At 39.7% G+C, this 476,977-nt stretch overlaps 3 protein-coding genes and 1 long non-coding RNA gene across 12 annotated transcripts; 3 read left to right on the forward strand and 1 right to left on the reverse strand.

Moving 5' to 3' along the window:
• Nucleotides 1–67,207: 67,207 nt before the first annotated feature.
• CADPS2 (calcium dependent secretion activator 2) lies at nt 67,208–397,929 on the forward strand. Of its 6 annotated transcripts, XM_075024996.1 has the most exons (29): nt 67,208–67,607; nt 133,348–133,461; nt 179,976–180,308; nt 208,814–208,894; nt 213,997–214,233; nt 218,342–218,463; nt 236,305–236,416; nt 247,187–247,326; nt 276,245–276,311; nt 282,329–282,437; nt 283,519–283,722; nt 292,800–292,936; nt 296,548–296,735; nt 308,671–308,772; nt 314,059–314,122; nt 316,301–316,424; nt 330,713–330,816; nt 334,466–334,622; nt 343,468–343,609; nt 343,739–343,858; nt 352,292–352,447; nt 355,195–355,342; nt 356,359–356,373; nt 361,853–361,927; nt 365,385–365,468; nt 365,580–365,612; nt 375,153–375,260; nt 393,402–393,506; nt 396,971–397,929. In XM_075024996.1, the coding sequence occupies exons 1-29, from the start codon at nt 67,278–67,280 to the stop codon at nt 397,139–397,141; spliced, it is 3,882 nt and encodes a 1,293-aa protein (XP_074881097.1). In that variant the 5' UTR covers nt 67,208–67,277; the 3' UTR covers nt 397,142–397,929. The 6 variants fall into 6 exon arrangements, with proteins under 6 accessions (XP_074881097.1, XP_074881099.1, XP_074881093.1 ...); XM_075024998.1 differs by lacking the exon at nt 356,359–356,373; XM_075024992.1 differs by lacking the exon at nt 343,739–343,858.
• Nucleotides 397,930–406,933: 9,004 nt separating this feature from the next.
• FEZF1 (FEZ family zinc finger 1) lies at nt 406,934–409,512 on the forward strand. 2 transcript variants are annotated; one of them, XM_075026802.1, is made up of 5 exons: nt 406,934–407,400; nt 407,551–407,772; nt 407,946–408,080; nt 408,389–408,521; nt 409,130–409,512. In XM_075026802.1, the coding sequence occupies exons 1-5, from the start codon at nt 406,975–406,977 to the stop codon at nt 409,432–409,434; spliced, it is 1,221 nt and encodes a 406-aa protein (XP_074882903.1). In that variant the 5' UTR covers nt 406,934–406,974; the 3' UTR covers nt 409,435–409,512. The 2 variants fall into 2 exon arrangements, with proteins under 2 accessions (XP_074882903.1, XP_074882902.1); XM_075026801.1 differs by having other exon boundaries at nt 406,934–407,772.
• A 28,556-nt stretch (nt 409,513–438,068) lies between these two features.
• On the reverse strand, nt 438,069–440,253 carry LOC142030561 (uncharacterized). 2 transcript variants are annotated; one of them, XR_012650225.1, is made up of 2 exons: nt 439,988–440,253; nt 438,069–438,867 (listed from the first exon to the last, which is right to left on the reverse strand). It is a non-coding gene; the product is annotated as an uncharacterized LOC142030561 (long non-coding RNA). The 2 variants fall into 2 exon arrangements; XR_012650224.1 differs by having other exon boundaries at nt 439,953–440,253.
• Nucleotides 440,254–440,387: 134 nt separating this feature from the next.
• AASS (aminoadipate-semialdehyde synthase) lies at nt 440,388–472,964 on the forward strand. Of its 2 annotated transcripts, XM_075024999.1 has the most exons (24): nt 440,388–440,506; nt 442,623–442,845; nt 443,993–444,169; nt 444,826–444,910; nt 445,647–445,714; nt 445,829–445,975; nt 446,983–447,061; nt 447,154–447,281; nt 447,452–447,600; nt 448,799–448,921; nt 449,074–449,185; nt 449,716–449,775; nt 449,870–449,937; nt 453,867–453,988; nt 458,338–458,467; nt 459,341–459,451; nt 460,774–460,882; nt 461,303–461,443; nt 463,384–463,551; nt 465,835–465,930; nt 467,918–468,033; nt 468,211–468,299; nt 468,635–468,811; nt 470,379–472,964. In XM_075024999.1, exons 2-24 carry the CDS (start codon nt 442,633–442,635, stop codon nt 470,495–470,497), a joined length of 2,787 nt encoding a protein of 928 aa, XP_074881100.1. In that variant the 5' UTR covers nt 440,388–440,506; nt 442,623–442,632; the 3' UTR covers nt 470,498–472,964. The 2 variants fall into 2 exon arrangements, with proteins under 2 accessions (XP_074881100.1, XP_074881101.1); XM_075025000.1 differs by lacking the exons at nt 440,388–440,506; nt 442,623–442,845; nt 444,826–444,910 and having other exon boundaries at nt 443,995–444,169.
• The last annotated feature ends 4,013 nt before the right edge of the window (nt 472,965–476,977 follow it).

Here is a 476,977-nt window from a genome sequence, read left to right on the forward strand (position 1 = left end):
ATCTCACTCAGTTGTTTTTGCTTTCCTCATGGTCACAGAGACTGCAGCTACATAATAAGGAGGAAAATGAGTTAATATTTTTTCAAAAGTTATCTAAAAACTGTAAAATGATGGCCAGAGGCAATTATTCTCCAGTGTTCTCATTTGTTTGACTCTCTGTCCCTCATGTGTGTTTTGATTTTGTCTCTGTTCTTGGCTAGCCTCTGGGCTGCTTACACACTTTGTACAAAAAACACACTAAAACAAAAATAACCTGAATTGATATTTAAATGTTTAATGGCCTAGGTCCAGAGGCAGATATGAGTTGCTGCTATATACCCCCAAAACAGTACATTTCATGGTAGGGAGTTTGGGAAAGCACTCTGAAATAGGCAAGGAAGTTTGTGTACAATCATGGAATATCCTTGAAAAGGATATTCTAGCAGAGTCAAGTTGGAGATAAGGGTGACACCAGATTTGGAAGAGGAACAAATAGCTTTTGCACATTCACTTTAAATTTTATAAATATATTTTTATAAATATTTATTTTATAAATGTTTCCATTAGAAAAGTCCAAAAGGCCACTAATATTTGCCAAAGAGTATTTTCCTTACAATTTCATTAATATTGTGGATATGCCTTAAAGAAAAAAAATCAATATACACAAACTATTGGGAAGTCTTCTTCAAGTTCTGTTGGCTGCCCACCACCAGTGATGCATTTAACGGGGTGTTCTTCCTGCTCCCAGACTACCACAGACTCCTAACGTCACCTCGGAGAGGGAGCTCAGCTTTTGTTTCATGTGCATCCTATCCTCTAAAGTTTCTTTTCTTCCTCATCTACCTCTCCCCATTCCCAGTATCCCAAGACCCAGTCTCTTTTCCCTTTCCCAGCTTTTCTCTTCTATGCACATGCTGTGTGCAGAGCAGGGGGGAGCACCTGGGATTTGAGAGAGGACAGGACCTCTTCTCTGCCTCCATCATGGCCCAAGAAGGCCTGGGTTTCTTCCTGCAGCCCTTGGCAGGAGGAAGCATTGCCTGTGAGCTGCTATCAATTAAGTGCAATAAATGAACATGTATGTGAGTGCATGTTTAGGCAATCACAGTGTAACCATGCTCTGATGCCCACAGCGGCCTACCTGAGATTTCTATCACAAATAAATTAATCAAGAACAGCTCATCCATATAAAAATATTATCCCTGCCATGCAGCCAGGAACCATGCTGTCTGCAATATAGTGATCAATTGAATCGGTTCTTCCATTGCAAATTAAAACTGCCTGAAGGCAGCTTAATTTCATCTAAAAATGAAGACTTTTTCATGTCTTCATATAAAATGATAGAGGGAAACTGTTGACATGCTATTGGTTTTAACTTAGTTTATCAAAAGCAGTTTTGTAGCGTCATTTGGACATTGGCCCCTTCTTAACATGTACAAGATAAATAATTCACCTTTAAAGCCAGGTTTGCTGTTCAAAGGAAATTAAAGTCTGAGATTCACCAAGCAAAAGTAGGGGCTGAAGTAGGAGCTGAGATATTTAAAAGTCTGGTATTGAAATGGATTGATGTTTTTCTCTGCATGAAATTCTCACTATATATTACCCCTCCACAGTATAGGTGTCTCAATTAATCCGCTTACCTGGAGTGCCTTTCCAGTTCAGAGAGAGACGGAGTTGCCCCCAGAAGATGCATTTGACTTAGCAGCTATCCTACCGAGCACAGCTTCAGCCCTCTGAAATGGCTCCTTCCAGAGGCAAGGGAGAGAGACTGGCGAGAGGATGCTTCAGTCAGATGTTTAACAGTAAAATGGCTAAAATTTTAGCCTGCTGCAAAATAATGCCTCAAGCCATTTATCACAAAAAGCTGAGAAACATCAGCTGGTTAAACCTGCTGGCAGATGTCATCAACCCAAAGCTCCCCATAGGTGCTGGCAGGTTGCAGAGGATGGCCAGGCTGTGCAGACCCCAACCCATCAACACTAACAGGCATGGCTGTGGTCTGGGAGCAAAACTTAGTAGCCCTGGAGATACTGGTTATTACCTTCTCCATTTTTTGGCTACAAAAACTCTCCTGGGAATGCCGCGGTGCTACAGAGCTTATTACTGGGTCTTTAGTTGTCCCTTTCTCCAATTCCTTTAGGACATTTTGTGCCTTAAGACAGGTAGGAGAAGCAACTTACAGTCAGTAAACTATAGCAATTTTCAGAGAACCTATGGCTCCTGAAGTGATCATTGTCAGTTGGTTTAAATTACACAAAACTTCAGGCTATTCTATCAGTGTCTGGATTTCTCAGGGTTATAAGAAAAAAAATCAAGGATATTTTCTCCTCTGCTCAGTAAAAGGAAAAGAAAATTTCTCCCTGTAGGTTAGCTTAAGACAAAAAGAAAAGGAAAAAACCCAACCCTTTCTCATGAATTTTGTTCATATGAGCAAGACATCAAAATCTTAAGTAATGACATTAGAATTTTTTTGATATGGTCTCCGGGGCTGTGGAGAAAAAGAACAGAGAGAGATATGTATGGCCTCACACAACTCACACCATGGTCCCAGCTTGCTCTGGACACTATCCCATCAATCCCAATTCATAAATGCAGTTCAACAGAAGGAGGGAGAAAGTCATTACTGATTGTTCAGTATTTCATCCCAAGTTACATTCTCTCAGAAATAATTCTTCAACCCATAATGAGCCCATTAAATGGCACTAATAAAAAAAAACAAAAAAAAAAGTTTGAAAGATTTTTCGATTCTGTCATCTGACTTCATTGTACTTCTCTAACATTCACCCAGCAATTTATTTAATGATAAGCATAAATTATGTACCTGCTAGCCAAAGAGCTCTTAATAAGTGAAAGTGACAGAAAGACAGAAAGACTGAGATTAGCTGACCAGTTCTTTTCTCCACAGAACCCATAGCTCTAATTTTAAGTCATATCATATTAATTTGCTTTTCCTTCACAAATTATTTTTAGCCCCAGCCCTTTCAGATTGATGTGTATAGCTATAAAACAAGGCAGGTGCATGAGCTCCCTCCTTTTTATTCTTCAGTGTGACATCTGAATATTTACCAGTGGAGAAAGTAAGAGCCAACGACGAGATTTCAACACAGGATTTCACAGTACCTCTTTGGAAAGATATTTGTATGATTAATAATAGTTGTTGAAAGTACAGGATATGAATCAGCCTCTATGTCCTGATGATTGCTTCTGTGAGAAAAAGAAAAAAATCATCATACCGGGGAAAAAAATGTATTTATGAAAAATTACTGAAAGTGATTTAAAGCAATCTACTTGCTGACTTACTTAGCTAGGTAATCACTACAGCTATGGTCTAAGGAAAGAAAGATTTCTGGCCTGGCTTCTGTTTAAAATATCAATTGATATCTCAGAACATGACTCCTGAGCAAGTCATTTCTGCTTCTTATGCAATGGGCAGTTTAACTGCTCGTTGAAAGGCATAATTGCTATGAATGCAATGTCCCTAGCATAAAAAGAAAGACAAAACCTTATTGCACAGATCTGAAAAGTGGTGCAAATGCAGACCCACCTGAAAAAAAAAGATGTTGTCTTTGAATTATCTTGGATCAATAGCGAACCTCTGACTCTACACTGCAAAATAGGTATTCCTGTGCGTTCTGTGATACAGCAATTTGTGCTTGCTTTTCCTTTGGTAGCAGGTCTTATCTAGAGAAAAGTAGGGATGAACATATTCAATTAGCTTCCTGAAATACAGTGTCATTGTTTCTTTCTCCTACCTTTTTATCCATGGACATTTTCCCAGTCATTTTTAGTTACTGCCTCCTGTGGGCTTGTGTAGCAGACATGCTGACTCCTTAATTAAAATTGCATGCCAGGAAGTAAGTAACTGCCAGCTGAATGCTTGCCTCCTACTGTTGCATTCTGTCAGCTCAGGGATGGTTTGCTTTCTCCTTCCCCCTTATTAATTTTTTTTTTAAGGAAATGTCAGTTGCTGTTTCTGAAAGTAAATTTGGGAAACTCTGGAAAATGCACTTAAGCTGGCGATTAAATCCAGAAAATGTCATTATTTTTTGTGTAGAAGAAAAACATGAGCACTTTAAAAGCATGAAGTCAGTTTTCTGGGTCTGAATAGCCCAAAGACCATGCAAATAAATACTGGGATAAAAACACTGGTGGACAAACCAGAGCGGCTTATGCTGCAGGTTGGTACCCATCTGGGGACATATCTGTGGAACACTCCTGGAATTAAGCAAGAACCTCCCATGTACATGTCCCACCCCCTAGATATTTCTGTATTTTCCTGGAGGTCAAGTCCTATTCTGGGAGGAATGAGAAGTGTGGATGTCTGCCTGAAGCTTCCAGGCTTTGAGAAGAGATGCAGGGCAGCCGCTGGTTTTCAAGAACACAGAGGTCAGGGTACGCGTCCCTGCAAAGCAAGCAGGCTTGCACACCAGGCGGTTGCCAAAAGGGCCAAGGCTGGGAGGCAGCGGGAGGCTGGCTGCCCCATGCTCGCACCCTTCTGGAGGCTGCTTGCTGCTGCTGCTTCTCTGTGCCTGTGCGCTGAGCTCCATCTAGGATTTTTCCCTTTGAAAAACAATCACGCTGCCCTTGCTCTGAACCAAGGTGGAGTGGAGAGTTAAAAGCCATTTCTAGAGTGGAAAGGTTGAAGACACAATCATTAGGGCCATAATTAGGCCCTTGAATGTCTCGGGTAGAGGCCAAGACATCCACTCTTCTCTACCTACACCAACATTTGTTGATTTTCACCATCGCTTCCCACGATGTCAGGCTCCAGCAGTTGCCCTTTTTGCTTATGGGAGATTGAGTAAGAACAGAAACCTTCTCCCAAAGAGAGGGAAGTAAAAGGAGTTTGGCAAAAGTTCCTCCCGTCCTTCTAGTTCTACCTTTTTTATATTCCTCATCCTGTGAATATGAATTCACTGACTGTTACAAAGCTTTCCAGGTATCTACAGGGGTTTGAAACAGGCTGGTTAGTTTGCCATGGTAAGTGGAATCCATCTCTATGTTGGCTGCCTGAGAATCTGAAATTTCATCTTTGCCCTAATTAGAACAATACATTTCAGCACAGACCAAGACTCAGGACATATACCAAAGCGCTCAAGCAATCGTGCTTCTTGGCTTCCAGTATTTCTTCAGGCTCACCTCGCTGCTATGACCAGAAATAGATGTGTTACAAACACAGCAAAAATTCCAAAATAAGCATCCGTTTCACTACATCAGTACATTTGCAACGCCTTGTACCATATCTCATTCACGGTGGTTGCTGAACACCACTGATGTAAAAGTACAAACAATGAGAACTGCCGACTTCCAGGTAACTTCTGCTCTACCAGCTCCCAGGAACGGAGCTCCTGGGCAGCCGGAGGCCTCGGCAGTTTGCAGTTCAGGTGCGTGCTGTGCTCCACAGCTTCCAGGGAGAAACAAGAGCTTAGCAGCTGTGATAGCTGGCTACTTTAACATTTCATATCTTCAGGGTATGATTTTTTTTTTTTACAATTGCCTTTGTTTTTTCATTTACAGAGTAAAATTTTGTCCCCAGGAAACTAAATAGGAAAGTTCCCATTGGTTTTAGCTAAACTAGGATGTGAACTTAATATTGTAAAATGGGGAAGCAAAGCAAAGGTTTTAGAGACAAGCAACATCTTTTATCACAGTAACTGACATACTTGGAAAAAACAGGTAAGCCTTTGGGTGCACAGGCTTTATAGTTCATACTGCACTAGGTTAAATATTCATCTGAAGTTAAAATATACATGAATGTAAGCTAAAGACAGCAGGCTAATATTTTAACGAAACCCCAAATTAATCACACTTTTCAGAATTAATTTTGAAAACACTGCTCATTTCAGGCTTCCATTTTTAGGTTGAAATTGATAAAGCACAAAGCTCCACCACGACCAAAACACTGAAAATGAAAATAAATAAAACAAAGACTAAAAATACTCTTGTGATTTGCTTTATGTTATTTTCTCTACCTAAGCCATCTCAGTGCAAATTGAAAACTAGCTAAGAATAGATCCTCATGTAGATGAGATAGCAATGGCTCTCTTGCTCTGGTTTGTATTTTAGTTCTGATTTTCCATGTTTACTGCAAGCAGGTAGAAAAAAGTTCGTGAGTTCAGATGTCTGACTGCATTCAAACTTTCTTGAATTTGAATTCCAGTGAGGAGAAAAGGAGCAGAGAAAAACATGGGTAAATACATGATAAAACTTGAAACAAACTTTTCAAAACTAATAATGGTTGCTAAGTAACAAAACCATACTTAACCTTTGCTAATGATTAACAAACCTCAAAATTTGCATAAGCCAGGAAAGAAGCAGCAAAGGAGTTTTGCAGGCGTTCTTTTGTTTTGGGAGTTTTCCAGGTTACTTACAGTTTTTGCTCTTCTAAAGTTTGTAAGGAGATAAGAGGGAGGAAATTATCCAGATTACTGAACTAAAGAAGGTGTTGTTCCCCTGTGAAACACTGGCAAATGATATTTGTGTTCTGAAGATATTTTTTTCCCCTGAATGATATTCACCCTGAAATGAGGTCTGAGCCTGAATATACCAAGCTAGCTTTAGGGTAGGGGTCTATTTTTGCAAGGTTTATGTCACCTATTCATCACTGCAAAGACACTGTGCATAACCTTTGTTTTGACTTATAAGAGTCAATTGATGATAAGAGTCTTTACAGAATATATTCCCTGTCAGGTCTTTATTCTTTTTTTCTCAGCATAGGTAATCACAGATATTGCTTAAACACTATTATTTCTGCCCTTGAAAATGTCTTATTGCAGCCACTAAAGTTAAACCCGGTCTATCTCATCTACATATCTCTATCTTCATTTATAAAGCCTTTATCACTATGTTTTGCTAAATTTCTTGCAAACTTCCCACAGAGTAGTATATAAGGGATCAAATGCATTTCTCTCTAAGGGTCAAGCTGTTAGATAACCTAAGGTTGTACAGTGAGGTACAAGCATCAAGCCATGAAAAATGCATTCCAGATATACATGAGACCAAAGTTCAATCCACAGCTATCAATGCCTTGAATGCATGTTACTTCCCAAGCAGTTTTTGCCTATAAAAATCTCAGGAAATCAGAGATTTTATAAGACAATCTGTCTCCTTGCCTACCTAATGAAGCCTAGATTGATTAGTTTAGATTTATACTTTATTTACGGCTCCTCTAAGTCTGTTGTGTGTATCCACCTATTTGAGAATGGGAGAAGCAACATCCTGCAGTTAGGAAAGTAATGATTTTGTGTCTGACTGATTGCAAGATCCTTGATCTCTGCACATTTCTGCTGTGTGATTCCATTTCTGCATCTAGTGAGATCTTTTATTGTTATTTTCTACTCTACTTTCCCTTTCTGCCTTTCATTAGCAGACAGTACATCCTCTCAGGGTACATTGACATCACATAAAGAGTCGGTATCCATTATTATCACGCAGCCTTTGTTTGGGCCATCAAAGATGGCTCAGAATAGGATGTCACACACCTGTGTACTGGAAAACAAGATAGTCAGTAAAACTGGTTGGGTATTTGGGGGATGATATGCTTTGTTCTCAAAAAAATAACAATTTATTGAAATTGAAACATTGAAAAGGAGCAGTATTGACATTTCTGATCCAATTTCTTTTATAAAAATACAAATTCCAGTTTCACAGTTTGAAAGTATATTTAGCCTCATAATTTAACTAACAAGAGAGATTTTAAAAATGAACCAGTATCTAAAAACCATTCAGAGTCAATCGGAATAGTGTATTTTGATTGACACAAACAAATGAACAAACACAAATATGATCATCATTGCACCAAAAACTTTCAAGATGTCAACTGTTTATTCTGAGCTTGGAAAGGTAATTCTTTTGATATCACAGAAACATTCTTGGGATGAAAAATCTTACTTCCTGGAAAAGTTGAAAGAAAAGTTTGGCAGTATTTTTTCTCAAAAATAAGCCAAAGGACAAACAGACTAAGAATAGGCATGCCAGACAGATCACTAATACCTTTACAATTTAAGTCTTTATCAGTTCTAAATTTAAAAGCTTATACTCCAGTAAATGGCAATTTAGACCACCCATGGACTCAGATTACTAAAGATTAATTCCCCGCACTGATATTCAGAAGACCCTCTGAAGACCTAGATTTGGAGGATGTACTGTGTATCAGAGACCCAGATGTAAAAAGCAGTTTTCATAAATCTGTTCAACAAGGGTAAAGTTTATTTCTTTTTATTTGTGACATCTCTAAGTCTGACACCTAAGCCTTAGCTGATGCTGTGCTCCATTTCTAATTGAGGGATAAAAAGAGGCACCTCCTGTTGATGGATTATCAAGCTTATACTACAGATGTATCTTAGAATAAGCTGAATTGTTCTGCTTGCATATTTGCCCATATAGATGGTTAAGGCAGCCTAGAATGTCCAGTTTAGACTTAGAGGTCTAAGGTTTGGTACCTAAGTAAAGCAGATGATTTCTCAAGCTCATTTGGTTTTTTTTGAGAACTTACATAACCAAGATGATGATGTCTTTCTCAGATTGTCATGATGGTTAAAATGTCCCTCCCTCATGTACATGCTTTACCCATGGTAGTGGTTAAACACAGCTGTGTATACTACCTACTTATCACTGGAGAAATTATTAGATCTTCATGTAGCTCTAGATATGATTAATCACAAACGCAAGAGTTTTATTAGAACTTCCAATGTACTAAAATTCTTCCAATGTAAGCAAACTGAAATTGCCCCAGGATTATGGATGCTACCATAATAGCTTTGAAGCTATTGCCTTGCTTCATAATACTGCTCTTTTTAAAAGCATTAAACATCAAATTGATTTTAAATGCCAAGATCTGAAATCAAGCAGAGAGTTATAACATAGATTCATTTTACATAAATATTTTTGGAGTTTTAGAATGTCAGAGCAAAACTGAACTAGCTGAATACACTATCCTTGCTGATATTTACAGTTAAAAGCTCATATGAAACAGGAGACCACATCCTGATTGGATTAATAAGGTAGACAGAATTATGAAGGCTGATGAAATTAGGTAACAGACTCTGCTACAAACAATAAAAACCTTTTTAATGGGTTTTCCTTTTACTGTGAAAAGTTTTATGAAACTAGCCAATGCACTGGAAGATGAAAGCACTGGTGGGCTGGAGGAAGCACAATGCATCAGTTGCTAAATACTCCAGACGTAATACTTTCTACATTTGCAAGCTGTAAGGAGACACAACTGAAGAGAAGTTTCAGGCAGCTAAAAATTCATGCAAAATAAGTCATCAGGCTGAAAGGCTTCCTGCAAAAATTTTCTGTAGAAAATTACCAGTGCCATGGCTGAGATATCTAGCTTTGTGCTATCAAAAGATTAATCCTATAAACTTCTAAATAAAGAATGGCTTCTTGTAGATGTTAATCATCTTGTAGATGTTAATCTACAAGAGATGCATAGAAATGCTTACTTGTCTATACTTTTACACAGAATAAACCCCCTTGTATTTAAAATATAGTTACTTATATTTCCAACAGATATTTACCAAGTAAACTGAGATGATGGGAGGCTAACATGACACTGGAAATGTACTTGACCTCCCCTGCACTCTTTCCTGGCACACTCAAAATTTTTGACATTTCATGTCTTTTATACTAGAAGTCTTAAATTTGTTATAGAGCTGGAGAATTTTTTGTGGGCTTGCACTGGTTAAGGTGAGGGGAAAATGATGGGTGAGAGTCAGACTCATTAGTCTAATTGGACCCCTCCAGACCTACATTTCTGAGCATGAATTATACCTTGTTGCCCTTCTTTCTGCCTGCCTCCTACACATAGACAATCACACACACCCGTCTTGTTGCTGATAATTTCTAAACTTATAGCAAGGAACAGTTACTCTTAATATTGAAAGGGACTAGAGACTTAGTATTTCAAACAAGCTCCTTCTTTCCTCTTGCAGCATCTTCACAGGAGGAGGAATTCCCTGCTCTGGCACAATCCAAAGTCTAGTTCTGCAGTTATGCTCAGAATTTAAATGGTCTCATATGGTAATCTATAGGTGAAACTCATTTGTATTCTTATGAAGAGTTTATTATTCAATATTCTGTTTGAAATTTTTTATCAGCTACCTATGTTCCTCATTAAAAGACAATTTTATTTTCTTTTTTCAGGAACCATTGCCAGAAATCTGGACATTATACAAAGGCAAGGAAAGCCTCTTAGCAGTAGAAAAGGTTTACTATCCTGAGGAAATATGGCCTGTGAGCCAAAAACCTGGGCCAGAGTGGACTAAGTATCTGATGTACGCTGGGAAATATATGTTCACAGACCTGACAAAGAAAAGACACTGAGTGATATTTTCATGCCTGGCAGAAAATAAACAACACTTTATTTACAGAAGTTTAACTCTTTTATCACAGAAGACTTAATCAGCCTCCTACTTTGCTACATGCAGTAGTCCAGAGCCAATTCTTTTTTCTGTATAAAGATGCATACAAACGTCTGCACAAAGGAAAGCTCCCCCATGATCAGATGTCTCCTCTAAAATCTGATTGCATTGCCAAAGCATCATGGCTACTGGACAGCTCAAACAGAGGCCGAAGAGGGATAGACAGGCTGATTTAATAATTTGTCTGTAAGAATAGAAAATGAGTTCTCGGTTCTATTGCCATTAGCATTTCAAAGACAGTGTGACAGGCATATGTAGTTTTAAAAAAATAATAATTCTGTTTCTTCCCAGATGCAGAATCCAGCTGCTTGAAACTAGCACCGAAAGAAAAGCAGAGCGCATCACGTTTAACCCAAATGGGCTGACACCCCTGATCTCCACGTAAAGGCTGGGTATGACAAAAATGTTTGAAATTCTATTTGATTTGGGGGCTATTAATTATTTCAGCAACAGTAACACTTCAAGGAATCTGACAAAGCAGTAACAAAACCAGAGAGGTTAAACATGAGATACAAAAAAAACCACTCCTACAAGACAGTGTTTAAAATGGCCATAAGGCATAATCCAGTACTTAAGATCAAATGATCCGAAGTGAGCTGCTACTGAACCTAAAATTCACCCGCTGCTTCTATTTTGGCTCTGAAAGTTCTCTTGCCTTTGGCACCTGACCTTAACCTCATGGAGACACCCTCACCGCTGACAGAACCAAGTCCTGCAAAAGGCACAGCTGTTATCTCTCACACTCATAGCAAATGGAGAGGTGGCAGTGATTTGTGCAGTTGGATCCTGCCAAGCACTACCATCCAGGCAAGCAAGACCAGGGCTTAATTCTCTCCCTAATTTGATGGGATTCAAAGCCATATCCCCCACAAGAATGCTGCAACCATCAGGCTACAAAATACCACCAAGTGGACATAAGCATCCTGTGAGCAGACCCAGTTCATGCTTTTGCTAAGGAGAAACAGGGATTCAGATACCGTCTGTGTTTGTTCCTCTACTGATTAGCTGCGAGCAGCCCCCTTGCAAAGGGAGTTTCTGTAGACCATTCTAAGACAGCCAGATGCCTCAAGTCACTCATCACTGAATCATTTTTATAAGGGAACTTAACTCTTTTCCCTGACTACATTACAAGGAATATAGTGGCTCTAGTCTGACCCTCCAAGTTATCCTAATTTATTGCATTGCAATATTTGATTTGTCAGGGTTTAAATGGCTTGTTTTCATCTCAACCTTACTGCTCAAGGCCCTTGAGATTCCTGTAGAGTGGAGATAAAAATGTATTCCCTGTGGCTATATGGGAGTTTAGGGGGTTTTTCCTGTAAATTTGTCCTTTGGCTTTATGAATGCCTCCACAGGCCAGAATTTTGTATGAATTATCCTACATCAAAATCAAAAGGGATTTCAAAGAAAAAAGTCTCATTTCTAACCCAAATGCATGAAAAATTAGTTCCTTCATTGACTGAAAGGCTGCTTACTGTGGGATCTAAGCTTGTTGTTTACTTCTATAATTGCCATATCATTAATTACTAATTATCTTATCCTATGTCATATCTGTGGATGCTTGCTGGGTACCCTTAATATTTATGCATATGTACAGATTCTTCCATCTTGGGAGGGGGGCTGTTTACACTCTTACATTGGTAAACATTTTCTTTCACAGAAAGAATTTCTTGCACAGATTAAGTGCAATTATTACGGGTTTAGAAACCAAATGCCTCTGCCCTGCTAGTATTTTCAGAAACTGGATACAGATCAAATTCCTGGCAAATAATTCCAGGCAACACATTGTGTTCCATTTATTTTCTGCCGTTGCAGTATATGATCTCCACTGCTCACTAAGGCTGACATCTACTTTTTTATGTTGATGTGACTCTTGCTTCACATCAACATGTTAAGATGACTGACAGTTAGCAAGACTGGCCAGCTTTCTACAAATCTCCCCTTCTTGCTCAGACTAGCTCACTGTGTTCCTGTTATCTTGCCAATTTTCTATTGACAAATTTTGTCCTCATTCATGCCAAAAAATAGTCAATGGAGTTTATTACTTCTATGGGAGAGTGGAGTATTATCCTAAATCCTCAGTGAGTATTTAGGAGTTGTTACTACCCAAAACACTATTGGAAGTTTGCATGTTTGGATTTTATAGCATGCCTTTTGGTGTCATGGATAGAATGAAAGATTCAAGCTCCATCTCTATGCTGTTAATGGTGTGACTGCAGCAGGGTAAGGACATCAAATTAGCCCAGGTATATCTGTATATATGTTGGACATCAAAAGTGAAGGAGTCACAGCAGCAGAAAATGAAGCCTATAGCTTAGGCAAGAAATCAAAGCAGTTGCCCAGAGTTTGGACATATCAGAACTGCTAGTTCAGATGTGTATAACATCTCCCACTGTATAGATGTAGCCAAAGTGCAAGGCTGAGTGTAGCATGTTTCTGGCAGGAAAGCACGTCACATCTCATATAACTTTTGCTGGATCACTCAAAAAGCTGCTTGCAAGCACTTTTGTTCTTTCTGTTAATTCAACCCCAATTAACCTGAGAAGAGTGGGGTTTTATTCTTGTTTCTGCAATGTGACTTTGGGGAAATCAGCTTTGCTTCCCTGGGTCTCTCTTTCCCTTCCTGTAAAATGGCATAATAAGAGCTATCTAAAGTATTCCAAGACCTAAGAGGGGAAGGAAGTACAGAAAGCAAAGCACTGTTATTACTTCACCTTATCTACACTATATCTCTTCCTCCAAACAGCATTTTATTCTAAACAAAAGAAATTCATCAGAAGTTCAGCATTATCCTTGGCCCATCATGTTTCTATGGTTACAGAGCCCGTGTTTTTTATCTGTAGAAACTAGCAAGAATGTTCCCATTTTAAAAGACTGCTCTGCCTTGTCTCTCTGACCTTACCTTATCAAGGACTGGTTATTCTCATTTTACCAGCCTCATCAAGCCCTGCACTGAAAGCATCTCTGTATCAGGCTGCAGGACAAAGCAATTAAATACAAAGTAAGCATTATTTGCAGTAATACCCAGAAATGTCATCACAAAAAATAGAAATGTATGAATGGATGTTGAGCCCTGAAGGCTTATCCAGTCTCCATTTTTCAGCAGACTGGGCAAGCCTTTGCATGATGGAGGGAACACGATCCTCTTCCTGCCAACGGCTGCGTGCCTTGGCCTTTCTCTCAAGCCTGTTGCATAGCTCATGTCAGAAACAAGGCACCGAGCTTCATCTCAGATCCAGTCCATCTTGGATATTTTCTCATGCCGTTTGATTTTCTATACGAAGTGCAATACAATACATATACAAGCATATATATACACATATATATGCATATACAGTCACAGTAGATAAGCAATAAATGTAAACACACAAACACACACAAGCCCCTCTCCTGCATGAACCACTGCAAGGCAGTACAGATGCCTTTTCCCACCCCCAACTATTCCTTTCTATGATAAGAAGGCATGCTTATGGATTAAACTTAAGCTTCCCTTAAGCACAAGCTTGCAATTCCCTAACATCCTCTTAAAATACTACTTCTCTTCTCTACCTCCCTACGAAGAAAAGCAACCCTCCCTTCTCAGAAAAGAAGCAAAGCCCATCCCTTCTCAGGGTAATGTCAGAATTTGGCTGCTTCTGAGCCAGCTCCCTCTTTATTCCCCCTCCCAACCAGTGTATTCCTCATTTGCACTCCTCTCCTTCAGACATCTGCGGGATTTTATCTGTTGCTGTAATGTTAGTCCAAATTACCACATAAAAACCCAAAGTTAGTTTGGTGCAGTGATCTACCATGACTTCTTCACAGCATGCTTAATGGAGGGTTTTGTGATGACATAGAGAATAACCTGCACCAATACTGTGCAAGATGTTCAGTGCGCTCTTGAAAGACAGATAGTGATGCTGGATGATGTATCCATCTCTCTCCCATTTGAGGGGAAAACATGTAAGCTCCCCCTAGGCCAGTCACAACCACTGAGCCCCAGCTTGCAGGCTTTGCTTGAAGTTTGTCCATCTGGAGTTGTCAAAATGTAAGCTTTGCTTTTGTGACCGCATCCCTCTAACAGAAACCACTACAGGGGTGCTTTTTCCAAGTTTGTTGTTCTTGTTGTTTAGGGTTTTTTCAGGGTGTTTGTTGGTTTTTTTTCCTCCAGAATTCTTTGGGAGCTTCCATCGTCTTAAAAAACCTTTCACTGAAATACTATTTCCCTGATCATCCCCATCCTTATTCTTTATTTTTTGCTGGACTACTGCTAACTCCACAGGGAACGACCAGGGAGGGCTTGAGGAACCTGCAAGAGTGACTGGAAGCAGAAGCCTAGAAAAAACTGTAAAGCAGAATAAGCAAATATTGTCCCAAGCTTCATTAGAGGAAATGGAGATTTCCTCTAGTTCACTAAAGGTAACTTCTCTACATTTAATAACTCTTACTGTACTTTTCTTCCATGAACCAACACAGGCTCACCTTGAACCCATGTCAAACTTCAACAATATCCCAGAGCAAGGAGTTCTTGTCTAATTAGGCATGGGGTGAAGCACCTCTTCCTTTTGCTCGGCTTTGTACAAATCTCTACCATGCAATTTCCAAGTGTATTTCTTTGGACTGTATCTTCAGTGCTAGTTTGTGCAAATTCACAGTGAAGCAAAGAGGAGCAGTAAATCAATAGCTGGCATGCTGTTCCAAATGATTGGCATGAAGGTCCAACTGAGCAGAGGCTGGCACAACCAAGATGTCATTAATTTAAGAGATAGATCAACTAAAACTCACAGAAGATTAAGGTGGTGTTCACTTTTTCTTCTAGACTACAGAGTTTAGAAATAGCATAATTACTTACCTGTGAAAGAAGGTTTATCAGGGGTGACGTTTGCCACAAAAGGGGTAGGAGGATGAGAGCAGGGGTGCCTTGGAGAGAGACCTGTTATGACCTGTGCCTCAAAAGCTGCTGGTTCAGCACAATAAATCCAAATGTTCTGCTATTGCTGTACCTTGTGCCCCCAAATCCTTAGCAATACTGTCAGGGCCAGAAAGCTGCTCAGCCTAGCTCAGAAAGAAGGCAGGACAAAACCTGCTGGATGGGGACTTTTGGGGGGAAGTAAAAGGACTCTTCTCCTACAAACTTTCCAAGATGGCAAAGGATCTATTCCATGGTGATCCAAAGTGCCATTAGAATTTGTACTACTCCCTTCTACACATTTGTGAAGGAGGACAACCAACCACTTTCATATTTTCACCAAAAATGCAGCCACACAAAATTTATAATATTAGATAAAACTTTAGAAATTAGTATTTGTCAAAACTGTATCAACACTCAGCTTCATTGGTATAATTATAATTCTAATCATTACTAATTAATGATTTTGTTCTGGATTGTTTTCCCCTCAAATGCATTTTGTTAAGCAGTCTGCAGATTAGAGCTGAACCAAAGATATCTATCAATTTTAGATTGTAAGAGTTGAAATACAAATATTTCTACAGAATCTGAATAAACCGCAACTCCAAGGCCAAAGTGTATTTCAAGGGCCATTTTTTACTCCTTTGGAGTCTTTGAGGAAGGATATAATTTTCTGTAAAGTTCTGAGAAAGATCAATGAATCCCATTTTCAGCTGATTGATGTAAATCAGCAAAGAAAGGCTACCTTCTGATGACATCTGTTTACACCAGCTGTAAATTGGGGGCCATAGCTTTAGGTCTGGTTATGGCTAAGATTTATTTTTATGCCTGACCAAAAGCTTAAATGCAGTTTTAATTATAAGCAAAAAATAGTTTGACAATGAAGTCGTTGCCAATTCCTCCTTAATTAACACATTCACCAAATACTAGCGCTGGATTGTCAGCATTTTGAATTTTCTAAGTGGAAAGAAAGGGAGGAAATAGATAAGATGTCAATTACAGCAAACTGCAGTTAAGATTATTGGCAGATGAAGACCCTCAGGGAACTATAGTCCCACATAGCAGTAAGCTTGATAATCAGATGGTCCAACCCTACACTAAAGAAGTGAATGAGTCATGTTATACAATATAAATTAATCACTTAAAATAAAAGTTTAAAAGAAAAATAGGATAGAGAAATACACCCATAAAACGCTTTCAGTTTTTCTTGTCTTCTAAAGGGCAAACACGTTTCTCATCTGATCACAGGTTTCTTGACCACATGTGGAGCAGGGAACCCAGGAGCTCCTAGCACACACTAGCTGTGTCCCAGCTCCATACCAGAGTGAGACCCAGGGGTGCTCCTACCTGAATAACATCCAACAAGGGAGCCTGAGCATGCAGTACCTGAGGAGACTAATTGCTCCCCAGCTTAGCTGGGGGAGGGTCTGCTGGGCAGCCTTGTGGGGTTGTTGATGGGACCTGCATGTCAGGACTGACCACAGCACACCTCCAGCAGAAAAGCCCAGACGCTCCTTTTTCCTTCTGTCATTAAACCACAGCAAAAGCAGCCAGCTGACCTCCCATGTAGATTATCATAGCATAAGAGACATTCGAGGGCTGGTACTGAAGACAATATCAGAAAGTAGGGAGGCTTCCTGGATTACTATCTTTTGTGCCAAATTAATTAAAAAATTACTGCAGTGAGAGAGAAAAACCCCTACCTTCTGATACTGAAGACAACAACTGTTGTTTAAAACCAGGGGCAATCTTTCCAACAGCCAGCGACCTTGTGCAACAGCACTTGTGTCAAGTGAGAAGCATGAAAATAAGATTGTTTCAGTTCATATTTCCTCCCACCACAACTCTCTCAAACAATAATAAGGCTGGGGAGAAAGGAAGTTATTGTAGTCTTAACAGCTGTAATAAAACATTCACACCAGCAGATACCATGAGGTTAATGTAGATGAGATAACTCAGTACTGCAAACAGCATTTCTGTCCTTAACTGTGTAACTACCACCAAGGCTTTGCCATGAGAGATATGCTGTGCTGCCTTTGCATTTCTTTTTCTGAAAGGGGTGCATGAAAGGGAGCTCTACCCACTTTCCTCCCTATTAGCACTGCCTAAGGGGTTGTATAACTCGAAATATGCATATGACAACCACATTCTCCCTCTTCTTTCAGCTTGGAGCTCCATCAAGCTGTGCTGTAATACCTTTTTATTCACTAAAGTCTCTTTTAAATCCAAGTAATCTGTTCCTCTCAGTATTCAGAGTCCCATCTGCTTACTCGGGGGACAGGAGAAAATTGTCATTCCTTTAGTCAGCAATAAAGCACCAGCACATTTCAGAGAACATCGGTGGGGTTTTATCATGACTTCTGCATTATCTTTTGTTAGCTAAGTTCCCAATAGTAAGAGAAATTCTGCCCTTATTTTTTCTACTGACAACACTGTGGTGACAGGGACCATACAGGCAAATTGCTTTTATAGACAGCCTGATAGACCATATAGATAGACTAGGAGAGATATAAGTTCATGTTGTCTCGTGCACCACTAGAATTCATCACTGAATTCAACTAGCAGAAGAAATATTTTTAGTGAAACCTATGCTGGAAAGAACAGAGCTCGTGTTCCAGAACTAAGATGGACTGGGCATAGAAACTGCTGGTTTCATTCACAGGGGCAAGACATTGCCACCATGTCATTACTTCAGTGGTTACTTGAAAGAATAGGGAGCTTAGCAGCCTGTGCATTGAAAGAATGAGAAACCTTGGCAATTATTCCCAATAGTCATCAAGGATGACAGCTGGTTTTTTGCACGCCTGGCACATTGTGACTTCCAGCATCCACTGCAGATAATGGGATTGTGCAGGTGACATCCGCATCCCAGTGACAGATCTTGGGCCACGTACTTAGCAGGTAACTGGGAGCCATGGTGCCTCATCAGTAGGTGGCATTTATGCTGTAGTTTCATACTCTGCTGAAAAACACCAGTTCACCAGGTACAGGGGGACACAGGACCCTTCCTCATCCCAGCTGCAGTGGTGGGATGCTCTCCAGTGTCAGTGTAGAATGGGACAGCAGGCTCAGAGCTCAGGCTGCTCCAGGCAACATCTACTGCTTTGAAAGAGTTTTTAATTTTGAAAGAATTGTTACAGGTCTATACAGCTAATTAATATTGGCCTCAAACTCTCGAGTAACTTTCTTTTTACTAAAACTTATGACACTCCTCTGTCTTGGGAACTGACACATCTGCTAGCCTCATGCTGGTGATCTCTTACCATAATACAGCGTAGGAGTGACAGGTTCACTTAAATAGTATCAGAATTAAGTAGAATAGCAATGGTTGGCAACTGGTTGGAATTATATACGACATATGTGGGGTTTTTTTAAGTAAGCCTAACTTTGGAAATAAAAGATACAAAATCAACTGAAAGGAAATGCAGGGTTTCCCCAGTAATCATGAAATTATTCTTTCTGAGGGACAAGACACATTCCATTTATAGAAAATAAAAAATCACTGTGGTGAGAAAGACTTTCTGTTTAACCAATGATACAGCACATGAAGGTACTCTAGTGGATTTTCCTTTATTTTAAATCTTTACGTCAGAATTATCTTTCCAAAAGACACACTGTAGTTTAAGTGGAAAATATTTGATTCAGTGCAAAAATTACTGGCTGAATTTTTAAATTTTTATATGCTCTACTAAGTCAAGTGGTTAGATTACTTGATCACTGTGTCTCTCTACGACTGAAAACGTATAAATCGCTAAATAAAGTTGACCTAGCTTAGTGGAGTTAGTGATATACATAGACTACCGACAAACGTGTTGCAAATTATCAGGACAATTATTTCACTAATGACCAATCCTACTTTGTAAGTGCTCTGATACTCCAGGCCAGATCTCATCTTTTCGTTAAATAATAACATAGCAATAGACTTAGGAAATAGAAAACTCTTCATTTTGATGAAAGCAAAATAGATAAAGTGATGCAGACAAACAGAAAAGGAATTAGTGGCAATATTTAAAGATCTTACTCATTTTAGTTCTTATCAAAAGTTTTTAAGTCCTAAAGTGCATTATGCTTCCAGTTATTTTTCATGTAACTCCTACTGTGAACATGACATGAATAAAAACCTGCCTGTAAACTGTGAATTACGAGCATCAAAAAGAATACTTTAGTTGAAAGTTTGTTCCATAAGTATTCATAGAATTTTGCATTCAGCTACAAGTCAGATAGTCATCAGGGTAGTGCACTTACAGAACCAAACTCAGATTTAGGTTAACTAACTAGGTTAACCAACTAATTTACAGCCTTATTTAGAGATTTGCATTACCCTCTGGAGTTCTTTGCTCTTTTCTCTTGGTAAGCAAGACACCTAGACTACCAGCTTCTAATTTAGGTGCCCAATTGGAGCTTTTGTGTCCCTATTATGTTAAGAAGAAAAAAAATACCCTCTGAAAGAGACTTGGAAAGGAAGAGAGGGAGAGAAAGATTACAGAAGTTTTGAGGTAAGCTGGGAAAGAGATTTTCTGCAGTGTTTCAGAATCCAATTTTGTACTTAACTTCAGGGAGGAAAAACAAACAAATTTCGAAGAGACAACAGGTGCATTTGAATGGAGCTATAAAGGTTTTGATTGCAAAAGTCCTTTGAAAGGACTTTTCATATGCAATTAATTATTTAACAGTCTAACAAAATCTCAGGACTGAATGTAGAATGCTGATAACCTCTCCAAAGCTAATATTGAATATAGCATTTCTATATGCTTCTGGTATTGAATACAGCTTTCAACTTCAGTCCTTTTCTTCTTCCAAATTTTATCAAAAGAGAGAAAATATTATGCAATTTACACATAATAGCTCATGCCAGGCTAGACAAGTTTTGAAAAATATTTAAAAGAAATTACAATAGTTGAAGTATTTCTGTTCATTTTTTAATATTTTTTGAACTTTGTTTTCTAATTTTCTGAAAATGGCAATTGGAAATAGCATCATGGGGGGAAATGTCTTTAAGTGGTTTAATTAAAGAAGTACAATTCGTCAGGTACTCTATATCTTTCCAAAATTATATGATAAACACCTTCTTGGAAAGGACTATTAGGGAAGTGGGGGCCTATGAGGGCAAAACTAGGAGCTAGTTATTACCCTAAAAATAGTTCAAACTCAAAGCCATCTTTTGGCTGTAATGGATATTAGCTGATAATTTCAACACAATCACGAACTAGCCTCTCAGTCACACCTGTCACTGGTTTAGCTCCTTTGATTGCTCTAAAAAAGCCCAAAGCAGGTACACACACCTGCTTACATGTTCCTTTCCAAAACAGGATGGACACTCTCCTCCCAATGGCGTGGGGCAAAACACAAAAGCTGCAGGCACAGCACATGAGCCTTGCTATTCCACCCCTCCATTTCTCCCCCAAATGTATTTGTTTTCTCTGTCACCAGCTACCACTCCTGAAACCTCCTTCTTTGGGGAGTTCCTCTCTCTCTTCAATCCCTCAAGATACATCTCAGTGGCTGAGAACTAGACAGTGTCTAAAACACCCTTGTATCTCCTCCTTCCTGATGGAAGAAAGAGGGACAAGATCCCATTTACTGTACTGTGCCTTTTCCCTAGTCCTTGCTGACCCACTTTGTGATCCTATTAACCAGATTTTGTATGAAAAGTAGAAAATCTCCTCTTCCCTGTATCAGTTCAATTAAGCCTTCTAGGCTCTCTGAGGCAGGAGGACCATCCTCTCCCTGGCTGGGGAGGTGAAAACCCAGAAACTGTGCATGGCAGTCTCCCTCCTGTGCATCTATCCCGTGTGCAAGGGGCAGAGCGTGGGGCTAGCAGCCTCCCCCAGTGCTTTGTCTGCAATAACTGCAGTGTCTAAACAGCTCCCGAGATTTATGCTGAGAGTGTATGCTGCCCCGAGATTTGACCAATATATTCTGCAGGGCTGCCATGGCTTTAAAACAGGCATGATTCACAGTTGTGATGGTAGAAAGCCAGTTATCATGCTAATATATGCAATATGGAGGAAGCTTCCAGTGCTGCTGTTAAAACGCTCTCCTCTATGAAGGGTACTCCATCCACATCCTTATCTTAATGGATCTCAGATAAAATTGAATGCCTCTCAAACTAACTCTTTCCATCCCTCTCTCTTCATACTCATGCTTTCTTCTTTACTCATGCTTGTCAGATCCATGTTAAGTAAGTGGATAGTCACAATTTACAGATTACAACCTAGCCTTTTTTTCTTTTTTTCCCCCCAGAATACGATGACACCCTAGTTGGCCTATCTTACGTATATAACTGTACAGTACAGCTTTACCGTTTTGTGAGTAGTTGAACTTTGTTGTCCTGCATCTGCCATTAAACACTCTTTGTACAATTCTGTTACCTCAAACATAAATATAGAAGAATGTATTTAAAAGAGAAGTTATGCATAATTTAATAAAATATACTAGAAACCATTTATTTATATCTGAGCTATAAAGAAAGCACATAGCAGAGGTTATCTTGAAAAATGGATGAAACACGTCTTTACGTTTTACTATTAAGATAGCCTTTATTAATAAATAAAATTGAAATCTGATTATAATAAATACCCTAGGATGACATTAATAATAGTTACTAATAACCATTACATAATTAAAAGATTTTGTTGTCTGTGCATATATTTATACATTCATCAATGATCACTGGCTTTAAATGACTTCACTGTAATTGTACATTCACCCTTCATGCAACCTTGTCTTCTTTTTCATACCATTTATTTATGCGATATATACTTCATATCATTTATTACAAACTTTTCCCCTACACTTTTCAGCTACTTCTCTGGACCATTCAAATCTTTTTCATTTGGTTTCCTCTAGGTCAGGTGTTGAAAGTCCTGATCCAGAAAAAACAAAATCAAGTTGAATATAATCAATTGACCCCAAGGAGGCCAGCAGCATCCCATTCACATGAAAAGTATTCCCTTCTGGCTCCTGTTTGAATCTTGGTATTTCTGAAAACCACTCACCAGTCTGGAAGGGGAAGACGCAGAGAGGAGCAATACAGAGAGTGGGGAATTTTGCAGAATCTCGGGGCAATGGGCAACTCACTGGCTTAAAAGTGGGTGCAACTCCTGGAGGAAAGCAGCTTTGATGTCTGGAAGGGCTGGCGTGACCTGCTACTGCTAGGAGGCATTCATCAAGCATTCCCACAAGTCACATCAGCTTAAGCCACCCTCATCACCACTGCAGAAGCAAGGCTTAATTCAATCTCTTATCTTACCCTCAGTGAATACAACTGGAAGTGCTGCTTTTCTTTGTATTTTCCCTCTGACATTTAGCACTAAGGACTTCTGTTTGGCCTTCAGCTTGTATCATCACTTTTCAGCAAACCCATCCGGTTCTTTCTTTTCTCTCTTTTTTTTTTTTTAGTTTTTCGTTTTGAATTTTATTAGTGAAACAGAAGCCACACTTAGCAATTCCTCCGTGAGTTCTTCTTTCAAGTAAGATTTGCAAAGCCCTGCCCTTAGCAGCAAGTGCTTTCCCCATTCCAGCAAACTCTCTACTGAACAGCATCTCTTACTTGTGTGACAGCACTGTCCTTACAGGAATCAAGGACATCTGGAAAGATGCAGATTTTAACACTAGGTCTTGTATGAATATTTAACTTAACTATCTATCCCAAGCTCTCACTGTCATAATTAGAAAAAGCTATCAAACATCGTAAGGAAAAAGAAATGTATATGGCTTTCTGGGAAATGTCTAGCAATCTCACTTCAAGCAGTATCATTTCTTTCTTACACTTTTCAGTGGTGTTACTGCTGCTTGTAGCAGATGGCTAGTTTATATCTTTTGCCCTTTGCACGGGAATTTTGTTGTTATTGTTGTTTGATGAAATAACTGGCTTTCAACGGCTTTTTTAATTTAACTGACATACTTTTTAGGAGATGGGGGAGACTTAAAAATGTTTGTTGAAGCAAAGTGTCTGGTCACAGACACACATATTTAAAATGAGGAACATGTACGAGGCAATTTGGGTAGGATGTTCAGAACAATGGATTGAAAAAAGGTGCTGTTTATAAATGGCTATTTACATAATCTGCCATTTCTGTTATCTGCAACATTCTGCACAACAAAATTACTGTAAGCAAATGAAATTTAAATGTCACTATATGAAGTAATCTTAGCCAAAGCATAAGAAATTTAAATTAGCTCATAGGTAAAGCAGCTTGCATGACACACTTAGAAGATGAAGTAATCTTTTCAGCAGGACAAGGATGGTGGCTCAGCCTTGATCTTTGCTCAGCTGGTAATTTGGCCATCCCCCCACATTTTGAACGTGAGAGGTGTCATTCTTAGAAGGTGGCACACCGACCTGCCAAAATTACACACTTCTCACATGGGGAACCTACCTGCAGGTCACCTTATGCTTCAGTCTGAACTATTGAACAAAGAAGATATTCTCCCTTAACTGCAAAATAATTTATACTGTCACATCTGGGGCAACTATTCGACAATGAAAAAATGTTGAACATTATGGGTTCAGTCCCTGCAAGTGTCTTCTGGCCCTGATTCAGCAAAGCAATTAAAGCTATGCTAAATGGGAAGCATGTGAGTAGTCCCACAGAAATTCAAAAGTACATTTAAAAAGTGCTCTTTAAAATAAGCACATGCTTACAGCCTTTGATGGATTAAGGCAAGAATGAGCACAAGTTTGTGGGAGCAAGCTTATGTTTTGCCCTGTTGATAACAAGGTACTTGTTCAGCACTGTGGTTCCCAACATGCTTTCTGAATGATCTCACACAGTATCTATACCACTAACAGTATTTGGGGAGCTGGCATAGAGAAAGGAACACAGAGTAAGGTATGTGCTCTGACCAGCCATCAGCAGACTTTGCAGCAGAAGTGATTTTTAAGGAAACATAGTGGGGAGCCCTCTCATGAATAAATCATAACCCCCTGCCTATGGGGGTCGTGTGGGTCAGAGAGAAATAAGGTGGTGCTGGATGGTTCTTTCCATCTTATCAATGCACGTCTTCTAGCTGTCAAGGGTAGTCCACTGCATCAACTGATGTCCCTAGTACAGCCTGTGCACCTCCCAAGTTCTCCTCTTCCTGTCTTTCTTCATCTCCAATATCATTACCCACAAGAAGACACTCGGTGAATCTTTGCTCCTGCATCACACCAGAGATATGCACTTTCTTACTTTTCTTATCTTTAGATCCTTGGGGCTGCTGCAGGTAATAAAGTCCCTTCCTTACATCCACTGTGGCCTTAATGGCTGAGGAACTCAAGAGGAAGACCTGGCTCTTAGGCTACAGCATCTGCTTATGGACACTCAGCACCCATTGCAGAAGCACACGGACCACAGGAGGTTCAAGCACAGCTTTCCTCTCAACAGTCTCATGCAGATCAGCATAGCATGGGCAATTATGTTCAGTTGCAGCCAAGGACCACACCTGTATGCATCTGTCCATCATCTCTTCAGTTCTGGATCCACACTGCAATTTAGTTTGTACAAAGCCAGCTCAATCCAGGTGACCCAGTGCAGATTCACACTAGGACAGGGGAAGGGAATGAGAGAGAGACAGAGAGAGAGGGGTTTTAATCCCCAAATCCATCAGTAGGAACACCACTTTTGCAGATGTTGACCATGGTTCTTTTTTCCTCCTATACAGGTCCTTAAATATACATATGTTGTACCATCCCATACACATCTTTTTGTAACGGGATCCATATATGACACAATGATAATGACACAATCATGGAGATAAATAATGAGGTTACAAAGTCTGCTGATGACAATAAGGTAGCACAGACAACTGCCACTGTAAAGAGGTGCAGAGACACCTTACGGTCCCAGGTGACAGGATGAAAAAATGGCAGAGGAAATTCAGTGTAAAGATGTGCAGTGTAGAGAAATTCACCTAAGACATGTGCATGAAAATAAACACTCCTAACTTTATAAATAAAAAGGATGACCTTTGAAACAAATATTCCCGAGCAACAAAATTCAGTGCTATACTAGATAGCTTTATGAAAAGTAAGATTTCCCAGTCTTTAGAGGACCACATCCCCAGAGAGGAATAAATTTATTTGTTATTATATTTAGTCTTAAGGAGCACTTTGTAAAATAATGTGTTATAAGAGTATTACAATCATATTTTACTAGTTTTGAATTTAAATCGATATTGTGAGATAAAACTAATGCAAATCGTTTTATTGGATTATTTCCTGCACTTTATCAATTCCTTGTCAGGCTGCTTGTAAAGACTACAGAAAAATCCTGAGGGTACCATAATTATGTTTCATAATACAGTAATTATATGTGCATAACTTTAAAAAGGATAAAACTTTAGGGATATTTTCCTTTTATAGACTGTGTTATTATCACAATCATCTACAGTCATATAGTAATCAAAATAATTAAATGTCTGAATTTGCTCCTGTTTTTAACTTTTTCCACTAACTGTGTCACCATGATTTGTTAGTACATATTTTTATACCTACATATATGGAGCTTTCAGAGAAATCCTACTTACAAATGATTAATATTTTGGACTAAAATGACAGAATTAAAATCAACCTTTCCTTTTGAATAATCAGCCTTTTAAATACTTTTTTTTTCTTTTTTGGTATTAACTCAGGCAGCAGGTACTAGATCAGTATAACTGAAATGATTTTTGCTTTTCTGCGACTGCATTATAGGACTAGATGACCTCCCAAGTCCCTGCCAACCTGAATTACTCAATGGCTCTGTGATCACCGCCCAAGACCAAGCCTGTGGCAAACTATAATCTGCTCTGCCAGTATTGCCCCAGTGGTTAAATATACTCTTTGCAGGAGAAAAAAGACCTGGCCAATACTTTTAATTTCCACTGTTCTTTGTGAGGAAATTAAGAACCACAGTCTAACCCCAGCACTATAACCAGAACCTGAAACCAATCTGAGTCTTATATCAGTCTATCTCCATTTACTTTGGCTGCCTTTTACAGTGGCAGGAGTGTGAAATGAATCATGCCCTCCATTTTTTATCACCGTGCCTACAGCCAAAGTCGAGTGATACAGATCAGCCAACACAAAGGGGGCCAGCATTTTAAAAAGCAAACTGCTAAGTTACTTCCATATCCTGCTCCTAAGCTGGAAACTGAACATTTCAAGGCTGAGATGAATAAAACCAGGAATGATGAGAATCCCAACGGCTCTGGCAGAGAAGAGGAGAATCCCCGAACAATGCATGTTGTCTGGTCTCTGTGCCTTTTCAAGTCCTATACTAGAAAACTGTCATACTATTACCTGTTACAGAAAGGAGTGGTAAAAATCAGTGGGAGAGAAATTACAGCCTTCCTTGGACTGCACTTTTATTCCATTTAATTGAACTACTCCACAAAACCAAAATAATAATGTTATTAGCCAGTTAAGTGATCAAAGGCTATATTTATGTAATACTGTTCATAAGGCTTTAGCATAACAAAACTCAGTCAACACAGAGTTTGTCCTGCTTAACATAAACTCTATTAGGAAACACTTAACTACGTACTGATTGATTTGACCTGCTTCACCATGATAAATGGAGACATGTGCCTGTCCATATGTAATGAATCTCTGCAGCAAAGGCCTTCATACAATGAAAACTTGTAATAGTGGGTGTCATTGCATTAAAAAGTATTAAAAACTAAAGGAGAAAAAGCAACACAACCAGTCTTCGAAGACTGGATGGTGACTGATTACAGATTTATACTAGAGTATTGGGTTTTGACATGTGAGCACACACAGGTGTAAGGAATTCAAATGCATAAAATAGATGTGTCCTAGAATACTAGATTAATGGGCGAGTAAAGGCTAAACATTCATTTCCAGCAAAGCGAATCAACAGATAGCAGAAAAAAAAGCTCTGTCTCTCCAAGAAACTGATTCATTAAGAAATGAAATCTCAGCTAAATAGGAAGCCCTCTGGTAAAGAAGGGGACAGGCATCCATTTACTGGACTACTTAAAAAATTCAGAGACTGAAGACTAATTTCTAATTTCACCTTCATCAATGTAAACTTAAAGAAACTCCCTCAATTTCAGTGGAGTTGGTCCAGACTTTTAGAATTTTTAATGACAAGTCTATCCTTGAACTCTCCATTTGTCAGAAAGATTAATCTTTTTCCTAAACCCTGCATATTATTGTCTGGTTTTCAGTGCTGTAGGAGTTTCGAATAAGATTAGTATTTTAACTCCTGATGTTCTCTTTAATATTCCAGGCTACCAGATATTTTCTGTAATGTTCTGTGTAGATGCCGCCATAAACTGTCCTTATTCTAAATTCTTTTAGCAGGTGTTACTTTTATATATCCGCAGATGGTAAAGCTACCAGAAAGGACATCAAAGCAAAGCTAAATAGCACTTCTGATAATATAATGCTGATTCCTCATTCAGCGTACAGCTACCATGAGTAACTTCAAAATAGGCAGGCTCCAAATGCTGAAGTGGACTTCAATGGAGTAGTGGAGATACAGAGTTAGGAGGCAAGAGTTAGTCCAGGAAGTCTCACACTTTCTACAGGTATAAGGTATGCTTTTGTTTTATATACAGGAAGGAATACTTACCAGGCCCTCACAATAAAAACTTTCCAGAAAAAACACTTTCATATAAAAAGTTGGTTTTAATTTTGGTAACAGAACCACTTGGGGATTTCCTTTATTATTTCATTGTTATGTTTTGTATATATTGAGTTATAATATTTTAAAAAATCAGAATTATTCTCTTTGATACAGTTTGAGGGAGACAAGACAAGCCTGTGACTTGAGAGAAAAAGGACTTATTTGTTTTGATTCTGGCTGAAGTTGTCTCTCCAGCACTGGCTCTTTTTATGCTTCTGATAATCACCATTTTTGACTAGACGATGTCTTAAATGCTCCCTCTTATAAACAATTGAACAGCGTCAGACTGATCCAAAAGCTGGCATGACACAACCTCGTTACCTTCATCTAGTGCCTTTTTGCATCAAGAGGGATGTGAGCTTCTTGCAGTGTCTTAGAGATGGCGTTGCACCCTTTGCCTCCTCCCCACCCCAGTTCTGCTGTTGGAGGCACCTGCAGTTCAGGGAGGTTACCTGCACTACAGGAAACTGAAAACAAGAGTATCTAAACCTATACTGGCAGTTTTCACGGACTGGCTAAGTTTCTAAATAGTATGAAGAATAGGCCAGAGGTTATAGTTTTCACAGTAAAACACAATTAAAAGTTATGTTGATCTGAAGCAAATGGAATTGCAGTTCTCTTGCATATCAAACCACAAGATGCAGTCTGCAGTTTGGATTTATGGAATATTTAACAATATTTACAGTACACAATGAGTATTTTGAACTAAGTTATACTAGTAGCCTCCGTGATACTAGGTGCTACTTGATATGTGCCAAACAAAGCAGGCAGACATTAACAAAGCCTTAAAATGCATAAGGAAATATAATTATAAAAATCTAATGCATAAATCTTAAGGGCAAGATATGCAGAAGACCAACAGCTATGGATTTAATTTCTTAGGCTCAAGTGCTGCGAAACTTGGACATTTTTATTTTTAGAATACGCCACCAATAGATCATCAGGTCCATGCATAATAAAGTAATAAAATACTACTGTTTTTAAGGACCAATGTTTCTCCACTCCTAACCTTAGGAGAAATTTTCATTGCTTTAATGATCAGATCCAACTAGCACCCTTTCACTCCAGAATAAAACTACAGTATTAACAAGGCAGTGGGGTTAAACAGCCCTGCTTCTCTCCCACTATTTGGCACAAGGCAATGACACAGCTGATAGATGTCATTTACCCTACTGGCAACATTTCCGCATCAGAGATCAATCCCTCTATCTACAGCCAAGTCTGAATCAGAATACAGCATTGGTTTATGTACAAATGAACATCTACATGGCTGTTGGGGATTAAAGCACATAAAGAGTAAAGTCATAGCCACTAAGACTACAGGGAAACTTTGGGGAGAGAATACATGTATTTACTCAAATTTGGGTTAGTCGGGATACATGTTAAAAATCTTCACTTCTGATACTTTTTGTAAAGGTATGTAAATAACTCTACTTCATTCTTCAACTCAGTCACATTATCAGCCTTGGATTCAAATGTATTTCTATTCATTAACTCTTAGTGATCATTTTAATGAGCTTTTCATCAACGTTGGCCATAAGTGTTTTATTCCTCCTGAATGACTCAGCATTCTAAGGCTGTAAGGGAATTATCTGACAAAAATCATAAAGCGCAGTCTGGCCATTCACAGCAGGTACACTTTGTCATGAAAATACCAGTTAAGAATTCCCTGTTGATTGTTAGTAAGGGTAAAATGTTATTAACTAAGAGTTTCCAGGGAAGCAGAGAAAGAAATAACCTCTTCATTTCCAAAGTTACTGGCTCCCCAGTATAATGCACTAGAAATCTGGAAGAACTAGATTTTAAGTGTTCTAACCAACTATAACATTTCAGGCAAATAACAGAAGTCATAGAGGTATATGGTGAAATGAACCTTCCTCATTACTTGATAATGAACATTAAATAAAGAAAAAGCTAGCTTAATTCTGATTGAACTATTAGGTCCTGGAAACTGATGTGTTATTTATCAAGTCCAGTTGGAAACAACTCTAGGTCAGTACCCAGATCTGAATATACCTGCAACCAGCTGAACAAGCAAACAGATTGTGCAAGTACTCACATTCAAGGACAATTTACATTTATGAGAGTCCTGAATATGCATAGATATGAAGTCTTGGAAAGAGAGTTCTGTATTCATGTGCTTGTTTGTTTAATACACAAATGCACCACCAGCTACATTAAGCAAGAAAGCATAATATTTTATTAGGCAAGAATAAGAGCATACAAAGGGAAAGAGGAAGCATTATTATCCCAATTTTACAGAGCATGAAATAATGAACAAAGAGCTCAGTGTCTTATCTTGGGTTACATAGGAAGTCTGTGGCACAGGCAGGAAATGAAATCAGGTCTGCCTGCTTCGCCCCTGTTTCTTAACACAAGATCATCCCCCCCCCTTTAAGTCTGCATATCTGAAATCAAAGGCAAGCACATTCTTTCAGACTAAATCAAAGAAGGTTTGTACAGCTTTGTTCTTGCAAGTGGTAAACCTTTAACTTAATCTATAATTGCCAGCAGGCAAACCCATGCCAGGGCACTGGTTCAGTGCAGAACATGGCTACTCATGAAATTTTTAGTATTTTTTCTAGTATTGCCTCTGTGGTCCTTAAAGTTTTCCATTTGAGCTCACTATATCTAGTAAGATCATGACCATAAGTAATAGGGCAGCAAGAAAACAAAGCAATAAAAATACTGCAGAAATACTCTGACCAAGAGACCACTCGCTTTTACAGAGCAGAACAAGAAGTATTACCTAATTAGACCTAAGGCCACAGGTTTGTAAGATGAAGTAATGTTGACAGGTTATTGGCCACTGTAAAGTTGCTGGACATGTCTCCACCGTGAACTGTACACCCACACAGGTCCCTGTTACACAGGTACCTAGACGCCAAGACTGAGGGACCCGCTGGAGAGCCCTGCCTGGCCACTCTCTTTCCTTCCTGAGAAAACCAGGATACCCAGAAGAGTAATGCAGATTGGCTTTGCCCTGATGTAAAATCTGCCAAGACTAGGCATAGCCACCATACTACAGCCTTACAGTACACACACAGCTGCTCGGGCTCAGATCTTCCACCATGCCTCCTGACTTTTGATTGTGCTTGGCCCATCCCAGCACTAAGAATTTTTTTAACCTTTAGCTGCTACTAAATCTTTGTGAGAAATATTTTCATCATCCGCAAAGAAAACATACCAGGAAAAATAACTATATTTCTGACAATACCATTCTTTTAATAGCTCTTCCCCCAGTGTAAGACATCCAAGGTAAAATAAATCATCTTCTGTCTAAATGCAAAACAAAATTATGAATGTAACATATCTGTGTTGTTATAGCTTAGAATAATTCCAGGAACTACTGTTGCTAATAAAACATACTTTGAGATCACACAATATAATGGATTACAGAACAAATACCACTGAGTTAAAGAGTTGGTGCTACAGAAGTATTTTATGAATGGGGAATCCACACAGGCAGTTTCTATTAATATCAGTGACTACTTATCAGAGCCATTCTTTACTTGTTTTCCTGAACAGAATGTGAGTCCCTGCTAAGAAGAATAGATTCTTCACCTCACAATGAGCAATAAAAAACTAAGCACAAGAGTCATACATGCTGCATATAATTATGTGTTGCTTGATGGATGTTAATAGAATTGCACTAGCTGATAAGTTGGTCCCTTATAAGCATAGGACTGCATAATCTCAAGATTCACATATTATACATATTAGACATGGATAGATACATATATACAGTCTACCCATACTTTGTCATTACTACTACTATTATTATTGTCTGTTTCCCCGTCATACACAGGAAAGACATACAGTTATCTTTAGTTATCATACGGTCTTTACAAACACTAAGGCAGATTTTATTTCTTTCTACCCTTTCCACTTAAAGAAGCTCTCACCTTTTAGACACACATGTGTCACAACCCATGCTGGACAGAGCAGGGAGGGGTCGTGGTGAGTTCGGAATTCACTCGGGCTAAATTAAGGTGAAGTGATGCCAAACGATCAGTTGAATGTTTTATTTATGGCAGAAGCAGCCTGAACTTGGAAGGCGTAACAGTAGGTGGTATGGTTTCTCACAACAAGAATTGGCATGAAACTAGGTCAGTAGACTGTATAACACATGGTAACCATATATCACCAAACATATACTACGAGCCTTGCTTATTTGGGGATTAATTCAGGGAAGAAAATAAGGAGAGCCTTCCCGCTGAGTCACAAGGTTCAGAGTGGACCCCCTTGCTTTCTAGGCTCCTTCTCAGAGAGAAGCCCAGGGGCCACTGGATCCACTCCTAGTCCCAGACTTGGTCAAAAGTTTTACATCTAAAGGGGTGAAGTGTAGGGGTTATGAAGAAAAAGAGAAGGGGGGCGGGGAGAGAGAGAGAAAAGAGAGAAGAGAAAGATTTCACTGGTCCTGGGTGCAGCGTTGGTCCCTCCAGTCTAGAGGGCCAGTTCTGGAGGGTGCACGTGTCGGGCTTCAGTTCGTGCCCTTTTATCATCTCCCTGCCCCTCCTTCTGGGGGGCACTCAAACTCATTAGGTTAATCAGGTGTCATGCACAGTTTGTGCTTTCAGAACCTTCGGGAAATGGGTCAGTGGACTTGGGGGTTGTTTGCGAGTAACTTCTCCCTCCCTGCAGGCATGACCGTTGTTTGAACGTTGGCCATGCACGGTGAGCTGCCCTGCTCAGCGTGTCAGAACACAGAACTGCGCATCGTCCTGCACGCCCTCAGCATCCTGTTGCTGATGTCCTGTGCTGATCTGGCTTCCCACCTGCGGTTTGTTGTTAGGCAGAACTTGCCCCGCCACAATGTTTGAGACGTTAACTCTTTCAGTCCCTCGCATGTCATCTTGCTATGCAGAACTTGTGTCTTGTTGCAGTGCCTTGCAAGCAAGTTTCGTTCCTTCCCTCAACCACAAAAGCCAGGCCCCAGTCTCTGTCCATCACGATGGGTGTTTGAGGCATTAACTCTGTCCAGTCTCTCACAGCAGGAAAAAATGACTTCTAGGAAGTTCACATTTTCACAGCCCACAAAGTTCTTTGGCCAAAAAGCTCTATTCCAGTCAATGGCATTTATCCACCCATTAGTCCTGCACAGGGTGCAGGGCTGCAATTCTGTTTGCTTCCATATCTGAGGCCTTCAGATAGGAGCTTCATGTACATATGGAGAGTGTTTCAGTCTCTCTGGAGTCTAAGTGGAAACTTCTTTTAAAATCCTTTCTATTCTTTTTGCCGTAGCATCTCTACTTGAGCAGAAATGTCAGGGCGGTCTCACCCGCCTAGATGCTGCACTTCCAGGGCCTCCTGCTTCCCTCAGTTAAGTGCTCTGCCCTACCTGCCTGCCAACTATTAGCTGATACCCAGTGACCTTCCCACCAGGTCTCCCAGTCCATTAGAAGGAATACCATAGATTGTCAGCTAGTTTGTTAAAGTTCTCCCTGTTTTAATTAAGAATGAGTCTATACCCCTCGCTGAACTTCAGGAGTTTACCACAGTCTCGATATTGTTTTACACCGCCTTTAAAAATCTGTCACATTCACCCTGGGTGATTACAGGGCTTTCTATTGCTCATTTGATGACTCCATGCTCATTGCTTTACCCTCAGCTCCTCACTCAGCCCCCAGCTTTGATTACAATTTTCCCAGCTGCCATGGGGGCCACGCAGCTGCCTTGCTTCTCAGGAAGCACTGCTCTGCTCTGCCCTGACCTCCTCCTTACCAGATTCTCCGCGTCTTCTCGGTGTGGCTGCCCGTCCTGGGCTCATCAACTTTTTCTTCTCAACCTCTCTATGACTTTAAATCTGTGAGCCTTAATGACTTCTCATGAGCTCTCCATCCTCTCCAGCTTCGTTTGCCCTTTAGTTTGCTAATGTGATAGTCTATGTTTATGTCTCCTCCACCTTTGGTCATTACCATGGAAACCACCTCCATCTTGCCTGTCAGTCAAACGCATAGCACAGCCGGCACCTTTGGCAAGAACTCCGAAATGCCAACAGTTTTTCTAAATAATATTGCTAAATTATGATCTCTCTTACTATCCTGCAGGTAAATATTTGGCCAGATTCTTACGATCTCAATATTTGATTGCTCTGACATATTTTTTGCTTATTTTGACATGTGTCTTCTTGCCCAATTGTACCTACCAAAATTCTTATTCAAGGAGCACCTTTCTGGCTTGTGGCTACAGCAACATTGCTTTTCTCTCTGTCTCTCCATGGACTTTCCTTTTGCTGCTCTCCAGCCACACACCATGTGTCTTGAATTCCTCCCAGCCTCTGCCTATTCCACCTGAACTTCTTATTCAGTGTCAGGAGTTAACACGCAGCTTTGATTTCCCATAACAGCAGCTTCCACCGTGCGCTTGCTAATTTTTCAAGGAGGCACCTTTGGGTTGTCTCCCCGCTAAGATGTGCACGAAGCTCCCAACAGACACCTCCGGCAATGGTGGTCAGCACCAGCTGTTGCCACTGCCCTACCTTGTGTCAAATCTGCTGTTTCTTATGTCACACTTGAGAGGCCATCTTTAATGTGCTCTGGTTTGGGGGATAAAAAAGTCTGAACCAGGGCTTTGGGCTCCTGGGCACCATGGTGATGGAAGTAATATAAATGTTTCAAGATCTGAGCCCTAATTCCTTTGTTGCTGAATTTAATGGTCCCAGTAGACTCTCTGAACTTAAACCAGATCAAATGAGAGCAGGAATCACTCTGTGCATTGTATGTTTCATTTTAATCTGCATAACATGGTTCTGGTCTGAATATGGTTTTACAGTATGCAAGGACCATTTATTTCCTACCATGTACATCTTTAGATGAGGAAAAATGAAGTGTTGTCACCTAATCACAGGATCCCTTCCTCACCACAAATTGCATATAAAGTCCTGTTATGATGTATTACACCTTCTAAAATTAAAAATAAATAATCTGCACTCGAGTCAACATGAGTGATTCCAGCTGTTGGGCTTTTTCACAGATATCTCTACTCCAACCTTTTAGAGTTACCAGTTTAGATTCATTTAGTACTCTATAAAACTAACCCAGGAAAGGTCCATTAAAATATTCATCAAATTCAATATTGGATGACTTAATTAAATCTACAAGATAAAGAAATAAGATAGAGTAAGGAAATGAGACTGAAAAGCAGTTATGTCACGCAGCAGGAGAACTGCCTTAGTCTTAAGGCTTTCCTAGATTCTTAATTTCTGTACTGGGATAATACATTGTTTTGTGTGGGACTGCTCTCTGCTAAGTAAAGGAATGCAATTTATCCAATAAGGTGAAGAAAAAAATTGTGATTTTATATAAGCTCACAGGAGCAAATCTACTTTGTGTTATCAGGGTGGCAGGTCCATGATGATGCTTGATTATAACCAAAATCACCCATTTAAAACTCTGTGAATGGTTTTTCAGCTCTATTTCCTTTGTGGTCAGGGTGTTCAACAAAAGGTCCAAAGAAAAGTTCATCTGAAACAACCTCATTACTGCTGATATAACAGCGGTTTAAGAGAAGGCCACCATAAAACCAAGTCATAACATCAATGAACTGATTCTATCATTCTATGATTCTATGACCTTGTGGGGAATTACAGCCCACACTAAGGTCACACAGCTGCACCAGGAATTGCTGCCTCGCAGGCGACTAGACGGCACTGCTCTGCTTAGCACAGCTGCACATAGAAATACGTTTGCTTGCCTAGTGGAACATCTTACATCCTACCTGAAGTCGCTTTCATCATCAGTATGAACACAGAAGAAAAGCCAAGATTAGTATCCTTTTATGTGAATGAAATAATTTTTATTCTTTTCTTGAAGAATTTTGAAGCCCTTATTTATCGTAAGGCTACCTAAAGGAAACTATGGATTAAAAATATATAATCAGGCAGACAGTCTTTAGATATGAAGAGGTATTACCTACAGGTCAGTACACTCAAGTGCAGACTGGTATAAAATCCAAGCAGAATAATGCTTTGTAACAAAGTGTAGCTTTAAATGGTGTAAGTAATTCTACACCATATTTACTCTTCTGGTAGTCTTGGATATGCTCTCATTAGCTAAATGTTTTAATTCATTATAGAGTGTCAGTTAAAATCAAGCTGCACTAAGCAATGACAGTTATATTAAAAATCTGTTTTTCATGTGAGTGTCAATGGTTTTAAGATGAACTAATTTTAATATGACTGATGGTCTAAGAGGAGAGCAAAAATCCCTGTCATTCAGAGGGACATTCAAAACCAATTATATACATGAAAAGTAATTGTATGTATGAAACAGAGGAACTCAAGGGACAGATCCAAAGGACAAAAATGTTAACAGTTAAATGTTGACCTTTCTCAGTGCAGTGTTTGAACCAAGATAACGATCTCCGATTAACAAAACCAGGGATTTAACTCTGCTTTGCTAATGACCTAGGGCAAATTTATAGACTATACTTTAAAGCCCAGAGCTGACCTGCGCCTGCAGAGTCAGCTGGAGCCGCAGACCTGCATGGATGCGCCAGCTGGAGCTCACGGGTTTTCCAGCTCTGGTGGAATGAGAGGTGAATTGTTCATCATCCAATTCAGGCAGAATCAGCCAAATTAACTCAGATCACCTCTTTAGCTGCTCTAAAGAGAATGCTTGTGTGATCCCATCTGTTCAGCAGAGGAGCTTGAGAAGCAAGTATCCCCAGAGGCTGCAAGAAATGCTTATGGGTTAATGACTTCTTAAATCATTGCAGCTTTTTGCAAAGTTAATGTCTGTGCTTGACAACTTTTTTCCTTTATAGGGTTTGTCTGTCCAGGGGTTGGAGAAGGCCTAATATAATTCAGATTGCATGGGGGGTGGGACAGAAAATCTTTATACTTAACATAATTTCCTGGTATGCTTCTGTCACTATACACAATAATCTTGTACATCCCTCACCTCCAGCTCAGACTTGGCTTTTCTTTTCTGCCAAAGCTGTGAGGAAGTCTTTACGGAGAGCTTGATGTGTTTACATTTGGCAAAGGGAGAATCTGCCACATGCCTAATACAAAACTTTCAGGATCTCATTCTAGCACTTCAGTCTTTTAAACTGGAATAGAAAAGCCAAAACAGTGGGTGAGGACTTCTTATATTTATTCAGACTTCTGAAGTATCTTTTTCTACTACATGAAAGACTACTGCAGACTGTTATGTGACAAAGGATTTGTCTGGTTCATAAAATCTTTTGCCTGGGGACTTTTGTGCCTCCAGTATTCACAATAAGGCACCTTCAATTTCTAGTAGCTACATTATTCTTTAACAAACCTTTGCCATGCTATTACTATAGTCCTAATGCAAACTATTCAGCTATGCCCACAATTAACCGCAGAATGAATTGCCTTGCAGCACTGAGAAGAAATTACGACTCAAAGATCTTTGAAATCAGTTCAATAAAATTGATAGAATGCTTCCAGCACTTTGCCTGGGAGCAAAGCATTTCTCAGCAGGCCCATCAGGTCCGATGCAGGAAAACCAGACGTCCCACTCACACTGCCTCCCAGCTGGGGCTAGAGCACACACATTTATGCAGAGCAGCCTCTTTTCGAGTCTCTGATCCCACATGTCAGACCCAGTTAGACAATGGGTCACTCCTGGATGTTCAGAGGAACATTCAGCTATTGCTTTTTTTTCCTTTTTCATTGCAATACTGTTATACATAGCTTTTGCTGTTAAGATAAGACATTATTGTTATTATTGTTGAAGAAGGCTGTGAGGACGGTTTGTAAAATAAGCTTTCCGGGACCATTAAACTGTGTTAAAACTAGCTTCTCTGGGGGTTTTATTATGATTTTTCTTGTCCCTTTTTTTTGGTGTGATGTGTTTTAACCCACTTCAGGTCCTAAGTCCTTTGTTGTACAGCTGACAGGAGGTTGACTTAGTACAAGGGAACTAATGATGTGAGGATAAGAAGAAGCACGCATGGGAACCAGTGGCAGGGATAGCTTTTCCTATGGCAACGAAGGGTTATTCTGGTTTGATGTTGTAGAAAAATACAGCCTCTGACTTACTCCGCACAGGAGAGGCTCTTGCCCAAGGTCCTCCTGAAGCACAGGACTCCTGGCAGAGGTGGGGAGTCTAAGGTCAGAAATGGAAATAGCACACTGGTGGTGAGCACTGTGGCTCTATGTCTCACCAGAAGGGTAATGCTGCAGAGTGCTCCATGTTTTCCCAGGCATTCAAAGTTCATCAGTCAACCATCAAGACTGTGAGAGTATTTAAAAGAGTAATGTAGGAAGGCATTGTTTACTATCTAATACCTACAGCTGGGATATCTTTCAAACCTCCTTTCTCTACCTAGAAACTCCTTAAATAAATTAAAACCTATTTTTCCTTATTATGCTAGAAAATCAGGAGTCAAGAAAAATGCCACTACCACAAGCTTCAGGATAAAATTCTGTAAATTGGCAAGGCTGAGTGTATGAGACCCTACCTTCTGAATTACCAATTCCTTTTGTATTATTTTTTCTGCCTTATTTCCAGAGCAAATCCATCTTGCTGCCTCACCAGCCCCGCTCTGCTTTGCTTATGAGCTCTGACAAGATCACAGCTTGAGGTAGGGCGGTTGCATACAATAGGCAGAACAGGGTTGTGATCATGGTAATTGGCTGAGACATCCAGGCCTGTAATTGCTTAATAATAACCATATCTGGTCTTTTTTTGCACAGCAATCCTGTGTTAAAGTTGTCTCTGACTGCTTAGCTAACGAAGAGCCGTGGTGCATGAAGTAGAGCTGCACAGAAACGGTGCGACAAACATAGAAACCATCATATATGTAGAATACTTCAACTCAGGGGTAAAAGACAGCCAACAGAGAAATTCCTGCTGTGGAAAAATAAGGCTTGAGAAGCCCTTAGTTTCCTGAAATAAAATAGTACTTAGCACTCCTTAGGAAATCCAGTTCTATATTTCACATTGTTGTTCTATACAACATCCTGCCGGTCAGATTTCAGAGAAAGGCATATTGCCATTGTTTGCTTGTGGCCACGTTTTAATTTTTCTTAATTGTTCTTCTGCAAATTGATCTGACATTGAATCCTCACTCCTGAACATGGTTACTTTATTCTCTCAATGCTATTCATTAAAGAATGCCATCTGGGCGTTAGAAAGAGACAGTCTTGGAGAAAAGACTTTTATGAAATGCCTTCTATATTAAACTATTTTAAGGACTGTGATTGACTGGCATGAATTTCTGTGGACCAACCACTATAAACGTTAATTTTAGCAGAAGCAAGTCCTGAGGATATTCAGATGACACTTTTTTTAATACAGAAGGAAATTAATGTCTGGGACAGGCTGTCAAATAGCAGTTGTATCTGTCACCATCACTTTGTGTGTGTATGGTACATGAATTGGACATCTGTATAGAACAAAATGACAGTCCCAGATAAGTCACCTATCTGCCTTTTCTGATGAAATTTTACCACTTTGAATTGTATCCCAAGACAATAAGCTTGGCAATTATATGAATAAAAATGCAGTCTAGCTATTTTGTTTAATATTTAATGATGAGTTTCTCCATATACGCTTTTTTTTCAGCACTGAGGAGTATCGTTACAATGTAGAGGGTGCTACTGAGGAGAAACTTACTGTGCCTTACAAGAGTCCAGAGACAGCTGCAGCTACAGGAAAGAAAGGAGGAGTAAGTCAAACAAAACTAGCTGGCTTGAGGGTGCACATAGCTGTTAGACTTCATGGTGTTCTCAAACAGACTTTCCAGCTGTACTCTCCTCAGTTTGCTTAACAGCATTGTATTTTACAAACTTGCTAATAGATTAGTCTAAGGCAAACAGCCCTAATTCTGTAGCAGCTGATTTCATTCTCTGAGGAAGCTTTCTAATCATCAAGTCCAATTTTTAAAGACATTTTGGCAATTGTAATATTAAAAAAAAAAAAAATCCTCCCACAAATTTCAAGCAGGAACAGAGAAAGGAATTGCTATTTTAATCAATCTTACACTGCATGAGCTTTCCATACTTAATTTTTACCCATCAAATCAAAAGACTGAATTCTTCCAGGCTGCATTGAACTTCCTTAAGTTCTTACAAATACAAAGGCAGTAATATCACAGAAGAACCATGTTGTTAATATCTGATAGATTTTGTGGCTCAATTAATTACATTTAAAAAAAAAATTAAAATCTAGGTTCCCATGTAGAGTAAATGGCTTATCAACCTTTCAGAAGTTTTACCTATAGAAAAGCATTTTCTGCATTCAGATCTATAAAACCTCAATTTTAAATTGTGTATAAACAAGTAAATACCTATTTTGTTACTGAAAGCGTGTTCATCTTGGAAACTCTGAGGATTCTGCAGTTTTAAAGAAATCTAAGTCATGCAATGTTTCAAGGAGTTTGTAAACCTAATTAATGGGCAGACTCAAATTATTAAAGGGATTACTGGGCCCCCAAGTCTAGGTGTCTAACATTGGTTCAGGTGCTGGACATTAGTGGGAATAAATCTAAGGCCATGATCCGGGAAAATATACACACTTAAACATGTTTTTATGCAAATGCCAAGACATGAACTCATACATCTCCTTAGGCCAGTGTTTTTTAACTAGATGTATCTATCTTAATTGTATTTCTTAGGCATATTTTCCCAAATCAAAGCCTGAAATGATATAGCTGCTGCAGAATGTTTAAGTATATCTGGTGGATGTAGAGGATGTTCTTGCGTCCTTCAACTCCTGGCATTGTGCTACACCATCAAACTGCCACAGATGATATTTTCAAGGACAGCTAATCACACTGCACTTAAACAAACAACAATATTCAGCTACAGATTTTTGGAAAATCCAAGGTTATGAAAACAACATAACACTTTAAAAGAGCATAGTAACCATTTTGTAGATTCAAGTTCATTGGCAAAGCTAGGGAGTTTAAAATTTAGAAACACTAGCACTTTATGACCCAAAGGCCACTCACACACAAATGTATACTAAAAGAAAAAGGAAAAAAAAAACCCCTGACTGTATCCAAGCCACTATTTTGTGGCAAACCATGTTCTTTTCTTTGCAATATACATAATGAAATACAATCCCTCACCAGTTCATCACTCAAAGAACTAAATCTGATTTTACAGTGAAAATGCAATTTTATCTCATCAGGTTCCATAGTGCTGAAATACTAAACTTAACAATAGAAACTGATGTGATATGTTTCAAATTAAATTGAACCACTGCAAACAATGGGTTTCTTCAGAGGCTGGCCTCGACTGAATATGTTTTTCCACTTCATTTTGCAAAGAAATCATCAAGTCTAATGTCTTCAAGCAATCTAAGTGATGTGCAGGTTGAATGAAAAAAAAAAGCAACATCACTGAAAAAATGCCACACACAACCAAAGAAATTATCACACACTGCACTGAAGACCTTATCAGTTCCCCAGTCCATCTCAGGAGCTTCTAAACAAAGCAAGGAGCCCAGACTTAAACCAGTAAAGTCAGTAAAAAAGATTTTGACTTCTTTAATCCCTGGATAAGGCCCGATGCCTGAAGATGTTGTGTGAAGCTAGTGTATGACCTGAAAAAGTGGATACAGAAGCATGAGTTTGAATTTTTTATCAAACATCAGGTGTTCTCTCAAGAACCGTGGAGAGGAAAGCAGAGGGGCAAGCTCTCAGGCCACAGGAGACATACCTTGGAGCCAGCCTGACGGGCATCTGTGGCCAAGGCCAGCCACCACCCATGGACAGCACGGGCCATGAGCTGAGTGGAGGACGCCGATCACACAACAGCCCTGACATCTTCCATATCATACTGCTTCCTTCCCTCAGGAGGCATAAGGAGAATAAAGGCTGGAGGTAGGCATGCTGGCAATATCTGAGTAATGAGTAACAATGATCAAGAGACTCCAGTGACTGGGGCGGGCAGGATTAGGGCTGTGTCGCCCACAACTTCATAGTCAATCCCTTCGGCATGGCTGCTCACTCCACACAGAAGAGTTGGGGAGATCTGGGGTCCCTCCCGCGGGAGACAGTCCTTCACGAACTTCTCTGGCATGGGCCCTTTCCAAGAGCTGATCTTCAGTCACCAGCTGCTCCAGCGCAGGCTTTCCCATGGAGTCACGGTCATCTTCGGGGGCATGCCCCTGCTCCAAGGGGAGTCCTTCCCACGGGCTGCAGGCGGGCACCTGCTCCCCCGCTCCCCTCCATGGGCTGGGGGGGGACAGCCTGCCATCTTGCCTCCTCCTGCCCTTCCTCCCTGCCCTGGTGTCTGCAGAGGGGTTCCTCTCCCATCCCGACCCCCTCTCTGCTGCAGGTTCCCCCTCTTCCCTCTGTTGTCGCTGGCGGGCTCGGCCTGGGCCAGAGGCGGGGCCCACTCCCAGCCGGGGAAGAAGCTTCTGGCGGCTTCTCACAGGAGCCCGCCCTGCCGCCTCTCCCCTGCTACCAAAAAACCACCACACAAACCCGAAACAGCGTGCTACTGATATAAAATAAAAAAGGCTTGTTTAAGTCATAAACAGTCATTACAAAAAATTACAAGTTAAACAGGAGGCAACTCAGTCTGAATTCAGTCTTCTGTAGTCTTTTACTTCCTTGCAGATCCTGTGAGAGACAGGTTTCTTCAATATAGTCAAAATGAACTGATTATCTTTTTTTTTTCTGTGCCTACAAGTGAAAAATAAAAGGTGAGGGGGAAATACCCAGAACTGTTTGTTTCTTTTAGAGCTGAACTGCCAGCCAATTCCTCATTTCAAAGCCAGATGGCTGTGAGCTAATTCCATATCAACTGTCCAATTCCTAGATGCCTGTTTGACAATACTGTTCTTCTTTATTTGTTTACTTTAGGAATAGGTCTGCCGGGAGGTTTATGGTCTCTATCATCCTCACTTCGGGAAAAGCCTATGTGAGCAAAGAAAGGTTTAGGAAAACAATATCTGGGAGGTTTCCCAGGGAAGGGTTTCTCCTAATCCTTCCAGGAGAATAATGAGCTGAGTGGCTTATTGAAAGCAAAAGCACTCAATTGCCAAACTGGTCCAGTCCTCACATGATATGGATATCTGAGCCTTCCCTGCAGAACAGTGAGTATGTACCCATAGCAGTGTTCCCACTTCAGAACTGAGCTCCACTGCCTTCTTTTGGCCTTCAAAGCCCTCTTGCTCAGCAACATGCTTCAGAGGGCTCACCTCAGAAGCTACACTGACTTCTGAAAAAGTTCTAGGGGAAATATGTAAATTCCCAGAAACCAGCTCAGCACCCCACATGGGAATCCTGCAACACCAGGGCAGGGGTTAACATTGTTGCTGCAGTTGCTACAACTGGAACCCAGTATTTACTTAAAACAACAGTTATGTTGATGTTTCTAGGTCCACCTTTTCAAAGCTTGCCATAGTCTTTTTCTTGGGGTGTTTTAGCAATGCTGACCCATGAAGCTTGTGAAGCCTATTAACCTGACTAAGCAACTAATCCAAGGGAGAGTCAGCAATTCAGCTGATTGATAGAGTTTTTCTAATTGATAGTAGAATATGAAAATGGACCTACATGAGTTTGTTGCTTATCCTTTATAAAAGTATTTGTAATGCATCAACCACCCATCTGATCAAACTACTCTTATTTTCCACAATTGTACTCAGGGCAGTTGAAAATTGATATGAAGGGGTTTGACTGGTCACACATACTCCAAGAGACATTTCACCAACTCCAGAACAGCAGCTGTGAAGGCTCTAGACTTCCCTCCATGGCTTACAGCTAGTATTTAGCTCATAATTTCAACAGATATATCAGAACAGTGCTAATAATAATGACATTTTGCCTTCCTTCTACATTCATGTTCTATCTCTGGGTAAGTTATACAACTAGGGTGAAAAAATGCAGACCTGCTACACTCAGTGAGCTAAATTAATTTCTACCAGTTGGGAATCTGACAGATGATATATCAAGAATACCATGTGGGTCAAACTAAGAGATTTTTACATTTACAAATATAAAGACAATTTAAAAAAAAATAAAAATATTCACCATTTCCTACCACTCTTACCTTAAAAATTAGGCTAGCTTTTTTTTTTTCTTTCCATGGGTAACGCTTCTGAAAAGTTGACAAGCCAGTTGTTATCCCTGGCAGCACAGAATTTTCACCATATATTTTTTATATGATTACATTAAAAGCAAAGTCTACTGAAATAATAATGACATACATAGTTCTCCTGTGATATGACTGCCTTTTTACTTCTAGGAAATGAAAGCAGTCTAATGCAGTCTGGAAGAATGGAGTCTATTAATCAAATGGGTAAAAATTAAGCATGGAAATCTCACATAGTTAAGTACCTCTTTATACGTCATTTTATACTGGTGAAAATAATTTTGCAAAATGACAGCATCTCTGCAACTTCTATATCAAATGTTCCTTTACAATGAAACAGACAATTTTTCAAATGGCCACCCCTGGAAAGGCAACCTGTTAACTGGGAATCACATCATGATCCTTTTGATTTCTTCCAGCTGTGTTGCTTGGTGGCAATGTTTCTGCACGTCTGATTCTGCTTTGCTCATGTCTGTGCTGCTGCCATGTTTTGGAAGAGTGTCAGGAACAGAAAAGGCAAAAGAGATAACTAGGAGCACAAGAGATAGCTTTGCACTCTCTTGGGAAAAAAATTATGTAGGCTTCAAAGGGAAGGTTCAGTTTTATATAATAAGAGGAAAGATAGTAATTTAGGAATTATGTGACTAGAAAGCCTGATGATAGAGATGAATTTTGGAGCACCCTGTTGGTCATGCTGATGTGAACAGAGAGAGTATTAGGATGAGCAACTAAGTTGCCTTGGGCAAGAATTTTAATGGTGAGGGAGAGCAGAATTTGGAATGTTAATCAGGAAAAAGCAACAGAAATTTGAAAGCAGGTTGATCTTGGGGCAATAGAGACAGTCGTTAGGGAATATGACCCCAATTACACATATTACCTTAGGAATATTTGTACTTAACTCAGACAGTATATATTGGATGTGTCATTCTTTATCAGCCCTTTCTCTTATATTAGAAGGGCTATACAAATAGTCTCTTGAAGTTAACCTGAAAATTCCCTGTTTCTTTTTCTTTTTTTTTTTGGCAATCAAAGACTTTCTAAAGGCTGGTGAGCAAAAGCAATTGGCTTTCACACGGTAAGTAGCAGTTTCATTCTGATTTGATAGGGGATTCATTTAAAATTGAGTTTTCAATGCCTTCTTTCTTAAAATGATACAAGTTTATACATCTTCTCTACTCTTATGTTCATGCAATCTAATTAATGGTAAAAGGATTAAGCTTTTCTTAAAAGTTGATAAATGTGAGGTTAATAAGCAATGGAAGGAACAATTTGAACCATGCGGCCACACTACTTGGTTCTAAATTAACTGTAACCATTCAGGAAATGGACTTAGGAATCATTGTGGACAGTGCAATACAAATCTCTGATCTGTCTGTGAGAGCAGTTAAGAAGCAAACAAATTGCTAGAATTCAAAAGGAGCAGGTGGGAAAGTAATAGCGAAAGTATAATAATGCAGTTCTCTGAATTGACAGAATGATGCATCTGGCTCCAGTGTCCCGATCCCCACAAAAGACACTCTATAAAAGTAAAGAGCTCAGAGGTAGATGATGAGAATAATTAGATATAGGACAGAGAGATGGGAGAGAATGGTACTGTTTTCAGAGAAGAATTGATTCAAGTATGCACAATATTAAATGAAAAATCTCTTTTAAAAAATATTTGTATGTTGTCCCTCTTCCTAAAGCATCTATATTACGGTGCAACCAGTCCTGATGGTGTCCGTACTATACATACTTCATATCAGTTTTATCTACTTTCTAGGTGATAATGCTAGCACCAAGAAATCTATATTAAAGATTTTCTTTAAGCCAGCCCTGTGGGCATCTTGCTATTTAATCTGTCTTCTACACTTGCCTGTGACCTCTCTCCTGTCCCTAATGAGGCCTATTGATGCTGTTGAAAATAACACTTACTGGGAATCCAAATCAGCGCATACATGCTAGCAGTAGGTGAGCCATAGACACAGACATGCATGGTAGCGCTAAGCAGATGACACACAGCTCTAGCTATCCTTCAAAATGTTTGATCACGTCAGTATCAGTAAATTGCCTGGTCCTTAGGCATATTCTCTCCCATGTAAAGACCAGCAGGCTGGCTCTGAGTCCAGCGGAGGCAGGACAATGTCAGCAGGTAGATGAAATCACTTTCAGGAATTTTCTGTGCAGCCGTCTGTGGTTAGAAGTACGTACTCATTACAGCCAATTGAGCCTGTTGCTAAGGCATGCTCTCTCATTTCTCAGTGTCAGTAAACTCTCACAGCCAGCATCTCCGACAGGCCTCAGTTGCCTGGGAGACCCCATTCCATCCCTTGAGCAGCAGCTGGCCTCCCTTACACACACCTTCATGGAGTCTCTTCCAGGCTACAGCAACCTGCCTTGGCACAAAGCAGTCGAGTCAGCAGCACAAAGTGCACTTGCCCATCCCTCCAACAACCTGGGTGACTGGGGAACGACACCACTGCATACACATGCAGCACTGATTTCCCACAGAGTACTGTTCAGGTTCACAGGAGCCATACTTTTCTTAACAATATTCCATGGTACGGGCCTGAACCAGATGGAAAATCCAGGATGAATATCACGGTTTATACCTCAGGGACAAAATAACTTTATGCCTAAATTATTATGGAGAACTCAGATTTTTCAGGCATATGAAAGTGTGATATATGTATACCCATAGGCAGTAAGGTAAGCCACAAACTTCACCCTGTTGCTTCAACTGTGGAGAAAATAGTTTCAAAATTACCTTCTTTTAAAGTAAACAGCAGATTATATAATAAAAATTAAATAAATAAATAAATACATAACCTTAAACAATAATCCTATCAAAACAAAGCACTGCGCTTCACACATTTCTCTCCTTGGAGAACAGACAAAGAAGAGAATGAACCACGTGTAATTTGGGCCATTTGGGTCATTTAAAGAACTACTGCCAAAAAACTGGGAGAGCTTGGCTGTGACTCACATTTTTCTATTAAAATCTCATAATGAAAAACCAAACATTTGTGATAGACCTTGTTTCCTCAGTAATAGCATATCACATGATTGCTTGAATCTCTGGGCCTTTCTTATTTCTAACCCAAATTTCTTCAAGCTCATAGCTTCTAGGGAGGATTATGGCTATTTTTCTGACAAACCTAATTTGCACGAGGCTTTTCAAGAAAAAAAACCAAAACCCTGAAAATACACAAACCATATCTTTTGCTATCACATCTAAAAATCTTCAAATAACCTAGATCAGTGTTCTTTATATGCAAATAAAGTTATCTGAGATACTGTGGAGCATTTTATAAACTTATTTACATCCTGTTGAACATTAGATATGCGAGGGATACAGATGAGATATTGGTTTACACCTCCACTTTATCAGAATTTATTGAAATTGAGTTAGGCTTTCAAATTACCCATAGATATATTTCCTTCAAATAAGTTTTGGTGTTTTTTTTTTAAAAAAGTGTCCCTTTAAACCTCAATTGTAATCAGGCTTCAGATAAGATTTCCAGATGGTAGTTTCATTCTAGACAATCTGCTCTCTCGAGTGCCTCTCTCTGTAAAGCCCAATGAGCATCAAGTGCATTTATTACATTCTGATGCAACTCCTAGCGCAAGATAAGTTTACTTTTCATCAAATAGCATATCAAATATTTTACATTGTAATAATTGATGCAGCAATTGCAAAATTGCTGTTCAGCAGAGGAAAAAAATGCCATTACAGAACACAGCCAAGCACCCTGACGGCATGACGTGAACCCTAATGAATTAGCTGACAAATGAGCATAATAAGTTCTGCTCAAGTGTACTCTCTAAGTGGCAATTCAGCAAATCTGCTTTTCACTGTATTTTTCCCTTGTAAGGCTAAAGTCCATGCAAATTAGTTCTCAGCTGGGGTGTCAGGTGAAGTGTATTGAAAACATACAAAGGGCAGCTTCCAGTCCCCCTTTGAGCCTCTCGGCACTAGTCATGCTTTAACACTTATGGGCTATTACACTGAAAGTGGTGGAAGAGATGGAACAAGGACATTTTGACCACGGCACAAAACAGGCTTTGCTCCTCTGAGATGAGGCTCCCTTGGCCCGTTGTAGCCGTTGTCTCAGAAGAGTCCTTCTGTAGCCTCCCAGGCCCACACTGCACCTGATGAAACCTCCACTATGCTGAATCTGCTAAAGACATTTTGAAATTCTCTACCCCAATCATAGTGCAAAGTCTGCGTACCAAGTGCTCTGCAAATCTTGTGCTGGCAGATTTTGACTCAGGAGCAGGATGCAGTCATTACCTCAGCAGAGGATTGCACTTTATTGCAGATAACGTGGCACAGGAATCAAGCTACTTTAGTTCCCCCACCTCCCTAAGGAAGTCCGTATGCACTTTGAAAATTACCATTGTAATATTTCTAATCTTAAGCATGCTTTCCACAACCAATTCAGCACCTGTGTTTCCTCTGCTCTGTCACAGTATTGGGTAGCCTGGATGGTTGTTGGTTGTTCTTTGTGAATTCATGATAGTCTTCTGTCCACATAGAGACAGGACGATTCTCCACCAGACCACCAAGCCACAGCTTGTCAGAAACCAAGGTGCCTCTTCTGAACCATCAGGAAAGACTAGCAATATGAAACTGTAACTTTAGGGTCCAGTGGCTTTGGGATGGGATCACTGTCCTCTACATAGCCTGAAGATCTCACATTACAATGGACAGAAAAGCCAATATATTTTGGAGACGGAGATTCCTTTGCTCTGCTGGTGGTTGGCAATAGGAAGAACTTTCCCAGTGTCAGCAGCCCTGACTGCTAAGGTCACAGGGACAAGCAGATCAGCAGCCACCTCTGCGGGATGGTCTTAACTCAGAATGGAATGAGTTTAGCTCAAAGCTGCATCCATATTTGTAGCTGCCCCTCAGTTACCATCTGAAAGCTAAATTCCCTCATCATCCTCACTATCTAGCCACAGGAGTGCCTGATAAATGCACCAGGAATACTCAGGCATGAAAGCATGAGGGAAAGGAGATAAGGCTCAGGGCTGCTCAGCCTGTTACAGCACTCAGGAGCCCTCTGCCCAGAGTGCCCCTTGGAGATGACAGTGACTTTCCATCCATCTGGAAGGAGTGCCTCTGGGAAGGCATTTTCAGGAAACTGAATCACAACTGTCAAATAGGAGACCACTGATGACCTTGCAGGGAAAGCACTGCAATTCGGTGCAGTAAAGGTGGTAGATAAAGGTGAAAAAAAATGGAGAAGGCCTATGATCAGGCAATGGACAGCAATTCTCCATTGCAGACTTCCACTTGTGGAGGAAGCAAATGTACCGCAGAAATGACCTTTCCCAGAAAGATTGTGACAGAGAGGTCATATACATGCATGAAAAAGATGCTGTGAAGGATGCTCAAACTTCGGCCCCCAGTCCACTTCCAAAGAGGATTTGAGTCCAACATCATATACCTTTACGCAGCTACAAGTCTCTGCTTTCTACAAGCGGCCTGCTAAGGATGTCAAACAGGCAGCACCAGGCAGCCAGGTGACCTCCACCAGCACCAAACCACTGGTGCTTCCAGAAGAAACGGCGTAGTTGGAGGAGCTTGGGCAACAAGCCAGGACATGATGAATTACAAACATGAACAAGGAACCTGTCCAGGGAGAAGAAGTGGCCACGTGCGAAAGGCGTGTTGCGTACCTACAGGTACACTGTGTGCACCTCAGTGAGGAGGCTGTCCCACCTCTCTTGGACACCTGCCCTCTTTGCCTCTCAGGGCACCTGTCAGAGCTGCAGTCTGGCTCAGGGAGAGCAGGGCCGTGGCGATGAACCTGCAGGAACAGGCCCTGCTCCTTCCCTGTCCCATACGCAGACACAGTCTCTCTTCAAGGCAGGGCCAAGCAGAGACACAACACTGCAGTCCAGGACAGGAATGGTGTAAGTGATGGAACCTCATGGAAATGCTGTGAGATGTCTCCCAGCTGTGGTTACGGTGGATACCTGGGGAATTACAGAGCCACTGTAAGAGTGTGTAAAATAGATGCAGACTGTACTTCAGCCTGGAATGTTGTCATGGTTTAACCCCAGCCAGCAACTAAGCACCACACAGATGCTCACTCACTCCCCTCAACCCAGTGGGATGGGGGAGAGAATCAAAAAAGAAAACGTAAAACTCATGGGCTGAGATAAGAACAGTTTAATAGAACGGAAAGGAAGAAACTAATAATGATATTAATAACAATAATAAAATGACAATACTAATAAAAGGATTGGAATATACAGAACAAGTGATATACAATGCAATTGCTCTCTACTCACAGACTGATGCCCAGTTAGTTCCCGAGCAGCAATCTGCCCCCACAGGCCAACTCCACCCAGTTTATACACTGGGCATGACGTCACATGGTATGGAACACCCCTTTGGCCAGTTTGGGTCAGCTGTCCTGGCTGTGTCCCCTCCCAACTTCTTGTGCCCCTCCAGCCTTCCTCCTGGCTGGGCACGAGAAGCTGAAAAATCCTTGACTTAGTCTAAACACTACTTAGCAACAAGTGAAAATATCTGTGTGTTATCAACATTCTTCTCATAGTGAACCCAAAACATAACACTATACCAGCTACTAGGAAGAAAATTAACCTACCTCAGCTGAAACCAGGACAGATGTCCTCAAGACTCTCTACATCAGGAACAGAGGATAATACCTAAATATTCTTAATGGTATGGGATCCAGTTCCTTGATTCATTACCTCCCTTTTATGTTCTGTCACAGAACCTGAGTTCAGAGGAGTGATTTGCTTCTGCTTTTGCTGTTGCATGGGACTTGTTAGTGTATGTCTCTCCAGAGGGGACCTTTGCTCAGGGAACCTATTCCTCATGTGACACTCTGATGCCTTTGCTTGTCAGAAAGACTGTTAACTGCAAGCATCTATGACTTTCATGGCATATGTTAGAATTCATTTTAGAAGTCACTTCTGTTTGTATGTCATTTATATACCAACTGAAACCACAGCATTTGGTCATCAGCTCTCCTGGAGACAGCTGCTTTATAAAACAATAAAATAAATACATTCTAGAAACACTTTACGCTTTTCCTTTTCTTATTTTGATGATGGTATATATATAAAAAGCACACCAAGAATTCTGTCATGTTGAGATCATAATGGAGGAGTTCATGAGTTCATCTCTTTTTTAATAGGTCTTCTTGGTTTTTGAATTATCTAACAAGTTTCATAAGTGAAAAAGACAAAGCCAAGGGGCATTTTGGCACTGCTGCATATATAGAGCTTTTACCCTGAATTCATGCTTACCACTGAAACATTCCATCTTTGTAGAAATGATGTGAGCACTTTGCTTTGTTGATGTAGTACACTACCTAATGTATCAAATGAATGAGGTATCAGGTGGCATTATAATAACACAGCACATCAGCAGAGTTGGCTGTCTCTATAATCAGGTCTTGCATCATTACACCAGAAAGCAATCAGAATGCTGCTTGCAATATGGCACTATAGGAAGGAAGAAAAATTCCTGAAGTGTGTTTAACAAGAATTCACAGGATTAAAGTAATCCAGAATATATTGATAGCATCTGTTACATGATGCAAGGTAGAAGTTCTAGCCTTACGTTAGCATGTAGCCTCTTGAAACTAATCCTATAGCATCTCATGAATGATCTGGCATACACTACATTTGCTTTATATATGTATCTTTTTAGCTTCCAATTTATATTAGCTCCAATAAGTAGCTTATGCTTCCCTATTTTCCTCCTTGATCATCTGAACAGGTTCAAGAACCAGTTTGCCTGCAGACAGGTGTTATCATATGATCATGTACTATTAAGAATGATATTTCAGTTTTTGCTTAACAGCTAAACAGCAAGGAGAAAAATAAGAATATCTTTCAAGTTTGTGCTGTGTCTTTCACCAAAAGTAGTGATTTTTTTGCAATCTAGGGACCAATTCTAGGAGTATAAGCATACAGGCTTTTCTACATAACATTTACTGGTGAATGAAATTAATTAGCCAGCTGGAAAGGAGTTTCTATCCTTCTAATGAGGAAATCAGAGTTTTACCAGGTCTGGAATCAACAGGGTCACAGGTTTATCCAAAAAGGCAAAGGAGGATGGTATCAGCAGAGAATCCCAATCCCTCAAAAACAGATAGAAGATGTTACAAGTTTCTTACTGGTGTATGCCATCTCCTGGTCTAGCCTGGCTCAGCTCAGGTGCACTGTTGACACTAAGTGCTCTCCCTCTCCCTTGACCATGGATGATTCATCTGCCATTTGCTTTTTTCCTTACTGCCTACAGCATGATGCTGCACCGAACCCATCTTTCCTTCTTCCTCTCCTTCTGCATTAGCCATTTTGCATATTGTGTCTTCCCTGACTCTTGTTTTCAAGGAGAAAAACTGACTCAGACTATGTAGAAATAACTCTAGAAGTAAATGCATAACTGAAATAAATTATATTGAGAACCAGAGATTTATCAGCTGATTGGTTCCTCTTGTCATCTCACCCCTTCAGAGAAACAAGCAGGGAGAAAAATGTATGGGAAAACCTGAATGATTCATGCAGGCAAAATTTGCAGTGCAACAAGGTCTTTGGAGGATTGTAGCCTTCTAGCTGAAATACACGTGGAACTGCAGGGACCTCGGCAGATGTGACACCCTTTTCCCTCTCTGGCAGTCTCTTTTCCCTCCTCCTGTCAGCAAATTGGCAGGCTTGGGCTGAGAGCCATGGTACCACCGGCAGCTCAGCCCTGGCTGTGCGTTACTCCAGCCATGAGATGTGGGGGAAGGCGATTACTGCGCTATAATCCACTGCCCAGGCTCCAGCAGGATACTGCTGTAATTGGTTGCTCTCCAGCCAGTCGTCCATTTGACACCATTGTTCTCACCAAAATCCTGCAATACTCTGTGTTGGCTGCACATGAAATTTCTGCTCTTGCTGCCTGTGTGGGCGGTTGTAATGTCTCAGATTCATTTCTCCCACAATCTTTTCATTTGCTGGCCAGATTTGGCCATTATCACTCATCTTACCCCTTTAAATAGAACCCCCAGTGCACCGTTTTGTCTCTTTCCATTAAATCCATGTCTGGAGGGGTCCTTGGACCATCACTTGCCTTTAGCAAAAAAGGACAGAATGAAACTCAATTGTGAAAGCAAGCTACTGGCAGCTCATATCCCTGACGCCACTGAAACTACCTTTCAGCTGGTTTTACATTTTTCAGGCTTGAAAAAAGATGCTGTGACTAATATTTTAATACACGTAAATTAACATATTGAAGTGACTGGAAACTAACATTTGCAATATGCCTGCCAAAGAAATTGTTACCAGTACTCAGCTTATAACAAGAGCTCTAAGCTACAATTGCAACATACTTCTTATTTTTCAATGCAAATGACTCTGGTCAGATTTAAGATACAGCACCATCTTATGGATATTTCTGTATAGATTAGTGAGTGCAACTGCTTCTCTGCTGGCAAAAATGTTTCTTTGCCAACAAAACATAGCCTGGCAGAATTATCTATCACTGTGCACCTTCTATATATGTGAAAAGTCAGAATGAGCTCTGGGAATGGGAAAGGACATTGTTCTGACACACTCACTTCAGCAAATTTTCCATTTAGCTACCAAGTCTATGATCAGGATGCTGAATATTCCCCATATTCTAGTATCACAGCTTCCAATAAGTACTAAAATTTCATGTAAGAGATCTCAAAATACTTGAGATTCATTTCTCAATCATGATATTTAAAAATACATTTAAATTTCATTTTATTTGTCTCTTGATTTCTGGGCTATTAAGATGAAGCAGGGTCATATTTTCAAGATTTTCTCTGCAATTTTAAATATTACTGACTATCTTTTTCAGTTTTCTTTCCATGACAGTTCATTCCTATTTTGGTGATTCCAGAAGCTCCAGAAAAAAACCTCACCACATTATGATAGCAAGGACTGGCAATCCTATTTTCCAGTTAAACCCCCCACTATTTAAGGGATCTTGTAATTAAAGGAGGTCTAAATGTTCACTCTCATTTCATGCATTTTTAGGCATAAATGTCATAAAGAATCTTTTGTGTAAGTAAGACCCAGACCCTACCTTTTTTGCTTCCAACAGCATTACAAAAAATTAAACAAATTCAATTTCTTTTTGCTCTTTCTCACCTGGCAAGCAAAGCATTAGCTGAGTTTAATGCTTTGTTTGTTAAAATATTATATAAAGCATTGTGAGACCATTGAATGTCCAACTCATCAACAGTGACCTTGTACACAAACCCTGACTCCCCCTACTAATGCAGATCTGATTATAAGGAAAGGATATTTTATCCCTTAAAAAAAAGAAAATGCCTCTTTGGGAACCCATGTAAGTATTTGTTTGACTATAAATCTAGGTTTTATTCTCATTAAACTCAACAATCTTAAAGTTTTGTAAGTACTTGCTTGATTAGGGCTAAGTTTACACATAAAATGAAGTACTCTCCTGAACAGTGGAAAAGGCATATGTAGAATGTATGTCTCTGTGTGTATCATACACAAATATTTTAAATTACATTATTGTTATCAATTATGTTTTATTATATCTAAAATACAACTCTAAATACTAGGCACCCTGGTGATTCAGTAACAATAAAGTACATACAGTGAAATCCTAGGAGCTTTGAAACATTAATTGATTTCTAGAATAACTTATGTCCAGGATTTTGTTTCTTTAGGAAGCATAGCCTCCAAAAATCCCATTAGACTACATCCTTGCAGCCTTCCTGAAATGTCACCACTGAGGGGCATAGAAGGAGAAAGGTTTTCTTTGTCTTAGGCCATTAAGAGCATGTTGCTGGCTTCTCCCACACTGGCCTATTTCAGGCCACTTACAGCTTTATGATTTACAACAAACATCTTAAACTCCACTAGAAACCGACGGACAGCCAGTGCAGTATCCTGATAACGGATAACAGTGTTGAGGCATCACATCAAAACTCTAAGATCACACCTTCACCAGGTGATCAGGCAGGTGGTGCTGGAGATCAAAAACCCAGTTGCAAAACCTAGTAGCAAGGAATGGCAGGTGAATTTGGCATAATTCCTGCCATTTCATTTTGCTAACTTTCCATTTAACACTAATCTCATGCCATGATTTAGCAACCATCCTCAAAGGCTGTAATCCAAAGCACTGATTGCAAGATGCAGGACAGCAAAAAGAAATTATATTTATATTTGTTGTTTGCCTTTGGAATTAGTTTAACGCAAATATTTAAACACATTCAATATGAAGAAAGTGTGTCACCTTCTGCTTGTATTATCTACTGTTAAGTCCAATATATTTCAATAAACTTGTATTGAAGCACATGTTTTAATCTAGGGCTCTACTCTCTTAAAAATAGTTTTTGTAAAAAAAGTAGAATTAAATTAAAACGCTTGAATTAATTGAAAAATGTATTTGGTAAATGCCCACTTTACTTAAAATATCTACTATATGTATGAAAAAATGCAAAAAAGGAAAATAAAATATTACCTTTGCTCATACATATGTCCTTACTTTAGAAGCAAATGCAAGAATTATTTATCTGGCAAATGTTTCCAGCTCTCCTTTCACCTTACTGCCAGACAGAAAGTTGGTAATTCCAGAAAAATCACGTCAGAGCTTCATTCAAGATATAAATCAAAATCTTGCCTGTCTTGAATGATAAGAAGAGTGAATTTATGACATCCTCCCTGACAGAGTCACCAGGACACTACAAACACAGCTCCAGTAACGACAGTGGAAAGATGACAGGATACTGAAGAGCCAATGTGACACTATAAAAAGATGCATACAGCCAAATGCAGTAATACCAAGCCCAAGTTCTCAGGAATCCAGGATCCCAAATAATAATATTGCCTTTAAAATCATTATATCTGGAAAAAGCCAGACTCACATTGCATTCTTTTTAATCACCTCCTTTTTGACAAGCCATTAGAGCCCAGTCACTTCAACTTCCCTCCACAAGCGGAAGGGCAGGGGTTTTTAGGAGGGGGTGGGGGAATATAAGAGCTGAATGCTCATTCAATATACTAACTGCAGTTGACAAAGTTAAAGATAACATACCCAGATACTATTAAGATTGCGGCAAATTGCATGAATAATGCAACTTCATGTTGTAACCAAAAAATTCTAGGAAAAAGGAATTGTCAGGTCACCTGTGAGGAACAAACTGAACTGTATTAAATCTGCACTGAAACTGTACTAAAACAACTATATTGAAATCAGACCTTCAGCTAACCCAAGGCATCACGTTAGAAGACCAAGAGCCTGAGAGCATGAGAAAGCAGAAAATTTTCACATGGTGATGCAGAGAAAAGAGTGCAATGTCACTTCCACTTACATGGTTTAAATTACTGGGCTGGTTCAAAATAAAACCTAAAGAAATATTTGATTCAAGTCTAGCCACGGAATAGTAATTAAAAAAAAATGAGTGATAAAAAATGGTTCCAGCTTGCTAGGTCTAAAAATATCCCTCTTCAGAAAGGCTATAAGAAGGTTTTCTAAATGATAAATCCAGACACTAACAAGACTTCTCTTATCCCTGGTTTAAAAATGATTATGTTCGAGCATACCCAACTAGCAACTTCATTCAAGTTCAAATGCAGGGCAGAGTTTAGGAACCTTTGGAAAACGAATGGAGAAAAGCCCACTGAAGAGAAAAAAGAGGTTATTTCTGTCATCAGTTGACTTTGAATCAAGTCCTAACTTATCAGGATTTACATTCAAAACATGGACAACTGGGTACGATTAGAAGGCTTTTCAAAGAGGCTTAATCACAGTGATGAGCTTTCTGCCCTTCCCAGAGCACAGCCTTTGGGTATATTCGGTACAGCTGCCTCTATCTGTATTCTCTACAACATTTTTCTGCGCAATCAAGTACTTAAGCTGTTTGCAAGGAATTCTTCTAGAAGAAAATATATCAAATTCAAGCTCATACATAGGCATCTGAGCAGATTTTGACTGTCCGAGTACTCAAAATGCAGATTTCAACCATGACAGGAGATTCTTTTTGTTTTGACCATATGCTGTTAAAAGGTCTGCCAATGTGTTCAAACAGTCCCTTCATCACGAAACAGAAAATTACCATATATCACTCCCTAACGGTTTGAACCGAGCTGGTTTCCTTGCATGCAGTGGGAAGACCTGGTCATAACCACAAGGTTCTCTTGTTGCCATTTCAAACTCTTGAAGAAATTTCCAAACACTCTCATCTTCCTAGTGGAATGGTTTGATTAAACAGCTAATCTTGTTTTGCCCTCTAGGAATATTTCCTTTACACAAATCATTTAGAATATCAGTTAATGAACCTCTGTACCATTTTTTTCATTATCCAGAATTTGACAAACAAACATTGACTCTGGCTGGTTTTCTAGACATTAGGGCATCAATGCTTAAAGTTAATCTGTTTTCTTTTCCATAAGGTTGATTCTCCACTCATCGGTCAGTGCGGTGCAGAATAGGGCTGTGTTAAATGACAGTTCATTTCCATAACAAATGGAATGGAAGATATGAAAAGGATGTTGTCAATCCACCTGAAATCCAACATACACCTTAAAGGAAGACAAATTCATTGCAGGTGACTAGACTGAGACTGAAGTCCAGAGTTTAGAACAAACAAGAAAGGATCTCTCTGAACTATGCAAGCAGTTATCCATCGCAATATTCAGTTACAAGCCTGGTTCCTGGCAAGATTCCACAGAAACTGCATTTTTAGTTAATTAATCACTTATGTACACAGCCAGGAATCTGAGCTCACACATGAAACAAAATTAACAGGAAAATAATGACATCAAAATATTTTTTAAGTGGCTGGTATGCAAAACTGTGGACTTGCGTGGTGAGAGTAGGAGGATTTGGAAAGGCTGAGCCCCTCCTGCATCCCCGTTATTGTTCTCCCCACCTCACCCATACTCCTCTCATGACCACAGAGCCGTTCTCACCGGCAATAGCACTGCACAAAATCCCTGCTTTGACTAGAGAGTGGGACCATATTTCTAACACAAGCAGAATGACATCGGTGGCTGCTCACCTCATAGTGTTAGGGGAAAAAAGGCAGCTCTGCCATTGGAAGTATTAAAAGGACAGTCATATGTAAGCTGATAAAGTATTCTGTCTGTTCAGCATGATGTGGTAAGGCTGGCTTACCTTTGAGAGTGCCACTTCAGGAAAAGGGTACTTCAATTGGGCAGAAACAGGGATAATCAGAATTTGCACCCATTGCCTACAGAGAAAGACTACAGAGGGATCGTGTAGCCCACAGAAAGCTGAGCAGGAGGGAGAGAATTCCTTTTTATACAAAAAACTTTTATAAATAGGAAGGGGATAAACTGGTTTCCGTGTTCGCTGCAGACAGATGAGACTAAAAGGTTTAAATTGCTCAGGGACATGGTGTAGAACTCAGTGGCTCCGAGCTCATTGCTGGCAAGAGGCTGAAAACTCCTTGTCTTGCTCTTCCCCCCGGCATCTCCCAGCCACTGTCCCCTCTCGTTCCTGTCCTCCTCTCTGCGGGACTGGGACCAAGCTCCAAGGCAATGCTGAAGGGAGCAGAAGAATGAGTCACTTGGTCTCCTCTGCTCCAGCCAAAAACCAGCCACGAGTCCTCAGCAGGAGCACACCCGGCAGCAGCTCCTGGAAGAGGGATGGGGCCTGGCTCGGTGCATGCCTGACCTCCGCTTGCCTCCCTGACAACCCACCCTGTGCTTCCTTCTCCATGCCCTGGTATCAGATGGAGAACCAGGTCAGGCCCCATTTGCAAGTGCCTTTTCTCTTCAGCATAAAAAGATGGACATAATTTTTTTTTTCCAGATGAGCCCCTCTTGCACCCATAGACATTCCCTTCAGGGTCTTTCTCTCCAACACAGGGAAAGCTCTTAAGGTCTGCCCTTGTCTAGACTGAGCAGAACAGCTCCTGTAGGAAAGGGAGTGGAGGCAAAGAGCTTTTGTCCTCCTGCATGCCCAGGAATTGAGAAAACACAGTGCAGGGCGTGCAGGGATGGGGTTTGGGATCTTTCAAGCAGCAGTAACAGAGGATAGGCTGCATGCTCCCATGCATGGCACAAGTTTCCACAATGGGAGGCTTAGGGTAACATTAAGACAAGCTTTCTGAATGGAAAGGGAGTTCAGTGTTGGAACCGTTTGGCCAGGGAGGTGAAATGCTGGAAGGTACTGAGAATAAGGTGAGACAAGAATCAGTCACAAATGAGTGAGGTGTAGCAGATCTTATTTGGGAACAGAAGTACAATTCTAATAACTTCTTAAGATCCTTTCCAAGCCTACTTTCTATTATTGTTTATAGACCTGAACAGGGCTTAAGCAAGCACATTCCTCTGGAGACGTGACAGGATCCACTGGAACTCACTAGCAATGCCTGGCAGTGCTGCACGTGCAGCACTGTTATCTTCCTGAAAGAGATACCACGTTCCACTACACTGCTCACAAGACTCCACTCCGCACACAAGTATTTTAGAAAGCACTAACAATCCCTAGTAAAAATAACACTACCTGTGTGATCGTGGTAACAACCACATGAAAGTATTAATGTATTATGGCTAAACAACAGCTACTTTATGGCTCTGTACATTTCTTGATGTTGCTAATTCAGAAGTTCATTAACCTATAACAAGACTAATTCTAAGATTTCCGCTGGCATTATTAAGCTAACAGGACAACAGATCCTGTGGTGTATATGGTCCTAACATCCTTCACCAGTAAAGACAGGTTGCAGGGTAGATAGGTTTCTTGTGGGTAGAAACATTCCTTTAAGAAAAATGGATTTGGATATTTCTTTAGAATTTTAAAGGCGATATTAATGTCACTTTTTCAACTCCACACTGCAAAATCAGGTTGCCTTAACTACTTGAGCTTAAGGTGTGGAAAACAACACTACATTTCAGACACAAGGCTACCCTGAATCAAATTAATTAAAAAGTCTCAATTTTTTAGAATAGCTTTTAGGACTAAGTGATGGTGTGACATAAATTTAATCTGGCCTCTTAGCAATAACCTGCTCATTACATTGATGCTGCACGGTTTGTAAGTAATGCAGTGCCTCCAAAATGTTAGAGCAGGACATATGATTAGCATTTTCTCATATATTTCTGTACCTTTACATACATATGCATGAACTAAACCTGAGCTACAAAACTGGAAACTACATGTGGAAATACTTGGATCTTACTTAGTTTTTTTCTTTATATGGATCAGCTATTGACACCACTTGCCCTGGTCAGCTGTCGCTGGGGACTCACCTGGGCAGAGGATGGGAATTTCTCTTAAGGACTACAAAAGCTAGTTAGGAATTAAGCATGTGGATGCTTTTTAGTCCTCCCTATGCTCTTGTGTGAGACCTATCTAGCTCATGAACACTGGCATCCAGTTCTGGCATGCCAAAAGAAAATACAAGGACATAAAGGCCATTTTGTTCAATGATTACTCTTAGGGAGTCAAATCAAATGGAATAGTTTGAGAGGAACGCTTTCCTAAGCTCTGCAATTCTGATATAGATCAGTGAAGCAAAGGCATTTGTTTTAAGTAGGAGGAGAATAATATATTCCATCATTGCCTGCAAATGCAAGAGCTTGTGGTGGACAAGAAAGACTTTGCAGCAGAGTAACAGCATGATGATGGCTGCAAGAGCGCAACAAAAACATCTTCTAAGCCTGTGAATGCTCTGCCACTTGTTTGCATGGTTGAGAGGACCAAAAAACCACATCCCATCTTTTCAGGCATCAGAAAAAAGCTGTGTAAATATTTACACAGAGAGTTCCACCACCTCTATAGTGCTATAGTGAGACCCGTTATGAAGTAAATAGGTGGCAAGCCTGGTTTTCAGGGAAAGCTTTGTTTGTCGATACAAGCTGAAGAGCTCGGTTCATTGCAACACCTAGTTACTACTGCCAAACCCATTCTAGGTGTGGCCAACACCACAATGTTAGTTAGTGATTTCTTTCTACAAATTCTCATCCAAATACTTGAATCTGCCCACAACACCTGAAATTAATGGAGAGGTACCATCTGACATGCCTCTGGGAGAAATGCATTCCTGAAATGAATTTATATTCCAGAAATGAAACCTCCAGAAATTCTAGCCACCTCCTGCAAACTCTTCACAAAGGAATAAAATAATCTGCTGCATGGAAAAGCTGGAGGACTGGGAAATATATGAGCTATGCACAAACTTCTTTCACACCACAGAGCTGAGCACTGCACACTGGTAGCACAGGAATGCTGATACATTTATCATTATGAAGATCTATTGGACACTCCTCATCACGAAAAGAATGCAAGCTCTTTTGCACTTTCAAACTTATATGCTTCCAGGTGGATTGTAAAACCACATTACCGATTCCACACACCCATACAGCATCTCCATTATTTATTCTTCCCTGGGCAAAAACTCATACATATCAATTGACAAGTGTCAATAGTCAGGCGACTTCAGAAACTGTAAGCCAGGCCACAAAGGCAATACATGCTCAGCTTCACCATCATATTATTTAAAAAATAATCACAAAAATGTGGTTATTTCTTCTACTTTACAAACTTTAAGTTTTGTAGTTTTGTGGCAGTATTCGTTCATGCTTTCAAGTTTTTTTCGACAAGTTCATGGTATACAGACAAAGGTGGTCACAACGGGTAAGGCAAAGGGAGAGGCAGTACTTCACCCACCACTCAGTGCTGCCTGGGGTAGTATATTCCCATGATAATGCAATTACAAAGCATCCTAGAAACATCACTGTCAGGTCTGGCTTTGGCCAGGACCTGCTTACAAATAACATAAACTGAGATTCTTGTTTAATCACATGATTTGGTAATCCAAAGCATTAGGGAAAAATAGTGCGTCTAAACTGACAATGAGCTGCATGAAGCTAAAACTCATTACTGTGAACTACTGAGCCTCAAAATAATAATGAATTTTATGACCAAAAGACAGTTTATAAGTGAATTACAAGACACTGATTCTATAATAGGAGATCTTTACTGAGCATAAATATATTCTTATACACCTTATTTTTAGCCACATATTTTCCCAAATGAAGGATTTGAAAACATAGCTAAAAATTTTTATCTGCATCTTGAAATAAAAATCTTAGATCAGTTCAAAACTGAGTTTTTCACCACTGTTTTTACTGCTTCTTTTATCCCCCCAAAAGCAAGCTTTATTGACAAAATCCTCATTTCATTGCCATATAAAAAAGAACAGTCCAGTTCTTAACACCATTTTGTTAAAATAAATATGCTCTACAAACTAAATTAGGCAAAATATAACATCTAGGCAGAAAAAATTGCACTTGAATGAATGCAACTGTAAATAAATCTGTGCTGAGGTTGGACAAAGTGAAGACAAAGTACAAATAAAACGGGTTTGGTTAGATTATCTTAATGAGAACTAATGAACAACTTTTAATTGTTGTGGTTGGATTTTTTGAGCTTATAGGTATTTGAACATAAACATTCTGCATTGACATTTGTGTACTTAACCGGCTGAGCAGCATTTGAACACAAGCATCTGAGGAATTCAGGGACAAGTTCTGACTGATTCTTACAAGACTGATAGCACCTATGTTTCATGGTAGCACTATCAGTAAAGTAGACAAAGGGGATTCAGGAAGGGTGGCTTTTGTGCTCTGCAGAAATGTTTAAAACATAGAAGAAGATACTCTACATTTAAATGCACCAGACAAAAAAATAGCACCAAGAACCAACAAGCAATCAGAACCAAAAACTCAAATAATGTTAGATGAGAGTAGCTTTACAGAATGGAAACACACAATGCCAAATAAAGTGTTTTGTTTTAAGTAGCTGCAAAAGATAGGAGTGTTCATCCTAAGCTGTTAGATATGCTGATAGATATTGTCAATTCATTTTATCTATGCAGTCAGTTCCAAGTTGAGAACATTCTATTTTCAGTCTGGTCTGATAGAAAACAAGATCTAAATTGTTCTTGTTTTTATCTTTTTCCCCAAATAAGGACATACAGTGGGAAAAGATGAGGCCTGAAAGCAAAAAGTGCAAGACTTTTGCTGCCTTGCTAGAGGTCCTTTGCACGCAGCTCTAGGGAAGACATTTTGAATGGATGTTTTAAGTGGTGGAAGAAAGCAAATAGCACTCCTGTCTTCAGTAAAGGTAAGAAAAAAGAACGATGGGCCAGTTAGCCTCAGGGAAGGTGATGGAGCAAATAATCCTGGGAACTATTTCCAAACACATTCCAAGCGAGAAAGTCACTGTGAGTAGCCAGCATGGATCTATGGAGGAGAAATCATGCCTGTCCAACCTGACAGGCTTCTATGACCAAATGACAGGCTTGGTGGATGAGGGGAGAGCAGTGGATTTCACTTATCTTGACTTCAGCCAGGCTTTCAACAGAGTCTCCCATAGACAAATTGATGAAGTGCAGGCTAGATAAGTGAGCAGTGAAGCGTAGTGGAAACTGAACTGTCTGGCCCAGAGGGTTGTGATCAGTGGCACAGAGATCACCTGGAGGCCAGTCACTAGTGGTGTACCCAAGGACTGATACTGGCACCAATACCATTTAACATCTCCGTTAATGACGTGGACGATGGGACAGAGCACACCCTCTGATGGTTCGCAGACACCATGAATTTGGGAGGAATGGCTGATACACCACACGGTTGTGTGATTGTTCAGAGGCACCTTGACAGGCTGGAGAAAATGGCAAACAGGAATCTCAAGAAGTCCAAAAAAAGGGAATTGCAAAGTCCTGCACCTGAGGATGAAAACCCCCATGCACCAGGAGAGGCTGGGGACTGACTGACAGGAAAGGAGCTTTGCAGAGAGATTTAGGACCTGGTTGGCACCAACCCGAACACGAGCCAGCAATGCATTCTTGCAGCAATGAAAGCCAACAGCCTCTTGGGCTGCACTGGGATGAGTGTTGCCAGCAGGTCAAGGGTGTGTCGTGAAAAGGAGTGGTTTGGATCGCTTAAAAAATCACTTTCAATGGTATTAGCAACAGAAAAATTGTTCAATAGGAATTTATAGAAAAGCGTGACTTCACAGAATTCAATGGCAAGGTTCACTCTATTTCTTAAAACATGGGTGAAATTCACACAGGAAAATTAAGTTAGAATGTGACTAAAATTAGGTATACACAGACTGAAAGTGCAATAAGTTAAAAAAGAGAAATATTCAAAGAAAAATTGAGATAGAATTGATTTCTCGTGATTTGTACAGAGATCAGGAATGTAAAAAGGGTAAGGGAGACCCTCCTGTTGAGTCACGAGGTTCAGAGAAGACCCCCTTGCCTCCTAAACTCCTGTTGGAGTCTAGGTGCGGCTGGATTGACTCCTAGTCCCAGACTTGGTCAATGGTTTATATCTAAAGGGATTGTGAGTATAATACAGCCTGAGATTCATTCACAGTTGAATAAAGTTCACGGCAGTAATTTAAGTATAGATTTGAAAAGCAATAACTTGTAGTACACTTGCTATAGAATATTCAGGTTAGTACACACACACATGCATAAAGGCACTAAGAGATATACATAAGCAAGTAGAAGAACTATACCTGTTAAAAATTCCCCTCGAGTTCAGTGAAACTATTCATGTGGAATGCTTTGACATCTTTCTCAATGGGCAAAGGGTCGAGTCTCGAGGAGCGGAGAGTATCAGCTGAAGTCTCGTCGGCTTTCAGCAACAGACCTCCGATCTTCACAAAGAGGAAAGTTTGCGAGCTCTGAGAGGCGTCCCACTCAGAGGGAGATACTGGTCGCAGCCCGCTGTGGTCCAGGAGAGCTCAAAGGGTCTCCCTTAGTACTGCTGCTTGTAGGTTTGGGAGATGATTGGCTTTAGTCATTAGCAAATTAATGGGATTCCAGCTGTACTGGTACCATTTCATGTGAGTTACAATTCAGATAAGGAAGACTCCAGGGCTGTCAGAGAATGACTTAAGATTCAGATATGGAATGCTCCAAGGCTGTCAGTGGAGGACTGGGATGTCTCAAAAGTTGTTATGAGAGAACTAGTTATCTCTACTTTCATTTTTTTTGTTGTTTTTGCCAGGCCGTGGGAGTCCTTGAGACAGTCTGCATGACTCCCTGTCTTAGCCATGTGAGAGTTCCTGGTACCATCAAGGGACACTTAACTGCCTGACTCATTACACTTACGCTAAGGCCTAGCGAAACTTCATGAGTTCGTAGATCAGCCCAGAGAGGGGGAAGAAATGCACCATCACAGGGTGTGATCCTTCCCCTCTCCTCGGCACTGGTGAGGCCACATCTGGAGTGCTGGGTCCAGTCCTGGGCGCCACAGTATGAGGGACATAGACACACTGGAGCAAGTGAAAAGTCAGGGAGGTGATTAATGACTTGGAGCATGTGATCTATATGGAGAGCCTGAGGGAGCTGGGATCTAGTTTTTTATAGTGTTACTTTATTTTTATTATTTGCCATTAGAATGAGAACAAGTTATTACAAAAAGGCACCCACAAATCTGAGTGCACATTGTATAGCTCTTAGTGAAAAAGTAGTTTACAGTAAGCAGTTCCATATTTTTTATGGAACTACCTCTTAATCTGCTGCAGGACTAAGCACTACTTGCAATGATACACTGGAAACACAAGCACTGACCTGTGACTGGTGATGGTAGTACCCACGAGAACGGGCCTTAGCAATTCCTGCGCTAAGGAAATGTGACCAGAGATGTTCAATAGGTTGACATTCATACTTTTCCCTGACTGCCTGTCTGCATTTCACAGATTTTGCCTAATATTATCAGTTAGTGTTAAGGACGTGAGCCAACCATGTAAATAATCCACCTATTTTTATACGACTGCTACACTTAGCACCCAAACTTTGAAGAAAGCCAGTGTGTTTGTCAGCATGGGTCTTCCTCAGTACTCCACCTCATTCCCCTGGTAGAGATCTAGAGGCAGAAATCAGACTCCTAACGCTTAATACTGCCGTCCAGCCCAGAGCTGCTGCCCACAGGAGGAGTAATTTTGCCTTGTGAAAGCTGCTTCACTCAGGAGATAACTGCTGGCTTCAAAGATCCTTCCCTAAGTCCTCTACTGGAGGACCGGGCACTTCAAAATATTGGTAATGGACTAGAGCCTTTCATCACCCTAACCCCAGCCCGGCTCATACAGTGAGAATTGGGCAGGCCTACTGAGTTTGTCGAGTTTCCATTAAGGGTTTGAAAACTTGCCACTGCTAACGAGCAGGGGCCTAGGGCTGTGTGGGCAGAGCCTCAGCTGCCATTGTTTTAAAGGAGCAGAGAGGGACACTGCCTTCCTGCGAGACAGTCCGTCCCTCCAGCCTTTGTCCTCCCGACCCCTGATCCTTCCTCAATCCTTGCTCCCACGTCCTCCCTGGTACCGGCATCATCGTGCGTGGGTGTGTTGGGAGCAAGAGGACTTGTTGATCCACACAAAATCTGATGTGCCTTCCCTCCCCAAGGCTAGTTTTCCACGGGGCCCTAATCAGACCCTAGAGATTTAGCTCTCACATGGTGAAGCAGCCTTTTTTATTTCATTTTAGAGAGTCACAGTGGTAGGCTTTCACGTTTCTCACAGCCTTAACTGTGAAGATAACCACTGTGAACATGAACCTGCCTGGATGCGCAGACAGCCTGGAACAACAATTTCAGAGAGCTGTCAACTACCGGCAGGCTCCCACCAGAAGTATCCTGCAAGAGCAACGCGCTCTTCAGTATCAGCTCACTCCCCACCTCACAAAGGCACGGTGTGGGCGGCTTCTTTCTCTTGGGGGCCATTTGAGACACCCCGCATTTCCCCCCATACTACGTGGTGGAGGCTGCCAGCGAGCCGGGGGTCGGCGGCCAGCCGGGCCGAGCCAAGTCGGGGGCGGGGGGGGGGGGGCACAGCCCACCGCTCTCCCCTCCCAGCACGGCGTCCTCCCCCCCCCCGTGTGTCTGAGCCGGCCACCGAGCGGCGGGCGCGTTTGGCACGCCGGCCCCGCTGCCCGGGACGCGGGGCAGGGCGCAGCCGGGCCAGCCGCCGCCAAGCACCGGCAGGGGCCGAGCGGCGCAGCGCTGCTGAGCGGCGGCCGGGGACTTTCCCGGCCAGCAGGGGCCCTCGTCGCTGGGAGCAGGGCGGCCGGCCCCGGCCCCCGTCCACCTGCGGGCCGCGGCTCCCCGCCGGGGCGGCCGGCGGTGCCAGCCCGGCCGCGGCCCCGCCTCCGGCGGGAGCCGCTCGGAGGAATTCCCACGGCAACCCAGGCTCGACCCCCTTCCCAGACCCCGCCTCCCCTCCCCGCCCCTCCGCTCCCGCCCGGCGGCCGCCGCCGGTCGGAAACAGTCTGTGTGTGTAAACTCGACGTGTCCGGGAAGGTGCGCGCCGCTCCCCGCCTCGCTCCGCGCCCGGCCGCGGGGCGCGCCCGCCGAGCGCGATGCTGGACCCTTCCTCCAGCGAGGAGGAGTCCGATGAGCTGCTGGAAGAGGAGCGGCGGGACGCGCTGGTGGCGGCGGGCGGCGGCTCGCCGCGCTCGCTGCCGCCGCCGGCCCGGGACCCGCGGGGCAGGGAGGCCGGCGCGGCGCGGGCGGCCAGCCCCAGCCCCAGCCCCTCGGTGCTGAGCGAGGGCCGGGAGGAGCAGGAGCGCCTGCAGCGAGAGGAGCGGGAGAAGCGGCTCCGGCTGCAGCTCTACGTGTTCGTCGCCAGGTGCATCGCGCACCCCTTCAACGCCAAGCAGCCCACGGACATGGCCCGCCGGCAGCAGAAGGTGAGCCCCCGCCTGCCCCCTGCCCCGCCGCCCCCCCTCGCCCCCCGCCGGGCCACCCCGTGCCCGCCCGCCCGCCCGCCGGCGAGCGCCGCGCCGCCGCCGCCGCCGCCGGGCTCCGGCCCGCAACAGGTTGAGGCGGGCGCTTGGTCAGGCGCCCGGGCAGGGCGGGGGGAGCCGCCGCCGGCCCCTGCCGGCAGCGCGGAGCGGCGGGCGAGCAGGGCGTCGCGAAGCTGGGTTTCGGCGCGGCTTCTCCGGCCCGGCCCCTGCGCCTAGAGGTCCCTCAGCCGAGAGGCGTCAAGTCCTGTCGAGTTTTTAGAGGGGCGCTGGAAGCGGCCGCGCCAAGGAGAGAGGGGGGCGGAGGGCGGCAGGGCCGCGGCGCGGTGGAAGGGCCGAGTCTGCTCCTCGGCGGTGCCCGGGGGGTGGAGGCACATACACCCCCGGGGGTGCCTCCTGCAAGTGGCGTTCTGGCCGCCTGTACCGACTCGAGCAAATTCGGGCATCGTGCAGAGGCGAACGAGAAGACTGTTTGGTTTCCTTAATTACGAAGCGCGGCCTCTCTGCACCGAGGAGCCATTAGCATACGTGTTTGTGATGAGAATGGCCTTCTAGTGAAGGTTGGCCAAAATTATTGTCGGCGTCTGGTACAGCAGAGACGAGCTCTTGAGAACCGGCAGGTGTGTGGTGGGTATTTATGCCGTAACGGTGCTTGTTCTCTGTCACTTTTGAGCTGTTGAATAGGTAGAATACTTAAACTTTTGAAACAGGGTGCTGCATTTCCAGATAACCACTTAAAAGCTCAGTTCTTGGAAGTGTTTGGTCTAAAAAAATACGTGTATTTTTCTTTTACTTTCAGTTCTGTAAAACAAACAAACAAACTCCAAAACAGAAAAGAAACCCCCCAAAACCCCTTCCACATCACTTTCCAGAGGGATAGTGACAGGACACAAAAAAGAATTCAGTTCCACTTGGCTTTTTATGACCTTGGTACTTCCATACCTCTAAGGGTTTGTAAAGTCCAGTACTAAATGTTTTGGGGTGTCTGAATTATGCCTGCTATAGGTAATTTGTGCTTAGTGAATTCCCTGACAAGCTAACGTGGTGGTAATAAGAAGATTATTTCTGGAAGAACATTTTGTTTTTATTGTTAGGTACTTAAACTGCGAAGCCTGTGTAAAGACATCTTGTAAACAGGAAGCCAAAGAAAATCTGGTAAAATGAGAATTTTCACCACCCCACTGAGGACTCCTTACCCCAAACCAGAGTCGTCATAGAAATGATATTTTGAAGGGACATCTGGACATCATCTAAGTGTGACTTCCCACTGGACAAAGCCCAAGCTGACCTGATGTAGTGTTGATATCAGTCTAGGTTCAAGCAGGAGGCTCAGAAGCCTCCAGAGCTGAGATCCCACAGCCCGACTGCGTGGCCTGCTCCTGTGCTGCATTGCCCTCCTCTTGATGAAATTTTGCTCATCAGCTTCCAAGGTACAATTCTTGGCCATCAACTGCAGAAGATACTGAACATTTAGCAGTTCTTGCTGATCTCGGTCACTAAGTATAGGAACCGTGTTTTAAAAATAACTACAGTATTAATTATTTTTATTAATAAGATGTATGAAAAGAGATTACTGATGTGCAGCGAATACAGAAATACAACAGTTGTGGATTTAACATATGAGCAATGAACTGGCTGATTGACAGAATTGACTTGATGCCTAAAACTAAATGTTACTTTTGCTAATTACTGTTTTTAAGTGAACTCTGGCTTTTGGTTTAACTACTATATGTAGAAAGAGATTTTTGTCATGCATAGGAATTTAGCTGCAGAACAAGGATGATTTGTCTTTTGCTGGTCAGGAACTAGCGTTTTTTAAATAAGATGTAGCACACAAAAAAATTCTTTCTAGGAGTTGCACCTCTCTCTAATAGTAACGAAATGCACGTAAACATCCTTCCTCTCACTTGACAATTTGATATGTTACCCAATGAATTACTGAATATAGGGTAGCAGAACTAGTCCTGAGTTTTGAGAGTCCAGAAAACCTGCTTTGATAGTTCAGGATTGCTGAGAGCCGTACGAAGGAGCTCTCTTTTGTGCTCTAATTTTTGCTCTCTGTGCTGCACAGTTGGCCCCATGTCAGCCTTAGGAGTGAGAGTACAACCACCTGTCTTACACTGTGTCCTGTAGTAGAATGCTTTTGGATGTATGATAGCTGGAATCGTATTCCATAGGGTAAAAGTCTGTCTTATTTCCTGAGTGAATTTTCCCACTGCCAAGATATGATACAGATGCAGACTGTCCCCTAATCTCTTGCTCTTTTGCTTCACATCTGATTTCTGTTATGTGGCTGGCTGTCCATGGTGGGCTGGACTGAGATTCCTTACCTGTGTTACTTAACTGGAGCTAACTACCGCACGCCCTGTCCGTCATCAGTGCGTAAGCAATCCAAGGTATGGTTTCGAACCAGAACCTATAATGTTATGTGGTTCCAGCTCCCAGCCCAGTCTGCCTGTCTCTGCTTGCGTGCTCTTCGTATGCTTTTGCACCAGCAGTCTTTCTGATAACCTAAGAATAGTATCCACCCTGCTTGAGAGCAGAAGTAATTTGTTCTTTCTGCCAGTTCATTTGGCATATTGCTGAGCAAATATTGCAGAATGCAGTTTGCTTCTTTTTTAATGTGGAACATATTATCCAGTAAGGGAATGAGATGGAATTCACATATCAAATATCCTCAATTGCATAGTAATATCAGTAAGGAAATGGTTTACAATATGGCTGGCTTCTCATGTTCTTGCTTCAGTATCAGATTAAAATGTACTATATGGTATCTTGAAACCATCATACTTAATGGACTGAGTTATACTAATTAACGTAAAGAATTTTAAATGCAGGCAGTGTTTCACTCCTTTGTTGTCCTTTCTCATCCTTCTTTCTTCCCACTAAGTAAAATTAGCTCAGCTCTATTGTGATAGATAAGATTGATTAAAAAAAAAAAAAGAAATCAAACTTTAAGAAAAAAAAGAACTATCATAATGCACCATAGTCCATCAACTCTGCTAACTTGTTTTTAGAATCTTAGAATGGTTTGGGTTGGAAGGCACCTTAAAGATCATCCAGTTCCAACCCCCCTGCCATGGGCAGGGACACCTTCCACTAGACCAGGTTGCTCAAAGCCCCATCCAACCTGGCCTTGAACACTTCCAGGGATGGGGGGACATCCACAGCCTCTCTGGGCAACCTGTTCCAGTGCCTCACCACCCTCACAGTGAAGAACTTCTTCCTTACATCTAATCTAAATCTACCCTCTTTCAGTTTAAAGCCATTACCCCTTGTCCTATCACTACATGCCCTTGTAAAAAGTCCCTCTCTGACTTTTTTGTAGGGCCCCTTTAGGTACTGGAAGGCTGCTGTAAGGTGTCCCCAGAGCCTTCTCTTCTCCAGGCTGAACAACCCCGACTCTCTCAGCCTGTCTTCATAGGAGAGGTGCTCCAGCCCTCTGATCCTCTTCATGGCCCTCCTCTGGACTTGCTCCAAGAGGTCCATATCGTCCTTATGTTGGGGGCCCCAGAGCTGAACACAGTACTGCAGGTGGGGTCTCACCAGAGCAGAGTAGAGGGGGAGAATCCCCTCCCTTGGCCTGCTGGCCACGCTTCTTTCGATGCAGCCCAGGATACAGTTGGCTTTCTGGGCTGCAAATGCACGTTGCTGGGTCATGTTGAGTTTCTTGTCAACCAGGACCCCCAAGTCCTTCTCCACAGGGCTGCTCTCAATCCACTCATTGCCCAGCCTGTATTTATGCTTGGGATTGCCCTGACCCGTATGCAGGACCTTGCACTTGGCCTTGTTGAACTTCATGAGGTTCACACAGTCCCGCCTGTCAAGGTCCCTCTGGATGGCATCCCTTCCCTTCAGCATGTTGACGGCACCACACAGCTTGGTGTCGCTGGCAAACTTGCTGAGGGTGCACGCGATCCCACTGTCCGCGTCACCGACAAAGATGTTAAACAGAGGTGAGGCTGACTGGCCTGTAGTTCCCCAGGTCTTCCTTTTTACCCTTTTTAAAAATGGGGGTTATGTTTCCCCTTTTCCAGTCAGTGGGAACTTCCCCAGACTGCCACGACTTCTCAAATGTGATGGATAGGGGCTTAGCCACTTAATCCAGTCATTCCCTCAGGACCTGCGGATGCATCTCGTCAGGTCCCATGGACTTGTGCACCCTCAGGTTCCTTAAGTGGTCTCGAACCTGACCTTCTCCTACAGTGGGCAGTTCTTCATGCTCCCAGTCCCTGCCTTTGCCTTCTGCGACCGGGGTGCCAAATTCAATGTAATTTAGCCCCAACTTTGCTGAAACGCATACTTTTATAATCTGGTTGCGTTTCTTTTTTTTAATCTGTAGGATTATGTGGTAGAAATACTCTTTTTTAACTGTTCAGAGCTAGTAAGTGACCTACTATTACATCCTGTCTGTCTGGTTACTGGTAGGTTTGTGGTGGAGAAGGAAGAATAAGCTAACGTTGGAGATGTGGAACTGAAGCATGGCGTGATTTTTCAAGGTGTGGTAGAGTTAGTTCTGCAGAGTAGAAATCGGAACTAGATGAGCTTACTTCCTGAATACATGATGGCCTGTTTTCCTTCTCTTTCTTCTCTTCTGTCCACCTGCTCAATCATGAGTAGATCAAAAACATTGACTTCCAGTTAATTCTAAAAGTAGGGGTGGTAATAATCAGTAATTTGTTTTCATCCGAACTCCATGAGTTTGTTCGTTTCTGTTTCTTGGACTTTACGTCTGAAGGAGAGGTTTGTAATGATACGTGTCCACTAAATAACTTTATCAGGAAAATGTTGGTTATAGGGATAGACTTCATTCTCTGGATCACAGTTTAATTCTCAATGTCTTCATTTCTCCTGCTCCAAGCACCACTTTTTCTTCCTTTTGAGCTGGTGATGTGTATCTACTTATTTATTGGCTGAGCATGTTCTGGGAAAGAAAAATTGTCTTTTGGCTTCTGAGCCTCCTTCATAAGATGCTGCTTTCCCCACTGGTAAGGTAGCAAGGAGAGTATATCCAAAGCCATTGTTGCCAGAAACTCTAGACATATTTCAGAGGAAGAGCTGAGCTATAAAATTTGGCCATCTGGTCAAAATTCTGCTGAAGAGCTTTCTAGGAAGATGTCTTCCGTTCCTTTAGAAATTTCAATTTTTTTGTGAAGTGTTTCAGAAAGTAATTTTAAATCAAGTTTATTTGCCTTAAGATGGTGGCCTACACAGCTCTATACATGCTGAGGCAAGATTATTCGCAAATAGATCTTTTTGCCCTAGTCAGAACTTGCTCTTTGGGGAAGAAGCTGTTCTTGCCTGCAGTAGGAAAATTGCTTGCAATGGGCAATTGAGTCAACGGTGGCTGAAGAAATACTGAAGGGTGGTGAGAGAAGCAGAGCCTTCTAGTTACCAACGCCACTTCAGAAATGACAATCCGTCAGAGTTTTGTTTTAATCCTATATTCTTCTGCTGCCCCGCCAGCTCAGCATTGATTGGTGTGGCTTGGCCAAAAGCTAGGCAGTGTGCTGGGTAAATGAGGCCTTGGTAAACAGCTGTGTGGACAGTCTGCAAATCTAGTTTACTATGCTGAAAAATTCATCAGTCTCTTCTTTTGCTTGCTTGTTTTGTTTTCCCTGTCTCTTTTACCCATACTTGCCTTTGAAATTTGATTATTTTTTAATTACTGTTATTTGAGGGGACAATTTTAAAATTTTTTTCTGAACGAGTGACCTCAGTTTGTTCGTTTCTTTCTGTCACCCACGTAGTTTGATGAGTGTGTTAACTGTGTTGGCAAATACCCCATTTAAAGTGCTTGAGGAAGTCTACTTAGTATTTTCTACAGGGGAGCTGGCAGGGAGTTTGAAGGATCAGTTTACTGTCACCATCTCTGCAGGAACAGTATGGGGGAATTGGCTGGCTGGGCTGCCTTGCATTTCTTGCCCTTTGCAGGCAGTTGTTATTCTCACATTGTATTTTGTATATCTGAACCGTTGGTAGCTGGTGACAGAGAAGCAGAAATACCAAATCAGCTCATCTTGTCTTTATAACTTTCTCTGACATCATCTGAGAAACATATTCATTGCTATCATGGAAGAGCAAAGCTGGTGAAAATACTCTTTTTCCCCTCCAAACCATACTCCTTTCCCTGTATCTGGAGAGGGGCGGTATATCAAAATACTCATTACCATGTACTGTCTTTAACTGTGGAATACTGCCAGAGCAGAAAATACTTGTTGATTGCTGGTTGACTATTCATTGAATGATGTATTTCTATAAAAACAGATTTACCATTTCCTGCCCCCGCCCCCCACGCAACCTTCCTCCCCCAAGCACACCTATTGTCACCAGTTCATTTTTGGGAACGCTACTAACCAATCACTTCTCCATTTGCATGCTGCTTATTACACTTGTTTTTTCTCTCTCTGTCTTTGCACCATTTCTTTTTAATACTGGTGAATATCATCCTGAAGTTGCTTTCGGTATATATTGTTTTGCTTTTTTAATGTACCTCTGTATTTGTGTTTATACTTTCCTGTTATCCTTGTTTCTTTTTTGTATGTAGACGTCTCCTGCTTTGCTGGCTTAACACATCTCTGTCTCCTGCTGCTTCCCTTTTATTCGTATGCTTGCTAGAACTGGAAAGCTAATAGCTCAGGGACAAAACTTGCTTCCCATTTATCAACCCAAGAGGTGTCCATGGGGGAAGATGGGATGATGCGTTTTCTTCTAGGAAGGTGCTTGGCTCTCCTCTGCTGATTGAAGGGTGTGTGTTGGGGTGCTAGTCTTCGTGCCTTGACTCTGGTCCTATATTTAATTGTACTAAGCCCCAGTTAGTGTATTGCTTTGTCTGAACTGGGTGCCAGCCTCTGAGGTTTTTAAACTTTTAAAGTCTCTTTTCCTATAGTTTTTTGGCACAGTGGCTGCAAAGATGCCTCCTATATTTCTTTCCAACTTACTCCTCTTGCTGCCTGCTGATGGCTGTGGCGTACACAGGTCTGGTACTCAAACTTCTCCTTGGTTTCTAGCTGTTGCCATTCGGGGGGGAGGCAGGGAGAGGAACAGCATCTGCTCCGCTTGCCTAGTGCCTATCCAATGCCTGCTTCTGCCTAGAAGTGCTGGCACCGAATTGAAAGCAGCCCAGCTCTTGTGCCTTGCAGCTGATTCCCCCAGGTTTCAGAATAGCAGCTGTGAAAAGGCAGTTTTCAGTTTGTTGCTGTGTGGGGGAAACTCGGAGCAACAGGAGAGGCAGAGTGTTTGCATGTGGGTACCGGGCTGAATCGGCTTAGGTTTGCGTTTTGGAGGTTATTTTCACAGCCATAAGCATTGAAGGCTTTTCAGTTTTTGTTTAAAATTCTCTAGAAGTTGATGGTACTTGCCCAAAAAAATTTATTCCTGGTTCTTATTTATTTTGCAGTGAGGAGATAAAGCATATGCTTGTCTTCAAGCGTGATTACTTGTATGCATAAGTTTAAGAATGTTCTTGAGTGTTTTTCCTGTCAGGAAGGGGAAGAAGCATTAATTAACAGGACTGTGAAGAATGAACAGAGCTACAGTGAGTACTTCTTTAACTACATGACCTGGTGAAGAAAAATTAGAAGAAAAGGTGATTGTACAACAATTTTTCTCCAGCTCTGTTTCCATTTTTCTCTCATGCATTAATTATTCATTTATGTTAAATTGTCTTGGCTGTGGGGTTTTGGAAATAGAGGCCAGCAGCTTCTTTTTAATGAAAGTGCTGGAGGGGTACTCTGAGTGATAGTGTAGACACACACCAAAAAAATCCTTAGGATAGTGCTTTGAGTAGACTTGTTTGGGCCACAGAAAAGGTCGTGGAAGAAAGGACAAAGCTCAGGTAGTGTATAAATGAGATCTCCAAAGAGATGATGTACATTTACAAAGATTAGGGGAGAAATGGAAATCAGTGACGGAGAGTTTCATGGACTGAGTTGAAGGTATTGAGAAAGTACGTGGAACTGAATTAATTTTGGAGTAAAGGAACGGTTCAGCAAGGACAATGACAAAGTTAAGAGGAATGAATTTGTAGCAGAGAAATCCACTGGCCGTGAGAGTTACACTTTTCAGTATGAAACAGAAATGAAGGAGGAGTATCTTGGGGAATAAGAGTTTGCAAGAAAGATATTGGGCTAGGAAAAAGAGATAAGGATTAAGCTGGAAAAAAGTGAATAGTCTCAATATCCATGTCAGTGTAACAGAAAATAGCAAGGGCAAAGAGTTGGTGAGAAACTTCGTGCTCAGAAGTTGGAGTCCATGGAAATCAGTGTTAGGATATATAGTGCATTGGGGAAAACAGTGTTTTCATGGTCTCAGATTTTTTTTTCTGCAGAAGGTTGCAGTTGGTTTATGTGTTTAGGTTTTTCTTACAGTGAATTAATGAGTTTTCTTTTTAAAAAAATAATAAAATCCACCTCCAGGCAGTCTACACCGAATATTTATCTTGCTGGCTTTTGCTGGGGAGCATCCCCAATTTGTGCGTATTGCTCATACATTCCTTTATTTATTTCTAAATTATGCATTCTGAGGCCTTGTAGCAAGGTACTGGCGGCTGTTTCTCATTCAAAAGTGTTCTACGAATGTTTCGCCATTCCAACTGTTTAATACATCAAATATGCATTAGTGTTAAAATATTAATATTGACGAGTTTGTTTTTTTTTTTTTAATTTTGATCTCCTTATGGATGGAGCATAAGCAAAGAAAAGAAATAAAAATAAAAAAGAAGTGGTTGTTTGGTATAGACCTGATATTAAATCATCTTAGCAGTTGGTTCCCCTCTGACTCTCTCTTCCTTCCTACAGTGTCATTAAAAGGCAGAGGATTCTTCAGTCTCTTACCAGTGGGGATTGAAGAGCAACAAATAGCGGTATTATTTGGAGAGGGAAGTTAACAAACTCCATTAGAAATTTTTTGTTTCTAGTAATCTTCAACTTGCAGAGTTGGAGTATTTGCCTGAACAGACACTTAGATTCAGCTTGCGGTGACTTAACACCAAATGCAGTATCGTTCTCTTAACCACATAGATGCTAAAAACGGTGGAGGTTCTGAGCTTGCTAGTACGTGGTGATGAAGTAATTAGAAGCATTTTAGCTTAAATATTCTGTGATACAAATTCTACCAATCTTGTTTATATGGTTTTCGGTTCTTTTCAGCATGCTTTGGCTCCGAAATTCAATGACTTTAAAAACATCACTCGAGATTTTTAAGGCCAACTTTTAAAGTTGTCTTTCTCTGTCATCCAAGTTTTTAGGTACCCTTATTTAATGCTTCCAGGCCTTTTTCCTTGATAATAAATGTTAGAAAGTGACTAGCCATGTTTTGTGTGTATAAGCCTTCTGTTTTATGACTTGGAATATAAAAAAATAAACATCCTGTAAAGGTAATCTGAGAATTATGAGGTCTGGCAGCCTGTGGATATATAGATATATTTTGCTCATGTGTTGCTGAAGAGGAAATAAATTAAGAATGTCATTCTTAACTGTGTAATCTAAAGGTGATCTGCAGATCAGCCACCCGCTAGTATCAGAGTATGTGAGCCTTTTTGTGGGCGGCACTCACTCGGACAGCCTGTCTGCAGGATGGTTAGTACCGTACGGGACTGCTGTTACAGTCAGATGAAGATTCATTTCTCCCCACCTCCCACAGGCTGGGGTGGGGAATTTTTAAGACCCCTTTACTTTCTAAATGGCAAGGAAGGACAGCGGTACACAGTGAACAGGGCTGGGTATTAGCAGTGGTCTTTGCTTGGCTCTTCCTCAAAGTTACATTGGAGCAACTGGGTTACAACAGTCTTTCTACTACTTTAATACAGCTTGCTGTCTGTAGATGAAAAACATCATGTAAGCATGAGAAGTATTATTTATTTAAAATGCTACAAAATTATTCGGATTTTCACTAAACCGCTAGCTGTTTTACGTGTTCTGGCTATTTAAACTCTAATAGATTATTAACACGTTAATTTGCTAACTCCAGTTGTTAGAACTCAGTCTGGAATGGCCTTCAAGAGGTCACAGACGTGATAAAATCAGTAAACTGGCTAAAGCCTCTGTACATGACCCTTTTGCTGTATTACAAGCTGTATCTGTTACAAGTGCACTTAATTATGCACAGCAGCCCACAAGGGAAGGAGACAGTACAGGCTGGCAGAGTTCTTCCAGTATTATAAAAATCTATTCGTAAACCTGATTGCTGTATTCTACTAATCCATGCCTGATGGTGTTGGACTGATGTGCAGTGGTCATGGCTGCTGACCAGTAGCTGCAGAAGTATGATGTGCTGAGATAATTGAGGCACTTGTAAAAAGTTAAGACCATCCCCAAAGGTAACACACTTAATCAGCAACAACATCATTATCTGCATTACCATTTTAGCTCTGATCAGAAGTGTGCTTTAGAGTCACCCTCCTTGTCCCACTTGCAGAGTTCTGGTTTAGACTGCAAGAATATGTCTTATGTGTGGGCAAAGGTAAACCAGAAGTTAGGTTCTGGGAGCACATTCAGCCCATACAACGGGAGAGGGGTTAAAGCCTCCTGAAATGCATTTAGGGTTGGTGTCAGGTCCTCCATGTGAACTGTTTCACTGTAGAGATGCACTTTTCTGGTGTCACACTGCTTGTCAGCGTAGACGTGACTTCAGAGAGAGTCAGAGAGATTTAAAATTAGAGCAACTAACGCAGAGTCAAGAAAGAGTGATGGAACCTACATGAGATAAATAGCACAACAGGGCAGTCTCCTTTCTGAGCCAGTAAAGCAGGACAGAATATGCAATGCAAACATAAAAACAGCTGAAGTAACAGAGTCTTGCTATGTCTGAAGTTAATTAGGGGCAACAAACTGCCCCTAATTACTAAAAGTGTGGGATCCCCAGCAAAGCTGCCTGGGATGCTAATTAAAAGAACTGATTATAAGAAATAGAATGCATAATTAATGACTGAGAAATCATTTTCAAGAGTATCTTCAGACAGCAAATAAAGTGCCCTTGGAAAATATTGTGACACCCTGAGCCATCCACTGAATCTAATCCCGCAGATAGACCTGGACTGATTTGTAAGAGGTCACTGTGCTTATACTTTCTAGTGCTGAGGGAGGGATTAATGGGGGCAGAATGACAGGTAGAATAGGAATAGTATTTCCATTTTAATATCAAATGCTCTCTTCAATTATTTCTTTTTTATGTATGACTTCAATAGAACCTGCTTATGAAATATGCTGACATACTGTATTTTGTTTTAATAGCTGGTTTTGCAGTAGTCTGCTGCTTGTACAATTGAGTGAGTTCTTTAATACTTGGAGAGGGCCTCTGGGTAACATCCTCTCTGTGTTGATTAGTAGCATGTGTATGTGGGGCAACTGTTGGCCATCAAGTGTACAGGCCACCAAATGGACGGTGATTTCTCCTTTCTACGTTCTTGAAAAAATAGCAATCTGAAAATTACATCTGACAGAACAAAAATGGAAAGTTTAGATTTATTTTCCTCACCACAAAAAAAAAAAAAAAATCTGGCCTGATTAATGAGGTTTTTTTATCCTAAGCAGTTCTTTAAAGGGGCTAACAGGGGTTAAGTTTTATCCAGGCACCTGTCTGGGTGTTGCTGCCTAATTGGGCACTCCTTATTTTATAAACTTGAAATCTTTAAATAGCCCTGGTCCTCAATTACTTTGACATGTTTATAGAAACTTAGATTAGGAATAAAAAAGCTATAAATGCTTGGAAGCATCCAACCCTAAGTGTAATTTCCTATGCTGCTTCTAAAGCATCCGCTGGAGGCTGAGGTGGGAGGCTGGAGGTGCCCCGAAGCGCTGGGGTGTGCGTGGAGGCAGCCAAGAGGGACGTGGGTGCCTTCAAGTAATTAGGCTGTGAGACTAACCCACTGCTGTATGGTGTATCCCAGACAGGCACTACGTTTAATTCTTGCTGATTGATCTGCGATAACTGCAGTGAGCCCCCCTTTACATGGGATTCGTGTTCACAGAGGGAGCAGACCCAGAACTGGAATATCCATATCCTCCATAGTGTCTTTTACTTGTTCTGGGGTTCAATAAATTTATCCGTATCTTTTTGGTCCCATAAGGTTGTGCGTTGTAATTCTGAATATATTCATGTACTGGAATGGGGAAACAGTCAACTCCTGTACGCCTGAAGTGAGACCATGACCGCACTGTGCGGCCGTGGCAGGGGGGTCCTGCTGCTGGTGGGGCATCCCCGCTTCCCTGCACGCTGTGGTTCTGCCAAATTCCCTATGGGACGTGAAAAATACACATGTGTACGGTTGTATATAAAAGGAGAAAAAAGGTACAGATACTGATATGAAGGGAGTAGCATGTAATGATCCAATCTGTTTTAAAGAGATTACACATTGAGCATAAAATACTGAATACAAGCCATTTAATACTACTACTTTTTCAGAAACATCTTTTTCTGTTTGTTGTTGTAAAAATTGTAAATTGCCATTTATTTTCTTTAAAATGAACAACACCCCCCCCCACCCCCAACCAAACCAAAACAACAAACCAACACCCCAAACCCTGCAGATCTGTATTTCTGCCTTGGTTCAGTTCGGTAGCTACTTCATGTAAAAAGAAACTCATAAATCTTGTGATAAGGAAGCAAAGATGTTCCTATGGCTTCTCTTAAGCCATAGGAGGTATGGCTTAAGTAGAGGTTTTGTTTTTTATTAATGCTGAGTTTTTAGAATTGATCCGATTCCTTAGGGCTAGCTCAGAGTATGCCCTGTGGAATACAATACATTGAATTTCTACTTTTCTATTTCTGCTCTTTAAGTCTTACAGGCATAAGACTTAAATATCTGATTTGGTTTTGTATTTGAGGATGGATTTATACATTGGATGCAGAAACTGGCTCTGGATTAAAACATGGCATGTGTGTTCTCAGTGTGAAGGATAATTTATTTTCCTAATTTGATTCAATTTGTATTTTTTTGCCTACAGTGGAAAAGTAATTAGTTCCAACAGGAAAACAACTATCTTGATTGTGTGGTTAAAAAAAAAAGTGTCATTCTCCCCCCCCCCCCAAATTACCCCCAGCACTGCACAACTGTGCAGATAGCTCTTACCTTTTTCTCACTCTGACTTCGGTGAGGCTACAGAGCAACTAGCACAGCTGTCATAAGCCCCTCTTTGGGGAAAAAAAGAAGATGGCCCATTTTATTTTCAAGAGTGATGTGGTTAGAGTAGAACAGTTTCTTCACATCAGTGATCAGACTGATCACTGCCTCAGTGCTAATAAGATAAATGGAGTAACGCATACTGATTATAATAGCTGGAGTGATATGTAGACTGAGAGATTGAGTAAAGAGGTGTGAGTTGTTGAAGCTCTGAGCAATATGGGTGGTCAACGATGCAAATCCATTTCTATCTATAATGCTGGAGAGGATGGAAAATGGACAGAATTGCATAATAACATCAGAAGATAGGTAGCCTCTAACCTTTTCTTTCAAAAAGAGTGAAGGATTCAGAGTGAGAAACTAGATCATTTTGTCAATAGAATGAACCCATCCTCGGACAGTATCTGCATTTGTGTGTTTAAGGCAGGTGTCACGTAATATTTATTCACTACAGTCATTCATATGAATAAGTAAAAAAACCAGCACTTAGGGTACTATCAAAATGCTTGTAAGTTGTTTGCTAATTTTAAGCCTAATAATTGTAAGCCCAATAAAACATTGAAATAATTTGTTTTTTTTTCTATAGCAAGTGAATAAATTTGTGCAATCAGTGCAGAAGAGTGAGAAACATCAGAATGGACTAAACTAATACAGTTTTAAAAAGGGGATGGCATTTAATGCAGGAGAATTTATTTTTTTTTTTAAGACGAGTCATAAACTTGTGGATGCTTTGATATAGGCTGAGTTAGGGACACTGTTTCTGATGCAGTGGCTTCTAAGCAGTTTCGTGTGTGTGTTTGCAAACTGTGTGCATACAACTTGGTAAACAAAAATAAAGGCTTTTTCTGAAAGGTGGCACAAATAGGATATCTGTAGGTTTCCCCTCAATAGTTCTTGTGTTAAAACAGGTATTTTATCCACCTGCCAGTTCAGAAGATTCTTTCTGAATCACAAAATAGTTACTAGGGAATAGCACCACTGCTGCCAAACAGCTCTGCTACTGTATTTGTGCCTTTAGTGATATCTATTTAATTAAATGCTTTGCTTTTGACAGAACGTGTAGTAAGCTAGGCTAACAAAGCCAGTGTGCCTCAGGTACACCTAGTAAGCACCCTGGGATGTATCGTGGCTGAATGAAATTATTGCTTTGTCATGGGATGGAAAGCTTATATTGCAAAATTATTGCAGAGTTGATGAAGGTCTTCAATGCACAAGTTACTGTGTATTGTAGTTTTACACCAAATGGGAAGGGACCTCCTGGACTGAGGCAGTCTCATGTCCAAAAGAGACCTGTTGTCCCCTTTTTTGCAGGTAAAACTTCAGTTAGTAGGTATCCCCACTGTTTTTCTTTACTCTAGTAGTTGAGAGACTTCTGTTTCCCAACTGAATCCATTTGCAGTTTGTTTTATATGCACTTGCTGTTCTGTCAGTTCTGCCCTTCAGTTAAAATAACAGCTTTTCCTTCCTGAAGGATTTAATAGAGGATGGTGTCTCGTTGTGCTATATGAAACAATCCAAGCTCGGAACCATCCCTCAGGCAGTAGTCTCTCTCCTTCTCTGATTATCTTAACAGCCTTTCTCTGTGTGTTTTGCGGCTGGAATTAACGCACCCTCCTTCTCGTGTCACCTTTCACGTTAGCATGGTGCCTGGGGTGTGCTCCGGCAGCGCATCTGAGCCTTCAGCTCGGAGCAGCGAAGGAGAACAAAAATCTCACAGAAGTTCCTGTGAGTCCTGGCCTGAAGCATGGGATGCTGAATTTCACCCCGTTTCTGTTAACCACAGCTCCTACACTGGCTGTGTTTTCCCATATGGTTTTCCTATCCACTCTGTGTGCTAGTGCATCCCAGCCTTGAATTTCAACGTGTCTTCAAAATCAGAAGATTACAATGTCATGTTCCTGTTCTCTCTGTCATAACAAGTATGGAAATTTTGCATTTATGTTTAATTTGCAGTTACAGCCCTCCAGAACTTTGCAGCTACCTTTCTAGAGGCCTGCTATTTCTCCTTTAACACTTATCCTCACGTTTTTATGGATTTTTTTTTTTTCCCCTTTGTGGCAGTATCTCAACTGCTTAACTGTTGTCTAGATAAGATCTACAGAATTCTTTTAGCCAGAAAGCAAGAATAAAAAGCAAACGGATTACTTCATCATCTTTTAAATAATTCTAGTAAATCTGTGACTTCGTATGACTAATCCTTCCCATTCTGTGTCAGACATTGCCCTGTTACCCTGATTCTAACCTTACTTTTATGTCCTTCTCCTGAGGAGTCTATGCTCCTCTGAATGTAGAGACCTGCTGCCCTACTTTGGGAGACAGGTTTCTTTGGGCAATGCTGGACAACTTTCAGACTCTTCTTCTAAAGAACTTCCATGCCACCTTGTTCAGGTCTCTCAGCTCTTCAGTCTAGATGACTGAATTGACTGACTCCTCTTAATTTCTCGGCGTAGAGAAAAAAAATATCACTTCTCAGTTTCTAGGCTAAAAGATCTTTCTGACAAAATACAAACTGCTGAGACTGGATTCATGTTCAATAACCATGCATATCAGCAAGCTCTCAAAATAATTAAATGCTGCAGTGATAAAGAACAAAGACTGTTCAGTGGCACAATTCATATGCATTCAGTTGCAGCATTGCTGCGTGCCTTCCTTTTAATTTGTTTTTAGCCCAACTGCTGTCAAAAGTCCTGAGTTCCAGGTCGTCCAATAAGCTTCTAAAAAGGCTGTTTCTGGCATTCTGCCCTGGCCACATTTGGCACATTGCAGAGCAGAGTTTAACAAACATCTGTTGGGTCAAGCTTTTTGCTGACCATGGGAGGTTAAATTGTCAGGACATGCAGATTTCTCTACAGAATGCATCTCGACTTGTGAATTTTTACTACACTTTTGCATATGACTTGAATGCTCGTAGCAGACACCGTGTAATGGTGCAATTATGCTGCAATGTTTGGAGTTAATTTTCCCCTCTAAAATATTATCCAGCATACTTGAGCCAAAGTTTTTGTTTTCAAACCCACTGACATGTATATACATCGGTTTTCTGAGCGACAAAAGACATAGATCAGTGCTTCCTTCCTGACTTCCTTTGACCCCACAACCTTGTGGTTGAATAGAGCACAACCAGTGACTTCTGGGTCTACCTCATCTTTGATCCTGCCTGTGGTGCTGTAATTCAGAAATCTCCCAACATTGGAAAGTTGTGAGGAGCCTTGGCCTGTCTGCCTTAATCCTCCTCAGCACTTCTAAGTAATTATAATTTTTGGAAAAGCTGGCACAAAGAACATACAGTGAAATATTCTGAAGGTCAGTCATTATTTCTGTGCTTCTTGGGAACAGTGCTCACACTTGTGCTAGGGACCAACTGAATCACTTTGAAATTCTGGTTCTTGTTCCTGTGAGGTTTACTTGCACAAAGTTAAGCAAACCTCATTCACCACAATTCTCTTCCATTTCTCACACTCCTCAACTATACTGGATTTTACAGAACAGCATGTGTGTCTTTTCTTTTGATTCAGGATTGTGTTGTCTGGTCCTTTGCATGAGAGGGAAGAAAAGCTTTAGAAAGGGGAAAAGAGGCATCCTGTCAGATTAAATCGGTAGCCTCAGTAAAAGTGTGCAGAACTGGAAGCTGGTGGAAGGAATAAGCTCTATTGCTCCCTCTGAAAGCTCTGATTTCTGTATGCTTCAGTCCTTCATTGTTATGCCCTCTGCACAAAACACGAAGGATATCTAAGTATTGGTCCTCTACTGTCACTTTGCAAATAATAGAAATATTGAAAGTTGCTTTTTTATCTGAAGTTTGGAAAGGAAATTGCATCTCCAGAACAGCAGACACCCCCCAACCCCCTCCAATTCACTATGCAATAGCTATGCAGGAGTGTCAGCTCTGTTCCTCTGGCATGTTCCTAATCACTGTGACATTTTTTTTGTGTGACAGTGGGAGAGATGGAGATCAGGAGTCCTGTTCTGTTGCTTTTGGTTAGATACATAAATTACCAGCACAGTGTGTACCGAAATCTTCTTAAGCAGCTTTTGCAGAATAAAAGATAAGAATTTACTCACGACTTAAATGAGAAAGGCCTTTGCTGAGCATCTAAAGATCTGTTGCTCAGCCACTCCTGGTGATCTGAGAAGGGAGGGTACTTGATAATTATATGTGACAAGGTTAGTCCAATTTCTTTTTTCCAAAACTGAATTGTTACTGTTAGAAAAAGTCCCTCTAAAGTAAGTGTATATTATAAAAAATAACAAACAAAAACTCAACCTCTAGGTTATGCAGTGTTTTGGGGAGGAAAAAAATGCAGGTTTTCCACTCCCTACTAGTTTGAGCAAGCATTTGGTGTGTGTCACTTCAGACACTCACGGGTTGACTGGGTACCTCACTCAACGCATCAGAGGTTTAAAAAGACATCTGGAGACACTACGTTTTCTTCCTACAGCTTACTGCTTCATTCATAAGCAGAAAGCTACAGTTCAGCTGTTTCTAAGCTTGTTGTAAAATCACCTGCAAAGAACTAAGTGGTGAGTTTATTTCAAAGTAAGGTAGTCATTTTTCTTCTGCGTGAACTTAAGTCAAAGACCTGAGGACAGAAAATAAACCCTGAACGTAAACTGTGGCTGATCAGTGGGTTCTCATTGGATTAAAACAGTTCCTAAGCTGTTCGGAGGAGAAAGATGTGGCTTCCCCCAATGTTTAAATATGATAGGAGGAGAGACGTTGTCACTCACTCACACACTTGAGAAGGGGAGGGGTTGGTTATTTTTTCTTGGCCATAGACTGGAGATGAACAAGGCATGTTCACTGGTGTTGTGCCCAGCTGGCAACTAAGCCCCACACAGCCGCTCGCTTGCTCCCCGCACATCAGGATGGGGGAGAGAATTGGAAGAGTAAAAGTGAGAAAGTTCGTGGGTTGAAATAAAGACAGTTTAATAGGTAAAGTGAAAGCTGCGCACACAAGCAAAGCAAACCAAGGGATTCATTCCCCAGTCCCCATGGGCAGGCAGGTGTTCAGCCATCTCCAGGACAGCAGGGCTCCAGCATGCCTAATGGGGACTTGGGAAGACAAACGCCATCACGCCAAATGTCCCCCCCCTTCCTTCTTCTTCCTCCAGCTTTACATACTGAGCATGACGTCCTATGGTCTGGGATATCCCTTGGGTCAGTCGGGGTCAGCTGTCCCGGCTGTGTCCCCCCCAACTCCTTGTGCCCCCCCCAGCCTCCTGCTGGTGGGGTGGGGTGAGGAGCAGAAAAGCCCTTGGCTCTGGGTAAGCACTGCTCAGCAGTAAGGAAAACATCCCTGTGTTATCAACACTGTTTTCAGCACAAATCCAAAACATAGCCCCATACTAGCTACTATGAAGAAAATTAACTCTATCCCAGCCAAACCGAGCAAAAGTGGGCAGTGAAGCATATTAACCTACCAGTTTGGGATTTTGTCCTTGCTGCCCGTACCTTTGTATTCCTGCTTTGTGGTGCAAGGTGAGATGCCAGTCTCTTTCCCTGGGCCTCCCTGGCAGCAGTCCCCATCACCTGGATGGACTGCTTTATAAATGCAGACCTGTAGTGGTCCGTGTTTGAAAGCGTCTTTATTCTCCCTTGGCTTTGGATTTTACAGCCTTCGTTCTACTCCAGTAATTCCCCTGTTGGCCCGTTTTTGTTAGGTTTGTCTTTGAGCGCAGTTGTTGTCAGTGGGGAAGGCTGGGAGGCTTTCAGCCAACTTCCTTTCATTGTTTCTTTCAAACATCTGATGTTATCTCATCTGCCTTCATGTTATTAAATATGTGTGCTGTCCTGGAATCACTTAACCTCTTCCCATTCACATGCCTACAATGCCCTGCTCAAATTCTGGCCTTTAGGAAATGCGAGCAAGTGAACTTTTTTCATTTCAGTGGGATTTTGCACAAGTAGATGCTCTGTGAATATATTGTGAAGTTGTAACCAAGCATTTACAGAGAGTAATAGCTTTAAGACTATTTTCTTTTGGGTTTTTTCCTTTTTTTTTCTTTTTCCCTTTAAGAAGGGAACAAAAAATGGCCACACTGCTAAGCTCTAATTACAGTAGTTTCAGAGAGACCTGCTTGATTTGCCTTTTGAGCTCTGCACTGTGTCAGGTAGGTTTTGATCAAATGTGTTCCTGCCAGCACTCAGTCGTTAGCATTCAGTCTAAGTTAGTCACCAGTGAATTATGGTCTGTGATACGGTCCAGGTCCCATTGCTCTAGTTCTTTTTCTCTTTATTGATTTCCATTCTTGTTTTCATTATTGCCTTGGTCTCTCACTGCATGCTTCCTTTTATTTTATAGCTTTTCAGAATGAATATCCATGAGTCATGATTTGAAATAAAATGCTAATAATGACATTATGCAACACTTGGAAGTAAACATTTCTGAGATTGTTCCTTAAGCTTTTTAAGTGGTAGACTTTGCGAATAATCATACCACTCTGCAATAAGGCAGTAGGAAAAAAAAAAGGCTGGTAAACTTTAACATTTTAATTTAAATGCCTTATTCTTGAATAGGTTTGCCAGCATCAGGCAGAGTGAGAAAATGTTCTTGGCCATTTCCTTTAAGCAGAAATCAGGTAATTAAATCATAACTGGTGCAGAATTAAAAATATGATATAATTGTATACTTTTTCCTAACCTACACAGATCTGAAAAATGGCTAAATAGTGTCATGTCCCCCAGCCCCTGGGTTCCTGTCTTTATCATAATGTGCAGACGTCAAACATCAGCTCCTCCTAGTTGTCTGGAGGAGCACAACATGGTATGGCTATGGAGCCAGCCATTGTATTAAAATAGGTAAGTAAGAGCATGGACTATCATGATACTCAAAACTTGCTAGTTTTTAACTGTCTCTAGTCAGCTCTTGGGTCGACGTTTCTGGGTTTGTTTCTAGACTGAGAGACTTGCCCACTCCCCTTTATTTCACTAGTTTGCTTCTCCCTGGAAGTGGTATTTTAAAGACCTCCTGATGGAAGTAGGGAGCACTTCTGGTAAAAATTTGTGTGTCCCTTTTCTTCCTTTAAACTTTAACACAGCTGTCTTGAAACTCCATGAGATTACAGGATGCAGCTGCAGCTGCCGATGTTTCATGATATGCTTTACAGCAGTGCAATTCCCATCCTCACTCCTGATTTTTAATGAAATAGTTGAGATAATGTAATCTGAATATTATGATTTTGATAATTAGTTTCCAGGAGGGAAGTCTTCTCAGCTGTGCTTGCTGTCATTGAGGAATAGCAAATCTGGCAGCAAATAACTTGCTGGAGTTGGTGACTAAAACTTTGGGTAACTTGTCTTTTAAACAAAAAACCCCAAACTAAACAAATCCTGCCAGTGGAGGAAACCATCTCTTATCACTTATCTCATGGTGTTTTCATTTATTCATTAATATTTTTACAACGGGATTGGTATATCCGGCACTTTCTGAGCTTTATTCCTTTGATTGATATATTTTGAAGGCTTTTTACCTGCACAGTTTGTTCTCAGTGATGCACCTCGGTGTGAGATATGTTATTATTTGGACAGAAGCCCTCTGCTCACTCTGCAGTGGGTGCTGGGAGGATCTTTCCTGCCTGTTGCTCTGAGCGAGGAAGGGATTTATCTTATCTCTAAACTTCTTCCTACCTTCAAAAAACTTTAATATTCAGGACTAGATTATCCTCATTTTAAATTACTATCAAAACATATTTTAAGGCCCTTGAACTTCATGGCTGAAGGTCTAAGCTTATCTGTTTATTACAGGATGAAATGTTTATTTAAGGCAAATTGCCTCCAGTCTATCGTGAGGATCTTGTGTCTTCCTCTAGAGAACCTGGTGCTAGCCTTTGTCACAGGCAGAGTACTGGGCTAAACTAGCTTAGTCTGAAACAGGGTGGAAATGGTTTTGACCCCTTAAGTGTCATGGTTGAAGGAAATCAGCAAATCTTGAATTTTAAGCAGTACTGCGAGATTCTGTAAAAGGTACCTATGAACTAAATATAAGATGTAGAGGAAAACAGGCAGAAACTGTAAAATGGCTGGCATGTGAGTTTCTACATGGTCCCCAATAGTAATCAGAATGAGAAATTTTGGAGGCATGTGCAAGTTGATGATACACTAGTTGTCTCTATTTTCAGGAAGATGCATACAATGTCCTTTCTTAACTGTCATTGCAAGAGAGAATTAATGTTGTCAGGAAAGGGGAGAGATTGGAGGTGCCTCAGTTTTGTCTAGAGGTTCAGTTATCCTTTGCTAGACAGTTGGTGCAGCTGCTAGTCTGATTGCTCTGCAGGCAAAAAATCCTGAGATGGAAGGTTACAGCTCTTCTGTCCTGCTCCAGTGGGTGGCTTGGGGGAGAACTTCAGGTGTGCAAGCAGAGCCTGCAGATCTCCCATTTGGGGTGACTGAATGAGGAGCAGGCTGAGTATTAGCAGAGAAGTCAATACATGGCATAAGGACAGGCAGATGAAAGGGCGAATATTCGTTCTGGGGGAGGCAATCTGGATTTTCCCTTACTGGTAGTGATGGACACAGTTGCTTGAAAGTTTTGACTTAGGAGGAGACTACAGGAGGGTTAGTGAAGGAAAATTGTCAGATAGTTTTTTTGGCATAATTGTTCAGAACTCAGTATACTTTTAGTTTGGGTAGTATAGTGTTTCTTAATTTATATTTTTTCAAAAATGAATTTAATTGATTTCACCTGTTTTGACAACAGTGCCTCTGAAGGTCAGCCATGAATAAAAAAACCACCTCAAACTCTCCATTTTTTTTGCTCTTCTGCTTTGAAGATACTAATTTAGTCAAATTAATAGGAATTACAAAACTGTTGGTGGATGGGACCCTACTGTTTATGACTGTAAAGATAAAATTCAGTATTAGAGAAGGGACAAGCTTCTGAAACACTTGCATAATTTAAACACTGCTATCAAACATTAGTTGTCTGAGGCAAATCTGTCGTTATTTGACTTTAAAATGCCTGTTGAGCTGATATACAGCTGAGCAGTTACTAACTGGCCTGTGATGTAAGAGCAGTGGGATAACATGGAAGTAATGAAAGGACTTTACTGTTGTTTGAGTGAGGTCATAGCACTATGAATGGAAGCAACTGCACTGAAAATTAGGTGTGTGGCAACTGCAGCCCATGACCAGATTCTAAAATACCTTCTTTTTTTTGGTATTTCTATCAGCTTCCTGTCCAGAAATAGGTATTCTTTCTGACTGCTGTCAGAAATGGACAGGCTGCAAATTTATCCTCATAAAATGTGTTTGTGAATCTGCCTTAGAGGGAATTGTTGATTTTTGCTAGGTGTGTTCATCTTGAAAGAACAGTAATGTACTATTCTTATGTTTATACAAGATTTCTGGGTGGAGGAGAAAAATACTTGGCTTTAAACCAGATGGCTCATGGAGAATGTGAATTTATTCTTTAACATGTGACTCTGGGACTTCATTGTATATAAGCAACATAGTAATCAATTTTTTTTTTCTTAGATTATTTTGTAGCAGTTGTTTGTAGGAGCAATATGGTGTGACTAAATATGCCTGAAAGTCCTGCATCTGGTTGTTAGAGGTTAGGAATTTTGGCTGAATATGCATTATTTCCATAGCTCTGAAAGTTAGCGGAAATGGAGATCAAATACTGGGGAAAAATTCCCTTGTCAAAAGATGAGGTGATGTTTACAGAAGGCTCACAGAATTTTGGTTTCTTTTCCTTATTTTTCTGTTGTTTGATACTGTTTATGATTAAATAATTCATGAAATACTGTTATGACAACCTCCAATTTTTGGCTTACACAGAATATATTTTCTGAAGTAAGAGAGGCATTAGTACTTAAGCGTTACTCCCCTTAAGTGTGGGTTTTCTACAAGTTGTAGATTATTGTGGATGTTGTGAGCATGCTGCTGTCTTGTCATGATCTTGTCAGAAACATCTGGTATTTTGGGGTAATAACATGCTCCACTTTCAGAGTGTCTTGTAACCTGTGATGGTGCATCAAGATGGAAACTGAGAGATGTAAAGTTTCATGTCACTCTTTTAGTGACTGTACAATATTTGTGTCCTTCATGCTATAAAAGAATCTGTGTTCCTTATGCTACTGTGCACTGCAACTACCCTTCATATATTTCACAAATAAAAGAATGGAAAACGTGCAGGGAATATACCTAATTATTTTAAATTACAGAATTGTCCATACAGTAGGATTATTTCTCTCACTTGATGCATGAAGAGGCTTTATTACTTCTCAAGTGCGGTAATGTTGAAGTAGCAGATATTGTCATGGATGTAACCAGTGATTCAGAAATGAGTTAGCTATTTTTAATGTTTTTATTTAACTGGAGAGATTGGTTTGCTTATGCAAAAAGAAAAGCTTGGGAAGGGGACAGGTTCAGTAAGATCTGTAAATTTGGGCACACTTGTCTGGCCTCCCATTTAGTTAGTGGCAATCTCATCAGTGGAGAATATAGTGTCTGTCAGTTCGTTCATTAGGTCATCCACTCATTTGGGCCATTTATAAGGCATCTGCTGTAGAGTGAGATGACTTGCTCGCTTGGCTACATTGACTGCATGGGTAGGATCTCCACTCAGTGTCTGGAGGAATTTGAACGCCTCCAAGGATAAAGACTGTGATGCCTCTGGACGTCTGTTCAGGGGTTTGACCACTCTTGCAGGGGAAAAAAAAAAAATAATAAAAAAAAATTCATAGGTCTAGAGAAGAGTTTCCCACCCTGAGTTCTCCAGCTGTAGGCAGTGTAGGTAGGATACAGCTGTGTGGGTCTCTGGCTAGTGGGAAGTGCTGAGTTGGGATGTGATGGCTGCAACCCAAGTTGTGGGAAGGAATGTCCATCTGACTCTGTCATAAGGAAATATATCCTGCATCCTGAAGTGTTGCCAAACTGGTTACAATATAAACTGTATCTAGAGTTGAATTTGGGTGTTGTGTTCATTTTGGTCTGCTGCATTTTTACCACATTGTGTTTTTACTGGAATCTCTTTCTTCAAGACCAGAGTTCATCGAATCCAAAGTCATTAGGACGCACACAACATTATTTTGCTTGCATGTAAGGGAAGGAGAGGGAGGGAGGCCCTGCGAAACCTCTGCTTTCTCTTAAGAAAACAAATACCACTTCCCAAAATGACATCCCCATATTTACTGGGACAAGCACCAGGATGAAGCTACCCCATTTAGTTTTGGCCAGGTAATGGGATTTAAGAGTTTCTGATCTAATGGGAATTGAAGAACTCTGAGAAGAAGAGTATCTCTCTATCAACTTTAATCTTCGTTTCCATGTGTATATCAGTGTTGCTGTAGTACACTGCTGTAGACAAGCACTTCTCAGCTGGTGCGCTGGGATGCTTCACGGTCATGAAATACAGTTAGGCCTTAAGTTCGAAGGCATTCCATGCTATCTGAAGTCAAGACAATTTTACTCCAGTACACTTGACTAATAAAGATGAGTGTTCTGTTAGTTGGACACACACCCTTTTCTGTACTAGATATAATAAAATAGTTACAATTAGCAAGTACGTTTATTTGATTAAGTATGGGATTTTTTTATAGCCTGTCTTGTGTTTAATGTTGATAGTTATCTGTCCCAATTAGTTTTTTTTTTCCCCGTACCTCTTATATATCTCTTGCAACTTGCTCTGTTGTATTTGAAGAAAAGAGCAGTTGTGTTTTTAATATGGTGTCACATTATATTAAACCTGATATAGTAAAATGCATTTTTTTATAAACAGTTGTGTGACAATTGTTTTCCCCTGAAAAAGGGCCTTATTCTACAGCAACTAGCTTTTTTTTTTTTTTTTTTTAATTGTTTGCTTGTTCAGTGTTGGTTGCCTGCCTGTTCCTGGTTTTAGGGCTTCAGAAACAGTTTTGAAGGAGGAAGTAATCTCTCATGGTGAGTTTCCCTTCCTTTTTTCTCCTGCTGGATTGAGTGGTCCTAGAAAAGGTCTCTCAAATCTTCTATCTGTAGGGAAGTCGCTACCACAGTGCTGCTGTTCTAGCTTTGTTCTATCTATGGTAATTCATTCTCTTGAAAAACAGAATCTCATTCTTTATATGATTTGTTTGCTTTCTGCTTTCTCAAGAGTATTAATCTTATTTTCAGTCATTCTCCTGAGAGAAAATCCTTTCAAGGTAGCTTGCTGCCTCTGAAACCTTTCATAATAACTTCATGCTACAGCTCCTATTGTTTCACAACATGCTATCCGATGTTTGTCTTTAAAATAAGAACAGAAGCTCTGCCTCCTTTTTGCAGTTTTTAAAAGCAAACTTTCTTGGGATGTGGGCTTTTGAAAATTAAACTTGCAAGTTTCAAGTTCTATTTCAAAGGAAGACATAATGCCTTTATGAGAATGCTTTGCTTCCCTGCAAGCTTCAACTTCTTATACATCAGAGGCGATACCTTGGGGAATCAGCGTTCTGTTCAAAGAAACAGACGTGCAGATTATGATGAATTCTAATATCAAGAAAGATCTTGATGTGGGATTTCTGTATTTCAGTAATGTTAGAGCAGAATTGTCATTAAAAAACTTACTCATTTCTAATAAGTCTTGTTTTGTTTTGTTTTCAGCTGGCTAGCTTGTAAAGCCAGGTTGGATTACCAAGGAGTTTTGAAATATTATGAGAAAGACATCTGTAAAAGTGAATTATTTAATGAATGTCGTTGAAGGTGCATATGAAGTACCTAAGAAAGATGAAGACTAAAATACAAAGTTATGTAATGTCCTGCCTTTAGAGAACAGGACCATAATCTGCCAGACCCAAAAGATAATGGAATATACCTTCAGTATTCTTCATACTTCAATATGAAGTCAGTACTTCATAAAAGCCGTGTTATCGTGCTGTAGTTGATTGCTTCCATGACAAATTCTGGTCTGTTATCTTTGTGCTGCTGTGGAGCTCACAATCCCTTTTTTTGTCTTCTCTGGGAACTGCATTCACTTGTATCACCCATGGGACACTGTAATAGGTATGCACTGGTCTGCTGGAATTTCTGGTCAGAAAAGCTTTGGAAAGTTTTTGTATTGAGCTCTTGACTGACTTATTCCTGTATTCATAGAAGCCTGTCTTCCATTGCAGAATCTAAATGTAGCTGAAATCAGGTACCTTTTGTCATTTAAATTACACAGGTTTGTTTTTTTTTGCTTTCTTTTTAAAATTATTGTGTATTTCTCTCTTTACTACATACCACTGTTGTTGCAAGTTGGTTGGCTTGACGAGCGTATTTTGGAGCCACAGTATAGAATGTTTTTCTTGAAAAGAAAACCAGAAAAGTCAGAATTTAAACGCCTACTTTCATGAAGTCTTAGCCATATTCAGAGGTCTTCATATGGCTTTTTGTTTAAAAACCAAACCAAACCCCTAATATTATTCACAGGTCTTTGTGGGGAAAAAATAGTTTTGTTTGGTAATTTCTTCTAAATTGCCTTGACTATGGGGAAAAGTAATTTTGGCACTAGGTTTAATATCTCTCCCTGCTTGAATGGTTTTTTTGGTGGGTTTTTGGGGGGGTGGTTTGGGGTTTTTTTTGAGCCTTTTGTTGGCTTCTGTTTAGCTGGAATGTGGACTGAAGAAGTTAAAGCAGCGACCCCGCCAGAGCATGTTCACAGCCTGGTGCTCTGGGGTTGGAGCTGCTTCCTGTTCCTTACGGATGTGAAATCAGACTTCACACCTATGGGGGGGACTGAATTACAGCTCTGTTCGCTTGAACTTGTGCTTGTAACAACGTTCTGCCTTCAGCATGGGGATGCAGTTACTTAGAGGAGACTCTTATACAAGCGTGCCATAGGCATAATGTAGCGTTTCTATTGATTTCTCTTTTTGTTTGCCGCAAATCTTGTGTTCAAGTGTAACATCCTTCTGAGATCTGGCACTTGAGAATTCGTAAGAGCTCTCCCATCAGTGTTGCTACTTGTCTCTCAAGGGTAGAGATGCTTTTGATGTGCTGTCTAGTAGTCTGCTGTGCAAACTCTTTGCTATCAAAGAGTTCACTTAGGTGAGGGATGGAAAAGAATGAGCTGTTTCAGAGGGATAAACAAAAGTATTGTGGAGATGTAGTCTTTCAAATAATTACTACTTGTAATACAGTGGTCTACAGCACTTCGGATGGTGTAGAAGACTTAGACATGACTTAAAGCACAAGAAGAAATTGGCACCATAATAGCTAAATTAATATTTATTGGAGTTCTGGCTCACATCAGACCTGTATGCCAGTGAAAAAGCAGATGAGAAACTTTATCAGGGGTTGTAGCTAAGATGACATTGCTGGCAAACATGGGCATAGTCCTACGACTGAAGTCTCCTAACTGTATTAGAAGTTAGGAAGGGTGTGGCTGGTGGTCTGAGCTGCGGTCTTGGGAAATCTTGTGTACAATTTGTGGAGTCTTCACTCTGCCTGGAATAGTGTGCAGCTGAGAGGCTGGGAAGTTGGGTGCAGGAGGAGACTTGAACTGGCTGTGGGACAGAAGGGGAAAACTTTTATTCAGAGGCCAGAAACCTTGTTGCAAGTGTCTTGCAGAGCATCGGTGAATCTCTTTCTTCTGTGTGCTTTCCTCTTTTTCATACCATCTTGATCTCTCGTTTTCCTTTGAATGACTTCAGGGCAAAATAAATTACTTTGAAAACACAGTAAGCTCCTTTAAAAAAAGATACTAAGACGCTGAAACTTCTTGGTGTTGCAGTCTTTCCACATGGATAGTACAGCAATTATGTTGTCAGAAAGGCATTTTTAGTGCAATCACTTAATTTACTGTGTGGTGTTTTTTTTTTCTAAGTAGTTCTTTATCTGTAGAGGACTCCATTTAAAAAAAGAAAAAATTCTAGGGGGTGAGAAAGATGCTGTATTTCAAAAATATGTAAGTGAGCACAGCCGCTCAAAGACCAAATGTAAATAGTGGTTAGTATATAATGTCACTCAGAGTGATGTATAATCAAGTTACTTGAAAACTCAAAGGTCACCTACCAAATGTCCTTCACCATTACATTTCCATGGAGTCTGAAATCATTAGAGGAGAAATGGAAGCAAGTGAAAACTGAAGAAAAAACTTGAATTTGATGTATCGTCAAAAAATCCTACGTAATTCATGGTATGGGTTGCATTCATATTTTTGGATTAATAATAAGTTTCATTTTAATTACTAGAGGCTATCAAGGATTTTTTTAAAACAAATAATGTTCAGTGCAGTAACATTCCCATTGTGTTTACTGAATTGCACAGTTTATGCTAAGCAGTTTAAGATTTTTGTGAAGTATCTGTTTGTGGTAATGTACTGGGAAAGATTTAATATTAATTAGTGTGGAACTACAGATGGCAAAGGGAGACATTTCAAACCTGCTGCAAGTTTGCTTTCATTATAAATGATCTTGAGTTTATTTCCTTCAGACTGTTGGTATTTCCCTGTGTCCTGGTTCAATGCAACTGCAGTGACGACTTCCAAATGATAACCTGTTATCTTGATAGTTTGGTTGTAGGGTTTTTTATGCTAGGAAGTGGTGAAGGACTCTTAACAATGTATTGGTGTGGATTTGGTTCTGCCCATTCGCCTGCTGGGGAAATTCACCCTTTGACCACATTTTAACTCCTTATTTACTGGATCACCGCTTCCAGGCTGGACCTTGGGGCTGGCTGTCCATCAAACCCTGCAATTCCTCTCACCACCCTGGTGCACCCATGCTGCTGGAGCCCTCTGTGTAGCATCATGCCAGGAGCATGGTGTGACTTGTGCTGCAGCCACCTGGCAGCAGAAGGCACTGGTGGGGGAAGCCTCATGCAGCAGCCAAGCTGCAGTGCTCTAAGGCTGCTCCAGCATTTGCCGGACCCCTCTTTCTGTCCCTTGGGATGCCTGATGAGCAGCCCTCTGCCATCCTGCCTGGTTGCTGCCTGTCACAGGGGATGTAACAGTAGTAAGAGCACTGTGCAAAACTGCCCACGTGGCTGGGAAGGAGCAATTTGCTGCCAGTGAGCACAGGCTGGGATTTGACTTTGGTTTAGCCAGGTGGACACCCTTTCCCTTCTGCCAGTGCTTGCTCTTTTCCCACATGTGTTGAAGCATATGCCATGGGGCAGGCATCATGCAAACAGCAGCCCTCCGTATTTCACCAAATTGACTTGTGGGTTTTTTTCGACCCAGTTCTTGCTTATTTTCCAGACTAATTTTGCTTTCCCGGTAAGAATCACGCTGTAACAGAGTTCTCCTGCCAGTCTCGTCTCCTTGCATTGTCCCTTTATAACCTCCCTGTGCTACGTCCAGGTCCTGTCCCAGCCTCGTTGTGCAACTTGTCCCAGCTCTAGTTTCCTGTTTGCCCCAGTTGTAATCTCCCACCCTTTCACCATCCTCCCACTCTGTTTCCTTTCTTCACTCATCAGGTTACCTTGTATTTTACCATCTTTGAGTACCTAGTGTCAAGGATACCCTGAGCTGAGGAGGGTGGTCTCATTGATTTGAGAGAGTGGGGGGAAAGACTGGCAAAGGCAGCGTTGCTGTTTCGAGTTTTCCCTTATAACTTGTGTTAGCTTGTTAGCTGTGTCAGAGGGCAGGCCAGCACTTTGGGGTTTTGGCTGCAGAGGGAGACTCTAGCTTTTGGAGGTTTTTCAGGGTACACAGCTGCAAAAGACGTAGTTGAGTAGACAGAAATGAGAGTTTTATAGCTGTGCTGGGTTGACCTTGGCTGGCTGCCAAGCACCCACCCAGCTGCTCTCTCACTCCCCCTTCTTAATAGAATGTGGAGAAAATAAGATGGAAAAGCTTGTGTGGTGAGATAGACAGGGAGATCACTTACCAGTTACCATCACAGGCAAAATAGACGTGACTTGGGGAGAATGAATTTAATTTATTGTCAATCAGAATAGAGTTGGATGGTAAGAAACAGTGATGAAAACTAAAATGCCTTCCGCCCCCGTCCCACCTCATCTTTTTTCCAGGCTCATTATAACTCCTTCATTCTCAACTCATCTACCTCTTCCCCACCACCCCAGATGGCGCAGTGGGAAGGGGAATGGGGGGCTGTGGTCAGTCCAGAACAGCTCTTCTGTGCCGCTCTTTCCTCCTCATGCTTTTGCCCTGCTCCAGTGTGGGTCCTTCCCAGGGGCTGCAGTCCGTCAGGAAATACCACATGCTCCAGTGTGGTCATCCATGGGCTGCAGGGGGACAACCTGCTCCACCGCGGTCTCTCCATGGGCTGCGGGGGAATCTCTGCTCCGGCGCCTGGAGCACCTCCTCCCCACCTTCTTCTCTGACCGTGGTGTCGCAGGGCTGTTTCTCACACTTTATTCCTCACTGCTGTGCAGCGTTTTGCCCTTTCTTAACTAAATTTTCCCTGAGGTGCCCTTCCGTGGCTGGGGGCCTGAGCGGTGCCCCGGGGTGGGCGGGTTGGAGCCGGCTGGAACCGGCTGTGTCCGGCACGGGGCAGCCCCAGCCTCTCCTCACACAGGCCGCCCGCCCCGCAGCCCCCGCTGCCAGCGCCTCACCACGGATGCCCAGTACAATAGCTTGTCTAAAACCAGAGGTTGGTTTTATGTAGATGGCAAAATACGTTTTCTGGACACAGGCAACATTCTTTTGTCATGCTCCAAAATCCTCTCTCAATGTACAGAGGTATTACAGCTTTTCCAAGAAACACACCTGTACTGGTAGCAGTGGGCATTGCCTGGGCCGCCCCTCTGGACGTTGCTGAATTGGCTTGGTTGAGAGGGGGGGGATCACTGCAGGCAGATATATACAAAGTTGCAGCCTAAAAATCTGTTTGAAATTTTTTCCCTGTGATCCAATTAAGGGGGTTTCCAATATAGTGCTCTCAGTCTCGTTTACCCTAGCGAAACATCTATGTAACTATGTTTAGTCATGCGTAAGAAGAGCCAGATTTATTGAGAAGTGAACTGTCCGCTTACACAACACAGTGATTGCTTATTTATTTGTGGGTTTTTTCTTCTCTATGCATTTGGGATATTTTCTGGTAGAATAATAATCTTGATTACTTTCTTCTGATAACATTTAAATCCATCTTCCTTCCCCTTTTCTTATTTGAAAAGATGTAATTAACTTCTTGTTTGGTTTTTTTTAGGTCTAGGCTGTCTACATATTATGCTCTTTTTATTTATCTGCCGTGGCAGCCAGAAAAGCGGTAGTGTTCAATCAAGAACTGCACGGTCCTTTGTTGTATTACTCCTTTTTTTTTTTTTTAAATTGTTATTTAAAACAAAACAATTGGTATAAATAATGCAGGAGGAAAAAACAGTAGGCTTTACAGAGATTTAATTTTTATTCTCTCTACCGGTAAAAGCTGGGAGGTGGGGGGCAGAGCTTTTCTGATAAATATAGTCACTTAAATGCCCTTCTATTAAATGTTATTGCTTCATGGTAATTATTGCTGTTCTTCGGGATTCATCTTTAATATTAAAAAGAGAGGGAACACAAGTCAAGCTTGGCCTCCCTGTGCATGAAGCTAGACCCTCAGAGGTACAAAGCAGGCACTGCTCCCTTTTCATGCCAGCGGCATTGGTGGTTTTTTTTATTTTGCATTATCTGTACCACAAGTTATACCCAAACTGGGTATAATTTTGAGACTGGAACATAAGAGAGCTGTTTTAGTTGGCGGTTTCTTGGGAGGCTACTTACTTTCTTTTTTTCTCTCTCAGGTTTTACATATTACTTGAAGGAGACAAAGAAAACATGAATATAAATGTTCTGTCCATTGTGGCTTTGATTGGTTCCAGGCAGGGAAATGAGAGCTGCGTTGCAGCACCCTGTCTCTAAAGGTGACCCTGTTATTGCTGTTGGAGATCAGAGACTGACTTTCATCCCTCCTAGCTTTTAATGTGTCAGGGAAGGAAGAACAGGGGACCACACCTCTTTGCAAAATCTGAGGGGTTTGGCGCTTTATTGCACAGCAGAAATTCTTGCTTTTTCTATTCTTTCCTCTCCCACCTGATGCACTTGAGGGAGTGCTTAGTTTTGGGCTGGCATTGAGAACTAATAGACAAGTAAAGCTGTTGTGGAGAAGGCTGGCTGTTGGGGCTGTGGCAGGGAGGGGAGAGCTCAGCACTTGAGATGTGTGAGAATCAGGGAAGGATGGAGCTCTGGCCAGCGCCTGGAGAGCTAACCTTAGTGTTATTTGTACAAGGACACAGGCAACATGAAGTCTTACATCCTACGTCTGTTATGGGGTACATTGGCAACTAAGTTGTATTTCTGGATTTCAAGACACTTTATTGTTCAAAATAGCAGAGAAAGCCAGCTAGTTGTATCCAATAGTGTGGTATTCAAGCATACAGAAAGGTTTGCATGTGAGCCTGATTCTGTTCGCATTTATATGCATTCTTGTACTTCCCTGCAGAAAAAAGGAATTAAATTCCTTTGATTAAAATCAGGCTGAAACATTGACAAGGAATGGAATTAGTGTTTTACGCTGTTATCTGAATAGTCCAGTTGACTTTGAGACTGTTGATATGCTTGAAGAAAAAGCTATACTGAAGTACAAGTAATTTTGCCGCAAACTCAGTTTTATTGTTTCTTAATAGCTCACTCTTTAGCACTGAGAGATTTTGTTCTGAAACAATAGAAATCCTAAGAATTATTGTAACTTCCTTCATACAATTGAGTCCTTAAGATTTGGGTTTGCATACAAAACCAAACAGCGTAAAAACCCCCATCCTACAAATGCCAAAATCTTTTGACAAGTTAAACTGTAGTTCCTATATGTAGGTGTCTCTTGGAGGGGACTTCAAAACTTTGTGTGATGTAGAAGCACAGGACTTAATGCTTTCCAGCGATAACCACTGCTAGAGAATGTTTAATAGTTGGAAGTTCAGGCTTTAGCTGTGGTAGTTCAATGCACAGACGCATGATGTGAGTTTACATTGTTCCTCTTGCTGGAGAAGTCACCTTAACTTTTCTAGTGTAGGTGATCACTTGAAATACAAAACAAGGGGAAAAAATTATCTGTGAGAAGACTACATCTGTAAAACAAGGTAAAACCTCTTCAGGAAGAATCAGGAAGCTAAAGAAATGCAATTAGAAATGCACTGGTAATGTACAGCTAAAAACTGAGCAGCACACAAATACATATAGTAGAGCAACTTGGTGTTAAGGTGAAATTGTTGATGAATTTTAACCGAAAAACATTTCAAATTATATTTGTCTTTCTAAATCAGGAGTTGAATTGTATTCCCATCATTGCTTACTGATGCAAATGATACCAGAGATTCCTTTTTAGATACAGTGATTTCAGCTGGACCTTTCTATAAGTGTAAGGTAAACCCCATTTTTTAGGATTTGGATAAGATTTTATTTGATACTTACAGTATGGTCATTTTTAATGGCTTCTTTCATTGAAATATCTTTTAATACATTTCTGACAGTTTGTTGAGCTGGAGGATGATTTTTATGTATGAATTACATTTACTTTTAAAATAGTGGATTTATCTTGTTTTATTTTTTCATTTTTAAGTTTTAGTAGTTATGGCAGGGATGAGGGAATTGGACTCTGTATGGCAGAACGAGTGGAATTCATCCCACCAAGTGGAGATGTTTGGTTGAGCGTGTACTGCAGGTCACTTTCCCTTGTCAGCAGAGAAAAGCGGGCATTTCTGGGCTGCAATTTGTCTCATCTGTAGGTATCTGTGTTAGGATGAGCAGATTATGTTATGCCTGTTTGTTTCCACTGACTAGAAGGGGCCTAAGCTGATGGCTCAGCTGCAGACATAAATATATTTTCAAAGACATCTCAGTTAGATTAGATGAATTACACCTTTAATATTGGCTGTATATTTTGGGTTGGGCTTTTGAAGGAGAGAAGGGGAGCATTACAGCATGTGCTGTCAGTATTGTGTTAAGTTTTATGTAACCAGCTTCCTAAACAGCAGTCATGATGTGTGAGAAGGCTTGGGTTTTCAGAGTCATTGGGACTTCTTCTTGTAGAACCTTAGGCTGTATTTACTGAAAGAAAGTAGTATCTTATTAATGATGATTTTCATGCTCCTAGTTTGTCATACAATGTTTTTGCAAATGCATTTTGCTCTGTTGCGATTTTTTTCTTACAGTGCTTGTAGAAGTATTTAAAATCCTTCTGCAATCTAAAAAATCCTAATAACATTTAAAGTCACTAATTTAACACTTCTTACTGTCTTCTTTTCCTGTTAATGACTGTCTTATTTTGCCTTACTTGAGTGGATCGGGAGCTTTCAACTTGTGAATTTAAATGAGTTCCTTCACTTGTCCAGTCTCGCCTCAAGATTTTATAGTTTTCCTCCTACCTTTCTAGCTCAAATTAAAAGACAGAGCCTAGAAAATTCCTAGGATGTAGGTTGTCTGTTTGAATCCCTGAAAGCTCTCCCAAAACTTTATAAACTTAGAAATATGTGTCTTGACATAACATATGCTCCTGAATCTGTGGAGGGAAATTGTCACTGGGAAGGCTTTGAGCTATAAGACTATGGACTTCTGGCATAGGGTTTTTATTGCCAGACAAGTTGCTGTATAATTAAATGATGAGTTGGAATCACGAGTTCTTGTCAGGAAATGAACTACTAATCATTCAGAAGTAAGTGAGATCTGTTTGTTTTAAAAACAAAGTAAATTGTCCTCTGCTCCTTAATACTTATGCTTCTTTTTTTTGTGGTTCTTTTTCTTTAGGAAGTGGATTTTCTTAAAAATTCTGAATATTTGGCTTATCTTCAGTAATTTGCATTTAAATGCAAACTATGAATTTAGTCTTTTGTGCAAGTAGAATATAAAGAAATGCTGATAAAGACATAATTAGCTAGCACTTTCTTTTAAGATAATGGTTTGAGGCTTTATAACTGCTTACTACTAAGATATGGGAGAGGAAAGGAAAGAAAATTGAAAGTGTTGTGCTGTTCCTTCCATACACTCTTCTTCCATAATGCATGCATTGCATGCCCTGAAGTTCAAACCAGAAATCTGCTTTACTGGCATGTGGGAGTTTTAAGGGATAATTGACCTTAGTACTTTCTAGTCTACGAAAGAGAGAGCAGTGGTCTGTGAGACTGTGACTATATACGCATATAGAATGTATTGTTTAAGCAAGATAACAGTTAGTGAATTGCTTGTTTTCCCATTCATCTACTCCTTTTGCTTTTCCATTATGTTAACACTTAGATTAGAACTAAATGGTCATCTCCTTAAGTACATTTTGTATGAGTAAGCAAAGAACAGGGGGAAATGACTTGTATTCCCTTACATGCTCTTGTAGAGCCACCCCAACACATATAGTATAAGCGTATCTGTATGTGTATGAATGAAATGGCAAAGAGTGTGGTTCTGAATACTTAAAATACTGTACTATCCATAAAGTATGCTCCTAATATGCACTACAGGAGCTCTGCTATGAAGTATGTGGTTTTGGGAGAGATGTAAGGGGGAAACAGAGGAGGCAAAAGAAGTAAGTGTAAGAAGAGAAGATAGCCACACACTGTCCTCTATGGGGAATCTTCTGTAAGCCAGGAGATCGTGAGTTTCTCTGTTGCATGTATGAACGCCTTTGGTCCTTTCAGTAGTGTGAGCAGAAATAGACTTAAATCCTAGAGACCTTGTTTGCTGAAAGTTGCACTGGTAGTAAAAATAGGATTATTTGCTTTTGAAGTAGCAGGTATGATACAGTGGCGGGGAGGTGGGGAGGGATTGGTTGGGTTTTGTTTTGGTGTTGGTTGTTTGGGGGTTTTTGGTGTTTTTTTTTGAAAGACAGCAATGCCTTGAAATATCTTAATATGTTGTGGTGGTGTGCATTTATAGGGTAGTATGTATTTAGAGGGCAATGGAAGTATTTGATAAGGAGATTTTTCTTCTTGTCTAAACAGCCGAGATTTATATTTTCATAAAACATATGTAAAATCATTTGTGCTACAAGGTGGTTTAAAGTGATGTAAGCACTAATACATTGAAGTTCCAGCTAGTAGAATTTAGTTCCCTAATACTAAGTGGAAAAATATAAGTAAATTAAGAAGTACTCTAAATATAGGTTGTAAAAGAAGAAGAAATGAGTTACTGGAGTTGTCTTCGCACTGATAACTCTTCGATCATAGTCTTTCAATCCAAGAAGTTGAGAAATATGAAAGAAACAATAAATTGCTACCTTAGAATATCTTCTGATTCTACCCCCTGCTCCCCAAAGATTCTTAACTTCATTTTTTAATTTCTGGTCATAGAAAATCATAGGCTTGCTTGAAAATCTTTGAATGTCTAGTCAGAGCAGAACATAGAACAAGTAATAAATGTTATTTTATCTACTCTGCTCAAAACATCCCAGCTCATTCAAAGACTGTAGCTGTATTTCTGTGGGTTTAGATGCTTTCAGAACTGTTCAAGATTTTCTGTACTATTATCTTGTGGGATGCAGCTGTTAGTCACCCATTTTACAGTTGAAAGCTGTAGGCTTACATGTGGCTTCATGCTGAGTTCTGAATAGAATATAGCTCTGTAACTTGCAGTGATCATCCAACATAGGAAGTGTGGAGACTTCTCCACACCTTCCTGCACATCAAATAATAAATGATGGCAGGCTCAGAATATATGATTCACATTTGGATTTCATAGTCTCCGGTGAAGCTTACCTAGAGATGACAAACAGCTTTGGCTGTTGCAATAGTTCACTTACACATTTTTCCACCTGCTAACAGTTCTTTCTCAGAGCATTTTTCTTTTTTTCTTTTTTTCTTTGTTTTTATTACTTAGCTCCTATCTGAATTAGGACAATACTAACAGTATATCCCAGCATAGCTTTTTTTTTTTAAGCTCCTAAAGAATTGGTGAAAACTGGATTATTATTTTTTTCCTATTTTAAGTTTTGCATATTTGAATGTGACACAAGTAGGATTTATCACCTTTTAAGGGAAGAATAGAAGATTATTAACATATTCCTGTCCTAAGCAGCCAGTTTTCCCAAGCTCACTAGATCTTTTCTTGGCTGGTGGTTTTGAGTACTTTCTGTGCTAAGGACTATTTGGAAGTTTTCTGCTTTTTGGCCTTCTTGGTAGAGACTTTAACATTGTATTTGACAATACACAAATTTTTGCTAATTGGCATGATTTGGAAATGTACCATGCTTTTTTTTTTTTAATATATATTGTCTTTTAGACAGAAGAGGCTGGACCGCTGTTGTGGTTTAACCACAGCCAGCAACTAAGTCACACACAGCCACTCACTCACCCCCCCCACATTGGGATGGGAGGATAGAATCGGAAGAGTAGAAGTGAGAAAACTCATGGGTTGAGATAAAGACAGTTTAGTAAGGAAATCAAAAGCTGCGCGCGCAAGCAAAGCAAACCAAGGAATTAATTCCCTGCTTCCCATGGGCAGGCAGGTGTTCAGCCATCTCCAGGACAGCAGGGCTCCAGCACACCTGATGGTGTCTTGGGAAGACAAACGCCATCACTCCGAATGTCCCCCCCTTCCTTCTTCCCCCAGCTTTACATGCTGAGCATGACGTCCTATGGTCTGGGATATCCCTTGGGTCAGTTGGGGTCAGCTGTCCCGGCTGTGTCCCCCCCAACTCCTTGCGCTCCCCCAGCCTCCTGCTGGTGGGGTGGGGTGAGAAGCAGAAAAGCCCTTGGCTCTGGGTAAGCACTGCTCAGCAGTAATGAAATCACTCTGCATTATCAACACTGTTTCCACCACAAATCCAAAACATAGCCCCATACTAGCTACTATGAAGAAAATGAACTCTATCCCAGCCAAAACCAGCACAACCGCACTGCCTCTAAACCGAATTCATGTAAGGAAGCCTTGGCTGTATTAGTGGTGCCTGTGTGTTTTAGCACACTTACCCTGCTAGAATACTAAACAGCTATCGTGCGTGTTCTGTTCCCACAGATGACTCTAATGGGATATTTTATAATAGGATATACTGCCTGCCACCTTTAGACCACACTCTGTTCTTGGAGCCACGTATAAACATCTCTTACCCTGAAAATTCTGCTGCTGTCACAAAGTTAGTGGTTTCCTGGTGGAGCATATGTTGCCCATATGGGCTTCTCTACATGCTGCTTCCCCTCCAGTCATTCCTATCGACTGTGTTGTGGATCTGAGAGTTTTAAGTTCCAACACTGGATGACCTACATAAGGCTGAAAAGTAGATTTCTTTTTTTTTTTTTTTTTTTTTTTCTTTTTAAGCTACTATAATTAGTTTGGAGCAATTGTTGAAAGTGTTTAGGAGAAGATGTATTTAGAAGTAAATATGTCACACTTGCTTTGTGCAAAATGCTTGCGTTATGTGCTTTTGGTTAATGGTGTTTGCTGAGACGAGGGAGGTGTGCTCTATGGTCTTGGCAGCTGACAGAAGGGCATAGAAGAGCTGCTGGTGTGCCAGGTGCCTCTGTGAGGAACGAAGGATGGTCTTACACCAGCACTCATCTCCTGCATTCGACTTGTATGTGAGCTTCGCGTTGCACAGTGAGATGGAGAGGTGCCGGAGCATATAAGCATACGAAAAGCCATGCTGGCAGCTGTCCCAGAGCCTGGTGGCTGGCAGGGAGTCTGTCACCAGTGCTGACCGGAGGGAGGGAGATGAGCCAGGGCACAGACTGAAATGTGAGCTGAGCTGGATGCTGAATCCACTCTGAACACCAAAAGGACAGGAAACGGGAAAAATGAGTTGATGGCAAGAATGTTACATGGGAAAACCATCAGTTGGGATTGATGAGAAGGGAGTGATAGCAGAGGACTGATAGCAGGGGGGAATGACAAAGAGGTTTCTTCAACAACAACAAAACATAAATTAAATGAGTAACTGCCTAAGCAGTTTGTATTACCAGGCTCTGAGATAATTCACCAATATAATAAAATCAATGACATGCTGCAGTTCCTGTAGCCAAATATTTCTTGGGCAAAACAAACTAGTAAGACACAGCACCGAAGGGCCATCTGCTAACACAAGACACTATATTAAAACCTGTCATATTACCATTAGCATGTGTGCATGTATGTAAAATGGGGTCCTACAATTCTTTAAAAAGGGAAAAACGATTAATACTATTTATGTCTAGTGGAAAAGCTATTAAAATACAATCATTCCAATAATATTCAAATATTTTGCAATTCCCCTTGTTGATGTACATATTCACAATTGTGTGGGATGTTTTTAAGTGAGAGAATTCAATCCTCTTTCCAAGAGGTAGAAAACGTCAGCATAAAGAACTCTTGAGAAAAGACTTAGCACCAGTCTTTGCTATTACCATAATGTTCAGTGATGTGCTAGTTTTTAATCTGTGTTGGCAATGTAGGGGGGAAAAAAGCCCTTCTCTGAGAGCTCACTCTGCATATCTGTGTGAAAAAAAGCACTTGTAGATGAAAAAAAGATGACACTGATCAGGAAAATCATCATTTTGGGGGACTGGGCCTCTCTTGACTCAACCAATACAAATCGTGCATGGTTCTTACCAACTCCCATCTGAAGCTGTAAGACCATTATGCACTGTGTGCATTACCTCTGCTTAATTGTCTTGCTAAAGTTTCATTGGTTTTGCCATACTGATAGGAATTTATAATTAATGTCAAATCAACTTTAGTTAATACAGAAGCCTTTTATTCTTGTAGTGTTTGCACTGTTACTTGCTGGCCTTTGGACTGTGAACAAAGGAATAAACCTGAGATTTTTGTCACTTGCTCGGTGCAGTCTGGATTTTCACCAGGTATTAACTTTGACCTGTTCCCACTGTATCCTAAAGCCAGATGATCAGTTACTCGGTTCAGTCTGTTGTAGTGAAGGAAGAGCATTTAACTTTTTTGTTCTCTGTGTGTTGCTTACACATCTTGCCTGGGAAATTAGGCAGCCTCACCTCTGCAAGCCGCCTCGTAAAGGAAGGATGCTTTTGGAAAAAAGTCCTGTCCAGGACAAGAGAGCAGTAAGCCTCTATTAAGACTGACTTCTCCACCTTTAGAAGTGTCTCTTCAGTGACTAATAAGTCTGAATTCTTCCCAGGAGCTGTGGTGTCTTGATCAGCATCCTAAATTGCTGGAGGATGTCTCTCTTCACTGAGCAGTATTTTAGGATCTTATATAGTAATGCTACCCTGCTGTAGGGATAAAATGAGGGGTAGCAGCTGGAGTAGAGGCTAGTCCTTTTAAGCAATGTCTTAGGAAGATGGGAGAAGATGGCAGATCTTAAATTTCAGTGGGGCTTTCCTGCACAAATGTAAATAAAACTGGGAATTACCTGTGCTGATGTAAACACTAAGGCTTGAAAGCTATGAAGCTATTTTTTGTTCTTCTCTGTATGTTTCAAATCTTTTCCTCTCCAGGAAAATAGAAATAGCAAACCCCCCAACCTTGTCAATAAAAAAAAATAATAAATTGAATCCTGGTCCGTATCCCCATATGGAACAAGGAGAAGTGACTCATATTTACATCATTCATGTTTGTTACTTGTAGGATTCACTGTCTGTTCTGTAGGTATATCTTCTGATTTTAGCTCTCAATTTTAGCTTCTTTTAAGGCACAGCTAGTTGTTTTACCTCTTTCACTCAAATTTACATTCTGTACAGTTTCTGTACCTTTCTTGCCACCTTTTGCTTTCCCATATCTCTGCCCTAAATGCTTCTATGAAATCTTAGAAGGAAGTTATAAACTGAGATGTCCCAAAGAAACTGGGAGAGTTAACCTTTTCTAGCATTTCCTGAGGTAGTAATATTAGGGAATTTACAATTTTATTACGATTGCTGGTATATGTTGGATTTTGGGGGATTTTTTTAAACTTTACATAGACTTTCAATAGCTCATGTACTCCCAAATCTAACAGTTTCATATGTTTTTCAGTATAAAATCAAATATTTTTTCACCATTTTTCATAGGTCATTGTTTCTTTTGGGGGTAGCATGGGTGGAAGAAAAGGAGGAGTAAAAACTGTGTTTTCTTAAGCATTTCCCAATTTTAATGAATCAGAAGATTAGCTGATTTGTCAGAATTTTTCAGTGTGTAAGGAGGCAGGGGATGGGGAGGGGGACCAGTTTATAATAGTCTGTAAAAACAGGCAATTCTGTGTTTGTTTACCATGTTATACAATAAAGACTATGAAAGCACCAAGCTACTACATACCACGATTCCAATGCATTTGACAAATTAGAACAGTGGAAAGTTAGTGTCTTGAGACACATGTGAGATGGTAAATACTGGATCAATTTGATTATCTCAGGAAGACTTTTAAATACTAGTCTAAGATTACTGACTAGACAGACAAAATTCCATTTCTTTTGATAACTTTGAATTAATTTATTGTGGGTTTTTTTTCTTTAAACCTTTCTTATAACAATTCATCAGCATGGGACTTTAAAAATGAAGGGTTTCTAAATTATCCTGGATAACCATATCCCTGTTAATGCTCTAGACAGCTTTATTTAGCTTTCAAGTCAGCTTTGTTCTGGTCCTGGAGTTACACTAAATGACTTCCAGGCATTCCTGCCAACCTAAATTTCTCTATGATTATATTGGAACAACGGATGGTTACATGATTAGATTCAATTGATATTTCAAATTAAAAGTTCCAGGACTGCAAACATGATTGATCGCATGTGTGGTTGCAGATTAGGTAATTAGTTTGTTAAATCCTGTTTGGAACTCCTGTTTCATGTAGGTTTGGAGAGGACAATTTGACTACTCTGAAATAATGACAAATATTTCTAGTTGTTAACAATATCTACTGCTGTCTTAGAGTCTTCAATCTGAACTCTAAACCAAGTTTCTAAGATTCAGAATTTGTTACTTGGTTTGATTTCTTGTCCTCTTTGGACTGCTAGGATGTATAGCGTTCATTAACTAGTTTTTCTGCTTCTTTCAACACTAGTATATATCCTTTATAGTCAATGTGCTTGACCAAACTTATCAACCATCATCCTTTCCTTTCATTAATTAGAATACTAATGATCTTATTTCCCTGCCTTGATCTCCTGCTAAGAAATTTGTGAAGCAGTCTTGCACAACAGATTTAATACAAGTGTTTTGGTTAGTAAGACTGATCTGAAAATATGTGGCTCAACTGCTTGGTTCACTTCTTTTCCATGACTGCTTATTTATTTAAACTTTCTCTTGAGATTCAACTTCGTCTGTGTAAGTGAGATCACCGTCTCACAGAAAGAATGAATTGATTAGTTTGGATTTCCATCAGTTATTTAACTGCCTATTTTTGCAGCAACAAATGGTATACAGCGAGCATTCTTAACCTCATCCTCACTGAGGTAATCAGATTTGGGGACTGAACAACCCATTGCTTCTGTCCTGACAAATGCTCTATTTGTGGAACTAGAGTTGTGTCAGTTGATTGCAGTTTTGCTGACTTAATTAAAATATCTATTACTTTTATAAAACTTCATTGAGCTTTTGATCAAACAGCTTAATTGTCTGCACAGTCAACAGCTGAATTTGTCATTGGGGCACTGGGGTACCTCAGAGTAGGAACTGTCTTCTAGATAGATACCTGACATGCAAAGAAGGCAAACACATACATATGTCTGTGTGTATGCTATTTATTAAGATGAATGTCCTGTGAGAAAAATATTTTGTGATTATTTTTCTGATGTCAGTCGGTGTGACAGTAGCATGTATAGATATAATGGGGGCAAGTTAAGGTGGTAAGTTTAATTCTGGGGTTTTTTGAGTCTTTGTGGTTTGTGATTTGAATAGGTAATTTAAACATAACTTCAGTATACAGTTCCTTATCTTTTAAATAATAAAAACATATTCCATAATCACTAAATTTTAAACCTCAGAACAAGAATTCCAGTTCTTGAGAACATACTATGAACTGCCTGCAAATGTCTGTTACTGCAGAAGGTGAGGTGGACTAATGGTGGTGCTATGAATATATTGACTGTGCTTGGTCCTCTGTATGGTTAAACATCTTGATACACACACAATTTTTTAGTTTTTACATGGGAAGCCAGGAGACTTTCAGATGTATATAGCTGCTGAATCTAAACAAAGCTTCAGGGCAAGCACAAAATAAATCTGAAGTGTAGGGCTTTGATTTAACTTCAAGGATTTGCTGCAAATAATACTGAGATTCAGAGCTTCTGTGGGATACTGCATGTGTATCATTTCTAAAAGGACAGAATGTTAGGCAGTGAAAAGTACAGATCATTACCAACTTCTTCTTTGGTTATTTGTAGGGGTAGCAAATATTTTAAAATACTGAAATGAGAGAAGACTACATAGGCTGTGTTATTTTATGCAAAGAGCTAAAAGCAATACTGGAATCCTGACGGCTTGCAACCTGGCTAATGGTCATCAGTTCTTTCCTCCAAACTGAGAGTGTTTAAAATATGTGTAATGTAGTTTTACTGGAGACCATTCTGGCCCAAAATCATAAAAAGATTCAATCATTTGATCTAGTGAAGTGTTTCTTCTTCCTTTTTTTTTTTTTTTTGGTGAAAGATACCAGATGCTGAGGAGAAAAACAGGAGAGCAGAGGAAAAAACAAACAGAAATCCTTAACAAAAACAACACACCAAACCCTGTGTGTGCAGCTTTCAAATAATCATGCCTCTTTCTCCGTCTTCTTTCTGCAAGCCAAAGTTTAGCAAGCCCTTGAATTTTGAGATTTATTTTCCTCATTGGTATTCAAATTGTTGATTTTGGTTGGATGTTGGTATGGAAGTGGTGGTAACTGATAGGCAGCTCTCAACTGGGGAGTGGCTGCAATGCCTTGATAATGCTTTTTGCCCTTCCTCCTTTCTGTGAGTTTGTTATGAATTGGGGGTTTTGTGCTCACTCCATTGCTGAGATCAGAGGGCCTTTCAGAAGCTTGTATTCCTGCCTCTGCCACTTGTTTTCTCTCTGGCAAGGTAGCAGGAGCCAGTACTGCCAGCTGATTGTCTTCTGGACACAGTGCCATCCCGCTGATGAGGCATAAACATCTGAGGCTGTGTATTAAAGCACAAAAACGTACCATTTTGTGTGAGGGCTTTTCCTGCTCTCCATATCGCTGCAATCCTTCTCTTACCGTTTGCTTATCTTTGTTCTTCTGTTGAAATTACCTTCCTGTGTGCTGGCAGAGACCTGCTGGGCTTGTGTGAGGAAACACTTTCCTCTTTCTCCTTTTTCAATGGTAGATTCTGCCAGTGTTGAAATAGTTGGCATCTACTCTTCTGTAGTCATGGATGCTGGAGAGCCTCATTCAAGATGGATGGATGTTTGGCCTTTGAAGTCAGGGAGGAAATCAGTTGCGAGTGTGGTGGAACAGACTAAAGACAAATAACATAAGGCTGAAGTCCGATAGGGACCAGAAGGAGTGGGAAGGATCATTTTAGGGCAGAAAGTCATTTTAAGTAAACTAGAAGATTCTAATCAGTACTCTTTCAGTACCTTTTTCAACTCAGTTGAAAGATCCAATTACTTCATAAGAAGCTTGTCTGCTTTCCTGTTGTATTCAGCCTCTGACTTAAAACTCACTTGGACTATACCAGTTAAGAACTTGCTGTTCTCCTTCCCACATTTAAGTGGAGAAGGTGATAAGGAATTACGTATTGATGAACCAGGAAAAAAAATCTGAATTGATATATGGAGAGTCTTGGAAGATGTTTCTTATCATAGTTGACATAAGCTAACTGTGCTGCAGATGTATGACTAAATGTAATTTGTAGTTGTGAACATACTCTGTTTCTCTGGCCAGGATGATAGATTTCAAATGTGTGTACAAAATACCAACTAAACCATGCTCTGTTGTTTACAGGAGTCCACATGAAGGTTTTTAGGCAAACTGATGCACAGAAATACTGGAAGAAAATATATTCACCTCTTTATCTGGCCCACAGAGGTAGAACATGAAACTTAAGTTCTTGAAAAATCAGTAAGAATTTAACACTTTTTTTGCCATCATGTCTAGTGATGGAGAAGCCTTATGTAAGGTTGGGTCTTCAGACCTAAGTCGTTAGGAAGTCTTTCCTTTAACTCCTTTGCAGTTTGAGTGTAATTAGTCTTGAATAAAATAAACAGGAATGTTTTAGCATCAGGTCACTGAAACCTGAAGACTCAATATTTAGCAATCCAAGTAAGTCATACTTCTAAATAACTAGGTTAAGCACTTGACTCTTCTGAAACAGCATCCTCTCTCCCAAATGCAACCCTCTCCCACAAGAAATAGCTCCACAGCTATTTTCCCCATTCATACTGTACAGGCTATGATTTGACAGTCAGGACGTTACTTCTAAAATATTAATAAAGTATTGCAGTTTTTTCCCCTTTAGGAAAAAAAATCACTGCTGTATAGTAGAATGGGATTAGTAACTCTTAGAAACACAGTTAAGACATCTACAGAGCAGTTGTCTTGTTCTGCTGTGGACCACGCAATAACCAGTGCTTTCAAACATGCATTGATATTTGCTCCCCAGTGAGTTTGATCTGACTCTAATAGAAACAGGAGATTCATCATGTTTTTTGTTTTTTCTTCTCTCGGTGATGTTGTAGGAATAGCTAACTGTGTTTGAGTGCCTTAATCATGCTTTTTGCTTTTAGTCTTAAGTTTCAATTTCAGCATAATTAACTCTGAATTTCAACTATCTGTAAGGCATAGTTCTGGAGGATGACTACAATCTCTAAGCTAAGAAGCTTGCACTGGCACCCATAATTCCAATATACTGTGACTTCCCAGTTTTGAAAATCTTGTTAAACTACTTTGCATAGAGAAACACTATGTTAAAAATTCAGTTTCTGGTACAGGCAGGAGAGATGAGACTGTAGAATCAATGTATGTATGCATGCACTTTTAAGGGCCTTAGCACAGGATCTCCTGCTTGTGGTACCGTGAGTGTGACATCCATGTTTTCTGCTGTTGCCAGCATGATTTGGAGATGAGGAACCTTTAAAGGATACAAAGATGTTTGCAAGGCAGGTTACCCAGAGAAACTTGAATGTGTGCAGTATCTCTCAGACAGCTAAGTACTTAAGACTGCTGCTACTTTTTTTGACTGTGCAAGTGTTCCTATTTCTGCCAATCACATGTGCAGAAGACATTTAGCTATCTCCTGTGTGTCTTCCTCTTTTCTGCCTGGATATCTTCCAGTGTTTATCTTTTTTATGAATAACTTTGCTATTGATACGTAGAGAAATCATGAACAATGGTCTCAAAATGGGGTCAGTGGTATAGAAGAAATGGAGATTCTTCTGAGAGACGGACAGCAAAAGGATAAGATGCAAAAGTCATAAGTTGCAACAAAGGAAACTCCAACCGGATACCAGGAAAACAAAATTCTGATGGTGAGTGTGGTTAAGCACTGGAACAGGTTGCTCAAAGATTTTGCAGAATCTGTATCACTGGAGGTGTGCAGACCTGGACTGCCAAGGCCCTGACCACTGTAGTAGTTGTAGTACAGCAACTTTGATAGCTGACCTTGCTTTGAATAAGAATTTGGACCAGATGATATCTACAGATCCTACCCATCCTAAATTTTTCTGTGATTTTTGTGCATGAGCAATACACAAATGGTGTGTACTTGCACAGTATACTTGATGCTTCCAAGAAATTTTGGATTGATTTATTTGGGCATATGCGTACCAACTGTATGATGTATTCAGAAGTGGACAGGAAAACAGATGTGTCTCAAAAGCGTGGGACATACTGAGCTTTGGCAACATTGCCCAAAATAAGCAACTGCTAGGAAAATCCTAGAAAGAGGTATGCTTAGGAATACCAGTTAGGGAGGGGTGGGGCAAGCTTGTTTTGTGACATGGTTTAGAACCAGGAACTGAATGTGACTGTCGAAACAGAGAAGAAGCTGGCCTGTAGCAATGCCACATGCCAGTGCACTGGAACATATGGGCTCTTGTCACAGCTGGAGTTGCAAAGGTGCCGCTGGTAATGTAAATGAAGCCCTTGAAGGCTTAAATTATTGCTTAATAGCTTAGCGTGTTGGAGGCAAAAATTCTTCCAGTGTTTAGTTTTAGTTTTAGTAACCAGTAGTTTTAGCTGTTGATAGTCACCTAGGCAATTTTGGTATGTCTCTGCTTGCTTGTTTTCATTATCTCTCTCTACTGTTTCAACTAGACAGAAAACAGTTAACATTGTTATTTCATTCCTTTTTTCCCCCTTTGTTTAGGAAATCTTTTTTCTTTGTGAGGGTGGAAAAAATAGGAAGAGTTGTAGAAGACTAAGGCAATAAAATGCAAACGGAGAACCCTTTTCAGTTTATTATGTGCACATTGCAAAATTTGTGATCAAATGTTTGGGAAGAGAAAGGGATGATGGCGGTTTAGTTTTCTCCTTTGTCGTATCTAGAATAAGATGTTTTGATATAACTGATTTAGAAAAGGGGCATCCTAGAGGTAGAAGATAAAAACTCCTGTTAGGCAATATGTTTCCCATATCACAGTCAGTGGAACAGCTCCACTGACTAATAGGAAAAAAAACCCAACCGACAAAACAACCCCCACCTGTAATCCTAAAATTCACAGATTTTCTGTTCTCCAGGGTTTTTGAGATTTTTAACTAGGTGGAAAGCAAAGGTGTAGTTTTTAGTTTAAACGTAAAATGTTTTTTTGGGTATCAGTGGTAGTGCCTGTGTTATCTTCCAAGAGCTGTATGATGTGTAGTTCCTTACTTCTCCTCCTAGATTACTTGGATACCTAGTTTTTATATATGTTAGGATGGTAGCAATTTAAGGGAATGAAATGACTCTTGGAACCATATCTTGTAATATGTTAATCAAACACATCATACTGCAAATACTTGTCAGTGTAGAAGTAAAGGTAAATTGAGAAGAGTTTACTGGTTCCATTTCTACACTTCATAAATTTGGGAATGAATTTCAGCAGACCAAAGTGAAAGTGTTCCCAGTAGGTTTTTAATGAACGTTCAGGAATAACTCAAGTAAGTAGGAGGCCACATCTCTGCTCACTTACCTGCAGCCCATGTTACTCTGAGGACTAGTCTCTGATTGCTGTTGTACCCAGTTAGGGTTTTCCTTAAAGCTCTTTGCTCCCTCTTTTCTTCCTTTTTGTACTTCTCAATGAAAATCTGGCACAGGACATCGCCCCTTGGTGCTTAGGTCGTGTTGAGCTTTGTCCTTGCCTTGCAGCTGGCTGGTTTGAATGCCAGAAACTCTGGTGAATCTGATACTTCAGACTTCTCTTCTGCTCTTTGTTCATGACTAACCAATTTCATTTGTGTATGTCTTTTTCCCTCTATTTCTTAACATTATAAAGTAAATTGTCCTAGTGTAAGCAGAAACTAAGCACAATATGTGATTAAAAGTTTTATTGTCTTGTGTTAGGATGTCAATAGTGAAGGGATTTCATCAAGTGTAAAAGCTGGTTGACAGACTCCATCCTCTCCTTCATACCCTCAGACAAAGTTTTAAAACCAGTTGTTGTTTAAAAGTTGTTTACTGTGTACATAAAATCCAAGCAGTTTAGTAACCAAGCAGGTACCAAACTGTACTTATAATATTATTTTTCTAGACTGTATTCCCTCGATTGCTGTTTTCTAAATAAATGGTTGTTGAATTCTAATAATATCTCTTACAAGTAGATTTCCTGTAACTGTGTTACCTTTCCTTGTCTATTTTCTTTAGCTAGCTCTTAATCAGAAATGTAAGACTTCTACAATATTTATTTAATCTTGATCTGATTCAATTTTTTTTCCCTCTGCACTGAGCTTAACAAATGCACATACCCCAAAACACTGTGTCAGTCCAGTTCCCTTTCAAATCTTAATGAACTATCTGTGACAAGCTAATAAGGAATATTTATAACAGTTCTAGACTTAGTAATGTATTTATCTGAAAAAGTTATTAGATGCTGTACTATCCTCTGAACAAAGAAATGTTCTTGTACGAGTTAAAATTTGGAGGTGATAAAAATGGAATTCATTTATTGCTGTGTCGCATCATTCCAGAAGAAACCCTGGGACTGGTTTAAGTGATTTGATTTCTAGCAAACATTAGAGAAGAGGACATGAACATGGTCACTTGTTGGCTGATTCCTGGGTTGAGCTGAGGGTCAGCAGAATATTGTTGCTATACAATGACTTCCCCATTTGGGTTACTTTATCGATAAAGTCAAAGGACAGTTGTTTCTTCTACCCAAATGCTTTGGCAAGTGACAACCTAATGAACTTGGCTCAAACTTGATTCGCTTGCTTGGATCTCATGCCTGTCCCTGCTCCACCCAACTTGCATCCTATGCTGTTGCCTTTTCCTGCTGGTCTCTTGTTGTGTTTTATCAAACCTGATTCCACAGTGTGCCCTGGGAATTATTGCAGTCTAAATTAATAGTATAGGACTGTCAGGTTTTCTGGCACTTTTCTCCCTCCAGCGTCATTCCTGCAGGTGTACTGCACTTTCACTTCCTAGCAGGCATGTGTGGACTGTTGATATAAAAAAGAAATGTTAACATACTAATACTGTCTGTTATTCAAGTCATATGATGTGCAAGCACATATGTGCTGGAGACCAAATGAAAGCTCAGCAGTTACGGGAATTGTGGTGGCCTGAATTGTACCTGTCAGGTCACAGAAGGACTTCGTGAGAACCAAGGAGCATCCGTGTTAGGTTGCTTTATACGGCATTTTCACAAGGGAAGATAAAATTAACACTTAGGAATGAGATGTTTAGATGATAATTAGTAGGTGGTGTGATACCATACTGAGGTTTCACAGGCATGGGCTGTTCTGGCAAACACTGGTGAATCCTACCATGAATATAAAAAAGAACATCTTTTTAAAAAATTAATCATAGGTAAATCTTCAGCTTCACATGTTTTTGTAATGAAAGTACTTCTGTTTGAAGTAACTTTTTGCCTAACCTGATTATTTGGATTGTTACATTGGAGAATGTCTTAAGACCTTTGTTCTTCATTATTTGATATATGGAGGCTGTACAAAAAGAGGAGGGAAATAAAATATATTTGCTGTACGCTGTGCAGAGTAAGAATGAAGACCTTAGAGGTAACGTTACTGACGGATCGTCTTTGTTATATTGCAAATTAAAAAAAAAATTCTTTCCTGGGGCAGTTTTAGTAACTGCCTGTATTTGTTGTGGAGTTGAATATACATGTATGGAGTAAACAAATCTGTAGTATTATACCGTACAACCTCGTTGTTTGTTGTGATTCATTTGGTTTACTCATTGAAGAGAGCGCAAGTTATGAATGCATCCAGCACGATACGTAGTCATGTTTCAACTGGCAGACAGTCAGCTTTTGTTTTCAATATTCCATCCTGTTTAATATTCAGAGCATGGAGGAGAACGTGATGTAAGGGAATTGGTTTGCTGTTTTACTGACTGACTCAGCCATTTAACTCTGTTCCCTGAAGGCATCAAAGACTGCAATAAAGGAAATACATTTTGCCAATAACTTTCTATGGAAATAAGTGCATCTTAATAACTTTTTAAATTAGTGCTAACATTATTGCACAGTGGAGAACACCTTAATTAAACTTGTCTTTTGTTTTTTTTGTTTCCTCTAAGTCTGTATTAGTGATACTGAAATCTGATGTAAATCTTAGCTCTGATTTATAATTGGAGATGAGATTTTTTTATGTTGAAACTTCAATTGAAAGGTGATCTCTTCCAGTACTATTTCTTGTGGGAAAGCAGAATTTTGCTATGACTTTATGCCTCCTTATTTTTAAGTAGGATAAGTGATAAGGTTAAGGCCAGACTTCTCCTGACTTTTATGCTCTATTTTCACAGAATTAAATTTCTCTCAACACTTCATATTGTGCATTGCAATGTGTCTGATGGTCCCTGTTGCTTGCACAAAAGGGATGTATGGGAAATGAGTTGCTGGGATACAACTGTAAAGGACATTAAGTTTTTAGGTAAACATTGTTTTGAAAACCTAATGGAATATCCTGATACAAGAGTATTAGGGACCTAAACCCCGAAGTTTCTCTATTAATTGATTTAGAAAATGCATCTATGTAAAACCGGTGATATGACTGAATTATACATCAACTGTCTACCTTCTTTTCATGGCAAAAGAAAGGAGCAGATATTTGCAGTGGTGAATAATCACGTCTTTGGAAGACAGTGGTACTGTGCTCATTAGGTAGAATTTGAAATAATAACTCAAGTGTAAGTAGCTTGTGTTGAATGTAGGAAAAGTTGGATCATAGAGATTATTTAGGGGGAAGAGAAAATTCTGCCTGGAAGGAGGACTGAGCTGAAGCCTATTTAGATTCCTAGTCCTGGTCGAGAACTGCAGTGTCCATCCATGGGCAGTGAGGGAGGGGAGGGGAGGGAAGGAGAGGGGGCCTCGAGTGTGGACAACATTGTGAGCCCCTGAGGAAGGCTGTACTAGACCCAGGTTGACACCTGGCAACCATGGGAGAGATAGCAGAATGACAATCTAACACCAGTCCCTTTTTCTAAGTGAAACCTGAGGTGAGAGAAGAAGCAAAGAGAATTGCATGGGTTGTCTGCGTGGGTGAGCCTGTTGAATGAGATCTGCTTGTGCATGTGAGCTGAGGTGAGTCTGAAGGTGAAATCTTCTGGATCCTCCCGGAAGCATCTGTGAGGAAGAAGATATATAAGGAGAAAATTGATTTATGAAAGCTGAAAGACGGCAAAATTTTGAAAATGGTACAAAAATGGGAAGACAAAGATACAGCATGGGTTATGTTTGGAAACAAATCATTGAAGATCTGAAAGCTATTCTGATAACATCAGTGAATAGCTTATACAGTTTGCATAGGGTGGACATGAGAGATCTACAGCGAGGTGTTATAAATTGTGTAGTTTCTGCTTGTATTTTGAGTAATGTAGATTCGAATGTTAAAGGTACATTTTTATTCATGAGGCTGAGGGGTGGTTGTTTTTAAGGGTGTTCTTCTGCCTTTCTGCTGAGAGCATGCCTGCCAGAAGAGAAGGCGGAGAGGTGACATGGGAAGCAGCATGCTAGAAGCTCTGTGGTCACCAAAGCTGGAGGCAGGAGTAAGGAAAGAGAGGAGAGCAAATGTGAAGGCCCCAGCTTATTGCTAGGGAAGGGGTAATTTTGAGGGCAGTGGGAGGAAATGAAGGGGACGTTGGGGAGCAGTAGGGACAGGCCGACCCTTAAGGGGAGGCAAGCTGGGATGCCGGCAGGCAGCCAGAGTCAGGATCGTGTCTGGAGGCAGTGTTCAGGGTCAGCCTCCATCCCGTGGTCCCCTGGAAGGCTACGGTGAAGAGGCGGGTCCGCGGCCAAGCCAGGGAGTCACATCAGTGGGTGAGGATTGGGCTGATGATCAAGGAGGCAGGAGATGGGGCGCTGACAAGTGCCACACAGCCACCATGTGGCTCCCCAAGGCGGGAGGGTCAAGGCCTCCATGCTGCCCTTCTCCACCACAGCTCTTTGCCACGAAGGGGACGATCTCCAGCTTAGCCAGCACATTGTATGGCAGAGGTGACAAAACCACGTAATTTACTCAGAAATGTTAACATACTAATACTGTCTGTTATTCAAGTCATATGATGTGCAAGCACATATGTGCTGGAGACCAAATGAAAGCTCAGCAGTTACGGGAATTGTGGTGGCCTGAATTGTACCTGTCAGGTCACAGAAGGACTTCGTGAGAACCAAGGAGCATCCGTGTTAGGTTGCTTTATACGGCATTTTCACAAGGGAAGACAAAATTAACACTTAGGAATGAGATTTTTAGATGATAATTAGTAGGTGGTGTGATACCAAATACTGTGACTTCATTTCAAATGGTTAAGAAGAGGGAAGTACTTAATTAAGTGAAAAAGGAAACAGAATCCAGAATCTTGATTATTTAAAAAACAAACAAAAAAGCCAAAATGAACAAATGTTTTCTTTTCAATGTATGAAGCTGCTGCTTCCCTCCAAAAAAAAAAAAAAAAGGCACAGGAACAAGGATGAGAGGGGGAAAAGATGCTCATAAACAGAAGTAAATCCTAAAAGGCTTGGATGATATGAAAACATACCAAACAGAGGAAATCACTTAGCACAGCAAAAGGCAGCACTTGAAATAGGATTAAAATGCAGCAAAAAAAGAGAAGGTTCTGAATCACTATCGGGAAAAGCCTGACAATAAAATCTGTTAGCTACTGTTTTAATTTCCCAATTTAACAATTATGAAGATCCCGTTGCTTGGAACCTCTAAAACAGAATGGACAGCCATTTATTTGTGATATTCTAGGGGGATTTTTTTGAGTACTTCTCCTTTTAAGGGAATTTTAATCAAGTGTTTTCTTGTGGCTCTTAGTTATATAAAGATTGCCCAGGGAAATATAACTTTGGATAGAATTAGTATACCAATCTCTTGGGCCTCTCAAGAAATGTGTGAAGTCTGACAGATTTATTTAGAGTGTGAAAACTGTATATTTAGATCTATATACTGTATTTTCCTTCTACATTTTAATGTTATAGCATACAGTTCTGAGACAAGTTCATTTTTCCAGAAAGTTGAGTAAATTTGCACTAATTGATGAATTTACGTTACCTGTTAATAAATATGCTGTGGAAGAAAGATGTCAACAGATGTTTGAGTGCTGTGTGTAAACTTCTCACAGACTAAAACAACACTTCAACAAAAGAGGACACCATAGTCATGTATGCTATAGGTATGTATAACTGAAATGAGATTGACTGTGGAATGCTCGTCTTGTGTTTCAGTTGTGTTGGCCAATATGACTAAGTGTGTAAATTTGGAAAGTATGTCTACGTATTTTGGTATAGAAATGAATAATTGAGTCCCGTGTACATAGACATCTGACAAAACATGTTTGTAATATGCTAGAGGATCATGTGGTACCTCTGCATCCCCTTTGGAAGGCTTTTTTTTTTTCAGTTTGTGAATTTGAAACTAAGTTGGGTACTGCTTAAGGCTGCAATCAGATGTCATTACAAAATCTATATTGCTCACCCGGTAGTTTCAGCTGTGTAAATTAAGCCCTGAGAACCTTCTGCAAACTGACCAGAAGGACTGTGATGATCTAGTCTGACTTCCTAATTAGATGTCTATAAAAACGCATCCTGTTGTTCCTTTTTTAAATTCTTTCTTTCTGCTAGAACATTTGGTTTGGGAAGATGTTCCTTTGTACTTAAGTCTTCAGCTGATTGAGAGTCTCCTGCATATCTTGATAAGGTGTATTAAGAATTTTGTTTGCGTGTATTAGACTGCTGATGTTGAATAATGCTGTAGCAATTAGGGCTCTTGGATGTAATGAGAACAAGATTTGTGGGGTAAAATTAATACCTTCTATTAGACTGGTCTGTATGATTGGGGGAGAGGGGAAAAGGGGAGGGAGTTGTAGGTGTGTGAGATATTCAAGTCTGAGACAGAAGCATAAAATTTCAGAGCTAACTGCTAGCTGGGGATGTTTGTTCTTCATTGAATTATGTTACGGTAGTCAATCTGCATTAGAGAACAGATAGTTGTGGAAGGCGTACATGGGTATTGAGGGGGACATAATAAAGCTTTTACCTACTTACTGGACATTTCTCTGGTGTAATTTTATAATGCAGCACAAAACTAAACTTTCTTAGGTTCATGAATTTGTGAAAATTAGTTCCCAGAGATAGCTCTGAGAGATGGGACTGGGAGGTCAGGGATGGGACACTTTCAGGAGAAGTGCTCTTTTTGCTGTTAAGGAAATGTTTGTGTGAGTTGGTTGCCGTGTGCAGTTGCTTAGTTTCATCCCTGTGGTTTTCATGAGATGTCTGCTGTGCTAGTTCAAAATCTTATTATGTGCTGAGAAATAAATGTATTCAGGGATTTGGATGTGTCTGTCACAGAGGATGTTTATTGTGATGGCTATGCAGATGTTTGTATTTATTGTTCAGATAGTGTCTAGATGTTGTTTGTGATAAACGCATTCCTGAGGCTTGTTGAAAAGTAGATGGAAATGTTTGAGGGCTCATCTTGAGAGGCTGGGGAAGGATTTCAAAGTAGAAATTTTTCCCACTACAGGTTTCCAGGGTAGGAGAATACGTGACAAATAGAAGTGTACAAGATGAGATGGTACCTGGATAGCTCATTGAAAGCTGCAGTCTCTTTCGCAGCAGTGGTGTCCTTGCCAGACAAAACTGAAGGTCACTTTGGTTAGCACTTTATTTTTTTTGGTTTTTTTCTACAGTCCTTAATATTATGGCTCTTCAAGCATCCTAGTTCTACCATACCATAGCTAAACTGGGTTGTGTGTGGTCATGTGTAAAGTATGTGTGTCTGTATGATGTGACAGCATAACTGTTAATGACCTTACAGGCCAGGCTTTACCTCTGTTTCTTTAGTTTCTTCTCTTTCTTAATTGGATAGGAAAAACAGTCCATCTAGCCAACTACACTATTTCTAACAGTGGCCTTAATCAGATCCAGTCTAGGTGGAGATTGAAAATGGAGCAAGTGTATGTGATAATTACCATAATTATATTAAACTCAGGAATTTCCTATACCAGATGGCATGGAGTGGGGGTTGTATTTAGTGTGTAGCATTTCTGTACATATAATCTGCAGTAGATTTCTCTTCCATAAACTTGTCTAGTCCCCCAAGACAATTTTTGGTACCTACAATGTATTTTGGCAAGGTGCTGATGCATTGTTAAATTTTCAGGACATTAATTTGTTAGTTGGAGTTGAAGGTGTGTAATTCATGAGATAGATTTAAGTCTGAATTTACTGCCCTTAGCCTGAAGAGTGATTCAGTGATGTGGACGGTCTGCTCCTATCTAGTTCTAGGGAAGTCAGAAGGCTTTAGTTCAAAATAACTGTTTGTGCTGCAGTTTATGTATTGTCAATTTATTTTTCCAATCTCCATAAAGAAGTGGTATTCTCATGTTTTCTGTTGGGATGATGAGCTGGGGGAGGGTACGGGTGGGTTGACCAAACGATGCTGATGTACAAGTATGGTAATCAATTGTAGGACTCGGTGATCTTAAAGGTCTTTTCCAACCTAAATGATTCTATAGATGGGCTTGGAAAATAGAACTGAAGGCAGCCTCGGCATTCTCAGATGACATCAAATTGAGAGGACCACTTGATAGCAGAAGGGCAGGGCCGCTACTCAGGGGACTCCTGATTTTCTGGACAATTGAGTCAGCAAAAATCTCTAGACGTTCAGCACAAAGAAAAGCCAAGCCACACTTTAAGGCCAGAGCCCCATGCATCTTTACAGGCAAGGGACTGACTGGCTGCGTCCTCTGCCGCAAAGGACCTAGGGATCCTGATGGAGAGCCAAGTAGAGCATGAGTTGAGGGAATGAAGGCTGGTTGCATGTTCAGCTGCATTAGCAGGAGTGCAGCTAGCAGGTCAGGGGAACTACGTTATTTTCCCATCTGCTTGACACTGGTGTGGCCACATCTTGAACTGGAGGAAGTCCATCAGGGTCCCCTCAGATGCTTACAGAGGTGGAAAACATGATACACAAGGGGTGGTGGAGAGGTCTGGTTTGCTTTAGTCTGGAGAAGGTTAAGAGGTTAACTGCTATTTTGTAGTCCTTAAGGGGAACAGGGCTACAGAGAAGATGGAGCCAGATTCTTTTTAGAGGTGCGCAAGAAAAGAACAGGAAGGAATAGTCAGAAGCCACAACATGGAACTTCTGACAAGATATTAGGGGGCCGGGCGGGAACTTCAGAAAAAGCATTGGAGCAGGTTACACAGAGAATCTGCAGTATCTTCATCTGTGGAGATACGCAAAGCTTGTCTGGACAAGGTCTGGAACAGCATGATTATCTTCAGACCTAGCCTTGCTTTGAGAAGGAGGTTTGACTAGATGAATTCTAGAGGTCCCATGCATCCTAAATTTCTGTTTCACAGCCCTCACAGAGAAGGTAGATGGAGTATGGACACAAGTCTGCCTATTAATGAAACTAGATAAATTTTTCTGGAAAATATTTTGTAAAATTACTTAGCTTGGTGAAATAATTTTTTAAACCTTATCAGAACCCAGAATAAAATGGATACTTTGTTCTGGATTTTATTCCAACTTTTATTGTTATCCTTTCTATTCCTTGAATTTAAGCCAAACTAGTCCTGAAACAAGTTGCCACACAGTGTGATGGGCATATAACTTGTATTTGCCAGGTGTGAAACAGAAACTACAGTCTCTTAGTTTTGCTTGCATTTCCATCACTGAGAAGAATAATTTGGGTTTTATTTTAATTTGATTTTTCAGAGAAGGGAAAATCTTGTTATCTGTGAAACCTCCACACATTTTTTTTCTTAGAACTGATAGAAACTGAGAAGTGCATACAGAAGTTACGAGTGTGGGGGGAAAAGCTGACATTTTCACAACCAAGGAAGGGTTGTATGATCACAGTGTCTCCTTAGAAAGTGGGCTAAACCGGAACATGAATGTCACCCTTGGAAATATGAGAGTAGGTTGGAGGAACATGTATTTTGCTGATGCTTCTGTTAGTTCAAGCAACTCTGCTGTAGCCTCCTCAGCTACACTTAGAGTTGTTTGCTGGCAAAATGTCCTGGTGTAAGGTTGTTGGCAAACAAAGCTCTTCAGTGCAACACTTCTGAGGTATGAAAAAGCTGTTTCTGGTAGCTTAATTTATATGTGGAGAAGTTTTGCAAAATGAGAAAGCTGGTTTCTTGGAGTAAATAGTTCTTGTGACAAATAGTTCTGGGGGTGCAAAGTTGACATGGGGTGGAAAAGATGATGTAGATGCAGAGGAGGAAGACAGGAGCTATGCTGTAGGAAGTGGTGCAAATCCGTTCAGTCCAGCACAGTTTGAACTGCTGACGTACACTGTGAGTCAGAGCTGTACATCTACTCACATGTTAACAGCAGTTTTCATTTCTGGAAAGGCACTAGTAGCTGAGGTTCCCACCAGGGCAAGGATCACTGTGTGCATCTCTGCTAGGCATAATTTTCATGGTCACCCGCACGAGCCATCATCAGCTTTCTTGGCTGGAAGCTTTGCTTGCGTAGCTTTCAGGCATGACTGGTCTCCTTGTGCCTCTGGCAACCTCAAGGAAGTAAAGCTGCAGTGCCACTGTGTACTCTGCATGGGAGGTGGCCTCAAACAGTGGTGGCACGAGGGACAGCCTAGCTGTAGCATGTCTATGCAGCCACTCAGGACTGAGAGGAGATCAGTGAAGTCTGCTGCACAGAAGAAACAAATACAATAATACAAATCTGGCTGATGATTGTCAGCTAAGCTCTACAGCAAATCTCAGATGGTAGGAGTAGGAACAAAGATGATTGCAGCTGCACTGACAACCTCATCTCAGAGATAGCTTTTATTGGGTGTGATATTTACTGCACTTGGGACAAATACATAGCAGATGCTTTCTCTCCTAGTGTGGCATAGTCTGTAAAAGGTTGACAATTTTTTTCAACAATAAAGAAATCTACCGTTGCTATGAGGAACTTCTAAGTAGTTAATTTTTTCTGCATTTCTTTATATCTTTTCATTCTTTTGTCCAAAAATTAGGAGTCTGATTCCCCCCCAATATTTGTTCCCCTTCATTATCAAAATACTTAATTTTCTTTTCCTCTCAGGTTGCCAATCTGACCTTTTTGGAAGCTGTCTTTGGTTCTATATTTTGGTAGTCAGTGTGGTACACTTGAATTGCTTCACATCAATCAGACTTGGCCTTTGCTTACTGCCTGTGATTTTTGTCCCATCCCCTCTACTCTTGAAGAAAACCAACCCCCAAACTCTCTGTTCCTTGTGAAATGTTTTACAATCCTGTCAAAGAATTTTGAATATGATGCTCCAGACAATGAAAATATTTAAAGTTTCAGACTTAATGATACAGAAAATATTTCTAACTTGCAGTGAAATATCCTATAAGTGGAATTGAATGACCAGTACATTATTGGTAGTGTTTCTGGTTTTTAAACAAGTGTCAGACCAATGAAGGGTAAATGCCATGTTGTGCTTTTTTGATTATAAAGGATGATGAACTTGTTTGGTAAATGTATTATCTGATTTTGGAAATCTAATATTTGATCCTACAAGGCACTGAATTGTTGCACAACGAGTATGTACATAGTGTAGTCTGTGCTGAGTGACAGCAAACAGAATCTTTACAGACACTGTTTTACTTGGAATAACTTAAGCTTTAAGAAAATCAATGAACAGGGCAGGTTGCTAAGTGACAGCAAAATATTTATCTGTTATATAGAAAATCAAACTGGTTTATGTAATGAATAGTAAAGGACAGCATGTATTGTGTGCCACCCACATGCTGTCTAGGGCCATTATTGCACACAATGAAGACCTCCATAGTTCAGCACGGTAACCACAGCTATCACCTTTGTCTTAGTACTGAGATTCTCTAATACTATTTATTTAGTCTTCTTCCTCAGTAGAAAATCTCTCAAGTAATACACTATAAATGAACAGTCTCTGTCTCTGCTCTGAAACACAAGTAATATTCTTGTGTAGGCAGATACTGGAAGAGGAGGCAGGGTGGTGGAGAAGGAGGAGAAATGGAGTGAGAATTGCTGTTTATAACTGGCTATTTGCTTTGCAGGCTTATTCTCATCACCAGTGTGAGGTGAAGCTCATCAACAGCCAATGATGTGGCACAGGCATTTTTTTTTTCCTGGAAGGAGAGGATAATGATGGATTCAGCCTAAGACACTGTGCCCTGCCCTTGGCTTTTGTGGAGGAAGTGTGTATGTGGCTTTCCAGAGTCCGGCCCTGTGGATAAAGCCTTCTCCACCACCATGGGAAGCTGGGGTTACAGCAGGGTGGTTCTTGAGTCTCACTTGGCAGTAGAGTGACAGCTGTTGCAAGTGTTGTTAGATGCTGTCCTGCCGTTTCCAAGGCTCATTTGGGAAGAGGAAAGCCCGCTGTGATGGGTTGAGCAGTACCGCTGCACAGCTGAGCTGGGAGACTCTGCAGAAGAGGCACAGGGAGAGGGTCGCTCAGCTTGACATCCTTGAGCACGCTACTGCAGTTGGAGGATTTGGGAAGGTGGAGAGACAAGGGAGATGGCAGTTAGATCAGCACTTAACCAGCTACCTTTCAAGGCAGAGTGAAATCATATGAAACAAAATCTAAAAAAAAAACCAACAAAAAACATGTAAAGTGCATACATGCTCCTTTTGTATGCATGTGGAGCTTAGGTTGAAAACTTGGTTTGATGTGCAAGTGGACCTGTTAAATGCATAGGGTCTATTTGAATTGCTAGGAAATTATTGGTAGTTGAATTTTTATCATCCTGGAAGTGGTGTGTCAAATTGAGCATCACTGTAAATGCATTGACCTGTTGTATCATCCAGGTTTGGTTCTGGCTGAGGGTATGGGCAAGTGGGATGAATTATCCTATAGCGAAACTCAATTCATGACATCAGAAAGTTAGTCCTTAGCATAATTTCTACTCTTTTTTTCCTTTTTTTTTCCTTGACAAAGAGCCTGGCAGGACAAGAAACAAAGTTACGTTCAAAGAAGTGTGTGAGAAGTTGGATGGAAAAGGACTTATTTGTACCTTCGTTTCTGTTCATTCAGGAGATGCATATTTATCTCCTGACTGAAATGGAAGGGAGAGACAGCTGTTTGAGGGAATGCTCATTGCGTTATTTCTTTTTCCGCTCTTCTCTGCTCTCAAAAAGTATCGTTTTGGCTAAAGTTGTCCACAAGCAGCTGCTGCTGCAGAAGACATTGGACAAAATGGCGTAGTTTTGAAATAAAAAAGCTTCTTGTTTTTAGGAAGTGTTCAGGGACTTAAGTCATGTTTGATGCTACAGATCATATACATAGCAGCTGAGAATTCAGGGAGTGGCTCTTTGGTTGGCTCCTCCCTACCCCTACCCCTTTCTTTTTGTAGTCTGCATGAGAAATATTTTATCTAGCTCTATCAATAATTGCAGTCATCACCTCCTGCTATTTCCCTAAAATACCCATATGGTCTGAAAAAGGGTAATTTCACACTACGGTGTGGGAGTAGAGAAGCAGCAATGCTCTTGCTTGTGCTAAGGTCAGGGGCTTATTGATAACTCGCACAGATCCCAGCTCTGAGTGTGAAGACATGCAACCTGCAATTATTTCTTTGCTATATTTCTAAAATTGCCACAAGGTGGCAATGGTTCAGAATGTTATTCCTCCAGTACCAGCTCTTTGGCTGACTGCACTTGTGGGGAATAGGGCCAGCTGCAGGCTGTGGTTGCAAGCCAGCATCCGCGGTGCTCTGGGGCATGGGGAGAGAGGCTGGTTGTGGCCAACACACAGGTCACATTTTAAGCTTTTTCATTTTAAAGGCCAAAGTTTTGTAGGCGACAGTTGTGCTGTGAGTTATGTCTTTGCCAGCTGCTGTTGGCTGCATAATGTTTAGGGCAGTAGTGAGCTGCTCTGTGTACTTAGGCAGTGAGAAGCAGATGAAAATGCTCTAAATCTAGCATCAAAGTCTGTGAAGCTAGGATGGGTTGGTTTTTTTTCCTTATGTCTTTCAAAGAGAAGATAAACAGTGTTACTGTTACATATACATACATGCTTCATTTTTCCTTCAAAATATTGGAGTTTATTATTTAATGAAGTAAAACCTGTGACACTGAACAACTCCCTAAACTGCCAGATCTGTTTGAAATGCAACTTCTTATAAAAAAAGAATTTAAACTCTGTAAAATCCATTTATTGAAATTGTTTAAAGGTATGAGTGGAGCTAAAACAGAAATGCCTCTCGCTTTTCATACCCAAGTTTCACTTTAGAAGGGAAAAAGCAAATCTTTAAATTAGTGCTCAAAGAGGACTTATTGGGCGATATGTAAGACTTCTTTGAAATGTTAAATGCAAGATGAGAAATTTTTTTAATAGTTAAGTGCTTGAGGCTCTTTCGATACCTTTGTGTTACTCTGTAAATTATGAAAAGTTAAATTGCTACTGCAACTTGGAAAAAAGTTATTCTTCATTAATTAAATAGCTCTTAGAGAAGTTCATTCTATCTTAAATATGTGTTTTCATTCTTTGATAGTCTATTAAGGTTAACAAATGTAAAGTAAAAAAAAAAAAGTTACCTTTTGTGAAAGGCACAGGCGTGGAGGGGAAGAGAAATTTTTACCTGTTGCATGGCTGCAATAAAGAAAAAGCAAATTTGAGGGCAGTTAATCTTGTTTTCCCTTAAAGTTGTCTTTGCTTATCTTCAGTCATTCTGCAGAATGCAGTCAAACTTGGTATTCTGAGTTGCTGGAATTTAGTTATACATTCTCCTATGAAGCAGCAGTAGTTATTTATGAAGTATCACACAGAGTTACAACAGATTTCATACCACTGAGAATGTGAAATCCAAATAAGCAATACAAAACTGAAGCAGGTTGAGGGAAAGCAACAGAATCAGTGAGGCTTCGCTGTACACTTCAGGTGATATTCAGAGTTCAGTTTACATTTGGGGGTACATGTAGTAATGTCAATTTTTATTTTTATTTTAATTTTGCTGTTCATGGTTCTTTTTATTAGAATTAAAATGCAGACATAGAGGCAACTGACAGTAAAGATGTAAAGAAGTAGTGAGGGACTGAAAGCAAAGGTCTGATCTGTATGGGTCTTGCACAGAGGAAAGGTGGAAAGGGCATGTGCAGTGAAAAGGTAGTCCTACTGCAGAAGGATTTTGAGCTCCTTTATGTGAACTTCTACCAGAGAGAATCTGGCCAGGCTTATTGCCCTTAAGTTTAAGCATTTCACTTGGGATTCTGGTTATACATGATGTGCTTATCTCTTGTTCCTTGTTAACCAAGATGGACAACTTCAAAGGTAGCCTGGACTTGGATAGGTTGAGCTGTTTGCCAGTGTCCAAGAGTTAATGTCCTGTATAGACGCCTGTTTCTCTCCATTTGCTATTATGGCGTTCTAATGCAATTAGACTTCCCTTTATTCTCCGCATTTCTAAGCTACTTCTTTTACTGTTGGTTTTGTTTTGTTTCATTTCATTTTTAAAGGCATTTGGCTGCAAATTGAAGACTGTTAATGAATCCATTCAAAATGCCCAACATAAAAAAAAAAAAAAAAAAAAGAAGAGTGAGAATTCACTGTACACTCAATATTCTGACAAATAAAAAAAACCAGAGGAACTGTATGCTACAGCAGACCACTATAAATTATTCTGTATCTTGACAGTTAACACAACTGCATCTATATACATGACAGTACTTGGGACCTGTAAAATAGACTTCAGATTATCCTTAGTGCAAGGTGTAGCTTTTCATATTTTCCATTGGAATTATTATTATTTTTTAGTTTTGCAGGAGAACTTTATTCCCCTGCACATCCAGTTTTCGCACAAAAACATAAGTAATTTAAGAAATGTACAGCAATCCTAAAATGCCACCCAACCCTTAGAATTCCTTACTACCTGAAGTAGTGAATATGAAAGCCATATATAAATATTTTAAAGGCATTTCAGTTTGCTGAACTATGATGGTTAGAAATGAGGAAGTCAGAATTAAATTTATATTTTGTTGCCTTATTCATAATGTTTTTGTTTGATGTGTGGGTAATAGACAAGCAAATCACCTAAAGAATGAAGTCTGCAAGCGTGGAAACATATTTCCATAATTGCCTTGGCAGGAAGCCCACATGTTCTCGTGTCAGAGCTGTGAATATTCCATGGGGTAAAGGAGCTGCTTGCTCAGCAGTGGTGCACCGTCTGCGGGAGTGCTCCGCTCTTTTTTAAGCCCCCTACGAGAACAAGTGTGTGCTGAAAAAAACCTAAAACCATCCTTAATGTTTTTCATTTTCCGATATCTCGGCTTGTCCAATATCTTTAGAAAATTAGAGAAGAATAAGGAGAATCAAATAAAGGGAAAGACCTGTCCTGTGTATCTGGGAATAAAGTTTGATTTCTGTTAGAAACAGCTAACCTTTGTGGTGCAGATTCTGTGTGAGGAATGGATGTCTGGCAGACAGGTGGATAGATGCCTTTTTTGCTGTATGTGCAGACGTAATACAAATACTTCTCTCCCATTGATTTTTAACTAGCAGTGGTACAGGCTGACAATGTGTCAGTGTTGGGCTGCTGCTCTCAAGAGGTCATGCAGGAAATTTTTCCAAGTCACAGCAACCTCTGTTGAAGATTGCTTGCCTCAGCAGGAGGCTTTGTCTTTGGTAGGGGTTTCTTGGGGCTAGTTCGTATCGCTAATCATTTCGTTAAGATGAGGAACAGAATTACCATGTATTTTTAACTTGCTTGGATTTTTTTCAAAGGCATAGTTCTTTGGCTTTGCATTGCTACTGCCTACACTTCACCATTTTTCAGAGGATTTCTCATATCAAGTATTTAGATGGCATCTGTACTATTGTTTCCTGTGAAAATAGAACAGCTTTCAGATTTGTGTTCAATTTGGAGAGTTTTGCAGTAAATTGCTGTGTGTTTCATAGATGCACATGGCTTGGCAAACTCTGCAGACTTTATGTAGGATGAAAATCCTCCCTTGATATGAAGGAAATAGGCATTGTCCAAGGTAGGCACATTATCAAGAGAGCAGTAATTTTGCTAATGTTGTAACAGTGTTGTAGCTTAAATGGCTTCAGAGTGTTGACACTAGAGACCTGAAAGCCTAAGGTCACCATACTTACTGTAGATGCCAAAACGTTCTTCTGTAAGAAACAATGATGCGATCAGGGTAATGTTATTTGTTGCAGGTTAGCCATTACAAATATAACTTTCTGCCCTCTGAAAAAATATTTTCAATTTCTGGCTATACATATATTTATTTGTTTATTTTTAACAAAGCAAAATACAGGAAGGATGAAAAACTTCTCAATGAGTTGTGTTTGAATTTTTTTAATGTTAAAGTTCAGGAATATTCACTGGAATAAAGGCTTTACATGAGTTTTTAAGTTCTGGGAAAGAAAAACAACTATATTTAACTGTTGCTTTGTTATATTAGTATGTTAATGGCAGTCTCCTTTGATGTGATATTCTAACTTCTCACAGAACTGAAATATCTTAGTAATATTTCAAGAGTTGGTAGGAACCTTGGTAAAAGGCCTGTATCTGGATCTCTAGAGAGCTTTCAGATTTTGCTTTTTCCCATAACATTAAACTTTGGTTAAAAACAGGTTGATTGCAAGGTTTAATCATGTAATGTTCTCTACTAGGAGTCTGTTTTCAAAATGCACTCAACTTTGATATGAAGTTCACCAAATGTAATTTGGTATCATTCTTGGAGCCTTGTGGCTGCTGTTCCCCAAGATGAGTTGTTTCATGTCGTTGATAGTGGTACAACATCCATGGCTAGAAGTCCATTTTGTTCATAGAGAGCATGTTTCATCCGTTTTCTTCACAGTGAGCATGGTTGTTAAAACATGCCAATGGTAGCACCTAGATTAGACCAAAAAATAGAGGCATCTCAGTTGTTTTTCACTTATTTGAAATATTTGAAGACTGGACCTAAGAGCTAAGTTTTATTAGCTGGTGCTTCTGCCATAGGGAAGGTCAGCCATTTTATTCAGCATATGCATATAAAATATTGCTCAGAAGAAGTATCCATGCAGACTTACCTGTAGCATCCTGAGGACACAAGGGAAAGAGTAGAGGTTTAGTTGCATGCTGAGTATGTGCATGACTTGCTGCAGCAACCTGGCTTGCCCAGGTGGGACGCTGAAGAATGGCTGCTCACTAGGGAACCAGGTGGCCAGGGAGCCTCTGCCTTTTCTTCCCTGTTCACAGCTTTCAAACGTGTATAGTGCTGCACACTTTTACTTCGAGACTAATTGTATTTATTATCTCCTCTCTCCTCTTTTTTCTTGCATAGCTCAATAAGCAGCAGCTACAGATACTGAAGGAACGTTTCCAGGCCTTTTTGAATGGGGAGACGCAAATCGTAGCAGATGAAGCATTTTGCAATGCTGTGCGAAGTTACTACGAGGTAAGTTATATGCTTTGTTTTCTGTATTGTTTAAAAAGTTCATAGGATCTCTTTTAATGCAGATATAAGGAAAGGAATTTTAAGTTTTCGAAGGCTGTGAACTTCCAAACCTTGTAGAAACAGCTTCCTCCTACTCCAACTTCCTTGTTTTAAAAGTTGAATTCTACTGCCTGGGCACAAGAGATAAACTGAACTGGAAAACATCCACCCTTTTTGAAGAAGGAGAAAAAAAGAAAAAAAAAAAAAGAAAAACCCCTGATGCTAAAAATCTTTTTGACAGCATTTGTTACAACTAGGCACCGCTATCTTTATCTCCATATGTCTTAAGTTACCTCTTTTAATCAGTGCTTCAATTGTAAGTTACCATCTTGAGAAATATGTCTTCTGATCTTTAGTTACCATGCAGAGTTTTTTGGAGACGAACCGCCTGTTCCCTTCCCAAAGAAGAGAAACTTTCCACACAGCTGGGCCAGCTCTCAAGTTCTGCTGTGACTTCCCAGGCATGTTCAGTGCCTATGGTCACCAGCGCAGATCTTTAGATGTGGTTTTAGTTGCCTAAGTGACAGGTCCCATTCCAAAGTAAGAGGACAGTTCACTGTCCTTTTTGTAACAGCAGCAGCATATGGCTAGAGAATTTATTTCTTACTCTTAGCAAATGGTACTGTGAATTCATTCTGTCTCATCTAACTTCAGACTTGCTCAATGAATCACAAGGGCTGTGTGTTAAACTTGTATTTCTTTTGAAGGGTCTTCCTCCATATTTCACTCTACCGCATCTTTTTTTCAAATTTTTTAGCTTTATTTTTTATATATTATTTGTCATTTTTCTCTGTCAGTTATTCTTTACTATTGAATGAAACTTTTCTTTATGGAGAAAAAGATGTGACTGATGTCCTAGCTTGGTTTTATCTACATTAAATTATGTTGCACAAAAAAAAAGAAGAGATGGGGCAGACAAATGGTTTCCCTGTTGTACAGAAATGTGAGAACTCAGTGCGAGTTTCTCCAAATCACAGTCTGATCAGTACTGCAGCAATTGAAGTGAAGGAAATCTCATAATAATGCTTACGAAAGGATGGAGATGGGTCTGCAAGTGAAAGAAGAGAATATGAACATTCATTAGGTACTATATAGGGGTGCGAGAACAGTACAGAAGTTGTTAGAAAGTAATCCTTTTTTCTGTATAACTGATGAAGAAGCTAATACTGGGAGGAAGGACAGTTTGGAAGATGGTGCGGGGCAAGGCTGAGGTAGTTAGCTGCCCAGCAGTAGGTTTCAGAGGAGTGGGATGTCTCATGTTGCTGAACGTGGGGTGGAATTGAAAAGGACATAATGTTTATGGTCCTTTCTTTCAGCAAGCTGTGTAAGTAGCTTGATGTGTTAGAGGAAGTATCCTGACCTTTGGAAAGGAAGTGATAATGAATAAAAATTATTTTAAAATAAATGCCTAAACAGTAACTATCCTGTTAAGATTTACTTTCTGTCTTTTGTTACTGAGATTTTTTGGACACATTGAGAACTATGTTTTTCAGCATATCTGCTGTTGCAGTGAAAGGTTATGCATAATAATCTAAGATAGTCCCATAAAATGGAAGACTCAAATTCTCAAGCTATTTTCAGCCATTCACCACTTTGAATTAAGTGTACAAGTGTTCAGAGTTTTCCAGTTTCAGAGGTTTCTAAAGATCTCGGCATCACTGTCAAGGCTAGAATGACATCATGGGCTAGTGGGATCTTCATCCTGTGTTAATACACCATGAGCTCATCTACCAGCTGTAATTTGGTTCTTCAGTCTTTTTTTGCTTATCCACTCTGCACCCCCCTCCCCCAATTCCATTTTCCATTCTTTCCAGATATTTCCTCCCAGACTTGTACAACCTTTTCCAGTTGTGCAGTTTGAGTCAGCATTTGCAAGTCATTTTTTATTTCTTTTCAGGGTTCTAGTAGATAGTCACCAGTATGCAATATTAGATTTAATAAACATTGCAGTGGTAGAATCCAGCTGGAGTTCAAGCTACTGCTCCTCTTCCACGCATTTCAATCAAATTTTATGCATCTTACCACGTATTCTCATGTCATCGCTTATATGTGTCTCTTGTGCCTTTTTCATCTGCTTCATTACCCATTTGTTGAAAATATTAATCTCTGTTACTTCTTTGTGTGTTCAGTTGATGCTGTGCTCTGATGCTTTCTCACCTTTGTGTCTTCCCCGTGTGGTCCATCACATCTCCTACTTGATGATGTTTGTTAGTAGTTTAAATTACAGACATCTTACTTGTTTCTGTCATACAGCATCTTATAAGCTTCAGTGTTAATTTCCTTACACCTTAGTTGCTCAGCTACTTCAGTCTTACCTGGCATGGAAGGTGTCGTGGTTTAACCCCAGCCAGCAACTAAGCACCACGCAGCCGCTCACTCACTCCCCCCCCACCCAGTGGGATGGGGGAGAAAATCAGGAAAAGAAGTAAAACTCCTGGGTTGAGATAAGAATGGTTTAATAGAACAGAAAAGAAGAAACTAATAATGATAATGATAACACTAATAAAATGACAGCAGTAGTAATAAAAGGATTGAAATGTACAAATGATGCGCAGGGCAATTGCTCACCACCCGCCGACCAACACCCAGCCAGTCCCCGAGCAGCGAATCCCTGCCCCCACTTCCCAGTTCCTAAACTAGATGGGACGTCCCATGGTATGGAATACACCGTTGGCCAGTTTGGGTCAGGTGCCCTGGCTGGGCATGAGAAGCTGAAAAATCCTTGACTATAGTCTAAACACTACTGAGCAACAACTGAAAACATCAGTGTGTTATCAGCATTCTTCACATACTGAACTCAAAACATAGCACTGTACCAGCTACTAGGAAGACAGTTAATTCTATCCCAGCTGAAACCAGGACAGTATCCACCCCTTATTCTATACCATTGACGTCATGCTCAGTTTCCATACCTTTAGTTACATTCTGATCAATAATCACCACCTTTCCATCTCTTTGAGACATATGAACAATGATATATATATATATATAAAAGTATATACACACAGAGATATCAGTTCTTTAGTTCATGGGTTATGTTCATAAAATGTTTGTTGAGTTCATTTAGTTTCCGACTCTGGGCTCCATCTGTCATACCAGTCTGTCTGGGCGGAAGGGATGGTGCAAAGTCCTCTCAGTCGGTAGAGCAGAATCAGGCTTCAGTGCGGTGTGATGAGCAGATGACATTTGACGCAGTAGGAGGATGGTGTGCACCGTTGGATTGTTGCATGCTGGAGTCAGTTCTGGTTCCACCTCTACGGCGCTTTGCTCAGTTTTATCACAGTTCTTTCTTGCTTGATCCAAGTGATTCTTACTGTAGTACTATGGATATAGCATATAACAATTATAGTAATGATAACATACAGTAGCAGGGTTATATAGCAACTAATATCATACAGTTTAATTCTGGCTATTTTCACCTAAAGTCAAATCCCCTTGAGGCACACATCGGACTTCTCCGTCTTTTCGCATCACCCACCAAGTGCACCCAGGCCCTTGAGCAAAAGCAATCCCACGAATGGGTTTACCTTTGCCTGAGGCAGGAGTAACCCAGACTGTTTTCCCTAACATGTTTTTCATGTGCACTACAGGGACTTTATCCCCTTCTACAGTATGTAAAAATTCTGACTGGGCAGGGCCACTCCGATTGGCAGATCCTCTGGTGTTGACTAACCAGGTGGCTTTTGCTAAATGTGTATCCCAATGTTTGAAGGTTCCACCCCCCATTGCTCTCAATGCAGTCTTTAACAGTCCATTGTATCGCTCAATTTTCCCAGAGGCTGGTGCATGATAGGGGATATGATACACCCACTCAATGCCATGCTCTTTGGCCCAGGTGTCTATGAGGTTGTTTTGGAAATGAGTCCCATTGTCTGACTCAATTCTTTCTGGGGTGTCATGTCGCCACAAGACCTGCTTCTCAAGGCCCAGGATAGTGTTCCGGGCAGTGGCATGGGGTACAGAATATGTTTCCAGCCATCCGGTGGTTGCTTCCACCATTGTAAGCACATAGCGCTTGCCTTGGCGAGTTTGTGGGAGTGTGATATAGTCAATCTGCCAGGCTTCCCCGAATTTATATTTCAGCCATCGCCCTCCATACCACAGGGGCTTTAACCTCTTGGCTTGCTTAATTGCAGCACATGTTTCACATTCATGGATAACCTGCGCAATAGTGTCCATGGTCAGGTCCACCCCTCGATCTCGAGCCCATCTATATGTTGCATCTCTTCCCTGATGGCCTGAAGTATCATGGGCCCATCGAGCCATAAATAGCTCACCCTTATGTTGCCAGTCCAGGTCCACCTGAGCCACTTCAATCTTGGCAGCCTGATCCACCTGTTCGTTGTTTTGATGTTCTTCAGTGGCCCGACCCTTGGGTACGTGAGCATCTACATGACGTACTTTTACAACCAGATGCTCTAGCCGGGACGCAATATCTTGCCACAGTGCAGCAGCCCAAATTGGTTTACCTCTGCGCTGCCAGTTGCTCTGCCTCCATTGCTGTAATCACCCCCACAGGGCATTTGCCACCATCCATGAGTCAGTATAGAGATAGAGCACTGGCCACTTTTCTCTTTCAGCAATATCTAACGCTAGCTGGATGGCTTTCACCTCTGCAAACTGACTCGATTCACCCTCTCCTTCAGCAGTTTCTGCAACTTGTCGTGTAGGACTCCATACAGCAGCTTTCCACCTTCGATGCTTTCCCACAATGCGACAGGACCCATCAGTGAACAGGGCATATTGCCTCTCATTTTCTGGCAGTTTATTATACAGCGGGGCTTCTTCAGCACATGCCACCTCCTCCTCTGGCGACATTCCAAAATCTTTGCCTTCTGGCCAGTCTGTGATCACTTCTAAAATTCCTGGGCGACTGGGGTTTCCTATGCGAGCCCGTTGTGTGATCAATGCGATCCACTTACTCCACGTGGCGTCAGTCGCGTGATGTGTAGAGGAGACCCTCCCTTTGAACATCCAGCCCAGCACTGGCAGTCGGGGTGCTAAGAGGAGCTGTGTCTCAGTACCAACCACTTCTGAGGCAGCTCGAACTCCTTCATACGCTGCCAATATCTCTTTTTCAGTTGGAGTATAGCGAGCCTTGGATCCTCTATATCCTCGACTCCAAAACCCCAGGGGTCGGCCTCGGGTCTCCCCAGGTGCTTTCTGCCAGAGGCTCCAGGTAGGGCCATTCTCCCCAGCTGCAGTATAGAGCACGTTTTTAACATCTTGTCCTGTCCGGACTGGCCCAAGGGCTACGGCATGAACAATCTCCCGTTTAATTTGTTCAAAGGCTTGTTGTTGTTCAGGGCCCCATTTAAAATCATTCTTCTTCCGGGTCACTTGATAGAGAGGGCTTACAATCAAACTGTAATTTGGAATATGCATTCTCCAAAACCCCACGACACCTAAGAAGGCCTGTGTGTCCTTTTTATTAGTCGAGGGAGACATAGCTGCTATTTTATTAATCACATCCATTGGGATCTGATGATGTCCATCTTGCCATTTTATTCCCAGAAACTGGATCTCCTGTGCAGGTCCCTTGACCTTACTTTCTTTTATGGCAAAACCGGCATTCAGAAGGATTTGAATTAATTTCTTCCCTTTCTCAAAGACTTCTTCTGCCGTGTTGCCCCATACGATGATGTCATCAATGTATTGCAGGTGTTCCGGAGCTTCACCTTTTTCTAGTGCAGTCTGGATCAGTCCATGGCAAATGGTGGGGCTGTGTTTCCACCCCTGGGGCAATCGATTCCAAGTGTACTGGACACCCCTCCAAGTAAAGGTAAATTGTGGACGACACTCTGCCGCCAGAGGGATTGAGAAAAACGCATTAGCAATGTCAATTGTGGCATACCACTTGGCTGCCTTTGACCCCAGTTCGTATTGAAGTTCTAGCATATCTGGAACGGCAGCACTCAGCGGTGGTGTAACTTCATTCAGGCCACGATAGTCAACTGTTAGTCTCCACTCCCCATTAGACTTCCGCACTGGCCATATGGGACTATTAAAGGGTGAGTGAGTTTTGCTGATCAATCCTTGGCTCTCCAGTTGGCGAATCAACTTGTGGATGGGAATCAGAGAGTCTCGGTTGGTGCGATATTGCCGCAGGTGCACCGTTGTGGTAGCAATTGGCACTTGTTGTTCTTCAACCTTGAGCAACCCCACAATCGAAGGGTCTTGAGAGAGACCAGGCAGGGTAGACAGCTGTTCAGTGCCCTCCGTCTCCAAGGCAGCTATACCAAAAGCCCATCGATACCCCTTCGGGTCCTTAAAATACCCCCTCCTGAGGTAGTCTATGCCAAGGATACACGGAGCCTCTGGACCAGTCACAATGGCGTGTTTCTGCCATTCATTTCCAGTTAGGCTTACTTCAGCTTCCAATACAGTTAACTCTTGGGATCCCCCTGTCACACCAGAAATACAAATGGATTCTGTCCCTCTATAACTTGATGGCATTAGAGTGCACTGTGCGCCAGTATCTACTAGAGCCTTATACTCCTGTGGGTCTGACGTGCCAGGCCATCGAATCCACACAGTCCAATAGACCCGGTTATCCCTTTCCTCCACCTGGCCGGAGGCAGGGCCCCTCTAGTTCCGGTCAGAGTATTCAGTATTCACTTCTCGTAAAATTGGCTCAGAAGTCCCTTCAAGAGGATCGGAAATAAAATCAGCCCTTCTACTCTGTTTGGAAACTGGAGCGGCATTTTTCCTGGTAGAATCCCCTTTTGTGGTGGCTTTTCCTCGCAGCTCACGTACCCGTGCATTTAGGACCGAGGTAGGTTTTCCGTCCCATTTCCTCATGTCCTCTCCCTGATCACATAGGTAAAACCACAGGGCACCTCGCGGTGTGTACCTTCTATATTGTCCCTCTTGGGCAGAGGAACGCTCACTCCTAATAGCTGAGACATTGGTCCTTACACGTGTGGAGTAGGACATATCCTCTTTGAATTGCTGGAAATCCTCGGACAGCTTCTCCACAGCTGCAATGCAGGCTTGTAGGGAGGAGGAGAGATTTTCTTCGTATTGACGGAGTTGGCAAGCCACTTCCTCCACTGTCAGTGCCTCTTCATCCTTCCAGGCCATTATTGCCAATGTGTTGGCATAGGATGATGGTGCGCTCCGTACAAACTTCCGCCACATGGGTCGTGTGCATTGGACTTCATCTGGATCTTTGGGTAATTGTGGGTTGTCCGGGTCATGATGAATTGTCTCTAGCACAGCTAATTCCCTCAGATATTGAATACCTTTTTCCATGGTGGTCCACTTGCTTGATTAACATATAACGTCTTCCTTAAAGGGGTACCTTTCCTTCACACTTGACAGGAGTCGCCTCCAGAGGCTGATGGCTTGTGTCCCTCTTCCAATTGCCTTGTCAATGCCACCTTCCCTGGCAAGCGATCCCAGCTGCTTGGCTTCCCTACCTTCTAATTCCAAGCTATTAGCCCCATTGTCCCAGCATCGGAGGAGCCAGGTGATAATATGCTCACCTATACGGCGGCCAAAGTCTTTTCGCAAGTCCCGCAGCTCACTCAAGGATAGGGACCGGGTTATTACCTCCGGTTCTGCCTCTTCCTCCGTTTCCCGTGATGACCCTGGTTCATCTTCATCCTTCGCTAAGCGAACTGATTTTTTTGTATATTTCTTTTTCTGTACGGGGGCAACTGATGCTGGTGCAGGTTGGTCCGCTGGTTCAGTTGCAGTATCCCTCACCGGGTTTTGGATAACCGCAGTGTCTGTCGCCGAGGTTTGGGTAGCAGCAGTACTCGTTGCTGGGGCTGGAGAGACCACAGTGCCCGACGCCGAGGTTTGGGTAGCCCGAGTTCTCGTCGCCGGGGTTGGAGGGGTCATGGTGCCTGTCACCAAGGTCTGGGTGCCTGCAATGCTCCTTGCCGGGGCTGGAGGGGCCGCAGCGCCTGTTGCCAAGGTTTGGGTGGCCGCGGTGCTCATCGTTTTGTTGTTAGATCCACAGACTTTCTCTTCCCCTTGAGGGTACTGAGTGGTGTTGAACAGGGCTCGATAGGCATGGGCCAGGCCCCAGCACGTTGCAGTGATTTGTATCTCTCTGGAGCTGCCGGGGTGACAGCATACCTCTTCCAAATATTTTACTAGCTCTTCTGGATCCTGCACTTGTTCAGGGGTGAATTTCCCAGACATTGGAGGTGCCCACTTTCCTAGGTACCTGCCCATGCTACCCCACACACCCTGCCACTCATAATTATCCAGCCTTGGGGCACATCTCTGGGTGATCTTCTTAAATAGCTGTTTAACCTTAAACGAGAGCTGAACCACATTCAGAAGTATGCTAATTCCTAGCAGTAGGGCTAGGACCGTGCTAGTCCCAACATTCCAGGAGTATTCAAATTTTTCAAAATTCTCAAACACCATTGTAACTGGACTGAAGGAGAAAGGAGAGGGGAAGAAAGGTACCCCACCCACAGACTGGTTTTCCATGGAGGAAAGGTAAATGGTATAATTATTAATAGTTTCCCACAGATGGCTCCCACAGTATAAAGGTGACAATGCTAAATGCAAATACCGGATTAATCCCACAGCCGATGACTTTATCATACCATAAACCAGAGTTATACCATACATCAAAGCGAAAACCTTAATCCACCTCCCACGGATGATAAGCAGTAGAAGAGGAACTACATACAACAAGCGAGGTGATACATAACAGAGCCTTAAAAACCAGAGCAACAACTCGAAAAATACATAAATCAACATAATGAACGCTTAAAACAAATTTGTTTTAACAAGCTCTCGTCAGGTTTGTCGTTATCTCAACCCTTCGTGCCCCACGTTGGGCGCCAAAAGGACTGTCGTGGTTTAACCCCAGCCAGCAACTAAGCACCACGCAGCCGCTTGCTCACTCCCCCCCCACCCAGTGGGATAGGGGAGAAAATCAGGAAAAGAAGTAAAACTCCTGGGTTGAGATAAGAACGGTTTAACAGAACAGAAAAGAAGAAACTAATAATGATAATGATAACACTAATAAAATGACAGCAGTAGTAATAAAAGGATTGAAATGTACAAATGATGCGCAGGGCAATTGCTCACCACCCGCCGACCGACACCCAGCCAGTCCCCGAGTGGCGAATCCCTGCCCCCACTTCCCAGTTCCTAAACTAGATGGGACGTCCCATGGTATGGAATACACCGTTGGCCAGTTTGGGTCAGGTGCCCTGGCTGGGCATGAGAAGCTGAAAAATCCTTGACTATAGTCTAAACACTACTGAGCAACAGCTGAAAACATCAGTGTGTTATCAGCATTCTTCACATACTGAACTCAAAACATAGCACTGTACCAGCTACTAGGAAGACGGTTAATTCTATCCCAGTTGCTCAGCTACTTCAGTCTTACCTGGCATGGAAGGAAACAAGTACATGGTTTTCACAGTAAATATTTTACTCTGAAAATGATTAATTTGCCTTTAATCCTATGCAGCTGTCATGGTTTGAGACTTATGACAATATTGCTTGCAAAGCCAGGGTATTCTCATTACTGTAGTTGATTTTCCACACCCAACTCTTTAACTTTGAAGGTGAAAGAGAAGGTTTTGGGCATGTGACATAAATCCTTTATCACTAGTTGCAGGTGTTTGGAGTCACTACATCTGTCTATAATTACTGTTTTTGTTCAGAATTCGTCCTTTTAAGAATCTAAGAGTAAGTTCCAAGATTTAGGAACTTATTATAGCTCAGTCTTTGATTTACTTTTCTAGAAATATTTGCTGAAAGAGTAATTTATTTACTAAATAAATAAATATGAATTTCAGTATCAATTTCACTGTGGTGTAAGAGAGTCATGCTTCTATGTCAGGACTACTTGGGAAGGTTTACACAGGTCAATTTTGTTGCCTTATCCTCCAGTGTTATGTCTGTTCTAATGCTGCTGTGGTTTTTAAGACTTTCTATTAATATTCTGGCATTGGTTTTCATTTATCTTAAAAATCTAATAGGAAAACAATTCATAGAAAAAGTTGCATAAACTCTTCTTTAATTCTCCAGGAATGGTTATTTTCAGGTTCTGTGTAATCTTCTCCGAGCATCCCACCACGCTTCCTCAAAGTCTCACTGAAATTTAGCATGTTTCATTTTTGTATACATATAATTAAGATTGCATTGAGGAATTATTTCCACTTCCATCCTAGTTTTAGAGAAGGTATGGAAATGTTTAGAGTTCTCTTTCTGTAATCATTCTCTCAGAATTAACACAGGATTTTTATTTTTTTTTTGTGGAAAATTCCATTACAGACATTGAGCCAGATTCTAATCGACAGAACATCAGATGTTCGTGATGCTTTTTGGATAAAGAGAAAAATTCAATCATATGGCAATTTATTATGAGTAATTATATTGGACACACTGCTAAGCGTAAAATTAAGTGAGAAAGTGACTTATGAAATAAAGTCCTTCCTTGCATATTTCAACCCAGTTTTTTAAAAAGTTATCACTAAAATAGTAGATAATCTTTTCATTCATCAATTCTTGCATGCTGTTGCATGAAGGTTGGAAAATGCTTTTGTACAGAGCCGTAAGAGTTCATTCACCACCTTTAATATACATACCTTTAATAGGTATGTATATACCTTGGGCTAAACTCACAGTACTGATTCTTTAGTCTTGAATTTATGCAGTCTTAGATATGAGTAAAATGGGTGCAAAGAAATGTAATGAATGTTTAAAATACGGTGAAAACTTTTTCAATATTGTGATGATTGCAAGTTCTCAGGTTTTTAGCTCTCTGCTTAAAGCATTATGAAGCTGCAAGAAGTTTTATGTACTGGTGTTTTTCCTGTTTTTATTGCTGCTTCATTTTAAATATGTGGTTCTAAGCCATAATTACTGCATGCTGCTTAAATCTGAATGTTAAATGCAGGATCTGTAGCAGTTAGCGCTGTGAGGGGTTTTCAGAATTTAAAATCAGGCTTAATTTGACTGTACCAGTTTGCCTGTGATACAGAGATCATATTTAACTTAATTTCTATTTAAATTCAGGTGTTGTAGTCCTTGGTAAATTAAATTGTTGTCTGCCACAGTCAGGCAATAGGAAGGAGCTGAGGTATGGCCAATAGCAAAAATTGATGAGGCAGGAGATTCCTGTACAAACCTAGCTAATGGAACAGCACTGCCTCGCTGGGGGGGAGGGTTGAGGAGGGTGAACTAAAGTAGAAGTGAACTACTTACTACTAAAAGTAGAAAACAACCAAAATCAACAATAAGAAAGAGCAGAGGTCCCATGTCATAGAATCCTAGAAAGGTTTGGGCTGGAAGGGACCTTAAAGATCATCTAGTCTAACCCACCTGCCACGGGCAGGGACACCTTCCACTCGATCAAGTTGCTCAAAGCCCCGTCCAACCTGACATTGAACACTTCCAGTGATGGGGCATCCACAACCTCTCTGGGGAACCTGTTCCAGTAGCTCACCACCTTTAACATAAAAATTTCTTCCTTATATCCAATCCAAATCTACCCTCTATAGCTTTCTAAATGGTAAAGAGAAACCCTTTCCCTTCCCTCTCCACAGTGGGGGTAGGTGGCACTTTTCAGCTTCTGCAGTAAGTAGAACAAATGTCCTACAAATACATGTCTCCGTCGGTACCAAATCCTGAACTGCCAGTGCAAGCCCTTGTGGGTAACGTGTTGGCAAGGGAGGAGCAGGGCGTGAGTCTTGGCTGCACGTTGCTGGTTAGACGTGCACTGGTGTCTGTAGGCACACCTCTCCTAAACCTGACTGGGCTGCTTTGGTCAGTCTGTGCTCGTGTAGCCTGCCCTCCCTCTCCTCTTGAGGCTGGGGACACCTTCCTTCCCTGTGCTGCGAGTGGCGTGCAGAAAGGATTCCTCATGTGGGGTTTGGCAGCTGGTTGAGCTGGTCACGGTGTGAGGCAAACATGGCCAGCCCCAGTCTTGGGCATATCCAGAGTGGTTAATATAGCGCTGTTAAGGAGTTTGAAAGTTCTACAGAGACTGAGAATAGAAGAAAATTCTATATAAAATAATCCTGTGAGCATCTGCCAGTGTAGATGTACCTATGATATTATCACTGTTTCTTTGTTTTGATCAAATCTACATGAGCATTTACAGGTATCCTGAAAACGTTTTCCTTCCCTTAACACGGAACAGTTGTTTGGCCTGTAGTGGAAGCACACACTAGTGTGACTGAAACATTGATTATTTCTTGCACTCATCCTTAGAAAAGGATGAACTGTGTTTATTGGAGCTTTTTTATATGAAGACATTCAGATGTTGGGTTACTCTGAAAAAAGTTGTATTTCTGTAAAGGAAGGAGTGAAGCAATGATGCTATTTCTGCCCGCAATTACGGAAAACTTGGTCTGAAGGTTTTTTGCATGGAAGTGAGGGGCAAAAGGATCTCGCTGATGAAATTGCAAAAAGGAACTAGCTCTGTGGACTAAGTGGTATTTTGGTTGCTTTTACGGCTTGGTTTTTAATTTCAGCTGTTTTAGGTACACAGTTGTTATTCAAGGCAACAAAAAGCATAGTTGATCCTGATGAATATTTTAGGGATGAAGATGACACCTAAAGGAAGTAAAAAGCATTCGTTATCATCAAAACATAGTACACACAAAATAAACAATAATTAAATGTTGGAATGTTCTGTTTTGATATTATCGAGGCAAAGTAATGGAATCAGTACATTAAACATTTATTAAAATACATTAGGATAATAATTATAGAAGCTAACTGGGTTTCAGGGCATAAATTCACTGGGTTTTGTTTTCATTTTTCTCAGAAGTCATAATTGGCATACGTATGTATTTAAGGATACGGACTTTTTGCTCTCTTCAGATACTCTTCAAAAACCTGAATACTAGGCCAACTTGGGATTTATTGTTGATACAGTCTCATTTGGAGAAGCTGTTTCAACAGGATGTTTCCTTACATTAACTTCAGGATAATCTTGTGTTTTGCCTTGTGAGGGAGCCTTTCAACAACAAATATGTTTATAGTTGCACTTAACAGCACTTACACAGTTGGTTTCCTTCCAGTTGCTTTAAAATATTGGCAAACATGAGGTCAGTGTAATGTTGGCATGGGGGCTGTTATTTTAGAGGTCTGTTTTAGGCCAGTTCTTTGAAAAGTTTCATAAAAATGTTTTTAGGCCACCTCCAAGAAAGAGGCTTAACAGAGGTTTATCTAGGTCATCCATTTCATTGAAGAAGCTCTAAAGTCTTCAGCGTTTTGGATCAGCAACCACAGTTTGGCATGTAATGGAGATTGTCTCAGTGTTAGCAGTCTAATTATTTTCCTCAAAGAAGTGAAGGTGAGATGAGATACAACAAATTAAAACATGCTTTACCTGATCTAGACCTCTTCTGTGCTAAGGAGGGACCTGATGAAGACTCGAATTGCAGGCTTTGCAATGCACAGCTTTCTCTTGAGAGAGTGGTGGTGTATTGCTCTCGCATGGAAAGTGTATAAATGCTGAAATCCTCTAGTCTCTTGCTTTAAGAATAGCTACATGTAACTATATTGTTTGCGTTTTCAAAGACAGAAATCTTGTTTTCGTTTCCACCTGCATGGTGTCAGAGAAGCAAAGCATTTTGCAGTACATCTGCACAGAACATAGTTGCTAGCTGTTGAAACTGTGTCTGTCCCATCTCTTTGGACACTGATACTTGTGGATGATCATTGTTAATTTGACTAAGGATGTCATACAGTTTCCGTGTTAGCATTACAGATGTAATTATAATGGACCTATATTTCAAACTTCTAAATTAAGTAGGTGGTTGACAGATGGAGTTTAGTCCATTAATTGTACCAGTCCTTAGCTTTCCAAGTGGTATGTGCTGATAGGAAGAGAGGAAGAGATGGCTCATTGAATTTAGATTTAAAAAAATTCCCGGTAATGGTATCCTTTTTGTTCATTTTGTGATCACTGTTGTTCCAGGCAAATAAGGATGCCTTGTCGATCTGACACTCCACTGCAGAAGCAATTAGTGTTTGGGTAGTGAGGTATGTCTCTAGTGTAGTAAGCATTACGTGACATTATTTACCTGTTTATTAGGTAAATTCTGGGTGTCCGTTAATCTGAACAAACCAATTAGAAAACCAGGAATGGCTCAAATTGTTACACAACAGTGAATTTGGTCTGCATTGCTTAATTATTTTTCTCCTAATCCCACTGCTGATTTACTGGGTCTCAATTTATCTGGACATTGCTTTTGCACAGTTAACAGTATGTTGTGCTATACACATTTTTGTTCACGCTGTCTTCTGGGCAACTGAAAACAGTGGGGGTTTTTTCAGCTCGGCTGATACTAGTAAGAAATGTAATAGTTTAACAACAGTGCTGCAGAAATCTTGCAAGTGATACTAAAATTTTATTTTCTTTTTTTAACTTAGAAATAATTATTTGGAAGGATTTTTCTTTCACTAGATGATGAAAGGATGACAACTCTTGATCTTTTTAAGTTATCCTTCCCACTGCCTTTTCCAGGTCTCAGCACAGAGCTGATCTTAAGGCCCTTTAGAAGTGGAAATAATACTGCAAAATATTTTGTTAAAAGAGTTATGTTAATGCCAGTGAATTTTCCTTTGTGCCTTTATATTGTGATGGCGGTGTGTTCCAGTCAGCAGTATCTCAGGGACTCTCCAAACTAATGGGGAGCAACAGGATGCTATTTTTCTCCTTTCAGCAGTCAAGCAGATACTCAGACCAATCTCTGGCTAGCTGTCTTTCTCCATGACTGGAGGAAGGCATATAGTGTCATGTTAATAGTACACTTGAAATATCCGAGTACTAGACAAGTGAAAATTTCCGCAAGATGCCTATGGGCTCTGAGCCAAAGTTACTGCAGCCCAGGGTCTCTCTCTCCTGACTCTGTAGGTGCTGGAATTTTCTCACATAATTTCTTCAGGCTTCTAAGTTTTAATTAGAGATCCACTGTAGAAAGATGCCACATTTTTCTAATCAGTCGTTCCACTGAATTGCAAGCAACTAATAGTTAAAGGATTTCTTGATCTTAAAACCAAAAGAAATCAACCAACCAACCAACCAAAAACCTCAAACCAAACCCACCAAGCAAACAAATAGTAAAGGAGAAAACCTCCTGCTTTCATGTACCATTAGATTGAATTTCTAGGACTGGTATTTACTCTGGATATTATTTCATTTACTCTTAGATTTCTAGATGGTGGGATAAATAACTTCTGTTTGCATATTTTGATTGAACCTCTCTGTTACCGTTTTACTTTGTGATAGAAAGCTTTACCTGTCAAATCCTTAGAGATGTGTGACTTGTCAAAATCTTTTAAACTTTAAAGTAGTATCTTGGAAAAGTGGCATTTTGTTCTCAACGGAGAATTGATAATCTCTGAGTAAACCAAGCTAGAGAGAACATGGCAGTAAGGGATAAAAAAGGTCAGCAAATGCATGGCTGAAATCCAGAAGTCAGTAAATGAGAAGTGAGGTTTTAAATTCTCACTGATCTCTCTCAACCCCATTTCATTTCTGTTCTGTTACTAATTTCAAAAAATGACAATGAATTCTTACATCCTGAGAACTGTGAAGGCAGAACACAGACAATGATGTAAATATTTTCTTGGTGATTGTTTTCAGGTTTTGGTTCATCTACATTTCCTGCCGTAGGGTATTGCTGAAAAGCCAAATTAGAAAAAAAGGTTCTTCTCAAGCTTTTATTTTCTGAAGTAAGCTTTGTGCCATAGAGATGGCTTTTTCTATTTCGTGTTGCCTTAAAAAGTTTTTACTCCTCACAGAGCAAGAAAGAGGTTTCTTCAAAGTTAAATCCAGGCATAAAGTTGCTATCCACCCAAGACTCTCAACAAGAAACAACATTATCTTAAACGGAGCATACTAAGAGAAATATATTACCCAGTCTGTTTCAGTTAGTAAATGCCTGCTTTGAGCTCTGCTAGTTAAGAGTAACTACCTCATTAAGGAAATTGTTCTTCTTTCCACTTGGCCTTACCATCAAACCATTTCCCCTAATTTCCTAGTTCAGTTTTTCTTATTAACTTAAGCTCATTGCTTAGCTTGCTGTTTTTTAAATGTAAAATGTACATTCTCTTCTTTTATTGTATTACCCTTTGTATAAATGGGTCTGTCTTGTGCCTCCTTAGCAAAACAAAAATGCTGAGCAAATTACATATTCTTAATCTGTAGTAAATAATTTGATATCAAGCATTTATTATGGTTCCCCCTTGGACCTTTCATTTTTCTTATTTCTAAATTAGGGTTCCAGGCACAGCCCCAAATCCTAGTGTGGTTGTGATACTTTGTACTGCTTTATGTTTTACTGCTGTAATGCATCTCACCCAGCTGGTGGTCCTTACAGAAGTGAGGGATCAGCGGGGATATGAATTTTAAGGCTGATGCAAAGGAAAGGAGGATTCACAAGTGACTGTACCTGGATAGGAAGTACTGTGGGCCTTAGAGTTACGTCTGCAGGTGTTCTGAGCAGGTGTCTAGGGCAGCTGTACACAGAGCTACCCTGTCTGTAGTACCTCGGTTAGCTAGTGCAGAATTAGCTTCTGTCTGCTTGCCAGCACGTTGTCATGGAGGTGTACTCCAGCGTTTAGAGCTGAGTCCCACACAGCATGCCTGCTTGCACAGTTGCCAGTGACTGGCAAGATAATTAAAGACAGTGATGCTGTCTAGTCTAGGGGTTTTTTTCTTCTGAAATGAAATAGTCAAAAGATGGAGTTCTGCATCTATATTTATAAATTCCTGTGGTCCTAGACATACATATGATTTCTCTGGACATCTTTTTTCTGTTTCTTGATCTTTCCGGCAGTGGTGGCAAAATAAATTGTAAGATGCTCACCTGTGGCATGCTACTAGGTCAGCGCTTCCCAGCTAGAAAGCTGCAACGGGGTGCTTGGGACTTGGGAGCATTGCATACCTTTCAACATTTTCCCTCAGTCGGCATGCTGGTTCACAGCCCAGCATAAGAAAATAAATAATCTCCTGGGGGTGAGACTATGATGGTTTTGAAAGTTTTCTGTTCTCGGTGTACCTCTCCTAAAAGTAGGAAAGGTTTTCCTTTGAGAGAAGCAGGCATCCTTTGTTTGTATGTGTGTATATCTCTGCAGTTTCACTGTGATAAACGTGCAGCATGAATAATATGTTGTTCTGCTTATCGTGTGCAGATACTACTGCACCAGAGCCTTCCAAGTCTGAGAGTGAGAAGTACTTAAATCAGAGATCAGATTTTATTGTCAAGTATTTTCTCAGACCTTTCTTCCCGGCCAGTATAAAATTAGCCACGAATACATACTTATCTCCCTGTTTTGAGTTTATTCTCTTGCAAGTCTTCTATAATCTTCCTTTGAACATTAACAATAAAAGGAGTATACCTTTGTCAGTCTATATATGGAATTACAGCCTGTTTATTTGGTCTTTCCTACTTCCTCTCCTTGGTTTGTTTATGTCCAGACAGTCTAGAATGCTGTGGTAGAAATCTGTGGACAAATTACAAGAGTCAGTATCCTAGTACTGTCCCTTGTCTGTTTTACTGGTTGGCTCTGAATGCAATTCAGTTTTTAATGCTTTCAAGAGTATTTCCTCTATAGGTAGTTAAATTAGATGGAAGCAAAATGAAACAGAGCAAAGCTAACTGTCTAGTTCTGTACTGTTTTTCTTGCGCTGTCGTAATGAGCTGTGGCATGTGCAATGTGATCAGTAGTATTGAAATGCCCACGTCAAACCCCTTTGGCTTTACTCTCCCATGTGATCTCTCAGTACCTTCCTCCATGGCAGTAATGCAGTAGTTTCTTATTTGAGATAAATCTGCAAATTAGAAAATACCCTTTATTTTTGCCATCAATTAAGAAGTAATTTTGTAATTTTAAAGTCTAACCTTTTGTAATGGAAAGTAAGTTACCGTTTTACTTGGCTTTTGAGCTTTTGGTAGCTCGATGAAACTTAGCAGAAAACTATGAAAAAAAACAGAGCGCCATATCTTTTACAAAACTTGATTTTAAAAAAAGGCAATGGACAGTTACAAGTTTAGCAAACTTAACATTCAAACAGCAATAATGTGTCAGATTAAAGTCCAAGAAATTCAGTATCCTTTCTCAGGTATTACCAGATCAAAGGAGATGTCTGATGAAAAATACCGGGGCAGGGGAGGCCCACACAATGATTTCCATGACTGTTCTCCCGAATTCCAGTCATCAGGGCTCAGGGACATCCTCTACTTGGCCACCTTTCCATCACTGGTAACAGCATAAGGCAATTAACCAGTTCTTCAATTTTGTCTTTCAACAATAGGAAGAGCTTGTTATTACTACATTCATATTCTGTGCAGGCAGTCTTCTGTGTCTGGAAAATCAGATTTGCATCCATTGTTAAAATGTTTCATTTTCTCATTTCTCAGGTTTCTCCAAAGTTTGTGTTTGGGGATAGGAAGAAGGGATATGGGTAAAGTTTTAGAAGCCCTGTGTTCTTAGCTCCAGAATCTATTGATCTCCTTGTCCTTACTGTAGTGGAGCTGGCTTTAGTTGCTATCCATCCATTCCTTCTCTGCTCATGGAGGAGGGAATGATGGACTTACAGAAGTGATCTTAAAATACAAACTTTTTTCTTCTGAACAGTGGCATCCTGTCTGAACAACCATACAAATGTTCAATTGTGAAAAGACCGAGTAGGCTGGTCCTTGGGGCCCAAGTAACTGATGTAATTTGTGTAGCTAGAGAAGAAAGTTCTTTTGAAACACAGGTTCTGATCTGAGGCTTGCAGCAGTAATTGGCGATTAATTGTAAATGATCCCTGTTGCCTTATTCCAACTCTCGGGCTTCTGACTGTGCTTCAGACATGCAGCAAATACAATTGAGAAAATTAAACCAGGGAACAAAAAGAAGTGATGCTTTCCATTTAGCTCCCTCTGTTTCTCTTCATGCTTTGAGTTGATGGGTCTTCTGTGCCTTGCTCCTGGCAAGGGACTCAGAGGGGAATAAGAGTGAGCGTGTGTCTCAAAGTGTGCTGGGAATGCACAGCTCCACCATGGCTGTGCGGCTCACTGTGATGCTTTGAGCTCTGTTTCCCTCTTGGAGTACTGAGCACATCCATAAAGCCTCACTGGGAAGTAAGCTAAAGCTTTCATCTTTCAGCATGAAAGAGATTTACTGCTTTTTCTAATCCAACTAGCAGAGAGTACTGCTTCAGAAAGTTGATCTCTGCTGCCAATGAATTGATGAAGAAGGAAAAGGTAAAGAGTGTCCTTCCTACTTGGGTTCTTCTTTGACCATGTGAATCACTTTTAACTGCATTTTCCCTTCAGTTCAGAGAAGGGTTGAAAAGGATGGACTGCTTTCCTTTTTTTACGTTTACCTTTCCATGAACATGACATTGAAATTAAAGATGAACTTGAGACAAGTATCTGTACCTAAATAGAAATACACTCCTTTTGTACTCTGGGTGTGACATGCAGTATTAACTACACCAGCAGCTCTATACCTTCTTCATATTAGTCATGTTCAGCTTACTCTGCAGCTCAGTTGGCACTGTGATGCTTTTTTTTTTTCCTTTTTATTTTCCTTCGTGTGATAGCTACACCATCAAATCTTTTTGTCTGAAGGATTTTCGAATGTGCAGAGCTGCATGGCTAAAACTACACCGTTGTCATTTGCTAACAACACGTTCCGTTGGCATGTGATGCCTCAGATAAGGTACAGAAAAGCTCATCATTTGCATGTATCATCTGAGCGAATATCAAAATCTGCTGCGAATCCCTTTCCTTCAGCTGTCTCCTCCATGCAATACCACTGTTGGGCACCACTTCTCACCTAAACCTAAAAGACTCTTACAACTGCAGAAGAGCTCCTGGTGCCACCATTATACTACTCTGAGTGTAGTGTAGTTCAACACCAGTGTTGAATTTCAAAGCTAAGACTGAAAGGAAGGACAGAGCCAAGACCACGCTAATTGCAGGCCCTGAAAAGAAGATGAATAGGAGAAGTCCAGCATAAGTTGTCACCCTTACGTGAGTAGAGACTTTATCACTGTTAGAGGAGTGAGCTTTAAATGCACAGGACTCGTGGTAGTGGCCATTGGCCCAGATATGTGTGGATGCTGAAGTCCTTTTTGTGGATACCTCTGAAACAAGAGTTGAGATGTCATCCCAGGGTCTACTTGAAAAGTACTGCTCTCTCCTGGAAGGATGCCTTGTTTCTGGCATTAAGCAAGGATAACTCCCCTACATTTTGAGGATGAACCCAGAACAAATATGTAACCTTTGTTTCCTTGGCAGTATCACAAAGATGGGTCTGAGAACTGCACGTGGGCTGCTATCCTTCTGGTGTGCCAGCCTTATCATCATGACCCAACATGTGTGCAGCTAGTATCTAACTGCATTCGGTACGTCTGCAAAGAGGAGACTGAATTGTCTGCCAGCATTACAAGACAGGCTGATGATGCAGAGGTCAGACTTCTGTAACCAAAAAATGGCAGCAAGAGAAGAAAAACTTACGTGTGAAAGTTGTCATAACTGTTTTAAGACAGCCTGTGGGAAAAAGATAAGGCCCCTTTGAATACGAGTCACGGAGAAATTTCCAAGCAGTTGAGGGGAAGATGTTTTAACTCTTTGTGGTTGTGAAATGCAGATTTTGGTTCTACTATTAACTCTGAGAAGAATAAATTGTGTGTGTCACTTCAGAATCAGATTGATCACCGTGGGTGTCTTCAGGCTCAGCATTGTTTTACGGCTCTTGATCTGAATACGCATAGTCATTTCTCCTGACTGAAAATATGAAGACTCACAATGGCTGTAGGCTTCACAATAATTCTTTCTTTAAACCCAATCTCCTCTACTGAAAGGGAGGGTATGTCTGTCTTTCCTTAAGTGAGCCAGGAGGCAAACGCTGGTTCCAAAACATGTTCATATTCAACAGTTAAGAAGTTGAGTAAGTGGTCCTGAAGGTCTGAAAAAATGCATAGGTAAGTAACATGCACTACAGGAACTGGAATAACTTCAGGCGTCAAGGAATGAGACATTTCTTCTAGAACAAGTACACAAGCCCTGTCTTTGTGTACGAGCCCAGACCCGATCCTTTGAAAAAGTAATAATGACAGTAAATACTGGTGGCAGGGGAGTCTGCAAAACAGGAGCTTGCGTAGAATGAAAGTTGTGTTCAGTGTAAGCAGTAATGAGAAGTCCATCTTATTACTATTAGTTTAGAGGGGGGAAAAATCCTATTAGTTTAGAGAGGGGAAAAAAATCTTTTTTAATGAAAGCTCTTAGAATGTACTGAGGTTAACATATAGAAAACATTACTTATAAAACAGTCTGCAAATTTAATTTTTGGAGATAGTCTTGATTTGCTTGTTAGCGTAAGTTAGAATAGATGTTAATGAATGTTAAATTGATGCTGTTAAGCTGTCAGAAAAGGTTATGGTTAAACAGCAGTGTGGATATACTAACAGCTTTCAGTAAAGACAACTTTCCCTTTCCACACAACAGACTATAACAAAGGAGTTGATGATTTGGAAAAGAAAGTTTACTTTTCCTGTCAAAATAATGTTATAGCCAGCCCGATGATAGCCTGCCAGATGGAATTTAATTTGTTACCTTCAGCACCAAAAGCATGACTTCATACTATACTGAAGCAGCATTGCTTCTTTTTTATCACACTGTTCCTTGTGTAGAGCAGGTAGCAGAAAGGTCTCATCCACCTGCTGCATGTTCAAATGGCATTGCTTTGAGGAAATGCTCAGGACTTCAGTGTCTGGCATTCTTCTGTTTGGATACCAATGTAACAATAGAATAATATTTATGTTAAGAATATTTGAACTAATGGAAGTATTCAGTACAATCTTTGTTGGTTCTTTAAAACATATTTCTAAAATATGTAAATCGGTGATCCTGAAACAGTTGTTACTTGGGTTGAAATCAACTGGAGAGAGAAGCCCATTGCACTTCAGAGATTTGGAATAAGTGCAAAATACCTAAATTACTGTGGGGTTTGGGGATTTTTTTCCCCCCTCACTTTGTTCAGTATCTGAATAAACATTATGGTAAAAGAAGGTAAAGTCAGTCTCGAATATATAGAAGCTTTAAAATGGAGGTCTGAAAAAGCCACAATGATACTCTTTAAGATGATTTGTATAAAAACATTCTCGGAGCACTTGAGGTAATTTACATGTAGCTGTGTGACCCAAAGTGATACAGCTGTTACCTGTCCGCTCGATCATGGGTCGGGCAGATGCCCTGAACGTGGCCCAGCAGTGAAATAAAATGCATTCATGAAGAACAGCTACAAGGCAGGCTGTTTAAAGTTGAAATTCAGCACACATTTAGCTAATTAATAGAGCTCCAGCAAGGGACTCATCACATTACAGCCTACAGAAATTTATTCTGGACTACAGCAGCATATCAGGCTACATTTTGGAGAAACACTAAGGTTCTGATGCTCACATCTGGATTGACAGTGCTGTTTAAACTAGAAATCCCCCTAAATTTGTTAGAAGATCCGTGCCAAGTTTCAACAGGTCCTGTGCAAGGCCCAGAAACCCACCTTCTCCCTTACATGGAGGTTGGTTTAAAAATTTTTGAGTTCCCGAACAATAGTCAGACATGGTGTTTTAAAAAATAGGATTTAAAATGTTTTTTTCCAGTGGTTATCTGTTCAGTAGAAGGAGGAATAATGGATCAACACTCCAGGGGAATTTTATATGCAGTTATGTACAGTTCTAGCATATAGCATTCTGTGTTTTACACAGAAACTGCTGGTGCTGCCTTCCCTTCTGCGAGGGATGGCTTTGATAATCAAATGCGTACTCTGCAACAGAGAGCTAGTGAACTTAAATGGCAAGAAGCAAGAGGTTGCCATAAGCATGCTGAATGTTTTTTTCTTGAAATTTGCATAACTAATCGACAGCTCATTAGGAAAGCTGAAAGCTAGGTGCAGGAAAATAAACTCGGTGTAGCAGAGGGAAAGTATTGTTACAGCATTTGGATAACAGGGGAAACTTCAGCCACGTTAAAAAATTATCCTTCAGAAGGGTAGATGGAGTGGTCTGTCAGGAGCCCTCGGGAATAACTCTCAGCTGGGTTTGTTGGTGTTGCCACTCATATCAGTGGCCGTGCTTCTGCAGCGTGCTGCTTAACTGCTCTAACTGCAGCCAGACAGAGCAGCAATAAATCTTGTTGCTCATTCTGGCTTCCTTCTCTGAGTGCTCCTGTCGTCCCTTTCCTGGATCTCCGTGCCATGTTGGACGGCTGCGCTGTTCACCTGCTCGGGGCCCCGACAGGCAGAGTGCTGATCCCGAGGGATGCTGCTGGATGGGCTGTGAGTTTTGTAGCTGGTCCGAGACCTCTGCCGTGTGTGAGGCACCCGGTGCTGCTCTGCAGGGCCCCTCTGTCTGCTAACAGCATCCTGAGACACGCTTCTGGGGAAGAAACTCTGCCCTGGGCAGTGTCTGCTGTATCATACTGATTAACAAACAGGGTAACCAAGGGTGGGGAATGAAAGGGTGTATCCAACCTCAAGGAAAAGATGTAAAAAGTAAACAGCCCTGCCTGTGTCAAATCCATCTCAAGCACCGCAAAACCAAAAAAGGTAGTAATTATGTTAAAAAAAAGTTCTAATCGTGTATGTCTTGTGGCTATGCATGTTTTTTTGTGAGAGCAATAATGGAAGCAACAGTCTGAAAGACCAGGAATTCATCAAAATTAGCTTCACAGATAGAAGAGAAGGCATCTCATGCAGGTCACTGGTTTAAGTTTGAGAGTGGCAGAAGCTTGTTTCTTAATTTCTGTTACAAGGAGGGGAAAAGTTGGCTTTGGTTGGAGATTTCATGTAGCTGGTTGTAAAATACCATCAGCTCTCTTAAGGCTTCTTGCAATGCTTTTTCGTATAGGATAGACTTCTAAAGTGAAGGAACTCTTTTGGGTCATGTAAAAATAGGATTTAAAGAGTAGAATTTCCATAGCAGCATTCTGAAGCTTGTCCTGCCTATTTAGCTGGCCCTGTGCCTTGTGCTGGGAGCATTTCAGTATGTTCTTGAGGAAAATGTTGTGAGGAGGAGGAGGTTTCTTAAGAACTAGCAAAAGTTTCGGCAGTCAGAGAGCTGTATGAAAAAGATGGGCATCACCCAAGCCAGAAAAAACTAGGTTGCTGATACCTAAAATTAGAAGAAGTTTGTACCAGATTTTTAAAAGTAAACTGAAGGAGAAAGCAATCACTTTGGGATAATACATTGTTTGTAAGTGGAATCATAATGTACTATCTTCGGAAAAAATAGGAAAAACATCTGTAAAAATCAGTTACTAAATAATAAAGAGCAATCTAAATAAATGTCAGTTAAGCAGAGCATGTAAATTAAAAGCTGAAAATAATTTCCAGTAAATTCAGCCATAAAATCCAAGTGAGTGGTCGTGCAAATGCTCTCTGTAGTCAGTGGAAGGGGACAGACATCTTCAGGAAGGTGCAGTATATTTTCAGATGGCAAGAACCAAACTATGACCTGTAGAGAGCAAGTAATAACTCTACAGAGGGAAGACCACTCAAGAAAGAAAACAAAACCATAGTTACTCTGTATGACTTCAATTGCTGTCTACTGCTACATTTTGCTCTATCTCCAGAAAAGTATATAGCAGAACTAAAAGAGCCATAGGAAAGGACATCATATATATATATGTATATTTACATATGTATTTATTTATATATATTTTATATATATATATTTATTTATATATAAACCAGTTTGCAATGATAAGGGCTCTTCAGCAAGGCTGCTGGAGTAAATGCAACTGCTCTTGCAGTTCCTGTAGTGCAGCAGAATTGCTAACTTCCTGAAGCTTAAGAAACTGGTAAGATTCACTGGCTGGGAGGGGAAAAATGGATGTGGAAAATTAGGAGCTGTTTAATAAAAGTTGATTACTCACAAACCATGATTGCAAATATGGTGGGTGAAAGCAACCATATCCAGGAGGAAGGAAAGCCTGCAATTAAACTAAGAATGAGCGTAAAACAGCTGGAACTGGTAACAATCAGTATAACTGAGAATATATGAAGCATAGGAGATTGATAAGGAGTATTCGTTGAAGGTTAAAAAAAAGAAAAATAGTTACCAAGACAAACATGCATGTTCTCTGCCTTTGATTTAGCACTTCATATAGTTCATAAAAGAAAAAAAGAGTGCTATAAATTAAAATGCCAAAGGTAGTTTCTCAGCATCTTCTGTAAATACTACCTGTAGCTACTGTTAAACCAGTTTTAGTCTAACAGAGAGACACAGCTTTTAGCTATTTTTCTTGTTAACACAAGAAAAAAAAATGAATATGACAGTAATTATTATGACAGTAATTAACTCTTTGGCTCTTTGAGTAGACTTTCATAAAAGCTGGTTGATTGAAGCCTTTAAGATCAGAATAGATGCCTCCTTTGATATATTAGTTAAATATAAGCTAGGTTTTGCTTGAGTGATCAGACTTAACACATGGTAACTGAGTAAGATTCCTTGCTCAGAAGGTCAGATATTTGTTTTCTAATGACAAAAACAAGATCATGTTAAGCTTGCAAGCAGTTTCTGACTTTAGGAACTATAATAGCAATAGCTCCTCCAGAGGTTTTATTTATTTTTCTGTCTACTCTGTTGGCATTTCATCTTCTTTAAGGCTTCTCTCCAGTGATTTGTTCATGCTCTTGTTTATGTATTTTAGGTTAATTGATCACTGATTGAAACTGATTAACATGCGTCAGAGGAGGAGTAAGAATACAGACTGCTTCCTCCAAGGTGGATGTTGTAGTATCACTAATCTGGAGAGCCAGCTTCCCCTGTCTTGGCTGTGGTAGGAAGATAGAGTAGGTTCTTTGACTGAGAGGACAGTCAGTCTCCTCACTGATGGTGAATTAATTCTTCTAGGAAACAGGAGATACAGTTTTCATTCTCCCAACCCCCATCACCTCACATTGTGGGTAAAGGGGCCTCTTGTCTGTATCTGGGAGAAGTTATTTGACCATTTCTCTCCAGCACAGTGTTCAGGACTCTGAGGCAAGTTAGGTCCTCCAGCTTGATGCTTGGGCTCTGAAGAGCAGTAAGGGTTTTGGTTATGATACCTTTTCTCTGTCTTTAGACATCTGTGTACCATGTAATGTTATGCCAAACCTCCTGGTACACTGATTTAGTGTATGGAGGCATCTAGGTCAGGGCTCTCCGCTGCATGGTAAATTCCCACCATCAGAGTACCAGGGTCCTTCTGAGGTCTGTCCCCAAGTTCCCCCAGCTCCTTGCAGTATAGAGAGCATCTCTGGCTTCTCATGTCTGTTTGCCACAATTACTTAAATAATTGGTGATTTAAATAAATGGACAGAGTGAAATTAATTTTTTGTTATGTGTATGTAAGTTTTTTTCAAAGACAGCAGTTTGAGGATTCATTTAAGGCAACCTTAGTGAAAATTGCCTGTGGAAGGATTTCTCTCCCCCCATCTCACTGTCCCAACTGCACAGCAGTGCTGTGAGCCAGTCTCGCCTGAAAACTAACTCGTGGGCAGAGAGATGGAGCAGGTTGTTTCAAATATTATCTGGGTTTGTGTTATTTTATTAATTTTCAGCTGGATCTGTTCCTTGATTTATATGACTGGGTCATGTAAACAAGATCATCAGCAGTTCTGAGTCAGCTGAAAGACAGCCACTGAATGCTTGATGAGGGCTTTGGGCAATGAGTATCAGCTGCCTTTTGTTGGCCACCGGTCTCAGGTTGCCTCCAATGTTTCTGCTCAAGTCTACTTCTTGTTCCTAACTTTTTAATAATTTGTGGGGGAAATTGAATGAGAATATTATTGGACTTGTTAGATGTCATTATTTACATGACAGAGACTGTGTTCATGTACATGCATACAATAATTCACACTTGATCTCTAGAAGAAGTCTTAGTTTAACATTATTTTGGAAAATTGGACAATTCCAGTGCTGCTTCATCTTTTTCCAGTGTTCTGTACCAGAGGTCCTAAAACTTTACCCACTCAGAGATAGGAATTTTCTTTTTTTAATAAAAGGCAAACCTCCCTCCCCACACACACTTGTTCACTTTTAGATATGGATAATCATGACTCTGTTCTGACATGTGAAAGAGCTTTAATGTTACGTGCTCCATGTACTGTGTAGCTCACAATTGTTACAGACACAAAGTGAAGTGAACTCAATTAAACACTTGCAGAAATGAAAAAGGAAGAGTCAGGGGAGAAGCCACCTCTGCGTGCTTGGGGTACATATCTATAGTACATTTCTTTCCTACTCCTGTTTGCACAGATTAGAAGATTTAACTTTTTTTCTGCAATGTTCCCAGAGTTCCCAACTAGATAAAATGAGAAAAACCGAATTACTGTCCCCTGATCCTAACTGAAATACCAGAAGATGTCATCTAAAAAGATGAGAAAGTCAATAACTCGGTTCCATTGGGTTTTGGATTGATGATATTTTTTTTTTTCTCTACAGCTATGTTGCAATCAGAAATTCATATTGCTTATATAGCATTCAGACTAAAGTCTGTTCAGTATAATGGATTATTTTGAAGTTCTCTCCAATCATTCAGTTGATTCTTCTCTGAATAATGCTGTAGAATGGAAGCCCGGCCTCAGGTTTACCCTAAAATTAAAAACAAACAAACAAAAACCCACTAGATGAAGCATAGTGAATACGAGCATAATATCTAGAAAGTTCTAGCAAATTAGGGTTAGCTAAGCTACTTCTGGACTGGAACCATGCAATATTTGACAACATATAACAACACTGCCTTTTTTCTCACATTATGACTTGCTTAACAGATAACTCGATGGGCATAATGTTCATAAACGGGCATTGTTCATAAACAGTGTTTTTGATGAAGAAAACAGTGGTGTGGAGGATGCACCTGGTTTAATGCCTTTGTTCAGTTTAGTGGTTACTTCTGAGTGTGTCTGGGCAGGCAAGAGAAAGGGACCTGGCTGCTCCACCCCAGGTCAGGGGAGACCTCTGATGAGGGGAGGCTCCATCTTCTGTATGGAAGATCTCCTAGGGATTCCAGCAGGGAGCAGACTCAGCCTAACAGGCAATGAAGAGGAAAATTACTTTCCTTGGTACCAGGAAGCCATTGAAAGTTTCTAGACTATAAAACAAAACCGTGGGAAAAGGGAACCAGCTCGAAGGGCTGCTGGACAGGAGATTAAGTTTTGAGTTCAAGGACTCTTTTATCTGGATTACCCAGTGGACCTGAGTTCTTGGTATTCAAAGTTTCCTTCTCCTAGATTACTATTTCAAATTTTTTTATAAAACATAGCTTTAGAATTTAGAAGCTTTGATATTTTATGATGTGCTCAATTTAAACTGAAGGTGGGACAAAGTTGGTATAGAGTCTTATCTCAAATGGCATAGGTGAAGGCAGCAGTTATAAAAGTAGCATCTTGCTTTTAGTTACGTACAGGGAAGGATTGCTGGAAAATTATCGTGACTCTTTATTCAAATTACAGCCAAGATCTGGTCAAACTTCAATATAAATCTGTTTCTATTGCTGAAATTAAAACATAACTGCCTTTGCTGAATTTTTAATTTAGGGTTTGTTCAAACCTAGCAGTGGCTGCTCAGCTGGATGTTGTTTTATTTTGGTGTCAGTTGTTCTTTGCATTTCAAAAGATCAAAGGCTGAGAGTGACAGGGAAGTTTTCATCCCTTTTGAGTGTGTTTATGGGCTGCCTCTATGATCATTTCACTCCCAGTCTCTTACTTGATAACATTGCAGCTTTAATTGCATCCTGATTACAAGAGTGATGCTGCACCTTGGTCTGTGCCCGGAAGCTCCAAGATTTTTGGTATAATTTAATGCAGACAGATTCCAAATGCAACCTGCCAAAAAACATATTATCTTGGAAGTTAAGGATGTTGAACTTGGCTCTGTCGATCTGTGAAGAAGTACCTGCCAAAATCAATTGGATGCAGTGAGTGAGGAGAACAAGGGCAGCCCCAGGTAATGCCGAGGCAGCTTTCTTGTATTTGCTGTAGCTTGCATGCATTGTTGTAGATGCGTGCATCTTCCTAGTTGTGGCTGCTCCACTAGCACGTGCTCTGGGATGTGGCAACGCTACAACGGAGCTTTATTCCAACGTGCTGGGCTTTGTAGTTTGTATCTAATAATATTGTAAAAACTCTTTCCTCCTTGACTTGGCTATAGAGAGTTCACTTCACTTTTTGCTCTTGCTGGGCAGCTATGCACTGACTTTGTGGCTGCAAGTATTAGACTTACCTTCTAACAGGCTGCCTTCTGTTACAGTTTTGTTCCTTCTCATAATCTTTATCCCTTACCTGTTCAAATTCACTAGTCTTTTGCCTCTTTCATGATTTATGGGCTCAATTCTTAGTGTAAGGGTGAGATAATCTGAATTGTTTCACTTAGTGGAAGCATTAATTCTGCAACGACACCTACAATACAAATTCTAAACACATGGCTAGCTGCTTTTTTACTGATTTTTTTTTTTCATTATTTAAATTGTGATTAAGATATATATGCAAATTCCACAGTAAATAAATCTGGTTTTAATGTAAGTGTCTTGGAAGGTACAATCATTTGTAGAAATGGCCATGATAAGGAGTTTGTTTCTGGCTGTCATAAAATTTATGATTAAAATAAAAAACCTTGAGGGATTATTCTGGGCTTTTCAGACCATCAAATGAGAAAATCTGTGTTAGAAGATGGCAGAAGGCTCTTGGTGTGAGTAATGTGTTTCAGAAGTTGGCAGACGAATAGTGCAAATGTTTCCAAATAACCTGACACAGAATTGAGTTACCTTTTTTATAAAAACTACTCAGGTCATTGCAAGTCTGCTTTTTAGATAAGTAAGTGGGAAATACGTTTTCAGGATAGTCTAGAAGAAGCTGTAATAAAAATGAAAAATCTTATGCATTAGTGGAATTATGACTAGAAATTGAGTGGAATAACAATACAAAACTAAAAGGAGAAGAATTTGCGATCAGACTTGGGCTTTGCAGTGTTTTGGATTTAGCCTTAGAGGTGACAAGAGGTGTGCACTGTCCTCCCTGCACATTAAAAATGCATTAGGATATTGACTAATAGGCTAGTCACAATAACCAAATAACTTAAGCCTTATCTTGGCATAAGTAGCACTGTTTTTACAGCAGGAGGGTAATGTTTGTTTGCTTATTACATTTGACTTGTATACCATTTGCATTTCTTGCCAAAGCTCTTGACTGGCTTAGCTTGAAAATAGTTTGGAGTATCTGTGTAGTTACTACTGGCATTTAAAAGAAAAAGCTAAAAGATAAGCATGCTTTCCTGTATCTTTCTAGTTTATTGAAACTGGTGCCCATAATTGGAGAAAAGAGAGAGAGATGAAGTCTTGTTACTGTGAATTTGAAACCAGACTTGGAGCAAACTGGAGAAGGAAAACTTCTTGCCATCATGGTGGTGGTGGTTTTCCTTTCTTTTTTGACCCTCAGTTCTCTGCCCCGTACTCATTGCTGGGAACTGTGAAGCAAAAAGGTTCTGTGCTTTGGGGATTGGGGAGGGGCTCAGTTACAAGAGCTCTATGAAGACTTCTTTTTTTTTCTGCTTCTATATGTAATTGTCCAACAAAACTGTCCATAGGATCTTGAAATACACTGGACTGACAGCTAGGTTTTGTCCCTTGGTGAAAAACTGAAGTTACCTCTAAGAAAAAGGTTCCTCTGACTGTAATAATTTCAGACTGCCCCATTAACTGCAAATGAAGTTTCATGGGCTGTTCTGCTATTATCAGCATCTCCCTCCAGAAGCATAGGAAAGGGAAGGCGTCAGTGTGGAAATGCTGAGGGAGGAGGACAAAGCCACACGGACAACGTCTTCCCTGTTGCCCCAACTTGGGTGCAGATTTTCTCACCCCAGCTGTAGCATCCTTTTGGACTTTATGCAATACCTGAACAGTATGGGTACCACGTTGATCAGGGGTGGCAGGAGCTTGCCAGGTAGCAATTGCTGCTGTAAAAGGTAGAGGCAGTAACTGGCCAGTATGGCTGTAGGGAAGTCTCAAGGGAAGTTATTGTTCACTTTTGTGCCTTAAATTGTTTGCTCAGTTAAATCCTTGCCATAGAATATACTGCTAGCAAGGCAAAATAACTGATGATTGTATAAAATAAATAAATAAGAAATTGAAGGTATGTCTGACTTGAGATGATATATTGAAAAGTAATCTTTAAAATGGTCTAGAGAGTACTGTCGTGGAGTGAATTAATATTTGCAAAAACTTAAGTACTCTAAAGAGAGAGCAAACTATGACTAAGAAGCCTCAAAGTTAACATTAAAGCCATTTGGACCTTGACATATAATTGGAATGCATAAAAATAGTCTAATTTATAAAAGTTTGCACTTTGCATGCTAAAATCTAGAGGGATTAAACTGCAGACCAAATGTTCATTAATCTTCCCATTGAAGCATTGCTGTCTGAAGTGTAGCCAGCTGGGTGATTATTAAATCTAGAGAAGGATTTAAGATTCAGAATGCATTTTGAAGCTTTTATGTGTATTATAACTTTTCTCCAAACACCATGAATTGATCACCCTTGTGAAAAATTAATCAAGGAAAATGTATTGTTGTTTTTTGACACACAAAGATTACACTTTATAATGGGGGAGAGAAGGGAATGTATTTATGACAAAGGCTGGCTTTTTAAGGAAGTTGTATTGGAATAAAAATATTTATAAGACTACAGTTGACAGCTAAATCCTACATGCCAATGGCTTGGTGTCTAGCAGCTCTGTATAACCTTTGTACCACTCTCCAGAATAGAAATACATTATAATGAGTGATGAGATGGTATTGCTGTAAGAGAAATGTCCAGGCAGATAATAATGCATTTGAAGTGTAAAACCAAAACAAACAATTCCCCAAGCACTCCCATTTTCATGATGCATTGTCCCTGCCTGCATTTGCACTCATATTCCGTTATTCATGTCTTCCTCTTAAAACAGAAACACTTTGAAGTTCAGATTGTCTTTTGGGGGGCAAGGAGGCAATTTCTATAACACCAAATATGTTGCCATCACACAGCAGGTATTATCTATCCCATCAGCTTGCACTTAAACTTCACTATCTTGTTCCATCCTTTTTCTCCCCAAATCCTTGGAAGTCTTCTGTTTAGCCAGTTTAGAAACTTCTAGAAAGCATTTGCACCACTTGCCTTGAGATGCTCTGTAAAACAGTCTTGACAATGAATCTTTGTGAGCTTCTCTGTCTTCATTGTGGAGAGAAAGGTTCCTCCAGGGAGTGCTTCAGAGCAGAGCCTGCGTTAAGTGCTCTGAGTTGTCCTCTGGATGAGTATGCTCTTTCCCAGCACATGGAAAGGGTGGGTGAGTTGCATAGCTAAACATGGGTTGTAGGACTGTTTGTCCTTATTCTGCTTGGAACAGTTCCTTTCACTTAGTTCATAAATAGAAATGGAGATACGATATTAAGACTTTTCATTTTTCTCTTTGCTGAGAGTTTAGACATTGCTAAGTTATGAACTAGATGGGGTTTTACTCCTTTAATCTTCTGGTTTGCATCTCTTCTTTATTTACTAGTCTCCAATCATACAGCTCTTGATGTTCACAGCAGTTTTTACCTTCTTTTCTCCTGTTCAGCCTATTTGTTCTTACTTCCATCATTTTAGTAAAGATGGGATTGTTTTTTAAACAATCGTAGTGGATTATCCTAGCAGCTATTGGGTCATACAGGAGATGACAGGTGCAGGCAGCCTTTCTTTTTGGTTTTGGGATGGGAAGTATGCAGCTGTGGTTCTTCCTTGGAGGTCTTTCTCTCTGCCACTTCTGCACACTACATCTAATTCTCAAAAATACTGTTAAAAAGATGTCATCTTTCATGGGATGCAAAAGAAGTTTTTTCCTTAGATGGAAAGGGGCTGTGTTTTCCCTCATATGTATTGCTTCCTTAAATCCTGGGGATCATAGTAGGAGAAAGATGCTATATTAAAAGATAAGACATCATCAGTAAGCCTTGCAAGTCTTAAGAGGGTCTACTCTTGTCTTTGTTTTCCAGTGACTATCCAAGTTTTGCAGTATTCATAGTGTGTCAGTTCTTTTCAAGTTTCCTTAGGCCACAGAGTGAACTCAATGCTTTAACCTTTCTCCCCACCCAACAGCACCCACCCCTTCCACCCCACCAAAAAATAAACCACCAAAACTAAATAGTACAGGGAAAGAAAGTGGCAGGTTAATTGCTTAAATTGTCAGTTTGCTGACACTTTTTCCGCTGCTAAAACAGAGACAGAAAAAAAGTAATGTTATGTGATAACGTTTCAGGTGGCTTCAACCCAATTTCTATTTGCTCATGCGCTTTTTGAGCATTAATCTGCCCTGGCAGAATATATAAATTGGAAATGAAAAAGTGATCTTGATGAGTAAAAAAATACATTCTGAAACAGTGTCCTTCTCATTTTAAATGAAAGTTTTTAGGGTGATGGTGGGGAAGTATTTAGGGGGATGGTGGGGAGTAGGGACCAAAAGGATCTCAGCAGAGCTGAGATCAGTAGCCTATAGTCAGCTACTCTGACTATAGGCTGCCTGATATTATGTTTAAATATAGAGATATAGTATATTCATTCAAACTAAAAGCTATTAAACCATACTTAGGTGAAAATGGTTAATGCAGAAGAACATTAATGGTAATAGGGAAATGAAATAGCCAATTCTTTTCATCTCTGACAAAATGAGCCCAGTGCAATACCAATAATGAAAACTGTCACTTACATAACTTCCACTTTTCAGTCAAGGGGAATAAAAATTAGAACCACGAGTGACTCTAGAGGAAAATTCAGTGAAGTGAAGGACTGTTTTCCCTTCCTTATTGTACTTGCCCATTTACTTCACTTTTTTTCAAAGTTGATGCAAGAAATTGGATCTTATATTTAGAAAGATTTGTATCATAAGAGATAAACACTATCATAAGAGGTAGAGTGCTGGGTTTTGTTGTATTTTGTACAGCATGAAATAAACACCAAAAAGTCAGCAAATTGAGGAGTTCCTTAGCAAGGCAAATGGAAATGTGGGTATTGGTTTTGAACAGCTGTGTGTTTTTCTCAAGTTTGGAGGTACCAAAGGAAGTGGTTATGCATGAACTAATCCTCATCTGTGATTGTGAAATAAGTATGCTAACTAAATTTTTTTTCTAATCCTTTCGGCATGGCTGTGTTTGCTACTCATTATTTTTGTGTATGTATGTTTCCTTTTTGAAGTCTGTTTCTTTCAATCTTCAGTTCCCTCTTTCTTCTTTCTGCTTTATGATTTCTAGCTGCTTTTGTTGTGCTTCACCTTCTTCCCTCATAGTCAGGGGCAGACACCTTCCTTCTGGAATTTGCTGGAAAATGAATGGGACCAATAATGCAGTAAAAGCAAGCCTTTTCTCAGTGGTATCTCCAAGGCATGCTGTGTTACATGTTCAAGTTAACAACCTTTTTCTGTTTCTATTTTATGGTGGCTAAAATAGATCCTTTGAAATTCTCACCACCCGGAGCTTTCCATTGGTCCCCAAAGGGAGGAGTTCTGGTCAGGCAGGAGGATCAGCATACTTGGGAGCAAGTTTTCAGCTCTTTTGTGAAGAGAGAAGAAACTCTGGAAGCAATGTGTTGATGAACTCCTAAAGCTTGGTGAATTTCACTTTACTAATCAAGAAAATGCACTTTGGCAAAAAGAGGCTTTGCAAATGACTTCTTTGCCAAGTAGATGGTGATGGATGTAACAAAGGACAGTGAGCATGTTGGCAGCCTTACCCAGTAGAGGAAGGAGTTCTTTACCTGGTCAAGGAAAACCTCTGCTTTGTATCTCCACGCTGAAATAGTTCCTGTCTGCTTTAATTGCCATTGAATAGACTGGGAAAATAGCATAAGAATAGGTTGTTGGTAACTTGTCTGGCTTGGTGACAAGACAACCCCTGCATTTAACTTGCAAGCAAATATATGCATGCTTCAAAGCATGAAACTCTTCTCCCTCCCTTTGGGGTTGTGTGTTGTTCAGTATAAAATACTTTCACTTGTGTTTACAGTCTGTATCAGTCAATACATTAAAAAGATAGATACTGAAAACATCTCATATCTAGTGTGGACTTTAGTTTTCTCTTGCTATGATGGTAATTAACATCTTCCCCTGGGCAGCCTGACAGCTGGAGTACCATTTCTGTTTTGGAACTATTGAACTTAATGATTTATTCTAGATCCACTCTGTGCAGTCTGTTCTTTCTCCTGTATCTGAAGGTCTTGAGAAGTATCTACAGAGATAATATGGCTTTTTTAGCATGAGAGTGCTGTTGGATGGAAAAGCCCAGGCCTGTACAAAACCTGCTCAGTCTCCAGTGACATTTACACATTTATTTCCACAGTTAAATAGGAATGATGAGTGGACCATATAGGTGTGATTTCAGACCTCACAGTGTTGTCTACAGAAGGCTTACAATATCCTAGCCAGGAGGAAAGCAATATGCAGAGGGAACAGTGCTTTCTGCCTAGCAGCACATCAGATGCCTCAGTCCCATTATTGCACACAGAATTACTGAGCCTTCTTTTAACAGCAGGCTGTTTCTTATCTTTCAACAAACCAAGCAGCACAACATTTTGAAATATGCAGATCTATTTCTGCTGTCCTTTTACCTGTTTATCATCTAATTTCTCCCTGATGTAGACAACAGGAAGATGAGAAGTCATTTTTGTAATTGCTTGCTTGTAATTACCCTCATGCAGGGTCTAGCATCATCTTTAGCGAAGAGGATTTGCCTCTTTCTGGCTGCCAGTGTTGAATATGTGGCTGTGGATCAGCCCGCACAGATCTCGAACCATGTGAACATCATTGCCTGTGTGAGCAAAGTCACTCAGGAGGGAAGTTGGACCACTTTGGAGTTGTACATCCAGGTGATGTTTGGAGAATAACTCCTCCAGAGTGCTGGTATCACCTGAGGGCCAATACCATGGTGCACAAAGTCCCTCAACACGCTTCAGACAGCCAGTGAACGTGGTGGAAGGGGAGACTGTACTTTTAAAGAGAAAATATCAGGGGTTGTAGCAAGTAGAGCTATTGCTAAAGTAATCCACAACTACGCTCATATAGGCAACAGTATATAACTTGCTATGTCTCACCAGAGTGCAAAAACTATTGCTGTTGTCAGCCTTGAAAGGAGGATAAATATGCTTGTTCCAAAAGGGCGTCTGGATAACTTTAATAAATGAATCTGGGAGAAAACACTGCTTCTGGGTGAAATAGTTTTGTGGATTTTTTATGGTGATTGTCACTATAGCTCTGTTTGCTCTTGTGCCCAAGGCACGAACATTGCAGTACATGAGTCTGTGAAATGTGTAGCCATCAGGAACAGAAACTTGAGAAGACTTTGGGCAGTTGTTTGTGCCAATTTGAAAAAGGAGGCAAAGAAACAAATCCCAGTGCACAATGTTATGTGGTATGCTTACAAGCATGTAAGCCTAGAGAAGTAGCACACGTTTTAATTTGCAAGAGTTTGGGTTTTGGTGGTTTTTTTACAGATAGCTGGTTGCTAAGCTGTAGGAAATGTCCAATGTGCAGCTATGATACTGCCAAAAAGAGTTGAGGAAAACAAAGTATACCTTCTAAAGATTTCAGCTTGCGATGGTTTCTGAACCATTACTCTTGATAAGAAGAAATCATAGCTTAATATACTCTAGAAGGGTAGTAGACATGATAATAAAAAAAAGAGATAAAAATATTATATGAAGGTTATGCCTCTTCAGATGATGACGGTTTATTACTTTAAATTTTATTTCCTTTTCTCACCTTAATGTAAGGTGATGTTTTAAGGAGGGTTTAAAAACAAAAAAACGTGCTCTTAACCAAAATTTAAGATTTTTTTTTATTTTGGCATTCTTTTCCCCCCTGAATTAGGGAAAATTGTACAGTGTAGTATACTTTTAGGAGAAGAAACCTGTGATTAACAAAATCATGACAGAAATACTTAACTAGAGAAATAGAAGCTTATTAGTGTGATCTCTTAAAATTTTATTATCTTTTGCTTTTACCTGAAGGTAAGGACTCTGTTCTGAAGACTTACACAGATAAAGAAAATTGGCCCTTTAACTCTGATAATTTCATTGAAAAAAAAAAATCCAAATAGTGCCTGGAGGATATTTCTAGGCGGTAAAAGGGAATGAGGGAGGAAGAAGACCTGCAAGCCAGTCTTATAAAAAATACTTCTGTTTTCAAAACACTGAGCAAATCTAAGTAGCTCAATTTCCACTCATGTTCAGCAGCTGATAGTTATTAAAAGTAGTTATTAAAATGTATGGGTAACTATTAGTCTCTTCTTAGAATATAAATGCTGTTTTAATGTCTAATGCAGTAATTTTATTCAACTAGCATAAAAATAATTAATATGTACTATCAGATGTACAAAGTTACTGCATAAGCTATTTATTTTTCACTGAAAATGATCTTGTTCTTGTAGTCTGTTTAGTTGATGAAACTAAACCTAATCTAAACATCAGCTTCATGATTTTTGGACTGTTTTTTTTATTTCTTTCCAGACTCTCATAAGTGCAGTGAGAACATAATATCTGAAACAATGGGGTTTTTTTCCTGCAGTTCCAGGAAACAGTGTTGGTTATAATATATGTTATTTGCTACTAGGCATAAGCCTTTGTTCCTAAATACGTAGTTGTGGAAGCTATTCTCCAAACTGTCAGAAGTTTTTTGCTCCTTCATCAAACTAGCCCTAATTCTTGATGTGATGCATTGTGTGGTTTCAGAATACAGTAGAACTACTGAGGGCGGTGTGAGCTGGTCCCAGAGAACATTGCTCATGCTAATGACTGAAATGGGGAATATTTTTATTCCTGTGGAGCAGGAAGGACTAAGATGTGGGTGAGAGCTGTTGGCTGCGATGAGAGTTGCTAATGAGCTTTTGTATGAGAGGCTTTGAGGAGGTGCTGCAGTAGCAGCAAAGGTGCTATTTAGTATCACACGGTAAATGTCCTATGCTTTGTTTTGCATCAAGTAATGCTTCTAGCACAGTATGATGATGCATGTCACATCAAATTTATAAGAACGAAACTTATTTCAATTCCTTTTAGTTTCTAGAAAGAGAATTATTGTCTTTTGCAGAAATGTGAGAGCTCAGTTTACCCCTGAAAATTGCTGGCCATTTTAAAAAATTTATTCTGTGTGTCATAACCTCAAGAGTTCTGGTAACTGTAAGAAGCACATCAGGAGCTTGAGTGGAGAACACATCAGAAAAGCACATCAGAAACCTGAAAAGCATTCACAAATTTGAGTGTTACTTGGACCTCTGTCAAAGTCCTTTTTGTCCTTGTTCAGTCTTTATCAAAGAGGTACTTCTATTAATTTATTTTTTTTTTATTTTAATTGACAATTTCCAATAAGATGTAGTTGTCATTAATCTTAATATAGTTGTAGCTTTGTTTCAAGCAAGCTTAAAGTAAAAAACAAACAAACAAAAACAAACAAACAAAAAAAAACAAACAAAAAACCCCACCCCAAAAATACCCTTTAATACAAGAACGATTCCTTAAGGACAAAGTGCTGCCCTCTTTAGTTGTATATCTGTGTCTGCTTGATAGGGTTCTCCTGAAAAAAATCTCCAAAGAGAAGTATTTGTAAGACTTATCTGACAACCTTTTTTCTTAGTTATATGGAAAAGTTCAGTTTTAACATTACTGTGTTTTAAGGATGCCCCAAGCGTCAGTTGCAGTACATTGGCATGAATAAGTACATTGGAGATCTAGATAACTAACTAGCTGGCTCCTCAGTATTTGTGAGCTGGTGTCGGAGAGACAGTGTTTGGCCCTTGTATAGCAATAGATTTATAATTTCTGTGTGGAATATGGTTTTAAAGCTCTGGAAACGCTTGAAAGGTGGAATGTGTGATGTTGTCAGAGGCTGAACTTTCCTTACATGCCTTACAATGAAATTTGCTCTTTTTTTTTTTTCCTGAGAGAAAGAGATTAAACTAAACTTTAGAAGTTTATGTGGAGGCCTGGATGCTCAATGAATATAGGATTAAAGTATTGTATAATAAGTAACAATGACAAGCAGATTAAATTGGGGCAGATGTTATCTTGAGGACAGTGCATCGATCCCCACCTTCACCAAAATCTTTTTAGTCTTATTTCTCTGCACTGAGCACAGGAGATTGACATGGCAGCAGCACAAAACACAGGAACGGGAAGCGTATCCCACCTGCCCAAGGAGGATCCCACCAGCTAAAGAGCATTAATGCCATCGCTAGTGGCAGTAATATGGTGAAGGAACACAAGTCCAAGCAGACTGAGCCTCTGTGACAAGGTCCAGCTCCAACTGGGAAGAATGCCCTTAAAATGTATTTCTTCATGAACAGGATGTGACTGGGGCTTGGAGAAGAAGCCAAATCCTTCCAGTGGTTATACTTTGCAGTCTTGATGGTGCCCTGTCTGCTTTGATGATAAGCATATGCATTGGGAGTTGCCTGCCTAAGCATTTTGTTCCAGGCGGAGAAGAGGACCATGTGGGAGTCAGAACCCAGTGGAGCCTTTGGAAGAACTTCACCATTAAAGAATGTGTCTGGATTGGTGGTGCTACCCAAATGACCATGCTGCAGTGCTTGCAGCTCCTTAGCAACTTCAGGAGGCCAACAGACACAGAGACCTGGATAGTCCTCATTAGGAGGAGATAGTGTACTTTCACAAGCAAAGTGTGCAGCATCAATTGGAGCAATTCATGCAATCACTTGCACGTGTAGGTAATGAAGCATTTCCTATGGTCTGCATCAGTGCAGAGGATACTGCTATAGCTGTGATAGGTAGTCTGGAAGACAAGGACATTTTATGCTTAAGTCAGGATGGCACACAAGTAATCATAGCAATAGAAGTAGGAAGCTACCACAGCTCCTGGGTGAACCATTATTTGAGGCCCTCTCTGTGTGTAAGGGCTGTGGTGTTTTATTCCACCTTGTCACAAATGGGTGATTTAGATCGCTTAAAGAACCACTGTCAAAGGTATTAGCAAAAGTGGTTTTAACATGACATTGTAAAAGTGCTACTTAACAAAGTTCGATGGCAAGGTTCACTCTATTACTGTACGGCACAATCATTTGAGCATTGATTCAAAACTACCAAGGCACAAATCGAAGTTACCAACGCACAAATTAAAGTTGCCAAGACAAAAATCAAAGTTACTGTACTAGAGGGTTATGTGCGATATCGGTCGCTTACCAAAGATCTGCCATTGGTAAAACATCTCTCTGCCTCGAGGAGCAACCCTGAGAACTGTCCCAGCTCAAGGGGAGATCACCGCCACGCAGCCAGGCTGCGTAGCCGGGAGAGCTCAAAGAAGGCTCACTTAAGCTGTCATATTTATGGAGTCAAGCGGTTGGCTTGTAGTCAAATTATATGCGATGGGAAAGGTATGCATGAGACTCCTTGTACCCACAACTTTCTTTGTTCCTTGATAAATGAGTCTTAGAAAAGCCACCCAGTATTCCTGTGTTAATCGCATTATGGTTGTTCCAAGCTCATATGCCTCGACGCTCACTGTGCCACTCTGCTCCTTTGTGGGTTTTTAGAGAACAGATTGGAACCAGAGGAGTTCTTGGCTCGGCTACAGCTCAGGCCTTTACCTCCTTTGGAGCCTGTACCAAACTACTGCTAGTTTGGTTAAGGAGTCGAGTGCATCCGTCACACACCTATTGCTGTACTGGAACATGCAGGACACCAAGAGCTTGGATCCAGTAATGCCAGAATTTAACAGAAGTTAGAAGAGCTATGAGGCAGCTTGAACTATGTGTTGTAAAGAAAGGTGATAAGGAAGCTGATTCAGATGATGTCTAGTATGTTTAGGAAGTTTACCGTCCTAGAGATGTAGTGTGCATTTTGAGGTGCAGCCATCGTTTCCATGAGAGGTGCATTGAGCCCTGGCTATTAAGACATAGGACATGTCTAGAGTGTAAATGTGATCTCCTCAAAGCTAGAGGAGCAACAGTGACTGTCAAAAATGAAGAAAAATCTCTAGCTGCTCTTCTGGCAAATGAAGTTTCCAGTGCTGCTTTGCTTGATGACGAGGAGACTGTTGGTGCAGTTGTACTACTAGGAGGTGTACAGGGGCCAGATGAGTAAGGAGTTTCCTTTCAGAGGCTGAGAAATCATTCTTGTGGTCCTTCTGCCCTTCTCAGTACCCTTTTGAATTTTAAAAGAGCAAACAAAGTTTTGCTTAAGCAAAATCCTGTGTTACCACACAAAACTTGTACTCCAAACATAAGCAGTGAGTCATAGCTGAATTCAGTTTTGACTCCAAAATGGATAATGGATGAACATGACTGATTGCAATGCTTTTCTCTGTGTGCGTGTATACACACATGCATTACATAAACACATAAGCATTTTTATATATATGTACACACCCCTCCTTATATTCCCTGAAACTAAATTTTCAGTTTTCACATGGTTAATAAGAAGGCAATTTTATGTTAAAAAGAGTGTTCCATTATAACTTACTACCTACAAATCCAAGAATTTTTATTTTGTAGCACTGGATATACCACACATGTGAGTAGTGTTCTACAAGAGATTTGTATTGTAGACACAACATTTTTGTAATTAAAAACATGGAGTGTTACTTTCTGTGTTTTACTTGGAAGAGAATGTTAGTAAGTGAGATTTTGGTTAAAAATCCTAATGTATATATATTTTTCCCTTTTGAGGTAATGTACTGTTTAGAACACAGTTTTTGTTTGCTTGTTTTTGCAGTCCTTTGTTTCAAAAGTGGGGAGGGCTTAGATCATAAATTTTCTCTCTCTCGAATCCTTTTTCAAAGTTTTCTGCCAGACAATAAAAGAGCTCGTAAAATAATTTGGTCAGTGCAAGCTTAGCGTGTTGCCAGTTGGTGCTGCGCCTAGAGCTGAGTTGGGCTCTGCTAGAACTGATACATAAGCAAGTAGCTGAAAGTTCGTGTTTTAATGGTATGCGTAGCAGAATTACATAATGCTATTTTTTATTAATAACACCACTTATACAAACAAACTGGTGGAAGCATCACAGATATTTGTAACTATTGTGTTGGGGGTTTTTTTCTTCCAAACTGGCTAAAAAGGTGACCTTAATAGAAAATTCTATCAGTATGTGTCTTTCAAATGGAATAAAACACACATAGAAGTTTGTAATGCATGGCCTAGTGGGCCTCATATTTAATCCGCTTACAAAGAAAAGGCAAAGGTTATCTGTAGTTGAGTTTATGCAAACTCTTTTGCATATTGCTTATGTTTTTTTCTAAGCTTTATGGTAGAGAATAAGATTATTATGTTTGTGTTGCCTGCATATATAATTAGTTAAATTTGGTATGATGTTTGATAAACAGAAATGTTATTTGAGGGGTATGTGCTAGAAGATGTAAAAGCAGTTCTTTGTTTAATATTTCCAATATTTTCACAGGTTGTAGGCACTGCTAAATGATGATTTTTTTTCATCTTTAAACAGAAATATACTTTTAATGTAACTATCTAGTGCTAAAAACTATTTTAAATTAAGCTTTTTACTAGTATTTGCAACAGATGAAATTGCATATGTATAATGATTGGAAAAAAGTGAATGTAAACCATACTTCAGTAGATAGATGCAAATGATAATGGTTTCTGTAATTATAAGGGAAGAAAAAATTGAGGATTTTATTTTTTTTTAAATGCCTTACCTGATCAGCTTTGAATGGTTATGATATGAGGAGAACTTTATTCATCAAAGACTGTAGTTATGGCTCAGTCCAAGAGTATTTAGAAGGGCTCTAAATAATGTGAATTGAAAAAGTTCCTCAAAATGTATATATTGAGCCCATCAAAACCGGTCTTTTAACTATCTATCTTTTCCTGAATGTATTGTATGTGTTAATAGAGCATTTCTTTTTTGTGTTTGCTACTTTGTTAGCAGTGGGTAACATGAGCTGATGTTGACTTAGATTCAAGGAACCAGCAATGATATTCAAATGCTGACTGACAAAAAGCACTACTCCAGGATTTCTTTGTGGAAGTCCAGAAAATGTTGGTAGAAACAGGAAATACTTCATTAAAAACTTTGACTCTTGTCAAGTTATTTCTAAATAATACAAGGATTTCCAAATGAACATGGCTGATCTGCCAAATCAGTTCTACAGTCCCTATAGAAATAGATTTCTTTGTCCACACAATAACTTTTTCTGGTATTTTATAATTTACATTCAAACCACTAATATTTTTTTCTGTCCGGTTCCCCCCTAGTGTTGAGAGACTTGAGATAACGTTTTAACAATGGAGGCTTTTGAATGATTATTGAATAAGAACTAAGCCTAATGATCAGACAACCCAAATACAGGAATAAAAGGAAGAAGAGCTGACAATTTAGGGAATGTATTTAATTAGTATTTTGCTTTAAAGATAGATATCAACAAAAATATTTTCGCTAATGGGGATGATTGGGCTGCACATATAATCCATGTTGAAGAAAAAGTGTCAGACTACATTAAGACTGCTACAAAAGCTTTTATATTTCATTGTAAAAATGAATGCTGCCAAGAAAGTACCACTGGTGGTGTAAAGCAGCATGTATGTAACCCTAGGCTCTGGACCCACAGATACTCAGCCAGATGAACTTTCTGGAACAATGGTGGAAACAATAACTCCATTGACATGAAACTAGTGGCATGCCATTCTCACTGTAGTAGCGATTCCCATAAACTTCTATTTAGAATTTAAAAAAAAAGCAGCCATAAAATGGTTCAGAAAAGCTTTGAAACTGAGGAGACAAATCTCAATAAATACAACTAAAGCAAAGGATTTTGTGTTTAACATGAAATGTACCATATGTCTTTCAGGACCCGGAATGACGAGACTTTTAACAGCTTTTTAATGCATCTTACTGTGTCAAATTTGAGGCACGTATGGTACACTCCTCACTGAATTTCCATTCTGTTAGTTTTCTGTTGGAAACAAAGTCTTGAAAATGGAGTCTTTCTGTTCAAATGTTATTACTACTTCTTAATTATCTCAAATACAAGTAGTTAATTTTAAAGATGAGATTACATTTTTTTTTTCCCCTCAGGAAAAATTTTGGTAAATTGCCACTCAAAAAGGAGTAGTACAGTAAGAGCTTTAGGTCCAATGGATTCCTTTTCAGAACCAAGTATGTACTTTTTGTTCTCTGTTATTCATACCTTGGGTTTATATTTTGAGTAATTTCCTTTAATATCCACCCTATCTTTTGCAAAATAATTATCTTGGAATAATTTTTGAAAATTTAATAAAAATACAGTTTGTGAAAATAAATTTTGAATTAGTCTGGTTGATAAGTCAAGGGAAGTGCTAGCAGCTTTTCAGCCTCTGCATTCTGGATTAATTGTTTTGAATAATATTACTGAAAGAAGCTAACGAAAGGTGAATAATATTCTGATGATCTTAAGGTGTGTGTTTTGCAGATTTTTTTTTTCTTTTTTTAAGACTTTTTCAGTTATATTAGCAATACATAGGGTTGTGTAATCTTGGATAAACCTGAGATTTTGGGGGGGAAGAGCCTATAAATATTCTTAATTTCACTCTTTCTTCTGCATCTGCTTTCTCTCATTGGGTAAGCAAAATAATGTGATGGAAGATTTAATGTTTATGAACAGTACAAAGTAGCTGAAGTTAGTCTGAAGTCGTCTTTTTTAAAATATTTTTTTTCCTATTTGCTTTCCAGTGAAGCTGTTGGAGGAATGAATCAAATGTAATTACAGACTGTTAAAACAAGGAAAGGCTTAATATCCTTGTACCTGTTTGTGTTGCTAAGTTTTATTGCTGAGTAGAAGTTATGATTATTATTTATTTTGAAATGAGATTCAATATTTGTGTAGCATTTTGAGGAAATTAATATCAGCATTAATTGACAGTAACCATGTCAGCTCCCGTTATGATACCGGTAAGAACTTAACCTTAGATACTTAAGTTTCCAAGAAAGGAAATCCATCATGGTACCGTTAGAGCATAAAATGTCATTAGCAGATATTGGTGATGGTTTTTTTGAGTAATCTGTTTGAGCACATACTTTTAGGCTTAATCTGCAGCCTTCGGTACAATATCAATTAGGGTATCTGTTGAAAGATATATTTTTTAAGTAACTGCATTTTAAAATATGCTACGGGGAAACATGTATCAACTAGCACTGGAACTTTTAGAACATGTTTTTCTTGATCTGCTTCCACCTGCGTACTCCTTTCTGCTCAGCTTTTTAGCTCCTCTCCTACTCTTCTGTTTTGTATTTTCCAGGTGAACCACAGTAGTATTTTAGGTTGGCTGGTAGGTGCACCATCTTCCAACATTTGATAGCACGTGGAGTCAGAGCTCTGCTGTGCTATCATCTCCATTCACTGCATTTTCATAGCGCTTGGTGACTAAAATGCCTATCTGAAAATGCATAGTTAACTCATCTTCCACCTCGTAGTATCTGATTGAAGAGAGCAGGCAGTCAGAAAGGTGACGGATCAGAAATCTGTTTAGACTGCGTGGTATCACATCAGCGCTTTGCATTTCAGCTGTGCGTGGGGTGTTGGTGCGGCACACAGGCAGTCCCCCAGCAGCCAAGCCTCGCAGGGTGGAGGGCCTCAACCCATCTCCCCCTCCTACAGGAAACCAGGAGGTTCTCCCTGACTTACCCGTTCAACGGCATGATGCAGTTTATCCCTTGTCCAAGGCACACCTCAGTTGTTTACGTGGCTGATCATGCTGCAGCGGTCATCTTTTTGGTGGTTGCATTGTGTAGAGGAACGGTTTCATGAGACTTGCTACTTGAAATGAGCTGGTGGCACACAGTGGCTGGAAAGATCAACCTTGGCAAGGCCTGTTTTAGAAGAGATGAATGCAACCGTCCTTGAACAATGAAAAGTTCTTACAGAATGCTGATGCTGATTTAATTGGTTTGTGGTTGTAGTTTGCCTTGTCATATCTTAGAGTCTCCAGTATTGTATCTACAGTATTAGAACCAGTTCTGTATCTTTGAGTCTTTCTTCTCTCTATTGTTAATATTGATTGTAGTATTTCTCTAGTAATTTTTTTTTTCCCTGGGTTTCTGTCTCATCTTCCATGAGCTACTTGGCTGGCTTAAAGATCATATTTTAACTCATACTCCCAAGTTTTGAGGCAGTGTAGCTTATCCATGAGTTACTTGCAAGTAACTTTAGACTTCTGTGGTTTTCATGGAGAAAAGATTAATTAAATCTTGCAGGTAAGTTTTAAATTAGCTGCTGTTAATTCAAACTTCATTTTAGTTTAGCTATTGTAAATTTATGCATAAATACTTTAAAAGCTACTTAGTTTAAGTACTTATTCAATGCAGAAACTTACTTTTTCAACATGGTCACTTGTTTCTTTATGAAAAATATAACAAACTTGGCCTGTATAACTCTTACTTATAAAGCCATCTTACATAGAAGCAAAGTCTTAGCTTGTAATCCCTTTATAAAGGATTGGTTTCTGTTTGTGTCCATGCCTAACTTTTTCTGCTTCTTTTTTTTCTCTTCTTTTATTTTAAAAGGTATTTCTCAAGAGTGACCGGGTTGCAAGAATGGTCCACAGTGGAGGATGTTCTGCAAATGACTTTAGAGATGTTTTTAAGAAAAACATAGAAAAGAGAGTCCGAAGTTTGCCAGAAATCGATGGATTAAGCAAAGAAACAGTGTTAAGTTCTTGGCTCGCCAAATACGATGCCATATACAGGGGAGAAGAGGACTTTTGCAAACAGCCGAATAGAATGGCCTTAAGTGCTGTATCGGAGCTGATTCTGAGCAAGGAACAGCTTTATGAAATGTTTCAGCAGATTCTAGGGATCAAAAAATTGGAACACCAGTTGATTTATAATGCCTGCCAAGTAAGTATTGGTGTCACTCGGTTCTGTTGTGTCCAAAATATCTCCCCCCTGCCAACAGGTCAAGTGCTTCCTCCCTGTGTGCAGAAGCCTTCAGTTTTAAGTATATCTCCATAGTCCAAGGAGATTAAACCCTTCAGAAAGGAATCTTTGCATCACTTGGTCGCTGGAGAGCATTGGGAAAAAGGGTATGCCAGAGTATATGGTGCTTATGCTACAGGCATCTCTTGAGACCTTTTACAGTGTCATGGCTCCAGTGATTTGGGTGATTCTGCAGCACGTTCCATGGTCCATATACCTGCATATCCTCATATAAATTACATATGTATGTACATACATTTGTGTATGTGTGCACATCTTTAAAAGAAATTTACTGCCATAAATTGATAGGTGACAGGTGATTGAATTCAGGATGTTCTTGGCCATCCAGTGTCTAGAAGGTCAGTATGTTAGAACTCAATGTGCTTCATTTCAAACACAGTCTATGAAGCTAATTTACACATTTTTACTTTGTTGTTTTGTTGGATAAAAGTGATGTTCCCCAGAAATTACTGAGGCCAAGACAAACAGTCTATTTGGGAATCATATTTGGATTTATATGTGTAATCTATCACTGAGTAGTGTAAATGGTATGTAAAAATATTTTATCTGGCCAGTCTTCATAGTGATGCAACTATAAATTAGCAATTACTTAAGGAGGAAAAACCTGAAAAAAGCAAGGTATTTTTGAAAGTCTCGCAACTGACCCATGTGGATGTAGCATTTAAACTGAGCTCACACAGCTTTCTACGCTGTCTATAAAATAGTACACCAGATTACAGCTAAGCTGTTTTTTGTATATTATGCTGAAGGCTGGCTTGTAGTTATGGGCCATCTTAATACGGGAGCAAATGAGGAATCTTGGGCATTATTGCCTACTTCATTTATGGATTAGTGTGGCATGAAATCATGCAACTGTTCTATGATTGAAACATCTGTGGTGTTTAATGCTTCTCAGGGTCGTAGATCCAACTTCCGTAATGAGAAAGTAATATTTTTTTCTGCATCAAATATGAGGGCTTCCTGTTTTCACTGTGAGCTGTTTAATGACAGGCTGGAAGGAGACTTCTGAATGAGCAGTGTTTCAAATGGAGATAGAAAATATTACTTCTTTTTTTCCTCTTTGCCCCATCGTTTTCTTTTTGCCTCAATTCACATACATGTAAATCATGAAGCTAACCTCTGGAATATGCAGGTTGGTAACAAGATGAAGCAGCACTGAAATCTTGGGGGACAGTCCTGCTTATTTGGGGGTTTATATGCAATAGAACACAGAGGCATGGAATAATTCAGTTTGGAAAAGACCTCAGGAGGTCATTCAGTCCAAACGCCTCATCAAAGCAGGGTCAACTGTGAGGACAGACGAGCTTACTGAGGGCTTTAACCAGTCAGGTCTTAAAACTTCCAAGAATGGAGACAGACTGTGCAAACTCTCTGGTCAACGTGTCCCAGTACCTGAAAACATGAAAAAATACCCCAAAAGTAGATAACCTGTTACTTATAGTAGAAACTCTGTATTGATTCCTCCCTCCTCTGGTGTCTGATGATTGCTGGATCTTACTTTATACGTCACAGTGAATGGTCAAAATCTGCTGTTAGTCTGTGTTGTGCTAGAGGAACACAAACAAATGTGACTGTAGAACTTTGAATAATTAAACAAAAAACCTGTTCCCTTAATCTAGAAGTGCTTCTGATGATACAGTCCACTAGGTTCTTGTATCTGTATACTCGAAGGCTTCTTTATTTTGGTTCTTCATTGTAGGGAAGTTGATGGAACAAAACTGGTTGGCAAATATCAACAATTTTCTGTCTGTTCTTGGTTCATAACCTACAGAGACTGAAACATTGCAGTGAGTCATTTTTGTCTTCTACCATGGTAGAATTTTGAGCATGGGATGATTTTCTTTTCTATGTTTTGAATTGCAAATTAAAGAGGAAGTAATCTTGTGGTAGGTAGGAAGGGAGAAAGACTGACTGATTATCGTGATGAGTGCAAAGATGACTCAGTGGGATTAAGAGAAGACTCTTCTCTTGCTCTTGCTGGTTTTGAGCACTGAAGGTTGTAAAATCTCCTGTGCAGGTCTCCAAAGTACATGTAGTTTACCCTGAACTCATAAAAGTTATCGGAGGATGGGAAGAAAGGGAGACTTACTTCTTTGGGAACAGATATTGGAGCACCTACGTATTTCAAGCTGGGAAGAATGGAGAGGGAAAGGCTTCAAGCCTATACCCGTCTTGTTTGGGGTTCTAGCTTTCTGAAGATTTTCGTTTTCCAAGGCAAGAATGAGATTACTTTGCTAAAGCAAAAACTTTCATTATGTACTCCAGCAGAGTTGCTACCAACCATAAATTTCATATCCTGTTCCTGTGGTCCAGTCATGCACATAATACACCAAAGGTATGAGGAGAAGTCTGTTGCAAAGAAAAAGACAACAATCGTAGCCTTCCCAGGAAGTGTATTGCAGACAGCAACCAGTCTCTGATAATGTAATGTCTTTTCTCCTGTGGCGAAATCCCTTATTTCTCATTATAGTTTTAATAAACATTTTAGTTCAGGCTGTATCTTATTCCTTTCTATTGACAGTGTATTTATAGAAGATGAGATTAAGTTAGACTCGGATTTCAGTCAGCACCAGCAGTTTCCATTCTGCCCTGGAAGCCTCTATCTGTCTTTGTTTGAAAATGCTCACTTTCATTTCCCTTTGCTGCTGTTTAGAATACTAGAGACTTGCAGATAATGATAATCAATAGTGTCTGGGAGCAGTAAGATAAGTGAAAATCCAAACAGATGTTAAAATTGTATTTTTGATAGAGATTTTGATGAGTTGGCTTCTAGCCTGTGCTTCTAGCAGAGAATCAGATATATGAAATTCTGTATATTTTGCAGCTCTGAGAAACAGGTGCTCTTAACAGCAAATCTGTACAGTAATAATTTGTGCAGAAAACTCTGTCTGTCTCCCCCCCCCCCTTTTTTTTTGTTCCTCCCAGCCCTTTGGAAATAGGAAACAGAAAAATGTCTTACAGTGTCGATGATAAGAGTAAATTACCCTGTATCTCCAGGGGTGCTAAGCAGACAAGGATGCTATTTTAACAGTAGGAGGTATTGTCTGCCAGCCTCCTCCTTGTGACTTTCTCTGCCTTTAGAAACTTTTTATTGGTTTTGAGCAGCTTTTGCTCCCCAGCCTGTTCTAAATGGAGTGTTCCCTTCAACTCTTAAAACCTTGGTATCTTGCAGCAGCTCATCAGACAATTCTGCTAGGGTCCACACAGGTTGCCAGTCTCCACCTTTTGTGTGATAGCAGTGAGAAACAGTGTTCATTCAATCAGCACAAGAACTTAATAAAAAATAAAGTGAATAGTAATAGGACAGGTCTCTCAAATTGCCAGACACAGTCCCCATAGCTATGAGAATTTTATGCATTTTTCTTTGAAGAATAACTTTTTGTCACAGTCTTTTAACATAGACTAAATGCCTAAGCTTGTCCTTAGGTAGTGAACATTAACAGGACGTTCACATTAGGATGTTGAAGACTTCTTCTATGGTCTCGTTCTCAACTTTACAATTTAGACCAAAGCCAGCAACTGCTGCCAACCACCTGTATCTCTTTGTGATTAAAAGATTCAGTTTTGTAAGTGCTAACATTTTCACCTGATTTTTATTTACATTGTGTTGCCTTGAGCTGTATTTTATGATAAGAAATGATTGCCAGTTAGCTGGGCCTTAATGACCTCCTTGACTTGATTTTGAGATGCCTGGCCACAGTGTGTTGTTATGGTTTCTTTGATTTATAGAGATCAAACATGATATAGTCTTCTTTCTTTTTTTTTTTTTTTAATTATTCACTGATGTAGAGGATAACTTTGATGCAGAAAGTCAAACTGAAAGTCAAACTCAAACTGATGTGTGGTCATGCACTATCACTACACCACTTCACCAGCACCAGAATTTCTGTACCAGGTAAATCAACTGCACACAGAGTTTATTTTGAAAGTACCTTTAGAAGGTTGATTTTTTTGGCTGATCTAAAACCCTTGTCTTGGGTGTGGGGAGGAGAGAACAACACTGATTTTCATAATGAAAGAATTCTTGCAAGTCACATTCTCTTTTCTGACAAGTAATAAATAATTTTGGGAATAATGTAACAGTTTTTAAGAAGAATTATTTGCTAAGTCTTCTACTGTCAACTTCTTGGGAGTCAACTACAAACTAATTCTTCTGGAAATAGCTTTAGATGGTACTTTGCTGCAAGATATAATTTTCTGTTTAAAAGCCTTGTATTGCATCTGCTTCACATCCTTTATTATCTCTAGCTTTTACAAGATGTAACTCTTTGTATAAGTGTCTAATATTGAGAATGATGGACTATATTGTATCTTCCATAATAAATTTTTGTATTTTTAATTATGAGAATATTTTCTCCTGAACTGAATATTTTCTCCTGAAGAATTTCTCCTCAACTGAAGTCTGCTTATTGTGCTCAATACAATTGGACTCCTTCACCCAGCACTTCACTGAAGTCCAGTTAATTATGCAGTTTTGAAAGTAAGTCAAATTAAGGGCAATATAATTTGCAACAAGGCCTTCATGACTTTTGAATGTTTGTAGTTCTGATCCTTTCCTCAGTAAAATCATGAAAAGTAGTGCAGTTATGTATCACAGAATGTCACATTTTTCTTACAAACTTTTATACCCTTTATAAGTTACAGGGACAAATGCAACTTTATGAAGCACAAAGAGTAATGATATCTTTGTACAGTAAGTTTCAGTGTAGAGTTGATAATCTTGAAGTAATTAAACAAGTGCTAAGATTCCCTTTAATACATAGACCAAAATTTGAACAGATTCATTAATTCTTTAAGTTGAGGCAAGGCACAGGAAAAAAAAATTGGTTTGGGCTGTATATTATAGAACATGTACTGTTATGCAATATATATAATCTGAGTCGTTTTCGTCAAAGTCCCTGCCCACTGGAGGGGGCTTGGAACTAGATGATCTTTAAGGTCCCTTCCAACCCAAAACATTCTATGATTCTGTGATTCTGTACTGGCTCTGTGAGATGTTATAAGGTGACCAGCGCTTCAGCTAAGCCAGTGTCTTTCCGATGGTTGCCAATGACTGTAATTACTTACTTCATGGTAAATTGCACCTGATACAACGAAATAACCTCTGAAAAATGTTGGCAAGGTCCATTGCTGTATTTCAAAGGTAGCATCAGGTGTTAGATAAGACATCCACTGATGTCTTAAACATCCTTCTGGGCTGAAAATGTGCTTTTACCGAGCCCAAGATACTCCTATTCCTGGTTTTGGGGGTTGTTTTTTTTAAAAAAAGAGAGAGAGACCTCATGCTGATCACCTGCTTTATATGTGAGATCTGCTACCCTTAGGCCTTACCTGGTAAGAGGTTACTGCTGGGTAGCCAATGCACACCCCCAGCACAGGCAGGCTTTATTTGCTCTCTAGATAAAAGGCAGTTTTGCAGAGACTGTAGAGTAGACAGCAAGCCGGGCAGGAGTGAGGGGAAAAGCTGTCTGGGCTCTCAGTGAGCAGAAAGGACTGCAGTGGTATGGGACGTCTCTTGGGAGAAGAAGAGCAATAATTTTGTGGGACTGTGGGAGGCTATAGAGTTATAGTTAGTGTTCAGGTGTTGGCTGCATTTTTATATGATAAATGTGAGTCTAGAAAGTTTCTGCACACAGTCATGACGCAATAACAGTCTGCTTCCTTACAGAACAGGTCAGTGCTTTAAAATTGTCAGATGTGTCTGTCAACCTCAAAAGTGTTTCATGCCTTTGATAACAGAAGCTTCAAATGTTCACACTTCAGGCTCATTCACACATCAACTCTATTGGTTTCTAGTACCTGTAAATACAAGAATGTATCTTCTCCCATGCCTTCCTCCTCACAAAAAAAATCTGCTTTCTGATTGATTTATCCCTGTTCTTCAAGGGGAAAAAAGATCTGCTGCTGTTTGTTCTTGAGCAAGAGCAGAATAATTCAAACCAAATATTTCAATGGAGAAATAAATTGTCATTTCTCACAGGGCTTTAGATGTTGTCTCTGCTTCATGAGATGTCACTCTTGATTACATGCACATAGGAGTTTAATATGAAGTTATTTCAACAGTTGGTTTTTTTATTATTTTTTTTTTTTCTGAGGTGCTTCATTTGTCTTTTACCTCCATTTGAGAGGTCTGGAGAAGACAAGACAACTTGCTCAAGACAAAAGTTTCAGTGCTTTGGAAAACAGTCCTGCAACCTCAAATGTTCCTCCTAAGATTACTTCTGTAATGAGACTGTGAGAAATTCAGAGCTAAGCTGAGCAGTGTATGTCAGGCCAGTTCAGAGTTTCAGCTTAATAACACCAGCTCTGATGAAAAAGGAAGACTCGGAACCCCCAAGTGATTCAGTTCTGTTAACGCACACTGATGGTATTTAAATAAGGGGGGTGGGGGGGGAGTTTTAGCTCCGTAAACAAGTTTTTTTTTTTAATAATAGCAGAGTTTACTTTGGAAAAAAGTCTCTGATTGCCCCAAAGGGTGTTGATTTGTTCTGATTTACTCTAATGATAGAAGAATGATGGAAAGAACATTAAAGCATCCTCAGAGAAGCAAGTTACTTTTTTTAAAATGTTTAAATATCTGACTCTGAACAATGTTTAAAAGCCTTACGAGTTACATAATGGCGAAGTCCTTTGAAATATTTTCGTTTGTAGTTGAAGGAGTACTGAGAAAATACCAGAGAGAAATGGTGTGTTGGCAATAGTAATGCATTTTCAGTACTTGAGGTATTGCAGTATCCTTCTTAGATTCAGCTATTGGGTGAGAAAAATTGGCTTTGACATCTACATTTAAAAGGAAAACTTAAGTGGGACATCTGAAAACCATGAAAATATTCAGAGGTTTATTTGTTCAGTATAAGCATTAAGAATAAAACATTGAGGGATAGTTTTTCACTTTTAATCACTTATAAGGCAAAATTTATGTGTGGATTTTTCTATGATAGAGCTCCCTTTGTGCATATGTAGCTTCTGTTCTTGTGTTTTGTTTTCTACCTGCATGAAGAATTTGGACACGTATGGTCTGTAGTAGCCTGAGAGACCACCAGCACTCATAGACTAGTGGATTTACTTGTGTTTTCTAAGTTAGCACCCTTCTAGGCCTGTTCTCCTGTGTATCACCTTTCTTGTCACAAGAGGTAAGCCAGGCTTGACTGAGAATCAGCAGAGAGAAGCTGAGAATTACCCATCTCCCCTGCTCTGTCTTGTGCCTGAGGTTTGAAATCATCAGTGTTGGGATTTTGACTGCAGATCTTTCTTTCAAGAAGTTCTGTTTTCTGAGACTGTCTTTGGCATTCAGTGAGTGCAGGAGAACAGCAGCAGAATGGGCATCGTAGCATAAAATACAAGGAAGTTGGTTTTGGCTTTGTTAATGGAGATCCTTTTAAGTAGCTTCTATTTTTTACCTTTCCCTCTGTTTCTTCCCCTAAAATATTCTTTTGGAGCCTTTATGAAGTAATTAATGCTGTTTTGACATTCTCTTGAGTTCCAGATACAAGGGAGTTAAGCTGCCTCAACATTCAAAGCCAAATATATCCAGCATTTAACTTGCACTTATATTAACATCACCAGTGCATTTGACTCATCATGTTTAATATTACCAGCTGAGGATAAAGTTCCTCTACTTTGGTATTAAGCAATGAAAATAAATCTTTTCTCCCAAAGGCTGTTGTATTTTTTTTTTTGGTTGGTTGGTTTGGTTTGGTTTTAAGGAGAGATTCTGTGTCTTTGGGTAAATAAATAAAAAACAAATAATTTTTACAGCCACATTTCCAGACTTACGATGAAGTTTATTAATGTGTCTGATTACTAGCTTATATATGCATTTGAATGAGTGCTTTGTGAGCAAGCTGAGTAAGTTAATGACCCTTAGTGTGAATTTGTCACCTGTTCTGCTTAAGACATGGTAGTATTCTGTATTCCCTCTTTATCAATTCAAAGTAAAGCAGTTTTGCGTAGAACAGTCACTTCCATCCCAAGGATCAATTTGATTATTTAGGTTTGTTCCTCTGCAGTGTTTTCCATCCTGAGGTGTCTTCAGCAGCCAGTGTGAAGCCAGCAGAAGCAGCTGAAAAAGCCACAGGAAAAGAATGAGCCTGTGTTTCCTTATCCCTCTCACTCAGTGGTACTGAATGGCTTGTTCTGAAGCCTAGCTGCTTTTTTCCCCCATTTTTGAAATTTTTAAGGGAGAACCCTCTTAGCTCTCCCTTCTTGAGAGGAAGTTTCTTTGCGACTGGCTGCCTGGACAAGGTTCATATGGGTTCCTGCACCCCAGTCACTCCAAAGGGAAAGATGCATGTAAATGTGGAAATGAGCTGCCTAATATATATGGTAGATACATACTTTAAACAGAAATATCAAAGCACAGCCATAATAGAGGATAGACTGTCCCATGCAAGTGTAACTGTGTATGTAAAATGGCTGAGAGAGCTGGAGCTCTCTTTGAATATGCTATAATTTGAGTGTTTATTTTTTATCCTCTAGGAAGGTTTTCTTGTGGCTGTCTAAAAATGAGAGAACTCTCAGGTCACCTTTTCAGCCGTCTCCTCTGCTGAGGCTGTCCTAAACTCTAGGATTTAATCTCTCAATCTCAAATCTTCTAGGCTGTCCACCCCAGACACCCTCTCACCCTAAAAGAGGATTGATTCTCAACAGAAGAGTCATCATGCAGGGAGATGCTCCTTGGCCTGTAATTTATTCCCATTTTTTATATTACAAGACTCAGCGATGGTTGTTCATATCATCCAGATTCAGACTGGTGTCAGCACTGAGGCTGTCTGCTTTGTGATTAGATGTTCATCATTTCAAACTTCTGACATGTTTACAAGAAAGTGTCTGTTTCTCTCTCTAGGTGTTCTGTAGGTAGGTAGATTATCTTCATTTTAGTTTTCTGCTAAAAAAAAAATGAAAAATTTTCAGGCCAACTGAAATAACCCTTTTTAGGTCAGTAACATGAGTAGAGATAAGAAAAATAATTGCAACCCTCAGTCTGAAAGTTAACAGCCTACTGGGAAGGGAAGAGTAAGAGGAAAGTAAGAATAGGATTCATCTGTACTTTGTGTCCTCTGTGGGAATCTGTTTCTTGAGATAACAGATAAATAGACTTCCAGACATTTTAGCTATGAACAGGAAAAATCTGAAATAAAATTGAGGCTACTTATTTAGTAAAAATGTTGGCTTCTAGCTGCTGTTGAAAGGAACCATTGTATGGTAAGCATTCTGGGGCTATGGCAGAAGAAATTTTACAAATGAAGTAAGGGAAGAGTCAGTCCCTCTGTCACCTCTGAATAAACTGTTTTCCTAACTGGTCATGCAGTGCCAAGCTTTTCTAATGCGGGAACACTAGGACTGCCTGCAAATGAGGGAATATAATATGGAGCCATGCCTGAGAGAGCTCCCAAAGGTACACCTGGTTTCTGGAGTAGCTTTGTTTTATTCCTAGGAGAACTGCAAAACCATGCTCCAATCAATCTGGCACAGCCTTCTCCCCACACTGTGTCTGTCTTTCCTCAGGAAACTGGAGGCAGCAGGATCTTGCCTGAAACACCTATCCGTCCTTAGGGAAACTTACCTGACCAGTATTGCAGTTTTACTGTACTGGAGCAACTATTATGTTTTACAGATGGATAGCAGACTTTCTGTAGCTGGTGTTTTCCCACCTGTTTAATGTTAGTAGTTTTCTCCTGTTCCCATGTTTCCAGGACGATGGAAGCTGGAAGCTATAACTGCTAGCAGCAGGAGAATGGCTCCCTGTCTCTCTCCAATTGTTCATCTAGAAATCTGGTTCAGGACCCTGGCAGCAGAGGAGGATGAGTGAGTCCTGTTGTGGGAAGAATGCATGTTGGACACCCCAGGTCATGGGACTGGGACCAGCAAAAAGCTGAAGCAAGTGTTAAGAGTTTGGCGACTGCACCCTGTCCAGGGCAAAGGTACCCAACTGCTGGCCAGAAGTTTTTACTTGCTTCTAGCCTGGCTCTGATGTTGCAGTGAGATTCCTGAGGCCTATCTAGCTTTCCAGCTACTGCCCCTTGCTGCTTGTCTGTGAGCACCAGTGACATGACCCTGAGGAGATCAAAGGTGACTGTAAGACTCTGAGAGCAAAGATGGCCCAGGGTGACACATCCAACCTGCATAACTGATGTAATCAGTGAGGCTTTGACCTTTGTTTGTGGCACCTTGTTTTGAGAAGAAGGACTAGTAAGAAGTGATAGAATGAACCTGACAAGAAAGCACGGACATGTTTGTGGACAGGTTTGCTAACCTAACGTGGAGGATTTTAAACTAGGTTTGTTAGAAGATGGGGAGCTAACCTCAGGGTTAAATGAGAAGGCAATGCATGTGGAGAAGATATGTATGGTAGAAGGCTACAAGGGAGATGATAATATTCCCTCTCAGAAAGGAGAGCGTTCATAAATGTGTCTACACTAATGCCTACACGATAGTGTCTACACTATTTGGGCAACAAACAAGAAGTCCAGTCTCTGGGTCAAGGTCAGAAGGGAAAGTGATATTGGTGATTTTGCGGTGGGGGTCAGTTACAGACCACCTGACGAAGAGGATAAGGCTATTAGCAATTAAAAGAAGTCTCCCAATGGCAGGCATTGATCCTCATGGTGGACTTAGACATCTGCCACCAATTTGCTGGGAGGTTAACATGGCATTGTGCAAGCAATTGAGGAAATTTCTAGACTGTGTTGGTGGCAATTTCTGAACACAAATGCAAAAGGAGCAGTTGGGATTAGTGCTCTATTTGACCTGCCGCTCACAAACAGGGAAGAGTTGGGGGTGAACATGACCACAGGTAGCAGCAGAAATCACCACTAGACAGTTCAGGAGTTGGAGGAAGGCTGAGAAGGTAAGCTGTGAACTTACTCTTAACTTAAGAATTGCTATGCAGAGGCGCTTTAGAAACTACAGTGTGGGAAAAAAGGAGAGCCCAGGAGTTCACTGATTTCTTAAGAAAACATACTAAGTGCTCAGGAACAAACCATACTGTTGTGCAAAAAGTTTGAGAATTATAGGCATTACCTTAGCCCCTGGAAAGACTGTGGAGTAGAACCTCTTGCAATCCATTTTCACATGTGTAAAGGTAATTGCTATTAGTTTACATGAATACCAAGAGCAAATCATGCCTGACCAACCTGACGGCTTGCTTTCATGAAATGACTGACTATGTGAATAAGGAGAGCAGTTAATGGTAATGTACCTTGACTTCAGTAGGACTTTTGACATCATCTTCCATCCCATTCACATTTATAAGTTGACAGAGTGTGGTCTGGACAAGTTGACGACTAGAAAGCTTGAAAACTGACGAGGTCACGGTGCTGAAAGGGTGGTAGGCAGTGGTCTAAAAGCCCAGCTGGTAGCTGGGCACATAGTACTCCAGAGTTTAGTATTGTTCAGTATTTTTGTTGAGAGCTTGGATGATGAGACAAAAATCTATCTTCAGCAAATTTGTGGACAGTACAAAACTGAAGGGGAGGGTGTTGTGGCTGACATGCTGAATGGTTAACGGTGATCTTGAGCATTAAGCTAACAGAAACCCCATGAAGTTCATTAAGGAGAAGTGGAGAGTTTTGCACCTTGCACAAGGTAACCCTGAGCATGATTATGCACTTAGGAACCAAGTGGTTGAGTTGCAGCTCTGCTGAAAAGGATGGGGTGGTGGGGGGAGTGGTTTGCAGGATGGATGCCAGGTTGAGTATGAGTGAAAAATGTCCTTTCATTATAGATGAGATAATGCTGGGCTACATTAGAAGAAGCATAGGCAGGAGACTGAAGGAGTTGTTCTTCCCCTCTGCCTGGCAGTGGTGAGGAACATAGACTTGCATAGCCTGGCAAAGAGGAGTCTAATGGGTGGTCTAATAGCAGCTTACCACAAGCAACTTGGAGGGAAGTTTCAAAGACAAAGATGATGGCACTATTAACTGCGCAGTAGCAGATGGTATAACAAGAGTTAACTGTCACAAGGTGTGACTTAGGATATTCAGAATGATCATTAGAGGAATACTTAAGTATGAAGGTAGTGGAGCAAAGGAATGGGTCAGCCAGAGAAGTTGTGGAATCTCCATCTTGGAAGTTTTCAGAACTTGGCTTGATATAGCAACAGCTGACTCATCTACTGTTGTCAAGTGGGAGGCTAGACTTGATAAGCTCAAAATTGCCTATCTAACCAATGTTTCCGTAGTGCTGGGTCTTGTAGTTGGATCAAAAATGAAGAGAATGCTGATAGGAGGTGCTGACAGTGGTACTCAGTTCTTGATGCAACCACCTAAATATTACTGTTCATATTTTTGCTAGGTATCAAAGCCTTGCTGTAGTCAGTTGGGATCTAGCCAAGCGATGGAACCTAGAGAGTACTATCAAGTAGAACTTCCCTTTCCGGTCAGTCGAACTCTGTATGAAGCTTCTTAAATACTGGACTAGCATTTAACTAGAGTTGGCTTAGAGAAAATATGGAGTCTATGGAGACTAGAGGTGTTTTCAAGTTGGACAAATATGTTTCTAGCTAGGCTAAATAGAGTTGATCCTTCTTTTTGGGTAACTGATGTACAAGGTGTTCTCTGACCTATTTTCTAAGCTGTATGTTACCAGTGAAGTTGTTTGTAAACATGGGAATTTTCTGATTACATTACTCTTTCAGAAGAGTAACAGTTGATTATCATGGGAAACAGATGTTGGCTCTTTTCTTGTATCACCAAAGAAAAAATGTTCCCCATGTTAAGGATATACTAGCAACATGCTCTTAAGCAATATTTTTTCATCTTCCTTGTTAAGGTCTTTTGTCCTGATCATTAAGTAAACAGAATATAGACTGAAGATCTATAATCTGTTTTCTTTTGGACCTCACTCCAAACATTACAACTTTCATAAATATGGAAGTCAGTTTTTCATGGTACAACACAAATCTGTAGATGAAGCTTGCCTTCTTATACATTAACCTCTGGATTAAATCTATTTTTTAGTCCTTACTCTACTATTGGGGATTTTTATTTTTATGATAGGTATGTACACATCACTTCTGTAATGACTTCTAGAAAAAGGTAGCAATACAGAACATTGTCCAGCTGATGCTACAGAACTGAGCAGAAAGGGAGAAAATGGGATTCCATTTCTGTCATCTTCTAGCTTCTCCACATCATATTTACAAAGAACTTCAACAATATTTCTTACTATCCACTGATTTTCTTAAATAGTTTTTCTTGAAGAAATTATTAGCTGTTTTTAAAGAAATATTATTCATACACTCAGATTTTGTATATGTTTAAATATAAATGCAGACTTTCAACTAAATAGAAACATCTTGCCTATTTGAAAAAACAACTGTTTATATGTGGCTGAGTGTTTTGGTCTGTTTTGTTTTTTTCGTGGTGCATTTTGAAAGCAACATCATACATAGTTTGTTGGAAAATCTGTGATAAATCAGTGCTTCAGTTGTGAGTTGTCAGCCTGAATTTTAAGTTTTCTATCTAGTTAAGTCAGCCACATGTAATTATTTGGGAAAAAATATTGGCATGACATTCAAGGTGCTTTTGCTTACTTAATGCAATGCTCATTAACACTTAACTGCCCTAATTGCATGTATTCCCTTTGGTTTCAACACTCCAAAGAAAATCAGTTATTAATAAGGCAAGAAAACATGCTGTATGATATTTTTGGAGAGCGAGGAGGGTAAGCAAAAGGAGAGGGGATTTCCTTCTGAAGTAAGGATAATTTCAGGAAACCATGAAACACTGTGAGCCCGTTTAGGACATAAATATGCATATACCAACAAGGCTTGCATGCTAATCTTTGGGTTGTCTTGGTTATGGTAATCTCTGTGCGGGGGGGGGGGGGGGGGGGGGGGGCGGGGGGGGAGAGGAGGAGGGTGGAAGACTTTTTCTAAGGAGGATCAGGACATGAGTCATAGCTCATTTATGGCCCATCGCTTCCTGGTTAGGGTGGACGTGGGAGGGTATTCCCTACACAGAACCTGAAAGCAACTCGTATTGAAGGAGACAGCCAATATCTATTTCAGCAGGGTTCTGGGGGAAGGTGAGAGAGAGAACAACGCCCATTTCTTTCATCATCTTACCAGAGATTACCAGTGCAGTTGGGACCTTCACAGTATTTATGGTAGGCGTGTAGATAACTATTTAAGTGCTTTTAATAACTCTCTGGAGGCTTCTTTGTCTCTCCATTGATTAGTTAGGGACCCTACATTTCTGACTTAAATGGTAAAATAGGCTCTATGCATAGCTCTAGAGCTTTTTGCCCTGCCTAGCTGTAGGAAAAACACCCATATAAATAAGAAGACAAAGGCTTGAGTGGAAAATAAATAAAAGTTAAACTATTTTGTGTGTGGATGTTCATAATATTGTAGTAGCAAAGTTGCGGTGGAAGGCATTTTCATGGTTAGCAACAACTGAAGAGTTTGACTTTTACAGTGTGGAAGACAGCACTGTGATGAGTGTCTAGAGTCTGGCTTGACAGCATCCCTGAACTCCGATAAGTGGATGTCAAAACCAAGATACAGTTAGATAAAATACGTTTACAGTATGAGATATTACAGATCTTAATTTTTCCATTCCTGTTAATAAAAAATGATGCTTTGCATCCATGTCCTTGTTTTATCTGTGGGACATATTCTTAATATTTAGAGTGATTACATCTGTAAATAGTAAGAGCCTGCCATTATTCTCCTTCCTTCTGTCTCAGCACAACATGCTTTCCTCAGGTTTTCATCCTGTCCAGCAGAGGTGGTGGAATATTGTAGTCTCAACCAGTAAGAAGGGAAAACCTGCATTTTGCCTATTGATCTGTGCAATCATTGCAAATGCCAAGAGAATGAGAGGCAGAAAATTCCATTGCTTGTCATGACACTTTTGACTTGTGCTAACATCTCTTTTCTCTTCTGTAATCCACTCCTGAGCCACTAATGTGGGTCTTAATCTGATTCTAATCACATGTAATTCTGGAGTTTAATGTTAATACTTCTTGATTTAAAAACAGTGCTGTTCTTAAACAGCCAGTGGGCTGACTCATCATCAGCCCATGACACTTTTTTCTGAATGACAAGTTCCATAGTAAATATCCAAGTCCTGATGGTGGTGTTTTTATGGTGCAGTCTTGATATTTTAGAAGGAGGTTTGGGGGGAAGGTTTCTTTTGTTTTCCTTTTGGTTGGTTGCTAGAGAGTTTGCGTGGTTTCTATCTGATTCACTATTTAGGAGAAGTGTTGCATCTTTATTCAGCATCTTCACTAATGTCCTGGAGAAGGCAATGTAAGGGAAATCTCCGAGTTTACAGGTGATACTAAACCGTTATGGGTACTCTAATGTTGCTTCAGTTGCAGGGAAGTCCAGAAGGACCTCACAAAACTCCATGGGCAAAAGCATGACAGATAAGCTCTAATGTAGCTAAATGTAAGGTAATACATCAGAGGAGAAATAAACTAGCACATGCCCACAGGATCCTGAACTGAGCATGGAGAGTTACAGCTTGAGAAAGACACTTTGGGTTCCCTGTGGTGAAATCATTAGTTCTGTGTGCACCAGTAGCATCATTTTCCTGCTGTATATAACTTTCTTATGCCCATATGTTGAGTATTGTGTGCATCTTTGGTCTCCCCATCTTGGGGATACAGGGTTGGTCAATGAGGACTAGAAGGTGGCATTGAAAATCATGGAACAGCTGCCTTTCAAGGAGAGACTGAACGGGCTGAAGCTCTTCAGACTGGAGGTGAGAAGGTTGACAGAGAGCAGTATGTTGAAGTTTACAAAGTTACGAAGGTAGTGGCCAAGGTGAATGTGTAGCTTCACTGACCAAATGTCACACCACTAGAAACTGGGACACTCGAGGGAGTTTGTAGGAGATTTAACATGGATGTCACGCTTCCTTATCTGGCTTTTGGAGAACTTCCAGAACATTTTGTCGTGGGGAGCGATGAGGGCAGACAGCAGCAGGAGGTTCAAAAGGCTTTGGGCAAGTTCCTGGAGAAGAGGTCCATAAATTGATGCTAATAGGACTAGACCTGTATGTACCTCGTAACATCCCTCACACTTTCTTGGGCCCCACAACTATCATTAGAGTAATGCACTTTGGAGAACAACCGGGCTTCAGCATTTTACCTAAATAACCTCTGCTGCTGTCACTCTCATGCCCACAATTCTGGGCTGTATGGACTTTTTGTCTGATCTAATAGGGTGTTTCTTATGTCTGTTGCACGGAAGATGATTGTATAATCCAGAGAGAAAATCTGGGGGATGAAACAGGAACTATGTATAATTACATATTTTATTGTTTGAAGAATAGCATAATTTTACGAGATTCGTCAAAATGCCAAAAAAAGATGTAAACCAGTAGTTTGTAAAGTGAGCCATTTAGAATAAAGCACGATTTATAATTTTAATTCTTCTTCTAGAACTGATTATAGAAGTGGAATGGCTTCTGTAAACTAGGTGGTCTGTCAATGTCTTCGTCTCAGTTTCTTTCAATTGTCTGTAAATGCTTTTAAGCTTTAAAACAAATAATCTGTCTTGTTTTATGCAGACTTTATGCATCTCTATCCATTGTTTACTTAGGAAAGCCAAGGCTCTTGGCTTGCATTGAATTTAAATAGATTCTTCTTGGACCTTTTTTTTTGAACAATTTATAAATGCAATACAGGTACAAATAGGGTAAACTAATTTAATCGCTTTTAGTTTTATTATTTAAATCTTGATGGTTTACCTGGTGGAAAGCACATGAATGTAGTGCTTAAGAAAGCAACAGCCATATTACTTTTAAGCATGTATCAGAATGAGTGCTGTGGGATATGAACCACTCTTTGACAACAAACAAGGAAGAATCATGCAAAGGATTACATGCGTACTATTTTCACTGTCCACACTGGCCATTAGATATCCGCAACTAGAGCGGTACTTAAATTTCCTGCTTTTGTATCTATTTGAATAGGGGCAACCACTTGTGTAACAAAGGAGTTGTAGCTGAGTTATGAAGACAACTGGGGCTACAGCTAAAAACAAAACATTATGGAAGAGGCATGGTTTGCAATTTGGGAGCTCAGCTTCGTAGAATAGAGCCTCTGCTGCAAAAAACAATTTGAAGTGCATGTTCAAGGAAACTAAGCAAGATTGAAGAGACTGTTGTTGCAGAAAAGGGCATCAATGTAGTGAAACTGTTCTTGGTCAATATTCCAACTGGTGTATATATACATCTGTGTTTATACAATTTATAAAATTGATATGTCTTTACTTGATTCTCTTCACTGCAGAGAAAGTCAGAAGAGTACCAGAATCATGGCATTTATGGACAAGCTTGTGACAGTGTATCAAAACTGTTATGAACTGAAATGCCATTTAAGTAGTGAATAATGTAAAATTCTGGGGGTTTTAATGTTGGAGTTTTCTTTATAAATTTTATTTTTATTGGGTTTTTCCCTTTCCAAACCTGCTGGTAGTAAGGTCCAAGTAGCATAATGATTCCAAGGCTATGTAAAGAGTCTGTAATACTTACAGAGAACTGCTATAATGAAAATACAATCCAAGAAGTCCTAGCTAAAGACAAATCATTGGCTGTCTAAGCACTTGCTGTCTGATTTTTCTCTCCTTGATGCCTAAACAGACTGCTGTGCATAAATAAATATTTAATATTTGTATCTAGGTCAGTGTATCTTTTTCGCTAAAACCCCACATTGCATAATTAACAGCCTCTGTGAACCAAATAAAACTTCAACTTTTATCTTTGCATTAAATCAGAGGAAAAGCTAGCAGCAGACTCAGTACTGACGCAGAGTGATTTCCACTGTAAATATGAGAGCTTAGCACACTGTCCTCAAATGTTATCATCCAAATACCTAGGCAAAAGTGATTTGTGTACCTTAGTGAATTTTACGTATTTATTTACATACCACATGTCAAGATTTGGCCAAGAAGAGAAACAGATCTCTGAACTCTTGGAATTTAGGTTAGCAGAACACCAGTTTTAATTTCAGTTCAGTGATATAAAATAACATGGAAAAAATCTTTCATTTGGGCAATCAATGCAGAGCAATGATATGACAGTGTGTTGCAGAAAAGACCATGCATATAAATTAGTGAAAATCCTTTTGGGGAAGCCCTACTCTCTTCTCAGCTCATATATATAAAGATAGATATATATCTATGTATCTATATAAAAAGAGTGCTGGGGTCTGTTCAAATCCAAATAGACTCATTCTTTATTGTGCAGAGACATTTGCTTTACTTTTCCAAGTGTCCTGTTCACAAAATATCAGTTCAAGTCAGTCGATGAAAATATGTAATAAAATATTGAAGACTGTAGTTTAATTTGGGCGAGGACAAATTTTGAACCTTTAATTTCATTTTCGATTTTCTTCAGTAAAGATAATATTAAATAGAAGATATATGTTGCATTTGAAGAATCCTTTGAAGCTCTTTTGAAAGATTGGATTATTCACTGCTGTTTGGGACGTCATTTTGGCTAAGGTTCTCTGGTGAGTTTAATCAAGTTAGCTGTTAATAAAAGGCATTTAACTTGTTAGAGTTTCTCTAAAAGGTTAATAGCAGTCAAATATGAAAGAAGATTGTTAGGGAAACAGTAATTGAAAAAAGTTGCATTGTACATCTGCACATTGCAGTGTGAAAGAAACTATTTCTTGCTAGAGATTTTCTCATTAATACATAGTGTGTATTTAATTCTTCAAATGTCTTAGCACTTACATTGTTGGCCAAGTACAGTGAAAGTTTGACCTATGTACATGTATTTTATGTGACGTTTTGAGTGGAGTGGACTTAATACAAATTTTTTACTATTCCCATTACATATATTGTCATCAGCTTGAACACTGTATGTGCTTCCTTTCCTCTTTATTTTCAGGTCTCATTGCAGGTTTTCCTGGAGGCTTTGGTATTGGTAGTCCCTGAGTAAACTCAAATCTAATTGTGAAAGATGACTTTTCAGCTGGTGCTGAAACTCTCAAAACTGTGCTTCTTATGTTTTCAAAGCTTGAATGTAAGGAAATGCCATATCAAAGTCTCAGCTTTGATTATTTTGGAAACTGCCAGGGTGTCCATCCAATGGTTGATTAAAAAAAAAAAGTCCAAGATTTTAAAATCTTACCGTTTTCAGTTTTGTTTCTGAGATCTTTGAAAATTTTTTTTATTCCATTGAATTAATGTAATCTTGACTTTAGATTTTGGGTTGGGTTTAATATTTTTATGATAATCATTTTTTTACATATCAATACATAATCAGTATAATTAATGAGTACAATTAGTATAAATGGTCTCTTCTGCCACCTTACCCAGTCATACATATACAAATCAACATTGAAAACATATAAGCAGGTCCAGAAATTTAGGAAAATATTTCAGAGACCAAAACCTCTCACCATCTGAGATGATGCATGAATTTTTTTGAGCTTCTGGGGTTGTACAGAGCTTGTAAGAAAATCGTGAGCGAGGTGTTATGGACTTATTGAAGATACTCAGGCACAGTTTTTGAAAACATTGATTCAATTGGATTTTACTTTTTTATCCAACTGAAGCCACTGTAGGGTATTTGAATGTTGACTGGCCTTGCTTTTTATCTGCATTATTACTTGTTGTTAACAATATTGGCTACAGAGAAAGTGATATGCTGATTGCTTGCTCTGTTCATCTATACCTCCTCCATCCTAATTTCAATATTTATATTACTGTAAATTATGTGCTACTTCCCCCCGCCCCAAAAACTGAGAAAAAAAATAATAGCAGTTGGTAAGAATTTCTATTAAAACAAATGAATTCAAACTGATGTTTAAGCTTTTTACTGGCACTGTGTTGCAGGCAAACTGAGTGATCAACTTGGCCAATTGTCTGAAAGACCATCTTGTGCTCTGCTAGAGCAAAATCGATACGAAAAGGCTGTGAGGCCTGATGGTGCATTGTGAAAAGTTGTTTGAACACTTCATATGGGCTTTGGACCTGTTAGCTTTTATAAGTCTAATTGCCGCAGACAAATTGAAAGTAGAAGTGCTTTCAGTGGTTGCTGAGTTTGTCTTTTGACTTAGAATTAACTGAAAATGTGTATACTGGTATTCCACAAGAGAAATAATTTCAAAAATAGGTGCTTTTTTTCTCCCTTTAGTTTAACCATGAACAGATTTTCTCTCTCTGGCATCCTTCCTCTTAACGTTTCACTTCGATTCTGTGTTGCATATATTCTAAAACACATCTCTGAGTTTATTTGCCAGAACTAGCAATTTGTTGTTGGTTGTGTGTGTTGACTGGAAAAAGGAGCGAATTGGGAAGAGGAAGATTTAGGAACTGAGTTTTTAAAGTTTGTCTTTTGCAGAGTTCTGTGGGACATCTGCAGGATTTCACCATCACAGGCAGGGTCAGCAATCAGCACAGCCATTTGCGTGATACCTGATAGGGACTTTGCAGGGTGCAGGGAACATGAGAGAGTTTTTAAATACTGTGTTATTAATCTGTTTTATGAATCTGAATTAATCCTCTGTATAATCTATACACAAGGAGGATAAAAGATTTTAAAATTGAAACTAAATGGCATAGCCTCCTCTGAAACAGAGGAGTGACTACATTTTCTTCCCTTTTACAGCTGTGTCTTTCTTGCTGTGAAATAGGAGGCAGAAGGTTTATGAAAAGGTCCAGTAGAAGCCATTGAGAAAGCGTCACACATCCTGCCCTTTAATCAAATCTGGTTTTTCCATCCTATAGGAAATGGAAGCAATTTACTTCTGGCACGATTTTGTTCTTCAGAAATTAAGTCCTGTTGAATTCAAGTCCAAAAGTGTCTGCTGTCATAGACTGGAGCTGGGCACTCTGTTTTCAGCCTGACTTGGAAATTGTTGATCTTCTACTTTTACATATTTAGCTGCTAATCTTGGTTCACAAGCTTGGGAAATTTTGGGAAGCTCCGCAGGCTGTTTGTGTTCACCGCACAGCAGCTCCTTAATGCTGCAGACACCTTTAATCTCTTCCCAGTCTGTTCCTTTAGAGCAGCTCTGACTGTGTAAAGATAAGAATGGGAAAAAATTCTGCATGTCTTAGAGGCAGCAGGTCTGTCTGAAGCAAAACTCCTTTTTTTTGAGTCAGAGATAAGAGTAGCAAGGACAATGGTCTAAAATATGCTGGTATTTGCATCTGCTACCCCTACTGCCTGCTTGCTGCTTACTTGATTGTCAACCAAAATTGAGCACTAGGAATTCTCTGCCCTTTGCTTTCTCTTCCAGCCTTGCTGCTGGATGCCATTAGTTACCTACAGAAATCCATTTCTTTCAGCATTATATTATCACAACACTTTAAATACAAGCCCTTTATGCCATTTGGTGTATGTTAACAGTTTTTGCCTTGGCTGTCAGACAGTAGTCAGGGATGGACCCTGCAGGTTACCTCACATGGGCATCCACAAATAACCTGTCAGCTCAGCAGGCCCCAGACTTGGTTACATATGGCAAACAGTGGCTTTAAAGAAAAAATGACCATTACTGTTGCACAGAGTGAAAAGACTTTGAATTTTGTATTGCAGAAAGAAGAGCAAGTCCTGAAATATGTGTACTGTCAATTTAGTCATTAAATGTAGATAAATTTATATCGCTGTGGGCAGGTAAATGTAATTTCACATTGATGTTACTGTGAATTAGAAAGCTGCAGGGGAAGCTAACTGAACATTAATAAAATAGTCACTTAGAGGAACTACCAGTTAGTTTGATGACTTGTGAATGTAAAGAATCATAGAATTCTAGAACGGTTTGGGTTGGAAGGGACCTTACAGATCATCTAGTTCCAACGCCCCTGCCATGGGCAGGGACACCTTCCACTAGACCAGGTTGCTTATCCTGCCATCCAGCCTGGCCTTGGACACTTCCAGGGATGGGGTGTCCACAGCTTCCCTGGGCAACTTGTTCCAGTGCCTCACCACCCTCACAGTCAAGAATCCTTACATCTAATTTTACATCTTAGATGTCCTTACATCTAATCTAAATCTACCCTCTTTCAGTTTAAAGCCATTATCCCGTCTCCTATCAAGAACAGTAACTTGCAGCAGGTCAGTACTCGTCCATACTCAAACTGGTCTTGTTTCTTGGGCATAGGGTATCTGACTTATTTTCTATCTAGAGGAATACAAGTAAGTGCCATGGGCTTTAGTGCAGTACCTCTTGGCAGCATTAGTACCTTTTTTACCTTAAGTTGCTCTTGCACATTAACCAGATTTTTTGCCAGTGTACCATTTTTCTTTTGCACCAAAATACACACATATGTTACAAACTTTTAAGTAATTTTTTTAAAGTTATTATTTAAGTATGAATCACAAAGTATACAGTCGTTTCCAACCTGTTAAAATATGGAAACATTCATTCATTCAGATGTATTTCTGTTCTGTGCTGTTTAGGCACACAAATTAAACAACAGTTTGTCAAGCAAGATATCATGCTGTTGATCCGAACAGTGATTTTTAACTCTGATAAGCTTACAGTCTTTCTTAAATGAGCAAATAATCTGAGGAGCGTAGACTCCATGCATACTCAAGACAGAGAGGAGCACAACCTGAAGATGAGTCTAAATGCTGAATCTGATTTAGCCTCTGGTAGTTGGCTGTTTGTAGCCTGACTGCTGCAAAGTTGATTTTTCGAAGGTTCATAATGTGGCCAGAGTTGAGCCGATTTTCACAGATGGGGCCCTGCTAAATTTCAGATCCTTACTTCAAAGCAAGATGGTGCTAGAGCTCTTTGACAAGATGGTCACCATTTTTCTTATTATGGATAAAACAGTGTATTGTCTTCCCTGAACTCTTCAGAAAGAATAGAGTATTTTGGTTGAAATTCTTAAAGCAGAAATTTGGAGTAGAAAACTTAAGTCTGTCTTTTAGAAGTTGACACTTACATATAAGCAACTTAAAACATCCTTTCATAAGAATTGTTGGGCAACTTGCATATTGAGGATGTCCCCGCTCCATCTCTACTAATAAAGAAGTTTGTAATAAAAAAGATTGCCCTTTTCAGAGTGAGAAAAAACAAAGGCAAATTCAAGCACTAATGAATAAAAACATTTCCAAATGAATAGCTTGATGCCTAACAGTGGCAGGTTTATTTTAGAAAGCTGTTTTTACATAACATCATTGGGAAAAAAAAGATGATGAGCTACAACTTTTTTTTTTTTTTTTTAATAAAAGGTAGCTTCTTATTCACAGAATCATAGAATGAATCATGGAATGAATCATACAATCATAGAATCATAGGATGGTTTGGGTTGGAAGGGACCTTAAAGATCATCTAGTTCCAAGTCTCCTACCACGGGCAGGGACACCTTCCCCTCGACCAGGTTGCTCAAAGCCCCATCCAACCTGGCCTTGGACCCTTCCAGGGATGGGGCATCCACAGCCTCTCTGGGGAACCTGTTCAGTGCCTCACCACCCTCACAGTGAAGAACTTCTTCCTTACATCTAATCTAAATCTACCCTCTCTCAGTTTAAAGCCATTAGCCCTTGTCCTATCACTACATGGCCTTGTAAAAAGTCCCTCCCCATCTTTCCTGTAGCCCCTCTTTAGGTACTGGAAGGCTCCTGTAAGGTCTTCCTAGACCCTTCTCTTCTCCAGGCTGAACAACCCCGACTCTCTCAGCCTGTCTTCATAGGAGAGGTGCTCCAGCCCTCTGATCCTCTTCATGGCCCTCCTCTGGACTCGCTCAAGCAGGTCCATGTCTTTCTTATGTTGGGGGCCTTGATCTAAGTATAGTCATTCATAACTACTGATTTTTCTGAAGAAGCTTTTAAAATCCAAATAATCATCTTTGCAAAAAGAAAGGGCACAAGTGATGCGGCTGTCTTATTCATGCTCCTGCTCAGTTGGAATTTTTTCTACTGAATTAACTAGCCCTTAAAAGGGGAATCAGTGTCTTTGCCTGGGTTTTACAAGTTTGGAGGGCCAGATATAGGGGAAACATTGGTTTGTTTGGTCAGGACTTCTAATATATACTGAAAACAGGTCTCTGCTGTCTGTAGAGTCTTCTGTAGTGAGGGCCCCTGCTGCTAAAATATTGACTAATTGGTTATGTGACGTTTAAGCAACATGAGGAGCATCTCTAGTGTTGGTGCAGTGTCGTGGTTTAACCCCAGCCAGCGACTAAGCACCACACAGCCGCTCACTCACCCCCCCCCAACCCAGAGGGATGGGGGAGAGAATCGGGAAAAAGAGAGTAAAACTCGTGGTTTGAGATAAGAACAGTTTAATAAAACAGAAAGGAAGAAACTAATAATGATAATAATAACAACAATAAAATGACAATAATAATAATAAAAGGATTGGAATATACAAAACAAGTGATGCACAATGCAATTGCTCACCACCTGCCAACTGATGCCTAGTTAGTTCCCGAGCAGCGATCCCCCCAGCCCCACTCTGCCCAGTTTATATACTGGGCATGACGTCACATGGTATGGAATACTCCTTTGGCCAGTTGGGGTCAGGTGCCCTGGCTGTGTCGCCTCCCAACTTCTTGTGCCCCTCCAGCCTTCTCACTGGCTGGGTATCAGAAGCTGAAAAATCCTTGACTTAGTATAAACACTGCTTAGCAACAACTGAAAACATCAGTGTTATCAACATTCTTCTCATACCGAACCCAAAACATAGCACTGTACCAGCTACTAGGAAGACAAGTAACTCTATCCCAGCCGAAAACAAGACTTGCAGTCAGTAAATAGCTATGGTGTATAATTACTAATACTGCAGAAAGCTGAAATGATTTTATTAAATAGAATTTATATGTTGTCCTGGTTTCAGCCGGGATAGAGTTAACTGTCTTCCTAGTAGCTGGTACAGTGCTATGTTTTGAGTTCGGTATGAGAAGAATGTTGATAACACTGATGTTTTCAGCTGTTGCTCAGTAGTGTTTAGACTATAGTCAAGGATTTTTCAGCTTCTCATGCCCAGCCAGGGCACCTGACCCAAACTGGCCAACGGTGTATTCCATACCATGGGACGTCCCATCTAGTTTAGGAACTGGGAAGTGGGGGCAGGGAATCGCCGCTCCGGGACTGGCTGGGTGTCGGTCGGCGGGTGGTGAGCAATTGCCCTGCGCATCATTTGTACATTCCAATCCTTTTATTATTGCTGTTGTCATTTTATTAGTGTTATCATTATCATTATTAGTTTCTTCTTTTCTGTTCTATTAAACCGTTCTTATCTCAACCCACGAGTTTTACTTATTTTTCCCGATTTTCTCCCCCATCTCACTGGGTGGGGGGGAGTGAGTGAGTGGCTGTGTGGTGCTTAGTTGCTGGCTGGGGTTAAACCACGACATATGTACCCTCTTTTAACATAATCTCTAAGGCTATAATTTCTTTTTTAAAAAAACATGCCTTCATATTTAAGGGTGGGAACAATTATGTGATGCCATGTAAATGCCAATTATTCTTAAAAAAAACCCCAAACACCCCCCCCCTTTGCTTGAATTTTAAGTAATTACCAATTAATGGGGGGTTTTAACCAAATTTCAGTTACAATACTAAGAAGAATCTGAGTTGGTATTCTGCAATGTTACATTTATATTGGCTTCTGTGCATAGTGTCATATGCTTTTTCTAGTTTTTATGTAACAGTTTGAAAATTACTGCAACGGTTATCATAACTGTGTATTCCACAGATGTCTTGGGTATGGGTTTGATCCACAAATAAGGAATTAAGGAAAAGGGTACACTTAATGTTAACCCTTGTAACCGCTTCCCACCCATACAGTGGGTTGTATCAAGTAACTTCCCTATGTAAAAAAAGTGGACACAACTCAAAAATTCTAAAACCCACCTGCATTTTCAGGATCTACTCAGCCTTACTGTTGTTGTCACTTCAGATTCAGTAGATATATAAAGTATGATTGATTACACATTCATAATCACTGACTGCTTTGCTTGCAAAGTTGTTTTTCATGCATTTTGTTGAATTTAGAATAAAAACAAGTAGAATGACCTTGCATGGAACGTGATATCAAAGTTACTGTTTTTCTCATTGTCACTTCATTTTGCATACTGCAAAAATACCAATATCAACAACTTCTTACTAGGACAGCTGTGAATGACCTTGGCTCTTTTTTATAAGTAAAGCAGCATTGTTTGGTGTTTCACATCTTCAGCTTCTTTCCATACTTTACAAAACATCATTACATACATCCATTAACAAAACCATTAAAATATATAAGTATTTCAGGAAGAAGACTGAAGTTTAAAAATAAATAGGGAAATCGGCACATTTTTAAATACTCAAGTACGAACAGATAATGCATAGCAATGCATAGTTAAGGAAAAAATTCTAAGATTTACAAAACCAGGTTACACCTTCATTAACTTAAATGATCTTTTCATGTGTTTTTTTAAATGGAAAAATAACTGACTATCAGTCTTTAAACAAAAGCTTTTGCCTCTTCAAATGAGTTAATAATAGAGGCAGTCATTTAAGTTGTGTCTTGACACAGGAAAAAGTTTTAGTTTCGTTCTGCTCTCCCATACCCTCCTTTTTGCAGAAATCAAAATTCAGTCATCAAAATTACCTTCAAGCATGTATTCTTCAAGCAATTGCCTGTCCTGGGATATATTATTAAAATAATGTTGACCTTCTTTTAGGCCAAAAAGGAAAACAAAATTGTTTTTCATATTAGACTGACTTTCATACTGATTAAACAAAAATAATTGCAAAAATTATGTGGTTATAATACAAAGGAAAATCAAAGTTAGACATATTCATGGTGACAAGTTCAATAAGCAGTCTATTACTCTGTTAAGAAATGGAAGAATACAAATTCGGGAATTTACTTGAAATACTGTAATTGTATTGTGAAAATCTAAAATATTTGCTTTCATCAAGAACGCTCTTGCCATTTATGCTCACAGTCAAACTAGGAGCACATTTACAGACACATTTAGCAGGAGGACCCTTCCAGTCTGGAACATGATCCATCTTCTACTCTGTAGTTTAATCTTGAGCCTCTTTTGGGGACACCATCAGGTTTTGTTCTCTTGCTTTCTGGTAGTTTGGATCAGTTTCTGCAAGGATCTTGTGAGATGCCAGATTGCACAGGTGACAGATTGCATGTTCTGTCATCACTTCCATAGAAGCAGTGGAAAACTTTTCATCCTGTTGCTAAATGTGGTCAGATTTGCACGAAGCATAACGCTGTAATTGACCTGTAAGCACTGGATAGTGTATTTTTAATTATTCATTTTTTTAAATTGGATTTTGAAATTAAAAAATGCCTACTTTTCATGAGTGCTTTGGTTCAGTAAAATCTAACAGATTTATCTGAGGAGCATTGCAAAGGAGATGTGTTATGTATTTGGCCTGATGCACTGAATAGCAATCTTACTTAAAAAACATAGTTTAATGTAACGAATCATTTACCAAACTAATTATGTGTTCTTTAGCTGAAGATCTCATTTAATTAGAGGACCAATTTTTGCCAGTTTGCATCCCTAATCAATTTAAGAGTTTTTTTAGTGAAGAGCAATTCAGGTGTCCTTAAACCTTAGCCGCATACTAAATGCACTAGGGTCATATCAGCATGTTGCATCGTGTCTGTGATTAGCCCTAGGGACAGAGAGAGCCCTCCATTGGGACTCCATCTTTGTCCTTGCTTGGCATTTATTCAGGTAAGAAGGCAAGTTGTGCCTGATCTTTTCTGGATGCATCATTCTTCTTCCTCTTAACCAGCTGTGCAGGTCAGTGTGTTGAGGTGAAGCCCCACTTCACCTACACTCATCCCCACCGACCTTAACAAGTGAACAGATGAAAAATTAGTTGGGGAGTCTCCTTTCTGTTGAGGACTGGCTGTTCCGTTGAGGTGAAGATACATGTCCTTCCCCTTTACCTCCCTGATGGAAGTCAGATGTTTAGTCATGACTATTCCCTAGGTATGAAAATATTGGAAGCTCAAAAATTGGATATGCCTTGATGTGAGCAGTTGGTCAATATTTGGGGAAAAGAGCTATGTGAGTGAAATAATACCATACTTAGAAGGCATAGCCATAGAGTTTTCTTTTCCTATACCTATATATTCCTATACAGGAACTCATCGCACCAAATAGCAGATTTCCTTGCAAACATTTTCTAAGGCAGTCTTGTCAGTCCAGTTTTCTTCTTCATGGAGAAATGTTTTCAGCTGCTATTTTCATAAGGAAATAATACTTCTTCTGTTTAGCCTGAGTATTAAAAACTCAAGGGAGTGCTGGCTACCCTTCAGAGACCCTGACTGCCATGCGTAACTGGTGGCCATTACATTTCTTTCACCTTGATAAGACTCAAAGCCATGTATTTTCTTAGTGTTTCACTGATTTTAAGACAAAAAGGATGCAATTAATTTCTATTTTGTTTTTAACTACATTACTTGCTATAAAGTTAAAATATACTGTTTCTCACAGTTAACTTTATTTTTGTTCTCTATCCAAGTTGGATAATGGAGATGAGCAAGCAGCCCAGATCAGACGTGAACTAGATGGACGACTGCAATTGGCAGAACAAATGGCAAGGGTAAGCGGTTACTTTCATGACCAAAACCATATCTTCCTCTGAGATTGAGTGGGATGATAGGTAGCATGTGTTTCCAGTTTCAGATTCTAAAATTAAGTAGAAGATCATTTGAAAACAGTCTGACAGATGCATTTCTTTCTGCTCTGGAGTATCTGTGTCAACAGGGGTAGGAAGAAAGCAAAATTTGTTTTTGGAAAGGCATATGCGGTGTGATCCTACATTTTCTTCATCAGCAAGTCCAGTGGTGAAACAAAGGGTGTATTATTTGAACATTTGGGATTATGTATTTTGGAACCAGAATAAATCATGTTTTACATACACAAGTGCATTATGCCCTGCTTAGGGTATAACCATAATGTTTGTTTCTTACTACAGGTTATATGTGATATACTTTTAAAATGTATATATAATATAGCTTACATTTATAGATTAAGTCCAAGTTCATAATGGTTATATTAGTATTGCAAGTAAGAAACTATAAATGAGTCTTGTAGGTCAAATTAATGATGATTGGATAAATTATAAATTCTTTTTGTAAATTTTAGAAAGCCAAGCCTATTTTTCTCTCCTATAGCTTGCATTTTATTTCAGTGGACAGGATTATGCCCTTCTATATTAAATATCACAGATGGGATTGGTATTGTCCGCAGCCATATCTTAGTATATGTGGGAGAAAGACTCCTTTGTCACAGAAAGGCAATCTCAAGTCTCTTCAACCTTCTGTGAAGCCTGCGCTTATAACCCAAGTTGTCCAATAATCCTATGTTTGCTCTGTTTGCCTTCTTGCCTGTCGTGGTTTAACCCCAGCCAGCAACTAAGCACCACGCAGCCGCTCACTCACTCCCCCCCACCCAGTGAGATGGGGGAGAAAATCGGGAAAAATAAGTAAAACTCGTGGGTTGAGATAAGAACGGTTTAATAGAACAGAAAAGAAGAAACTAATAAGGATAAAGATAACACTAATAAAATGACAACAGCAATAATAAAAGGATTGGAATGTACAAATGATGCGCAGGGCAATTGCTCACCACCCGCCGACCGACACCCAGCCAGTCCCGGAGCGGCGATTCCCTGCCCCCACTTCCCAGTTCCTAAACTAGATGGGACGTCCCATGGTATGGAATACACCGTTGGCCAGTTTGGGTCAGGTGCCCTGGCTGGGCATGAGAAGCTGAAAAATCCTTGACTATAGTCTAAACACTACTGAGCAACAGCTGAAAACATCAGTGTTATCAACATTCTTCTCATACCGAACTCAAAACATAGCACTGTACCAGCTACTAGGAAGACAGTTAACTCTATCCCAGCTGAAACCAGGACATTGCCTTTAGCTCAAAAGTTACAAAACATTGGAAGCATATGTGTTATACTGTGTGTGCAGAAAAAAATATATTATATTAATATGATATTAACTGTAAAGCAGTTAAGATTTGCTTGTTTCTTTAAAAGGAAAAAATTATCGTTTAGGTCTATGAACTTCGTAAATAACAACATGGAGGTGTAATCTTCCTAAAATGCAAAATTATGTCCATAACAGTTTCAAATTCATTTTAAAGCAAGTGAAAATTCTAAGCACTATTTAAACTGTGTAAATCTTGTTCATTCTGTTTCTAATGTGTATACAGTGCACAGCTGTAGATTTTTTTAAAGAAATATTTATTTATCCATTTTTTACCCAAACCATTACTTGAAAATTCTCATGATTGCCACAGTGTCAATTGCACAATTTTGCACAGAATAAGGAACTCCATGTCCTACGTGGTACATCAAGTCACAAATCAGAGTTTTCATACATCTTTTTACACTACTTAAAATGTAGCTTTTTTCGTGGTGGACTTTGAGAGCTAGTCCTAATTGTAGCAGCTGTGAGAATTATTAAGGTCATTTAAGCCTAAGCAATCAATTCCTGCAAAATATGAACTTCATTCTCAGAACTCAAAAGCAAGGTAAAAAGCTTTTTGATACTAGATTATGTATTCTAGCATCTTTGTTGGTAAAGAAAGAGGTTTTCAGTGATTACCTGCCTGTATGAGAATTATTAAACTGCAGTCTCAAAAGATGAGCACAGCTAAAGAGAAATCTCTGCATATAGCTTTTTTTGTTGTTCTTGAGGTCTCATTCATGGTTCCTATAATACATTACTTGCTGATTTTACAAGTTCTTCATTATATATGAGAAGTTTATTTTAGCAGAGAGGATAATTTAGCCTGTTTAATGGAAGCAAGAACCTTAGAAATATGTTCATCTATGACGGAATAAAATCAGTGGGGAATTTGTGCATGTATTTGCCCATCTTTTAAGTAGTTGAAAGCAAAGTATGAATGACCTAATGGGCTTTTCCACCTATTCCACCTAAGGTAAACTTTTATGTGATCCTATGAAGAGACTACCCAGTGTCTTTTCTCCTTGAGAAATACATCCTGAAAATCCATTTTAGCACTCTCAGAAGGCAGACCTAAAGGCTAGTGTGTACATCAGCCTGGTCAGTGTCATGCCTGTCCCCAGGGTCTTTGTTTCAGGTTATATTCCAGTATGTTGCAATCAGAGTTCCCAAAATTCCAGTGCTGTGCTGGGGGATGTGTTCTTCAGATGATCCGGGCTTTTCAAATCAACGTGATTACATTCCTGTGCATATGCACTAAAAAAATAGTGGGAAAACTCCACTATTCTTGTTGTGTCTCTAAATTATTTTAAATATTATGTGCCATAGCAATTTTTTACAAATCCAGCATCTTAAAAAATCAAATAAAAGTTGAGGGGGGAGGGGTGAAATTGGTAGCCCTCAAGAGTCTTTATGGAGGTTCATCACCCTTTTTTTGTGAAGGAGAGAAGTGGCTACAAACATTCAGCTTTTACAGAAATAAAGGCCTCCATATATTCTGATAGTGCTGTCTTAAATCATGGAAGATTATAGTCATAAGAAATGTACAGCAAAAGGCATTGTAAAAAGTTTCCTCAATTTTTACATTGGGGTGGAAGAAGCATCTTAACAAGAGGAAAGATCTTTTAAAAACATAATTACAGTCTGTCTTCGCTGTTGGCATATTGTTATTTGAATGATCCCCACAGGATAAGGTAGTTTTAACACTCTAAAGTGGGAGGTTTTTTGCTAGAGCACCCTGAACCTTACCCTGCTTTTAGTTTCTTACTATAAATAACTTTTTTTTCTTTTTTCTGTTTCAATCTGTAATATACTGGCTCTGTAATGAGCCAGAACACTGGACTTGCTGCATGTGTTTTGGGTCACAGTCAACTCGCTTGGTCTTCATGATTGAAACAGAATCAGCTGTAAAGGTTTTAATGTCAAACATTTTATGATACTCCTTGTAACACCTAAGGAGAAAAATAGTCTGGTTTAGGAGCAAGGTGCCTACCTTTGTAGACAATACATAGGGAACAGTGTTTGTTTCTCATTTATACGTAAAGCATACCAGTTTGGGTTTGTGTGGTGTTTTTTTGGCAGCGGGGAGAGGCGGCAGGGCGGGCTCCTGTGAGAAGCCGCCAGAAGCTTCTTCCCCGGCTGGGAGTGGGCCCCGCCTCTGGCCCAGGCCGAGCCCGCCAGCGACAACAGAGGGAAGAGGGGGAACCTGCAGCAGAGAGGGGGTCGGGATGGGAGAGGAACCCCTCTGCAGACACCAGGGCAGGGAGGAAGGGCAGGAGGAGGCAAGATGGCAGGCTGTCCCCCCCCAGCCCACGGAGAGGAGGGGAGCGGAGCGGAGCGGGGGAGCAGGTGCCCGCCTGCAGCCCGCGGGAAGGACTCCCCTTGGAGAAGTCGGTGGAGGACGGTCTCCCGCGGGAGGGAGGGAGGGACCCCCCGGTGGAGCCGGGGCCGGGTGAGGAGTCCTCCCCCCGAGGAGGAAGGAGCGGCAGAGACAAGGGGTGAGGAACCGACCCCAGCCCCCAGCCCCTCTTCCCCTGCGCCGCCGCCGCCGGGGGGAGGAGGAGGGAGAGAGAGAACCGGGAGTGGGGCTGGGGCGGGGGGAAGGTCTTCTAAGGTTTGGGGTTGCTTCTCGTTATCCTTGGTTTGATTTGGTTGGTAACAAATGCAATTGAGTTTGTTTCTTCCCCAAGTTGAGTCTGGTTTTGGTGAAGGATCCCTCCCTGTCCTTGTCTCGACCCACGAGCTTTTCGTTATTACATTTTCTCCTCCTCATCCCACGAGGCTGGGGGGGAAGAGTGAGCGAGCGGCTTCATGGTGCTTTGTTGCCAGCTGGGCTTAAACCATGGCACATAGATTTTTAGAATAATTTACATTTTTGTTTAATCTTGAGTGACGTATTCTCCCAAGCTGCCCTGTATTTAATATCAGGAGAAACTCTGTGTAAAATTGGCTCTGTATGCGTTCATATATGCATTATACGCATTTATACATTCCCTCTGTTATAATCACAGTATTTATACACTACTGTCTAAGTCCTACAGAGGAAAAAAGTGATTTTTAAGTTCTAACACGTTTAAAATAATACTATGTGTAACAATTTGGCATTAGTTTCAAAATGAATGGCCTGTTATAAAAACAAATAAACAATGATAGGAATTTCATGTCATGGTTGTAGTTTAACAGCTTCATGTTAGAAGCATGAATGTGATTGAGTTATTTTTGGTAGCATGGGAAATGGATGAAGTAACAATTATTAGTGGACCATTCATTTTGTCAATTTATAAGCTACTGGAAAATAACATTAAAGGTATATTGTCATTTGATGCGCTTGAAAAGTGTATTGGAAATATCTAATGTGTACATATTCAGCCTGAGTTTATGGTTAAATGACTGGGGGGAGGGGTAAAATGATCTGTTTTTACAAATGTCCCTTTATTTTTTTTAATGTGTTCAAAGGGATGTTTTGTCTGCTATATTTGAGGAATATGATGGAATTCTCAATTCAAATTACATTTCTTCTTGTCAAAATTAACTATATTTATGGGATGGGATTAGCCTTCCCTTTACAGTTTTGAAGATACAAAAATAGATAGACACTGGAATTAAGACTTTTTTTAAAATCACATATCTCTTAACTGAGAGCGAATCAGTAAATTAACATGACATCTAATGTGGCATGATTTTTTTTTTCCTCTCTAACTTCTAAAATATATCTTCCAAGGAAAGAAAATTCCCAAAATTCGTAACAAGAGAAATGGAGAACATGTACATAGAAGAGTTGCGCTCTTCAGTGAATTTGCTTATGGCAAATTTGGAAAGTCTTCCAGTGTCTAAAGGTGGGCCGGAATTTAAACTGCAGAAGTTAAAGCGATCACAGAATTCTGCGTTCTTGGACATAGGAGATGAAAATGAGGTTCAGCTGTCGAAGTCCGATGTGGTCCTCTCCTTCACATTAGAGGTAATCACATATTTCACAGAAAACTCGTTGACAGTTTAAATTACTAGAATATCTATGTCTTGATACTTTTTTGTTATTAGTCCTTCCTTGGCAACTTTACCATTTGATGGTAAAGAAGTAAATTATTCTTTGTCTCTTTGATAATGAGGAGTTAGAATACAGCTATATGATGCATTTTCCTGTCACAGCAGTAGTTGCATTTGGGCCCACACGGAAGTTGAATCTCCCCCACAAATGTAACTTTAAATGAATTCCTGTACATTAAATACCTATGTAGACTTTTGAATGTAATAATGAAACACTGTTGTTATCAGGAACTCATTCACAGAATTTCACAAACAAGGTGTGTTTTCTCACTGAAGGCGTTTAGTGAATAAACAAAAAATTTTCCTGGTGGTCATGGCAAATTTTTACAAATTTCTGCATTTTACTCCAGAAACTAGCTCATGTTTACTGAGATTATACATGAAGTGTGGTCTATAGAGATGCAGCCCTGATCCATATAGAGCTCAACTGACTTCAAAAGGAAACCACAAATACAGTTACTTAAACATACCTGGTGACAGCATCATAGTTCAGGTCCAATGCTGCAAATGTGCATAACAGGAAATGCTCGTCTCTCTCCCAATAATAATAGAATCAAAACATTTCCAGTGTGTATTTATTGGTTATAAGGTGCCACACTTGTGCTATGCACCTGAAGTGGCTTTAGTTTAAGACAATGGATAATGTTACAGAATAAATATTTCAATTGTTAAATGGTTTAAAACAAACAAAAATTGTTTCTCTCTTAAACAATGCATTTTCTTCGGGGAAACAAGCATCTGCTTTTTTCATGTAATGTTGAAAATTCAAATGAATTTTTCTTTCCCATGTCATCAATATACACATAGAATTAAAAAAATGTCAAAAATGGACAGATGAAAAAGTTTAATTCCTTTGTATAATGGAGAAATGACTTATCCCACTGTATGCAATTTTAATATTACTAGCTAATAATGTAAAAGCCCAACATCAACTTTCAAAGAGTATTAAGATCCATTATTCTATATGACAAAAAGTATTAGTTCATCAAGCATGTAAAATGGGAGTGCAGGCCTTAATACTGAAGTATATGAAATGATGAAGTAGTTTTATAATTCCTGTGCTGAATCCTGGTGCATCTCCATCACATGTGCTGTGTCTGCCTCAAGTGGAATACCAAGCCTGGAACGGTCCATAAATAGCTATAACAAAGAGTAGTTCTGAAGCACCTAAAAAGTACCTGAAAAAGTTTGTTAGTAATGTTTTCTGTCTTCAAGAAAGTTTGCTTTTTGAGAGATGTAGGAAGAAGAAAAGCTTTCTCTGTGCGTCTAGAGAGAAATATTAAGTATATACTAAAAATGATGTGATATTTGGGGGAAGAGCATAGTAAAAGATTGAAACAATTGTGAAATGAAAAATGACAGGATATAGAATGTCTGGTAAATTTGGAACAGTTTGCATTGTTTATAGCCTTTGCCTTCTCAACACTAGACATGTAGACTATTAGGTCTGGTCAACTTAGCTTTCCCCTGCCCCCCATCACTGATAAAGAAGATACACGGATGTTCTGCAAGGCTAGTAATCTACAGTTCATCCTGTGCAAGGCAAAGAATTGAAGTGTTACTTTACATGTAGCAGTTTTTAGTAGGGCAAATTTTCATTTTAAACATGGTGTTAACCATGTTAAGTTAAGTTGCTTGCTGGACAAGTATGTGAATACCGTACTCTTGGGAAGCTAAATCTCAGAGGATACAAGGGCAAAAGGAAACGACTGAACTGATATTTATTTAGACTGAAACATGGAAGATCAGCTCTTTTTCTATGCAGATGAGCAAATAAGAAAAGCTGATTGCAGTTCCTTGGAGACAGAATACTTTTTTTTTTTTTGGAAAATGTGAGGTCATACATGCACAATTTCACATTTCTTGAATAACATGTAAACATATCCGTGTCGTGTCTTTTGTGGTGTGACTTGTAGGGTAACCAGCAAAATCCCCACTGAGGGCTGCTGCACAGGCACGTGAACGAACAGGAAATCTATACATGTCTGAACATTAGGACAGAGTGTAAGAACTCAATGAAAGTTTCTTGGGGGGGGGGAAAGTGGCTGGGGTTCATGCTTCTGCTGCATCTTGTTATTAAGACAGAACAAAAAAAGATGTTAGTAACATACTATTCTGGTGGGAATGGACCTTGATGGCTAAGAGACGAGACACCCCTGTGCATCACTGCAAGCAGCACTGACTGGTTTTGCAAGCTGGATGTTTCCTCAAATAGCCTGTTCTCAGAAATTTGTAAAATAAATAAACTTTAAAAAAAATCAAAGTAGTAGGAGAAGATTTAATCACTTATGTCCTTCAGCTGTTGGACAGTTTTAGAAACAGACAAGCAATATTTAGGAAGCTGTTTATCAGCTAATGAGCTAGTAAATCAGCTGCTGACAGTGTTCTTCTTAATGAAATGCAACTTTTTTTCCCATTGCTGGAATCCAGAATTGCTACCAAAGACAAATGTACTGTGCAATTAAATTGGAAACACAAGGAAAATAAGTTATCAACATAAAAATAAATAAACATGAAGTCTGCATTCAACAAGGACATACGTTTGGCATGTGGAAAGACTGTATAGGCAGTATTAGCTAGAAGGATCTCTAGTGCAGTCTCTAAGTGATCATTGATCGCTTTGATAACTACTTGAATTCCTAGATCACAAAAGATGGAAAAGAGAGTTGATTACATCATTCTCCCTGAATTTCTGTTATTTATAAAGCATAATAGGCAGTGTTAATAATTTGAGTAATGTAAAAATGTTCTAAATGATCAATGACAGTCATCGCACTGTAATATTACCAAACTAGCAATTTTACAAGACATCTAACTTTTATTAAGGTTCTAGGAGTTTTAAAGTACAAAGGATTTTACAGCTAGGGGTGAAGTCTGGCTTAACATACTTGAACTGAAACAAGTTGGCAAATGTGCAAATAGTTTAAGAGCAAAATATTTTAGTAGTTGCTTGCTGACCTAAGAAACCAATTGCCTCTAATAAGACCAAAACTAGTCATTACTTTTGTCGCCTTTAAAACAATCAAACATATAGTGGGTTTTGTGTATAGTTCAGTTGAGGACAGCTTCTCTGCTGATTAAATGGACCAGTTTTCCCAGTTTCTTTTCATAGACCCAAATGGGGCTGAAAAGGAAACCAGCTCTTCCAAAGCAAGCAGAGAAACCTGACTTTCTTCTCAAATCTTCTCCGAATTAGAAATATCTGAAGTCGAAAAATTCCAGTAATTTCACACTGTGACAAACTGTAAGGTTTATAAAAGGCGGAGGGCATTTGAAGTAGGGCTGCATTTGGTTCTTCTGAGCTATAACTGAGGAGCTGAAAAACTATGGGATCTGCCAAGCTCAGAATTTCCCTGGTGAGGAAATTTCTCAGGAAGCAGCTGGTAGAGGTGGCTTTTCCCCTTTCTCTTCCCACCTGTCCCCATATGCACGCTGAACCTGACTGCAAGTACTGAGCTGGGAAAAGGAAAAGAGGTAGGTAGCGGGAAAAAAAGATTACAGCAGCTGATAGCGATGCTCTGACCTGCCTCATGCTTAGCACACCACCAGATCACTTCTGAGACTCAAGGGTTGCAACCTCCAGTGTCACAGCACCACGATTAACCTTTCAAGGTGTGAACAATGTAGTTACTTGTCTTGTTTACAGTCTTAGTAACCTGTTTGATCTATAAATATTTACTTATATGATTGCTTAAAAGATACATTTCCTCATGTATTAAGAATTAGAATTATATTTAGACATTAGTCTCAAATTCAACTAGTAGCATTTAAGTTATGATTGGAGTGAGGTTTTAGTCACTGTCTGAGTAGAAACAGAACAAAAATTTCAATTCCTACTATATATTGTTGAAAGTGGAAAAAGAAGGCAAAACTAAAACTAGTCTCTGTGGAGATTTGAGTGAGTGGGGTTTGCAGATTTTTTCCTTTTTTTTTTTTTTTTCACTTGCGTGGAGCTTAGTACTGCAATAGCTGTGCTCTGTAATGTTTTCTAAAGGGTAAACTATTTGCTTTCTTTTCCTCAGATTGTTATAATGGAGGTACAAGGTTTAAAGTCAGTCGCTCCCAATCGAATTGTCTACTGCACCATGGAAGTGGAAGGGGGTGAGAAGCTTCAGACGGACCAAGCAGAAGCTTCAAGGCCACAGTAAGCCAAATCTGCTGTTGCTGCATCCAGCATCTCTTTCCTTCATGTCATGGGAGAACCTGACTGACTATCTTTACAATTTTTACAATTAAGTTAGCACTAGGTTATATGAAGTTTTTTCTTGGGTAGTTATCTTAAATTCTTTCTGAAAAATGAAAATACAAATAACAGTTATTTATGGTGAAGTACAAAGTGTGAGTGCTGTCCAAATGAATGCCATTGAATGCATGTGTGACAAAAAGAGCTAGAGACTGCATCCTCTGAACATAAAAACCTCTAGATAGATGTTAGCCTGAGGTGATTTAATGTATTCTAGGTTAATGTGCAGGTGGCCTTGTGGAGTGTAACTTGTACAATTGGTAGAAAATCAATACTCAGTAATCAGTCTTGACAAAGCTTACTCACCTGCTGAGCCTATTTCATTTTAAATTATAGGATCCACTTCTTTCAATTAATTTTTGAGGGAGGCAGTCAGCAAACTGACTTGGAGTGGGATAACATCAAGCCATCTGTAGTTGAACCAGTCAGAGAGACAGAGAGGAAGAAAATTAAGTGTGTTTTTTGGTTGATTTGTTTGACCTACACACTGACTTCAGACACTTTTCTCTCTGTTAAAATGTCATTTGGAATCTTTCATAGATAACTGTCCAGACAGCGTGTTGGGATTTTACTGGCACCACAGTGTGCCTTGTGAAAGACAATTTAAAAATTGCAGCTGTTACAGTATCTGAGAAAACATCTTCAGCAGAGTTGGAATGGTAGTTTCTATTCCATTCAAACCACAAATACAGACTTCTGTTAGGCAAAATTATAAGCACAGAGTTTTATCTGCCTCTTCTGGGGTTGGGAGGAGGAGGAGGAGATCTAATTTGGTGGACTTTCTCCTAGTTGCAGCAAATTGCCTTGGCAAGTAAGCCAGCAGCCTACTCCAGTAATGTATTCAAACAGCTTTGCAGAACTCGTAAGTATGTAGGACAAGATGTAAAATTCACTTGTCACAGTCCCTGGCTGTGTTCCTTTTCCAGGGCATAGGAATCTTCAGTCTTATCGTTTGCATTTAGTACACAAGGAACTTCTAAAAGCAACAATAGCACAAAAGACACACAGATACACGCATTGAAGCAAGGTCATAAGTGGGTATGCAACATCCCCTGTTAATTTGTGGACCTGCTGGGGCATTCTCTGGTGGCTCGGGGTCCCATGAGAGGCTTTCTCATGGATGGCACATCTCCAAGCTGTGCTGTGTCTTCAAACTCGGAGTTGCTCTCATACTGATCCCTGCAACAAGTGCCTCCAACCTTTGCCTACTGTCACAGTCAAGGTTCCTGTTTCTTCTGATGATGTGTCTCTATTTTTCCTCCCCCTTGAACTTGTTAGCTTCTGTTTTAAGTCCTCAATTAACCTCTGATGTCATTGGTATGGGTCTTCAAATCTCCCTAAATCACTAGAATACACAAATTCTTGAATCTTGGGCACAGTTACTCTCCTTCCAGAAAACAGTCTGTAGATTTAAGGGTTTTGTTTCTCTCTAGCTATTTGCAGATGTGGTGAACAAAACATGGTAGGGATGGTTCATGGTCAGTTCATGGTTTACTTATTGCATACTGAGGGCTGCAGATTAAGGTAAAGTTTGTAAAACTAATCAGTAGGTGTACATTATGTATAGATACATCTGGTAAAAGTTAAGAACAGATTAGTTGATTTTCCTACCTGTCAAAGTAGAAACTTTGTAAAAAGGAAGTTCTAGAACATATGGAGTCAATATGAGAACAACTGGAGTGTTCCTAAGAAAAGACATAATGTTAGGACCTGCTCTGAGCTTATAAACTCATATAGCGGATTTCAGGCTCAATAGGTATGAGTTGACTGAATATGGGAGGAAGACAGGTTATGGGCTATTCCATATAAGTGATGACGTATGAACCGAATTCATATGGATTTGTATGGAAAAAATTACATATCTTTAGAAAGATTGAGAGATGCCCTGAACCGTACACTGGAAGGACAGGAATGGGAGTTACTGGTGCTGTTGACCTGCTGTCCTACAAAACAGTGTAACTTGAAGGGGCACATCTGATAGAGCTCTAAAATCTACCTAGTTCTTTTGCTCTTCTGAGTTGCACTGTTTTCCATTTCTGGCAAGAGTAATTATGAGACATTGAAATGCAGTATGATTATGAGCATATAGAGACGTGTACTTTATGAGCATATATAGAGATGTAGTTTGAGGCAATGGAGGAGGATATTAAATTAGACAAGCATGAAATTAGCAAATTATGGGCAAACGGCAAAGAAGATGGAGGAAGCTGCCTATGGAATGGGAGAGCCTTTATTCCAGTTTAATTTTTCTGTTAAAGCCAAATCAGGTTTTCCTGACAGTAGCAATACTGCTTTTTTTTTGGTTGGTGACAGAGGGAACTAACAGGGCTTGACAGAGTTTCATCAGAGAATTGCACTGGTGGAAGAAAGCCTAGGAAATACTCTTATAGTCAGGGAGGAGTCCCCAAGTTTCAGAAGACGTAAGATGTCCCTCTTTTTCTCTCTCCTATCCAGCCTGTGTCCAGTCCTCCTAAGATATTTCTTACTTTTATGACCAACACATCCTTTGCCCCATGCAGTCATCTGCCTGCTCTTGCCCCCCTGCTTCTTCCAGCACTCATCACTGTTCTTGGATAGAGACCTGCAGGGGTGATGGGGAGGGTCAGTCACTGGGTGAGGGGTTGGATGTTCTCCTGCAAAGAGGAAGTATGGGAAGAGGTGAAAACAGAAGTGGCTTTCTGCTCCCATTGATGTTAGTAATGGTACTACTGCTGGGAAGAGAGATGCCTCCTTTCCCCCTCAGTCCTTTGGCAGCAATGGGCAAAGTCATTTAAGTAGAGGCTAGTGACCAGCTGGGCAAGCACAGCCAGTCCATCTCTTCTCTGATACAGAAAAAACAAGCTGTCGGCTGCCCTAGGCTACTGCTTACTTTGCCTGCTGCTGGAGCTGGCTCCTTACTGGGATAATTTTCAGTACTGTCATTCTGATATGAAGGAAAATAATCAGTGAGGCTGGAGGAGAAAACACAAAACTCATTGCAAAAAAAAAAAAAAGAATTGAGAACTGTAGTTCAGCTCAACTCTTCAAATCACTAGCAGTAACATATTTGCACTGACAAATCCCTGATAAATGAGAACATAACTTCAGATTTTATATAGGACTTGCAGCTAGAAAAGGGTAGCAAAGCTCTCATACTAAGTGTAGAATGAGACAGTGATGAAAAGTGAATGATTACCACCAGCCTGCATGGGAGACTGCTGGCAAGAGCTCCAAATCATGTGCTTGTCACACACATCTTTTGTAGCTGGTTTATCATTTTGAACTGGTAGCTACATTTGTGAAAAGAAGCTGTATGAAGAATTATTTATGCCTTTTTTTTTCATCTGTGAAACATCAGTGTATGCAGTGCAATGCTACTACTCAGTCAGAAGTTTCAAAGCTTTGACAGTGAAAAGGAGAAAACGAGATACTCAGACAAATGCTTCAAAATGGAGTACAAGCCAGTGTGACTTTAGAGTGGAGATTAATGGAAAGCATGAGTCAAGTGGAGACTAATTCAGGATTTATCCACTATGCCAAAATGTGGAATATTTTCTCAATTACTTTTATGAATATGTATTTAGGTATTCCTCTGAATCCCTGAATGCCACCTTAAGAGTAATAAAGAAGCTAGAAACAATGTTCTTTCTTAAAGGGGAGAGACCTAATTAGAGTCCCGGAGAGGAGAGCACAGTTTTTATCAGTAAGAAGTATTTTCTGGTTTCTTAATGCTTTTAACCCTATCTGCTTTCTCTCTCTGTGACTAATAATTCTGTGAGTTTATACTGAAGTGCTTCATTTTCTTCTTTAACAAGCTGAATAAAGTACAGTTTATATGTATGTTACTGAGTAGCTAATGGTCATTCTAAAATGCAAATGCTATAGAATAACATAGTTTGAGCTGAAGTCTAGGACAATTTACAAACAGATCAGTTATACAGCTTCACATGCAAACCCTATAAAATTTTTATTGCTGCTTGTGAAATGTTTCTTCATTCCTTCCAACTGTTTCCTGCCTTTTAGCCCTGCTGAAAATCCCTCCAACATAGCCTGTGACCTTTTCTGCCAGAGATCAGTAAGCAGAGCCTTCAGAGGACCCCTTCAGTTCTAGGAAGCTTTGCATAACTTTGTTGCTGCGACACCGCAGGGGGTCATCTTGCAAAATCCAGTGCTAATTTCTTTTTTCAAATGTTACTGATGTGGCTTAGTTTTTAGTCTTGTGGAGTCTGGTATCCACATGTTTTCTTATCATTGTTTTTTATTCATTCGGAATATTAAATAACGTGGTTTCTTGAAAGCGTCAGCTTTTGGGTATATATAATCATGCCTAAAGATAAAAGATAGAAATATGCATCTTTTGTCACTATAAGTGACATTCTGTTGTCACATATTTATGCAATAGAAAAAGATGATATCTTGCATGATGAGAAAATTTTAATGGAGCCAGGATATTCTGCATGTAAACTAGACAAATAAGATGATCATATTTTGCTGTCAGTGATTGCATAACCTTATAAAAAGGGCTATTATATATTAGAAGTATGCAAAGAATGCATGATTAAATATCTGACCAGAAGAGGCAAGGAACCTCGATCAAGACTGCACAAATAAAGTAAATGCTGCTTACGTTATTTTTATGCAATATTCCACCATCGTTAAATCCATAAAGTATTTGAAGTATGAGTACTTGTGGATACATAATTAAAGATTACTTAGCAAAATCTTTATAGAACAGTTTAAAAAAAAAAAAGGGAAAAAAAGGCTTAATTTCTAAAATTTAGAACTTCCTTAAACGACATGGTCGCTCATGAAAAAAATAATGCTTTTTTACTAGAATTTTTTGAGGATATGGCCTAGGATGACTTTCTGAAGGGGAAAAAGGATAGACAACATTTATAATCTGTGACAATCATGTTCCAAGCATCAGCTAGTTTATTTCTTTATCATAGTCCCTACAACTTTCTAATTTTTATTTTTGATTAAGGGAAACAATTAGATGATCATACCTACAACTGTCACCTAACTTGTGGTTGCATGACACAGATGTACAGTATGTAAGGAAAGAGAAGGCACACCTACTTTTTTTTTTCATTCCACCTGCTGCTGATCTGTCTGATACATCTGCATAAATGAGATTAAATTTGGTCAGTAATAGTTTAATTTTACTGATAGTTTTCAGTAATCAATCTTTATATTGTTTAATTGTGTAGGAATCCATGTTATTGCTCTTGCAAAGGAGAAAAAGTAGAATGAAAATGTTGTCCCTGCCTCGTATTGTTTCAAGTCTTAAGTATAAAACTAGACTAAACATAGGAAGAAACGAGAGACAGAAACAGAAGTGTTTGCTGATCATATAGACAGTAATCAAACTAGCATGTTGCTGGCAAGCTGACCAACTCTACTTAGGATGTGGGGTTTTTTCCGTTGTTTGCCTGGGTGCTTTTTTGTTGAAATGAGCATATTTGCACCTGGCATTTTTACAGATGGATAATGAGATTGCAGTTTCATAGTGGCTGATCTGACCGTGCTTAGCTTGTTGTTTGTATGCTTCCTATTATATCTTCTGGGGATAAATTCTCATTAGGATTTAGCTTCTTGAACAGAGTCTTTTACTTGATGGATTTCACCTGTTCTTTTGACTGCTACTTTTGGAAGTTTTTTACTTACAGATAAGTGCAGTGAAATCCAGCGTTGATCTTGGAGGATAACAAAGTAGGGTTGTTCTGCCTACTTTTGACATCCGTACTTACTTTCTTTAAAACATAAATACATTTTTTGCAGCTTTTGCAGAAGTGAGATTGTATGTTAGAGAACCTTTGCATATTATTGGTAAGATCATTTCAAAGGCTAAAGCCTGAGAGACATAATTATGTTGATGTGAACAATGTTGAAAACTTGGTGAAGGTGAGCATGATCCTTTAATAACTATATTGGAATTTTAGGGAAGCTGGTGGGGTAAGGTTCATGACAGGAAACAAAGTGTCTCTGCTTTCAGAAACTAGGTTTGATTGAGTTGCATAATGATTATTATCATTGGCTCAAAGATTCATCTTTGTATCTTTAAAGGATAAATTACATAATGGCTTTAATCTTGTCATATGTCAGTAAGTCTTTATTTTTATGGATTGTTGTGACTGAAGCAATTCACAAAACAGGGTGGAAGACACTACCTTTCAAACAATTGGATGCTATGACCAAATACCATATGTGTCAGTCTAGTATCCAGCTGTGAAGAGGAAAAAAGAAATTGCCAGTAGGAAATTACCTGATGTTTTCTTGGTTCTGCAAAGGAAAAGATGGAGAAGAAAAAAATACACATTTATCCCAGCCTGTGTTCTGGATTAACGATGGAAGAGTTTCACAAAAGGGATATGGATTCAGCTGGAAATTTACATTACAATTTTATTCAGTTATTCTTGATGCCTGATCAATTGCTTGCTTCTTTAAAGAAAGGAAATAATACCTAATCAGCTCAAATATAGAGAGCAATATGATACCCACAAGAAAAAGATATGGGATTTCTAAAATAGTAAGTTTCTGTGCTATGTTCTGCCATTGATTATTATTTTATATTGTCTAAGGTTTTTTTACCTCTTATTGCAGAGAAATATTAATTATGTACAGGCTCTTAATATTAAAAGAAATTTGAAACTTGACTGGATGATAACCTGAGCAACCTGATTTTAACTGGCCTTGCTCTGAGCGGGGTTTGAACTAGATGACCTCCAGAGGTTCCTTCCAGCATAAATTTTACAGTGATTCTGTGATTAACTCCCAAAATAGTCTCTCCTAAGTCTGTCTACCCAAGGGACTTGTGAAAACCACTGCTGTTAGAAGGGAATATTCACTTGTCAGATCAAGACAAGTGTGGCATGGAAGAAATTGGGATGAGAGGAGGAAGGAGATAATTAAAGTTGGTTGTAATCTCTAGTTAGCAACAAACATAATCCTTCTGCCACCAGGGCATACCTTTTTTTAATTTTCTTAACCTTAATCTTTTTGATTGTTCTGGCTAAATCCTGATTGTTCTCCTTGCTCCTGTGTGCTCAGCATGTTAATAATTGACTGAAAGCAACCAGGATTTCTGCCCTGGTGTGATCTTTGTACTTCTGAAGACTGCAGCTTTGGTGCACCGCCTTGTGCTGCAGCGCTTAGACCCCAGGCAGAAAGCTGGTGGGATGAGGGCTTTATGGTGAATAGGTTCTCCGTTCAGAGTTGGGATATTAGCCCTCCTCAGCTAGTGTTACAGCTGCAAAGAATAGCTGTTTTGGGGTGACTGTCTTCTTTTAAAATGTATAAAGACATTACATGTCTCTTGCAAGACTGATAGCAGTTTTATTGCATAGTGCATTTTGGAAACCTTGGGGCTTGAAGATGCATGTCCCACTGTTATTCCTTTCACTATAACAGTCAGAGCTTGGAGAAAGACAGCTTACACACCGCTTAATGTACATGATATATCTGTTTCCATTCTCATTCCCACCTGATCCACAGCAAATGTGACTAATATTTTACAGACAGACATAAGAGTTCGCTAACATTGTACTAAAGCATCTATAGATGTGTGATCCAGCTTCAAACTGGAAGGAATTTGGCTATGAATAGTGTGCTGTTGAGCCAAAGCCAATTAAATTGTGCTTGGAAGAAAAATGTTTTGGATCAGGCTAAGCCTCATACTAATACAGCTACCTGGTCTCTGTCTGTGTCAAAGTAAAGGCAAAGGCGGCCTGTAAAGTATCATGTAGAGGGATGATGGTCTGTCAAAAAGAAGATGGGGCTGGGAAGGATTACGTCAAATTTCACCTGCGGTCTCCTTCTGGAATACTCTGGTAGAGTGGATCTGAAATTTGTCATTCAAAGTGGTCTGCACCTGCCTCATCTTTGAAAAAATGTAATTATTGTTTGTGAGCAATAGTTGACGTGAAAACAATTCCTTTGGATTTCTTTTTAATTTTCATATGATCAGAATGTCCCATTTTACATTTTCAAAATATACTGTTCCTGTATCTTGGCTTGAAGAGACCTTTCAAAAATTTGCTTATATTTGTTGTAAACAGTATAATATAGGTACATTCGAAATAATTGTTAAACAGTTGACTAGATAAAGTGTTTGAATTCGAACAAATTTTAATGGGTTTATTTAGTTTTGGTTTGTTGGTTTGGGTGAAGAGAAAGGTTGAGGAAAAGGATTTAAAAGAAAGAAGTTTTTGCTTTTGAGTCCTGTTCAGGCTAAGAATACTTTGTACATCTCAAATGCTCATGACACTCAGAAAACTGTTTTTCACCCCACCATGGGCAGACTTTTCTTTGCTGTCACTGTGTTAGTATGTGCATTGATCCTCAGAGAAGTCAAGAGGTCCAGTACTTTTAGAATACAGAATAGTCCACTGAACAGACGAAGAAAAATAGTTTACAGATCTTGAAATTTCTTAATAACTACAAAGCATAGAAGGTATGAGTCTACAGGTTCATGTGCCTACTTGAAAGTAATACCAGCAGATTGAGAGTAGGAGGACAGCAGAAACAAAGGCAGAATAATGCGGACAGCTAATAAGAACAGTAGGAGTCAGAAAGAAGAGTAAAAGGGGTTTCAGAATGAAAGAGAAGTGGTGTGATGCCAGATGAAATACTGAAATTTTCTGATGTGATTCCTGGGTCTTCCCTGATAGACTGTGCAAGCTCAGATAGGTCAGTCTATTTTGTGATTTGTTTTCCCACATCATTAGACTGAGATAACGACATCTATCTGCTTCATCAAAATACTGTCACTTTATCAACATTTGTACAACATTTTCAAGGTTTAAAGGGTCACACAAATATTAAACACCATGAAATAAATAGGATTTGCAACTTTTAACAATGTTGTGATGGATTCATAATTATCTTTTTCACGACAAAAGTGAAGTAAATATGCATATAGAAGTTTTGAGAGAGTAAATGACCATGTCTTGGCTTTGTGTCCATTACCAGCCCCTAGCTGGGTTTGAAACTCAGTGGGAAACAGGAGTTAATGACTCTTATGAATTCTTCATACAACATATAGCAATGGTTCCCAGCACTTGGCAGTGTGTCAGTCTTGTTACATACCCTTGAAAATCTTCACCCTGACTTGTCTTGGTTGCCTGTATTGAAAGTGAGATGGGAAGACAAGACTAAGTAATAATTCATTTGTACTGTTCTATGTTTGTGATGACAATACTTGTCATAATAGCATTCTGTAGTTTTAGACTGCACCTTTCTCATTTTCAGCGTAGAAAGCCTAAATGAGTGGTTCTAGTTAGTTGCTTATTATGCATTGAACCCCTCTTCTGGTTTTCCTTTCTGGTTTGTGTTAGACATTTCTTTATTTTAAAGGAAAACTATTCACAATTTTGTCTTTTTTTTTTTACAAGTAATTTTTATGTTTAAAAAGAAATACATGATTGTGTCTAGCTCATTATTAGCTCTGTGATAAATGGTTAGTAATTTTGAGCTCTGTTAATACTTTTATTTAAAAAAGTTAGTATTTTTACCAAAAGCAAATCCTGAAAAAAACACCATATGATCAGATTATTCTTTTCTTCCTTTCATATTAGTCTAGCTATGTAAAGGGGCTTTACAATATAGCACATCCATCAAAACATGCTATCCTTGCCGTTGCCAAAATAAGGATCCAATTTGGAGCTTTCAGTTCTTCAGAGCAGAGTTCCAGCAAGGCATTGCCAATGTTTTGTAACAACCACCCTAAAAGCCTTTAATTATGCTGCTGAATCCACAGAAAAAAAACCAACATTCACTCTTGCTGAGTGACTACACTAGATAGTGACTCAATGCATTCAGAAATTAAATGCCAGGCTACTTAGTGTATGCAGCTATAGGTGCTGAACACCCAACTTTTCTACAAGTGAAGTGCTGAAGAGATGGCTTGTTAGTCTGCATTTCAAACCACTAGTGAGCCAAGCCAAAATTTCCCATACAGATGGAAATAAATGAAAAATGGTAAAAGAAAAGAAAAAAGTAAGGGACAGTAGTGTAGACCTTGTTTAGGTGGAATCAAAGGTGACACTTAAAGACAATTGTATGACTTTCCCTCCTTATACCAAAATTTCCCGTTTCTTCTGTACTCTGTAATTCTTCCTGCTGTCGTCCATCTCTGTAGAACAAATTATCTTTCTCATATCTATATTTTGTAATTTCAGGAAGATTTTGGTGGGAACCTCAGGGTTAAAACCATTAGTATCCTAATGCTCCTTCAATAGCTGACAGCCCTGAAAGTATTTATGCAAAGTATCAGTGTTTCTGTAGTAGGCATTATAAAACAATGAGTCTGTAGTTCTCAGCAAGATTTCTTCATAAAATAGTGGAATCACAGTAACACAGGGAAGAACAGAGACAAGACACATAAAAGATTAGATGAAGTTAGTGATGAAAGGCCAAGATGCTTGGCCAAGCTCACCGTTTAGTTTGCCTGAGCATGGGGCTTGTTTGTGCTTATACTGTAAAAGGACATTTTGATTTGTTTAGAACTTTCTTTATGTATTGCCTTTCAGCTGCAGTTTAATGGGCTTGCTCTGATGAAGGAAATTACAGTCCTTGTATTTCAATCCAAATAAAAGAGTAATTTTCAAATGGAGAAATAAGAAAATGTAGATTCCCCCCCCACCCCCAAAAAAAAAAAAAAAAAATTTGCAACCTAAACAACATTATAAGCATTATGGAAAGGTACAAACATACAAACTATTTCCCTTGTGGTTTCAAACATGAATTCTAGATCCCACTGATGTAGAGGATATACATAAATATATATGAAAAAATAATGGTTGTAATGGTGCATATAAGGAATAATCATTACCCTATTAAATCCTTGATGCTGTGTAATAAACTTCTGTTGGTTGTGCAGTAATAATTCAACATCCTTTTTCAGGAACTTTCATTAAAGGGAGAAGCTGGAATGTTCATATTATTTTGTAAGGCATGCAAAAGACAGAAAATAAACATGCCTTTGGGTTGTATAAGACAGCTGTTTGTGTTAAGGCCATGATTTCTAGCGTAGCATCGTGGTGTCAGTCATTCCCAAATGGGTGGGTATTTCTGTGCTTATAAGAGAAAAGGAAATGCTTATGATACTTGTCCAGTTATTAGTGGAGAAAAGCTAGCAGCAATTAGTAACAACTAATAGTCTCTTTGGGAGTCTCAGTAAAAAAGCTAGAAACAGGTAGGTATGGATTTAACTTCGTTTGGCTGAATGGAGCCTCCTCATCAAATTAAAAGATTTATTGTCAGATTGCTGTGGGGTAGCTTGCACTGCTGGTACAGCAGCTTGCTTGTGCTCTCACATTTTTTTCTCTCTCTGTATATATGCAGTAGTGGTTAGTAATAAGCAACACTTCATAAATTCCGCATTCACACAATACTTCACTAACAACAGAATGTTTGTCAGACCTGGATTTAAGGTGTTTTGAACTAGATAAAATATCAGTGTAGTCAGATATGTCAGGGAGGTGCTGAGTCTCGTCTGTCTTTTTGTTTCCTGGCCTTTCATCTCATGACTTGCACTGTGAGTATGATTTCTAGCCTGAAGATTATAGATACGTATTTTTCTAAGTTAAAGTATGTTTCCAAATATAGTAGAAACAACAAAGTTTGTATAGATTCTCAAAATAGTTGAGACATGGAGATGTTATAGAGACCTGAACATTGTTTCCAGTCCAGCTCTGAGATGTGCAAAGATGAAGTGCTGGTAAATCTCTTAGTCCTGTGGAGCAGTTGGATGCCTAACAAACTGGTTTTGGTGGGTGTTCCTGCTCATTCCAGCTCTGTAGCACATCCCTATATGGATAGGAAATAAGAAAGCTCTTTCAGAAGACCTCTTCAGGTGATTTAATGAAGAACTAAGGAACCTGTTGAGGTAGACTTATGTAGTAGATTTAAACCAAGAATCAAGCCTAGAAAGATGCAAAAGGAGGCACCAAGGAGATCAATACACTCTGGTATTGGTTTCAAAAAAGAGAGGATTTACTAATTGGTGAGGGAGGTCAGTTCCTGATGGTGCAAAATTCTGTAGACTTGACACTTTGTCAAAAAGAAAACATTCCAATAAATAGGGCTAAAATAAAATTCTAGATGTTTTCTTAGAATAAATTTTATGACATTCATTCCTATGTAAGACTGGAGATTTAACATCTCATAAAGAAAAGTTTTGACTAACGGAGACCATGATTAGAGTGAAAAACCTGAGAGAGAAATTTGCTGCTGTTTTCAGTATAATAAATGTGTTCCAAATGAAGTAGAAAAATAAATTTGCTTAGAGGGGCTTCTGTGACACAGTGATAAATCTTTGCCTGAAATAAACATCCACCTCCTTGCTGGTAGTGGGTACTTTTACAGTGAAGGGAAATCAACTTTGGCAGAGGGCTCTGTCACTAGACATGGTATCAGCCCATGTACCTCTGACAGCAGTGTAAATATGGTGAAAAGTCTGGGGCTTATGGTTGAAGATGATCAAACATCAAATCATTGCAGTTTCTATAGTAAAGAGAATGAGTAGGTGAAAGTAGAAAAATTATGTATACAAAGGAAAATAATGTGGCAAAATGAGAGCCTGAAGAGGCAGGATTGTTTTTTGGTTTGGGTTTTTGTTTGGGTTTTTTTTTTTAGACTTAAAGTTGGTGTTTTTAGAGGTCTCAAGTATGCTACACAGGCTGCAGCTGGCAGTGCAGTGAGCAACACTGCAGCATTTAGCACTGAAATTATTGTTACTTTTGACTAATTTCTAGCACAATTTTTAAAAAGAACCTAGATAATAATCGGAATTTTTTAATTTATTATGAATACTACATGAGATCCACACTTGTTTTGACAAAAATTTTGCACTTCCCATCTAGACACATTAAGCACCAAAATTCTTCACATTAGCAAAAATCATTGGACAGATACTCATAAATCAATGGCTCCTCCAAATGTGTGGAAGTGGCTGATTTGCTGTTTTCATTGCTTATATACGTTTGGTAGTTAAACATACGCTATTACAAATATAAAGCATTAAATTTTTCTATTACATTAAGAATTGTTAAAGATACACTTTTTGTAAATCGCAATTTCAGAGATTAGGTGAATTAATTTGTGTGTCCTTCCTTCTCTCTCCCTTCTCTCTTACTTCCACAGTTCAGTATCTCCATAGCAGAGCAAGCTGGAAATAAATTATCTGCAATATACTTTGACTCAAATGATATCAAAATGGTGCATACAATTTCCTTCTGTTTTCACAGAAAACCTATAGGTTCACCTGCTCCCCTGTATGAAAAGTAAAATTCAGCTGTAGGATTTATTTTCTTGCAGAAAATATTTCACTGTTATTGCTGTTGAAAGTTAAAATATAAGGAAAAGTAACTTGTTTTTAATTCAGTGCTCAAATTCTGGAGGCCACATTGTTAGTTGTTATTTAAAACAGTCAAAAACTTGTTCAATTAAACAACTAAAAAGTTATTCAGTCTTATGAATAATGTGAACAATCCTTTGTATGGTGGTTGGCTTTTAATCTGTGGATCGGAAAAACGTTTCTGAGACTGCTGTATTTTCTCCAGGAAATTGTCAAGGTGCAACCCCAACCTCAAAAGAAAAATACAAATTTGTCTGACCTATACCTAGCAGCTTAGCTTTTGAGTTTAAAGGAAACATTCTGCTACAGCTACTCCAATGGGATTAAGCAGATGTGAGAACAGGAAATACTAGCATTTCAATAGGTATTAATAAATGCATTTGACAGAAGACAAATGTGTTTTAGAAGAAAAATGTTAAATTTTTGAGAAACCAAGTGGATATAATTATATTAGCACATAAAATCTATAAATTGAAATAAGAAATTACAGTAATAGTGATCAAGATTTGCATCATCATAATTACTGTTTGTGTATTGATTCCATGAATTACTAGGTATCCTCCTAACCTATTTTTCACCATTAAACTTAACAGGTCCTTGAACAGACATATAGTTAGAATAAAAGCCAAAAGCATGGAGAAAGTTGACAATTTTACAGTGGAAATAACAACTGATTCAGTAAATTCATATTTATTGGCTAGGAAGGCTAGATTTATGATCTTGGCATGATATATATAGGATTGATGCAATTGACTTGCAGAGTTCTTAGTCACAGATGATGATGGAACAGTAGCTTCTCCAAAGTTACTGTTTGTGATTACATTATAGGTAATTTTAAGATGATCTGTACACTGAAAATCTGATCTCTTTTTTTATCCTCTCAAATACAGAAGCTGCAATGATACCCATTTCAATGGAATTTGGTTAAAATGAACAGGAAGAATAAACAAATAATTAATTTGTTGAATGGAGTCTGACCAGGTGTCATAAAAGAAATAACCAGGAAAAAAAAAGTTGACACCTGTCAGATCTTGAGCACAAATATAATTTGATGTCAGAACAGTAAAGTGTATTTCAAAATAGACTAGCTTGTGTACACCTGCATGCTTTACTCAGTCTATCCCTTGTTTTTGATCACCCTTAATAAATGTTGAATGCCTGGTATCTTCTTATATTCATGACACAATCTTTACAGCTCAGAATTTTATTTTTAAGATGACAAAAGTTTATTATTGGGTGCTGATAGTGCAAAATACAGTAAGGCCATTCTTATTACTACACTTCATTTTGTACTGACAAAATGGAAAAATGCAAATTGTGAATTGTTATTAGCAGCAACATTCATATGGGTTAGCCTACAGCTGGGAGTTGAATATTACATGTTTTGGTTACTCTGTAATTTCTGACTTCTGCTTCAGTTAATGCCTGATGCATTAATAGCGTGCATAACAACATAATAATGTGCTTTTAAGTGTACAGCATATAGATAAACTCAATTTCTGTCTGGATTACTGGGTCACATACCCATGTTCATTCTTGGAAGAAGCAAACTAAAATGAATGTGATAATGCTGTTATTTTGGCTGCTTTCTCCCAACTTCTGATTTCCAATGGCATGAAGCAATACCTCTGCAACACAAACCCCCAAAGAAACAGGCCTTGTGTTCCAGTAATCAACAAGGAGTGAAAAGGAAGATGAGCGATGAGCCTCGTGTAGTTTGCTGTGATATTGTCAGCTGAGAGGAATATCAGATGCCTGCAAGTAAGCATAATGCTAAAGAACACAATCTTGGATTTGCCTTTTCTAACAGAACATGATTCCTCACATGCTCTTTCATGAGGAATGATGTTGAAGTCTAGACAGTAAAGTCTGTGACCATCTGTTCTACCAGATAATTCACTCCAAAGACATGGTCTTAAGAGACTATGAGAGTTAACTGAAGTCCTGATCAGCCAGGAGTGTGAAGAACAACACGTAGAATGTTTCCACCATGAGCATTAAGCTTTAGGAATTGATTCAGACCATTGCTTTTCAGCCCAGGATTTTCACTTACTGCTGCAGATGGAACAAGGGGTGGGAGAAAGATGTCAGTCAAGGCTAGTGACCAGATGTGATGTTGAAGATGATTTCTAGTACTACATGAGTGCCAGCAACAGGTGGATGACCCCTTGTTAGTCCCATCCACATCAGTCTTTCGTGCATCTAAATTAGAGAAGCAGCAAATTCTGCCAGGCTCCCTCGGCAAGGCTCGCGTGTGCCCTGTCCCTCCTTGCTGTGTCCTACAGAAATGGAGCCTGGGTATGTGTCTCCAGCGACAGCTGCATCGCTTTCTGGGGAGGTCCTGGAACCAGATGCTGGGGTGCCCAGCCCCCAGCACATGCTGTAGCACGCACCTGCTGCTCAGCTTGCAGAAGCTGAGCCACCACTCGTGATGTTCTCTTTGTTGGACAGGTTGGGTCTCTTCTCTTCCCTTTAGTCAGTGTGACTTCTGATTTCTTTTCTGTCTGTGAGTTAATGCTGGCACCAGATCTTTGTAGAGAGGCTTTTGGTTTGTTTTGTTATTTTAATAGGAGTTTCTCTTGATCATTTGTGTGGTCCTATCCATTGCAGCACGCACAGTTCAAGGCTTCTGGAAGCTCAGGGTCAAATATATCCTGGTGCCAGAGAGAGAGTGCGGCTAACAAAGTGCGTAGATTGTGTTTGCGTTTGCAAGGCAGCATTGTTCCTGAATAGTGGGATCTGGTGGGGGAGACTGAGGATACAACTGTCTCATCTTTTATGAAGATGCTTTCGCCTTGGAAATCTCATTTCTGTATTGTGACAAAACCTACCCCTGGGACCGCCACTGGGAAGAGCAGCAGTGCGAGGCATTGTCTTGCCCTGCAACTGCAGCATCTGTCATAAAAAACAGGTTTTGTGACATCTGTCACAAAACCAGGTTTTCTCCCTCTCAGGAAGGTAATTTCTTGTCAGAGTCCCTGTTTCGATTACCACTTTCGCTGAGGCTAAGGCTATGTCCACCACAGACAGAGGGAGACAGCGTCTATCTAATCCAGGCAAGGCAAAGAAGACAGAATGTAATGTGGCTAATTTTCAGTGAACCTCACTTTTGTAGTCTGGCAAGTGTTCAGCCACCTGTAGGACTGGTTTATACAGAACCACTACTGTCTTAAAACTTTTTGGTCTTGGTTGCATATTACTTTCTAGACTTTGTCTTGAAGACTGTAACTTAACATTATCTGAAGGATTTTCTTTTACCTATTAGATCCCTTTGCCGGAGGATTACTACTGTATGTTAATTTTCCAACAATGGAGAGTCCATGTAAATTATTCTTGAACATAAAATGAAAATAGGCTTTTGTAAATGAGGCCCTCTGAGATTTTAGCTTGTGTCACACATCCTTTTATAGAGCATACTCTTAAGGTCACCTGTTTACTTTATTTCTTTAGTTTCTGCTAATCATAGTATCTCAAGCAGTGGAAAAAACGAAGAGAAACTGGAGCTGCACTTACTTCTTGCATTTTGTTTGTGCCTAGTAGCGTAATCAGAATCAGTATTGTCAATGCAATGAGTACCATGCAGTTGTTTAGGAAAATGGAATAGCTTGATGAAGGAAGTTGCAGTCTAATTCATGTAACTCCTTTTTTTGTACCACTGGCATGGGGAGGGAGGGGAAGGCTGACAAACCAAGTGTCTTAACTGAGATAAAAGATTAACAACTGAAGTTTGGCTGCCTAATTTAGCTTCTCTAAAAGCATGAAGCCTTGTGGTGGTAATTATCTTGCAGAGCTATAGTGACTCTGATAAATAACATTTTTTTCCCATTTTTTACATTTGTGTTTACATTTTTCCTGCATGCTTATACTAAGTTGTAACATCTCATAAAACGTAAGGTTTTCTCTGGTAAAGTCTCTTTAATTTGTGCATAGTTTGCTCACCTAAAGTTAAATATATAATGTTTGCGGGTTTTTTTAGTTTTGAGACATCTTTCTTTGCTGAATTAATTTGACTCATATGCACAAGATAGTGAACATAATACATTTAACAGAAAAAAAATCTTTTTATTTGCTTTCTTGCTTTGTTCTGTTTTGCCCTACAAGGATATAATTGCAGTTCTTTGGGTTTTGCCATTAACAAATTTATGACTGATTTTTTATGACAAAAATCATACAGAAAAACCCTTATTTGTCTTACCACAGATAAAAGCCAATTTTCCCATGTAGATATTTAGTCTTGGATGTTTAAAAATGTACCTCCCATCTCTCCCCTGCCCTCTCTCCCCCCAAAGTCTGCAAATTACATTCTAGGAGTGTATTAATAAATACTCTGTACAAAATATTACAGTCCTGTCACTCTCAGACCTGTCCTGTGCCCCAGTTAAATTCTGTTCTTTTATTTATTGCAGATGGGGAACTCAAGGGGATTTCACCACTACGCACCCTCGGCCTGTTGTCAAAGTAAAACTCTTTACAGAAAGCACCGGGGTGCTGGCACTTGAAGATAAAGAACTGGGAAGAGTGAGTATTATGTGTAGAAACAAGAAGTATGTGAGAAATGATGCATAGAAAAGCGAGTATTGATAAAACATGCCATAAAACAGTATAAGGTATTCAGTACAGCACCTGCTTCGCTGCACCTGTAACAAACCATGCTTTTCTTTTAAGGGTGACTTTTCCCAGTGTTCAAAACATGATCTGTTGACTTGGATTACCTTTCAGAAACTTCTGTCAGGGATCCATTATGGTTCTCTGTCTTGTTTAAAACATTTTTAATTCTTAGGTGATCTACCAATGCTTGTAGCTATTCAAATTAGGAGTGAAGAGGAGAGAGAGAAGACTTGGTCTGTAATAAACATAGCAAACGATTAGGGAAAGGGAAGGAAGCACTTAAGTGGTAGAAGGCGGGGGGTGGGGGGGAGTGATGGAGATATGTCAGACTAAAACAAGAGTTCTCAATATGAGCTTCCCTTCCCTTTTCACATTTTCCCTATCTTGATAGGATCATTTATCCTTCTGAGGCCAAAATCAGGGCTAGAGAGTGCAATGTATCATAGAAAGAGGAGGGTAGTGTGAATGAGGCAGAGGGGGTCTGCAAATCTTGCCCTCCCATCCCTCATCTCCTGTTGAAATTCTCCCCTCTGACATGTACCGTGTGGAGGAGAGCTCACGTTTTAATGCTGAGTTCTGCATTCAGAGTCATGGCTGTTTCTCATTCAAGCAAGGACAGCTTTGAGAAGAGCAGGGCTCTTCCCCACTTTGTGTCCTCCCAAGTGCAGGCGGCTGCACAAATACAGATTCTCCCACACATTGGGTCACTTGTTAAGGTCCCAACTGTATCCACAGTATTACTACTCCTTGTGTCCTCTCACATCCTTCTAGGAGGCCTTCAAGGTGACTTGGTCAAGGACGGCTGAGGTGAAGGTGGGAGCTGCATGGGGAAGGTTTCCAGTAGGGTTAACACACTGGCGGGAGCCAGGCAGCTGTTGTGCCAGATACAGAGGAGCCACAGGGGTGCAGCTGAGCAGGCCGGAGTCAGCAATATCTGGATTGAAAACAACAAAAAGAGAGACTGAAAGGGTGGGCTTAGAGGAACTGCATAGTGCTATTAAACACAGAGAAGTTTCTTTTCTGTCCTTGCTTGCTCAGTCCTTTCAAAGAAACAAAAGGGAAGTCAATACAAAGGTGTAAGACAGTGGGGAAGGGACAGTGACTATGCTGGCTACAGTGAACTGTAGCCAGCATAGTCATTGCCAAGGAGTCAGAGAAGAAAAGAAACATGTAACGGAATAAAGAGGCTAAGAATTACAAGTGTTAACAGGATCCTCTTGCTCTGGAACCTTAACTAGCTGAAGTTCAGGTATAAGCTTGGTCTGCTTTCTGATGCTGCAGCTTGTCTGAGTTTCTAGGACAGAAGGTTAAAAAGATTTTTAAATTATTTTAAAGAATGGAAACATTTCAAATGTAAAATACTGAATATAGCTTTTGCCTTAACTGTATCCTGTTGCCCCAGATGGTTTGTTTTGTGGTTTTTTCCTTGCTTCCTCTCCCTTCCCACTCCTGCCTGCCTTCTGACACATCTGTATTTGTCAGCTGGCCAAACCAGTTTAAAGAAGGTAATAACTTTCCTTTCTTGGTTGGGAGTGGTGAGAGGAGAGAGAGAAGATAAAAATAGGTAGTTGAGAGGGGCTGGGGCTGAGGTCACTGGCCTGTTGTTGGATGGAGTTTGACCCAGCTTTCCCAGAGACAAAGCAATATATATAAAAGGTGAGAGAGGAAAGAGCAATCTTCTGTTTCTGTTGCTGATTCTTGCTCTCCTGTTGTTTTTCAGCAGAGAGGCTGCATGCTCTTATCAGATGCTCTGAGGTTTGGCAGTTTGTACCAGAATTAGGCTATTAAAATCATGGTTTTTTGCTGGTTCCCGCCCCCCCCTTGTCACAAAGGACAAAGGCCATCACCTTTTTTTCCCTTGTGTTAAAGCTTGTGCTGAGATTGGTCGCAGCAAACAGAAGTACCTGAGAGATGCTTGGGTACTGATTTTACATTTTATAATCCATTCCTGATTTACCAAAAATGTCCAGCTCCCCTCCTTGCCCAAAAAATACCTTCCGTAAAAGCTAAGTCAGTAAAAGATAAACCTCCCACAATGACCTTATGTACAGCGCATGGTCCTTAGCAGTGGTAAAGAACATGAAAAAGGGCATGTTGGTTGTGCATCAGCCTGTTTGGGCATCTGGTCTGTCCTGTGCCTCCCAGGTCTGGCAACGCGCAGGGTTGCTGGCAGACACCTTCCAGCTGATGGTGGTAAATGCTTAACTCGGGAGAAGGGGGAATCTGCCAACTTACCTCTTTGGTTTAACCAGAGTATTTGAGAGTGGTGGTTGCAAGCTTCAGGGGAGATTGGGAGAATATTCAACAGAATCTTTACAAAATAATTTTAAGGCACTGTATATGCTCATGGTATACATTTTAGCTTTCGAAGGCTTGTTTTGTTGTCAGTGTCTTCATTTTCAGGTTTGAGAGATTGAAATTCAGGTAGCCTTTGAAAAGATGCAGGATCCCACTGGATAAGTTTAATTCTAATAAAGTTTTGCAACTTTATGCCTGGTCAGTACGCTGCAGTGACTTGCAGGAGAGCAGCTGATTCAGCTAGGTTTGTTATGCTCTGAAAAGGCCCGAAAATACTTCTACTGATATTTTTTCTGTACTTAAATTCAACTCAAACCTGCCCCTTCTGAGGTAGGCTTGCTGTGGACACTAATTCTCATCTGTCAAGTACTTTCTTCAAAGCATGTGTCTTGACCTGATACCACTTTTCTACATTATTGAAGTTTGCATTTCCCATACCCTGCGGCTATTGTGAAGGTTATGTTCTGTTTAATCTATAATTAGAAGGCAGCATCAAGCTACATGATTTGAATTTTGAACTTCCATCACATACCAAAGGGTTTCTTCTGCCGCCAAGGGATCAGCTTTTTATGAAAACAGATCTAGGGTGTGAAATGTAGAGCCAGCAAAGGTTTCCCCAGAGCTGCAGAGAAGGCTTTTCCATTGACCCCATCAGTGCATGGCAGTCTTTCACACTTATGGACTTAAGATGTAGGCCCTGATCTCAGTACAACAGCACTACAGCTCCTCAGTTTCAGGAGAAGACACTGCTGATTCCAGAAGTAACTAGTTCATGGCGGAGCAGAAGGAATGCCGGCTCGTGCTTTCAGTAGAGAGGGCAGACGATACTTACAGCTTTATATACTCCCTGTTGGGAAGCAGAGTCTGGGGGCTGCTCAGCCTCTGCTGCAGAAGTCACCAGGTGAGCACCAAGCAACAGAAGGGTTGTTGTCTATACCTAACATCTTCTCCCTTCAAGGCATTTAAGATGTGCTTAGCTGACAGGAAGTAGTATTTACTATGTCACTTGTCTGACATTGCTCTCTTCCTCTAAAAAAAGCCAAAATAAACCCAGTCGTGAATGCTGAGAGAAGATTTTGCTTGCTGGGATAGTCTTTGGGCTCCCAGCTGACCACTTTAAGTGTTTTCAAACAAAAATCAAATCTTAATCTTTTTTCTCTGTTCTACACAAACTGGATGACAGTTGGACCAACTCAGTTTTTCTACTGAAAGAAAAAATGGAGACGTGTGCTGCGCTGGAAGGGAAAGGATGTTATTTGGATTTGGGTTATGCAGAACCTGAGCTTCTGTGTCTGTGGTTGTGTGGACCTCCGTATACAGTGAGCCACTGAATTTAACTTCTAGAAAGTGAAGCAGGCTGCATCTTTGAAGCTAAGTTTCTTCTAATGAGGAAATGTTAAGAACTTACTTTATGCAGGTATCTTTGAAATGTGTGGCACAATTTTTATGTGACTGACAGTGATCTGGCCGCTTCAATAATTTTTGTATGTGCATACAGAAGGCAGAATTGATGTTTGCATTTGTACATGCAACAACTGAGGAAGCATGAAGAAGCCTTGGAGTAAATACTTCTGAAAAATCAGCCTGATGATTTCTGAAACTCAGGAATCTGACACCACTTTTCCTTTTTCAGTACCTTGTGTATGAAGATGTTCAAACCTAGTAATTCAAAGTGACAGCCATTGTACTTGCTTAGCACACATGCGAATACAATGTGAGAACAGCAGGTGGTGTTTGATTGCTGATACTTTTTAAATATAAGAATATTTCAGCCTTGTCGCTCTGACTATTCAATCAAAGGGGAACTATTGTCTCACAACCTGCTTGTCACAGTCAGCTGCAGCCAGCAATAATTAGCTGTGCAGTTACAGGGTTTTTTATTGGTGCTGTTACTCTGGGTGTGATTTAAAGACATTATAAAGTAGCTCTACTGACTAGGTACCCATACTGGCATGATTGCCCAGTTTCTGAATGCTGACTGCACGGGGCGTGTTGGTTATCTTCTGTGCTGTGTTCAAAAGGCCACTGAGCAGAGAAAATTTCGTGCTGTGAATATATTAATTTAAAGCCTGCCACCCTGGGGAATGTGTTTCTCCATCATGTTTTGAAACGACTGAGGTTTCGCAGGTCTGGCTTTTTCTGTCTTCTTTTGAAGTTTGGAAAACGATAAGAGGTTGCTTCCACTCCCCCTTTTTCTCTTGCTCCCTGAGCAGTCTGCCTGTCAGCACCCTGCTATGTCTGGCTGAGTGTTATTGTTTCCACACTAACAGGGTCTTTCTTAGTAGCTTCTCTGAGAATGCTTCTCGTCAGAAATTCTTGAGATATTTTTCATTCAGGCACGCTCTCTCTTAGATTTAGGGGACAGGCTGTTTGGGAAGGACTTAAAGACAACTTTTATCAATTGCTAAGATCCATTAACGTAAGTGTTCAGCTGGCAGCATCAGCAGAGGTCTATTGATTGCATAAATTGCAAAGTCTTCCCAGACCTTTGTCACCAACAGTATTTTAGATAGCCCTTTCACCATGCGCCTGTTCAGTTTTTCTGTTTGATTTTTTTTTTAACCACCTGTTACCCAAAGCCTTGTCTCAGTGTTTCAGCTGTAATACAATCATAGCTGAAAAGCGAGAGATTGCTCAATAGGTGAGATGATGGAGCTTGTGTAAAATACTCATAAGCTCCTTCGGTGATCAAGCTCTTATTAACCCTTTCTTTAGCGGTTCCCTAGGTGACAACTTCTCTAAGGGAGTTACTTTCAAGAGAGCTATCTCCTTTTCATACTTCTACCTCCAACCTTGTCCCTTCCCTTGAGCTTCTTGTGCTTCATCCTCCTGGCAGCAGTGCATCATGACTTAACGCTCAGAGGACACGAGTGTGGTGCTGTGCTTGGCAGGCTGCCGCTGGGGTGTTCGAGGGAACTTCACTTCTTGTCACACTGACAGCAGCTTCTGGCTTTCTGACATTAACCTGTCTTTGGGCAAGGGACTGACATAACTCAGAACAGCTCCAAACTTTCAAGTTAGGGGAGAAAGTGACTGGAGAGGAGTCAGTAGACATTTCTATCAAAAATGGGTAAGTGTCCCCTAAGTAAGGTCGGGGCCAGAGTTACACAAACAACATAACGTTAAAGGGTCTCTATGCTGTTACTAGTCGTCTATTTCCTATCCCAAACCAGCTTCAATAATTTTTGGTCTATAATGCTATTTTCAAATCAGTAGAACAGAGTGTATTTAACTAGGAAATTTTCCTGTGATCTTTGCTCAGACAATGCCCAGCAGCATAAATTTGCATGTGCCAAATAATAATGGGTGCTTATTTCATAACATAAAATTTGTCCTCTCTGCTTGCGCTGGCATCTTTTCAAATCACTATGTTTTGAAACTTGAAAGAAAAAGCCTTCCATAGAATGAATTAGTCCTGTTGTGTGATGAAAGCTTCAACAGATGCAGTTGAGGGAGCGTATGGTTTTCATAGTTTTAAATAATCACAAGTTGAGTTAGAAGTGTCTCTGGTAGAGCACAAGAGTTAGAGAACTTGGTTTCTCCAGTTCATCACGGTGTTTCTTGCATGAACACAAGTATTGTTTATTCTGAGCAGAGCTCGCAATGCTGCTCATGATTAAGGCCATGTGATGTAAGATTCAGTTCTCAATTGCTTGTAACTTAGCCAGACCTTAAGTGTTGAGGCCAAAATTTTTTATCCTAGGTATGGAATAAGATAAATAGAAAGTGTGGGTTTTGTCAACAGCAAAAAGCAATCATCTGTAGCACCATTTGTGCTCTGGAAGAGCACTTCAGGCATGGGAACTTCTTTTGTCTCATAAAATCTTCGGGCTTTCCTGTTGGGGACCGTGCAGTTTGAAGAAAGGACAGGAAGCTGGGTGCCAGAAGCAGCAGAGGCTCCCTTGGTTGGCAAGGAGCAAGGCAGGATGGGGACACCAGGGTGGGGACAGTTTGAGGGTTTGGTCTGCTTTTTGAAGATGGCACAGGCTGTGTTATGAAGAACAGACTAGGTAACAGGCTGCATCTTTATTTTCAACATTGTGTAGTGTGAGCTGTACTGAAGGCATGATAAGGATTTTCTTGATTTGTTTCTGTTGTCATCTGCCTCTCAGCCAGGGCACTAAGGAGCTGCTGCAGATCATCTTCACTTTTATCTTTTTTGCTTATGACGGTGAGCCAAAACTCAGCATAGTCTGCTCAGAATTACCATGATTAACAAGGTCTGGTGCCCAAGGTCTGAGATCTCAAAATGTGCATTAGACCACCCCAACTTGTAAAAACCTCATTTTCAAATACTTTGGTCAAAAGAGTGGGTAACTCCAGCGCTTGGGTTCAACTCTTGAATATCACAGTTTTGGGTGGAAGTAGGGGAGGGGGAGCGGCTGGGATGCGAGGACCTGAGTTGGCTGAAAGTGATCTCAGCCACAAGTGTGGGATGGAAGAAGAAGTAGACATTATCTTGACTCTTGATTTTTCTCAAGTGTGTTTACAGTTTGCCAGTCTGCTTGCCTCTTAGCTTCGTTGGTCCCTTTTGAAGGCTGCATTTTCTTTTGACAAAAGGACAACTGCAGCCAGGGATGATTAGCTTGAGAGCTTTATCTAAACATGGGAATACTGATAGGAGGTATTTCTGCATACATAGCGCTTTTGACTCTGAACCTTCTGCTTGGTTATCTGCTCTGAGAAGGCAAGATTGTCACAAGTTTGGTTTGTTCAGGCTTTCAGAGTGTGTTGGACAACTGAACTTTTCTTTCATACCTTTAAAAGAAGGTACGATCAATGTGCCAAAGGTAGAGGAGAGTTAATAGTTGCTTGGCTGGATTAACTGTTTGGTTCAGGTGTACTTCAAATAACTTCTTCTATTGTGATCCAGCTGAGGACTTAAATACACAACTGAATCACAATAAATGATGGTTAATTAAGTCATTGAATGGTATTAGCTTCATATCTTTCAACCTGTCATATTTTAAGCCCAGGAGAGAAAAATCTTCAGTCATTCACAATTAAGAAACAATGTTTTGAGAACATCACCTTGCACAAATCCAGAAATGTGCTGCTCTATAATATTTAAGATTTCTGTGTTTATTTTACATCCACGCGAGGAGAGGCATGAAGTGAACTTGCCACTTTTTCAGTTACAGTGTCGTCTGAGGAAATGTAATACTAGATATAATTGGACCACATAGTGGAGTATTTTTAATGATCATGAGATGATTGAATTCACTGAATTGCCTCAACCCACACTGTTCTGATACTATTAATTTGCCTTAAATCAGCTGAAGCAATGCAGTGCACAGCAGCTGTGTTTGGTGTATAGCGTTCTGGTCATTAATTGTTCATTATACTTTTTAATGCAGATTACCTGTTAGTTTACTTTTTGTAAACACAGTCCTAGACTAACAATTTATAGTTCTCTGTGCTGCTGCTGAATAATCTACTATGGTGATATTCACAGGTATAAGAACAATAAAATTGTAGGGTTCGGCATTCGGAAGATCTCGCGATGGCACGGAAAGTTAGAGGGTCAGTCGCAGCCTTGTGATGTACCTGTAACCCCACCTCCCCTTGTTAGTATAAAAGGAATTAACAGGGCAATAAAAGGCGGAAGTTGGCGCTCACACTGCATGTGTTATCTGTCTCTTTCCCTGGTCCGGGCCGACCAGTGATCTAAGCGTGGCACCTTGATATGTAGCGAACGCTACATAAAATAAGAGAAATTAAAATAAAATTTTAAAAAATTAATTCAGAAATGTGTGATGTAGTAGGAATTTTATGAAACTTTCAGAAGTTTTAGGCACAGTGAAAAGGTATCCTGTAGGTGAGTTTTATATCCCCCACAGAAGACATATGAGTTGATACCATTTTATTTTGTCAAGTAGATTATAGAACAACAACTAGAAGATTAAAATCCTTTAAGCAGTGCTGAAAGGAAATCTGAGACACAATAGCCAAGAAAGTTTCTCCATGGACAATGGCAATGACATCGCATTTCAGTGTGCCATAGTGGAGAGAATGTTTTTAATACAAATTTCAGCAACTTTTTTCTTTTCATACCAAGGAACATTTGCCCAGTGTTTTGGTCTCAGTGATTTCATGAGAGCCTACATTTTTGCCACTTGATGATAATGGTGCACAATGGTTAACATTGCCCTTAAGGACAATATTAGTATGAAGGTTATTGTGAAGATAATGAATGCCTGTCAAATGTTTGTGTGTGTGTATACGTGTGTTTGTGTGTAATGATAAAAAGTTTGATGACAAAGTTCTTTTAGCTCTCATTGTTTGGAACTGGAAGGCATGACAAAGTGTAATACAAACACAACACAGTGCATACTTAATTATTCTGCCAGGTACTTATTCATGGTGAGAGGTTTGAAAACAAAGCTCCAAAATACTTCTTTAAAAATTCAGAAAAGGAGTTGTCAGTCCTGAAGTTATGAATTAATTAACACTTGTCTGCCTATTCTAAAAACTCAAAAAGTTGACAGGAGAAAGATGTCACTTGAGATGCATGAGCTGTAATAAGCTGTTACAGGACAACAGGAGCTGCTGCAGCCTGTAGAAAAGGAATTCATAACATCACCTACAGTCCGATGTGAATGCCAAGTCATTAAATGCAAGGAATGAGTAATAATTCTGTTTATATAATCTTGCATTTAAAAAGATAAACCAACTAAAAATCATTTTCTCTTTGATGCTTCAGAACTCAAAGGTTGCCATACTCATAATGGTTTTAAATTTCTTTAAGGGATGGCTTTTACTCAAAATGAAAATCAGCTTGTTTCTGGGAAAGAAGGAATAAGCTCTATTATACATAGTGTTTGCTATGCATTTGCAAAAAAAAAAAAAAAAGTAGCCTCCTGATTTTTTAAAATGAGAATATACTTTTTCTTTTCCTATCTCTTTGAAAGGTACTGAGCATACTCAATAGTTCTGACAGGTTATTTCTCCCGCTGGTGTTATAAAGGTTGCACACTTGATTAGGGGTGATGCATCATATTCCTCTGCTTCGCTGGAGCTCCTGATATTAACAGAATGCAGGAACATGTTTCTGCAAATACTGAGATGAAAAGCTGATGGTCTTCAGCTTACGTCATCTTTCAGATTATTAGATCTGAATGACACTATTGTAATATTTTTGGCTTAGTAATATCTGTTAGATTTATGCTTGCTTGGAGATTCTTACTCAAATCCATAGTTTAACTTTCCTTATAACACAGAGGAGAACACATTGTGTTTTATATATGTGACACAAGGCACAAGGACAATGTATAAGAAATTAACTTGATGGTTAATGTTATGATTAATTTTAGTTTTCAAGAAATAAAAGATGTGAAGAACGCTGCTTTTTAGAATGTTGTTACTTTCGAAATACTGCTTCGTAATAATGGTAATTTGAACTCACTGAATGTTATGAAAGTCTCCCAAATAGCATGTTTAGAGTATTTTAGAGTCTAAACAGATTCAAAAGTAGTGCTTATAATAACAATGAAAAGAAGTTATGTTTCAGCAGCATTTAACTGCTAAATGTGTGACTGTGGGTAAGGATTTTATGAAGTAGTCATATTTAATTGTACTAACTATAAATGGATAAACTTTCCGGATGGTAAATAAATAAATATTTAACAGCTTGTGACTAGCTTTAATATAAAATTAATGGCTAGCTAGTAAAACTATCAAGAAACTTATATAAATATTTTAAAAAATCAAATACTCGGTGTATTTTTTATTTTTTTATGTCTACCACTGTAGATTAAACAAAAGGTTTGTGTCATATCACATGTGAATGGGACATAGTATATTACATTTATTATACACTATTTGCAGCAAAGATGCTTTGGAATTAATCTCCAATTCCTGCAATTTTTACTATAATTGGCTTTTATAAATGCTAATGATCAAAAAAATTGAGCTGGTAAAAAAGAGCATATTTTGGTTTTCTTCAGTCAAGCAGTATCACTGCTGGAGGGGCGATCTGTTGCATAATGCTACAGCAAATTGTTTCAATAGGATGTTTCCAGCAGAGCACTGAGTAATGTAAAAGTTTAGGTTCTTGTTTAATTGTACATGACTATTTGCAAGTGTCAACTTTTCCTTTTTGTTTAAAACTGTTAATTCAGAATGAACTAATGGAGGAGGAAATTTTATTTAACTCTTAATATGAAAGTTCCTATTTGTAAGAAAATGAATTAGTTCATTTTTGAAATTTGTCTATCACAATAAGATTGAGCCAACTAGTTTATTAGATTTATGGAAGCTTTTTTAATCATCTTTCAGATTGGAGGAGATGCAACAAGAATCTTAATTGCTTAGAAGTTTCCATTAAAGACTAGAAGATATTTTCGTATCAACTCATTAAATTTTTTATTTTATGACTTGCAGGTAGTGTTGTATCCAACATCCAATAGCCCAAAGTCACCTGATCTGCATAAAATGATAGTCCCCAAAAATAGCCAGGACAGTGACTTGAAAATTAAACTGGCGGTGAGAATGGATAAACCACCTCACATGAAGCACTGTGGGTAAGTGTCCATTTTCTGGCTGTTTGTATTTATTATTTTGTCCCATTGTGCCTGTGTTTAAACATATGTAGCTAAAAACATAAAGTTTGTAAAACATTATAAAATGTGTACAACAGTTCCTATAGTATGGCATTGTGTTATATCCTCATTTGGTACATAAAGTTATGATTAATCAGGAATAAAATTCATTTCAGATGTTCAGTGATGTGTAAAGACAGATGATGAGCTAACTCTGAAATGCAGAACTAAGACCACAGTGTCATTTAGAAACTGGGTTTGAATGTTACAATTTATAGCACTTTGGGGGAAAAAAGTTGGTATTTAGGAGAAACATATATTTGCATTAAAACAGGTTTAATTGTATACCTGAATGTGATGGTACTTGCAACATAGTCTCTCCTTTTTGTTTCTCTGTCCGCCGTACGGTATTTCTCTTGAAAGGAATTTATGTACGAATACCAGTTTAAGGATGTTTTTTTTCTGTCTAACACTGAAACTATTTGGAATAGATTATTCATGAAAACAGCTCCCCTAGCCAACTGCCATTGCTATTCCTCATCCCAACTGCAAAAACAGGTAGTGTTGCCAAAAGTAAGCAAAGCTGTATCTGTAGTTACAAAGCAATTACCAGGGCTCTTTTCCATCCTTTTAACTTCTTCTGAAGTAAGTAGAAGTACATTTCAAAAAAAGGGGACTATTCAACATGTAAATATAGAATTAATGTAGTGGCCATACTGTTTAGATTTCTTTTTAATCTCCTCCTGTTAATATTCTGCTCATTGTATACAGACAGCAATTGCCAAAAATTCCTATATTCGATACTTTAAAACAAACAAACAAACAAACCTTACTTAAGTTTTGGCAAAGCTGTAATTGGTTGGCCTGAAATCTCCCAGCTATCAACCTCAGCCCTCATTTTAGTTTGGGGAAAACTTAGACACTTAGATCAGGACTGTAACAATGAGACTTGCTGCCTGGAGACTGGTGGCTGTTGACCAGGAGCTACAAGGCAAAAGAGGGAAACCAGTCGTGTAGCTGACGGAAGAACTGGAGCTACTGTGCTTGGAGACTGGGTCTGAGATGAGAAAACTTAGAAGTAGGGCTGCAAATACGTGAATAAGAGAAATGGGATAACGTGGTAGGGGAGAGCAGGAAGACCAGGCTGACATGAGTAAGTTGGAGTGGAGAGGACCTAGGGAGGAGAGAAAAGTGCTTGTCTGTACTAAAGCATGATGCTCTCCTGTCAGTCCCCACCCCCTGCCCCATTCATTTGCGCTCACCAAACACCTCTGAAATCGTTTGGTAATTTTGGCACATCCTTGTCTAGATTCAGTCCACTGGCATGGTTTCAGTCTCCTGCTGCTGAAAGGTATTCAGCGAGTTGAAGTAGTGAATGCTGCGGGGGTGGCATGGTGCTGCCTGCGTTCTTCAGTGTTTTGTCAAAAGACATCCATGGGGACAGGATGTCTGACTTGCACGTGGCCTGCTTCGGTTGCATACTCCACGCTACAGCTACATCAGGGATGTTGCGCTCCTATGCACCTACCCCAACAGGTGACTGGGAGAAGTCCCCATTTTTGATCAAGTCACTGATAATGTTGGCGTCATGCTGTCTGCAACCCCAATAAGGGTATAACATGCAACTTACTTTGGCCTGGGTCCAGCAACAAGGACAAGGCTCTAGTGCTTCTTCCCGACGTACTCCTGGGTTGCCCCAGAGGCTTTCTTGGCTGGGAGCTAGCTGTTCTTCTGGGGTCTTCAGAGGGTCTTCCTAACCCCCCAGTTTGCTTTTCCATACTGGTTTATGTCACTAGTCTTCTTTTCTGAGCATTAAATGGATTGCCCAGTCAAATATTACTTTCAATAATTTAATTCCATCATTATCATTATCCCCCTTTTATGTGCTGCTGCTGGTTACTTCCTCGCATTGATTTTGAATCCTAATCTCCTGGAACACTTGTTTACTTCTTCATTTTACTTCAGGGTCACTGCTGTTACTATTCTCCAGGCAAATATTGTTGTTCTGCCCACCAAAAATGCTCAAGGTCAGTCATCGTTTCCCTTTCTTTATAGCCATTAGCTATAATGATGATTACCTCCACATTTGTCTAGAAAAGCTAGGGCACCAAGGGAGGCCTGTATGGACTCCTCCACCTTAAATATATGTGAAATGAAATAAAAGGTTAATAATTCCTCCAGTAACCATTGAAAAGGTTGATGAAATACTGTATGATGGCACTGAAGTTGCAGTGAGAGGAAGATGGAAGGTGGTTTTTTGGAGGGAAAAAAACACCTGCTGGAATAATTGTAATGTGTACAGTCAGGGACCTTTAATGTTATGAAAAGCCATCATCCAGGCACTCTCTGCAGCCTTCTCTTGACTTCCTCAGTGAGTATAAGTATTAAGTGGTCATTTGCTATTTTTTTCAAGAGGGATTCCCACCTGCTTCAACACACAGATTAAAGCTGTTCTGGTTCCGAACTGATACTGTGTTAACCAGAGAAATCCTCATTTGTGAAGAGGCTGGAAACACACAGTGGATTATGGACAGTATTACAGGAAGGCAAAGGAATTTTTTGCGGTTAAGGTAGTTGAGGGATGCCTGGAAGAGCTGGCATTTATCCCCATTTGTGCTACAGAGAACGACCTGCCTGTAAGAGACTGAAACATTTCCACCTATAGTAACTGGTCGTATGTTATTTGTTTCCCGTGCCCAGTTTGATAAACTGGAATCTGATTTCATGGAGGTGCCCGACACTCACAGCTACTAGCTGAAATCTGTGGAAACGGGGCTGCAAATATATGTTGTACTGTTAGAGTTCAAATATCCTAAAAATTAGATCTTCATCTTAATATCTGAAGCCTAACGTTTTTAGTACTTCAGTTCTCCTGTTATGAAGTGAGAATAATACCACCTCCCAGTGTCATAGACGTTTGAAGGTAAATCTTGGGAAGCAACTGGTAGAAATGGTTCCTGCACACTTCACAAGCCGGGGGAAGTGGGGCATGGTCAATTCTGTTACACACGGCCAAAGGCTTATGCTCTGCCGGGCAGTGTTATTGCGATGCCAGGCTCTACAGCTCACTGGTGAACCTGCCTGAGGTAGAAAAGCAAATGACTCAATTCTGTCTGTCAAGCAGTGTTTGCCTAACATGCAATGAAACACACCATAGGAGAAAATAAAGTGTTGAAGAGCTGGAAGGCAGCTGCTGCTATCCTGAATAGTGAAAGGGGCTGGGAGGTTTTTGTTTCTTTTATTTTAGTTTTGTTTATTTTGTATGGGGTTTTTTTGTTTGGTTTTGGTTTTGTAGTTTGTGGTCAGATATTTAAGCACAGTGTCATAGAGTAAACAAAAGGGGGGGGGAATAAAAGGATGAAAGAATGTGATCATCCTTGCTGCCGGAATTTCATCATGTTAGCAAGTTGTATTTTACAACCTTAATAACAGACTTCTAATGTTAGTGTGATTATCTCAGTTAAGTTCTAATTCTTCAGTTTATTTTTCAGAAACACCTCATGCACCTCACACATATTTGTCTCATAGGAGAAAAAGGCAATCTGTTGGCACTAGATAATGCCTTTCAGCTGAAATCTCAACATTTATTCAAAGTTGAATTAAAATTTTACCCCATGGCCAATTGCAGAAAGAGGTGTTTTGTTAGATTAATGCGCTATCATGATTTAAAAAGATAATGTAATAAGAGACCGTTTTTTTCAGATACAGGAGTTATGCTCAAATATTTCAGTTTCTGCTGGGTCAGCAAAACCCACAGGCCCAAGCTAATTGTGGCTTTACAGTTTTACTCCTTCAGAAAAGTTTCGTCTGTTTAAGACTGACTTTACTTACTGACACAGGGGATATGCTGAAAGACTTGAAAACCTGTCTCGCATTTATGTCTCAAGAATATTCAGTTTTACAAATTATACTGTCTTGTACTTAAACTGAGATTTTAATTCACAAGTAGTGTTCTGGACTGCAGCACCTTCAGATCATGTTCCCTCTTTGGGTTTCCACAGTCATGACAAATAATTATATTTCAAACAAAATTATAAACTTGGGATTTTTTTCATTATAAATTGTAACCTTCCTAAGAGCAAGAAATAAAAAACCCTATGACTCAACACTACTATGAATCTCAATTGCAGTTCCTTTGTACCTCTGTGAAAAGGAGGTAGCTTTGCTAACCACGTTACTTTTACACTAGTGTTTATGTTGACACGTCCATACAGCTAATCTAGTGTTACTCCATTAATGCAATTTTTTAAAAAAACACTTGATCAAAGAAACACTCTGTGATTTTTTCTATGCATTCTGTTACATGCTTAAAAAATAAGGAATACTCATATATGTCTTACAGTAAACATAATCCTATTATTTATTAGATTTTTTGTTGTTGTTCTTGCATGAAAGGCTCTTGAAGTAGGAAACAACCCAAAGGATGTATAACCATCCTTTTCTATTTGAACCCTGTCAGTAGATTACAAGGGGAAGCATGCACAGCTAGAAATTCTGAGTAATGACAAGGTACATGTCACTCATTAATGGGGATTTGTAGAACAGTTCTGATTATCAGCAATTCATTATACTTCAGATTCCTTTCTCATAATTTGTAATGTACTTGTTATCTTCTCATAGAATGTGGTAACCTTTTCCTTGTCTAAAATGCAGAGCACATACAAGATATTTTTTTAATCTTCTTTATTAAGGTAGTAAAGCCAACATCCATACAACAGGAGGGATTTTAATATTTCTATTCTGTTGCAATCTTGAATCTAAAACAAATCATCAGAGGAAATAAGCAAAATTTGACCTAAAAAATTCCTAAAGAAAATGCTAAAAGCCTGTTTATTTCTGTTGAGTCAGAATAGCAGCGTTAGGGAGGTACTGTTTACTTCAGAAAGGCTCACTTGGCTCTCCTTAACTCATAATTAAATTAGGGTTGAAAACCCAAGCAGGACAGGTTAATCCACTCAAGATATGTGGGTTATTGTAAATACCTTTTGTAATGTGTGTGGGGTTTTTTAATGTGCCTTTGCCCATCCGAGTGCATTTAAAGCATGCACTGTTTTTAAAAGTAGATTTTGTCTCAGTTAAGTTGTATGTTAGCATAGCCTAGTGGTTACTAAAGGGTATTATTCTATTGCTTCCAATCTAGAAATAAAAAAGGAATACTGAGATTTTTTTCAAATACCTTGCTTTAAAGGATTAGTAGTGCTTAATGGTCATACTGAAAAGAGGAAAATAAATAATAACGTAAAATGAAATACTTGCAAATTGAACAGCCTGAACAGGACAGTATTACAAAGCAGTATTATTTGGGTTTGACTTATGAAGTAAAACATTTCAGCATAGCTCTTGTCCAGAACTTTTTCCAAGATTTGAAAGGCCAAATTCATTCTTACAAGTTCTGTTCTGCTTTCTGCTATGACATGTTGCTTATAGAAATGTTATACCTTTAATTTGTTAAACTTTTGTGTTTGGAATATACATTCTACCAGCACTTGAGTATGTACCTGCCCAGATTTTCTTCCTGTCTCTCATCTGTAAAGCAATTATTTTCATGACTTTTTCGAACTTGGACTCTCCAAAATGGTAAGGAATCTGAGTGAAATCATTTTTCACTCACAGCTTCTTTTGTATTATTACTACTATTTTATGGTTGTATTTTCAGAATATAAAGGTCACTGTGAATTTGCTAACCTTTTAAAGTTTTTTCTCTTGTGCACTTGGAATTGACTGAAATGTTCTTAGAAGAGCATTTATAAACAATAAATACAGCTACTGGTTGCTGTATGTGACTGAAGTATAACATTTCTCCTCCTGCTGCTGTAGTTACAGAGCTAAAGGAAGTCTGTGAGGTGAATGCCCTGGTTAGCAGTCTTCCAACGTGCAGAATTAGAGGATAAGTGATTTTCCCTTCTCATTTTTGCGATACTTGTCACCTATTGATAAAAGAGTTCTTTGGAGAGGAAGGCAAGTATAATTTTCTCTGTTTTATAGATGAGTGAGATGAAGCACAGGAATGAACAGAGATCACCCAAAGTCACAGGCAATTCAGTGACTGAGCTGAGGATAGCACTGGGGTCTGCTGGCTTCTCAGTGGGTAGGGCTGTAGTGTGTGACTGTCACCTGGATAAACCATCGTCATAGCTACTAGTGAGCTCATAAGTCAGCTAAGAAGAGCCACAGAGACACTGAAGTTAGCCAGAACCATGATGGTGCCAGATCTTATGTGCTGCTTGTCCATGGTCACCTAGCAAAGAAGGGCAGGAGGAGAAACAGAATTAGCTTTGTAACTTTAAGATGTGTAATCTGAAGGCTGATCTGAAGATGAGATCTGCTCCCAGTATTGTTATTTCAGAGAAATGTGCAGGTCATCACATTGAAATTACAGGTAAAGTGTCAGGAATACAATCACACTTCTCTTAGCAAGTGCTGCGTGCTCCCCGTCACAGATAGGCCTTTGTATTGCACATAGTGAATTTGAAACTGTTTTCAGACCTTTCTCTGAGCCAAAACACATAGATATGTTAGAATAATTCTAAATCATTTGTTCTACCAGCACTAAAAAGATTATATAGAAACAAAATTTTGGCTAAGCTAAAATATCAAGTTTAGTTTCTCTTAGAATGAGTGGGTATACAGCTGCTTCAAAGTGAAGAAAATGTTAGAAACCTGCATGTATCCAAAATCTTTGAAAATCCTTACTAATACTTGTTATGATATGGTAATATGTAGCATAGACTTCTTCAATTAGTAGTATTTTCCATGAGAGAAAAACAATAACTTCCTGTATTACTTTTCAGCAGTTGCTGAAAATACTTTTCTCATTAGTGAAGAAGTAACATTTTTCTCTTACGAAAGGGAAGGGGGCTATCTGAGAGACTCCGGATGCACTTTTTCATTTCTTATCAACACAATGTAATTGCCTGAACCAAATGTTAAGTAGATAGTTATCTAACTAGAGCATTTCTTCATCTACATACATAAACTCTACTGTATCTCTTTATAATATTTGATTTGTCTTTCCAAGCTTGTGCACAGCACATCTAGTGGTAACCATAAAGTCAGTATATTAGCACCATCTAGCTTTCTGTTTGTTGCTATTGCACTTTTTGTTCCAGCTGAAAAAAGGGTAGCAGAGCACTGACTTCAGCTGCTGCTTCAAAGAGCCTTTGGTAGAAGGCTTTTTTTTCAGTTTGTCACTGTCAAGACTGGGAAGTGTAAGGGAAGTCAGGTGGAGGAAACTGTTGAGTTTGTTTGAATTTTGCAAACTTTACATAACATCAGATAGTTTGGAATCCTTTTCTGATCATTTAGTCCTATGGCTTCACTACAGCAGCCTAAAAATTTAGGTATTTAGGCTACATCAGAGTTCTCTGAGTTTTCTCAAAGCCACTAGGTAGGGAGGAATACCTTAACAGGTTGGTTTATCAGTGCTAAGACATTGGCTGTGGGGAGAAAAAAAAGTAAAGGTACTCTGGAGTTGGTAAGGTAAACTTTTCTCTATATGTACTGCATTCAGAAGAAGTATAGATTATCTACTAAATTAAAATAAATGCCTAATCACTAGACCACAAAGCTTTGGAAAGATGAATTATGAGAACAAGAGGTGGGCTTCAGTCATGTCATTTTTTTCTACTGCCTAATTTACGGTTTCTTAAATCTAAATTCAGGTCAGAGATAAACTATGCGTAGCTGCCTAAATGATTTTTAAAAGCTAAGTCTCCTTCTATTTTAAATGAAACTTGGGCTACTTTGATAGATAGTAAGACAATTTCGCTACAGGTAACCATGCAGTTAGGAGAAATATCTTCACTTTTACTGCTATTTCTTGTTTTTCTGACTATTTATAAATATTGATCTATATAGATAAAATAGTGTCTGTGTTTATACTCTTATGAAGATGCATGAAATCAAATAGATATTTTATGAAATAAATGTCACTTCAGTTCCTGTGAGGATTTTTTTTTGCACTGGTGGTAGTTTAGGGTTTGTGATATCCTCTAACATATATGTAGCTTGTTCTATTTGGCAGCAGATGTGCTTGATTTGTGTTTTTAACATCTGCAGTTTTGTTCAAAGCACTTTTTTATCCTATCATAAGAACAGTAAAGTTTTAAGAAATATGGGTGGAATATATCAGTGCTCTTTATCATTTCTGTTACAATTACTCCTAATTAGTCTCAAATACATTTATGAGGTAAATCTTTCTACAAGTACCTGACAGAGATTGCCCACTGCCATTTGTAACATCAGGCCTTCCAGTATTTTGAGATGACCTGTAATCCATATGCAAATGGGAGGCCAGTAAACTACCTTTGTGCCGTTGATGAAAAGGTAATCCTCTGCTACTCATTGCTCATGTGTGGGTAAAGGCTGCCTGCCATGAAGGAAAGCCTTGGTCTTCACCTGAGTCTTGATTCACTAACCATATAACCAAAAATCCTCCTGAGGTTGTCTCAGTTGTTAACTTGTGAAATCTTGTTATAACATGTTGAAGCACTGTGGGTTGAAGCAGTCTGCTGCAAGAGGATCCCATAACAGGTATCAAGTGTGTATGCAAGTCAGCTGGATCGAAGTAAAACTTAGTCACTCCATCTAGCTATGATTTTATAGTGTGCACAGCTTTTCTTGTCTTTCCTGTTACTGGCAAATGGGACAATGTTTGCTGAGTGCAAAATAAGTCAAAATTAGTGCCCAAGTTGTCCTAAGAACCTCATTCTCATCTGCCCATGTAGATGAACTCTTTCAAAGTGTTCCTTACAAGCTAATGGGGATGTCAGTAATATGGAAGATGAACAAAAGCAGGCATATCTAAAGGGAATTCTCTAGTAAAGAAACTTTATTTATGAAGCAAAATTGAGTTGGAGGTTTCTTTTTAATCTAACAAAGTATTATTTTAAATGTGACCATTTGAGGACGTCGTGGGACTTGTGGAGGGGGAGAGGGGGAGAGATTACGCTTTGCTAGCTCTCCACCCTGACCAAAAACTGACAATGTGATGCCAGCACCGGCACTGCAGAACTGTTGGGGTCGCCAACATGGTCACAACACTTCTGAATTAGAGTTGGCTCATGCTCAGACTCAAAGCATGTGATCTCATATTTGCTTGCCTTATACAGAGGACCTTTGAGACACTGGGCAAAAGATTTCATTGTAGTCTCTGACAGGAAGGCATAAAGAAGCATCAGAGTTTCAGTTAAGTTTCACTGGCTTCGAAGACAGAAGTAAACTGCAAAGCTTCATTTTCCAATTGATATTCAACCTAGACCTAGCATGACAATCCAAAATCTTAGGGCTGTTCAAGACAGGCGCAGTAGCTGTAGGTAGTTTTGCAGTGCTGAAGCAAACTCTATTAATGCCAGTGCTTTACCCGCCACTTACAGAAGTTGTGTAGCTGATGAAATAGGCTTTGGTTGAATTTCAAACACAGTTGACTGTTGAAGAAAAAAGGGGTTTCAGTAAAAAATGTGAGCAGCAACAGGAGTATACAGTGCAGCAAATATCACTGGAATGCAGGAACATCCGCTCTTCTCTTTACATCAAGGTATGCCAAAATGTCATCTGACATCCAGCACCACATATTTATATGTGTAGGGCGTATTTTCTCTGCTCAGTGAATGATCCTGCAGAACAATATGTCAGAAACTACTATGAAAAGTATCCTGGCTGCAAACTTCAGAATACTTCATGAAATATAGTCATTGCTGAATACCTTGAACTGGAAAGGACTGGCATTGCTGATCTGTAACTTAAATACTCTTCGTGCTGCATGAAGTTAACATGATTCTTTTGAACCATAAGAGCTTTTTACTAAAACTTAGGAAGAGGAGATTCTCTTCCTTTTCAACAGTAACTCTCAGACAGTTGCTGACTCCAAAGATCCAAGACCCTGAAGACAAGCCTGTGAGCATCCCTTTCTGCAAGACAAGACTTATAAATCCCAGAACAGAGTAAACCCATGTGTTTCAAGAACTTCTAACACATGGAATGAGATTACTGAGAAGCTAACACAAAATCTGAAAACTAAAAGTGACTTTACAGTTAAGTGGAAATATTGGTCAAATTTTGGCCCATAATTAATTAACATTTTTAAATTTGGGTCCAATAGCAATGGTGTATATTTTTTGTTTAGTCAGAGGGTCAAAAGTGTTATTGATGTAGCTATAATTATATTTCTTGCTAAATTCTGACAAACCTGTCCTCATTTTTACATTCATAAGGCAACATGCGCTTGTATATACTAAGGTAGAAATTTCCTCTGTAGGTTATAAGCAGCATGATAGAATGGCTTGATTTTTAATTCACTTCTGGGGATGTATGGATGCCTTACTATTATTATTCCAAGGTGTCTCATAGCAGTATTTTCTGTTATGCTAGTCTAAATTGTGCTAAACTCTAGTATTTCATTGTGCTAAATGAATGCTAGCATTTTGCCATGGAGAAAATTGCTAATGTGTTAACTCTCTTCATTTAAATGATTTTAGTACTATACGCTTTTGCAAAATCAATTGACTGTAATCACTTTTTAAACATGAAAATTGAACTTCATGAAAAATGACACATTAAAATTACATTAATGATTGATTAGATAATAATGATGGGTTAATGCAAAATTACTATGGAAGGAAGAAGCAAAAGTGTTTATCCTGCTGCTAGATCCTTAGAGAACAGATTATAGCTATGAGCCCGATTTTCAGTGCTTCCCACAGTAATTGCTTCTGAGGAGGCATGGGGAATCTTGAAGACCTTAATGATGGGCCACTGCCACTTTAATTGCTAAGAGAAGCCAAGAGAATCCTAATTGCCAAGAGAAGCATTACTAATTAAGGTGTCATTCTTCATTCCATAGTAATTAATCTGAAATATTTGTAAAAGCTGAGATACAAATTTAGAATCAAACTCACTTAGCTTAACCACAACAGACTTTATGTGAAAAAAGATCTATGGGTTAAGCAAGATTAATAGTCAGAAAACTTAAAATACAATCTTTTTCTTAAAAAAAAATCTTGCTTTGTTTTTACACATAACTTTTTAAAACATGAAGTAAACAATGGAGAACAGATTTAAGAATCTGTTCTCATGAATATGTAATTTATAAATTGTGATTCTACTCTCACATTAAAAAAAATAATTAAAACTTTTTTATATTTCACTGAAAAGCTACATGCTGCTGAAAATGTTAAGATGGGTTTTCTTAAGCTCTGTGGTGAGCAAAATGATGCAAGTTCAGTTGTGTATGTATTGTCTTTAGATGATAACTTTAACAACACATGTTCAATATCATCCTGCCTTCACTAGGATTGAGTATGCATAATTGATTAGGTATGGAGAATCCCCATATCAGTCCTGCATGTGTGTCACATCATACTTTCGTGCATCTTTGCTAAAATTCTTACTGAGCCTCACAAAATAATCAGTTGGAGTGAGCTGGTCCTGCTGGCATTGGTCTGTTTCCTGCGTACTGATTTTTGTACCTTGTTCTCTCCTCAGCATTATTTAATGCAGTTATGTCGCAGTCTCACTGGGTCCTAAACTCTTTTTCTTTTGGCATGGATTATCTCTTACGGTTTACCTTAATGGTGCCTTGCATTCAGATATAAATGCCAACTTTTTTCTTCTTACTATGCGAGATCTCAGAACCTATGACCGAGCATCTCGGTGACCCATAGAATAGCTAGGTGGACTTTTCTAGTTTATACTATCAAATTTCTATCTGCAATTTTCAACTTTAAATCTCTCCCCATCTAAACTTACTGGTCTTCGTGTGCATGTCTGAGGGAAAAAAAAGAAGTGAAAAAAAACTTGGCAGCAATTTTCAGTTTATCACTTTAGAGAAGAGGTCACTTTCAGACCATGAAGATGGTGATGAGCTGTGCTGCAGCACCACTGAAGACTTGTCATCATAGTTCATGTGACTGACTCCTAATTCATGGCTACTCTACTTGAGCAAATTTGAATGTAGCATCACTGCATGAGAGAGACTGGTTGACTGAGTACCTTGTAGCCACAGCCACTTGTTGCAGCAGTGGGATGAGATTAACCCCTGTGCCCAGATGGCAGATTGCATGTGATGGTCCTACCATGGAGAGAGAAGACTTAAAGGATGAATGGTGCAATGAGTAGTAACCCGGACTTGGCTAACTGAGGCACCTATGAAGGACTTTTAGCCACTGATGGCTACCAAAATTATGCTGCCCATTACAAAGAGATGGAAATCTGGAAGACCTGAACTGTGCTTGGCCTGTGCCTCTTTGTTGACTACAAAGGCAACCAAGCGTGAAGTGTGCCCAAACAGGTCTGTAAAGCGACTCAGTGGTTGCTGAGGACATGACGATCACCTTATATGTGTTTCTGGGGATTTAGTTCACTCTCTGTCTGGTCTCGTCCTAGACTGACTGCCCTTTAGTGGCTGGAATATGTGAGATGCACTAGCTGAGTACCGCATCTGATTTCATTTCATGTAAGAGGAGTCTAGTTCACATGCTCTGAATCAATTCTGCAATGTGAACCAAGTACTGCAACTGGGGGCAATGGAGAGATTCTCTTCACAAGCACACACCTTATTCAGACTAAGTTACCAAAGTAGATGCATCCTTTTTTGTTTAGGTACTTCATTTGTGCTTGTAAATGTTTGCTTTATTGGATTATTTAAAAATCTAAAGAATAAAATCTGAACAGTCTTGCCTGTTACTGGAAATGCTCAGATCACAACTTCAGAAGGCTGTTAATGTGTAAAAAGGAATTTTTCTGTATTTTCATTAAAAATAACAAAGCTGGTGGTAACTTAGAAGGCCAAATGATGAACTAAAATTTAACTGAAAATAGACCAGAGGTTCATTAAATCGTGGGTGAGGAATTGAGAAAATCTAAAGTTTAGTGTGATTTGTAACTGGCTTTTGTTCTAAACCACTAAGTAAGAACTTTGGTTTAAGTTTAATTTACTTTTAAGTGTTTTTCATATTCAAGATAAGAAGAATGGATGGGTTGACCATTCAGTGCTATGTGGATTGAAGGTAATATTAAAAAAACGTTATGTTGTAGACAAATATGTCTTATTAGGTCCTCACATGGAAGATCATGATCTGAGCAGTTTAGTCACTACATGTACCTGAAGTGCAATATAGGCAGGTCATTTTTTTTCCTATGCATCATTTGTCTTACTAAAATGAGAGCATAGAGTAGGCTGCTTATTTTTATTACAATAAATGATGAACAGTTTAAATTTTGTCACATCAGAGGTGTTCTAAAATCTGCAGTAATAAATTCAGAGCAGTGGGAATTTCCTAGTAAGTCTACACTCTAATTGAGGAGACCCTGGTCTGACTTGAAGTTCAGGTTGGCTTCTTTAGCTTAAATTTCTTCATGCTATTGTTACACAGTTCCCATAGCTTTGGAAAAGTACTATTCAGAACAATGTCTGACTTTTAGTTTTGCTTAAAACTTGAGAAAAAAATTATTACTCTGTAAATACATCCAAAATATTGCTGACAGTATCTTTAGAATGAAATCACATGCAAGTATCCCTGCTTCATAACCTATTCCAAAATTATATATAGTAGAATATATATATTTATTTTGTATTTTTTTATTATTATTATAATTTTAAAATTTTTTGCCATCTGAGTTCCTTTCAAAAGTTGTCTGGAAACTTCCCTTACATGCATGAGTCTGTAGTAATGAAGATGTAACTGATTGTGATATTCATAACATTATTACTGTACATAGTAACCTAAGCAACATTCTCATTTTCCCAGACTGTGACACCAAACATCATTGAAATAATTGGTTTAGATTTTGTTTATATTGCTTTTTTCTACTACAAATCAGCACAGTACACATATCATGCAGGTGAAAGATGCAGTTTATTTGTTAGCCTTTCTTGTCAGGTGATCTGACTTGTCTCTTGGTACCATACACTAATCTGTGACATAGAATTTAGGAGCGTTATTTCCACCTGACATACATTGACATTGCATATGGCTTGGCATGGCCTGGCATTATTTCTATACAGAGAGTGCCAGTACTACTAGCTGCAAGGATGGGGGCATGCCACCTGCCTGTTGTGTCCTTCTGTCACTTGTGCTGTCCATATGTTATTGTAGGAGGGTAAAATTCACCTTATTTTTGTCTTTTGGAATATAAACCCATACAAAATCAAAGGCACTTATAACAGCAAAATTAGTGTTAAATGCTAATTGCACATAACCAATCTAATCCTCTGTATGTGCCGGAATGCTGGCTCAGTTCTAAACTGTAAGGTCAGTTGAGCTACACTGTGTCTGAGGGTGGATTCCAATTTATAATACACTATTCTGTAGGGGCAGAAATTATTTTAACACCATACTGGATGTAAAGGCAGAGGTAACTTTTTGTAAATTCAATATAGTGGGGTTTTTTTTCTCCACGGTAGTATAATTTCAATGATTACAGTATTGCATGTAATTTTGACACAGTAACAGAGTCCCTATGGCCCTGCACTACTGGTATTTTGTCCAAATAGTATATTTGTCACAGCCAGCTCCCTTTAAATAGTCCACATCCTGTTAATTGTCAACACAAATGTGTTGGCAGTTCCATACTGTACCATTTTGTCAGGGTCCTCGAGTACATCTCACAACCCTGAATAAACAATGTGACAGCATCACCTCGGTAGGCTGGTGGTTTCTGCAATGTCAGTGGTGTAGCAGTGCTTTCATACAGAGTTCTGCACGATTAGCTCACTCTATCTTTTTATTTAAATAAAAACTGTAATGAAGAATTCACCCTGCACTAAAATAATCTTTTTAGCGTCCTTACTGTCACAAACTTGTTTTAATTTAATCCCATCCTAAATTAACTTCGTGTCTGTTCAACAATGTAGTACGGCTTTGTCTTTTTGTAACCTGTGGGATTTTTTTTCACTTTATGCATAAATGATAAAAAAAAAAATCAGGTAGGTGAAAAATGCATATGAAGTGGTATGTCAGATCCTGTGCATGGTTTGTTTGTCTTGGAGCAAGAGACAGAAAAGACCTCTTCAGTTATCTTTCATGCTGCTTTTACGGAGTAAACCAGGGACAAATTGGCAGGGGAAGTGGTGTGGTAGGTGTAGGTTTGAGTTCCACTGCTAAGTCTCCATCAGGGTCAGACCAAATTCCCTTGCTTTACCAGATGGAGAGCTCCTCTGGTAATGTTAGAAGATTGCCAGCCCAAAACTGCCATCTGCTTTTCTTCAAAGTTTATTCCAAAGATGAGAAGCTATATAGTTCTGGTGAGAGAACAGATTCCCAAATACAAAACTAGTAACCCTTGTTCAGTAAATCAGTGCCTTAGTGTAGGGGTCGGCGTTCGGAAGATCTCGCGTTGTCACGGAAAGTTAGAGGGTTAGTCGCAGCCTTGTGATGTACCTGTAACCCCACCTCCCCTTGTTAGTATAAAAGGAATTAACTGCGCAATAAAAGGGGAAGTTGGCGCTCACACTGTGTGTGTTATCTGTCTCTTTCCCTGGTCCGGGCCAACCAATGATCTAAGCGTGGCACCTTGATGTGTAGCGAATGCTACACCTTAGAAGTTACTATTTTTATCGTGTGTTCCTCCATTTCTGATTTTGACCACTGATATTTTAAGCTTATTTAAATTCTGAAACCATTTTAAGTTCAAATTTTTAAGTAGGCTGCACCATGCCATTGACTAAGTAGAAGAGTGTAAGTAACTTAGCTCAGTGTGTAGTAGTGCTGGTGTGGAGAAGTCTACCCGAGGATGTTCTCCACTCACAGCTGGACTTCTGATGGCCAGTGTCTTTTCTAAAACTGTTTACGGCTCTCTAGCCCTTTTTCATCTGGCTGTCAGTCTTAGCTTTGAAGGGCAAGCTGAAATCTGAAGCAAGGGACTGAACATGTAGACTACAGAATGATTCCTTTTAGGTTAAGGGCTGAAGGCTGGGAACCAATACCATGTTACATGGACATGAGATGTCTTTTTAAGGATCTTTCAGTCAAACCATTTAGAAACACATTCTGAGTAATGAATGCATTCAAACAAAATTGGAGTTGTTAGGCAAGCAACACAACTGGGGCTGATATTAAATACAACAAATATTGCCAGTAGCTGAGAAAGTATGCTAGACTAAGATCTCCAAAAATGTGACAGTTGCTTTTCTTTCATTCACTGCTTATGCCAAAAAAAATTGCATCAGAGGAGAGGAACCAATAATTTGTGTAAATGCATCTTTACCATTAATTTTTATATTGAGAAGCAATGGATCCATTTTCAAACAGAAGATAACTCTGATCCCTAGATTACTATGGTATGATTAAGATTAATAAAGTAATTATATGTCATGTAAGATTTTATTTCCATTATAGAATGTGAGTGTTCAGTTTAATCACAAATGCTACATTCATTTTTAATTGAGCTGTGTGTATTCTACTTTATGGAAGGCTTGGGTTTTTTCCTTGCACACTCAATAAATTTTAATTGAACACCTGATTCCTGCCACTAACACATTAACATCTGGACACTATCTATCTTTTATGCATATAGATACACTGATTAAAACTCGGCAGAAAAGCAGATAATAGGAAAACAAAAAGACAACATTATGGAACTCTTTCAGCCATAATTTTTTATTATATATTGAGAAGCATTTAATTATCTTATTTCATGTAATTAGCCCCACTACTTAGGTCAATTGTTTTTTATTGATACGGCATGTTAACAACTTCATTAATTGGCACAAAATAGCATGTGACTATACTAAATGTCTTGTCTTGTCCAAAATAATTTCTTATTGTTTTTTGCTCTACTGAGACTTTTTATTTATTTCACAGTCTCTTCAATAATATATAAAATATTTTGGCAGGGAGTGGCTTGATTTAAAATTTAGCATTTCACTTTCCATTTTTATTTCTGAGTTAAAGACAAAAAAGATACTAAAGAAAAAGTGTTTACTTCCTATCATTATGTTTTAGAATCAGAAAGTATCACTCTACCTTTTGTAGCTTTTAGAAATTCTAGTCCTTCAGAAAGAAAAGTGAACTTTTAAGCATTCTTTATCATTAAGAGTTTAAGCATAATTTGTCAGCATTTACAAATTTAGTCTAGAAGAAAAACAGCAGCCTTGTGTCACTTCAGCTATTGTACTTCAGTGGTTTTGGTATCTGTTCCATACTGCTCTGTTTTAAACCAATGATTTAACAAATCTGACAACACTAACAGAGTATAGATGAGCTCAAATTATATAATGTTTTAGTGCATAATACTAATTTCCAGTTAGATAGTAACAGAGCTTATTAGAACAGAGACTTTATGGAAATGTAATTAATCAAAAAGATTTTTTTTCTGCGTGAGATAATTTCTTTGAATAATTGATTATACCTCTTCTTAATTTTAGATTCTTTTTTTCCAAACCATTTTGATATTTTTCTTTAAAGGCGTAACATATTTTTGACTCAATAATTCCTCAAGATGTATTTGGTATCTCTGTACCAGGAAAAAAAGGTTGCAGTTTCACCAGTTGGCACTTTTGCAGTTTACCAAATACTGATACTTTTGCAAATGATTTCTATGCTTTTTGAGCTTGGATAATCTTTATAATATATGTGTTCAGCTGTGTTGGCACTTCAACAGATGAAGTAACTCGTCGTTATGCAATGAATGTTCTTCCCCTAATTTGAGAATAAATGTATTATTAATATGTATGACTGTGCTCCCATATATACATGATTTGTGGAATAATAAGACATTCTACTTATTTAAAATATTCATTTTAAAACTATTTCAAATATAAGTTTAACAGCCCTTGCCCTGAACTTTAATTTAACCAGTTTTGTGGTTACACAGTGGCATTTTCTTTCCTCTTCAAGTCAGTCACAAACAAGTAGCAGGAATCAATTTGAACTACATTTTCTTAGTGTGGGCCATTGCATTATACATATCCTGACATCCACAGGAGGGCAGCGTGGTTAAATTAAGGGAGAAGATGGGAATATGATTATAATGCAGCTAAATGAAACTCACTTTTGATTGTTTATATTGTGTTGTGAAACCTTTTATAATTGAGAATAGTGCATATTTTCCTAGCCAATACAGATAAAGCAATTGCATGTTACTTTTAGAAGGGTCCAAGTGTTGCTTCTTAGCAGCTATAAACGTGAAATTTTTCTCTGTATGTATATAGTCTCTTTTAAAAGCAGGTTTTAAGATATTTAATGTGGGAGTTATTAAAGCCTGGTTGGAAATTTAGTTCTGCAAATTCCGATAAAATCTGTTACAGTATTTTGGTAAATCAAATATTTGAAGAGCGGAGGTAGCTATTCCAGTAGGTTTATGGGACACTGGAACTACTCTGCTCTTTAACTCTTGACTGAGTTATAGCAGGATATGAGTCCTTTTATATATGTGTGTCTAAATATATGTATACACACACATACACATGTATGTCTAAATATATGTATACACACACATACACATGAAGTTCTGTTTGGGGAAAGGGATTGAAAAATCTCAGTTTCAGATTTGAACAGTAATCAATGAGGGATACTAAAAAGAGTAATTATAATTTTTGTTCCATTTAAATTGATCACCAAAACACTCATAGGAGGCATTTTACCCTTTGTGTTATATACAAAAAAATGCCATTTTTAAAAAAGTATTTCTAAAACTTCAAGTGAGGAGAAACCACTCAAACCAAACCTTACGTCCAGTTCATCAGTGTTACAACTTAGATTTTCTCTTAGATTTTATGGAAATTTTTATTATTATTTTTATGTAACAGCAGTTTTACGGTTGGCTATCACTTTAGTATTGCTATTCTGGGGAGACAGTTGCTTCTCAGAGCAATCCTGTGCAGCAGGAATGGGCTGACCCCAGTAGATGGCTCTGATGCTCCCTCACAGGTGGTAAATTCTGTATGCCTGAAGTCCTGCTTCTACAGCTCCAAACATGAATCAGCTCCAGTTTAATAACTAGTGCAGGCACAGTGCATTTGAATGTTTTTATTTTCTACGTATTTGTTACAGTAAAGAACATCTGACAAAGAGCAAATCTGTGCTGTTGTTATATGCTTATATCTTTCTTGTATACCAGCTTTTGGTTTTTGTCTAACCACCACCCAAAACAATACCATTTTCAAGATACTCACATTTCTTTAGGAATTTTATTTTTCCTAATTATGTTAATCCATTTTAAAAATTCTGAATTCCATGAAGGGATACTGAAGTTTCTCAAAGGTGATATATATTTCTCAGCGATGCATTTCTATTGTTTCCTAGAATAACACCTGCAGAATTCAGTTTTAGATCGTTTGCTTCCTTGTGGCATTTCCAAGGGTAAACATCCAATCATGTTAACAGTCCTAATGCAAGTTATTGTACACTGGAAGCTGTCTCTTCCAGTGCCACAAGACAATCACTGAATAATACTAGTAGGTGGCAGTTTCAGAGCAAACCAGAAGAGCTGCTTCTAGGCACAGTTGTGATGTGGAACATCTAGCTGAGATGTGTAACTGTGCTACTAGGTGTAGATTTTGAAAGTTTAAAAGGGTTGAGAAAGCCATTGTGGAAGTTCATTGAAACAAAAATCCATTAACAAGTAGTAAATACAGAGACACCACTTATAGATAAAGAAACTCCTAGAGCCAATAATAGCATAAGTATAGGAGAAAATTCTGGGGATGTATAACCGCATGCTTCCATCCAGTTGCTGCTTCCCTCTGCATCCCGTTGGGAGTAGGGTACAGGCCTGAATGTGCTTTTGGGTGGCCACTTCTACGTTCTTTCACAGAGGAGGTTTCTTCAGAAGAGCCGAAGTGACACGGAGTCAGAAGTCTTTTTGTTTCTTTGGCATCTTTAAAATGCTACATGTATTCTGTGTAGGAAAGTTTCTTAAAATGGATATTTTAAGAGAACTGATTGGCTGGGTCATACTATGAAAGCTTTCTTCCCTGTTCTTACTCCTGTACTGTCATCAAAAGGTGGCCAGGAGTATAAAAGTACTTTTTTGACTCTAACTTTTGATGAAAGGATCACCTACAGTTGTTGTTCTGCACTGGTAGGTTTTCCAAGGCGGAATGTCTCAGAATGTTAGATTAGCCTTATTGTCTTGGACCAAATGTTCATCTAACCCAGTATCATGTCTACCACTGTGGCCAGCAGCAGATGACAGGGAAAGTTTATAAGAGTAGTCTCAGTACTCTTTCAGACTCCACCATCTGCAGAGTAAGGACTTTCTGAGCCAGATAGGGTTCTTTGTGTATACTCCCATGGAATGCAATTGAATTTCTGTTTCACAAACCTGTCCAGGAATGCCTAAAATGCACAATGAAACGTAACTAATTTGAGTTCATGGAAACAAGCCATAACAGTTGCATTGCTGTGTGAGAATGGAAATTAGTGTCTGGCACTGTTCCTCCATTCCTTAGAGGTGCTAGAGATGCAATGGAGATAATCTGCACTGCTGATACAGGCAGCATCATGTGTTTTTCTGCTGTTTCATGTTGGATGGAAAGAGAAGTACTCATTGGTTCCAATGTTTACATGAAGTCTGGTAGATTAAAAGGGAGTTTTCCAATGTATGAGAGCATGAAGTGTCAAAATTCTAATCCAGAAGACAATCACATAGTTCCCAATAAAAAGTTTTTATTTCTACAACATGGGAAGAGACTGCTATTTCAGAGATTGTATATGAAATCCAAGAAGGCAACTGCGTTTTCCCCACTGGTGTTTAAATTGCACTCTAACACTTTTCCACTGGACTGGAAAGTAGCACAACTAAAAAGAATTTTTTTCTACCAGGTGTGCCAAGCATTTTGAAATCTTTGCAGTCAACAGTCTCTGTTCTTTATCAGCTGAGTTCAGTCATTGCATCCACAGAAGCTTTACCTCATAGCACTGACTGAAAAGAGCAAACTAATATGTATTATTCTGAATTGTGCTTTAGAATGAGTACTTTTGTCAGACTGCAAACAACAAACATTTTCTGTGAATGTCACATTACCTTTTTATGATGCCTAGGTACAGAAAGCCTCCTTCATTTCATCTATTTTTAGGCAACTAAATGCAATGCCTGAATTTGGGGTCTTGGCACTGTAGGGATCTGGTATAGCCAATGGAGACAGAAAGGTGCTTCCAAAGGGTAATTTGCAAAGCTCTGAAGATGAAATATGCCCTGAGTAGTTTACACTGGATCCATACAAAGTACGAGGGAAACACGGACACTGAAAGTCGCATAGTGGAGTTGCAATGTCTGCAAATATTTAATTTGCTGCTTCCCTTTGGAACATTTTCTTTTATATTTTTTTAATTCATGAATGATTTGCACGTTTTGACACATGGAGTGAAAAGGCTGAACAGCTTTACAGGCTTCTGAAATGCATTTTCCAATGTCTGGAAGACAAGGGCTGCTGTGAGGCTTTCCTGAATGTTTCTTTTGCTGCGCTAGGACCTCAGGTTCCGAACAGTTCTCGCTTTTCTGCACTTTGGTTTCTCTCCTACAGAAGCTAATATAATAATGCCAACCTCCCTCACTGGATGTGTTGTGAGGAGTAGTTACATCGAAGTTTATAAAGCACTACTCAAGTGTCAAGCAATGTTCCTATTAAGAAGTTGATAGGTAGGTTAGGACTTGTTAAACTGATTTGTTTCAAAACTTTGGTGATGCTTTAAAACATTGTTTTTAATTTAATTATTTTAGGGATTTTTTAAAAATCCAGCTGTCAAGAATTTTAAAAAACAGTTTCAAAACTTCATAACATTCTGAATAAATATCTTCTGTGTGCACAAATTGAAGGAAAGTGCTAGACTAATTCATTATCATAATTTCTGTGCTTTGTTTCAAATCACAAATAGGGACACCAGCTGTAAGATATTTTGTCACACCTTTGCTAGATCAGATGTACCTCTTTATACTGATTCATAAGGAGTTTAAACTACCCACTAGTGATAATGACAACAAATGTTATGAAATACTTAGAATTTACAATCTTTAGGTGGAAATCTATGCATCTTGTTCTGCTTGTATGTTTTATTACCAAAAAAATACAAAATTGGCTCTATTGAGGTCTGTATTCTTTACAAAATCAAAGTTACATAAATTCAAAAGTAGCTTTCTAGGCAGTGAAAAGAAATACATAACCAGCCAGAGATAACCAAAGCCAAGTATCATTCCTAAAAGAGTTCACTGCTCTTACTAGGCTCTGCCACTCTTCCCAAGAGTGGGCTATTTTCAACACTTGGACTCCAGAATTGGAGTTGCTTCAGTTGGCGGCTTAGTTCATTGATTTGTTTTATACCAGTGTGACACTGAGCAGGGTGTTTTGACTGATTCCATCAGTGGCAGTGTATGACCTAGAAACAAAAGTAGATGTTTCATATTAACAGGTCCTCGGCCATTTAGGCTTTCTAGATCACAAATAATATCACTGCCTGGCTGGAAGAAGGGTCAGCAGTTTTTCGATCTAATTGCAGCGTCATATACTTCCAGTGACATGGAGAGATGTCTAGGTTGCATGCCCGGATGCTTCTGGGTGCTCAGGATGTTTCTGAGTTGATTTAAGGTCTGGCAATGTAAAGAACTGTTTCCACAGCCAAACTGGATGCTCAAGGCAGAGCAGTGCAGTTGAAACTTTTTCTACTACATCAACATTAGCATTTAAATTCAGATTTTCACTTTTAAAACTAATCTCTTAGTTGTTCCTGCTTACTACGCTTTATTTCACATCACGGAACAGTTTGTGTTCACAGACTGTTATCCTTTTAGATGAAATTAAACCAAGAGATGAGCTCCAGGAGTGCACCCATATATGCTGCAACCACTTGTAGCTATTTGGTCCATGGGTTCAGACTAGAGCTAGTCCAAAGTAACCGGCATCAAAAAGCACACAGAATGGATGTCTGCTCCTCAGCACCAGCTGTTTTGCAGTTGTGCTGCATTACCTGTTTACATTACAATTAGATTACATTAGAATCGGAGCACTTTCTGCATTTATGTTGCATCTGAAGGATTTCATTCTTTTGTTGCCTGGAATTCTCTCAAGGCTAAAGGATGTTCTTCTGTCTTGACAAACACTCCCACTTCACATACCAAATAGGTTTCATGATATGACATAAATTGGATTAATAATTCTGAAGTTGCCATTGCAGTTACTTCACAGGTTCCATAAGTACTGGCATGCATATTCACAAATGTTGAAGCGCTCTGGAGTGCAGTAAGACATCACTGTTAAAGAATCTAGGGATATCTGATCTTCCAGCGTACAAATAACCATTTATACTGTAAGTTGTTTAGGGGGGGAAAAAAAGCCACGTTTTCCTGATCGTATTATAAGTATCTTGCTCATTGGAATAAATGGAACTGTTTTCTGTGGCTGTGGTGTTTGTATTACTTGACATTCTTCAACATTTCTTTATCCTTAGCAGGCATAATTACAGTAGAAGTTTAGGCTGATTTTTTTCATTCCATCTGTTGAAGGCTTATTTAGTTCTGTTTCTCAAGAGCACAGAGAGTACTAAATGAATCCGAGAATGTTTACAGCTAGGTTTCTTATGACCCGGGTCATATTGTTGTCTTGAATCAGTTCTCTCTCTCATCCTCAACTGAAGACAAAAAAATGGCTTAATCTTATGGGGTTAAATAAAAGAAGGAATGCAGTGCAAGGAAGATTCCTTTTATGCAAGCGGGCAGGGATGACTGAAAGTGCCTGTGGGCATTTGGTCCCCATTGGCTCTCACAGCAAATGCAATGATGCCCACAGATAGCCTGTATTGTTGTCAGTTAAATGGGATCATGAGTGTCTGAAAGGTGTTTGAGAATGAACTGAAAATCATTTTCACAAGTGGATGATTACTTCTGCCACATGTTAACCGAACTCTATCAGAGTGGCCCAGATTTTTGAGACTGCATTAATTGCTCTTTCAGCCTTGACTGAGGTTTCTCTTTAAGAAAGGCCTTTGCTGGACTAAACTGCTACACGTATTGATTTTTCTTTCTGTATTTTTTTCATTGTTTGTGATAAATGAAGCCTTTTACAAGTAGAGAATTTATCATTCAAGATGTAGATAGATTGCTTCATTCCTTAGAATTAAAAGGCCGGTCTAAAAATGATCTCTGTAGAAGTAGTAAGTCCTTTCTCATTTCTCCAGCAGTGAATAGCTCCGGTATTCCACACTCAATTATGTTTTTCAGCTATTCATTAGTGCTGATTTTTTCATCAAAAAGTAGAACCCTGCACCCTCGCAGCATGGACTTAGAGCAAATAAGCTGCCATCTTCTTTGCTGTGTATGCTGTCACATAATTGAAACTGAACTATAATATTTAGCAATATGGTTTTGCATTTTTATATTACAAGGAAATGCACTTTGAAAAATATTCAACCTTTATATATTTAAAATACAGTGATGCTCAGAATTTTTAAAGAAAATGGTTGTTCAGTTTGTTCTATTTCCAGAGGAGAAAATGATACTGACTAAGACAAGATGATATACAAAACATTTTTATCCAGGTGTTTCTGCGTTTTGTAGTAGAAATTAATTTCTTGTGGTTTTATTTGTTTGCAAGGAAAATAAACTTTAAATATTAAATGTTTATTTTTCTACCATATTGTAAGGCATAATGGGGTAAAGCTCTGATGTCATATAAATCTGATTTTTACTTTTTAATTTGGGAGTGAGTGAAGAGAAAGAAAGCAGTATTAAATAATGTTGAAGAGAAGAAAATTATAGAACTTTTTAAGAGCAAAAGTCTCAAGAAAGTGCATGGCTTGTATGTTTGGTTGCGTTTTCATATTACTACAAAATGGTGTTAGAAAATCTTTACATTGAGTTAGCACTTAATCACTCAACGCATTTGATCAAGGTCCTATTTTCTATTTGCTGTATAAAAGCAGGTGTATTAGTCTTAAGTTACTGGAAATTATGTGAATAATATAAAAAGACTGAAGAAGGCAACTGAGCATATACATACTAACTATAAATGTGCTTTCTAATGTGCACATGTACAGATATAGATGTTAGTATACATATGTATTATATTCATATATTTTTACAGAATAAAAGTCTGCCATCTATATCTGTTTCTATGTACATCAGAAAGCCAATCTTTCCTAAATTCTTGTCAGTCTACTCATTAAACACTCTCAAACATGGTCTTAAAGAGAAGTCAAAATAAATCTATTTAGTAATAAACAATTACTATTTCAGTGCTCAGAAAGAGGGGAACTATTTCAGTGTCTTCCTTCTCAGTGTATGACTGAGCTGTAATAATTCAAGAATTATTTTAGATTATCCCAACTCTGGAGCCCCAGTGAGAGTGAGAAGAATATAGCAAATGGTGTGGTTAATTTTTAGAAATATGGACTTGCCTACTTCTAAATATCAGTTTCTTCTTTGTGTTGCACAGAATATTTTACCTAAAGAAAGGTACAGTGTTTGAAGGAATGACTGTTGTGTGTTTCTTGTTGCTGCTGAGGGTGTTTAAAATAGCCTGAACAACTAATGCTATGCATCTTCTGCACATTTTTTTGGATGGAGTGAGTGGGGCTTGTAGGTGAATACAGATACACATACAGGTAGAGAAATAGCGGGCTGCAGCTCTGTGAGTTGGTGACTATGAGGGTCTGCTCTAGTTTATGGTACTGACATTCACATGAGACCCATGAAAAATGATGCAATTCCCCGTCTTAAAAATAAAACATCCTTCAGCTTAGCTCTATGACTTAGTTCACTTCTGAATCTGTTAACCTATTAATTTTTTATTCCAGTTGTGAAACCCAGGCGTCATTTAGTTCTGGACACTGGCTTTTGTAGACTTTTTCTGTTCTAGACTTCAACTGCAGCTTCTGCAAATCCTAGATATTACTGTCCATATTTAACCAGGGTCTTAGGTCCTTTGCTTCCCATTTTTTTCAATGGAAAAATTTTGGAAAATGGAAAATTTTTCCATTTTCAATGGAAAATAAATGGGAAAGAAGTTCAAAGAGGATTCTGGAAGTCTAGGATGTTTGGCTCCTTCTGGGTGTAAATGCTAGACTCTTGAGTAAGAATTAATCTTCTCATCTTTCAGGAGCATGCACACTTAAGATGAGCACAGGATATATCCCTTGTAAATGGCTGAAACTTTCTACATTAGGAAAAAACTGTCACTCTTAGAGATGGCACTGCAAGAGGGTTTAATAACGTAAGATTATAACTGTGTGTTTATAGTGATTTGTAAAACCGAGTAACACAAGGTTTTGCACTTCTATACTAAATCCCAGCTTTGTGTCATGAATGCTATTTTCTTTGTTACCTAATCTTACCTAAGACCAGCGGATTTTAAAGTTAGGTAGTTAATGTTCCGCTCCTTTGTTTCCCAAGGAAGCTCTTATTTAACACTTTAGTTGGAAGTGATTTATAGGTGGAATAAAAAGTGCATGTTGCTATTTAATTTCTTTTTTGTATGCATTCTTACTTTATAATTTTGAATTTACTGTAACTTGTCATAGTTCTGCCTGTACTGCAGGACCATATGTGGTATATCTTACATGAAATGTAATTTAAAAAGCAACCAACCTTTTCTCTGATAACAAATGTTCTTTTAAGATCTCTTATTTTAAAAGCACCTTTCTATACCAGGCTCAGTTAATAATGAGAAAGAATGAATTAAACCTGATATTTCTGAGGTTGGGTTACTCATTTTCTGCTATGTTCCTGTTAGAATGTAAAGTCACTGCTGCTGCTGATACAAGGATTACTTGCCGCTGATGATACCGGGATTATTCTCAAGCAAGAATAATCCTCTGTTAGTCTATGGCTCCTTTGCAGTCATTTAAGACATGCCGATAGAGTGGGAACATAGGATATCTTTGTACTGTAGCATTCAAGGACTGTGTATTCTCAGTTGGTCTTTACAGTCCATGGGGTTGTTGTCCTCTGACACACATCAGAGAAACCTACAGAATATTCTGAGGGATGCGGTGGCAGAATCACCATGAAGAACAGGTCAGGCTTAGGACTGAGAGAGCCCAAAGGCCACCTGTGGACTGTTTTACTTTTCTCCCCACCGGTCATTAATCTTCAAGGCTGAGGGAAATTCATCAGTCATTCTTCCTCCACCCTATGGCAATAGTAAAGAGATTAACAGGTCAATAGCAATGTGGTATGCTTTGGGGAAAGTAAATGTTCTGATTTAAGGGAACATGCCTGGCTCTTTTGGAACATGTATGAAAAGCAAAATAGTTTTTATTTTGTGGGGGAATATGTGCCTATCACTCTGTGAGGTAAAGGCTTGCTTAGTTGCAAAACATTATAAACTTTCAAATAAACCCTAGTAGGCCCTTTTTTTGGTACCCTTTCTGACATAACCCTTACTCCTCTCCTTTCTTTTCATTGAATTTATAATAATCACAGAATTAAGAAGTTAAAAAGAGTGTGGCAGGATCTGGACTATTCAAAGAAAGCTACATCAGCTGATAATTGTGTACACAAAGCCAATTGTCCTCTCTCTCATACAGATAAAAAGCAGAGTAACCAAGCGAGGCAGAGCTTCAACACAGGTGTAGCAGGAGTTGAAGAAGGGCAAGATACCAGTGTCGTAGTAATGAGGGAGCCACAACGTAATCTGACAAACCACCACAATTAATAAGCATTATGCTGAACATTCATGTTAGGCAAAAATTTGTCCTTTGTGATACCTGAAGTAGGAAAGAATGTGCTTGAGTAGATGCCCAAGACAGGTGGAAAAAAGTTTTGCCTATATCTTACTTGCCTGTTTCACATGAGATGTTAGTTCACTGCTGTTTTTCAACTGAGTTAAAAACTAGCGGGCAACAAAGCCCCCGAAATGATCAGAAAGTAGAGGTCAGCAGACCCTGTCCTCTTACCACAAAGGCACTGTCCATCTACCTGTCATCCAACCAACCATCTCCAATCCTAGTTATTATAACTTCTCCGTAATATATGTGCCAGCATCCTCTGGAGAGTGCCCTGTGAAGCCAGCATTCATTGGTCTGAACAATTTGGATCTTTGTTCTGCCTTTGACCCACCTAGTTGTACTAGATGCCCTTGACAGAAGCTGGCCAGCCAAAAGGGACATCTCATAGGTAATATTTTGTTCCTCTGTAGGTTTTAAGCAGCAGATCCTTACTACTTGTAGGCTCTTGCTTTTACAGTCCCATAGCTCATCCTTTTCCTCTTGCTGTCTTTGTTAACAACAGTGCAATGTGAATGCAGTGACAGAAAAAACTGTCAGTATAGTGCAATAAAACTTGCTGCAACTTCTTGGGTAACAAGGGTGCTTCATCTGCTACCAAACAGTATCAACAGCTGTGGTTTTGTCATCTCACTGGTTGATACTCCTGATTACATCGTCTGATTCAAAGCCTGGAAATTGCCAAGGTGACAAGGAGGTTTTTGGAATCTAAGAGTCTATAGTGAAATGCTTCAGTTTGGGAAATGCTAGTTTACCCTGGGAAAAAATTTAATCTTGTGTGGATGCTGAAATTTTGTTATTGAGCATTTCCTGAACTGACACTGTGACTGACTTCTCATAGACTAGAGAAACACTAGCAAATCTATGGAAAACAAATGGGAAAAAAAAGTGTTGGGGAGTTTAACTTTTCTAACGTTCAGTATTTCTGTGTAGTCAAAAGTATCCTACTTTAAGCTATTTTTTCTATTTTCAAACACAATTGGTGAAATGTAAGTGATAAGCAGGTTAGTCTTCTCAAACATGAGATCTTTTGTTTCTGCTTTTTGTCTTTTTTGGGGTGAAAAGGAGTATCTCTTTGCATATTTATGGTCTGAGTAAATAGAAGAAAAAATCACTTCTTAAATGTGACAACATCGAAGAAGCAGCTCAGTAGGTAGAGCAAATGAATACACTCATCTGTATTGGGTCCTCCTAATATCATGCTCCTCATTAATGGAAAAACATTCCCTTTGTTATTTCCTTTGCAGATATTTGTATGCTCTAGGACAGAAGGTTTGGAAGCGCTGGAAAAAACGCTACTTTGTTCTTGTTCAGGTTAGTAGTCTACCATGAAATTTCATTAAAAAGTAGTTTTGGACTATCAATTTTCTTACATATAGTTTCCGGAGCCATTAGTTAATCAGTATCTTCAGGCAACATATGCAGCACTACTGCAAGCTTCTTACAGCACAGAGACATCCAGGGTACTTTTTTCTTTAAATTTACATATGTAGTAAACAGAAATGCCACTGAGTTTTACATATACATGAATGAGTCCCTACACTGAGCAATGTTTCAACTGAAACCTAGAAATTTCTGAATGAAATTATTGTGACCTTGAAACATTCCGCTGACAGCTTTCTAGCAGTGCTCAATTTAAAACAGTTACATTTCACAAAGTGGATTGTACTTACTGTTTCATTTATTCTATCTCAACAAAGATTTCCTGCCTTTAAAGTTAAGCAAAAATAGTTACTATTAAGAGCTTTTTTGTAAATATTTTTGAACGCTATTTTTTGTTCTTCCTTGCAGTATTAATTGGGTAAAATTATGTAGTTGTTACAGAAAATGTAGTGTAGCAATTGTTCTTGGCCACAAAACTGTGCTGGGCTGATATTTCATAAGTTTTTGTCCGAACCCAGAACTGTAAGTATTTTCAGGTGCTAGTGAATGGTGACATTAACATGAGATTACTAGAATAGGAATAGGAAAGTATATTTCGAGTGGTCAAAACTGACAAATGAGTGATTTTTGTGAGTCTCTGGAAAAATGATTTTCTGTTTGTGCTTGTCTTCAGATTGCAGTTACAAATTTGATGTTCTCCTGAATCAGTGCAGAGTATGCTATTCTTCTATGTCCTTTGTTTTGTTGACAGAAAACTGTTAAAGTGTGAGTCTCCATAAATGTCATACAAAGGATGAAGCCTGTTAACAAGGCTTTTTTAAGAACGAAGGCTTTTAAAACTGCTTTACAGAAAGCCTGATTCCTTTCCCTTCCACTCACCTGGTCTCCTCCTACTCCTAAATGATGGAAATTGTAAGGATGTAAAAAAAAATCCTGAATAAGGTCTTTAATAAAGTGAAGTTAAAAGCCGAGAGTGTTTGCATATTATTCTTGCTAAGCTTGATGTCAGTACAGTGTTCTCCCTGGCTTCAATGGGAATTGGCTTGCATATTGATAATCAGTGAGTAATGGTTGTAAGGTTGAACAGGATCTTCTGGAGAGTCTACTGAATTCATTTGGATTCTGATTTTGCCAAGGTCCTCTGTGAAGAGATGAGGACTTTTTGTGACTTTATTAAGATTTGTAAAGGTTGGGAAGATCTTTATATAGGATAGCTGTTAAGGCGTGGATGTGAAGGGAAAATAACTTAAAGTTACAGGAAAAAAAAAAGAAAGGCTAGATGCTCCCTTGTCCTTCATGCTTTTCTTTAACACTCCTCCTACTTTATATCCCCCTTCTTTAACAAAAAAAAAGACCTTGTTGTCTTCCTTGAAGTCACAGGTGTCATCTGAGTTTTAAAGTGCTCACCTAAGAGACACATAATCTTTCTGTGCCTGTGATATGGAGCCATCTGGGAGACCAGTTTATTCCAGCCAAGTTAATTTTAACTGTTTTCTGCTTTCTGTGCTGAAATTGAAAGACTGGAGGAGAATGTTACAGGAATTTTCCAACTGTGATGGGATTTAGACGTCTATTTCATTTTAAAGCAGCTATCAATTCAATAAGGCTATATAAATAATGCCGTGTTAAATCAATATTTACTGTCCAGACAGCTCTGTTTCACTTATATAGTCCAGCCATGATACATACACTGACGTTAAGCTGAAGTCAATACGTGTGAAATAAGCATTCAGTAATGAATATCAGCCTGTTGTATTGCTATATTATTGACGTATTGACAGGTCTTCCTCTATAGATTAGCTTTTAGCTTATGTTAGTATAAGGCCATCAAATTCAGTTCTAAGACAAAGGCTATCAGTATCATTTACACGTGCTTTGGAAATATAACTCAGGTGTGAAATTAGATGAATAATGTTGATTTTTCAGGAGCGTGATGTAAGTAATGTGCACCTTCGTTATTGCTACACATATTAGAAGTTGTTAGTGGTTTCTGAAAGAACAGCTCAATGTTATAGGAAGGTTACAGAGTCTGGAAATTTTAACCTCTTCATTATATTTGCTTTTCTTCCTTTTACAATCCAGTCATTTATCTAAAAGCTTATTCATTTCAAACTGGGAAAAGACAGGGACATAACGTGTTAGGTAAAAAGCCTCAGCTGGACATGCTGTGGTTTACTTCATTTACTGTCTGATATCTTCCTCCAGTAATCTGAATGCAGATTCACTTCTGTCATTTTAATTTCATCTGTTCTAATGTTTGAAAAGTCAGTCATTTGTTTCAGGGATAATTTTTTTCTAAACATGCCAACCACAGGCTAATTCTTGCTGTTGAACTGATGCAGGTTGCCTGTGATGCCCTGTAGCAGGGACCACAGAGTCAGCCTCCAGGTTTGCAGTAATAGTTCCTCCCAGCATGTTAAACAGGGTCTTTCTGCCCCATGGGGACATCCCCTAGCGATGCTGCTCATAAGTCATGTCCACATTTCTGTGCCTATCTGTCTGTCATGCATGCACAGGTTGTTGGTTTTCCACTTTGTTACAAAGTAGGTAGAACAACTGGTAGTCAGGTGTTTCGACCTCTGGAAAATTACAAAATTCAGGTAAATGCAGTTGTAAGAGGAGGATTGTATTTTCTTCTGTCAAGAGTTACTATTTAAGAAGGGCTTGATTCTGGTTTTGTCTGAGAATGTGTTGTACATAGTCCTGACTTTTGAGCACCCATTATTGCATGAAGTATTGATGCTAATTTGCTGAATTCTAAGGAAAAACTACCTACGGCTCCATTAACTACTAACAATACACTTAAAACCAGTCACAGATCTATATTAAAAAGTGTAATTGCAGGTTGTGCTGGTGGTTCTCTCTATAATAACTGATAGCAGCCACCGATAACCGCAAGGAAAAGGGTTTAAGAGATTGTGAGTGTAGACAGATGAGGCAAGTTCTATATTTCTTTTTTGTTGAGACTTTTTTTCCCCAACAAAGTTTTCTGGAGTATTTCTATTTCTTTCTTTGTTAGAGAGACTTTAAAATGTCTCTTTTTCAACAAAAAGATGAAGTGCAAGACTGATTGTGACATGAATATCTTTTAATAAATTGTTCCTTTCAAATAAGAGAATGCATTTGAAATACATTTGAAAAAGTAAAATCAACAGCATTATGATCTCTGTCTTGCTATAGAGGTGAGGTTAAAAATAAACAGACACGTAGCCCAGATTTTCCACAAGCTCATCTTCAAAAGCATACAGTGGCTTAAGAAATCTGAAAAAAATGGGCATCCTATGCATTTCCACAATTAGCGTCTGCTAGCTTCCTTTTTGATGGCTCAGTTTGTCTATGTAGTGTGGTTATACAGAGTTGTTGACATGCAGATGTGAGTGATGTGAGTGCCTGCCAGGTTATTTCATTCAACAAAATAGAATAATTTGAAAGATGTTTTTGTTACAGTGCCAGGTATCAAAAATTAAATCTGTACGTACAGTTTAAAAGAAAAGGAGAGGAAGGAGCTCTCCTGAAATACGAACGCTAATTGCAAAGGATTTAGAGATGTGTGACTAACCAGCAGCTCCCTCCGTGCTTGTGCGTGAGGGCAAATACGGTTCTTGGGAATAGAAACAGGGACATGCCAAGCAGTAACACCGGTGATATTGCTGCTGGGCCTAGAGCAGATGATGTGGCATAGGGGCCGAGCTCTGTGTCAGGGCCCTGAGGGGACCACCGTCCCTACTGTGCCTGCCCAGCCCCCTCCAGGGCCTCCCCACCCAACCTACAGCCAGGACCCCATTTCAGCCTCCCAGGGCCATCATCCCCTGCCCCAGTGATGCCATGGCAGGGCTGGTCTCCAGCTCCCCACAGCCCTGCCCTGGCCAGCAATGGTCCCCGCCGAGCCAGGCCCAGCCGCAGGCCCACATCCCGGCCCAGCCTCGGCCTGTGCTGAAGGAAGCGCCCAGTGCCTGGGGCTGGGGCTGCCCCGGTGCCCCCAGCTGCCCTGCTCCTGGCTGGGCCCTGCCTGCCTGGCCCTGCCTGCCCTGCCAGCCCAGGGATAACTTAAAATCTTTAAAGCAAAATACAGTAATTTTCTAAAATACGCACTATAAATGAAAGCAAACTATGGGCTCAGTGCACTAACAGCGAGGTGGAATTCTCTCGTGTACGTCATGCTGGAGGACAGGCTGGCTGGTTGTAATAGTCCCTTCTAGCCCGAAAATCTGAATTTCTGAAAGCGATGGGCTAGATTGTTTTGTATGTTTATTTATACTTAGCTCGCTCTCTCCTTGGTACAGCCCACTTAAGTGAATGTACGAAATTTGATGTGGAAAGCTGGTACTCAGTTTTACTTGCCTGACTGTCTCTCAAATTCTTATCTCCTATAAAACTGCCTTGGCTTAACTAATGTATTAATAAACTGGAATACCTATGTTTAATTTCTGTCACCTGTAGAATTCTGCTGTGGTTCTGGAGACATCAGTTCAGCATTTGAGGCCTGATAGCAATTTTGCGGAGCAATCTTTTACACTTGTTGCTTTCACTTGTACATGCTGTGGCAGAGGGTGTTCAGTCACTATGCACTGCCTACACACAGCACAGCATAATCCTGTTTCAAAAAAAACCAAATACTTAAAATAATGAAGTATTTTTAGAGTGTTATGCAGATAATAATCACACCTTATATCCTTATTTTCCAAAAATATCGATCTTCTACAGAGAGTCAGAAATCTTTTGTCTACAGCAGTTGAAGTCACTGGACTTTGAGGTGGAGTGGTGTACAGGTATAGCACCAGTGAATATATGAATGAAGCTGGAATAAGCTGTCGAAATTTTACTTCAAAAAGGATCATTCCTGAAGTTGTCGCCAAAGCAATAAATCTAGGTAACAGTTAGCTGGGCAGTCGGCAAATGAGATAAAGACGGTCTGTTGTCTATCAGACAAACTCCTTGCCTATCCTTAGATCCTTGCGTAATATTACAGACCTAAGAAATGATATGACAGTTCAAAACAAGTCAGTTGGCCAGGTATCCTAGAGTCCTTGGAGATGAGAGTTTCAGAGGCCCACATAAATTCAGTTTCAAGTGTTCACAAATTCACAAGCTCTTTGTTCTGGTCACTTTTTATAGTCTTTCCAGCTCTTCATATAAGGCTGGGAACATTTCAGTTTTGTTTCAGTGATTGCTTTTCCTCTCCCAGCTGTTACGTTCCTTTCTTTATCTTTCCAGTCACTTTTTTCCCCAGCTCTCCTTTTCACTTTCTATTCTGTTTAGGGAGTCTTAAACCATGTGGTGACAGATTCTCTTCTTATTGCTTTATTATTTTTTTAATAATTGTACTTGATGAGTAGTAACTGATGTTTTTCATGCCAGCTGCAAGCTGCTTGGCCTACGCAGTACTGTATCCAGTGAGCCAAGCAACTTGGAGATGGGTGTGAACACAGGTGCAAAAGATGCAGAAATTAGATTATAAAATCAAACGGAAGGTTCTGGTACTTAGCATCTCAACTAGAATTGGCCAGATTATGTGTTCATCTTTCCAGCTGCATGATAATTGTGGCCCTCCTTCTGCAAACAGTACTTTTATACATAAAAGTCCTTTTTTTCCAGCTTGGAGTAGAGGACTTTTTTTCTCACACGGTACAGTGAGCAGTTTGGTCAGTACCACAGTACCAAGTATTTTCCCTACCAGAACTAATTTGGTTCTTTTCAATTTTTCATAAAGCAACAGCTCAAAAAATACATTGTATTTCAGGAAAGTACAGAGAGTTGTGTTTATGGCTTTTTTTTTTCCTTCCTTTTGGCAGGAAGGGGAAAGAATGCAAAGTTTTACACTGTAAATATTTCTGGGAAAAAACGGGGTTTATTTCTTCAGCACAACTGAAAGCTAATTTAAACCATGGTATATGTGTTACACAATTCTGGAATGGAATTCAGCAATTAAGAAGTCCTTTCTTATTCAGGTTAGCCAATACACATTTGCAATGTGCAGTTACAGAGAAAAGAAATCTGAGCCTCAGGAACTGATGCAACTCGAAGGATACACTGTTGATTATACAGCTCCTCACACAGGTACTTTTCATGATTTTGAATATGTTTGTGTAAATCAGCTGATTCAATTTGCTTGGTTTGAAAAATCATGCTTTTAGAAAGAAGCTTGTTGTAAGAAGAATGAACAATAAACTTACACTAAGGTTGCCTGAAACATTGTAAGACCACATATGATACAAGGAAAAAAATAGGAATTCTAGTCAGTCTTTCCCTTTTTGCTCAATTTTTGATGGTGGAGTCATGTGGCAGTGTACTGTGAAGTATATTCAGAAATGATTTAGAAAAGAATGTGAATGATGAAAGTGCTTGCTAAAGACAAATTTCTCAGAGTAATCACAAGTAAATTTGAAGATATCAGAATAATCTGCACAAGTCAGTATTAAAATCGCAGAGGGAAATCAAAGTTACACATGTAGAGAAAAATGATTCTACTCTACCTACACAGTGGAGGGTTATGCATTTGAGAGACTTCTAAGTTACTGAAGATTGATCTTTGGAAATGTTGGCTCTATGTTTAGAATAATTGAGAAGGCAAACAATGCTCAGAAGGTGTTTGAAAAGCCAAAAAAATGTTGTCATAAATGTTGTCCCCAGTGCAGCCACGTTGACTGTTGTGTGCTGTTCTGGTTATGTGCTCTCAGAACAAACACTGGAATGGGAAAAAGTGACCAAAGAAGGAGCAGCAACACTGATAAGAGGTATGGAGCTGCCTCTCTTCAAGAAGAGATAAAGTTGACAGGCAGTTCCAGCTAAGAAAATTAGGCCAAGAAGGAGGATATGTTAGAGAAATGCAAAATAACATATGACATGGAGAAGTTGAATAAGAAATAAATTGGAATTGAATTGGAAATGGAATTATGGAAATATTTTCTCCTGTGACTTCTATATTTATTCTACTTACATGTTACTTCCATGTATTGTCATTTGATCCTTATAGCTCTAGATTTTATCATATTTCTAGGTAATAAATACCTATACAGTGTTTTAACACACCTATCTCCCCCCCACATACACAGAGGAAAACCAATAGTGTAGTAAACATTGTTGGTGATTTAGAAGTTATTTGTATTTGTTACTATTACCTTCCTATTTCCTGCTTCAGGTCTTCAGGGTGGTCGAATGTTTTTCAATGCTGTTAAAGAAGGCGATACCGTGATATTTGCCAGTGACGATGAGCAGGATAGAATACTCTGGGTTCAAGCCATGTATAGAGCCACAGGTCAATCGTATAAGCCTATTCCTGCAAGTCAGGCTCAGAAGATGAATCCTAAAGGAGGAAATGTCAACACAGACATATCCCCACTTTGTAAGTTGGCTTTCTTTTTCTTTTGTGGCTTTGGTTTTGGTTTTAGTAGGTTAGATATGTAGCAGCTCCCTCAATGAAGTTTAATTAAGCAGAACTCATTCACTAGGGAAATGTGCCTAGCAGTTTGTTGTTAGCCAGAAGCTCTTTAACTGAGATTATTATTACCACCAAGGGAAATCCTGACTTGCAGGTCATTATTTTTATTATAATCCATGAAAATATGGCAATTACCTTCATATTCATTACAGTTGACCCGCGTATTACCATGGAGATGGTGTTTGGTTTACATTATATGTTGCAGTAACCAGCCAGTGTAGTGTTGAACAGAAAAGCATCAATCTATTCTCAGAATTTTACAGATTTATGTCAGCTTTATTATACATTGTATACATTAGTTATCTAAAAATTGCTATGTAGACAGTACATTGTGAGCTGAAAGGGACTAGATGGGCTGCTAGATTTTTGCACCCCTCAGTGTAATATTAAACTACATACAGAAAATTTTCCCCAAAAAATTAGGTTTAAATTTTCCTCATCTTTCTTTGAGGAAAATATTGTTTCAGAGAAAATCAAGGTAGGTAGCATACATTAACCATATCTTGAAATTTTCCTATAATCCCTCTGAAAGTATTCTGTCATGTACATATCTGCACATAGGAACCATACATGATTTATTTTTTTTTTTTGCTCTGGAGGCTGAGTGCAATTCAAGGATATTTGTAATAGCCATCAAATTTTTACAATGTCATATGACTGTATGCAATAATCCTTGTTCATTATCATATATCTATACATGTAGAGTGATAGAAGGGAGATAGATGTTTTAGACTCAACTTGGTCTAATGTCTGAAGTCTGTAGCAGGTTGACCCAAAACCATTCTCCTCTGTCAGTCCTGCTATCACTCAATCTCACGGCCTTCCATTCATCCTGTAATCTTTTATCATTTTGCTATTAGAGGACAGTAAAATGTGCTTATTAAACTCAGTAATACTTATATAAAATCCTGACTAGGCTGTCAAGATCGTTGAAAAAAAACATAGTTCAATCTCACAAAAGCACTGACATCTGTTGCATTTTTAATCTGAAACAGCTTGATGTTTGATGAAGTAACCATTCATCACAGGGGGTGTTAAGGTGAAGTATTTTGTAGGATGTAAGTAAAACTGCAAAAGCAAAGGTAGAGCAACAGCCGAGGAGTGCTTCTGCTCACCTCCTCCCAGTTACCTGGATCTGGGCTGAGTACTGGGGAGTTCACTGTGTTCCCCCCCAATGTTTCTACTTCATGTGCGTCAGTTAGAAAGTACAAAAGAAGTGACCATAGTCAGTAGTAGCCAAGGAATTGCTCTTTTCCTTGGACACAGGCTTTACATGGAAGTGAAAGCAGCTAGAAGACGCTGACCACAGGGCAGGGAAAATTATAGAAAGAAAAAGGTACAAAGAACAATTGCAGATTTGGATATATTGAAATTATGTTTTTTAGAGATAAAATTACTGATAGTGGTAAAGAATTAAAAAAACCAAGATTGACACATCTTGATATTATCTTAGACAGTTAGGGTGACTACAGTTCTTAGGTGGAAACCATAGGAAAAATAAGTTTTATTTTTAAAGACAGTTTAAGGGAGGCTCAAAAGCCTCAAAATATGTACTTTTCTGTCATGCTTCTATATCAGCCTGCACAAACTGATATGACTGAACTGTATATAAATCAAAAAATCTGTGGTTAAATTATTATTTGCCTTTGGGTTTAGTACACTTCAATGTTGGTATCTTGTAATTAATTGATAGAATTCTTTGCAGAAGAGTAACTTGTGAAATTTAACTTAATGTGAGGTTTAGTCTTAAAAGAATCAATGTTTCACTGATTTCTGTAATACCTCCAGTTCTGCTTACATGAGGAAAATTTTATTATTCTGTCTTTTGCACTTGAGGTGGAAATGGGCATAATCAAATAAATCAATTTTTAAGAAACTGCAAGAATGAGGGTTTACAGATATAACCTTAAATAATTTTCTAAGACTCCTGCTTCATTTACAGATACTATGCTGATTCTCTTGGGGCACAATTTTACTCCTAAGAAGAATCTATACCTGACCCTTTGTCAGATTTAAATATGTTCAGTTTCCTAGGAAGTTTGTTTGTTTTCCCCTAGAAAAATGTTTGCATGAAGTTAAGAGTTTTTTATTTTTAATCAAGAGAGCTAGTGTATATATTAAGTGAAATTAATTTCAATTTTTTTCTTCTTTACTAATACATTTTTAGTATTAGGAAATACATTTATGACTAGAGAATTTGTCAACTACTTTTTTGTGTATCTTATTTTTCAGTTAATATATTATGTAAGCGTTTCCAGCCAATACAAGATCACATTGCTTTAGTTTTTAAAGTATATCATACAACACCCCCTCCACATACAGAAAGCAGAAAACCAACTAGGGCTTTGCAAAACAAATGTCATTTGATAATATTTAAGCCTTGAAAGTCTGTCCCCATCTTCCTCATCCTCTAGGAAGATAAGAAATGCAACTCACTCATCCTGATAAACTGTACAAAAAGAACTTTTGATAACTTGAAAAAATTTAAGTATCTTTAAACTGCTGGATGTAGAGAAAAATCAACATAAGGAGACATGTTTCAATGTTTTTGTATATTGTGTTTATAAAATATCTTCTGTAATCTTGAAATCCTCTTGATAGATACAAAAGCAACTGAAAGTTGTCATTAAAGAAATCAAAACATCAGATGATGATTAGTATGCCACATACCTAGCTGTATTAAGGTTAATTTTTTGCTGGTAATAAATACTAACATTTCCATTTTCCATTGCCATGTAGGCAAAATTCTGCCTTCCGAAGTTAATGTTACATTATTAGCTGAAAATGACAACTTGTCAAATGCAAGCATGTCATTAAACATTTAACATTTTTCATCAAGTGATATGTGTAAATGACAATAAATGATACTCTGTTTTCACAGCCTCTACTGTTTTCTATATTCGCAAGTTCAAAACTCTTTAAGAGTTTTTGTAAGCAGTGGTAGAATTATTCCTGTGATCTAGGAAAAGGAAAGAGTAAGAGACTCCTTTTGTATAGCAAAGGCTGTATTTTTTGCATTTATTGGTGCCTTGTTCCACGTAAGATAATTCTTTGTACAAGAGGGCCACCTCAGAGCTGGATCAAAACAAACACATCAGGAACTCCTGAAAAGAAGCTAGACATGTGATTATAATAAGACAGCCAGGGTCTGACTGATATTTACAGCAATTACCACAAATGCGGAAAATGGACATGTTGCTCTTGCATGTGGACAGCAGCAGCACTCCAAAAGGCCAACCTACAGATGTCTTACTGATCTGAATGTGCAGTCTCTTCTTGTTGATGCTGTATAGCAGTTTAGGATCATTCATGTAGGGCATTTAGAAGAAAGTTGGTATTCTATACTACCAATGAGGCAAATACACATTTAAGTGTGGCACTAGAAGCAAACTACTATTGTACCCCTGCAACTTCTAAAATGAATACTAGCCAATTTCTTAATTTCTAAGTAGAGCAACTTTGTACTGCACATTCATAGTATTAGATGGCTCCAAAACAAAAGTGAGGACAGGCTAATGTCAGTAATGATCAAGAAGAACAGACTGCTCTTCAGTTCCACTCTTCTGAATAAGCATGCTGTAATGCAAAGGGCAGAGTGTTTAAGGATGCATGATTGTAGAAGAGCCAGAAGTTTCCCAAGGACATGGATGTTTCAGGGAAAGCACCAATTAAAAATAGATTCATCTGCATCATGTAAAGGTGCAGGAGGTGTTCCCTTTCTTAATGAGCAATGTATTAGAAGATCTAGTCATACAGTTCGAAAGGCTGCTGAAGTGATGAACACTGTTAATAACTTGGTCGTAACAAAGGAGTAACAGCAGTACATGAGGAGATTTTCATGTCTTAATGAAGCAACACAAAGCCAAACATCATTCTGATCATACACCACCATGAGTTCAGAGATGGTCTCTTTGTGAAAATATTTGCAGAGAAGAAAGGAGAGAGACAGATACTGGAAAACCAAGTTAGGTGAGGAATCATTTGGTCTGAGATGTATAGTTTTCCTCATCTCTCTTTTGGAATGATGTCACTTATCAAAAGCAGCTCACGAAAGGAAAACAATTTGAGATTTTGCAGAGACCAATTATAACAGTTGTCACACAAATGCTGTTTACAGCCCACATACAAAACATTAAATCCTATTTATTAAGTAGCAAAAAGAGTCAAGTGCATAGGCCATATATTGGTATTACAAGACATCAATCCAATGACAGCAAAGTTGAAGACATTTACAAATCAAACATCCATCCATCTGACCAAAAAAGCATCACAGAGGAAGCTTGTGTGGACATTTAAATCATCCAAGTGGGCAGTGTTGTGTAATCAAGAAGAAAGTGCAGGCAGTTTGCCAAATGAAGAAATTATTTGGGATTATGTGAAAATATAACATCAACATTTTCCATCTGTTTGGATATACCGATGATAAGCATTATAAAATTTCTCTCCCTATCATGGTTTAATGATATGGGAATAAATCATTAATTTCATATTTCTTTTAAATGTTATTTATATCACTCTCAGTCTTTGAGCTGGCTATATCAGAGACTCTGTGGGAAAACCAGAATATGATTAATATTAAGGTACTGGTGTTGTAATACATACACACAAGAAATACCACCGCCAACCTATGGTGGCATTGCTCAGTTTTGATATATTTTGTAATGTTCTTGTAAAGCAGTTCTTTTAAAATATTTCTGAGATGTTCGTATGTGTATGTTTAATTAATTACATATTTTAGAAACAAACAGAAATAAAACATACTTTTTCATTTGACATAGTTGTCTCAGCAGGTTTGGCAGCTTTATATCCATCGTACACTTTGCCACCTAGAAGCATGGAGTAACTCCACCCTCCCTGCACGTTCCCCCATTCCCCTTCACATCCCATTCCTGCTTGCCTCCAACTACCCCATCTCCCTTTTAGAAAGAAAAGGTTAACACTGGCCTCCACCGCCTTAGGCGGTCAGTAAGTCACCTTTATGCTCTCTCCTGTGCTGCTCAGAAACTTGCAAAAACTCACTAGTATCCTCTTGAAATCTGTCCTTCAGCAGAATACTGGCAGTCCATCAGTGTGCTATCCCCAGCCTGATGGTCGGGCCATGTGGGCCAGCTGCTTTCTCATATTCTGCCACTTTCTTTTCATCTGTTATTTCATTGTCTGATATGGAAATTGTAAGGTTCTGAAGGCATAGATTTTCCTTTGGCTTGTGTTTCTAAGCATGTAGCACTTTGGAGTCCTGGTCAATCATCAGGAATCAAAATGTTCCCAATGTAAACTGTCACTATCTGTATGGAGTGCACCTTCATCTTCATCTAACCAGTTCCAGCCTCTTCTGTATCAGTCGTAGTTCTTACCCTACTACTCCTAGTCTTTAAATCTTTTTAATCTCTGCAATACCAGATTTCTTGTCTCTACCTGCTTTTCTGTCCTGCCTGCCTGAGTTAGTTCAGATTGCTTCCATGATGCTTCAACTCAAGCAGGGATGTCATAGAGAGCCACAGAAGGGAGGAGGTCACCACTTTGCAAGGCCAGTTCCTGTAGTTCAGCCTAGCATGGAGTAAATGCTGCAGAAAACTTGTATTTGCTTCTGGGCTGGAACAGGACAGAAATGATGCCTATTGATTTGGTTATCACCACTCAAGCATGTGCCATAAACATGGAATTCTTGGTTGCTTAACTCTACTGAGTCACTGAGGATGTGGTGGTTTTTATAGCCTTTGCAGCTCGACTAAAATTGGAAGTTTCTTGCAAAAATGGCAAAAGGTATATTCAGAATGCTATTCTGCCAAAATTAATATTGTTGTCTAAAAAAAGAACACCCAAAGAACTTGTTAAAACTCCTGCAATAGCTTTTGTAAGTTTTTACCATGGTTTTAAAATATATATATTTGTCCTATCTTGATCCAAAAAAAAATGGATAGTTTTTTGGCTAACAGTTTCCAAAGGATAAAATAAATACACAACCTGAAACAGGCAGTGTAACATGGAAATAGCAGCCAAAACGATGAACTTGAGTTAGAGGCAACTTGAAAGCAGAACAACAAATTCCATTAAGAAGGGAAGAAAATTAATTGTGAAAAAGCAGGAGAAGTATTACTGCTTTGGAGTTCTCCCCAGATATCTTCCAAACATTTCCCAAGATTGAGAAAGTGCAGAGAATAAAATGGAATTGTATTTTTTCTTAACTGTATATCACAATATAGCACTCCCTGTCTTTTGCATTTGCATGTAGCTTGAACAGGACATCTAAAGCTCATTTGTGTAGGATTTTGGAAAATATGATCACTCCAACAGTTTTTACAAGTAGGTTGTTAAATAATTTTTAAATTACAGTCATATAACATTTATAAATTCCTCATAATCTTTGATCAAGTTCTTATATTTTTTTTCAAAATCCTTTTTGTTTCAAAAAGATTTACCAGTTATCTCGTTTGTATGTCATAACACTGAAATAAAATGTAGTGTACTACACTAGATCTATTTTTCTATTATTTCCTGCTTGCCTACAGCTGGCAAAGGTAAGTTTTTAATTGTTTTTCTGTTGCTAAAATATATTTGGTAACAGATCTTCTGTTACTATTTTACAATGTTATTTGTACTGTCTGATTCACTTAAAAAGATGATGATCTTTCTGTAGGATTAAACCTAGAAGTATTTATATTTTTAAATAAATATTTTTGCTACTTTTCCCAAATTATGTAATAGCAGATTCTGCTTTCACAAGCTGCATTGTATTCAATAGGTCACCTTACACATTCTGATCATCTGGATGACTGTATCAGAATGTTGAATCTGTTTCATTTGTATCATCCAGTCTCCTGATTTCAAAATACTTAATTACTTGTCAGTACTTACAGAGATTTTCATTTTAAAAAGGGGAGTCTTTTATATTTGTGTAGTTAACCAGAGAAAAAAATCAAGCTGGTTAATTTAAGAAAGATTCAGCTATGTATAATTTGTACATGAGACCAATGGCAGAAAGAAATAGTAATCCTTCTTCTTTTCTGTCATCTGCCTTACTGTAAATAATGGCTCAATAAATCAGATATTTGTGTAAGAAGGAAAACTTACAAGAAACGTAGAAACCAGTCACATGTTAAGCATATTGTGTTTGGAAAACTTATCTGTGTGTGGTTCATTTTGGAAACCATAGATAACTTCACATTGTAGTTTAGTACTTTCAGTAGTGTAGTTGTGTTGATATCAGTTGTTTATCTTTGAATTCATGTTAAATACATTTAAATTGCACTAATTAAGAGAGAACATTTAATGTACCTATGTCAAAAATATGAGCTAAGTTTGTCATTAGCGATAGACTAATCTAATGCGCATGGAAATATTGTTAATCTATGTAATCACATATGCTACTGATCCTTAAACCATTAAAAATACATGCTGCTGTTTCTCTGGGTTGATGGTCTCATACCTTACACCATCGATGTATTGTCATACTGTTTATTTGCTACATCCACCTTGGCGAAATCTGTCACATGGATGTGACTCTTGCTTTGACAATGCAAAGCCAAGTGATATGAATTAGTTTCTGCATCTTTCCGGGATGTGATGCTGCAGATCCTTCAGCTTGAATTAAATAATTCTCCCATCCACAAATACAGCTGAAAGTTGGACTTGACATGGATCAATATGATCTGGGGCTAAATTTCTAAATGTGACTGATTATGTTAGCATCATGCCCACAGATCAATATTGAGTTTTATTATGAACCTGACTCTATAATTGGGTTTAATCAATAAACTTTTGTCTCCTTTTCTTTAGAAATTTTAGATTTGTACTATGCAGGTTTTCAAAATTGCATTTAGGATACACTTAGATCTGTACTTTTCTAGTAACGAATATAAAAAGACCTAGGTTTGAATTTAAAGGAACAAAGACCTAAGACCCTATTGAAAGGGGAAGTCAATTTTTAAGTTGATAGGACTGTTCACCCCAGTACAGTCTATAGAATCCAAGACAGATAATGTGCTAATACATAACTAGTCCTTTTGGGCACTGTAAGGCTTTTTCTGTCCATACTTGATAGATAATTCACATTGAGGACTTTGACAAAACATAGCATTAATGAAAGCAATCACTAGAGCTTCTCTTTTGATAAACCCGCGGGGTTTAAAGGCGTTGAAAGATGCAATCTGTGAAGAACAATAAATTTGGGCCTTTGATTGAAGTGCCATTTGGGATGGTATGTTTTCTCAATGTATTTACACAAAAATGCTGCTCCCTTTTTCACTACTCTTTGCTGGAAGGTTGAAGGGGCTCTTTGCCATTACTACATTAAGGTTTGTCTCATTAAAAGCTGAGTACAAAAAGAAGGCTGGAAATGACCTAGCTCAAGCCAGTGTGTTCATTTCTGCTCCAGTTTGCCATTTGAGAAGTAGGCTTCAAGCCATGGTGAATATTTCTATGAGTAGTACTTTGATCTGCAGTAAAGATGCTCTTTCTTATCTGAAGAAATAAATGGATAAACCTTTTCTTTTTTTTGCAATGGAGGAAAGGATATTTATTTGGTTATTTTTCTAAAATTAGAAAGAGAGCTACACAAAACTAGGAAATTATAGAACACATTTTTTTCATACTCATATTATTGTTTTTTAAATTGTAACATTTGAAGAGCTCCACTAGAAAACCATGCTTTAAGAATTACTTTAATGTACTATGTTGTATTTTCCAGTAGCCTTTCTAAATTTTGTTTACTCTGTCAGTGGGTAGCGACTTTATTTTTTTTCACTGTTACACTCCATAGATTGCTATGATAGAAAAATAATTCAGTAATATTATTTTCAGATTAAAAACCAAAATTCTGTAATAAGTCACTTGCAAGCATTTACCTATTTGACTTATTTCTTTGACATATTTTCAAGAAAGTTCATATATTGAGTCTTACATGCCATGTGTACACTTGTGTTTGTAAGTCTGCACACACACTCACATGTATTGTTCTGCACATTTTTCCTTTGTGTGAACAGATACAGACCGTGGTCAGAAACATGGCATGGATGAGTTTATTTCTGCTAATCCCTGCAAATTTGACCATGCTTCCCTCTTCAGACTGCTTCAGAGGCAGACCTTGGATCACAGATTGAATGACTCATATTCTTGTTTGGTGAGTACTGGCTGGAGGATAGATACAAAGAAGTGAGAAATAGTTGTTACAAAGTAGTCCTTTCTTCCTAGTTCATTCAATAGCTGCAGTTGTAGTTGGAATAAAGGGTCCGATCGATTGGTTTCAAATTTGAAAATTATACACTTGCAAGCTGCTGCTGTGCCACTCAATAGAAAGCAGAGACCCAAACTGTCTCTGATTTTATCAGCTGAAATTTATCATGTCCTCTATGGAGGTTTGAATAAAAACAGAAGGTTCTGATAACGGTAAGAAGAGCTCCTGTGGTAGGATTTACTGACACCTGTACAGGCATTTTAAGTACAAATGTAGTCGCTTCATGTCAGACATTTTCACCTGTCTTGTAATTCTTCATTCCACTGTGGTGTGAAGAAGGAAAAACGCCAAAAGAAGGGAAGCAGAACCACAGGCAATGTAGATATATGGGCATATATGTATTACCTGAATTGTAAACAACAGATGGGAGTATAATTATTAAACAAAAACAAGTAAAGTGTAATCTCTGTATCAAAATGAATGTTTTTCACATTCAAAGACAGCCATAAAAGATAAGATATTGGCATAACATGCTTCCATATTTGTAGCTGCAGTTTCCCTTTGCTACATAACATTCTCTATTCTATGCTCTGTGGACTAGGAGTTGATGATGGGGCTACTTCAGGTTTTGTTTTACAGTAGGGAAAACCAGCAACAATCTTGTGGAATTCCAGTAGATTATACATACTTGTTAAACCCGTTTGTGTGGGTCAGACCTCATAACTTCCTGAGGCTTTATTTTTCACCCGATATCGTGTCTGAAACAGTGATTTCTCACTAAGGACATAAAATGCCTCATAGCACTTTTTTTTTTTTACTTTACTATCCCAACAGCAACAAAAAAGGGTAACTTTCCTTTACTTCTTTTTTCCACTGGTCTGACTGGGCATGCAATACAAAGATAATTATGAGGTTTTTTAGGTTTGTTTGCAAGTGTAAAAAAGGGGAAAAAATTGATTATTTGATGACAGTTGCTTCCTTTTTAAAATACTACCAGATAAGTATGTATAGAAAAACTTAAAGGACTCATTTTCTGTCTGTGGGTTGCACACTGAATCAAAGAGGCCCGAAGGTACATCTGTACAAAGTAATTGGCACTCAAAGAGAAAATGGTTAGCTTTCTAACAGTGCATTGGGGTCAAAATCTTTTTTTATAATAATAATATAGTAAGACACTTAATATAACCTTGAAATCAGGAACTTTTAGAAGAGGTTAGCTGAAATACACAGTGCTATAGCAACCATAAAGCAGATGCATTTCTTATTGTGCTTTTTAAAATTCATCTTTTAATAAGTAGAATGGGTGATCATTTTTTGTTAAATTGCATATTTAACTATATTTTTTAATTAAAAAAACTGGGAATGTTAAGGTAGCAATAGAATGCATGAACATGTAAGTGTGACTTTTTTTTTCCTGAACAGCTCATTTCCTATCATTTTTAGAAACAATGCATCCCTTTGTTTCAATAAATACAGAGTAACCATACATATAACTTGTAAAAATAAATATGTTTAAGAATTAATACTAAACACAGTTCTGTATTAAAATACTGTATGACCTAAACTTCTTTAATTTTACATACTTCTCAGTATTGGGGAGCTTCTTTTTTTTTTTTTCAATTATACAATAAAAAATACACAGTTATCTAATACTCTGTAGCATATAGTTGTTATGTGTTTGTGAGACTTATGCATGATATGGGGTTGAACAAGGGCAAGAAAGGCGCATATTTATATGACAATGACCACACTTAAACAGATCTCTTACAGAGACTGACGTTAAAGTAATGAGTTCTTTCAAAATTTGTATTCTTGTCACAATTTTCTCCTATGAGAATGTACAGAAATTTTAATAATTATTTCCTTCTGTACTGCTAGGCGTCAACATGCATCATTTTGTCATGTTTTCCATAAAAATGTAGAAAGAGATCCATGACAATGACAACTTATTGGTAGAATATCAATCACAATTACCACTGTTTATTATATTTAGGGCTAGAATACATATTATTGCAGAAATTCAGTTAAAATCCCTTTTCTTCCAATGATATACTGTATTTTCTGGCAAACACTGTGTAAACTACATGAGCTGTTGCAACATGACTGGATTTTATTTTAAAACACTGAGTACTGTTCTGGGTGCTGTAATAAAGCTAAATGTTCTCTAGAAACAGCTGAAGCTCTTTAAAGATAGTGGAAACATTGACTTCAAAGAAATTAATCAGAAGCAAGCAAATTTATGAAATAACTGAGGTATTCTTGTTTGCAAATAATATATTAAATTCAAGACTTGGGGGAGAATATAAAATTTAAATGCCTTTCTCATGCAAGTCTTTTACTAAAAACACAGATGATTTAAACCTGGTGTGAATATATTTTTAAGTATTGTTTAATAGTATTTTTGCTGATTTTTTTATAAATATTAAACATCTGAGCTTGCAGAAGTATTCACAAGCAATAGGGAAATATTGGTCTTCAGCTGCTAAACTGCTGTCATAAATTCATGACTTGCAATATCATTTTGCTTATCAAAGTTATTTGTATATTTGAGTTCAGGTGTTCCTTAATCTCTCTTAACCATTTGTCAGGGATAATGAGAGGGAAATATCACCACAGTTAAGAAAAGAACAAAGAAAAATGCTTCTTTAGAACAGCTGTGGTAGCTGTGGTTTCCCAACATTTATGTTTTTCTCCCTGCTGCTTTTTGGAAGCTCACTATGCTATTTTTTTTCCTATTGGGAGGCAAGGCAATCAAGGTTTTTCTGGTTTACATGTCTACATCAAGAATCAGGGGGTTTTTTTACACTCTGGATTCACTCAAGAACTGGTTTTGTGGTGGGAAGGAGTCTATACTTTGTTCCTGTCTGTGTCAGGGTTATACTGTTCTGGTCTCAACAGGACTCTGCCCGAATCAGCCCTCAGTATGCCCCAGAATATCTAATTATTTAAGGTCAAATCACATTCATCTTACTCAGATGGCTTTTAACAAACTACCTAGCTTTGTATCTCTTTGCTAGTGAAAGTTGTTAAAAAGTTGTTAAAAGTGCATGCATATTACATTAGAAACAAGGTTTATGGTCAAATTGTGGTTCTCTCACATTAAAGATGCAGCCACGGGGAACTGGCCATCCAGAAACTGTGTTTTAATGTTCATGTTAATGTTCCTCAGCATTACCCAAATGTTTTATCATACCTTACAATTAATTACTCTTAACAAAATTAATTATTTTGAAGTGTTAGTTTATATTAGGCTTTTTAAATCATTGAATCTGTACCAGACTTGGATGTATTAGCATGGTTTTGTAAACTATGTACTTCATAGTAGTGGTAACTCAGAACTGCAGATAATTTCCTGACATTTACTCCTTTCAGCAAGAGGGCTATTGTTGGATCTAGCTTACAGTGCCATCAGCATTAGTCAGATATAAGTCATTGTAGTATAAAAAGTTTATGTAATGCACATAAAAATATATGCTTCTGTTCTTCGTTTGATTTAAAAGCTGTGAGTGGCAAAAGAAATCTCAAAATGTTGTGGGTTTTTTGCCTTTCTCTTTCAGGGTTGGTTTAGCCCAGGTCAAGTCTTCGTATTAGATGAATACTGTGCTCGCTATGGAGTGAGAGGCTGTCACCGCCATCTTTGCTATCTCAGTGAATTGATTGAACATTCAGAAAATGGTTCTGTCATTGATCCAACCTTGCTCCACTACAGTTTTGCATTTTGTGCTTCTCATGTTCATGGTAACAGGTAATTTAATGACATATTTTTAAATTCATAGCCTTAGGAGGAAGCAGAAGTATTTATAGGCTCTTAGGCTCTTGCATTCACCAGGTAAGGAAGTTGCACACAACAGAAATCTGCTCATGCAAGTTTCTTCAGGGGTATTGGAGGTTCTATACAGATTACTATTTAAATAAAAAAGCAATCTCCTTTCAGTTTGTACTGTCTTAATGCAGTGTGTTTTCTTGGGCATTGTATAGACAGGTTGATTCAAGGCTAAAGGAAATGATCCTGTTACAAAGGTAGTCTTCTGCATTCTGCGTCTATGTTGTGTTCATGAATGGTGTTTCCAGTGAACATTTTGAACAATTTTGAAGTTTAAGGGAGGTTTTGACTCTTTTTCTATAGTCTGTAGCTTGGCAACTAATCACACTATACTGAGTTCTTCTGGCTGTGCTACCACAGGGAGAAATAACATATATTGGGAATGTGGTGTGACCCCGAGCCAGGAAGAGCTAGGACACTTCTGGAATTCTTTCAGCTAAAGTGGTAGGCTGCTTCAGGAGCTGTTGGTCACAGTGATGCTCTTGGGATGATGTCTTCCTTCCAATTGCAAGAGAAAGACTTGGAAAAAAATAAGTTGTTTCTTTGTTGTGCTAAGCACATTCTTTAAAAGAAGCTTTTGCTTCATCTGTGTCTTATTCCAAATTGTGAGGGAACTATTTTTGCTGTTGAACAGCAGGTATTGGAGAAAGGATCATTGGATAGCTCAGGTGGGAAGGGACCTCAGGACATCTCTAGACCAACCTCCTGCTCAAAGCAGGGTCAGTTTGGAGGTCAGACCAGGTTGCTCAGGGCTTTATCCAGTTAGGTCTTTACCCAGTTTGAACCTGTCTTATTTCAGTGTAGTTACATCCATTGTCTCTTGTCAACCTCCTAGTAGCAGCTGGGGGGCTCTCATTCAGTCCCCCTAGACACCACCTATTCTCCAGGCTGAAGAAGCCCAGCTCCCTCAGCCTTTCCCCAGAGCAAGTGCTCTGGCCTCTGACTATCATGGTGGCCATCCACTGAACTTGCCCCAGTTTATCCATGTCTTCCTTGTACTAAAGTAGGGAGTGGGGCAGGCAATCTATAGGACAACATGCATTTCTACCCTACTGTGCACACTAGATTTGTAGACTGCTGTAGGAAGTATGTTTTAGAAGTTCAAAAATAACAAGGGAAAGTCCAATAGATCTCAGCTGATCCAATCCTGTAACTAGAGGAAAACCTACTCACAGTCCCAAAAAGCAATTACTGTGATGCTGTCAGTAAATCCCCAAAACTGAATCCTAGTAGGTATCAGGAGAGAGATATTCTTCCCAACACATATGCTTATGTTGCCTTGCAACCAGTCAGTCACAGAGGCCGTTTTACTTGTCCTTGAGCCAGTGAAGAAGGGACAATCCTTAAAAAGGATATTGTTTCCTTCATTGCCTCAGACAAAGCTTCATCTGTGAGGACAGGAGCTGGGCATTTGTGACCTGAGTGATTTGGTAGTGTGAGATTAACATTATGTAATCCTCGATAATAATAGCCAAAATTAAAATGTTTTTGAATGTACCTGAAATACTCTCAAGAATCTTAATGTTCATACTGGTGAGTTAGGAGATTTTCTGGCTCTTAGTTGGTAACATATTCTCTGTAAAAGCATGCTGCTTTTGTCAGTTCCTGAAGAACCTGACACATTCGTATTTCCTATTGAGTCTAAGTCTTTGTTGTTTCTAGCCTTTTTATTACTGGTTTCAACCTAACAAGACAAATACACAGTGATAATTGCTCAAACTTATTTCAAGAATTCAAAAGAAAGGTAGATACGTTTCTTTTTATTTCATAATTTAAGTGAAGGACAACAGTGCATGCAGTGCATGAAAATATCTCAGGGAGCACATCATTTACACAGTGGCAAGCACTCTGTTTGTATTCTGTCTATTCCTTCTGTACAGATATTCTCTGAATAGCATGAGTGTTTTAGGAATAAAAGAAGTGTTGAACAGAGAGGGTCTGACTAGAACTGAGATATTGTAAAAAGGAAGAAAAAAGAAACATGAAGAAAGAAGAAAAGTAAGTCAAGGACAGAAACAGACACACTCACTGAGGATGACAGACACACATAATACATCCACTCATTCATCTGCCACAGCACTAAAAAATAGTAAAAGGGAAAAAAGAATTTCACAGACAATGCACAACAGGCCAAAGTTCTAGGCTGATCCCTGGCGTTATACATCTTAGTTCTATAAGTCAGGCTGAGAATTAGGAAGACCACAGAACAAAGACAAAGAGCTTTATACTCTGGGTATGATGTATTCAATTTATATTTCACCTCTGCTTCACAGAGGGATCTTAGACCTTCCACTAGCCTGAGAAAGATCATCAAAAATGATCTTGAAGTCAGGTGATGGAGGAGCATGTAGAAATGCAGCCATACCTGTAGTTCAAGTTATCAGTTTCTTTTAGGCATGAATTTTAGAGTAGCAGGCAATCTAGTGACATCAGTCAAATGATCAGATAACTGGAGCACAAGTCAGAGTAAATCTACAAAATATGCTGGGGCCATACCAGGACATATGCTGAGCACACCAATGACTACAGCTAATTTGCTAAATAAAACTGGTGAGGAACCAGTCTAATACAATGGACCCAACTGTCCATTAGTCATAGACACCCTTTAAGATCCCAGGCATGGCTGTGGGATTGCACATACTGAATAGTGCTCCCAGTAAACACCATGAACAAGGCTGAATCAGCTTTGGCTCTTTCCACCCTTCATATGTCTCCAGAACTCTTCCAGCAGATTTTGAACCCTTGAGTATCCCCTGTGCTCTTTTGCTGCACCCCTAGGACTTGAAATATGAATTCTGTTTCATGCTGCAGGCTGTAATGCTCTTGCAGACTGTAACACAATAGCCATGGTTGTACATCAAAACACCTGGAATAAACACATCAAAGTAAATTGTTGTCCTAGAGCTTCAGGGACATTGTGGAGCACAGAGGAGACCTGAACTGAGCTCTGGTGTAGGCTGTTTTCAGCAGATCTTGCCACCTGGTCTCAGGACCAGAGAACAGTCCCCAACTGTTTTCTTTCCTGAGATGAAGATGTAGGTAACAAGTTCTGACAGAGTTATCAAGCGTGCTGGTACTTAGTGTGTCTCTTATGCCAATGTTGTTGGTTTGGGAACAGAAATGTTTCTGCAGGATCGAACACAATATGCTGAGTCCTAGACTGAGGAATTAAAGCCTCATTCGTGCCTTTCCTTTCCTGCCTGGAAGAGCGTTACAACTGGGCTAACAAACTGCTTATGTAGGAAGTGTATTTCTGCTTTTGTGGATGACATTCTTAAGATATTCTCTTCCTAAATAGCCAAAAAGCAAAATATTTTAGTAAAAGAATAGCCTTGCTGATTTTTTAAACAAAAACACATCCTTGTTTCTGAATCAACTGATTTCTTTTCCTCCAGTAAATAAAATCAGCTTTCATTGGCTGTGCTTCTGGTGCTATGCAACTTTACAAAAGCTTCTCCTTTGGCTCCTCTTCATAATGTTTTTCTTCTGAAATGTTCTGCTATATGGTCCCCATCAAAGTCATTAGTTCACAAGCAAACTTTTCGCACTGCAGTTACACATGCACTTGTGTATCTCTGGTGAAAGTGAAATGGGCAGAACAAAGAACTATAGGATATTCCTGAATGCTGACATTTCAGTCTAAACAGTCCAGGTAGGAGCTATTGTTTTCTTCCCCATCATATTCACTTTTGTCTACTTTTCATGCTGTGACTTCTATTCAGTCCCTCTTGTCTGAAATGGATGCTGGTGGGTATCACATGAAGTGCAAAGTGACTTCTTTCCACCTGCTGAGTTACGGACTGAATTGAAAAATTCAAAATTCAAGCATATTCCCTGGTTATACCTTTTTCTATTCAGAAAGACAGCTGATTTATTGGAAGTTCATATACGAGAAGTGACGGTGAAACTAATGCTACAAAAATCAGTTTATAACCAAAGATAAATAGTTTCTTTCTGCCTTCATTTTGAAATCTTCAGCACATGTGTGTTTACATAGAAGAACAGTCATACTGAGTCAGGGTTCTTCTAAGCCAGTCACCTGTCTCCAGCATTGACCAGCTTGGAGTAAGAGAAGGGCAAGCGTATGTGATATTTCCTCTTAGTGCTCTTTCAGTCTCCAACTCTTTGCAGCTCAGAATATGCCTGTTTGGTAACCTGGAGTGAGTATCTGTTTCAGGTACTTGTCCATTGCACCCCTGAACCTGTGTAAGCCCTTTGCACCCTCAACACCCTTGGCAGCAAGTTCCACAACTCAGCCTCCTCTTGCTTGAAGATCTCTTGCTTTGAACTTGATTCCTACACATCTCATTTCATTCTCTGTTGCTATTGGAAGGGATAGAGGAGAGAAAAAAAAAAAAAAAATCCTTCTCTGTTGTCTTTTTACTATTTAAGATTCAAGAAGCATGAGTGAACCATGCATTGATTACCCTGGATGGATGTTTTCTGCTAATTCATTAACCTTTTCTGGTAATTCCCAATGTTGATTTGCTTCTTTGACTGCTACTGAACAGAGAAGGTTTCATGGAATTATCCATCATAACACCAAGATCTTTGTCCTGAATAGCAACTGATTTCTCCTTACATTTATCTACCTTGATCATTGCCGTTTTATTGCTACTTGATTTCATAAGGTCTTTCTGGAATTCCACACTATGCCACATAACTATCATTACAATTGCATTTACTATCACCTCAGTTCTTAGCTGTTTGCCAGGTCATTTATGAATACTGTAAAATAACACAGGTCTCAGCATAGATCCCTGCACAACTCTACTCATAACTTACCTTCAAGGCAGGTACTCACCCTTTATTCCTACTCTCTTTTTTCACTGTAAATGTAAGGACTTCCACTCTTACTCAAGCGGCTGTTTAATTGCCTTAAAAGCCTTTGGTTAGGGACTCTGACAAAAGATTTTTACAAATCCAGGTACATCATATCAGTCACATCACACTCATCCACCTGTTTTTGATCCCTTTAGAGCACTTCAAGAAGATCAGAAGGTAAGATTTCTCTGCCTTATGGCTTCAGAGCCCTACAGACTTCTTCACAATAGATAATATTTACCCCATTTTCTTTAATTTCATCCTTAAATATCCTTATATTATAGTTCATTCTAATTTTCTGGGGTGTATGTAAAGCTTACTGGCCTGTAGTTGCCCCTGCCACCTCCCCGGTAGACTTCTGACTTTTAAATTGATCTCACATTCTTCGCCTACCATTCCTCAGGAGGAAGGCAGTTCTTGCTGAGAACTTTCACACAACCATAGGTAATTCAGTTCTGGCCCTAGCTACTTAACTGCTGTCCATTTTTCTAATTTATTCCATAAGCTTTTTCTTAGTTGCTTTAAGTTTGGACAGATTCCATGCTGAAGATAAAGATTTTTTTCTGTGAACAAAGAAGGGTTCCAGCGTAGGAGTCTTCTTAATTTCCTTCATAATAAACACCAGCGCAAAGAATTCATTTCATATCTCTGCAATAGCCTTGCCCTCTCTGAGAGCTCTTTTTAGATCCTTGCCATCATTTGGCACTGTAGACTGTCTGATAGGCTTCTTGCTCCTGTTATGCTTGGAAGAAATATATTAAAGTGGAGTAAATGAACACATAAGAGAAATGAAACTATGGAAACTTCAGAGGGTGCTATGCATTCATATATTTCTTTTCATTTTTCAATGTTTTGTGATAAGAACCATTTATTGCATTTTTACACTTTGTGTCAAGTGATAAAAGAATGTTCAGAGAAATCATCCCTTTCAAATCTGGGACAAGGAACTTTGTAAAAATAAGGAAAATAATATCATTACAGTGCTCTGTCTCTTCTAATCATTTTTTGTGGAGCTTCTGAATAGATACTTCCTTCTCTTTTGACTAAATTAACTCTAGCATTAAAGTAAGGTTGTCTGTATCTTGCTGGTTTCTCTTTCCATTTTGTATCTTCCATAAACAATGTCTAATAAGATTTAATCTAAAATTCCAGAACTTAAGTCAGTAGTTTCACCATTTCTCTGCACATGGTCACCATCTGACATGAAAGGTTTTGTCCAGTTGATCTCTTTCCAGAAGTGTTATGGTTTTGTATGTATAATTTTGTATATAAAAATATTTGAATAGCGTATAGATTTCTTAGATGGTTTTCCCAAGAAACCATTGCTAGCAGGATTTTCTGGAACCTTTCAGTTTTAAGCAGTTGAAAATGCTTCCTCTTCTTGCTGTGCTTCTTACTCACTCTCAACCCCACACATTCTGTCTGTCTTGTAATGATAGCGGGTGCAAGGTCTTCTTTCCCTGATTTTTATCGGCAGTTGGGCCTTCTGCTTTAATCTTAGATCTGTTCCAAGGCTGTCCAACAGCTGGAGGAAGGAGCCTGAGATCCCTTATAGTGTGAATCTTTAGGGAAGTGTATTCCATCATTCTACCAGCATCTTATATAAATTCTCTGTCATGTTTGATACAGCATCTAGAGACTTAACAAGAGTCTTTTGGTTTTGTAGTTTGTCTTATTTTTCTATCAGTCCTCTATAATGGAAATAGTGAGAGTGGAGTTCTCATACCTGAAAGCTTTTTTTTATTCAGAAGTCATTTGTTACCAGTCACCATTTCCCCAGAATACTGGAATGAGAAAATATACCTTTTAGGATTGATATGCTATGTGAGTTTGTACTTCTAGATGAGAAGCAGTGTTCTCTCAAAGCTGGAAAAACTAGTTGATCCTTGGACATTTATATCACTTTTCTTCAGGTGAATGTAATCTTCCCCTTTTCTGAGGCTTGCTGGGCAACGCTGAGAATAGAACTTTTTCGCTAGGTCTTTCAGTTTTACATACTGCCCTGTGCCAAGCATCTTGCATCATCCGGTTTGTCTTTCATTTTTGGAAGCTGAGCATCTCCAAGGTATATGGAGCACAGAGGAAGGTAAACCTTCTTTAATTTAATCTGTGTTCTCCTTTTTAAGTGGTTCACTTACGAGCATCATACCCCCAAGCCTCTGATGTGAGGCCTCTCTAAATAGTTAAGTTTGGCGGGGTTTTTTTAGTTAATGCTGTTCCATTAGTGACAGAACTTCCTATATATTACTGTTGTAAATAGCCACAAGAAAGTTATCAGTAGGGTTGTCCTGAGTTCAAAGCTAGAAGCAAGGTTCCTTACCCTGTTGCAAGTACCAAGTGAAGCCATGTTGACCTCACCTTTGGTTTAAGGAAGGATACTGCCCTGTGTTGGAAAGTGGTAGTGACTATAATAATGTTATAATAAAATGTGTCCTCACTACAATATTAACAGAGGCACATTTTTCAACATGCCAAAACAAATCTGCTTCTGAAAAGCCTCAGAGAAATTATCAATAGAAAATTAATCACAATTCACACATTATTAAGAAATATTAGAACAAAGTTCTGCATAGTTAAGGTGATACTTGCCATCTTAGGTAATGAAAGAACAGCTAATGCTATTACATACTCTCACCTTTCCTAAACATACATTGTTTTGTCATTAATTTCAACTGATTAATGCCAATACATACCCTTATACTTTGGGTAGAATGATCATATATTAGTACGTGCTTAGCTTTTCAGTAGAAGGGCATTAATGAATCCTACCTAAAATATAACTGCGTAAAAGATCATTAAAATTAACCTGATTTATCATCTTAATCTGTTTTAGTGGCCTTCAGAATTGGTCTTTTTCGTTCACTTGTGAAAAAGAGGGTATGACCTGTAAGCAGATGTAGGATCAGCCTGAAAAATGCGTACAACAGAAGGCTCTATTGTGCCCTTTTTTTTGTCAGAATGTTTGAAGAATGGTTAATATAAACAACAAAATGCTAGCTCTTCAAGTGCCTGCTGGTTAAAGCTATGTTTAAATGCCACGTGATAATTTGCTCGCTTCATTTTCTGTTAATAAAAAGACGTCTGCTCTGCCTGCTTCTAAGCTGATAATGTAAATCATTGTTTTTCCTTAGATTTGTCTAACATAAACTATGGACTGTGCAAAAGCCTTAATTAATGCAACTGTGTTTTAAAGAAAAAATTGCATATTAGTCTGGATATTAAAGTCCTATAAATAGATAATAAAACCTCTATATCAAAATTCTAAACAATTTAATTTTCAGTTTACTAAGAAACAGAAAGTCAAACTTTTATCTTGCTAATTTGAAAATTGTCGCTGTTCTTCGATTTTATTGTGCATCCTGCTGAATTCAAAAACAAGAGCTCTTAGAAAGCACTGAAGTCTTCTAAAACAATTTGTTTCTAGGAGCCAGGATGACATTTAAGTTTTGCTTTTGTTTTTCCTGTGCCCTTGAAATGTAGTTTATTATATAAATGTCTTGAAGTAAGACCTTAGCTGAAGTATTTTTCTTGTATTTTGTTTTTCATCATAATTTCTCATCTTTCTCTGGCAGATTCTTTTGGTCAGCCTTTCCATTCTCATCTATGTGTGTGTGTGTTTGTACATGTTAGAATATCAATCTGTGCATTCCTCTCCTCATAGTCTTTTTTCTTCATGACAGACCAAAGTGATGGTCTATGTTTTTAATGAGGAAAGCTTATTGAAAAGATTTTAAATATTTTTAAAATATGCAAATATGCCAAAAGCACCAGTACCAACAATGTTCCAGAGGAAAAAAGCAAAGTCAGTCATGTTCAGTTAGTATTTCGCAAGGATCTCTCAACAAAGCAGTCTTGCTTGAGATAATTCACTCTCTGAGAAGCCACTAGGAGAAGCTGTTTCCAAAGTTGAAGGCTGGAAACAACCCAGTGTCCATCGTATCTAATTCCCATTGGAACTGAAATACCATTTTTATCTCACATGCCATAGCTATTCACAAGAATCTTAATCCTACAATGCATCAAGTGACCTCTGCGATTTACTACAGGTTTTAGGACCTCTAGACAGCAAAATATTTCTAGAGGGTACTCCAAGCCTTAAAGGATTATATCAAGTGAGGAAAAACAGTCCATTCCCAGAGGAAAACCTAAATACACCACCTAATCAATCAGCTTCCCTAGAGTAACTGCCATCAGGACAGCAATCTTGCAAGATTGTCACAGTAAAGGTTTCTTTAAAAATTCTGGTCAACCTCTATTTTTGGTGTCATTATTTAAGTGTCTTATGGTCGAACAGCTACTTCCCACTTGAATTTACTAGCTCTAGTTCATGAGGTATTTATTTCAAATCTCTTTCGATATTTAAGTCTGAGTGAATTAAACAGTTTGAGATGTGACCAGAGACAACATTACGTCTGTGCCAGTTAGCCTGTAATCTAAGCAGACAAGACAGGCCAATCCAAATCCAATTGACAGAGTTCTGACAAAATGGAGAACTAATATAAGTGAGAGAGAGACTCAGGTTTTGAGTGTTCACCATTTCACCTAGTTCTCTAATCCCAAAAGCAGTTGTGAAGAATAAGGAGGAAAAGAATGTAGAGGAAAGGAAAATTCACTCTCCCTTTACCTTCTTGAGAAGGTAATGTTAAAATGAAAACTATTCTTAAGACAGTCAATCACTTTTCTTGGCTGAGTTCTTGGAAGAGAGGTCCCAAGATGCAGTAAGAAAGCTGAATACTGGTTTTGAATTGAAAAAATCAAGTCCAAACCACTATCCATAACATTTGGGATAGTAGGAAAGGCGCATTTTATGGATCACCCAAACCTTTGAAAACCAAATGACTGCTTGAGTCTGATTTTCTTGGCAGGCACAGTAATTTATAAATAAAAACAACCAGCTCAAAACAGTGCTATTTTATTTTATTCTGTCTTTAAAGCAATTAAAGAAAAATATCTAGAAGACAAAATGGCTGGAAATTTTGAAACTATTTATCTATTTTTTCTCTCTCAGCTCATCTCAGATTCTTTTTCGGTGGATTCTTTTTTCTCAGTAGTAGATACATATTCCCAAGAGTAGCAAAAAATGATCACCAGCACAACATGTGTCTCAGAACTTTGTTGTGAAAATGCATTTTTATATTCTGCTTGTTGCAATAAGGCTAACAGGAAGAAACAAAATAATGATTCAGAGTTTGTGCTGTTTTCTAAAAGCATGTGTTCAAGACACAAGTTTTTCAGTGCTATAGGTGGTACGTTTTTCTAACACCTTTTTGTGTTCTCTTTCCTTTTCTTCTGGGACATCTGCTTCTATGCAAACATCCACTGAAAATATATTTAACAGTTCTGAAAATTTTAGGTGTTGTCAGTGAGGTTCTTTATGACAACAAACTCAGTGAAGTGACAGGTCCCCGGTACGTAGTGATCCTAGCCTTAGTTCAGGTTGACAGATATGACATCCTACTGGCTCACCTTTTTCACTTACTGTTATCTGGACCCCCAGGTCTTTTCTGTCATATATATGACATGCCTCAGCGAGGTTTAATATGACAGAACTATTTGCTTTATCACTCCAGAGCACGATCTCTCCTGACAATGAAATCAGACAGTGCAATTTACTTAAATTTGAGCCTGTTTCATCTGTCAGAAGGCTGAGGTAAAGTATCCTGGCATCCATCAAAAGAAAGAAGATAAGTTATTTGCTCTTTCACATCAAATTTATACAATAGTATATTGATGTGCCTGGTTACTCATACCTCCACCATATCTGATTTTTATTGTTGTCTTCACAATAATTTAAGGAGTTCAGGCATTCTTTCCACCTTGACTTGACAGATCACAAATATAAATGATTTAAAGGGTGAGAGAATTGTTTATGTCATGATCAGGTAGCAACTTATCCCTCCTAGATTTAAGTATAGTGCAGAAAGTTAAAGTAACAATTTAGCAAAAACATGTTCATGGAATTCTAGAATGATTCATAGAACATTCATAGAACGTTGTCCTTCTTCATGCCATTTTACTACAATTTCCTCAGTTCTAGAAACATTGAGCTACAGTTTTGGAGGCTCTGGATGAGGTACAGGGCAGATCTGCACTTGGTGTCAGGGTCATAAACTCAGGTGGGAAGCAGTAGCTGTTGTTACCCTGGAGCTGGAAGTTAAGAGAGTAGTAGGAAGTTTTCAGATAGTTCTTTTTAAAGTATGCTGTATGTGGAGAAGTTGTGACTGCATGGCAAAAATACCATTTGGGAAATATGTATTTAGATTTCTTTAATTTTGTCACTACTTTAATATAAATACATTAATTACACCTTTAGGCTAAGACTTTAGACTAAGTGTGTGCTTAACATACTTAATGCAAGGCTTATTATTAATTATTGGGACTTAAAAATTTATGTTTAAAAAAGTCTCAGTGATTTTGGTTTTTAAAGGCTATTTCTTTATTGCATCTTTTATGCTATATTTACATGGAAGTCTTGTTTACATGCTGCTGTTTGTCAGTATGGGATAAGGGATCAAAAAAAATCTATGCTCACTCTAAGCAGGGGAGTTCCTAGGTGTTGCCTGCTCTGACTTTTCTCACTGTAGTTTGCCTCCCACCTTTATTTTAAAATCACTTTCAGATATATTGTACCTCTGGGAAAATATCTGGAAGATTCAAGGATTTGAAATTCAACAAGGTCTGTGTAGGCCCCTCTACTGTGCCAATAGTACTAATTTTCTTGATAAAGGATATTACATATCTTGGGGAATTATTTGTGAGAAATACATGCTACCTTGTGTTCATGTTGGGATCAGGTAGAAACTTAGGACTTGAATTTAAAAGTTCAGCTCAAAAGTTTAATTGTTTGTCCAGTTGCAGTCTGTTCTTTATATTCACAAGTTATTGTTTATCCTTCAAGGTAATGGGAAAGGGGAAAGGAGAGTTAACACACATGTTAACTGAACACTTTAAAAACAAAAAAAATAAAGATCACTATTTAAAGAGGAATCAGCGTGAAGAGCTATCAACAATTATTAAATATTTAATATTACAGGCCAGATGGAATTGGTACAGTATCTGTTGAAGAGAAAGAAAGGTTTGAGGAAATTAAGGACAGACTTTCCTGCCTTTTAGAAAACCAAATAAGCCACTTCAGGTGAGTGTATAATTTATTCAATGAATACTAGGTTTTTTCTGGAGGAATTTTCTCATGGTGTTCAATTTTCATCTTGAACAATTGGAGTGAAAATAAAATAGTCTACCTGCAAAGAAATTTTAAATTTATGAAATGTGGAATGATTTATTTACAAAAGTGATTGTGCTTAAAATTTATTTGTGCATCACGCAAGTTGTATTTTTCTATGGTAGAAAAGATTGTGCAAGAATATAGGCCTGATTTTTGTTGATGCTTTTAAACTTTAAGCTTTCTATAATGCTGACTAAGAAAATTGTCTGAATGAAAATGACTGAGCCATAGCAATTTCTGGATTAGTAATGATCAGAAAATCGTATGAGTAGAGAACATCTTTGATAGAAGGCAGCTAAAACTTTTCTAGATGTCTAATGTCATTTCTTGGTTTCATGATATACTTACCTTTCCTAAATCCGCTAAGGTCCATCATACTCAATAAAAAGTTTGTCATATGTAAGGACTGCTAGTACCAGCAGAAGATGTTTAGGGAAGGAGAACAAGAAACAGAGCAAACTTGGGGTGGTATTTCCTTCTATTTTCTAGCAATTGATGGTTTATGAAGCTTAGCATAAAAATGGCATGTAGACCACCAAATCTGTTAGTTTATCACACTAAGCCAACCTATCTGCCATTATTCTGTTAATCTAATCCTTTTTTAGAATGTATTTATAGAATTTTTTTGTCTCTGTATCACCTTATGACAACCAGTTCCACAGTTTAAGTAGTGCTGTGTGAAACAGCTTGCTTTTGTTTGGCAAGGTTGGCTGTAAGTTTGTTGGATGCCCCTCTGGTTTGATGAGGTAAATGTCTAGCATTCACTGGTATCTGTCATGTTGATAACTAGGTGGTTGGGGATTTTTTGAGCGTAGAGGACATAGCAGTCTTCACTTGGGACTTCATCTCTGTATTAAAACTAAAGAGAGCTAGGATTCTCCTTGGAAGGTATTCCTTTTGGGAAAAAAAATGATGCTTCCTTCCTTTATTTCCTTTAAACATTCTTCCCTGACACACTTCCTGTTTCCTGTCTTCCATGGGATTAAATAGCTCTTACCAGAGAAGCAATACAGAACAGCATACGGCAGAGTGCTTCCTACCCAGGTCTTGGAAAGGCAGGAGGAGAGTACTGGCAAAGAACATCATCTGCAGGTCTTGTTTCTGTGACAATCTTCTCATGCTTGCTACAAAAAAAATAATGAAGGTGTATTGGAGCTGGGAGAAAACCTCTGGCCTGTGATTGGCATACTTATGACCATATCCTGTCAAGTTTGTGGTAGAAACACAATGGCTATAATTTCCAATGAATATAAGTACTTTTACTCATACACAATGGTGAGGTCAGTGACAGTAGCTGTGACCCAAAAACTATTGAAGCAGCAGAAGGCTTCTGAATGTGTACAGAGAGAGGAGGGAGATGGGGGAACAAGAAGAGAGGCTGGGCATCTTGAGAATAATTCTGTTCACCTTCAGACCTTCACGTGCATAAAACTAATTATAAAATGTATAATAATGTCTAAATAATTATTTGAGTTGGAACAAATAAAGGTAAACCCATCATGTCTGCTTATGTGCACACTAGAGTACGTTGATGAACTTCGGCTGTATCAGTGACCATAGGATATTTCTGCCTCAGTCTTGGTGTGTTTTGAGGGAATTCAAACAATGTTAGAAACTCCTCCTTGAGAGCAATTAAATGTGTCATTCAAAGATGAATGTCTCCATCCTTCAGAGGACTTTAAGGTTTGCCTTAAAACCCTATTTAATCAAGATAAGCAAACAGTGCTCTGCCAGGTGAAGAGCAATTATTATATCTTTCTCTGAACAAATGTTAGAAATAAAAAAAAATTAGGTGGAATGTCTGGATTTAAATGAGGATACTGCCATAATACTGGTAGAAGGAAGAATCAATACTGCCCTGGAATCTGAATTTATAAAGCATATAGAGTCACAATACAGGACATCCTGATTAAAAAATGGTACTAGACTTTTAAAGAAAACCTTGACTCAAGTAATGTAAAAGGTTCACCTGTATCATTAATTAACAAAGAATAACCTTGGCTGTGAGATTTCTTTCTTAAGAAAACATGGTATTAAAACCTCTCCTTATTTCAATCCATCAAAATTGTTGTGATAACTGAAATGCTCAACATTTTTAAAAACAGATTCTGCAGTAAAGATTAATGCAAAGCATGCACTGAGTTTCTCTGCTTTGGCCTTACTGTCCCTGAATGCCTTGTAGTCCTTGTCACTGGGCACTCCTACCATCTACCAGGCTGGCTTCCTGCTTCAACTATTCTTTCTACTGTCAGTTTGAGCATCCGTGCTGTGCACGTGCCCTAGAATATTTGAGAGATTTTCATGTCCTCCTTGTTCGGATCGGTTTTACAGTTTTTAAATGCCAGATTCTCTACAATAACCTCTTTATCTTCCTCATGGAGTCACATACAGGGGTTGGGGGGAGTTGACCACTTTTTCTTTTTCTTATGGCATGCATTTGACTTGGGCTCCTACTTTTTTAATTTTCCTCAGGCTCCTTGTAGGTTTCTTGCTTTTTTGATTGCTCCTTTAAGGTTCTGCCTTTTGTTTTTCAATTTCTTCGTTTCTTCATAGGTCCCATTTCTGAAATTGAATATACATGTACTGAATGTACCTGTACTGAATTTTTTTGGCCTGTTCTCTTTTGCTACAGTATTAAATTTTATTGTTGTATGATCACTACTATAGAGCACCTCTCCTGCTCCGCACCTCTCAAACTATGTCCTGTTCACATTTGAGACCAAATCCAGAATAGCATCTTTTCTTGTGGGTCCTAAATTAGCTGCCCAAGGAAGCAATTCAAAACTGTGTCCCAAAATATTATCATTATATCTCATCCTAATGAGACATTGATCAAGTGTACACATGTATAGTTGAAATCTCTTACTATTTGTCATCACTTTGCAGCTCCTCTAATCTCACTTAACATTTCCTGATCACTCTCATCATCCTCATTAAGGGGTCAGCGATACAGACTTTAAAGGATCACCAGCACTTTGTTTTTTAGTATGTCAGAACTTGTCTAAACTTTGCCCTTGCTCCATTGCTTAGCATTGCATGCACTGGTCAGCTGTCATTGTGGACAGTTTAACAGAAGAGTGTATTTCTCTTCCTGTCTTTTCAGAGATGCGCTGAATATTTCCTATGTCCACCTAGGTCACTAGGTCACACCCATCTGAAAAAGATGTTCTCACATGCCTGTCAGCTAACCTGCAGCTTCCAGTTTTAATACTCCCCTATGGCCTTTTTTATTTTAATTTTCAGCCTGCCTCCATTATGATTAAGATGCAGTCAGCTTATCCTGTGCTGGTGGCTCTCATCCAAAGTATTTCCCAGTTCTTAAGGTACTTAAACCTTTCCTCTCTGTCATCTTACCTACCCACTAAGACTTCAGATCTCTGCCTGCCTCTCAGGCATCAAATGTGGAAGAGGCAATATTTCAGAGAAAGCTGCTGTGAGGGTCTGGGACTTTAACCTCTTGCCTGGCTGTGTGAATTTTATCTCTGGAGTGTTCCTCCTACACTTCTGTATGTTGCTGGTACTAATGTAGACCATGGGTGCTACTCCTCTGTTCTCCCCTAGGTAACTTACATAAACATCTCCTGATGTCCACTACCTTTGTACGCATCAACTAACTTACTGCTTGGTCCTCTTGGATGTCACAGACCCAGTTGTCTAATAATTGAGTTGACTACTGTCACCATCTTTGTCTCCCTATCCTTAAAGATCCCCTCAGCTGTGGGAGCATCCTTGCCACAGCCAAACAGTGTGAAATGGGCCATGGGGGTTTTATCCAAGAGATTGAATTTCTCCTTGCCAGCAACATGCTGCTTCCCTGCCTCCTCAGCAGCATAGAGGCTGTAACACTGGAAGCAGGACTGCTCAGAGTGTCCCTTTAGGCCCCTACTGTGAACATTTCCTTTTCTTTAAGCTGCTTATCTCAAGAGAACAACTGTCCTCTGTGAGAAGCTCCTTGCACCAACTGCACACATAAGCTCGCTGCCCATGTTGTACGCATACATACTGTCTCTGCAATAAACTGAATAACCCCTGTTCTGCTGTGGGACTTCTGTCTGCATCATGAACTTAAAACTGATTGGGTTCTGGAAGCTTCTTACGTTATTTACATTGCAGAACATACATGGAAGGAAGTCTTTGATTTGAAATATTAAGTATAATTGAGTGACATTTATTCAAAAACTACCGTTAGAGATTGATAGGAATAAACAGTGGGAAAGACAAGTCAAGGATTGTGGAAATATACTGCAAAGGGAGAGGAGACAAAACACCTAAAGATGTGTTCTGTTTTAAGGTGACTTAATGCCTAAGGGTCATTAAATCTGCTTTGCTAATTTGTTAACCTGTCCTCAAAAATTTTTAGCACTACAGTGAGAAAGAAACAAAATGAGGCAAAGCAAGTACGGGAAGTCTCGCTGCAGGAAATCCTTTTTTGACCTCATTTACAGGGCTTTATTTTGGCTGAACAAAATGTATATATAAAATTCACTGGTCTGAATCCTTTTATCATTAGAAAAGATTTTACTATTGGAAGACATTAGAATATGAGGCTACCATGCTCAGTGAGTAATAATAAGAAAAAAATAATCTCAGCAAAGTAAAAAATCCTTTTCCCAATTGGGGATATCCCAGCAAGATTTTACAGACAGGATTAAGAAAGGTTACAGTTGCCTGAGCTTTGTAGTCTCATTGACTTGATATATTGGATCATTCAGTAGACAAAAATGAAAAACAAAGCTATCAATGGGTTTACTTTTTAATTTACATAATTTTAGAAGTATCAAGACAGAATTGGATATGGTTTAAGTTGTAGCTGATAAATTTTAAGATAACATTAAATGCTTTTCCAAGCTATTTATAATATAATAGGAAAAACTATGGAATATCTGCAGGCATTTTTATTCCCGTATTTCTCTAGAAACTTAAATATCTAACATTTTACCCTTATCTTAATCCCAGTATTAAAACAAGATATAATATACTGAGTGCTGCTTCACAGCTCCAGTAGCTGTCATGACTACACGAGAAATAGTATCTCTTTCCAAGAAGATGACAGTTTAGCTCATCAGAGACCAATAAATATCCTTCACAGTAATGCAAGTTGTGTACAGTTACATCTCAAAATAAATTCTTAACTTAGTTATTATAATTCTGATAATATTCTCTTCCTTTTTTTTTGGTTTTTTTTTTTTTTTTAAGATACTGTTTTCCTTTTGGACGTCCTGAAGGAGCTTTAAAAGCCACACTTTCATTACTTGAAAGGGTAAGTTTGAGAACATATTTTAAATTCTGCTTGAGTACTAAGCCTGCATTTTTCTTTCGCCTTCAGGCTGCTGAAAGCAGACTTATGTCTTCTGAGGTATTTTACTACTGGTTTTAATTGTTTACTGGGAGGTTTTTTCTTATTGTCTTCCACAGAGGCAAACAGCTGTTTTCTGTAGGACTTATTTATTAGTCTTCAAGCCACTGCAGTGACTCTCTCTTCCTTTATAATTTGATTACCCAGCATTACTTCTAAAGTAGTACAAGTCTAGTCTACAGCCCCCCTTTCCTGTTTTTTATGGCTTCTATGCTGATGATGTTGTCTATACTGATATGTAACATTAAAAAGCTTCTATATAATCCAAATAATCTTCCATAAATGCATAATCTGAGTCAATTTAAGCAGAAAAAGCTATATGCAGCAAAACTAACACAGGCAGCTATAAATATAAACTCCTACCCAGCAAATCCTCTTGTGTTGACTGGAAGGGAGAAGACCTCATAATGGTAAATGCATCTCAGTCATCTCTGAGGAAAGAGAACTTTAAATTCCTGCAGAGATTCCGGAGGAATAGTGTCAGCAGGAGCCTGATGAAGGTATGAATTAAAAAAAAAAAAGCTTAGATCCCAGTCTGTGTAGCTTTGCCAAAATCTGAGAGGTCTGGCCCTGGGAAGTGTCAGTTGTTCTGCACTGCAGAACACTCCATAGATAGAGATTCTGTGTTAGAAAATCTCTGCCATGTTAAAAAATACATAGAAAGTCTGGATATATATGTTTCCTTTCACTTATAACCTCAGTGACTGTAGTGCTGTGTAGATTCCTTTGTGTTACATGAAACAGCTATTTCCTCTCACTCTTCCTGCTGTTACAAATGGCAATGGTACTCTATCTGGTGCTCAAGCAACACTGTTGTCAGTCTTGACTGGGAATAAATGTGCATTCCTATACTTGTCGATGCAGACTGAGTTAGAAACAATTTATTTTACCTGTCTCTGAAAATTTTGAAAAAAATCAGATGCAGAATAAAAGGGTTTGAAGACTGTATTTTCACTTGTTGATAACCCAGAAGTTGCTCATTAAAAAAGAACAAGTTGACAAAAGTAGATATGTCATATGTGTGTGCAAGTAATGGAAGAAGTCTGCTTTGCAACAATGTCTTCCTAATAGCTTTCCTGTTGCTGAACCTGTTTCTTTCCGAGACGGTATCTCTTGCTTCCTCTCTTTAACAGTAATTGTTAGATATGTTTTATAAGTGTGTAGCTTGTCTGGAGATCTGTTGGAGAAGCATTTTTAAATGGTTGTGAGTTATCTGAAATTTTATTATTTACATTAAAATGTGGTAAAAACATATTGAGTTTTGTTTACACCTACCTGTTGAAAGTTAATGGAGTATAGAATTAAAGTAAAAATGCAAGTGAATTATTAACAACATTTATTACATTTTATGTAGTAATCCAGAGTATATAATGTTGCATTCATATAAAGAGGTATATATTCTCAGTTTACCTCACTTGCAACAGGTGATCCATTTTATCAAAGTCCTATATTTTAAAAATGAATAGGCTTTAAAAACTGGCAGGTTTTGAAAAGCTTTATATGATCTGTTCTTCTACTTGTCCATAATAAAATATCCCAGCAGAAGTTCAATGTTTTCCCTGCCTACTATAGATGACTGTTTTTCACAGCAAGGACATGTTGAATTTGAATAACTTTATGAAGGAGGAAAAGCAAGTCAGTATTAGCTAGCTCTGATGGTGTTGTTCAGTTTCTCCTTTACACTGTTGAAGAGTCAATGGTTATGCAATGGTGGAAGCTTTTCCACAGGTGAGAACCAAGCAAATCTCCACATCCACATGTTTAGTGAGCACCATGATTGAACCCATCCATAGAATGCTCTTGTTATACTGGTCTTAGCGTCACCCAAACAAAGACTGACTGGCATGCTGCAAGATGCCAGACAGTAGGGGTATTGTATTTAAATACCATATAGGCAATCAAACCAGGGTTGAACAGAAAACTTCAAAGACAAATATCTAGTTCCACCAGCTGAAATAGTTCCTTTTTGATTTCTGCCTTTAATCATTATCAGTTCTGTAGTACCTTTAGGGTACTTTTATCCTTTTCCCTTGGGTTTTGGGTAATGACTATAACCAAGCGGTATAATTGTCTCTGGCACAGGTTTTAATGAAAGATATTGCCACTCCCATACCAGCAGAAGAGGTGAAGAAAGTGGTTAGAAAATGTCTGGAGAAGGCTGCCTTGATCAATTACACTCGACTTACAGAATATGCCAAAATAGAAGGTTAGTACAGCAATCAACTGCCAAAGTGGCTGTAAAAGCCAACAATGCCTATTAACTGAATATTCTATGAGCAGCCTTTTCCCTTTCCAGAACAAACCCCTTCCACAGCAAGGGGAAATGTCTCATTAAAATCTCAGCTGGTGAACTATGGAGCTTTTTCCTATTCATTGCTTTAATATGCCTCCTGGGACCGTGTTTGAATGGAAGACTAGGACTTCCTAATTTAAGTTGCCCTTTGTTCTTACTTTTGAGTTCTCCATAAATCTAAAAGGTTGTTTATGGGTTATTTTTTATTTCTCTAACTATTTCTAGTAATTAAACTACTGACAGGAAATTCTTTCCTTAACAGCAGTGACAGTACCTTGAAACTTGAAAACTCCGGGTATAGATGCTTTTCTGATGTACTTTAAGGCAGACAGATAGATAAGTGTTATTTGTTTTTGCTGTTGTATTGCCAGATGTATAATAATAATCTGATGATTAAAACCTTAATTACATCCTGATTTTCTGAATGAATTAATGGGACAAAATACTAGATTTGATGGTAATCAGAAGGTTTTCTGGAATTTAGATATGTTCTAGAAAGATATCAGGAAATTAAGATTTTGCTCAAAAAAAATGGCTAGGGTACACAATGTCATTTTACTATTTGTAAACATTATATAGAACAAAAAGTCATAATAGTCAAATGCCTTGTCAAGACACATCTGTTATTCTCCATAAAGTGCAGAAACCTTGAGATATACCTGTATAGATATATTCAGGAATAGAAGACAGTGTGTGCACATCTATATAACAGGATTTTTGGAGGTAGAGTCAATTAACAGGAAAATATATAAAAGATTAATTCTGCTTTAAAAAAATCCAAAATTTATGCACGTTATGTTTTTTTATAGCATGTATTTCTAGCAATACACTAGAAGAAATAGAGTTATAGCAGCAAAATGAAGAAGCCTCATGTTTAGCAATATTATAAACCCAACTTTTTTTCCTTTTTCCATTTCTGCTCAAATTCTCTGAAAAACATGAGTTAACCAATCTCACAAGTGATTAACAAAAAACCCGTCTCATCACTATAGCAACCAGTATTATATCATGGGAGTAACAACATGAAACCATCTTAGTAACCAGTTTATCATAATTAATTATGATATCATGTTGTGTTAAAGAAAGAAGGATGAATATTAAATCTATTCTGGAAAATGAAAAAGCAGAAATAAATGTTTTCTTTAGTTTTTATCTTTCTGTATTCATGAAGGGGATTTTTTAATGTTAAGTATTTCAGTCTTTCAGCAAACCTGTTGAAATAATGGGTATAAAAATAGAAACATTTTTAAAAGATGACAAAACTCACACTAAATTGGATTGGAAAAGTTTTTTACAGTGATGTCAACACATCTTTGCCCAAGATTTTTAACTATATCCTAGACAACTGTGGCAGTTCCTCTGCAAGTAGCAAATTTTGCACTTTAAAATAGGCACACTGTTAACACTGCACTAAGCTGGAACAGCAAATAAAGCTGCTGTCCATCCCATGGCATATTTTGACTTGCAAATTTATTTTTTGATTTGTTGTCTTTTGGTTGAAACACACCTAGATTTCTGTAAGTAGTTTTATGCTCATGTAATTGTAAACCCAAAGCACAATAGATAATTATAGATATATATAAGTCTAGTACCTCAATGAGAAATAGGTTGACTACTTTTCTGAGAATAAAGTAGAGTACTATTTGAAAGTGAAGGGCTCCAGCATCATAACATCAGAAAATTAAAAACATTGGCTTTCAGTAGCAATGAGACCTGTATTGGTTTCTTTCTATAGTCTGGTCATTACAAATATCCTACATTTTTACTAATATAAATGTAATGGTTTTCACCAAGATGTTCCATTCTGCTTCTTCAGGTTTTGGGGAGCATTATTGTATCCATGCACTGAAATTATGTTCTTCTCTTGAAAGTAATTCATGTTAGTGTATGCATTAATTGCTTACTTCTCACATTGCATATAGAAAGCATATATTCATTATCTTTACTCATGTCCTCAAATGTAGCTGTCATAGATTTGGGGGATTTTTGTCCAATTCTTTGAATATTTCTTCAGCTAACAACATCATATCAGTCAGTCAAAATGCAACTGTTGCATGATAATATCAGCTATAGACCAATAGTAACTAGCTAAAAAGAAGAGATGCAAAGAAGGTTCTAACAAAAATAATATTCTTACATTCTTACTTTCTTATATTCTTTTACTATTATTTATGTTTCTAAATTCCCAGGCATAATATGGACGCAAACTCAGCCAGTGAGCCTGAAATATAGATAATATAGGACTAGTAAATATAAATATAAATACCTAAAAACATACATCATTTCTCCCTCAGCTGACAAAACCCATCACTTGTGTGACCTGACTGTCAGGACTCTCACTGCTATACTCAAGATTTTAAAAGATTTTAACTTCTTATGTGGTATTTATTCTTCTCTAATGAAATTAAAGTAGTTATATTTCTGTAATGATGTTTTTCTTCTCTTTTTTTTATATTTAGCAACAGCAGAAAAGGACTCAGGTGATTACTATTTGTGTGCATGTCTGCATGTATTACAGATATAGTGTCTGTTGTTTTATTATTTTTGTTGATTTCAACAATACCAAGATATTGACCAGAACATGTGTAAACATTAAAATTAATTTTGATATAGTATAGTCCATGCATTCTTCATTTACACTGATACTTAACTATGATGTGCATATTTATTAGCAATTTAGATAATTCTGTATTTTGGAATGTGATGCAATTGTAGTTTCTGTGAAAGAGGTGTAACTAAGTGATGCAGAAAAGTTGGGCTATTAAATTCAAAATCAGTTTGTGTATTTAGAAAAATGTAATTTCATATTCATCAGCAAAATGGTATCTGTTTCTTAATGGGACTGCTCGATTTATTGGTGGGGGTCTTGATAGCAGAATTAATTTTGTAAAGCTGGTCTTACATTTCTCTGATACAGGTTTGTTTAATGATATGTTTATTTTTCTAGTTACAGCTGAAGGTTAGGAGGATGGTGGTTCTTCATGTTCCTAAGTTCATGAAGCTGATATGGTCTATATTCTCCAACAGTGCAGAGAGGTTTTTTGGGTGCTTATATCCCAATATTTAACAGAGTGATCGTAAAAAGAGCATAGATGAAGTAGTATTTGTGGCTGAGTAGTATTGGCTGCATAAAAGTATGAGGGACTGTGCATATATGTACTATGAAATAGATGTACACACTACTTCGTCTTACCTTTTATAAAGATGTACACACACAGACCTAATGGAAGCCTGATCATGATGCTTTGTGGGGTTTCCACAAATAATATCAACGACAGTTATGGGAAGGGGCATTGAGTTGGTAGTATTCTCAGGATGAAATAATTTTCCATCTGGAATGACAGACTGGGGTGATGGCTATAAAGGTTGTGTGAAAGTAGTTCAAAGTGGAGCTCCTTGCCAGTGAGGGGCTTGAAGGGAGAAAGATGGTCCATTTTAAGAGGAACAGCTTTTTTAGCCAGTAAACAAGCAAAAATACTAGCAAATTATAAAAACTACTTTTTTTAAAGTCTATGTTCATAACTGAAGATTTAAAAAATTCCACTGGTTCCCAAAACTTCCACCGGTTTTCATTTGAAATCTTTAAATGCCCTGGAAATAGAAGAGCTCTATTTGGAGTTGTTAAAAAGAGAGCAGAGGATGCGCTGGTGGTATGGGTATTCACACCACAGCCTGTTAGGATGAGTTGATACGAGCTCATGTTGAAAAGGTAATCTCCTGACCCCCTCTGATCAACAGAGAGAGGTTCGTTAAGCAGGTGATTAAGAGCACTTGGAGACTCCTTCAACAACTTCTCTGTGAAAGGATCTATCTCATGCCATCAAATACAAATGCACCCTAAGAGAGTTTTCCTACTAGGTAAGATACCTAAACCTAGATAGCACAAATAGTCCATTTAGTATTTTTACGCCTGTAGGTATTGAAGAAAATATCTCTTCAAATAAGGAATTTAGAAAAATGTTGATGTTAATTTGTGAAATGAGAAAACTAATTTTAGAGTTTGTGTCCTTTGACCTTTGCACTCTAAAACCTCAGCTGTACACTTTTATATAATGTGTATCATCTCAAGTACAAATCTTCCTTGTGCCACACGCTCGCTATTCTCATTTTTTCTCAGGCTCATTATGTCAGAAATGCAGACCGTTAAGCACAGATGACATACAGTTACAAGCACAGAAAACAAACAAAAAAAAAACCAACCAAAAACAGACCGTACCTGATTTCAGTCATTTTACATTAGGTTTATGCATGCTTTGAAAGAAACTATTGCCGTGTTCTTAAGATAGGATAGTAAAGCTGTCCCTTAAGTGACCTGGCAAATAACTATATTAGAGAATGGATGGGAGGAAAGCCTATCACATACAGTGAGTAAATGGAAGTTAACTGTGTGAGTTAGGTAAAGCTAGAGATTTATGGGCTGTGTTTATAATTTAATTGCTTAATTAAATTCTGCTTCTGACTAAAAATGCAATGAATGAAATGAATCAGACTGAAAATGAATCAGACAACTCAGAAAAATTTAATTTTATTGAAAGGAGTAAATAGGCTGTGTTCCACCAGAATTTAGTGTCCCATTGAATCCATTTCTCTGATGCAAAAGATGAAGCAGCTGAAAGGAATACCAATAAAATTATAGTTTAGCCTGGCTAGCAGGGCCAAATCCTGCTCTTGTTGGTGTCGCTAGCTGAACTGCTACAGATTTCATCATGAGCTTGATGTACAATATGCTTAACCCTAATACCATGTATTGTATTATCATCAAAAATAAGGAAAAACTATTTCTCGATAACTATTATTTACCCTTTAACTTGTGCACTAGATACTGTATAGAGAATCTTGAATTGCAGGAGTGTCCTTGTTAGGTAATACAGAGGAGAACATGCAAATTCTTTTGATTGCAAGAATCCTTTTTCAGCAGTGTGGTTGCCAGGTTCCCGGGTCTATTCCCCAAGTGCTCTCATTTTCACAGTCTCAATTGAACAAAACTCTGAATGCTTTCCCAGAAGATGGTGGTTACTTTCTTAATGGCAGACACAGTGATATAAGCAGCACTTGCATCAACAGGATTTGTTTGCAGTCACGATGACATTTTATTTAACGTTCCCATGTCATTGTACTATTATGAATATAGAACAGCTTTTTTCAATAAAAATTACATTTGCAATGACAATTATACAGGGTTCAGCATGTCATTCCTTACAACATGTACAGCTGAAATTCTCATAGAGTAGTTAATCTGTTCAGTCGGTATAATTGCCATTATGAGGAGAACAGCGGCAAACCTACTATTATAATTTTGAACTGTGTCTAAGAACTCACATATAATGCCCTTGTAGTTTGCAGCAAGGGTTTATAATTTGTCAAGGAGGTGATCACAGCATCAATATGTGAAAATCTCTTTTTAAGTATAAACCATTTTCATTTCAGTACATGCTGTCTTTGAGACTTTGCTACCTGAAAGTGCTTTTTAGATCATTTTGTGTATGGCATATTTTCCTATCTTATTCAGTATTTAACTTGAGTTAAGTCTTCCTATAGATAATGTTCAACATAACTGGACAAGTATCATTCTTCAGATGCATTTTGTATAGCTTCCAGTGAACAGCTTATAGAATTTTGCATGCCTCCCTCACCTGTTTTCTCTCCTTTAAAAAAGATGGCCTTCCTTATACAGTATTCATATTTTTTACTTATATTTTATACACATCCTTTAACACACACACAGAGTAATAAAATACTTTATTTATTCCTTCTCAGGAATGAATGGGTTTCCCCATTTAAATTTATTTGACATCTGAATGGCTGAGGAGTAACGGACTCTGCTACTGCTGCTATCATTGCCTAAGAGAAGTGATAGAAATTTACATGTAAATATATTTTTCAGCACAAGGGCATTACCTTGCTGTGGAGAAATAAAGGGACTGCGTTAGGGATTAAAGTGGTAAATGGCTGTGAAACAAACAGGGCAGTATCTGTCATTGTCCATAGATACTAATTTCTGAGGCAGTAGACAGATTGAAAAGATTTGAATTATTAGGTCATTGTCTTTTAACTCATTATTTTTAAAAGTCTGTAGTAACTGGATATACTGGGCTCCTTCTGCTAAACAGTTTTAATAAAAGGAATGACAACAAATTCAATTAAAATCAGAGCAGATAGTTACTGTGTAGTGTGCAATTGGTCAAAGACAAATCAGACAAATATTGTCATCCCAATATTTCTTTCTATCAGACAGACTGCCAAAGGCTGAATAACTGTTAACTCCATACAATAGAAGGTCAGGAGCAACACAACAGTTTGCTGGTTTTTAAAGGACATTGATCGTTAACATACTCATTACATACAAGTTTCTAAAGGAAGGGTAGTATGTAAATGCCCTCAAGGCTCAGAAGGATCTATCTGACTTAAAAAGAAGAACACTACAAACATTATTGAAATCAAGAAGGCAAGTGGAGAGAGTCATTGTACCTGGAGAGGACTTGATTAAAGCTCTCCATGCATGTTCATTTCACTGAACAAACAAAACCGAATGAGTTGCACAGCGGCATAGCACCTTCTTGGTCTCTGTTGTGCAACTAAAAGGAAAGAAGAGGATGTGGGCAAATATCCCTGATTTCAATTTTGGAGCAGAGGTCTGGAAAAGAACCCCTGGATTGTTAGGTCCACGTCCTGATACTCCTTCGTAAACTTACCCACATCCTCTCTTAAGAGCTGGCCTGAATCGGTCTTTGTCACTGCTTTTCCCCTTTTCCGCTCCCTCCTTCACCCATGTGAAGGCCATTTCAAGTCCTGTTTGCTCTGTAGGTGTAGGAATCACCTTACAGTCAAATTAGTTCCTAGTTTTTAGCATGCAAACCTTGTCCTATGTCCCTAATGAAGGAGGGATAGTTCCCTCCTACATTAACATTTCATCATCTCCAATTCCTCCTCGCCCTGTGATGCATTTTTAGACAATTGTTTTATACTCATGCAACCTAGGCTTTCATCACCTTGTCTCAGAGTTTTAGCCTCCTGCTATTCATTTTTATCATCTTAGGAGACTTTCTCTATTAAAGTTTGAATTCCACCTTCTTGAACATTGGTGACAAGAACTGTGCAAAGTCATCCCCATGAGATGTCTTGCACAGTGCTAGTAGTACTATTATGCCAGAAATGCTTAATCTAATATATTCAAGGAACACTTGTCTTTTGATGTCTATATCATGCTTGTGGCACACAGCCATTCTATGCCAAGTTAATTCAGCCCAGTCTTTAGAGGTTTAAACATTTCCAGCTGGGAAGTTCCCAGTTTATAGCAAATGTTTATTGCTGTTCATGTGTCAGAATGTATTGCCCTCCTTCTTAAAGTATTAAATTTTGTTGCTCTCTCCCATTCTTTGGAATTATCCAATTCTTGTTACTGCATTTTGACCCTGCTGTCTACTACCAGTGTTTTACAACAGTGTTATCGGTGCACTCCTAATATTTATTCTGAAGTCATCAGTGAAAATATTAAGGAAGCTTAGCCCTAAGATGGATCTTCAAGGAATTCCTCAAGAAACCTTTCTTTGCTCTTTCTCAACACTACCTATTGCCTTTCTCTTGAGGCAGCTTCTTTATCCAACACATATAGTTTCTTTTTTAATCCTCATTTTCTTCAGCTTAACTGGTAGTTTTCCCATGAGGCGCAGTATCAAATGCTTTATTAAAGTCAGAATACATGAGATCTACTGAATTTCTTTTATAAGAAAATATCCTATCAAGAAAAGCTACTGCACAAGTCTAGTGCAACCTACCTTTGCAAATCTCTTACATTTTATTCTGTTTTCTGTTTATTTTATGTCCTCAGTCATTTCTTCAAAATTTGTTTTAAACTTGTCAAAATCATTTTTCCCTCCTGCCTTAGCTGCCAGCATTAGATTTGTTGTTGTCATCTTTCAGTAACTCCCTAAAATTTAGACTCCTAAAATTGTTAGATTTTTTAAAAACACTTACTATTACATCTGCACTTTCAAGTGCCAGTTTTCTCTCAGTCTAGTATGTCAGTTATTCAGGTCTCTTCATTCATGGAGCCCTTCAATTTGCCATATTTGTTACCTCTGAGTTTTATTCCACAGGAACAGAAAGTGCTGAGAACATTAGTTCTTTCCCCTTTTGAAGAGAAATTAGAAGTGAGGGAAAGGAAGAAAATACCAACTGCTCGTATCTGTGTTGCCAAAACCAGAATACAAAGAATCATATATAAAGTGCCTTTGATCAGAAATTAAAAACTGATATTTCTTTTCACCTCTGCCTTTTTTGTTCTGCTTTTACCTTGTCAGATTTGTTGTTTCAGTTTTTTTCCATGAGCCAAGATTCCCAAGAAAAAACAAAAAACAATCTGTGATTATCCCACAAAGGTAATTCCATTCAATGCTATGATAAATTTTTAAAAAATGAAAACATTGTAGTGTGACCCACTTTATAAAATGATAGGTTATTGACTAGGAGATGTGAACTCTAGCTTTCTACAAATCTCATAATCTCTCTGTACGTAAGTGATAATGGTAATTAATTTTAAAATTTTTTTTGTCCTTAGAATTTAAAATCCTAATGAATTCTTAGAAAGCAATCATGGAAAGACTGGTTTCAACTCATAATTAAAGCTAAATTCCATTATTTATATAAGGCTAGAATTTTTTTTTAATCAGAAGAATATAGGATGTCCTCCCAGATGTCCACTCCTTACTTTTTCATTGAGATTTTCTGCGGGTGGATTATCCCAGTTGCGGATTAACTCTGCAGAGTCAGTTCAGGTCTAGTAACATATATTAGCTCCAGTTTATTGATGTTTGTACTGCTTTTGATACAAGTCTAGAAGCAGTCTTGCTGGTTTCACTTATCAAAAAGTCCAAATTAATGGGCCCTACTGGAGCAGACTTGGCTCCATACAGCTTAAATTACAATGTATCTGTATTATCAAATTATATTATGGCCTGCTTTACTGCTGGGCTTCCCTGTCATCCCCTCTGCATCAGTATGAGTTCACTCTCGGGCTCCTATTCGGAGTGAATCAGTCAGATTCCTTGGCAAGAGAGCTGGTATAGAATAAAGGGTAGCTCATCTAGGCTCCATGTACTGCAATTGGATTTGGAAAGAAGCACGTAACATTTATGTCCCTCTGCACAATATCCAAACAGGTAGTATTCCTTCAGAAACTCCCAACCTTGCTCAGGCTGTGCACTGCTGCGTGTGCAGTGCATCCCAGAAAGAACTTGACAGCCAGCAGTCATCTCATTATCTGCCCTCCTGTGGGTCTAATTCTGGCACATGCATAGAAACAAATTAGTTGATGATCAGACACCTCCATCAGTAGACATCTTGCACTTTCTCCCAGCTTTAATGGTGGTAGCATTAATGTTAAGTAGCACAACAACCGAGTGCTGCCAGCAACCAGAGCAACAGTGCCAATGAAAATTTAAACAAATGCCAGTTATCTTACATGAAGGGTCAAAATGCAAACTGGATGTTCTGTTGCAGTTTGGCATAAAATGAGCTGGACCAAATCCTAAACTGCAACATGGCCACAGAAGTCTCCAGCCCCATCTAGCTGTCTGGGTGTGAAGGTACCTGTAAGCCCACTGGCGCTGTGAACTCGGGGTCTCTCAGCATACTTGCCTTTTTTCCAATATCCCTGCCACTGGTCTGTGGGAGACCCTCTGGCCTGGAGACAGGTTGGCTCTCCTGAGTGTCTTGGTCTGGATATGCTTGTTTGAAGAAAAGGAGGAAGGATGAAATACTGGACAGCTAAAACCAGTAAGGGATATTTGCTGTGCCACAGCGGAGAGACTGGCAGCCCAGAGATGGGTACCTCCTAGCTGCACTGTACTCATAGCCGAGGAGGAGAATCGCCTTGTTAATCAGCAGGTGCCTCTGCTCAGCAAATGCCAATGAGAAACTAAACACACATGTTTAACAGCTTACGTGCTGGGGAGAAAAAGAAAGAGGTGGATTGTACATGCGTCTTCAAGGCTAAACTCCCTTCTGAAAAGCAAGCTTAAGTTAGGTTTTAGACATACTGTTGTTAGGTCTTAGACATCCTGATGGGCTCAAGAAGGGAGGAACGGAGAGAAGTTCTCTGACCTGTGTGACACAGGAGGTCAGACTGGATCATCTGACAGTCCCTTGTGGCCCTAGGCTCCATGAAGCAGTCACCTTGTCATTTCAGTATCATTTTAATCGGTTAACTTAGCTCATTTAACCATATTTTCTTGGTACCTATGTGACTCACTGATAATGCGTACTTGAGAAAGCATCTGTTGTTTGCAAAGCCTGGCTTGCTTTTTCATTTTGGCAGAATGTGAAGCTGAAAACAGATGATTGATGGCTTTTTCTGTTTATTTTCTAAAAGATGTCAAGCAGCATGTTTACTGACTCGACTCCTGCTGCAACTTGTTAGTTTGAGCAGCGTAAACACATCTTAACAACCTTTAGTAATTGTGGGGAGAAAGACATCATGAATATAATGAAAACTGACAGCACTGATTTCCATTCCTGTAATTTTTTTACGCTTATAAAGACAAGCACAGTATTTTGCTCAGATGTTTTGGAGGTTCTAAAACTTCCAGGTAACAGTTTATTGGTACTCATATTTCAAATATATTACTTGTTTGGTAAAAAAAAGTTAATATTTAGTTCTCTTTCTCTCAAATTACTTTGTGGCCCCTTGTTTATACACCCATATAAATGGTGGTTATCCATAATACATACTCACTAGATTTTGGAAAGTGAAAGGTCCTTAGTTACAGAGAAGAAAGACTAGCTCATGTGGTAACTTACAGAGCAAAAAGGAAGCTTTAGATGAAGCTTAAGCAAAATGTAGGGAAGCATATATCATCCAAATGAAATTCCACTATTGATTTATTCTGTGAATAAGTAAACAACAACAAATCTAGAGAGATTTGTCCAAGGATGCAGAGTGAGTGCAATTATCTGCCACCTCTTCTTATCAATAAATCTAGGAAAATAACGATTTTTTAAATATTGTCAAAAGCTGTATGAAGCACCAAGAGTAATTTGCATGTTTTTAGCAAGTAATAAATAGTTTCAGAGTAAGCTAGAAAATAGTAAATAGCGGGGGGAATTTCATGCAAACTTGAAACTGGAATTCATTGAGCCCAATCTGTCGCACATTTTTAGTCATTCCTGCCATGAAATGTCATTCAAAAACTTGCCATACTCCCCTCAAAAGGAAATTTACAGTTTTCATCCTCTTTTTCCTCCTAAAAACACTAATCCTACTGAAAAAAAACTATTCCTGAATATTAATCCCATAATGACTGAAATCCTTGCAATTTCTGGCTTCGGTAATTTATCGTGACTGATGTGTTTTTATGCCAGCATCATCCCTGAACATAAGTAGGCCTTCTCCTTCCCAAGTGTTCCCACTGTGGGAACACTGTATTCCTACATTGCCTGTGTGGGAACACTTCTGATCCCCTCTTTCATCCTTCATTTTATTAGGCTTAGTATGCCTTTCAAACAAACAAACATACAAAAAAAACCCAGACTCTCCATTCAGTACCGTTTCTGATTGAAATTCAGAATTCTTATCCTTTCAGTTCCATTTCTGATCAAAACTCATCACTTCAACAGAAATGACCAGGACTGCATTTCCTCACTGCCTTGCTCAACAGAATTAATACTTCCCTGAGACCATGTTTCTCTTCGTCATGATCTCGTCACAGTGGTGGTTCGGGATAATCTCACAGTTAGTTAGTAGATCTATGCTCTTTCTTCTGCTCTCCCTACTGATAATGATATCTGTTCAATAGCCACTTTTAGGCTGTCTTGAGCTTATTCCAGGTGGGAATAAGTGAACTTACTCCAATGCAAAAATGCAACATCAGATTCAATAAAATTATTAGAATTACTTTCTTACTAATTTAGAGGAGCCCTTCTAGAACATAATTGTTGAATAGTTTACAGCTTGTTTAGTTTCATTAGGAATGAATGCAATTATGAATGCAATTATTTTGTTTACTTGGTTAGTGGTAAGGTCTATGAAGATCAGGCTGAATTTGTAATAATGAGTTGAGTATGCTGAAATCAGATGTGCCAGTCAAACTCTGTATTAATATCACTGGTTTCTTTCTAAGACTCCTTAACATCAGTGATACTGATAGTGATATATCAGCTGTATGAATAGTATTTGCTTTGTGTTCAGGGAGGGGAGAACCACTAGAGGAAACAGCAGTTTCAGTCCAGGATAAGCATAGAAACCACTGTTTAAGTCTGAATCCAACAGTAGTCTTGATACTGTAACCTAAATAACAGGGGCTGGACCTATCCTTTCTAATCTCACTTGACATGATACATTAATATAGTTAGTGGTTATATTCTTATATTTGTTCTGCAGTATCAAATTTGGAAATTCAGTACAGTATTAATAACTGTGATCTTGACACTCTGAATGTAGTTTTGTGTCCTGATGTGTGTTTTGTGCCCTGATGTGTGTTTTGTGCTTGGTCCATGTTCATACAATAACTCTTCCTTGAATTTGATTGTGGTTTTGGAAGTCATATTATTTCAACATGTCTGCTTATGTGGTCTGTTTTAATAAGATTTGAAAATTTTTCTTTAGTTGCTTCAGTAAATAATATGCCTGCTTTGTTTTTTGCATGAAAACAACATGGTTTTGTAGTCACTTTTAAGTAGATGTTTGCTGGAGGCTCTAATCCAATGCTTCTTCAGAAATTGCATTAAAGCTATGTATTTCATCAAGGTACTATGCATCAGTGTGTTAGTGCTGCAGAACTGGACAAGGTCACCTGCCTTTAAGATACCTGAAAAGTTGTTTTGACTTGCCAGAAATGTTAAGTGTTAAAAATATTTAGTGCATGCAGTTTGATATTCTTACTGACACCAAGGAGATTATGTAAGTTTTTTAATTAATCTGCTAATGTTCTATGTCATGATGAATGCATAAAGTGGGAAAGAAATGTCAGCAGATTTTCCTGCTTATGAAGATGTGTATTCATGTGATTTGCTATTCATGTAATCCATGAACATGCACAGAAAATGAGAAAATAGGATTCCTGAGACCCTCACTCACCTTGTGTTATCAGCTTCATCACTCCTCTGCAAACCTAGTTAATGTGACCATACTATATATATGATTATATTGTACAATATCATTTCCATCCCATGGTTTACGTTTAGGGACAAGAGCTTTGCTCAGTAAACAAGCCCAGACAGCTAATACTGAAGTTATTCCTAATGATACAAATTATGTAGTTGGACAAATTACTTTCACTGATTAAACTATGATTGTAAAAAATTTCAATTGGTTTCTTCCCTTATCTCCCATGACTCTTCCTGCGATCTATGAGTCCTATGAGGTTTTTTTAATTGAAAACTGAGTTTAATTGCCCTGTAAGAATTTTAGTTACATTTGTTTACCTTTGTTGTTTCCTTTCTTTTTGAAGTCTACGCTGTAGAATGGGATCCTCCTGTCATGTGTAGCTTTTGCATTTGTCCTTGGTTTTTTTTATGTGGAGTTGTTAGTAGGCTTGTGTCAATTCTGTTGTAACATCTTTATTTTATAATGCTACTTTTCACTAAGGTACTGAAAAGAATGCAGATTCACTCTTATTGCTGAACAGCAGGTAGAAAATCAGTTATTTGAATAATTAGTTATTAAAAATCAGTTATTTGAATAATTATTGTGTTTTGTACTTTTCTTATTTTTAAATATGCCTAAAATGTAGTGTCTTATTTAGATGAAACATTTGGAATTTATGACTGCTACAAAATGCATGAATCTTGCTGATGATGGCAATGAGTCATCTAGCGAGAATGGCATTGTACTGATGGTACAATAATAAAGGTCTCTACTGTCTACTGTCTTTGTATATCTGACCTTGAAGAGAATTAGAACTTGCTTGTTGCAGAAGTTGAGCATCTAATACATTGATGCACCTGTTAGTACTTGCATATTAAATCAGATAATGTTTATAATGATCAGTGATTCTTTTGTGAATTAAATATTTTCTGTTTCTAGTGATCTGGACATTCAGCTGCATTTACTTGTATTAAATGATTGTCCTTAACATGTGAAATTGCTTATACTTCAGAAAACTGTAACTTTGCACCATTCCCATTCCTTCTGACATAATTTTCTCTTACTGTTGAATCTTATTTGCAACTAAAGCAATTTTGGTTTGCATTTTATTTTCATATAGAAACCATGAACCAAGCAACACCTGCTAGAAAACTGGAAGAGGTTCTTCACCTTGCAGAACTCTGTATCGAAGTATTGCAGCAAAATGAAGAACATCATTCGGAGGTGAGGTCATAACTGCATTTGCTGTAGAAAATGGTTTGTTCCTAGATTTTTTTCTCCCCTGATGCGAAGCAATTCTGTCAAGAAACATTTTAGCTTTACTTTCTGACATATGTTTAAGGCAGTTCACATTTACAGAGGAATAAGAGACTTGAAGCTTATGAAAAGTGAAGTGAAATAAAACTCTACTTCAATTCGCTTGAATGAACTGTAGGTTTAGAAATGAAAATTAAAGAGCATAAAATAGAGAAAGCATCTTTGTGCTGGAGGTGGTGAAATGGTATGGAAAACATTCATAGCCTTGTGCAGTTGTTCCTTCCAACTCTAAATTCACCAACTCTTCACCTCTCATTCAAAATAAAAAGAAAATATAACTGAATGCTAGTTTTCATCATGCTGTATAGATCTTGATTTTAACGTAAAAATAATGATGGGTATAATAATCACATTCACATTGCTCTTCTGTTGATTGGAAGAGTACTGCTTTTAAACTTGCACTTTTTAAAATGGCATTATAAGGTAGAAAAAATAAAATAGAACAATTTCGTGTTTCTTACTCTCAAGTCTTTTGCTTCATGATACAGAAACCATAACATTTAGAATATTTAGCATTATAGCACCTTTTATATCAAGGAATTGCAAAAATAAGCTTGACCAGGTACACGCAATTGTATATATTATTAACATTTAATTAATAAATACAGTTTTCTAAGGTTCAGGAAGTTGTTTTAGAAATGTTCTCAGAAAACTCAATAAATATTTTTGGGGAAAATATGCAAAGGGATAAACATGATTTAGTATATACAGTTATAAATATGATCATTCAAAACATCTGGTTTTATGTCACACTATGGAATCTAGTTTTTAGCTTACATCTGTCATGTGTGAACTTGTTATAGATGTTTTATCTTATACTGAAGAAACAGCTGTTTCAATGATTTGAAATGAATTCCCTGGAGGTTCTGTTCTACACTATTGTTGCCACTGTGTTACTCCGTAATGATTACTTAATAAAACATATACATTGTTGTCTTCGTCTTTTGAGGACCTGCATTACTGTAAGAATATTAAATTTCTGTGGAAAAGAACACAGAAGAAACAGATCGAATGATACATGTATGATTAAACATCTCTGTTCAAAGATTACTTTTCGTACTACTTGCAGTCAGAGATGTGGTATTTTTCAGAAGGGTAAATATGTTGCATGTGCCTTCAGAAAAATCAATTCAGCAAGTTTGCAATCTAATGTAAAACTGCTTGAAAAGAATAAAGATAATTTCAATATTATTTTCCCCTTCATTCATGTAATAAATGTTCCATTTTTTCTGAAATATATAGAGCATTCAGAATTTTAATATTAAAATATATCTGAGAACAAGATCACTAAGTTATACATTCCCTACTCAAAACTGAAGATTAACTATGGTGACTTCACATCATAACGTTAAGTAAATGTTCGGTGTTTGATCGTGCAGTTGATGAAAAGGATCAGTAATCTCTAAAATAGTATATCACATTTTTTAACACTAGATTTTTTTTTTTTAATTCATAACACTTCCAAATTTCTGGGATTCCCAAAGGGAAGAGAGGTATGTGATTCCTGATGAACTAAGCATTATTTTTCACTGTTTATAGCATGGAAGTGTGCATTCAATGTGTAGCATAAATTGTTCTGATGATTTCAGGTGTTGTATGGTGATATTTGTGTGTTCTTTCTAGAGTCTAAGAACTTCAGTCTTCCTTTAATCCGGTCAATGTTTTTGTTCTCTTAGAATGTGTGTCACCGATTGCTAATTGCCTTCAGCCTGTTTTCAAATTATCTATCCATAATGACTGAACAACTATCCTAGCTGTAGTAGATATTTTTCTATTCTTCTTCCTTGCTGCTTAAGCAACGATGAGAGGGTCAGAAGAATTTCTGTCTGGGTTCAAAGATTCATTTGCAAAAGGGAAGAAGATGGAAAGAAAATGTGCCGGTTTTCTTGTTTTGGTTCTGCTTTGTTTTGAGTTTTTGGCAATATTTTCTGAAAAGAGTTTTGCTTGCCTAAAAGGGACACCCACCAATGCCTGCATACATTTCTTTTCATCTTTATTTCTTTGCATTTAGTTATTTTCTAGGGTAAGGAGTCTGTTCCTTTAATGACCTCCCATTTAAACAGGATTTACTAATGAGAAATTTCTTCCAGTTTGAGGAACAAGACTCCATTTCAAACTCTTGCCAAAATTTTTGAAACCTCATCTGTACTTTTCACTATGGTGCCAATCGGCATCCTTCAATCCTGACACTGCAACACACAAAATACTTCTCAGTAATAGCAGAGGATGCTCAGCATTTCTTTAAAACCTCTTGCCAATTCATCTTTTCTCTATTTCCCCCGTGTCAAAAAGAATTACAGGCAGTCATCAGAAAGTCAGGCTGCAAAAACATATTTGTAGACCACTTTTCAGAAGTTGTCTGTTATTTGATGCCTTTCAGGCCTGAGTGCGTAATTCTGCATTACCTAGGACCTGCGTTTCAGAAATGCAAGTGATGATTTCTATGACTTTATTTGAAGTTCTGGGAACTCAGCACTTGCATAGATCAAGCTACATATGTCCCATGCGGGTAACTCAAAAATATTCGAATAGAGATATTCAAAATGAGGGGCCTAAGTTTGAAAGCAAAGACATTTTCTTACCTAGTATGTGTAGGGGTTTCTCACTGTCAGATATTTTTGTGAACTCTGAGCAAAACACTCTCAGCAGTATATGATATTCATCCTATTTCATAAGCTTGCTTCACCTTCATGTTTAACTCCAGGATCATACAGCTCCCTCTGATCCAATACTCAGCTTCAATACTGACCTTTCAAAGCCTAGATTTAAGTGACAGTAAGAAGGTGCAAGAGTTACATGTGAAGCAGTCTTTAATGTGGAGCTGGCTTTACTTGCTGACACACTATTTTTCACAGATTTCTTCTCTTCTTTTAAGCTAGGATTACCTAAGAATCTAAATTTTTACCAAAGAAAACTGTGTATTCCAACATGTTAAGTTACTGAAGATTAATATAGACATTAGTGAATTTCTAAATATGTATTTATAGCATTTGTGGAAGCAAAACTGGATGCCTTCCTCAGGAGAAGCTGACATCTTTAAGGCAAAAATAGGAATTAAAAAGCGCTCTGTATCTGTTAAAAAAATCCTTAGACTTCAAGGAATAAAATTTCACACTAAAATCATCCCTTCTGATTAACAAATGAGTGCAAAATATATTCACAAGAATTTATTTGAAAAATTAATTAATCTCATTACTTACAGCCTTAGAATTAAATGAAATCAAAAGAAGCATATACAGTAATTTTACAAGGATGAGGCCTTCATTCTTTTCTTTTCTCTCTGGCAAAAAGAGTTGTAGGGATTTATACTCCTTTTTTGATTTTTTGTGTTACATTTTTGTTCATATCATCTTCCGCAGCATAATCTATCTGATTTCTTACAGTTTTGATGCAAGGTTTTATAAAATATTTTCACATTTTTCACTTGGCCTGTTTGTCCTCCCCAGATGAGATAGGACATGAAGTGACATATCCAAATGTATTTTGCCATAGATATAACACATCTCTCTCTGCTTTATGACTCGTGTTTAGTAATTCTATTTTGTCATGTTTGCAGGCATTCGCCTGGTGGCCAGAATTACTGGCTGAGCATGCAGAGAAGTTTCTGTCTCTGTATTCTGTTGATATGGATTCAGCACTCGAGGCACAGCCGCAGGACTCCTGGGACAGCTTCCCACTTTTCCAGTTGCTGAATAACGCCCTCAGAAATGACAGTAAGATCTTAAGGTTTTACTTATTGCCCGCATAAGATTTTTCAATATGCCCACACCTTAGAAATGTGTTTCTAAGTAATATAATTCTCAAAATAAAAGTGACAGTGCCTGTGATTATGATATATATCCTGGTGCTCCATTTCTTGGAAGTTGAGCGGTTTCTCTCTATCCTTGCACCATTTCAGTCCTTACTCTGGCAATCCCTGAACCATTCAGTATTCACAAATTGCTCAGTTTTAAATCAGTGATGTACAAACAGCATAATATGTATTTGATATTTCATATTTAATCTATACTGTTTAAATAAAATTGTAATTAATATTTCCTTCTAATCCTTCATGTAAACTACTTTCAGACTATAAAGGAATTGTAGGCTTATCAGAGGGTTATTTTCACTGGGTGTATTGTATCATTATTTGAGTTGGAGACCGAAATTTGAGATAACCGTATGATCTTGCTTTTATTTGTCTTTGAAGAGAGGTTTGTTTTTTTTATAGTAGTTAAGTGATGCCCTAGGCATGTTTTGTATGAAAGTGATTTTAGTAATGGAATTAAGGAAATTACCAATGAAACCAGAGAAAATGGATTAAGTGTTAATTTAAAAACATTGAATTGCACCTAACATTTTAAGGCATCATAAAGAAAAACCATATATATGTGCCATGTTTTATATGTTTACTCATGCTCTGTTTTTAAAATATGAGAAAATTACCTACTTTTTAAAAATTATTTTGGAGATCCAAATGCTATTTTTATTGAATTATTCAAGTTAATTCCAAATTTATTTTTTTTCATTATAAATACAATAAATAATTTTTAACTCTTCCTGGAAAATTCATTTCATTTCTGTGGAAGTTCAATAGCTTTTAAGAATTTTAGCTCCATGTATGGAAACTGCTTGACGGAAAGAATGGAAAATAGTATTCAAGAGCTTTTCTCCAAGGTTACACATATTGCAACCTCTATTATTTATCATTGTATTCTTGTTAACCTTAGCTGCCAAGTGTTTATTGAAATACATAGGTCATCTCAGTATAGTACCTGTTGGCCACAGCACCATATCATGAAATGGAGCAACTAGCAAATGTACAATTCACTGTAACACAATGGATGACGAACTTCATGGAGGGAAAAGGGCAAATGGACAGGGCCACTAAACTAAAGCTGAATCTTAAACAGCATTGTTGAAAGTCACTGTTATTGCACCACATTGGATGTGGTCTAGGACAGAGTGAAAAAGCATTAACATCCAGTCTTAGAGGTCTCTTTTCACAAATTATTCCATACCCTGACATTTAGCAATACATGAAATGCCATGTTCCTGATGATTTCTTTTTTTTTTCAAATATTATCCAGTGAAAGAAAATGTATCTGTTAGTGTTTCCCTTAGTTTGTTTTTAAGATACTCATGAATGTTTCATCTGGATCCTTTGTTGGACAAACTGCAACTACAGAAGCGTATTAAAATTGCCATACTGGTGGTAATTTAAACTGAATTTAGAAGGCTGCTCAGAAGGGTGTAGGAATTGTTTGATCTTGGTGCAGATCTCATAAGAGTTGGACTCCTGTAAGGTAGGTTCTGCATTACTTCAAGCAGGTGTCTGATCATCTTAAAAATCTGAAGCCGATATTCAGGTGTCTTTCCTACCATCTTACATTTTCAGTTTAGGAAGTACATCTCTAGTTGTGATGTTATGTGCACTTAAAACAATTATTTGGTCCCTGAAAGCTGTGGAGGTATTTTACAGTAGTCGTACAAGAAGGATTTGTGGCACCAGTTTTAACTACATTGTTGCGTCATTTGTGTTCCTTTATGCTTTGGTTCCAACCTGAGAGAAGTGATAGAAACAAACAATGGTTGTCCTCACATGCAAAGAGGTTGCTGGTAGGCTACTAATTTTTCTTTCCTTAAAAGATTAAATGGATAATAATGCTAAATGATTAAAACAGCTTTAGGAAAGACATTTTATGAAAACTTTAATGTCAAAGCAATTATTAGAAAGATTGTAAAACCTTAACTAAAGGATACAAAACGACTGCTGTATGAAATGTCACACCTGTATACCAATTTCAGTAATTCCCTAATGGTAATAGATATAGTAAATGACAGTTTCTGGCAAGTGAAAGCCATCTGGAAAATTATACACTTTTTTTCCCCAGAATTATTGGAAAGCAACCATGGAAATTAGTCACCTTTTAATCGGTGGATATGTTAGCAAGTGGCAAGTGACCATGCTACCAAGAACTGATTCCCAAGTGGAACATAGCTCAGTGCTTATTCTTTAATTAACAGCCTTTTCACCTTGCAAGTGCATTAAAGCCATTAGAAAGAGCTCCCCATGCTTATATAATCAATTTTACAGTCTTCCAAAATGAAATAAATAATTCTGGCTTTACCCTAAGTGAAAACCTTTTCCTGAAAACTATCACCTTCATAAAGATAGATTTAGAAAAAAAAAAATCTAAAAAGGGAAAAACTGGAATGTGGTCTCATGAGGATAAAAAGGCTAGTGTTAATAATTAACAAGGAGAGTGAAGTAGAGTAAATTAGCCATAATAGAGCCCACAGTGACTGGCAAAGTCACCTCTCATTATCAAAAAACTCATTAGGAAATGAAGAGGTGGAAATCCCACTGGGTTATTCTCACTCTCAGGCTATATCAGAGATTACTTTTCAGATTTCTTTCAAACGAAGAACTGTTAGGTCACCATATTGCATATTAGGTTAATCTTCAGTGAAATTTGGAGGACTGACACCTGCGTGTTATTCTATCTCAAGAGCTTTAAATGAGCTCTAAATCTTCGATGCAGGAGTCAGTTTTCACGTAAACCTGACATGAGCAAACTCCTTACAATAAAGAAACAATCTAACATTTACAGCATTAAAGAAAACTTATATGTAAGACTATTTTTATAACTATGTCACTAAAATATAATATTAGAAAGACTGTGAGATAATGAAAATGCATAGTCTTTGCTATTCAAATAATATCAAATGTGTTATTTTACATAGTATACAAAACATTGTACATGATTCAAGCCAAATACTTCAAAGCCAATATTCATTTAACAATGAGAAAAAAAAATGCATTTTCCAATACAGTGTATTAACTTTTCATGAAGTAAAAGGGGGGAGGAAGGTGAAGTCCTGACTGAAGCTTCACATTTCTATTATGAAGGACTCCATTTTGAGTCACTTTAAGCTTCTCCATTTCTTTCTGACCTTATTCCACAATTAAGAGTTCATCAGTGAGTCATCAGTGATTGCTTTCCTGTTAAGTCTAACTGAAGAACTACTTAAAACAGGGGATGGATGAGTACGATCTTCCTATCCTATAAAATATTTCAGCTTTTCTGACAAGACCTAACAAGTAACAAAAACTGACTTAAAAAATGACATTTACTGTGGAGGTGAGTAATAGATTGTAGATAAATTTGTTGTGATTTTTCAAAATGTAAAGGTTTGAAAAAAATAGTGTAGCTGCTTTTACAGTATACATTTTAATGATCTCCAAAGTTTGTATTGTTCATACACAATTATGCCTGACTCTGTGAAGCTTTGCAGATTTTACAGTGATAACAGTATCCAATATCTCTCTATGATAGCAATATTATTTTTCCAGAAGTGGATATTCGTAGAGGGAAGGAGGACATGGTTGTCCCAGGATGGTGTCTTATTTTCTGTAATGACTATGTTACTTTTTGTCCATGGAGCCTATAAATTATGTTATGAAGGAGCGTGCTCTGGAGGGCAATTTACTTTCTGTAGTTGTTTAATTATTCAGATTAATCAGGTTTTAGTGCCTCAAGACAGATATGTATTAATTCCTCTTCATTTAAGATGGTGTCAAAGGTATCTTATAGTAGCATATGCCTAGTTACATGAAGTGTCTATATATTTGGCTTATTTTAGAGGTTTTTCAATTGTATATTCAATATTCTGCTCCTTTCCTTGCCAAGTTTTCTTTCCAGGTGTCACTTACTGACACTATGGACTGTGCTATTGTTGCTCAGCATTACTGCATTACTACATTGACATGAATCAGTCAAAACTAGGCGTGTTATAAAGTTAACTCATAATCTTCATTTTCCATCAAGTATTACTCAGTGAAACGTCTGTGTACCTGCTCTAACTCAGCCATGGGACACCTCTAGACAGTCTGATGAAGTTGATTTAGAAAAACCAGCATGTTGAGTGTTAGCCTCTTGAAAGCCATTGGCATTATCATGGCTAGTGATTTCAAACAGAAATTCTCCGATATGTTTTTTCCACTATTGCTGTTACTAGTAGCAGAGTGGCAAACACCACCAAAGACAGCATCACCTTCCTGCTTTGTTACAGCCTGTGTACCGCTTTTGTACTAGAATTCATGTATAACATCATAGCCCCTATCTTAAACTACAGGGTGGAAAATAGAAAACAATTTGGATTTAAGGTAATCAGTGCAAACTTTATACCTACACCGATAACCTCTCATCAAACCTTATACTTCTCATTAATTGTAGTGGGAATCTTTTCTTAGCTCAGGGACTTGAAATTTTTTTTGCTCAGTGGTATTAGGAGCTGCTTTGAAATCCTAACCTGCTTTCAGGTAAGAGCTACATGTTTTGGTTACTGATACTGAAAGCTAACTCAAGCTGCATTATTGCTTACCAGAATATCCAATAACCTTTTTGACTGAATGGGAGTTTTAGGCACAAGAAAATTGTGCAATAAGCTGTTCGTGTCACTCTGTCTTGTAAAGATGAAATAAATTCTCAGCTTGCTTCCACTTAGTACATCACTAAAATTCACTTTTAAAGTATGTCTTCTATGTAAAAATACACAACAGTTTGTATATAAGCTGAAACACTTGCAATTTTCACCACAATTTAAGTAACTGATTAATAAATGCTCTGTGGAGGCAGAATGTGATATAAACAGGAAATGAATGGAAATATAAACTTTCTTTTTATGGGTTATTGGGTTATTTTCAACTGCTACGAATAGAATATGGAGCCCCAAGGAAATTTCCTTCTTGAAATTTACTGGGTTTATTTTGAATTTAAAAATATGCCAGAAAATCCAAGTGTTGCCTTCCCGAGAATCCTATGGAGAGCAGGATAATTATAGATTGTCTGACAGCGTGCTAATTTTGTCAGTGGAAAAGAGACTTATGTTAACCTGTGTTATTCTTCCTTTCCTTTGATTCTGCAGAAGCTCTTGAGGACAGCATAACACATTGACTCCAGCATAACTCCTAAGCTGTGCCTTTATAAGTAAAACCAAAACAAGCCCCACAGCTTCTGTTGTACAGAAGCACAGTAGATTCTTTTCCTACTAGTAGAGGAGAAACCACGTTCCAGTGCTGCATTATTAGACTGTCCTTTTCATCTCTGGTCTTTTCTTGTCATTTTAATATATTTCAGCTACCTAATATGTAAAAATTGAGTAACATTCATCTGCAACTTGAGTATTTCAAGAATTTTTCATCTGGGGATCTGTTTCTACTCCTGTAATCCATTTTCCATTAATATTGTCTATGCATTAGCTTGCCCTGGCATAGGCTTTCATTTTGTTGTTGTTTGTGTGAATACGAGATGGCTCATGATGAAGAGGATGTGGGGTGTCTATATTGACAAGACAATGGAGAATTAAGCTACATGGCTTTGAAGACAAGTGGTAGTTGAGGGATTTGAAGTGTGGCATTTCCTCAAGGATCTCTTGTTTCCCATCTGCTTTGATGCACAGGTGGTACCTTTTGGCAAGATCAATTCTAATCATAGGGTAGAGTGCCATGAGTCTGCTGATGATACTCAGCTATATCACTTACCCCTGTGCTCTGAGTTCTTTCCCTGCCCTGCAGTAATCCTTGACAGAGATCTCTAGATGGGTAAATCAGAGCTGCCATGTCCTCAGCCCTGGGAAAACAGAATGTTCACTGAGTTGTTGATCCAAGACAGTGCTCTCGTGTGTGCCCATGGACAGAGGGATCTCTGTGGAGGTGCAGTCTTATTAAGAGTCTTGGCATCATTTTGGAAAGTTTCGCTTCCCTGCAAAGACTGGTGTCAGGATGTTAGGAAAATGATTCAGCTTTTTAAGTTGAACAGCTTTTATTGCCTGTGACTTCTTTAGATTTCATTCTGGCTTCGCAATAACAAGAGTCACCCTCCTGCCCATGAGGCTTTATTACTGTAATTCCCAGAGTAGGGCTTGTAGCAGAGCATTTCTGCGGTGTGCTCAGAAAACAATAAGCTACAAGCTCATCCCTTCAAGTAACTCTGATTGCCTGATTAATGTCAGTCCTGGACTGATTCACTATAAAGCAGCAATATTGACTTAATTGACACAGTTGTATTCTTGTTGTTGTTCTTAAGCTCAAAGTTGCCTTGAAAAATCAGCCTAATATGTATCTTGATACCAGCCACCTTTTGCTTCTCAAAGGTAATGTTCATCAGCTGTTTACTGTGAAACCTTTGTGTTAATATCCAAATCCTTCTCAGTTGCTATTATTGATGGTCACAGATGCTGCAGTTTTAAGATATATAAATATAGAAAAAATAACACTGTTTTGAGTGCCTGATATACAAATAATTATGCCAGAACTAGTTAGTTAACAAGTATTTCTATAAGCAGTGTAAATAAGGGAGCATGTTTGTAATGGACTCATAGGTGCTCTCAAGGGTGGATTCTCAAGTGTTTAATAAGAGATGAGCCTATGCCGCTGCCTTTTTCTCAGTGGAAACCCTAATAATCTCTGCCTGCTACATAACTGCCTGTTTCCATGAAACTCCATGTATCTGATATCTCCACCCCTGTGTGTAATACGGTTGAAATTAGCTAGCAGTTTCAAAGTTCTTAGTGAGAGGCAGGTGAACAAAACCAGAGAGAGCTGATCACATTAGTATTGTCTCCTTGGTTAAAAGTGATTGATACATAATTTCCCATTACTCTACAAGGATGTTTTCAAGAAAATAGTCCTTGCTTTCAGATCATTGTGTTCAAGAAAAAAAAATATATTAGTGTCCAGACATTCAGCATTAAAGGCACTTCCTTGCCATACGAGTAGCAATAGGGAACTGAAACTTGATGACACATTTTCCCCATAGTCTCCATCTCTCCCAGGTTCGGTTTGTGGTGGACATCAATCAGGAATGGAAGGCAGAGGATTTTCTGGAAGTTACAGAAATTATTTTTATATGTTATACGTGGAGTTGTACCAGTAGTGGAACAAAAGGGACTGTAATTTTATGAGAGGGTTTCCAGGGTTTTGAGCCCTATGATCCAGCCTTTTCTTCTTAGGAAGAGGAGGAGATCTCAAAATGTGGTTGTGGTAACCATCCAAATCAAATGAGAAGCCTGGATGCAGGAGTAGGTGGGAAGAGAAACCCACAAGAGAATTTAAAACAACAGAATACAGGTGAGAGAAAAGAAGGGCTACCAAAATCATAAAAATTCTTCTCTGTGTCTCAGCTTGCCTGTATGTTTTCCATGTACACATGGGAATATTCTTGTAGGTCCTAATAATAGTGCTGGATTAATTGGTGAACACAGACACATTCAAAACTTGAAACTGATACACTCACTTGGTGGGACAGGACATTAGTGTGCTAAGAGTTAGGATTTGCTAAAGAGAACATTTCAAGGAATACAGGGACAGCCAGTGGTGGTGGCAAACTAATTTTCAGGTTTTAAGCATCTTCAGATTGCATTGTGTATACAGTGTTTCATGCAGTAAATCCCATCTGTGAAGCAGGTAATTTTCTACTGCTTATAGCTACTTTACTTTTCTTGAGTAATATGATTCATGCTTATAATATGCTCACCAGTCAACTCAATTCTTTCGAAAAGCAAGAGGACACCTCTAGGTGTGTTGTATGTCAGTATTCCTAAGTGCTTTAGGCAACTAGTTTTCAGGACTTCCTTTAATTAGTTATAAAAATACAATTGCTGTGAAGTTGGAGATAATCACACCAGAGAATTAGCAAACTTCTAGAAGGGAAATCTAGAGTTAGCAGCCTTTAAAATTTTGCAAGACAGTTGAGAGGGCAGAGGACAGGCAAACTTGGCTGCTGAGGCTGTTTCACATGAACACAGACTGGCTGGGAGGTTCTTTTCATGGGGTTCTTGATGAGGCTTGTGCACATGTCAGGATGGGAAAAGCAAGGATTGTGGTGGTGAGCTCTGGCCTTTGAGATTTTTATATGCGGACATGCATAGGTATATCAAGACATGTTTTCTATTCAAGAGATCATTGAATGTCCTGTGTAGCTATAGGCAGTGATTCAGGACTTTGCCAGCTCCCAAGGACACAGAGCAGATGGGTAAACTGTTCTTATTCGCCCAAACACTCATATGTCACATGTTGCGTTTTCCATTAAGGAATCTGGAGGAAATGCTGTATACCTCCGTATTTTTGCACATAGCCTAGTGAGACTGGAATGTTCTACTGTAACCTTTGTTCTTCTTAGCATAAGGGGAATAAAAATAATTGAATGACATTCAAATACTATTTGTTTGGTTTGTTTTTTGTTCTGTCTTGGTCTTTAAGTATCAAACAGAATTGCTGCAGCTTAGATTCAGCAAAGTATATTACTAATTTTAAGAAGATGCAAAAGTGTTCTTATTTAACAAAGAACTTCAGTATGTGCCTAGTTTCCGTTACAGTGACAGTTTAGGATGTACTGCAGTGTCCTCATGGAGCACTTCATTTATCTTTTGTGAACGGTATTTCCTACACAAGCTGGATCTTGTTCTTAAAATGCTTTCGGGTACTAAAACATTTTAAGAGATACTTTTTCCTATAGCAAAATAAAGTAGGGAAAGGCCTGACATTTTTTATTTGTGTTTTGTTTGTTTTTAAAGCGTTTTTGTGCAATGGAAAGTTTCACAAGCACCTGCAAGAAATTTTTGTTCCCATGGTCATCCGCTACATCGATCTCATGGAATCATCAATTGCCCAGTCCATTCACAGAGGTCTTGAACAAGAGTCATGGCAACCTGTGAAGTAAGTGCTTTCTACAAGATTTGAACAAAGCACCTGCCTATAGCTTTCTGTCTAATCAGGTGTTCTCCCCCATTGTCCTCTAAATATTCTATTTTTTATTGTATTCCTACATTGTTTATTTCTTCACAGGAGCATCACCAACAGTCTTCCTAATGTAGCTCTTCCAAAAGTTCCAAGTTTGCCTCTTAATCTTCCACAAATACCTAGCTTTACTACACCAACCTGGATGACTTCTTTGTATGACTCCACGTGTGTATTCTTCAATAACCTTCTGACTGTATGTCAGCTCTGCATGGCCTTGCTAGTGTTCTGTGCAGCTGTATTTGGATTGCATGGTGTTTATGATCCCTTAGTTGGAAATTATTGTTTCTTGAGAGTGAGCCAAGCATGGACTGTTAGTGAGTTGCGCTTTCTAGTGCATTAAAATGTAGCAGTCTTAAACCTGATAACTTAAAAAATCAACTTGGCAAAGGTCTGTCATAGTATGAACGGTGTTTAATACCCTAAACAACCTAATGACTCTTCTGAATTAATAAGCAGTCAAGAACCTTTTGGGTAATTGATTTTAGATTGTGGTTTTGTAAAGTGAGGCAGCCCATCATATTTTTGCATGGGTTTGATTAACTCATTGTATATTGGTTCTGAAAATCATTGACTGCAAATATTGTCATTAGATTAAATATCCATGTTACAGGAAAATAGTAAAAGGTTAATAAGTACCCAGAATAGAAGTACATCCATTTCTTTGTCTGTTTGAAAAAATATGTATTTCTTCTTGATTTCTCCCCAACACTTTGGTGGTCTTGTCTTAAAATAGTAATAAAAAAAATAGAGCAGATGTGCCCTGTTCTGTGGGAATAGTTACAGGCCAGATTTCTGTGTGAGGACACATTCATATACATTAGAGAAAGGCTCAAGAAGAACGTTATTTTAGCTAAACTTGTGTTAGGGAAGGGTGAATGTGAAAGACTTCAAAAAACACACGTTCAAGATGCAAAGCTTGATAATATGATTTCTAGCCAAGTATTGTCTTTTCAAGTTTTATGGTGGAATTAAACACTTCTAGCAAGCACTCAGATCCATTACTGCAAAAGTTCATAGAATCATACAATACCAGCTTGAAAGAGACCTCAAGGATCATCTGGTCCAACATTTCTTGGCAAAAGCATGGTCTGGACAAGATGGCCCAGCACCCTGTCCAGCTAAATATTAAAATTGTCCAATGTTGGGGAATCCACCATTTCCCTGAGGAGATCATTCCAATGGCTGATTGTTCTCATTGGGAAAAAATTTTCCTCTTATGTCCAGTCGGAATCTCCCCAGGAGTAACTTGTACCCATCACCCCTCATCTTTTCCATGTGACTCCTTGTAAAAAGGGACTTGATAGTGTGTGCTCTGCCAGACTTCCGGCACTTCTCTGTTGAATATTATGATTGTTGTTCTCCTGCTAATTCCCCTAAAAGTTGACAAAGCTCCTCTTAATCCTTGGTTTTGGTAGCTTTTGTGTTTACTATAATAATGCTGGGTTTCTCCTGATGTGCTTATGCAAGTCATTTCAGCTTTGAATACAAACTAATTGGTCTTCTGCTACTCAAATTCCTTTGTGTTATTCCCATGCTTTTGAGGGTTAGGTTTTTTTAAAAAAAATAGCTTTCAGTTAAGAGTAATTATAATCTTAGATGTGGTCTTCTTACAGTCTGTATTCTAGCAACCCCATCCAGTAAAAATCACTTGTACATATTTAAATTCATGCATTTTGAATATTGAATTTATAATTAATATATAATAAATATGGATTCTGGTTGGAGGATTACAGTGGTAGATCTTTCCTAAATGAAGGTTTTGGTGTAGCAATAAATTCCTAGATTGTACTGTCAAAAAATGTGCAAATACAGTGAAATTCAGACATCAGCTCATCCCCCTTGCACATCTTCTGGTATTAAGGTTCATGGTGTGTGTGGCAAAGTATGCATAACTTCCTAAACTAATCAGTGAGGTTTTCAAAGGATTTGGTGAACACTGAGGTTCCTGTGTGCTGTAAGCGCTTTCCAGCAGTAGCTGTCGCTCTGCTGCTTCTCAGGAGAAGTGGGGGCTAGCAGTGTCATCATTGTAAGGTCCTCATCCCCCTCTCAGCCACCTCACACATTCGAGAAGGGGTCTGCCAAGGTGCTGGTTCCACTGTAGGCACCTCTTTGTGCTTTTTTTTCCCTAAATGTAGAGCTTTGAAGTTGTGTTTTATAAAATGTGTATAAATTATCATTCAAGATTGCAGGTAGTATTAAGTTCCCTTTGTAATACTGTGGAATTCAGGTAGTATTTTAAGAATCAGCCTATCTATGTTTTACTGAAGAGCCAGGTAACTTCTCAGAATGGCCATGTGTTGTATTTGGATCAAAAAAGAAAAATGAAGGCACTGCAAGCCAGTTATTCCTCCTCCCAAGCTAATGAGTTTCCTCTTTCCTGCTGGTTACGGTGTCTCAGCTTCTGTCAGAGGAAATGGTTTCCTTTCACTATTACATGAAAGAAAGGAGGAGCGTTTTATTTCCCCCACTTCTCCCATCCTGTCCTTTTCAGGAAGAATAAAACTTCCTCTTTCTAGTTAAATTCTCCAATGGGAGTAACTGAATACCTAGGTTCCAATACCTGTTCAGCAAAACCCAGTGCTACCTGTCAGTTTTCCCTTTTGGTGTGATGAACACCCACCTTAAGTGGACTAGAGTGACATACTGCATTGTACCTAGAGTCAGCAGAGGCACCTAAACCAGGAGCCCAGGCCCTGCTCTGTCAGTCATCGCAGGTGGCTCCTCCTCTCCACTGACAAGTCTTTCTCTCCAGTCCACTGTGCTCCCTCCTCCTGGCCACACAGCTGGTGCTTTAGCAAGAAGATGACTACGTATATCACTAAGTTGTGCTGGACTTCTCTTTTTCTCTTTGAAAGTGATGATTTTGGCCAATTAATCATTATTAATTTGAATTACACAGTGAAGAATCTACAGGCAAAAAAATGAGAAAAAGCAGTCTGTGAGCCAACTAAATTATAGTTAAATGTTTACCAAGAATGCCAAGTCCTGTGTCTATTTTGTCTGCAGTAGGAAGAGATTTCATATTCTCCAGACTTTACTAATGTTCGTGTTCATGCTCTTATGTTCATGTCTAAGTCCATTCATATTCAACAGAGCTGTTACGTGCCTGCCTAAGAACTTTTGCTGAAGAGAAAAAAGTGAAAATATATTCATAGTTAGGCATTTCTTTGTGTGCTTTACTGATGAAAACAGATTTTCCCCTCTTTCACTTAAAAGTTGCTGCAATTCTTTTTAACATTACTAGAGAAGATTGTTTATGGTTTTTAATTAACTGATGCTTTTTTTTAACTTGATCACGTTTTGGAGCAGTAAATGTATGCTGCTTATAACAACACTTAAGAAGATCATTACCTCATTTTCAGTTGTTTTGGCTTAACCTTTTATTATTGGGCATTGGAAAGGGAGATATGGAAAGGGAGATATGAAAAGGGGAAAGTGTTAGGAGTAGTATGTTTTTCTTGATTGGTCTCAGGAGAGGACAACTCAGAGGACACCTTGGCTAGACATGCAGAGCACTGTGGATTACTGTTCCATTTGGCTGAAGACAACATACTTAAAGAGCAAAAAAGTTTGAATATTCTGTAAAGCTTCTAATCAGCCAGAATGAAGGAGGGGGGGCCCTTACTTATTCCTTAATTCACATGTACTACTTTAAATTGCATTTTTCTTCCATTTCATATTTTAAATTTAATTTCTCTGCCTCCTCTGGACCTGGCTTTTCAGTTAGATTTGTGGGTGATTTTAATTGTTTATGGTTTAATTTATATATTATTATTTTCAGTGCAGACATGACATAGATTCACTGACCAAAAATATTGTAGAAACAGACCTGAGGTTGTCGTTGCTATCTGGTGCCGGTCTAGAACATCAAGTTCAGCAAAACTCAAGACTGGGGAGACATGGAATAAGATACATGCTTGCAGGAGAATAGTCCTGTCTCATCTTCCAACCAGAACAGGCAACATCAAAGGAAATGTGTCAGCTGTATTCTTCCTGCTGTGACTCAGCTATAATGAGTGACGAGAGGGACCGGCTGGAGCAGTCGCAGTGCTCTGGTTGTGATATGAAGGGATCTGATCTGGATGTGTCTGAGCTCTCCTGCTGGACCTCTCTGTGTGTTTGTGCATGCTGAATAAGTCAGGAGACGTGTTTCAGCACTGTTTGGGGGAGTTGCATCTGTAGTGCCGCATACGTTCCTGTTGTAGTGCTTGCCTCCAGTAAAGTGGTGGGAGGCCATGGTCTGCAGTTTTAAAGATGGGTATTTGAAAGTATAGCCATAGGACTTATGGAATAGTGACATTTAGCTGATCTACTTTCTGTGGAATAAGGAATTCTGAATATAGCTAGTTCCTATTAAGCATTCTGGAAGATGAATGTATATTGTGGGCCAAATTTCTTTTCTTCCAGAAATACTAACACACAGGAAGAAAGAAGACTCAAGAAACATGTTTTGGTTGCTTGATCCTCAGGTTGCCTCACTCATGCACTAAGTAAGAGGAACCATGAGGTAACTCTGTCCCTAATATCTGTGAGGGACCATACACAAGCTATTACCTGCCAAAGTTCTGCTCCATCCTTCCCACTCATCTGCTGGTGGAAAATACAGAGATGGGGCTAAGTGCCATTCACTCTGTAATTATTGAAAATCCTTTTCTGTTGAAGAAACTCTCAGTTGACTTTCTGTGCCCTGAATATACGTCTTGAGGCATCATAAAGGAAGTAGAGCTGGAGCTCACAAGCTGAGGGCTCACAAAGGACAGAGCTGGTACCCTGTTTTGTAAACAGTCCTAAACACTAATGGGTAGTAACTCAGTAATAACCTTAAAAAAAAAGTAATTGCAGTAATTTATAAAATCACCATCATTGCCCTTGGTAAATTCTACAAAAATGGAAGCCAGCTGCTTTTGAATCTTGTGGTTGATTGAGCATGTCCTTAGATATTTAATATTTCTCCTTATTTTCATATCCCAAGCTACCCTATGGAGTTTCACATCTAGGCAAGAAATGATATATTCTACATCTACTCTGGAGTCGTGTGTGTGCTGATTTGCAGCCAGTGTGCTTTATTAGTGGACTGTCTGACTAATTGCTACTGCTTAGGTAGCTGGCAAGCCTAGTGGGAAGCTGCCTCTCTCAGCTGTCAGCGGATAAGTGAATTACTTAGGAGGCTGTGTGCCGCTCCCAAGTTTAATATTCTGCAGGGTCTTGGAGAAACATTGTGTCTTGGACCTTTCTTTGCTGTGTTCAGTATGATGCAAGGCATAAAGCCATAAAATAATTTAGGTTAAAATGGCCCTCTGGAGATATCTGGTCCACTCTCCCAGTCAAAGTGTGACCAAATATGAAGTTAAATTGCCATTAAAAAAAAAAATAGGATGGGCATAATATTTGCCTCTTTTAATCATTGGAAACTTTCTCTTACTGCTATGACCTGATTAAAAAGAGTGGACAACTAGATAGTACCTTTTGCACAAAGAACTAGTGCTGAAAGCTTAAGTTTTCACCAGCAAAACAGGGGAGTTTGTGCTTAATTTTAAAAATATAGATAGCTGTATTGAATATAGTTTTTAAAGAAAGAGTACCAGTTCAGTTTCCTGGTACAGTAATATTATTCCATTAATTAGATTGAAGTAGCTTTACCATAGATGTTCAGATAAAAACTTTTCAATAGCCAACAATGTCTCCTGTTCCTTCAGAAAAAAAAAAATGGTTCTGGAATTATGGATGTAGATTCAAATGCTTTGGTGATTAGATTCAAATGCTTTGGTGATTTGATTCAAATGCAGGACGTCGTCCTGCTGCCAGGAGGAGGTGAAAACTGAGTTTGGCTCTTCTTCATGTTACACTTTATGGAGTATTAAACCCTTAAGTGACATAACCAGCTCCTAGTAGGGAAAGCAAATCTATAGACCGTACAACCACTTCAGGATATTGAGGTATGTGCTGACAGTTAATACTGTTTCTAATGCTTTTACTGAATAAGGGCCAGGAAAAATCCTAAAATGCAAATAAAAACAAGTATCTGGTACAAATAGCAGTAACAAGGTGATTGAAATCACAGTTTTCTGCAGCATTTAACAAACAAATTAGGTGTTTGTGTCTGGATGTGGAACTCGTAACAAATAGTTTCTGTTGTAGCACTTTATTTTCCTTCCCCATCTTATTAGTATAATACATTAGTCAACTTCAGATGTCATTGGACAATGATGAATAAAAAAATGAAGAATGGGAGCTCAAAATTATATGAAAAGAGAATGAATGAATTAGCGTTTCTCACAGAATGAATTAGTGTTTCATGAACCTGTGTCTATTATTACATTTATTATAATTGTGAAATTTTATTTGGTAGTCTAATGAAACCAAATTAAGTGGCTAGCAGGGAGTGAACGTGCATAAGAATACATTGATGTTATTGAGAGCACATTAGTCCTCCCGAGTCCTGAAGAATTTCATTTGGAATTCCATTAGGCAAAAAAGAAAAAACTATGGAAGAATAAAAAATGGTTACATTGTATCATCTGATGATGAAAAATGGTAGTTCTCTTTCTTGAGAAAGTACGGTTTGTTTTCTAGAAAATAAGTGTTTTTATCAACTGTAATATATATACTGAGATTGTCCCTGTTTCTGTCCCTATATAATTTGTCTTGTTCTTTCATCCAAGTCATCTCAAAAATTGACTTAGTCACTTTTGAATCAAATAATGTGTATAATTTAGCATTTACAACTTCACTCACTGCCAGTGTACACAGCAGATGTAATGAAATCTTCAATATTTGCCTATCATATAACTTAAACAGTCTAACAGGATTATAAACTTTCTGAGAAATTTTGGTGGCTTGTTATTTCTGTTTCTTAATTAAACTTAGTGGTGTCTAAAAGTGCTCCCTATTCAGGTCCAACCTTAACAGGTAACGGCCCTATGCAAGTTGTAACCTTAGCAGTCCCGTGGGCCTTTTCCCTGTTTCTGCTGTTTTCTTTCAGGAGCACGTACAAGGTGAAATTAATAGTTACTGTTTAAAATAAGTGGGGAAGATATGCATGATATCAAAAAAGCCTGTCTAAAGCCGTGGAATATCCTGCTATGCCTAGTGAAGATACCAAAACTTGCACGATTTAAAACCAAAGCCGAAGTTGGAGTCGGTCGCTCAGAGCCAGCCTTTTCCCTAGGCAGGCGCCCCAGCTCCCAGTGTCACCCACTGCCCAGCCCTTGCTGGCTGTCCCCTTCGCCTGGCCCGGCAGCCCCTTTCGGCACCGACATGGCTGTCGTGTCTTGCAGAAGACAGCGATGGCTCCGAAGTCATGGTACCCTTAAGCAGCGGGGCAAGCGGGCACTTGGGTGGGCCTGGAAGGTGATGGGGTGCTGTGAGACCACAGCAGTGCTCCTGCTGCATCTCTGCTGCCTCTTCAGAGCCCTGAACGCGAGCTGTACTTCGCTTCGCTTCACTTCACCGCCCAACGTCTTGGCTAACCTGGAGCGAACCGGTGGTGGTGCTGCTGTCTGAGGGGTGCTCTAGGTGGTCAGCTATTAGACGTCCTTTCTATTTTCTTCGTTTGTTTTTTAATCTGACCCTGCTCTGTCCTGAGCACACTCAGCACTCACTGACTCCTTCCATGAGAGCTGGGGTCACTTAACACTTTGATAATTATGTTCTTTTGTCATGAGGCAGAAGAAAGAAAATGGCAGTAGTGACATACTGAGCTATTTGCATCTGAATTGGGACTGTCAGGCTGAGTTTTGGTTGCCTGTGTCAGTAACATCCTGGTATGCCATGCTGCATAGTATAACTGTCCTTAAACAATAACCCAGGCATTGCAATGCAACATGAAAATGTAATTAATCCACGAGGACAGTGGAAGTGTAACTGTAGCTACAGCTAAAATTATTCTTAAATTGTTGCATCTTATCACAAGCAAATGTCTTTAAATTTAGCAGTCGGTTCAGGGTGGAAGAAGAACTTTAAAACTACGTGGACAATCTGAGATGACGTAGAGCCATATTAGTCCCCTGTTTTGTTTGTGCACAAATTTCTTTAAATAGTTTCTGTTCTCTTTTTTCCCACCAGGATCTGACATTATTCCCTCAGTTAGAATTAATGAGCATTTATCAAAGGACTATTTGTCTGGGTATCTCTTTTACAATATTACTACTAGCATCCTCATTTCTTTGGTAGGCTTATCTACCAGAGTTATGAAGTCAAGAAAACGTATGTGCAAAGTTGTCACTCTTTTGAAAAGGTCCTTACTAATTAATAATACCTGTATCCTTTATTTTTCCAGTCTTGATCTGAAATTTGAGCTACTTCATTTTCCATGTTCCCCAACATCCGATCTACCTCCCTAGCCTGTCATATTTCTCAGCTAACAGATGAGAAAACTTTACTTTTTTCACCCTAATGGGAATTATTTTAGATTTTCCATGATCATTTTCACGTTCTTGGAATAAGAGCAACTGTGCTATGAGATACAGTGAAGTGAAGCAGGAGGAGGGTGTGATAAAGAAATCTTATTACTCTAGATAATTCTATGGCAACTGGGATAGACACCCATACATTTATCTTCTGTTTCTTGGGGACTTTGTTTTGTTTTGTTTCTTATAGCAATGGCTCAGCTACATCAGAAGACCTTTTCTGGAAACTGGATGCTCTGCAGATGTTTGTTTTTGATCTTCACTGGCCAGAACCAGAATTTGCCCACCATTTAGAGCAGAGACTTAAACTTATGGCCACTGACATGATAGAAGCCTGCGTTAAAAGGTACAGTTGAAATGATCAATTAAAAATTGGGAAAGATTTGAAAATTAACATAGGATCAGCCATAATGGCTCATAGAGGTACATCTGTACCAGAATCCGGAATCAGGGCAACTGTAAAGAGATCATGACTTGTGTGTATTTCCCAGCATCTGGCAATCAGCAATTTGGCAACATCTACGAAATACCAAGGACAATTTCTGCATATGTTGTGAATAGACCCTTGGAACTAAATAAACCAAATCTCTTTTCTATTCCCTGTATGTGGTAAATATTAACAAATCTCAGAATTCTGCTAGAATAAATCCTTTTTCTTTTTGTACATTTCCCTTCTCGTTACTGTATTATTCTTTATGTTCAGTTAATAATACTACTTAATTTGTCATTATTTTAGAGTACTGTCTCTAAGAAATATATTACAAAATAAAGAGTATACAGCATTTCTGCATTTATACAATAAACAAAAGAAGGCTATCTGTAAGTTATCCAGCTGAAGCTAAGTTTTATATTGCTAAGCTTCTGGAAATTATAGAAGACATAGTGATGTTTTTTCTTGAGCTGTATCTTATAGTTATGGGTATATTCTTCTAAATTAAGCATAGGTTATCTAAAAAGATCTCTGCCATAGCTTTCAGTACATACCACTGAGTTTAGAAGAAATATCTGTATGTCTAGAAAATTTACAGGATTCTCCTATTAGGTGCTTCTGAAGCCATGATCCCACATACAGAGAAAGCTTAGTCCAGACACATGAAAATACTGATTTTAAAAAAAAAATAAATAGAAGACTGGGGAAAAAATAAGGTTTATAGACAATTTAATAGTTTCAATCAGAAAATATATAACATTGATAAGGAAGGCTAAAGAAACAGATAACCTGTAACATCCACTAAGGTTAAATCTGATAACCTAGTATTTTATTATTTTCTGTTAAATGTAGTAGGAACAAGGAGAACCTCAGGCTTAGTATGTGAGCCTGTTGCTAGAGCTACAGTGAGGAAATCATGGTTAAAAGGGCAGAAGCATTTCACAAACATTTCTATTTGATTTTGGAAGGGGGGTGATACAGTGAATGCAATAAAAGTTTAAGCTCTGTAGCAAAGGAAGATATGAGACAATATCTACTAAAATTGAAGTCATGTAAGCTTACATCCATCTGTCCTAAAGAATTTGGCGTAGAAGCTCAGTCAGCTACAAATATCTAACAAATCTTAGAAAGATGCTGAAATCTCAAAGGAAGGACTGGAAGACTATCAGTGTAATCTTAGTCTTAAAAACCATAAAAGGAGTAGCATTGAGATGCAGTAATATATTGAGTATATTGATTTCGAGCCTGGAAAAAAATGAAAAAAATCTTTATACTGGGACTCTATCAACAGGACTAAAATACAAACATGTATATAATTAGTACAAGTTAAAATAATTTATTGAAGAATGAATCTTTTCAAATTGATCTTATATCTTTTTTAAAGATTATTACAGATTAATGTGGGAAAGGCAATTGTGTAAATATAAATACTTGGATTTCTCCTGGGCAATAAATCTAATGCCACATGTTGTCAGTATCTAAAACTTTGCAGCATACAGATTTGACTGTGTGAATTTTAATGGCACACACAAAATAGGTTAAAAATGGCTCAATGCCAGGATCACAACCAGAAGCTGAGAACAGAATTATTAACACAGAGGCGTTACAAAAATAATTCCTTATGGATTGGGTTTTGGTCTGTGATACCAATCCTGACATCTTTGCTGCTTCCTTTTGTAGAGAATAAGAACATTCTGATGGCAATAAATGAAGGTTTAATTAGTATTACAGAATGATCCTAGTGTCAATACATAAAATGTATTAATATTTTAGAGTTATTACATATCATACTAGTGTTAACACACTAAGTATGTTTTAGTGTGGTCAAAGATACCATACGTCAAGTAATAAAGAAAGTAAATTATATGTATGTCCATTGGATGAACTGTATTAGATGGTAGCAACTCGGAAAAGAATGATGAAACTATGCTATTATAACTCTTATTGTGATACAAATATGATCTATAAGACTTTCTAAAATAGAAATAGGATGCTTCTGTTTCCATCTTCTTAAACTATTGTGTCAGTTTCTGGTACCCACATTTAAAAATAAGTGTGGAATTAAAACGTTACTTTTATATTTATGTATTCTGAACAATTATAATTTATTTCAGTGACATTACTCCTTATTTACACTGGCGTGAGAAGAAAATAGGGGGTTTGTATTATCTATTTCCTGATACATCTCACTTTTCAATATAAATATTAATATTTGCTTAATAATAAACTCCTTTTTTTCAATAAAATTCTCTTTTCTATTAAAGCCAGAAGAGGATTTTTTAATTATATTTTTTAGAAGCAAGCATTTGGTATGATAAACCGCATTTAACATAGAAGAGCTGGAAAATGTAGGGTATTTTCATTGCTTTAAATTGTTCCTAGTCATCATACAGGGAAGCATATTGTTATCTACTGGGCAAGAAGAGAATACTTTTATTATTCAACTGCATTAGCTGAAGCAGTGCAGAACCTTGAGATTACCATCAATGCAATTGTTTATTGAATGGGTGGATTTTCTGCACTTACAGATTTTTATTTCTAAGATGTTCTCACGTGCATGTACATTGTTAAGCCAGCATGTTTAGTGGGATTTATACATTTGTACACTGGTTGTTCAGAAGTATCAGAGAGACTCATATTATGAATTGTGTTTTAATAAACAGAACAAGAATTGCATTTGAACTCAAGCTACAAAAGACAAACAAATCAACGGACTTGCGTATCCCTTCTTCTCTGTGTACAATGTTCAATGTCTTAGTTGATGCCAAAAAGCAGACAGCTAAACTCTGCATACTGGATGGGGGGCAAGAGGTAAGTGGAATTTTGTATGTTTAATTCCTATGTTCGGTTCATCTGAAACATCTCACACGGCAGACAGTCCTTAAGTAGATTAATTTCAAACTAGCTGAAATGTGTCACATAGCTCTGTTTGTACAGGAGCGTGCATAGACTGCTCCCTAGAAGCATCATGCAAGACACAACCCCTCATCTTCAACCAAAGAAGACACAGAGTGCTTCTGTAATTTATTTGCTTTGACCTGTGAGTCTGTTGAACATTCAGAGGATTTCTTGACTCACAGCCCCTCCAGGAATTTATCTTGGGTTGCAGCAGAGAAACAGCCCACTTCAGGACTCTTTTGTAATAGTAAAATAGAGCCAAAACATTGTCCTTTGCAACCAGGTTTTAAACAAGTAAGGTTTGTTTTTAAATGGCTCGTATGCCCAGCATTCATGCCTGTATACATGCTGAAAATAGAGGAAAGAAATAATCAGGTAATTTAATGGGATTTTTTATTTGGTCTCCAAGGACAGGGACCATTTTGTCAGTAGCCTGCTGCCAGGACTGTAGGTACTCCACAGTGGAGCACTGATGTGCTTTTGAAGGATATTTAGACTTCACCGACTACTGTCCTTCCCGTGTTGTCACTCTCAACAGGACTAATCTGTGAAGTGAAAAAGCACATACAACATAAACTGCTGAGATCACCAGCATAAAATTAAAACTTCTTGCTGTGCTAATGCATTAGCAGTGTAATTTTGTTTGATTTTGTTTTGGAGAGAAGGTAAAAACATTTGTCAGAATTTGGCAACAAAAAAGTATGTCTGCTTTGGGCAGTTTCACGTTTACATTATTTGGTCATATTGTTTCTGTTGATTTTTCCATTTCTGTACTGTGCTCTTCATTTTATTGATTCATCTTTTTAAGTTAGCATATTCAATGCAATTGTCTTTTTTTTTTCCCCCCCAATTCAATGAGACATTCATCATTTTCCTGTTCTACCCTGTCATCTTTATTTTTCCTTTTGGTTTTCCATGACGTGAACCAGTTTGCTAGTCAATGGGTAAGTGTCTTTTCATTGGTTTTTAACCTATATTTTTTCTTTGGTTATTAACAGCCACTTTTTATTTTAAATGGTAATACTGCTTTTCTTGTTAATTTGTTAGCCTAGCCCTCAGAATTCCTTTACAGCCTAACCTTGCTACAGACTGATCATCAGCTTCTCAATTCTTTTCTTGTTCATCCTCTTAAGGTGGTTCCGGATGAATTCTTCACTCTTCTGCTTTTCAGACCCAGGGTCCTGTCTTACCAGGTCACAACGTTATGGACTCTTTCACGTCTCAGTGAGGCAAAAGAGCAACAAACAACTTGTTTCAGGCTCATCAGAAGTAAACCACAACTAGCAACTCTTTGCCTTAAGCTGATGATGCCATTTCATCTTTTACTTACTCTCCTGCATTGTCAGCCAGTCGCCCTCAAAGCCGAAGCTGATCATTCACAGTTACCTTTTGGACAACAGACCCTCACTAGTTTCTCTTCTGAAATCTTCCCATTCTCTAAATTTTTGAGCTCCATCATACACTCTTCACAACACCAAAACAGAAATACAGCCCTTGTTCCCTACTAGGTCTGACCATGACCCCAAGTGCTTCCAGTGCTTCTTTCCAGTGCAAGAGTTTGACAGTATAGCATACCTGTGATGAAATACATACTTCTTTCAAAGCCCCCAAGTTAATCTTAATCCCAATTCATCTAATAAACCAAAGGAACCTCAAATTTTTCACATATCAGAAATTATCAGATAATGTAGAAACTTCCTTCTTTCTCATAAACTTTGAACTGTTGTCTATCAGTTTCTTCCATTCCCAAGGCTCTTTTTGAAGATTAAGAAAAAATTGGCCTTTCAGTTGCTTGTAGCTGATATCATAGTTTGAAATGCTTCAAGATTTGTTAGGTGAGATGCTTCTGGAATCTGCCCATCTGTCAAAGCAGGCAGGAGACCATCTCATAACATAAACAGTTGCATCTCTGACTCCTCTATAGGAGCTCTGGCATTTCAAATTACTCCTACTTAGCCACTTGGTCTTGAAACCTTTTCCGTATTACCTTTCTTTCCCTTGTGCTTTCATCTTCATTTTAGTCTCAAACATGATCCTTTATGCCAGTCAAGAAAAGCATTCCATAAGGCCTGAGTTAAATTTTTTTAAAAGGGCTGCTCATTCATCTAAAACTCAACACTGAATATCTACCTGACAGTTTCTAGAACTTATTCTGCAAGTGATGGAAGGTGTTACTTAATTACACGGTTAGACTCAAACATCTCCTTGAATACAGCATGCTCTTTTCATTCCCTGCGTGGAGCTATGAGCAGCTGTATATCTTGTTCAAGTAGAGTCAGATGTGGAAGTTTTTATCCTGAGTTGTCAGATAGGAGGGAATTCTTACTTATCATGTGATTAGGGCATTCTGGTCATGGTTAGCAATCATAGCACCTTGAGTTTAGAGTTTAAATTTGATTGAATCCCCGGGTTTTCCGACATTACTTCATGCACTGCTCACCATTCTCCCAAAGGTCTTCCAGTTAGGTCCACTCTCATAGTCACTAAGTCTGCTGTTCAGGAGGGCTCCCTCCCCTCCTTTCCTTCTGGATACTGTCTTAAAGCTTAAGAGAAGCACAGCATGATTTGGTTACAGGCGTGAAGTACATTGTGTTTAAAGAGACCTCAGCTGGCTGGATGCCTTCTGCATTGGCTGGCCGTTGCCTTAGGAGGATTTGAGAAGCAGGTCCAGGGGAGAATCGCCTTATCTCAGACTAACTGCTGGTGCCTGCAGCCTGCTTCATTAACAACCAGAGTGGCAATTCGTGGAGTACAGGGGAAGGTTGCAGCAAGACAGCCAAGTAACGTACCGGTTTCTGCTATTTCTCAAACAGCTGCCAGCACAACTTCTTAGTTTCCGTGAATGAAATCTTGGGTAGTTCTATGGTGAGCAGTGTCTCACTTCCTTCTTTCCTGAACTAGAAGCCAACAGGTGCTACTCCTTTGCAGTCCATGGATGGCAAGTGAAATGAATAGCAGCAGTAAGGGAAACCTTTGCTGTCACACAACATTCAATCCAGAGATTTTTTGGCCTTTGTTATTTGTGATAAATCGTTTAAAGCCTATTAAGTTATAACTTTATCATCTAGATGCTGCCATAGTCTGGCAACATTCACCTTTTTGAGTATGATAGGTAAGAATCACACAGGAAATATTGCTGGAGGCACAAAACAAATTAAAATAACAAATTCTTCTGGGGCCACTTATGTTGACAGATCGTTAGATCCAAGCAGGACCTTAGATCTGCATCACAGCTTATTTGTTGTTTTGTGTAATTGGGTAGTATGAACAGAGTAAATGCCATTGATCTATACTGTTGAGTGTTTCATGGCAGAATATGTATAGAAGCTGTTTTAGTTGTGTCAGAATTCCAGCCTGCATTCCCAGTACCCTAACATGCTTATAAAAGGAGGCATACTTTTCAGTTTGGGGAATAATGACTGATGTGCCATTTCAGTGGAATGTGCCACAGCCAGTGCTATGTATATATGTAGAAGAATTGAGGGGAAAGTGGGCTTTAATTTGATAAACTTTCTTTCTGAAGCTATTTTGATTCATAGAATTCAAGGAGGAGGCTCATTTGACTGCATAAGTAGTAGAGGATTATAGCCAATTTGATAGTAAAAATGCAGAGACAATTTAATATGTAGGTAATATTGTAATGTTATATGTTGGCAGTAGCTGTTTCTGTTCAGATGATCATGTGCAATTTATTTTCACAGCCATCCAACCTTAAAACAAACAAAGGAAAGCTAGCTTGAAAATCTTAAAAAAAAAAAATCATTAAAAAAGCCAACTCCAATATTGGGACATAGTGGGGTAGAATGGAAAAGAAAATTGAATATATTGTAGAAATGAGCAAGTTACAGTTGTCAGCTGGTCACCACAGAATTTCGGAACAAACTCCTCTGTTCTCCAAAAACACAACTGTCAAAAGGCTCTAAAATACTTTGTCTCCTTCCAAATGCTACTAGGAGCAGAGAGCCACATTTGGAAGACCAGCCATATTGTCCTCAAAAGGCAATCTTGTTTGGTTACATCCCATGACACGCTTTGCCACTAAGCGTAGTTTTCTTCCATGTACCTCCTACAGCTGCAGCTGTATTTCCTATTTTACTGGGAATTACTCTAGGGCAGCTGGAAAGGCAGAGTGCCTTTCGGGGGCTTTGGGATGATGCTGAAAGACTCTACAGTGTGTATTGAGATAATTTAGCTGTGGGAGCTGACTTGTCTAGGTTCAGACTCCGTGTGGATTGTGATCACATCAGCCAGCAGAGGAATGTAAAGGCACAGCTATCCATAAATGTGTTTGGGAAAAGGGCGAGGATGTCTCTGCTCTCGCTGAGCAAGCTTGGCAGAAATAGAAAAGCTGCAGTCCTACAGGTGCTGATTTCAGGATCATGCATACAGCCTTGTCAGCTCATACAATTTTATCATGAATTCTACAACATTTGCCATCTTCTTAAAGCCTATCTCCTGGAGTCAAATAATCTTCCACAAGGATCTGAAGTTTTGTTTTGTCAGGGATGGCTGTTTTAGTGGAAGTTGGCATTGGGGAGGAGTGGGTTGAAAAATTTATGATGTCATAGTTTGCAAAATGAATCTTGAAAACAGGGAAATTCAGGTTAAAAAAAAATTCAAAAATTATTTCTAAATACATGTCATGATTTTGAAAGCTGCTTGTGATTTTTGAATAATTTGGTTTAGTCCTTGTTTTTCTTGGTCACACAGTGAAGTTACTGATTATATTCCATTCCTACAAAATTATATTTGCCTTATGGGGGAGGGGGAGAAAAGAAAAAAAGAAAAATATAGGAACTGATCTTAAAATATACATAGATCCATTAATGTGGTGTGCTGTAGAGATAAAGTTGCAGACACTTTATGGGAGGGACAACTGTGATTTTTCATGGATCATAGAAATATGTATAGTTTTGACATGCATCTGTGAGAGAATAATCATTTATTGTTTGCAGAGAGTAAGACACCATTGCCTTCTAAAGACTGTGTAAGCAACAGACGTCAGACAGGTTGGGATGATTTAAGTCCTTAGCAGATCAAGAGAATATTACTTTGGTCAAGACATTAATATGATTAGAATAAAATATATCTGGAACTATGGAAAATTCTTTGACATAATTCTAATACATTCTTTCACTCTTCTGAGATGTCTGCTGATGTTTGAGACATATATTCACATTTTCCAAGTGGTTTTAAACTATAAAAGAAATTAAAATCAAAAATTAACATGCATGGTGTTGGTACCTGGAACAGATACATATGTGTGGGCAAATGCATTAGGAGTTTTATTCTCTCTTAATTTAAATGCAAGTTTGGCAGATGCACTGTTTAGAAAATCATTCCTAAATATATTAAGCAGATCAGATTTAATGTTTTGGTTTGTATGGCAACTCTGAGACAGATGAAAAATATCCTTTAAAACCATACAACTCTGAAAACTATTCAGCTGGCAGCTGCTAAGTTAGGCTAATGTTTATACTGACCTCAGTACTTTTACTCCGAGCATTATGCTGTTAGCTGTTCCAAGTAGCCTTGAACTATGAAGATAGGGTTAGTCTTTACAAGTCACATTTTCTGTGAAGTGGCTATTGGGGACAATCTTTGCTGTCAGATAAATGTTTCTAAAGGAAGAATTACTGTTTAAATTGATGTGCCTCCTTGACAGAATGGGATCCCTAGCTCCTGTTAATTTCGGGAGGGAGCTCTGTGGTATTATCTAAAAAGTCTTTCAGATTTATTTTAAAAGTATTTACTTAAAGGCACCTTCTTTATGAAAAAGCAAAAGAAAAAGGCTATGGAGAATGAAGTCTGCTTTATTATGCCTTTTATGGCCTATTAATTTGTTACCATCTATTCTGCTTTGTTGATGAAATTTTAATTTTGCCCTTGCTTGAGCATATTGTAAGATTTGTATAAACTGCGGCTCACTGTGCTAACAGAAAGGCTCTTTTAGGATGAACAATTGGAGCTCATTTTATTTCTAGAGGACATTTAAAATAACTTATGAATGAGAGTTGTCAGACATGAAATGCTCTATTAATTAAATCTTATTCTAGTCTTTTTGCTTCTCCAGCTAAACCAACCCTTTAGAAAAAAAATACATGGCCACCTTAATTATATAGGAGAAGACAAAAAGTATCCTTCACATTCCTTCGCCTGAATAAGAATAAGAACTCAATTCATCTAAATAATAACCCCATTAGCTGCTTAACTCAACAGTGTACATGGGAAAATTTTCAACACAGAATGTAAGAAAGTGTTGATTGGGTGGATCGTTTTCAAGGGTTTGTTCTTCTGATGTTCAAAATGATAATTTTAAGTAAATCTGATCTGGCAGGGTTATCAGCTTTGTACCATTTATGACTTATGACAAAAGTGTGTGTTCATATACATGCTAATGCTTCTTTATCTTTTGAAATACAGCAACAATACCATTCAAAAATAGATGACTTGATTGAAGAAACTGTTAAAGAAATTATTTCACTTCTTGTTTCAAAGGTAAAGCTATTTAGTTTTTAATTTATAATAAAGCAGAAAATATATCTCTAATTATTGAACTTCTGAAATGTCTTTAAACATCACAGTTTTTCTTTACACAGTGAGATTGGGGATTACAACAACATGATTTGTAAATAATAGTCATGCAAATAATATTGACTTTACAAAATTAAATTTTATAACCCATTAGGTGAACAATTTCTGTGCAACCTGCTAATCAGATAAGTTTCTCTTCTGTGTTTCTGTTATAGATAAGAACTGCTAGCAGCTAGCAGAACTGGTAGGACTTGAGTATGTCAATATTATCTTAAGTAATAGCATGTTTTATTTTTTATTTAATTTTTCACATGAAAACTGTCTTCCTATCACTAAGTAGTATTTAAATTTTGTATTTGGAGATGGACAGCAATCCAGAGTATCGGTATAAATTTTTAATGACATTTTGTTCCACAAACCATTTAATTTAAAAATATTTTATAAGTTGTTATTTCTTGAAATTGACTTCATAGGGGTTTATATTTTTAAAAAATATATCTTTTGACATGATGTAGGGACTTGGAGAATAAGTGAAAAAAACTTTAAAAATATCTTGTGTTACTGTAGCACCTCTACTCCAGTAGAAGTCTTAAGTGCTTAAAGTAAAAGAAAAGCTTTCAGTCCCTAACAGTTTGAAGGACACAGCAAATAATGGCAGAAGAGAAAGATTTTCTAAGAAGTTTTGTTATCTATGCATTGCAAACTATCCAGAAATATCTGATTTTCAAAGTAAGATAAATAAGCCATACATTTACTATTTGTGAGTTAGTGACAAAAAATAAGCCTCTGGTCATATTTTCATCGTGCCTGCATTTTCACTTGTCACAGCTTGCTGACAGGGGGTGGGGGGAGCAGGATCGCCTTTTGGATTGACACCCCCCATGCTTGCAGAGGAGTTGAAGGGGAAGGCTTTGTAGAGTCATAGCAGTTTAAGCAAAATGTGTCCACTTGCTGATAAATACGTAGAAACCACACATTTTTTCTCTAAAGTGAAGGTTTGATGTAGACATAACTACAAGTGGTTCAACTCGACAGTTTTGAGTTTTACATGCCATCTGTCATCACTCTGAACTAACCTGTCCATTTATGGGTTTAGTGTTATTGAAGAGGAAGAGGAAGAAAGGGGAATTTAATCAGACCAAATCATGCTATTTAACGTTAAACCTTTTCATTGTTTTTTTTAATATCTGAGATTATAGAAGAAGGAAGAAAATAGTCATATTTCTCCTGGATATATGTACAAGAAATTCTAGAGGCAGCTGCTGTTAATACAGAAGGATTTGCATTCTTAGTTATCACATACACTATTACCAGAGGTTGAAATCTCGGAACAGGAGGCAAATATTCTGTGTCATTGGCTAATCATTAGAAGCTTAACCAGTCTCTCCTCACTTGAGATGTGAAATGCCAGTGACATCCTGGTTGCTTCTGTTTCAAGGCAGAAAGCCTCTGAGGGTACAGAGGAAGGGTGATGTTTCGCTCTTGGTTTTGGCCAGGAAAAATGCACATCGATGTGCATGATATCCATGTGTGTTCATTTTTTTCATCTAATATATTTTCATTATTTTTTAGCCTTTGCCTCTGTATTATTTCCTTTGTGCTCCAGAGGAATAAGGGTTTCAATCATTGTTTTTAGCTGCAAGTCATCTATGAAAATGAAGAGTACTTTCACTTCAGTGAGACTTGGTAAAGACTATACCATGCATTTTGTATGCAAGACTTACCAAGCTAAAGCATTTAACAAATCACAGGAATAGCACAAAACACTGCAACAAAGCACAGTGTGTCTCAGTAACCAATTCAGAGAATATAAGGTATACACAGAAATGCTCTTAGAGCTTCACATGTCCGTACACTGAGATCTCAGAAAACAAGTTTCCAGCTTCATAACTAAGCCTTCGTTTAAATGGATATCCCTGACACTACAATGTTTTCCTCTGTTGTGTCCCACTTGTATTGGAGCCATTTGCTGGCACTGTGGACACCATATTGTTTGTGAGATCAGCCCCTTCCATAGCAGATCTTTGCAGAATAAGATTGAACACCCTTCTGCAGAAAGAATCCTTGCCAGTCGGATAAAATGAGTTAAAGTATGAACAGCAGCTTCTCACAGGCATGCAATGGCAAAGCAGAAAGCTGGTATTTGGTCTAATAAAGGGACTGTAATTATACCATGCACGGGGTGCAGAAACAACTGCCACTCTCTCTCGTGATGTGGTTTTATTCCTTGATCGGCACCTATGTACTGGTGTCTTAATTAATCACTGTAAATATGACAGGTTAGATTGATAAATGACAAATGTAGGTTTGCACTTGCTCCTGCTCCTTGAACTGTTAAGAGCAGGGCTTATTGTAAAGTGATGATCTCAGTTCCTCTGGAGGTGACACTGTTGTGACACTGTTACAGTGCCCATTAACAGCATGCCAGATGGAATTTCGTTCTGTCCTCACACTCATAAAATGATACTCGTGGTTGTGGGAATGACTGTGTTGGGAGCAAGGGATGACTTTTAAAACAATCTTTATATGAAACTGGAAAGCAATTCATATGTGTAAAATAAATGCGCACGAATACAACGGCTGACAGGTATTTTATGTTATACACCGTGAAATTACTTGAGCAACATAACATCACAGAGGGACATGAGAAGGGAACTTGTTTGCCTTAAGGCTCATTTGGGGGAGTTTAAGGCTATAATTAATGCAATTAATAAGATGGTTTTTGGTCAGAAATAAATTTTTGCAAAAAGGCCTTTTCATGCCACTTGCTGAAGAGTCAAGCTACTCAGAGGATTGCAGGGGAAGGTATCAGGGAGAGGAACCACACCATACCAGAGATTTGGGGGATACATTTTCTTGCCCCTTCTTAGCCATGTAGTAGCAGTTCAACAGCACATGCTGTTGACAGAAAACTCCAGTGCTCTTACACTGCTGGCTGAAATCAGAGCTGGATTTCTATTCAGTAGCAAAGATAAGCAAAACATGATATTGAGATCACCACCTTTAACAATTGTGCTCCGTCATCCTTGAAGCTCTGATCTTAGAAACTCTGGTCCTAGAAAATATTCTGTGTTTTCTACCCAAAATACATGCTGGGTACACACACTCCTATCTTTAATCATGCATTCTAGAGGCAGCAAAGTGGTGTGGAGTAGCAGGCCCACCTCAGGAGAATTTTGGGGTTGGGTTTCTATTTCTGCAGTGGTTCAACAATTTCCATCAGTTCGATCAATAGGTGAAGCTGCGAAAGGAATGTTGTCCTTGATTTCAGCACTTTGTAAGGTGGAGAAAGTGGTCAAATTTACAGATTGCATTACCCTGCTGAACAATGAAAATCTGAGGAAGAAAAACTCACATTTTCATTCAAAATATTTACTTTTCATATTGTGCATTTAGATTTTTCTCTGTGCTTTTCCTCCAGGTTGTTTCAGTGTTAGAAGGTGTGCTGTCTAAATTGTCAAGATACGATGAAGGCACTTTCTTCTCGTCATTAGTTTCATTCACTGTAAGTGTTTGGATTCACAATGGTTCTGTTCTTCTTTCTGTGCATAATTGTGAAATTGTGCACAATCTGTAGTAATAAGCACTTACTGTGTGTTGTTTTAATTTTCTAAAGGTGAAAGCAGCTGCAAAATATGTTGATGTTCCTGTAAGTACAACCCTTTTAATTTATTTTTTCCAGTGTTCATAATAATTCAGAAAACAGGAGGTTTGTCAGCTCACATTTTTTATTGTTGACATTTTGGTTTCCTACAGAGATTCATTATAGTTTTACACAGAGTATTTAAACAGCCACTACAACCCTCAGAGAGCATTTCATTTCCCTCAAGCAACGAGTAACTCTCAAAGCGAAGCTTAGAAAGGTTATTCTCAATGCACTTTTTCAGTTGTGGAAGAGTGAGGATGGTAACTTAGATACTCTCTTGCAGGGGTCTTTCCATCATTTGGCTAAATTGTTCAAATATACAGGATAAGCAACAAGTCAAAGCATCATACTTGAATATCCATTATTTATTGATTTTTTTACTTCAGGATCCCATCTTGCTTATTTAATCCCTTGCTTGCTTGCTAAATCTCTATCTGATTCACCATTGCTTATGCAATTTTTGTGTGGTATAAATAAAAACCAAAAAGGGTAGCTGTTGGAACTCTGTTATACATAAAAGCAAAATTCAGCTCTTAGAATATTTTTATTAGAGTATCATAGTAGAATATCTTTTCCTTAAAAAAGCAAGGAAGAAGTTATCAAATATTGTCATTATCACTGTCAATACATATCCTTTGTTCTCTCACAAGTCTGTGTTCTCATCCCTTTTTAATGTGATTCTAAAACAATCTTATTTTCCAAGCATAGCAAAAAAATGACTAAAACTATTATGTTAATGACTTTACAAGAAATAAAATTACAAATATAGAAGAAAGCTGGATATGCTAGACTGTATTGTGCCAGAAATCCTTTCAGCAGTTCTATACTTAAAAATATAGTACTTAGAAGCTTAAATGATTTTTTTTTTTAAATCCATGCATACTAAATAAAAGGAAAAATCTCTGTTTGGGGAATTTATTTTACTATCTTTATATTTGCTTTATTCATAAGATAACAAATTGTAACATTTCTGTTTGGATGATATTTTCAGAATTTTTTTCTTATTTGGTTACATGTGGACTTTTTGTTGAATTGTATAAATGTTCTTGTGTTTTATAAAAAAGTAAAAAAAGTAGGCCCAGTCTTGTATTCGAAGGAATGACATCATACCAAATCCAGTTAATTTACAATACATCTTGTTAATATATTGTGCTGTGGAGCTGCCCCAAAAGGTCCTTGGTGAGGCACTTAAGACTCAAAAGCCTCAAGAAAAAATTACTGAACAAACTAGAAATTCACTGACTTCTTTCAGGTAACATGAAAAACTCTGCAAATTACATAGAATATCTATGAGAAGGAGATGTCAAAATCTTATACTATTGGCCTGGATACGTTGACATTGAAGTTCATGATAAAGATGAAACCAAAAAATACCTTTGCCACAAGCTCAGGGGAATGTTGCAAGTCAAGTCACACAGGAATGCACTGCTCCGGAGAGAGCGATGGCAGAGCGCGGAGGTGGTTGCTGGAGCCCTGTCTCCTTTCTCACATCACTTAATGGTGTTGCTTGGCCTGAAGAGACAACCAGATGATATTCAGGCTATCAGAATCCTTGCATTTTTACAGCCCTTCCGCTTTTCAGCTATCCCACACAGCTTTCCCACAGGCCAAGATGTGAACTGGATTATAGTACTACGGTTGTAATCTACAGGTGTGGATCTGACCAAGCAAACCTCTTCCAAATTCTGGAGGACATTTTTCCTGGGTTGAAGGAGTTTGATAGGCTGGGGTTTGGGTTTGCTTCTTCACATTCTTCCCCTTGTTGTGAAGATGCAGTTGAGGCCAAGAAGAGCCATTGGTGTCACAAAACTGACAGCGAGTGTGCAGTCTGAATAGGGTCTACAATCACCGGTTGTGGAAGTCACAAATTCCAACTGCAAAAGGAAGCTGTAAGTCATCATCACATTACAAGGTCATCTCCTGGGCTCACAACTGAAGTGAGAAGTGGAGAGAGGGGCGGCACAGGGTAAGGAATTTACGCCCAGCTCTTGGTCGTGTGATGCTAACCTAGCAATCCTGCACTGAAGCTAATTAAATGCTTTGTGTGGCTGTATTTTGAACTGATACAGCTTAAAATCTCTTCTCGTCCCTCCTTACCATATAGCTGCAAATATGGAAGTGACTTAAAGGTGACCGCAGTAGGCCCTTCCTTTTGATGCAGGTGCAAATATGTGCAGAATTGCACTTTGTTAGCTGACCGCATTCTGCCCCCGTGCCCCACCTCCAGTCAGGGATCTCACTGGGTCACCTTAGTGCTGGCCTTGGGGTTCCTGAAACAGGGCTGTTGATCGCTAGTGGGTCTGGGGGAGAAGGAGGTTGGCAGGGGGCAAAAGGCCTTTGGGGAGGGTTTTGAGTGTGTGAATCCAATAGGGTTTTTCATCTTTGATCACCAGGCTCAATATTTGGCAAAGAGGGGAGAATAGACTGGTTAGTAGTGAAATAAGAAGAAACTAACTAGGCAAAAGAGGTGTTAGAAGAAAATGAAGGTAGTACTGAGCAAAATGTTTTAGAGAGAGGGTGAGAGGTAAAGGGGATAAAAAAAGTTAAAAGGTAAATAAAAATAGAAATAATGGAGGATTCAAAAAGGAGGAGGACATTCTTGGGTGATTCTTGGTCATTTTGAGGAACAAGACACAGACTTGCAGTTCATTTGACAGATGTGTTTGTAAAAATGTTGCTATCTACCCTTCCATTCATTAATCTTGCCAGAGAATTATGAATAACTCCATTCAAAAAAAGAGTTCAATTTTTTTTTTTAACCTGTTTAAGAAAACATTCAACATAAGCCTCCATTTTTCAGAATGCCCTTTAGGAATTGGGATGTATGCAGTCACAAGGAGCTCTCATTGCTTTCCCCAGCCATTGCATATAGGGCTATATGGTCACTGTGTATGTTTTGGTAATTGAAACACCAATAGAAATACGAGGAACAGTGCAGAATAACCCAGACTAAGAAGAGTAACAACAATGATGGCTTGCAATTTCTTAAAGATAATAATGAAAAAATCTAGTTGCTGTTACGCTCTTTTTGTTGGCAATTGTCACAGTACACCAGGCTCTGAAGTGATAGAAATTGTGGCTGCTGTGCAAGTGAAAGAAACCAAATGTTCAGAGGAAAATAACACAAACATTACAAATATAAGTAGTGCATTAAGGATGCAGTTTGTTCTCTTGTTAATGCCTCATTTTGGTGTTAGGGAATGCAGGAGCTGATTTGGGTTACTCTTTTTTTTTAAAACAACTCATCCAAATGTGCTATAACTCTGTCAGTTTCTCTTAAAGACCAAGCAATCCTTAGGAGATGTAGAAGTACGACCTGTCTAATTTTTTTCTTTTCTTTTTTTTTTAATATTCTGTTCACAAAGCAAGTTAATTAATGAGGATAGGGAAAGAAAGCAGTAGAATGGAGGGCAAAAAGTGTATACTGTTAATCTCAAATTATTATCATTCCTCAATCATGTAGATAATTTCATTGTGTTCAGTTTCTCATCCTGTAAGACAGTTTTGCACACAAATGATTGTGTCTCTAGCTGGTCATTTCTACACACGTTTGCCTCATTTACAAATATAACCAGAGCAATTACTCATACAAATTGAGCATCCAGTTACATGCATATGTATATACTGCTTTTTGTTCGGAAAGGTATGTTTAAATCCCTTTGTAGGAGCCAGTAATCTATGCCAGTCATTTAGAGGGCACAGAAGGAACCTAATCCTCTCTCACTTCATGTAGGCCACCTGTCATACCAAGTGCAGAGAGGCCATTTGAAGGACCCAGGGCTGACAGCAGTGCACAGCTCACACAATGCCAGGCCTCTCACTCCGCTCTTGCCTTTATGCGAGGATCAAAGGTATGAAAAGGGGCCTCACACATGTGCCAGCATTTGACTTATGGGGTCCCGTAGAGGCCAAAGTAGGAACTCTGCCTCCTACCAGGCAGAGACACATTGGGACCTTCCAGATACCTCCATTTCCAAATATCATACTTGTACTGCATGGCCTCATTTAGCTGGTTTTAAGAAGCAAACAACTTCTTCTGGGAAATCACTGTTTATTCAGGTGGGGCCATACTGTGCCATTCATTTTTAAGCAGGATATACTTGGAGACCTCTGTTTAAAAATAAAGAGCACAGAACAGTCATTATCCTCATGTCTAGGGCTTCTCCTGCCTTCCTCCTCCTCTTCCTTCTCCATATACCCAAACCTGGGAACTGGCCCGTTTGTTTTCAGATCCATAAAAACAAGCTATTGCCGAATTGGAGGGAAAGCCCTGCATCATCTGTTTTAAGCCAGCAGTATTTCTGAGATACCTCTTAAATGGAGATCAGAAGGATGGCTGCTGATCAGTAGGAAAGTTAAAATAACATAGTAGAACATAGTTTATTTTGGGGGGAAAAGCATATTTTATACCTGATTTTGTCATAGGAACTGTAGCGTTTTGAAGACCTTTTGCACTACAGAATCAAGGTCCTGGTGCAGACACTTGCACGCCTGTGTTGCCCTGTGAATGCAATGAAACTAAACATATATGAAAAAGTGTTTATGTAAATGCTTGCAGAATCACAGCTTAAGTTCTGCATGACAGTTCTCAAAATACATGTAGCCTTTGGCAAGGTTACTTTTTCTTCTACAAGAAGATGTATTAGAGGCAGGGAAAATGCATTTTATTTTTTCATTTAAGCAAAATATATTTTTCATAACCATGAGAATAAAATGTTACCTTTATAATAGACTGATTATACACATCATACATCTTCCTGCCTGGCTTATGTATTTTGATTTGTAAGAAATGAAGGGAGCAAGCATCTTGTCATGAGTACAAGTAGTTTCTATTCCAAAAATATGTTAAGGATATTTTAATTCTGTCATTCCAAAGCCCAAGTGATGAGCCTTGCAGTATTTAGAGGAGAAATTTCAGGCGGTGAAATTTTCCATAGTGCTCTTTCATTTGGTGGTGGACACTGAATAAGGAGCTCCTGTGTTTCTCACAATAGCCCCCTCCAGCTCATCACTCCTTTTCATTTCATTGTTACATCCATGCTGTAGTTAAAACGTCTCCCTCCAGGATGCAGGGGAGGGGAAGGGGTTAGAGAAGAGAGCAAATACAAAATGGGGTGAAGTTTATTATTTTATAGTTAGTCTCTAACATCTGTTCTCATCTTTGAAACATTAATGCTTTGACAAGATAGTAACTCAGTAAAACTAGACTTTTTTAACATGGTAATATCAAAAATACAAGTTTGTTTAACATTCTCTGATGCTAAGAAATGTTCTGTGACAAATGCCGAAGTGAGAATAAACATAATTCAAGTATTTACAAATGTACGTGGCTTTTATCAAGATTTGTGAGAAACTGTTGCGTTGCAAAAAGCTGTGCAGAAACTTAGGTGTATCTCTCCTGTAGGAAAAGCCTAATATTAGTGGCAGTATTAAGCTTCTTGCAACCTTTCAGCAGCAAAATATATGAATGCCTGGAAATCAAGGCAATTCAGCATTACTTTTGACTAGGTGCCTCGGGGAAATTTTGCAAGTGGGAGCGATGTGTGTCAATCATAATGCAGCTTCTGCATCAGCTTGGAAACTGGAAGAATGTATTTTAAAGTTTGCCTCCTTGTTAAATAGACACTATGGTAGTGTTTTCCTGTTTAAAGGGGGAAAGTTAAGCTGTTCCTTCTTTATCTGAATTTGTTGCTATGAGAAAGTGCCTGTCGATCCGGACCCACCTACCAGTGAATAGTAAAAGAGACAACCTGCACCTGTGGGATTAGGTGCAGCAGCAGGAAGTAAGAGCACTTGCAGTGTATAATTAACAAGGATTTTTTTTTTCCCCCCCAAACAGCATGTTCATCTTGCCAGGTTAACTAGTGATTAACCCTAAAAAAGAATGTGCTGAAGCCTACACCCTTGTTTAAACTCATTCACTCGCCAGTGTATTCAGTTACTTGTGTAACCAGCGACAAAGTAACCCTATTTACAACTCTTCATTTCCTGGTATTTTATTTGATGTCTTTGTGTTTCCAGTTTCTCCATTCATCTCTTTGTTTGGTTCTCTTTCATTTTCAGATAAGCAAAACATCTTGTCTGCTGTTCTGAATAAAACAAACGTACAATAACTTTTTATCTATCATAAAAAAACACTTTTTTTCTTGGGGAAGTTTTCAGACAGAATACCTTTTTTCACACTTACCCGGATAAATATACCAGGTTAAATTCTTCTCCCAAAGATGTGTAAATAACTCTCTCCCATTAACTTCAGCAGATGTTCTGCCAGAGATTCAGAGGAGCAGAATTTTTTATATTGGGTATAGAAGTGGAGACTGAGTTGCCTAAGTCTGTCCAATATTAGTAACAAAATACCCCCTGTGACAGTTACTTAAAATATATCTCAGTTTCTATTTGTTTGTCTTTTAAGGTACATGCAGTTGCCTAATTGTTGTTTGTTTTTTTAATTCTACATTAACCTGGGTTTTTTTCTGAAGTTTAGTAATTCAAAATAGAGCAATAGAGGATCATGTAATAAGAGGTTCCCATCTAATACATAATCCCTGTTAAAAAAAGTTAAAACATTAAATATATAGCACTAAGCCTGTTTTGATGCTTATAATAGCTTTCTTTTCTTTCACATGTGTAGAGAAAACAAATAAATTCAATGCATGCAATATGGAGAGATAAAGAAGTATTTGATAAACTGTTCATTCATTCAATGTTTCATGTGTGTTTTGCCCACCATGAGCAAAGATGGTTAACTTGCAATGATGTTGGTGAGGTTTTAAAACAGAGTCATACAGTTGGAGTATTGATAATCTTCCTTACCCAGACATATTTCTACTGTGGGCAGACACTGTTTAAAAGGAAAATTAATTTTTTTCCACAGTGATTTCAAAGATAATTATCCTGCACACATTAAAGAAGGATGAAGTGTTTTAAAGAACTGTAATTCTAATTGGTAAATGTCACCAGCTGTTGCAGTTACTCTTACTTGTGTATATTCTTTTAATGATTACACTCCTGTGCCACAAGCTACATGAAAATATATTCACTAGGTGTGAAATTCCCATATGTCACAGCTTCAAGACTAGGTAAACGTCTCAAAGATAAGGAGAGAGTTAATGCTGATGGGAAATGTTATTTTCCTAGCTTTGGCTGTCTGCAAGATGAACATTTTCTATTGAACTTACTAAAATAAAAAATTGTGTGAATTGGAGAACCATTAGGTTTTAGCATTCAGTGGAAGATTCATATATGCATTCGAATATATATCTCCAAGAACTATAATCAGCCTTTCATTTGTTAGATTATCTCCTTCACCCACCCCTGGAGATTTCAAAATATTTTCCCATTATCCCTCCAAGTTAAAACTAGTCCAATTCCTATAAATTGCCTGTCAGGTTTTAGAAAGTACATAAGGTTTCAGCACTGGTTTTATTCTTTTGTACCATCACAAATGAGTACACTAAGGTAAGATATGGAGCTTTCTGTTTTAAATCTCCTTCACTTTGTGATTTAGTTTAATTTAAAAACATTTCTGTCACATTTTAATGAAGGTGCATTTTTATGAAGGAAATCTATTGATTTCCATGAGCCAGGTTTTCCAGCAGAAAACTCTTTTATCTATTGTAATCTGACATTTTTATTTCTATGCTTAGGATCAAGGTGTGTAATTCAAATGTAAATATAAATAGTCCTGCTTTCCTTTTAAGAGTTTCATGTAGGCATGTATGTAAGTGCTAAGTTTTTAAAATGAGCTTTCATTGCCTCTGGAATGACCAATCCAAATGTGCAGGAGACATTTCAGTTTTTCTGTGTGAGTTTTGGAGATGCTAGGAGTGTTAAACTAGGCCATCATTCCACATTTAACTGTTACGTTTAAGAAATGAAACTGCCATTGATGCACATGTATAAATGAAAATCTGCTTGTTTTGGATCATGTTCCTATATGTGTCCATGGTAGATTCAGGAAAAAAAGAGATGAAGCTTATGATCCAGGGGGTTTCACTTACTGCAGTTTTGAGGGGAGAATGCTCTCATCCTATTATAGTAATGGCAGTTTCTGGACAGGTATTAGTTTGGGCATGTTGCACCTTTCCTTCCCTCCTGTGCTCAGACCTGTTCATATACATTATAATATATTACATACAAGATAATAAGGAATGAGAAAAAATAAAAGTTATCCACTTCTAGACTAGAAACAAAGCCTTGATATAAAATTATATGTAAACATTTTAACTATATGAGCATTCTTATGCATACATGCCTTTAAAATATGCTAAATATTTTACTCTTACAGCTTTGTACATATGCTGTTTTCAGACAATAACAGTTTCTGAGAAACAGAGATGACTTATGCCTGGGAATTCAGGGACTGGGTATAGCTGTTTTCATCCTCCTTCCCTAGAGCTGTTAATTATTCTGCATAGAGTCAGTCTTAGCCAAATCTGAACCCTTTCTAAATAGCTTTGTACTAAGACTTACTGTAAAGTATTATAAAACTTAACCTTCTTTTGCATGCCATGATGTTTAAAAACTATTATTTGGGAGCAAGTGATAGTTTTACAAATTTGCTCACACAGAGGGCATGCACAGAAGACTTTCCAAAGTGCTTATGTTCCTTCTTGGTTCCTGTTAGAGAAAGGTGAACTCCTGGCCAGCCCTACATACACTGCCAGGAAAGGGGATGTTCCAGGCTGTTAGGGACTAGTGTGGAACAATATTTTGTGGGTACAGAGGTCCAGAAGTCCCGGATGGGCAGGAGAGAGCAGTTTCAGCCACCACTCTGGCTGACCTGACACAGCATCACACACACACAACATATCCTAGCCTGTCCCATGTTCCGGAGAATGGTATGAAAATTACACCTACTCTGCTATTCATACAGAGCACAGATCAGCACAAGAAGAGAAAAATTTCAGCCCTTGGTCCTTCCCTACTCATCCTCCAAGCTGATTGTGCCAGTGCAACAAGTTTCAGAAAAATAGGGGTACACGTCTACTCTCACACCAACCTTTCTGTGCTGTTGCCCTCAGAGAAGTGCTTGAACTTGGTTTGAATTGAAATTAGTAGAAGCTAACCTCAAACACAAAGTTCAGCTGTACATTGGAAGCGAACTGCAACAAATCTGAGGCAATGAAAAAGGAACAAAATGCTTTTTTAACCATTTTCTGAATGTGATAGCGGGATCTTGACCTTGAGGGTGAGGGAGCTATGAGAGCCTCACTAACAAAAAAGGGGAAAATGTCCAAGTTTGCCGTTGATGTTACCAGAGCCAAGACTGCATTCCATTACATATGGCAATGTAGATTTATGACTCAAAGCATCCATAAATTATAACACTGAGAACTTTATTAATAGTGAACCCTCCTGAACTTCATGGCTAACCCAGAATTCATAGCAGATTTAGTAAATACAGTTTATACATGTGTGAACATTGTACCATAATCTCAGTTTTCATAATGTTTAAGTATAACTTCTTATAAGTCTCAATTTTTGAGTGGTCTACCTCTTCCCCTTCCCACTACTTTCTCCCCTTACTTTATGTCTCCACAGAAACCAGGGATGGATCTAGCAGACACCTACATTATGTTTGTTCGACAAAACCAGGATATACTTCGAGAAAAGGTCAATGAGGAAATGTACATAGAGAAGTTGTTTGATGTAAGTAACTACCCTTGCAAAGCTTGCTGCTATCACAACTACATCAGAAGGGATAAGCTGCATTTTAATGATATAAGAGGTTCAGATGTTCTTCCCTGTTGATCATTTCTTATTTTACTTTTATTTACCATCTTCAGCTCTCAAAGTGGTCTTTCTTTAAACATTTCCTGCATGAAACTTTTAAGCGCTAGAAGACAAATAAAATTGGTAGAAAATTGTTATTTGAAATAGTCATTTTTCCACTGTGAGTAGTCCAATTTTATTCCATCTTTTGATTTTGAATGTGTAAAGGAGGGAATTGGATTGGTGTGGTTTGTGGACTCCATTGCAGACCTAATTTCCCTAAATAAAGAACTTGTACATATCACTGCCTGCTTGTACACAGAAAGAGGCCAGTTACGCCAGGTACATCTATGGGTTTTACTGGTACTTTCATGGAATGACTCTTAGAATTTTGTTTTATTAGTTTAAGATTTAAAATTTCTTAAAGTTGACCAAACGCTTACTGAATTGTTGAACTCATTTTCAAAATTCTAATCCTGCTTCTGCAAGTTCAAAGCAATCCTTGTCCTCATACTCGAGGCCCACACATTGCTAGCCAGCCTGTATCTTCACAGTCATTTCCCTCAGCTTTGATACTGGCTTCTGCAGCCTCCCTCCACTCATGCCTTTACCCTGATTCCTCCTCTTTTTTTAGAAATTATCACCTACTCTACCAAAATTTTCCTCATACAAGGCTCTCCTATAAGGCCGCTAGCAACACTCTTGGGCATATTTCTGCTCATTCAAGTTCTGACCACTAATTTATGTCTAGTATGTCCCTTTCTGAGTTGTCTGAAGGAGAAGCTGTAGGCAGCTGAAATTGTGCCTTCTATATAAATTCTAAGTGCTACACATGTACAATATGTCTAAAATAAAAGTTATTTTATTATAAACTTGAATCAATTTACATGACAATTATGTCAGTCACTTATAATTATGTAGGAGTTTGAACAGGGAAAGAAGTCCTCTCTGGCACTGTGCAATGCAATTTATTACAAAACAAATTCTGGAACATAATAGAGACTTCGAAATGTATTTATTTGTGTGTCATCTCCTAAGTATTTTAGAAAGCTTTGCTGGCAGTTTCATTTAATTATGCAAGTTGCAAATGTTTTCATAACAGCAATTCACAGCCTTTACTGTGACACTACAGTTGTGGCAGTCACAGAAGGTCCCATAACATAGACTCTCAGCCATGGTATGTCATGTCAGTGTTTGTTGTTTGTTAGACTGGGTGGTCAAAATGAGACTTCTCTCTCAGATTTTATATTTCCAGACACTCCCAAGCAGCTTTACAGAAAAAAGTATCATCTGTTTTAATAAGCTAAGTGCTAATATGTGTGAAAAGAATGATTTTATAAAAGCTTTGATGCCCTGCAGGGGTAGAAAAATTATCATCCATCCAGCTGGCACCTTCACAAAGCACTAAAACCATATTAGCAACTTCTGCTTCAGTTTGCTTTTGCACTGAATCTGCAAGCATATGTTTCATTTTCAAGTTTCTATTTTTTGTTTTTCTTTGGGGTTATTTTTGCTTATGTTGTAATTTTCTGAATGTTAAAATTATGTGCCTAAGGCCAAGTCTTAACTCTCACTGGAGAGACCACATTGACTTTGTTGATGTGGTGGGATTGGACCAAGCCTTAGGCTATGCCCGTAGCAGTAAACTGGCCAGGGCCTGGGCACAGGCCTGAGAACTAGCAAGTGACCATCCATACCATTAAGTGATCAGCATGGTTCCTGGTGTGATTTTGGGTTAGGCCAACTAGCACTAAACCAAGGACAGGGCCTCCGTACAATTGGGTTAGCGTGGGTCAAGGACCGCTTCCAAGTTTCATTTCGGCAATCAAGCTTTTCAGCACAAGAAAACATCTCCCGTATGGATGCAAGTCATGACACAGCACTTGCCTTTGAGACGCAAAACCATTCCTGTCCTCTTTTACTCAGTACTACGCATTGTATGCTGTCATGGCCAAGGCTTGCAGCTGTAAGAAAAGAAAAAAGGTGTATGTGATAAGTATTCTGTGTATCAAATATCTATTTCTATCTTTATCTTTCTTTACATATGGTGGTATCACATTTCTACATAACATCACACTAGGAGATATAACCAATTGGACAGGTTCAGATAAATGCATTAACAAATACATAAGCTCATAGCGTGCAGAAATTTAAAACAAAGGCTTCTCACTGTGTTAACTCACCTTTCCTGAGATTAATTCCGATTTAGAACAGTATGACTGAGCAAGATTTTGCCTGTGATTTTTGGAAGGGTTTTTTAAATTAGTGATATAACAAAACCTAGGTACTGTTTATAAATTCAATTCTATCAAGTTATATTTCAATAGAAAGAATAAAATATATTCAGATTTTTATGTAAATATACTTCTAGCAGTTCGACTGGCTACAGTTGCAGATCACAGTTGATTTCCCCTTAAAGTACATTGTATTTGTGTCAGATAAGGAATCATCAGCCAAGCGAAATAAGAAAAGTGCATGTTTGTGCTTCAGCCAGGGAAACACCTCATCCACAATAACCAAAAAAAAAGAGATTGTTCTGTGTGCTAGTGATGTTAGTTATAAATATAGACAAGCTCAGACCTTGGATGCTATTTTAATCCCCAAAAATGTATAATTACAAACTATTTATGCACAGATTTCATTGACTTGATTCGTGGCTGCTATATAGTAATAGTTATTACAGTGACCAAGAGAATGGGATAGCTATCATATGAAGTCATGTACATAACAAAGAAGATCATTTAAATTTAAGAAGAGTATTGATAGAAGTACAAATGTCTGCCCGTAGGTCACAATATGTTAAGGCTAGAAGTTGGAAAATTTCCTGTCTACCTGAGAAGTCTCAAACGAGGGACAACATAAAAAATTGTTTTATGGTGGTGTTTGATAAGCCTCAAAAAGTACTGCCATGCTATACAAAATATGAAAATCAGGAGAATGGAATTTAAGCTTGTGATACTAATCCTTACATATGAGAGAGGCTCAAATCTCCAGGGGACTTTGAAAAAAGGCGGGGCTGCTAGTTTTTTCTGCACCATTTTTAAACCATTTAAATCCTATGCTTCAGTACCTCTGCTGATCAGGCAGCAGAACCAAGGTGGTTATTTTTTTCCTTCCTTTCCTCTGAAAAACTTGGCTTCTGGTTGCATTTCATTCTTACCTCCTCCGGAAGGGGTATAGACAGCATACAGAACAATATGGCTTGGTGCTCCTGGTAGCACTGGGCTCTCCCAGGTCACTGTGCCATCTTCTTGTTCTCAAAATTAATCACCAAATTTGGCATCACAGAGAGTTTTTGCTTGGTCAGTTTGTCAGAGAGACTTAGGACTTTTTGTCTTCCTTTGCGGTCTGGGAGATGGTCGCCTTCCTAAGATCAGCTGGGAATTTTACCTATCAAATTCCTTCCTGTCACAGGAACTCAGGGTGTTTATCTCCCCCTCTCATGCTGTAGCAGCTTATAGTTGTGCAGGGGGTTTTGCTTGCTTGTTTGTTTTTAACACCACCGACCTTAAAGAGCACTAGAAAGGTTTTGTGATGTGTTGTACACATGGATGGTCTGTAGTACCTCTGGGTTAAATGTCTGCTCCATGTTCATGATTCCCAAAGGCTTAAGCATTCAATGAATGATCGATGTGATTCCTTCCAATCTCATGCTCCGCTGAACTAAACTAAGACAATGAACTTACACTGGGACAGGTTTCTCTAACAAACTCAGATAAAGCAAACTTTTCTACCTTTAATGCTGCAGTGACTCAGGTAGATTCAGTGTATAGTAACTAAATCATGAAGACAGGCAGTACAGTGTTTGTTTAACAATTACAATTTTTAATTATGATTAAAATCATCACCCACGGAAACTTTTTTAAAGTTTAATCGCTTAAACGAAGAACTCATTTTTTTTAATAAAGTTTAGTAAAATGTTTTAGAAACAAAGTTGTACTTTAATTTCTTTTTTTTTTTTTTTAAACCAGTGTTTGAAAAATACTTTTTTTCAGAAAAGGCTGTAAAAGTAGCAGTTGGTGAATGGGAAAATGAAGTATTTAGAATAGAATTACACAAACCTAGAATAAATCTAAAATACTAGTAATTATTACTAAGGCCCCTCTTATTTATAAAGATAATCTGCTTGATGGATGACGTAAGAACATTTGTGCAGCCTATCAAAGAACAGTGCTGTGTATATGATCACAGAATTAACAGATGTAAAAAATATCCAACTATGAAATTCCTGTGGAGTCTAGTTCTACACTATCATAATCAATGGGAGTTTTACCATTTACCTTTGTAAATGCAGTGCTGTGCCCATAAACATGCCAAGTTATCATCACTGACTAGACTTAGATTCATGTTTCTACTGGAATTTTTAAGATGGGACTAAGTCCTGAATTCCTGAGCACTTTAAATTACATTAGACTTATAAATCTGTTTCCTTTAAAACAAAATTGGATTTTGTTAACAAACCAGCTTAAAAAAGATAAGTCATTTTGCATAAAAACACTGTTTAAAACATCAGTGCAATACTTAACTTTCTGTATAGTTCCTAAGTGCCACTTGGGTAGATTCTCACTTTCTTGTACCTTTTAATTGCACGTGAAGAATAATGGATATTCTTGTCTAAACACAGAAAAAATTCATTTCAAATATTTTTTCTTCATAACCTTTCTTGGTTTATTTGCCATTAAGAGCATTATCTTACAGGTTATATTTGTGTTGGGTCTGTTGTGAAAAACTTATAGTATAAACAGATGTGTGATTACAATTTTATTAAGACTATATATGCAATGAAATCTTTATGCAGTAATTGATTGCTGCTTTGAGAAATAAAGAATGGTTTAAGGGAGCAGTTTTAACACACCAATGGTTAGCTGTTGATACAACTTTTTTTAGACTTTAATTTCTGGGAAACCTTTGCACAAGTGTACCATAAACACATAAAATAGTCAGAGTGCACATCCTGGAAAGGTGGGCATTGGCAAACAGGTCCCTTGGTTATCTTGTACAAGAGGGTACCTGTTAGCAGGTGTTGACTTTGGCCCTGATTGCCCATTTCTTCTGGGTGTTAAACTGGTGTGGTGTGACTGAGTAGTCCTGTTGACTTCACGGGGACTGCTCATGTCGGAGAATGTCCGTGGAGTTGTGGCCTCGTGCAGGGTAACAATTCAACAAGCAGTGTAAGAGGTGGTAATGGCGGGGAACTCCTACAACTTTCTTTGGAGTGCAGAAAGACTGAATGTCTTTATGTGTAGTATAAATGCTTAAGCAGTCCAGATTTACGTAGCTGCTTTTGGCTTTTCTATTTTAAAAGTTCAGATGTAATGTGATATTCTTTTTCTGTCAAAAAAATGCTTATATTTTGTCTGGAATGTTAATTAAATGCTAGTCGTGTTCCCATATCACAACCATTACTTTCCTTTTCCATTAGTAGCATGGATGGACCATTTAAGTTCAATGATGTACTTGAGGTTATTTGAGGTAGTAATTATTCTCCAAAGATTACTGTGTCATGTACTTCATTCCATGCCTAAATGGAGATACAAAGTACTCATCTGATTAATTTCTGTTTGCCATCATATCTGCAAGTACATTTTTAGCAAATGCTTTATTCAGTTGCATCTTTTCTATAAGTTTTCTGACCTTTTCCAAAAAATGTGTTAAAAATGTGCAAATGCTACTCCCTGGCAAGTGAGTTAATCTTCAGCTGGTGTTACACAGCTGAGAGGAACACTTATTTTAGATGTGAGTTTTCCGTAGTGCCAACTCCTTGTGCTGTCCGTGTCTACCTCAAAAGCACCGTTACCGTAGTATTAAGTATTCAACAACATTTTTCTAGAAAACTTTAATTGTGATTTTTCTGTCATTCTCAAATTGCTTCCTGTCATGTTAATTTTAATAAGTAATCTTCACTTTCATTGTTATGTAATTATTTGCAAGTGTGTGATTTGACAAAAGGTCTACTTTTTGATCTAGATTATATGCCAAGGCAACTTCAGCAAGTTGAGACTAGGTAGGACTGGTTAAAGGCCACATTTGAATCAAAAGCTGTGTTTGTATTAACCTCTGAGAAACATGAGAAGACCGCGCCTAATTACTTAAAAGAGACTCCACAAAAATGGATTGTAGCTTGTTGATCTTCTTATTTCTTTGATAACTCAGAATAATCTTCAAGAAATATGTGGGCTTCTTTCTCAGATTCTTGAAATTTGATCACAGTGCAAAATTGTCCTTTGGCGCAAACCCAGAAATACACATCTTTGCATGATGCACCTGGACATATGTGGCAGGTCTGGTAGAATCAGCTAATTAACAACACAGGCTTAAACAGGCACCTCATCTGGCAGTGTAGTTAGTTGCCTGATGGTGCTCAGCAGGATTTGGTAGTGCTTTTTATTTTTCTATCCTAATGGTCTGCTGCCCACCTAATTTTGCCTTATTGTCAGCCACTACTTACCGCAGCTTGAGGCCCTCCCAGGAGGCTAAATTATTATCAAAGGATTAGGGAGATGTAGCCTTGCAGCTCTGACATTTCTGATTACTTGTCTATGCCAGAACACTAATTAGCTGTGACTAATTAAGAAAAATGTTCCTGCCATAGAAAACCATTTAAAAGAACTGAGAAGTAGAAAAGCAATTGAAAAGCTGAGCAGTACTCAGATTTGCTGATGCTCTTTAGATTTTCACCAAAGTCTTAACTCACCTTTAATTATGTCTAATATTTTATAGGCTAAAATAGAAACCTCTTGATATGAGAACCACTCTGCAGTTTTCTCTTGATCTAAAGACATTCTTGTAATTTTAAAGCAGTTTGTCATGTCTTTTTTGGTAAAAGAAAGAATTTCAGAGAAAACTGTAGGCAATGTCACCAAATGTGGACTGAAAAAGTGAATTATATTAACATGCTCACATATGTGAAACTATTCTGCAAGATGGAAACAACATCTTGCAAATTTACTGTTCAAAGACTTTTCTGAGTTCATGAAATTATTCCTGATGTTTTCAAGTAGATTCACCTCATTTTTGGAGATAGAAATCTCTATAAAAGAAGAACAGTTCATTTGAAAGCTGAAAAATGTAACCTCCATCTGATTTCATATAGTATGTAAGTTTTCTTTGATATTTTTGGTTTTTTAATGGAATGTGCTGAGAAAGGAGTGCCCACTCTTGGAGGGTGCTGATTATGCTGCTATGAATCCAGCAAAGCTCAGTACTGTTGAAATCAATAGGACCACAACACACTTAAAGCAAAGCATGTGCTTCAGAGTTTGCTGCTTCAGGATCAGAACATTCAGCACTTGTAAGCTGTTTTACACTGTAGCTGAGTGTTTTCTCTAGAGGAAACCATAACACAGTGGCTGGTTTTGATATGTTTCTGATATGATACATTTTCCCACTTCTTCATTTTTTGTGCCATTTTTAATTTCTGAATGTCCATCTTGTTGGGTACCAAACAGCCCAAATAGATATAGATAGGGTTTTCTCAAGACATTATGTATCCCGTAGTCCAGTCTGCATTTGGTATTCACGGAATGGATGTCTGACACGTTTTTCACACTAATTCAATCATATTATTTAAATCTTCCCAGCGGGGGAGTAAGAAACTATGAAATAGATATTCTGATATCTTTCTAAAAGAGCTTTTTGGGTATAAAAGGGAAATAGAGAGTTATTTTTCAGGGCATTAAATCTCATATCCTGATACTCAGAATTTCTTATGCTGTCCTACCCCCTAATTTCCCTGACTTGTGTGAGAAACTCACTTGGGGGGGGGATATGTATAAATTGCTGTGCATCATGAGTCAGAGAGGAAAAAAAAGATGGAAAAAAAACCCCAAACTCAAGATTTTAAAGCCCATCTGACTTTTTTTCTGAGGGCATTTTATCAATCAGGCATGGAACTATGAGTGGTTTTTGCTTGTTTGTTTGGGGAGGGGCTATAACATTGGGAGCTTCCAGTACAGTTTCCCCATAGATGTTTCTGGTCTATGCTGTTCGTTCATTTATTTAACTTAGTTAAATGCATCTATCCATCACTCACAGTATCCATTCACTAAAAACAATAACAATTCTGTCAAATAAAAGAGAACTCTTTCCAACATCTAGGCACAATTTAGTCCTTTAACCTTTTTATCCTGCTAGGCACAAAGTAGCAGCATCTCATTCCAGGCACTGCGTGGGTTTTTTTTTCCTTATCTAGATGGCTTGAAATGTGTCTAGCAACTTAATGGAATCAATTGAGCGTGGACAACTATAAAAATATAAAATAGTGCTGAAACTTAGATGAGTCTGTCAGTAAGTGTTAAATGTGGCTGCAGCTTTCACATTCTACACAGTCAAGAGAAATCAATAAGGATTGTACCATTTATATTGTCTTACCTAATGTTTGTTCACCATGAAGTGCCAGGCACAAGCACCATCTAGGGAATATTGATTTCCTGATGTACTGTAATTCACACACGTATAAACAGCAGGAGAACCTTGTGGCTTCTCAAACCTTACTTGTGGGTTTGATATTTATACTTGTCTTTCATTTGGTCAAGCTTAGTTTAAAAAGGAAAATCAAGCAAAACTCTGCGTCAGTGTTTGCAAATAGACACACAGCCACATCTTAGATCATATTACAAGAAAAATAGTGCCAGAAAGTGTAAGAATAATCTAGTTTTACTATAATGAATCTGGAGTAACAGAAAGAGGTTGCTGTGTTGTAAATCAAAGTAGTACCAGGTGAGGATGCTGCAGAGTGCTCTGACAAAGTCGGTGATACATCAGTGGAAAGAGCTTCTTAACCTGTTTGATCACAGGAGACTGATGTGACTTTAGTGCTGATGTAAATGGGCAAAAGTGTTGAATTATATAGAGGTGATTTCCTTTAAATAATTTTAAAGTGTTTCATCATATATTTTCTTAATTTACATGGCATTGACTATCCTTAGTACTTAAACTGTACTAAAAGTGTTTACAGTGTGCAAGAAAAACAGTATGTATAATGAACAGAAAAATCAGCTCAAAAAAAAAAAAAAAGCAACACAGCTGTAAAATCTGCATAGCTGAAAGAGTGCACACAGGCAGTAGGGTCAGAGATGGAAAGGAGCAAACCAGGCACCTGCCCAATCCAAGGACACTTTCTCCAAAGAGATGAGGGGAGGAGAGAAGCAAGAGGGAGGCGGGAGGCTGGACCTCTCTCTGTACCACATTAGCGCTGCTCAGTGTGGTGCCCAATCGATGCGGTGTGGGAGAGGAGCCGCTCCACCACCGTGCAACTCCCGATCAACTTCACAGCTGCATCCAGCCCTGTCATATGCCACTACAATAACATGCAGGGTAAACGGATGATGAGTCCAGACTGCTGAGGTGGAAAGAAATGAGCTGCCTGTAAATACTCACCCAGAGGAACCCAGGTTGTTTTAAATACATTAATTAAAATATGTACTTGACCTCATTCCACATGGAGCAGGCAGTCTAAATAGAAGACTCTAGGACAAGAACTACTAATGTGGGGGTAAAAGCTCCAACCTAGACTTTGGCCCAACTTCAGTCCACCTCACTTTTGGTACATGGTGCAGAGACGAAGAATATACTCACCTTAAGGGAGAGCTGCAGCTCACAGGAGGTCTCTTCCTGTGGTCCTTTTGGTGATGCCTCACTCCAGGGACTCCCCGAGGAGTCCCGGGTGACTGGGCAAAAGCAGAAGTAGGTGTCCCAGTTACATACCTTACAGGCAGAGGGAACCTGCACCTTACTCAGGTTACGCGTGCACTTAGGAAGACTGCTTAGCATTTGTGCAGCTAAGCGCATTCGTAGGGTTTTTAAAACTAGAGCCTGATAGCCAGAGGCTAGTGCTATAACGAGTAACAACTTGGTCATTTTTCATTATGTTCATTTGTTTATTTTGAGGATCCAAGCTGGCTTTCATTTCAAGGTCACCAAAGTGGTGTTCCTCGTTCTGTGCCTTGGAGGATGTTTGCAGGTATACCCGAATTGCAACACAACAGACAGTATAGCAAGACTGACAGTGTTTGCTCCAGAGTTTTAGCATCAGAATAACCTATGGAAGTACTGTTCACAGATGCACTGCATATCCAGGGTTTGCGCTGTTAGTCTTTCACAGTCATGAGCGTTGTGTTGGTACCTAGTGTTTAAAATCAGAACAGCAACACTACATATGTCCAGATATGGAAGGAAGTTATGCATGTCTAATTTTGCAAACTTCCAGTTTCCAAGCACATCTACCATATGTGAAGAAGCCAGAAAACAGCGAAGGTCACGGGCATTATAAAGTAGCATAAATATTGTAAATTGCTGTTTAGCAACCAATATACAATGCAGGGAGAGATAAGTACTGTATATTTTGTATTAAAAATGCATATTTAATGGTGAATTGACAGCAGTTCCATAGCAACTAGCCAGCTTCTAATTATAAGCCTAAAATTTGAAAAATTGACTTTCTTCCTAAAAGATAAGCTTTTCATATGTTAGATGTTCTTTGTTATTTCAGGACAATATCTTTTTTGCCTAGAAGTTTCAAAGATGCTTAAGATGCTTTTAAGTGAGCTCCATTCTCTCTTTTTTTCTCACGACTGACTCCAAAAACTAGCCTGCCTAATTTCTTTCCTTGTATCGCCAGAATATCTTATCCAGCAACTGTTCACTTGTTTGTTGTCATGAGTCCTGCTGAACGGGGTCTTTCTGTCAGGGTTTGGGTTCTCCTTTCCGTTGAGCTCCTTTCCCTTTTCTCCCAATTGCTTTCGGAGTGACAGTGGGAATCCTTCATTCAAATAGGCAGGGAAGAGACTGACTAGAGACTGAAGTGTTTGTTTCATCAATTAGTCATTCTTAAGAAAAACAAAATTGTTTTTGAGCTCCCTGAGAGGTTTATTGGAGTAATGGCACAAAAAAGGCAGAAGGAAACCAAAGGAGGAGTCCCACTGGAAGGAAGAAAACCTTTCTTCCCTGGCCAAGCAAGGGTGCAAGAGGCGAGTTAACAAATCTGCTACAATTGGTAAGTGATGCCGAGCTTCAGAAGCGTTAAGACACTGGTGGGGTGGAAGAGCTGTGTGTCTGGGGCTCTGTGCAAAGCAGGATCATGTGAGGGAGCACAGGGCTTGGGAGCATTATAGCAGAAATGAGTGATACAGCAATAGGGGGGCTTTTGGACAGGTCCTTGAATGAAAATGGGGGGAGGAACTGAAGCAAAATGGGGAGCAGAGGTAATACAGTTTTTTCATATGACACAATATTGATTTAATCATTTGCATTTTCCAGATGAAGGGCTTTTAAACATCTGATTTTCAGTGTAGGGGGAAGGCTTCATTTGTACTATCCACTAACCCCACGGTGCCAACAAGGCTAACGCCACGGATTTTCCACTTCTGCTTAGTTTAATCTTCATTTCTTTCAGTTTTTTAAATTAAAATTTCTAGGGGGAAAAAAAAATACAAAAGGAAAAAAATTGTGGCAGCATGGTGACCCCCAAAACCAATACTATTCTCCTTAAACTTTGTGAACATTGAAGAAAATTCAAATTAAGCCCCCAAACTTTCCAGGTCTGATGTCTGCATATTCATGGATATATACTATTATTGGATGAAAGCTGAAGTATGTTAAAACATCCTTTCAGTTTTATACTTGTATTGATTGTATTTTATACGTTGTAAATAACAATAAAAGTAATGTGTCCTGATACAGTAAACATACAGGAAGTGAACATGTTGGAAAGTAGAGCCGGATCAGTGCCCATGAAGTGGAGATACAATTCCAACTCTCGGCACGGTTGTAGTGTCAGCTGTTTCCCTCTACATTCATTTGGCTATGAAATTTATGCTGCTTAAATTTTTTTCCTCATCGTAGCAGTGCTTTGAATCAAAAGGGGGATTTTTTTTTTTTTCATTTTTCAGAGAAATTATGTAAACTTCTTTGATGTTCTAAACAGAAAGATTACTATCTTGCCAAAAAACAGCCAGAAGCATTAGGGTAGCTGTAAGAATATCCAGGCTACAAGTGTACTTGAAAATTTTATTGTATCTAGAGATGGTGTAATCTTTATTTCTACAGTCAGAGGCCAGCTAAATGACCACTTATGCCAGCTGAATCTTATTGTCTCTAACGTAGAAGCACATCTCAATAACATAAAATTCTCTGTTGATTCAGAACAGTAACATTGAGACACACAAAATACCACCTTTGCATGGGCTTCCCACAAAGGCAAAATTCTGAATTTTGGTGAGAATATTTTTTCAGGGATGTCACTGTAAACTTGAGTGCTCAGAGTCAAACCTAGCTCAGCATTTTATGTTGTGGCACTATGAGGCTATGTATAATGAGAAACCACATTCTGGTGGGGTTGGATGACCTGTCACAGAAGGGCAGTGGCTGTCACCATGAAGATGGAGCCGATAGTGGGATGGGAAAGCTCTTGCGTGAGAGCTTTCCCTTCTCTGAGGCTTCCCCAGCTTCTGTTCCTTCATTTTCCTGGTCACTGGCACAGTTATTCTCATTGGAAATGCAACTGGAAGTGCCTCACAGACTAGTTCACATCTATGACGAGTGCATCTAGAAAAGAAAAGTCGCTGGGGAGATAATTTGTTCGTCCCAGGAGAGTGAAGATACAGCAGGGAGTGGTGGGAAGGCACTACGTCACTAGTCAACAAGTTCTGGTCTCCCTCCAGCAGAAGAAATGGGTATTTTGACCAGTTCATAAATTGCCTGTGTCAGGAATCAGAATTGATAGGGCACGAAGAGGGTACAAACAAAATTTCTAGATGCTGATACAGGCTTTTTTTTTTTTTTGTCTATGTCTACCTACAGTTGCCTCAACCTTCAAAGGTTTCTCAGGCTTTCTTAATCAAAAGGCTACCTAAACCTGATGGAAAAGGATAAGCATCTTATGCCAAGTTACTTCATTGTTGCTTTTAGTGTGCAACTAAATACTTTTAATTTCTGAAAAAATATAAAGATTATTTTGAATGTTAATTACTTCTTCTGACTTGATTTCTTACTTTGGTGTTCCTGTGTGTATTTACAAGATGCAGGTGACCTTCTGATATATCGTGGTGGCCCACACGTTGAGAAATCCTTCCTCAGGTGGGGTTTTTTTAAGAGTTACCAAGGCTTTCCAGCCTTCAGAAGAGTCTATGAACTCTTCTCTGCTCAGGTAAAAATCCTCATTTAGGTAGATGATGTCTACCCCTAAACTTGAAAATACACTTATGATTGCTAAACCTCAGAGTATTTTCAAAGGCACTACAAGTAACACTTAGTTCCCTCATTATTGTTAACATTCAACAAAGGAGGTCAGTATGATTAGTCGTATTTTACAAAGAGGGAAACAAATTATGAAACTTAAATCAGAAACCTTTTTCTAACTTTTGCTGTTTGCATTTTTAAGGAAGAACTTATTTATTCTTTTGTCATTTAACATTTTTTTAAATGTCCTAAAAGTTCCATGGCACACTACCAATGCTAGCTGCCAAAATCCTGGAAGAATGTAATAGTGTTTCCTTTTAATAAAAACTAGGCAGTTTAGCACTTAATATTTAACATGCTCGTAGCATTTCTTATGCATTTTAGCTTACGCTGCCTTTGATGTACAATCTCTTCAGTGAGAAGTGTACTTTTTTTTGTTGTTCCTGGTAGGAGAGGTAGAGCTGGAGGAAGTAAAAACATCCCGTTGTCTTCTGAGGGACTCGATTCCTGATCAATAGTGCGATAAAGGCTTTGGGAGGAAGATAACACGCGGTTCCTAGAAAAGCTGTTGCCTCTGCCATATTCGGCAGAAAAGGCATTTTGACAGTGCCCATTTATCAAGAGCAGGCAAGATACAGAAACTCGACGGGGTCTTGTGTCTCAGGCGTTAGGGATACCAGCCCTAGAAGGACTAAAGCATTGTGTATTAGTATGTATTGAGCCTCCTTCCAGGTGGCAAACAGCTGCACCTTTTTATAAAACTTCAGAAATAAATCTGAAGTGCTTGCTTTCAGCCGATAAGTGTTATATTTAATTGAACCGTTCTGTGAATGTTATAGCTCAGGCACCCAGAAAGATGGTGAATATTTAATATATTTGTTTTGTATTTCCACTGGTCAACAGAATAATGAAATTCCTTAACTACTTCTCTTTAACTTGCCTGAAGAAAGCACGGTATGTTGCTAAATCGCTTTTCACTGGGCCTGCCGAGAAACAACTTTAATCCTTGTTAGAAAATTGCAGAGTCTGGGCCTGACAAAGAGCTCATGCCTGGCGCATTGTGAGCGCTGGGAGCGGGGCAAGGGGAGCCCTTTACAGCTGCGTGCCTCCAGCCTGCCTCAGCTGGACTATTTAGGCGAGGAGGTTTGTCAATTCCTCCCGACAATGGAGCGAGTTTTTCAGTGCCTGTAGCCGCGCCGAGCCCCGTTGGGGATCAATGCTGGCCATTCAAGCTGCACCCTCTTTCATTGCTTTGGTTTGTTAATTTAAGACTAAAGGTCTGCTGAGGGGGTTTAGGGTGTTTAAGAAAGCTGATGAACTGTTTAAGAAATCTGATGAACTGAGAGCGTTTATAGCCCTGGTGTGGCAACTATTGGCACTGAGGGAGCTGTGTCCTTGTTGACCCTCTTGTTATTAAAAATGCACAAGTGCTGCGCTTCTCAATATTTCAACACTCTTTCATTGTCAATACCACCTTCTGAGCCCTTCAGCTTGTTGCTTGCTCTAAAGATCTTCTTAGATTGGGTTTGAAAACTTCACCTTAAACACTAGATTAGACTGATGTTCTGTTTTCCGTGCTCCTGTTGATTTGTTGAACCTTCCCAGGGCTGGAAAGCAAGTAGCAGCTTGATGGGGAGACGGGCTGCTAATATGATTTACCAGTCTACAGTCATGCACAATAAGTGTGAATAAATACAGGGGTCTCACAGAGTCAACCCTAGCCTTTCCTTTTCTCTTATTTTTTACTTTAAAAGAGGTATCTCAGGAAAACGGAGTAATGCATGCCCTTACAGGAGCTGGATGAGCTATGAATAAGAAGAAAGGGGAGGGGGGGAAACAGGGAGGCAAACGTATTTTTGTTAAAGTGGTTGGCTGCTGGTACGTGCTGATGTGAAAAAAACATATAATACTTACTGCTTCATTCCTGCATAGATGACAGCAAAGAATATGGCACTAATACCATATAATTGACATCTGCAAGAGTCGCATTGTCTTTTCAGCGCTACCGTTACTGGCGGGAAAGTGACTTTTTCTTAGAACAAGTTAGAAGGATTTTTTTTTAAATATTATTACTTAAAAGTTGTGTCATCTCAGGACCATTATCTAATCGCTGATGCTTTTGAGTTTGCCATAGATTCCCGTAAGTCACAGCAGATACATCCCTGCCTCTATAACACGCTCATGGTTGTCAAAATGCGTGGCCTTGGATTCCGCCCCTGAGAGGCATTTGCAGTGCTGTGCATTTTAACAGGCTCCAAAAGAAGCGATGGGGAAATACTTTTCTTCTTATGAAGCCCAGCAGATTTATGTTTATGCAGCTTCAGCCTATACTAACTGCTGAAAACTAGTGGGTATAAGGCCAATAGTGAACAGGAATCCTATCCACAAGTACCTCTAGGAGGACTCTAAAAATGTACTGGATGTGATTTTTATTAAAAATACTGTGACAATTCAAAGTAAGAATACATCTTTTTCTAATACAATAGCAGCCGTGTTTTTTCTGAACAAGGCATGTTGACAGAGGAGCAAGTACCATAGTATCATTTCACAATCAGCAAATTAAACATTTCTATTGAGAGTTTAACGTATCAAAACTAGTCAGGAAAACATATTATATTGTTTTCATTCACAAATTTGAGTAGCAAAATTAATTCCCCCCAATTTCTTAGCTTTGTTTCAGCGCATGTAAGCACATCACAGATAATGTGTGGAGACTCTAATTTTTACTGCATCCATCTTAATTAAGTTATCTCGGTGCGCTTTAAAACATATGTTTTGCCAGAAAACTGGGACTGGGTCTATTCTCGGTGATCTGGCACCATTCAGTGGTGTCGCATGGGGAAACGGATCACAGAATTTTCAAGCCTGCCTATAGTTTGTTTGTGTGAGCAAGTTTGAGCCCCTTCTGCTTTCTACTTGATACAAACCAAATACATCGTGGATGTGTTACTGGATTTTTTTTTTATGGAATAATATCAGTTTTGAGAAAACTGCTACAAAAATCATTCTCTCTACCACAATTATGTTAAAGATTAACAACTGTAGAGTCTGAGTGATAATAGGGCTCATCTTACTGCAAATAACCATAGATATTCTGGGTAGAATGTTTGGCATGTTAATTTTTATGTTTATTAGATCAATGGAGTTCCCCGAGTGAATAGGCCTAGCTGTATTTTATCTTCTAGACATCTGTATACATACAACACCTGTCATATAGTTTACAGCTGCCACTTAGTAACAACTCTGTCACATTAGAAATATTTTACAGGTACTTATAAAGGAAGTCAAAACCAGCATGCATGTTTGGGGTGAAATAATGTAAATAGTATAAGAATGTCATTCAGTGATTAATAAAAACAGTATTTTATGGATACCCAGTCAGTCCCACATTTTATTGAATAAATCAGACTACTTTTATGAAATGTGCAGCTATCTGCATTTTGTGTGGTTGGTTGTTCACTTCTGTAGAATAGTAAATTAATAGGAAAAACTCTAAAAAATGTAAAAGTAATTTATTTCCAATGATTTATAATTAAAATACATTTTGACACATTAAACAAAATAAATGGAAGCCATTCTTATATGAAAATCTTATTTCAAACTTCTCTTAAAACTGATAGTTACAATGAGATAAGACTGTTTCCTGTAAGGAAGAAGTATTTACATCTTTTTATTGTATGTCTTTAAAGCTTTTTCCAGAGATCTTACATTTTTATGAAGGACTTCTATTTCTGTCTTTCATTACACCTAGTAGCCAGTAATTTGTCTTCACTTTTTCCGTATATATTTTATTTTATTTGTTAAAGTAGAGGTGGCTAATGAGACAAGTTAGAGCCTTCCTTTGAATTACTTCACAATGTATACCTTGCCTAACATACTGTATTTTAAAATATGCACAGTGTTTCCTCTCTTTGCATATCTGTGTATTTTGCGAAGACACAGGAAATTACATTAGAAAAGAATTTAAGCCTCTTCCCTGTGGGGAAAGAGACTAGAAACAGAGCTACAACACAAACTCTTTTAATCTCTCACTGCTAAAATGAAAAAAAATCCCTTCCTTTTTACAGTTTGACTAAATGACATCTGGTTGGTATTTTACGGGGGGGGGGGGGGTAGACTGCTACAACTATATTTAGTAAAATCTCTTTTAATCCAGTTAATGTGAAAAAACTATTATATTAGCTATTTGGATCTGAGCATTTTTTTACGGTAATATAGACAACAACAGCAGAGAGCTTATTCTAACCCCATCCATTTGTGAAGCTTTGAGTGAAAAACATACTCATGCCTAAGACAAAAAGGAAATAAGGTACGCTGTAATTATAATTAGTAATTAATGTAAAACACAACCTTAACGTGTTTGTTTGGGGAGGGGTGAAGTGGTGTTTTGATCATCCTTAAATACAGTTTCCATGGATTTCTGATTTTTTTTTTACTTAATAAGTGATTTAAAAGAAGAAAGCAGGACAGATTTGATATTCTATGTTTGATGCTGTTTTCCTCTTTGGATTGGAAAATCTAGGTATTGCAAAATCTGTCTCAAGATAACCCTACCTGTGTTTTTTTCCCTTGCTGTTTTAGCTGTCAATTCTCTCACGTAATTGGGTATTTAATATCCATTCTTACTGACAGATAGCAAAGTGCGTAACGCTATTTTGCTTGAAAACATTGTAACTGAAAGATAAAATGGCAGTTGCTAATTCATGTAAAGAACAGTCTAGGTCAAGTTATTTGATTTCCTACTGACCCATGCAATTCTCTTAACAGGAAATTATATCATTGTTGACTTCAAGTGCTGATCTGTGATCATTTCAAAGTGTTTCATTACCTCTCATTACCAAATCTGTTAAATGAATACTGCAGGGTTGTTTGGTTTTTTTGGTTTTTTATCCTTCTTTTCAGCAATGGTATAGCAGCTCCATGAAAGTCATATGCATGTGGTTGGCTGATAGATTAGACCTTCAGCTTCACATCTACCAGCTGAAGACTCTCATCAAGATAGTGAAGGTAAATAAAATGTGTTTGTGTTAGACTGAGTAGTAAAGAGAGAAAAGTGATGAAGTATTAACTTGGTTAAGTATAGATCACCCTAAAAGTTAAAAAATGTGGAATAAAGTTGCAAACACATGTAGTTTTAGGTTGGGTTGGGTTTTTTTCACAGTTCTGGCAAATTTCGGAAGAACAACAATATATTAAAACCTCTAATATTAATGATATGTGCACTAGTAATTGTCATCCATTCTGGATTCAGTGACAATTAAGAATATTCCAAGGAATTTTAACAGATTACTGCTAGCTGTACAGCAGTGCTGTATGGTACTCCTAATAAATTGTTGTTTGTCATATTACTGATCTTTTTTGGTTACCTTAGTAATCCAGATAGTGTTCTCTCTCCATTTTTCCCCCTCTCCTAAAAAGTAACTATTTTCTCTTTTATGCACATGTGATTACTAGGTTCAATTGGAAAACAATATTCAATATATTAGATAACATTTTCTAACCTTCCATACTCTGGGGTAAGTATCAATAGAAATACCAATCCCTCCAGTCCAGCCCTCAGTCATTTACACTGGCCAATGTCAAATGCTTCCAAGCAAAGTGTAAAATACCTTGCAACAGGCAATTACGAGTTAACCTACCATAAAAGAAAGTTTCCTCCTAAATCCCTTTCAGATCTTAGTTAGTACCCTTAGGCAAAAGGCAGAAAGCCATTTCAGATTTTTTCCTTTTAATTCCGTCTTGTTTAACTCTGAACATTCTTGTTATTTGTATAAATGTGGAATAAGAAGCACTTGTTGTCAATGGCGACCTTGATTTCTTCAAAATATTTTCTCATGAAGTTCATGCAAGACTGTAAAGTAGCAGCATTTTAACTCGTGGACACCAGAATTGCAACTGCAGCTTTCAGGATTCACTAGCTAAAAGGAAAAAAAAAAACAAGAGAGAGAGGTGCAAGGAAACAGTCATCATAATGATGGCATCATGGCTCCCTGAACCACCCTAGCTTAGCTTTGCTGTTTCTGACCTTAACTGATTTCTCTGGGAACAGGATTTGGCTCTTCAGTGTGTTATGTGCCAAAATGGCAAAAGCAGTTTGCTATTTGTTGTTGAAATGGATTGCTCTTGTGAAAGGTTTAAAGCTCTTCTCAAGTGAAGGTAGTTATCATCTTCGGGGGGGGGGGGGGGGGGGGAAGTGGTACAGGATCTAAAACCTGCGCCCAGTGAGATCTATGAATGGCAGGCTAAATTAGGCCAGTTAAATATCACCAGGGAGGTTAAAAGAAGAGGCTGTTACGAAACTGAAGTTGAGGTGAATGAGCAGCACTGTCAGCCAGCCTTCCCTCTGCAGCCTGGCACGCCGACTAGCCTTGCTCAAAAGCAGCAGGCACCCGGTGGGGATGGGAACACACCGGTTATGGCGAGAGCCTTTCTGGTTTGCTGGTTTGCTTTGTGCATGAATTCCAAGTGTGTTGTTCCATGGCGCCTTCCACGGATACAGAAGATGGAAGAAGGTGATGTCGGTCACAGAAGTTCTAGTCAATGTACTGGAAGACAAGAAATCTTGTCCAGCTGTGATTTGGTGGGCGAAGAAGACGGAACTGGTAAAACAGGAACTCATTGAACAGGAGGCTGCTGGGAAATAAGGAACAGTGGTTCAAGCAGAGTCCCGTAAGAAGCTTTCACTGCTGCAGCAAAGCTGGGGGGAGGAACAGTTCCTCCAAACTCTAGAGCAAATGAAGGTGTTTCTCTGTTTGCTTTTGGAAAAGCTGGGAGGCTGTGTTGCCCCTGTGATCTCTTGAAACTATTCCAAAAAAGAAGTAGGAGGTCATTTTTGAGGGACATGGGATGAGTAAGAAATAGACGATTCTTTCATGTTCGGATGCAGCAAAGGTAGTGGCATCATTAAGAATGACCAGAAGAATAAACGTTGTTTGTTCCCATTAAAGCTTTATGATGGCATAAAGGTATCGTTAGATGTCTGAGACACGTGCAGAGGGATGTGACTAAAGAAGGGTCAAGGACCAAGAGGAAAGTTAGGGAGAAATGAAAAATTAAGCTTGGAAGTGAACATTGTTGTCCTGCAAAAGTATGTCAAGAGAAGAGCAATGTCTGAACCCCAGAGTGCTGTTCTGAGAATGGAAGGAATACAATGTAAAACTGAAAGAAATTGCTGTAGGACCTGTTAACAGCATAAAAGGAAATTGAATGCACAGTGTTATAAAAAAGGAATGCAACGGTGACACTTGAAAAAGACCAGGCAGGGTACTCGCAGGAGTGTGTGAGCAAAACATAAGCTGCATCCATTGACTCTGAAGTTGACCTATGAAAGTCAAATAAATCTCGGTTGCAGTGATTCAAACAAGGTTTAAATAATCATCATAGTGGCAAAAAAAATTCTCCCATTGAATGGTACCCATTTTGAGAGGTGTCTTTTGCAGTTGTCTGAAGTATTGAGTGAAACAAGAACAGCTCTTTTTTCTTTCTCTAAGGGTTGTGCATGGTCTCCTCCGGCAGAGGAGTGAGCCTGATAGCCCTTAATTATCTTCCATTTTCTTTTTCCCATATTCTCTTCCATAAACATTGGGAACTCATAGTAACAGTGTACACAAAATAAGAAACTAGCTAGATCAAGTTGTCCTTCTTAAGCTTTTTAGGCTAACTTTGGGAAAGATTATTTCAAATGTGTTACAGCTCAAAAATAAGGAAGACAAAGTAGATGATTTTCTATACACTCACTTGAACACAGCATCAATGAATAGAACAATTCCACTCAGAATTCTTACTTGATAGAAAGCCAAAGAAGAAACTCCTATCGCTGGTTGATAGAAGGGCTGGATACCAGGGAAACAAAACTTCCTCAAGTGGGAAAAAAAAAAAGAAAAAAAAAGATGTAGATGTGAGTCAAAATGTACATGACTTAGAATGTAAATTAACTGACTGAAGTAGTTTACAGTTCAGAGAACTGTAAACATTTACATTATAGAATATAGATCATAATCTAAAATTTATTTTTCCACATTTGGCATATAAAGGTAAAGATAAATGTAAATAAAATCATATTATGGGGAAGCAGTCGGACATGTACATTTTCTGTGAAATGACAGAGCTAGCTGTAGCCAAATTCACATTTCAATATGCAGTTAGAAAAAGTCTTTGCTGGTTTCTTATTGAATAAATGAGACAAATGGAAGTTACTGAGAAATCAGCATACAGTTACAGAAATGTATTACCAAACACAATCTTCTAAAGGAGAGACCATCAAAGTGTGGCTTGTAGACTCTAGAGTTTATAGAAATCTCATGCAGCCCAGAAGCTAAGGCTGCAAAATCTTCAGCAAACTCTAGATGATAGGTCCCTCACTGCAGGAAGAGCGAAGCTGTTCCGCTGGCATGCTAGAAATGGCCGGTGTATAGTGGAATACTGCTCAGACTTGCTCGAGTCCAATTCAGGATGTTTTATTTTTGCCGCAGAAAACCTACCGAGACTTCAGATTGCAGGGCGTGCTGGAGGGGACGCTGAACAGTAAAACCTACGATACCGTTCACAGCCGTCTGACCGTAGAGGAGGCCACCGTCTCAGTCACGGATGCGGGAGGACTTCAGGGCATTACGATGAAAGACAGTGATGAGGAAGAAGGGTGATATTATTTCACCAAGCATTTGCAGCTTGAGGGTGATGGTCTGAGGGTGGGTGTTATCTTTGGCTTGGGGTTTTTCTTGTAACTTGTCCTTGTAGTTGCATTTTTAGTTTTGCCTTATGATATAGGTGCAGAAAGGTAATTTGCTCCATTTTTTAAAAAAACTGAAAGTAAGACTACCAGAGGAAAAGTGCCAAGGACTTTTTGAGAACAATGGTTGTAGCATATTTTAATGTATAGCTTTGCTTAGGGCTGCAAGAACACTGGCATGGAGTTTGAGTTCCACTTGTGATAACCTTTCTTTCCCTTTTGTTCGTTGCCATTCGTTCTTGTATCTCCATCAGATATTGATGTCCTGTGCAGAAAACAAAATGTGTGCCTCACTTAAAACACAACTATACAGGAAATCATTCTTGGAATAAGTCAGTGCCCTAGGTAAAAAAATAGTGTATTTTCAGGATTACACTTTGTTTACCCTTTTTTGTGCTTAATTTTACATTATTATGTGATGTGCATTCGAAGTTTTAATCTTGGTTCTTTGTATTTTGAGGTTCGTATATAAGTAGTAGGACTTCAAGGACAGTCAAACACATACAAACTACTTAGGAGTGTTGTGTCTATTCATTTTGCAAGTTTAAAGATATCTCATCATGTTGGATGTCAGTAAGCTTGCCATCAATGTTTCTGTTTCTGTGAAAAATTTCAGGCAATAAGAACACATTTTGTCGTGACCACTTCTGTATCTACCCAAGTTTGTATAGAATTCTACAATTAAAAGATGTTTTCAATATTTCAAACCATTTGAACTGTTGTGTGATTCCTCACAAGAACAAGTTTTTTTGAAAGATTATTGTATTTAGTTTATAGAGTGATTGATAGCAGTTATATTTATTTTGGAGAGCAGATACATATAGCAAACAAATATCCAAGGACAGAATGCCTTGATAAAGACAAAAAGCAGACAAAAAACCCTCAATGGCAGATAACAGACAGTGGCCCCTGCCTGTTTTTCTATGCCCTCAATATGAGCTGGAAAGAATTCAAATTTTCATCAGTCAAAACTCACACATCTTATGAAAAATGCAGCTTCACCCACAACCCCACCCCACCCCAGGAACATGACTAATTCCTGGGTTCGTGTAGACAAAATTGGAAAAAACACAGATGATACCCAAAGAAGTAAGGGAAGGTTGCTGAGGTCCCTGTTGAGCCATAGCGTTATACTTGAAGGGTTTTGCTGATGGACTGTTGAGGATTTACGAGGCTGGCATGAAGTTTCCCTGCAAGAATAGACTGTAGGACTTCAGGGGTCTGTCGCAAGCACACGGGTGCTGCAGGAGCTGAGAACGAGAGCTGCAAGGGAAGTGTTTTTCAGCACACTTGGAAGCTCGACCAAGCAGGGAAGGGCAAGTTACACTTCTTCCTACCTGTCTAGGGAGAAACCCAGCCCGGCATTTTTTCCTGTGGCAAACCAGCCTCCTCATCCGCACGCAAGTTGAGGTGAGTTCAGCGAAAAAGGAAGAAACAGGAGCTGGTGAGGAAGACTATTCTTCTCGGCTCTTCATGCCCGGACCGAGTGCTTCCCTGGAGGTGCCCGGGGAGGCCGCGAGGGCAACGGTGCGTGCACCCTCCGTCCCGGGATCCGTGCAGCTGCAGCGCACAATGTTTGGGGAGCAGCAGGGTGGGAGGCAGCCAGAGGGGCGGGCAGGGCACACGCAGCCCACTCCCCTCCATCGCTTGGCGATCATGTTACCAGCTCTGCTGGGCTGGGGGGAGCACCATTTTCCACCATTCCCAGGCTCCCAGATGGGTTTGCTGGTTTAGGTTTTGATAGCAGTGGAAGAATTACACATCCCTTTCCCGTCTCTCACCCTAGCCATGCTGGCATGGAAGCCGATGGCATTTGAAGGGCCAGGTGGGGCTCTGGCTGAAACCCAGGCTCAGTAAGGGGTAGCCTGCCGGGCCAGGAGCTGCAGCCTCAGCCCAGACTCGCTGTGGCAGGCAGGAGGCTACGGAGGAAGCCAGGCTGCCCGATATAACAACACCCAGCTCCCAAACCCAATGAAGCAGAGAGATCGGTGCCGGTCAGACCCAGAGGGAGCTTTGTCTCTGCAAGTATCCCCCTGCTTGCCCTCTTCCCACCATCTTTACCCACCTGAGACCCTGCAGAGGAACCTGTCGTAAACAGGTGAAGGCAGGTGTCACCGCGGTGGCCCTGCGGTGCCTGCCGAGCCTCCCGGCGCAGGGGAATGCCAGCTCCATGCAGGGCTCTCCTGAGAAGAAGGCATTAGGAGATTTTTAAAGTTCTGAGATGACACGCGGGTAGGAAGCGATATCAAAACCAGACACTGTCCCTAGCAAGTCACTAACGGTGTGGGGACCTGGAGTGGGAACTAGAAGCACTGGGACAGAAGTGGCTGACACCAGTGCAGCCCAGGAGGTGATGGGTCCAACCCTCCTTCAGCGGAGACTGACCTGGCAGTAACCCATCTGCCCAGCCCTGCTAGCCAAAAGCCCCGTGAGAAACATACTGATTTGTGCTCACCTCCCCTGTGGGCTTGTCCTCTGTCCCAAGTTGTCCTCACACTGAAAAGGGTATCCTGCTAAGGCAAACCACTCTCCCTATTGACTTGGACAATTACAGAGTAAGTTATAGTAATTTCACCTGTCAGGACCTCAAGAGGACTCATAGGCCATCATGGTCTTGACGGGCATCACCTGGGACCCCCACCCACAGCCTCTGCCCAGGGACTCCACCTCAGCTCAGTGCAGGGCTGCCAGCCTCTGCCCCAGCGATGGAGCCAGAGTGCTGGTTTCTCACTCAGCTACAGCCCCACCTGTGCTTGCATATGGGCCCTGTTGATCCAGCCCCCGACCCATGGATTGACTTCAGACCTTCCCGATCATCACAAACGTGCCAGGAACCTGGACTCTGAGTTGCCCCCCCCTGCCCCGCTCCCTGGCTGGGTGTGGTGGGACCAGCCCTGGCTGGTGGGGCCCTGCTCTGCCAGCCTGGGGGTCCCCCCAGCTCCCCGTCCCTTAGGGAGCAGTCAACCCTTTCTATGTCCTGATGTAATTAAAAAAAAAAACAAACAAAACCTACGAATTTCTGTGGCTTGAAGTGGGTCTGAATTACTCAGATTTCATGAAGCATGATACATGTACACCCCATATGTCGAGCACTTTGCTATACAATTTCATCTGCATGCGGTACTTGCAAGACGTGTCTGTCAGTGAGATCGAGAAGAGTGAGGAAACGGTAAAAAAAACCAAAGATGATGTAACCACGAAGAAGTTATGAGGTGTTGGCGATTTCAGAGAAATTAACTTGGACACCAAGTATGTGATAAGTTGTTATTATTGGAAAGGCGGCGCAGCAGACATCACGGGGAGGCAGGCACAGAAATGACAGCTCTCCAAAGGTCATTCCGTTTCTTATTAATTCACGTATTTTCTTAGTAACTAGATTTGTGAAACCGTGAACCGGCGCCGAGGTTGAGAAGGCCAGTGAGTATCTGCGTGACAGCTGCGGGGCCGGCCGCCGCCGCGGCAGAACCCCGCTGGCCTGGAAGCGGGGCCGCCTTCGCGCTTCCACGGACGCGTTCAAACCCTCAGCACGCTCCCGCAGGTGCGTGGCCGTCGCGGGGAGGCGACCACCACCTCCGCGGGGGGACCACGGCCCACGGCGGCCCCCGCTTTCCCTAAGCGAAGGGGCGGGAGGGGTCCCGGTTCGACGCTCTCCCCCCCGGGACCAAGAGCTCTCTCCCCCTCCCCACGCCCCGCGGAGGGCGGCCAGGGCACCTCTGCGTGGGCAGCCGGTGCGGCTCCACGCGGGACGTGGGAATGAGCGGGAGGTGTCGGGGTCGGGCTGCGGGGTGGGTCGGCGGTGAGCGCAGAGAACACCCGTCACGCATCTTCCGAGGGGGTTTTGGATCGAGCGTTTGACTGGCAGCAAACGAGGGCGCAGCGGGCGGCGGGAGCCGCAAGGCAGCAACAGGAGAGTCCTCCCTGCAGAGGGGGACCCCCGCCCCGGCCGGGCTCCCGGCGGCACAGGCGCCTTCTGTTCGAATAGCGACTGAAAAAAAAAAAAAAGAAAAGAAAACAAAACAAAAAAAAAACCAAAAAGAAATCAAACCAAAAAACCCAACACCAAACCCCCCACAAAACCATAAAACCAACCAAACCAAACCACAACAACCACCACCCCCCAACGAAACCAACAAAACCCCAACCATTTTAAGTTGCTGGCCGTAGGGGGAATACCGTCGTGCGTGTCTCCGTGTGTCCCGAGGGCTGCTCGGTTGTCCCCCCGGGTCCGTGCCCGGGCAGGGGTGCCGAGCGGGGAGCCCTCTCCGGGCGCCGTCCAGCAGCGGCCGCGACGGGGCACGGCTCCTGCTTTTGTTCGAATTCTTTTCCTCTTTTTCACTCGGCTTCTCCCTCCGTCCCTCTCCCTCGGCAGCGGCACGCCGAGCGGCAGCCCGCCGCCGGGGAGCGGGGTTTTGTCCCGGCTCCGTGGCTGGAGGACGGACACCTTCTCCCCGCCGCGTACCGCGGGGCCGGGAAGGCAGCGCACGGGCGCCCACGCAGCCGGCCAGCTCTTCGCTTTGCTCCAAGGTTAGCTCCCAATCCACTGGGAGAAAATAGAAACAACAAAAAAAAATAAGTTAATTGCTCCTGATCCTATTCAGGAATCTTAAAAATAAATAGCTTCCCCGAGCCAAAGAGCGCGAGGCGTTCATTTAGCAGCAACGGGGCTAAACATTTGTCGAACTGGGAAAGGAACAAATGAGAAAGTGTCATTCATGGCTCCAGCTGCCGCTGGCCTCTCCCAGCCACTTCCACCAAGGGCCCTTTGGAGTTGATGACACCGCTGGGTCCCCTCACAGGCGGACTGATTAGATTAGAAGTGATTGCTGCAGTTCACGTTCGTAGCTGGCACACTTAGACAAATCTCTTGCATGAATTACGGGAGGGCCGGGAGCGCTGCTTTAGAGGGTCACTTGTAATTTCGATTATATGTGATTACGGGCTTTATACGTGAAAAGGCTTAATTTGCACCCGTTTGGTTTTCGGTTTAGAGGGGTCTGTGCGAGACGTACTGTACAGCCAAACTTTGTTTTACCTCCGGGAACACTTGTGTTTGGCGGGTCAGCTTCAACTGTTTTTCTTTTGTGATGGATTAGGTTAAAAATAGCAAGACTTTATTATTTTCCTTGCGGGGCAACTGATACAGAGGGATGCCAACACGCACTCGCTGGATGGGGAGGCTATGCATAGTCTCAGAAGGTATACACACACACACACACACACATATATATATTCCCCCCCGGAGAAAACGTCGGTGGAGAAAACGCCGAAGAGTTACAACTTTAAAACAACCCGCCAAAGCCCAAGCGCCTTTGCCCGCGCCCCAGAAGGAGCAGAGCCCGGAGCTGCTGCCCGGCGCCCCCCGTCCCTGCTGCCGCCCTCCCCTCCCCTCGCCGGGGCCGGGGAGCCCCGTGTCCCCCCCGTGTCCCCCCCGTGTCCCAGCAGCCGGGCGGGCGGCGGCAGCGGCAGGTTCCCACCGAAAAGGACGGCCGCCCTGGCTCTCCCCCAACGCCGGCTAGTAACCGGGGACCGCAGCCGGCCCAGCATCCCGGTAATCCCGGGGTCTGGTGTGTCCCCCCCCCCGCCTTAACTCTTTCCCCCGTTTATATTTTGACTTCCCTTCAAAAGCCAGTAAGCAACAAGCCCTGAGCGGGCATGAACGGCGAGCCCAGCAGCCGGGGCTAGTTCCGAGTTTTAACAAGCCGGGGGCGACGCGGCGAATCGCTCTTCACGATGACTACTACAACGGCAACAACAGCAATCGGGCTCGGACCGGGCGCCGTCGGGTCCGCCGGTATTTTCCGGAAGGTCCCCGGTGCCCCCGCCCGAAGGTCGCCCAGAGCAGCGGCCGGTCGGGGCTTCCCTGCCCCGGTCAGGAGCGGGGAGCGGGCTCGGAGCCCACGGAGGGAGCGGGCTGCGGCGTGCCGCCTGCCCGGGCGGGAGGGCTGCGGGAAAACACTTCCAGGAAAAGATTAGTACGCGCAACAGAAGGTTAGCGGAGTTATTATCCCTTTCAATTCATTTTTTACTTAAAAACGCAATGGAATTATTCATTTTATTAAGGAGGAAGAAATTAAAGATTAGGCTCTAGGCGGTATTTTACCTCCCTCTAATCGCCTCTGGGATCGGATTGGAGTAATCCTGACGACGAGATGAATTCGCCGGTGACTCGGATTTTTGAGTGCATGTGGAGATACGTTATGATCATAATGCAAGTGAGCAATATCAAGAACATAGCTTAGGAGCGAATGAAACACAAAACCGATTACGGGGAAAAAGAGAACAGCAGCTTTCCCGGGCAGAACACGAAATCAACTCGAGGCAAAACTTTTGCCCTTAATTCCTCCGACGATTTGTAACTCTGGGAGCCCGGCGGGCCCGTTCCTTCCCCCGCCGGCCCCTTCTGCCGGGACCCGGTACGTGCCGCCAGCCTGGAGAGCGGGCCGGGCCCGGGGGGGCTGGCCCGGCCTGCAGCCCGCCGTGCCCCCCCCCCAAAAAAAAAAAAGAAACCGGCCGAGAGGTTACTTTTTGGCACCCTCAGAGCCTGTAAATATCTCTGCCTCGGAGAAAAAAAAAAAAATACAAAACGAAACAACTCCCTGCACCAGCACCATTGCAGGGTGTTTGCAGCTCGGCAGATATGTAACATCGCTAAAAAAAGCGGTCCGAGCGCAAGGCAAAGCTCGGGACAGGACTAAAAAAATAATAGATCAACATTGATTTTAGCAAAGTCTATCTATATTGCGGGCGACTCCGGCACTAGCAAGGCTCCGTCTCTGAGACGGAACACAATGACTTCCCAAAAATGAAAAATTAAAAAGAAAAATTAAAAATATGGCTTTTAGATCGTTATTTAATAATTAGGCACGAAGATAAGTTTTCGTGTGCGGTACGCCAAGAGCGCGAGGCATAGCCGTAAAGAAGTAACGCATAATAAAGCTCCCGCTTCTCCAAGAGTGTATCTCAGCACTGAGGAGGCCAGGGTAATTGTGATGGCAGGGCTGTAATTGCTGCTTTGGGATATTTACCCTGCTCAAATGACACTACATATTTTACTTTCAAACACATGTCAAAAAGTCAATCCCAAAAAGACCAGTTAAGAGCAAGCTGTTAACATATTAAGTATATGGGATTTGAAGCCTCTAAAACCCACTCAACAATAATTCCCTTCTTCAGCACCAATCAAGAGGAAATTTGCCTAGATTGAATTAAACGTAAATTGCTCTGAAGGAGGACACTCTCCTCTGGCAGACACAAAATAAGCGAGAGACACCGACACCCCGGAGAAGCGGGCAGCCCGCAGCAGCCGCCCCACACGGCCCTGGGGGGACACGGCTCCGGCCGCCCCCCCCGGGGTCGGTGACACCGGCCGGGCCGGGGCTGGCGGTGCCGGTGCGGGCAGCAGCAGGTAAGAGGCGGACGGCTGCGGGAACCCGATCCGGGGCAGCAATTACCGTCTTAACGCCGAGACCCAGCTGCCGGGGGGGGGGGGGTGGCCGGCGGCAGCTGCCCCCCCCAACCCCCCCCAGCCTGGCCGAGGGAAAGCAGAGAGCGGGGCTGGGGCTGGAGCGGAGCACGGCGGCCGGGGACCCCGCAGGGGAGGGCTCGGGTCCCCCCCCTCCGCCCGGCGCCTGTCGGCATGGCCGGGTCCGTCCAGGCCCCCCCCCCCCGGGCTCAGCCCCGGCTCCTGCCGCCTGCCCGCGCTCCGGGACACCGGGGGGGGACGGGGCGGGCACGGCGGTGGCCGGGCGTGCGGGGCGAGTCCTCGGCAGCGGGGGGGGGATGCCCGGGCGCCCCGCCCGCCCGCCGCCGGACGCCCGTCCCCGAGGGCGAAGGGGCATCTCTTCCTCCGTCCCCCGCAGCTACCCGGTGCTCGCCCGGCAGCTCCCGGCTGCGGAGGTACCGTCGTGCGGCAGCCGCTGCCTCGTCCTCCTCAAACGGGGCCGCGGTGACCCGGGGCGGCATCGGGCCGGTCACGGCGCCGAGGGCAAGGATGCCTCCCTCCATCCCTCCCTCCATCCCTCCCTCCATCCCTTCCTCCCTCCCCGGGCCCCCAGCCCTTCCTCCCTGCTCTCGCTTCCCCGCAAGTGGGTTGTCCTGGGCCGGGGCGGCAGACAGAGCCTTTTGCAGGCTCCCCAGCCGGTACCCGAGCAGCCCTCCGCCGGGGGGAGAAGCGGCCGGGCTCTGCCCCACGGTGCCCCGCCGGCCACCCGCTCCCGGGAGGGGACGGAGGGACCCTTGGCTGCTCCCGGGGATTTCGGTAGCGGCCCCTCAGCCGCCAGCCCAGTGAGCCCCAGGCCGGCGGGAGGAACGGGAGCTTTGTTCTGCCCCGAACCGCCGGGCGCTGGGGCAGGGGGCGAATGCAGAAGGCCCCTTACCCACCGCTGTCCCTCTCCTCTCCCCGACCCCCGCCTCGCCGTAAGTGCAGACACGCGGGGCGCTGGAGCTGGCCCTCCGGGCAGGGCCGCCGAGCTTCGCTTAAATACACGGGGAGCGCATCTGTTTAGGAGAATATACACCTATAAGCAGCGTTGCGTGCTGTATATTTCTTCTCGTATCGATACCGATCCTGAGCTTTCGGTATTTGTGTGGTGCACGTTTTATTGAAGGACAGAGAAGTTACACCTAGTGTATATGCAGGTTACTTTAGACATCTCTCTCTCTCTAAAAAGTGCTTCGGATTTAAAAGGCACCCCCTCCTCCTACCTCCTTTTTCCTTCTCTTCCCCAGCCCCACGTTTTGGGTCATCCTTTTGCTCACAAGCACTCGCTGGCTTTGGACCGGGTGGCTCCTGCATCCCCGTGCGTCGCTCTCGCCGTCTGGCTTGTCGCAAGTTCCCCGCTCGCGTGTTTACCGCCTTTTCCAAAAACTCGCCGGCACCTGACCCCGTTCTTTAAAGCGGTGAGCAGGCCGGGAGCAGTCCCAGGAGCAGAGCAGCCGTCTCTCCCCCCCCTCCGCCTCAGACACACACACCCACACACCCACGCACAAAGAGAGCTCGGGCTGGGAAGTGGCAAGGAAACAAACCGCTTCCCCTCCAGCCGCTTCTTCTGCAGCACCTCGTTTGACAAATACCCCGGCGCTTGCCCTTGAATTGGGTTTCGCATCCCTATTTAGCGCTGGGACAATGATTTTAGATGATGTCACTTAAAGCCAAACAAGAAAATTGATCTCGGATTTGCTTGGCCTCTAAAGCCCGGTTAAGCAGATTGCAAATAATAATAATAAAAAAGAGAGGGGGGGGGGAGGCAGAGGGGAGAGAGGCGAGAAGGAGGGAAGAGCCGCCTCCTTCCCGGGGCGGGGGAGGCGCGGGCGCCAATGAAAAGTGGCCGCTTACTGGGGGGGAAAAAACTTTTCCTGTTGACTGTTGGAAGCGAATTGAGCAATTATCTAGTTTACCTTCTCCTCTTGGAAGTTAACGATTGGCGAGATCTCGGCTGCGTTATTGACACAACACTTTCTATTGATAGCAGTAAGTAGCGATTGTCCCGAGTCATTGGTGCGCCAAAGTAAACTGTGATGGGCTGGCATGAGTCCACTGGACTGAGAAGGCTGGTTCCGCCGGCGGAGGCTGTGGTGATGGTGGCGGCGGCGATGCTGGTCTCCCTCCTTGCAGATCAGTGACAAGAAAAGGGGCAGAGAGAGTGAAAGAGAGAGAGAGGGGAGAGGAGAGGAGGAAAAAAAAAAAAAAAAAAAAAAAGAGGCGTCTACCAAAGCGGCTCAAACCGGGCGAACAAATGCAATCCAGCCATGGACAATAGTGGCCACCACACGGCGACCAAAATCCTAGCGACTCCTCCGGCCAGAGAAAGCCTGTCTGCCAGGAGCAACATGATCAGCACGCCCAAGCCCCTCGCCTTCTCCATTGAGCGCATCATGGCGCGGACGCCGGAGCCGCGCTCCATCCCCGTCCCGCAGCTCCTCCACGGCTCCGTGGCCAAAGGCGACCCCAAGCACCCGCTGCACCTCAACTCCTCCATCCCCTGCATGATCCCCTTTGTCCCGGTGGCGTACGACCCCCTGCCCAAAGCGGCGGTGGCCGGAGCGGAACCCAGGAAGGCTCACTTAGACTCCTCTTCCTCGCCCTCCTTTAGCTGCGGCGATCTCTTGAACTGTGCCCTGAGCTTGAAAGGCGATTTCCCCCGCGATGCCCTGCCCTTGCAGCAGTACAAACTGGTAAGACCCCGAGTGGTCAATCACTCCTCCTTCCACGCCATGGGAGCCCTGTGCTATTTCAACCGAGGCGACAGCCCCTGTCACCCGTCCGCCAGTGTCAACATCCACCCGGTGGCTTCTTATTTCCTCAGCTCCCCCTTGCACCCGCAGCCCAAGGCTTACCTGGCGGAGCGGAACAAGCTGGTGCTGCCGGCCGCGGACAAGTACCCGGCGGGGGTAGCCTTCAAGGACTTGTCGCAGGCTCAGCTGCAGCATTACATGAAAGAAAGCGCTCAGATCCTCTCGGAAAAAATCGCCTACAAGACCTCGGAGTTCAGCCGCGGCTCCCCGAGCAGCAAGCCCAAAGTTTTCACGTGTGAAGTTTGTGGAAAGGCAAGTAGAGCCGCGGCCCGCCTCCCTTCCCCCTGCTCCCCCAGCCTCCTACCCTCCGCCGGCTTCTCGGTCGCTTGCTTGCTTGAGTTTTTAAACGACGGCTTCCCCTCGGCGCTCTCGCCTTTTAATCGCGACTTTATTCTTTTTTTTTTTTGTCTGATTTCACTCTCAAGGTATTTAACGCACATTATAACTTAACTCGCCATATGCCGGTGCACACGGGAGCCAGACCCTTTGTTTGCAAAGTTTGCGGGAAGGGCTTCAGGCAGGCGAGCACGCTCTGCCGGCACAAGATCATCCACACCCAGGTGAGCCTCCATCCATCCATCCATCCATCCATCCATCCCTCCCTCCCTCCCTCCTTCCCGCCCCGAGACCCCTCCGCTCACGCTTTTTGGGGAGCCCGGCGCTGTCCGGCAGCGGGGCGGGGCGGGGCGGGGGGGCTCAGCCGGAGCCGTCGGGGGATTTCGTTTGCCCCAAGCGCGGTGGGGTTCCGGGGGGTGCCCCGCACTGGCGAGCCGTCAGCTAACACACGAACCCCGCGAACCAGCACACGAACCCCGCGAACTAGCACACGAACCCCGAAAACCACCCAACGAGCCGTGTTTCCTTCCAGGAAAAGCCCCACAAGTGCAACCAGTGCGGCAAAGCCTTTAACCGGAGCTCGACCCTGAACACACACACGCGAATACACGCCGGCTACAAACCTTTTGTCTGTGAATTTTGTGGCAAAGGATTTCACCAGAAAGGTACCGGTCCCCAGCGCCCTGTCCCTTGCCCGGGCCCCCCCTAAGCGAGGTCGACCCTCGGGACAATTTGCGACGGGGCGGGGAGCGTTGATTTTGGTTTCAATTTCTGTTACGAGAGACTTAGGTTTATTCTAAGCATCGCCGGCCCCGACCCGTTTCCTACGGCCCGGCCGGCGGAGTGGGGCAGGGTTTTCGCGCTGGCGGGAGCGGGGGGCAGCCCCTCGGCGGGCAGCGCCCCTTCTCCGCGCACTGCAGCGCGCAGCTCCCGGCGCAGCCCGGCGAACGGCCGCGCCGCCTGTCCCCCCCTCCGGCTGCGGGAGTTTGGTCAGTTTTCCTCCCCGTGTCGCTGGGAAGGCTGAAGCCAGGGGTTCCGTTTCTGCGATTGATGCGGCTTCGGTGTGTTCGGTAACTCCCTTCAAAGAAGAGCGGCGGGGAGGACGGGGAGAAGGCGGGTGTTTGCCGAGAGATCGGCCGTCGTTTTGGGCTGAAGCCGAGCGCTGGGGATGGGACGGGGTGTGGGGAATTTTTTTTTTTTTTCCCCTCTTCTCCCCTTTGCATCGGCCAGTTCTCAGCCCCACGTCCCTTCGCCCTTCTTGTCTCCTTCCCAGGCAACTACAAAAACCACAAGCTGACTCACAGCGGGGAGAAGCAGTTCAAGTGCAATATCTGCAACAAGGCTTTCCACCAGGTGTACAACCTGACCTTCCACATGCACACCCACAACGACAAGAAGCCCTTCACCTGCCCCACCTGCGGCAAAGGCTTCTGCAGGAACTTTGACCTCAAGAAACACGTCCGCAAGCTGCACGACAGCGCCCTGGGACTGCCCCGGCCCCCCGCCGAGCTGGGGGGGCCCGACCAGCCGCCCCCCCCCGGGCCGCTGCTGCAGGGCCCGCCGCCGCTGCAGCCGTGAGGGAGGGAGGGAGGGGGGGGCCGCCAGCGGGAAGCGCCGCGCTGCCGGTGGGAGCCCCCGCCGCCGCCCGCCCGCCTCTTTGCATGCACCTGTTAAGCGGTTTTGTGTGTTATGCTCTATATCGCCACTAAGGTTTACGGGACTGATTGTTTCCTCTCTCTCCTTCTTCTTTTTTTTTCTAAAAAAATTTTTTTTGTTGTTGGTTTGTTTTTTAAAGACTCTATTTTTTTTTTGTTGTCGTTGTCGTTGCATCTCAGGTGGAGAGATGGTTTTAAAAACGGGAAAAAGCGCCAAGCCAATTTCTGCTGTATTTATTTGGGATCTGTATTACCCGAGCCGGGAACGCTGCACCACTTTAATTATTTCGATGTATATATATATATATATATATATTTCCATTGTGTTGATCCCGCCCTGCCTCTGCTGCCTGCTGGTTATCTTCCCCCTTCTTGGTTTCCTCCTCTCCCTCTCCCCCTCTGAATATCGTATCTCTATGGACAGAGCTGGTTCGCTATGTACGGATTTGAATTTCGGTTTGATTCTTGCACGTGGAAAAAAAAAAAGAAAAAAAAGAATTCGTTGACCTGGTGGAAAATAAATATTTGAACACGAGTGACTGCGGCGGCGGGGGCCGCGGCTCGGCCGGGCGGGGAGCGCGGCGCTGGTGCTGGCTGAGGGCAAACCTCTCCCGCTTCCCTGCCAAAACACTGAAACAACCGCTAAAGACTTTAATTAAGAGGGGTAATTAGTTCGGATTGATCAAAGCCGGGTTGTTATGTTATTAGCTGCTCAGCAGACTGTGCCAAGCCGAGCCCGCCCGTCGGTGGGCGCCTGAGGAGCGGCGGGAGGGGCCGGCGGGGTTTGTGAACGCTCCCGGGGGGGATAACGGAAACCCGCACAAAAAACGGGTGCTGTGTGTCCCTGTTCCCCCCCCCCCGAAGAGCAGGGGTACCCGCTCACCTCCCGCCGCCCTCGGGGGTCCTTTCCGGGCGGGGGGACACACGGACGGTGAGTCTCTCCGGGGACGGCGGCCCCGGAGGGGTCGGGGGGGTGATTGGAGCTTTTTCCCGGCTCTGAGGGGACCTGGCGGTCACGCCTGAGGGGACCGCTCCGGAGCGGAGCCCTCCCAAACGGGGGATGCGGTCCCCGCGCCGGGCATCCCTGCTGTGGCCGAGGTTTTGCAGCACCTGGAGCCCTCCCTGGGTTTTGGCTGCGTGGGAAGGGGCGAGAGGCGATGGCTAGAACCGTGCCCGAAGCGGTACACCCCGGAGAGGGGCTCCCTCGGCAGCCCCCCCCCCCCCCCCCCCCACCTCCCCCGGGGGTTCGGGCTCCGGCCGGCGGCACTTGTCTCGCCGTGCGGCTCGGAAAGCGGCTGGGAGGGAAAGAAGGGAGCCTTTCTGCTTTCGCACGCCCCGGGTTACCGAAGTGATCCCCCGGACGGACGGCGCTGCTTGTGATGAAGAGCCAAGCAACAGGTCGGATCCGCAGCTGAGGCAGACCCCGGCAGGGCTCAGCCGGGGGGAACCGGGGGCACCTCCCGGGGAAAAGCCAGCCCGGAGCCTGGCCGGTGATTTGGGGCGGGGGGGACACTTCAGTGCAGCTGAAGTGACCCCGGGTAAACTGGGAGGTGGGCTGGGAAGGGGCAGCCAGGAGAGGCTGGGCGTCCCCTGAGGATCCGTCCCTGGGGTCACTTCTCTCCAGGTCTGCCCGGCTCCCGGGGCCAGCAGAGGGTCGCTGGGGCTGCCACCGGGATCAATTCCTCCCCAAAGAGGTGTCGCGGTGCATCACCAGTTCCTCTTCTTTCCTTCCTCCCCAAAGGCAAACTCCTGCAGCGTGTAATGCAAGGTAAGTTGTCCCAAAGGTGCCACTGAAATTATGTGGGTGTGCCGTTTCTGTGATCCTCTGCTTGAGTGAAATGAATAGAAGCAAAAGTCCAACTTACTTTTCTTATTGCTCAGCATGTGTGACAGCGTAAAATACTGCAGCTGTCTCGGCAAGGTGCTAAGTATCTTTTTATAACTCTTTTAAACGGTTCAAAACTATTCAAGCACTGCAGGTATACTGTAACAGTCACAGAAGTATTTTGTATTATGATGGAAGGATATGAATGTAACTGTATGATGAAATGAAAGGAGACTCTAATCTGGCCTCCCGGTGACGAGTGTGTAACATCAGTCTCGCATCAAACACCTGCATGAGGCCTGAAGACACCACAGAAGAAGTCTCTGTGTTCTGGTTACACAGATGCCTGGCAATTCTTTGCTCTACCTTGTTTCTCCAGACTGTTTTCTAAGTGCTGGGAGAAATGAGGGCTCAGGCTTCCCTGAGCAGTGGCAGTTAATTTATTCCTTTTTTATGGTTAGGGAGGGAGAGAGAATTTCCAATGTTGCTTGACCGTAGACCGTTTACAGTTTTATAAACAGTAATCGGTATTTTGACTTCCCTCCTGTAAAAGGTCTGAAGTTGCTCTATAATCTGGGTTCTTCTGTGTCCTCCTGAAAAATGCTATTTTGCTAAAGAACTCGCATGCAGGAGTGACCATGTTTTGAAATGGAGTGGAAATGAGGCACTCTAGTTTTATTCCAAGGTGAAGCAGAGAAAGTCAGTGATGGGCATGGACAAGTGTTTCTCCTTCCTAGATTTCTTGAGGTAAACACTACAGACGTGGGACTTCACAGGGAGATAAGGATAGCTCATTTGTTATTTCGCTATATAAAACCATGTTTGTGTCAAAGGCTGGGATTAATACATGTCTCGGAAGGCCTGCGCGGCATTACCTTTCATTTCCTGTCTTTCAAGATTAATCTCAGGTTAAGTGAATTTCTAGTTAATGGTCACAGGCAATTCAAAGCTGGTGAAATCACCATCAGAGACAAAAGCTATAGCTTCATGTACATCCAAAGCTTAGAGCTGTTAACAGCTCTCCTTACCACAAACAAGATTAATATTTTTTATCTTTTTTTTTTTTATTGTGAATAATTTTGATAGGACAAATGGAGTCATCTGTATCTAAAGGAAAGGTTATATGTTCTGGCTGCTGCTTGCCAGTCAGCATCATTGCCATATTATCCATATCCTGTATGACAACTGGTCAGCCTCATTCTACCAGTCCCTCGTGGATGCTGGGAGGAGAAGGGTGTTGGTGTGTCTGGATCTGCTAAAACAGAACTGCGGAGTTGAGCATTAGCATCCTGACCACGCTGTAGCCCACCCCCCATCAATCACAACAGCTTCACTTTAGTGCTGAAGAAAAGGGAGACAAGTCTGGTGCCCATGGGACTCCAGAGGAAAGGGAGAGCACTTGTAAAGGAGGAGATGTTGCCCTCTACACCGCCCCCCCCCATCCCTGCCCAGGATTTCTTGGGTGGGACTGAATTTCTTCTGTGCTTGTCAGATGCTACAGTTATGTTAACATGTGTCAGTGCTGAAAAGGCCATGAATCTGAAAGAGCTACCAGAATTACCAAAGCTGCCATATATCACTGTAGAAATAAAATACAGGAACAGCAGGATCCTCTCAGAGAGTCAGATAGAAGGTTCTTTCTGAAGCTGAAATGGTAGTGGTTTTGCTTTGCTACTGCTTTATTGGTGATCAGATACTCCCTAACAAAACAACAAAAAAAAAAGGTGGTGGTTGTGGGGAGAGACAAATATAATAGTAAAGACCTTTGGTGGTGGGTTTTTTTGTTTGTATTTGGTTTTTTGTTTGTTTGGGTTTGTTGTTTTTAAAAGAAAAATCTTTGCATGTCAAAATGTAAACTAAGCATTTTGGTTTTAATTTTCCTTTTTTTTTTCTTTCTTCTGTATTACCACAGTGGTGAAAATAGAGGGACTAAACAAAGTGTCACAAATTCATCTGGAGCCAGCTCAAATGAAGGCATGACAGTCACAGCTTAGTGCCAGAACACTTTAATTGGACAGTGCTTGAAAACTAGAAATTAGAAAGCTCCTACTCTGCACCTCATGTGCCATACTTAGAATGGGACAGTCACCACTTTGTTCTTTGGAGCTTGGTAAAGAAAATAGGGACCTAGTTTGTGCCTGGCATTTTGACATGCTAATATGAAATAATTATAACTTTGTAGGTATGTAAGTCTTTCCACCTACTGGCTATTTGGCTACTGGTTTGCTCAGGTACCATCCTTACAGAGGGACAGCTGTGTTGTACCCTGCCGGCAACCGCAGCAGTAACAATTCCATAGGAGCTCCCACCTCTCCCATAAAAGCAGTGGTAGTTTTAGCTCCCATAAGAGCTCCAGCCCCGCTCCATGCTGGGTCCCCCTTCTCCTCCCGGTCCGAGGCTGGATTACTTTTGGGTGACCGCTTAGGGGCTGCCCAGCACCCTGCGACCCCCTGCAACAGCTGGTCGGACTCACCGTTGGTCCTGTGGGTTTGCAGAAAGTTGTCTTTTTGCTTCAGCAATCTGCGGCTCTCGAAACAACACAAAATTTCTCATTTTAAAACCGCTGGTGGTATTATGAAGTATGAGCAGCGTCTATCTTCAGTCCTCTTTTCAAACCTCCTTTCAAGCTTTCATGGAAGTTATTTAATGGCTCCACTGCTCAGTCACTCTGTTGTAATTGAATCCTTGCGTATTTGATTAGGCACAGTATTAAATCCAATAACCATGCCTGTGGAAGTACAAAACCTCCTCCCTTTCTGCCTTTGAACTGGCTAATATTTCACTACAATTATTACGTGATTTCTAAGAAATCACCTTCAGTTACCAATAAATTCAAACACATAAAGAAGCTGTTTTTCTGGTTAATTCTATGAAAAATTAATACATGGTAAGTTTTATTTTGGGTGGAAAATGAAAGTGACACTTTGCAAATGTAAGCATGAACAGTTTATCTGCAACTGCACAAGTAGGTTAAATGTTTATTTTCAGGGATGGGACTATAAGATTCAATTGCAGACTGACACAGCATGTAAGAGAAACCTTGATTCATGGTACTTTAGCTTAGAGGGATTAAATACAACTGATGACATGAAATAAACCTTTTCAAAATATTTCTAAAACACCTGTTAACCTCTTGGTATCACCATGAAACATCTGAAGAGTTTATACCTCCACATAAAAACCTTGCCTAACTCTTTCTTTCTCAATAACAATAATGAAAAACCCTTGGACGATAAATACATTCAGATGAGTATTTTCTTCTGAGCAAGGAAGTATTTGTAAAAGTAATCTCTGCTGAAGAAGTGAAACAAAATCTGAACTGCAATATGTTCAGAAAAATAATCATTTAGCTTTAACTAGAAAAGGCTTTGACTGATTGTTTCTTTTCCCGTGTTTGCCAGGAAATAAAAAAAGAAGTGGCAACCTTATTTTTTACCCTAATGTATTTTAAAGGAACAATATTTTGGCTCTTAAAATAAATAATAAAAAAGTTTACGAGGAATGCAGGAATCACATAATCTTTTTTTTCTTTTACGTTTGCCAGCAGATACATTAATCTACACATCATAAATAAGAACACATCTTAAAAACCACTGTGGGCTACTTTAACTGAATACTAAAAGCCGAGGGCCAATGCTTGCTTATGTTCAGTAATGCTTTTGCATCCCATGAACCTGGGAAGTGTAAGAGATACAGAGAAATAAATTTAGACAAGATTTGTCAATTTATGGGAACATCGAGACTGAAGAGCTACAGTAGAACTGGCTAGAACAGTTAGGTAAAGACCAAAACAAATTCATAATTACTTTTGTGGACAACCCATAATTATTACAATTTCACATAATAAAGTCATGGACTGTTTTGATTTGCTAGTCCTAAGAAGCAGAGACACCCTTTCCTACAAACAGTGTTTCTTCTGTTCTTGTGAAATGTGCTGGTTCTCTAGGTATGTTCTTCTCACATACCTTTAGAAATGCTGTGTACATTTACTTTTTTTTTTGAAAATATTAAATTACATAAGGATTACAACTACAGCAGAGACTGAGTTACCCCAAAATGGATCTGCCATGAGACAGGCAGCTGAGTCCTCAGCAATGCAAAATTCGTATTTCTTGAGAAAGCAGTCAGAAATTGTTCTAAATCCTCCCTGATGCTGAATGTTATTGCACACCAGGCTGACTTGCAGTGGAAGTCACAGTGGGCAAAGAGCTACTTTAATTTATGCAAGCAAAGGAGTACATCACAGCTGAGTTGTATTTACTATATTTAACTTACATCTGTCTCTACACTAATTACATAGGGTGCTACTTTATAAGTTTTTTTTTTTAATCTTTTTGTAGAAATTTCTTTAACAAATCAGCATTTATAACTCTGTAGAAGTTTACAAGTAGATTTTGATAAAACATTAGTATCAAAACTTGTTGTACTGGGAGGAATTTACTCGAAACCAGAGATAACCAGCTTAAGGGTAAGGAAGAGTCTGCTGGGTTGGGCTCTTGCCTGAGGAGGTCACACTCACATTCAAACACCCCTTCTGCTTCACGTACTTCCAAGCACTTCAGTAGTGTCTGTCCTGTGCTATAGAGTCAGCGTGTCTATTTTAGTCTTTCCTGCTTTTCTCGGGCTGCTTCTCTTCACACAAATGACAAACAGTCGTAGGATCAGAGAGCTGGAGGTAGGACTTGGGTCCCAGATCTGCAGCATGTGATTGGCCCAGTTGCAGGTGTTCAGTACCAATATTTTGCAAAAGAACCGCCTTTTCAAATGTGGATTAATTAAAAATTATCTTACTATGCTTAAGCAACTCATAAGCAGATAGAAATCATTTCAATGTGGATGTCAGGTGTCTCAGGAGCATTCCCCAGTCCCCAGGCTGTTTGCTATTCCAGATTCTGGGAATTAAGTTTTCATTCTGTGAATGTCAGAAAAGGACTGTTGGTTACTCAGAGTGGTGTTGCAATGCTTTTGAAAGATCTTGGTTTCACCCTAGTGCACAATGAAGATAAATTATGGAATTATGAGATTATTCGCTAACCGGCATTCTTGCTTTCGCAGCCAGTTGTGTTGGTCACGGTCTTTGTACGAGCCGCCTGCTTCTTTTACAGAGCTCTGAACCTGTTTTCTTTTCATTTCTTAAGGAGTGTGAAGCACCAACTTGTAAAGTGTCCCACAGTCTTATCCAAGGTTTAGATATAGTTACCGTCTCCCCTCTTTTTTCAATTGAGTGGTTGCCAAACACGACATGGAGCAATTAGGTTATGAATCATTTATTTTCCTGATTTTTGTTTTCTTTTTAGCAAAGTTCAATTCAGAACAATCCTGTTCATGGCATGAGTCAAACCAGCCTGTCTACCTCAGGCAATGCTTACACCAAAATTTTGGGCACCTTAACAGGAAGAAAACGAACATAAATGTCTGTGTTTTCTACAGTGTCAATGGAGAGACATAGGTGCCTCTAGCAGCACGAAAAAGAGATTCAGTCCCTCCTGTGTTAGGTACTGCCTTCACTGCAGATGGTTTGCAGTTCTTCTAGCAGCCTCCTGAAGCAATCCAGTTACTGAAGCATCCCTCTTTTCTGTTACTTCTTCTGGGAGGACAAGAGGAAATCCCAGCAAATGGTGCTAGTGACCACTTTTTGCATAATGATTTGGCGGTGAAGTTGCTTATCCACATAGCCGGAGAATGGGCGGCCGTACCCTGCTTTGCTGGGCTGACACACAGCGCCAACATCTGCATCCTAGGAGACCTTCCCAGTCCTCAGGCCATGGAGTATGCTGAGTGAGAGCACTCTCCCAGCCTCCTAGTTTGCTTTGCATCTGACGTGAAAACACTGACGGGGCCATCAGGACAGTAAGCAAAAAGGACTCCTTCCCCTGCCCTCCCGGGTTAGGCTTTCAGAGGGGACAGAGCTGCTGTTCCAGCTGGGTGCCCTGGAGCGCACGTGCTGTTCTCAAGCAGCCTTGGAAGCGGGGATGGAATCCCAGTCCTACTGCCTCACAAGTGTGTGCTGTAATCACTGGCTGCTCCGAGTCTTGCATTCCTGGCTACGCAGTGTCTCAGTTTAAAGAAGAGAGATGAAAAACGCTCTCATGTAAGATACTGCTTGGCTTGCTTGTTTCCAGCTTTCCACTTGGATTTGGGAATGGTCCATCTTGTGTTGTGCAGATTAAGGACTTTTTCATGCTGGATGAGCTGAATGCTGCCAATTGTTAGATTTCGTTATCAACTGTAACTCTTATTTGCACCTGGTAGATTTTAAGAAACCTTAGGCTTCCGTCAATGCAAGCTGGAAGGACTCTTTCTGGAGCCCATGGTTGTGTCAGTATCCAACCGTGTAGACTTCACTGCCTAGCAAAGTGCCCAGGCAGATTGGCTCTAACTGCTGCAGGTTATGTCAAAGCAGTTGCTGCTTCTAGTAGTTATCACAGCTGAGGGAACAGAAAGGTTCTGGATTCTTCGGTGAAGAAAAATTAAATTCAGAAGAGACTCCTCCTGTCTCTAAGAAATAACTCAAAATTAATTTGAATTTATTGAATTGTTAAAACTTTGCAACTCTTTGGAATAATCAGGAAACCTGTCCGTTTGCTTTTGAAAGAAGGCTTTTCCTTGGAAGGGGATTTCTTTTGCATATCTGTACCTTTCCAACAAAAATGGTATCTGAAAATAATATCACTGGCAAATGAGTGTAGTTCCCTAGTGAAGGCTAGCATAAGCAAATCAGACTATATAAACCTCCCCATATTTCCCACTCACATCTGACACTCTGTGTTGTATGAGGTCACATAAAAGGGAATGCTTCTTGCTTTATCTGTGAAACATTTGCAACAAGTGCAGCCATCCTTCTTGACGCTTGGATACCTATCAACCTCTTCAAATGTTTGAGAGCCATCGTACCCATACCTCATACCTGGGAAGCCAAGAGGAGAGGAGGGGCCAAGCAGGGTCTCACGGTGGTCTCGAGACTGCTGGGGCTGGATCGGATGCGAAGCTGAGACTTCGATGAGCTGGTGGCGATGGTTGGACACACTCCTGCCTTCTTGCCTCTTCCCCCCACAGGGAACCTGAATTAACCAGCAGCCCAGGTGCCAGCACGAACTCACTGCCAGTCATTTGACATCTCCTCAGCACGGCAGCGGCACTTGCAGGGTGTGTGACCCATTCGCAGCGCAGAACTGCAGTCTGGAGACCCTTCATCTCGAGCACTGGGGCTCCTGCCAGGCTGTGATATGGAAGAGCTCATGTAAAGTTGTACCGTTCTGATCACACCGAGGGTGTCTGGAGTTTGGGTGAGGTGTTCTTGTGTTTTGGGAGTTAGGGTTTTTTTTTCTGAGAGTGGATTTTAAATCCTATTAAAGCGAATGGAAAAAACCCTCTCTACTTTGAATCCAGCTAGGCAGATAAGACAATTTTTGCTAGGCAATTACGCTGTGTTATCAGGAATCTAAAAAAGTAAATATGGTTTATGGTACCTTAGTTTGTAACTAATAATTTTCCATTTCCATGGGGCTTTCCTAGCTGTCAGGAGCACCATATCCTAACTGATCTGGATCTTCTCAAGTATCTTAGAGTTTTAATTTGTTACTGTTTTTAAAAATCTGGTGATATACCATAGTATTCTGTTTTCCTGTAAAAATGAATTCTTCAATATGAGCAGCAGAACATCTTTACAAATGAGATACAATTTTTTTAATCCACATCTCAAAGTTTATCTAACAATGAAAAGTGCTGTGTGATTTTTAGTAAAATAACTTATTTTTATTAAGAGCTTAGATAGAAGCTTCTTAGGACTTAGATTTTGCCACTGGCTTCAGTAGGACCAGCATGAGACATGGGTATCTGAAAGATGATAATATGAATATGCTGAAATATTATCCACTTCGGTGTCGTGGTTTAATTAACTCTATCCCAGCCGAAACCAGGACATTTGGTATCTAATTGCTTTGTGAAGATGTTATGTTAAGATCCAAATATAAACATTCTGAAGATAGAAAGAGAGCAAGATGGAAGTGTATCCCAAAAATCTAAAGATTCTTTTTATATCTGTAAAAATGTTTGGGCATCAACTATGGTGGGTATAATAAGTAAGGCACACAATATTTTCCACCCACAAAATGTTACCATGCTATAGTCTATTTCAAAATGTGCTGCTGAATAAATATTTATAGATAATTCTGCATTTTTGGAGTCAGTAGTCTGTTCTCTTCAATCCATATCTGGGCAGTGTCATTCCGCTGCAGACATATACCCTGCAATCAGCCTTATACTCACAGTGGGATACTGCTGCTAATTGCAACAGTTGTAGCTCAGAATAAGGTAGCAGCTTCTCAGTGAGATCTAAACAAATTAAGGTTAAGTTTAAATGAATGAATCAGAAAAAAAACCACCAACCCCCAAACCAAACCCCAAACAACTGTCTGTTACTTTTATAGTTCATTAGCTGTTAACACTAATAGCACTGTAAAGGGATTGCTAATTTTCTTGTGATACATTGTATAGGCTATTATCCAGTAAAAGGGTGTAGGTTTCAAACGTGATTTGATGTCTTAGGGATCTAACTCAGGTCTTCTTTGAGCTTTCTGAGGATAGATCCCTCAGTATTTGGGCTTTTTTTGGTGAGTACAGTCAAGACTGAGCTCTCATGGGATCCTTGTGAGGGAGTATCACGTCTATTTGCTTTGTTTCTTTGTTTTCCCAAGCCAGGAGATTTTCCTGGTCTTTGCCATAAGGAAAGACACAAGGGTTCAGTGTCTATGAGTTGAGAAGGTATTTTGTTATTGGCTCCTTCTGTCCTGAACCTTCATCACGCCAGTGAAGGAACCTGTTGTCAAGGAAAACAGATGGAATTTGAAACTATGGGTTTTTTTTTAAATCCCAGTCTGACCACTAATGCCATCATTTTATATTTGTCCATATTAAAGACAAAAGTGGGTCATAACAAGATATCCTTGAATGATACACTCTTTTAATTAAGAGGAGCCTGCTCCTCGTGATGATGAGGTGGGTGACTAGAGCACCTGTTCTGGCTATAAAACTCTGCAATACGTAACACATCCCTCCGTGCTCTGAAAAAACAGTCTGAGTTAGGCTTTTGCACTGGAATTACACTGATCATGTCTAATACTGTAGCTAAGCACAAAGAAACTTGGCATGTAAAACCAGACATAGGAGAAAATCTTCATTGTTAAAGTCACTGACAGATCCTGTCATCTCTCTGAAATCCAATTGAACTAAATCTTTGCTTGATGATTCAGCTGTGAAGGGCAGAGATTTAAGCAATTGTTTTCTGTGCTGGTAATTGAAAGCAAACAGTGGAAATTCAGTGGGAGGTTTTTGGGAAAACTCAAGATTAGAAACTTGTTTTTCCCATAATTTCCCCTTGCATAAGTAGTTAATTCTTTCTCCCCACCCCTCTCTCCCCCTCAACACACAGAGAAAAAAAATACTTTATGTGTACTCATTCAAACTTCTAACTGTATACTCATTTTGTGTCTGGGGCTTTATGAATTCCTGTAGAGAGCAGTACCTGTGTCTTACCATCCTAGCCTGAATCCCTGGTTCTGTCAGAGACCCCTGCACTTGAGGACTTGGCTTGCATGAAGTCCTCCTATTCAATGCAGCATCAGAATGGAAACTGCTCATAAATAACACTGTCATGGAGACATAGATGCTGCTTTAGCAAAAGGAAAACCCTGTACAGGTCCTGCCACACAACCACGTGAGTGGTTGTATTGGGTAATTCCAAAATAGGGGATTAAATAGAGCCAGGGAACCCTCTTGGGGACTGAATCTCAGTTGTCCGTACTATCAAACCAGTTAGCCCAGTCATTAGCAGGGTTTAGTGTGGGCCAGCCAAAACAATTCCCAGGCACGGTTAAGGGATTAGTATTGGCCAGAGACCATTCCCACTGGGCAGGCTGGATGCAGCCAGTCTATTTTTGGAGAGTAAGAAAGTTGAATAATACAGATACAGGTTGGTTTTGTGCCAACTAGGTTAAGTGCCTGCAAATCAGTTCAGTGCGTGTCTTATTTACTAATACAGAGGCAGCTATTGTGCATGCTTGTGCTCATGCAGTTCAGGTGGTGTTTCCATGGAAGGGCTGGATTGATTGCACGTCTACAGGAAAAAAATCCTGTGCTGGGCATATACAGCATGTCCAAGCCAGCAGTCCGTTCCCTCATTTTCTGAGGGGTGCTGAAGGGAGAGCTGGACTGAAAACTTTAAGAAGCTTTAAGAAGATGCCAGAGCTTCTTCAATGATATGGTCCACTCAGACGTGGAACCATGTTTTTGGTGCTGTCTGGTATGGTGACACAGGCCTGAAGCAGCATTTAGGTTGTTGTATATATTTTTCTATACTCACAACGTCTCCACTTTTTGGTAGTGTCACTGATTCTATAAAAAGTGATGAGCCTGTCTTAACATATTGTCCTGGGTCAAATGGCCCACAGCAAGGGAAAATGACCTAGAAATATTAAAATTAAACAAGTGTTACAAGCAAGACTTCAAAATACATGCATTTTTTTCAGGAATTCTGTCCAACAGATACAGAGAATCATTGGAAAGCATTTCTTTTGGTGCTTTGTCTGACATTAATCTTCCCTAATAGAAGCTGTTCACAGTCTAGTTGTCTACCAATGATCTACCTGCCCAGACTCCCCTTAGAGTCACTGGAGAGAAATAAGCATTTCTAGAGCATGATCCATCTCTTCTAAAACTGGTTGTATGAGCTGTGCTTTAGATGTGCTTTTTCCTTTTATTTATTTTTTCTTTTCTTTATTGAGTATAGAAGGAGTAGTGATAATCAGCTTGGGGTATATGTCTACAGTTGTAAGCACATGTCTATAGTTGTAAGTACCCAGTGCTAAGTTGGCTGAATAACACCTTCCTGTGCCTTTCTGGTAGGCACATGGACACATGCACCAGTTACCTAATTCCACCCACATACTATGCATTCTTCAGAAAATAGATGGCATTCAGAAATGCCGTGACTAATTGTTCTTCTTAATAACAGCAATACCCTCTGTTTTCAACATTCTTTTTTTCATTTCCTTGGCTGTGAGATATCCTTTACCAGTTTTAGCAGATGTATCAGCCTTGATGTGATCCCTTCGCAGGCATGTCCTCCTGCATAGAAACCCAGACTGATGCATTTCCTTCCTTTGGTGGTGGTCTTAGTATTTTCCTTCTGTGCCTTCTATGTTGTATGTCCTGTTAATCATACTTCCCAAAAGATAATAGTCTCATGGTATCGGCTAAACTTTATCTACCTTCTTTCTTAGGAGACGCAGTTTATTTGCATTTCAACATCCATTTTTAAATGTCATCTTTTTTTCTGGATCTGCTTAGATATTTGCATATGCTTTACTACAGTGCAGTTCCTAATTTGTCTAGTAGCCGAAAGGAAGATGGTTTCACTGCTGCTACATTACTTTTTTTGGAGATGTTCTTCAGTTTTGTGCCCTGTATGCGCTGTTTCTTCTGTTTGTATGTGCGGGATGCTAATGTAAAATGCTTTGCTTTGTGTCACTTTGCACATAGCTTCCCTAATGACACACTTTTCTTTCCTGCATGATATAATCCACATCTGCTAAAAACCTGTAACTTCTTTGCCTTTGCTACATGCTTCTGTTTCTAAGCTGGACTGTCTGGTGTCATACTGCTGCATTTTGTGTGTGTGCTATTATTCGCTGGTACTACCTTTCTGGTTTAGAATATGTATGTCACTGGTGCTCGGGAATATTTCTGCTCTTCTGAGTAGCTTGTTCTGGCTTTCTAATGTTTTTTTCTAATGTGAAATTGTCCTATGTTAGTGATTTCTTTTGTATTTCTTTTGAGTGTCATCCTCTTGTGATCTTTATCATCGTGATGTCACCTTTACCAGTGAAATAGCTATCTTGTATTAGTAGGTGTAACCGGGTTACCCACTCACTAGCTGCCTCTGTGGGTTCCTGATTTCTCTCATGGAAAACGTTTCTTTGTATGAAGGGTCTTTTTCTTGACAAAACAATAAGACTTAAATGGCATAAACAATCTATCTGATTTTTCTTCCCTCTCTGCTTCAGTAAGCTTGCCACCTGAGACCCTCGCTCTGCTGATATCTCTGTCTTTTTGCCCAATACTTTTCGGAAATTAGCAGCTTCCTGGATTGCAGACCACTTAGCTGCTTCAGATCCTGCACAGATTAACACCATTAACTCCTTCCACTTAGTTCAGCTCTCTTCAGCGGCTTCTGTTTTCTAAAGCCCTTGCAGAACACATTTCTGGCATTAGTCTGCACAATGCCATGGTCAGTTAGTTTATTTTTCTGCTGATACTATACTGTCTTTGTGAGACTGCTTATGGCAATGGAGAACTGTAGGTGGATACACTGAAAGGCCTGTGAATAAACAGCAATTTGAATATGTATTCCTGTACCCTGGCTCATGCCTGTTATGTTACCTCAGGGCTTAAACTCTTATTGGAGCCCTAAGTCCCAGCTTATCCCTACTGCCCACGTGTTGGGCATCTTCTACACCTGCCTTGGAGAGGGTCAGCTGGCTTCCCACACGGGAAAGGTAAATAAAACGTGTGGGTGTCCTGGGTCATGCTTGGGCTCCTCCGCTGTAATTAATACAGTTGCAAAACAGCCCGGACCTCATGTCTCTGCAAACTAGCGTCTGGCACCTAGACTTGAGTGTTGTTACTAAACCATGTCAGAAATACCCTTAAACAGAAAGTGAGCAAAGCAGGATCTTACAGCCAGAATCATATAGAATCTAAGCACAGAGACAGTAATTTCCTAACAGCTTCATAACATCAACCATAACAAAACAGAAAGCCCATGTGACAGAAAAAAAAAGGCAAAAGTAGGATGCTTGCAGAATTGTTTGGCATTGGCATTCATCTTTTCTCTTTGCTCCATGACTCTATTTCTAATTTAAAATAATTTTCAGTAACAAAAATGAGAGGATGCAGAATTTGTGTGGAACGGCAGTAAATGATTGCTAAAACATGAGAGCTAAATCAGGGGTATGTTGTCAGGATACTACTCAGGCAAAAGTAGTTGTTGGAATCTGGGAGGGGAAAGAGTAATTAAAAGAGGTGTTTGGTTGGTTGGGGGTTTTTTTGTGGCATTAGTAACTTCTGGTTTAATTGTGAATTAAGACTAATATGACCAACCTCTATTAAATAGGGAAAATTAAAGGTTTAGGTGAGATTAACTTGCCCATGAAAAATGAGTTTGGCTGTCAGACCTCTGTCCTGGGGGAAGTACATCTGTTAATTAAAACCCACATAGTTCAGCAGAACAGCAGCAGGGGAGCGTGCGCTGGGGCTGATGTGCCTTGGCAGGATCTCTGCTCCTGGAGAAGCAGCTTTGGGCTGGACTCTAGATAGCTGAAGTGGCTTGGGAAGATGCTATGGTGCCAGGAGATTTCTTCCTGTGTGAGGAAAAGACAAATATTGCTCCTAGCTGCTATTTTTCATCTCTAATAAAGCTCTGGCTAGTAATGATTGCTCTTGTGTTTTCCAGAGCCAGAAAGGAGGCTCATGCTCTTTTCACAGGCTCTTGGATTTCCTCACCAATTTTTTCCAGCTTCTAACAGAAAATGAAACACCATAAATATCACGTAATAATTGAATGACAGCAATGTGCAGAGAAGAAATGACAGAAGAGCGTAAAGTCAAACGAAAAGCTTTTTTTTTATAGTTAGTTGCAACGAGTGATGTTATCAGAAATGATAAAAGATGACTTGTTTAAAACAATAACTGAATTTCAATGAATAGTGCTGTCCTTATGTATTTGTAGAACTGGGCTTTCTTCCATGCTGTTCCTCTAAAGAGGAAAGGAGGAAAGCCAGGCCATGAGAGACACTGATCTCAGTGACTGGGTACAGTTCCTGGTCCAAGAATCCCAGCTACTTGAAATGTTCACATCCTTAAAGGGAGCGGTTGGACCTCAAGAGTAGGTCTCAAATAGAGCTATTGTGTGGAAATCTTCCTGATGGGAACCAGGACTGGGCAAGTGGCTTACTTTCTCACAGGAGAGAGAGTAACCCTGTGGAAATTAAGATGTTGAAAGATACTTCTGAAGAAGATAGGAAATCATTCTGATCACAGATTTGTGAACTGGATATAGAAAAACAGGTTTCACTGGAGAATCCTGTAAAATTTATGGAGCAGAGGAGTCCTTTAGAGGTGGATTCAGGCCTCAACTGGGAAGTCTGGACCTCGAGGGCAGGAAAAGACAGCATGTGGCAGAAAGGGAGGGTGATTGTGGATGAAAGCAACCCGTACCTAGGTTTTTCCAAAGAAGTCCTTTTTCCTGTAAGTTGAGTGAGACCTTGGGACATCTAGCAGCCTGGTCACGGCAGTGACAGTAGCTCCAATCTTGCTGCATATCGGAACATCTAAGTGACGGTGCATGTGCATCCACAGAGAAGCTCTGTCATGGACACACAGTACACGTGACGTTCCTGGGAAGTGCTAGCCCTGCTTTGCACATACGAAGTACTTGATTTGCACCTGCACAATAAATACAGCACATCTGAAGAGCTTGTCTACTGCACATACGCACAACGTCTGTACAGAGCATGCATTGCAGAGTCTACTCCTACAATGCCCAGACAAAAATACAGTCTGTGGCAGAAAACTTCTGGTATTACCTCTTGCCTTGAAAACCCTTAACTGGTACCCCAATTCCCAATGCTGCACTGCATTCTCTGCTTTGCGGACAGAAGCATAACAGATCTCATTATACATGGCTAAAATGCTAGTTTGCAGTTGTAGAACCTCAACAGATGGCTCTGGACATCATTTGTGTGACTGGAGTATCTGGGAGGCTTAGTCATGAACCGGGTCATCCTCCCTCCCCCATGCAGGTACCGCACAGACCCAGGACTCGGCCCTGCCTCACCCGGCTTATTGCTGAAAGAGGAGATGAGAAACAACAAATGGATGTTTACTGTAATCTACTATTATCCAGTACGTAATCTATTATTATCTCGTACATTGTACATGATGCTGACCATTGCCTAAAGCTTGGGAAATCTCCAAGAACTGGGCAACTCTTTAAACTACAGTTTTGCTTGTTTACACTTTTAATGCCTAAATGGAACAGACAAGCAAGGTTTAAAAGTTATTTTTAAAATAGTTAAGGCTATTGGAGAATTACTAGGCAGTAATTACTACTAATAAGCAACAGGTAATTTAGGGTAAGAGTCAAAACTGATACTCAGCCCTTAAAAAATTGCCTGTTATTTTGCTATGATCTGTGTGGGTGCCTTTCATTTTTAAAACAAGCAAATGCATGATGAGTTCCAAGGATGGGGCTAGAACCAAAATTTATCTTAAAATGCATGATTCATCCACATTCAGGAGCTGACTCTTATAACCACATGATAACACAACCTTTACTGCACTGAAAGGAGATACTCTCTAAGCAGTGGGGAAAAAAATAGGCAGTTTGAATGACTACATGGTCATGGTCAAATAGAAGAGACAAAGCACTGCCACAAATTCGCTGTGTTCCTTATAAACAACTTCAGATTTTTAAGAAAAGAAATGTGGTCAGAAAAAAGTATGGTTTTTTTCCTGATTATCTCATCGGAATCTAGCGTCTCTTTTGTTAGAGAATTGAGTGGAGGTTTAAAAAAAAATAAAATTTGGTGCCATCAAGTGGACATATTCTGTATTGCTGAGAAGAGCTGGCAAAGTGGCAGTGCATGGATTTCATTAGATATACCAGCACTTTAAACTGTTGCAGTGGAAATGTTTTCCCCATCGTACACATTATAACCTGGTCTAAAATTGGCAAAAAATCCCACCTGTTCACACGTTTTAGGAACTAACGTCCTTCCCTCTTACACACAGCAAAAATCTCTTTTTTTTTTACAAATCGCATTTATGGCTGTCATTAAAGACTGCTCCTCTCCGGTTTTGTGATTTCCCTGCTGTCGATGTGGCAGTGTTCTCCCAGCAGGAATGTTGCCTATTGCCAGATCCCCATTCCAGAGCACAGCGGTCCCTCCTCCGCGGAGTCAGCCAGCAGTCAATGCTAGGTGTTGAATTCGTTCCCATGTGCAGGGACTAAAAGTCAGATTCCTTTGCATTTCTAAATTTCTCATGGCAAACACTTTTTTTTTTTAAACGCAGGATCACCTGACAGGAGGGAAACTCGCTCTGGCAAGTCCCCTTGCAGCAGTCCAAGAAGCCCTTTAGTGTTTCCCCTCCGTTCTGGAAGTACCCTGCTTTCACACTGGGACTGGCAGAGCGTAACGGCACTTGGAGATAGGCAGCGCTTGACACTGCCTGAGCTCCTTGTTCGCTGAATGTCCATCAAATTCCTCGACTTTATGTTAGGGAGGAATTGCACAGGATAAACTTCAGCTCAACAGAAAGAATAGTCACAGGTTTCAGAGACCTGTGCCACTTAAAAAAATAGATTTCCTGCCCTCTGGAGGCTTCTTTTTCAGTATCAGAACATCTGGATTAACCTAAATAACTCAGGACTTCGTGTTATTTTTACTGAGTTTTTCTGTGGCTATCCCAAATGTTTTAAAAACAAACATTTAGATATTTAGTATTTTAAAAACTTTTCTTATAAACTGAAGTAATTTTATTTTGGAATGTTAATAATAATTCAAAATAAAAGAAGTTTCCTGTTTGCTGAACCAAGACTCTTCAGTTTGAGCTGAATGATCAAAATCTTTGAACTCTTTTGTTAAGTGAAATATTGGGAAAACGCTTCACTTCGGTCACTTCTAATTATTTTTTTTTTTTAATTCCTGAACTCTTATTACACCAAAATATGTCATTTCTGTTATATTCAGGGAGATCACTTGTGCCATCAGTTATCACATATAAAGTATAATGTATTTGTAATGGTTGGACTCGATGATCTTAAGGGTCTTTTCCAACCTAAATGATTCTATGATTCTGTGATCAACTACCGCATTTTCTTCTAGGAAAATAAAATTGGTAGATTGTATTATTTTAACTAAATTCAGAAGATGGTCTCTCTATATATACATCCGTGCATGCACACACACATTATATACACACATATGTATGTATTTATAAAAAAATTCTCTTAATGGTTTGGCATCTCTGGCAAAGTAGTCTCCTGGAGCATTATAATATTCAGTCAGATGTAGACCAAAATACTATTTTATGCTCTGCTCTGGACAGTAGCTGGGAAGGTATGACAAACTCTAGCGTGCCGTTGCCATGTTTTCATCCCCTCAGGCACATAGCGAAAGCTCCGACTTGTGAATAAAGTATCACTGATACTTTTGTCACCATAAGGTTTGACTCCTGCTTTTTTTTCTCAGCGATCGATAAGGATGCTGTAAATTCAGAAGGCACTCTGCACGAGGCCTGGAAACCAGAGCAGAGTTCTAGATCACTGAATGCCGAATACGCTGCTGGCACACTCCTGTGCCACCTCCCACCTCCCGCTCTGTCTCCTGGCACAGGGCTCTGGGAAGAGGGATGCTCTGGAGCACTATGCCACTGTTGTACCTGAAGAAGAAACTCCTTAGACAAAGGTGACTCTCAGAGGGGCTGTTTATACGCATTTGAAGGGTTTTAGAAGCCCACTACATTGCAAAGTTGTTAAAAGGATATAAATATAACTGAGAATTGGGCCCCTTGGATCTCAAGGTAATAGTATAACTATACTTGAAATACTAATTTACTTAAGCATTTTCAAGTGTATCTGGAGGAGAGACTAACTATAATACATACGTGGGTGTTTTAGGAAAAAGAGCAGATGGGACATGGCCAAATGCTTCAAGGATCTCATATGAAGTATTGAACTATGTGTTTATCATATATCTTTCCTTTCAGTGTCTTACCTTCTGAAGTCTCCAGGAATATTGCTGTGAGGAAAGCATGTAGTTGGTTTTCATGCATATGGAAGCTAATGTGTAAACTGCAGGACCTCACATCAGAACAGCATACTTTTGTTAAAAGGAACGGGGAGTTTGTTATTTAATTCTTTGGAAATGTGGTTTGGTTTCTAATATTTGAGAGAGAGAAAATGGTTCTATAATCACTTTGAATGAGAATTTTCCTTAGTTTGTTACTGGCCACTAACAAATGCAGTTGCATCCTGTGCCTTGATTTTGATGGTTTATTAGAATCTCTTTTAGTAGCAAAACCATTTGCTTCTAAGTCAGTTAATACATGCTGCTGTTCTCCGTCTTGATCTCCCTAATAGGTGGACGCTTTCTTGTATTTTCCTAAATAGCGTCAGAGACATTAGTAATTTGAATTCTACATGAATGTTAAAGCAATACCCCAATCACTAAAAATTGCTGAGGTGGCTCAAAGACTTTATAATTGTGTAAACATATTTAATCTGTGAACCCAAAGGCAGCCTTATTTGATTCATTCCAATGTCCTTCTTTTCAATGACAAAATGATAAACATTCTAATTTTCTGATTAAAGAGATACTCTGAACCAGCGTATTTAAATCATTGCTCTTATCTCAAGTTTAGGGCTGGTATTTCTGGTTTTTGTGTTCTGTTCAAGAATTGAAATCAAGGTAGTGGTTTAGTGGTAGACTTTTGTTGCTATGGAACTATTCATTATCTTACGACATGGGATGCACAGAGCAGAGACACAAAGATTTGATTTCATAAACGCAATATGAAGCTTTTAATCCTTTTACTCTTACTGAACAGTTGATGTGGCACACTAGTTTTCAGCACATTTTTTATTCTCCAAATGTGTGTGCTGGATGTATTTTAAATGCTTTCCTGAAGAAGATGAAGATGTAGAGAAAGAGTATGCATACACACGTGTTTGTATGTGTGTGTATATGTGCATATAAATGTGTTCACATTTACTCATGTAGTGGGTCTATAATTTTTCCTACAATGTTTTTAAACATATCAGATTTAAAATCTAAATATTGGAATCACATAGAAAGATTATGTGCCTTTGTTAATGGTATGATGTTTTATAAGGTATTTATGGGGTACAAAAGTATTTTTTAAAGGTTAGGCCGAAAGAAGCATTTTATGTGTCAGGCACCTGGGCAGATTCCTGGGCAGGTGGAATCAGCTGCAAGGCAAAAGGAACCAGGTCATAAAATTCACACAGCAAAATAGGGGCCTTAAAAAGATGGGAAAATCTTCATGTCATTAGATTTTTTAGTCTAGGTCCTGTTCATGGCCCTCATATTCCCTCTGTGGAGAGCTGTTTTTCATTTGCACTGCACTCTTCCAGATGGTGGAGTGAAAGGAATCGCCATAGCTACATGGGTGGAAAAGCAAAGCAGGCTTCATCCCCCTTACAAGGCTATTCAGGCTCTTACCCTAATGTACCACAGTTTACGGTTAACAATCAGGTAAGAACACTCCCTATTTTGGAGAAGAACAGGGGAAAAAAAGATTTCAGTCCAGGCTTCATCAGCTAACAAATTTTGGGGTGGAAAGCTCACACTGTGAAGAAAGATGAGATTAGTATGACTTATTTATTTATTAATTTATGTTGGTATCTACCTCAGCTTGAAAATACCTCTCTGATAAATAAAAGTAGAATGTAAGGCAGAGCAAGGAGGAAACAAAACAATGCCAGGGATAAGATCTCACCAGGGAAAAATACTAAGAGCCTTTAGGGAATAATGGAGGAGCTATTAATTGGGAAGCCAATCCTGCTCCCTGAGCTGTAAGCTTGAGAGGGAGTGTGTGTGCATGTCTGTGAGTGTGTATCTGTGTGTGGTCCCAAATGAAACTCGCACTTCAGATGTTGTAAGCTGGGGACACCAGGCTTGAGAAAAAAGAGTTTCAGTGAAAAGGAAGTACTGCCCAAACCGGCAAAGACAGTTGGGGATCTCTCTAGACAGAGAAAGAGGACACAGAAAAGGCAAATTATGAGATACAGTCTGTGTAGATGTGAAGAAACAGAGGCTAGACTCAAAAAATCTAAACAAGGTTCAAGTAATCATTCTGCTGTATCGAGATGAGCAAGCAGGGAATCACACTAGATCAGGACAAAGACCAAAGCTTGTTGATGAGAAGTAGTAGTAGGCAGGAGACGCACTAGTCAGTGGTAACAGAGAAGGAAGATATTGAAAGCAACTGTAGTAGTAAGCTGGTGGAACATATTAGCTCGCCCTATCTCTGAGAATTTGCCCTAAACTAACCCCCAACCTGGCACCCCCCCCTCTTGCTTCAGTCAGAAAATCTGTTACTCCACGTGGCTGAAAGTGAAAGAGAAGAATTGATGATTGGAACAAAGCAACAAAATGGAAATTAAGACCAAGGAGTAAAAGGTAGATGAAAATGCAGCATGGTCCTAACTATGTGATGGGGGAAGGTTGGAGAGAGAGTATCCTAGTTAATCTGGTGACACAAATATCAGGCAAACTCTTTGGATGGCCTTCATGCTGCTAATCTCTTGAAAAAGCCAAGGGAAGAGAAATACTCAGCTTCCTGAAGATCACCTTCCAGTCCAGTATGTACACATGACTCAAATCTCCATCCACTAGCTTTTTTTAAAAGCAGGAGCACTGACTATAGAGAAGGCAATTTTGGTCATGCTGGATGTAGGCAGTTTCATTGTGTACCTGTCTGGGCAAGGCTTTAGTTTTATACATATAGCAACAGAAACAGGGCAAGCAAATCGGCCAATTCCCAGCACTCAACAAAGGGGAGCCAGCTACAATACATCTTGCTATGCAGGGCAATGACACACCAGGTATCTTCAACGCTTTTTGTGAGGGCAGTGGTGCTGAGGAAAGGTGGAGCCGCATTGTTCTGCCTATCTGTAGAAAGCGCAGGGCTACCAGAGTTGCCACTGGTAGAACAGATGAGACACTGACAGACTTGCAACTGGGCAAAATGCATGCGTTTTTCTACATCTGATCTTACAAAGGTGCAAAGATGGACTTGTAGGCAGGCTTCAAGCAGTATTCCACTGTTCTGAAGGACTTTCTAAATTCCTGGTTTCATCTTGTGGATTCAAAGAAGTTCTAGCTAGTTCGTCTGACTCTGTCTCAGAAGGGATGTAGAAATTGCCATGGCATACATGAATGTATTTTCATCCAGTCACAGAAGCAGCATGTGGCTCATGCTGAAAAGTGCTCAAAACCTTTAAAGATTTTGAGCTGGTACAGAAGAATGAAGTAGTTATAACGATGCTAGAGTGGAGTTTTGTCCTCCATAATTCTATCAGGAAGGTGATTCCAGTAAAAGTGTTGCAATTATGCTCTGCCCAGGACAGAGGGGTTAAAACTCTCTGCACTTCCTTTACGCATTGGGTTCTTTTCATAAACAGGAGGGAAAGATAGGAATAAGGATGACACTTTATTACTTTTGGGACTATCAGATCATCTTCCTCATAGCAGTTTGATTCTACTGCACTATACAGAGTTACCAGAGCTGTTAGGGACCTCAGAGGAAAAACAGATAGCAAAGGTCTCACTTCTTAAAGAAGCACTAATAATAGAATCATTAATTGTGAAATGGCAAATAAGACACTTACATCCTGCATAGCAAGTCTGTTTTCTCATTCCTCCTTCACAATGCCAGAGCTGAGGATCAAAAGGACATAACTTGGTATTTACCTCTCCAGCAGACAGCGTCAGGTTTCAGATGCTGGAGGTGACATTTTTACCAGAAGAGAATCATCATCAGAGGTTTGGTCTCCCTGCTAGAGATGTAAGCAGCTGCCTGCATAGAGGCTGGTAAAACTTGGGAAAAAAAGTTTAATTAGATGTGGATATTTGTAACCTCTCTGTGCTTGCTATGCACCTTTGCATGAACAAACTGCATGTTAGGTTTAGAGAATCAGTTTTGCCTTTAAACAACCACAGACAACCATAAAGAAATTTCCTTCTATAGGCCAAAATGCAGTTGCGCTTCTCGTGCTACAGGGAAGCTGCAACTTCAAAACTGAGGGGAAGTGTCCAAGTGGCCTCTTCCCTTGCAGAGATGAAGGTAATCTCCATTACGTGTAATGGGTAATCTCAGTACGTTCAATTTTAACTGCTTTTGGTCTCAAAGAAGAATTTTGATCAGAATATGGGAAAATCTGGTGGCAGCCGGATCCTCATCTCCATTTTCCAATAACATTATAGACTAGCTAAAATAAACCTAGTCATTTATATATGATACAACCTTACATTTTGACAGGCTGTCATGATAAACCATAACCAGTGAGATCCATTTATTACACAGGGACATATTGTATAAAGCAATTTGCACATTTTATTTATATAGCTCTGAGGTCAATAGTGTACCACAGAAGTTAGGAATGCAAAAGACTCATTAGATTATGTCCTGATTTTTACCCATAGCTTCTGGTGATATAAGCATTTCCCTTCTAATTTAACCATAGTCTAGTTTACGGCTGAACCACTGAACAGAAGTGAAAACCAGATTTAATGAGTAATTTCTGCATTTCAGTATGCACACAAATTGGGTCAAAGTAGAAGTGCCTTCGAAGAAATGTTTTGACTAATCTTTTCCAAAGATGTTCCAGAATTGCCTTATTATGACACCCAGAAATCACATGTCAATTGAAGGCTGACCCTGGGGTGTACTTTCACCCTGATGACACACAGGAGCACACTGGGGACCTAGATTGGGACAGCTGGTTGTTATTCTTGGGTAAAATTTTGGTTACACCCTGTGCTTCAAGACCTGCTCCAACATGTACTTCTCAATGGAAGCTGCACCCCGGCATATTAAGGCAATAGTGTAATGTGCATTTTTTTTTCATCAGCAATCGTGGCTTAAAGAGACATCATCCTTCCCTCCTCCCATCCCTGTGCCACTTTGTTCCTGTGCCTGCACACACCTTCAGTTGTTTGAGCCTGCTGAATTGTACCGGAGAATGAAAAGTATCCTCATTTAAAAAATAGCTTTTTTTTTTCAGCCAGATCACTTCTGTTTTACTACATGGCTACAGAGATAGTTGTGCTGGTCTAGAACCTGTCACTATACACGTTATATACTTCCTACTATTTTCATGGTTTTGTTGAAAGAATTTTTAAATCTCTGATTTTAAAGGCCTATAAAGAATCAAGAACTCTTGCAAAAAAAATTAGTCAAGTCCTGAACTTCTGTTCTTACACTGATCTGAATGTGAATTGTGGGCTGAACCATAATTTTTCTGTCATTTTTCCCAGCTTTAAAATGTGAATAATATACATTCTCCTACTGCCAAATTGATAAAGACATTAGCGCTAGAGAAATGCAAAAAACTGTTGGGTTTTGTTAGGATTTTTTTTAGAAGAAGGTCAGCACTTTCTGACAGACACAAACCACCGTTGGAGGAGCTACGGCAGGGACAACCATTATTTGCTGAAGGATCCTCAGAAGCAAGGTTGCACTTTTAATGCAGCTATGGCATAATTGCTTTAATGGACTCTTTAAGCACTAAACCCTGATTCTCTCAAAAGAAGGACCCGGTTTTGATTTTATTCACACTATGGATCCATACTTAGTGGTAGATTGTTATTGACTTGAAAGCCCTACTAGCGTGAACATCGGTAAGTCTAATTAATAGACTCAATGAAGATTCTTATGGAAGTATATTTCAGACAGATTATTTTAGCTGAGCTGCTGCGGTTTCTTGCAATGAACCTAGTACTTGTCTTCTAATGAGTCAATTCACTAATTTTGTATCTCAGGCTGTAATTTTCTGTCTTTAGGTTTATTTGCAGAGCAATTTTAAAATACTTATGTGGGGTCTTGGGAATGATGAGAATGACTTAAAAGGGCATCTCAATTTGATGCAGCAGTCTGAGTATCCACTGCAAATGCAAAGCTAGCAAGTTTTATGGTGAACATGGACGTATATGATACTACTGTGAATTCTAGTGTGTACAAATGTGAACAGATATACCCCGTGCCTCAGGTGGTACTAAAAGTAGAAGGTCTTTCTTTGGGGTGCTGTAAGCCCTGAGAGATGGCTATTTCCCCTACTGGGCAATAGGAATGTAAATATATTTGCTACATGATTGTAGGGAACACAACACTGTGCTGTTCAGTGATGTCGAGTACTCTGCTGTGAGGTCAGTATTCACAGTGGCAGTCAACAGCCACTGCAGGTAGTGGCTTTTGAATAAAAGGTCATGTTTTTCAATAGCCTCATTCTGACTGAAAGCCTGAAAGCTTCTTGGAGCTTCTTGATCTCTGCAGTATAAAATCAGAATTAAACAAGAAACAGAGTTTGACAGGTAGATACACAGTCTGCAAAAATCTCTTCAGGATGCCAATTCCCCTGTTCATTTGAGACCTAGGGAGAAACCCTAGCCCAGCAGAAGTTGGCGTGAGTTTTTAATTTACTTCAATAGATTCAAGATTTATCCTTGATATTCTAAGAATAAAATCTATGAAGTCCACCTCTCTTTAGGTGCTCTGGGAGTTTATTGTTACCGTAATGGAAGTCAGCACTCCCCCCACAGTGCTGGGTAAAAAGCGTTCCAGCTGGGTAAGAATTAGACCTTATAATCAGGGATTGTCAGACAGATGGAATCACAGTCCACCCCAAACAGGAGCTATTTGTTACAGAAAACAGCTCCAATTCCATACTAGCATGTTTTGTAAAACCTGAATTCCAGATTTGTTTTATTCTTTTTAAGCAATTCTGCCTTCCCTGTCTGGAACACAGTACAGTGCAGGTGGGATTCATCTGACCTGGCTTTATACTGTCACAGCATGAGCCCACACTCATTACTTAGGCTGCCTTTTTCTCTATGCAGCACAATAGGCACTTTCAGAGTGCAGTTCACCTGGTCTGTTTTAGATGCAGGAAGAGACTTAAATCGTGCTGATAAAATTCTCAATTTCCCTTCAGAAAGATGGCAAATCTGTAGCAGAAACCAACTCTCCGATAGGCATTTTGGTGGAGTATCTCATTCATGTCCTTACATGCTCTGCTTCTCCTGCTTGCACTTAAAGTTCTGCTGCTGGATACAGCCAGAGACACCAAGTATCTCTCTGTGAATAGAGGTGGATGGATCATTGGTTTGCTGACTGTTTTGGCCCAGCCTGGAACTTCATTTCCCTAGAAGAACATTCTAAAAGAATCAGTAAACTAAAATGTATAAACCCCAATAATTTCAAACTATAGAAAGAATACTTTGACCCCGAAGTGAAGTGGTGTATATAGATTTTTAGCTAAAAGTGAAGTCTCTTTTATATACACATGAAGGACTCTCAAAATAAAAAGTTCTTTCAAAAGAAATGTTTTGAAAGTGGAATGCTCTTATATTAAAAAAAGGTTTTACCCACTGTCTTTTAAAATCCAGTTCTGTGTCTGCAGAGCTGACTGGAGCTTCATTCCTGCTTATATCCACACAACACTCTCAAATTAGGAATCAGCATCATACCATGGGCCCCAGAAAGGACAGTGGAAACTTGTAAAAAGTTTTTCATTCCCATCACACTAGTTAGGGCATTCAGTGGTGACTCAGATATAAGACCCTTCAGTTATAAGTAGTCATTTACACAGAGTATCTTCCAAGGTAAAAAGCTGAAAGAGGCTCACCTTAGAAACCCCAATTTTCTAGTTGCTTATGCTACAGACACATGCTTTGAACTCTGTTTTGAATGACACTGCAACATTGAAAATAGCCCTCAACTTTCTAGTAGAGGGCTCTAAGCATTTGGCTAGTGGCCAAACTGGAGCATGCGAGACACGGGAGTGTTACCTGTGTAACATTTCTATTGGAAAGCCAGAGGTGGCCTGGAAAAAGCGCCAAACTCCTGGGGAGAGTTCACAGCTGACAGCTCTTGGCAAAAGAAGTCAGCTCCTTTCTGAGCAGCATTAGGTTCAGGCACAGTGCCTTCTCCTGGGATGCTCTGCTGTGCTGCCAGGATGGTCCCCGCTCACTTTCTGTAAGTACTTTTCTCCATGCATTTCCTTGTAGTGCAAAGGCTGAGCTCCCAGCTCAGGCCTGGGAACGCCAGTGCAAAACAGAGCATGTTGGGAGTTTCATCCTTCATTTCTCTGTGTTTAGATTCCTGTCTCCAAAAGTTGGAACAAGTGAGTGCTGAGACATAATTCGACACTAAACCTACAAGAAACTATTGTAGACAGTCTTGAGATAACATCTTATTCAAAGAAAGACCTTCCAAAAAAATTGAAAACTTAGAAAATAATTATAAATGCCCTCCAAGTAGATTTTCTGAGGTCTACTTACTGCAATAAATTCATCGTGGTTTGGTTCCCAATTCATTCAACAAACAAAGCAGCTCCTAAAATACTTTCATTAATTTAATCAAAGACAGGCTGTGCAGGAGTATAATGATGGATTCAGCCATGTACTTTCTACTAGTTTACACTATGAAGTAATCAATATGATGAAATGACACAAAATTATGAGGCATCATCAGTATTGCATCTTTCTCATTGTCACGGCTGAATTAAATTCTACAACCACCAAATAATTACATGCTTTTGGAAGAACAATGGTCGTATTTCAGTTGAGTTTTGTGAATGAGTAAAGATAAGAAGAATCAACTTTGCATGTACCAAGAATTCTGTTCTTGCCAATGTCCATATATGAAAAAAAAACCTCTGAAAAAACAGTTCTTATGAGTAGTTTAGAGTCACTGAGTGCACAAACTGAAGAATGGCATAATTATTCTAATTTTCTATTTAGTTTACACTTTCTGGGGTACAGCCAAATTTGCCTCCAATGAAGCAGTTTTGGCAAATTTTATCAATAAAACAGGAAAAAAAGATACAATTTCTAGAAGGCATGGATATATTTATGCTCTACACATGTAAGTTATAGAATTATATGTGCTTTATTAAGCCCACAAAGTGGAAATGAGACACTGGGGGCATATACACAATGCCCTTGTGCAACAGCAGTATTTCCTGAAGTCTTTGGGGCCAAGCAAAAAGATCGTTGTGCCTCACAGCTTCTTGGGCCCAAAGGGAACATAAGACTTCATGTCTCTTACTGCTTGACAGACAGATCTGTCCCAATCCTTTTGGGTCCTCAATATTCAGATGAAACTGATTCATACATTTTAATAATGTTATATGTAGGAGCTGGTTTTGCAGCCTTAGCTTCCTGCCCAAGCTGATCTCTGCAGGGTGGTTGAGAGGTATGGTTTCTTCCTCTGACCCCAAGCAAGGGGGCAGTTTGCAATCCATGGTACGTTCACAGGCTGTATCTCGACAATCTGTCTTCTGATCCAGAAAGTTGTCGTTGTTGTTGTTGTTATAGCTTTTTAATTTACTTCTATTTGGTCAGAAACCAAGAGCAGTTACCGCCCTTGTTCTCATGGCAGAAGGATTCCAAAATCCAGTGCTCTTCAAGTCCTTCTAGCCAGCTCTCCCCCACCACTTCTTCCCACCTATGGACTCAGCCCCTATCTACTGCAATGGACCTCATCCCAAGAAGAGCAGAAGGATGGACAGGAGCTTCTGCAGGGCTGGGTGTGCTGTAGACCTCATACCTCAGAGAGACGGGGAAAAGAAAGGTCCAGGCATTAGTTGACGGAGGTAACTTTCTTCTCCAGCAAAGAAAGGAAAGGGATGAAAATCCTGCAGGAAGATGAGGCAGATTGTAGAAGGTTCTGGACATGGAGATTCGGCAGGGAAGAGTGGGAGTTAGTGAGCAGAGAGAAAGACTTCGTACTCATACAGTATACCTAAACATCACTGATTCTGTTTGCTCTGCTGAGGCCTTAAACCCTCAAAACCTCTGCTGATCCATTCCAGGTCTCACCCCCTTATGTTCACTTCCAGTCTCTGAAAGCATTCTCCTTCAGTCCTTACCTCCTTTCACCCCGAAAATCTCTGCTGATCCATTCTGGATCTCACTCCCTAATGCTCACCTCCCCATATAATTTGTATTACAGTAGCAAACCTGAAGTGCAGGTCAAGCCTTGCTGCTGTTTTCCAGCTCTCCTGTCCTGCCCTGGTGAATTAGGAAAATACTTGGATCTAAACTAAGGAACTGAAGCCACAGTTTATCATTGTCAGTCGAATGCTGCCTTCAGAAGCAGGAGGAGAAGAGGGAAAAGTTAAGGGTCATATCATGAAAAAAGGGCATGTTTTAAAGAAAAGTAAGAAAACTACAAGGAGAAAATAATCTATGGAGAGGTACGTCTAAAGCCATGTTGTGGCTGTACTGTCCAAATTTAACTCTCTTCAGAAGAGGTCAAGTAGTAGTGGCTAGTACAGGTGAAGCAGGCTGCGCCATGGCCCCAACTTCTCCCTCATCACAGCGAGACCTCGCTGTGGCAAAGCGGGATGAGGACAAATTCTCCTCAGGCCCTTTAGTCCTTGTGGCTTCTGCTGAGTGCAGCTGTGATGCTTCATGTTCTCACACTCTGTCCTCACACCTGCTAACAGAGACTGGGAACAGCAATGAGCTCTATCCTCTGGGGACTCGCGGAGGTGTGCTTTCCGCAGGGTGCAGCCTGCCTTTCTCTGACAGGAGAGCTCTTCTTCACCCCACGAACCCCCCGCATGACGCTGCTTTGGCTTTGGTTTCGCACGCCTCATAATTTTCACGATTTATGGCTACGGCATCACGTTATTATTTGCGCTAAGCCAACGTCGCAGCCGAGGCCCCTCACAAAGGCCCCAACTCAAGGACTGAGCCCCAGCCGAAGATCGGCCACACCGCACGTAGGCCATCGCCTACCGGTTCTACCTGTGGGACAGAACAGCCTCCGCCGTTTCCCGTACCGTGTCGAAGACACCCCACAGGACCGACGTGACAGAACGTACGCCCGCCGTTCGCGCCGATGCGCAGCAGCGAAACGCACCGCGGTGCGGACAGGGCCGTGACGGGTCACCCGCGGCCTCCGCTCGGCCTCGACCCGGCCCCGGCGGGGCGGCGGCCCCGGTGCGGGGCGCTGGCGGAGGCGGCCGGGCCCGCGGCGGCGCTGAGGGAGGGGGGACGGGGACGGTTGTGCCGGTGCGGGGACCCCGCGGGGCCTCGCGTGGGGCCGGCGGGGGGGAGGAGGGGGAGGGCGGCGCGGGGCCTTCCAGGAACCGGGGGCGTTGAGGGGGGCGTGCCGGCAGGCGCCGTGACGCCGCGGCCAGGGCGCCTCGCCATTGGCGGGCAGCGAAGGGTGTAGCCGGAGGGCGGCTGGCGGTTGGCTGCCGCCCTGGGCGTCGGCGGCGCGCCGGACGTTGGCCGCCGGAGGGAGCCGAGCCGAGCCGAGCGGCCGCGCTCTGCCCCGCTGCCGCGCTCGCCCTGAGGTAGGTTCGGCGCTGCCCGCCGCCCCGCCGGGCCGTCCGGCGGCGGGGCACGGCGCTCCCCGCGGCGGGGCAGCGAGCGCGGCCTGGCTGCCCTCCGCCCGGGCAGCGCCGCCGGCAAGGCGGCCGCCCCGCTCCGCTCCGCCCCGGCCTCCCGCCGCCGGCGCCGCCCGCCCGCGGCGCTTCTGCCCCTGCCTGCCCGCGGCTCCCTGCCTCTCTCAGTGGGGTCCGGTTCTTTTTCCCTTTCTGCGCGTCGCCTCTCCTCCTTCAGAGGGGGCGAAACGCGCAGGCAGCGCCGGGTTTAGCTGGGTCTGAGGCGGAGGCACAGGCTGCCCGTGCGAGTGTCTTCAGCTCGGTCTAGAAACAGGGCCCCGTTCAAATCGCGTGCTGTGACCCAGCGCGTTGCTGCTGGTTCTGGTTTGTCGGTTTGTTTGTTTGTTTTGCCTTTGCCGTCTTGCTCAGCGGTGTTTTAGTCTCAGTGCCAGCCAAAGTGGTGCGGAAGAGTCCCCGCAGCCCCGGTGGCGAAGGACCGGCGCTGACTGGCTCCCCGGGTCCGCCGGCCTGCTGAGGAGCCCGGGGAGGGCTCACCAGCTCTGCGGGCTTCGAACTGTAAAGTGACTTTCACCTTTACGGCGGGATGTCGGTATCTCTGCGGCTAAGCCGGAGCGTACACAGGGAGGCATGTGTGTGAACTTCTGTCCTGCCAGAGGTCACACGGAGTGTTTGCTTACCGCCCTGGTTCCCCCTCCCAGGCTGCAAGCGCAGGGCAGCTCGCTCCCTCTTGAAAGAGGCATTTTTCTTCTTGTAGGACTCCTCTGTGTGAGGGAAATTTGCTCCGCTGCAGGCTTGGGTGTGAGGTACAGCGCATTGGTGTGAACTGCTCTCACCGTTATATTTTAGTGTGCAGTAACAGTGACATTGTGTGACAAGACTTCCTCTGTTTGCAAGAGGTACCGACATGCTCTCTGAGGATCCTCGTAGTGTGCTGAAGAGCAGTGTCATAAAATAGCTCCGACCTCTGCACAGTAACTTCTGCTGGTGGACAAATGTAGTGATGGTAGTAAGACCAGACTAGGAGCTAATGTAGAGGACTGTGTCCTTCTGTTCATGCCTTCCTTCGCGTGCTAGTTTTTCTGTTTAAGCAAGCCTGGAGTTAAACACGACCTCTTAAGGCTTTAGGCGTGTAGAGACTTTACAAGATTGAGGCATGAGTACAAAGAAGATTTCCCAAGTGATGCGGATACAGAGATTCATGTAACTATCAGTTAAAACTGCTTTGGAACCAAGGTTCACATCTTTGAAGCCTCTGTCTTTGAGATCCACATCTTTTAGTCACGTAAATATCTGAAGTCCTTAGGCTCCTACGTGTTTGGTGCTGGACCTGTGCAGAGCCCTTGCCATTCACAGCAGAGCTAAGCAGTGGCATTTATGCTTCACTGGGAGGGAAGACGAGGAGAGAGAAAATAAAGGGATAATCCTCTGCAGTGGCAATCTGTCCTAATGAAGCTTTTCCACTTTGCATAAAATTTTTATTAGGAAGAAAACCTGTCGCTCCTGGCCATATATATGCTGATTGCTAAGCAGTAGTTAAGGTCTTGTCCTTATCTTCCATTTTCAGCTTGTGTAAGAATTAGTTATGTAAAAATACTTAGCATTGGTTTTACGTATTGGGCTTTCTCTTTTAATCAACTACTTGCATTACAGCCTGTGTTCTACTTCCTTTCTGTGTGTTTTACTTCTTACTGTTCTTGTGCAAGCTTTGATAAGTGCTTGGTCTTTGCATGTTTATGCTGGCAAATGAATTTAATTGGTATCTTTAAGTTTCCAGCATTCTTTTTAAGCTATCTAATTAAACGCTTGGTACATTGAACACATTAAAAGCCTTCTTTTACAGTAGTACAAACAATTTGTTTCTGTAACGACACCCCACAAACTGAGATGCAACAAAGTATGCTGAAAGTAAATTCATGTCTCACAAAAGTAGGGTTTAACTAGAGTATAAAGTTTCTGGTTTGTGTTTTACAGCAGATGTTAAAGGAGACCAGAATTTTTGCACAAAAAATGTTCGAAGCATATGTATACATGTATTATTTTACTACTTTGTCTTTGCTGCCATCAGGCTTTTTACCATGCTCCGAGCCTTTAGTCACACAAACGGTAGATGTGCGTTCCATCATGCTAAGTGTTGGTATCATCATAAGTCTGTGCTGGCAATCAGGAGAGAAGATGTTAATGCATGGGAAAGAAGAGCACCTCTGGCACCAAAGCATGTTAAGGAATTGACGCAGATGGGATACAAGGTCTTGGTGCAGCCGTCAAACCGGAGGGCCATCCATGAAAAGGTAAGGTCCCATTTGGAGTTAGATAAGCAAAACCATAGTTCAGTTATTAACTATAGTACAGGAAAAATAATATTCAAAGGATATACATGAGAAGACGTATTATTAGTTTTGTTGTTAAGTGAGGAGTCATTGTGTCCTACTGGAGAGAAAAAGGAGTGGTTTGTTTAGACTTTTAATGTAATGTTGGCACACTGGTGGGTTTTTGGAGTTATTTTTTTTGATTTCTTGCCCTTTCATCCATCTCTGAAGAAGTTATCGGTGCTTTTGAAGTAGAAACTTGGGAATTCATTTAACATTGGTGGTTTTGTCTTCTGTTTGTATGGAGGCAACACTCTGAAAAATAAGCATATTAAAAAAAAAAAAGAGGAAGGAGGAATCTGGTGAATCCCATTCCTGCTCATGTAAAATGAGGAGAGAGGGTTTTTTTTCTTTAATGCTGTGACCTTCAGGACTGAGAGCTTTTACAGTTCTTGTAGCAGCAGTAATACACTACTATAAGGTATGTGAGCCAACAGACATAAATTGAAACATAAGTAGGGAATTAGTGATCACTTGCTTATATCACCTTTTAATTAAGGCACAGTGCTGGTTTTCACCAAAGCACAGATCACGTTAGGTACACAACTACGATATTGAAAGCTGGAATTTTAATATGTTTTTGAGATAAGGGAGAACAAAAATAAATTTTGATATGGAAAAACATTCTTTTAGAAGTTGCTCTTCAGCTTGGACTTAGTCTCATACAATTTTATAAAATCACATGTCATCAGTCTTCAGATTAATTTGTCAGATTTCTCTAAACTTATTTCCAAGTATTTCAACACATTACAAAAGATTGTTCATAATTGCAGTACTATAAGATACTTTAAATGTAGTAAAATATCCTTTTGGTAGTCTATGAATTTAAGATGAAGGATTTTACTAACACATAATTATGTTTTGGCCTTGTATAATAGGATATTAGCATGGAAATTCAGTTCGATATTTGATACCCCTTTTGATAAAGAGGTTTATGAACATATCACATGCGGTAACTTGTTTCTGCTTTGTAGAATTATCTATTTGAGGTCTGTTCTAGTTGCTTATGTGCTGAGATCTGAATATGAAAAAGACTAGAAAAATTTACTTTGATTTTTCTCTTTCATAGGATTATGTCAAAGCAGGTGGCATTATTCAAGAAGATATTTCCGAGGCTTCTCTGATACTAGGTGTGAAGAGACCTCCAGAGGACAAATTAATCCCTAAAAAGAACTATGCCTTCTTCTCTCACACTATTAAAGCCCAAGAGGCAAACATGCCCCTTTTGGATGAGATTCTAAGACAGGTAAATTGTGTCACAGTGAAGACAGTTGGCTGTTAGCATGGGGTGGAAACTGAACCTAACGCTGAAGTGTGATCGAAAGCTTGCTGCCTAGTGTGGTTACTTTCAGCATACATATTTGTAGAGGGCTAATAAGGACTGTTTTCAGTATCCTTTCCTGGAGCTGAGTATTTCTTGCTCAGAGGATCTCGTGCTTGCAGCGCTACTCTGTTTATGTGTGTAAGGCAGATGAGTTGCAAGTATCATGTGCTAAGGGGAGGTTCATGCTGTGTGAGCACGAAGGCTTGTTGGAAAGTTATTAAGCTGGAGTGCGTGTTGGTCGTTAGAGAGGGAGGCAGCCAGTTCACTCAGAAAGAGCAGCCTCTTGGCAGAGGATGTGAATGGGTCTGCAGCAGCTGGAGTGGCCCCTTGGGGAGCTCTGTGCCAAGAGTGCACGGGCAGTGCAAAGACTCTTTGAAACAAGAATTCAATGCAACCTTTAGTTTTTTTATTTTTATACTTACATCTTGTTATGAATTACTTGCCTTTCTCATATATGCCCATCAGCCTCTATCACGAAGAATGACAAAAGCATATGAAAAGGTAGTTCCTAGGAGAGCAACGTGCCACTGACTGCATTCACTGAAAATTTTAATACTCAGTTTGCTATGTATTTTCAGGAAATTCGACTGATTGACTATGAAAAAATGGTTGATCATAAAGGAATGCGAGTTGTGGCCTTTGGAAAGTGGGCTGGTGTAGCAGGTATAGTGCATAAAGTAAAGGCAGGCTTGCAACAAGTAAATTCTTGTAATACTTCTGGTTGTCTACGTTTCCTGAAAGTTGAGGCTTGCAATGCGTTTTTAACTGCATTTTTAACTCCTGCTTTTAAGAGCTTTTTTCCATTCTGTTTTGTGCTCCCTACTTTGGATGAGACTACACATCAAATAGTCCTGTGGATTCCTGGCAAATCTACTATTTTATGTTGTCTGGAAGTCCCATTTGTCTATTCAACTAATGTGAGGCAGACTAAATATCAAGAGATCAGCTGAGTAGGCTTTTGAAAGAAATGGCTGCTGTCAGTCCTTCAAGTTTGAACAACATCTGTTTGTCACTGTAATACATTTACACTGATTTTTGTGAGGCATGGTTCTCATTCCTTTCTACTGAACTTCAACTCTCTTTCATCAGGAGACTCTCTTTATTATCTCCTTCTTTGGAATCTGGTGATGTGGATGCATCTCAGAAAAGGATAGCTGAGTATTAAATAGTGCTGAAATGCATAATGTGGGCCAAGAGCAGGTTTAAGGTCATGGCCTGCTACTGAATTTCTCCTTGCCTGGTTTTATGTAGACTTTCCTTAGAAGTAAAGTATTAATATTAGAACACGGGAAAAAGTATCCAGGATGATTTTAGACTTCAGCCAGTCTCTGCAGTTTCTAACTGCATATTCCTAATTAACACTGATGGTCTGATTTTTCTTTTTTTGTTTTAACAATAGGAATGATCAACATTCTGCATGGATTGGGATTACGATTTTTAGCCCTGGGACATCACACTCCCTTCATGGTAAGAATATATGTGTATGTATTTTTCTTTAGCAAAAATGACATTCGAGCATCTGCTAATTATCTGTATTTGAATATGGAAAATATCTTGATGGTTCTGTGCCTTTGATTGCAGCACATTGGGATGGCGCATAACTACAGGAATAGCAGTCAGGCTGTGCAGGCAGTACGGGATGCTGGGTATGAAATTTCACTGGGATTGATGCCAAAGTCAGTTGGGCCCTTAACATTTGTGTTTACAGGCACTGGTAATGTTTCTAAGGTAAGAATTCAGTCCTCAAGATGAAATGCTATATTATTTTTAATAGAACTTCTTGGCATATGATGCGTATCAGGTTAAATGGCTTGATGGGTTAATTTTGTTTGCTTAGACTTCAGGTTTTCCTTTCCCAGTAAGAATTTTTAAGTACCCTAAACTAATGCCTTTAAGATGAGATCATGCCTGACAAGGCTGACCATGCTAACTTCTTACCATGAAAAATGGGTTAAGTATTACTGCTCCTCTCTCCTTTCCCACCTGCATGTTTTTTGTCTCCCGCTCTCCCCTCTGTTGACTCTAGGCTCACAAGGTATGTTGAATCACCCCATTAAAGTGTGGGGGGAAAGAATTGTTTTTTTTAATACTTGCTGAGTTTTTATATCTGTTTTTATAGCATTGACTTAGCTTATAAGTGCTGGACTTCAGAGCTATTTTCTGTGACATAGAGCAAAGGCATACCCCTGGTTTTGGCAACAAAGATCAGTTAACTAGGCTCCAGCTATAAAGTGAAATTACTGCCTGTGCAAATGTGTGCTTTCTGGATGAAAGGATGGCATGTCTGAAAGGCCTGTGTTCTATGATCACAGCTTGTTGGGAAAGTCATCTTGAAGTTCTTTGCCTTTAGAACAGCCTGGTTGGTGAGGAGTGGCTCCAGGGGTCTTCCCTAAAGAGAAACCGCTGCTCAGACTGGCAGCAAAACCATCTATTGTGGCTGAGTTGAGGCCTCCCAGCTCTGCCATTAGAAATATAAACCACGTGTTGGATTGTGGGTCAGGCATGCTGCAGTAATGGGGAATGATGTAAATTCCTTGTAAGTACAGCCCAGGCAGCTTTGTTTTGGGTAAGCGGGGTCATGTGTGAAACAGCTTGTACATCTCTGAAGATGTTCTCTGGCAGGACTGTCAAGTTGCGCATGGCTTTTTTTACATTTGTTTTCACACACCAGATGAACAGTGTTACTCTACCTTCATCTTCTCTGCTCATTCTGAATCCTACTTCATGGTTTACAGGGTGCTCAAGAAATGTTCAATGCCCTCCCATGTGAGTTTGTGGAACCACATGAGTTAAAGGAAGTTTCCAGATCTGGAGGTATGCTGTGACAATAAAGTGACTGAAAACACTGGAAACCTTTTCGTCCAAGTATAACAGCTAATTTTATTTATTTATTTTTTTAACGTCAGACCTCAGAAAAGTCTATGGGACAGTGTTAAGTCGTCACCATCATCTTGTAAGGAAACGTGATGGACTATATGACCCCGTGGACTATGATAAACATCCAGAACTTTACACTTCTCGCTTTAACACTGACGTAAGCACCTCTTCTGTTCTTTTATGGAAGGTTTTCCACAGAGTGGTGGTAGGTACTACACCTTTGCATATCCATCGATTGAGAGCATTCATTTAAAACACTTGACCAGGTGATTTCAACTTCTTAAAGTACTAGACAAGAACATCAGGCATCTGTAACTTTCTTTGCAGGTTGCACCTTACACAACTTGTTTAATTAATGGCATATACTGGGAACAACATACTCCTCGCTTGTTGAGTCGACAGGATGCTCAGAAGCTGCTGGTGCCAGTTAGATCTGCTGCTGGTGCAACGGGGGGCTGTCCTGAGTTACCACACAAGTAAGACACTTCAGTTCACTCGTAACAATTCTGTAGTGCCATAATTAAGTCATAATGTTAGGCACTTTCACAGCAGTATCTACCAAATGATTCTGTTTCTTACGTCCTCCTTGCATGTTGCATATGCCCCATTGATTCTGCTTTTGTTCTTCTGTGCTTTGCAGTCTTGTTTCTACAGTTTAGAGTTTCTGAAAACATCACAGTACAAATGATTGACAGGTATCAGCTGTCTTTCTGCAAAGGTAGTTCTGCCATTGATCCTTGTGCAGCATCCAATACAAACAGTGCGACATCTGGGAAGTGTACCTACTGCACCATTATTGCTAGAAGTCTCTATGCCTGAGCAGAGCTTGTGGGCCAAGTTCTTCCTACTCTGTCATTTGGCTTCTGCAAGTTCAGTAACTGTTCCTTAACACCTCTGATTTCCGCAGCAGGTAGCAGAAATGCTTCATAACCTTGAATAGCTTTAAGGATGTAACATGGGGTACAAAGCCAGGGTTAGTCTCCTTTCAGCATGGGTGGGAGCCACCCTTTCTCTAATAGTCCTGTGTAATAGTTCTCCAGGAGGCTGGTCTGGCAATGGGTTTGGGGAAGATGTGGCAACGTATCCTGGTGAGGAAGCAGGTCTTTGTCTCTTCTCTGCTCGCTCTTGGCACCTTTCTTTCTCTCACGTGACAAATAAAGAATTTAAGTGTTAACCTTGAGCGGAACCAGAGATTGTGAGTTAGGCTAATGAATGCTCCACCTGCCCCAGCTATCTGTGACCTGAAAGGAGGCAGCCACTTCTTCAGGTTTCCCTTTATGCTGATGAAGTTATTCTAGTGCAGGACTGCCCATTGACAGCTCGGGGAAATTGGTAGATGGATAATGAGTGGGAGGTGTTGGCAGCACATGCATTACAGTGAAGAAATGATGAATGAGTGGATTCTCCTGGTCTTTGAGAAGTTACACATGAAATATGGATCCTGTTGATGAGAATGGAAATTTTATGACTACAGTAGGACCACATTTCCATTATGTTTCTCAATGTCATTGTTTGTGTTGTGTTGACTTCTAAATTGGTTAAGATGAATGAAACTACAAGTCTGATAGATCTTCTCACGTTTATTTACTGTTCACTTGTGATCTTTTATATCTACATTTCTTAGTAATTTGGATAATGCTCTATTCCTTTGTCTTTTTTGTTGAATGGCTTTAGACTTCTGGCAATATGTGACATTTCAGCAGACACTGGAGGATCCATAGAATTTATGACAGAGTGTACAACAATTGATAGTCCATTTTGTATGTATGATGCTGACCAGCATATTATTCATGACAGGTGGGAGAAGCTTTAATTTTTATTGCTTGCCTCTGTAATTTGTACAGTGAAACATTATATTGAAAAATCATGTGTTTAAAACACTTCTGAAAGGTGGTACTTGTCAGGTACCAAGGAGAAGTAGTTTAGAAGAGCTGTGTTCTCTCTTTCAGTGTTGAAGGTTCTGGGATTCTGATGTGTTCCATTGACAATCTACCAGCACAGCTTCCTATAGAAGCAACAGAATACTTTGGCGATATGCTTTTCCCATATATTGAAGAGATGGTAAGGTCTTATGTGTCCAACATGAAGGTAAAAGTCTCGGACTTTGGTCTGCTTGTTTATTGCTTTTCTGGTCTCCTGTATATGTTCAAAAAGAATCTGCTGTAGAACATAACTGACTTTGTACTTCAAAAAAAGAAAAAAAGCTTTCTAAGTCTTGAGGCAATACTTTCAAAAAGCAACATGTGAATGAGACGTTAGTGACCTGGATGTCTTAGGGATTTGTCAAGAACACTTTCTGTGGGCAGGAAACAGGCTCTGGCAGGTAGTTCATTGCTCCTGTACCCTGCAGTAGATGTCTAAATCTGATTTTCTTGGGGCACTCAACAAACACTCGCAATCAGACCGCTGTTTGAATTCCTGTATTTTCATAAAAGTCAAATGACGCTGATCAGGGCCAGGAGAATTTCGGATCTACAAGATACTGGTATTGTTGCATGCATTTAAATGTTGCTTAAAATCTTGATGTTTTAGTCTGAAAAAAAATATGGGAAATAAAATAACCTGATTTAAAATAACTTATATCTCCATAGCTGTTATCAGAAGGCTCAGAACCTCTTGAAAGCCAGAAGTACTCATCTGTTGTTCGAGATGTAAGTTTTGCAATTTGGCACTCTGCTTGTCTTCCTCTGCTTTAAAACATACAGGTACAAAAAACCCCTCAAAATTTGTTTCCTGTATTTCTAGGCAGTGATTGCATCCAATGGCTCACTGACAGCTAAGTATGAATATATCCAGAAATTGAGGGAGAGCAGGTAATGTATAGCTTCTTAAAATTCAGAATTTAAAAACCCAAACAAACACTTGTCTGCATTCTATCTTCCGTTTTGCATTTATTTACTCTTGTGTTTCGGTGGAATATTGCTATATTACACTGTGTCTAAGTGTCTCCTAACTTGATGATTTCCTTCTTTCTTCATGGGCATTGCCTGAATTATTAACGTGTTGCTAGTAACTTATATTGAAGTTGAGAAAGTGGTCGTTCTTCTCTTTCTTACAATATGAAGATCATTTTACCAGAGGCAGAAAGCAGCCACATGCCAGTATTATTCTGTTACTCCTTGCCCTTTTAAAATGGATATAACATACAGTCCTTTGAAAGGAATGGCTGAAAAGAAAAGGCTCTCTAATATACCTTGAATCTAGTTTCCCCTAGTATGGCTCAAGTGCTGTGCTGTATAGCATTGTTCTGTGACTGTATGTATTCAGGAGCCTCTGTGAGACTCTCAGACTTTTCATTATATTCCTGGAGCTACAGCTTTAGCTACCACTTCATCCATAACCTGTCTCAGTAGTTACCTGCCAGTGGTAACGTGAAAGAAGTAGCATTGAGTGGATTAAGCAAACAAAAGTATAAATAACCTGGATATAACTTCCCTTCCCCTTGCTCCCTATTATTAACAAACACCTATGTTTTACCTATGAAAAATGTTAATTTGACAACAAGTGGGTACCTCTGGCTTCATGTTCATAGTCAATGCCAACTGCACTGTACATCATATAAAAGTTGAAATTGGTCTGACCACAAGCACTGCATGCCCTACGCACTAAAAGCATAGTGTGTTGACTTTTGCATGCTAAGCTACTCCAGTTTCCTTTGGGAACTTTGGGAGTTCTGGTTATGAACTTGTGCGTGATGAACTACAGGTGCATTTTCCACCCGTAGTAACATGCTGTTTGCCTCTCAAAGACTTCAGCTCACAGTGATTTTTGTTGTGTGCTGCTTGGTAGACCACCTCAAGAGACTGTCTCAGTAATAAATTTTCTTATTCCTCACACAGCATGATGATCTGGTTGTTTGTTTTTTTTTTTGCTTTCTTCATAATCGCTTGCATGGTCTTGTGTGAACTACTCTGAGAATCTGGAGACTTCATTCTCAAGGGTTTTTTTGTGGGTAGATTTTTGATATTTCTGCAGACCTGTGTGTTGCATGTGATGTTCAGTTGTTCATTGGTGTTGCTCGCTTAGCTGTCAGAAAAGCAAGACCTGCTAACAATACCCTCCTTTGCTTTGCAAACTTTGGAGATGATGCAAATGAAAGCAGGGATTTTACTGCTTAAGATGTGATGGTTTAGCTGGAGATAGGCTCTTGTTTAGAGCCTGTAGGAGTTACGTGGCTTGTGTTATTACTCTAACAAAGTATTGTGCTGTGTCTAGTTTAGTTTCTGAGGGCTCTAGAATAATTGCTTATACCCTTTGGAAGTCCACGATCATTTCAGACATAAGATAGCTGGACTGTATGAGCTGAACTGTCTTGGGTGCCATTAGAATGCGGGAGCACTTTGATTTACTGAACTTATCTCCATCTTTTCACCTTTACTTGCTTCATACCTGCGACCGGTTCCTCATCCACAACTGCAATGGCATATCCCATTAACAGTGTGGACCTCTAAGTATTACTGTTATTTGTCCATCAATAAACATAACTGAATTATTTAAACTTGTATATAGAGAATAGGCATAATCTGAAATATTCTTTTCTGGGACTGTGTAGATTCTGTTCCCATTCTTGGTGGGTCATTTAGCAGCTCATGTTTGTGCCTGTCCTAGAGCAGACATGCTATGTTTGATCCCAGCGTGACCTCATTCGAGACACTGGAGAAGTTTTTAATAAATAGGATAAGAAGTTTGATTGCAAAATCCAGCTTGCTTTCATGTTGGAAGTCTTCCCTTCGTCAACACTTTTGCTCCAAGCTCCTGCATGCCACTGCTGCTCCCTATAAGTAGAGTGTGTAGTGGAATTCTTTTTCTTCCCTTGCCTGTGAGGGTGTAGCTGTGGAAGATGTTCTATTAGAATTGATAGTAGTAGGAGGAAGGTCCTTGGGTTTGTCATATGAAAGGATATGATGGGCTTAGGAGGCTTTCTGTAAATGGATTAAGTCATGATTTAAGTTTTTTAAAAAAAATCAAATCTGTAAAACTTGGATGAAGGTCAAAATGCACAGTAATCTGTAGTAATAAATTGGATAGATTAGAGAGGTGATACATTGGTACATCTCATTCGTATTTAATGAATTGAAAAGAATGACTGTTAAAAATTTTAATCAAACCAGAAAGCGGAGGAAGGGAGGATGGAACATGTGGAATTTTGGAGAGTAATTCAAGCTTTCCAAATACTCAGACACAGTTAGTAGGCTTGAATGTGCTTCAGACAGATGATACAGATGCATCTGGTATTGATTTAACTCTTTTCACTCGGAGTAGTCTTTCAAAGCTATTGTTTGAGGCCTTGTTCCTCCAAATGTATGTGGGTACTTAATGCCATGCTTCAGGTCATGCAATACCACTTTTGTTGTCATGCTATTAGGTATTGCTCTGGCAGGCTCCAACACCATCCTTCATTATTATGGCCATTTTTGAACCAAAAAAACACAACCGAAAATTGAGTTATGGATGCCATGTGGAGCCCCCAAAAGGTCTGAACCAAACATTTAGAAGACATATGGTTAGTCCTCTTCTAAGGACAATAGCTTTAAGCAAAGTGGACATGAGCTTGTCAGGTAGAGGTCAGGAATCTCTCTGTGGCATAATCCACAATGCAGTATATGCCTTTGTAAACTCTCAGTAGATAAAGGGGAAACTGAGAAACTTGCTTATATGCTTATGAAGTTTCCCATAAGTCTGTATCTATAAAGGTCCTACCTATTTATTGAAATTTGTTTTCAGGATATGGGATAAGAAAACCCAAACCTCAATCTCCATTAATTAGGTGAAACAACAGGGTAATGAACAGCTTCCTTTTCTTCAACGATAAGAAGTGCTTTAAGAAATTTTTTTTTATTTGTTAAATAGTTTTTATCTGCATAGTGATGATATATTAGACATACAGTTTTACAGTCCTAATTTTACAACATAATGCAAATCTAAGCTAAAAGGAAAAATAATTATAAACAACCAAAATGTGTTTTCCTACTATAATTTACACATTTATGAAAGCATATTTAAACAACTGTTGAACTGCTGAACGTTATTCTGGTTGGCAAAAAGAAATGCAAAATCTGATGTGAATACATTTTATGTTGAAAGTCAACAGGAGAGCTACTTCTCAAGTTTATTTAGGAATGTAGTAGAAGCTTCATTGAAACACTCTGTGATGGTTTTCAAATCTGAGTTCTTGTCTGCAGACAGGATTTCTTAATTGGGCATTAACTTTTATTTGACTTTTATTGACTATCATGTTCATATGATGGCCTAATGTGAACCTAGTATAACTTCACTAAAATATGCTTTCACCAGCATGGTTTTGTGTACTTCAGCAGTTACCCATGATGTAAAGGGAGGAAGGCAGAGCCTGGAATCCCTTTCTGACAGCCCAGCATGACATAGACAGCTTGGCAGTCCTCAAGTGATCAGGTTATAGTAATTTGGCCATTGGGAAAAATATTGTGACAACTGAGGAAAAATTTGTTGAAGATCCAGTAGCAGTTGTAGAAGCAGTGGTGATGTTGATGGATTTGATCATGTTTATGTTAGAGGAAAGAAACTAGAAGTTATGCAGCAGAAGAATGGAAGCAGTACTAGACAGCGGTTGCCCAGTCTTGGGCTAGGTAGCCAGGAACTTGACTTGGTCTGAATAGAGCTTGTAGTTTGTAGACTTACTAAAACATATTTATTCTGTTAGCTTTAGCAGCTTACAGTTTCCTCCTTCTATGTGGGTTTTAATTTTGCCTGTAACACCTCCTAGGGAACACGCTCAGCTGCAGAAGATGGGTAATAAGAAGAAGGTTTTATTGCTCGGATCTGGCTATGTTTCTGGCCCTGTACTTGAATATCTCACTAGAGATTCCAGCGTTCACATCACAGTTGGTATGTAAGACTCTGCTTGTTTTTAATGGAAAAATTATGTCTTATTTAAACCTGCTAGCATGGCAGAACCTTTCTCGTAAGTGGGTCTGGTTCTGAGAACAGATAAAGAAAATTGGTGTTATTATGCATAGCAGAAAATGATTTTGTGGCTTTCTGAGCATTTGGAGTTTATATAATTGATTTGAAAATGACATAGCCACATTAAAAGTTTACTGTTTGCATGTATAACCTATAGGCAAATTAGAAATATTTGTCCTTCTAACCTGCTTTGGGCTTGGGATTGGTTTTGTAGCTAGTCAGTCACTTTTGTTGGTGTTTGGCTGTGTTTTCAGGCTCACACAAGAAGATGAAATTGTTTTTATAGACATCTGTATGAGTGAAGCCTCTGCTGTTGTTATAACCTGTACTGTGGTGGTAAACCTTCAGACCCTGACCTTCCCATCAGCCCCACATGCCTGCTTGTTTATTCCTCTGTTTTGGTTTTATCTGTAGCATATTTCAGGCTGAGCATCTCAGAAACACTTTTCTGTACCCTCGATGATGACTTTACCCTGATTCTGTGATATCAGATTTAAAACCCAGGCTGTATCGCCTGAAAGATACTTTGCTGGGAAGTGGTTTCCTTTAAAACTTACTGTTGTATTTCTGTTTATTTTTGTTGTTGTTATTGTTGCTTTGGTTTGTTTTTTCCCTTCATGCTACTTTCTTTCTTGGCTGCTTTTGCTACCCTTTGCGGTGATAACCATAGTACTTTTAACCCTTAGGAAAAGATTTACAGGGAAGAAGAGGGGAACTCTACTGTTATCAGCACTGCCTGATGCAGTGATCGGGGAAGGATTACAGCAGTGTCCATCCCCTCATCAGTACGGAGGCTGCATCTAGCACCTGCAATACAGTAGTAGTAAGGGAAACCAGTGAACTGAAAGATCTGTTTTGCCAAGCACTGAGCAAACATAGCATGTGCCTCTTATCTGGGTAGCTTAAAAGCATGCAGTTTCTACAGCACACACAAAAAAAGCTCAGAAGGAAACACAGACAAATATGTTACTTGTCTAATATTTGACAGCAGGCAGGTAGATGAAGAAAGCATAAAATGCACATCGCAGTGCCACATTTGGTTCCCTACTGTTAGGCTGCACCACTTTAAATCCAAATGACAAAGATCTTGGTTGGGAAACCTTCATGTAATCAGCTTTTTTTGGTTTGAATTTGTAGATGGTTTTGCCTAGCTCTTTTCTCTCAGCACAAGTTGATTACTAGGGTACGTAAAATTGCTCTCTGGCAATGTTAATTTCCCATTGACTTTGCAAAGGCCCTAAGGAAATAAGGCCCTACATTAGAGGCACAGATGCTTTTAAATCTCTGTAAGCCTGTGCCCTACCTGCTGCCTTCATTGCCCACTCCTTTCTCCGGGCTGTGTTCCAATTGCCATCCTTGTGCTGGCAGCATGGCGAGCCGGGACAGGAAACCAATGTGCTTTTAGTCAGATGTGGTAAATACTGGTTGCTTTAACCTGGATCTCTTTTTCAGTTCTGCTTTGCTTATAATGATAAGTGTTGGTGGCAGTAGGAGCAAGATAATAGGAAGGAACAAGTGGAGACAGGCGGAGACTGGATTTCTCCCTTTTAGTGGTAATAGTAGCATATGCAGGATTGGTAGGACTAAGCCATAGGTAAATATTGAAACTAGTCAGATTGAATCTGGGCCTTTTAGTCATATTTGGCCTAAGCAAAAGCTTAATGTTTGTATCTTTGTTCTGTTAAAAATGGTGAATGCTGTGAAATGTTTTTGTTTTAAGCTATTAAGCTATTCTTGGGTCTAAATAGGAATTCTGTTAAAATGTACTGAAACAGAGTTTTTTAACCAGATTTATATTTAACCAGATTTATATAAATGTATGGCTATGTGGAATGAGGGATGGGGTAAGCTTTTCTGGGCACATGTTTATTTACTAAATTTGTTAGTTAGCTGTGTTGAACCTGCGTGTTCATCAAGACCTTAAAACTAGTTAAGGTTTTCCTGTCTCACTTGAACCAAGCACAGCCTGAAAAAGAAAAACAAATTTTCCTTTTTGGACTTTTTCCCCTCCTGGCCTTCTAATCAGGTTCTTACTTTTCAGTGAAGTAGTCTGTGCTTTTGTGGAACTAGCTACTACCACCAAAACCTGATTGAATACTTCACCTCTGCATTTATTTGGCCAGTTTAGAGAAGTGAACATTTTTAAAACCAGGAGAAAATATATACTGCATAGTGACCTAAAATACTTCAGGCCTCAAGATAAATTGTCGCACTGATTGAAAATGGTTGTTTTTCAGCAGGATGATGCTAATCCCAAACCAGTTTACTTTTAAAACATATTGGGCATACAATTTTTTCCATTGCAATCTTCCCTTAAGAGTCAGTGCAACACAGTATTTCATTAAATTGGGAAGCACTGGACATGCCTTTTCTGTATGTCCATGTGAAAGTCAAAGCAAGAATAAAACCTCTGCCTGCTTCAATGCTATTTAATTATTCTGTTTCACATGGGGTTGTAAACCTGCAAGGAAAGGCACTTTTTGGGGTAGGCAATTATTTTTTATTTTTTCCCCTACTTTTCTAGTTGTGCAGTGCTTCTCCAGCAAATTGATGAACTCATGAATCCCAATAGTATTTAATATATCTAGGACCATGATGCGAGTTTCTGGCATTCTAGTTTTCTCCTACACCTTGTTCTGCCAAGCAGACCACTGCATGACTCATTTAAGTAAGGGTTGCTAGACCCAAGGGGTGATGTTCCCCTCAAATCAAAGCATGAAGATGAAGCCTATTGTGTGATTGCCCACCAAATAAATAAGGAAAAGAAAAACTGCTGCTTGGTTTCATAGTACTGTATGTGGGACGTCACTGAGTTCCTACTCGTTACTCTGACTTCTCTTCTCTTTCTCTCCTTTTAAAGTTTTTCTTTTGTCTGATCCTTTTGACTCCCTACCCCTAACAGCTTTTCCACTAATACTCTACCTCCAAAAAAATACTGGTCTGCCTGAATGGGCTAGTCGTACTTTTCACTGGGCATAGCAGAGCTGTTGTTACATTTTTCTGCTGGTCGTCTTTATTTTATTTTTCCCAGACCTCACGTGGTACGTTTATTGTTCTAGTTCTTCTCCTATATCAATAGAAGTGTTTACTACAGCTCTTGCCACTTTCTTGTGATCTCTCTCTAAAACTTTTCTCTAGCCTGAGTGTACACATCCAAGCGCCCCTCTTGTGTGACTGTTATTTGTAGTCTTCACCCTCAAACACTTTCTTTAATTGATCTGCTTCTAGATACAGGATAATAGTGTATTTCTAAGGATTCCCAAATAACCTGCTTTTATCCTTCCATTAGTGGTTTGGTCACTTGTTCTTTGAAAACTTTGTAACGTCTTTTTCGGTATGTTTTGATACTTACCAAAGAGTGGCAGGTGTTCATCTGAGATATCAAAGACTGAACCTCCAGTATGTATGTTTTTTTAAACCTAGAATATACCTTGCCACAGGTTTTTGTGAGGGGTCAGAGTTAAAGACATGGGAGTATGCTTTCGGGGTGGATCACAACCCTGCCTAGCCTATACTAAAAGTGTTGGGTTTTTGTAACTAGTTAATGACACTTTTGTGATGCATTTCTGCATAAGAGATGCATTCATTCAGCAGACTTTTTTTCCTTCTCTCTAAAAAACACTTAGGTGTGAATGTGTGCTTCTTTCTGTTTAGTTTATCTGTTCTCCACCGTGTGGGTGCTCAGTTACCTGGCAAATGTAGACAGTGCTGCTGTAGAAAACCATGCCGGGAGGACATGTGCACATGATGCAAATGAGCTGGTGGGTTCTGGGGTGTCCTACTGCACAAAGATAGGTTTAGCAGTCCTTTATCTCATGTTTTAGACCCACTTCTTCATAGAGTGGAAAAGAGACTTCTAGTTTTGCATAAATAATTTGTGTTGACCTAGTCTGCTGATAGGAAAACTGCAGTTAAAACATTTGCTAAAGTACACCCACAAAGTTGCTGATTGGTTACAAGTCTGTTCTTGTTACACAATTTAGCAGTGAGTGGTTTGTTACTTCTGAGATTAAGTATTCTGTGTAGATTTTTGTTCTTGAGTTATAGCTGCTATGGCTTGACACTAGCAATTGATAATAAAATTGACTGCTTTAGGGGAAGTAAGGTGCTTTATGCCTGATTTCTCTTCAGTTGTTAGTGAAGGAAAACATCCGTGCAACTGTTTCTCCTTGGGAAGAAGGAGGTGTGTGTAAAGCACAATTGTATGTGGGAGTGTTTTGGACTTACCTTCATCTTTAGGTAACGGTTGATGTGTTTTACTTTTAAAACAGCATCTGTCATGAAGGAACAACTTGAACAACTGACGAAAAAATACAGCAACGTTACTTCAGTTCATATGGATGTCATTAAGCACGAGGAAAAGCTGTCCTCTTTGGTGAAGAAACATGACCTTGTGATCAGGTCAGAATTCTGTGTAGAACATGATAGGCTCAACCCTAAGTCATGCTGCTTCTTTCTCCTAGTCCATCATGGTAACTTTTTTTTTAATGCCCAAGAACTAGGGTCATATTTGTGTATGTAAATAGTTGTAACTGGCCACTGCCTTCTCAGGTAGCCAGGCATCAGGACTTTAAAAGGGGCTTTGACTGCAGCATCTTTTTAGAAGCGTTCACTGGTTACGTGGACAGCCTTCTTAGTGTGAGGGGCCAGTTGCGTCCACCAGCGTATGTGTTCCTGGGATCAAATTTGCATATTTGCAAGAGGAGGCAAAATTCTGACATCTTGGCCATTTCTCTTAAATATCTCATTAAGAAAGATTTCTTTCCAGGTATTGAAATGGGAGGAAATGACTTCATAGTCCTTGCCATTTTGTCCCTTTTGCCACAGATGTCATGAGTGTTGTTTCCTTTCCAGGTAGAGCATGCTTTTCGCAAAGTACTTCAGCAAGATCATTGTAATGCAAGCTTTCTCAAGGATGGTTTTACAGTTTTGCATCTTCTAAACCTCCAGCATGCCTGTTTAGAAGGTGGCCTTGAAAAGAGTTCAGTGGTTTGTTTTTTATAAAGAGAAGTGTGACAAAAGGTGCTGTCTAAAGAATGATTCCCCTATTGCCCTGTGCCCTGTTCTGAGTACATACAATAATGCTCTTCTGAGTAGCATTGGAGGGTAGCATTTCACTTATGTAGGTATGAAACTGCTCAGGGCAAGGCAGGTATGACTGTTGCATTTACTTGAGCTCTTCTGTAGGCATACAAAAACCATTTGTGAGTGTCTTTCCAGTGACAGTGTAAGTAACTGGTCGGATTTTGATGTTGCATAATTCTTCATTTGTAGTTTGCTGCCTTATTCAGCACATCCTTTGGTTGCTAAGAAATGTATTGACAACAAAGTGAACTTGGTAACAGCCAGTTACTTAACACCAGCTATGAAAGAACTCCAAGAGAGGTAAGTATGAGACTAGCATCTCCCTGGTGTTGCTTCCTTCTTTAGTGCATTATCTGAATATTTTGCAGTCCATTACACCTGCAACGCTTATTGTGAATTACTGTTTTCTGCATTCTTTCTCCCTCCCTTTCTATGACGGAGGACTAAGTACCTTTCCCCAAAGTTGCATGTGGAGGCTGTGGCAGAGTGGAGAAATGAGTGCATACCCTAGTCTGGTCAGACTAGTGCTCTAAACACGGGAATGTACTCTTCTGCATGCCCCATCTTATTCCATGTTAATGTGCCTTCCCCTCTCTCCTCAGACTTGTTAGGTCTTTGAGCTGGGCTGATATTCAAGCTGAGCAGCTGGGCTGTCCTGTCCTACCAGTGACAGCAAGCTTCTTTGCCATCCTTCGCACTCCCCTAATAAAAACTCTTTCTTGGCTTATTGTATCGACAGTCATATACTCCTTCATGCCACCTTCTTTTGGACAGGCCCACTATATTAGTCTCAAATTGGTGACAGTTCTAACTATTCTAGTGTTTCTGTTGTCCTACTTACGTGATTGGAAGTCGTTTTGGGCATGGAGCTTCATCTAGGTGCTCCTCTCAGTCATGGTACTGGAAGCTCTGAAGTGAATTCAAGTGAGTGAGATGAGAATTGTACGTGTTGTGTCTCTACAAAAGATAAAACAGAGAAAGCTGGACAGGTAGAGAACCAGAGTTCCAGACAATTAGGGAGGTTTAGGGGCTTCTCTCTCCTCCCCTTCTTGCTGTGATGCCAAGAGGTCATATCACATTCTCAAAAAAAAAAGAAAAAGACACTTCTCATTTGTCAAAACACAAAGTGATTTTGAAAATAAAATAAGTCACCTCAGTTACTGTGGTGGTAACTGAGCTGCTCTGGGAGCGTAGGCAACTGTTAAAAAAAGAAAACCCAACTGCTTGTAATTTGGGAAAGTAGGCCTTTCAATCTTTTTCCCCTACAGGAGCTGTTTAAGACAATCATGACTAGCTCTGTGCTGTCCTCTGCATTACTACCTTCGTACATTATAGCACTGTCCAGGAGAATGTGGGATATGGAGTAGCTGGTAGAAATTTCTTTTTCCACCAGCCCCTAGATGTTGCAGCAAAGTAAGAGAAACCAAGGCTACAATGACTCTCAGACAATTGTCACCGTTCAGGTTTTAACAACTGATTCTGTTTTTTTCCACAAGCTGCAGACAGAGCCCAGAATTTACTGTGTTGGGGGAAGTTCGCTGGGCCTTTGTTAGACAGATTTCCTGAATAAAAGGCCAGTAATAGTGAATATTCTGACAGCTCTGCATTTCTGTAATTTTTAGTGTAGAAGCTGCTGGTATTACAGTTATCAGCGAAATGGGTTTGGATCCTGGTCTTGACCATATGTTGGCGATGGAATGTATTGACAAGGCAAAAGAAGTTGGTGCTACGGTAAGGTTGGCAGGTAGTGCATAGTTCTGCCAAGATTTTATTAGTAAAGTTGTTCCTTTAACACCAGCCAGTTCTGGGGCATGTGTAATGGACTCTGGATACCTTACTTTTTCTGATGCTTGGAATTTGGTGTCAACTAATCCAATTAGTGAGACCATCAACTAAGATGGCTTTGCCCCAGTGTATGTTTTGGTTTCCTCTCCTTTACGGATGGTGCCTTAAGTGTGACATCTTGACACTGTTGCTCAGTGAAATTCTTTAGGTTTCCCCTGTCCACTGTAGATTCGATTTGGCCCATTTGGGGCATAACATCAATAGAAATTTTAAGAACTAATGGGGATTCTGCAGGGTAGCTCTGTTCTGTTTGCATCCTGGTCTGTCTTCTCTTCATCGTTTCTTTCCTGTGGGTAACTCTGACAGGTTGTATCCTACACTTCTTTCTGCGGTGGCCTACCAGCTCCAGAGCACTCTGACAATCCTCTGAGATACAAGTTCAGCTGGAGCCCACAAGGAGTGTTGCTGAATACAGTTCAGTCTGCTACGTATTTAAAAAATGGAGAGGTGAAGTAATCCTAACATTTCCATTTAAAGCCAGACAAAGAAGGTGGAATTGGGCTAAGGAGGGAATTGGGATTTGTAAGCTGCTGTGTTTACTTTCAAGCTGGTTACAGTCAGTTGCCTAAGCAAGTTGCATACATCACTTAATCCTATGTTTGGAGTGTGATGGTGCCTGGCTGCTGCCATCTTAATTCTTACTTACTGTATGGAATCTGATTGCAATGAAGGAGCATGCTCTAATGACTAAAGCAGTGGATTGAGGTTGGTGTTTTGGGTTCAGCTTCCATCCCTTTTGTGTGTTGCTTTTGCCACTTAATTGCCCTGTCTTTGGCTCTGTGAATAAAAGGTGAGAGTGCATCCTTCAACTTGCTTTTCTGTCTAGTCATGTTTGTAAACCAAACAGCTTCATTCTGTACTTGCACAGTGTATAGCAGAACTCTTTGATTTCTTTTTCTTTTGATGCAATCTGTAATACCAGTAACCCACTGAGTGGGTTTTGTGAAAGTGTACAGTGCTTTCTGATGTGTTTTATATAAGCTCTGTTTTGCTGTTTGTGCAGGAGTCATTAGAGTAGAGTTAACCTAGCAAATGTCACTGCATCTGTTTTATGGAAAGATTGTAACTGATTTGTGCAAAGCTATTGCAAGCCATTATCACATTTCTGCTTTCCAGTCCTATCTGTTTGATCATTCCCACTTGCTCAGAACAGTTACTGAGCAGGGGCTCTTCAAATGTCAAGGAGACTGTCTTGTATAACCACTGTAAAGTTTAGCTAATTATCTAAACTTTTTGATCTGTAGAACTGAGAAATCTTTTGAGATGTTTTATCATGACATTTTGGTGCTCTAGTGTTCTTAACTGCAGTAAGAAAGGAGAAACTCAGGGATTGCACATTGGATCATTATTTAAAAAGCAACAACACATAGTTACAAGTTTCACATGAAAGGGTCTCTTGGAGAATATGAAAATGTTTCTTACTTAATTCTGACCTGGTTCACCCGTTGCTAGGAAGAATTAGATCATGCATATGAATGATTCATTATGAGAGCACTATGCAAACTTGTCAGTAAATTGTACAATTTTTCCTCCTTGCCACTAAATCCTTAGCTGTCTTTGACTGTTGTGCAGGATTCTTCCACGCCAGTGTCTTGCCTGACAAACACAATAAGATCTTTCAGCATTGCTGCAGACTTCATTGACTTCACTGCTTTAGTCTTTCTTCTAGAAGGAAACCTTGCCGCTTTGCTCAGAAGTAACAAAATGGAGTTTGTATAGATGCTGTGTAGCAGATCTGTGTATTGCCTGCTTGAAGGAAGCGGGGTTCAAAGCTTTGGGTGGGAGTAATAATAGAATTAGTCAATTTTATTTTAAATGTTTTCCTTCCAACAGTGCGTTCACTCTGTGCTTTGTAGCTGCAAGTAAAGATACACACGGGCAGCAATTTTATATCAGTGTGATATCCCCTGATTTATTTTAATCTTTAAAAAAAAAAAGAAACAAAATCCCATCCTTCTGCTTACATTTGCCTTTTCCTCCCCAGTAAAAAAAGAGAATAAAAAAATAGACCAAAAAGCAGGGAGCCTATGGGCAGAAGCTCCCTTCACACTGGTGTAGCATGGGGAGGTGCTCCAAAATTGAACTAATGTAAGTGAAATGGGAACCTGTCACCTTAATATAAATGCAGCAGGAAATAACAAGGTGTGTGAGAAGGATGTGGCTTGGTTTAGCCCTTTGATTAGTAATGACTGACATAGTGCATGCTCCTCCGTCACAGGATATGCTTAAATGGCTTGGGCAACTGCTTTATTTAGGTTAGGCCTTTGTTTGCACCAGAAACCTTATGCATATTGTTCCTATTTTGAGCACACTTCATCTTTTCTGTTGTAAAATAAATTAAATAACATTGCACTGAAATAATATTGCTGTTCTTTCACAAAATTTAGGTTATCAATATTCCAGCTGGAGGAGCATTACTTGATTCTGTTACTCCGATGGATTTTTTCCCAGGATTAAATCTTGAAGGTTTTCCTAACAGAGACAGTACAAAATATGCTGAGCCGTATGGTATTCAGACAGCTCACACTTTGTTGAGAGGCACCTTAAGATACAAAGTAAGTTGTTGTTGTTATTATTATTAATTATTGTTTTACTCAAGAGGTGAATGTTGTCATTTCAAGAGAACTATGTATTTAAAAGTCAGTCTTTTGTAGCTCTATACTTGCTATTTACGAGCTCTCCACTGTCCTGATTGAGAGATAATTGAAAGCACTTTTCTCATTTTTTTAATGTAGCTTTACTTGGTTTATTTAACAAGTGTTTGTTGCAAACCGGAAAAATAGTTTTACTTGTTTTAGGCAGCTGGTCAATTAGCTTGCATAGTCCTGTATCTGTGCTTCTTTTTTTTCTCTGGATCTGTATTTGGTGTCAGATCAATAGAAGATCTAAAAAAAATTTAAATAAATCTGACAGGTTTGTGTGATGTGTGTTGCTGTTATGTATTTTTAAGACTTGATCTGTTCTCTTAAAGTTGATAAAAATTTGAAGTTAACAGTTTGTCGCTTACATTCACATGAAAAACATAATGTAAAAATCTCAATGAAAATTATGGTTTTCCATTAAACTGAGAAAGTTTTCCATTAAGTAACTGGAAATCTTAAATTTGAGCAGCTTTAATGTTTTGGTCAGTGAAGTAAAATGTTAGGAGATAAATGTGTTTCCTTTCTAAATGATAGACTATTTTCTTTTCATTTGTTAGGTGCATGAAGCAGAATCAAAACATAATATTTTTTCTTTCAGATTTCTTTTTTTATTATTTTGCTGGTCAATATACGTTAAGAAGGAATAAATCTAAAACCATATTGAAGGCTTGAAAAAGCTTTTATGGATGTCATGATATATCTATTGAATTAAGGTTTACATCAAGGTTTAAGTTATTGTTTTGTGCATGGCTCGAGGAATGATGCGTATGTCCTTTCCCTCTTAATTCCTCTGTTGCAATACAACAGGATTTTTTTCTTTATTTCTGGGCGGGAGGCTTGCTTAGCAACAGAAGATGGAAGGCTGATGTGGGGAAATAAGGGTTACAAATTGCAATAGCACTCTCTTTGTCAGTCTGGATACGATCGCTTGTTCAGAAGCTAAAAATATGTGGAAGGCATCTATCTCGTCATGAAGTCTTAACAGGACAGTATCTACTCTTCTGTTTGGTGCCTGGTAAAATTTTCTTTTGTCTAAGTGTTAGCACAAGGAAAAGCAAAAATGTCAGGGTGACAAGGGAGAGTTGTTATCAGTGTGCTGCAAGAGTGATGTTTCTGTGGTTAGTGCTGTTTTCTTGACCCCCAAAGCAAGTCCATCACTTTGGGTTGGGGTGATGTTGGTAGGGTTGTGTGGAAGAGCTTGTCATACCTCTGCCAGCATGGTACCTACATGCCAGAGCATAGTGCTGAGCCGGGCAGAAGTTAATGTTGGCCCTTTGCACATGCTCCTGTGTTGCAGAGCGGAAAGCAATCCATTCAGTGTGGAGGCTAACATCTCCTCAGAGTGCCTTTTATTTTATTTTATTTTAGCTAATGGAGTCAGATTAAAATGAGGTGTCATAGAAGGATCTCACTGCAAGGCCATCGGAGCTGATAACCTAGTGCTGGTGGAGGTGGCTCCTAAATATAATTAGCCCTCTTTTAGGGTGCTTATTTCCACCATTCTGCTTGCTTACAGTGTTTCTGGTCACTTGCACGTAACTGTTTTCAGGTATCCAGCAGCCGTGTGGGAGCGTTTACAGGATACAAACGAAATGAGCAGAAACAAGTTGGGACTTCTTTTATTGTGCAGCCTATTGCAGCCTTTGCAGTTCCTTTTAAATACCCTTCCACTGCTGTCCTGGTTTTGTCTCTGATATTCCAGAAGGAAAGATACAAACACACAGGATTCTTGTCTCTAAAGTCAGTTTATCTGATGTCCATACAATCACACTGGTGTAAAACTGGGGTGAGCTGAGTTCAGAGTTGGGCTCTCTGTGTCCAGTAGTTTGTTTATGGGCCAGCTGGCTGATATAACCCTGTCTGTAATGATGTGCTGGAGTTTGAACTAGTGCTGGCCAGCTTAGCCCTCTGATCTCATGAACCAATGCTACTTGCCACGGAAGTATTGATGGCAGAATAACAAGAAGTCATTAAAGAGGGTATTGAAAAAGTAGGGGGAGGGGTGGAGAGCGGCTGAGGAAGGTACCACTCTGTAGCAGTAACCCCATTGGCATTGTGTTATTGGGGCTGTCTTCCCATGGGAATAATGCTTAACACTACCATGGTTGTGTCCACCACTACATTCAAACCAAGGAGAAATATTCACCTCAGTTTCAAGTGATTGTTTTTTTTAACCATGTTATTCTTTTATTTCAGGGATACTCTAAAACTATGGGAGGCTTTGTAAAACTAGGATTAATTAACCCAGATCCTTATCCTTTGCTAAGCTCAACCACACCACCTCTAACCTGGGTGAGTTACTGTGCTTACTCTACCTTCTTTCCCCTGTTTTATTAATGTTCTTCTTATTGCTAGGCTTGGGTGTGCTTAGCAATGGGAATCTTGTATTGCATCCTGGTCTTCTCTGCTTTTTGTTCCTGGAAATTAGGAAGATTTTCTTCAGCAGGAATGTAATACAGTGCTGGAACAGACTCCCCAGAGAATCTGGAGTCTCTCTTGCTGGAGACTTTCAGGATGCAGCTAGACAAAGCCATGGCTGACTTGAGTGCTGGTGGTACTCTTGCTTCAAGTAGGGTGTTGGGCTAGATGACCCTCAGAGGTCCCATACAATATTTTTATGCATTGTCTTGAATTTTCTGTTAGTCAGAATCCAGCCCTCAGTGCTGTGAGTTTGCAGTGTCCGTATTGGTACTGGCCCATCATCTTCAGTGTAAAAGTATTTTTTAGGGCATCAAGAAGTAAGAGATATGCCTAAATGAGTATATTAAAATATATTTTGTTAAAACTCCATACAAGCATTTTTTTTTTGTTTTCTTTTATCCTGCTTTTCTGTGTTGCTTACTGATGCCTCGCTTCATCTTAATCTCAGTCAAGGTATGACTCCTATGATGTGCTGCTGTTACATTTGACAATCAATGTTTTGGTTGTCCCTGTGGGCAAAGCAGGGAATTTCATATTTCAGTATGGTGTAAAGAGAGCTGAATTTACAAACAGCTTACTACTTGTCAGGTCTGTTTGTCTTGTGAGAAATTTTTCTTCCATTTTGCAAACACCTGAAAGAGTAACTTTGTTTATTACTCAGATGAACAAAATTCAGATCTGTCTCCTGTTTCCTTAACCACCAGGTTTATGCTGTGTGATGATCTGAGGAGAGCACAGTATTTTTCTGATGATGCCGTTATTTCAAGTTAAGAATGTGTTGAGTGTTCTCAAAATCAAAAAAGCACATGGTGAAGAGGCCCAGTCTTGCTTGTCTCTGACCAGCATACACATACACAACACTTTCCATCTTCCCAAACTCAGGCATTTTTGGGCTGCCATATGGGCTGCCCTTTCAGCAGTGTGTCCATTTCAGTGACTGTAAAATGGTCCACCAGCATCATAAAATGGGCTAGGAGTTACTTTTACTTTTTTTGAGATTATATTTGTCCACTTTCAATTCTAGGATTGATATCTTCCACTTTTCTTTGCAAAGATGGCTAGAATTTCCAGTCTTTCTGGTCTCAGTGAATAAGGATACAGTGTCATCTGTGAAAAGAACTGTAAACTTATTAGTCTCAGTGCAAACCTTGTCTCAGCGATGTTGTTACATCTTGGTACTTTCCTTTTATCTCCTCTGCCTTGTGTTTTTAGTTTTCTTGTAAATAGGCTAACCTGAGCTTCTAAACAGACTCTGCAGTTCTTGCTTGCTTCATGTCTTGTTCATAGCTCTGTTTATTATCTGTCTTGCTGTGAATGAAGCAAGCAATAATTAGCATCTAGATAGCACAAAATGGCCTTCAGATATGCGCAAAAATCTTCAGAAAGCTTTTTGGTAATATTCCCAGGATTGCCAAAGCCTTGTTTGTCTCATCAGTCTGTTTCCTTCCTTTTCAAAGGGACATTCTCCATTTCTAGACCAGCTGAAAGATACCCTTAAGTTCCTGACTTTCTGGCTGTCTCCAGGTGGCTTCTCTTTCACCCTAACATCATCTTCCCAGTGTACCCTTGTTTATGCAGATTTCTATGTTCTTTCTTCACTGCCAGAGGAAGGGATAAGACTAAAAAGTAGGGGGAAGCAGCTGAGTGGTGGGGTACAAAGTATTTTAGGAAAAGATCACACTTGTCATGATTAAAAATCTCAAACTATCTCACTTTCCCTGTATACATAACCTGTCTTCTCAGAAGTCCTGGATATTAACTGAGCTCGGTAGAGCAGTGGGTTCTTGAAACCTTGACTGAAAAGGAGTGGGAACAGATGTCAGGCCTTCAGGAACTTTTTTCTTTTCTTTTAATACAGAAAGAGCTCATGTGCAAACTGGTTGGAATTAAGCCACCTGCTGAGTACCACGTTCTTAAAGAAGCTGTATTTAGCAAACTGGAAAAGGACAAAAGTCAGCTGGAGGCAGTGGAATGGTAAAATGTCCCAGTGATTTTAAAAAGTTTTTTTAAAAAAAAAAAGTTTTGCAATTCTACCCATTTTGGTCCATGTTGAGACTGTTAAACTGGTATGCTGAAAAAGCTGGAAATTACAAAACTGAGACTAAGCTGTTGATCGGCAGTGATCAATGTCTGTCTCATCTCTTCTGCCAGGCTAGGTTTATTGGGAGAAGAACCAGTTCCAGCAGCAGATTCCATTGTGGGGGCTCTTGCAAAGCACATGGAGAGGAAGCTGCCCTTTGGTATGTGAGAAATTCTTCTTTTTCATGGCTTTGAGTAGAACAAGTCAATATCTCTTATCAGCCTTAATTGGATTAGTTTGTTCACCTTCATTAATAAACGTTCACATTAGGGTTTTTTTAATGTCTTGTGATGTTCTCTACTCCCCTAGTTTATCCTTTGCTTTCCCTGTTACATTTTTAGTTTAATCTTAATATTCTGTATTCCTTAATAGTCCCTATATTAAGTCACTTCCCTCATACACATGCTGTGTATGCATAGTGCCTTGCTCATCAGGAACCTCATCTTGATATGACTGAAATACAAGCAATGAATAGTTTGCATGCTTTTCTCTTAGGCGCTGGAGAGAGAGATATGATCGTTATGAGAAATGAAATAGGTCTCAGGCATCCTTCTGGTCATTTGGAAGACAAATTTGTCGATCTGGTTGTCTATGGTGATAACAAAGGATATTCTGCCATGGCTAAAACAGTAGGTTACCCAACGGCTATTGCTGCTAAGATGGTTCTAGATGGTAAGTGACTGTTCGGACTTCGATAACAGTATTTCAACCCTGTGTATCTTCCTGCCTGTAGAAAGCAGATGTATAGTGTTTCTGAAGTGTATATATGTATATTTTTTAAAATTTATCAAACTTTTCCTGTCTTCTTTACAGGAATTTTTAATCTGCATGTTTGGAAGTTTCAGTGACAACTCTTAATTTACTACTTAATCTATAGATATTTTTAGTCATTTAATCTTAAATGTTTCACTGGTGTAGAGGAGACCTTTAGCATGGTAAATTACAGTTGATTATGCCGCAGTGAAGCAGGCTAACATATACCTGTGCTGAACAAACTGGTGACTTCCTGCTTTCTGGATTGATGAAATTTGAGGCTTGGGGCATATTACCTGATCATGTTGTGTATTTCTAAACAGGCAGACTCTGCCTAGTCATCACCGTGTTTAAGGAAATAGTGTGATTTCCCTTTGCTTGCTCTTAATCTTTAGAACTTGATTCTTCTCTGGCTAACTGAAATGAGCAAAAACTGTAGGGTTTTTTGTTGTTGTTGCTATTTTAAAAAAAAACACCCAAACTTTGGAAGTTTAGATGCTTTTCACCTAACTGCAGTTGCACAGCTCTATGAATTAAATTCAAGCTGTGTATGCTACTGTGTGTTTAAAACTTTTTTTCCTTATTTGATACAGTACTGATGCTGTGTGAGAACATAATGCCAGTGTTGATAAATCTGCATGTGTATCTTTGTAAAAAGTATAAACATGAATATTTATATAACTGCAAGTTGATATTTGCATTTGTGGTGGGTTGACCTTGGCTGGCTGCCAGGCACCCTCCCAGCCGCTCTCCCACTCCCCCTCCTCAACACGACAGGGGAGAAAACAAGATGGAAAAGCTCATGAGTTGAGATGAAGACAGGGAGATCACTTGCCAGTTACCATCACGGGCAAAACAGACTCGACTTGGGGAAAAATTAATTTAATTTGTTGCCAATTAAAATAGGTTTGGATATGGGAAAAAAAAAAAAAAAAAATTACAACACCTTCCCCCCCTCCCTTTTTCCCAGGCTCAAATTCACTTCTCCATTCCTGACTCCTCAGCCTCTTCCCTCTGGCCCGAGCGGCGCAGTGGGATGGGGAATGGGGGGTTGTGGTCGGTCAGTCCATAGCAGCTCCTCTCTGCTGCTCATTCCTTGTCCTGCTTTTCCCCTGCTCCAGGTGGGCTTCATCACCGTCTGCGGGGGAATCTCTGCTCCGGCGCCTGGAGCACCTCCTCCCCGCCTCCTTCTCTCACTGTGGTGTCGCAGGGCTGTTTCTCACACTTTTTTCCTCACTGCTGTGCGGCGTTTTGCCCTTTCTTAACTAAATTTTCCCTGAGGCGCCCCATCCGTGGCTGGGGGTCTGAGCGGTGCCCCGGGGTGGGCGGGTTGGAGCCGGCTGGAACCGGCTGTGTCCGGCACGGGGCAGCCCCGGCCTCTCCTCACACAGGCCGCCTGCCCCGCAGCCCCCCGTCACCAAAGCCTTGCCGAGCAAACCCAGTAGAGCACGCACTTAACGCTTTTTTTTTCCTACCTTTACTTCAGGTGAAATAGATGCCAAAGGCATGGTTATACCATTGATGAAGAATGTTTATGGACCGATACTTGAACGTGTTCGGGCCGAAGGCATTGTGTACAGTACTCGCAGTGTTATCAAACAGTAACTGGAAGCGGTGGATTGAATCGGGTTTTGGCTTTGTTTGGTTCCCCCACCCCTGCGCGCCCCCTTTAAGAATCTCAATTTGGACCAGCTAAAGGCAGCACCTGCTGTTTCACACGCGAATGGTGCCTTCCATAAAACCCGTCGCCTGACTGATGTAGAGACTGTAGATACACAGATGCATGAATTGTGGTATTCTCCTCTTAAAACTGTTATGCTTTCAAGTCCATGTTTCAGCATCAATCAAATCTTTCCTTATATCTTTCCTAAAATATCTTGGGAGGGTTTTTTTTTTATTAATAGAGTTTGTCTTCTAAGTGTATAAGGTTATTATTGAGACAAATTAAGCTGAAAGAAAAAAAATCTATTAGTGGATTCTTTTGTAGTGGAAAAGTCTGGTTAATGAATTCCATTGATTAAGTTTAATTGTTCATTTGGTAAAAATAATTTTTCAGAATAACAGAGATGAAAGTGATACTTAAATTTTAAGTCTTGTTTTCCCTTTCCCTTTAACAGCATTTGTGAATGTTTTCACAATAACAATACGCAAAAAATGGTTTAGAAATTCTGCACTACTAGCAAACAAGATCCTGTTAAATCTTGAAAATGTTCAGTTGTTAAATATTTGAATCCTAGATCTTAATATTTTTTAAATCCCTTTCTTATGAATGTAAACTTAAATTAATTGGAGGAGGGAGGAAGTTTAAAGCAAGCCTCCCCCCATACCCTTTCCCATTACAGAGTGGAAGCTGGTTGCAATATGTTGAAATACCTGCTGTTACTGTTGCCTTGTGCTGTGGAGACAGCACATTAGCATTTAGCTCTGCAGCTAGGAAGGGCATTCTGAAATACAACACAGTTAATGTGCTTAGAAGCTGCTCCAAATGACGTGTTTACTCTTTCCACTTATTTACACTGTGTGCCTCGTCCAGGTTAAGTACTGTTACAAAGGGAATAGACTGTGTAGTATAAGCAGCTTTGAAATGCAGTAGGCTTAGAGGTTTAAATCACTACTTTTTGAGTTAGCTTCTGTCCTTTTGCCATCATGCTTTTGAAGCGTTCATTTGGGAGCCGATCCATATTACTCACTACAGTGCCACTTCAGAGCGATGAGAGTTTGCCAGCGTACCAGCTCATGTGATGCTAAGTGCTGTGCTGCACAGACCTGCCAGCCCGGCTCCAGCGGCAGTTTAGCCGCATCAGCCCAGAGTTGAGCTGTAGCCTGAGTGCAGCTTCTCTGACAAAACAGCCATTGCCTCCTTCCAGTTCAGGGCTGCTTCTGTGGCTTTTGCTCAGGGATTTCTATGTGACCTTGCAATCAGTGCAAGCATGGCTTAGGCTTCACCAGTTAGGCCTGTGAGATGCAATGCTGTGGGCAGATGATACCATTTGCACTGGTACCTGTGCAACTGCCTGGAGCTCCCCTTTTCTAAAGCTGAATATGGATGCTGGAAGCTGTCTGCTTTCAACTTTGCTCACAAGCGCACTTTGCTGATAAACGCACAGCCTTTTACCTCCTGAGAAGTGTAGTGCTATTATCGCGGTCCCGAGGGGCTGGAATTCCAGGTGCTGCTCTGCCCAGCAGGAAAAGCAGCCATAACAATAGCTGAAGTTTTGATCTCCCAAGTCTTGCTACTCAGGATTTGGATTTTCTTTGTGCATATGTAATGAAGTAGCAACTGTCACAAAGAGGAGGGTTAAAGGAGCCAAAGGGAGAAGGAAGAATGAAGGGCAGAGTATTATTGTCAAAGAGGAGGGCTTTTTATACTGAACCACTGAATGCTTTTGTACTGTCAAATTCAGATTCTGTTACAGTGCCATGCATGTTCTGAGTATTGGATGAAATCCTGGCTCCACTACATTGCTTTGCTTCCTGCTGACCTTACAGGCTGCTGGACTATTGTATGGCAGGTATGTGCAGCAGGGGTAAGGATGGAGCCTGCAGTGAATGTTCTGTTCTCTGCTGCCTCCTCCTTCCCCCAGGTAGATTAAAGGCCTACAACTAAGGGTTAAAATTAGACTTGTATATCTGCTGGTCCCTTCCAGTCCAGTGCTTGGTGAGACCAGGATTTCACTTGAGAATCCTCTGTTCCCTCCTTTGCCCCACAAATACACAACCATGGAGTTGTGATTCTGTATATATGCATGCACCTTGCTTGCTTTTCTGACTAGGAAATGCAGTATGTGAAGAAAATTGGAATTTTAAAAAAGTATGTAATCTCTTTGGAGCACAAAAAGAATGAGCACTACAGAGTGTTTTCTTCAAGAAACACTGCTACTATTTTTAAACATTTTGTATCAGAATATATTTGTTTCCCAGTACAATGCTTTTTGTTTTCTAAGTTTAGACTTACATGAATTAATTGCTCAGCTTTTGTATGAAGATTATAGACTTCTCAGTTCTCTTTGCATATTATTGGAAAGATAATTGTATCTTACAAGATTGCTTGAAAAATAAATCTGAAAACCTGTGTTTCATTGTCATGTCATCTTTACAGTCTAATGAGATGTATATGAATGGGATTTGGTTTTTTACATAGATGGTTACATTGAAAGGGTGTCTACACATGGACTTCTCTATGTACATGAAATACCTTTCCATACTTCTTGCTAGACTCACAAGAGAAGACTCTCCAAGGATTGTTTAAGCATCCACATCTAACACCCATATATATATCTGTATCTAGACATCATCTTCAGCTATAATCTTAAGAGATGCAATTTTTTTTAGCACGTTTTGTGCTTGGGCACAAGGACAGCTACTTACGTGGAAAGCTGCAGAACAGTAGATGTGTAATGTCTCCCTGTACCCCAGGAAGAAAAGAAATGAAAGCTTGGTGTCTCACTGCCTATCTCAGCTTGAGGGCCTTGCTCAGCTGAATACGTGGTTTGGTTTCTGCTGTCACTGCCTGGGTTGAAAGGCTCTTAAGTTGTTTGCTCGCATCAGGCTGCAAGGAACAGATTGTCACTGTATGTCTCGCTCTCATTTTTTCATTTTGGAATTTAGTCTAGTGCCAGCTCTCCATGACAGGTAAGATCCCAGTTTCTTTCTGAGATGGAGGTGCTCAAGCCTCGTTGCACTCAGACTCCCTTCCTTGCCTCAATGTTTCATGTTCTCTCTGCCCTGAATATTCCTGTAGGTGAGAATTACATCCCTTCTCAGAGACTGGACCACAAAAGTGTGACTGCTGCACAAAGGGCATGTGCTCATGGCACAATAGCTGTTTAAGGGGAAAAAAAATCTGGGGTAAAGTGATTGTGATTAGGCTGGAAAACTAATGAGGAGGGGTAGAAAAAAGAAATTTAGCTTTGAGTGTCCAGCAGAATTAATCAAGGCAAGTCAGACCATGTCAAATATCCTGTGACACTAATTAGTCACAGTGTGTGACTTTTTGCTAAAACAAGGGAATGAGTTCAGTAAGCCAGAAGGGGTTTTTTTTTCTACTTTCTTTTTGGTTCTAAAAAGAAAAGAATGCAATTGGAAACAGAGGGGAATCAGGCAAAATGTGGCCAAATGTCCTGAGAGACTTTTCCCTCTTGTCCCTTTGAAAGGCAAGTCCCTAATCCACCAAAGCACCAACCTGTGTAACAGCAATGGGTGCTCAGACCTTAGCCTTGCTGCAGGAATGCAGTGAAAACCAAGACTAACCTGGGACGCCTCAGACTTACAGTAGTAGTTGGGTCCCTGTTCCTGTTTTTAATCCCAACAAGACAACACAGCTCCTCTCCTCCCCAGCCCAGCTTTGCTTATGCTTCAGAACAATCAGAGAGAGAAATGAGTTTAACTTTGCTAAACTCATTTTGAAGTAAGCATTTACCACAGGAAGTTTCAAGCCATGTGAAATAACACACGTTATCCTAGGATGTTGCAATGAACTGTGCCAGGTAAAGCATTGTGATAAAATATTGCTAACTAGCTTAGTCAACTGATTTTCACAGTCCATACTGAGGTCTTTAACTAATATGCTGTTGTACTTATAGCTATGAGTTTGTATAACTTCTAGTCCTCATTTATTGCTGGCTTTTGTAAAGCTTTTCCGTAAGTATTAAATCTCAACACCTCAATCACTAAAAAGTTGGTGATGTTAGTAAATTACTTTTGGTTTTTTTTTTAAACTCTCTACTTTACTTACCTATGGTTTCTTAGGAGGAAGCTCACTAACCAAGTTTTCCTTGCCACATCTTACAGCTTCGTAAAAAACATAAATCTTAAACTGACGTTGTTTATTAATATCCTACTTCTTGCAGGAGATATACATAACATCTTTTCCACACTTGACCCAGTTTGAGAAGGCAGGCTATATGTCTTTTGAGTCTGTAGCTTGGATTACAAGAAAAAAATTAATTAGAATATGGCCTTTGTCTGAGAGAGGAACTGACACGCATTTATTAAAAATCTGTAATCCATCATGGTTGAAGATTATAGAAGATTTTTATTTTATGATTCTTATTTTTTTCTAGATCAGAACCAATATGTGTGAGTAAAGAGATTATCCTAAGCACTTATGTTTTAAATAACTTGTCAGCATGCTAAGATGATGAATGTGATTACAAACATCTCTGGAAGAAACCTTGAGCAACAGCTGATTCCTTGGATTATAATTTTAAAATGTCTGCAAAACATTTAGGTTGAAAGGAACCGTTATATCAAGATGGGATTTTTAGAAAGGAGGATTCTTTTTTTGCTTTTGGTCCACAGAGGCTTGAAAAATGTAGTAGAATTAAAATTAGCCTAAAAAAGACTTTGTATATACGACTATATGAAAATGTAAATACATTAATAGAAGATATCAAAATACAAAGCATCAAGTTATGTGAGGCTACAAGCCAGTTTTCCCAAAGAAAAGGCTGGAGAAGTAGCACACAAACATCATAGTTTCTCTTACTGTGTGCTAATGTGGTGAAGTGCAGAAGTATAAGCTAAGAAGATTATGGAATATGGTTTGCAAATGGCCATAAGATCACAATTAACCTCTCTCATATGGGCACCCCTACAGATTAAGAAAGGAAAAATTGTTTCTGTATTTTTGGAATGAGAAGGGGGGGAATTATATAATATCGCTGTCCTCGTTAGCCTAGATGTGCAAATGGAGGGTGTTGGTCAACCTGAGTGCTTTAGAGGAACTAGTAAGGAACCCCCAGGCCACCTGGAAAAAGAAGATATTCCCTCCTCAAAGAGCAACTGTTAGACACTTTTGTATATATCCACTTTGTACCTGAAAGCTGTGAAGAATGTGCATGTATAACTCAACAGTGTTACAAAAATGTATATCGTTTGAGACAATGAGCCCATTCTGTAGATTTGTAACTGTTTTCACTCCCAAAATAACACAAATGTAGTAAGAAAAAAAAATCTAGATCCTATTCTTCAAAGGCAGTTAACTTGGCTAGGGCTACATTTTAAGTTTGCTTGCACTTAGAAATCAGATCTCGGTCCCATTCTTCCTGGACTTCAGAATTAGCAAATATGCAAGGTATGACAAAGACCACGGGGGCAGGGGAAAGAAAAAAGAGAAAAAGCTGAATAAAGATGTCTTGGATCAGGAAAGTAGGTTCCCTCATTTCTGAATTATTCAATCAACTAGTTATGGCTTTGAACTAAAGAGGCAAGTACCTGCAGGCACGTGGCTGCGCCCCTGGCCCGAGGCTGAGCTACCTGCACAGATCCTGAGAAACCACTGGGCACGAGAGGGGAAACCGCCGAAGAGAGCAGGGGTGAGCAGGTGACAGCTGTGACAAAGCGTGCCATGAAGGCTGGCTGCGTTTCACGGGGAGTTATGCGAGGGAAGGCCAAACGCCGGTGGAGACCTTTTGGAAAGAAAAGCTTGCAAGGCCAGAACTACCAAGGTAACCGTGTTGGTAATACCATGTATGGCTGAGATGATCTAAGTGGCAGCATCAGAGGTTTCACGTTTGGGTATGGCTGTAACAAAACTGAGGCCCATGAAGAAAAGGTACTTAGGTTGTTTATGTGCAAAGAGACAGAGAGCAGGCTGGAGAAACATTTCATGTATCAACAGCATAAGGATTTTTTTTAAAGTTTCCGCTGTTTAGATTCCGTTAAACCTGAAATTGTTTTGGCTTTGTTGCAGCTCCACCTATCCTCAATCCCACACTGCTGAAGGCGTCTAGATCGATCTGCTGACACACTGAGATCCCTCACATATCCTTGCCTTTGGAATCAGTCGACTAAAATCTGCAAGACCGCATCAGGTCTGTCTTCTCCTATCCTTAGGTTTCATCTTAGAGAGTGTCCAGTAGTTTCTGTGGCATTCTAGTCCAGAACAGTATCTTTGGTCTCAATATTTCTATGTAGCAACTGAAGGTACCAAAGTGAGAAAACAGTTACTCTCATGGCCTGTGGTAGTTTTAAAGAAAGATCTATTCCACTCCAGGCTCCTTCACCCTTCTCAGTGCTGCAACCTTCAGTACAATCAGTATCTTTTCTTGCCAATTGAGAAGGTTACAGAAAACGAGTGGCCAA

This window comes from Buteo buteo, chromosome 4 (assembly GCF_964188355.1).
Source record: "Buteo buteo chromosome 4, bButBut1.hap1.1, whole genome shotgun sequence".
Classification (NCBI taxonomy): Eukaryota; Metazoa; Chordata; class Aves; order Accipitriformes; family Accipitridae; genus Buteo; species Buteo buteo.

What these genes read in the sequence shown, in the direction of transcription:
- CADPS2 (XM_075024996.1), top strand. Translation starts at nt 67,278, where the DNA reads ATGCTGGACCCTTCCTCCAGCGAGGAGGAGTCCGATGAGCTGCTGGAA. An exon ending in CCTCACATGAAGCACTGTGG is followed by an intron (nt 247,327 to 276,244) that starts GTAAGTGTCCAT and finishes TTTCCTTTGCAG; the next exon opens with ATATTTGTATGCTCTAGGAC. An exon ending in TCTCATGTTCATGGTAACAG is followed by an intron (nt 296,736 to 308,670) that starts GTAATTTAATGA and finishes TTAATATTACAG; the next exon opens with GCCAGATGGAATTGGTACAG.
- FEZF1 (XM_075026801.1), top strand. Translation starts at nt 406,975, where the DNA reads ATGGACAATAGTGGCCACCACACGGCGACCAAAATCCTAGCGACTCCT. An exon ending in ACAAGATCATCCACACCCAG is followed by an intron (nt 408,081 to 408,388) that starts GTGAGCCTCCAT and finishes GTTTCCTTCCAG; the next exon opens with GAAAAGCCCCACAAGTGCAA. An exon ending in CAAAGGATTTCACCAGAAAG is followed by an intron (nt 408,522 to 409,129) that starts GTACCGGTCCCC and finishes TCTCCTTCCCAG; the next exon opens with GCAACTACAAAAACCACAAG.
- AASS (XM_075024999.1), top strand. Translation starts at nt 442,633, where the DNA reads ATGCTCCGAGCCTTTAGTCACACAAACGGTAGATGTGCGTTCCATCAT. An exon ending in AAAGTGGGCTGGTGTAGCAG is followed by an intron (nt 444,911 to 445,646) that starts GTATAGTGCATA and finishes TTTTAACAATAG; the next exon opens with GAATGATCAACATTCTGCAT. An exon ending in GCACTGGTAATGTTTCTAAG is followed by an intron (nt 445,976 to 446,982) that starts GTAAGAATTCAG and finishes CATGGTTTACAG; the next exon opens with GGTGCTCAAGAAATGTTCAA.